Below are 548,648 nucleotides of genomic sequence, written 5' to 3' on the forward strand. Positions count from 1 at the left end.
GTGGAGGGAGTGAAGGAACACCCACCGAATGAATCTTTTCAACTGTTTCTTTGAAAAACGGATCCCACCACAATTTAAGGTTCCCAAGACTTTGTAAAAGACTCCTTTTTGGGATGCAGATAACCTTGCACCCATTTTTGGCTCAGATATTAAGATTCTGCGTCACCCACAGTTTGCAACTGGGACAACTGAGGGGGGAAAAAAAAAAAACACCAAAAAACACACCAGAGGTAAAACTTGGGCAGAGAAACCTTTCCCTCCCCTACCAGGGGCTGTGCAGCCAAAACCGAATTGCTTTTAAAAGCAACCCTGAAGGCCATCCCTGAAGGCTAAAACCTTCCCCAAAGGGAGAAAACCTTTCTCCAAGGCTTATGGCCTCTGAAAGATCTTTTCCTAAGAATCCCGAGGGGGAATACTTACCAAACTCCGGCGTGATGACAAAAAAACTTCCCAGTTGCTCTCCTCCAGCTGAAAGTGACTCTTTTGGTGCTAAAGAGCTTCTCATTTTTGGTTCCCAGGTGTGGTGAGCCGCAACACATGGTCTGCTTTTTCTGGGAGCAGCCTGCCATTCGGGAGACTTCTTCACAGCAGTCCAATGGGTTTTCTAAGTCGACAGGAAAACTGCAGCCTCACTCTGTGGATTCCGGTGTCTCAGGGGCTCCATGGCAAATGCCAAGCCTGATGGATCTCTCTCTGCGTGGTTGGGCCATGTTTTTGGATCTCACATGGATGTGTGGAGTCTTTGGCCTCACGTTGCGTGTGCAGGGTCCTTCGGGCACCACGCTTGTGTGCACCATGCCAGGTCCTTTGGGCCCCACCCTTGGGCACCATGCCTGTTGCTCATCTCTCTTGGAGCTCCCAGCTCCATTTTGCCCTTGAGGCTAGCTTGGGATGAGCAGCAAGACAAAAGAGCTGCTAAAAACCCGGGGGGCAGCGGAGGGCTTTTCCCCTGAGCATGAGAGAGAGCGCGACCCCGTCGGCAGTGGAAGGAAGGAGTCAGACCCCAATCTGCGGGCAAATCCAAGGCTTTTATTCAGTCTTTGTTCAGTCCTGTCTGGACCTCTGCCCCGGCCCCCCAGCCCTGACCAAGTCATGCTAGACCTTGTGTGTCTTGGGCTTATATGCAAGGGAGGGGGCTAAAGGAGGGGACAAACCAACACCCAGTGAGGGATAAGGTGGGAGTGGAACAGGGTTGGAGGGACATTCAAGGAAACCAGTGGGAACATAAAGGGAGGAACCTCCTCGGCTCTTGCCCTATCATTCGATGCCTTTACCCGAACTCTCCAGAAGCTGGGAGGAACAGCCGAATGACAGACAGGGCCCGCAGGAGGGGACTGGGAGGAGTGTGGGAGGATGGACAGGGAAGAAGGACAGGGACAAACCTTGCGATATAACATTTTCCAGGAGAACAGGGGAGTACAGAACAAACCATTGTAATAAAACCCAATATAAAAATAAAATACAATATGAAAACAGCACACAGCAACAGGTGCTGCTTTCAGGCTATAAAAGATTATGTTTTTTCCCATGTTGACACTTGGGGAGCAGCTGTATTTTACAGCTGTACTTCACAGCTGTATTTCACAGACACAGCTAGATGCCTGTGCAGGAACAGCTAATTCACAGAAAAAGAGGCTTCTATCAGTCATGAGCTTCTCCCATCCACAGAATGGACTCAGTGCAGTTTGAAGACGCTTGTCGGTCCTTGTGATGCTAACTGTCCTGGATTTTCCTGCTTCAGCACTAACACAACTGGAAACACTTTAACCGGAATAATCTTTTGCCAAATATATGGCTACTGTGGTTGTCATGGAGACCTTGTAAAACTGGAATGTAGAGAGGAAAGCAACATTATCAGTACAAATGTTGTCAGATGTGACCAAAGAGACAGTGCCAGTATTACAGCATAAATTGCCCTTAGTCCAGCCATACTGCTCTCTCTAACTCAGGCCAGCTTAACATCATCACACCCTGTAATAAGTACTTCCCATGGAACACCTTGGTGAAGAAGAGAGAAGCAAAAGAGCATCAACATAAAAATCTACATGTTTGAATCACTCTGAGATTTCCTTATTGCTGGACAAGAAGACTCTGTACCTGCCAGGCAGATGCTTCAAGAACTGCCTACAGCTGGATTTCATACCCGGAAGAGACCAGAATGAGGCAGCTTCTATCTTTCTTCTGTTTTCTTTGTGGTTTTCTTTCCAAACACCATCACTTATGGTTTTCTGACCTTCATATTTGTTTTTATTTTTAAAGGAGCACTAGAACTATTAGATGCAATGGCTATAGTCAAGTAAAAAACTTGGCAACCTACATACATTACCTTTTCCACTTGGGAAGTAATAAGGATTTAAGACAGTACAGAAGACAGCCACTTTCATTTCACCATCAGAGTCAAATATCATGTGTTCATAGATGTATGCTCACACTATGCTTGCTGAGGATGAAAACGTTCCTGAAGAAGGAAGAATGAAAGATGTCAAAATTTCTCAAGAGGCAGACTCACAGCTGAATGTTGCAAACAACTTTCATGTTCATTGCCATGCAATACCTATGCTATTTATTTCCAGAGATCAAACAATATTATCAGATAGATATTTTTTGCTTTTATAACCATATAAATATGGTGATAACCACCCTACTGAGCTGCGGCTATGCTCAGAGCTGAAAAGGAAAGTTTTATGATTCCATGGCTCCCCATTCAGCATTATTTCCTCTATCCCTCTGGGACTGCACCATGTCAATCACCAGTAGTCCTATCAGCATTGCAAAGGGTCATTACCATCCCTTCCCTTCTTCAGAGACTACTTTTTCAGTTCAAAACTAACACATATGTTTATATGAGCACAGATGCTCATATGAACATGAATTTTAATGGCTGTGTTAATGTAACTGCATGCACAAAGTACCTGAGTGAGAGCACAATGACAATTCAAACTGAATGAATGCAGCACAGATTATTCCTTTCTTTATGATCAACTTGTTTAAAGAATTATTTCAATTCTTAGATCCCAACAGCTAGCAACAGAGAACTCTACTGTGTAATGGAAATTCTTTTTCATTATTTTGTCATTATACACACCAGAACAAATTGTGATCTATGGTGCACAGAGAATTGTTCTGGCTATTGAAAAGGGAGCAAAAGTTACCACGCACTTTAACTTACTAAAGAAATTTTTGTGGGACTAATTGGGCTCAAAAGCAGATGGCTTAGTTTTGTGTTATAATTTTTTAATTTATTTTTTAATAAGTTGCTGTGATTCTGACATGTCAGAATTTTTTACCATAAATTGTATATGTATATATTTGTGTATACCTGAAGATAGCATCAAGTATATTTTTTGCTGTCTAGGACGAGATTCAGATACCTACAGAGTAGAGGATATTATTGATCTCTGATTTCATCTCCGATGAAACCCAACCATGCCAACAAGTCATTTGTAATTATCTCTCCAACTCTTTTGGCTGCTTTCTCTCTTGAATTTGAGAAAGCCTCTCCCAAGCTTCTTTTTTGGCTAACCCATTTATTTATTTATTTAAAGCTTGTGCTCCTGAGAGAGCAGAACCAAACTGAGAGAGCAGAACCAAACCACAGTAAGTGCTCAGTGCTCCGAGCTCTGAGCTCAGTTTTAGAATTACAGCTGATTCTGTAGATGATGCAGAAGTTGTGTGGGGTAAAAGTAGTGGGGATTGGTTCCGCACCTCAGGTCCTGCGGCGGTGTCCTGGCCTGCTGGTCCCTGCCCCCACTTCTTTACAATGACAGACAGCTGCAGCAACAACGCCTTACAGCCAACACAGTCTGCAGGCCCCTGCTAGCTTTTCATGGTTTTGTAGTAGCCTTTATAGGCAGCACACCGTGTGTGTGATGAGAGGAAGGGAAAAAGTGAAAACAAAATGTGAAGCGTTAACTTTTTTCTTTCAGGATCAGAAAGATCAGATAAGGCAACATTCATCTCGCAAAGACATCAGTGCAGAGAGCATTGTTTAAAAGGTGCTCTCACAACACAGGGTGGAAGGACTGCCGCTCAGTGCAGTTTTCCAATGATTGCAACAATCACTTTTAAATTCCCACTTATATTCCCCCCATCAGAGAGCAGGGAGTCCACAGCATCTGACCCAGCTACTCTTCCCCCAGGCTCCCTAGAATAAAGGCTAACTGTGCACTGAGGGTGACAAGGCCTGCTCATTGTGGGGGTGGTTGTTGGGTTGGCTTCTTTTTTCTTTTTGATTCATACTCAGAGCTTCTAACATTTTCCAGTGATGGAGCAGAACTCCTGGCTGCCTATTCTGTAAGCAACTGCGGTGTGTCCTCCACCAAACAGTCACTGTGCTGTGCTGTAAAACTGTTAGAAACACAAATGCTGATTTGAATATTTAATATTACTGAAGATCCAATGCAGACTATTGGTCTGCCAAAGGTGTAGAGAAGTCACAATCAAATTATCTATTATTGTCTAGATAAAATTTATTGAAAAATCTGCAAGTACTCAAATATTCAGCAGTCCACAGTGATTGTTAAGAAAGTCTTTCTTCTTCTAGAAACATTCTTTTCTATTTTTACTATTTCTGCTCCCTTCCTTAGTTCATAAAGTCACAGAACCATAGAATATGCTGAGTTGGATGGGACTCATTAGTATAATCAAAGCCCAACTCCTGGTCCTTCAAAGGATCACCCAAGTGTCACACCATGCACCTGAGAGCATTGTCCAAATAGTTCTTGAGCTTTGTCAGGCTTGATGCTGTGACCACTGCCCTGGGGAGCTGTTCCAGCACCCATTCACCCTCCGGGGGAAGAACATTTCTTCGCCTGATATCCAGCCTAACCCTCCCCTATCACAGCTTCAGGCCATTCCCTCAGGTCCTGTCACTGGTCAGCACAGAGAAGAGATCAGTGCCTGCTCCTCCTCAGCCCCTCACAAGGAAGTTTTGACTGCAACGAGTCCTCAGTCTCCTCTTCTCCAGGCTGAACAGACCAAGTGACCTCAGCCACTCCTCACTCCTTCCCCTCATATCTCTTCACCATCCTCATGGCCCTCCTTTGGACACTCTCTGATAGTTTACTACCTTTTTTGTATTGCAGTGCCCAGACTGCCCCCAGCACTTGAGGTGAGGCTGCCCCAGCTCAGAGCAGAGGGGACAATCCCCTCCCTTGCCCAGCTGGTGATGCTGTGCCTGATGAACCCCAGGGCAGGGTTGGCCCTCCTGGCTTGCCTGGGCACTGCTGGCTCATGTTCAAATTGCCACTGACCAGGATCCTCAGGAATCTTTCCCCAGGGCTCCTTTGCAGGATCTTGTCCCCTAGTCTGTCCGTACATCTGTGCTTGCCCTATCCCAGCTGGTAATATCCCAGTCATCTGCAATTGAATTGTTGAAACTAGAAATTTCGTTTTCTGTTTTCTGATTGGTTTTTTGGGGTTGGTTTTTTTGCAGGTTTTTCTAGGGTTTTTTGTTTTGTTGGTTGGGGTTTTTTTTGTTTGTTTTACCTAAGACATGTCTCTGATTTCCCGGTGACATTATCTCAGACATGCTGTTTGAGAAATCTTAGAAAGTGCCTTTTTAAAGCATTATTCCTACATTCTTCACAATGTGTTTCCATTATACTCATTAATATACAGGTTGTATTTACCAAATTCCTTGTGTGTATACTGTAAGCTGGGAAACTGGCACAATGTGGGGGCTCTGCCTTTGCCACATGCCCTGTGCCAAGTCTGCTGTGAGGTAGAACACTAATGGCTGCAGAAAGGAGCCCATATATTGTCAAAGACTCAAAATCATAATCTTTCAGGCATTCAGTGTCTGAATACAAAGTTGGTACTTCAGGACAATTCTTTGTGGTACATAAAAAGATGGAGACAGAGAAAAGGATTGTTTACCAGGACAATGAGTTTATCTGTTCAAGGCAATGAAAAAGAAAAGGGGAGTAACAAGCCACTGTAACTGTTTTAAATGCAAAACACTTGAGGTCAATGTTCCCAGGTTCTGTGGGGTTTGGATCTTGTTTTTGGTTTGGTTTTGGTTTTTTCTTTTATATGGTGACTCTCTTTTACTTCTTTGGTTTTGGAAAGTAGTAAAGATGGCACTGAAAAATACTTGGTCATGAAATCTGTATTCTGTTTCCCCTTCTGCCACTAATCTTTCACGTGACATGAAATAAATATGCTTTTTTCTGTACTCTAGATAGCTGGTTGCCAGTCTACTTTCACAGATAATAACCAACTTTAGGGACTTCTCCAAAGGTTTGAAGATGTTCCTCTGTAATGCAGTAAAGACCAGCATTACAAAGAAAAAGTTACAGTTAGCCTTCTATGATGTGGCTGTCTAAGAGGTGAGTCTTAGTGGATGAGGGGCATCACTACATCTTGTTTACTGTTGACTTTAGCCACACTTTTGAGACATTCTCTTTGAACTACTAAAGCTGAAGTCAGATAAATGGACAGTGAGACGTTATGAAAACTGGCTTAACTGCCAGGCTTAAAGAGTTGTGTTCAGTAGCATAAAGTCTAGCTGCAGGTCAGCCAGCAGCAGTGTGCCCCACAGGTAGATCCCAGGGCCAGTAATATTTCATTCCCTCATGAATGTCCAGAAGGACTAGTCAGAGTTTACAAGTGACACAAATCTGGGAAGAATGGTTGCTAGACCAGCCGTGTAGTTCAGCCATCCAGAGGTATTTGGACAAGCTGGAGAAATGGGATGACTGAAATCTCATGAAGACTGACACAGGGAAATATCAAGCCCTGAATCCAGAGAGAAGTCAGCCCATGCACCAGCACATGCCTGGATGTGGACTGACTGGAAAGTAGCTTTTCAGAGGAAGTCCTGAGGAGTCCTTGCAGACAGCATCTGACTGTGACTCAGCAATGTGCTCTTGCAGCAAAGAAGGCCAACAGCCTCCTGTGGTCCATTAGGAACGTGCCAGAAGGTGCAGGGAAGCGTTCCTCACCCTCTGCTCAGCACTGCTGAGACACATCATTGTGCTGGACAAGTTCTGCTCTCCACACTAAAAGGGTTGCATGGACAGAATGGAGAAAGCCCAGTAAAGGCCAGGAAAATGGTTAAGGAACCAGAGCATCTCTTATACAAGGACAGGCTGAGAGAGAGAGTTGTAGCTGTAAAGTCTGGGGATGAGCAAGCTGAGAGGCACGTGTGTAACTATCTGATAGAAAGGTGTACAGAAGATTGAGACAGACTTCTCAGTGATGCCCAGTTAAAGACCACCAGACAATGGACATAAACTGAATTTTGGGAAATACTACCCAAACACCAGAAAACCCTTTCTTGTTATGAGGTTGGTCATGAAATGGACTAGGATGCCCAAAGAGGTTGTGAAGTCTCCACCCTTAGAAATTCTAAAACCCTGACTGGACTATGACCCAAGTAATCTGCAGTGGTTAAGCCTGCTCTGGGCAAGCTGTGATGGTCCAGATGATCTTCAAAGATCCCTTTCATTTTAAACTGTTCTGAATGTGTTGGGACTAACCTTGCAAGCTGGTGGCAGAGATATCCTTCAGTAGTTAGTTAGCAGTAATTTTTTGCAAAATTTCTAAGAGAAAATTTACTGAAGCAAAAAATTTTGTTGTTGTTTTTGTTGAAATAGCTATTCTGGTCTGTGGTTAGGTAGTTGGCATTTTTCCCCAGGTGATTTAAAATGGACAAAAAAGCTTTTTCATCAACAATAAAACAAAAAGAAATTGCTAAACTTAAATTCAATTACACACAGATATCATGCTCATATCATGCCCAGGTCTCTTTGTTCACCAGTTGTTGCTTCCTGAGCCTGACCATGGCCCTGCCACCTTCAGCCTCCAAGGACACAGGATGATTCTGCCTGTTGGTCAGAAAAATGCCTGTAAGTTTCATCTGTGCACTGATGTAGCCCTGTGTTTGAGTCAACAAAAGCAGATTACGCTGAAGGTATTGTTACTACGAGTTCAGGTACACCAGCAGCATTCAAATAGATCTGTAATCTCTTCCAGTATATTTTGCAACATGACTTCAGAGAACAGTAGCTAGCTTAATGGCTCCTCAAGATAAATCTGTTTCAGCATCTCCATTCCTGAAAGAATGTGGCTGAAGTGTCTCATATGGATTACAAACAGTCATCTTCCTTTTCCAGTTGGAAAAATACCTAAAAATCCACATATTGAAGCAAAGGGGTTTCCAGCTGTGGCTTATTTCTTAAACTACACTATGTAAATAGGATTTCATGGAAGAGATGAAAAAAATTGTGATGAGCTGAGATAGTATGCTTTCTTTCTTTCTTTGTGTTCTATGGCTTAATCAGTCAAACTTTAGAGATAGCAATGCTGTGCTGAACTATGGTCAAAGAAAGCATTTCAGTCATGCCTGTGTGAGAAGCTCTAAATACACCCTGAGAGAGGAAATGATACCCTGTTTCTACATGGATTTTTTAATTTCTTGGTATTAGATACATGGTATTTTGTTTGGCTAAACCACAAAAAATAAAGTATTCCACTTTACAATTGCCATATTTTCAAAGACCATACATCTCTTCTCCTCTGCTTTATGCATTGAGGAAAAAGCTAATATAATACATTCTCTTACACCTTCTCATAGAGCAGAAACTTGGGTTATGATAGCAAACTTAGGCTTTCCAGCCCTGTTGCAATTGTAGCTCAGGGTAGCTCCATACAGAAATAAAAGGCAGTGATGACTTTCTTTCCTTGGCATTTTTGACAGTGACACAGACCTGTCACAAACCTGCAAAATTTAAGAATTTAAAACTGGTATCAACACTTTGATGGGTCCATTTTAAAAACAAGCACAATAAATGTAATTTCATTTCTGCAACATCTAAGCATACCCATCTGCTGCTGAGGCACACAGCTGTTTCTTTTTCTTAAAGTAATGCTTCTTGTCAGTTATTTTGAAGAGAGAACTTAGAATATATTTTGCACTTCATTTTACTCCAATCATAGCAAAGGTTTAGCCCAAAACACTCCTGAATTTTTACAATAGTTTGCACATATTTGCTTATGCTTCAACACTGTTCCAGAGGCAACAACCAGCAAGAGCAACTTACCGTTCCCAAGACAAAAGGAAGACCCAGGTTCTCAAGCTTGTCATAACATATTCTGCTGAGATTTGCCATGGCTTTTCCATAGATTAAGGAGATAGTACATAATAAAAAGGTCAAGAAATCTTCTCCCCATATGAGGAACCTGGACTGCAAAAACACTGGCAATAAAACAGAAGAAAATTCATTAGCTAAATTAACAGATGAGATGTATGAATTTTTTTACATTTATTAGCTTACAATGTGAAGATGAGCATGTTATCAGGATTCCTTTTTCAAAAGTGAAACACTGCCGGCTAATAGTATCAAGAAGTTTAGTGTTTAAACAAGGAACCTGGGCATTTCACTGTGTGCTCCACATGAATATTCTGCCACGAGAGCTGCAGTTGTTTCAGATTTCCTACTTACACCAAGTGGAATTGATGCCAGACAGCAGGTTTGCTTGTACAGCTGAGCTAAGTTTACAGCCACTCTCACTTTTATGGACCCAGAGATCTGACTGGTTTGCATGCTTCATCCACTTGAAATACAATCAGGGCACAGCATGGAGAGGAAAACTGTTGCTGAAGTCAGAAATTATTAGATTTTCATCAGTTTGTTTCCGTAAAGCAAATAGTGTTCCCGGTGTCCCCAGTGTTTTCAGTGTCAGCTCTTCAAAGCTTTCATTCAGTTCATCATGCTTATTATGTGTAAGGTCATGAATGTTACTGAGTGTTACTGAATGCAATGTTTATAGTTAGGTAGCTAAAGTTAGTGCAATGTCTTAATGAACTGCTGAACTTCTGCATCTCTTGTTAGCACAGTAACTACAGGAGGTAAATAATGGGCGGGGGGGAAGTTACCTTTAACCATATGCCTACTTTTTAAGAAAGAGTTGTAGTATAAGAAAAAGCTTATAGCATATAAATGAACTATTAAGACCTTCAGCGTGAGTCCTGAGGAGTGTTTCGGATATAAAGAGTTTGAGTCAGATCTCTTTAATTTTTCATCTTCTTTTAAGAAATGAACACTGATTGTTGTCAACTTTTCTTAAAATAACAAAGAAAGCAAAGGCCATATTTCTTTTTCTTGTTTAATAAGAATAATATTGATATATTTTGAACTGTAATATCGTTGTTTTTAACAGACTACCCTTAGGTTGAAATTTTTCATTGAAAAATATCAGCTTCTGAAAACAGCAATTATATCAAAAGACATTGTTTAAAAATTGCTACTTATTAAATCCCAATTTGAACACAGCAGACCAACATAGTTGGTCTGTAATATAATATTTTCTTCACTGAAGTTCCATTGAAATCCTAGAAGTCGTCCTGTGGAAGCTGTAGGAAAATCATAAGTGGCATGTCCAGTATGAGAAGAAGATATCCCAAACCAGAACTCGGGCAGCTTACAGGCAGAGTGGTAGCAGAATGTCTCATAAAGCTGGATGCAGCTCATGAGCAAGTTGTACTAATCCTACCCATGTCTTTTGCCAATGCATACTAACACCAGTTGTTAGGCAATTTAACCAGTCTGGTCTGCTAGTTTCAAAATGCCTTACCAATATCTCCCCTTTCCCACAGCACAGGAGATGTCTTAATAAATGCTACTAAGAATTTCAGTATTTTGCCATTGTCTGGGTACCAGCCACATTAGTGTGCTTTGACTTTGAGGTCGTTACATCTGACATTTGAATACCACAAAGTCTGGGATACAGGATTTTAGCAGCTGAACTGTGCATAGTTCTACAGAAAAGCACAGCATATCATTTCCCTTTAAAGTATGACAGGAAATTGTATAGGCAGAGCACAGATTATCTGAAAGTATTGCTTGACAGAAAGATCCAAATGCAGCCTTCGGTTATGACAGATGTCCATGACTAGGATTCACTGCATATCTCAGCAATGGGAAAAACGTGTTTACACGTACTGTATACCATGAGTAACCAAGAAGTAAATAAAGCGGCATTTGATTTTGGTCTGTAGCTGATCTAAGACATTTGGTCCATTCTAAGGATTATTGCTATATGATAGTTATGCTTTCCAGATGCAAGGGAGGATGACCAATATGCTGCTGGGTTGTATGGTCAGGGTATTAGAAGTAAAGGTTTTGATTTGTAGGATGCATGAGGGCTAGGTGGGCAACAGAACATGACCAAGGGAAGACTTGCAGAGCCTTCTGCCAAGAGGAGATGCTGCCCAGCACCAGTAAGGGTCAAAAATGCTGCAGAGTGGAGACAATGCAAGCTGGACTTAAATGCAGACCTTTACAGTTCATCTAGAGATACCCATTCTGAATTGCCATGTGGAAAAGCAGAGGTTCACAGATGATTTTGCAGGAAAATATGTTCAGAGATAACCAGAGGTAAGGTCTCTAATCTAGTCTGTCCATTTCCACATGTTTTTGGCTGGTGTCTGAGACCATGGCAGCAGCACCATGGACTACCATCCCCTTAAAGGTGTATGAACAGAAATTCAAGCAGTACTATGTATTTTGCAGGTTAGTGCAGCCTTTAACTGTGCTAAAGGAAGTACTGAAATGGGCATTTAAGAAAATAACGTGGAGTGCACTCATTTATATATTAATATGTTTGTATATTTTCAGCCAATAGAGCCTGCACCTTAGCAGGGCACAAATGTCAATGACGTAAGTTCCCAAGTTACTTTCAAATGAGGTAAGATTTCAGAAAAAATCTACAAGAGCTAAATTCTCAAGGACTTAGAAATAATCAAAGGCATTTCAGAAAATCACCAAGTTTAGCACTTGTATTTGTTTCATCAATAAGCTTGTGCTAGTGTTTAAAACAGGTTGTATTAGTATAAGCTAGGAAAGCATTCATAAGGTCCAATCATTTCACTGTGCCATATCCGTATTTAGTAAAACTCATTGCATACTTCTTGCATTGCATACTCATTGCTTACTCATTGCATGCTTCTTATTTTCATCTTCTAAAACAAAACACAAAACAAGAAATAAAGAGATAGGTCAGTGCTTTGCCAGGCAGACAAAGTTTTGTGTTCTCTGTTATATTCAACTCAGGATTAACTGGATAAAAATTTCATCTCCATTCACCAAGGGATCATGTCACCGTGAAACACAAAGAAATCACACGAAGACAAGAGATTTCTGCAGAGGTTCTTTTGATCCAGCTTCCAGTTGAAAGGGTGGAGAGAAGACACCCCTTTGTTTATTCTTTTACTTTTATACATTTGTGGGTCTAGCAGAAGATTGGCTTCTTGGGGTTTCCACCCCTCAGCCTCAGTGGCCAGACGAATTGTCAGTTACAATTGTTTTCAGGTTAGAAATATGGAAACAAAGGACAAAGAATGAAAAACAAAGGATTTGTTTATATTACTTCTGTGGGAAAGGTAGAAGAACTGCTCTAATATTCTACAGTAACTAAAAGATCTGACTCCATTTATGAAAATCAAAAGGCTAATAAAAAACTCAGAAAAACCAGGGTAACAGGATCAGACCTCTGTTTCAGCTGCTCTTTATGGTTCTGCAAAATGGTTGACAAACTGTTAAGCTAGAATCCAAGACCTCTGCTGAAGATAGGGCACTAAGTAAAACACCTAGTCATTTCTAGATATCATATGCTGTTGTCGTGTGGAAGAAACAAGATAATCACACAGAATCAATTAGGTTGGAAAATACCTTTGAGATCATAGAGTCCAACCTGTGATTGAACACCACCCTGCCAACCAGACAATGGCACCGAGTGTCACATCCACTTTTTTCTTAAACACCTTCAGGGACTCCACCACCTCCTTGGACAGCCCATTCCAATGCCCAGTCACTCGTTCTGTGAAGAAGAGACTTCTCTGAAGAAGCATTCTGCCTAATGTCCAACCTACACCTCTCCTGGCACAGCTCAAGACTTTGGCCTCTAGTCCTGAATAAATCTAGAATAAGAATTACTTTAAACCTTTGAAATTTGTCTATCTGTACGACAGCCAAAAATAATTATTTAGAAATCTTTATGCAGAGTAGCTTACTACATAGAGAACATTAAAAAAAAAAAAAAAAACAAAACCAAAAAACTAGAAATGGCTAATAATGACAAAAAGGCTCAGTCTAAACACTTTTAATCCATATCCTCAAATAAAATAAAATTATTTGTTAAACAGGCTTTAGAAACTTTAAAGCCAAGGCATCATTATCATCTTTGCATTTCAGATCAAAACTGAAAAAATGTGGTTTAAGATACATTTTTTAAACCAGACTTTGGGTGCAGTGCCTGCAAGGTACTTAGGATAACATCACAAAAGAAACAGTTTTCTTTTATATTTATTCCTTTGGAAAAGAAATGGATTTTATGATAGCAGGGATTTAAAAAAAAAAAAAAAAAAAAAAAAAAAGGCTGAAAGAATACTTCTCAGTTCCAAACTTTGATCTTCATTTTGATTACTGATTGATTATAACATCAATTGGGCCTGCTGAATCCTTACTTTAGTCTTACCACGAGGTAATTGTACTAAGTGTAATAATTGCATTAAGTCAAAAGGTAAACATTCTTTCAAGACTCTTTTTGAAGCATTTACAATAACAGGCTACTGACTACTAATCTTGATTTACTCCATACTGTTCCCTAGAATGAAATTATAAACCATTCAGACTGTTCCTTCATTTCAGTTAACATTTATGGGTATTTTATTTGCAAATAGAAGAAGTCTGTTAGGGAATGGATCTATCAGAAGGCAGTTAGCTCATCAGTAAAGTTTTGAAGGAACTGCTTATAGCAGACAATCTTCAGATACTGATCTGGTGGAGGTACTCCATGGTGCCCAAGTCCATGACTTTGCTCCTAGTTGTCAGTGTTACCTGTCTACATGATTTTTGGTGTGCTGTTTTTACAGACCCATTGCTTATGCAAGGCTTGATTTTCAGAGAGGCTGAAAATTTACTACATCAACAAAAATCAATTATTATCTAAATTAATGAATAATATTGAAAGATATTCCTCTAACACTGTATTACACCTTACACACTGACTTGTACCTATTTAAAACTGAGGTACTGAAATCTAAGCCTTGAGTGGAACAATGCTTTGTATCCCACCCAAAAGTAGGGGAAAGCCATGAAAATGCTGTCACTTGTTTCTCTGAGCTTACAGCCAAATGCTTTGAGCCCATTATTTATAGCAGAACTACCAAAATTATTCATAGGGGACTTATTTATTACATAATTCTATGCTGCTTTGGTGATAATTTTCTGTGGTGTGTCTAGGTGGGTTTTTCACAGGGTTTTGAATTTTTTGGTGGGCTGAGGGTGGTAACTGCTGAGCAACTGTCTATCTTGCATGCTTCTCAGTGTGCACTGACTTCACAAGTAGTAGATTTAGATCATAACCACTAATACTGGAAGCATCTGCTTTTGACTCTGAAACAAGATCTTCTTCTGAATATGTGGGATTTAAAATTCAAGACACACAATTCACATATATTTGTCTCAATGGCCCCTTGACTCTTTTACTGCCAAAAAAAGTGAGATCTTGAAAAGGCAAATGGACTGTATATCACTTTGGGGGGAGAAAACAGCCAAACAAAAACAAACTGTACAGATGTCTCTAATCTTCTCCATTTTCATAAAAAATGAGGTAACTGAGAATGAGTCAAGAGGAATCTAAGATCTGAGTACTCTTTTTCACTATACAGGTATCTATTTCATCCAATCTTTTTTCATTATGATCCATAGCAAAAGAGTTTCCTTTACCTTTAAAAGCAGAAAAAAAAATCAGATGTGAAGCTAGATGATGAAAACAACTAACTGCACCCAGTGCAGGTGCATCTGTCAAGAGTACTGTCAAGAACTTGAGAACTCTGACGTTTGGTTTTACAGGAGTGGAGGCCTAACCCATGCAAACTGGTCATCATCATGATCCCTACATCAGAGAGGAGGGTCCCCTGGCTCCCAGATATGACACTGGTCCGTGATAGACATTTTGCATTAGAATGTTTTGTATTTCATTGCTCTTCACAGAGTATTTTCAACAAAGAAAAGCAGAAAATGGTAGATGGGAAGTTTTCCCTCTTCATTTTATTCACTCCATCTTTTTCACTAAATACAACAGGAGATTGAATATACTCACTTTCTCTTCATTTCCTCATTTTAACCTCATTCCCTATTGATAAATTTGCCAACAAGACATTCCTGTGTGTTGTTGGTGGTTGAGAAGAACAACCACCTTGTCTAAAGAAAACTGTCCTGAAGTCTGAGCTTCATAAGACAACAGACTTTCAGTAAAACTTAGTTAATACTTGTTTGTCAGCCATTCCCTTTACCTTCCTCTCAAGGATTTTCTGTGGCTCCTGTGAGAAACAAGGCCTTGGACTACAAACACTTTGGCCTGGCAAGGATTTCTGTATCACAAACAGATAAAATGCATAGTGGTATAGTAATTATGGACTCCCCATGGTCTATGTATTTTAGCCTCCTAGTTCTCTCCGAGTAAGAGAAGGGAGACCCTTCTACCACACATTATTTTTAGGAGATTGCAGTGAAAATTAGTATCCAAGCAAAATACAGTGGACTCTTGAACATGTATATTTATATTTAATATTTATTTTATGTTATAATATATTTATATTATATATATTAAAATATATATAAAAATATTATGTTATAATGTATTTATATAATGTTTATACACACACAAATTAAAACTAATAAATAAATAAATAGGTAAACACAAAAAAACTGTGGTGCTATCTTGCCTATAATATTGCTGGGGAGGCAACATTCAAGTAGTTACTTTTCTTAGTTTAGCAATTATACACCAGAGTGTACTCAGTGCAGGGCTGAATCTAATTAGCATAAATGCAGCTATGTGAAGATCAAAACACATGAAGATGTTTTGAAGATTGAAAAGGCTGGAAAAAAGGCTTAATTGAATACAACCACGATGTGCTGTTAATTTGAAGAGAAACATAAACAAACTGCAGGCTTCTAGGTATATAATTCCATTTTAGGAAACCTAAGATGATGAACATTCATTTTCCCTAAAGGGACTAGCACAGGGACATAGGACACTTTCTGGTATAGTATTACTCACATTATCCAAACTACTTATAAGTAGGTTACTGTATCTTGTGACATTAAGCTCAAATGTGCTGATTCTCCATATCGATCTTACAGTATTAATACAATACTCATAAAAAGATTGCCCCGCATAAGAAAACTAGAGTACAAAACAAGAAGTAATCAGCTGAGATAACTTCCTCTTCTGCTTGTATATTTATGCATCACTTGCTTAAAATGAAATTTCACTCTACCAACCACGCACTTAATTTTCTACGGCAATTATATTTTATTGTTCTTTGAAAGAGTGGGGGGTTAATTATCAGCCATTAGTAAATTTCTACATCCTCACCAAAGTCGTTGGCAGAGTGGGTGAGACTTTTCTTCCTCTGTGAAGTTACTGCATCTCATATAGTTTAAAACCTGGTGCCTGTATTTTTTTCATATTTTTGCCTGGGCTTTAGTCTCGTTTAAATATATGGGATGGCATTGCGAAAACACAGGGCCTGCAAGAAGTGAGGGTGGAAGGCTGGGAAAAGCATGGGAGCATTCCTCAGATTACAGTGCCAGACACAGCAAAGCAAGCTCATGGGTGTCTGGAGCTGCAGACTGGAGAACACCAGGGCATGGGACAGGAAGGTGACACTTGTTCTCCAAACAGCTCTTTGCATGTCTGCTGGGATGGTTATGGATGGCTGGGGGTTCTCTGACACAGCAAAGGACCTCTACACAGAGGAGAGAGCAAGCTGGAAGTCTCAGTATTCAAGGACAGAGCCTTCAAAGTCTGAACAGACTTCAGCTCTGCACTTGATATTCAGCCGCTTAAGATTTGAGCCCCTCAAGATCCAAGCCTGGCAAATAGGGGTTTGAGTACTAATTAATAAAAAAGTTATGCAAAGTTATGTAATTTGTAATCAATGAATTCTGATGCCTTTGTTTAATCAAATGTATAAATAGTGTAAAGTTCTGATAACTGGTGAGCCAGGGTTTTTTATGAGCTGCCATCTAGCTCCCTACTTCGTGCAAACTAGAACAAAAACTGAAACACTTCACCTCAGGGTGTGTGAATTGGTGTTATGCACCAGGTAATGAGCTTGTGTTCAGGACAACACACTCAAGTACGACTAGCAGTGTCAAGGGAGGGCTGTTGCATTTGTTCCACACAGTCTCACTCTCTGGGACACTGCAAAGCAGCATTATCAGTATCCTGTAGGCAAGAACTTTCCTTAAACAGGGATTTTACAAAACAGTATGTTGAAAATAAAAGCCTTACAGTTCATTTTACGTTCACAGCCCACTGCTGCTGAAGGAGCATTGCAAAGGCCAAGCTGACCTAAAGAGCCACATGTCCTGTTCTGCCTCACTGTTACTCTGCTCCTTGTCAGCCTCCATCAAGGTCTTTGAACCAGGAGCCGGACATAATAGCAAAGACAAGAAAAAAAGGAACAGGGAAGAGAAAAGAATCAAAACTGGAAAGCAAAGAATGCTAGGGAAAAACCCCATCTTTTTAAAATGCCAGCACATGATTACCGTTTCAAAGAAATTTTAGTAAAAGACAAAAATCTTGAAACCATTTAATGTTTCAAATCAGTTACAGACTCATAATTTCACATATATCTGTATAAACAGTATACACATTTAGTCATGAGCTCTCACAAAGACATTTAAATACAGTTTAATTGTCCCTTTTTTATCCTTTTTATTTCTTTTTAACTACTGAAATAATCTTCTTTAATTGCATGCCAAAGTCTGAGAGTGTTTAGTGGCACTTGAAAACATTGACCAAATAAGCAAACCAATTAGATTAATTGGCACCAGAGATACTCTGTGCTTTTGGATAATACACACATGGAAAAAAACACCCTCAACATCTACTACTTTAAAAACTCTGTTTGCAAAGCGTTGTTTGTGTTAAGGATTTTGTCCATGATTGAACTGCTACTATTGATTTTCACAGAAGGGGAATGGGATGTACACATCCTATCACAATGTGAATCCACAAAATATCTTCCAGACTGACATACAGACTCAAAATACAGACTCAAAAAATATTTATTTTACTTCCCATTTTCAGTCACAAAACAATTTAGAAAACATAATGTGCATGCCTCTGAAGAAGAGAGGGCAGAGGACAGGGTCACCATCAAAACTTGAAGTGAGCTGGGAATATATTGTCAACAAAACTGGTAACTTGGAGCAAAGCAGTTAGCAAGGGTAGAGTAGTTGCAGTCCTAGGGTTTCAAAAACCTTAAAAAAATGTAACCTAAGTTGACTACATGAATGATCCATGCTACAGTTCCATATGGCACCATAAGAGACAGAGTCAAAAAATCCACAAATCTTGCCATGACAGCTACTTCTTGCTGTAGCACAGGCTTGAGCACCATGCTTGCAGTAACTGGAAAATGAGATCACTGAGCAGGGACCCTGCACACTTTAAAATCCAGTCCGAGCTCTTACTTTGATGAGGACTCACTGTGAGGCACGAGAACAGTCTATAGTGCATGTACAAAGAAAGGGGATTATTTTGATCACATGTGAGATATGCCTTCCCAGATGGGTAACAAGAGAAGATGACAGGAAAGATGAACTGATTTTCTCTATAAGATGGATAACTATCCTCAGCTCTCAATCTCAGACATGAAAACGTTTACCTTGCAGACCGTTCTAATGAATGCACTTTTGCGTTCACACTTCTAGCCCAAGGTCTGTGATGGTATGGCACTGCCTGGAATCAGACCTGGGCTGTCTAGCCAACAAACAATGGGCTAATGGAGACTCATTGAAAGAGAATTTGATTCTGTTACAATCATTTGATCTATTTGTCTTCAAAAGCACAGCACACAGATTGAGTAGGTTGGTGTTGCTAACTTACCCTGGTACAATAGTCCTTTTGAAATTGGTGCACTGCTTACAACCAACTCAGTGCAATTGCTCCTGGGCATCTCAATTTTTCTTATTTTGTTTTGGTTTTGTATACCTATTATTTAGATGGTGAATTTCTTCATGATGTTCAGACACCAGTTGAGTGCTGTCCCTACTCACAGTGCTGTGTAAGCAATAATTCAATCTCCAAAGTATTGTAAAATGATTTACAGTGAGTGACAATGAGTGATTTAATAACTGTTTCGGTTAAGACTGTAGGGTATACTGTAAACCTCTTGCCTGCAAAACCTGTTTCAGCTACTGTGTCTCTCTGCAGATCTGCAAAAACTCATCTGCTTAGCTACCTAATTTTGGAGAGAGCAAATAAACCTGAGAGTTTCAGATGCTGTACAGACCACATTATTTACAATTAATTACAATTTTTATTATAATATTTGCTTATATGCAACCAAATTCTAATGTTGTCAGCAATAATAAGAAAATAAAACCCCCAAACTTCAATCGTTCACTGACAAAGGATAGTGGTTGGGCTTTGTGTCATAAGAGAATTTATAAAAAAGCTGAAGGCCCCAAACCTTTAGGCAAAACCAGCAGACGAAACAGAAATTATTTTCAGGTGCATTACATTTCAGACTAGTTTTGCAAATTTCAAATGCAAGCTGTACAGTAAGCGTAACAAATTGAATGAGTTCTCTGTATACTCCCCCTGTGATACAGAAAGGATAAATATTGACATATTCTGGCTGAATTCTTTACTCCTGATTTTAAAGTTTAACAAACCTCTCTGGGGACTGTGTGGGGTTATATATCAAAAATATAGAGACCTATTGCTTTCTGGAGGTCAGAACTCCTGATCCCATATTAGTACAGACTCAGGCAACTTATACCCTATAGAAGCACATGGGTGTTTTTCTATAGTCCCAATACTATGGTACATGATTTGGGCAATTGATATCCATGACCAAAAAAACCCCACCAAAACCAAAACCAAACCAAACCAAACCAACAAACAAACCAACCAAAAACAAACAAAACACACACACACCCCCCCAAAACAAAACAATAACAAAAAACCAACCACAAAAACCCCACACATAAATAAAATGCATGTGGAGATCAAAACTGGGTAAAAGCCTCAGTGACTGGGGGGATCCTTTTGAAGAGTAGTGTTAAAGTCACTTGTCTACTCTGGAAATTCTCACCATGTTGTTTTGGCAAAACTTTCAAATGGTTGTCATTCCTGCTTACTCCCAAAAATGACAGAACTGTCAGGTATATAATCCATAGTGCTTTTCTTTCATCTTAGAAAAGAGAGTGCAAACTCCGACTTTTAAATGCTTTTGATGCTTTTAGAGCCAATATCCAATACAAAGTATCTTAAACTGGTTAAAAAAACCCCTGCTTCTCTATCATGTTTCAGCATTTGGGGTTGAAATAGAAGGCAGAACAGTCTGAGTGGTATTTTTTGTTTCTGCTGCTTTGATAAGGTAAAGACTAAAAAGAAAAAAAATCCCCAAACTACCACAGATAAACTGGAGAATTACCAATAGACATTAAGTAGGACATAATGAATCAGTAGCTCTGCTGAGAGTTTAACAGAGGCGCCATTGTTCTGCCACACAATGGGGTGAAAGGTTAATCAGAGGCATGATCATACTAAAATTTGGGGACAGAAAAATATATTAAACTTTCTGAAAAATATCAAAAGCTCACTTTTGAACTTTTTCACCCTGCTGCTTCATCATCTTCATGTCCTCTGGAACAAATCGAAATATCCTGATCTCATTAAATGACTTTAACTTACTTTTCTCAGAAATGTATTCCATATAGCCTTCATTCTCCAAATGAGGAAAAACTGTCATTTTTCTATATTGCCTCAATTTCCTAGGGTACAGGCTGCTCTTGTGTTTCAGCTTTTGAACACCAGAAAGTTTTGGTATTTTCACATTTAGAGCCGCTGCACTGGGATTTAAAAGATTACATAAAACTGTGTCTGATATTCCTCCACTTAAGAAATACTCACTGAAGTTTGACCCCACAAAACTTCATTGTATTGGTTTGCATTGCTCCTACTCCTTCCCTCTAGTAAATTAACATACCTTCAGCCACATCAGCCTTTTTTTTTTTTCCTAAGTAAATTCTGACACTATTGTTAATGTCTTATGCTCTCTCACCTCAAGTTGCCTATATGTCAACACCCTGCATTCCTACCTCACTCTAGCCCGTCTCTAACCCCTAATGATTTCTTATGGTATTCCCATTGAGAGCAATTAGCTGCACCAAGGCTCATTCCCTCTTTCCTGTTGCAGACAGAGTACCTTTCCTCCGTGCCTGTTTGCCTGCAGGCAGGACAGTTGGGAAGACAATTGTTCTCTGTTCTTGTCGTAGGTCCTTAGCAAGAGCACTCCATGTGCCTCCTTTCCCTCCAGGAGACTAAGCCAGTAAATTCAAGAGGGGATAATTAATCAACTTTCAGCTTTGGTGCCATAACTGTTCCTACCTTCAAAGAAAGATTTCCGTCACTTTTTCTTGTATGTACCCTGTATACTGCACCAACATTGCAAATGAGTACCTTATAATTTATTCTATTTTCTCTGATTAGCCTCATATTTGAACAGCTTGAGTTAAGTGTTCCGCCATTTCTTGCTCCCTTTTCTTGTCTTCTCCTTCCAATTTCGAGGAAATCAGACATTTATAATTCCTTAATTTAGAACACATTTCACTTGAGTTTTCAGACTCAAACAGTTCTTGGTCTGTTTTGAGATACAGTGGCAACTGCAGGTCTTCTAAATAGTTTACCTTTGTTCTGGTATCCACTGAAGTTTAGAGGACAAATTTGGAGAAATCTTTTCAGTCATTCTGTGGTCCTTCTGAACCAAAATTACATAGCTTAAGTAGCACAAACCAGACACTTAGAATGAAGGGAAGATCACTGATTTTAGGGACAAAGAACCAGGGACAATTTCCTATCATGTAGCATCCTGAGATTAAAACTAAACATCATTCAGATGTGAACTGTAGCTCAGCAACATGGAGTTGAGAGCAACCACAGAGAGAAATTCAGCACATTATGGAGCTGGTTAACATAAATGATTGCAAATGGCATGTTGGACATGAAAATTCATTCACTGGATCTCCTAGAGCCAAAATGATACTTCCCTTGGGTTTTATCAATCCTACTTATCATATCATCAGCCTGGATTTCTTCAAATCTTTCTATAGCTTGACTCCCATTTTACATTTCACCTTTTATGGTAAAAGTCACTATAGCAAAGGTTCTCTCTGTTGAGAAATTCCTAAAAATTCCTAAAAAAATACTGTCCAGACATTTTTATGTGCCCTAAGTCCTTGACCTTTTGGGGAAAGTTCAAAGAAGACCTCAGTCCTTCTAAACCTTTATGTTACACAGAATTTGTTGCTAAACAAACCTTACATTTGATTCATTAGTTTAAGTTCGTATATCAACGTGTAACTTGGTGTTGTTTCATTTAAAAAAGGATGTTTGTTGCCTAGTTTTCTGGCATTTTGAGAGAGAATGGGGGGAAAAAACCCACTAAAACTCAATTCATTATTTCTCTGTTTATATATCCCCAGATAAATAATGCACCTCCAGCTCTCTTCCACACCCTTTGTGTTGCTCTGGAAATAGGAAGAGACAGAAAATCCTTGTAACTGGTTACCTGGAACCCCCATTCATGAGAAGAAATGCTCCAGATGGGAAGATGGATGCTTTTCCTACTCTAAACTGCACAGTAGCCATGGGTCAGACTACATACGATTGAGCTTTATGGTCTGATTAACTGTCCCACTCATAATGATCCAAATTTTAGTGGCCGTGGATAAGGTTGTGGGATGCTTGGTGTCGCTTTCATCTTGGACATCACTACCAAGCCTTCATGACTAGGGACAGGGTTTGAGGAAGACTAGGGACAGGGTTCGAGGAAGAAAGGAAGTACTGGTTGTAAATAAGGAGTCTGGAGCAATGTTGTCCTCCATGTGTGTGTAGGACCTGAAAGGCCACATCAACAGGTGCTAAGCCAGCTGGCTGACACCCTAGCATAGCTAAACCCTAACAGATTGACAGGTTGTGACTACAGGAAGGCAAATGTAGTATCTATGTCTTACAAACAGAAAAGAAGAGTGAACTGATGAACTACAAGTCAGTTATCATCTCAATTTCTAGGAAATTCATGTAGTCAATGCCTTTGGAAATTTCTTCCAGGCATACGAAGGTGGAAGTTGTGTCAAGTAACATCATGCATTTACCAAGAGTAAAAGTGAGAGGTGTGGATGTAATTTACCACAGCCTTAGTAACCAAATGATTCTGCCATGGTATTTCCATATTTGGGCTAAGGCACTGAGACATGGGTGGGGAGACAGCTACATGAGAAAAACAAGTGGGTTAGGTGTAAAGGCTGGTGACTAGTGGTTTGTGCTGAACTGGAAACTGGTTGGGGTGGCATTCCCAAGGGGTCTGTTGGGATCTGTCCCATTTTACACCATTATCAGTGTCTCGAGGGACAAGATGTATTGCACTTGCCTCAGCTATGACACCAGGCTGTGGTGTCTGTTGTCAAATACTTGATGAAAGGGCTGCATGACTTGGACAGGTGGGATGAAGGGGAATGGCAGTGACCCTGTGAAATTTAACAAGGACAAATGTTGAGGTCTGCTATGGCAGGCAGAAGGCTGCAGACTGGGTCTGGGGAGCAGCTCTGGGGGAACAGTCAGTTAGCAGGCGGAACAGGTGCCAGCTGTGTAGTATGTGAGACCCATGGATCATCCCCTCTTCTCAGACCATAATGAGAAATTATGCTTTACACACAGGAAAAACACTGACAGACTGGTGAGAGCTGAGGTCCCCAGCACAGGACAGGGCCAGAGTGGGCCATGAAAATGGTCAGAGATCTGAAACACCTTTCCTATGAAGACAGTCTGAGAGAGTTGATGTTGTTCTGCCTGGAGAAGAGAAGAGGAGACCTCATTGCAACCTTCTCATAACTAAAAGGGGCTTATTTGAAAGACAGAAAGATATTTTACCAGGTCCTATAGCGACAGGACAAGAGGTAATGGTTTTGAATTGAGAAAGTTTGAACTGAAAATGGTTTTCAATTGAAAAAGGGTATGATTAGATTTTAGGAAAAAACTTTTGAATGTAAGGGTAGTGAAGCAGTGAAAGAGGTTGCCTGGAGAAGCTGTTGATGCCCCATTCCCAGAGATGTTCAAGGCCAGGCTGGATGGAGCTCTGAGCAATCTGGTCTAGTGGAAGATGTCCCTGGCCATGGCAGGGAGGTTGGAACCAGGTAATTTTTAGCAGTCTCTTCTGTATGAAACCAATCTATGATTCTATGATATAGCATGTTCATTATTAAATATATAAGAAGAAAAATTTTCATTAGTGTAAAATCCAGAGCCAACCAAATACATTTGGACTGTAAGGCAGCATATCAAAATTGTTGAAAAGGCTCCTTTTTAAAATTACTTCCATTTCCTGTGAATAGGAGATCCGTACCAACTTTGGTCCTTGGGTAGAAACTATTTATCCAGGAAGAAGCAAAGCCTATTCTTAAAGGAACAATGACATAAGGCTTGTAAGAGCGTGGCTGGATGCTCTTCTAGCATTTAGTTTAGCATAAAGCTACATTTAGTTTACTTGAACATTCAGTTCCCTGGGAATGGGCCAACACAAAGAGCGTCCCAAAGAATCTGGCAAAAGCCCAGTGGGACTTTCAAAGAGAAACCATGTTGGACCAGATGATCTCTCAAGTTCCTTTCTAACCTCAAAAATTTTGTGAAGCAGAATCAATCTTGCTTTCCTTGCTACAAATCTTTTTGAAGAAACTGTAAATCCAGGATTGATTTAGGCCACCAAAGGTTCTGCAGATGTTTAATCCATCACATTCTCATGGGAAGAGCTTGACCCTTGATGTTTTATTGTTAGAGTTACTATCTTTGGAATGTGAATCAGGAATGAGAGAAGACACTGCATTGATGGAGAGAGAACAAGTCTCTCTCTGCTCTTCCTCCCCTACCTGTCCCCCTGAAAATATTAATGTTACCACAAAAGACTAAAGGATAAAGAAAATTCATCTGAACAACCAGCGTTATGGTTAATTGTGAACATAATTTAACATAAACCAAGGCACTGCAGAATTCTGTTTCATAGTTGCAAGACAGTAGCAAGTGCCTATTGTAGCAATTTACACTCATACCTGTGACAATGCAAAGAGAAAGAGGCGTTTAGCACAGAAAAGTCCCAGCAGACACTGAATTAAGTTTTTACATAAGTTGTGAGTAGATGTCCAAGGGAACTTTGGCATGAGATAGTTGAAAACTAACTGAGCACCTTAATCTCTACTTCCCCTTATACACAGGCTGAGATTCACGCGTTTCTCCACTAACAACCAAAGCATTTCTAGGCTGCCCTGATTGCAGTGGTCCAAAAGACCATTAGTCCACATCTTGATTTTAGACATGTCTACTTTCACAGAAGCTTATTCCTAATTCATCCACTTACTATACACTGTGCTAACAAAACCTGATACTAATGAAAGCAGTATTAACTTTTTCTTACGTGCAAGACAACATTTGAAAGTAAACATTTCAGAGGCTTATACCTGTTGGACAGATGATAATAGTAATAAAAATAAAAATAACAATAATAGTCACTATCATGTTTCACTTCTGTCTTATGACTTTTCTAAAGAAACAGCCACATCACAATAACCCCAACCCAAATCTAACCAGGTGTTTAGCAAGCATGGAACTTAAAACTGGGAACTAACAGAGTCATTAAAAAAAAAAAAAAAATTAAAATACTTAGCTGCATAGGCAAAGTGAAAACGTAGCTGCTCATAAAAGTTGAAAGAAAACTGCTTCATCTTGGATAGCCTGGGTGGTACTGGCTGAGCATATCATGAATGTTTCCTCTGCACCACTCAAAAACTAAGCCCTCCCGCGGCATTTTGCACCATTTTCTAGACCACCCACTCAGATGAGGATACACAAACCACATGTGCTAGGAATGTCTGCCCTGCACTGAAAGCAGTACCAGCATCATGACCTTATTCCTTGCACAGCCAAGATTTTAATACAAACTTGCCTGTACTTTCAATTCCTTTGATTCTTTAATAGTCTGTATGTAGTCACCAGTGATTAGATGCTTAACGATTTGAAAGAGGAATGTAATTGTAGGAAAACCCCAGCATTATCAGAGCAGAAATATTTTAAGCAAATATTTTCTATTCTTTTCCTCCTCAAAAGAAATAGGTTTTATTTCTAGGTCTTATTAAAAAGCTGTATCTGACACCTTCACAAACCCACTCTGCCTAAACAGGACTCAGACGTTGCATTCTATCTCTCTGTAAGCAATGATAAAAGCTAATAATTTATTCCTTGCTGTGATGAGAAGGGTGAAGTTTACTAACAGAAATCACAGCTTTACAGCATTAGTCCTAGGGGAACATACAAAAATGCATAATCCATTTGATGGAATATTCGGGAAATGGTTACTTCCATTCAGAATTATATTGAATGATAATAAAAATACATCTGCTGCGCTCTCAGGCCTACATTTGACTTCACTTAAATTTCAAGTATGCAAAAATTAAAGTAAATGAAAAATGCAACATTATCACTTTACAGTACAATCAGCCTGGCTGAGGTAAAACATAGAATGTAAGTCAGAAGCAATACTGAAACAAATGCAAAACAGACATTAGCATCCTAAACAACAAAACATCCTCAAAATTTTTGTTGCAGCAATTTCCATCTCCTTCTGTCTCCCAGCAACAACTGCAACAGATTTCACAGTAGCAAACCAAGGCAGTTGTATTACTGCATCTCTTCTTTACACCTTTGGTTTTGTCTCCCCATCCCAACTCCACACCCCAGGGGCTTTGTTCTCACTGTGGTAAATACTTCTCTTTCCTGTCTAGTCACAGTGGCATTTCTTGCTCCACAATCAAATGCAAGGCCCTTACAATGAGTGTGCTTTGATGTTAATTTATCTGTCCAGACACAGAGCCAGCCTTGTAAATGTCATTGGTTTAGCAGTGTTAATGCACTGATTAACTCCCAAGCATGCACAAAAGCACTGCAGATATATGTTTTAGTCCCTGTCGTCTGTTAGTAAGGTTTTTATGCCCAGCAGTTAGGCTTCATACAGAGTAGCTTCCTGGTGTACACTACATTCTACTGTACACTGTTGACAATTAAGAAAACTACTGAGGCTAATAAAAACACATGTCTCACACTTGTTAAACTTTGGAACATCTCCTATTTCACTGCTTATTTTTGTAGTTCCTCCTAGCTCCTGCTGTGGCTGAAAACCTGACAAAATTTTCATCATGACACCTAATTTCTGCAAACCACAGACCAATGAGCAAACACAAAACAGACTCTGTAGACTGAAATAAGTGTTTACTAAAAGATAGTCTGTCATCCAACTGCAAGTGGTAAAAGATGGGATAGGCTGTATATGAACAAATCAAAAATCTTACCAACAGAGTCTGGAATAAGATAATGCATACAAGAAAACCAAATGAATGAGGCAGTTTTCACTTCAGCCAATTCTACAGCTTTCTCACCAATTTTGCAAACTAAGTGACAGGTCTTAAAATCAATGAGTCATTCAAGAGACCCCAAAACATTAGTATAGCTTCTAGGAAAGGAAGATTATACCAAGTAAGGACCAAGGACTCAAACTAGATTGTGAAAGTACTTTATTTCACTGTGAGAATGGGAAAGAAGAACAATGGGTCAGGCAAAACCCAAGAACTTGTAATTTCCTTCCCAGAGGCTAAAAGAAACTTTTAATAGAAATATACTGGGCTCTCCAAATGCACTGTACTGAGTGCATGTTGTTTCTGAAATTGAAAGCATAGATTTTTCCTAAAAACACCAAACCAATGAAGAGAGAGAGAAATGTTCAACCATTTCTTACAGTCCAAAGACTGAGACGGAGCACGGACTTAGTTTTACCTTGGAAGACTCTCCCCACTTCAGTGTATGAGAGGAGGAAAGCTCCTTTCTAGCTCTTTTTTCTTTATCGCGGACTAAGATGGCCTTCAAATCTAGATGATACTGAAAGCTTTGTAAAGCCTCTCAGCTTATTAGAATTTGTAAAAAGAATGAAAAGTTAATTTTTTTTTTTTTTTTTAAATTGTCTACCCAATTGGACATCCACTTCCTGAGGAAGAAAGTTACTAGTGAGAGAACTGTCTTTGCTTCTGGATACAACTACTGCTCTAGAAACAGTGATTCATGCTGAGATACTGGACTTTACTGCTAATCCCTGTCTGTCTGGTCCGAATTCTCTCGTAAGTGTTTTAAACAGCTTTATGGTAAGAAAAACTTCAAAACATTTGTTGCCAAAACACTTTAACCCGTCCCAAAGATCACTGCTTATAGACGTTAAAGACTTGGAAGGGTATCTTCTTGTTTTTCCTTCAAGAGAAATACAAATGTCTGAAATTAGGTGAACATAGATTTATTTTGTTTCTGAATACAAAATTAGATGAAAATAGCTAACTTTAAAATTTAGATCAAAACTTAGTCACTCTGTTTCTATGAGTTTTGTGAAAAAGTCAACACACATATTGACTGACACCAACTATCTATTTTTTCTCTCTCAATGAATTAGAAAACTTAAGAGTTTAAGGATTATCCACAGTTTGCATGAAATCCAGCACTGTTTGATACTGTAATTGATTTCATCTCCCTTTTATGCCTATTCACCTAGTTTCTCTTTTCCTCCACCCCTGTTCTCAGTGTACAATAAAGCTTATCCGGTATTTTTAAGGGTAAAATTATTCATTTCACCATTTCTAAAAAAACAGTGCAATAGTCACACTAGAAGTATCCCCTTCTGAAACTCAATGAGTCTTTACCACAAGACTTACTTAGAAAAGTCTAAATGGACAAATTTCCATATACATCAGGTATAACTAAAAGACAGGAAAGTTGAACACACATTTGTAGACCAAAGGTTTTAAGGTTGCTTTTAGATTACCAAACATTTTTATATAAAACAATCAATAAAAATTGAAGTTTATCCCCTTTACATGCACCCCTTTTCCCTTCCCATCGTTACCTGCCTTCTGTCAATAGTAAAGTTAACATTACAAGCCCACTCCTCCATCCCCTCCCCAATTGCACATTAAGACATGGACTTAATAACATAACGCTTCAAGTATGCTTCATGCCAATCATCAATAAGAGTCATAACATTACTGAAAAGTACACTTATTCTTCAGAAGTCTAAGGAGGACTTCCTGCGGAGTATGATCAAACAACATTTAAATAAGAAATAAGCCCCCCAACCCAATATGTATCGTGCCCTTTCAAAAAGAGTAAAGTGTAAAATTTTCTTTGGACTTAAAGAAACAGTATTAAGATTTACCATCTGAATAAGAAATAACCCCAATAGTTTTTCAGTGCTGCACAAACTGTGCACATGAAACAGTAAGTCATAAAGATACTACCGTTTAGCTCTACACATAGAGACTACATGTGGCATGTAAGCATACACATGACATACTGGCCTGTCTAGCAACAAGATACATTTTCTAGTCTGGTAAACCTGAATAAACCTTTGCATCCAGAAGTATTTTTAAAATTATTATTGTCTCTTTTAATTTAGGAATTTTGATTTTTAATATAAAGCTAATGATTTCATCAAGAAACCATCAGCAATATGAGAGCATGAAGCATTGATATGAAACTGAGTACACATCCTCTCATTTGATCAAGAATCCTGATTTTAAGAAATTATGGATGGTATGAAAGAACACTAACTAACTTTTATAGACAAGAAATTCTTCTGGAAACATAATTAGGTTATTGAACAGATACCAAAACCTGGACAGTTTAAAAAGCATATGTGCATGCATGTATGTGTGTATATATATACACAGGTGTGCAGTATACGTGTATATATAAACACACACATACAGATGATATACATGCATTTTTTCCATGTATTTATTTAACAGTATAACAACTTTTTTTTTTCCTTTTCAAATAAAAGGTTTTAATTTTGTAAAAGTTGTAAAAGAACAAACTAAATCAGAAAAAAAATCCCCAAAACAAACTAAGCAGATCATATACTATATGAACAAACAAATGTTATGCAAAAAGTTTTATGGCAGAGGCAAGTCACACACTAGAAGCAGAAGAGTGTTGAAACTCAAAGTAATAAATAGCTCCAAATTAAGAATTTTCTACAACATTTTGTTTAAAGACAGAACCATTGCTTTTTCTTTTATCATGAGCTCTAGCAGAACACCTTCACTCCAATATATATTTAGTTTTGCGACATTTAAATGGACACAAGAATGTAGGCTGCAAGAGTTGCCAGATTCAGGACAGTATTCATAACATTTTTTGTTACAAGTCTTATCGGTTTATTCACTGAGGCTAGACAGCAAGTCATATGAAACCTATTTGGTGCACTTTTTAACCATGGTCAATATCAATAAGTGGATAGAATCAAGGACCTGCAGTCCAACTTTCTGTGGTCCAACCCACTGTGATAGACAAGAAATGAAATATAGGACCACTGCTTGGTCGTCAAGTTTGTATCTTGTTTCCTGGAATTGCAGAGGTGGAATCAAGACTGTAGTGTTTCAATTGACTAAAGAAAGATAGCAAGAAGTGGCATTCTAATATGAATAAGGTTAATAGGCTTGTGAAAGTACTGCATCAAAAGAGCACACAAGGGATCCCACTACTTTCAATATCTGGTAGTGTCACTGAGTGACTTACTGACTTTAGGATACATGTATGCAATAATAAATAGATCAGTTATGTAGTAAGGCAGTGTGTTGAACATGCATTCATCTTGTGGACTTAAACACCACAGAGAGAGATACATGACACCATACACATTCATTAAGAACAAGTATTTTTGTTTGTTTTTCTGTGTTTGTTTTTCAAGGCTATCCAGGCAAACTTCCAGAGCATTTTCTTCTTGAGAAGAGTGGTCCTCTGAGTCTGGTCACTTTTTCTCTCGCTTATCAAGAGACTGGCTTTAAGGAAAAATAAAAGCTGAAGAGGTTTATGGGGTTTTTTCCCCCCTCCATTTTGGTCACATCATTCTGCATATGTCATTTAAAGAACAGTTCAGCCATATGCTGAATCCTCAGGAGGTTCCAGATGTTTCCAGGTAACTCTGTAGTTTACGGACTGTGGTTTTGTCCAGTGAACAAAGATCAAAGTCAAAGGTTGTATTTGTGATATGAAAGTGTCCAGTTTCTTCTATAAGATTTACTATCTGGAAGAAAAGAAAAGATGCAGTTGGAAATTCCAGAAGTTTTATATGCCCACTGTAAGTATAAACAAGTACCATATGACCTAACATGAGCCAAATTGCCCCAGTACTTGCAGGTTTAACCATTATCCTTATCATTCAACTTCCTTTCTGACATGCATTGTTGTCCAGACTACAGTACCTTAGGGTTTTTTTAAATCATCATCGACCATAATGTCAGCATACCCATCTGCTGTTCCAGCAAACATCAGCGTTGACAATATGTTTTTCAAACGTTTAAAGAAAATCTGCTTATTTTCTAATTCAGTTAAAAAAAGGCAAGGGGAACAAATACTTTGAAAAATCCCAGGTAGATCTCTAGAATATTTATTAAGTGCATAGCTACTAAGCAGGTTACACTAGGAAATAAATGGTATAAACCTTTCTGCAATCAAGGAAAAGAAATAAATCCTTAAGATAGTCCAGTCCATATTAATATACATATATATATATACACACACACATACATACAAGAGCTCTTAAATCTACTGTTAGTTCACACACTTGCAGTTACTTTTTGAGTAAGAGAGTTAACTTTTTTTTTAAAAAAGCCTAATCAACCATGGAAGGACTCCCAAAAAGGTCATAATATAATTTAGGTTGTGGGGTCTTTATCCTTGGAGATATTCCAAAGTCATGTGACAGAGCCCCAGGCAACTGGCTCTACATGCTCCTGTGACCTCCAGACATTCCTTCCAACTTTAACCATCCTCCGATTCAATAGTGAAATCAGTAGCAGACACCTAACCTGTGCCTTTCTGCAATTATGACACTTTTAGTCTCTAAACTGTAGTGTGTATTTTTGAAGAATGGTCAAACTCAACGTGGAATTGCTGTAAAAGTAATTCCAGACATGTTGAGTTCCAGGATGCACACCTACCTCGAAAAAAACCTGAGCATCTTGAAAAGCCAAAGCATTATTTGTCAGAGAGGGATAACAGAGTGCCAACACATGGTTGCTATAAATCTCTTATGTGCTGTTTCATTCCAGACATGCCAAGAGCACACCGAAAGGCACCCCACCCTGAAGTAGCCACTGGGTAGCTTATGGACTGACAGAACACTGCTCTTTCTCAGTCCTTCCATCCACGCCCCATGCAGCACTCAGGCCACACTCCAAATCCTGTCTGCAACCTCCAGTTTGAAAACTATTTAGTTCTGAGGCTTCCACATTGTTTTTTGAGCTTTATTACTCTGACCGCAATTCCTTTTCCACAGCTGGAGGAGATACTGATATATGCACATATGGGTTACAGAATGCACCTTAAAATGACAAATCTGGCAGGAATAACCAACTTCAAAAAGGACAATGAATTTAAGCTAAATATTTTGTAGGTTTCCACTCTCCATGTCATGATATAAACAGGTATTTTTTCTTCTTAGACAACAGAAGTAAAGACTATGTTGATGATAAATGAAATACAAAATGTGTATTGTCAGGCATGGAATGACACAGCCCAGAAGAGACTAAATAGAATGGACACAAGATAAAATAATAAAAGGGAAACGCTTGTTACAATAAAAATCTCCCATTCAATTGCCCTTTATTTTCAAAGGTGGGAAAAAAATAAAAATAAAATCTGTTTAATTTGATTTGCAGCTGCCCAGAATTCTGAAAGTACCTGGTAAAAATCCTGGTTTTATTAACATATCATTTAAATTTGTATCTCTTGCTTTCAATTTCTTTTTCATATAGGAATTTTTAATCTAAAATGACTAAATTCATTTGTCTACTTGATTCAGATTCTTGTAACACTTTTCCATCCCCTACTGTTCTGCAAATGACATAAGGAAAAAAAAAATACAGTGGGAAAAAGCTGTTTGATACCAGAAGAAAACTTTGATATGTATTATTATTCTATTTTTTGGCACTCTCCTGAGCCTCATCTAAGAAAGAAGCAAAGGTAAATAGTCAATCCAGCCTCCTTTTGTGAAGTTTGGAATCCAATCTTGGGCTCGCTATCTAAATATCCAGTGACACAAATAAATGGCTGCACAAGAAGCTTACAGAAGCAAAGGCCAGGAAAATGCAGCTGCATTGAACAACTTAGTCTATGGTTTCCTTGTGTTACTGTGGAAGAATATCACCCCTAGTAATCCCCACTGCAATATACTTTATTTTAGAAACAAAGATTATATTAAAGTGTTAACACATGTATTTTTAAACAGCACTGCATATTTTAAGAAATGGATAAAGACTTCTATTGATCAGGTTCTGCTTTGGGTTTTTAAGCTCTTGGTCAAGGGAAACATAAACACTTTAAACATATTCCTCATCCAGCCCCACAAGAGATACAGTCACTATGTCTGGGCGCCTGGCAAATGACTGAAATGAACCCCAAAGGCTTAATGGATGTAAAAAAAATGTATCAAGATAAACCCAGACATCTCAATGAAAAACACCTGCCTGTGTGCCAGTCAATGATGAATTCATGACTTACAGTATTAGCATATACATCCTTGTGCTATTCGGAAATTCTTCAAAAAGAATAAAAGGTTGAGATTAGTTGCTCGGAAGTCTGACAGTTCTAACATTAAAAACACAGCATTAAAATGTTTTATTCTGAGGCTCAGGCTGCAAAGAACAAAAATATCCCATTTGTTCCTGCTGTATAGGCTTTGCTTTTCTGCTGTAAATTACATCTCTGTTTACATAATGTCTCTCCAGCTCAGTTTCATCATTATCCATCATAGTATAACTATTTATCAGCCTTTAAACAAGCAAGTGAGTGTGTTTGTATAAGGAAGCCAAAGTGCAACTAATGACAGTCATTTTTCAATTTATGGAGGGTTTTAGGCCATGTGATAGTTTCCAGACCTCCAAGCTGCCCCTGGCAGAAAATTCTAAGAAGATAGCTGCCATCTGAAGTTAAGCACCTTGGGAACATGAGCAATATAATTTTCAGCCATGCTGCATACTCTCAGTTTCTTCCTTACGCCTGTGCTGCCTAACGCATTGGCTTTCAGCTTTTTTACCAGCTGAAGACATGACTTCTGATGCCTCAAAATAAGACAAAAAGTCTTAGCAGAAATGTTGTTGCCTTTTGTGGGGTCACGCTAACATTTTCTGCACTGAAAATGCAAAGTTGGAAACACTGGTTTAGCATCTAATTGCAGACTGAGTTAAAAAAAAGAAAAAAAGAAAAAGAAAAAAGACCCATCACTGTAAATTCCAACCTCTTTCCTTACAGTGAAACAGGTAATTTGTTTGTAAATGTAATCTCAGACCAATTTCTGTCTTACCAATATTCATATAAAAACTGTTCACAGGACTAATTTCTTGGTCAAATGATCTTCACATGTCCTCTCTCTCTTGGGGAATTCTTGTATGTTTGTAAGTAGCACATAACATCAGAATTATTTCACGGGGTATCTGCGCACCTGCAGTGCAATATTGCATCTCTCCTGTCTTCTCTTTCTCAGCTTCCTTTAACAAAGTGTCTCAAAGAAAATGCCTCTCTTGGGAAAGAGCCACATTCACAAACGGATACATTTTTCTCATTTCCAGTTTGTCTGTATTTCTGTTTGCTGTCATGCCTATGGACTTGGAAACAATTGAGTTTGGAAAAAAAAAATTTAAAAAAGAAAATGCTTTTCATATCCCTCAGTGTAAGTTTAAAACACTTGTGCTTTTAGACGATATCAATGCCTTCACTGTTCTTTTGCAAGTCCCTTCTCTGAAAACTCTCTTGAAGTCTCTGTGCAAGAGACTTACCTTCCCTAACACAAACAGGATGGCAGCTGCCATTCAGAAACATACAACTTCATCACCATTCCACTTCAACACCAACACCTCTAAAACTCTTGCAGCCGTCTACAATTTTGTTGTGTATTTTTGCATTTAATCCTTATTCTCATGCAGTAACCACAATCCCGTCATGCAGTTTTGCACCTTCCTGTTCTCACCTTTGTGCTTTCTACAATCTCTATGTATTTTTTAGTCTTGAAGTTTCATATTATTTTCTAGAAACTTTCTCAGCTCTGTATCTTTTTAATCTCTGTGCATACTGGAAATATTGTACATTAACTACATAGCTTCAAAGCAGTAAGGACATTTAAGATGGGATGGCAGATTATTTTTAATATAGAGAAGCACTGATTCTATGCAAGTTATCCATTCAATATTGAGAAGATATTTCTGTAAATGGATAAAATCATATTAATTTATGAGTTGCAGAATATTAAGAGATTAAATGTTTTAAAACCAAGCTGTTTTTTGTTTTACAGCAGCATAATCCATTCACTAGTGCTGACAGGCTAACAGGTAAGTAACTTGGCTCTTCCACTGACTCCTGGCAGACCTCTGTAGCCAGTATTATGCTGTTCCCAGCAGAACTGAACCACCGTCCCAGCCTGAACAACATGGCCAGAAATCTGGCTTTCACTGGGGCTTGTACCAACAGCCTGCAAATGCTCTGAAACCCGGAAAACAAATCTGCAAGAACAATTTCCCCTAGGAAGGCAACACAAGTTCTACATCAAACAAACTCTCATTATGTAAACAATAATGTATAAGTAATCATGGATTACAGCATTAAAATGCCTCACCCCTAATGCAAGTTGTGAAGCAAAGTTCGTGAATGAATGCTTTCTCTAGTTTGATAAATTGTCTCAAGAGAAAAAAAAAGTCTAGTTTAAAATACACAAGTAAATATCGCTCTTTTTCAATTACTCAGAATAGGATACTCTAAATTTCCAGTTCAGTTATGTTTCTTTTCACACAATTTTTCCTTGTATTAGTAACTTCCCACGAATTTACTGTAACAGTACTCCAATATTAGAATGAACACAATTTAGTGGGCAAATGCATTATTTTTCTAACAAAGACAAATGTCCTCACCACCAAATTAATGCTGACAGTGAGAAAGAGAATGAGGGGTTCACCTTGATTTTACTTACATCAAAAATATTTCTTAGGATGGCTGAATAATTCCAGTTGGAAAGGATTTTGCTAGTCCCAGTCCCTGCTCAGGGCAGGCTCAGTATGGAGTCAAATCTGGCTACTCCAGGCATATCCTGTCAGGATTTCAAAAGCTCTAGACCACCATCATGGGAAAAAAGAGAAAGTTTCTTGCTTGTTTTTATATTTGCTTGGCCCAAAATGTTTTGAAGTTGATTTTCTTTTTCAAAATTCCACATGAAGCTATGTAAGCCCTGTGGTCTGCAGGCTGTCAAAAGAGCCCCAGTGAAAGCTGAGTTCATGGCCTGACTACCCAGGCTGGGACAGTGGCTCAGTTCTGCACTGATAACAGCAGTACTGGCCACGGATGTGTATCAGAAGTGATGCCATTTGGAAGCTATGCCTTGGATAAATGAGCAATTGAGTGCTCAGGAAGCAAAGACAGGGTGGGAACTTACAACACAGTGGCTTTTCCATATTCAATTTTAATGTGAACTCTTTGAGAATCAATTAATAATGTGAAGTGGATAGGGTGTTGCAAATATTTTAGCCTCCTGCAAAATAATTTCCCGATGTAGATAAAAATTTGGCTCGGCCACTACTCTGAAACCATACTTTGCTTGGTAGGAAAAGGAAACTTGGGAGGCAACAGTACATTAAATATGAAGGGTAACCAATATGCATCCCTATGTGTTATAAGACAAAATCTGACAAAGCTACCAGAATTCATCTTCAATTAAGAATATCCTTAACCAAGATTTTCCTTTTCAATGACCTCTCAATAGTTTTCTCATCTTTACGCACAATATGGAGCCTGAACTTAAAATATGGTTAATGCTGGAGCTTGCAAAATATTGTTAACACATTTAGTCAAGAAATTCGACAAATGATTGCAATCATTTGGAAGCAGCAAAAAATTTTCCTCATTACAACATCTCTGAACTGGGACATAATTGTGCTGAATGTAGCAGAACCATCTGTGCTACAATTGCATCTACTTCGTTGACAGCGCTTACTGTTTAATCTTCACAATTTGCAATCCAATAGTACCTGACATTACCACCAAAAACAAGAATACTTTCTTTGCTATTGCATAACATTTCAATAAATTTGGAGCCTTTTTGGTTTGGACACTTTCCTATTATACTCAATCTATGACTTCAGAAGATTCAACAAATATATTACGCTTGGCTTCAAAGTGAGCTTTGTGTTGAATTCTATGGCTTTTGCTTGCCATTGAAAAAACCCCACTTCAGCTGTCTCTGAGACAAGGCTGGTCATTTCCAGGAAAGAAGCAACAAGATTTTTATTAAGTCATGGTGCACACCTATATCTATTCTACCATCCTGCTTTCATAATTGTTGATACAGTATATTAAGAACCATAACAACAAATTGATGAAAAATTTATTTCAGGAATTTTTTAAAAATCTGTCATTTAGAGAGACAACACAGTTGCACACTTAATAAAGTGCAAAAAAAAAAAATTCCCCAAGCTGCAGTGTATGAAGTAATGGACTTCTATGGACTATACAGGCTTGAAGGCTTTTAAAATTGACAGCAGAATTTTTAACCGATAACTGATTACATAGTTTTAAATGAAAGCAAAAAAAAAAAAAAGGTAACTTCAGAATTTCAATGAGCCCACTGTGATAGTGCATGAGAATGTTTCTCACCTGCTGCAGTACATGTCTCTCTCTCAATGTCATTAATCTTCTGTGGAGCTCTACTAGTTCATCAAGATACGCCTAGAAACAAATTTCCCCCCCATAAACAACTTGTTAATTAAGTCATAGCAATGTAATTCATAAATTTCAAACGTCTTCAAAACCAGTACAAATAGAAATCTTATTTTAAATCTTGGAATTAAATAATATTCTGAGCTGGAAGAGACCCAGAGAGATCACTGAGTCCAACTCCTGGCTCTGCACAGGACAACGCCAAGGGTCACAGCCAGTGCCTGAGACCATTGTCCATTCTCTGGGCTTCTTGAACTCTGTCAGGCTGGTGCTGTGACCAGTTTGCTGGGGAGCCCATTCCAGGGCCTGGCGACCCCCTGGGGGAAGAACCTTTTTCTAATATCCAGCCCCTCCTGACTCAGCTTCAAGACATTTCCTCAGGTCCTGTCACTGGTCACCATTGAGAAGAGATCAGTGCCCGCCCCTCCTCTTCCCCTCAGGATTCTTCCCCTCAGTCAGTAAGTTCTCCCACTGCAGGCTCTCTCCTCCAGGCTCAACAGATCAAGTGACCCCAGAGGCTCCTTGTAAACCTTCCCCTCTAGGCCCTTCCCTATCCTTCCAGCCCACATTTGGGTGCTCTCTAATAGCTTTAAATCCTTCTTAGAGTACGGCATCCAAAACCACACACAGGACATGACATAAGAACAAACTCTTCTTTGAGGGGTATTTTTTTATTAATAGTCTGACATTCTCCAGCTTAATACAACACAAGTATAATTTTTTTATGGTTTTGTTAAGATACTTTACACTGACAGAAATCTTCATAGGTAGTCATTTGCCGTAGAAGATAATCTCTGTATCTCAGCTGAGCCAAAAAGCATCAAAAGACTGGGGATGCCAAAACAGCATCTTTAGAAAACATATGCCACCTTTCTCTGTAAGAACTAAACCCAAAGACTCAAAATCAAATCAATCCTTTTCTCCAGAGGTATGTAATTATTTCTTTTGTGTCAACAGGGAGATATAAGAAAATAAAGACTAAGCAAGATTAATCCACAGGTAAATTCCAGCACTTCTTCCCTGGGATGTCCCATCTCTCCACCTTATTATCACCTTCTTTCAGCCTGAGCCATCAAAAACCTCCCTGTTTTTTTTTTTTGTTTTGCTTGTAAGCAGAAAGAGATACAGCACTCAACCTAAGCAACCAAAATATCAGAGCACTAAAAATCTAGGTACTGCAGATAAAAATCCAGACACTAAAAATCTAGATGCTGCAACTTCCATCTTTTGCCGCATGTTATCACAAAATTGACACTAATACCAGCAAAATACAAGCTTTCAGAGAAACGTGTCCATAGTGGGCAACTGTGCTATGTTCAGTTGTGGAAGGATTGCGAGTTCTTGCCCACAGACAGATTTTAAATCAAACTATCTCAGTGTTAAATGGTGACAGTTACCTCATATCATTTTAGTTAACATGCTAAATCACACTGCCACTTCCTAATGCACAACATTCAGAAAGGATTCTGGAAAACAGATAATTTTTTTCCCCCTAACTGACCGACTTGCAGGCCAGGAATGTATCTGTGAATTCTCATCTACGTCTCATTTCTCTGTGAAGCACAATACAAACTCATGGTGGACAGTATATAAAATAAACAGATGGAAGATTTCCAACTGGTGAAATTTGCCAAATCACCTGATTGAAAAGAAGGGGAAAAAATTCAAAATATGAGAGAAGATAAAAGAAATCCAGAAAGAAAGCAGAGAAAGATCTGCACCTAAAGGAATCCAAAGCAAAGATGTACTAAGATTTTCATTCCATAACAAAAGTTGGTATTTGGTATTAGTATCATATTCTGGAGTAGTTTATTGCTACCTCATTGTTATTTACCTTATCACAATCCCCATTCTTCATTTGTTTATCTGTTTTGTTTTGTTTTATTGGACTTTTCACTTCTAAAATCTGGAAAAGAAAGAAAATACTGTAAAAATTAAATGCAGCACTGGATACAACTATATATGGAAATTCTGCTGTTACTAACAAAAACTCAAAACTGAGCCTTTCATTCTTTAATCCGTATAACTCACTCATATTTTTCAGAACAAAAAGTAACTTATAGCAGAAAATGCTGGGGCACTAGTGTTGTGTTCCTCTGAGGAATAGTTTTTGCCCTCAGAGTCCCCCTGAAACCTGTGCTATGTAGTTCAACCCTTTTTCCCTATCATACCTACTCCTGACCCTATTGGCTCAGGGCCAGTATCTTTCCTTGGCCAAAAACTAGATATACCCCTGTTTCTTCCTGGTTCTCTCTCTCTCTCCTTGGCCTCCTGGAACATCACATTGAGAATAAAGCTTGGACGGAAGATGGGGGTGAGAGCCACTCTTTTGAAATCTCTATTCTGTCTCTCTGAAATATATTTCCCTAAAACCCCTGAATAACTGAGCTAGCGAGAGCTGGGGGGTGGCTAGAGGGAAGTACATTTTCACACTAGAATGAGGTGATAGTGACATAATTAATCCTTAAAAGAACAAATTTTATGTCACTTAAAGCCTTTTCAACACTCTTCCCCCTCTATCTTTCACATGATTGTAGGATAAGAGGTCACTCAGCAGTCACAAAATAATGCTGCAGTGCCTTCAAAATGTCATATTATCACTGTACTTTTCCTGTTCTTCTTTTTCACCTCAATACTATCTTGCCTCTTTGACAACAGAGGTTTTCAAACAGTCCTTGAAATAATCGCATGAGTTATAACTGAAAAAGAAAGTGATTGACAGTAATTTCTTCTGCACTTCCCTCATTGCCACTCACACAAGCCAAGACTGCTTCATCTGATACTGAAACAGATCCAAGAAGAGCACATCAGCAAGCAGGAAGACACCACGCTTGATTTGAAACTTTTAGGATTAAAGGCAGAAATATTTGTGAGAAAAAGAACTGTTGATTGTTCTTTCAGTTTTTTCCACAGAGAACACTTTCTTGAAGTTCAAAGAAAAATCATTATATCATTCCTAACCTAGAAAATAACCAGTTCTTCTGAAAAACATCAAAGAAAACTAAATATTCACAGATAATGGGAGATTATATTTCACATTCCATTGTAAGTGAGACCAACATCACTAGCACAATTAACTCCAAAACCATACCCAACAGCCACCATACAGAATAAAACTCGTTAATTAAAACAAGGAAATAAAGTGTGTAAGAATAAGTTGTCTGGAAGCTTTACTGATGTTTTCCCCCAAGTCCTCTCTCGTATCTCCTTCGCTTGGTATAAATAGTTAAATTGCTTATGTCTTCCCTCAGCTGACCAGCGTCTTAAGAATACACCTGGAAAACAGCTATTTCTCTATCCCACTCCAGGGGGTGACTGCAAATCTGAATTAACCTTACTTGACTTACTTAGCCAAGAGTGATGCATGTTCAGAATCAAAACATACATTTTTGAAGCACAGTAGTTCTAGTAGTTCTGTTCAACACCCTCTAGGGTTACTGCTATAGTAGAAAAGTTTTGTCTTGGAAAAAACCCTCACCCAACCCTACAAAAACCCAAACCTTTAATCATGGATTCAGTACCTTTTAGATGCATTTATTGTTTTCACAGGAAGAAAATCCTTGGATTCAAATAGAACCTTGTCAAGAACACAGTATATGTGAAAGAGCAGCTACCTTACAGTGTTCTTGATATGCAGTTAAAATTTAACATCATAAGCACCCTACAGATGAGATATATCACTAATCATATCTGAGGAGGCTAATACAAATACAAACTCTGTTTTAGCTCTTCAGGACTTAGCCAACACAAACCTTATTTGATCAATAAAAAGTATCATCCTGGCAGCACTAAGCTACCAAGAAGGAAATTTCAAATGCGGCTATAGTTCACACAGTTTGCATTCTCACAATACTTGCAGAAATTTCCAGTTTACAGCTTGATTACAAAATTTAGCTCAATTAAAGAAATGGAAGAGGGTATATGAAGGTATTTTAGCTGACAAGCAGCTTTTGTTTGGAGTGTTTAACATGGAGGTAGACCTTCTACTACATCATCAACAGGTAAAGGAACACAGAAGACATGACTGAGTGGGCTGATATTGAGTTTTAACATTACTTAACAAGTGCATTGGCTCTTTAGAAACCAGTCTTCATTAAACAACAATCCACAGACAGATTGTTTTATATTTCTTGTGCTTATGTGGTCAGTAAATGCACATAAGGTAAAGCAAGTATCTGTCACAGAAATTTTTAAATTTTTTGATTTTTAAAAGAAACTTCTGCATCCTTGCTGCAACCTGCAGAAGGCATTCCAAACTTCATCTGGTATTCAGGCAGCTTGAGGCTTCAACCAAACAGTGTTCAAGATTATGGAAGACCTGAAACTACCTCTCTCAAACACTCTTCATATTAGGTTCTTTACGTAATTCAGAGGGTTTTCCTGTTAGTGCATATAGCACCTGAATGCCAGCGTCAGCTACTGCTTGAATAGGAAGATAACAGAAAAACTTTGCTGAATGTCAGCTGCTTCCCTGGTGTACTTTAGCATCTGGAATCAAGGAAAAAAAGACTGAGGTAACTAGCTGTTTGAGAACTTGTTGGCATCAATGATTGTATAAAAGATTATTTCAAGCTCAGCTTGTCTCCAGGTGTGGAGATTTTGTTTCAGTTTTTTAATGGAACTTTAGGGCTATTGTTTATCTACTTCTTTTCATCCCAAATAACTAATGGGTTTTTTTCCAAACACAAAAATATTCCCTGTTGTTCATAAGTAAATGAAGGGTGAAACTGACTCGGAGCTGGGCTATATGTGACATCTCCTGAGATGCTAAGGTTTTAAATTTTAATCCCTACAGACAGCTTTTTAACCTCAAGACTGTCTCTTAAAAATTTGTAACTTTTGTATAGGCAACTTAGAAGAGCCTGCAGTGGGAGAAAATAAGAATATTTTCTGGACATGGAATTACCTTCTCTCAGTGAACAAAGTGCTTCATAGTTTGTGGGGTTTTCTTCCCCACAGTGTTTTTGAACCTAGCTAACATGAAAAATAATATTTGGGGTTTGTACTATAGCTTGTATTTGAAATATTAATAGAAAAACAAGGGCAAGTAAATAGTATCTACCAGATAATTGAAGCAATTATAAAGAAGAGATATAGAAAAGACCCGCCCATGAAACTCACCCTCTAAACCACAAATTTGTGTTAGTGCACCTAGATGCTATTGTAACAATATCATATGGCTACTGTAAGTAGCCATTTATTGCCAGGATGTGTCCTAACAGCTTTGCGGATGATACAATCGACTCTGGGAATGAATCATGCCTCCCTAAAATAACTGACAAATGTATTTTATTTTGTAAAGAATCTAAGTTTTTATACTTAATTTTATATTTAGAGAGTCCTACTTACTGGGGGTGAAGTACCGCCCAAAAGCTAATTCTCATTTGTCCCTCGAGTATTTTTCAACTCTAGGTAAATTACTTTATTTTCATTGAAAAGCCAAACTACCCTATGTGGCTATCTCAGAAATAACAACCATATTACAACAACCTCTTACAAATCTGGAACAAGTACTCTGATGCAAAGTAAAAACTATTGTGTCTTCTACTGCAGTAAAAAAATACTGTATCTTTCTAGGTAAATACTTGTTTGCACTAAAGGTCATTTTTCTTCTACAACTTTAAAGGTACTCAAGGTCCGAACTTTGAGCATCTCCCACAAACCGAGCCTTCCTCCTTCTCAATTTAATAAGAAAAGGGATAATGTTGTAATGCATTAATTGAGTTTATATTGTGTTTCATCGGATTTGTAATCTGTATCAGGTGGTTTGTCCTCACCCAGCTGTAACCCAACTCTCTTCCACTCCCACTTTATCCCTGTTGGGCAGTGTCTTGTCCCTGCCTCTGGGCCCTGCCCCCTGGGGAAGAAGCCCGAGCGCGGGCAGGGCCTTGGCACTCTGGCACTGGAAAGCGATCGGGAAAAGTCTCCAGCCAAGGCAGGACAGGACTGGAGAATAAAGCAATATTTTCCCTCCTGGAGAAAGAGCAGGCTCTTTCTTTTTGCCATCAGTGCCCATCTAGTCTCATGAAGATATACCACAAATACTGATGGGGGAGAGGAGAAGAGATGAATCAATAAACTCTTGAGTTCGACATTAACTGTGTCTACTGCTAATACAAAGCCAAAATGCCTTTTTTTTTTTTTTACCTGGCTGTTGCTGGTTTTCAGTACCGGTGGTGCTGGATCATGATGCAGTGGTGAGGAAGCTGAGCTGCTATCACTGTCGCTGCCATCACTCAAACTAACCCTGTTGAAAAAAAGAGCCACAGCATTATACCTGCAGACAAAGGGCTGTCAAATGGGGCGAGCCAATCTTGGACTTTGAGATAGGGACTTACAATGACCAATCAATCCCTTGCTAAGCAAGCTATTGTTAATCAAGGTCACATGGAAGAGAGGCATCTGAGCAGGCCTACTCTCCAGAAAAAATGCTTTGTAGCACAAAGAAGGGGAAGGCAGTCTGTCTGCACTTAACTGAGACAAAGTGTCCAGCTGACAGCACCTAATGTTACAGAAATGGTTAAACACCTACAAAATTCACTACTTCTCCCTATCTCAGTTCTCAGCTCTGTCAAAGAAGGAAGCAGTCTTTAGGGATACTTTTCTGCTCTTCTAAAAGCTTTCCAAACAGCTGTACTTCCCACTTGAATACATGCTTTACATGTTCCTCATTTATTGTCAAAAGTAACACACTTTTTCCTGATTAAAATTTAAAACCTTAGCATCTCAGGAGATGTCACATAAAGCCCAGCTCCGAGTCAGTTTCACCCTTCATTTACTTATGAACAACAGGGAATATTTTTGTGTTTGGAAAAAAACCCATTAGTTATTTGGGATGAAAAGAAGTAGATAAACAATAGCCCTAAAGTTCCATTAAAAAACTGAAACAAAATCTCCACACCTGGAGACAAGCTGAGCTTGAAATAATCTTTTATACAATCATTGATGCCAACAAGTTCTCAAACAGCTAGTTACCTCAGTCTTTTTTTCCTTGATTCCAGATGCTAAAGTACACCAGGGAAGCAGCTGACATTCAACAAAGTTTTTCTGTTATCTTCCTATTCAAGCAGTAGCTGACGCTGGCACTCAGGTGCTATATGCACTAACAGGAAAACCCTCTGAATTACGTAAAGAACCTAATATGAAGAGTGTTTGAGAGAGGTAGTTTCAGGTCTTCCATAATCTTGAACACTGTTTGGATGAAGCCTCAAGCTGCCTGAATACCAGATGAAGTTTGGAATGCCTTCTGCAGGTTGCAGCAAGGATGCAGAAGTTTCTTTTAAAAATCAAAAATTTTAAAAATTTCTGTGACAGATGCTTGCTTTACCTTCCAATGCACTTTCATGCATTATTTACTGCATGTAGCTCAGAACTTACTTGAAATTCAAACTTCATTGATTTGGATTCAATTTAACAACTTAATCTAAAACCAGTAAGCTATTCTATGCATAGTCTTGTGACTACAGAATAACTTATTCAACAGTTGAAGGACAATTTTCTCTAATTTAGGCCAAGGAGTAATAACTCTTTCTCTCAACTCACAATGGTATGAAATCAAGTAAAGTCAAACAAATGAGCATCATCATACCTGCATTGGTACAGGAAGAGTTTGTATCATGAATGGCTAGTTGTGTTAGTGCTTAAAAGGGGCTCTTTTATGTGCAGATGCTTTAGGAAGAATGATTTTTCTGCCCATTTGCTACTCAGCACTCAGAACACCAGACCCCACCTTGTTACTAATAAGCACTAAATGTCTTGGTCAGCAGGCCACTTGCAGTCATGAGACACTCACCTGCGACTCCTGCTTCCTCCTCGTGTATTTAAAGGTTGTTCCAACTCAGAATCATTGTCCTTCTCATCTGCTTCATCTGATTCATCTTCATCTGAATGCAGATCTTTCATTATAGTCCTCAATGGACCTGAAACAACAGAGACAATATAATACAATTACGTTTACTTCGCAGTGTTGTGGGCAATTTACCCAGCTTTTAAGCCTATCTTTCCCACACACTGTTGAAATAGGAGAACCTTAAACAGTTGAAGTAATGCACTGGGGATTATACTGCAGGGACCTGTTCATGTATTTGTGAATCTTTACTCACATGAGCAACTCAGCTTCAACAGACTTATTCAATGAAGTGACTCACATGTTCTAGTGTTAGAACAATTTGCACCCCTGCAATTTTTTTGCACAATTTGTACTACAGTTGAAGTAAGTAAAATAGTCATTATATGTGAGTAAAGATCTATAGGGACATATTGATCATTATTAGCACATTTGTTAGGTATAAGAAGTTGGTTCTAACAAATCACTCTGACTAAATTGTGCCATACGAGGCAGTCATTTTATCTTAGGTTTTATATATTTTAACTTAAGGTGTTCCCATTATTTCAGGGTCAATTGCATGTTGAGTACATATTTCATCCGTGCTGATAAGTACAAATTGCATTAATACAACCCAACACCATGTTATCACCTTTCTTGAATTAACTAGAAAGTACAAAGCTTGACTTCCTCACAAAACTGCGTTAAACTCAGTTTAGGTTTTGATTTTCCTTCTTTTTGCCCTAAGAGACAGTTACAGAAAGAGGAGTAAGCTTAATAGATCTGGGAAGTGTAACACTACAGCTACTAGAAATAAGAATGGGCTGATTAGAAGAGGGGAAAAAAGTAAAAATGTCCTGATGCCACATATCTAAGATATGAAGCAGCAATTGAAATCTCCAGGGATGGCTGTAGGAACAGCAATTACTATTATGGTTGTAATTCCTTTAGCCCAAGATACACAGTACTAACATGAACACTGTGAGCCTGAGATAAAGCTTTCAACTCTCTATTTGCTAACGGGGAAAGTGAGTCAAGGAGTGACTGCCAGCAGAGAGGGTAGACATCTATCAGTCAGTGCCATACTCATAACAGGGTTATGACAGTGCTCCATACATGGAGAGAACAGTTTCATGGACATAGCAAGGTTCAGGGCATAGGCATTTTGACTAGTTTTGTGCAAGTGACTTCAAAGCTGTTATTTGGAATGATTTGTCACTAAGGCTGCCCTACAACTTTTATAAATCGGCACAGTTTGGACAGGTTCAGAGAGATAATCCCTTTCACACCATAGGAAAGAAAATCAGATGGTGCTGATTGGCAAACTCCTGGTTGACCAGACATTTCTATAGGTGACAGCATGGAAGTACTTCTTGATCAATGCACCCACAGCTGATATGCAGAAGCAGCTGAGCTGTGCTGCATTCTGTCCCTGTTTGCATCTCAGGTAGACAATGCTCCGTTGCAAATGACAATTCATAGTCTGAATAACTTACCATCTGACACTTGAAGGAGGGAGAGGACTTTTATAGCAGCAGTAATAAAAAGAAATTTGGACTCCTCAAATACATCCATCACTGACATAAGAATTGAACAACCTGTCATCCACACAAGTTCTAACTTAGAGTAGGACCATGTCTGGGAGTCTGAAAAGCACACTGCTAGCTAACTTTTCAGCAGATTTTTCTACCAATCAGCAAAGCATTAATTTTTAGGTCGTGTTTTGGGTTGTTTTTTCGGGGGGGGTGGGTGGGGGTGTGTGTGTTTGTTTGTTTCGGTTTTTTAGGGGGGGGGTTTTGTGGGGTTTTTTTGGTGGGTTTTTTTTGTTTGTTTGTTTGTGGTTTTTTGTTGTTGTTGTTGTTTGTTTTTGTTTTTCTATCATGGATAGAATTTTTCTACTCTTTGATAACACTTACTCTAAAATTCCGTAACAACCTTTTTAAATGTTTGTAAAGTTGTTACCCCCTAAGATATCAGAATAGTTAATGAGAAAATGAAAATTAGGAGTTGCCCATGAGCAAGTTTTCTTGGTAAGGAAACATAAATATCAAAGTAAGCCCTAAGGACAGAAGAACTTGAGGAACCTCAGGTTAGCCCACTGCTTATGCAAAAAGAGGTGAAAAAATCTCATGCTGCGTTTTTTTGACACCTGAGTGAACACGGGAATCTAAATGCAACAACAAAAAAAAAGAGCAGCAGTCCTGGCAAGTAACTTCCAGTTAAGGGAAAAAGCATCGCTTCTGACCAGAGCACAACATAGAGCATGAACATGACACGGTATGCCTGGTGCTCCATACCTTTCATACACAAATTCATGGCCTGGGCAATGAACATACTTAGTTAATTGGGGTTTCTGGAACTCCCAGAAAGAAGCAGGAACCACTATTTACTGTGGCAAAAAGAGATGTATACACCATTTGCACTTCAGAGCTGTTCACATCACAGGACGAATCTCCCATCTACTGTAGAGAACCTATAAAGAACTGAACGACAGTATGTGATACATCTTATATATGATCCAGAAAAGACGATGGGACCAGTCCACTCAGAAGAAACAACTTAAGTCAGCAAGTTTTTTGCCAGCAAAGATAACAGATGCAGAAGTGGGTATCCAGTCTTTTAGCTTGTAATGGACAGTTCACACCACTAAGGTTTTCATGAGAACAAAAATGGGGGTTCAGCAGGAAATATATCTTTTTATTCTTAAGTAAATATCAACTGCCTGAAGCCAGTCATTACCACAGTTCACTTCAGCGCTTGCCTTCTTTCACATGGAGTAACACTGCCAGAAAACATCAGAAAATCAGTACCAGTCACCTACAGAAAGGCAGTAGGAGAGAGATGCATCACGTGACAATCCCTTTTAAAATCAGTGTGCCTGAGGCACTAATGTATTGTCATAACCTTAAATCAAGTCTAGCATTGAGGAATATACATGGCTAAAACAAACAATTCTGTTTAGTCAAAAGCTGATTTTTTTTAATGCTCCTTATCCAAAGAATAAAACAAAAGCTCATTAAGAATGTATCAGCTGTACAATCTTATAAACCAGGGAAAGAAGCCAACCAGGAAATAAATAGTTTAATAGATCATGGAGAATGAATATCACCTTATTTACAGAAAACATGCCCTGGCAAAGCCTCCAGAAAGAAAAATGCATTCTATTGAGTTTCAAGTAATCTGAAATTATTAGCCAGGAAACCAAAATGCAAACCTTTAAGTCTAACCATCATCCTTCCCTGCCATGTACTTGAATACTGTGTGCTCTTAAAACTTTCCAGTAGTATGGGATGATCACAGCCTTTGAAAGGGTCTACATAAACACATTCACAGGTTTCTGTTGGCTGCCCATGGGAAATCCACACTCTTCCAGGGCTTCAGATGGAGCGAGGTGCCATGCTACCTAATCTTGCAGAAGGACAACCCAGAAACAGAAGCTCTTTTGGGTTTAGCCTCTGTTAAATGGCTAGCATGTACTTAGTCCTTCAAAACAAACAATATTCACACCCTTTTCTCAGATTCACAGTTTCTTTCTCTCCTTCTATTTTGCCCTTACAGCCACATCTGAAAACAACCTGCAGAAAAGTCTCTAAATCAAAACTGTGGCCAGTTCTGGCAAGTGAACCACAGAAGAGAAGAGGTAATGAGATGCCACAAGTTCTGTTTTTATTGGCCCCTTCATTTCACGCATTCCTTTCAATTTATTTTCCTTTATTGGTACCTTGTTGTCTGTTGTTTTGAGATGGTGTAAAACTGGAACTGGAACTGGAGCTGGAACTGGCAGGACTGGGCTGTTCAGACTAAGAAGAAAAAAAAAAAAAAGAAGAAAATAAATAACATTTTAATAGACTTTTTTTTTTTTTCCCCCTAGAAAAACTCTTATAGTTAGTTACTACCTAAAGCATTCTGTCATGAAAAAAAATGTGGGGCCAAATAATACTCAAAGACCTTTAATTTCAGGTGTCAGTGAGGCAAATATTGTGGAAATTACTACTGCACTCACCATACACACTACTACATCATGTCCAGTTCTTTGCTAAAGCCTAACAAGAAGTTTCCAATGCCTTGTTTGAATGACTATACAACATGAGAGCCCAAATAAGTTTATAATGGACCTAAGGCAACTCTGTCATTGTCATACTGAAGATGCAACATTTTTCAAATAAGCAATGACACTGTGGAATTGAAAAACAAAATACCTGAGTAGACCACACTAAATGCCAGAAAACCTCAGACAGTTTTCTTTCATCTCCCTTAGAAAATAAGTCTTAATATAGGGACTCAAATTAAATTTCTATGCTGTTACTAAAATTCTGCTAATCCTAACATTTTCCATATGTATCAAAACTCTGCAGATTGTAAATGTGATTGAACCAAAAGGTACACTTGGTTATGAAGATAAATTATCTAAAATTTACCAATTACAAAAGAGAACTGAATTTTTAAAGAGTTATTAAAATCAGTGTATACTATTCAACGAACAGTTCTAAGCTTTTTTTCCCCTACTATTGTTAGAAAATGTGTAAATTTCCCTTTAATTTAATGAGGAAGTCCCATTACTCCATAAAAAAATTATATTTTCTGTATATCTTGATCTGTACTATTTTGCTCTTCAGTACGAAAGAGTCTTGCTTCCTGTGGCCAGGTTGCATGTCTCAGTATACTTTTTGGCTGATTCCTATATTCAGTGATACATCCTTGCACTCTCATCTGCGTTCATGAGACAAAGTACGAATCTGGTATGTGGGCAGAGGGAATGCTAATGGAGAACAGAAAAAAAGAAGTGGCCATACAGAAGAACAGTAAAAATCGGATTAGGAAATAATGGTCTACTATTGAAAAGAAAACTTGCTTACACTTTATACAAGCATGTTATCATGATGTGTTTTCCAGGCTAAACAACATTTTCTGACTCTCTTTGCCTCATGATTAAGAGAGAACCAAATTGTTCTCAAAAATGACAACAGAAATATCCAGTCTGTAACACTCAGTTTCTACACACACAGGCTACCCAAGCCTAACAGTTGCTTTTTTTCCATAGGTCAATCTATTGTTGCCCTTCATAATAGAGCCGGCAGATTTACTGCCCTTTGTTGCCTTTTCTCACGATGAGAGATGCTTATTTGGGGAACAGAATGCTTGAGAAAAACACCATTAACATCTGCTCTCCTTAAATCAACATCAGCTCCAGTTCTCAAAGACAGTGTCAAAATGCAAACTCTGTACCTGACTGTGTGGGTGTATGTCACTTACATACAACTGAATCAACCCTACGCAACAAAACCCAACCCAATCAACAATACAACACCCTTAGAGTATCAAGAGAGATTCTTACATGGTCCACAGCATCAGACCTTTTTGAAACACACTGCACACTTGACACTGCTCTGAAAATCAAGCTTTTTTTTTTTTTTTTTCCTTCCTGGGTTTCTGTAAAACCTTACAAGGTTTTTTGCTGTAAAATAATCATGATAATAGGAAACAGACTGCAGTGATGAAAAACAATTTTCCATGCAAACTTTAAGCTTATCAGCAAACTAAGTTCAGTTATCTAGCTACAGGCTACTCTTAAACATCTGGTTTATCCATCAACTTCTGCTTCCTGCAGCAAAATTACTAGCTGAGAACTTGTTTCTGCAGATCTTCATTAACTGTATTTTTCCTTTATTAATTTCAACATGAACTTTACTTATCTAAAGTCCATTCCCTCAAAAAATAGCAACACTAAAAGACAGTCACATTTGGCCTTCAAGTGCTAAAAGTCTAAAAAGAAAAAAAAAAATCACATAGGCAGAGTCTATTTCACTGTTAAAAGTTGAATACTTATTTTTTTAACCAGCTTGTTTGAAATGAAGAAAAGGGGGAAAGGCCTAGGCTCATTCTCATTATAAGGCACGAAAATACCAGTGAAATTGCTCCATTTCAAAATTTTCTCCCAGCATTAAATAACTGGGTCAGTATCACAAGAACAAATGAATACAAATACATACAAACTTCTGTATTTTCCTGGTAAAATTTTTGGTCTGCTTTAGCAAGATCATTTGAGAACTCAAACCACAGAAAGTCCTTATGAAACACTTATGAATCATCCATACATATTTAAAATGGGTTCCTATTAACTTTTGAAACCATTTATTTCCTTAAACAGCCTAATCTGAAATTTATTCCAAGACATAGAGATTAGCATAAATATTAAAACTTAAGTACTGGAAATGAAACCTTCATTTTTTGACTGAGAAATCTGGGTGAAAGTGCACCCATAAGAAACAGTTGCTTTTAACCTGAGAATGAATGTTATTAACAGAAAAGATTTGCTTTTTCAAAAGGAATTAAAAACATGCCTTCCATATACTAATACAGATTAGTGCCAACAGCACCCAGGTTTCTAGTTAACCGAGAATGTCTTTCGTCACTTAAGCAATGCTTTTTGACAGTTTTACACAGGTTCTTATCTCAAGGACTTAGGTATTTACGGCTTCATGCATTGGACTTCCTGATCATATTCACTGGTTCTTAACTACAAAATATTTATTTTTTAATGTGTCTGAAATGAGCTAAAGCTTATCTTTCAACAATAAAATTTAAGACAGTATCAGTGAATAGCTTCTCTCATATGGCCTTTTCCTGTTTTACCAATTTTCTCTTTCTACAGACAAGCTAATGAGAGTTTGGGCCTGAACTGTTCATTAGTGCAATGACCCCATATGATTTATTGCATTCCTAGACAGTCTACTTTGTTTTACTGCTCTCATAGTGATGCATAGGAGACAGTTACTTCTTTATTAGGCCTGATTGAGGGATTCTGTGCTTTGAAACTGTTCAGCAAAAAATAACAATTTTCTTTGGCCCAAGTCTTCTGTGAAAAGGTACCTTTTTTAACAGTGATTTTTCTAAATTACCTGGATTCTGACATTTCCGAATTCTTCTCTGTTTTTACAAATAGTTCCCTCTTGAGCTGCAAACAACTCTCATGAAAAAGCCACCTGTTTATGACAAAGGATATAATAGAGCTGGTTTTCTGTAATATTTCATGGTTGTCCCAATTTGTACAACTTCCTGGGGCTGTCTGGTCCAGGGCCAGGAGCTGGACTTAGATGATCTTTGTGGTTCCCTTCCAACTCAGGATATTGTTTGATTCTATGACTCTAAAAATAACCCCCATGATTTCAAGTTCTTTATTAATTCTTACATTAAGAAACAGAAGATATCTGTATGTGGGTGACAATGTTTTTTCTTGCTTTTCCCTGAACCATTTTGAAGGAAGCTTATAAATTGTTTCTTGAAGTAAACAATAAGTGGTGAAGCAGTATCTCATTTCATATCAGTAAGCCTACATATTTCTTATTTTTTGCATAATAGTCTAGAGACATGTTTCCCAGTGCTATACTTACTGAGAAGTCTATACACTTGAAACTACTTACACAGCTAAGCATTGCTTCCACTTCCACTTTGTGCAAATTGAGAATTTCAGGGAGGAGGAGCATGCTCCTGCAGGTCAAGCCCTTTTCTCTAACAAGACTCCTGTACTTAAAACTTCTACTGACACTTAAGTGCCTTGTCAGTGAACTAAATTTTCAGTAGAATAATTCAACCTATCTGTAGCTCACACAAGAGGTTCCCACTGAACATCAGCAAACAGCTTTTCACTGCAAGGGTAACCAATCATGGGCACAGGCTGCCCAGGGTGATTTTGACACTGCCCTCCCTAACAGATATTGAAAAAAAATACAAGGTCCTGGCCACCCAGCTCAAAGTCGTCCTGGTTGAACAGGACAGGTAGACCAGATGACCATCAGAAGTACCCCTCCAACTTCAACGAGTCTGTGATTCTTTGAATTTGAAACACAGCTTTCCTTTAGAAAGTAGCATCAAGAAAAATCAAATCTTTGCAATTGTTTCCTCTGGACAACTGCACTGAATCAAGTGGGATTTTCATTTCCTTAGAGACTGTCCTACTGAAACATGTTACCTAGTTTTGAAAGAAAATCCTTTTCCTTCCGTATTTACGAAGGGATTTTATTTTACCTTTATAAATCAAAAGTAAATTTGAGACAATGCTAACATAAAAATGCACAAATAGTTCAGATTTAGAATATTCATGAACAGCAGACTGAGCAAAAAGCACAGATAAAATTTTTTGCAGAACGTTGTACAATAAAATTGAAAGATGAATCACTAGTGAAAATTGTTCTGTAACCTGTAGGGTATTTTTGCTGAAAATACCTTACTGGAAAGAGTGGCAGACACACAGTAAAGCCAGCAAAAAACTAAAAGAGGGAAGATCAAGATTTTCCTTGTATAGCAGCTGAATACCACAGCTTCCATGGATTTCAGGACTACAAGATAATGAGTAAACTAAGGATAAAATAAACTAAAAATGTCATGTGAGTATGAACATGGTCCTTAAACACAAGAGGCAAACTGATGGAAATTCCTTACCAAGAAGGATAAAGAGTGTCCTGAATATGTAGGTAATGCTAGCAAAGACAGGTTTATATGAAGGCTTTTCAAAACTGGCACTAAATACTGTATTATTTAGACCAGCTTTCCCCAAAAATGCGTGAAAAAACATCAATATTTGCAAAGAATTGATAAAGTATGAGCAGCACAACATGGGAAATTTAACAGGTCTGTATTCCATACAAAGTCTGAACTATATGGGAAAACAATGAGGCCAAATGATATAAGATACTTGTTTGGAGGACATTGCTCATTTTATAAGCCCAGTGACAGCGAGTGCCCCTCTGCACCACTTTAGCTGTGGAAAGGCCAAATGAAGTGGACAGCAATACTCAGGTATTGATTTTCTAAGAGTTTGACTTAACATTTTAAACTTTACCTTTGAGTATTTCCACATACTCTATACACAGAGCTGTCTTGCGCCAAAAAAAGAAATGTGTTTTGGAAAAAAGTAATTTCAATTTTAGTACTAAATACAAACCAGAAAATTCAGTCTAGGTATTAAAGCCAAAGTGAGAGCTTTATTCAACTATTCTACATCTTCTGCTCTAATGGGATTAAATAATGATAGAAGACAGGTTGTAGTTGTTCTGGCCAGGCCCTTCAGCTGCTGTGTTGGAAGCTAAGACTTCCCAGCTCCCTTCTCTTGCACTATTTTATTTACAGTGCCCTATGTTATGTGTCACCACTGAGAAGGACAGATGTTGATGCATTCACAGTTCACTGTTTGGGAAATCAGACAGTCTGCTGTCACTTCTGGGCAGTAGGAAGGTGGTTCACCTAAATTCTCCCAGATCTGAAGTTCTAATGTTCTAATGAGTGTCTTAGTTCACACACTCCTGTTAAGAAAATAAGCAACTGGAAAACCATCTACATGTAAAACTGTTTTATGGGTGTAATTTTGTACTATGGTACATTTCTCCACATTAGAAATTTCTTCTTCTCAGCAGGTACTCAGAGATTTCACAAATTCACCACAGTTCCTCTCCATTCTTACGTAGCTCAAACTCTGTAGAACACTCGCAGCATGACTCCACACTAAAACTTTACTATGTGGAAAGCTTGTTGAGGTCATACAAATCAAGTAAACACAGACCTCAACATATGAAAAACAACAGCTTTTTTAAAAATTTTTTGAAGTCCTGCTGCACAGGCTCTTGAACTCATGTCCCAGAAAACTAAATTCTTCAAAATTTAACTACAAACGACAGAGAAATCAAGTGCAGATCTCTGTTGGCCCTGTCAGTTTTACAGCAAGCCTCACTGTATTTACTCTTCCTTCAAAGTTAACGTCTGGGATTTAAATTATTATCTGAACACCTCAGTTTTCCTTTATCGTACATTCCAGTTTCAGTGAAAAGCTGTAGGGAGAAAAATACAAAAATATATGCTGTATCCTAAAAAATTCTCAAGTCTCTAAAACAAAACAATACCCCTCAAGCTATTTTTCAAAATGTCATAATTTTTAGCCAGTCTTGGGATACTGTAAATGGAACAATGCTCTAGGCTCTATACACATTTTTCTCTATAGATCTGAAATATCTGATAAGATGGTTCCTAAGCTCTCAGTCTGTGATAGTATGATGTGTTTGTCTAGTAGTTTTCACAACAGATCATCCGTATTATATACACACAGACCATACAATGCTGAATGTCTGAGAAAAAAACCCAGAGCAGATTTCTATTGTTTTATTGGTTCTTTACCATTTACAGCTGACACATCTGCTTGCTGTAACTTTGCCTACACAACTACTTTTACAAAAAGAATATTACAAAAAGTAATCCTTGTTTAAAACTCCTTATCTCTGCTTCTCTGATTTAAAATAAGTTTTTGACAGTGTGATCTGAGTTTTATGTTAATAGAGATTTGCTTCTGTTTGATAAGACATAAGACTATAACACACAACAAAGACAATGTCTTACAAAAATAAGAAAATGTGATACTTGTTTATATTTAAACGTAATTCAAATAGTTATAATGTAGTGTAACTTACTTGTAATGTAATTTATAGTTGTCTGAATAGGTACCTTAAACATTGAATGAAGTTATTAAAAATACTGGGCTATAATTACATTATTTGAAATACTGGCTAAATGAAGATCTCATGTATCACAAACCAGATCAATCTTGAGTTTTACAGAGTTCAAAGGATCAAAAAGGTTGTATATAGCACAGACAAATCAAGTTGAAACATATAATCTACAAACTGTGTCCTTTAGCTAAAATTGTAACATTTAACATGCAAAATTTTATTTACTCTTACTAGTCCTCTCCCAAAGCAAATTTAGGCCACCAAGAGCAGCAAGAATGGCTTCCTCCTTTGGCCTTTTTCTGGCCTGAACCCGAGTAATTTGCAACTGAATTGCTGTTGTCCAGAATACTCAGACCATGGCACTTTACTTGATGATATCTTACTTTTCGTGTGAAAGACACAATGCATTAAGCAAGCACTATCTTGAAACTATGTCTTTTTCATCTACAGAATACAGCTACATTGTAATAACTAAAAGCCACTACAGCAACATGGGCAATGCAAAAAATACCATCCATATACTGAAAAAAATAGTAAAATTGTCACAGCCTTATCTACTTCTTTTCATGCCATGGTTTAGACTGTAATACTTTTGCAGCTGATAATTTGAATTATGAAACACAGGTTACTGAATGTAATCTCCTCCTACTATTTAGGTAATACCTAAAATGATCTCATACAGAGCAGCAAAATCACGTGATTTATTTCTGTCTTAATCAAGACTGTTCACCAAGTATGGTATTAAACAGCATAAGTTTTGCAGTAGTTTTCTGAGTGGCATAATCAGTGTTGAGACACTGATCCAGTTACTGCTGGCCCCAGTTCTGGTTATCCCCTGATGGGTCAGTCATATTTCCTCGGGGAACTCAGGCACATGTGGAGTTGCCTGTTAACTTCAACAACAAAACACAGCTCTGCTGCTGATGGGGTACCTATTATCAGTCACCTCTAAAGTCTCCTTTCATATCACTCTGAGATGATGATACAAGTTCCATGGATATGTAAACAGATTCTGTGAAGTGCAAATAGCTCCATTTGTCCTTATCTTCTAAATCTGCTGGATGAAACATTAATTCCTACAACACAGGGCATAAGTTTCTCACCTTTTCCAGGTGGCTTGCAACACACTAAGTACACAGTAAGAATTTCCTTCATGTTCAGATATCCACAGCAAGAACAGGTAACATGTCTCAAGATAGTTCAAAAAACCCTATATAGATGTTCTGGACTCAGGCGGCTCCATCTCACTGAGCTACACATGTACAAAGACTGTAATTTTCATTAGGCCAAAGACAGCATTAATTACCAAAGTTCTTTGTTCCTCCACAGCAGCACAATGTTAAAACAAATAAATAAATCTGATCATGCATCTACTTGTTTTCAGCCCCAATGGGAATGAATGGCTTGAAATATTGCTGCTCAGAGAGAGACACTAGAAATCCCACTAACATACCCAACGCCAGAGGAAGCACAAAGTACACATTTCTGACGGGCAAATAAAGATTTCTATTTCAAAGGGAAGATGAAAGCCAGAAAGCTTAGAGGCCTTCAACAGAAGATGTTAGGTTTTATTGCCAATAGAGTTGGATGTTTTACTCAGGTTTTTCTGAGTTTTTGTTTTTTGGGTTTGGTTCTGGGTTTTGGTACGAAAAAGCATGAATTAATCAATTTTTTCACATCTCTTTCTAACAAAGATGTAAGCTGTATTGAGGTATTGACTAAGCCAAAACAGTTCTACTGAATAATGACTCAGAGAGTTAACACAAATTCACATCAACACTTAAGAATTTAAGCTATGTAGCAGTTTTTCTACTGCTGATGTGGTGATCTCAAACCACTTTAAATGAACACTCAAAATACTATCAAAATTGGTTTCAGGTATGACACTGCCCTTAAACAGCAATGGTTGTCTGGCAGAGGAGGAGTGGATAATGTTGAGATGGAAAGGCAGCTGCCATACAGAGGGCATGAAAGAAAACTGCTTGATTATATCTGCTTTCATTTATTTCCTTTACCAGGCTCACATGCAAACTTCAATACTGGGAGAACAGAGAGACACACAGGCACCATCATCCTTGAGTTTGGGGCAGGCAAATGATGTCCATCAGGAGCATCCACTGCCCATCCCAAGAGAGCCCCCCAGCATTCCTCCGCAGTGCCAGACTCCAGGGCCCCACAGCACAGAGAGGTGAACAGCAGTCCGTCATCCATCAGCAGGCAATGCACGGTGATTCCCTCTGCACAGGCATGAGATAGGGTACATACTCACTGCAGTAATGAGCTCAAGCAGTCTTTTTCCTGTGTTAGTAAAACTTAAACTTCAGAGGATTATTGAGTCCTTTAAATATAAAAAGTAAATTGTGTACTTACAGTGTGTCCTGGAGAGTTCATGTCCATCATGACCAGAGTACAAGCCTCTGAATGGGAAGTATTACCAAAATTATCTAATGAAGTTCATAGAGAGTTTGGCAGCAATCTTGCAAAAATACATGAGTAAGCCATGACGTTTCTGCCCCGCTAGAAGAAGTGTAAACATACTGGTTCCACATTAAAAATAAAAGGGCATAAAAGCCTTGAATAGATCTACCTATTGTAGATAAAATGCCAGCTGAAAACTGTCAGGTGTTGGATTTCGTTTTAAATATGTGCATCCATTCCTCTGAATCACAACGTAACTTATATAAGTAGATAGATAAAGCAACTTCAAAGCAATGAAATCCTTATCAAGAAGATCTCACTTAATTATGATTAAAATAAAACATCCTGGTTTTAATATTTTATTATTTTGACTGCAATCCACCTTGGCCTCTCAAAACTGTCCTGACTTTACTGGACATGAGACAGTCTTTTTATGCCACAAAACGCACCCCAAACAATTACAGTGTTGGCACTGCACAAACACAATTAAAACCCTTACTTTCTGCAGGATAGAAGATGAACAGGGTTTCCAATGCTGAAATACAGAAAATATGCAATTATATCCATATATTAAAAAATATATGAAAATATGTATTAAAAAATTCAATTCAAACCTGCATTTATGCAAATATTTGAGTTAATTCACATGGGTAGCCACAATGAAGCAGATGTAGCCAGCACTTGCAAATGAAAAATTAAATTAAATATTGCAGTCTGTATTAGTAGCTTAAAAACGATTAATGTTAATTCTGTGGTCAAAATGCGACATTGCCTAAAACTGGAGGGGAAAACAAAAACAAAAAACCAAACACCCCCCCCCCCCAAAAAACCCAAACCACACCCAGACTTTGCCTCAAGAATACAAAATTCCATGGCTCTCGTAAGATTACTTCTGCAACCTGAACGTTTAATTGTATATACATAGTTTGTCTCCACTGCTTTATTTTTAGATTTTTAACGTTTCTGTAAGCCAGTGATTTCCAAACACACACTGGTAACAAAACTGTCTCACTTTAACATTTGAGTTTGCTGCCCAGAGGATCTCTACTTGTCTGTCATACTGCTTCCTCACCCAGCAATAGCAATTTCACCATATACAGAACAGCCTAACATACACCTAAGCTTTTGCGAGAGAAGACAAAGCATTTTTTGCTTCATAGTAACAATTAATTAAAATAGGCAAAGTATAGCAGCTGAATGGTGCCATACCACAGTAGATGCTGATGGCCACAGAGCATAGTTGTCCTACTGCCACTTCTCTAAAGAGGTCTGCTTATCTTTGGTCACTATTTCTCTCTGAGCATATATCTGTAAGGAAACACCTTGGACTGTACAACATTTACTTGTTTGTGAGTAGTGAATTACCTCCTCACCACAGAAGTACTATGTCCAACAATAAGACATGAGTGGCGGGCATGGTTTTAAGAGCAGTTATATCCTGGACAAGAATCAGAAAAACGTCATTTAATTATCACACGAAAAGTAAAGTAAAGTAATAATATGCAACTGTAATAATATGACAGTTGCAAAGCCACAGGGCCCCATCTGCAGTGGAAGCACATGATCAGTATTAACCCTCACCTGCACCATTAATCATCTCGAGAGTCACTGTTTCACAAATAAAACCTATCTTCTCTTTTTTTTTTCCCCTTTGGTAACTACAGGAATACAGCACATGGAGCTCCAGCTCACTACTGTTCCTTCTGACTCTAAATATTACCTCAAAAAGCTCTGACTTTATCTCCAAACCCTGGCAGAAAGTAGGCTTTTTCAGCTAACAAGGGCCTGGAGATTTTACAATACTATGGGGGGTTTTCAATACATTCTTCCACTTTTGCAATCGTCAAATCCCTACATCATGTACCAGACTGGAAGTGGCATTTTATGGATTCCTTTAAAAAGGTACTCATACTCTAAGACTGCTTTAGGACATGCAAGCAGTTAATTAAGTACAAAGGCATCGTCTATGTGATCTCTGCCATGTTTTCATCATTGCGTAAAGGCCTTTCTGAGAAGACAGGATTTTTTGCTACAGGTAAAAGACCCACTAATGTACTCTGCTCTTAATAACTGAAACCCCTTATTCCTGAGCTAGCTCACATTTCTGCTCAGATTGTATTTCCATAGGCTTTGACATGCTGCTGCCATTACTAATGCAGTGACATATACAGGCAGAAGGGAAAAAACCAATATATACCACAAGCAAAATAATCACACCTGAAGAAATTCATTCATCAGAGACATATTGTCTCCCTAAAAAATTCACCAAACCACTGTCATGCATGGAAGACTTAAAGAGTTGATATTCAGTTCTCTACAACTGGAGATACATGGAGAATACTTAATACCTGAATAGGTATGTATCACCTGCCTTATCTCCTTTGTGCCCTCCTGCTGCAGTCATGTAATACTTTTTCCTTCCTACCCAGTCACGCAAAACCAGCATTAATCAAACAAGACATATCTAAGCATCCCTTCTGAAATGGCTCCACAGCTAAAAAGGGGCAGCTCCAACCACGGAAAATGCCTTACTCAGACCCAAAATTCTGTATTTCTCCATCTCATATAACAAACAGCTTGCAGCTCACACAATTATTACAAGGATATCACCATATTTCAGCCTAGCAGCAAAATCAAAGTCCTTTTTTTTATCATTTTGCTGCACTTCCACACAGTGGAAATGCAGCAAACAGGTGGAGTTTTGATTAACTAAAACATCTTGTAATTGAATTTAAAAGTGAAATCTTTAGAATTTTGAACTGGAGTGTGTTAACATGTCTATGCCTCAATAAAACCATAAATCCACATGCTTTCTCTTTATACTTCATTTTGTATGTCTCCTACCAAAGCCAGTAAAATAGTTTTTCTGCCTTTATGTGTGATATCCAAATGAACTCAAAAAAGATCCCATACTCTTTTGAACACCTAGTTGATCACAAACACTGAAGTCCAACATACTTTAATTCACAGATGTATTTGAAAAGTGATACTTAACAAAGCAACACGAAGAGAAAGGTAGACACTTGTTTCACTTGCCAACAGCCCAAAGTCAACAGAAAAACAAAATTAAAATAAATCCCACAGTGCCCCACACTACAGTGTATGCCAAACAGACCACAGAGGAATGATCATACATGGTCTTGGTCAACGTCACACACAGAAAGACTATTAAACAAGGGCAGAGAGTTTATCACTAAGCAAGCGTATGATTCCCTGTATTTCCCACTGAATTTAACGGAGACATTTGAAGCTTAAAATAGAGACTGACTACAAGACACCAAAGGACAGTGTCCAGCTTTCTGAAATACCCCTGAGACAACAGCATGCTAACTTGTCTGGATTCTGAAACATGAATTTCAAAGGATAGCTCTAAGGGAAGATTAACTACTGGCAGACACACTTAACAACCTGAAAAAGACTGCACCTCTCTCTGGAGGTGCTGTAACTCTATGTCCTCTACTTCATGTTTCAAGTCTGAATGCCCATAACTAGGCAGAATAAAATGCATGTAACATGAAGGGTTGAGAACACTCTACTTTGTTGTCTGAAATTCAAGCCCACTGGTTGATATGATACACTCTACCCTAATTCACTGAACTCAGGCTGTATCCAAAGAAATCAGGTGAGCAGCAGTACTGCCATCATGTAGCACCTTCCCAGTGAAACAATATCTGTTTAATCATGCTTGTAGGATTCCTTTACCACAGGGACTTTTCAGAATCCTTTCTTTAAAATCCCAAAACCAGACTTCACAATTGACAACTGATAATAGACTGTATCTAATTCTGAGAACCATCCTATGTGTGATCAGCAACAGTAAGAAACTCATTTTTGCAGGGGTTCTGCATTCTACATTGCACCACTTATTACAAATTTATCATGTTTTACATGTGAAGTTTTGCATATGAGTATATGCATATGCAATACCAGCAAAGGGAACAGTCACCATTTTGGAACATGTGTTTGAGAATGAGACCATTTCTTACTCCCTGCAGTGAAGAAACTTCAATATTCTCAGCAAAGTTATTAATAATTCCATTATATACAATCTGTGAACATTACATTCATGCAGTATTATTATGTTTGCATAAATTTCATAAATAAAACTCGAACTAGAAAAATGCACCTAACAATTTTCTTTTAGGTACTGATTTGTAATGTAATTTGTTATACCTAACCTGAATTTGCTGAATAGTAGTTTTGCTTTCCTGAAGACACTTAGGAATAAATCTGGATAATACCAAATATACTCCCAAATAACGATACATGCTTTGTTCACCAGGGCTATGATACCCACCACTGTAACTGTCCAAAGAAATAACAATTGACCTACAGCATATTATTTTGCCAGGATATTAGACTAAAGAAGCCTGTTCCCAGCTTCAGGCAACTATGTTTGTTAGTATCATAAAGCCTAGACAGATCTGAAATTACTGTCATTGTATAGAAAAAGCACTGTCATATTTTTACTTCCATTACTCTCTATGTAAAATAGCAACTTCTTTTTCTTACTTTTCCTTAATATGATTATGTTTATAGGATATTCCCTTTATGGATCTAGCTGTGAAACTTCCTGAAACACTTAGAAGCTTATCAATACATAGAAAAAAGTCCAAACTATTTCTTCCAACATACAGAATGATTTTTATTACATTGCTTGGTCACCTTTCATTAGATTCCCTGGTTTTAAGTGGTAAAATGCAGAAAGAATATCTCCTTGAGAAATTCTGCAGATATTCACTAACCAGGCTTCCCAGCTCTTTCTCCCACAGCACTTGCCAACTGTGTGACACAAGTACCTTAGGAGATTATTCCATGTTTCATAGATAGTTTTTCTTTAGGTAAGTATATTACTGACTTTCTAAATAGTATCCCATCACTGACTGGAGCCATACTCAGTCTGATTTATTAAGGACCACAGTCCAAAAGGGACAGACATCCTTTTCTCTCATTCCGATGGGGACCACACTGCTTCCTCCATGGAAGTTCCAGAGTCCAGTATGTAAAAGTTAAAAGAGCCCAAACCACCAGGATTTTCTTCCTTGGAGTGGACTTCAGCAGTTTGCCCTCTCAGTAACAGTGGCTTACAGACTTAGAAAACCCTGAATCTTCTTTTTAGCTTTAGCACAGAATTAAGGAACTCCTTTAGGTCCTGCAAGTCAACTGTAGATGGATGATAGACTTGTGGAAATGGACTTGTGTCAGGCTATTAAAAATACAGAGGTGTTCCCATTATACCATTGGTAGTGGGCAAGAGATTGCAACAGAAGATAACACCTCTTAGCAACTAAAACCATTAGTTTTAACTACCATCCATATATCAGTTATTTTCAACTTGCTACACAGCACACAGCTCTGCAAAACCATTTGTAAAATTCCAGTTACAGTGGATTTGCTTGTCTCAATTCTGCCTTTGAAAAAAAAGAACTGCTGCAGCCAGTAAAAGCGTATGTGCTCCTACGTGGTACCCAAAAATCTATTTTAATTAGCCTGTTTTACTGAGGGTAGATAGCATGTCTTAAGGCTAGTGACAAATTCAAATGGAACATTCCGCTTTTTGAAAACACAAAAAAATAATTCACACCAAGGGTGACAAGTATGTACATTTTCAGGTTTGAAGACAAACTGGTTAAGTTCCAAGCCGTAATGAGAATGCCACTCCAATCAGAGTATCCCCTGTGTCATGCTGTAAAGCAGGGCCTATCCTGTTGTATACCTTCTAAATTTTGCAGCCTTTGCATGCCCCTAAGGGAACAGTCATTAAAAGGTCGCTTCAGAAGTAAATTACCTTCTCCCTCATGGGAAGTTTCTACAAAGTAAAAACCTAATGCTGACACCTCCCCACAGTAGGGCATTTATTTTCTGTTCCAGAGAGGGCAAGCAGGGTTATGAATCTGATGGCAATAACAGAGACTCAAATCAGAAAACTGAGAAAATTGAACAGGAAAGGCTGGGGAAAATTCCTCTTTACCATGCACACTACACCTCTAGCCATAAGCATAAATAATGGCACCAAACAAGGCTTCTCCTACTATTCCTTTTCTTCTCTAGATGTCTCTATGAAAGATACTTCTGAAAACTAAAGTTTACTAGGAGAATGATTAAAATCCTAATTTTAATCATAAAATAAACAGCAAATCATACTTGAAACAGATGAGAAAGCACAGTAGACAAATATTTTCAGGAAAGCAAATTTCCATTAAAATGTCATTCTTCTTGGTAAGCCTACTTGGGAATAGATTCCCCTTATCAGAGTGAGATTCTAGGAATTCCTCCTCCACAAAATTGGCATCATTGACCAAACTGCCTCTTCTAGCAAAAAAATAAGTAACTCTCTGATAAAACTGCAAACCTTTCCTGGATTTACTGAACTCTCTCATACCTGAACACAATGATTTAGAATGTGAAATACAAGCATTTAAATCCATTTCCTTTTCTCTCAAAAAAACCATGAATTTCTAAAAAACATCAAAAGAGCAACATTGTTAATTGATATCTCCCATATGCTCATAATCATAATGTTGACATTTAGTAATGGAGTAGACTTGAATAGGCTATACAATTCAACTAGAATATGCATAAGTTGGAACATGGCCATCAACATCCTTCAGTTTGGACAACCTGGCAATAGACAGGAAAAAGAAAGGGGAGAACACTAATTTGATGCACAGTCCCACAGAGTAGGAATACTCAATACAGCACTGTGTAAAGTATTAAGCAAAACTAAACAACCACTTACATCAGATTTGGAGGAAACATTTTCCTCCATGTCAGAATCACTGGGATCTACAATATCATCAAATGGTGGCAGAGTAGGCGTCTTCCTTTCCAGTGCATCATTTTCAGTTTTGACTCTCCCCTCCTTCAGTTGAGATTTATCTTTTGTCTGTTTTTTGTCAGCTGAACAAGTAAGAATCAGTGGTGGGGCACTAGGAAAACTTTTAAATAATGAATCCGAGCTGGCTTTTTTTCTTTTTCTTACAGGAGATTCATCAGTGTCCAGCATAGAGGGCCTTTTTGTGAGAGTCTTCTTTTCTTGTTGCTGCCCACATGTTACGGTAAGGATGGGGCTGTTTTCAGATTTTGGTTCCTTGGACATGGGTTTGGGTTCCTTGAAGGCCATCTTAGGAACCATTTTTTCATCTTTTAGTGGTTTGTTTTCTTTGGGTTTCTTAGAGGACTCTTTGGAAGATTTGTTATGTTCCCTGGAAGGTTCTTTGAAGGCACTTTTTTGTTCTTTTGAGTCTTTAGAAACTTTTTCTTTGTGCTCCTTTGTTAACCTCTGTGTTTTTGAAAAACTGTTACTACTGCTGCTGCTATTTATGTTCAGAATCCTAGCTGGGTCCTGCAAAGAAGAGATGCGAAATTTTACTTTAGAAAAAAAAACCAAAAAAAAACCACCACAAAAGCACCCCGTTAAATCCTCAAAAGGCAGACACAGTATGGACACAGGATTCATATTAAAAACTTGGAACTGCAAGTAACCAGGAGTAGAAATAACCATGTAAGGACAGATAGAAAGCCCAACATTTGGTCAAAACACCTGTTACAAACTGGTAGAACATGAACAGTTATCACTGCTTGTCAAAAAAGTCATAACAAAAGCTAGTTTTTATCCTAGGCATTATACCTGTCTTTTTAAAAAATATTGTAAGGTTAACATAAATGCAGTTCAGGAAATCTTTATCATCACCATTACCTAAGAGAAAATAAAAATCACAAAGAAAACTGAAGATATGAACCATATGTCAACAGAATTCCTACAGGATCAGAGGAAAACATGACAGCATTTCAGGCAAAGTTTGACTTCTCTGCTGTGATCTTCCAGCTTTTGCCAGATCTTTTTCCTTATTGTAATGGTTTTAATGTCATAAAACCGGGAGGAAACACCAATTAATGCAGGGGTTTTAGTGTTAATATTTTTGCGGGAAGGAGAGATCAGGAGAAAAAATAAACAAAGCAGGCTTAAGCTTAAAAATGAACAAACATAGTTTTTTTAACATATATTAAAAGACTGAGGAAAAAAAAAGTTGAAAAACAAGAAAAACTTAAACTAAAACAGAATGATACCTTAAAACATGCTTCTTTCCTCTTACAAACTATTAACTTTCTTATTGAACAACACAGAAAGACATAGTTTAGGGTTTTCAGTCAGTTTTACCACTTAGACATAACTACTCATTACTTAGGAGAAGAGTCCTTCTAAGATCTTTTTATGAAGATGTTTTTGGTACAAGACAAACTAGTCCAGTGCTCTCAACGTCACACATCTGCTGCCACCCGGAGTCTTCACAGACCATGATGTTCTATCGGCAGAACTTCTCAGTGTATCTGGGGTATTATTTACGAATACTTCTTCTGATCTAAAATTATCTTTCTCTCAAAAGGCTGAGACCTCCTTTTGACCCAGGAGCGGGGGGTTCAAAGTTCCCAAATAAATCTTTATTACATCAGTCCTTAATTTTGATTAAAATAGCATTCTACCCAAATAATACTAAGATGCTGCAAAGAACAGTTCATCTCTTCATAATTTACCTTAGAAAAGTCTGGTTAAAAAATGCCCACTTCTTCAATCCTATTCCAATATTATTAGTTCTTTTATTTCTCATCTAACTGACTTCAGGCAGTGTCTGTTCCATGTACCTTCTGGTATTTCTCTTTCTTCTTTCTCTCTAGGAAGAATTGTGCTTTAAAAGTCCCATGTTGCTAAGAAAGGGTTAAATTTGCCCGGGCTTGCAAAGGCCTCGTGCACGCACCGGACTGCAAGGCTGAAGAAAAAATGCAAGGCTGTGCTGATAAAGGAAACTGGTAAAGGTCCTTTTTTCCACCCCTCGGTCTCATCTAGGGCGGTCCAGCTCAGAGTTGTTATGGAGCTGCAGGTTTGCTTTCTCCGCTGCCAGCGGTGATTAAGCTGGGCCATGTTTTGGCCCCTTCTGCCGTGGTCTGAGCACACGGCCCCGCACTGCCAAGCTTCCGCTGCCCCTCTCCCTGTTGGAGTCCAGGGCTTTCCTTTGGTTGCCCTGGAGGATCAGAGACCTGGGCAGGGGAGTCTGGGACCCCAGCCCAGAGCCCAGGGCTCAGAGAGACACTGGATTTGATTTCAGTCCATGGGAGAGGCTTCTTGCACTGCAGGAAGCATTGCAGGAAACAAGAGTGTGAAAAATAGTAGTTTAGTATATCACAGGGTGAAAAAACAGTGGGTTTGGGATTTTTGGCATTGAAGTGAATGGGGCAAGATGGAGATTTTGGGGCGTTGTCTCCTTCTTATTCCTTCTTGTTCCCTCACTCCATTTCTGCAGTGACGTTGGCACAAAGTAGTTAGTGAGGATTGGGTCAGAGTAAAGATGACCTTTTTAGTAATAGTGATAGACATTGGTAAGAAATAGTAAATAAGGAATACGTAGCAATTGTATAAAAGATAAGGACAACCCAGCTCGGGGGGAGACGTGAGAAGTCCAAGCTGCGGCAAACATCTTGCTGGACTGAGAAAACTGTAAGATAAGAAACAATAAACGAAGTATGCAACCTTGAAAAATCTAAACCTGAAGACTCCGTCTCTTCCTTCGGTTTGGCACATGTCGGGGGCTTACCCCAACATTCAGGTGGTTTCAGGGTCCTTGGCTCCCCTGCACAGCTCCGAGCCGAGCCGAAGGAAGAGACGGAGTTCTCAGGTTTAGATTTTTCAAGGTTGCATACTTCGTTTATTGTTTCTTATCTTACAATTTTCTCGGAGTCCGACAAGACGTTCGCAGCTGCATGGATTCCTCACGTCTCCCCCCCGAGCTGGGCTGTCCTTATCTTTTATACTAATTACTATGTATTTCTTGTTTACTATTTCTTACCAATGTCTATCACTATTACTAAAAAGGTCATCTTTACTTTGACCCAATCCTCACTAACTACTTTGTGCCACGTCAATGGAGCGGTGGAGTGAGGGAAGAAGAAGGAGAATAAGAAGGAGACAACGCCCCAGATTCTCCATCTTGTCCCCATTCACTTCAATGCTAGGAACCTAAAACTACTATTTTCTCATTCTGTGATAAGCTAAACTACTATTTCTCACATTCTTGTGGCCTGTAAACCTTCTCTCAGTGTAGGAAGTTTTTCCCATGGACTGAAATCAAAGCCAGTGTCTCTCTGAGCTCTGGGCTGGGGTCCCAGACCCCCCTGCCCAGGTCCCTGACCCTCCAGGGCAACCAAAGAAATGCCCTGGACTCCAACAGGCACAGAGCTTTGCAGAGGGCAAAAAAGACTCTAAAACCACCTGAATGCCAGGGAATTTAAACTCCTGAAAAGAAGCCCCTGACAGCTGGTGTCCCTGAGTGAGCAGAAACATCTCCCCTGCCCGCAGGCAAGGGAAAGGGGCTCAGCCGGCCCCGGCTCTCTCTGTGCGGGCAGCGGCCCTCAGACACCCACAGGCCCGGCCCGGCCGCCCAAAAGGGCAGCAAGGCCCGACCCGAGGCTGCCGCCACCTCCGATGTTACCTCATTGCTGATCCTAAAGCGAGAGAGCGAGGCGCTCCCAGCAGATTGGTTTTAAATGTTCCTTCCAAAGTGGCACTGACACTTCTCATTGGTCAATTCAGCTGCCAATATCCCAACCTGCTTTTTTGATAGGTCCTTGTCCTCCCCCCCCGCCTCAACCCATGCTATGGTCAGGGCAGGGCAAAAACATGTTACATTTCTCTATATCTAGAAAACAAAATTTTGCCAACCCATGAAATTTTTAAACAATAATAAGAACCCTGAGTCTAGCCTGGCTATGGAAGAATTGATTGGGACAGACAGTAGTCATGGCCTTTTTATGGAAAACCTCCTAAAGCTGAAAAAGCTTCTTTCTTTGAATATATTAGAGTCTCTGCTGAGTCTTTAGTTATATATATGTATTTTTTAATTGAACTGTTTTAAGTAAGAAGTGTTTCTCAGAAGGCCTACAGGAGGTCCTACAGGAGAGGCAAAGCCAGAAACAGATGAGCAGTATCATTCCTCACTCAATTGAATCTGAAAAGTTAAAGTGGCAAGACGAGAGGTCATCTGCAGCTAGAAGTCATCTGCAGCTAGAACTGGCAATAAAGGAACCATCCAGAATGGGTCATACAGGATCCTTTCTTCCGAGAATTAACACCTGGGAATATTTAAAAGACAAGAACAGCTCTAGCACTGCACAGTTTAATGGAAACTGCCGGCAGTGGGCTCTCAGAATCTCAAAAACACCCAGTAGGCTAACTGGACTGTTTTAAACACTGAACACCTGTCATATATATATATGCAAGAAAGGATGCATTTTTATATCACTTCAAATCTGAAAAGTGACATTTTAGTTTACAAGAACCCACAGTCAAGAAGTTTACTCTGTTTACTTTCTTCCAGGCTGATTACAAACATTTTTATCTCTATGTTGCCCAGGAAGTGAGAAACTTCTAGAAACACTTTAACATGTATTGCATACACCCATTGATTTCCTTTACCTAGAAGAGATGTGTAGGTATATGTGTTGTAACTGCCTGTCTAAAACTGCCACAGATTTACAGAACTGTAGAGAGGAAAACATATTTAGCTTATCTTCCACCTTTACTTAACCACCCTTCTACCCACAACATAGACAGAACTGCAGAAGCACAAGTGGAAAGTAAAGGACCAAAGCAGGACATGGCCAACCTCATTCCCTACAGGGACTGACAAATTTTTAAAAATGCACACAGCACAACTGCTCTGAAAAAAACTGTCCAAGAAAACAAAGCAGAATTTACATGTTAATAGAAGTCATGTCAATTGGAGGAGAAAGGAAGACTGAGACTACATCCACTGATGCGCTTCCTGTTCATAGATAACTACTTATAATTTGTTCAATTAGAATGTATTAATTCAGTGTTTAATACTCTAGCACCGGAAAAGTCTACACAAAACATGTGCAGAAACAGCAGAAGTGTGCTCCTCCTCCTCTGCAACAATATGTAGAAACAATTAACTAAAAAGAATTACTTAGAAATGTAATTTCTAAGTAAAATTCCCTTCTCATTATCTTATTTAGTGAAACACTGAGTCACAGTGTTGCATAAATTATTCAATTGCATATTTTTATAAGATGCTTCTTGCGTCTGTACTGCAAATGTAGTTTTGTGTCATATTTGGTAAAACAGCATTTATTTATATAACATATATATCAGCATTAACATTGGCAAGAAGCATCAACAATGAACAATACTATGATATCTGAATGTCTAAACATAAGGCACTTCCTCGATTCCCAGGCTAGCAATTAAAAAACAAAAATAAAAAAGCACTTCGCACTCCTTGACAACACGTTCTATTTGAGTTATAAGACTTTTCCTGGTGTTATTCTTTAAGACTATTAAAAAGAAGAAGAAGAAGAAAGTTTACTATTTCCTTTGATGCAAGACCAGATCAAAAGTTGACTGATGGACTAATTCATCAATTATATATTAACGTTTCTCGTGTCCCATCGTGTTCTATCATGGTATTGCCCTAGGGAGGAATAAAATATGCATCATTACTGAACTAGACAGAGAAATTATCTTTCTTACTGGTCTCCTTATAGCCCATTATTTTACATATAGTACATATATTTTACATTTCAGAAGGAGAGTAATTTTAGATGTTTTCCAACAGATGAGATCTGTGAATATGATTCTAGGGCACAGTAGTATTAAAACCAAAAGAAACTTGAGCTCTGTCTTCTTTTCAATTTTAAAACCAGACTTTTTACATCTTCCTACAACATGGAAGCTGATATTTTCATAGAAAATATGTGACATACTTACAACACTTATTTATACACCCTTGTCACATGCTCTCTTCGAATTACCCTTTCTTAAAGGCAGACAATCCACTGCTTTTATACCTGCATTCATTTTCTAAGTAAAAAGAGTATCTTTTATTTCCTTAATTTCTGCAATGACACAAAAAGAAGCCAACAATAACACAGAGGAGACAGCTATAGGAACATAAAATCTCTAAGACAGAAGAGAGTCAAGTCAAACACCACATACATACAGTACCTCAAGATATACAGTACTGCTCTGTGAAAGGGGCTAATGTATCTTTCCAAATATGTATTTTAGAAAGCACAAAAAAAATCTAAAATTTTATCAGCAAATAAAATCTGCACTACTGTGACTGTTGTATTCAACTCCTGCTCATATTTTGGCCAAGATGCTAAGGCCTGAGGTGCATTCTGGAAGCACACAGTATATTGTAAGCAGGACAGGTGACCAGAAAAGCTAAAGGGCCATTATGCTGCCATGATCACCTGGAAACTGCTATTTCCTGCAACCACCATCTTTGGCAGTTTCATCACCATCCTCTATTCCATAGGAATTACATAAACCATACCTCCAACCCTGAAAGCATACAACATCAGCTTATTCAAAAAAGCCCAACTTTTGAAGTTGTTTCTCTACCAACTGGACTGCTCAGGCTTTCACACTTCCCACTGTGAAACAGGGTATGCCCACACTGGTGACAAAGGAGGAAGGATAAGTACTCTTATGTTGAGCTAGGTAACTTTATTTTTTTACGGATCCCAAGTGCATGGATTAAGAGTTACGGGTTATAAACTAAGAAACTTTGTGAATTCACTTTATAGACTAATCTGGGCAACAGAAATCAACTGTTTTTCATGGTTTTGTATTTCTTAATATGCTCATGAAATTAAGTTTAAATCACAGAGTACATTGTCCTGTAAATTACAAATGGACTGTGATAGAGGCTCAATAGGTAACACATCTGCAGATTAAAACAATTCTGTAACTACATGGAAACTATAGGGGGAAAAAAATTGATGCTGAACTGTACATGTTACAGAGCTGGATTCTGACTTCATACCAAAAAATGTAATTCTCAATTTGTTTTAATGTGGGATTGAATAAGCAGTAACTTCTGGAAACCATTGCAAACCTCAACCGCTGACAGACACTGGTAACCTAAATAAGAAACTTAACACTTGGGAGGGGTGGAGGAAGTAGAGAGGCAGGGGCAGTTCATTATATTTCGTGAAGTCATTAAATTGAGCACATTGGCATGGATAGCCTTGTCAGTGCACTGCACTCTGAGTTAGACTACAAATTCAGTAGTGATCATTAAAACATGCATTATTTTAATTTCTAATTAAAAATGTTATGCCTATTGAAATAATGGGTTCATATTAAGCCAAAGGACTAGAATTAAGTCTCAAATATGCCTATTGCTCTCAAGAGAAAAAGTGGAGAAATATATCTAAAAGTAATTCCTTCATCAAGCAAATTCAGATTTCTGTTGAATACAAACTTGTTTATTATTGAATAAAAATACTAGGTGATTTGGGGCAGGGGGAAGAATGTGAACAAAAAACCAAGAAAGAAAACCCCAACATTTTGAGAGCCTCCAAAAATACTCTGGAGTAAGAGATGAATTTACCTGCTTCCCACAAAATTTTGGAAAACTTTCCACACTTCAATTTCACCCAGCCCACTAAACTGTTAGGATCAATGACATCAGAAGAATCAGAAGCAGATGGAGAATTACAAAGCTCACTGGTGAAGGCTAACTGGGGGACCATAAAACAAGTTATGGAATAAAAGCTTTTGCTTTCTTTGCTTATAAAATAAATCTTGTTTCTCTACAGCTGATACTACAGTTCATTGCAGAAGACATAATCAACCCATTCAAAAACCCAGTCAAGCTGCTTCTCTATTCTGTGCATGTAATATTTATATAATACAAACAGGCATAGCAGTAGCGCTGATTTAAATCAACACAAGTATCTGTAGCCAGCCTGCATCTATACTTACATTCTGAAAAAATGCATAAAGTAAGAGCTTTCATAAATTTCTGCCTGACATCTGTACTTCCAAGATAAAAGCCTTGTTTTGGAATCAAAGTACTGGGGCTCACTAATACCATCTCCATTAAATTAAATGAAAAAAAAAATCACTTTAGAAATACAAACATCTCTATTTAATACATTATTCAGAAAAGAATATGACAGAAAGCAAACTGACAGTTGTCTCTTACTTCATACTGTATTGTACTTTTCACAAGTGAATGCTAAGCCAAGAATAACATTTTATTGATATTAAATTCTTACCTAACCATAAAGTTTACATGGTACTTTGCAGTGGCAAACAGATAAGTATAATAATATTCTGGTTTTTCCACACTCAAAGTTTAAACTGACCTCAAAGTTAACTGTGGTATTCACAGACAAAACAAATCAAAACTAGGCCAAGCACATCAAAGGCCTATTGCTGTAGCAGAAAAATCCCAAATTCATGCAGTACAGACATCTAGAGTAGAGTTTTGGGATAAGCAACTTATGCCCAAGAACTATCAAGACTTTCCTGCAACTCGTATTCTAGAGGCATATTTAAATGAAATATGGACACTGAAGTTGTTCCATCACTGGGGCCACTCTCCTCCAAAGAACAAAACCAAAAATCTATTGGCTGCAACTTTCCTACATTCCAACCAGAACAAAAACACTAAAGACCAAAATTCAAGGCTTCTCAGCTCCAAGAACTTATAACAAAACCCCCAAAACTTTACTGTTACACTAAACTCAAGGTTATCCTGTTTCCATTTCTCAAAAATAGCTTATGATTCTCATCAAGGCCCGTTATTTACAAGTCTTTATGAGATACAAGAACAACTTCTCTTAAGTGTGTGTTCCAAGTTAGACAGGGTGAAGTAATGACTTCTGGGGGAAGAGGAAAAATCAAATATCTAAATGGACTGACAAAAACCAGAGTATTGATAAAACACCTCTCCCCACTATTAAAAATTCTAGGGATGGAATCCTGAGATGATGCATGACTAACCTCCTCAGGTTAGACTCACATAGCTGCATGGTATGGGTCAAACTCTCTGCTGATGCTTGAGTTGCTTCAGCAAAAAATGAAAGATTTCAAGCACTAGTTTATATGGATGAGTGTAGCAAATACACACTTCACCCTGCTTCACCTCATCACACTCCACACTTGCCAATTTTTCACATCAGATAGAAGTTCACTGTGTAAATACAGTTTGGAAAATGACTTCCCAGGTTTACACTTGCTTACAAAAAAACAAGATTCAAGACTTACCATGGTGTACAGTTACTAGGCAGAGAATTAGTATAGGACTCAGTATCACAGCAGTACCTCTTTGAAGTCTTCTAGAGGTGTTTGGGTTGCTTACTAATCCAAGCCTCAGCACACCTGCTTTGGCATGCAAAGCAAGGCATGGGTAAATCCACATTACAGCCAACTCTTTAGAAGTGATTGGAAAATGAATGCTAGAGAGCTACCTACCAACATCACAAGAACATTAGAGATGGTGAAGTGTCAGAGTAACTCACGTTTTGTATCTAATCAGATGCAGGCACATCCCAGTCTAACCAGCAGCACCTTGGTTCAGCACCCAGTTGGTGTAGCCCACTGCTTTCCTTTGAGGCACTGAGCACTCACTTTAGCATGCCAAACCAAGCACCTTCAGTTCAAACCTCAGATTATACCTCAGCTTATTATGAAAATAGTCACACTTCCATATTCTTTAAACATTGCAAGACCACCTGCACTAGAGATTGTGAGGCACTGATGTACAATGCACACCAGGCAGAGACATGTCAAAGAACATTTTTCCCTGTCCTTGCTTATTATGTATCCCTAGTATCTTTTCTTAGGCATACCCTTAGTTCATTACCTGACAATTTTTGCACGATACAAGATTTGGCACAGATAGTGAATGCAAAAGTTATTAATAAAAACGGGTATTGTGCCTTGAAGTACATGCACTGCAAGACTAAGTAACATACTTCAAATTTACAAGATAGTACAAAAGAAGATGAAAAGCCGAACAATTTAACAGAATGGAGAAAAGGCGTGCATTGCACTTCTTATGTGATTAAGCAACAACATGCTCTTTATTTTCCCAGACCATTAGTTTATTTTGTCAAGAAATTATCTGCTTTAATCAAAGACCCATTTGTATTACTAAAGAGGTTCCTTGGACTATACCTTTTTACTACATTTTAAGTTGGAGATTAAAAATTTGATGTTCTAGAGACCAATGACACGTTGCTTTCTTTTAAGCATCTATGAAAGAATTAACCTCTCAAATTTAAACAACAGTAAAAATCCTAAACAACATAGCTTCAAGTTTCACTCTACACAATTATACATAAAAATGCTTCATAAATGAGATTATACTATGGTATTATCTCACATTCTTTACATTTCCGTAGATTACACTTCCATCGCTGTAATACTCTAATACAACAAGATACTATGACAATTCCTTCTGGAACAGGAAGAAAACAATTATTTAAATATAAAAACCAGAGAACCTTCACCGGCACATGGTCTCACAGCCATCCTTACATACTGCAGTATTTCACGTAGTAAACACTAAGTACAGAGCAGTGAAATGTCACGACCTGCTATCACTGCATATAACTGGCTATCAATTAAAACATTGCACAAAACACCTTTTTTTAAAATTAATTTAACTACCAGGAAAAGCACTTCTGGCTCAACTATCTTCTAGTAAAATAAGTCTCACCTTTATCCCATGAGATGATTTCTTTTTCACTTCAGAAAAAGACAGAGTGTTACTCGGAAGGCTGGGGAGATGAAGGCTCTGCCCTGAAGAAAACGATGCACCATCTGACATTACCATCATCTGTCGTAAGAGGGAAAGCATGTCAGTAAAACATCACCAACAAGAGCAGAGTCTCACCTGCGTAGCAAATCACACTAGCAGGAGAATAAAAATCCAACAATATCCACGTTTCTTCTCAAGAGGGGATAGCTTAATAAAATCACACTGATAATTAATTAGTAATTTTCCCCAAGAAGAGTCTGTTTTTCCCATGATACTAACTGGTAAGCAATCTCCCTGCCTGTATCCTGACCCATGAGACTTCCCACACTATCCTCCTCTCTCCCTTCCCTGAGAGGCAGATGAGGCACAGTGAGTGACCAAACATTTTAGCCAAAGTTAATCCACCACAAAGATATGCCATAAAAACAGATTGAGGTTTAAAAGTAAAAGCAGTATGTCTTTACTTTCAGCTTCTAACTTGAGGCTTCTGTGTTGTCTAGAGTACATTAAACTGGGTGGATGGCAAGCAAGCAGCCAGTTTGCTGTTAAGAAGGTCTAGCTCCCTTTCTTGATTTTGAAGACTTGAGTACAAACAGATCATTTCCAGAAAGCACACATAAATCAGCTATTACTGAGCAATTACCTGACATGTAAAGATAATTCCTTCCATCTGTGGAAACCCAGCTAAGATCTTGTCTGCTGCTCCAGTGCTGCTGTGTCTGGATTTTATGATTCCTACCACAGCCATTCATTCATCTATTGTTTAAAAGCTCCAAATGCTAGAGACAGCTTACCTGGTCTGACAAGCCCTGCAAAGCAGGAAAGATGATGCAAAGCTCTGCACCTATAAGGAAACATGTCGCTCCTCCCACAGGTTCCCATGTACAAAGCAACACTGGTTTTGTGGATTTCCTATGTGGTTACCCTGCCCTTCAGATGACCAAGACATCCACTGACTCAGGGTACAGGAATGAGTTAACTCATCACATGCTTCATACACATTACGTTAAAAATATAGGGAAATCAAGGATGTAGATATGTATATTCCAGCGTTACCTCTCCAAGTCAAGATGAGATTTTATTGACTACAGCTTCCTGAAGACAGGATTTCAGTTTAAAAAAAAATAAATTAAAAATTAAAAAAAAAATTAAATACCACCCAAAATGAATCTTGTTGCAGACCACTTTGCTCAAAAGATAGATGGTAGCTTGGGGAATATTACGAGACATGTCTAGGTAATAAAAATTATTATTTATCAGCCTGTTTTCAACACTGTAGCTGTATGCCAAAGATAGAAGAAGGCAGCAATTAAGCTGTTCTAAACCAGAGCCTACCAAAAGCCAAAACTGAAAAATCATATGTCCAAAAGCAACGACATTCTTCTTGCAATTCTGGCACTGTTGATTATAATTAGCTATTGTGAATCACAGTAACTGATCCTTCAGCAGGAGAAATACTTTTTAATCTCAATTTGCCAAGGCCTTTGGTTGCATTAAACTCAACTGAATGCAAGAGAAGGCACAAGCTAACAAAGAACAATCAGCCAGAAGGAAAATCTATAGCCACATGTGCATACCATAAACCTGAGGAACAGGTAGGGAAAATGCACTTATTCAGCATTATTTTCTCTCACAGAGGATGTCAAATGGGTGTTACATAGTATTGTTCTTCAATTGAAACTCTGCAGTATTTTTTAAAGCCAAAAATTTAATAGAACATATCATTTGCATAAAATCAGTCATTCAGAAAAAGTAGTTATCCATTAATTACAGAGTTTAAGCAGGTATTTTGTTACCCAAAATAGTTTCATTCATACATTCATATGAAAAAAAAAAAAAAAAAGCATATCCATGTGGAAGAAAAATTTAGTCGGGAGGATCAGGGTTTGCCCTACCCTGAAATTAAAACCAAAGAAAAAAAAACAGCTAAAAATTCTTGCTCCTAGAGTTGGAAGCTGCCATTCTCTCCCTGAAGCACAGAAGTCTGATTCACTGAAACAAAGTCACTGAGACTTAATCACTATAAATTTTCTTTTTAAAATTCAGAAACATTTCAGTTTGAAAATCTTCATATATTCATGATTGTATACAGGCATTCTTAGAAATATGACTTTTTTAAAAAAGTGTATAGACTTCTAAGATATCTCAGTTTCTGGCAAGTATTTGGACCATGAACATTCTCCGTATTACAGACAGAACAGGATGACAACCTACAAAAAGATTTAGAGGGATGGAATGAACAGCATTAATACCATGTGAGGTCTGATTTGGCAAATCTAATTATACACAGGAGAAAATAAATCCTGTAGTGGTTTTAGAAAAAAAAATCTGGACATACCAAACCCTGAACCCTAAAAATTTCAGTGTATTGAATCCTGCAGCCTGTTACTTCACCATAAACCTTATAAAAAATAGCAAATGTAAATTCAAAATTTTAATGTGATTAACAATGCATGCAGTTAACACAGACTACACCATTTTTAAAGCTGACAAAAAGACAAGAGACCAGAAAGTCTCATACAAAATTAACTCTTTGGTCGCTATGATAAAAAAACACACACTTTTCTTCCAAACCGATCTCTGACAGAAGTATATGCTCCTCATTTAAGTCCATTATATATATATATATTAAAAAAAATATTACTTTGGCCTCCCCAAGAAATAAGTTAATATTAGCACTAAGTAACATCCAATACATTTGTTTCCTTTGTTAAGATCATCTATGTAGAAAGCCCTCATATTACCTACGCTTTTTAAAAATTAATATACATTTCCATTTCGGCCAAATTTAGGAAAGTGACAACTACACATCCAGTTTAAGTTTACTGGAAGACCTCAGCTGACAAAATTACAGCGGTGGGTAGCTGCCCTTTGTCCCTGCATTAGTCAAACACAGAGGTACACAGGCTGGCAAATGTACTTCCACCAGCTTTCAGAGTAAGTCCCTATTTTCACATTGGTTCTACCACACTGGCAACACACACTGCTTGACTGTGGGCATGTCTATGTATGTGCCTCTATTAAACCAAGGCTACACCAAAGATGGAAAAGGTGGGAATGAGCATATCACAGCAAGACACTACTACTGCAGCAAGAATGCAAGCTCACTGATAGCATAGCAATAACTCTCCAGCACAGCCTATACACACTTTTTTTATTTTTTTCCTCCTTTCTGGAGGAAATAGCACATTTCTTGCTGTCTTACAGCTGCCTGGGGATACAGCTCAAGAGAGGGGGAATGTGGCTGAAGCCGTGCTTGAGCCAGGCAGCCAAGGACACCTGCAGCTAGTGCTTGTGTGCCCCCACAATGAATCACTTCAGTGACAAAACCCAGGAACATGACTAATTCTTCCTCTCAGTCTATTCTAAAGTCAACAGCTAAGAGGGATCAACGAGGCTGGTGGAATAAGACATTGACTGGTGTCAATGAAACAAGGTGAGACAACAACAGTCTTTAAACAAGTCAGTTTAAACAGCCATATAACCGCACTCTGAATTCACCAATATGCAAAAAATGAAGCTCTAGTTACACTTTTGCTGTTCCCTCAAAGATTTTGCTTGACTATATTTAACAGAGAAGAGACCTAGGTAATCTCAAAGTTTGTCTTTCATGGGGCAAATGGTGACAGTAATACAGTGTGTAAAAGTAGGGCATTAGTTGGGCTTGTTCAGAAATATTTTAGGTGTTTTTAAAAAGTGTGGACTAGGATATCTGGTACCGGATAAGCACTAGAAAGACGGCCCAGGGAGAGCAGTTAGTTTCACCGCTTAATACTAGGGTACCAATAATACAGGAACAGCAGAATAGGCTGTTTGGAGAAACATGTCAAGGGAGGTGATTGTCCCACTCTACTCTGCACTGGTGTGGCCTCACCTGAGTCCTGCATGCAGCTGTGGCACTTCAGCACAAGAAGGACATTGTCAGACTACTGGAGTGTGTACAGAGGAGGGCAACCAGTGAGGTGAAAGGCAGCTGACATCACTTGACTTGTTCAGCTTAGAAAACAGAAGGCCGAGGGATTACTCCCCTACAGCCCACAACTTCCTCAAGGGGCAGCTGCTGATCCCCCTCACATAATCTAATTGCTCCGCTGGTAGTGTATCTTGCCTCTAGCTCATCAAAAAGTCACTTCACTAGCCTTCAGCTGTTGAGCTTGTATTTAAAACCTTTGTCTACCAGTTGCTTTAAATGAAAAATAACTTTGCAAGGGCAAAGGAAAACCTACTTTTTCCCCAAAAACAGTGCATAGAGGAGATCCACTGATACATTATTGGGTAGGAATAAACAGCCTGAAGTGATCAGTCTCCACAGTATCTGAGCTGCCAGCATCTTAGAACCACAGAATGGTTAGGGTTGGCAGGGACATTAAAAATCATCTTGTTTCAATCCCCCTGCTGTGGGCAGGGACACATTTCACTACATCAGGCTGCTCAAACTGCCATCCAAACTCCAAGGAATGCGGCATCCCCAACTTCTCTGGCCAACTTGCTCCTGTGCCTTCCGACCTCCACAGTAAATAACTTCCTCCTAATACCTAAACTTACTCTCTTTCAGTTTGAAGTCATTTTTCTTTATCTTAACAATACCTGCCCTTGTACAAAGTTTCTCTTGGGGTATTTCTAAGGACATTCCAATCTGCTACTCAAGACAACTGAAAGCCATGGAAAGAAAAACTGCCATGCATTTAATATAAGTAGTTTCATCCACTTCTGAAAAAAGGAATAGATCAGAGAACAACTCTGCACTACTAATTACCATAATATAATCAGGAAACCTCCTCCACTATTTCTCTTCCAGCAATTTGGAGAAAATAATTAAACTGTAATACCTTGTGAATTATAATAGCTTATACTAAACCTACTAACAATTGATTCTGAAGTCTCCTTACAAAAAAGAAAAAAATTGGCACTTTGAAGATGACATTTATCTACCAATACATGCTTGACAACTTGGAGTACCTGTGTATCCAACAAGTACAACTCACTTTCAAAACAAAACCTCGCTTTTCATGTCCTTTTTATGTAACATGAGGAATGTGGAACAATCTTAAAGCGTTCCATGAAAAGCTGGTGTTCTTTTATTGCCCATTTCTACAAATGCACTCAACTGCAAGGTGCTGCACCTGGGCCAGGGCAACCTCTAGTACCAATCTAGACTGTGAGATGAAAGATGGAGAGGCAGCCCTGCCAAGAAGAGCTTGGGGGGTGCTGGTGGCTGAGAAGCTGGAGACAACCCAGCCATGGGCACTCAACAACCCAGAAAGCCAAACGTGTCCTGGGCTGCACCCAAAGCAGTGTGGGCAGCAGGGCCAAGGAGGGGACTCTGCCCCTCTGCTCTGCTCTGGTGAGACCCCACCTGGAACCCTGCATCCAGCTCTGAGGTCCCAGCACAGGAAAGACACAGAACTGATGGAGCACGTCCAGAGGAATGACACCAACATGGTTAGAGGAATGGAGCACCTTTCCTGTGAGGAAAGGCTGAAAGAGTTAGCCTGAAGAAGAGAAGCTCTGGGGAGAGTGTATACCAGCCTTTCAGTACCTAAAGGAGGGCTACATTAGAGCTAGAGGATGACTTATTAGCAGGGCCTGTTGCAATAGGACAAGGGATAGTGGTTTGAAACTTTTAAATAGTAAATTCAGACTACCTATAACAATGAAATTTTTTACAATGAGGGTGGTGAACCACTGGAACACATTGCACTGAGAGGTGGTGGATGCCCCATCCCTGGGAACACTGAAGATAAGGTAGATGAGGGGGTCTGAGCAGCATGATCTAATTGGAGGTGCTCCTGCCCACTGGATAACCCATAAAGGTTCCTTCCAACTCAAACTATTCTACGATTGTGCCATCCCTGACGCAGAGGAGCCACAGATCTACCACCCCACATATATATTTACACAGTCAGGAACTGTACGAGCTGCCACAAGTCCAGACCAACACAACTTCCTTATTAATCCACACTAGAGCTCCTGCAGGTAAATGAGCCACTATCAAAAATGTGCTGTCTGTCTCCTAGTTTTTCATCCTCCTGAATGAAAGGAGTCCATCAATAAAGCTGCAATAATCAGATCCACACCAAGCTACCTGCTGCAGTTTCATTTACTGAGCTGCTCATCAAAAAACATCCTTGTACAGCCTATTCAGAACAGGCAGTGAGCTTTACCACAGTGTGCTGCAGAAAAATTCCAACAGCACTTTCAGTAAAAGCGACGATTAGAATTCTGGGGAAAATGAACCATTACTACAACATTTCTGCAGCACTCATCATGAATTATACTCATCATGCATCAGTAACAGAAAACTGCACCTCTTTGTGCGGTTCTGGGCTGCCACACCCTGTGTCATTTTACAGCAATGAACAGGTTCCTACATAATTTCTTTCTACATTAAAGAGTACATCTGTAATATAGGGGGAAAGTAGTAATTATTTTAAATGACCACAGCAATACTAATAGCTAAAGTCATTATGATGAAAAATCAGTATAGACACCAGTATGGGCTACTAAATGTGGGTATGTGGACCTACATTTCAAAATTCCAGAGGATAACACACTGCAAAGAAAAACCGAGTAGTAATATGAATCTATTAAGGCTGAAGTTCCAAAATACAAATCATTAGCTAAAAGATACAGTCACCCTGAACACCTATTATTTATATTTAAACCAATATTTAAAAAAAATTGAGTTACTTGGTTGAAAGTAAAGTAATACATAGTTTAAGAAAATTCAATTACTTGAATATGAAAAGCACAAGATTAAAGATAATCCCTTCCCTAAAGCAGCATTATACCTAATGTTGACTATGGGTTGAAGCCAACTATTCCAACTGACATAGAGGAATTTGCCAGGAGATAGGAAGAATGGAGAAAAGAGGGAAATCCCCACAATTTCATCTTCATTACATGGATTATGAACATAGGTTTCAAAACTGGCACTATGCAGACATCTCAACTGACTGAAAAGACATTTCTCAACTGTTAAACAATAAAACCACAAAGATATGAAAAAAACCTCAAACAACAGAATGCAGTGAGTTTTGTCAAAACTTACATTTTTACCTTGATGATTTTCTCTAAAAATTGCATCCCTCTCAGAATAATTCTTTGTCTCAGTGACTTATTAACAGATTAACTGTCATTAAGAAGAGATATCTTGTTACAGAAGCAGTGTTCTTGTATTTCCTAACAAATTTTACAGAAAGCAATAATAAAGGACTCATCTGTCATTAAACAGAATCATTACTACTCTAAAAGTGACCTATTTCTTGCATCCTATAAACATGCAACCTCAAACAATTAACAGCCCTTTGCATTTGTAATAAAGCAGTGAATTTAATGATTTTTGCCTGCAGTGTTAACTGCTAAGGGGCAGAGAAAAGGCTTTTCCTTTTAGGAAAGAAAAGTCAGCTAATAAATTTTGTCTACATATTCCTGGATTAAACAACTAATTTTGAGCCTCCTGCCAAAAAGGTGGAAATATTTAACTTCCAATTAAACTTGCAAAACAACACAAACATTTTTATTTATGCATTTGCAGCTATGAAAGAGACAGGAGTATCAAACTGCTCTCTTCAAGAAGACTGAACATATCTTCACTACTTTTTCTGGTAAGAATTGAAATTAAGTTATTTTTAACATCATATTCAAACAAGTGATGCCTGCGCAATTTTTTTTTTTCCCAGTGAAAAAATTTAATTCTAAAATGTTAGGCAGATGTCATTCAGCACCTTCAAAATTAATTTATTTTTACTAGCTCACTAAACATACTAGATGTAATTTTCAAATTTTCCTTGCAACTGAAAAACATGCAAGCCAAAAAAGCAATAGAACCAGTGTGACTGACAATATAAAATACACAAATGGAATTGGACTCTATTCGTGTTTTCCATGGGATTCAACATTCAAAATCTACCTCAAATTTGAAGGTTTTTCTTAATCACTATAATTTCCCAGTGTCAGTTTTCTTCCAAAATCCATATGCAGCAATCACAGTGCTGCCTCTTTTTCCTCAGGGTCTCTCAAATTTTGAGGCTGAAACTGATCACAAAAGGTAACTGAAAAATCTAGGAAGGAATGACCACATAAGGGTCAATATTTACTGGTGTTTATCGTACCCTAACTACTCAAGCATAATTCCATAGTGTGCCCAGAGGATGAGCTGTGTAGGAGGCTGAATGTATACCATTCTTTCACTTCAAGTAGCTTGATGACTTGCTTGGTAAGACACGGATCAACTAAAAGTCATAACCTGTATCCAGGGTATCCCTGGGGATTTCAAGCAACAGGTTGCTAATTCACAGGGGTACACATGTATACCTGCTATCTAGAGATGATGAGGTACTACACTGAGTAAATGGTACAGAAAATTCTCAGTGGCATAATTTCCACAGCAAAACTTCTTTTAAAAGGAATGCCAGTCAGAACATTATATATAGAAAGGTATAAAACCTAAACAAAGTATTGTTTGGTTGAATATGTCCAGTGTACTCTTGAAAATGTTCTATTTCTTCTGAAAACATTTCTTTTTTTTTTTAATTACAAGAATAAGCCAGCTGAAAATAGGTGAATGGTAGGGGTGGATTTGAGCATAACTAAATTTTTTCAAGGGGCTGTGGGAAGTTCAGTGTAGAAAATGTATTTCTGAAGGTGAAAAACTTTGCCAACTGGATATAGCCTAAGACAGAACCAAAGGTTTCTCTTTACGTTCCTGATTAGAGAATCTCTGAAACCAAATCAAATCCTTCTTCTAAGGCCTGAAAACATAACTGCTTCCTGGAAATCAGCAAGTTGGTGAACTCCCAATAATGAAGACTGACTGCCCATTTATGCTTCAATTCTGGTGATATCAAATAAAATGCTAAGATACAAATATTCCACAGAGCTAATCTACATGATTGGTACCACTCTTCACGTCCTCTCTGCCTCATTAAAGTGGCCACAGTGGCACCGCAAAGCTGTACTACACTTGAGTTCTGACTTTTTCATCACTTGTGATATCCCAAAGTTACTCTTACTCTCTCAGTGAGCTACAGGATAGCCAGTCAGACCTTACTGGACACGAAGGATGGAGAAGGGTAACAAAACTTCCCTAGACTGAAAGACAGAAGAACAGCGGCTGTAGCAAATAATCTTGACTAGTTCACCGTTGGGAGGCCACAAGATATATGTGTGATGGAAAGGTGGAGTTAGGAGCATCCAAGAGATAATTCAAGGAATCTGTCGCAAAAGACAAACACAGAGACAGGACTATACTGAATATGGCAGCATGCAGGTAGCAGGTGAGCCTACACTTCTGCCTCTAGAAGGACATTCTATTTGTAATATGCATGTTTATGCAAATAAGAAATAATCATGTTTTGTAGTTCCCGTCAGTCAGTCCATGTAAAAACAGAGGAAAATTAAACAGATTTGGATTCCATGGTAAATGAAAATCAAGCAATTTAGACCATTATTTAAAAGCATATAAGCAAAAGTCCACCATGTTAAAGGACTTGACTCAATGCTACCACTCAATGTTTCACATTAACATGGTATCTCATTTTGAAGGACATGAGCTTCATTTTGCCAGAGTCCTTGTCTATCAAAATTCAGCAACCTGTTACTGTTATTTTTTCTTGTTAATAGCCATAAGCTAGAAGTATTAATTATTTTGACTTATTTTTAGGTGCCAAACCTATCTCATGCTTTATTATCCTGTAAATGCTTTTCTTAGCCTAAAGCATGGAATTTACAAATGAGTTAATGCTCTGTGTAGAGCAGACTGAATTCACCCACTTGGAAAGGAAAGTCAGCTTTTCAGGGCTTCAACAGGATTCAAACAAAGCTGGTTTCCAGCATTTCATAAAGTGTAACAGGCTTTTCAACACCAGGAGATGTAAGTCCTTCAGAGAAACTTTTAGAGAAAAGACAGACAGAATGCTATTGCATTATTTCTGCCAAGCTGATGAGATAAACTCCCAGCTCTGAGAGTCCACAGAGGGATACAAAAAACTAATAACTTCATGAGAAGGTATTAATTTCTTGGAAAGAACTTGGGGAAAGGGAGAAAAAGAAAAAGCCAAGCAGTCTGAGGCATCCAGAAGACAAAAGGCAATGAAGCAAAGCATTTTAAGAATGACCATACTGGTCATTCCCTATATTCAGTGAAAAAAAAAATTAAAAAAAAAACCACACCACATTTTGTTGTTCACACTTAGGCAACATTCTTGCTTTTGTTAATTCAAGAAAACTAAAATTAAAAGGCAGAGAAAATTAGCAGTAAAAAGGAAGCTTCCTCTTTTAACCTTTTCAACCACTATTCAACTCCAAATTCACTGCTAGCAAAACTTAAAATCAATACAACTCGTGGTTAAAACTTACCAATCTCAAGCAGTCTGTTGTTAACAAACATTAAAACAGTGGCTCACAAAGTTTTCCAGAATACAATCTTGGTATTTTATTTGCAAACACACTAAAAAGCCTCTTCCACCTTATAAATGCAAACACAAAACATTGTTCATGCTTCAGCTTCAAAGTAAGTCCAGCTATAACAGTTCTCTTCTTCAGGAGGGCAACAGAGCCTTTCAGACTATACATGCTCCTTAGTTTTGCTTTGTTTTCAAAGACTCTCTTCAGCAGACTAAAGATCCTCACCACTAGCTCCCCCTTGCCTCCAGCCCAGAACCCACTATTATATAAAGGTATCAAAAAAGGTTACCCACTTTTGTTATGGCTGCTTCAAAATAAAGATAGTCACTGGCATTAATAGTTAAAATTTCACAGCATGAAGGCTTTCTCAACATCTCTATCAGTGACTTGGGAAAGGAGGCAAAATACACTCATGAGGTCTGCAAATAAGAGTCAACTGGGAAGTGAAGCCTCTGACACTTCAGAGCAAGCAGGGCTTGCAGGGGGGACCCAGGTAGCCTAGAAGAATGAATTAACAGCAGCCTCATAAAATAAAATGAGGACAAATGCCAAATACCAAGAGCTGTCCCAGCAAGGCAGAGCCCTGTGGCCAGGGCTGGAGCTGTAAAAGAGCTCTGGAGCATGGCCTAGGCACAGGAGGGCTGTGAGCTGGGCCAGGGCCCAGGCAGCAACATAAGTGCCTAGGCAGCAACAATGGCTAGCAGTCTCCCAATTCTTGTGAGGTGGTCACAGCCCTGGAGCCAGGGGAGGGTCAGAACTACATGCTCTGCTTGGTTTTTGTCAGACTATCCACATACCGCCCACAGTGTGGATCTATAACACAAATACCACCAACAAAATGGTGGGAGATGAAAGGAGGTAACTGAGACCACAGGGCTGGAGACTGTGTGGCACGAAGCAGCTACAGGCCTAGGGCTGGCTCAGGTCAAAGGAGGGATGGCTTCAGGGGCATCCTCCATTCCCTCTCGTCAGCATGGCACTGATCGGAGGGAATAGAGGAGACACAGGCTCTTCACAGTGGTGTGTGGAAGGAGCAAGAGGCAACAACCCAACCTGACACGTGAGAGGCTCAGGTCCATGAAGACGGCCCAGAAGTGGAGCCAAGCCCAGGGAGAGTTTCATACCCCAGAGCAAAGAGGGGTCAAGTCCTGAGCAGGCCTCATGGCAGAGCCTCTCATAGTCCCTGACAGAATGAATTATGCTGTCATTGTGTGAAACACAGCAGAACAGTTTTCTGCTAACAGACAAAGTGTAAAACTAAAGGTTTGGCCTTTTGGGCCCTCTCATCCCTCCAAATGGGCAAGCTTCCTTTTGGCTTTTTCACATCACTTAATTCTGGCAACATATAAAGAAGTCAGTACATTTTTCTGATTCAGACTGGGCAACATATTACATAGATTTATGTAGGTTTGTTTATAGTTAGAGTTTTGACTTTTTGTACCTTATAATTGCGCCAAGTAACGGCCTGAGCCTCCATCCAGGCATCACACCATTATAATTACTGAATTTGTTCTGTTTAATATAGAATAATTTCTCTTTCAACAGAAGATTTTATCTTCTTATTACTTCCATCACAGTATCATGTATTTAAGGAATGCACATGGTTATTTATTTATTCACCCATTCCACTTAAAGACACATACCAAGCTCCTGTATGAAGTTAATCACAAAAACACTTCACTTAGTTTCACTGTTAGGTCAATCTTTCTCATTATACCAATCATGCACCAGCAACAAGCAGCAACATCTTTACTGTGATGGCTTCTGACATGGGTGCAGGACTCACCCCTCCTGCCTTTAGCAGCTTCCTTCTGAATTCCTCTGTCGGGTTGTTGAATGTGAGCTTTTCACAGCGAAGGTGATTTACAGGTGGGTGGCCTTCAAGGTGCAGGAATAAGTCATAGTCAAATCGAACTTTCTTAGGTTCTTCCTGAGGGTTGAAAATAACCAGATAGAAACATCTAGCACCAAAACTAACTAAGTCGAAAACAAAGGCTACATAAAGACTGTCAATTAAAATTACATAATTTTAAACCATTCTCTGTGTTCTCAGATACACATGGAATTTACCAAGTGTCAGCTGAGCTACAGTAAATCACAGAATCAGAGAAGCTCCTATCAGCCCATGATAACACAAGGTCAAATGCATGAATTTCATGAAATCATGACAAGGCTTACTTGATACTGTTGAGTCATGTTTGGCACGGGCTACAGACAGGTGCATAGGCAAGTATCATGATTCAGCTGACACAAGGTAACTAACTCAGTCAAAAACACAATCACATTTCCGAGCCATAAAGTACTGAACACAGTGTAGTAAGTTTTGAACTTAATAACTACTTTAATTTCTCCCCTGTAGCCAAACAATTGATTTCTTCACAAGTTACAGAGAGGTCGAAGTATGAAACTGCTGCAGCCAACTATACTTGATCTCCTACTTATGGGGTCTGCTCATTTCTTCAAAGAAACCATTGTCTTGAACAAGTGTGGTCAGACAGATTTCAAGTGTTCAAGCAATTCTCTGTCACTGAAGTGAAAAAATGAAATTAAATGTTCCCTGTACCAATACAGAAAGAGAAAAAACAAAAAAGGCAAATTTATCTCAGGAGAAATCACCAGTGCTCTAGTGGCCTGAGAAAGCCTCAGCTGAAAAAGGACACTGGTCGCAACGAAGAGACTTCAGTAGCTTCTATCTGGTATTACAAACTAAGTCCATTTTGTGTTACACATTTACTCAGTCCCTTCTAGAAGCTGTATGTGCATTAAATGCTTTTTTAAGATGCCATTAAGCAGCCCTTCCTCCAAGGGTCCTGAAGCGCAATGGAAGTCACCAAATCAAGCCTCAGGAAAGAACAAAATAAAAAGTCAACTCGAAAAAAGTTTCAGTAAATAGGAAACCAGGAGGGGAGAGAAGGAAGAGATACAGCAAAACCACAGCACGTATCCAACACTGCATGAAATCAAAATATATGTTCTGTTCAGTGACAGATCCTTTAGAAATTCACATTAACCAGTCTGAATTCTGAGTCAAGATTCCAAGTATGGGAAGAACAGAAAGCATAGAAATCTCAGTTATCCTAAAAGTTAAATCAGAGGTTTCAAACATAGCCAAGGGACATCTATCCCATCTCTAGACTTGAAGCAGAAACAACAAAAGGAGACCTGAAGCTATCTGTTTCTGAAGACAAAAGGAAGCAGTTCCCCTACATGAACAGTTTTCACAGTTCTGTCATAGTTCATAGAAACACAGTATATCATTTTCAAAGGCAAACCTGGATGATATTTCTCGCTGTTAGAAATATTAACATGATTTCATGCAGAAAGAAATGGAAGTAATTTATTCCCTGATCTGCTTAGAAAACTGCAATGTTGTTATAGGCAACATGTTGGTACAACCAGCTTTGACATAAAAGCCAAGTTACAATAATTCATAAATGGTAGTCTTCAAACAATTTGGTTGAAAGTCAGATGAACATAACCAGTGATTAAAAAAGACCATCAGTACCACTACATTGCCATTATTTCAAAACGGGAGAGACATAATGTGCTGCAGTTAATGAGCGTTATCCTATTTTTCCAGAGTAGGACTCTTTGACCTAAAAGCATTTTTAAGGACTTGATCTCAATGACTAACACCTATAGCCTGCTGTTGTTGAATTTGGGAGCAGGGATTGGTTGTAATTTCTGCAACTCTTTAAAGCATGGAATATTTTTCTAACCTGGTGAAATATCTATTAAATTTTCCACCAATTTCTGTTTAGTCCTGGAACAGGAACCCTTTAACCCTCTGTGGTCCAGGTTGTTTCTTGTATCCCTCCTTTCTCTATCCATGAGGGTATTTTCTGAATCAGAAATTCAACAGCTGTCTACCTTTGATAAATGATGATGCTATGTCTCCTCTTCCTCCTTCTGTCTATCTCCTTTTTTTCTGCATCGGAGCTGCCTTAGGGGGGAAAGAGCAGCTGAGCCAGGAGAAAGTAGTAATTTGCTAGCTCGATTTCTGTGCCACTCTTCCATTGTATTGCACCCACCCCAGGGAAGTGCATGCTGCTGCAAGCTGTGTGATGGACTAACTGACTCATAGTCCAATTGCTGCTTGTTGTATTACATGACACCAAAAAGAGGTGACGGATGTTTGCAAACTTCCTAATTTCACAAGCTGCTTGAGGGAAAGGCAAGTTCTAATCACTGCCACACTCCTGATCTCAGTCTAAGCCACAACTTCTGCTGGGGAACACCAGAGACTTGAAGTCTCCACAGTCAGAAAAAGCAGCCACAAGTCTGAGTGGAAAAAATAAAGAGAAATGCTGGACAGGAAACTTTCTGTAGAGATGCTTAATGATTGACTCACTGTCTTCTACTTTGTAGGATAAGCATTTAATAGATGAGTTGAAGAGATTGGACTGCTTTTCATTAGATTTCCCAAATCAATGAAAACAGCTTCCTTAATAGAAACAGGGCTAAAAAGCATACCAAAAAGTCTGATCAACTCACTGAGGCAGTTCTATTTCATCTCCAACAGCAAACAGGAAAAATCAAGACCTGCTCTTCACAGATTGATACAGGGAACATATCAGAATTTACCTGTTCAAAACCTACAACTTCCAAAGTGCCTGAACAGAATTGCCCACACCCCACACCTTAACAGGGCTTTCTGTGAAAGATAAAATGATACTGGAATACATACTTGAAAGCACACATAGCTAACCCCAAAAGAAATTTTAAGTGTTCAGTGTTCCAGAAAAATCTTTTACAATGCATTTCTATTTTCTTTCTGTTTTACACACAGGTGTCTTTGAATCACGTTAAGTACCATAACAGCTCCATCAAGGCACATGACATATAAAGGGAACCTAAATAACTCTGCATATAAAGCTAGTGTACATTAAACTTTGCAAGATTTTTCTCTTTAATTTCACTTTTTTTTTCATCTGAACTAGTTATTAATAATGCAGACCCTGTTATGTAAAATTAAAGAAAATCTTTGTATTTGCTATTTGAGAGACTCACAATAAGTGCAGCAGTTACTCAGAATATGAGGTATCACAATAACATGTTTTGTAGAATGGCACTGGATTTGGGTTGAGCCTAGTAGTGTTGAATATAATGGGTACTCACATGCAGTCTAAAAGAATGTTTTTTAACAGACAAAGCATGGAAGATTAAAAGAAACAATATTTTGAAAGATCAAAACCTAAACCAATTATGAAGATTTGTAATACTAAAATAGAACAATGAGTTCATTGTGTAATCAACAAAATCAAGACTGGTATCTTTTCTTCACATTTAAGTGGCTCTTTAAACATTACTTAAAGTCTGCCCACTTTTTAGCAGGGTTAGTAACTCCTCTGAAAAATTATATTACACCTCTCTTTTTCAATAAAACAGTTTCAATTTCCCAGAGTTATGTACTAAATACCCAATATTGACCAAGAGTCAATACTGGGTCCAATATTGTTTACCTTCTCCATCAGTGCCTTGGAGGAAGGGGCAGATGCCTCCTCAGCGAGTTCACTGATGACACAGAGCCGGGAGCAGTGGCCCAGACCCCGTGGGCCGTGCAGCCCTTCAGAAGGGCCTCGACAGGGTGGAGAGGTGGGCAGAGAGGAACTGTCTGAACTTCAACAAAGGCAAATGCAGGGTCCTGCACTGGGGAGGAGTAACCCCAGGCACCAGCACGGGCTCAGGGCTGATTTGCTGGGGAGCAGCTCTGAGGAGAAGGACCTGGGGTTCCTGGTGGACAGCAAGCTGTCCATGAGCCAGCAGTGGCCTTATGGCCAAAAAAGTCATTGGTGTCCTGGGGTGCATCAGCAAGACCACCGCCAGCAGGATGTGGGAGGTGATCCTGCCCCTCTGCTCAGCCCTGGTGAGGCACATCAGGAATTCTGTGTCCAGTTCTGGGACTTTTCAGGACAAGAGAAACACTAAGCTGCTGGAGAGGGTCCAGCACAGAGTGACAAAAATGATGAGGGAATCTCTTTTAGGAGAAAAGGCTGAAAGAATTTGGCCTGCTCACCTTCAAGAAGAGGTAACTGTGAGGGACCTTACTGTTTACAAGTATCTGAAGGGAGGGTGTCAGATGATGGATCCATGTATAGTCATGCCAAGCAATAGCACAAGAGTCAACAGGCACAAACTGATGCACAGGAAGCTCTACCACATGAGGAAGAGATACTTGAACTTGCAATGACCATGTACTGGAACAGATTGCCCAGAGAGGTTCTATAGTCTCCCACATTTGGGAGACTAGTCAAGAACTGTTTGGACACAATCTTCAGCCATATGCTCTGCGATGGCCCTGCTCAAGCAGGAAGGTTGGACCAGATGACCCCCTGTGGTCCCTTCCAACCTGACCCATTCTGGGAATCTGTGAAATACAATTACGCATTTCTACATGCTACAGTAATACTGGGTTGAGGAACAGCATTTATAAAGATAGCTTTAAATATAATTGTTAATGAAAGATACAAACTAAACTTCAAAACTTAAAAAGACCCCTCACTTCCACATATTGGGGTTTTTTTCTTATGAAAAACATGAGATCCCATACCTTGTTTTTGAAGTAAACCTCAATTGGTAAAATGAAACCAGCATATCCAGATTCTTCAACTTTGTAGGGTGGGTCTTTGCACACTGAAACAGAGAAAAAACAGTATTTAACAAAAACAAAATTCTGACATTCGTAAGCAAACCACATGAGTATATCTGTGACAACAGTTCTATGTGTTACTGTTAAAAAACTGCACATACACAGTGTGTATGTGCACAATTCAACCTGAATTTTGCAGGCAAATTTTTCTTGCCTGCATAAACCTCTACTTTATGAATAGGAAGTCTTTTTCTCAGATTTGAAAACTCTACTATTGGGGAAGAGGGGACACAAGACAGCACTCCATCACATAGTGAAGAACATGAGGAAGATTAACTATGGTATTATGTTTAAATAAAATCCAGGTTCTCCTTAAAGGATTCAGACTTCTCTAACAATATACTGCATATTATTAGCCCTAATACAATCTTTTTCTTCCAAGTTCTCAGTTTAATGCAAGGGTTTTTAGCTGCTTTGAGTCCCCACAGCACTGAATAGCAGATCTTGGAAGAAAAGTGGCACTAGCTGTCAACCCCAGACATTAACAAAAAGCACGTTGTTACAGAACTTGGAACAGAAGCCATCTCTGCCTTCTCCTGTTTAACTGCATGGCAATCTCATTACAGAATTCAAGCCCATATAATATATTAGCACAAAAAGAGTCTAAGCTTGAGAAACCATGTATCTAACTGCAGCACCAACTCAGATGCTTCCAAATGCTGTATTGCTATGCATGACAAAACATGCCTATGCCACTACCATCTCAGTGAAGGCTTCTCTACTGTAGATTGGTAGAATGATGCAATTAATAACACAAAAGGTTGGTTTCCTCAGAAACATTTCTTCTAGCTAGTCAACCTAGCTGACTGGAAAAAAGATTCAAATTATCAGATGAATCACAATTTGCTCTGACGTATATTCCTTTCAGAATTGCCTGGTATGTTGGGGTCGAGGGAAGTTAAGGCCATGGGAAAAATCCCCCCAGTCAGAGTGAGAAAAAGCTCATCCACAAGGCTGCATGGGAGCTCTCTATGTTAATTAGACTAGAAAGTTTTCTGCTCTCCTTGTACCAATGGTTACTTTTTGCCACAATAATTTGCATAGTCCTAATCCCCTTTCCCAGCTGGTTCCCTGCCCTCATACCCCATATAAGTTACTGTAAACCCCCTGGCCCTTGCTTTTTTCAGTGTATCCCATTATCATGGGTTGGCACAGTTTTGTTTCTAGTAACAGAGAAATGTGGAATGTTTTTTCCTGCCAGGACCTTAGAGCTGCTTGGGGGGGGGGGGGGGAGGGAGGGAGGACAGGGACCTATCAGAAAGCTAGTCAAGAGCCAAGATATTGGCAGCTAATTTAACCAATGAAGATGCCAATGCTACTTTGGGAAGGACACATTTAAAATTCTCATCCGTGGGAAGTCTCTCTCTTTCTTTCGAGATAGCCATTAGATAACATCATGGGCAGCCGGGGGGCCCGGGTCAGGCCCCGCTGCCATCTGGGTGTCAGGGCCGGGCCCGGCCGGGCCTCCGGGAGCTGCTGCCCGCATGGGAGCGGCCTGGGTTGAGCCCTTTTCTCCTGGCTGCCGGTGGGGAGAGGAAAAAGAACAGCTCAGCAATGCCGCGTATTTACAGCTTTGTGGCAGCTCCGCGCCAGGCCGCCCTGGATGAGACCAAGGGGTGGAAGAGAGGACCTCCATCGGCTTCCCCTGTTGGCGCAGCTTTGCACCTCTACAGCCCTGCAGCCTGGGGCAGGGAGCACATGGCACTGCAGGCCTGGGTGGATTTAACTCTTTCCTAGCAACATGGAGCTTCTAAAGCAAAACCCTTCCTTGAGAGAAGAAAGAAAACAGAGGGTACATAGAACAGACACTATATGAAGTCAGTGGAGCAAGAATGAAAAGACTATTGGGACAGGGGGTTGAGGAGTTTGTCACACCCTCCTTATTGAGCCATGGAAATGAACTTGATCTTTAGATTATTCCTTTAAATCACGGAAAAGATATGCATTTGGGGAGATGGTTGTTTAGATTTGTGCATGGATTTGAGCAAAGGTGTTTTTGATGGAATAAGTGATTAATACTATAAGATGCTCAAACAGAGATAGAAATGAGAACTCCTCTGTGCCAGTGAAGAAGTGAAATATATATCTGTTCCTTGATAATGTTGAATATTATTTGGCTTCATACTGCATTTCATTTTTATATTAGGTTTTATAATGGTTTCTTCAGTACCTCCTGTTCCCTGAAAAATGTAACATCCCAAAGTCTGCCCCTGTGCTTTTTCCCCACCCCTTCTCCCACATTGTTCCCTTCCTGGAATGTAATCCAACCCTATTCCACTCCCACCTCATCCCTGATTGGGTAGTGGCTTGTCCCTGTGTTTAGCCCCCTTCCCTGTATATGAGCCAGAGTAACAAGAGGAAAACTCTCTTGGCTCCAGAGACTGGGATGGGGGCTTCTGACCCAGACTGGGGCAGGACCACAGAAGAAAGACTGAATAAAGTTCTGGTTTTCACCCCTGGATCAAGTGCAGACTTTCCTTTGCCATCGACGGGGATTTGCTCTCTGCTAAGGGAAAGGTTCTTGGCCGCTCCTGGGTTTTGGGACCCTGAGGAAAAATCCTTCCAACTGTGGTTTGTCTCTCGAGCTAGCCAGAGCGAAAATGGAGCCACGGCTCAGAGAGAGACAAGCCACACTTGAGATGAAGAATCCTTTGCCTTTAGAGTTATTCATCTTTAAAAGCTGACACACCAATATGCAAAAGCCTAAGACACAGGACCCATAAGCAGCTTGGGAAACTGCTCCTGGGAGGGGTCACAAAGGCAGGTTTCCCCAGGCAGCTGTTTTTGTGACAGTTAAACCCACAAGAGAACTGTTCTAAGCTGTCAGCAGGATCCATGACTCTGAGAGAGACTCCTCTCCTAAAGATTAATGAAAGACTATTTTTAAATGGTGAAATTGACTGAAAATTACAGGTTTTGTCTTTCAATGTTGTTTTGTAGGAAAGTTAACAGTTTGTAGAGGGGAGGAAAGAGTGTTTTGGAGTTTCATTCTGTTTTGTTTTTTTCCCAATTTTTTTTTCATTTAGTGTACATTAATAAAACTATTTTGTTCATTTTTAAGCTTGAGCCTGCTTTGCTGTTTCTCTTAATCTCTCTCCCACAGAAAAAAATAATAAACACTAAATTTGGCAACCAAAATTTAGCAAACGTAAAACCACCACACTTAATTGGTGTTTCCACCAGGTTTCATAAATTAAAACCATTATACCCATACTGTGCTCGGTTTGCTGGTTTTGCCATTTATTCTTTCCCAAGTCACCAGATTGAGCCCGTCTCTCTGATTTATTTCACCGCCAAAGAGACTTCTGCGCTTGAAATCCCATGGTGACACCCAGCCTTCTTATCCGGGCCCAGGCTGTCACAGTGGTTGTTTACAAAAGGAATGCATTGCAATTAATTGTACAGGGCCTGATTACCAAAATTATTCTTTTCAGCAAAGCACTGCAGATAGGCAGATCTTTAAAATCCTTTATCATCCCAAAAACATGACAAAGCCCATCAGATACACCCGGGAGTATAAATACTCTTATGTTCCCAACAGTACAGTATAATCAGTAGTCCAGCTTTCTGAGGACATGCAAGCATGGTTAATTCCCAAGTAAACAAACACAGCAGAATTTTCCACTACTACCCTGCCATTTTCCTCATTGGCTAGCACCAAACCCCTCAGGGGTTAGGGAGATTACAAGTCCTTGCTCAATACTTCAGTTGGCTATCACTACCTCATTCACAACACAAAGTTAACAAAAAGTTTGGAAAAGGAGGGAAAAGAGTAAGAACAATCTTCTTTCACACACTGTTCTGCAACACCACCCTCTTGGAAGCTACAGAAGTTAATTTGTTTCTCCTGGCAGAGAAAAAAAAAATAGAGGAGCTATAGTTTGTAAAGTGGGATTTAAAAGGTTTTGAAAAAAAACATTACGATAATTGGTCAAATCCAAGAGATGGTTTCAGACTAAGGTCTTCAGCTGGAAACAGGAAGAACCTCCCAGAAGCAGTATTTCACCTTATATTGGCACATCTTCTCCTAAAAAGACTTGCCAGCATTTGAAAAATGTTAATATAACAGTCCTAGTTAAGCAGAGAGGTTACAGTAGTATGTATTAGCAATTTTTCAGTCAATGATAAAGGAGCCTTTTGGCTCCTCCTCTGCCTTCAGACAACTTGAGAAAGCCTTCACAATATTTTTTGAATAGTCATGCACAGAAGACTGAAATCCACTTAGACAAAAATGGGGAAAGATTATATAGCAGATACTTAATCAGATGGAAATGCAGAGGCTTTAGAAACAGTGATTTCAGGCTGCATATTTGCCATGTCACAAATATCACATCAACTTCTTCCTGAGCACTTAATTGATGCAGAAAACCTCATTAGCAAAAATATTTTTCATTGCCTCACTGATTAAGCTCTTCTTGCTGATTTACACAGCTGTTTGCCATGCTGAATAGTACCTTATCAAAGACTCCTGGTTCTTTGAAGAGTCTGTAACAGCTCCCAGTTTTGATAAACTTTGGATAATGGGCTGCAGAACAATCACCAGGAAACTACTTAGGGTGTCTTCCACTGAAAGACGGGCTTTTAACACAAGGAAAATTCTAGTCTTGTGAATGAAACCTTCCTGAAGAGAAATAGAAGTGACTGAGCAAAGCTCAGCGCTATTGTGTATGTGTAGAGTGCAGCTATTACATTTTTATCACATTTTTTGTGGAAGCCAACACTGAAAGAACGTACTAACAGAAACAGCATTTCTGTGAACTCTAAAACAGCACTCCCTGGGCTGATTTTTTTTTTGTTTGTTTTATTGAACTGTCATAAGGAATAACCAGGCTGCAGTGACATGTGATTGTGATTTAACCAAGCCAATAGGAAATCACCCTAGCAAGGTATGCTGAGGGGAGAAAAGAGAAGCTGTAACAAAGCAGAACAAAGTGACAAGGACCACCTTATGCATCCAAAGGAGATGCCTTTATTGCAGAAATCACACCCTTTTTATACCTTTAATCTCTAGGACAGAACTGAAACCAAACCAAGGCCTAACAGAACCTAACTGAAGGAGAGCACCCATTGGCTGGCCCAGCTGCAGCGCTGCTGTCCATGCGTTCTACCATCCAATCACCTTTCTGCTCTTATGCCGTCCATGTGTCCCTCCAGCCAATCACAATCTCAGTTCCAGCCATCACCCAGCTGACTCTCTCCTCACTCCCAGCTGCCTCTCACCCCTCAACTGACTTCAACCGTCCGGCCCCAGCTGTGCCCTTCCCATAGGGCCTTCTGGTCAGCATAAGCCTTAAACACTTTAACAATTATAACCACATACTCCACAAGAAGCCGCAAGAGTTAAGCAAACCACAGAAAAAGAAGTAAGAAAACAAACAAAAAACCAAAACCAGGCAGAAGAGGAGAAGAGGGGGAAAAAATTACAAACCTGTAGTGCAGAAAGTAAAGAGAAACAAAAGCAAATTGCAAATATAGCCCACCATAATAACCAACAAGAGGAACTAGGAAGGAGTGACTTTGAAAAAGGAAGCATCTGGAGACCCTAACAGACTTTTCCAAAGCTTGCTAGGAAAAGAAGTGGCGATGCAACTAGGTACATAAGCAGAAAACACTACCTCGTTACAAATAATTTCCTCCTGATCCTGATCTAAGGGGCAAAGATACTTCACCTCTGACTGCTCCTTTCCTTTAAAGTGGCACCTAAAAATGCATTTCAAGTGTCAGACCAACTATCTTGAACACCATTTACCACTAAGACTTAATTATTATGGTCACGTTTCTTTCGCCTAAGGAAAAAGCTTGTATGAACACAATTTTCTCCCTCTCTGCTGTGTCTTTTGACTAGGTTGTCCAAATTCCAGGCAGTCTCTACAACAATTAAAGCCCTGAAGGTTCCTACAGATCCAGTTAAAAATTGGTGTCTGGTAAGGCAGTTTCAGGGAACTTCTTCACTGAGATGCAGGAAGAAGCTGGCAATAGCATGCAGAATAACAAACCAATTATAACAGTGTTTACTGTCACAAGAGTTCGAGGTCCAGAAAAGAAGTGTTAAAAAAAAAAAAAGTAAAATCATTTATATTTCTTTAAATGCACTGGACACAGAATAAAATGTGGGGATTTTGTTGCCTGTGTAAGGCAAAATAACGAGTTTAGCTCTGTTGATCAGAGCACAGTGGGAATAACATCAACACTGGGCATTCAAACCCTGTATAGGCTGCTTAAATGTTGGACTCAATGATCATTGTGGGTCCCTTCCAACTTAGAATACTCTGTGAGTTCATGGTACTAACCTGCTATTCTATGTTTGTCAGAATAATCATTTCTCTTCTCCCATAAATGAAAATTTTAGTCTCAATAAATCTGCAAATACATTTGCTAAAGAGATCAACTAAAACGATTTTTGGTGCAATTTTGAAATAAAAACAGGAGCTCATGCAATGCAATCATACTGCTAAAGTCTATCCCTTAGGTTAATCATGTTTCATTGTACTGTGGGGTGAGCATTGCTGTAACAAACAGTGACTCTTGGTAGGTTTAAGGCCACAGCATAGAAATTAGATCAAATACGTCTCTTAACTATTGACAGTAACTATAAAGTTATTGTCAAATGCTGCATAGGAGCTTCAACACAGGTGAAACCAAGTGACAAGTCAAGTTGGAAAATGATAGAAGGAATAGGGAAAAGTATAAAAGCTAGAGCAAGAAGGCTCAGGTTCTAGGACAAGAAGGTGGAATGACTGTTTTCCTTCATGCTGGAGAATCATACACGTGCACACATGTAAATGGGACAGGTGATGAATTCTAGTAGTGTGCACACTTCCAGGTGCTCACCTACAGCATAATGTCATCAAACCTCTTGTGATAGAGAACTATTCAAGCACTCAGCTGTAATGCTATTTGTATTACAAACACTTCATGAACAGGAATAGTCAGAAACATACTAGTTATGCTAATCCATTCATTTTGAGCTACCTTCCTATAAAAACAGGTACCAGTAATTCATAGATGATGGTAAGTAATTGAAATGCTCCTCAAACAAAACCTGTCTTCCAGCAAGCAACTGCAAGGTATCAATGGGGAGCAGTAACAACATTATCACTACTACTACAACAAGATGATTTTACTAATAAGGGTTTCTTCTTAATAATGATTCAGTATCTGTTTAGCTTACATTGCCTAATCATATTATCAAGAGGCCCTGCAGAGAAACCTTGACAAATCAGAGAGCTGGGAAATCACCAACCGTATGAACTTTAACGAAGACAAAGTGCCAGATTCTGCACCTGGGATGGGGCAACCCTGGATATGCAGAGAGATTGGGGAATGAGACACTGGAGAGGATTGCTGCAGAAAGGGACCTTCCCATATCAGGACATTCCATGAATCTGTGACACTCATTCTACATGTAAGAAATGAGTGCTCAGTTCTCATCCAGTGCACTCTACCACTGATTTCTTTTGATAATGCCTGCAGAATGAGTCATCCAAGATGACAGAAAGTCAGAACAAGCATTTACGATTACCTGTCCCATTCTGTCAGGAGATTACACCTTCTCTACAGCTCACATAAATTGTTTAAATAATTTATCTCAAACATTTTATTTCTTTATTCCACAAGAGAAGCACTACCTTTTCTTCCACAAATGCATTCTCATGTGTTGCGTCAGACATTAACTGACACTGAAGGAACAAATGCAATCAAGCCACAATGCCACATTTTACTAAGAGTGACTACACTGAAGCCTTTGGACATAATAACAACAAAATTCCAGTTAAAGCTATTTTTCTTAAAAGCTTTAACATGAGATTCATTTGCCTGTTTAACACTGTTGAACATTTCATAATGAATAGATTTTTTTCTTTATTAAAAATACAGTCAGAACGAACAAGTAAAGGCAGAAGTTCCCTTTAAGCAAATTCCAACACAGCATCAGGATGATGCAGAACAATGACTGCAAGAATTCACACATATTTTAATGCATCCTGCAGGATACCCCAGATGGGTGCCTGTAAGAAGTGATGCCTTCTTGAAAAGAACTGGTTTCACAGAATCACTGTGATGTGATGAATGTCTAGGTTGGAAGAGTCCTTCAAGATCATCAAGTCCAGCCCATGTGCTAACACCTCAACTAGATCATGGCATCGAGTGCCACATCCAGTCTTTTTTTACACATGTCCAGGAATGGTGACTCCACCACCTCCCCAGGCAGACTACTCCAGTACCTTATCACTCCTTCCGTAAAAAACTTTTTCCTAATGTCCAACCTGTATTTCCCTTGATGCAGCCTGAGACTGTGTCCTCTCATTCTGTCAGTTGCTGCCTGGAGAAAGAGCCCAGCCCCCAGCTGGCTACAGCCACCCTTCAGGAAGTTGTAGAGAGTGATAAGGTCACCTCTGACTCTCCTTTTCTCCAGCCTAAACAACCCCAGCTCCCTCAGCCATTCCCCACAGGGTTTGTGTTCCAAGCCCCTCACCAGCCTCGTTGCCTCCTCTGGACATGCTCAAGCATTTCAACGTCCTTCCTGAGCTGAGGGGCCCAGAACTGGACACAGCACTCAAGGTGTGGCCTCACCAGTGCCGAGTACAGGGGCAGAATGAGCTCCCTGCTCCTGCTGGCCACACCATTCCTGATCCAGGCCAGGATGCCATTGGCCCTCTTGGCCACCTGGGCACACTGCTGGCTCATGTCCAGCTGCTGTCACCAGTGCCCCCAGGTCCCTTTCCTCCTGGGCACTGCCCAGCCACGCCTTCCCCAGCCTGTAACGCTGCAGGGGGTTATTGTGGCCAAAGTGCAGGACTCAGCACTTGGACTTATTAAACTTCCTCTTATTAGACTCTGCCCATCCATCCAACCATTCCAGATCTCTCTGCAGAGCCCTCCTATCTTCCAACAGATTGACACATGCTCCCAGCTTAGTGTCATCCACAAATTTACTAATCAAAGATTCAATACCCTCATCCATGTCATCAATAAAAATATTGAACAGAACTGGCCCCAGCACAGACCCCTGAGGGACACCACTGGTGACTGGCCACCAGCTGGATGCAGCACCATTCACCACCACTCTCTGGGCCCGGCCATCCAGCCAGTTCCCAACCCAGCCAAGAGTGCTCCTGTCCAAGCCACGGGCTGCCAGCTTATCCAGGAGTGTGCTGTGGGAGACAGTGTCAAAAGCCTTGCTGAGTCCAAACAGACAACATCCACAGCCCTTCCTGCATCCACCAGGCAGGTCACCTGGTCATAAAAGGAGATCAGGTTGGTCAAACATGACCTACCTCTCCTAAACCCATGCTGGCTGGGCCGGAGACCCTGGCTATCTTGCAAATTTTGTGTGATGACACTCAGTATAAACTGTTCCATTACCTTCCTGGGTACTGAGGTCAGGCTGACTGCTCTGTAATTATTAGGATCCTCCCTCCCATCCTTTTTGTGAATGGGTGTCACATTGACCAGCTTCCAGTAATCTGGAACCTTGCTAGTGAGCCAGGACTGTTGGTAAATGATGGAGAGCAGCTTTGCAAGCTTCTGCCAGCTCCCTCATCACCCTGGGATGGATCCCCTCTGGGCCCATAGATTTATGAGCATCCAAGCTGTTCTCTGACTGCCTCCTCTTGGATAATGGGGAGACCATTCTGTTCCCTGACACCATCAACCAACCCAAGAGAACAGTTGTCTTGAAGGCAAGTTGTCTTCCCACTGAAAACTGAGGCAAAGAAGGCATTAAGCACTTCTGGCTTCTCCTCATCTGCAGTTACTTAAGTTCCCTCCCTCATCCAATAGAGAACAAAGGTTGGCCTTACCTTTCCTTTTACCATTAATATATTTGTAGAAACATTTTTATTATCCTTTACAGAAGTCGCCATTCTAAGTAAAAACTGAGCTTTGGCCTCCCTAATTTTTTTCCTACATGCTCTAGCAGCCCCCTTAAGTATTTCCTGGGAGACCTGACCCTCCTTCCAAAGATGACACATCCTCCTTTTATTCCTAAGTTCCTCCAAAACCTCCTTGCCCATCCAGGCTGGACGTTTACCTCATCAGCTCATCTTTCAGCACACATGGACAGTCTGTTCCTGTGTCCTCAAAATCTCTGTTTTGAAGCACAACCAGCTTTCCTGAATGCCTTTGTTTTTAAAAACGACTTCCCAAGGAACTCTCTGAATAAGTCTCCTAAACAGGCCAAAGTCTGTCCTCCGGAAATCCAGTGTAAAAGTCTTATTGGTGTTCCTCCTGATTTCACTAAATATTGAGAACTCTGTAATTTCATGATCACTCTGCTCCAAGTCACCTCCAACCACCACATCTCCCACCAGCCCATCTCTGTTTGCAAACAACAGCTCTAACATAGTCCTTCCCCTGGTGGGCTCACCCACCAGCTGCAACAAAAAGTTGTCCTCCTGCACTCTAAAAATTTCCCGGACTGCCTCTTTTCTGCTGTATGAAGTTCCCAGCAGATGTCTCGCAGGTTGAAGTCACCTACAAAACAAGGGCTGATGATCCTGAAACATTCTCCAGCTGCTGACAGAATAAGTTGTCCACCTTCTCCTCCTGGTTGGGTGGACGATAACAGACCCCCAGCAGGATGTCAGCCTTGTTGGCTTTCCCCTTAATTCTTACCCACAGGCATTCAACTCCATCTTCATTAGTTTCAATACCTATGGTGTCAAAAGCCTTCTTAATATAAAGGGCCACCCCTCCACCTCTTCTCCCTTTCCTGTCTCTTCTGAAGAGCTTGTAGACATGCAGTGCAGTGCTCCAGCTGTGACTCATCCCACCACCTTTCTGTGATGGTGACTACATCACAGCTTTGCTGTTGCACCATGGCCTCCAGCTCTTCCTGTTTGTAATCCATGCTGTGTGCATTGGTATACATGCACTTCAGCTGGGCTACTGATTTCATCCCTGACTCAGGCTTATCACCCTTGGGCCTGCTTCCAGAGAGCCCAGCTGCATCCCCTTCCCCCGTCAAACCTAGTTTAAAGCCCTCTCAATGAGGTCTGCCAGTTCATGAGCTAAGAACCTTTACCCCTAACAGAGAGATGTATCCCATCTGGTTCCAACAGAGCAGGTGCCATAAAAGTTGCCCCATGGTCAAAGAATCCGAAATTTTGTTGATAACACCAGCCCTTAAGCCACTTGTTAATGATGTGAGTTCTCATACTTCTTTCATCATTTTTCTCAGCCACAACAGGGACTGAGCAGAACACTACCTGGGCCCCTGTCATATCAACCACTTGACCCAGTGCCCTAAAGTATCTTTTAATTGTCTTGACACTCCTCCTTTTGATTTCATCACTGCCAGCCTGGGGTATGAGCAGTGGGTAATAATCAGAGGGCTGAATTAGCCCAGGAAGTCTTTCAGTGATATTTAACCATAAGGTTTTTTGTTCTAGTATTTTATAGATATTTGCCCATTATTTGCTGTTACTGGTCACACTTTGACCAACTTTTCCATCTATTCAACACCACCTTCCTTAAAAGAAGTCTCAAAACCAAAGGGTGGCATTCATTTTCAGAGGAAGGCAGACTGTAGTACCAAATCCTTTCTGCAGCAATAACTCAGCTTTAAATATTCAGCTGTGATTTTTTAAAAGTTCCTTGACTCTGCTATTCTGCAGCTCACCTTGCCAGCTGAAAAGGTGTCCAGTACTTAGATTCTTTAAAAAAAAAAAACCAAAATAGCCTGAAAGAGAATGGCTCTGTTATTTTCCTACTCCAGGCATACCACAGCCATTAATACATATATTAAAAAAAAAAAAGAAAAATTCTAGGCAGGTTCAAACAGAAACTAGCAAAAATCACTAAGATGAGTGTGGTTTAAATGGTATGTCCTAGACTAGGAATAAGGAGTGTCTATTTGCTTTATACCTTATCCTGACATATACTTCATGAGACAGATAAAGCACAGAAGACACTAAAAATTCTAAGACTAGGCTCTCAGCACTGCAATTACTTATTTATTACATTGCCTCTCTCACATACAGAGTGACCAGATCCCCATCGCTTCTACGTGGACAGGATAGGAAGATGCAGCTTAAATCCCTTAAATAAAGTGAACCCTAACCAAATTTTTGAGTGACTTTTTCTGTACATATTGTCTACTCCCCAACCATTAAATAGCTTCTTCATCAACTGAGAACAACCAATACACAAGATAGGAGGGTAGGGAAGTCTCCAAGTCTGTGGCTGAGTTTGGACTCAGTCACACCTAGGCTCCATCAGGAATTTAGAAAGCAAGGGAGTTGTCTCTCAACCTTGTGACCAAGTGGGAGGGTCTCACTCACTATTTTACATGCTTACTGTTTTCCATCTCTCGTCTCTGTGAATCATTTTAAGCTGATTCTAATCCAATTTTGCTTTGTGTCTTTCATCCACGTAATAAGTAATAGAGTGAACCTTGCCAGTCACAAATTTATATTAACCCTGCTTTTGCTATTACCTTTGACAGTGATTTTTTAAGCAACCTAAACCACTCATTTGCAAGTCAATATTACGACTGATGGAGTTCTGCTTTCCTGAGGAAGGCTGAAGACTTGCCTGCCTATGAAGGAAGTAGTGAATAAATTCCTTGTTTTGCTCTGCTCACATGCACAGCTTTTGCTTTACCTAATAAACTGTCTTAATCTCAACCCACAAGTTTCTCACTTTTATCCTTCCAATCATCTCCCTCATTCTACTGTGGGGAATAGGCTGTTGGGTGGTGCTTAGATGCCAGCTGGGAATAAACCACATTACCCCTCCAGGACTTCCAGCAGAAGGACCATTTTCCTGATACAGGAAGATCCACAGGCAGCTACAAAATTTCAAAGTTCAGTGCACATCACAGATGGTGCAGAAGCCCGTTCTCTTGACTAAAGGACACAAAGTTGTCAGCTGTATTCTGCATTGCACACACAAGCAAAAGTCCTTACAGAAACATTTAGAAGTCACTGGAAGTGTCTAGGATCATGCACAGTTTATGCCTCCATCCCTTCTGTCTGCTCCCTCATGTTTCCTCTGAACAAGACAGGAATGCAAAAGAGATGGAAAAAGAATAAAAACAAGTACTTTTAAACTGAAGTTATTGCTACATTTCCTGCTTTATCTCTAGATGTTATTTTTTTTTTTCAAGACAACTGTAATTTTTCAATACAGTTTTTACAATTTCTTAAAAATTACTTAAAGTGTTTAAAAATATACCTGTGTCTCAGGTATCAGTGAAGTAAGGCACTTCCAGAAAGCACCTGGTCTAGAAGTCTCTTAGACAAGCACGACACTAAAGCAAAAGAAAAGCTCTTGAATAACTGAACTGCAACTAAGGCTGCTTGGATAATAAGATAATAAACCAAACTATTATCTTTGATGGAAAACACATTAAGTATAACATTAAAAAGAAAGACAATAAATGTCTTTTTGCCCTGTAGATACCATTAGTATTTTAAGAGTAATAAAAATTTCCAGTCATTGTGCACTAGTACATTCTCATATTTGTATAGAACGAACAGCTGTTCAGATTTTTGTTTTTACTTAGAAAAACGGGTCCCACAATTTCAGGATTTGAAGTAATTTCTTTCTTGGTTATTAATTATATAATCTCTTCTCCCCATTAAAGACTTTGCATAGAGAATATTTTTTCTTAACTTCCAGACAGATACAATAAATCTTATTCTCTGTTTTAACTTCATTATGCTATGCAAGGATCAAACTGGGAATAAGCATTTCAGAGCCAACAAAGTAAGTCTCTGTATACCAGTGATGCCATAATGGTGTCAAAATCTTGGGGTTAATGAAGTTCTACAGGCAAGCCAAGACTAATTTTTTTTTTTTTTTTTTTTTTTTTTTTCCCCCCCCAATCACATCTTCATGCTTCATGGTTATTTTACTTGATTCAATGCAGAATGAGTAAGGCTGGAAGGAAGCACATGGGAACATCTGGTCCAACCTCCCTGCTCAAGCAGGGACATCCTAGAACACATGGCACAGGATTGTGTCCAGACAGGTCTTGAGTATCTCCAGTGAGGGAGACTCCACAACCTCTCTAGACCAGCTCCAGCAGCTTAGTGTCTCTCTTGTCCTGAGAAGCCCAGAACTGGACACAGCACTCCTGATGTGCCTCACCAGGGCTGAGCAGAGGGGCAGGATCACTCCCCCTTGTCCTGCTGACGGTGCTCTTCCTGATGCGCCCCAGGATACCAATGACCTTTTTGGCCATAAGGCCACTGCTGGCTCATGGGCAGCTTGCTGTCCACCAGGAACCCTAGGTCCTTCTCCTCAGAGCCGCTCACCAGCAAATCAGCCTTCAGCCTGTGCTGGTGCCAGGGTTATGCTTTCCCAGTACAGGACCCTGCAATTTCTTTTGCTGAATTTCAGACAGTTCTTTGTTCTTCAGATGTAATATACTGATAAAAACAATTTTGCTTGTAATGTCTACCTGATTAACTTCCGAAGCTGTTCAGACTAGGTACACATAGGATCATGATCGCTAGTCTACCTCTCAATTATTTTAGCAATTGGAGGGTAGGACTAAGAACAGGAAACAAAAAATATCTCTTCAAACAAATTTTATTCATACCGTTCACTAACAAATGGAAAAAATATGGAAAAGTATGGAAGAGCATACAAAAAAGTATGTTAACTTAAGTAAAACACAGATGTACTAATGTGACACCAGCTTAAACTATCAAAGGATATTTCTAAGGCTAGAACAATTATTTAAGGTAAACAGTGTGTTTACACAAATCTGACTGTCACCTAGCATTACTCGTGTAGCAGTTCAAAGCTCTGCACTCAAAAATACCCTGAAAGGGAGAGACTTGTAGTTTGTGTGCAATCAAGTTTAAAATGAGTATGATGTAAATGTATGCTTCAGGCATAAACTGCATTTAAAAGCTATGTTTGCATACAGGTGATGTAAATGTTGTATACACTGGCATGCATGTAATTGTCACAATTACTCTAGGAATTCGGAGGCAAGAAAGTAGCCATGTGAGGAAAAGGAAGTGGCATATAAAATTACAACTTTCTTCAACCAGAAATAATTAAAATTGCAATGCTGCTTCTGACCACTCTAGCATGCCTATAGCTTTATTACTCTGCTTAAGAGAGGCAGAATAGAACAAATTATTTCAACTGGAAGAGACCTACAATAATCATCTAGTCCAACTGCCTGAACACTTGAGGACATAGTATGTTTACGTACGTTGTTAAGGACATTGTCCAAATGCCTCTTTAACACTGACAGCTTGAGGCACTGGACCACCTTCCTAGTAAGCCTGCTCCAATATATATTTGATTGCCCTTATATTTAAAAAATGCTTCTGAATATCCAGTCTGAACCTGCCTTGGCACAGCTTTGAACCACTCACACAAATTCCTGGATCCCAGGGAGAAGAGATCAGCACCTCCCTGTCCACATCCCCTCCTGAGGAAGCTGTTTAGGGCAATAAGGTCACCTCTCAGCCTCCTCTCCTCCCAGCTAGACAAACTAGACAAACCCAGAGTCCTCAGCTGTTCCTTGTAGGACATTCCTTCCAGCCCTTCCATCAGCTCTGCTGTCCTCCTCTGGACCATTCAAGGACCTTCCCACCCTTCTCCACCTGTGGGGCCCAGCACTGCTCACAGGACTCAGGGTGAGGCCACACCGCAGCTGAATCCAGCAGGATGATCCCAATTGTTGTGTTCATCTGAGGAATGGTTTTTCCCCTCAGAGTCCCCCTACAGCCTGTCATGTAGTATAACCCTTCTTCCCTGTCTTACCTACTCCTGACCCTATTGGCTCAGGGCCAATATCTTTCCTTGGCCCAAAAATGAGATAAACCCCCGCCTCCTCCTGTTCCCTCGCTCTCTCCTGGCGCTCCTGGAACATCACATCGAGAATAAAGCTTGGACGGAAGATGCGGGTAGGAGCCGCTCTTCTGAAATCTTTATTCTGTCTCTATGAAATATATTTCCCTAAAACCCCTGAACAACTGAGCTAACTAGAGCCTGGGGGGTGGCTAGAGGGGGTATATTTCACCCAACCACAGCTGGTGCTGCTGTGTCTGATGCAGCCTGGGATGGGCTTTGCCCTCCTGGCTGCCCAGGCACACACACACTGCTGACTCACCCTGAGATGGGAGCTGACCAAAGCTTCCAGCTCATCCTGTTTCTTTCTCACACTCCATCTGTTGATGTACAGGCATTTCAGATACACTGAAAGATACATATATACACACACACACACTTGCACGCACACTCTAAAAGGTACAATATATTAATTCACAAAAGCTAGCCACTGATACATTTCTTCTCAAGTGCTGAGCCCCACAATCTACACAGCTGACAAACTCCCCTTTGCACATAAAATGGAAACGGAAGGGAAAGAAATAGATTGGGTCGTAAAGGCAGAAAAATCCTCAAAGTAACCCTGAATAACTGGTTTTGCTGTAGGCCTATTCCAGCATGAAGTGAACAACTAGCATTTTTAAATCTTTACCTTAAAAATTGATGTATTAATGAAATTGCATTTGCACTAATAATCTGATGGAAATCTGTAAAACAAAAAAAAACCAAAGTGACCAAGCTGTCCAAATAGACTTTTAATAGATCATAGCTGCAGTTTTGGCTAAGAAAGCTAAGTGCTCTTATGCATAAAAGCTGTTCATCACGCAGTACTTCAAGTTTGCTCTTTTAAAAAAAATCAAGAAAAGTGGACAAAATTGCATTTGCAAATTAGTCTTTTTTCCTTTTAAAACACCACAAAATTAATTGGAAAGCTATTGATGGAAACATTAGCAAGATTTTCATCATTTATATGTTACAGAAAAAAACATTTTCTCTGCAATTCCAAGCTGTACTTGTTTCTGAGAGAAGCAACACAGTGTTGTTTCCAATTTTCCAGTCAGTGCCATCTTTCCAATTTCCATCACTGTTGAGTTACAAGTATTCAATAATAAGGAAATAGTTTCAATCATAATTCTGGAGGAACACTTTTGGGGGTCCTAACTATTCTAGTTATGCAGGTCTTGAAAAAAAAAAGTGAAGTGTTTCCTAATAACATTTGCATAGGCAAACGGCTAACATTTTTTTTTTTTACCAGATACGCCAATCTTTGTTCAGACAGCATGATCACATCAAAAATTCTTCTAAAATCACTGGCAAAGCTACGTTTTGGGTTTGTGAAGAATACTTCAATGGAAACACTAAGGGCTACTTCTGAATAGTCAGTTATCTGAGAAATTGAACACAACAACCCCTTTTCCTTAAGAAAGAAGATTACAGCGTCAGAAAAATGTCCATCCACAGCCTCATGCTGAGTGAGCAGTGAAGAACCTTCCCACAAGCAGAATCCAACATAGTATATAAAAAACCAATAAAACTGAGGCTGAAGACTCTGATGCATTTCAGTATGAAAACCTGAAGCAAAGCCAGTAACGCTCCAGTAGGAGCCCCACATCTAAAAGGTGCGGAGAACCTTGAGGTGAAGCGGAATGAGAAGGCTTCTGTTCTAGCACACAACTTCCACATCCATCTTCAGGAAATGACTGCTGTCAGGAGCAGAACTTCAGCCATGTGCTTCAGAAACTAAAAATGCTTCCATGGCTGTTTGTCATGCCATTTCAGACAGACTAAGATTACAGGAAATGCTGAAGGAGATGGAATAAATCAGTCACACAGTTGTCATCTGTAGAAATGCCTAAACAGGCTTTCTGCAGGTCTTGAGATGAGACATGTAGATTTCTGCTATTTAATAATTATTTGCCTTTAAGAACCCACTAAGCCAAACCTTACTAATATAAGTAAAAGTAGGACTAAACTAAGAAAAGCAATCAAAGGACAGGTATTGAAAACATACATAGCAAGTTAACTATTTTTAGAATATTTCACCACTATCTTCCCAAATGTCCTGAAGTTACTTTATGAAGAATATTTACTTATATATAAAAGTTAAGCTATATAATGGTCCACATAGAAGTAGCAATGGAACATCTTCTTTCTCCTCTACTGTTTACATGCTTCTGAGGGCAGCAGAAAGGATCAAACCACCACCTGCTTAAGGGTAGATTTTGGGGAAAGGACAAATGAACAGCATCTCTTCCTTGCACTTTGCTTTATTTAAGAGCAACAGTAAAGACTGATTGAAATTAATTGCACCAATCTGCATTTTTCCTTCACAAGCACACTTGCTTAAGCTTTCCCACAGACGGAGCAAGCTGAAGTATTTAAGACACCTAAGACAAGAGTGAGCAATAATAGGGATGGCCACTTTATAAGCAGTGGTACACACCAGGAGAGTACTGCCTAGTAATAAAAAAACCAAAGCAAAATCAGTCTTAAAACAAGGCTAAAAGTTGAATGCAGGGTCAAGACAGTATAACCAGCTCCTACTTGAAGACTTTAGAAGCAAGAAAAATATCAGGGTGGACTGGAGATGCACTGCAGGAAAAAAATCTTTGTGAAACAGAATCAATACAGAACACTCACAGCAGCAATCTTAATTTTATTTATTGAAAAGGCAGATTGTTTTGACTTTCGTCATTCTTAATTAGGTATTTTTTCAATATGAGTGCTATTTACAGCATTTATGAATGACGGAATGTAAGACAGGTACCCTACTGAGAAAAAATCCTTGCTAAAAGAGAATTATGTTGTGTTCCAGCTGAGCATAATGAAGACAACCAGTTGATTTAACACAACTTGCTACATTTAACAAGTTAATAACAAATGGTAAAATGTAGAGAAAAACACATAATAAGAATTTTAAAATACCTGCATTTAAACTGTAATTCCATTTTAAGGAACAGTCACTTAACGCTTAGTCTGCTTTATATGCATAAGTAGGTCATCTCAGTAAACTGGATACCTGGCTATTTCAGTTACATATGTATTTTGGTTTTTTGCAGTGCAACATAATTACTGTGGGCAACAGAATTGCTGTAATACTCACAAGATGTTAACTTACCCTCATCTTTTAAAATATTAGAGCATAAAATCAGGAAATGCTGGGAAATTTCAAAGGAAGTGTTAAAAAGCATAAATTGCAACACCACTGATAGGAGCTAAACTAAATCTATGACACACTTCACTCAAGTAACATAAATAGGGTGCACATTCATATGCTTACAAATGCCACTGACACAGCTTCAACATACATACAAAAGCTAACTATTTAAGACAGCTAAGACAGCCCCAGATGTGCATGCCCTTTCACAAATACACGAGAAGCATTTACCTCAATTTTTAGTCTGAAGTCTCATCAAAAGATTCTCACAACACTTCCCAATAATAAGGACAAATTATTGTAACTTCAGAAGATGTCAGTTACCTAAGGACGACACTGAACAATATGTGCTGATAAATATTCCCTTGGAACTGCCCATCCTTTAAACCACCTAATCCACTTAATCTCTATTTGCTGTCATATCCGTATATTAACAGACAGCACCTGAGTGTTTCAAAAATGTAATTACTTTAAGAGACACAGTAAAGCTTATACAAATACAGACAGTAGCTATAGGAAGCATATGAAAGTGCAACAATTAAGAAAATGTCAGTGGAATTATGTCATTTGCTGAAAGTAGCATGTTAGTAGCTTTGACATCTAATTTCTGTCCCATCTTAAAAAGATGCCTCATAGCAGCAGTCCTGCAAAAGTAGTGGTGTGTGGTGGCACTACACACACTGCATTTCAGACTTACAACATCCCAGGATGGACTCAGACTTCAACATATGGTGGCAGTAAGCAAGTGTTCTCCTTTGCAAGATAACTTTAAAGCCTCTAGGCAAGAGGCGTATAGCACTTCTGTACTAGTTCCGGATGGGATAGTGTTACATTTTTTCAACATCTTATGTGGGGCTACAATAAGCAGATTCTTGTTACCCAGCCTCAGTTATCATGCGGGAAGCCAGCGTACACCAATTTTTCTGTGAATCGACAAGCTACGGCTTGTGAGAGGGTTTAAACTCAAGTCTACATACGACAAAAAATATGTTTGCTAAGATAAAGTGACCAATCTCCATTGTAATTTTAATGTAAATATTGTAACTACTGAACTATGCAATTTTCACCTTTGTACCCTTAACTGACTGCTTTTACAGCAAAAAATTTGCCAGGAAACCCCCAAGGTTCATTTGCCAGTGACCTAAGCATTTGGCAGAGACTTTGGGGCATGGCTTCAACACCATTAATTAAATGAGTAAGTTACATGGAACTAAAATAAGAAAAAACCCTGGCCTTACCCTGGCATATTGACTTGCACTGAGCACTTTCTTTAGTTTATTTCTGCTCTTCTATCATCCCCCAACCTGTCCTCTCAGAAAAGTAGGTAGGTATGTACAACAATACATATATCTGCCACTGCTGTTTCCTGCATGAACAATCCAAAAAAGTACAGCTATGATGGGCCTAGGTGTTTAGATAACCATAATTCTACACCAAACATCTGGCAACTGCCCATATATTTTAGCCTTTGAAAGCATCCGTAATTGTGTAGGTAATGTGATGCCGGGACTGCAAGTCAATCCATTGAACTCCTCCAAGGAGTCTAAATTTGTATTAAGATCCTCAATTAGAGATCTAAAAAAACCCTTTCTGTTTGCCTCTCATATCTTGTTCCAGAGTTCCCTCAGAAGTAACTGTCTTATAAATACATGTTATTTTCAACACACTTGGTCCCTCAGCTTGGGCCTAGGAGTTTAAGGGGCACAAAATAACTTCATGCTGATTGTCTGTCCCAGAACAAAGGCATTGACTAAAAACAGCGTTCTTTGGGAGCATGACATAAAAGCTTCTCTAATATCCCACTTCCTCCCCTGGAAACAATTTCTTTTAGCACGTAAAAAAGACAGGAGTTGCTTGTTACATATTCTAAACAAACTTTTCAGATTTTTTTTTTTTTTTTTTTTTTTTTTTTTTTTAACTTTAATTCTTCTAAACTAGGACAGCTCATTCATTTCCTATTGTCTGTTTCCAGGACGGACAAAGAAGGATCTTTTTCACCACACTTTTAAATGAGAATATGATTTTTTTTTTAAATGGTGGAACTGGTTATTTTTTGACACCCATCAAACAATTGGGAAATAATTAAAATTAAGGCTTATGTCTGGGAATCAGTTACCAAATTAACCTTTAATATAATGCTTCTAATTATTCACTTGGAAGAAACATGTGGATATGGAGTTACTCGCAATTCTTTCTACCTCCCAACTCTCACTTTCTTTGAGTGTGATTGTTAAGATCTTTTGAAGTTCTTGCTTTGTTCACTTCCCTCTAAATGTTGCCAATATTGGCATATTTTGAACATGTGATGTATTCAAACTGACATTCTCTATAAAAAGAGTTCATTTATCCTCTTACTCCTAGCAAACATTACCAGGCTTCATCAGAAAGCAAAGGCAGATGAACAAACTGTATGTGAGCTTTTGTTTCCCATTCCTTCTCATCACTTCAAGCGAAGAAATTAAGAAGAATGGGATCCACCATTTACTTCTCCACCTCAGAGGAGGTTTTACTAGAGGGGATGTAGTCTGTTCATCCTTCCCTAGATCTGCTAGGGCCCATGCTGAGAAATAAACATTAGAAGAAAGCAGTGTGAGTTTTCCGAAGTTACAGAAAAATGGAAAAGCCACTGTCTTAGTCTTGAAAGTTTCACAAAAGGTAACAGACTTATAACACTGTTTCCTTCATCACCCTGTCAGATGGTAGCAAAAATACCATGTGGGACAATGGAAAAACCGAAAGAATGCATACTATTTAAGTTTAAATGCCTCACAAGAAGATGGAAGTTTTGACTAAGACTGAAAAGCAGTTCTCAGAACAGCCCTTCATTAAGATTTTGTATGGGGTGGGGCCTGTGTGCCTTGAGCATCTTCACCTGTTCCCAAGGCTTCTCTCCAGGGTATTTTTTAGTTTCTGAGGGAGGAATAAACCTCTCACATTTCTGAGGATTTAGCAAGTGTTGATGCACATCTAGTTTGATGGGCTGATGGGTCAGGAAGAGGGACAGTGGGAAAGGCCAGTATTAACCTCTGTGTTGCCTGTCCTACACTGGTGGCACTAATTTGCATCTGTCCTCCTTTCCACAAGGTAATAATTTTCACAAAATACAGAAAAAGTTAACATCCTCAAGACTCTCACTGCTTTCAGACTGGTATGTAAAAGTGAGAAAAAAAGCCTTGGTTTCTTAAGGAAAGCAGTACAACTTACATGTTTCTTATTGCCCACTATGCTGGTTAAGAACCACTTATGCATTGTTTATAGTATAATCTAAGTTTTAATTCTTCTGTTCCCACTGAATTTGACTGCCTGCTCTCTGTTCTTTGCTTACAGTAAAAAATCTTTCAACAAAGCATTTGTATTCTGATCATCTTGTGAATTACACTGTTTTTTCTCCTCATTCTACAAAATACAGTTTTCCCACAGGAGCCCCTAATATGTACCATCTGTATCAGGATGAAATTCCCAGAGGCTAGTAGCTTATTCAACTTGTGAGAGTCTCCTTGGCACCTATACATTTTTCCATGGTTAAGTCAACTGTTAGAGTAAATTAAGGATGAAGAATACATTTAACCCCCTGGAACCTGAACTTAGGCCACAGCAATTACTAGTACCTCTGATTTTAAGAAGTTTACTCATTTGGTTTTGTCATCAGTAACATGACTAACATTTCAAGTCAGGCTAATAGAAGCTTGAAATACAAAGTTTTGCTCAAAAGAAATTAACAACCTTCTTTAGGGAAACCCCATGGAACTATTTCCTCCCCTGGTGAAAATATGCTGTTTTACTGAATTTATTCATATTTTCAGTGTATTTTATTTTCTTCAACAAAGCATCTTAAGTCTACAGTACTGCAGACGATTTTCAACAACTTCAAGACAAATGGAGTAGTAACTTAGTTTACATATAAGTGTTTAACCAAGGAAATCAGTATTATTGGCACCAACTTTTAGAGGGTTTAGGTGGAGACAAGGGGATGGGAAATACCTTTTTTCATGTTATCTGCAAAATCAGTGGCAGAATCATGAACAGACAGACAACCAGGGATTGCTGAATAACAAGATAAGGTTTTACCCATAAAAATCTTCCATTTTCCTAGACTCAAAGTCGAACCTGAACCAGTCCTCACATTCAACATTCACAAAAGGCACAAAATAAATCAACAAAACCAAACAGATCTTTCACACATCTGCCCCTAAGCTGCTCTGAAAATAACATGCTCTCTAGGCAGCAATTACTTGACATTTTCTATTACTCCTTTCAAAGTGACTTTAAAATACTGAGCAAACATTTGGGGATGTATCACACAAACGCATGTGTACATTTTGTCAGTCTTAGTACTGTTAATCATCAGTGACAAAGCATAATAATTTTTGACTATCTATGAGAATTTACTCAACTAAAAGATAGCAAACCTTTTCTCCCAGTAACAAAACATGTAAGGGGGAGCCCTTTAAAAATAATAACAAAATGTTTAGAGTACTGGTTGTCAGAACAGCAACAATTTTCCTTGCTTCTAAAACAACAAGCAAAAGACAAAAAAACATTGACTTCAAGAGGTGGACCACTGCACATATAACACATGCATGAATTGCAGCTCAAGATTCGCAGTTACCATCACACAATTAGCATCAACAAAATCAAGTCATCCTCAAGAGAGAGCTAGGTACATTTTTACACATGGGTATGTTTATTACAGAAGTTATTTGTTAGGGAACCACTTCTTTTTCTCTAAAATGTGACAGTACTAGAGATTACTGATAGATTTCCTGGTTCATTTGAACAATGTATTAACTAGAGACAATTTAGTAAAGTAAGACTTTTAATAAAGTAAGACTTCTTTACAAGTCTTGCACTAGTAGACAGTCCTTCTAGAAAACTATTTGGTCAAATATTCTTATATTCTTTAAATGTTTTTCTAAAAGTAAGGAAATTTTCCAGCTTTTGATAAAACTCTTGAAGGGGAAACCAGAATCCTAAGCAATGGTGACTGTATCTCAGTTACACCCTTTCCTATGAAAACTTTAATTAAAAAACTGGAATTCAGCTCACTAGAGAAGCAAAAGATTACTGCAATTGTTTCAACTTCACTAAATCCAAAGAAGCTGCAGTACGTCTTGGCTGCCATTAATGGGAGATAAGATTTTCAAGGGAAAAACTAGATTTTTCATAGTTCTTCTTGCTGAGGTGAATTGTATTCACACAGGATAAAGTCATACTGACTTCACTTTACACTGGTTCTTACCAGCAGGTGGCAAAGACATCAGTGGAAAAACATCAGGAAGCAGACTTTAATCAGGATGTACAAGAAAACTAATATGACTAAATGAAAGCTGAAGTATCAGTTAATAATTTTCTATTAGTTTATTTTATGAAGTCACATTCAAGAAGCCTTTTCTTTTTCTTCAAAGTAGTTATTCAGTGCCATTTGCAGAAGTGTTATTTTCAGTGTCTTTTACCTAAAGGGGGTTAATGCATGTGAACGAGAGAATGATCCAGATCAGACTAGTGACAAGTTTTACATTTGGCCATCAATATCCATGTTTTGTAGCCAATGTGAAAGACAGAAAGTGGGTCAGGATAATTGCCTGTAATAGCCCATATTACAAAGTGCTTAAAATAGGACTACTGAACTGTGATACTACAAGCAAAAAACAGTCACAAACTGAAAACTGTCTCCTTTGGGAAAGGACCAGTCACTATCCTATCAGCTAGGACTACTGCAGCATTCATCATTCAGGCAATTACGACAGGTTTTGAGAAATCATCTGGTTTTCAATTAAGACATCAGCATTGCTAGAGGGATCACACAAGCTTCAGTAAAAGACAGTAAGGTCAATGTCCCCTCAGCTCCAACCTGCAGTACAGCTTGGTCAAAGAAGGAAGAAGTTTTGTCCTTGCTTTCCATCCTACAGATGCACTTACATTATTCCAGTCCTTTAGTTTTACTGTTGGAAATTGGCTAGACTTCATGTGCCATGAATATTATCACTGTGAATTCACTGCTGGCTCACTTGTGAAAACATGATCCTGTTAAATCATCCCTGATTCTTCTTTCCCTCATTAATTTTCGTAAATACCTCAAACTTTCACTATCTCATTTCAAGCCTCAAAATAAAATCGATGTACTAATGTGGTTTTCAATGTCTTCTCATTTTTGGCAATCATATCTGCATGCCCTAACGTCTGCACAGAGAAGGAAGGTGTCTGCATTCTTGTGTCTGTGGAAGTGTATGTTCCCTCTGCCATACATCTTAAGGCCAGGAAAAGCATACTGCTGGAGAAGCAAGTGGATACAAAGTTTGATATTGTTTCATGTGGGAGACAAGAAATCCTGTTCACTCCTGCTCAACAGGACCTTTGGGAAAGGTTCAGCTAACAGCCAGGTCCAAACCAGGCAGTGAAACCAGAGAACAGGTGGTACGCATAGCTGGTGTGTGCTTGCCTACCGCATGAGGCAGTGACTGGCTGGAGAGACACACGGACATCACGTCATCAGAGAACTGATTGGGAAAAGGGACCATAACGCCTCTGTGAAGTCCAAGGCACTCCACAAAAACATAAGAAAGTATGGGTCCCAATTCAATGAGCTTATGTTAAAAAAAAAAGCTTCCATGAAATGATGAAATTTTGACATTTAGTTTCTGGTGACATGAAGTCCAAGCTAATTCAATTATGATTTTATTCCAAGTTATCTTCTAACTGACTAGAACTATCAAAACCAGAAACTGGCGGAAAAATTTAAAAATCGCTTATCACAAAGCCTTCACAAGCCTGGAACTTTTTCACTCATTTACCTTCATGTGGAATGTAGATTACATCTTACTTTTCTACAAAACACTAGTAGTCAATTTATGCACTTTCATGTTTAGTCAAAACTAATTTGTCAACACAACAATTTCTATCCACAAGGTCCGTAAATAAAGAAGACAATGTCATTTTCCAGACAGGCAAGAGAACCACACAATAAATTAAAAGAAACAACACAGGATGTTATCCCCTGCAAGGTCTACAACTAGCTCAGTTCAAACAAATTTCTTTGTTTCTCTAATACAAACACAAAAAAGATCAGAAACAGAAATATCTATGATAATGGCTCTTCAATTTGCTCAGGTATACAAATGACAGTGCACAAATGAGAGGAAGACATGTTAATCTGCCACTATCTGTGACAATTTCTATTTTTCAGCTAGTTAGTATTTTACTATTTGTTGGATAAACTATTTTATATCAAAAAAAAGATGCATATGGTTGACTTAATGCTTATTTTGGCTCATTTACAACCACAAGAAGCTGCTAAATGTAATTGTGCAGTCTCAGCATTAGTAATTTCTCACAGTTACTGTAAAACAGAATTAAATGATGGCACTACAAGAGTTTAACACAGTCTGCTGGTGGTTGTTTACACTATGGACAAGATAGCAGATGCACACATTCCACTTCTCCCACCCCTTCCACCCCCCTGCAATCAGTGGGTTAACTGCTAGGAGAACTACACACCCTCAAGGGCAAGGCCAGATACCTGGCAGTCAGTCACAGCTAAAAAAATGTATGATTTTATGAGCTCAGGGCATCACAGTAATTGGTGACAATGATTTAACTGGTCTCCCCTATACTTTAGCAACTTGAATCCATATAAAGCTCTATTGTTTCTACATCTCTCTGGCATGATGCTTTATTCCCAAATTCTCCTCATTTACAAGATTTTTGAAATGACTTCACAGTACAGTCTAGTCCACAACATCCTGAGATGTATTCTACAGAAATTAGAATTCTACATTCTAAGCAGAAATCAGAAGTTAACTAAAGAACAAGGTGAAACTCCTATTTTGGAACCAGCTATTTTTATCTGCTTTTACAATTGTAACTACTTACCTAAACTCTTGCACACAGTAAACAAAATTTTCCAATGACAGATTTTCTGACAAAATATAGCAACATCCCTTAGTTCAAGACAAAAGGGTAAACCAGGAACACTGTGCCTTTTACAGTCCACTTCAGTCTTGAATATAAAACAAATAGAAACTTTTTCTTGTCCTAATGCAAACACTGCTTAATCTACAGCATCTAGAAAAAGGTGATTATACACTTCCATCTGATCCTCAATTCTGACTAAAAGTCAAATTTCAATGGTTGTCTCCAAATCAATGTGATTATGTCAAAAGACAATGTGAAACTTGAATTTAGAAACACAAGAAACAGTTTACCCTACTGAGCTGGGAAACACATAACACAACCAACACTCTCAGAGATTTGATATTTCATCTTAACTAGGCTGTTTCTGCTCTCCTTGATTTCAAAACCAGAATACAGATCTTCCTTACTCCTTTCATAACAGGGTATTTTCTACTAATTATCCATGGCCAGCTGCTTCTACAGTTCTTGGAATGGTAAGCAAGCAGAAGATCCCTTAGCATCTTGAAACACCAGCTCTCTTCTGCTGAGAAGTGGGAGATCTTACCAAAGCCTTCAAACACCAGTGAACTGAAATGAAAAAGGGATTCACAACCAAGACAGACCTCTGTTTGGAAAAAAGCGCAATTCTCAGTAGTGACTGTTCAAAACTCCAAATGGAAAAGTAGGAAAAACTGGAAAAATTGTCTGTTACCACCTACACCACAAAACTTAAGATATATGCATATATAGAAGGCAGAGGGAATACAAAAACAAAGCAAAATTCACAGTCATGTGGTAAATAGAGAACAGTGATGAAACCTGAAGAAACCTGATATCCTCTTTAGTTGAGCATGCATATTGCATACTGAATGCTGAAATGTCTAAGAACATTTGTGCTTCCACAGTGTTGGTTTCTTTCAGGTTTTAATATTACTGACATCTACATGAACTGGTAAACAAAACCCATAAAAAATACCCCTCCTTACTACTCACACACTCTTATTTGGTCTCTCTTATTTACAGCTCAATATGAAAAGATGAGTAGCACAATATAAATTGTTTTGGCTTAAAACAAACTAATAGAAAAACCTCTGTAAGGACACCAAAGGAGAGTTAGAACATGATTATTTCTTGCTGCTCTCTGATTCCAGTAGATATTTTCAGATGCATAAAAGCATATTTGTGACTGAACAACTTCAGCAAACAAATTACAATCACAAATTCTGTAGTAAAAAAAAGTGCAGGGAATCTTAAAATAAGAGCTGAAGTTTTGTTTCTCATTTCAGACATCAAGTGTAACTGCATACTTACTACACATGCTCTTTATTTCTCTGATCTGTAAACCATTTTGGTCAAATCTTCAAAGCCTATATTCAGACCCAAGGTCACTACAAACATAATTCTCCGTCTGTAAATCAATTTTGGTACATTTGCAGAGGATTTTCAGTTTTCTTAAAACCACAATAAGGCTTTTCACCACGTCAAATTGTTATTTCAAATCTTTTACTGGCCTTTTTTCCAGCCTTGTAGGCCTTTTTATTGCAGTCTAACTTGCTATCTTCCAAAAAGACTATTTGAAAAAGCTTATTCACAGCCACTTAGAAAAACTAAGCAAGAAAAAGTGCTAGCATTGTGTTTTGAATGGCACAAAGCATGAGAACATGCCTCTAACCAGACTCTGCAATATATAGGCAGCTAATTATGCTCTGACAACTCTGATGTGACCTCTGACTCACAGGATAAAAACAAAGCATTCAGACAAATCACTACAGAAATCCATGTCCTCACTACTCCCTCTTTTTCATGCACCAGATTTCACATAACAAGCCAGTTGGCCTTTGATTTAGCTACTTACAAGATCCTTGCACTATCTCTCTTCCTAATCCAAAATCCACCTTGTCAGGATGCTTTACAGGGGTACTAGTTCCTTTCTTTGATTTTGTATTACCTCTGCTTCTCAATGAATCTTGTATCTAGTCCTGTTTTTATTACTTCCTTCTCCTATTTAATAAAGACTTCACTCTCTGGTAACTCAAGGTCCTTCCCCATTTTTTCTTTCCATAGCACTTTCGTGGTACCTGTCACAAAATTCATGTTGCCCACATAAAGAGAAAAAAAACAGAAGCTACATTTAATATGTGAATTCAAGAAGTTACAAGAAATACCTCTGGCAAGGAGAAAAAGCCTCTATTCTGTTGTTGTTAAAACCAGTTAGTAAACAGTATGTACTAACTTACATAAATACACAGAAAAGAAAAACAGCAGTAATATCTACCTGCTGTGTGAAGTCCCTTACCTCCAAGGGAAATTTAGAATTATCTTCTTTTTATCAGTTGTGCTATTGAATTTTCAACTCACACTCTCAGCTCTTGCTTACTTTCCTGGAATGACCTAACAAAGAAATGCTGGGATTCATTTCTTCCAAGAACATTTTCTCTCTGGAATTCACCTTGCTTTCTAAGGATTTTAATTTAATTTCACTTTATTAGGGTTTAACCAATTTGACTTATGCTTGCACTGCTCTATACTCCTTATCCATTTTTCTGTTTCTGGGAGAAAAATATTAATCACTTATAGCATTTTCAAATCAATTGAGAAACCTCTAGAGCTCATAAAGCTCAGCAGTTTAGGTATAAAACCCACCTTCTTGCAAACAGACTCCAAAATGAGAATCAATTTCTTTAAGAGCTAAAAAGCCTGATGAAGAGATGCTCTTACCACTTGATCCCCTTTACACCTGTACACCCAGGGGCAAAGCAGACTGGTGTGGGAAAGGAAATGCATCCTGCCAGGCAGCAGTGAGACGCTGTGTTCCTCCACAAACACTGCTGCTGGAAGGGAACCCAGAGGTTTGACACTGAAGACTCCTCCTTGAATACACCACACACCTCTCAAATACCAAATTCCACCCTCTTTACCATGTACAGTGGGGGCAATAAATTAAACAACAACAAAAAAACCCCCCACAACCTAATTGAGAGAGCAATATTTCATTACACTGTTGACAGTACTTCTGCCTACTAACTCCACTGTCTGCAACACTCCTATTACATTCCAGTATGAGAAAGACCCACTATTAGCAGAGTATCATCCAGAAATGTGAACTAAAAAAATGCCTATGTTTTTGTTCAGAATGTTAATAGGTCTTACTTGCATGCCATTATTTTAAGTCCAAATCAAAAGAGAGAAGAGGGAGTTTAACTAGGAATTTCAATTGGTTTGTAAACAGTTTAAGGTCACATAAGTATTACTTCAAGTAGTCTTCATTAATCTAACAATTTAATGCTTATAGATATTTGTTTTGAGAATTAAGCACTGCAATGATTTTAAATGTTTAGTCCCAAAACTTAGGGATGAGAAGTGTTGAGGGGGAGTGAAAACCGGTACTACTTGCTTTCTGAAATTATGGTGCTTCAATAACTTTCCACTGGATTTTTTTTTTTTCCCCGCTATCATAGTGATTTAACAGCCACTAGATTTTGTGGACACATGAGTAAGTACTAAACGAAGTATAGCAAACCAACGAAATTTAGACACACCCCTGCAATCTGAAATTTGGTAAGTATAATAGTTCTTATTTTGATCTGTCATTTTGGAATGAAACAAAGACACTGTTAATACATTATAGAAAAAAGCACTTACTAATTGCAAAATAACAGCAAAGAGGGGTACAGTAATTCCAGGTCAAAGTGAGGCTCAGTTGCCAGACAATTATCTGGCCCAGCAACGTCTGTCACTAGAACTCAGTTCCCCAGTCAAATTATTTAATAAACACTAGATTCTCCAGGTTTGTATGGAAGGCCACTGTATCCAACTCATTTACACCAGGGAGTACTTCAGCCACTCCACACTCTCAGGTGATACAACTAACTGCTGCCTTGTAAGAAAACTCCCATGCTCTCTGCCTAAGTCCAGCTACTAACTGCTCAAAATGTCATATTCACATTATTTAACTGGCACCGCACCAGGGATACCACAGCTGCTGAGTAACATTCCTTACAGGCCCCTCATTAGAGGGGCAGTAGGAACAGCAGTCAGCCCAGCTTCCCTGCTCATTTTTCTGTACAGTACAGTTTTCAGCTCACCTCAGAAAGCCTCTGTTCCCTGTAACAACAGAGAGCTTCTCGTGGCTGGTGCACAGCCAGCCTGCCAGTTCTGTCACTCACCATCTCCCTGAAGATCCCTGCTGAAACAGAGATGCAGAAATGCTCAAGCCAGTTGTGTTTGTTCAACTTTGCATCCATCATCCCCACAGTGAACTAAGAACTTTGAAGGGAAACACTCACAGAGGAAACTAAAATTGAAGCATCTCAAACAAAATCCCTACTTTGAAAAGCCTGTCATCAATACACTGAAACCTGAAATCTGATAGAAAAATGCTGCTGGTTCTGATCAGCTAAACTTCTGCCAGAGATGGCACACAAGAAAAAAACCTAAACTGTAAACTCCAAATATAAAGATGCAAAACCTACAGAAAACACTAAGTTTTAGCACTACTTACGAATAAGATAGACAATACTGGCATATGTGTCACACACAAAAAGAAATTAAGTGAGAGAATCAAGATTTTTCACCTTCAGTGTATTAACTGAAAGTGATTCTACTTTTAGTCTTCCTTGGTATACCGCAAACTTTAGGTCTACACCAGTGTCTGAAACGGTATTCAATCTTAAGATGCTACAGCTCCCAGAAATATCTTAGCTACAAATATTTAAGATGAAACATTATTTCAATAAACAAAGGAGAAAGTGTGAGAATAAACGTTATTTGGTACTATTAGGCTGCACTTGGCTGAGTGTCCCTTCGACTTCTTGAGCATGACTACAGAAGAATTCCTACAAGGACCTTTTTAGCGATGCAGATTGCCTGAGTCAAGCTCCCAACCTTTCCTAACGAAAAGAAAGCTTCCCATCACTAACTTCACTTTTGTGACGCTGTACATTAACATCACAGCTGACAAAACCTCATGGATTGTGCAGCCAGTGAGCAGCTGACCATCTGTACACTAAAAAGGTTTATCTCACTTCTTTCAGTTTCTAAGATCGCCACAAAGATACTGTGCCTCATTTCTCTACACCAGACATCACTAGATGCTCCCAAGAAGCACCAGCTGCATAGTCTGCCTCTATCCCATTGTATGCAAGGTTTGTTAACTAATACTAAAGTTTTTTCTCCACTTCAGGCACAAGTTGCATAGGATAAACTAGGATAATAACACTAGTGGTTAGGCTTTTAAATTTTTCAAGGGGAAGTCTCAAACTGTGTATAACTGCTGAAACAGCAAAGGCGATTCACCATATAGGAAGTTAACAAGCGTCTCTTCTGAGAAACATAGAGCAGGCTTCAAATGAGGGTTTAGGGAAGGAATATATAATGGAAAGGATGTATCTCTAGAACTTGCATTTCAGTGGTTCTAAAATATAAATTAAATTGTCTGATGATAAGTAACTGTTACCTAAGCCCTACAGTTTTATTCCATTCTTAGTACCCACTGAATCAAGAGATTCATTCAATTGAAAGTCTTCAATGAACTCCTAAACATTTAATAGTCACATCACAAGCACCTTCTGCACAGTTAAGATTTATTATAGAGGAGTTTTAGTCAGCTTCTAAGTTATTAGCAAGCTGCTATACTTCTATGAAAACAGGAAAGAAATCAACATTAGAGAAGTAACTTCCTGCAGCAGTTGAGAATTGAAAGACCAGTGGTAAGGAAAGCTCCGGAGCTGGTGTAGTCAAGATTGGTAAGCAGTCACCCTTCACAGAACAAGTAAGAGAGCACTTGAAAAATCTCCCTGCCTACATCTCCTTGTTCAGTGTGAAAAGTGATCCAAACAAGTTACCAGGTGATCAGTGATTGTTGCTGGGTGTTATTTGTTTTCATATTGCATTTCATTTCTATATTAGGTTTTATGTTATAAAGGTTTGTTCTGTACTCCCCTGTTCTCCTGGAAATTTTTATATCCCGAGGATTCCTCTCCCTATCCATCCTCCCACACTCCTCCCAGTCCCCTCCTACGGGCCCTGTCTGTCATTCGGCTGTTCCTCCCAGCTTCTGGAGAGTTCGGGTAAAGGCATCGAATGATAGGGCAGGAGCCGAGGGGTTCCTCCCTTTATGTTCCCACTGGTTTCCTTGAATGTCCCTCCAAGCCTGTTCCACTCCCACCTTATCCCTCACTGGGTGTTGGTTTGTCCCCTCCTTTAGCCCCTCCCCTGGATATAAGCCCAGAACACAAGGCCAGCTGCATGACTTGGTTTGGGCTGTGGGCTGGGGCAGAAGTCCAAACGGGACGGGACAAAGACTGGACTAAAGACCTTGGATTCACCCCCGGATCAAGTCCGGCTCCTTTCCTCCACTGCCAATGGGGGGTCTCCCTCTCGTGATAACGGGAAAAGCCCTCCACTGCCTCCCGGATTTCTAGGACCCAGGGGAGTTTTCCTGTCTTGTCACTGGAGCTAGTCTGGGTGAAAAGGAGCCAGCGGCTCTGACAGAGACAAGCGAGTGACAAGTGATCATCACCAAGGTCATCAGAAAACAAAGCCAGTCCCTATCGCTCTTTAAAGACTTGACTGCACGTAGAAAGCAGACTATTAGCATACCTTTACTAACATCACTAACTGACCTTAGTAAGTCCTGTCTCTGCGGGTCTGAATAAAAGGTAGATCAAGCAGAGATTGCACTGTATGTAAATTCTCATAAGAGTCAGTCAGTAGAAGAGGCTTTTATGGTACTGGTAGCTCAAAGAAAAGTATTGTAGTCACTGAAACGGACCTAAAATGAGACACTGTATCAATATCCTGAGAAAACAGTGTAAATTTTGCTGAGGTCCAACTGTGATGAGCACTGCTGGAAGTGCAAAGAACAAAAGAGAAGAGTAATGAATGTCACCTGAGGGACTAGAAACATGACCAGGCTATCACATAAATCTGCTAAAGCTCAAAAAAGGACCGTGTGCATGCTTTTAGGCTTTGGTAGGTGAGGCAGAACATGCCAGTCTCACTGCACAAGCACACCACATGCTGACCTCAGCTAACAAAGCAGTCCACTCAGCCTGCTGGTGTTCCAAGAGAAATACATTTTACCTTAAATGTCTGCTGGGCTGTCGAAAAGATAAGTTAAATAATTTTCTATTGAAAGAAGAGGAATCAAAACAGAGAGGGAACAATAACAGTGGGAGGAAAATGTCTGAGAGACAATGGGAGAGAAATTGGTCACATGCCAGTTCCATACTATGTGAAAATACACACACAAACATACTTATGCATAAAATCCCTACAGTGCTTAGGAGAACTGGTGATACACAGTAGGCAGAGCTTTTTCAAATACAAGTCATTAACTGTGCAAAGGGGCCAAGCTGCAAAGTACAGAAAAGGAATATAAGGGATTATCTGTGGACAGTTGTCATGGGTTAGTACAGTTTTTTAGTTATAGAAGAATGTAGAATCATTCTCCAGTTCAGGACCTGGGAATTGCTTTAGAAAGGACAGGGACCCATCAGAGGGTTAGTTGGAATATTGGCATCTGTTCTGACCACTGAAAACTGGCTACAGCTTTGGGAAGTACCATATAAAACCCCTTGATTTCCTGTAGGTGGGTCTTTTTTTCCTTTTTCCCTTTAGCCAGAGAGAGACAGGTAACATCGAATTGGGCCTTTCTCTAAACTTCCCTGGAGCAGGGAGAGATCTCTGCCAGGCCCCTGATAAGAGCTATGGGCACCATTTGGGCTGAGACCACCCCGATTTATACCAAGGGGTGGGCTGAGGAGGCATTTATGATCCTGCCTGGGTTTTTGTGATTCCGGACTGCCTGAGTGCTCTGATCTCTGATGTTTCTGTGTGAGTTCTTCCTCCCTCACCAGCGTGGCCTTGAACATCTAACACCATGAGCTACAGAGGGAGAGACAAAGACTCTGGGCAGATTTAACTCTTTCTTAGCAACATAAAGCTTCCAGAGCTTAGCTCTTCTCTGAGAGAGTAAGAAAGAACAGAGTGAACATAAAGAAGAAACAGCATGAAGTCAGCAGAGTAAGAGTGAAAAGCATATTGGGACAGAGGGTTGAAGAGTTGGTTGTTCTATTCTTACTTGAGCCATGGAAATGAACTCTATATTTAGATAATTCCTTTAAATCATGGGAAAGATAAGCATTTGGGGAGATGATTGTTTAGATTTGTGTGTGGATTGGAGCAAAGGTGTTTGTGATAGACTAAGTGATATCAATCCTATAAGATGCTTGAACAGAGGTAGAGATGAGAAGCCCTCTGTGCCAGTGAAGAAGTGACAAGATATCTCTGTACCTTGAAGTGAAGAATCCTTTGCTTTGGAGTTATTCGTCTTTAAAAGGTGACACCCCAATATGCAAAAGTCTAAGACCCATGACCCATAAGCAGCTTGGGAACCTGCTCCTGGGAGGGGTCACAAAGGCAGGTTTCTCTGGGTGGTTGTTTTTGTGACAGTTTAAAACCCACAAGAGAACTGTTCTAGGTTGACAGTGGGAGCCATAACTCTAAGAATGACTCTTCCCCTAAGGAATCGATGAAAGGCTATTGTCAGATAGTGAAACTTACGGAAAATTACAAGTTTTGTCTCTTTATGTTGTTTTGTAAGAAAGTGAAAAGTTTGAGAGGGGAGGGAAGAGTATTTTTGGAGTTTAATTCTGTTTTAGTTTTTTTCCAACTTTCTATTCTTTTAGTGTGTGTTAATAAAACTATTTGTTCGTTTTTAAGGTTGAGCCTGCTTTGTTTTTCTCCTAGTCTCTCTCTCCGGCAGAAAAAGAGTGAGTACTAAGACCAAAATTTAGTGAATGTGAAACCACTACAACAGTCCACAAAGGTGTCTGGGTTTAGTTTCACACATAAAGGGAGCAATTCTCTCCAGAAAACATGTAAGATTTGCAACCCCTGTGGTTAAAAATTTTTGTGTATGCTTTTCAGCCCTTTCCCTGGAACAATTTCAAAGCATAACCACATATTACTGCTGCTGGAGTATTACTCTCCAGGAAATGAGCTAGAGACCTTATATCCAGACTGGTCTCATGGTGGGAACTGTGGACTGAGTGCCCAGCAGAGCCGGACTATCTTCCTGGTTCTGCCACCAGCCCTTCAAGACAATTTACCACCTCTCCATATCTGTAAAGAAAGATACATATCTATCTTCTGCGAAATACTTTGATTTTTATAGTTAAAATTAATGAGCCAAACACTATCATGGCTGAAACCCACCAAATTTTAGCTGAAAACCGAAATAGCTATGAATGACTTTAACCCCATACTGTGCTCAGATGGAAAATGAGTCAAAAATCCACCTTGCTCCTAAAACTTACAAGCAAACCTCACTGAGAACTTCTCTCCAGAACACCACAATCTGAAACATTCATAATCATGAAGATGAGGAATGAGAAAGGAAAGGTATACGTCAAAACCCCACTATTCCTCCCCTCCCCTTCTTTCCTCCCAAGGGCCAGCAAAAGCCAGCAGTAATCATCTGCCAGCAGAGGAGCTGGATTCCCTATGCTAAACATACTGAATACATAAGGCTAGATGAGAGCAACCTGGTAAAGCTTTAAGTGCACCAGAGGAGCCCTCCTTGTTTTGGTTTAGAAAAGAGCTGTGCAGGCATGCTACATAAATCTGGGGAGCACCATTCTGGTATTTGGCTAACCACACGGCACAAGCGAATGGGCCCCCCTGCTAGGAGTGAGAGGCTGTGAAGATGGAGTAAACTTGAACCCATAGCAGCCCACATGCAGCTGACTCCAAACACCTTAGAGGAGGGAGAAAGGGAACACAACAAACAGAAACAGAGACTGCTTTGTAAGATTCATGGAAGCAGTTGACATAAATAGCATTGAGAATGATTTTGTGGACATGGACATTTTTCTGAAATGCCACATATTTGTCTGATAAGCTAACAAACTTCCGTATTTATAAGGACATACAGTGGTAATGCTTGGCAGAGCTTATTTATGCATTAGATTTAGTGCTAGTGCCTATGGATTCCGGCATGTATGCATTCATGGACAGGTCAAGCCTAAAATAAATTTACAGTACTACAAAATGTGATTATTACATGACAGGCAAAGCTGTTGGATGAAATCAGTCAGGAAGTTCCTATCACTGATTTTTCATCTGTATTAATAGCCATAGAGCCCACACAGAAAATATTAGAGAAAATCAATTCAAAACTGAAAGTGAAAACTCCTCTCTAGTGTTGGAAAGCAATGTATCAATGATACAACTATGCTAAGACATAAGTGACAGAACTGGCACTCAGTGCGTATGAAACAAGCCCATACTTTTGTTTAAAACAGTAAGAGGAACCCAGTTAAGTTTTCATTTCCAGCCCTCCCTCTAGGCTGTTGCTAGTTTGGGGAGAACACTTCTAGTGGCTTTTTTCCGTGAGGGGGAGAGAGCCTGCTCTATACCCACTGTCTATACTGAGACCAGTAACTTACTGCCACAAAAAAACCATGAAAAGCACTTGAGGGTTTCACTTTTAAATTTATCTGTGTAAAGATTATTTGTAACTGTGGCAGTCACTGACTTTCACATTCAACCTGGAGAGAGTATAAACTCTCTTCCTTTATCCTCTAAGGTTATTCAACACCTCTTTTTCATCCAAAACTTGAAGTGTTTTAGATCGCCAGATAAAAATGCTGCAAACCAAAGTATTTAGATAGACAAGAAGATCATAGACTAGCTAAGGCTGGAAGAGATCTTTAAAAGGTCACCTGCAATGAGCAGGGACATCTTCATCTACAGCAGGTTGCTCAGAGCACTGTCCAATCAGACCTTGAATTTTCCCAGGGATGGGGCATCCACCTGCTCTCTGAGCAACCTGTCTGGCCACTCTCTTTACAATGAAGTCCTCATACCTAATCTAAATCTACCCTCTTACAGCTCAAAACCATTACTCCTTGTTCTATCACAACAGGTCCTGTTCAAAAGTCTTTCTTACATCTCTTTAAGAAAATTCCATAGTGTTTTACTACTTCATTAACACAGTCTAGAAAAGCAACATTAAAACACTCCTACTACATTTTCAACACTTCTCAAAGCTCAAACAAGGATCTATACAGATGACAAAGCATGATTGCATACAGCAGTTCTGTCAACATTTGAACTCAGGTTTCCTCTGGATTGATTCCCTAAACCTGTATTTCCCCGTCTTGAACACTTCCTGCTGCCTCCAAGCTTCTGCCAGGGGAGAAAGCCTGCTGGTGGTTTTACCTCCCCTCCATACAGGGCCTTGTTTACACCTACAATCTACAAAGGTAAGGAATTGCTACCACCCAGGATTACAGATTTTTTTGTACTTATTTGTCATTAGATACTGAAGATGGCATCTGTAACATCAGTACCAACTAGTACATGCACTTCCCAGAAGATACTGTACCTCACTGTAGACAATCTGTCCGCAGCTTGTGATGGTTTACTCTTCTAGCCTTCCAGACAAAACTTTCTGCATTCCAAATTCCTCCCAGTTGGATTAAAACCAGCAATAGTATCCAAAAGTTAACACAAACATCTGGTACTCACAAACCCTATAATTTCTCTAAATGCCTTAAATATATTTTCTCCATCAAATGTAAAAAGACTACGTTTGTTTTACAATTAAATAAATTCCAGGATATAAACCAAACCAGAAAAGGGAAGAACATGAGAACTTTCAACTCTTGAGTTATGTTTCTGCTACTACTTATCACTAAGAGCAAAATGGATTACTGCCTTATTTTCCCTCTACACCTATAATGCTCAAGTGTGTGCATGTACATGTATCCTGAACATTAAGACAGTTCTGAAAAATACTAGCTACACTACTACACATACTCACAGCAGACCCAAACCTAACTCTGTGGAACACAAAACCAGTCACAAAGAGAGAAGATAATGCTGCTTGGCAGGATCCTCATATGTTATCTCCTGTCTGCATGCAAATTTTACTCAATCTTCTCACCTCAACTACCAAATCAAGACATAACTCAGAGGCCAATGTCAACCACATTTGTCAGTCTGGGCTACCAGCATTGCCTGAAGACAAGTCTAATCCATAACCACTCCCTGACTACCAGGAAAGGTTTCAACATTTTTCCTAACACATAGGCTAAGGCTGGAAACAGAGGTTGGAAAGAGCCGTTGCATTTTTGATTAAGAAGTTTGAACACATCGATGTAACACATTCCCACTTTTTCTTGTGGCAATATCCAAGTTGTGGATGGCTACAATTGGAAAAATTGGACATCTTTAAGTCTCTACAAATTCTTATATACTTATGCTATCAATTCACAGCATGCCTTTAGGAAGCCTATCTTCATACCTTCTCAAACCATCCCTACCACAATATATCTGGGTGAGGAAAAGAGTCTTTTTGCACATTCTCTTCCTCTTGTGTTAACTTTTAGTTAAAGTATCCTGCGGTAATGTTAACATGGGAAGCCAAGGAACATCTCGTATTTCAGAAGCAGCTAAAAGGAATATCCAGCAAAAATACCGGCCCCTTAGTAAGTACGTCTGCCTGAAACAAAGCCAAGTTTCAACACATGCCTTTATGTTTTAAGCAAATGTATTGACTAGACTTTTCTTTTTTTACATTATACAGACACAGCTGTGAATCACAGTCATTTCAAAAGGAAGAAAGGAGACTTAATAAACACTGAAAACAATCAGGCTAATTATCGATGAACTGATGAAAAAAACCTGATGAATTTGTAAATCTTTCACAAAAAGCTAAGTTTAAACAATCTAACACCAAACCTAAAAATCCTACCTGTCTGAAAGATGCCAACATCAGCACTGCGTTTTGCTGTAGACCACTACCATTAAAAAACACCTGGAAGACTTGCAACCAAAACTGCTGTAGCTCCCAACTATCTAGGAAAAAAAAAAAACAATTATCCAATACAGCCAAAGGTTTTTCAGAGTATGCTCCTCTTCAGAGGTTGCTACACATGATTTTACTGACAAACTCTGCAAATTGACATTAAATTTCTTCTGCATATAAAATCATTCAACTATTTTTTTCTCGTACTTCGTATGTTCCAATGCTATATTATCCAAATTTTACACTGTTTTTTTCTTAGCCTGTCCTGCATAAATTCATTCCTGAAAGATATAAATATTAAAAAATTACTTCTCCCTTTCTCCAAGCAAGAGGCTAAGGCATGATTTAGCCTTCTGACAAGAAAAACACCTATTTAAATTTTCTGTATTTACATGCAGGGCATTGAAGCACTCCTTTAAAATTCACTTGCTCTCTCCTCCTCCCTTTTCTCTCTAAATTCAGCCAAAAGCTCTTTTTAACAACAAACTGTGTCAGGTGAGCACCAACAAGACACAAAGGACTCTCAAACAGACAACTCTCAACTTATTGAAGGTATTCTGGTGTTACCTAACACAGGAAAAACAAAATCAAAAAACTAGGGGCAGATTTATCTTCACTTCCAGTATAAGAAATTGTGCCTTACAAGCACAGAATTGTAATCCTATACAATACTATGTTTTTCCTTCCAATCCTTAGATCTCTCTTTAATGTAAAGAGACTGAAAATCATTTGCCTTTTTCAAGGATCATTCTTTCAACTCTCTGCAAATCTCAAGGGTAGCTTCTCATATATAGTTAACCATAACAGTTAAACATGACAGGAAGAAAAAATCATGAAATAGAATTACTAATAAAAGAAGAGAGGATGAGAAGGGTTTGGATTTGTAATAGCTGGAAAACTCCTTTCCAGACAGGAAATAGTTTCATTCCTTAGAAAGTGAATTTCAGCATCAAGTACAGCAAAGAAACAATCCAGGGATAAATTCAACTGACTTACAAGGACAGATAAAGAGGAAGAGAGAAAAATAGACATTTCTCTCAAGTATCATCAAGATGCTGTCATATTTTAATCTACTTCCCAAGCATTTCCTGAGACATCAATGTCCCTTAATTCCTCTTAAGGGATGTGAAATCTCAGCTACTTTAACTTCGTCCATGTTTGTATTTAAATTTTCTCACCTTTTTCTTTAAAAAACTTTCCAAAAAGCCTTTTGTTCTCTAGTAACAGATTTATCATCTGTTCCGCTTGCAGACCCCAAATTTTCCTATGCAAAGTGGCAGAGTCTGTTTTGTTAGTTGCAGCAGAAAATGCCAACAATTAAGATTAAGAGCCATAACACTGTGAGTCAAAACATTCTAAGCAAATCTTCAAAATCACAAAGGACTAAATCACATCTCTCTAGTGCTCTCTGTTCATGCAATGGAGTACCATATACAAAACCTGATGAAACCAAATGGCCTCTTGGCTCATTACTTCTTCGATCATAGCCAAAAATGAATGTTGAGAGAAAACAATAATAACAAGGAAGAATACAGTCAGGCTTCCCACACATATATTTTCTGTTTGAAATCATGCACCACTGAAAATTACAAACAAATTCAAACAAAAAAAAAGTCAGCATTTGCCCAGAGTTCTGAATGTCCCATCCCTGGCAGTGTTTCAAGACAAGGCTGAATGAGACTTTGAGCAAGCTGGTCCAGGGGAAGGCGTTCCTGCTCATGGCAGGGTGTTTGAAACGACATGATTTTTGTCCCTTCCAGCCAAAACCATTCTGTGATAAGCAGTAACTGCTACATTCAAACTCATTGGCCACCTTTCCCAGTATAAACTTCCCTCATCACTTTCTGAAAACGAGCATGCTTGTGACATCCACAGCATACTGCACCTGTCAGTTTCACACTACAGTTTCTGACAGAACGCAAATTAGAAGACAGTTTTGGGCTGCATGCATAACTTCTTTGCTAATAATTCTCTGAAAACATCATCTGCTACATCACAGAGCAGTTGAGGTTGGAGGACACACATGAAATTACCCTTTTTGTTCTGAATTCTAGCCAGCTTCAGTATCCCTTCCTCTTACTATTTCCAAGCAGGAAAAGTTTCTCAAGGACCCAGGCAGTTGAAGCTGGAGAGGATGGAAACTCTAACTAACAGAGGATGGAGACTAAGTAACATCATCCATCATTTGACCTTCTGCACAGTTTTGAAAGAAAAAACAAGGTTTGGTCAGTTCAGGTGGAATTTCCTATATTTCAACATCTGCCCATTGACTCTTGTCCCATCAGCGGGTACTCCGGAAAAAAGCCTGGTTTCCTCTTCCTTACATGTGCTTGTTACATAAGGTAACTCAGTACTGAACTTACCACCAAAATAAGAAACTATTCCGAAGTATTTCTATGTTAACCACGTGTAGCATTCTCTCAGCTTCATTACATTTTCTACAGTTACATTTAAAATGCATTTAGTGCTGGATGTTAAGTTACAATACATCCATCAGTATGTCAACTACTATGTTTAAGGACACTAATCTAATTCAAACAACCTTCCAACATCAAGACTCAACATCATGAACTGAAGTTTAACACACACCTATTTCAGCTTTCCAAACAGAGCAACCTCACAAGAAGTCAGTTATTTCCTAAGGTCTATAAAAATGTACCCATAACAGAATGCACCTGGATATTTCTCTGTTACAGTATTATAAAGGAAAGCTTAAATTCATATCATAAGCATTTGATAGAAACTACCTGTCTAGCTGCTTTGAGGAAAGCCTTCTGGAATAAATTAACCATACCATGAACTAGAACAACATAAACTCTAAATATTTCACCAATAAAAAATTTATTTACATCATGGTCCTCCCCAAGCAACTTTGAAGAAGTCAGGAAATTCAAACTTGCCTGTTAAGTACAAAATGAGTCACCTCTTAAGTACAATTTCTCTCCACAAAATGTTAGCAATAATCCATTACTTTTCTCCTGCTAACATGGGAATATTGGCAGATGGGGAAAGGGAAGAAAGAACTTCCCCCAAAAACCTGATTTCAGAAAGATGTTAAAGGAAGGGGTTTGGGTACGGGAAAAGGGTTCAGAAAAAAAAAAGTTAAACTATTCTAAGTAGGACATTAAGAACAAACTGCTTCATGTTACAGTCAGCACAATTTTACATATTTTACAGAAATCAGACAGTACAGTCAATTCACAAATTGTGAGGAAAAGAAGTGCTATTAAAAAAAAAAAAAAGGCTTTAGGCCTGCAAACACTTAGGCAAGTATGCAGCTTCATGCACACACTTCAGAGTGTTTTACCACTGTGTTTAAGAATTTGTCTTTTCAGGCCAGAGGTGTTGGAATTTTTGATGTTTTTTTAAAAAGAAGCCTCATGTTTCAAAAAAAAGATGTTAATAAGGACACAAAAGGTTTCACCAAATGAATAGTCTAAAAAAAAACAACCAACCAAAAAAACCCCACTTTGACAAGTTTTTCAAAGCATATAAAAAAATACCAGCCCATGTATTTGACTTTTAAGATCTCTGAGGGTGCCACTGGCGAGGAGGGGGCTGCTGTATTTTCAAAACAACATCCAGGTGTTAAAGCACAGTTCCCATTGAACTCAAACTGTGGTCCACAACTGCTCATAATCATAGTAAAGGCAATTCAGACCCTCCTTTTCTAAAACCTTGAGTATCCAAAGGCAGGATTAGCTACACACACAGCATGAACAACTTGCTTGCCAGTTTCATTTAGAGACAGTGTTGTCACTGACATCATACAAAGATGTTAACAGTTTTGACTTTTTATTAAGCATATAAAACCCCCCAAAATAGCGTAACAATCACAAAGCTTTTCAGAGTGAGAAAAAAAAAGGAAAAAAGACACCCAAAAAACCCAAAACAATTAAAAAAAATGGAATTATAACACCTAACTAGAACAAATCAAATGAAAGAAAAATCTGCTTGAATGACAATTTATTAAATGACTAACCAAATCTTTTCCAAATTTTTTTTTGCAGGAGCATATCCTCATGATACTTAGATCTGATTAAGAAGAGTGAATTTGCACCTTCTAATTCTTTTGTGGAATATTTTTCTCCCCTTGGTTCTAGGAACAACTTATCTTATTGTTACATCAGGTGTTTTACAACCAGTAAAAGCATGGAGTAAGTAACAACCAGTTGGATCTAATCAAAGGAATCTCCACTCTAGTTTTTCATTCTTTGTCCTGCACAATCTCATTCTCTTTGAGGTTTCAAATTTCTAACAACATGCAGGAATTTCCCTCTCTTCACCAAGCTGCAATGCTACAGAAGAACCAAGTTCACCAACATTTGTGGACAGCCACTGCAGCTTCTGCATCTCACAAGAATGTTAATACAGAACTGCATCTGCAGTCATGTAAGTCAGAAGATAATTAATTAATTGTTTAATGACTTGTGCGTAAGACTGCTTTGCTTAACACTGAACTAGAGAAAATACTCCAAAGCTCCTGATGAGTCTGGGCTCACCACTTGTCTCACGCACTTCTCCTGAAACTTGATTCCTGACAAATGCCCACAGTACAGCTTCCCTCCACAGAATGAAGAGGACAGAAAGCCCAAGCATTTGCTATATATGCTTTCATAAGAAACACCCACCACTTCTCTCACCTTACCTAAGGCAATTCTATAAGCCAGGAAATGCCTACAAAAAGCATTTATAATTTGAAAAGTGGAAGACAGACTTGAGCTAACCACTATGGACTATCCATGTTTTAGGTGAACAAGACCATCTTTATCTTTTTGTTTGTTTGCACTCTCATTGATTTCAAGGCTATGACTTCTCAAGTTGAACCACTCAAAAGCTTGGTTCAGTTGCCCTGATACTCCGTGTATTTAACTTCTGAAAAATCCAACTACATGCTATGCAGAAAATGAGTAATTACAATTCCATTAGAGAAGGTCAGAAGTAGTTTTAAGATTTTTAATAAAATGCCTTATGAACAGGTAGATTTTAAGGGCTTGTATGACAAAAGCTTGAAACTTCAAATTACTTTGCTGCAACCTGAGAGGCACAGGATGCAGAACAACACCATTGCCTTCAATTAGTCGCTTAGTAAAACCACTTGAAATAGGCCTTTTGAAAAAAATGGCAGAAAATTTTTTGCATCTGGCCTCATTCAATATGACTATAGATGGAAGAAACAAATTGACCATTAGAGACAAATTTTTGGACATGTGACTTAAAAGCTTCTTCTTCCTTCACCTTGCTTAAATGAAACATATTTATTAACCTATCTTGATGACACCAGAAATCTTCATTGCTAAAATCTGTCCTGATGTCACTGCCTGTCTTTTGAACACTGCTGGCCTTGGGAGCAAGCAAAATGAGAAGGCAGAAGACTATTCTACCTCTCCAGATAGTCAGTGAAGACAAGAGTTGTCCTTATTGGACAGAAAACAGTCCTGGGCTTGTGCCTATTCTCAGCAATACAAGTCAAGGATTTTATTTTGTTATTAATGAGGCAACAAAATCTGTATTCTAAAAGATCACAAAAACTAACGAAGGCCAAAACTTTTTTTTTTTAAATGATTTTACAAGAGCATAAAATCATGCATGCTGAAGCTAGCAGAAACATGGGAAAGGACTCCAGACAGATGTACTAACCAGTTGCTGCTCTACAATTTGGCAAGAGTATTTCATTTTTGCCAAGGAATTGGCATGAGTCTTTAGGGTTGTATTAAGAAACAGTGTTTGGAGTGTTTATAGCTCAACTGTGTTCTACCATTGTCACGAATGCAAAAAACACTCCATGATCCTAACAGTGCTGTTCCTTGGCTAGATGCCATGGAACCGTCCTTTAGAAGTCCGATGTGCACCAAGTGCCAGAAGTACCACTGGAAGTGCTGCACCTTTAAGCCCTGCCCATTCAGAATCAAAAATTTATTTGATTTTCTTGGTCTGGGAAGATACTCTTCAGCTGCAGAAGAAAGAATTCATATCCACAGAGAACCCCTCAACTTCAAATTTCTACCAAACTCAGGCTGATGGTATGAATCAGGAAGTGTTGAAGTTATAAATAAAAATACTCACTATGAGAAATAAAAGTTTGCACTGTTTTTATGATGACAGGACTGCTGACAAATGACAAATTTCTTTGGGAAAACAAACAGGTGGTTCAGCTTCAGTATGGATCAGTTCCTCTGTAGAGTGTGAAAGTTGTGGTTTTGGGATACAGCTGTCAAAATCATAGGTAGCCTGAGTCAGTGGTGACCTCTTCTGCTCATCCTTAGAGAAATGTAACACTTTGCATCCAGTTAAATCTATCAAAGACATACCAAATCAATATTGCTGTCACATTTTAGTTACATGTCCGCCTTCAACCAAAATGCTATAAAAGCCAACTGAGTTATGAGCCTGCAGTAGAGAGAATTTTGAGCATTGGGCAGGCAGAGATCAGCTCCCACATCAGTAAGACTGCAGCTTACTTTCCTTCACTAGAATACCATTCAGCTGATGAACATTGCTATCACTGTGCCAGTGCGCCAAGTGGAGACCCTTAAAAGAGCACATTGAACTAAGCGGCATAACCTTAAGTGTCACTGAAATAACCTTCACCTCTGGCATCAGATCTGGAGACAAAAGAAAAATGCTGGCTCATTTTGGTCAAATACTGTAGAAGAAAAGACATTATGAGGTAATTCCCCTTTTCCTCTGCAAATATCAAACCCAAGAAGTAGTCTCATTAATTTATTTGGGGATTTAAGATTACCAGTTGAGAAACCAATTAGACAATTTAAATGCTCTCACATGAAAACAAGCCAACATAAACAAGAGTAAGAAATTCAAGGATGTACACATAACATAAAAAGCATAAATGCAAGTTGCATAGATACCACAAATACCTGAAGGTGCAAGACCAGCTTTGACCACACTAGAAGGTTTTAAATCCTTTGCTTACTTGGGCAGTGAAGTTTCCTGGAGTACGACATGACTTTCATACCGGTAATCTTGCAAGCGTTCAAATGAAGAGGGAATTCACTGCTCTTCAGAAATGTACAAATTCTAAAACTACTAAGACAGCTCTCTTTTCTGGCCTTCTTTATCCACTGAGTAAAGAGAGTATCACAGGCCACTTCAAGAAAAACAAAATGTACAAGAAAAATTTTTCACTGGAAAAACTGAAGAAAAAGGCTTTTTAAATATTACATTATTTTCTTTTTAAGTGAAAAGCTTTCTGTTAACCCTCCTCTTATTACATATCTGAATGGTTTCTAGTTGGCAGATAACCATCTGTCAGCTAGCGTGGAAACTTTTGCCTAAGCTTTGCAATTTCCTTTGGATTTTAAAAATTAACACTGCAGTCTCCTGTAACTCCCAAACATGCTGCAAAGTCTGCAGATCTTAGAAGCAAGTGAAATTCACTAAAAGTACAGTTCTACAGTAAGTTAAAGCTTCTTGTACAAAAGTGTCAGAGCCAAGACCACAACACATCAGCAGCAACAACAAAGCAATACTTGTGCATTCAAGGAATTGAAGGATGTCTTTTGTTTTAACACAGTCAATCAGCTTATGTGACAAGCTTCCACGTCATGAGCCATCCATTTTGACAGCAGGCTGCACCTACACCTGTCAAGTCACACATGCAATCTACTAAGTTGTTTGCTGTATGCATGAATCCAATTGTATTCACAAGAGCTCTGAGAATAAAATCAGTTGTCTAAAAACCAGGACAGCAATCCTTGAGAAAGAGGAAGATGAGAACAAAGTATCTAAGTGGCATGTTGAGCAACTCCAGAACATCTTATTTTCATCCTAAACTAAGGCACAGTAAGGTTAGTCATAATGCAATTCAGCTTGGTAGATGAGCTCACAAGCTGCAAATCACTTTCGGCAGCTAGAGATCTTATTTCATAGATGTTTAAAAGGAATCATGTTCAGGGGTGGGGTTTTTTGCTATAAACTTTACACAGGAAATAATGACATAGCAGCAACAAGTACAAAGAAGTGATATAAACGAGATTTCTTGTAAGGACCCATCACCTTTTAAAGTCTCTCAGCAGTCACAGACAGAATGGATGCACTTCAGTTTCTTACCCAAGAACTACAATGCATGCACAAGTGCAGGATACCCATATCAGCAAATGAAAAATAAACTCCTCTGGGTACCTCAACTAGTGCACAGAGACCAAGATAATCATAAATGCCACAAGATTATTAGTTTAGAAGCTGAGAATGGGGACAGTACAGAATGAAAAACTCACAAAGGCACTTCGCCTATCACAGACTGCATATATTTCCTTTGCACAAAGATAATCAAGGGGGAAACCGCGACCAAATGAGACCACACAAGCGCAAAAAGTAGAAGAAAAACAGCAAATGCACCTCCTCTTCTCCTGTGGACTAATTCACAGGTCAGAGATGCCCACAAATCACAAAAAAAGTATATTAACTTTTGATTTAATTCTGTTTCACAACAACCCAAGTTAGATCTCGAATTTATATAATACTACAAACTTGTTTTAAGTGAAATCTTTACAACCGTGACATTACAGCAGATGGCTGGAGAGTCCCCCTTCACATGCCAGTTGAGTTAAGTGTGCCAGAAGTTTGAAAGCTGCTTGGGATAGATCCAAAGTCTCCACCCTGTTCCACAACTGAACAACTTTCTAACAATTTAGAATGCAAATTACATGAGAAACAACTTAAGTTACACAATGCTTACACTATCAACTGCACTGTCAAGTTTCACCTAAGTTACCTGAAGGTATAAATCCTCTAACAACATGGTTTGAATGGCAGTTCAATTCAAGCTAAATATTAAGTTGTGCAATTTCTCACACCTCATTGCATAGAAGTATTTTCACCAGGTATTTATCCTCCTTCTTGGATCAACTGTATGGTTTCCATTTTTGGCAAAGCTTTTCAAAAAAGCAAATGGAATACATATTCAATGCAATACAAAGTTTACAGAATTCAAATCCTCACCAGCTACTTTTAAACAATCCCATCCCAGCAAGGATATTGTTACCTCACTGAGAAACCGCAGAACTGAACTTTCAGCACTGGTTTATAAGAGGGCCAATATTTGTCAGACCAAATTAGTAGCAAGATAAGTCAAATCAGGAGTCAACATTCAAATAACATAAACTAAGAAATAGCTATGTCTTTAAAAGCAAGATTTAGTTACTGAAAAAGACTCACAATCTATATGACAAGCACACCTACAATTCTTAAAGTATTTCTTCCAGCTTTAACAGATGATTGTCAATGCTGGAAACTAGCTAAGACTATAACCAGAAAGGCTAAAAGCCATTCAGAACAAACAGCTTTAAATCAAGATATCTAAAAGGAGCAATTTTAGGACAAATATCTCAGCTTATTAAAATGTCCAGTCACCTCCAGACACGACAAGACAAAGGCAAAATAAAGAAATTAGCCTTTTTAGTGACAGGAGTGCCACTAGGAGCAAGATGAATGACATTAATTCTTGAGATAAAAATCTCTTTCAAAGAGTTTTGGCGTAAGAGCTAACAGAAATACTAAGATTTTATAGGGCAGGCTAGTAGTAGAAGTGCCAAACCTTGCTCATGTATCAAGTTAAGTCCAAAAGCAAACTGAAGTTTCATTGCTTCTTGAACAATATTAACATGCCAAAAGAAATCAGCAGCTTTCTTGAACAAGAAAGAGATCAGAGACAGAGAAACCAGGTGTGCCTAATCTATTAGAAACAGCTTGGATATCAGCAGGCCTACACAGACCAGCAAAAGGATGAGTACTGGTATTGAATTGTTAGCCTCCACTATGCTCAGCATGCTGTACCAAGTGATTGATTTTTCTGGGTCTCAAATTTTCATTTTTAAGTTAGTTCATTTTTCTCCTTTTATAGTCTGCTGTATTTACAGAGTATAGACTGTCGCCAACTGAATGCTCAACAGTGTTGCAACACTATTGCCTTGATGCCCCCTTAATTGTTAAGTACTGGAATTTTCATCTGCTACCAACAGATTTTGTTACTTTACCAAGTGACCTGCAGTTCCACATCTCTTCAGACATACAGAGACACAACAACAGGTCTCCAAATCATGGAAATTAGGTTCTCCTAATGTCAAGTCACATCTCTGTAAATGCTACATTTTTCTAAGAAATTATCTTCCAGCACTTGCTCTTACCACAAGCCAATGACTGGTGACCCAGAGAACACTTCTTCCTTACATCGCTCCCCTACATTGGGCTCTGGGATAACCTTACATATATATTAACATATTTAGTGCATCCAATACAGCCAAGTGGGTATCCAGTGCTTCCTAAGCCCTGGTTTCCAAATAAGAGTACCAATACTTCAAGAGGGTTTCCCCAAGCAAACAAGAAGGTATCAAACTACAGTGTCTGGTTGGCACACTTACCTTTTCAGCCACAAATGGAAAGTAATCTGGAGTAAGACTTCCAGAAGACAGCGAGGGCATCAAGCTTACACTTACAAAAGAAAAATAACTAATCCCAATGTTCCAGAAGTGAGGTCGCTTCTCATACTGCTGCATAAGTTTGCATGAATTCTCCTTCTGACTTACTAGTAATTAAGTTCATATTAACATGTACATTTTGGATGGCATGATCTAAATGTACTAAATGAAAAAAAAAAAAAGTGCAATTTCACAGTGCAGGTATTAAATATGCTCAAAGCAGACAAAGTCCTTTTCAACTCTTCTTCAATAGAAAGCTTCCTAAACCCCGTTTTCTTTTTGTTCCTTTGAGAAAATGGAGAAGCAATTAGCATTTACAGCTTAGTTCCTGCTTCCAAAATACCCCTTTAACTTTTTTTTTATTATTTTTATGGTGGATATAAATTGCACCAAATTGTCAAATCACAGCTATTTTCTATGCTACCTATACAAATAGGGCTGATTTCTGGCAAGCCATAAAACAATTATGGCTGAATTCCTGGAGCCCTTTGATATTCCAGCTTGCCTGTAGGGCTTCAAAGCCATCTTAGGGCAGCGCTAAAAATCTAATTTCCAGAAGGTTCAGAAGGAAAGTAAGGCATATCAATTCCCACATGCTCAAACATGAACACACCAAAACCTTAGCACTGGGATGATTATGTTTGAAAGCAACTTAGAGCAAACATAGACAAGATAAAGCAATGCTTTAATTCAACACTACTTCACAGAAGGCAAAGATACAGACACCTTGAGAAAGAGGGCATAAGGCACATGACACGTGATTCCCCAGCACTTTCTGCAAGCTGGGAAGCACATTTTCCTGCTTAAGCATTCAGCTCTCACCCCTTCTCATGTGGAAGCAAAGAAACAGGTGACAAATAATCATAATGTGTAAAGGGAAATACAGAAACTGTCTAAGTCTGCATAGGAAGCAAAGATATGATCCTTCCCTTTAAGGCACTGATATTGCCAGTAACTATTTACAAATACACAAGTGATTCAACAAGGACAGGAACCTGAGAATTTATATAGGTGTATTTTACATTTGTATTGTTATTATAAATATGGCAGGGTCTCCCCATCATTTAAGCTAGGAAAGCTGGTTCTTTCTGTACCAACATGATTTCTGATAACCATGAAAAATCTCTGAGAAAGGCTACGGGACAACATTAAAACACCTTTAAATAACTCCAGCAACATTTTCGCCTCTTAACATGGAATTTCAAAGAGATTCAAGTGAACGAATTGAAGACTGATTACTATTTTTCTTTACAAGTGAGAAACTTTCATATTGGCCAAGGAAAATACTATTTGAGTAACATAATTTACGTTGGTGTAGACACACAAAAAATGCAAAACATCTTTAAACTCCCTGCTATTTAAGTGTCTGCTGTTTTTTGGTTGAAGGCTAAAAAATTTTTGCCAGTAATTCCCACTGTGCACAGGCACACAGTATGAATGTAAATACACAGAGTCAATATTAAATCAGAATTATGGACTCCCTATTCTAAAGCTGTATAAATGAGTAGATGCATAATTTGTATAAATGAGGCACATGCACCCATGTCACATTTTTTCTCCTCACAGAATTAATTCACATGTTCTAGAGATGCTGCAGAAAATTAGCAGCATCCAAAACCACCAAACCCCCCCAAAACCAAAACCTAACAGACAGTGACAATTTTATACTAAATCCATCCTTCTGAGAATAAGTACCAACCTGGTGATCTCTAACAAATGGTTTGGTCAATAAAGTGAAGACCAAAAAAGAGAGAGCAACCTGAAATATTTGGCCTTTTCTGATAAATGCCCACCTCCCATTCTTTCACAGCACTGTTGAAAAAACATGCTTCTCATGACAATTTAGAATTTCCCCTAGTTTTTATGAAGTCCACTCTTCTTAACTTTGGGAATGAAAATGGCATAAATTCTTTCAACCCCATACCCGGCCTCTGCTGGAGACATTTGGCACTTAGTGTATTCTTCATCTGCAGGTAAATCATTGGGGCCCCAACACTGGTCTTGTGAAAACAATTATAGAAGTGGTTTAGATAGCAGCTATGTAATATCAATGTACAGTACAACAAGCTGCATAAAAATGAATGAAAGAAAACACTCTCTGGAGAGCAGGAAGAAGAAGCTTTGTCTTCAGTGCCTTATCTTGCATGCCAGTCTTAATTACCATTAATTTCCTTTGGTGTTTTTCATGAAGAGATACAAATGGCAGTTTTATTTTAGAATAAAATTGTTCAGTAAAAGGATGTTACAGAAAATGTCCGAGTTTAGATCAAGTGATTGAAGTTTCAAGGCAAGCAAATTCATCTAATCACTGCATTAGGTTCTAAAATCACTTATTGATAAAGTTAAAACAAAGTCTATAAAATATACGTAAACACATTTACAGATTGTGTGCAAGCTCTATATCTTAAAATAATACATCACACATCAAATGCTTATTAAACTGATTTTAAAAAAAAAGAGGTTAATTTAGTTTTTAATAAAGAAAATATTGTTGTCTAGATCTAAGGACAGACTATAAAGGCAGGAACTTAAACAAAAATGTAGAATTTTTCATTGTCTAGAATACACATATTGACAATCTCCCAGATCTAAACTACTCCTAAACACAAACTGAGAAAAAAACCCACAAAAAACAAACAAAAAACCCAAGCCACAATTCAAATATTCCATATTGAAATACAATAGCTCCTTTTTCACTGTTTCCTTAAAATGTCAATCTGCAAGTTGTTTATTAGTATTTCAACTAATGTAAATTTCAGTTCAGGCATTAAGGCAAACATGTAAGGAAATATCCCTACAGTCCAAGATCAGTAATCTAATACAACTAAACTTTTGTTTCAACACCTGCAAGGTCTACTGCGATTGTTTAACTTTGCCTCTATTATATCACAAATCCAAGGAAGTAACCTAAAGTAGATCTGCTTCATAGGAACAAATTTGTTTCTATTTGTTTCCAGGCAATATCCGCTAAAAGGGCAGCAGGAGGATGGGACAGCAATGCCTGCAGAAGCAAGCAAGTATTTTAGTGATGATGCCTGCTTTGTTTGATTTAGGTTCAAAGGCTAGTCTTGGTGTATTTGCACACAACTGCCAAAGGCACTTAAAGAGCTTGGATGGAGTTGCTTCACAGTAATTTACACACAAATACCTTACAGCATTTTTAAGCCACCTGTAATACCTTTTATTAAAAGAATCATCTAGGGAAGAATTATACAGAATAATAAAAGACAGTATCCTTACAAGAAAGGATATTAGGTGATTACAGAGACTGGTTGGAGGGTTATTACCTCCCCCTACTTGCACAGAGAGGAGTTTAAGACCACAAGATAGGGAATAAGTTTATGTTCTGGTTGCCTTTTTCATAAGAGGCAACTTCCAAAAGAGTCTTATATTAAAAAAAAAAATAAATAAATAAAGCCTGAGATGTCTCCCTGAAATATCTCTATTCTTCAAATAGCAAGGATAATGCAACTGCATTGCTATATTGTCACTTCTGTTAACCTAACTATAATGAATAATGAGTAGACTGTACATTATGGGTAGAATACTTTTTGCTGAAAAGACATCACTGCAATATTCTGCAGAAATAGGATAAAACACAGCACAACTGAAAGAAAAAACAAAACAAAACAAAACAAAACAAAACAAAAAAAAAACACACACCAAAAAAAAAACCAAACCACAAAAAAACCCCACCACACCTCAGCAAATTTGTGTTGGAACTTTTTGTTTTAGAATATTTACTAGGTACAAATGGAACCATTTACAATACTCACAGAAGCCACACACTTAAAAAACACTTCAGACACATTACTGACAGCCAGGCAAGGAAATAACTTGAGTGCCAAAAAGATTTAGACTTCACTGCAGGAATTTTATCACAGACAGGAGCAGACCTTTGCAGCTCTAGGAGACATAACCTTAACAGTGGCAACAACAAAACAGATTAGGAACCTTCACGTATTACAGAGGAATTTACAGTATCTTGTGATTTCTGTACAACAAACAAAGATTTCTTTGGCAACCTCCAAATTTAAGACTAAACAAAGCAATATATTTACAAAACACAGCTTTTGGGGTTTTTTAACTCTCAAAAAAAATAGATATGCTTTCTAAGTACGGTTCTTATCCTTATCTCTTTCTACCTTGCTGTTCCTCATGCCAATGCCTAGGTCATTCATTATTTTTAATATATCTGAAATCTACCTGTTGAGAATTTTGTTGTATAGTTAACTGACCTTGCCCAAAACTAGTTCAACTGCACTTCCATCCTCTTGTCAGCTACTAAACGTTGGGAACAATCTACATAAACACTTTCCACATTCAGTCTTCAAACACAATAAAACCATTTCAGAGCCTTCCTCCCTATTTCTTAAAAACTCCAGAGTGGATCCTCTGCAGAGTTATCCACTGGCAGCAGATATCTACCTCTGTCTCCCTGTCAGCCTGTCCACTGGGCCACTCCCTCGCATGCTGCCTGTGCTGCACAGGAGCCAGGCTGTGGAATGCAGTGCCTGCTGTGCCTGCTGTGCCTGGGCTCAGCAAAAAAAAAAACCCCAAGCCCTGCTAGACGCCGCTGGAGTAAGTGAGCACACGACACATTCTCCACAGCACCTCCACTAAGGTGGAGGTGAAGCATTCTTCTAGTGAAAGGTGGCAACTGGATATTGGGTGCAAAGGGCCTGGCATTGGATCTGGCTGAAAAGAACTAATCTTAGTATTCTGCTTATTAATGTCCATTTCTTTCCCTTAGCAAAAGCTTACACCACAGAGACAAAACAACACCATCTCAAAAAAAATATTGCAATGGTGCACAACTATTTTAAATGTAAGAGCTTTTCAGCTTTTTATGTTTAGTGATATTTAAAGAAATACTTTGTTAGAACTATTTCAAAGCAATATTCATTAGGACCTTTTCACAAGAAACAGGTTGGAGACTGTACAATTTCAATATGCTTTAGTCTTTCATAGTTTTGCTTTTCCCTGTAGTCGTACTAAGTCGTTTTAAGACACCAAGAGTACCCAGTGTGCTGAGCAAGAAGAAAACTAACAAAACAAAAACAAAAAACACCCAACAAGTATTAAAAAAAAAAAAAAAAAAACAGCCACAACAACCCAAAGCCACAAAAATAAAAATCATCTGGCATCATTCTATCTAAAAATCCCTGCCCTGGAAGATTACACCAGATCTGTACATCTCCATGTTCAGAGAGCACACAAGATTTCAAGTTTAATTTACCCTTTCCTTCTTTTCAGTAAAACATGGTGCCAGTGCTGTGATGACACAAACTCCCATTGTGTAAATTATTTTTACTAAGTTCTTCAATAAAACACTCACTTGGAATTTACATCATGTCAAATGAAATGTGCATATTTTTTGTTTTTATAGAGCCTGGTACAGGATAACAAGAAGAATTAAATCTCCACTTACCCATTTAATACTAATCAATCAAAATTCCACAAGAAATATTCTTTACAAGATAGGCTGCTTCAAGTAACAGCAAACATTTTTGGACTTGACATTTTTCCACACAGATGATGGAAATCAACATGATTGCTGGCCACGAGCCACAGTGTCAAGTAGTTCTGTTTCCACTGAATCTCCACATTTTTCCTTCCTGGATAACCTACCCTTTAAAGTTTGCATACAAAAGGTAAAATATTGTCTCCCTCTAAGTATACATACTTATACACATACTCAACTTCCCCTACAAGCCTACACCTTGTCTGTCAACCCCTATTTCAAGATATATGCTATGTTCACATTACTTCTGTCTAGAAAGAGCAAAACAGTAAGTGTCCCACTGAATTAGAAGGAATTCTTCTGCACAAGCTTTAGAACAACAGTAGCAAATAGTAAATTTAGACTTATTGCAAACCACAATATATCATAGGAGTCATCAGCAAAATCAATCCACCTCACACTGCTCCTTCAGTTCTCCTCTTGTTTTGCTTCATTATTTGTATATTATGTGTAATAGTTCACTGTAATCATAATCATCTGAAAATTGAAACATCTATGCCAGTATTTACCTTTATGACCAAGATACCCTATGAAAAATACATATATCCTACCATGCACAGTTGTTTTGTTTTTTTTTTTTTTTTACATAGAATTATGGACAATCAACTTCAGTCATACAATCACAATTTGTATGCATCAGCTGCTCAGAATATGTCTGAAATGCATTTAAAAAAAGTTACATTTTATCTATCTTTTAAATGACATTATAGCTATCAAGACCTCTGTTACCATAGCATGCGCAAATTTTAAAATCAAACTCATACAGACCCTCTGGGCTCACCCTGGGAGCACAAAGAGACAAACCTGTGCTCCTCTAGACAGCCGGTGTCAGTGCAGGAGTTTGGCACAGGATTAACAGTGTGATACAGCCTATACCTGGCAAGCAAGGGAGAGAGCTGAGCCAAAGATACTGATAAGATCTCTGATGACATACATTAATAGATTTAATTTTAAAATCAATTCTCACACAGATATTTAAGCAACCATACAAATATTTTATACAGCAGATTGTTCTTCCAGACCTTTATATACTAAAAAACACATCAAAAATGCAAAGATAACACAAAAAGCAAACAACATCTTGAATTACAAGCAAAGTGTTTTATGACACTTATGAGAAATCATAATTTTCATGCAAACATATAAGAGTGTTAGAATTTGACTCCTACTTTGTCTTCATATCTCTATCAATCACTGCCAGGAAGGGAAGAGAGAAGATGGTCACCTATGAACCAAATTCTCCTGGTTTAAAACTGCAGGTATTCATCACAAGAATGCCACAAAAATTCATGTAGTCAAAACTTCAGCAGCCTATAAACTTCATTCTGGACTAAACATTTAGGAAGTAACTGTGTTTTCCCTAGCTATTGCAAGCATCATCAACAAGCTTTACATTCAGGTTACCGTGTGAATGTATCAAATTGTCTTTTTTACAGATTCTACCAGAACAAAGGACAGATTAATCCTCTTCAGTATTTCTCCCCAAAACCTGAATGAAAACCTACAAAAACCCCAAAACCAAACCACACAAAAAAACCAATCCTAATCATACCACACAACATTGTCACAAGAATAGCCTTCATACTTAAACAGTACCACAAAAAATAGTAACAAACGTATGCCCAACATGTAGAATTTACTAAATCTTAACAGACGTCGTTATGCCTGCAGTTCGTATTGCCTAACCTGTAATTGTAAATGGTTGAAACATTTCTGACACATTTATTTTTCTAAGGATAAAATCTGTACAGATGTAAATAGTCACAATAATTACTGAACAACACAGTTAAATTTATTTAAGAAAATGAAAACAACTATCTCCAGTTTTAAAACTGATGTATCTTCTCCCTCATTTTACTAAAAAAAAAGTGATAGATTTGATCTTACACAGAATAATCTAGTTTTTCTCTAGTTTAAGCAAGTATTATTCTACAGCTATACAAAAATCTTTTGTATGACAGCCCTGAAACTATACTTCCTGCCATCTAAAATCTAAAAGAGCTATAATAAAAAAGCAAATATTAATACTGTAGCCTTACTAAGAAGTAACTAGAGTTTCATAAAACTAAAAAAAACAGTTTCAGCAACTAAGCCCTATACAAATTTAACCTAATGCGAAATACTTTTACAACTTAAGAGAGTCAGAATTGACTGGCAGTTTCTGACATAAATCAGTATTTGCCCCTGAAGAAACATGCTGACAGGGAAAAGAAAAGTAGCATTTCTCTTAAGCAGGAAAATTAAAATAAACACACATTGAACACATAAATCACAAAATTAAACCACATAAAAAACTGTGCGAATAGACTAGAAAATTTTTTGGCAGTGGAGGATGAAGTAGCCCTATTATTTCACAGTTTTTTCACACTGTTTACTCCTAAATAAAGCCTAAATATTGGCTTTGAATGTGATTATTTTTTGAGTCATATCAACAAGGGGAAATTATTTGACATCGGGTTTTCTGTACATATAGTATCCTAAAATCAAAGTCATCTATTATTTACTGAAATCACTCATGCATATATATATAATGTGATTGCTTCCTATACTGAAACTCTTTACGCTTTCTTTTAAGTCTGTGAAATGCCCTTTTGATTTGCATCTGGCTGAATTAGAAAGAGCACCTAAAATCATATGTGCACTCTCAAAGACATTCACCTTCATATTCAGTAGTAGCAAAATTAAGTCTCAAGAGTTTCCTGTTAAACAAATGAAGTTCTTCACTAGATATCAGTCGTTTCACATGACCATTCTACAGCTAAGAGCAATAACCGCCCTAAAAGATCCAGTATCAAACCTGTATCTTTTAGATTGACGGAAAAGAAATTCCTGTGTGTCTATCATACTTAGATGGTTAGGCTCAGGCAAATTCAGGGGGGGGGAAGGGCAAAGAAAACAGAGCTAAAACTGATCTAAACTCTCACAAATGTAGCTATGTTATATATATAATATTATAACAAAATACACAGCATAAAACTGGTTTAGTAATCTTGATGGTCTGCCTGTACTGGCCAGTATGAAAGGAAACCTTCAATCATGTGGGAAGAATCTGCTTATGGTTGCCTACCCTCACACCACTCAGTTCACTAAAATTAATAGAGTTAAGACTCTCATTGACTTTAAATGGAGCACAAAATGTTTGGGGTTTTTTTACAGTTAAAATTTCTGAAAAGGTAAAATAATTAAGCAAGAATAGCAAAAGGCATCTTTTACCATAACTAAATATATTTCAAACTGTCATGATTCACTAAAATCTTATTCTGCACTAACAGACCTTAATGAAAACAACAAATGCTGGAAATGTGAACTTTCTAGAAGACAATGGAAGTTGGTCCTTCCTGTGCTAGAATACCGAGCAGCTTTACTTCTACCACTTCGCCATATCATTGTAAAACTTATTGAGCTAAGAGATGCACTAAGCAGCTTTGCTCTCGGATCCACAGAGAAAAGCAACATCTCCCACTTTTAAAGTTACAACAGTCCAGTTGACCAAACCAACACTTTCACATTGACTAAACTATTAGCAAAGAAACACTGCCCACCTTTTTTTTTTTTTAATAGGAAAAATTTAGTTTGCCAAAATGTGCCACTGATTAACAGAAATTTAACCACTCAGAACACACTAATTCCAATGCCATTTTTGAGGCGTGCTTATGAGCCGTCAAAAGATACATTTCCTTATCCAACTGAAATAGTGTTAAGAGGAAGAATAAGTCAGGCAACTGTTAAAGAGCGTCAGCATTTGCTGGGCAAGAAGAAAATATTTCTACATTGCCTAGCACTCATACAATTAGTGAGACATATTATGATGCAAGAACAACAGCTCCTCTTTTGGAGGCATTATAGCAGTGGATCAAAACTAACCGCAATCAGGTGACACACCTTGTTTCACAGACATGCTTTAAAATACTACACTTCTACACACAGGACTATTTTCTTCACATGAATGGTGAAAGAAAAGCAGCACATACTTTGAAATAAAGGTAGAATCTTAATATTTCTCCCTATCTTCTCTCAACCAATTTATATCAGCAGACAAGATATGCAAACAGCGGTATTTGTTGATTGCATGACCACCCCAGCAAGCTTTTGTTTTGCAAATATAAATCAAAATTGAGTCTGGGCATAACTCTACCCTGTTTAATGTGACTAGCAGTCTGTTTGTCACAGCCCCAAGAAACTACTCATGGAAATCAGACAGCAGGAGCAGGCCATCGAACGGGATAAAGTAAAAAGGACAAATCACTACACTCCTGCATGCTCTTCCATGCAAGGATAAACTTAGGCACTCAGTCATCCTAAGGCAAACAAAGCCATAAAACCACTGCCAAGACCAGGATTTTAAGGTGAGATAGACTGAAAGACAAAGAATAGTATTTTATTAAGTCAGTCAAGCTTATCTACACTTTGTCCTCTGTTAGTCACTATCACCCTTCCATCCTGCCAACACACACAAACCAACCTGCTCTGCACTCCAGTGACTGAACACCACGCCAGTAATGTTGCCACCTTAAAACTAATGCAACTTTGGGATACAGGACCCTGCTTGCTCTGTAGCAACTAGTAGCAGAGCAAACACTTGGACACACCTTTGCAAACTCACTGCCAACCTCTAGTATTTCCAAAATTTCTATCATCAACAGAAGAGCAAAGCCATAGTTGTAGCTGGCAAACTGACAGTTTATCCAGCTCTTCTCATAAATTTGCAAAGCAAATGACCTGGCAATAATTTATCTCCCTTGCCTCCCCTGGTAGCTGGAATTACTGTGTCCCTAACAAAAAGTGACCTAACAACAGAAATACTTTATGAGTTAATAACACCAATCTTAGCTTGTTGATTTATTATTTTCAAACTTATCCACTTTACAGAGAGACATAATGAACTGATTTTTTTCCTAACAGGCATGCATCTTAGAGCAGCCACTCTTTATCATGAATTCAGGGATAAAAAGAATGCTTATCTGACAAGCAGGTGTTATCACGGCTAGCCGGTATACTAGTACTTGCTTTTGATTAACACTACGCACCTAATTTCAGCCTGCTAGACCCATGGATCAGGAAAACTTTGTGAAATTACCAAGTATCTCCAAGTGGTAAGCTTTCCTGCGCTAAAATAATAAAGTATATAACTGCAGACAATATGATGGAAAACAGGTAGTTTGACTAACACTTCAAACATGCAAATCATTCCTATTAAATATTTAACACTTGAGGTATCAAGCCAAACTATTAGCACTGATTTATAGAGACCAAAAAAACACCTTGGAATATTTCTGTCAAAAATTTTAAAAGTACTTCTAAATTAGAAAGACAAACTGCTCCCATTTACAAGGCACACATTCCCACCACCCCTTAAAACACTTTACAACAGCAGAAAACACTCTAAGTAATTCATAGATAGATCATTCCTCTAATGTGATTTCAAGGACCTGATGTTTCTTCGGTATCAGTAGTCTCAGGAGGCTAAGCAAAGCCTAGAAGTGAATGGAGCACCTCCCATCCAAGTTACAATCTGCTGAATGAGAATGCCTGCAGAGTTCTCCTACTATCCAAGGCAGGTACAAGCACTGTACAAGACCCCTCCAAGGCTATCTAAGGCATCCTTCCCAGCAGTTGCCACATCATTAAAATGATGCATACAAACAAAACCCCAAAATAAACACTTTAAAACAACTACTTAAATGACTGTATAACTGAACTCAGCAGCTGGAGACACGAAGCAAGTACCAAATGATGTATCCCTCACTTGCAAAAGTCCTGAACTATATTCTTATTAGCAAGCTTCACATCACACCTAGCAACGAAATTTGGGTAGCAGAATCATGTTCCCAGAGGCCAGAGAGCAAATAAATAAACATAGCAGAAATAATAAAAGCAGAGGGGACCACCACCAACCCCTATGCAGACCAGGCTTCAAGTATTAAGCACACTTGCTACTGCTGCTTTCATACAATACATCATCTAATTCACTGAATATGAATAATACTGTCTCTGCTATTTAGGCTTCTCCTAGGAGAGAAACTCCTCAGGAGTTTTTCTGCCAAACTATTTAGATTGACTTAAAATCATGTTTTTTACACAAGAAATAGAAGAAAGCAAGAGGAACAATTGCTGGACAATTTAATTCAACAGTAATACTGCAGTATTTCACACAATTCACTGAAAACTGTCTGTGTAGTACTGCACAGATTTAAATAAATCCAAAAAAATATACTGATGGTATGAAACTAAATGGGAATTAATTGCCTGTACTTCAGAGGATGAACTCGGGAGCTGAAATACTGTAATTCTTACTCTCTGATACTTTAAGGAAGGAAAAGTATTCTAGAGAAAACACAGTCACTGACATTTAAAAAGTCACAGCTTGGTATATTCCAACAGAGAAATATTAAATTGAACTATATGTTTTTATCTAACCACAAATCAAAGTGGTTTTGTCTCAACACTCAAAATTTTCTTGTCTTTTGCTCCATGTGCATTTAATTTATCCCCCCATAGCTCCAAGTAGACAGGATTTATGATGATGTTGGGCTAAGGAACTGGAGAAGCACTAGATGCCAATAAAGACTGCGGATCAAATGAAAGATAACTCCTAAGCATTGCGCCTATATAGATAAATAAATGTGCACACTTCTTTTATGTGTACAGTTACCTCAACCAATCCCACTACAACAACCAAGACAAGCAAAGACTAAGGAAATAGATCTGAAAACAAAAGGCTTCTTACATCTCTCCCAGCCAGACTTGCATGGGTACAAATGCACCACACATACACACCTTTTGAGACTTCTTTATGTACTCACAAAAAGATGAAGCCTGGGAGATGAACAAGCAGGAAGGAGATAAAGCAATCCAAACGCAAGTCCCCAAATCGGAACACCAACACATGTACAGGCATCCCTCATTCGGTCATACAGGACATCGGCAAAAAACACCACCAGCCGGAAGTAACACGAGGGCAAAAATCGCTAGTGAGGACCTACGCTGGGACAGAAGCTAACTCCGTGCCACCCACCACCGAGAGACCAGGAGTCGGGATCTAGACCCACGGATGGACCAAGCTCTGCGACCACAGGCAACCGCGAGTGGACATCCCCGCGGCAGCAAGTGCGTGAAGAGGCAGAGACCAGCCCCTCCCGACCCCGGAGAGCCCTACGAGCGGCGGGAGAGAGCCCCGGCAGCCCACCACCGCACTGGCGGCCGCTTTTGTTCTCCACCGAGACCGGCAGAGACCCACCGCCTGCGCCCGCTCCGGGCCACCTCCAAGCGCTCATCCCAGGGGAGAACCCACTACCTCTTTTCGGCCGGGGGAAGCTCTCGTGCAGGTGAAAGATGACTTTCTCCACAAAGTGCTGAATGTTGCTATGCTCCGGCCCTCTGACAAACACCATCCAGTCGTGGGTGAAGCCTTCCACGGTGGGTTTCTTCCTGACCTGGGCTCGGTGTCCCAGCTCCAGCTTCACCTGTACGGCACACTGCGGAGAAAGAGGCGAGGAGCGGCCGGTGAGCGCCTCAACTAGCGGAGATGGGGCTGCCGGCCGGGGGGAACCGGACCCATCGCGGGCAGTACGGGGACGCACGGACACACCCGTACCATAAACACGGCAGAAAGGATTTAGTAGAGGGAAGAGTTAGCAAAACCAGCAAGGCACCGCTGCAACAATAAAAAAAAAACGGCCCCGCAGGCGAGGGCGTAAGACAGCTCTCCTTGTCACCGGGAGAGCGCGGAGAGGCGACCCGGGGCCCGCTGTCAGGGACGCTCCGTCCTGCCCTCGGCGCCTCCGCGCTCGCTGCCCGCGCTGCGGCGGCAGGACCACTGCTCCCAGTGCGTGCGCGCGCCGCGCCGCCGCCGGGAGAAGCGGGAGGCAGGGAAAGCCGCATGCGAAGAGAAATTCCCGGTCACGCCAGCCCCTTCCCGGCGTCGCCGGGCAGCGCGGGGCGGAGGGCCGGAGGAGACCCGCGCTACTCACTCACCGAGCCGGCCATGCCTGGGGTGCCGGTTCCGCCGGGGCGCTCGCTGCCGTCCCCCACCCCCACCGCGCAGCCCTAATTCATGAGGACGTGGAGGAGATGGCGGGCGCGCAGACAAGCGGCGAGCGGGCGGCAAGCATCCTCTGTTTTGCTGCTCCGGCCGGCTGTGGCTGCCGGCTCTGGCTCACGGCTCCCCGCGCTGGCGCTCTCGCTCCCCGCGCTCCCGCTCCCCGCCCGCGGCAGCCCCAGCGCTCGCCCCAACCCCGCCGGCCAGCGCAGCGCCCGCCGCGCATGCGCACCGGGTGCCTGAGTGACACCGAGAGAGGGACGCAGTAGTAGGTGCCGGGGGCGGCACCGACGAGCCGCGACAGCCAATGGTGCGCAAGCTCCCCCACGCGGCCCCGCCCCCGCCCCGCCCCGCCGCCCTTAAAGTAACAGGCTGCGGCCCGGCCGGCGCCCGCGGCGGTGCTGCGAGCCCGGCCTGCTGCTGGCCGGGGCTCGAGGGCCCTGGCGACAGCTCTGCCACAGCCCGCGCCAACAAGCGTCTCCGAAAAGCCCCCGATGAACCCCCTAGCACAAACAAAGAAAGGAGGACAGCAAGGGACTGCCCGACTTGCACGGGGATGGCAGGTGATGATGAACATACGGCGGGCGGGAAATAACAAACGGGATTCTTCGACACACGTTTGTAGCGCCAGCTGCTATTTCTACCTCCTACGGGTTGAGAGTCTCTTAAAACACTGCTCCAAGCATTTCCGTATCTCTTCCGTACTGTGGGAGATAACGTGGGGATTCCTGCACGGGAATCTGACACTGAGGGGATGAAGTGATTTACTGGGAATGTCTAAATCACAGTGCTGACGTTCGTGAGATTACTATTTTCCAACAGCCATCAAATTGTCAAAAATTGCCGGTAGTAACTTTTGGCACGTTGAAAGCTCGTTTGGTACATTGGATAATTATATTTTTGACAACCTTGCAGCGGCAGTGATAACCCAGTGACGGGACGCAGCACAGCGATCCTTTCCGAGAGCAGCGTGCCGAGCACCGATGGAACACCCTTCCCGGGCCTTCCAGGTGTCACCAAGAGATGGCGCGCAGAGGCCTCCAGCGAATGTCCTCATTTGACCTCTCCAGAAAAACCATGATTTCTATCTTCTCTGTTTTCATTTCGGGAACGAGCACGTGTTGTCCAAAGTTTAGCATGACTTAATAATGTCTTCAAAACTACTGAGCTGCATCTTCCTTTTCTTAAAGATGTTGTAAGCTACTTGATAAAATCAGTACTAAGAATTGAAAAGGATGAACACAATTTGTAACAATTCCACGAGTTACAAGGTGACTTGAAGTGTATATGAATATCCATGTTTTAAAATTCTGATATGCACATCTGAAACATCACTTATCTTCTAAGTAATCTTGCATTAGGCAAGCCAGCAAATATAAGAACTCCTGCTGAGTCCATAAATACACCAAAGCTGATTCTGGCAAGTTTAAAACTTTGTTCTTGAGTAAGGCCTATGCATGTGAGCAAGGGCAGAGAAGCCTGGGCCGAGTTTAATGCAATGTGCTTACAGCTGTCAGAACCCATCTGAACACAGCATTATCTTCCTAGTTTGGGATTCTACTGGATGGAATGGAGCTGGATCGTCCTCTGGACTCTTTCTATGATGACTTATCTCTTATGTATTTGGACAATTATTTGTCCTCTTGACTTAAAATGGGGCTGAATCACTACAAGCTGTTTTCCTATAACACATACTAGCGTCACAATGGAAATGCTTCTGTTACCTAACTTCATCCATTCTAAGTCTTTTTAGCTACTTAACTGAGACCACTTAGTTGAGTAATCATTATTCAGAAACATCTGCTGATTCAGGCTCAAATTTGGAAAAGAAAAGGAATTTGTTTACTGTTTGTCAGTTGTGAAGCAATGTTGATTTTTAAACAACAAAAAACCCCTAACACAGCATTTGTATTCAAGCTCAAGAGGTGGAGATCCAATTACAGCTATGCTTTAAAAATCTAAAAATTTCATGCATTCCAAATATAACCTTTGTCTGACAGGAGCAGAATCAAAGAATGATCTTGAGCTGTTAAGTGACAAACTGGTGCAACTATAGACTTCATTTTGGATTAACAGTTAAAATAAACATTCTTTGATCTCTTTATAGCAGATGGATGTAATCGTGCATATGAATGTGCAAAGACACTAGCTTAAAGAAGTACAGAGTTATAAAGGTGAAGGCAATTTTCTACAAGTGCTATGCAGTACTGCTTAAACAAGGCTTATCAGGGAATAATTACTCAGCTGCTGGAAAATAAGAGACATTTAAGTTATGTTCTTAGAGATGTTCAACCACCTAAATATTCACATGATCAACTCCTGCAAAATGCTTGCACTTTTTATGTGTGCTGAAATAACTGATACAACTGTATGCTTCCTGGAAGGCACCAATCCCTGTGTTCAGATGTCTTCAGTCATACCTTCATCAAGCTGTGGCACATGATGCATAGATCCCAGATGTCTGACTTAACATGGAACACAAGTCACCATTTCTGCTCAGTATACAGCTAACTGTATATAGAGCGTAGATGTGTTAGTGCAGCATTATATCTGACCTAACAGGAGCTGTATTTCATAGCTGTACTTTGGATGATTCCACACATGACTGAAAGGAATTGCTGCCTTTCTGTATTGTTTTCTTACACAAGGCAGATATGTCTTATGCCACAAAAAAGAAGACTGTTTCCCAGCTCATTTGGATACATTGAATTGTCTTCAATATTTCCAACACAGCTGTTTTAAATTTCTATTTGAAGTTCAAATTTTGTGACCCAAGTCTGACTGATTCTTAAATAGGCCTTGTTTTCAAATATTTCAAAAAAAGCAATGAACTGAAAAAACTAATATTACTGGCTATAAATGAAACCACAGTGCCTTTTAAATGTATCATCAGTCTGAATTTCTCTATATTTGAGACCTTTTCTTATGCACAAAATATAAAAAAATCATAGCCAATCTTTATCCAAGCCGGATAGTGATTACAATGGCCTGAACCAGAGCCGAAAGTTAAAATAAGCTTGCAGCTGATCTTACACATACAACAAGGACTATGTCTAAGTTTCTTTGTAATGTCACTCTGGCTGCCTGGACCTAATGGCAGAATACTGTGTCAGGATTGGCTTTCTTTGGTTGAGGGTGAACAAATGCCAAGCTGCCTGAGCCAAATGTGTGCCTGTTTTGAGGTTTTATTGGCTTGTCAATTTCTAATCGCAAATCAAACAGAAAATAAGCACTTTAGGTGGAAACATATAAACCCCCTCCCCAAAAGAAAAGATCTGCATGGGCTGCATGATTTAGAAAACAATATAAACAGTTATAATAACTCACCACTGGTCACATCAGAGGAATGAAATAATAGCAGTAGAAGATAAATGCAAAAAGGGGTCTTGGCTATGCACAATATTACAGTATAAAAGGTTAAAAAAAATTTTAGTGGCCTTTGGGGACACACAAGGAAATTCATCGAGAGTGGAAAGGTCTTGTTGAAAGACCTACAAGGAAGTATTTAGGGATTTATTTCCTCACAATGGCGGTGCCCCTAGAGTAAATGCTCCTGTTAGTCAAAGAAATAAGGTCAAATTTTGTACTGTTTACAGCTGTGTAATGACAAAGTTCAGAGAACTTGTTTTGGATTTCCCCAGCCATAGCCAGGACAGTCTGATCACACGTGCAAGGGATATATTAGAGAGTAACTTCACTGAAATCAGTGTTCTTAGTTTCTGGTCTGAGAGGAAATCATCCCATTAGCAATCAGTCAAGTATAAAGCAATTATGTGACCATCTTCACTCTCCATCAGGTTCTTGTGGTGGCAGCAAACTCAATTTGAATCCAAGTCATGGCACCAAAAACACTGTCGTGGATTGACCCTGTCTGCAAGCCAGGCATCCACCAAACTCTCTCTCTCACTCTCGTATGCAGCTGGACAAGGGAGAGAAAATACAAACAAAGGGTTCATGGGTTGAGATAGGGATAGAGAGAGACTACTCATGGAATACCATCATGGATGAAACAGGCTTGAATTAGAGATATTAACTGAATTTATTACTAACAAAATCGGAGCAGGATAATGAGAAGTAAAGTAAGACCTTAAAAACATCTTATTCCCACTCCTTCCTCCTTCCCAGCTCTACCTCCTTCCCTCACAATAGCGCATGGAGAGAGGGAATGGGGGTTATGGTCAGTTCATCACATGTTGCTTCTCCCAGTGCCTGGGGAGAGGAGTCCTTCCCCTGTTCCAGCATCGGGTACCTCCCACGGGAGATAGTTCTCCATGAACTTCTCCCAAGTGAGTCCATTCCATGGGCAGCAGTCCTCCACAAACTGCTGCAAGGTGGGTCACTCTTCCACAGGGTGCAGTCCTTCAAGCACAGGCTGCTCCAGCGTGGGTCCCTCATGGGATCACAAGTCCTCCCAGCAAATCTGCTCTGGTGTGGGCTCCTCTCTCTCCCCAGGTCTGCAGGTCCCTGCCAAGAGCCTGCTCCAGCACAGGCTTCCCACAGGGTCACAGCCTCATCTCAGGCATCCCCCTGTGTCACCGAGACACACAAAGCAGCCACACGCAGACAAGAGGTTCCTCCGATCCAGCTCAAAGCTGAGTCCAGGCCGAGAGAGCCTCTTTGTTTTATTTCTTACTGTTTATACATCTGTGGGTCTAGCAGAAGATTGGCTTTTAGAGTTTTCACCTCTCAAGCCAACTGGCCAGACCAGCCGTCAGTTACAATTGTTTTCAGGTTAGAAATATACAAACAAAGGACAGAGAATGAAAAACAAAGGATTTTTTTATGTTACATATGTGGGAAAAGTTAGAAAACTGCTCTTAATATCGTGCAGTAACTAAAAATCTGACTCCATTTATGAAAATTCAAAAGGCTATAAAAAACTCAGAAAAACCAGGGTAACACACCTGTTCTGCTGTGGGTCTCCTCCCTAGGCTTCAGGTGGATCTCTGCATCCCCGCAATCCTCCAAGGGCTGCAGCTGCTTCACCGTGGTCTGCACCACAGGCTGCAGGGGAATCTCAGCTCCAGCAGCTGGAGCACCTCCTATCCCTCCTTCTGTGCTGACCTTGGTGTCTGCAGAGTTGTTCCTCTCACATTTCTCACTTGGCTCTTCTCTGGCTGCACTTGTATCTGCACAGCAACTTCTGTTTTCCTTCTTAAATCTGTTATCACAGAGGCATTACCACTATTTCTAATTGGCCTGATCTTGGCCAGTGGCATGTCCATCTTGGAACTGGCTGGCTTTGGCTCTGCCAAACATGGAGGAAGCTTCCAGTAGATTCTCACAAGAGCAATCCCTGTAGTCCCCACAGCCAGAAACCTGACTGTGCAAACCCAATACACCACTATTAGTTACATAAGTTGACCATTATCCAGTTCAGGAATTTATGCATAAGATGACCACCACATCTTGGTCATAGAATACTTGTTATTCTAGCTTCATTACAAGAGTATCAGAAAGGTACAAGACTACTCTACCCTCACACTTTAATTGTGAGAGCCATAAACTTAGCTAAATCTTCTTTATTCCCAGTATCACTAGAAAATAAGAATTGGAAATGGCTTAACATTTCCTTGGTGAAAAACTCCTGGTGGAAAACAGATTTTTAAATCAGTGGTAAGTGCTCATGTAGCCACTGGGTCTTGGCTGTCCTCATCTTTAATGAATTCACGATTATGCCCTCACTGATGCAGAAAGTAGTTTTATCCCAACTTTATGGGTGTCAATTTGAAATAAAGAGACTAACTAAATTATTTAACCAGGAAAAACAAGATAAGGCATGAAGGTTGAAAGCAGTTAAACACAGTGAGAAGAAAGTTTGGCCCTGAAAAAAAAAATAGAAAAAATGCATGTAATCAAAAGTGGTCTTGGAGAACAAAGAAACTGAAATACACAGCTAGTTCAACAATCATTATGAAATGATTTGACAGATGTGGCATTTGAAAGAACATTGCAAAGTTTAAGGAATGTATTACATACATCTTTTCAGAAGTCTGGCCTTAGCAGCTTGATAGTCACATTTCAGAAATCTAAACAGAAATCATATTAATCAGAAACAGCAACTTTCACATATGAGAAAGTTGTAAAGTATGATTGCTTGATATATGGGAGTCAGCCACTATTCACAGCATAGTGAGGAAGCTAGAAGTAATTTTTATGAAGTCGTAGAGGGGAATGAAACACAATTAAGATGGGTGGACATGTTTTGCCAGCTGCTGGAAGGGGATCAGTGAATCTGAAGTCTGTATATTCTGACTTGCCATACAGGATTCAGATGTCCTTCCATATAAGCTCTGTGTGGTCCTCTGAATTCAGTAGACTTTAGTAGTAAGCAGGTGTACTTCATTTACACTCCTCCTAATGGTAGGCATCCCTCAATGAACAATCAATTTCCTATCAGAATACTTTTCATCACCATGTGACATCAATTCCAGACATTTTTACATATATTTACAATTTCCAATAAAAACTTCCCAGGTCTCCAAGATACAAATGCAAAAAAACATGCTATCCTGATTTACTGGAATTTGCACCTTTCAGTGCTCTGCTGCCTTACCCATTCTCCATTTATGTGTTTCTCACATGGCATATTTTAAACTGACCAAAGCTATAAATTTTATCTGCTTTAGACTGCAAATACATACAAATGTGTGTGTGTGTGTGTGTGTAGAAAATAAATACTATGTATATACATGTGATCGGGATACGCAAAGCAATCACACAGAGACGAGAAATTTCGCAGGGCAGAGAGTTCTTCTGAGTGAGCTCAAGGCTGAGCCAAGGCCGAGAGCCCCTCTGCCTGTTTATTTCTTACTTTTTATACATTTGTGGGTCTGGCTGTGGATTGGCTTCTGGAGTTTTCACCTTCCAGCCGAATGGCCAGCCTAGCTGTCAGTTACAATTGTTTTCAGGTTAGAAATATGCAAACAAAGGACAGAGAATGAAAAACAAGGGATTTGTTTATGTTACATGTGTGGGAAAAGGTAGAAACTGCTTCTAATATTGTACAGTAGCTAAAAAGTCTGACTCCATTTTATGAACAATCAAAAGGCTTTAAAAAACTCAGAAAAACCAGGGTGACATATACATATACAAACAACAAATATATAGAAAGAGCAATGGTTTCCCATCACATCATTCATTCTGCCTTTGCATCCCCACCTCAAGTAAATCCTTGAAAGACTAGGGTAAAAAGGTGCAATGATTCTTATGAAACTGGATGCTAGGAGTCTTGCAAGGCTTCCAGGGGAATTCTAGAAAGCAATACATTCTCCCCTCAGGCTCATTGTCTCCAGGCTAAACAACCCCAGCTCCCTCAAGTGCTCCTTGTATATTTTGTCCTCCACACCCTTCAGCAGCTTTGTTCCCCTTCTCTGGTTTTGCTGTGCTGCATCATGTAAGCAAAAGTAGAATGCAGTTTGTTATTTTGGAGTCTAGTGAGGTTCAGCTTCTATTACTTGCCCTTGGCAGTTCAAAGTGTATCTCATTCATTGTTGCCCATGCAAGTATTAAGATGAATGTAATAGTCTTAATTTAATGAAACCGGGCAGAAACACTAATTAATGTAGAGGTTTTAGTATTTTTTCTTCTTCTGTGGGAGGGAGAGATTAGGAGAAAAAGCAAAGCAGGCTTAAGCTTAAAAAAGAACAACAATAGTTTTATTAACACACACTAAAAGAATGAAAAAAAAAAGTTGAGAAAAAGAAAACTTAAACTAAAACAGAATGACACTTTACAACACTCTTCTCTCCCCTTACAAACTTAACTTTCTTATTAAACAATATAGAAAGAGACAACTTGTGATTTTTAGTCAGTTTCACTATTTAGACATAATCACTCATTACTTTAGGAGAAGAGTCTCTCTACAGTTTTCATGGGGACACTTGCTACAAGACAAAATCGTCCAGTGGTTTTAATGTCACACATCTGCTACTGCCAGGAGTTTTTGCAGACTGTGATGTTCTATTAGTAAGGCCTCTCAGTGTATCTGGGGTACTATTTACAAATACTTCTTCTAGTCTAAAATCATCTTTGCCTCAAAGACTGAGACCTCCTTTTAACCCAGGAGCAGGGGCTTTAAAGTTCTCAATTAAATCTCAATTACATCAGTCCTCAATTTTGATTAGAATTAGCATTCTACCCAACGACACTAAGATGCTACAAAGAACAGTCCATTTCTCCATAGTTTACCCCAGAGAAGTCCGGTTAAAAATGCCCATTTCTTCAATCCTATTCCAATATTATTAGTTCTTTCATTTCTAATCTGACTTCATTTGGTGTCTGTTCTATGTACCCTCTGTTTTCTTTCTCCTTTCTCTCAAGGAAGAGTTGTGCTTTAAAAGTTCCATGTTGCTAGGAAAAAGTTAGATCCGCCCAGGCTTGCAAGGGCCATGTGCATGCCGAGCTGCATGAGGCTGAAGGAAATGCAAGGCTGTGCTGATGGAGGAAGCTGGTAGATGTCCTTTTTTCCACCCCTCGGTCTCATCCAGGGCAGCTCGGCTTGGAGTGGTTATGAAGCTGCAGTCTTTCTTTCTCTGCTGCCAGTGGCGATTAAGCTGGGCCATGGCTTGGCCCCTTCTGCCGTGGTCCCGAGCACATGGACAGCACTGCCGAAGTGCAGCTGCTTTTCTTTCCTGCTGGCAAGCAGAGAAAGAAGAGCTCAGCCGGCCCCGGCCCTCCCTGTGCGGGCAGCGGTCCTCGGAGGCCGGCTGAGCCCGGTCCAGCCTCCCAGAGGGGCAGCAAGGCCTGACCCGGGCCAGCCCGCTGCTCATGATGTTACCTCATGGCTGATTCTGAAGCAAGAGAGCGATCTGCTGAAGACTGGCATTTTAAATGTCCCCTCCAAAGTCGCATTGACATCCTTATTGGTCAAATTAGCTGCCAATATCCCAGCCAGCTTTCTGCTAGGTCTCTGTCCTCCTCCCCCCAAAACCACTCCACGGTCTTTGCAGGGAATAACATTGCACATTCCTCTATAACCAGAAAACAAAACTGTGCCGACCCATGGTAATGAACTACCTACAAAGTTAGATGGGGATTGTGCAAAGGAACAAGTTACATCTGCCTTCAGTTTACTTGAAGTGTTCAACAACTGCTCACACAAGTGGGGTTTGGCCCGATTGCATCTTTTCAAAGCCATATTATCCAGCCCTAGAAGGATCCATTTGTACTCCTGTGCCCATTGTGGCAATAAGGCTTGAGCTGTGTACCATTTCAAAAGTACTTGTGTGGGACATAAAATTGTTACAGTGTATTCCAGAACAAGGGGTGCCTTCTTTCTAATATTGTAGCTGCTGCTGCCAATTAATGTAATAAAATCAGATCTAGTTGTACATAGTATGAAGCCTCTCTCTGGTGAGGTTCTCATTTCAGAGTTATCATTCTACTAGCTATTAATTTTCATTCATGCTCATAAAAATTGAAGGGCTTTGTAGGGTCCATGGGCCTGAGAGTGAGAACTGATGCCAAAAATTCTTCTATCTCTTTTAAAACTCTCTGCCGCTCAATACAATCAATGGGAAACTGAAATGGTCCAACGCTGCTAGCAATTAGTCTTTGCCAGAAATATGCCTTAAACTTTCTACATTACCCTTCAGTAGAGTAAGTACTGTACAGACAGTCAAAAAAATGCCACAGGCCTTGCTTGCATTAACACAAAGGGAGTTTTTATCTATGAACTCCTACAGGATGAAGTTCAGTATGGCATTTCAAGCCTAATCTTGTGAGTTGCAGAGTTCTCCCTGGTGACAGTTAAGCAATTATTCAGCTCTTATTCATCTCAACAGCCTGTGAGGATAAAAATCAGAAACTTTTTTCTCATTTCTGCCCTCACACTGGCTTTGCACTGAAGTCCATGGAAGCTCTCCATGGGTGGAGTGGTGGCCCTTCATATCTGAGTACTGTTTGGAGCAAAAGCAGCTGCATTTGAAGGTTGAATGCCTTCTTAGTTAGAGCAGCTAAAGACATAGCTGACTAGGCAGGTCCATTTGCTAAAACTGTACTTCATTATCAGGCTCAAGAGATTAAAAATAAATATATTTCAACAGTGGCAGGCTTTGCTGCTATTGATTTCTGCAATATATTCTTAACTGGAACTTTCATTATTCTTCTGCCTCATGATTAAAGCTAGAATTGCTTTCTGGTTTGGACAAAATTCCATGCAAAAAATGAGATATGCAGATTAGGCCATTATCAGTGCCATTACTGTATGATTTTGCATAGTAACCTTCACTGGGAGACCTCACAGCACAGTACAAATGCTGCCAAAAGAACCTTCTGGCATTTCTTGGAGCGCATTACCATGCATCACCCCTCATGGGATTAGATTGCTCCATAATAAAACAGAGTATCCGAGAAAAAGTGTAACTGGAGACTCCTGCCCAGTTCTTTCCGGGAAGAGAAACAGGGCAGTTTTCACAGTTTTGCTGACCTTTTCAAGAACTTTTGTCACGCAAATTGGAAGGTGGTAATTCTATTTGGCAGCCCAATACAATTTAGCTGAATTCTATTTTCATTATTTTCTGTATAACATATAGGCCACATTAAGACCAGCAGTAAATTGTGCTGGAGATACTTCCCAAAGGTGTCAAATTTCTTTGAAAAGGGAAAACTGTTCTCAAAAATTTGCTAGGGAAAGCATTTTTCAGCAGAATCTGCAGCTGATATGAACTGCTCTGAATCAAACCCAGTTATAACTCTGATGCTGATGCTGATATCTTCACAACCCCCAAGTATTTCTCCTATTTTAATGGAAGACCTTGAAAGCTGGGGACACCACTTCAGGCCACTACAGAAAACTTACCTTGGTTTCACAGCCAGGTTCTATTAAGTTGAAAGGCAATCTAAAAGTAATATCTGTAAATTTGAGTATGTCCTTTAAGAGATATCTTCTGCTTTTTTCCTCCTTCTGAGATAGCAGGATAGAAAAATATGTTATTAAAACAGATTGACACCACAGGACAGTAAATGGTTTCATGAAGATGAGATGGATTCCTTTTGCCTCAAGCCACAATTCAGCCTCTGGAGCTACCAAGAGCCCTTTGTGAGAGCATTCATGTTCCATACACTCAGTGCTCTCATACCTCAATGTCCTTAGATGACCAGCATGAAACTCAAGGTTTAGGAACAGTTCTAGCAATTACACACCACAGTCAAATAACCCAGAGAATGGATTTGATATTCTTGATACCTTCACACAAGCATAAAACCTCTGGTGAGCTGCTTGTCAAAGCAAGATGCTTCACAGTATCAACACACTCAGAATGGTCTGCACTAAAATAAATTACTGTGTGCTCCTTTAATCTCAGGAGATCTCATTGCAGTTTGCATCAAATTGAAAGCCATTTTGGCTAATGCTCATTTGGGCACTAGCAGACTTGGCACTGTATTTGGAACTAAGGCTCCCACGTCTAGGGCACAACATGGAGCTAACACACAGCTGGAGAAGTTTCCCTGGATGGCATGCCATAGAGATATACTTCACCTGTCAGGCAAGCTCTTTGACCGGGCAGTTATAAAAGGAAAAGTGCTGTACAGGCAGCCAAAAAATGCCACAGGCCTTGCTTGCATTAACACAAAGGGAGTTTTTAATCTATGAACTCCTACAGGATGAAGTTCAATATGGCATTTCAAGCCTAATCTTGTGAGTTGCAGAGTTCTCCCTGGCGACAGTTAAGCAATAACCACTCTTGTTCATCTCAACAGCCTGTGAGGATAAAAATCAGAAACTTTTTTCTCATTTCTGCCCTCACACTGGCTTTGCATTGAAGTCCATGGAAGCTCTCCATGGGTGGAGTGGTGGCCCTTCATAGCTGAGTACTAATCACAAAATATCAACAAACCAACCTGTCAATGGCAAGATGTCCACAGATGAAGCAGAAAACATGGAACGGGCAGAGGAGACTGAACACTGCCTTTGGATTCATGTCATCACCTATGGTCACCTAGAGATGGACTGAAACACATCCTTGTGAAAGTTACTACAGGTCCTTTTCCCTCATCTTATGACACTTCAGCAGCAGGCAGGCAGGGGAGCCCATCTTGGCCAGAGTGTACTGAGCCAAAAACCCAGTCACTAATACTTGTGTGTGCTGCTTGAAAACAGTTGCAGCAGAGAGGTCACAGATAAAGCAAGCAGTCAACATGTTCTCTGGCATCTGATTGATCTTCCCTCTGTATTGTACACATGTAGGCAGCCCAAGAGAATACAGTAAGTAACTTCAGGGCTTCTAGTGCCTCATGGAAGTGGCAGTGCACCAATTCAATGCAGGCAGTGGCAGAGCTCTTTGAATACCATAAACTGCCTATGGCTTTAGCTGGTAAAACTGAAAACAATATATCCCTAATCTTTTAAAATGGGAAAAAAAAAAAAAATAAAAAAAGAAAAAAAACCACACACACACACACAAAAAAAAAAAAACCCTGAAAAAATACTAGATACACTTGCCTACATTTACTTTTATTTCTTATTTGTCACCATTCCACTACTTTCAGCTCAAACCAACTCAGAGAAGACAACCTTGAGAGAGAATAATCTAACCTTAGAGAATAACCTAACCATTTTAAAACAAATTTCTTTCAAAATATTTGTGAATTTTTCTGAAGACATTTTCACTGAGAGCCATTCTAGTGTTATACGTGCTTCGCAGAAGGTGTGTGTTGCTTTGATGTTAGGGAAGAGAAGCACTGTTTCGTATTAAACGAACACTCTTAACTGAGAATACAGCCTCAGACGTGTCGTTAACAGTTAGTAGCACAGCAGTTACCAAAATACATCAGAACTGGGCTTACACTCTTCTGCCTTTGAGACAGCTGCATTCTCGCTATTCTTACAGGTCTTCCAACCCAACTGATTCTCTGACTATGTGGTAACATGCAGCAACCAGGACATCATTTATCCTTCACGTCCAGGGTCTTCCTGATGTCCCTGCAGCTTGCTGATGACTGCCTGCAAAGCATTTAGGAGGCTGACGACACTCACGCTGCAGTAATTTTGAAGCCGATAAAGATCGCGTTCAGGGCTCCGCCGCCGAGCCGCCCGCCCGTCCCTGCGGTACCGTCCGCACCGCCCCTCCCGCCTGCCCCCGCCGCGCCTGCGCCGGACGCCGCGCATGCGCAGTCGGCTCCGGGCGGAGGGGGAGGGAGGCGGCGCGGCCGTGTCGGAGGCGCAGCGAGCCCGGCTCAGCCCGGCCCGGCCGAGGTGAGGGGTCCCAGTGCGGGCGGCGGGAGCGATCTGCGGCGTCAGGACAGCAGCGAAGTAAAGACAACTGCCGCTACTGGCCGGTGTGAGGGGGTGTTGTTTGTTTTACGTTTTTGTTTAAAGCTGGTCGCTTTGGTGTGGTTTTCGTATGTCGCACGCAAGCGGTGAGGATGTGTGCAGGTGTTCTCACTCCTGGCTTGGTAGGAACACCGGTTTGAATCGGGAGTCGTTAAAAAGGAGCCAAAGGCTCTGAGACCACGGACGAGAAATTTTCTGTTAATTTAACTTACCCTGGCGTAGCTTCTGTTAGCTTAACGTAGTTTAACTTAGTTTCATGGAGTTAGTTTTGGAGAACTGGACCAGATCCGAAGGCGTAGTGGCGTAAATTGAATTAGCAATGCTTGTCCCTCTTAACATTAATAACGCGTTATTACGTTTGCACGGCAAGGATGTGGTAGCAGAAGGGTCACAGGGGTGGCCTTGCCGAGAAGCTGCTAGAACCTTTCCTTATGTGTGACAGAGCCAGTGCCAGCCGGCTCCAAATGGACTGGCTACTGGCCAGCGCCAAGCCCATCAGTGACAGGTGGCAGCACCTTGGGGATGGCAAGTTTAAGGAGACCGAAAACCGCTACACAATAGCAGTCCAAGGAGAGAAGTGAGAACGTGAGAGAAGCAGCCCTGCAGACACCAAGATGCCGGACGGAGAGGAGATAGTCTGGGTGGTGGAGCAGAAATTGCTCTGCAGTCCATGGTGACGAACATGACATGGTAAAGTAGTGAGTGTGTGGTGTAGCCCATGGAAGTCCATGGTGAAGCAGGTATCTACCTGCAGCCGGTGGAGAAGCCCATGCTAGACTACCTGAATGCCAAAGGGAGGCTGTGACTCCATGGGGAGGAGCCCATGCTGGAGCAGGCTCCTGAAAGGACCGGTGGGACCATGGAGACAGGAGCCCACACTGAAATAAGTTTTCTGGCAAGACTTAGGACCCACATTGGAGCAGTCTGTTCTGCAACAACTGTACCCCATAGAGGGGACCGACGCTGGGGTAGTCCATGAAGAATTGCAGATGTTTGGGATCCTGTGCTAGAACTGGGAAAAGTGTGACTGCAACCTCATTTCCTGACCCCCTACTCCATCCAGGGGGAAGAGGTAGAGAAGTTGGTAGTGAGTGAAGTTGACCACAGAAAGAATGGAAAGGGGGGGGGAATGTGTTTCTAGATTTTCTTTGTATTTCTTACTATTCTACTCAGGTTTCATTGGTAAAAATACATTTCCTTGGCTTGAGTCAATTTTCCCCATGACAGAAATTACTGAGTGATCTTCCTGTCATTATGTCGTAGGCCCTTAATCATGTTTTTGCCCCTTTTCCAGTTGAGGTGCAGGGATAGAGCAACTTTGTGGCCATCTTGCAGTAAGTCAAGCTCAAGGCTACACGGATACTTATCAATTATGTTGACTCACTTGGGAAAACAAGCCGAGGTCCCTTTCCAATACCTTGAGTTATCTTTCTTTATCTTGCTTGTCTGTGTGTGTGTTTGGTAGGTTTTTGGGGTGGATGTTTTTTTCCTATGTGTGTGGTTGATGGTATATCTTAGAATGTTCTGGGGTGGAAGAGACCCATGATCATATAATTGTGGAGGTTGGAAAAGACCTTCAAGATCATCAAGTCCAGCATTTAACTGAACACCACTATGTCAGCTAAACAGTAGCCCAAAGTGCCTCATCCAGTTATTTCTTGAACACTTCCAGGGATGGTGACTCCACCACTTCCATCCTTGTGGTTTTTCAGGGATTCACTGGGTTTGATAGAGAGGAAGATTCAGACCAGTTTTGATAAGAGGATTAGACTAGATGAGCTCTGGAAATCTTTGCTCTCAAATTGTCTGATTCAGTGAATCTTACTAGGAATAATACACATGGGTGTGGATTTACCAAGGAAAAATTATGGTCATTCTATATGCAAATGCAGTTACTTCTGCTAAGGGTCAGTGCTGAAGACTGAGGAACTGTTTAGGTAGTGTTTAAATTAATTTAATTGCGCTGATATAACTGTTGTATTGTAGCTATGCTGTAGGTGTTTAGATTGATAAAAATTTAGGATTTGTGTCTGATGCAAGGGCAACGGACTTCTAGTCTGTCTGGAGTAGCTGATTTGTGCTTACAGTGAAAGTATGTTCTGTGCTTGTAATGAACCTATGTAGTCGTTTTTCCTTTTAATGTGGATTAAAAAAAAAAATATCACCTGACAAGAGATACAATATAATTCCAATGTGTTCATGTCAAAACTGCCTGGGAAGGAACTTTACCTTATTTTGCTGCTTATTGGATAGAACTAGGGGGGGTTGGGTTTATATGTACAAATAAGCTGATACACCTAGGTCCACTGGAATAATAATTCCATGCTCAGCAGGTCTAGGTATGTCTGGAATTGTTTGCTGTAGCAATTTTTTTTTTTTTAAAAGCAAGATATTAGCTCTAATTTAATGTGTGTTCATTTATTATATGGACACCTATTGTCTCAAAATGCCATAATATCTATTTTAAAGCTATACAAACCCGTATCATCGAGATAAATTTTAAAACTATACAAACCCAAGCATCAGTGGTGTTTTTTTTCTCCTGCACTTTCAGACATGTAATCCACAAGTATATGGGAATATCTCACTACTTAACTGTGAGGGATTTGTATTCATTGATCTATGAATGTAACTATTAATTTTGAGTTTTCCTGCCACAAATGGTATTTTTGTGGCACATGCTGCATTGGTTGTATCCAGGTTTTAATTCCATTTTTTTTAAATGAGTGGCAAGAATCTGAATGCATCACATTGATAGCACGTCTGGGTATTTGAGTGTTTTGCATGTATATATTTCCTCGATACTTACTGCAAAGGGTTACACTTAGGTTTTCAACCAGTACTATCTCTTTTTGGTTTTTTAAGGAAGACATTCCAGGTGACTGGAGGTGAGTTTGTAGTAAACTGAAATATTTGAGTATCTGCAGTGGCCATCAGTTTCATTGATGTGCAGCAAACTGAATTCTAATTTCTCTTTAATGTAGGGTCATGTGTGCGTTTGAGTACCTGCATATTCCAACTTACAAATAAGGTTTTCACTTCAAGTGTTCAAGCCTCTAACTACAATTACCATTTACAGTCCCACAGGTTGGTCTTTTGTTTGTTTTGCGTCTGGTTTTGCATGGAATGATGGAAAGTTTGTGGATAATTTTGCATTTTAAATCATGTTTGTGAGAATGTGAACTCTTCTTTTGAGCCGTCTCATTTTCAAGTCAATGAAATATACTTAAAATATTCTCAAGAGTGCACGGTCTCAGAGTACACATGTGCTGTGCCATACGGAATGGTGTATTTGTTGCAACAGTAAGAAATGTCTATAACTCATTCTTTGTGCAGGACCAATGAGTATTCAGCATTTCTTGGGTTCGAGCCCAAAAGACAAGGTGATATGGTAGACTGCGGGGAAGAAACGCCTTTAATGCTTTCATCTGTTGTTAAATACAACATAAATCTGGGGGGTGGGAGTAGTAGAATATAGCATGCTGTTCTTCCTACTCCTAAGTACATTTTTTGAATCTCTCTTTCAGAGTGAAATTTAGTGTCGTATGACAGAGCCAAGATGTTAGATGACATCAAGAAGCGATTTGAATTTCCTAATGCAATTGTTCAGTCACAGGTAATTTTTTAAAAGCACTAAAATAAATCAAGTTGTCTGTGGAAATGTTTATTCCAACAGCCGCTGCTTATCTGCCTATCTGGTTTTTTTTCCTAAGTCAGAAAACCAGAGAAAGAATAGTCTTAAATCACAATCAAATTCCAATTGCCTTTTCTGTATAAACAGAAACATAGGACATAATTCCTCATCGCTATAATGTCTCTTCAGGAAAATCAGAAACTTTCCATGACTGGAAGGTTGGAGTGTGGCCAAGTGGTTTTTAGTGACCTTGTGATCTCAAGAGAGGCCAGAAATTACCAAATGCCATGTGTGGGGATGCAGTACTTTGCAATACTTTATAGAACTATTTCTTCCTTGGTGATGAGAACTGATGAACCACTGCAGTGTGGTCTGTCACCAAGTGATAACTGTATGCAGCTCAGCTTAGCCCTCTTTATTTTCTGATCCACCCCCTGGCTCCTCGTGATTTTCACCTGAAATTATCATGTGTGATAAATGTTTATCATAGTATCTTTAAGGGACAGGAAAGAGTGATAGTAATAATAGTCGCTGGTTAAAACATACACCTTCTTTGCTTTGGCCATTTCTCAATTCAGTATTAAAAATGTATCTCTTTGGCTGTAAGTTCATTTCCCTGTTTTCTTCCTCATCCTGTTTTGAATTCAAGATTAAATATGTACCCACTTGTTTGGTGAAATAAGTTGATTGGAATGTGGTCTGTGCAACCTGATGCCTCTCTTGTCTCTTCGTTTCAGTCAGTTCACATTGGTTTAACAGGAATTTGGTTTGAAAGAGAGGTGCACAAGTCCACTTGTCATCAACTTGGTGTTTGGGAGAGAAAGCCATGTTCCTGAAAGCTGGAGTTCATCTAAGGTCTAGCAAGGGGTCTTGCACTGCAGATGAGTTTATATCATTGCTAGCCTTGATGAGTAGGACTCAGCATCTTTGAAACAGTTCGTTTTCTTTAGTGCAGAATGTCCTCATGGTACACTGTTGTATTGCTTAAATGTCTTGGCTTGTTACTACAGCTGCACATCATTAAGGTCTGCTAATGTGCTTTGGTTGATTTTGTCCTGTGCTTTGGCTGTTTTGGTAGTTTCAACTTGTGTTCTGTGACCCCTGGGAAGCATTCTGTGATCTTCAAACTATAGTCAGGTCAGAATTCAACTTCATGAGAGATGTCTTCTCTTTCTGGGGCCATCCAAGATACCTGCTCTGCAGAATGTGTAGTCTCCATGTAATCAGAAAAGTGAGGAACTTGAGCATAGATTTGTAGGTCATAAAGTTTTACTGCTAAATCAGGTTCTAGAAATGCAAGGAGCTAATCTGCATTTTGGCTTTTCTCTATAGCTAGGTCACTGCAAAAGCTGAGTTTCTATTGATAAGCCCCTTTTCCTGTGGAACAGAAGTGTCTTAATGATGTAGGTGTGAATTAACTTACGGAGGTCCTTTTAAACAGGAAAAAGAAAATATTAATGTAGGCTTCCCTTGGTAAGTGCACTGAAAGAGGTCTGATCTGCCTGGGGAGTGCACGGTTGCTCTTGTGATGGGTGGGTTAGAGACAGAGATAAGTCTGACTTGGTCCCATTTTCTCCTGTTTCCTCAAGAGTAAGATTTCCAAAATCCTGTCTTTTTAAGTCAAATGTTTTAGAGTACACATCGTTACATGTGAAAAGCATAGTCCATGCTGTCTAGGACTGTTTAAGGTACTGTCTTTCCAAAAAATGTAAGCTCTTATTTCACTTTGTTATGACAGGCTAGCAACTAGTACATAAATGAAGTGGAAATAAAAGGTTTCTTCTCTTGAAAGGAGAAGGAACCTCGAAACATTGAAAATAATCTGTTCCTGTCTTTTTATACACTTACAAAAACAAAATGCTAATTTTAATTTTTATTCCTTGCTGGTCTAGTTTACTTTTTCCAAAAATAATGATCTGTCATTAGCAGAGAAGAATAGATGCAGCAGCTGTTCTGGGCACATTGATAGTCTGAAATGTTTTTGTGCTGTTGCTATGAAAACTTGGCTTTGTCTTTCACAAAAATGAGTTTTCTGTGTAACAGTATCAATAATTATGAAACAAGACAGATTAAGTCATTAAAATGACATTAAGATCATTAAGAAGACAAAAGCCTCAGATCAAACAACCTGACACCTTTGAGTGTATTTTGGTTCATATTTAGATTTTGAAAGACAGTTTGAGGAAATCAGACTTCTTCTAAACTGGAATGAGGAGCTTAGTCTTCACCTCAAAAGAATAAACCTGGGCTGTTTTGGGGAACTGAAGCTTTTTGATTTGGAGATCTTGACTATTTAAAACTTCTTAGTGATTTCTGCCATGGAATAGCATAATGAGGAATAATGTTACTGTCAAGTGCTCTGTTTAAAGTAAATGAAATATTTCTGGCAAGAGCTGTGATAAGGGGATATGCAAAATTTGGGCAAGTTGCTTAGAAGTGCTGTGTTCTGCTTCCTCTCTTGCTTCTGCTTCCTTAAATATTACAGGATTTAGTAATTACTAGCGTGTTTAAGGACATGAAGATCTATGCAGCAGTGGAGGTATAAAGTTTATTGAAGTTGTTGCATTAAAATATCTGCAGTTCCTAAATACCTGTGTAGCTGTACAGTGAGGCCTTTGGACTTATGTGGAGCCTTGTGGAAGTTTGTTTCTTTTGTGCCTCAGTATACCATAAAAGTGAGTATATCAACAGTATGGAAATTTTTGACTTTAAAGCATATTTCAGCTTCAGTATACATAAGGGTGTGTTTCAATCATAACAAAATGATCATATGCAACAGCATTGTAAAGACTTCTTATCGGAGAATTTAAAAATAATGCGCGTGTTCTTTCTTTCTTTTCATTTTTTTTCTTTTAATGCATCTCTGTGTGGTTTTTGTTTCTTTTTCCTCTTTAGGCAGTGAGCCATCTGATTGCTGCAATACTGAAAGAAAAAGTTTCTTCGAAGAAGATCAGACAGGCTTCTGACAAGGTCTTTTTCACTTTCATCTCCTCTCTCATTCTTGTGTGATTATTCTATGTGCTTTTTCTAGGTTTTCCCATTCTGCACTGTGTAATTTTAATACAATTCTAGAAATTAAATAAGGTAGTTATCAATAAATATTTGAGCATACAGAAACAGTTAGACTGGCATTAGAAGAGCAGTTTTACTTCCATTACAAGACTTAATGGCAGAAGCCTTAATCTGGCAGAATGCTTATATCTAGCTATGTTAAGTTTAAGAGAGTTTAATTTAGTTATGTTACTGAGAGCAAAGTACAGAGACCAAAACATTGTCTCTTGAACTGGAAATTTGCTTACATTGCTATAAAAATGTGAAGAAGTATGGCATTTCACATACCTGCATTGGTGTTATATTTCATATCAGCTAAGTAGAGCTTGTATTTCTGCAGGAGAGAGCAGGATGTAAAGGCATACTTCACATTTTAAGTGAGTCAAGCTCACTTAAGTGCATGGCTTGTTAACAGAGTATGAAATGTTGGCAATTGCAAGTGTCACAGCAAATGGGAAAGGTGTTAGTTAGGATTTGCTTCTCTGGATTTTCTACCCAAAAGCTGACATGTCCAGAAATTAACAGAAATTGATCTGTGGATTTTTATTCCACAGTCTGGGGACTTTAACCTGACAAACCCAGACCTGGAAAGTGCTAGGTTTTGATGGGAGGGAGTATTGGAGGTGTGTAGTTTATGTAACAGAAGCTCTTTCATAATCCTGATCATAATCATGTTCCCAAATTATGTTCTGTTTTGAGCTACAAGCTGTTATTTTCCCCTTAATGCTGCTTATATGAAGGTATTAGACTGAAATACAGCAACTAAAATGCTAGGAAAGCAGCTTGTGCTGGGTGGACATTGCAGATTCCCTTTATATTCAGGAGCATTTTGCAGTGTTGGTTGTTTTAAAACCTTCCTTGTTCTCCGGCTGGAAGTCACTAAGTCAGCAAATTAATCTATGAATATTAATTTACCATGGAAACCAGCAGGAGTTTTGATGGTTATTGCCAAAACTTCATGCTTACTAGTAAGTAGAACTTCATGTGTTTAGTAAAGATGACTTACCTTTGGATAGCCCTTTGTATGCCTTTCTTTAGCTGTCTGTGCTACACCTTGGTGTAGACACAGCTAGTCATGGCAGTTTCTGAGTTGTCTCCAATTGCATCCTTATTTTTTAAATCAGGAAATTGATGATAACCTGCCTGTAGGTACCCTGTCCCTGGATATGTTCAAGGTTAGGTTGGGTGGGGATCTGGGCAACATGACAGAGAGCAGCATCCCCACCAATCTCCCAGAGTTGGAACTAGGTGGTCTTTAAGGTCACTTCCAACACAGACCATTGCATGATTCTGCCTGCATAGGCACAGCTGAAAAATTCATCTGCATTACCTTTTTGTCAGATACAGTAAGTGTTAGGCCCGACCATGGACCAAGACAGCAGAGGACAAGAAAGTGTGAGTTGTCCCTGCAAAGACTTTCTGCAGGAATAGAATCTGTACCCCAACTACCTCTTCAGCTCTCTAAGGGGCTTCAGGGGAAGATGTTGAGCTGTTTTTTATTTAAAAGTGTATTTGAGATGAACAAAGATTAGTCAGTTTGTGCTTTCTCCTTACTTGTGTTCCATGCTTTTGCCTTCAGACTCCTGCTCTGAACCTGCTTTGGGAGAAGTGCTGCAGTGAGAATGTTGCCTTGCGAACAGCCTGCTGTGAGGGCTTGGTGGCACTTGTGGTGGAGAAACATGCTGAGCTTGACTATGTTCTTCATGGAGCTCTCAACCTAATTCCCTCAGCAAGGTAGTGTTTGGTTGCCTAATTTTTGTCAGCTGGTTATCAGTCACTGCTTTTCTCTTACAAATACAGAGGAAGAGGATAAGTTCTTTGTCAGTATCTTCAGATACACCATGGCATTAAGGACTGCTACTGTCCTGCCACTCTGCAGAAGGATGTTGCTTTCACTTTGGCTATGTGACAGTGTGGGTCTGACATAAGAATTCTTAGAGTTTCTGTCTATGGATGTAGGCTGAAATTGTTAGTAGTTCAGGCTAGTGCTCTGAACTTTGAACTGTGGAACATCAGAAGGCAATGAACTGCTTAGTTTTGTTGCCCCTGTCACAGGCTAAAGAAAATGGCAGCAACTTCCATTATGGGGGAGTATATTGTGGTTTAACCCCAGAGAGCAAGCAAAACTTGCACAGCTGCTCACTCACTCCTCCACCAGTAGGATTAGGGAGAGGGTAAAATGTAGAAAACTTATGGGTTGAAATAAGGAAAGTTTAAGAGGGAGAGTGAAAGCTGTGCACACAAGCAAATGGAAAGAAGAAATTAATTCACTGCTTCCCATGGGCAGGCAGCTGTTCAACTGTCTCCAAGAGAGCAGGGCCCCATCACAGATAATGGTGACTTGGAAAAACAAATGCCATCCATCCAAACAACCCCTCTTCTTTCCCTCAATTTTATATACAATTTTATACATAGCATGATGGTGTATGGTCTTTGGTCCGTTGGGGTCACCCCTCTTGGCTCTGTCTTCTCCCAACCCGCCAGGAACCCCCAACTTCCTCCCCCATGTGGGAGCATGAAAAGCAGAAAAAGCCTTGGCTGTGTATAAGCTCTGCTCAGCAATAACAAAAACATCTCTATATTATCAACACTGTGTTCAGCACAAATATAAAACACAGCCCCATACCAGCCATTGTGAAGAGGATTAACCCCCATCCCAACCAAAACCAGCACAGAGGGAAATAGTTTCATCAGTCTGTCAAAAAAATGGTTGTTCAGATAAAGTCACCATAATAATGTGTGTTGCGATTAGGAATGCTGCAGTCTGTTTTGTTGTCTGCTGAGGAAGAAATCGGTTTACATTGAAGCTACTTCTCCTACACAATTCTTGAAATGGAATGCTTACATCTTTTAGTGGTATTTTGACCTAGACTGCCTGTCCAACGTACTGAGAAGATGCAGTTGTGAGGGAAAGAGATGCTGTGCATACCATTTAGAAACAGGACGTCAAATGATGATTGGGGAGAGATTTCCTTTCAAATTTACCAGTCTTATTAAGTTCCCTTTTGACTGCTAAGTGGATTTCTGCACCAAGCTGTGTAATTCTCTTGCTAGAAACTAGTAGAGTTGTTTTTAGCCAAAGCTATTTAGTGCTATGTATGTGATATGCTATGCTGGTGGACTCAGCACAGAGGTTGCAAGAACCATGCTTTTCAAGACATGTTTTTAATCCCTTCTCACCTTCATATAATCAGTTTTATACTAAGGTTTCTCATATTCAAGGTGAGATAAGTGTGAACTTAGGTTTGAGTAAACTAGTAAAATGCTTAAAAACTTTCTCTAACCTTGTGACTTGTTTGTTTACAGCTAGGATCTCATTGTGCTGATGCTAATTCTGTGCTAGATTTGCTGTGAATGACTACAGTTTCCTAGAAGAGGTTTTGTAAATACCTTTTATAATATGGGTAATCTCTGCAAACCACTAACCTCCCAATGACAAAATTTTGGGGCATTTTGGGGTTAAGGGAGGAGTCTACATAAGTACAAATATAACGAATAAGTAAAAGTACCTGTACTAGAACTGTGAGAACCTAAGTCCTGTGGCATAAGGTGGAGTAAAAGTTTTATTAACTGTGATGCCACCATGATTTTTCATCTTTCCTTTTTATATACCTTTTAGGTATTCTCAGTATTCTTAGCATACATAGTTGAGATTCTTTGACTTTGTGTCTTAGCTTAAGTCCTGGTTTTCTGTTAGGCCAGAAAACCAAACATGCTCAAGGCCTCACAGCTGGGGGCCGGAAGGCCTTATTTTAGCTTGAAAAACCAAGGCTCTTTCTAGAACATATTTTGTAAACTAGTCTCAAGGCCATCTTAGGAGGGATACTTTAGAATAGGGAGATGCCATGCCATTCATTTAACTCCTCATTGGAGAATCTTTGTCCAATATGCTAATTTTCAGGGTATATAAAATTGTATACACAGTATACTGTGTGTGTGCATTTTGCCTTATTCCACCTTGACAAATTGTTGCACCGCAGGATCCTTTTTAATTACCAAGATAAAAACTATTTTATCCCTTAATCCTGTCTGACTCATAATTCTAGGACCAGGGAAAAGGCATCAGGTGTGGCTTGCAGACTAAGAAATTTGAATTTCCTGTTCAGCTGAGGGTTTGTTACAGTATCAACAGTTTATAAGGGTATGAAATATTAATACAGCTTTATACTTCAGAAAAGAAAAAGTGTAAAATTAGATTATTAGGATTAAGTTAACCTTAAAAACAAATTCAGAGTTACATATTGAAGGGACTACAATTTGCCCTATTTCTACACTATTTGAAACTTTTCAAAATTTTTTTTTATGTGTGGAACCAACACATGAAAGCTGTACTAAGTGCTGGCAAATTACCTAGTAACCTTTTATGTGTTTTTGGCTTCTTTCCCTCTGCCACCTGCTCCTCCGCCAAGCTGCTACAATTCAAGCAGCATACACTATGGATTGTAAAACAGGCCTGACCGCAGAAGTCTGTGGTTTAAAGTGTCTGTAGCCTCAGGAGCTCATTAAACTGACGATTTCAGACTGCCTCTTTCCAGTGCTAGTACTTTTTTATTTTTTAACCTTGCCTTAAAGTTGTAGTCTGCAGTCCATCATTCTGTTCCCTGCTAAATTTTCATCTGTGTGGCTTTGCAGTGCTCGGTACGCAGTGTTGCTAAAACAAAAATTAGCAGCCAGTGGCAGCTAGCAGAAGGGCATTTTCTCAGCAACCACTGAGCACTTTCAATGCTGAATGGAGTTAGACATATATTATATTGCCAAAGACTACTCGTGTGGTATTCTAGCTTCTCTTCTGTTACAATCAATTTTGCACAGTAAGTACATCTGCTGGATTTTGTTTTGTCAGGTCTATCAAATTATGCACAAAATATCATTCTGTTTTGAAACATGATGAAGATCTCATGTTTATCTGAGTTAACTTGTGCAGTTCACAATACTTTCTCTTTGTATATATTATTGTACTGTAACTGGCTCTAAAGACCCAGTGTTTCCTTTGACGCCCTAAGAGTTTAAACTTCATGGAACATCATATTTATGTGCATGTTTGTGTGTTTATGCATTTATAGGAAATATGTTTACATATGTAGATACATATATGTGCATTTTCACATGTTGTTAGGATTGGTTTTCAGCATTCTGTTTAGGTGATGATGGGAAAACACTGGCTGTGTTCAGTAATGAACAAGGATACTACTGAAAAACCTGAGAAACAATTAATTACTCTAATCTTAAAGAAACTGTCAGAAGGATTTCTGTGTATATGCGTGTTTTCAGAATGGTTTTATTACTGAGCATCCATGCCTGTAGAAGATGGGAAATGGGATGGAAATCCTTGCAATATGACATGCCTTTGTATTGCTTGTGTTCAGGAGGTGAGTGGAAAGCCTAAAGCATCTCTTCTCTTCCCATTTCCTGCTTGGGAATTAGGACCAGGAATACAGAAATTTCGGGACAGGAAAGATTGTTTTCTTACTGACTGTTTTATGGTTTGTTTTTTTCTCCTCCTTGCTGCAGTTACCCTATTGAAGCTGGGAAATACACTTGCAAATTCCCATTTCATTGGCTTTTTCTAGTAAAGAAGAATATAAAAGGTTGTTTTCTCTCTCCCTCCCCTACACCCATCCAAAAATCTCCTTCCTCCTCTGTGTTTTAGGTTGACTATACTGGGATTTAGAAGACTGCGGCACATCTTCCTGTTAGTTGCTTTGCAGCGGGGTTCTGTTGAACCTCAATGTCTTCTTGTATTGTCAGATTTCAGTATTTTGAGAGCCAGTAATTTTAAAGATGACAGGCACATCTTATAAGTGGTCCATTTTTTAAAGAGAGAGAGGAATACAAGCATATTCTTGCACTTTTGATCTGAGTCGATGCTTTCTAGCACAGAAGAGAGAACATAGTATTTTGCCTGTGTTTGAACTATAAAAGTAAACATTTAATGATGAGGAGATTCACTGTGGGACTGTCTAGGTTTTCCCTGGTGTGCCATACCGCCTTATGGAAAAGTGTCTGCAAGTGGTGACAAGTATAATAAAGGTCTGACAGTTACAAGTGCTGTTTGCTTTGTATTCCCATTCTGGTAATATATTGTAGAAGTGACCTGTCGAAAGTTTTAATTGAAGCATTAATATTCTCTTTGCTTATTATCTGGAAAGGAAAACAAGAACACATAAATGCACAATTTGCGCAGAACTGTGTGGGCATATGTTAAGAGTTCCTGAAGCAGAACTCCAGGGCTCAAGTGTCAGTTTTGTTCCTTCTCTTATGTATGAATAAATTAATGTAGATGCATACTTGACAGTAACTCAGTTCTTTTTTATTATCAGGAATGTACACGGTTTAGTAAAAACTATTTGCAAGTTAATACAAATTCAAGCTGTTCAACTGGGAAAAGATGGAGATGAGTCTGTTTGGAATCTGTATGGAACCAGGTTAGTTTTGCATTCCTTTATTTAGAAGCAATAATAACTTTCTGTCTGATTTCCAGAAAAATAAGCAAATTAAGTTAATATTGGATTTCCATCTTGCTCTTTTTTGTGTGTTTTGCTTTGTTCACACTGTGCAGGTAATCAAGTGCTGGCACAGGTTGCACACAGGGGTTGTGGCATCTCTGTCCTTGGAGATAACAGAACCTGACTGCTTGTACTTTGCTTGAAGGCAAAAAATCTTGGGTAGCTTTTAGTAGCTGACTGCTTGAGAATGTGGGTTGGACTGGATGATCTGAATATGTCTTTTTCAACCTGAATGATGATCTGATTCCATGATTTGGTGTTGTTGTTGAAAGTTCTAAGGAGTTTTTTTAATACAACGGTAAGGTTGCTACCATAAACTCAAGAAGGGACACTGGCAGAGAGCCATTGGGAGTGGGGCAGTGGGAGGCAAGACGGGGAGAAAACAAGTACTAGTACTTGTTCAGATACTAGATGATTTCTAATAATTCTTTTCATAACTATTTTATTTTAAGGCTATGAATCGCTTCCTTCTCACTTGTTTTTCTAGCTTTATTCTTAGTATAAAAGTCAAGTTCCCAAATGTTTTTGCTGTTAAGGTGATTGACATATAAAAATAAATACTTAAAGATGCATGTGGAGCTACTTATCTAAAACTTCTTGTCAAGCAACAGCAGACTTCTGAAGGGGACATCCTAGTGACTTCATCCATCTCTTGAGAAACCATGAGTCGGTACTAACATTAAAAGCCTCTATTGTATCTTTTCTGGAGACTAGAAAAGCTTGGTAGATGTCGTGAATGTTTTTCTAGTTACTTTTTATGTAGTTAAGAGGTTAGGAGGCTGTAGCTATAATGGCTTAAGGATATAAAATGCATTATTTGAGAGAAACAAATCATGTCTTTGATTGAGGAAAATGAAATAGTGAAGAAAAGTGAAACAAACTTTGGAGTGCTGGGTATGTTCGCATTCCTGAAATCCTGTGTGCATTTGTTTTTGTGGCTAGTATCAGTTCTCTTTACAAAATCCCTACTTTAATAGGGCAGTTTTAAGTGAAAAGTGAATGAAGATGGAATTCTTTTGGAACCTTTTTTAAAAGCTTCTGGTAGAAGAAGTTAATTAAAGGATACTAATTCTGGCTTTGTATGAAAAAGGGGATGGTGGGATGTGGCTGGAATAAAGAAATACTCTCTGCCCAATAGGGCACAGAGAAGTTATTACATTTTTTTCACACTCACTAAAAGAGAAATTACTGGTAACATACAGTGAAGGTGAAATTTGGTAATTCAGAATAGTATAAAGTAAAATAATAGAGAACTCAACATAAGAAGCAGACCTTTATTTAGCCAATATGGGTTTTGTTTTCCCTTTTGGTTACAGTTAACTTTAATGAAGAGAAATGATTGCTTGACTTAGGGTCAGAGCCCTGAGATTTTAAAACCTGACTTCTGGTTTTTAATGTACAGAACAACCTATCTATTCATTGTCACGTGACAGTTTTGTAGTTGGCGCTCCATGAAATGCCATTAAAACCTGATTTTTTGTAAGGAATTGAAGAATGTATACAGTAGCTCACCAACAGTAATCTCCCATTACAGTGTTCATATATTATGCTGTCAGCTGTGCAAAAGTATTCCATATGGAAATCATCAGTGAAGAATTAAAACACAAGAGTACATTCTCAAGTAGTCTGTTATTGTCACCAGTATTACAGGGTAATAAATAAATGTGGTTTAGGCCAATGTTAATTCTGGACAATAGAATTAGTTTTATAATACTGATTCTTGGGTTGATGTAATATCGTGATCAATTCCTGAAAAGAAGTGGAAGAAAATTAATGTCTTGCAGTTTTGTACATTTTATTTTAGATTGTTTTTCTGGGATGGAGTTAGCTTTCTCCAGAGCAGCCATCTGTAGCCAGAACTGTGTTGATAACACACCGGTCTTATGGACACCGCTGACTAGTGCTGTCCCTTCAGCCCATTGCCATCCCTCAAAAGGCCAATAAGGGAGGGGTGGTCAAGACTTTGGGATGAGACATAGCCAGGATAGCTTACCCAATCGAACAAAAAGGATATTTCGTACTGTATGACACTGTGCTCAGGAATAAAAGCTAAGAGGAAGGAGCTAGGAGTGGATTCATTATTAAGGTGTTTGTCTTCCAAAGCAACTGCTATGTATACTGAAGCCCTACTGCACAGAAAGTGGCTACACATTGCCGGCTGATGGAAAGTGAAGATTTTTTTTTTTTCCTTGCTTTCTTTTCTGGCCTTTGTTTTTCTTTAGTAAGCCACCCTTATCTTGACCCAGGAAGTTCCTGTTGGCATTCTCACTGTGGGTGATTTCTAATACACATGTACCAAAAATTGGATGTTTTTTTTTCCGAAAGCTATCAGCCTGTTTTTAATGAACTAGTATTTTATGATAGTGATGATTTTACTGTTTTAAAGTTATGGACAACTGCTACTTTTCTGAATTCAAGATTCAGAGTAGGTAGCAAAATACTTTAAAATGCATATTTGATGGAGTAAAGTGCTGTTCCTGAAAGGACCAGCTTTCTGAAAGGATCAGGGTCACATCTGCATACACAGAAAAGCATGTTGATTGCGTACACAAGGCATTGTTTCCTCATACAGAAAAAAAGTCTGTCACTGAATTTGTTCTTTAAATCAAATTGGCGCTCACTTCTGTTCAGAGATGTAAAAAAAAAAAAGTTTGGATGACCTAAAACTTGAAAATAATGTATGTTTTACTGTTACCCTTCACAAAGATATATCTTTGTTTGCCTAGACATTACCATATTATGAGTGGGTAACCGCTATGTTTGGTTGTGTGTTTTGCTTTATCCTGAACCCACTAGCAGTAATTTAAGGTAGTGGTACTCTAATGTTGTTTAAAGATGCATGTTTTACAGTGCTGTTCTAGCAGTTCTTAAGATGGTGTTGTCAATAAATTGCATCTACACACCTGATTTTTCTTACTGCTAATAGCATTGTCAGGTGGAACGTTTCTGGTTTGCGCTTTTTGGTGTTTCATTATTAATCACTGTTCATTGTGGAGCTTAGCTGCCTTCTTTCATCATCCAGTTCAATGCAGTTTTATTAGTTTCAGAACATACAAGATCTGTAAGAAAAGATCTATCTTTTTCTAGATAGTAAGCCATTTTAATTTGAAACTTGATCTGTCAGGTGCTGACTTTAGAGAGGTTCCCCTGGCTTTGTTGTGATTGCAGCGTTTAAATGATGACTGGAGACATATTCTCTTGATTAGGAAAGGTAGTTAATTTTTAAAATATGACATTTATTGAAATAAGAGGCTGCTATAAGCCTATATGTCTTTACAAGGACTACGTACTTTCAAGGTCTTGGCATTGCATGTGGACAGTATTTCTGGTTTACTGCCTGAGAAGGATCTGGCCTATGATGTTGCTGGATTCAGGTGCTAGACAAGCAACAAGTTTTTTGCCTCTTGCATGCTTGCGGCTTTCCAAAGATGACATAAAGTAATAACCTTAGCTTTTCTAGGCTTTGTGCACAGATTGCAAAAGACTCTAGTAAAATATTTACAGAATCTAGGAAGGTGGACATATGAAGAACATTTATGTAAGTTGACAAATTTTTGAGAAATGAATGTGAGAGGTGACAGGCTTCTAGCCCCAGATATGAGAGACAGACCTGTAATACGCATCTTCTGTGTTCTTTGTTGATGGCATCCGTTTTCTGAACATGTTTCAAGTAGCTCATAGCATCAACCAATTTTCTGAAACAACTTTTGTCTTCAGATTATTTATTTGCCTGAAAAGAAACACATGTCTTCAGAAGAAAAATGATTTGATGAGCAGAGGAGGAGCCATTATAAAAAAAAAAAAAATTTTTAAAAAAAGTGGTTTTAGTTTGATGTAACCACATAGCAAAGAAATAAGAGTCATCAGGTATGTAAATAGTCTGCAACCAGCTTTCATAGTTTGGTGGGCCTTTCATTCAGCTGATGGCTATGTAATTCTTTCATTATCTTCACAAGCAGTCAGTTACCTAGGACTCAAAAAATATTAACATTACGAATGTAAAAAAAAAACCATAATGAGGAACACGTCTTTTAGTTTAAGGATACATCTGCTAGATGATGTTTTTTCATGAATTGTGTCTTGTTAGCCATAGCATAACTCTAAACATTCCTGATTATAGCAGGTATTACCTCTTTCGTTTAGCTAAGGGAAGCCTTAATGTACCATCATATTATGCATTTCAAGTTTGCTATGCAATGGGAAAAATCAGATTTTTATTCTGTTATGGTGTCCTTTCAGGTGTTATTCATTTCACCTAGAGCTGAGTTGGTTAGGTGCTGCTTATGATGAACCCCATGTTGTATTGCAGTGCTATAGGGATATAAGTGTGTCTCAGTGAATGTTGTCTTCTCTAATAAAAAGACTTGGAAATTCTGGCTTTTTTCTCCTCAGAAGTTCTTAAAACATTGATAATAAGGGAAATACCATTGTAAATCCTTCCCAAAAGGCATATCTGACTGTGGCACTCACGTAGTGTCTGAAGCTGAGGCAGTGTCTCTTGAATAATAACATTTCAAGGGATGGTTCTCAAATCGTCTACTGCTGTGTAGATAAAATTCCCTGAAGGTCACTCTGGTGTGTAGCATGGATTTGTTGGACCTGTGAGCTGGAAAGATGGTTAACCAAACTGAAGGCAGTGGTTTGCAGCAGATTTATGCTGCTTTTCTCTGTTTGCCTTTCCACTTACAGCAGAGAATGGTTTGAGTTGGAAGGGTCCCTAAGGTTCACCTAGCTGCAGTGCCCCAGTACCCAGACAGAGACACCTTCCACTAGATCATGTCTCTCAAAGGCTCATCCAGCCTGTCCTTGACCTCTAGGGATGGGGCATGCAGAACTGTGGGCAGTAAGTTACTCTAGTTGAATGACTTTGGTTTTATTTCTGACAGAACAAATTATGTACTTCAGGCTTCCATCCTTCCTAGGTTTTCCTCCACCTGGCAGAAGTTTTAATCTTGTTTCAGAAGTTTTGAGAAGATATGCTCTTTTAACAGTGCAGCAGTCTTAGCGAAGCTGGTAAAGGGAGTTGGTAAAAGGAGGAGGAATAGTTGCAGGCTGTTCCTGCAGCCGCACTTATTTTGAATATAGTTGTTTTGCATACTTCCTTTCTGTGTTATAGAAATAAATGTGATTTTTTTTTGTGTGTTTCAGAAGCGCTCCTCATCCATTAATCACTGTCCTAGAAAACAGACCTGATTGCTGGCCAGTTCTACTGCAGCAGATAACAGTATTTTTCCATCAGTGTCCAGAGAGGTAAATGAATGGAAAGTTTTAAAAAGCCTAGCAAATGTAGACAACTGAATCCAATCACTGTAACTGTTTTGTTGAAGGCAAACAAGCTGTAAGAATTGTCTTTTGCGAAACATGCTTGTAAAATTTAATTTTACACCATTTCACAATTTAAAATAATAAATAATAATAATTAATTAATTCAATACTGGTATAATCAATAAAGATCAATTTCATAGCTTTTTTATCAGCTGTGTATATAAATTCTGTGTGAGTATAGAACAACTGGTGCAAAATTGATAGCATATTTGAATATTTTTTTTAAATTAAGCAATTTGGCTTATCAGCTTTGTCAAAATTTTGACTGCTTAGTCACAAAAAGTGAATACAATACACCTATAACTCATCTATACAACATTATGGGATGATGAAGGAAAAGTGAAGATGAGTAAATCTCAAAAAAGGATGAGGTCTTGAAAAACCAATGTATGCTTTCTGATTAATAAAGACGGGAAAAAAACAGTGGCACAGCCTTATTATAAAGCATCATTAAAATGACCAAATACTCAATAGCCAACAATCGCAGCCTTTTCTTCATTCTTACCACTAAGGAACTTGTCCAGTAAAACTTCAGTGTAAGATAATGAAACTCTGGCATTCTCAAAGAGAACTGTTTTCAGTGATTTTACACCTATATATCTGCTTTTTGGATAAAAATACCCTTTTTCTCCTGTTTTCTGAAAGACTAACAACAGACTAATATTTCGCTGAACTAAATTGGCTTCTCTGTTCTGTTGCTCTTTGTAAAGAAACAAGTTAATTAATCTCTTAAATTTCTGGTGAGCTTAGACTACTTGATCAACAGTAAGACTTTCAAGCAAAGGTATGTCTTGTTCAGTTTAATTGATCAGAGTATTTTTCAAGTGCTGTTCATTCTTTCACTCAGCTGTTAAATCTGGGACTCACACAGAGTCTCCTCAGAAGTATAAATGATGGATTTTTTGCTGATGGCTTTTGAATTTAAACTGAAGTTTTTCTTAGTGAAAAGGAAAGTATGTGATGCTCCTCTTGGTGCTCTTTGTTTAAGGTTTCTGTGAGTAAAGTGCTAGACTGAGAATATGGAATCATAGAATAATTTAGGTTTGAAATGCCCTTCAGAACATGGAGTCCAGCTGTTTACCTAATGCTATCAAATCCACCACTGAACAGTGTCCCTAAGTGTGATGTAAACAAGCTACGTTAATGTAGACCTGTTACTGAGTTCTTTATACAATTTTGCATCAAGACTGAATCTCATTTAAAACTGAGTTTTGATTCCCTGTTGGTGTACTGGATGGTAGGAAGGCTCTGCAGAGGAGTTTGGACAGGCTGGATCTATGGGCTGAGGGCAGTGTTATGGGGTTCAACAAAGTTCAGCCCCAAATGTCGAGTCCTGCACTGTGGTCACAACGATTCCATGGAGCACTACAAGCTGAGGGAAGAGTGGCTGGAAAACTGCGCAAAGGAAAAGGATCTGAGGGTGCCGTTTGACAGTAGCTGAACATGAGCCAGCATGTACCCATTTGCCTAAGAAGGCTCATGGCATCCTGGCTTGGATCAAAAATAGTATGGTGAGCAGGTACAGGACTAGGATTGGCACTGATGGGGCTGCACCTCAAACTCTCTCCAGTTCTGAACCCCTCATGGCAAGAAGGAAATGGAAGTGCTGGAGCAAGTCTAAAGTAGGGCAGTGAAGCTGGTGAGGGGTCTGGAGCACAATTATGATTAGGAGAAGCTGGGGGAGCTGATATTTAGCCCAGGGGAAAGGAGACCGTGAGGTAACGTCTCTCTGCCTGAAAGGAGGTTGTAGCCAGGTGGGGGTCATCCTGTTCTCCCAAGTAACAAATGACAGTATGAGAGTAAATAGCAGCATCAAGGGAGGTTTAGACTGGCTGCTAGGAAAAATTTCTTCATGGGCTTGTCAAGCATTATAGCAGTCTGCTCAGGGAAGTGGTGGAGTCACTATCCATGGAAGTATTCATGAAGACCTGTAGATGTGGTCCTTGCGGACGTGATTTAGCAGTGGGCATGGTGGTTCTGGTTGGACTTGAGCCTAAACAATTCTATGATTCTGTATTTGTTACAGTATTGACCATCAGCTTTATTTGATTGTTTTAATGATGTCAAGGACAGCTAGGACACCTAACATGGTCAAGCCGAAAGATTTGTTCTATGATAATACTTTACTGGGAAGCCATTTGGTTAAAACAGTTCCTGTTTCACGTAAGCGTATTGAGACCATTCTGCAAAAACTGATGAGTAAGGATGGCTCCTTTTTACTGAAATTATGTTTTATGTGTTTTAAAAAGATATTTCAGAGTAGTCTTGTCCAAATACTTCTTCAGAATGTCACATTAGTCTATCAGCAAGTCTATTCAGCAAAGAAAATCACTTCCTTGAATTGATCAGGAAAAGAAGAATAAAATCGGGAGTGTTTTAACCTGCAGGTCCATATTGAGTCTTTTAAAAATTGCACTTTGACGTATGGTTACTGTATTGGGTTTCATGACAGTACTTAGTTGTGGTAAGTCCAAGTTCTTTTGTGGTAAGTCCAAGTTCTTTTGTGAGATATAGTAATGTCCTTCTCAACAGCTTTCTGTTAATTGGGTCTTGTGAATTTTTGCAGGTAATGTCACATTACTTGCGTTTCCTTGCTGTTGCAGTAGAAAGCATTCATGGCAAACTTACTTCTTGAACTGCAGGGCAGAAGGTTCATGTGTTGGCATAATGGCTTCATTCCTAAGATACCTATATTGTGAACCATCCCAGTTACGTGAATATGCTGAACTGCGAATGGGTTTACTTAAGATCCTACTGCAGCCTCATGGGCCAAAGCACAAAGAAGCACCCTCCATGCTGGAATGTGAGATTCTTCAACTTCTGTGTGATTTCATTCCGTACTTGCAGGTACAGTTGTTGCCTAACCCTACCTTTTACAAACAGATGCTATCAAAACAGCATTATTATTATTATTGTCTTTCAAGTGTGCCAGTGCAGCATTCTTTTCCATTTTCTGTATATCTCATTTGTTGATAATATATAAATCTAAAAAACTGTCTCTTTCTGGTAGAAGATAATACTATTTTTTCAAATCTGATACACCTGTTAAGGTAGAAATTGAAACATTTTTATCGTAATTACTTCCATCTAGTTGCCTCAGTAAACATACTTAGACAGTCATGAGAAAGTTTTGTTGAATGACAAGATATTTTTTGAAACCATACAATTTTAATTTAAAATGGATAATACTAAAACAAACTATATGAGAACATTATCTACGTACTTCTAGATATTCCTTTCTCACTCTTTGTAACAGAGTGATTAGTGGGTCTGAATACAAAATTTAGTCCTTCTGGAATATGCTGAAGGTTTTGAATGTTTTTTTGAGTTGCACAGTTATACATGATAGGAGCTAGGGATTTAATCTTACGGTCCATTTTGGTTACAGGCCTGTGATGTTGGTTTAACTTAAATGCTCTGCTTTTCGTCATGCTTTACTGTGATACCAGTTAAACTTTTTTGTACATATTTATCTCTTCTGTCTTCTTTTGAACAGCTTCGGATGTATTCAGCCAAACATGAGGTGCTTTGTCCTTATTGCTATGGAGAGAGGATTCATTAATATGAATAATGTAAAGCTAAGCAGGCTTCTTAAAAGGATATTTAGTATCATCTTTCTGCTAAGGCATTTTACTAGAAAAGTCTTTTTTGTATTCACAGCTACTTTTCACAGCCTTTTGGAAAACATATTGTTTGTGTTATACATATTTATCTTGGTTCAGGTCTGTTCCGTATGGTGAGGGGTACATGCTGACCTTTTCTAGTCACAGAGAGATTTCTGATTTTGTCTCGATTTTACCGGAGGTTCACTATAACATTGTGTCTAGAATGTATGACCAAGCTTCAGACTTGATAACATTTAGCCATAAAAATGGTACTGAATAAAACTTAGAAAATTAGTTATGAACCTTTCTTTACTTCATACATGTTGGCGCTTCTTTTTTTTTAAACAAGAAATCAGCTGCATATTTTCAAACTCATATCAATAGTTGAACATTTTTGTATTGCCTGAGATAGAACTTTCACAATGGAAGGTACTCCCTTCAAAAAGCCTGTTTGATGGACTGGTTTATAACATGTCAATTCCTTACCCTTCTTTCTCTGAATCTCAGTTTTTTCTTATCCTTTCATTTTAGCATAGCTGAATTTAATCCTCTTTATAATATAAATGCTGGAATGTTTCAGTGTCATTTTGTGTGATGGTGTCAACCAAACTGTCAGAAGTACAGCTCTTCATCTGTAGACTTTTCTGCTGATCAATTCAATGACATGAGATTTCTGAATAGAGCAGATTATTTTTAGAACAAAAAGGGAATAAAAATCAAGGTGCTATGCTTAATGCTGGCTCCAGAGTTTGGAATGGTACAGTGCATTTGTATGGAAGTATAATTTTCAAGAACAAGAACACTGTCATCCAACATGTGGGGGCTTTGAGACAACCTACTTCTTGAAACCTTTTTAGGTGGCTTTCAAATATGGAGATACTGCTTTTGGGTATCAAGCTTCAGCTTTTAGTTTTTGTGGTAGTTAGATTGCATGGTGTTCTAGAATCAAGTAACACCACTGCCTTTCTCTTTTGAGACAAATGTTAAAATCTTGGTTATGTTACAAAGGAAATATTGTAGAGCCAGCTGTTGCTGTTATAAGAATATTTACCTGCTTGATGAAATCCTCACACACTTTCTTGTGTTCTTATGGGAACCCCAAGAGCTGAATTAATTGCTGTTGCTTTTGAGTAAAAAGGGATTTTTCTCATCAGCTACCAAGAACTGTTTTAATTCTTTCACATGTTCCTTATTTTGCTTCAAAATATCAAATAGCAGTTCATAAGTTTTTTTTTTCAGGGAAGTTGGATAAGGGATTCCTGGCATTAGTTTATGAAGATGTTTCTTGAAAGATCTAGTAGTATATGCAATGGAAACATAGCAGAACTAATAAAACTAATTCTAAGTTCTGCGTAGATAGGGAATGGCAACTAAATCATCATGTGTTTTGGTTTTGTTTTGTTTTAACCGCTTCTCTGCAGCTTAAAGACTTATTGCAAGTTACAGAAGCCTTGTTTTTCCTGCAAGAGCTGTTCCTCAGCCTACTACGCTATCCTTTGTTTTGGAAAGTTCAATTATCCCAGCTTAGTCTGCAACTGTTATGCTTCTGTGAAGTGTGTTTAAATGTAACTGGAGAATGCTCATCTTTGATCTCCCTAATAGAGGACAACTTTGAGCTCTTAAAAGAGGTAAGAGTATATGGTAAAAATGTAAAAGAGTTTTATTAAATTTAAGGATTGTCATGTTTAAGACAGTAGAAAGACATGACATTCGCCTGCAGTTGACCAGTCTTGATATCAAAAGTTTCTAATTTTTTTCCCCTGGTTGAATATCTTCAGAGGTAAAAACTTAATGGGTTCTGTATACATCAGTCTCTTAATATGGAAATTTGTTTGAAATGAGTTATAGCGGTTTGGACAAAGTAGCAAAATGTTCTAATTACTTAGTTAAAATATTATTTCCATACAGTTACATTTTTCATTGCTCTGTCACTGCATGTGCACTCACTATGGTTCATGAAGATAATCTTTCAAAGTTTTGGTAGTGTCCTATTTGTTCTGTTTAATGTCACTGAGAAATAAAGGAGACTTGGAACTTTTTTTTCTTTTTTCCTCATAGATGTTTCCAGTGGACCAGTTTATAATTGGGGTAGCACTTCTACTGCTGCAAACTCCAGAAAGTCAGCAAAAGTCTGTCTTGAGTCTAGGTAAAGCTCTTCTTGTGAAAGAGGAATCCACACTCTTAAAACTGTGCCTTTGTTTCTTCATATTTATGAAATAAGTGCAGCATTCCCATGGAGTTGGATTGGGTGGTGAAATGGGCTTTCTTTATAAGCAGAATTTTTCCTGGATTTTAAAAGTAACGGCACTAAAAATAAACTTTCCTGCTACACTGATGTTACTGCTGTCTTGGAGCTTATCGATTTCAGTTTTGACCCCACAGGATATTCTTTGCTGATGTTCATGCATCCTGAATGGTTTCTTATTACAGGTATTGAGAGCAGGCATGACAATCATGGCAATGTTTAGCCATGCTTTTGACTTAGTAGTTTTGATTAGTGTACTTATTCCAGTAAAAACAAAGGTCTGTGCTGAATTCTGTTTTTGTATTTTTTTTCTGCCATCTTGTACTTTGCTATAAGCAACAGAAATGTGTGTGTCTCTCAATGAAGAATTGTAAAAAAACCTTTGCCTTTTATATACACATATGGTAACCTGGGGACCTTTACTTTGTTCAATTGAAGTGTTTCTTACAAATGTCTGTGTCAGGCCTCCAGGTATACCAATGTTCATTCATTTTTTTTCTCCTTTACCTTTCTCCTCAACTTGTCTTAAATAGCCTACAAGCTCCTTTCATGTTCAGAAACCCAGGACATCTCAACCACAGCCCTTACTTTGGTGATGCCTGTGCTACAGATCTTATCTTCTACAACAGTTGGAGACTGCTTATCACGGGATGTTTCTGGAACTACCAGGCAGCAGATGGCTGTAAATATTTTGGGAATATTAAAGGAGAAAAGTGTGGAGGATAAACAGGAATTGGTAAAGTGATAATGTTTCTTTCCTTTTTGGGGGGCAGGTAGGGGAGGCATTTAAAAATTTCTCTGCACAAAGCCTATCTGCTTGAGAAAGACTCTGCATGTGTGAACTTGGTTGTGTGATACATTCTATGGGAATGCTTGAAAGTATGTATAGTACATAAAACTAAAGCAGTGGGGAAGTGAAAGTTTGTTTGCTGGATATTGATTTTATTTAGCAAATCAGATTTTTTTACTTTAAGAGACTGTATAGATTGAAGAATTCACCTGTATTATTAAGCAAGTAACAGGACTTAGCAGAAATCAAGGTTACATATATTTGCTCTCTTTCTTTCAGATTTATTTATTCTCCACATCTCTTTTTCCTTACTGCTGTATGTGACTGCTCTGTACCATTCTTTCTACCTTGGCTGAAGAGAGTTACAGAGCACCTAAGTGTCAATTAGTAAATTTTTGGCTCATTAACCTGAATCTTTTAATATGTTCTATTAATTATTTACTTGTGTCCAACTTCTCTGCCATTCATTCATTTATCCTCACTGTTCCAAGAACAGGTGACAGCAAATCTCTTTGATCAAAATGTGCCTAGCAGTGAGGTAGCTGAACTTCCTTATTACTTTACACCCCTGTTTTGTGTAGAGAGGGTGTGATGCGGTAAGTTGGAGCCAGATATAGTGCCAGTTCTGAGTTCTGCCGTGTCTCCTTGGCCTGGAATCCCACACCTGCTTCATCTTCTGTTTCTCCAAATCTGAAAAGGCAAGCCCGTTTGTGCTCCTAATAGAAAATAACTTTTAAGTTCACAAAACGTTACAGTTCATGGTCTGCACTGAAAGACTAGACAGTGGGATGACTGGTTACAGCTCACTTCCTTCTAACGGGACTTTCTGGGTGCCAACCTGTACCGATGCCAGTAGAGGTTTGTTTCAGTGAAACATCTTCAAAGCATGTCAGTCCTCTATGCTCTGTGTCACTCACCCACATGTTTTGTTTTCTCTTGTGTTTTAGAAGCTATTTTAATGTCTTGTCATAAGACTACTGTGTTACTGTACAACAAGATTACAGTGCATTGTGTTACACTGGCTTCCTTAGGTCTTGGTTGTACTAATTCTGGTCTTTTCTTTGCTTCAGAAAAGCATGTGAAAGTTTTTCTGTTAAGGTCTTAAACAGTTTTTGATTACTAACTTTTTTATCAGCCATGTTACAACTGAAAACAGTTGTCTTTGCGGGGAGTTCTTTAATAGTCTCTTCATTTGTATCTCACTGATCCTTGCAGAGTGCATAGCGAGTAGCTTGGCAGTTCTTTGGTAATTCATGGTTCTCAATGCAAATGAAGAGACAATCATTTTGCCTAATCATTGTTTGTAATGATTATGCCCACAACCTTTGGTTCTCAGCTAAAAGATTAAAAAATGTAGACTCTGTTTAATGGTCCCAGTCTCTTTAATGATTACAGTAAATATGTGTTGTAGGATCAGATCAATGCTAAGAAAATAAAATCTTGATTGAATTATCCTTAGGCTTCCTTCATATTGGAAGCAGACAAGAAAAGAGGTAGTAAAAGGACAGCAAATAATATATCCACAGTGAAGAAGCTTTGAGCAAGCATATATAAGAGAAAACATGGTTGAGTTATGGTGCGTTTTCATAGAATCACAGGACAGCACAGGCTGCAAGATCATCTGGTCTAGCCTTTCATAGGAAGGGGAGCCTAGATGAGATTATCTAGTATCCTATCCAATCACATGTGGAAGACATCCAGTGATGGGGACTGTGCCATATCCCTGGAGAGGTTGTTCCAGTGAATGATTGTTTTCACTATCAAAACCCTCTTTCTTTTAATGTTATCCCTGGCCTTCTCCCAGGCATCTTGTATCCATTGCCCTTTGTATTCTCTATGTGGTTCTTTGTGAAGGGAGAGCTTCTGCCCTCTTAGTTACTGCCCTTCAAATACTGAAAAATAGAGACATCCCCCTATAGTCTTCACTTCTGCAGGTTGAAAAGACCTGACTCATGACACTGCTTTGACCCCTCTCCAGTCTGTCCCTGTCTGTTTTGGAACTATGGGGGCCGGAGCTGGACACACTACTTCATGTGCAGTCTGACAAGCGCTGGAGAGTGGGATGATCACATCTCTCTCAGTGCCCCCATGGATGCAGCTCCAGATCCACTTTGCCTCAGTAGCTGCAGCAGTACACTGCTGACCTGGTGTCTGTGTGTTTGTATTGGATTATGTAACCAAGAAATGTGTATTCTAGTTCATCTGTTGAAGGCTGTTTTTTGGGGGGAGATGTTTTGTTCTTCTCTTGCCCCTCCACAGGGGGGAAGGAGGAGGATGTCTCCTAATAATGCCCCAGCCATTAAAACCGATGGGGCAGTGTTTCTTATCTCTTTCACCACCTCTCCATCCTCCAGAGGGACAACTTCTGATAATGGGCCATTGGGGCCCACCAATGACATGACACATTCCATCATCCCATGGTGAGATGCTCCACACGGTGGGGGGGAGGGGCCAGCTGTTCATCGCTAGATAAAAACTGGGACTGAAGGACACAAGGTATCCAGTTTTTCCACTGGATTCCGGAGGGAAGACTGGACCCATCTTGCCACCACTGGACTTTCTACAGGACTGTCTGTACTCCACAAAACCACAAAACCACATCTGTTATTCTAGGCGGACTTACTTAGACGGCTTCCAACACCCTGACCAACAGGGTGCCAGGTCGTATCCCTGACTCTGTCAGGATTTTTCTCAGGATCTTTGTTTGCTTCCTTGCTTGTGGTTTTTTTTGTTGTTTTTTTTGTGGGTTTTTTTGTTGTTGTTTTTGGGGTTTTGTTCTTGTTTTGTTTTTTGTTTTGGTTTGATTTTTTGGTTTTTTGGGGTGTTTGTTTGTTTGTTGGGTTTTTTTGTTTGTTTTTGGGGGGATTTGGGGGGGTTTTGTTTGTTTTTGGGTTTTCGTGGGGTTTTTTTGTACTCCTACATTTGTATTTTCCTTTTTATTTTTAATATTCCTAGCAAAGAACTGTTACTCCTATTTCCCATATCTTTGCCTGAGATCCCCTAATTGTAAAATTATAATAATTTGGAGGGAAGGGGGTTTACATTCTTCATTCCAAGGGAGGCTCTAGTTTTCCCTGGCAGACAGCTGTCTTTCAAAAACAAGACAGCGTTGTCCACTGAGACTCCCGGACTCCTCTTGGCAAGGCTGTTCTACAGCTCATGGGTCCTAGTCTGGCTGGACTCTTTGGTTTTGTGTTCCCAGGTGCAGGACTCTGCACTTCTCCTGGTTGAACTTTACACAGTTCTTGTGGCCCAGTCTTTGAGCCTGTTCCTGTCTCTGAAAGGTGGCTCTCCCTGCCAACGTGTGCCACTAAACATCCAATTTACAGCACAGCAAACGTGGTGAGGGTGCTTTTGGTCCCATCATCCAAATCATTTACAGAGATGTTACAGTGTGGAGCCCAGTACTGATCTCTGGGGGGCCCCACACGTGGCAGACTGACAGCTTCAGTAAAACACATTGATCAGAAGGAAAAGAGGTATTGACAACCTCTGTCTTGCCATCATTATCTGTAACTTTTTCTCTGTCTTATTTAATAAGGGCCTGTGTCTTCCTTGAGCATCTGCTTAATGGTTTATGTCTCTGATCAGCCATTTCTTCTTCATGGTATCTCTGGCAAATTCAGGTTCCTGACCTTCGTGTGTGCAACTCTGCAAACCCTAGTAAGGATTTGTGGTCCCCAGTGGGTATTTGGCTGTCTTTCTATCGAGGGTGTGCTTCATTTTTTTTACTTTCAACAGCACTGCTTCAAAAGTTAAATGTCCTTTAATGGCGCTTTTTTTTTTAATTGATGGTAGTGGGGAATACTTCTACCTTCCATGCCATGATTTTGAAAGTTAGGTGTGTGTGTCTCTGTGCATATATGTACACACACACACACCTTTATATATATATATATATATTAGTGTTGTTATACTGAAATTTTGTACTTGACTCACTTGATTAGAGTGCAGCAATAAAATAAAATTATGATCATAGCCTCCCAATAAAGGGAGAAGGGAGTGGGTACAATTACATAGCAAAACCTTTTGGGGATGTAATGTGGAATGGGAAATATCAATATAATCTTTCAGGCTCTACCAATTTTAGCAGTTTTTCTCAGGCACGTAAAAAAGTACAAAAACCAAAACAAATTACAACAGCACCACAAACACAAAAAAAAACCCCATAAACAACACCTTCTCAAAGAAAACAACAAAAAAACTTTTGTAGTCTGATTCTGATTTTAAGACCTGCTATCTTCTATAAGCAGGCAACTAAACAGTACATCTTATGGATTCTGAATTTCTTGCTAGCTGCCTGTAGGTCCTTGGATAAAGTTTAAATGCCTTTTTCAGTAGCTGGAAGTATCCCACCTGTATCCAGAAGAGATTTTTGGCTGCAAGTGATCTTGCCAGCCAGAGGAGGTAGCACTTTAGATTGCTGATATTTCAAATACAGTAGTTGTAATGTGTAAGTAATGGTATAAGCTAATTTTAATGTAATTTTTTAAAAGTAATCTAAAACAACAAGGACATTCTACCTTCCCTGAGCCAAAATAAATTTACACTGAATCAAACAGTGTGATTAAAATGAAATTCTGCAGTTTTAATTACAGCAGCTGTTGCCACTCAATGTCTTTTTCTTCCTGGTTATTTAAAGCTGAGTTGTCCCTAGCCTTTTGTATTCTGAATTCCACTTTTAATGTTCATTTGGAGATCTCTTTTCATTTTCTTTACCTTATTTTTATATAAATGTTATTCACCTTATTACTGTCTGCTAACTCCTGTCTTGATAACGTAAAGGTATTTTCTAAGGAAGCAAATAATTAGTGGAAAAGAGATGTCATGTCTTGTATTAAACTTTCCTGGTTTTTTGAAAAACTTAAAACTTTATTTTACAGGAGCTTTATGTATACCCTTATATAAAAATCTGACTTAAAATAATTCCTCATTTTTGTGTTGCTAAAATGGTATCTTCCATGACTGCAGCTGTTACTGAAAAGGTTATATTTCTGTAAGAAGAAGCCTATGGAGGAGTGGGAGGAGATGTTGGAAAATTCTTTTAACTTAAGCACAGTAATATATGATTCCTATATTCCTGGCTAATGCCTAGTTTTGTACCCTACAGTGCTTAGTACAAATGTCAGAAGTTAGTGTGGCCTTGTCTTAACTCCCTACAAGTGTGACTAATAACTCATGTTCCAGCTAATACTTCTTTATTTGTGTTAGTGATTAAAATGTACTAGGTGATATCTTAATTTTGAGAACAAGGGTTATGTGTCAGACCAAAGAATGATAAGAGAAATACATAATGACTTGATGACATATTTGAGGTAGTCTCAAGGAGAACAGATTTATCAGAAGATCTGTAACCATATCCAGTCAAGTCTGTGGAAATAGTTAGCCTATATAGATGTATTCAAAACTGGGATGAGTATGTATTAGTTTCAGAAATATAACCCATTATGTTAGATTACTGAGAATGAATGCTTTGAGGAGAATTCCCCATGGACTGTTAACACAGGAATGCTGTTAAAGTGATGTCAGCTTTCTAACAAAACAAATTGGATAGAGTTTACTTCCCTGTTTTCAGTGACACAACTATAGAACATTTTGTTCTGAGAAACAAAGCATTTCTTAAACAAAGAATGTAAAGTCAGGGTAACTTAAGCTGTGTATTAAGTACTATTAAGAGTTAAGACAGTTTTAAAAATAATGTAGATGACAGTTACAATTCTGGGATTATCCTGTCATTGCAAAAAATAAAATTTTTAAAGTACTCCAGAATTAAAATGTCCATTTTAGTGAGCCAGAAGCACTGCAGTTACCATCAAGAACAGGATTGATGGATGTCAGATGTAATAAATTGACAAGCCAAATTCAATAAATCAAAATTTAGAATTTTATTTTGAGACTTAAATTCAGTCTCCAATAGCCACAATTAAAAGGAACAGCGTTGAACCTCGGGGTTTCAGCACTGGGTGAACATGGTAACGAACTCTATCGCTCCGTAACCCCTTCTGTTCACAAAATGTGTCCGGCACTGCCGGTTTTTATACAGTCTTTCCGCTGAGAGTGGACGGTAACCGTAGCGCTCTTGCTTTGTGGTAGCTTCATTAGGCATTCATGTTCAGGTCCTGGGTCGGTTGAATAGATTCTCAGAGTGGAACAATGCCATGATTGCCGGGTCCAGAGAAGATTTGGAAGTGTTAAATTGGGCCAGAACAGATAAGATACCGATCTCCTCTAAATCGTTCGATCGTTAGCATGCCCATCTAAGGGAAAGGTACGACCACTCTCCCATTTTCCATTCTTTTAGGGTTTTTTTGGTTTTCCCGAGGCGGTTCCCTGGAGAAATTCTTTCTTTCTCCAACCCCCGTGTCCCTTCGTGCAGCTTTAGTCTTAGTTAACTCTAAACACACTTTAGGTTTACAGATCTCAAATCAGACCGAACACAGATCAATTTTATATTGCATATCTCTACATTTCACCGTGAATTAATGACATATCACATTACCTAACACGAATTAACTTTAGGTCATATATCACATCAGATAAAATGGGAACTCCTGAGCAGGGAATTATTAACCCATTGAAACATCTGTTGTGCAAGAATTCATACAAAATATTTTGAAAAAATGTATCACAGTTTATTATTTATATTTTATTGCATTGGGACCATAAAAAATATTTTGGTTGTTACAATTGTTCTTTTATGGTATCTTATTTGTTTGATTGAGACTTTCATTTGTTTCACTTGTTCTCAGGTGTCCTGCAAACTCCTTTGTCCCATAACCAGCTCTTACGGTTCGTTGTATGCAACCTGGAAGATCATGAAGGTGATGAAAGAGAAGTCTGCAGTTACTAAGTGGTTATCTTCAGTGAAGTCACTGCTACCGTTTAGCACTCAAGTACCTGCTGATGTTTTTCTTTTGTTGGCTTATCTGCTGATCCGAGAAGAGGGAGACAGTCTTTGTGATGTACTCCAGGCTACAACAGAAATAGCCAAGGCTGATTGTTCTCAGGTAAAGACTTATTTTTAGTGGTTTGAGGTTTTTTTCAGGAGCTGGTTTGGGTTTTGTGGCCTGAAAGGGACAAGTCTGCCAAGCTTCTTGATCCTAGGTCCGACGAGTGGCAAGGCTGCATTCCCAGTAGGTACAATATGGGTCCCTCCAGTGCATAGATGGCCAGTGTGTTGAGAACGTGCCCTCTGGATCCCACTCTCACCAGCTGCTGGCAACTGAACGCTGCAGTTGCTGATGCAGACTGCCCCTTGTCCTGCACAGATGTGCGCACACATATATTCTCAGCTTGCTCTCCTTTGTGTGTCACTTAGAGCAAAATATGTATTACGTCTCTGTTTTGGAGTATTTTGTGGTTGTTTAGACTTAGGAAGGAGACTGGCTTATTTGTTGATATTATCCAGGAAGCATGAAAATGCAACATGAAGAAACTGAAAAGGGTCTACCAAATAATTTCTAACTCCTGGTGACCTTATGAATTATTCTCTGTGTTCGTTTGTGGTTACTGGAAGACTGCTAAGTCCCTTGTGACATCTTTATTCTCACCTCTTAGAAATATGTGAGTAGTCTTTGCTTCAGTGCTGAATTCAAGCTAGAATTATACAGTGTAATAAATTAAGTAAATAGACTGGGGTTCTGTAACCCCAACTCCCATCCTGGGCCCAAGTTGCAGGGCCATAGTATTCTATTATTCATTCAGCAGGCCATTCCTTGCTTCCCCATTTTTGGCTTCCTTCTGCATTCGGGAGTTCTCTTTTTAATTCCCTTTTCTGTCTGTTTAGGGTTTCATATAGCGGGGCACCTAGTAGGTTACTTTCTGATCTAGGTAGCGTGAAAAAGGAAGGTCTGATCATCTTAAAGTGCAAGACCCCTTCCATCTGCGGGGCAGCTTGCTATAGGCCTTTTTCCCACATATCCAGTAAATTCCACTTGGGGATTTCCATTTAATCTCTGTGCTGTCGGGCATTTCCCAAAAATCTTTTAGGTTCCCCAAGGACTGGTAGGGGTTGGCTCCAGCAGGTTTATTCCAGCATAACTCAATTTCGTTAATCCAATCACATTCTTTTCCCTTCTTTTTACTCCAGTATCCTGCATGTGGTTCAGGTTGCCAGAGCCTAGTTTTGTTACTAGAATTGACAGCCAGGGTGGATATGCAAGGGGTGTATCCCACTATTTCGGTATACCTATTTCCCTCTCTACTGATGCATATTGTCCCTATTATTCTTTGGTCTAAGATCCACCCTTCAGGCCGTGACATAGTTTTTATCATTTGATTGTGCCATTTTAGAAACTGTTCTGGAGCCAAACTCTCACCTTTCCAGGGCCATTTCTCTGCTGATTTTAGTCCCCCGCAAATCCAACAATTTGACAATCCTAATTCGGTGGCAATTTCCTGCATTAGCTCTATAAAAAGATTTTTACTAGAGGCCAGCAAACCCCAATCACTATACTGTTTTTCTAATTGTTTGTATTGTTCACTCAGTGTCCTTATTCTCTCTTGTTCCATTCTCTTTCTTTTTGCTTCTGACTCCCGTCTTTTCAATTCCTGAGCCAGTTTCTGTATTTTGTTTTCTGGGCCAATCCCTTCCTCATCTTTTTAGAAGCAGAAAGTTCTTTCTAGCTTCAAGCAAACCCTTTCATCATTTTCATTTAGCAGATCTAATATGATGGGCCCGCTGTTTAGGGAAACTGTATTAAGTTTCACATTATTCCCTACCCAGTAGGTTTTTCCATTCATCATACACATTCCTAACTTACTCTGATCATAACATAGTTTGCTCACCTGGAAGTACACCACAAATGTGGATTCTTTCTTGCCCCCAACCCACACTGTTTTATTACATTTATCGCAAATAGGGATTATGGGCATGCCGCTTATATCCCGCTTTTTCTGGGCCTTCTTTTCCCCTGATGCTTTTATTGAGCTCTCATTCCTAGATATTGCCACCGGGTCATGGTATATGGTTCCTTCCTTTAACCTACATATTTTGAACCAACTCCCGTTGTGGTTACAAAGCCCCATTTGCCGAATCCCTGGGCAGTCAAAATGTACCCGAAAAGTTACATTCTGGCTCAAGGTAGGCTCTCTCTGAGTCTCTTTCAGGCACTGTCTTTCCTGCCCTGTTTGTCCCTCAGGGCTGGGGAGGTCGTTCATGCGGCGTGCGACTAGGCTCAGGATCATTAGGAATACCCATAGGTGTACCCCTCTGCCTTTGCCTCTGCCCACCGGGTTGCCACCAGCGGCGAGGTAATCCATCTTCTTGGTAGCAAGGGTATTCTTCCGGGCCTCCATAGTCTCATCTGTTGGCATACCGTCTTTTATGAGTGCCCCACCTGGCCAGTTTTATTTGTTCTGCTATACAGCTTTGACCGCCCTCCTACACTCGAGTGCTAAAGGTTCGGCTTTAGTATTTACTTTCCCCCTTAACCCGTCTCTGAATGTTAGGAACCAGTCTGGAGAATCTAATTCCAATACAACTCTCTCGGTGGCAAGGGCTAGGAAAAAGCTCGTTAGCTGCCTCTCCTTTTCTAAACAGTTTTTACACAAGCCCCAAGGTCTGAACCCTCTGAAACAATGGGCTACCCACATCTCTTTACAATAACCACACTTAAAATGAATGAAAGGATAACAGGTACACTCGACTTGAAGACAACTTACCATATGCCTGTCGGTCATTGAGTCTGTCCATGGATTCTCAGCTTCAGGTCTCCTGGCAACGAGGTTACTCTCCACTCCGGAGTGCTCGACCTTTTTCACCCAGGAAGCGTGTGTCCAGCCTTTTTCCACGGTCCTGACAGCAGTGTCTGTGGTCAGGGGGACGAGGAAAGGTCCTTCCCAATGAGGAGTTAATGGCATTTCTCTCCACGTCCTGCTTAACACCTTGTCTCCCAGCTGGATTTTATGGATGGCAAATCCTAAGGGTGTACTCTGTGATATCAGCCCATGCTTTCGAAGCTCCTGTAAGTTGTTATTAATTGATACAAGATAAGATTGTATCTGACAATCCTCAACCCGAGGATGTCCCACTGGCATTCCGTGTTCATATGGCATTCCATAAAGCATCTCAAAGGGATATAACCCTGTTCCTGAGTGGGGTTGAGTCCTGATGTTTAAAAGTGCGAGGGGGAGGCACTTCACCCATGACATTTTGGTCTCAAGCATAAGTTTTGATAATTGAGCTTTTAATGTTTGATTCATTCTTTCTACCTGTCCCAAGCTCTGGGGGTGCCAGGGCGTATGATATTCCCACCGGATTCCTAGGGCATTTGCCAAATGTTTTATGATTTTGGAGGTGAAGTATGTCCCCTGGTCTGAATCAATGTAGTCCCGGATCTTGGTATTATTTCCTCCAGTAGTTTCTTAGCAACCACTTGGGTGGTGGCCCGAGGACTAGGGAACTCTTCTACCCAGTGGGTTAGCTGATCTACCATTACCAATAAATATCGATGCCTCTCAATTTTTGGAAATTCAGTAAAATCTACCTGGATTCTTCCGAATGGGCGGTATGTTAAAGGGCGTCCCCCTGGGGATACCTGCCAGGTCCTAGATCTGTTTATCCTCTGACATGTCATACATCCTTGGACCTCCTGTTTTGCTATTTCATAGATTGCCTTGCACCCAAAGAACTTCAAAAGTTGTTCAGCCAGAGCTTGTGCTCCCCAATGTGTCTGCAAGTGCAGCCTTCTCAAGATTTTTCTAGCATATTCCTTCGGTATTAATTCCCTGCCATCTGGTAGTTTCCACTTCCCATCTTCTAATATCCCTCCGATCTTTTTGTATTCCTCCACCTCCTTTTTCGAGGGACAGGGAGGGAATTCCTGGGTTTCACCTTCTCTGGTTTCTGGAATATTTAGGGTTATGGGTGCTGCCCTCTTTGCCTCCTGATCTGCTAGATTGTTTCCTCTCGTTCTGAATTGCATCCCCATCTGATGCCCTTTTACATATACTACTGAGATAGCCTTGTGTTCCCTTATAGCCTCCAAAATTTGTTTTATTAAACCCTCATGTACTAGACCTTTCCCTCGGGTGTTTATTAGTCCCCTTTCTTCCCAGATTTTCCCTTGAATCTGTGTAAATGGTCCCAACCCTTCCTTTTAGCCCCTTTAGAGCCTGCAAGACTGCATATAGTTCACACGCTTGTGCTGACCAGGATGCGCTTAAAAGGCCAGATTCTACCACTTTTCCTGTTTTTCCATCTATGACAGCGTAGCCTGATTTCCTTTTCCCTTCTAAAACTCGGGCTGATCCATCTACAAACCATTTTTCCCCTTCCTCCAGCTCTTCTTCCTCTAAATCTGCCCTAATCTTGGTTTGGAGTTCTATTATTTCAGTGCAGTTGTGGGTGAGCCCTTCCGAGGCTTCTCCAAAGAGAAACTTGGCTGGGTTTTTGGCTGCGGTTGCCCTTTGTTCTAATTCAGGCGCGTGGATGAGTATGGCCTTGTATTTTAGAAGTCTAGCGTCTGTGAGTCATTTATATGCTTTTTGCTGTAGGATGGTCCTCACGCTGTGTGGGGTATATACTATTAACAGAGCCCCAAAGGTTATTTTCTTAGCTTCTTCCACCAGCAGGGCTACTGCCACAATTGCCTGTAGGCATGTGGGCCATCCCCTGCTCACCAGGTCTAGTAACTTGGAAACATAACCTACGGGTTTCTTGTCCGCTGCCCAATCTTGTGTTAATACTCCATGTGCTGTGTGGTTGCTAACATCTATAAACAACTGGAATTGCCTTTTTACATCAGGGAGACTCAATACAGAAGCTACCATCAAGGTCTCTTTTAAGTATCTAAACTCCCGTTCATCTTGCTTGGTCCATTTCAACTTATCTGTGGTTAGTTTTTCATACAAAAACTTTACCTTTTCACTATGACCCTCTACCCACTGTCAGCAATATCCAAGGAGCCCCAGCAGCTGTCTCACCTGTCTTTTGTTTTGTGGGGGAGGTAATTCTGTTATGCCAGCCACCCTCTCTGAGTCCAATCTCTTTTTCCCTTTTGTAATCCAATGCCCCAAATATTTTAGCTCAGGCTCTGCAAACTGCAGTTTAGACTTTGAGATTTTTAGTCCCTTATCTCCTAGGAAGTTTAGCAAAGATATGGTGCAGGCTTTCACATCCTTCTCCTCCTGTCCCGCAATTAGCAGGTCATCTACGTATTGCAAGATCTTAGTCCTCTCCTTCGGTTAAAATTGGCTCAATAATTGTTCTAATGCCTGACCAAACAGGTTAGGTGAGTTGACATACCACTGGGGAAGGGATGTCCATCTTAGCTGCTCTGCTTCCTATTCATGTCTGGGTCTTCCCACTGACAGGCAAAATAGTCTCGGCTCCCTTCTGCCAATGGACAAGTCCAGGAAGCATCCTTTAGATCTATTACACTATACCATATATCCTCGGGGGAAACCTGGTTCAAGAGGGTGTATGGGTTTGCTACCACAGGGAACCGTGTCTTGGTTCTTTCATTTACAGCCCTTAAATCCTGAACTAACCAGTAACTCCCATCTGCTTTCCGTACAGCCAGGATAGGTGTGTTACATCGGGACATGCATGGTTCCAGGATCCCCTTTGCTATTAAATCCTCTATTATGGGCTTCAATCCTCGCCTCCCCTCCAGGGAGATAGGGTATTGTTTCACCCTAATGGGGTCTTCTGGTCTCTCAATTGCAATCGAGATGGGTTCCATCTCCAGCCTCCCTGCTTCCCCTTGCGTGTACCAAACCTTGGGGTTAATCTCTTTCTCATCCTTGAGGGTCAATTTATACAAACTCACTACCAATTTAGAATCTTTCATTATCAAATGAATTCCTAACGCAACCATCAGATCTCGGCCTAATAAATTATATTTGGCCTCTTCAACTAATAGCATGTCTCCCAAACAAATCTTATTTTCAGACTCAATTTCCACATCCCTGACTACGGGTACTTTAAAGGGTTCTCCTTTGGCCCCTATGACCATCATAGAATCCTTACTTATTGTACACCCTGGGGGCAATTGTTTAAATGTACTTTTTTCAGCCCTCGAATCCACGAGGAAATCCAACTCCTTCCTTTTGGGTCCTATTTTAAGTTTTACCACAGGCTCTTTAGATGTTATGGACCCCAAAATAAAGAGTCGTCGACACGCCTAGTTTTCTTAAAACATTTTCTCATCCTTCACCTCCTTTTTGCAATCCCTCTTCAGATGTCCCTTCTTCTTGCAATAAAAACATTTGGGACTTTCCCCTTGGTTGTTAGGGGTTCTCCTTGGAAGGGGTGCTGGCTTTTTCTGTGGGGCCCCTTTTCATGGTTTTTCCTAAGTCATAAGGATGGTCCTGTTTCTGGGCTTCCCTAACTGCTGCCACCAATACCTTTGCCTGCACTTTGTGTTTCTCTTCATCTCTCCTAATGTAAACCTTCTGAGCTTCTCTCAGCAATTCCTGCAAATTCTTTTCCTGCCAGCCCTCATTTTTCTCTAGTTTCCTCCGTATATCCTCCCACAACTTTGCCACAAATTGGGTTTTTAACAACACCTCCCCCACAGGGGAATCGGGATCCATCCTGGAGTATACCTGGAGGCTTCTCCTCAGCCTTTCCAACCATTCAGTGGGGGTTTCATGCTTTCCCTGGCATTCTCCAAACACTTTGCTCAGGTTCTGCCCCCTTGGCACCGCTTCCCTGATACCTTGGATTATTATGTTCCTCATATCAATCATACTTCTCCTGCCCTCTTCCGTCTGAGGGTTCCACCGGGGTTCCTGACTTGGCCATTTTTGGTCTCCCAGGGTGCTCTGGGGATTTTGGTGTTCCCACTCCCTTATTCCTGCTTGCCTTATCATTTCCCTTTCCTCAGTGTTAAACAGCGACTTTAATATTGCAGTAAGATCCTCGTATGAGTAGATGCTAGTGCCTAAAAACTCTCTGAGACCCCTAAAGGATCATCCATAAGTTTACCCATTTCCTTTTTGAAAGCCCTCACAATGCCTCTATTAATTGGTACGTTTACGTATCCAATAATTCCCAGACCAGTAGCCACCTCCCGTAAAGGGAAAAGGTTATTTCTCTCCCCCTCATTTTCATTTTCCATCTCATTTATCTTTTTCAGCTGCCGCCTGGTTCTCCTGGCGAGCGGGGTATACCTTGCTTCTTGCATGTTCTGAGGTGCCTGTGGAGCGGGGCTGAAGAAGGATGCCAATTCCAGTTCAGGCGATGAGGGATCGAGAAGCAGGGCTTGGGGCGTGGGAGGCTGGGCGCCTTGCCAGAAAGGCTGGGGAACCGACGTAGATTCCAGCAGGGGAGGGAGCCCAGAGGGCAGGGACTGAGCCCCTGTTTGCGGGAGCTGCAGTCCCAGAGGAGACGCTGAAGTCATCGGAGGCAGTGCTGGAACCCCTTGCAAAGGTGGGAGCCCGGGCCCTGGGAGTTCTGGAGGAGCGACCGGGTTCTGTGCAGGTTGGGGGGGGCTGCATTAGGTACAGCAGGGGAAGATTGTCTAAAGGTTCCCATTTGTTACTCGGGGTTCCAGTGGGATTGTTAATTTTCACTGGAAAAAGTTTAGTGTCTGCTCTTTCCCAAATCCTAGCATACTCGTACTCCTCCTTATCCTTTTCTCCTTTTACATAGCTGACCAAAGCACCACAAATACATCTCTCAAATGTCCTGAAGACGGGCCATATCACATGGTCCCGTACTTCAATTCCTCCCCAAATTTCCACACAATAGTGTATCATTTTTTCCTTCAATTTCTTTCTCCGTGCTGGGCACTCATCCCAATGTTCTAATATCCACCCCAGCGGGCTCTCAAGCGGGATTTCTGGAATGTCCTTTTCTGATCTTTTTGTGGATTTCTCCCTGGATTTTTCCTGGGCTTTACTCTTCTTTGTCCCATTTTATAGTATCACTAGCTACTAACCCTAAGGGTGATTGGCCCCCCGGTTTTTCCCCTAGTGATGAGCGCTCCCCTTCTCTTTTTCTCCCGGACCCTCTCCTGGTCCTAGGCTGAAAGGTTTACCAGTCCCGGAACTCCTGAGGACATACCCTTCCCTTCCAGCCTTCCTGTGACCGACCCCCGAACTCCCCGAGTTTTGGGTTTTACGTGTGAGGTGCGTCTGTTACTCCCGTAACTTTCGCTTCCCCCACGACCGACCAATCCCCTCGCGGGGAAGTGGAACTGCGATCTTGGGGTCCCACTCGCTTCGTGATAAAATCACGACTCGCTCACACGCTCGGTCACCCCCACTCAACCACACAATACTTGCGATCCTTTTCTTGTGTGGATTCTTTGTGCACATAGAGTTTTACGAGTTGTGTCTTCGCCGCGGCTGTGGAGGCCCTTTATCCCGGACAGCCCCGAGTTCCCCAAGAGCTCTGATCTCACCGATCCTCCTTTTAATTGTGGCTTTTTGGCTTAAGTTCGATTTGTGGTTTGATCGGTTCCACAGGGTCTCTCTGCTCTGCCAGACCGCTGAAATCAGCGGGGCGCCTCCTGGCCGGAGATGGGGGTCCGAGGGTCCCGAAATCAGACCATCACGTTGGGGTCACCAGATTGTAATGAATGATCAAGCCCAATTTCGTGAATCAAAATACAGAGTTTTATTTCGAGACTTAAACTCAGTCTCTAACAGCCACAATTAAAAGGAACAGCGTCGAACCCCGGGTTTCAGCACTGGGTGAACACAGAAACGAACTACATCACGTAGTATGTCTCAAGCTGCTGGTTTATGTACAGTCCTTCGCTAAGGATGAGGCATTACCCTACTCCTCGTGCCCCTTCTGCTTCATCAGATATTCATGTCTATGTCTCTGGTCAGTTGAACAGATTTCCTGGGGTGGAACAATGTCTTGATTGCTTTCTCCGGAGTGGTGTTTAGAGAGGTAAAACTCGGGGGGAACAGATAAGATAACTATCTGGTGTTGATCGCTGCGTTGTTAGCAGGTTCATCTCCGGGGGAGATTCACTGAGTGAATGAGTGTTCTGATGGTTTCCCGGCAGAAACCCCCCCTGTTTCTCAATCCTCCGTGCCCCCCTCACATTGTGCTTTTGAAATCCCAAGTACATTTTATATTTTACAAAGTTTAATTCAGACCGAACGTGAATTAACTTTATATTACATATCACATACAGGATGCTTAAACTTACTATGTAGTCTGAAAAGATAAAGGGGGTTATCTGGAAACAGCAACATAATGCAGAAGGCCTTGTACAGAAACAACCACCATTTATTTGTAAAATTGGGGGGAGAGAAGTGTTGAATCAGCTTTATGCCATAAAGACAGGCTTTATTTTCTGTAGTTTATTTTAAATTGTTTTCTTCTCAAATAGTTTGCATGTTCTACAGCACAAGAGTTTTAAAAAGTTTCAATTTTGACTGTATTATTTAATATTTATTATAAATTAATAATTTAATGTTGGAAAACTGGTAGCATAAATCTTATCTCCAGGAAAAACAAAATCCTTTAAGAAGCAGACAGGTTAAAATTAGAATGATTTTGCTGGAAAATAATGCTTTTTACCTCCTACAAGCCATTTACACCTCCTGTTCAGAAGAAGGGTGCGGAGCCAATGAAAAGGAAAAGAATGTAAAACTTAGAGGTAATGAAAACTGTGGTCTATGACAATGTGATCCTAAGGCAGGAGTCAGAAGTGAGTCTTCCAGATATATTTTCTCATGTAACTGAGATAGATTTTTGAGGGAAGATACCAAGCTTAAGGAAATGTATAGATGCTTTGTTGACCTATTTTTTTTTCCAAAGTAGTTATTAAGACTTCGGTTTCTCAATTAAGTAGAAAGCACCTGTGTTCAAAGGTTAGGAGTAACCAAAATTAATTGCACTTCTGTGTAAAAGCAAACCTGAGCTGATGTAGAACCACCTGGGTACCTCTTCTTTGACTTTGTTTTTTTCTTGAAAATGTTTCTGTAAGTCAGCTTTCAAAACTATTATGAGTGATACACCTCAACTATGAGTAGTTTGACTTGTCCACTAAATAGTTTGTAACCAGGGCTCCAGGTCCCAGTCCTTGTAAATTATTCTTGAGGAAAAGGATAGGTAAGACATACATCAGCCCCGTTGTGGGGACCTTTCTTTGTCTTCCGATCCAAGCTGCTGCAGGTAAGGCAGTTTTCTTCTTGTGCCTAGCTAGCTGTGTATAAATGACCAAGATAGATCCAGGTTCTCTGAAAGTGGGTTTCTGGTTTTGTGGACTGTCTCAGCCTGTTTTTTTGCATTGGGTTTTTGAGCTGGATGATGAATGAGTGGCATATTACAGGAAAGGAAAAATGCTTTGTTTATTAACTATTTGATGTAGTTGTTCAAAATGCACAAAAAAGTTTAACGATCATACAAGAAAAGGAAAAACTTGCTGAAAAAATACCACTGAAGTAATATAGTACCTGAGCAGAATGCCCTGAAGTCTGATTGTGGGGAATGACTGTTGTGAATTTCATTGGATTAATCTAAAATAGCTCCTGTCCTGGTTTGGGGCAAATTTAGTGAGGAAACCTCCGAATGGGGTCCCTCTAGAAAGCAAATTCAAGCAGCCCATTTCTCAACTGGTTTGGGAAAAAATTTCTTAGAGAAAAGTGGAAAAAACTGTTTGTTCAACAAGCAAAGTGTTCGCAAGCATAAAAAATGAATAGTATTAAACAATAAAACCTCTCACTATCCTGAAGAGAGATGGCAAAATTGAGAAAGTCTTTGTCATGGGTGTAGCTTAGCTCACCCAGTCTCTCATCGGTCCCTCTGGTGCTGGAAAATGCGGCCCGTGTGAGACCCGGGTGTTTTCTGGGTTTTTCAGTCCAGAACAGGCTTAGACAGTCCCAAGAAAAAGAAAAGAAAAAAACAGTCCAGGGAGTTCTTCTGCCTCAGCTAGCAAGAAACTAACTAAATAGCAGAGGAGAGCTCTCTCTCGCTGTCCATCCATAGACAGCACAGTCCGTGAGGAGGAATGCAGGCAAGCAAGTGCAGTTTCTGAAAGCAAACTGCACGCTTCTTTCCCCATCTCCACTCTCAGAAACAGTCTAAAAAGTGTAGAACTCAATATCCAGCATAAACAGAACAGACAGCTGAGGATACAAGCATCATAAAGTCACCCCAGGACAGCTCCGCTGACTTTAAATGAACAGGTTTAGAGACAAATCAATGAGCAAGTTAGAATTACAGAAGCTTTAGATGCAGGGAGAGCAATTTAAACTGAAGCTGTTCATGTTCAGCATGATATGAATGGGTTTTTCTGCTTCATGTATTCTTATTTTAAGCCAAAGGTTTTGTTCACCAATACCAGAATTAAGATTAACGGACATATCCTGTTGAGCTAACCGTGGTGGTCAGAATGCTTTAGAATTAATAAACCTTCCAGGCTCAAGAAAAAGTCCTCCCTGGCACTAGGAAGTATGATTTGTCTCCAAAGGCAATGAGAAGATGAAGTTCAGACTTCATCCTATTTTTTGTTTCCCTGGCAACCGGCAGAATCCCATTTGAATTAGAAACGATTGCAAAAATGCAGAACTCAACCTGATTTGTTGATACATTTTTACTGGCTCACATTTTGTCAGCTGATAAGGCATGTAGATGGAGAGCTTTTAGTTTTTAAAATTATTGTGGGCTTTAAAATACTTTCTGCAAAATATGTAATGTAATCAGGTACCTTTGTAGTAGTATCACATAGAGCAATCAGTATAATTGGTAATACAGCAGATGTTCTGCTGAGTAGCATTTGAAAATTTGGCAGGGGGAAAAATAGTGTCCTTTATTGGGATGATGTTTCTGTTCCTAGTCCTCAGTTAAGTGCAGCCAAGGACACCATATTCTCCAGTTAGCAGTATTTAATGCATTTATATCTTTTAAATGATATATTTTACTCCAAAAGATTCTAATGCTTTGAAACTTGAACTTACTGTCTGGCTCATTTTAACTTGGCATCACCTGGCATCTGTCTTGTCTCTGACAAGTTATTTTAGTTCTCAGTCTGCTTAATGGCTAGTCAGAGGTTGTTACAGTGTAGCACTGCACTAAAAAATTATGGCGGTGTTGCTTGTAGGTTCAGTGCTCTCTCTCGGACCGAAGAATTACTTAGACTTGTCTCAACTTTCTCCTGCAGTAACAGTACAGCGAGAGAAAGCATTGAAGCTCCTGCATGGAGGATATATCTGATTACTTCAATAAACTCAGTCAGCAGTGTGAGTGGCAACTAACCAGTTATACTTCAGGAATTGCTATATTTGGTTCTGTGTTTTATTTACTTCCACAGAAGTAAATGGTACTTTATAAAAGTGGAAGTAAGTGGTTGGAATGTAAGTTAAGAAAGTGAAAAACTCATCACAACAAACTTGTTAGACATTTTGAGTTTTCAGTTCCTTTTAAGGCACTTTCTGAAGGATGCAGTGGAAGGTGTTGTGCAGCATAGTAGCTAGAAGGTTTTTCTGAAGAAGCAAGTCAGAGGACAGGTGTGGAAAGAAGAAAACAAAAACTGGCTGTTAAGCCCCATCTTATTTTTAGACAGTCACGTTTTTAGTAACTTGAATCTGTTTGTTTGGTGTTAGTGGCACTTAAATGCTCAGTTTAAAGCCAGATATTTGTAACAGGTTGTTCTGATTTAGGGCATCACCCCAGGACACAGGTGTATTCTGAATTCTCTGAATCTTGGAATGATGTCCAAATCAAAGTAAACTTGGCCTAGAAGTTTACTAGCTACTACTGCAGCACTTAATGTTGCAGAAGTTAAATGTCTAAAGGGCAAAATTAAGAGGTGTCTACTTTGGAGCCACTGTGAATTACCTGTCCTCCGGCAAAGTATATAGAAATGCTGAGATGTCATGGTGAAGGTCATAGCATAAAAAGAATTGTGTAGTGGGGTTTTTTTGTTGCTGTTTTTTTGGGTTTTTTTAGGTGATCTAGACAGTTGTGAATTCTGCTGCTAGTGAAGTTCCTCTACTTTGTTATTCAGAAAGGAACACAATGGTTGTAGCTGTGAATATTGAATTGAAAAGCCACAGGTGATTCCTGTGCTAAATCTAGTTGAAAAATTGTGTTTCAAAACAAAACAGATTTAGAAAGAGAGATTGCCTTCGTGTTTATTTCACCTTCTCACAGAATTCACTAACAGTAGCTCCCATTTTCACTCTGAATGTTGTTTTTATAAGGAGTCTGGTTTTTAAACTGATGGAGCACTTAAAAAACATCACTTGGTTTAAAAATTATTACCATAATTGATCTTGCAGATCAATTGTTCAGGTTATGCTTTATTTTTGTTTTGTTTTGGTTGGTTGTTTTTTTTTTCTTACCCTATCCCTGAAGAGCGACTACAGAATGTTTCTCTACAAGTTATCTCCTCTTTCCCCACTGTGTAAAAGCCTTTTTATGATGCAAAAGCTGAAGCATTTTGCAGTTGTGGTTCTGAACTTTCACTATGGAAGAAAGCCCAGAAGAATTTTCTAAAGGCTGCGGAATGAAGAGTGGTAGTACATGGGCTATTAGGCTTTTTGAAGTCATATTGCTGCACAGGCTGCAGAGACACATGAAGGACTTAGTATAGTCTTTCTAACTGGATGAATTGTCTTGTGCAGGAATTGTTGCTACACTCTGAAACCCTTGCTGTGCTGCAAGGAGAAGAAATTAAATCAGCTGGCTGAGGTCACTGGTGAATATAGCACAAGATGTGTTGCTGTTATTTGAAGATTATGGGACTGTAGAGGACACACATTCTTTATGATCTTTCCACTGGTGGAATGAACTATTTTAGTGGTAAATGACGCCTTCTGGGAAATTCATCTGAAGATGCATTATTTTCTCTTCTTTGGTGTTTGGGAGTGCATTAATACCCAAAAATATAAAATACACTTTTATTTATGTAGAAAACATGTTTAAGGATATGTTGAACAGTATTTGACTCGTTCGGGTAGTGCCTGATGGTTTTTTTTGTTTGATTCATTATGTAAACATTAGCAAGTAGCTGTTGGGCAAGAATCACGTCATAGTCTGAGCTTGTAGACAGACTCTTCATGATCATAACTTATTGATTAGTATCCTTCTAGAGTACATGAAACTTTTGAAAATCTAGGATGTATTTTCTAAAAAGTGTTTCTCATTTTTGAGAGAAATTTATTTTAAAGTTTTATAAAGAGAAACTCAGCTACATTTATGCACTTACTTGAAAAACTTGTTCCTTCATTTGTCTGAATTGTCCAGTAATTTTGTCTTGTTCATTGAAGCAAGAAATGCCTGAGTACTGTACGCTTTCAGAAATCTCATTTCATCGTCTTACCTACTGGACAACTAGGTTGATAGTTGATCTGCCAAAATTTAGCCTGGAAATGGAACATGCTAGTCTCCCTTAGCTTCTCTTTTTGAAGAACAGTTGTCCTGCAGTTCAGAAAAAAGAAATTATGCCACCAAATGGCAGAAAATGCTTCCCAGATGTATTTATTAAGTAATATAATTTTATCTCACAAGTTTAGTTTTATTTTTAAAGGGAGAATTGCTGAAAAAACTCAGCATCATTTTTGTGATGCAAATTAGCTTTGAAACCAAAGAACATTATGTCAGAACCTTTCTTCAGATTCCTAATGACAGTCTTGACCTAACTTCTGCATCCTCTTGTACCATGGGGAAAGCAGAAGGCAGTGTTGACAGGCAGCACGCCTTCCACTCTGAAGCTGGCTCCTGCCTACTGGGAGCTAGTGAATTGTCATACCAGCTTTGTGGAGCTGTTATGCCCTTGATGAAGATGCAGCATAAATTTGATATTGAAATTAATCCCAGCATTGTTTGTCCATTATATGAGGGAGATAAGAGAGAGGAGCAGCTTTTCTGTACCAGGACACTTTGGAATTTTCCCTAATCTTACAATTGAAATATACAGTTCAAAACAAACAGACTGTAAAAGATAATACTTTAAAAGAAGTTTCTAACTGTCTTCAGAGCAGCACATGCATAAACATTTCCTGACAATTTTGTAAATCAAACTTAGTATCTGTTTACTACATGTTAGTGTAAAAGTCATTGTAGAACTTTGATTTAATATATGTTTACTATAGACTTAAATTTGTAACAAAATAATTAATGTAGAGGCAGGACTTGAAATGAGCTTCCCATCACAGCGGATGAAGACTGGGCTTAAGCAGACTGACTTTAGAGAGTTTGAATGCTGTTGTAACTAAGGAGTGTGAATATCATTTAATATCATTTGATCTCCCTGCTGATGTGTAGTCCAGTGTAGCTACAACTGAGAAAAATAAAGTTCTCTAGTCTATTGACTAGAGAACTACCTTAAGATGAAACTGACCTGCCCAAGAGCCTGCCTCTGGAAGGATGAAGGGGTACTATGGGAAGAGACTGGAAGTAAGCAGCTTAGATGAGGATGTGGATCATTATAGTGACATATCTATCATCTCTACTTCTGTCTTATACAGTGTCTTTGCCCAGCACAGCATTTATCAGGGATGGCTGTGACTTGAAGAATTGACAAAATCCTCTTATCCTCTGAGCTGGGAGCCTTCCAGTTATTTTGCTTCATATGAAACTTTTTGGATAATTTTATTTGAAGACATTTCTTCCCTATTCACATGTTAAGAGTTGTATGAAAAACTTATATCAGTGGAGGAGCACGTGTGACCTCTTTGAGAATTTTGAAACCTAACATGGTGGTGCAGGTTGCTGTGTTAGGATTAATGATTACCGTACCCCAAATGCCCGCTGCTTACTCATCACCTTGCACTTTACCTTGTATTATTCAAAGATTTAGGTAACAGTAAACCTGGTGATATATTTTTTTTTCTTGACACTCAAGGTAGAACAGGTGCCCAGAAATAAAACTGCTTTCCTCTGTCAGGTCTCCTATATTCAAGGGGACTTTTTGTCTACCTGTATTGTTTAGTTTCTGCTCAACCTCCCAGTTACCTAAATTAAATACCCTGTTACCTAAATTACTTAATTTAACAAAAACAGGTTCGTTTCTTGAAGGATGCTGAGCCTTTGGCACTCAAGTCTTCTTTTGGATTCTCTTTAATCTGGAAGTTAAATTTCGTTTTCTTCCTGTATACTAAGGTGTATAATTTTCTCTCAGGCAGCGGTGTTGTCTCTTTAGCATGTCTCAAGAGGGGAAGTACAACTGCATAGACTAGCTTAAATAAATCATTGTGGTTAGGGAGTGGGAAGAAAAGGTTGGGCAGTAAATTAAATCTCATGTTTTGAGTGCAGGTTTCACTTTTGTGTTGCAATGTTAATGCAGACATTAATATTTAATCATCTTGCTGAATTTTATCTGGGACCAGAATTTACATTAACCAATTCTGCCATGTGCTAGAGAAGTGGTGTAACTTCCTTCCCCCTTGCGTTTTTCTCTTTTAAAAAGAGTATCATGACATCAGGGAACATCAGTGTTTTCAACACCCATTTTGTTGACAAATTATTGCCAGCAAGGTACTGTAAAGAAACTTAGTTCTAGCCTAGCCAAAATCAGGACACAACAGAAACTGTAAAACTGCCAAACTTTTCTTAAATCCAGAAGTTTGAAAGAAAGGGGAGGGAGGTTGCCAATGGGAAGATGCTTTCAGTTTGGGTGTGAAAATCCATTCAAATGAATACTACCCTCAATTCTCAGCTTCATTTGTTGATTATGCTTTGAAATACTTGCATAAAACCAGTCCTCTTTCTAAGCAGGTCATAGGGTGATAACTGATTCTATAGATGATCAACAACAACCTTGAGAAATAGAGGAAGAGGAAGACTAGTCAATTAAAAAAAAATGGTTTATAAAGGGATTTGTTCTATTTAAGAAGGTCAGATACTATTTGGAAAATGGAAAAAAGTAATGCATTATAGTTAATTCAATAAGTGGTAAATGCAGCTTCCAGAACTTAGTTTAAGTTTGTGGAAGCACCAATTTACATTGTTGAACTATATAGTGATGACTTGTAGAATAAAGAATATTTTTGTTTGGTCTCTGATTTGGAAAACCAGAACAGAGCCAAGTATGCAAAATCCCTAACCACTTGGATTATTAATTATTATTCTTCCTGTGGACTGACACAGATCTCTTTACAGTGAAAAATATTATCATTTGCTCGTGTAAAAATGCATGTTGAAACAAATGTTGTAGCAGAATTTTACATTTTTTTTAGCAATATCTGTATAAATCACTCATATATATATATATATAAATCTCATCTATATGTGTATATATATTTGGGTGTTTCTGTGTGTGTTTTAAGTAGTCATAAAAATGAAATCACGAGTAGATTTAATTTAAGATTTAATCACATAAGTCTCCTTTACATCATTGTAGCTTCAGCAGCAGCTCTCTGAAAGTTTTGTACCATATGGTAAAGAATGCAATAAATTCTGTTGTATTATGTGACAAGTTTGTCATATATACAGGCAGAAAAATAATACATAAAAGGTATGATTTTTCTAGTATGTTGGGACAAGTTCATTGTATTTTATAATGTGTCATGTTGTCAAATTTAGCAAATTCCAATTTATTTCCTGCTTTTGTTCTATTTTAGGTCCCAAATCTGATCCCAGTTCTGATATTTAAATTGGGAAGACCTTTGGAACCTGCACTTTACAGGGAGATATTGTATACATTGCCTACACTTGGTGTACATAAGGTCAGAATGAAAGATTTTTAGTAAAATTAAAACTGTATCAATAAAAGGTCGTGTTTTTATAAAAACTGTTGAGACTGAACAATGTATATCTTACTTAACTGATTTTTAAGCTTCTGAATTACTTTGTAATACTTTGGATGGGATATGATAGTTGTTTTAGAATGAAATGTACATTACGCTTTACTGTCTACACTGTATGATCATTATATATGTCATGAGAGGATGCTCTTCGGCTTGTTATTTGCTAGAGTTTTTTGGAAAAAGACTTTCAGTTTATTTCTGATACTGCGGTTGGATGTTTTTTCCTGGTTGTACTTGGTTGTAAAATAATTTTTTGTAGATTATTCTTCGTCCTTGGACATATAAAATAACAAAAATTCTTGGTTAAAAATTTCTTTCAGGTTTGTGTAGCTCAGATTCTACGTGCCATATACATGCTGGGGAGCACACCTAAACTCAGAGCAATTGCCTCACGGCTGATGACGTCATTATGGGAAAGACAGGTTAGAAACTTCTTATAGTTTTACTGTAGTAAGTCCAGTTGGAAAATGTCATTACTACTAACCAAGGAAGAAAATAATTGTGGAGCATTGCTTCTACTAGTATGTCAGCCCTATGAAGTAAGTGGTGTTAATGATGCCTATACTGATCTTCTAGTGGAATATTTCAATAGTATGTCTTTCATGAAACTCTTTTCACAAACTGCAATTAGAAAAAAAATTGTTTGAAGGATGGCTTTCTGCTTTTCATTCTGTGCGGTAAGAACAAGACCTTAGTGTTGTGGTTTAACCCCAGCCAGCAACCAAGTACCACACAGCCACTCACTCACAGTCCCACCCACCAGTAAGACTGGGGAGAAAAATCAGAAGGGTTAAATGAAGAAAACTGGTGGGTTGAGATACAGTTTTATAGGGAAAGCAAAAGCTGTGCACACAAGCAAAACAAAACAAGGAATTAATTCACTGCTTTGCATGGGTAGACAGGTGTTCAGCCATCTCCAGGAGCGAGATCTGTCTTACGGTGGCTTGGGAAGACGGATACTATCAATCCAAATGTCTTCCACTTCCTTCTTCTTCCTTCCACTTTATATCCTGAGCATGATGTCATACAGTCTGGAATATCCCTCTGGTCAGTTTGGGATGGTTACCTATCCTGGCTCTGTCTCCTCCCAACCTCAGAAGCATCCCCAGCTTCCCCACCGGCATGGAGTACGAAAAGCAGAAAAGGCCTTGGCTGTGTGTAAACCCTGTTCAGCAATAACAAAAGTATCTCTGTATTATCAACCCTGTGTTCAGCACAAGAATAAAACTCAGCCCCGTACCAGCCATTGTGAGGAGCGACTCTATCCCAGACAAAATCAGCAGAAGTTATGTACAGTAATTTGCTTCTGGTTTTTTAAAGATGCTATAGAGACCTGGTGTGCAAAAGCCAGTTCAATCTCAATGTAGCATTAGAGCCAAATAATAATAATAATTTAAAAAAAAAAGGTATGCAATAATAAAAATCAAAGTGGTATGTAGAAGCCCTGTAGATGTGCTACCAATTGAAAATACAGTTGCACTTTTACAGCTGTGATGATCATTTTTAAATGAAATCTTTTCTAGGATCGAATTTACCCAGAACTGCAGAAGTTCTTGGCCATGTCTGATATGCCCTCTCTGTCTGTTGAAAAAGATGTGCAATGGGAAAAGCTGATTGCTAAAGCTGCTTGTATAAGAGATATATGTAGGCTGAGGTAAGTGCAAGTGTTACCCATCTTATGTTATTGCAAGGGAAAAGAGTTGTTTTCAGAAAAACGACATCATTATTTTTACTTATTCTGTTACATTAATTGTGAGTGCTATTTTTCTAGTTGAGACACTGACTCAGCCATTGCTAATCTGAGCAGCAGCTGCTAAGTTTGAGGTTTTCTGTTATGACTAATGTAACACATATATAAATGCTGTTAAAATTAAATTATCTTCATCCTGGAACAAAAGATGCATCCTGTACTGTTACAGGGTAGAAACTCCAGGCATAACACTTCCAGATTAGAAAAGGGAGAGATGAAACAATAGAAGAAAGAACTAACAGTCTCTCTTTTGATCTGTTCAAAGAAAGATAGAATTCTTTTTCTGAAAACCTTATTTTGTCACATGTACATTTTTGGTCTTTATTCAGATATAATACCTCAGAAGACTGTTGTACAAGTCTAACTGGATAATACATTGAATTTTTCCGGCTCTAACAATCCATAAATATCAGGACTTGATAATAATTTATGGTTCCTGTAAAGAGTATTTTTAAATGCATTAGTATTTACTTCCTGATTTTATGCACGCCATATCAGCTTTACTACTTGTCATCTATCTTGGCTTCCAGTTTTCACTTTCCTTCTCCAAGGTCAGCTACTAACAGCCGAGAGGATTCATATATCTTTTAAGTATCAACTAAAAATAAGTTCCTAAAGAAAATACCTTTTCCTTTACCTTTTCAACCTTCTTCCATTTTGCTTGACAGTATTTTTCAAGAAATTTTTTAAAAGTGAAAAGCTAGAGAGAAATCTCAATGCACCTGTAATATTCTTTTTGCCAGGTAAGTGGTATAGCTGGAGTTCAGGTCTATGCACATTCTCCATGCATTTAGAAATTATTTGGAAGAAAGTGTGAGCAAACAGATAAATCACAATTTAGTATGCGGATGGTAACCTACCAGATAACCATTTACCAGAATCCCTTTCAGAGATAGTATGGGGAACTGTCGCACACCTTGCCCACCACAACCCAATAAAACTGAACGGATAGTTAAAAGACTGGAAAGCTAAAGCAGCCTATGTAGTCACTGAGGGAAAGACAAGTAGCATTGCAGCAGGGGAAAAAAAAAAAGGGAAAACATCATTATCTTATGTAAGAGGAACAAAAAGCATTTCATGTCATCATTTCTACCAATACACAGTATGGACCACTTGCAGGAGACTGCAACAAAGAGTCATAAAATAGTGTCTTTAATAGTTCATTTGGACTTTCATTCTCAGTCCCTTCTTGAATGATGTAATTTTTTAGTGAGCACAACATGCTTATGCGAAACCTTCTATGACTTTACTACACCATAATCTTTTATTTGAAACTTGATGCCTGGTGATTTAGTTTCCTGCATCATTGAGCCTTTAGAGCACTCTGTAATATCCTCAGAGTATGTTTTTTTTGATGTGTGAACTCCCAGTTTAAGGCAGTTTTAATTGTCACTTAAATAAAACCAATACTTAATAGATTTGTGTGTATAAACTGTAACTTGTGTGTATATGTGAATATTGCCTTCAATTTTCTTTTTTTTTTTTCTTTTAGACCATACCAGCATGGAGCAGACATGTTGGCTGCAATTTCCCAGGTATTAAATGAATGCACAAAACCTGATCAAGCTTCACCTGCTGCCATAGTATTACAGGGTCTACGGGCACTTTGTGAGGCTGAGGTGAGATTAAATTGGCTTGTCCTTGTGTTTTGAGTTTTGCTCGTGGTTCATGAACTTTTTTCTAATTGTTTTTTTTTAAAGAGTACATCGAGTTGCTGCAGAATATCTTTTTCTTCTGACAAATTTAATTTCTCTCTTCCAACCTAAGTTAATAGTTCCTGGGAAATTATACTGTGACCTTCTACCACAGCAGATCAGCCCTTCAGTGCATGGGCTGAAATTTTAAATCAGTTTTGCAGTTTATTGCAAAGGCATCCTTCCGTGCATCTTGAGATTTGAAAAGGAAGACTGGTATATAATTCTGATTGGCTGAAATGCATTTAAGTAATGTAATTTTTGTATCTTCTTACTGGCCTGCCCTGCTGTGTCTCATTCATAGAGTGTACCAGATAGGGAGTGAAATCGCTAGCAGTTGGGAGGCTTCTCTTTTACCATAATGTGTTTGTTGCTTACTGATGAAGCGGACAAGTAAGCTTTGGGACAAGCTGCTGAGAGAGATTGTGCTGTGTCCTTCCCTGGAGATTTTCACATTCCTTTTGGATACAACTCTGAGTAACTGGATCTTATCTCATCGTAAACCTTCTTTGAGCAAGAGAGTGGGCTGGAAATATCCCAACATCCCTTTTGAACCCAAACAGTACTGCAATGCTACAATATTTCTAAGTTAGGAGATAAGGCTCTTTGTTTCCACATCCCAGAGAGTGATATCCAGGTGTTCTGCAGACATGCTGTGAATCTGCTACTGACAAACTCTACTATACAGGCCATCGGAGTAGTGAGCTAGTTATGTTCTGTAGGAATATTTGATTACCCATTCTCTGCCAAACAGCAATTTTATGTTTATCCACTAATACACTTCCACTGCAGTGTTTATTGACATTGCCATTATTTGAAATGACTTAGCAGTTCAAGAATAATGTAGTGAATCGTCCATAGATATTTGTATTCAGTATAATTAAAAATCTTCAGACAATGGCTGCTAAGAAACAATTTATTTAGGGTATTTTTTTGTTTGTCTTTGGTGTCTGGCTCTGTTTAAGGTCACATATATTCTTTTAATGTGGCCATGGTATTGAATCAGTGTTTTTCCAGGCTGGATTATATTTGGGCTTTGTCTTGCAAAGAAGTAGGAGTTTGTCCCGGTTTGAAAAGACAGATGTCTGCTAGGGAGAGACAGGCCTCTCTAGGAATGAGGAATTTAAATCCTTCCTTCTGTGTTATTATAATTTGGAAGATTAAAAAACCTTTTAGTCAGAGCTATGGGGAAAGGAATAACAGTCCTTTGCTAGTAACTGTAACAGGACAGACAAACAACAGCAGCAATTATAATAATAATGAAACAGAACCAAGAACCCCGAGGGGCAAACGGTGGAAGCTCCGGCGCTGATGGCTGGAAGCCGGGCACGGTGGATTGTCCTTGGCAGGCAGGGGGTGTCCTGGTAGGCAAAGTGGGCAGTGCTGGAGGACTCACAGCGGCTGGACCCGGGCTGACCCAAAATCCAGCAGGGCAGCGAAGAAACTCTGAATTCCTGGGTGCTCCAACAGATGATAGAATTCCCAGGACCAGAATCCTCCGTTATCGTGGACTCCATGCAGCTACCCGTCGCCCGACTGACCGTCCTCCCCGGAAAACTGAGAGCAGCGAGCCCACCACCCTCTGCTCCCGGGAGCCTTTTCCCTCCCCCAAAACTAAGTGATCAACTTCTTTGTCCGGGTTGAGCACCCTTTCACTATCAGTATTTAGTCTCCTAGCAACTTATGGGGGGGGGGGAAATTCTACAGGAAACTTAACCTTCAACTGAGTTAGATATGATATATTTCACATCCTAGTATAATAGCCTCATTTGAGAACAGATATATACTGTACCACTGTTGAGGACTGGAAGGCTAAGACTACTGAGGATGGAAGGAACAAAGAAAGGAAGGTTGGACTTCATGGACATTACCAGTTTTTCCTGTCCAAATTCAACTTGCCTTATTTCCCCAACTACAGTGCAATGTTCTGGGAGAACAAATCTACCACCTAGTTATTCTGGAACTTTAACAGGGAATTCTGTTGTGGTTTGGCAGACCTGGGTAACCATTTGGGTTAAGTAATTTAGTCTGTCTTTTATTTATTATTTAGACTGCAGTTTGCAGTGCAGAAAGGACATAATCATAGAGATGGGTTTTGTTTTGCTGTTTTCTGTCTCTGCCACAGACTTAAGGGAAAGGGATGTAGTCTCTGAGTTTTTCTGCATGCGGCTGCTTAGATGTAGGATTTTAAAGAGCACCAAACTTCCAGTCAGCTTCTGAACCAGAATAATAAAATATGTTTTGATATATATAACGTTGACTCAGTTGATGATGGAACCCTATACACCATGTGGCTTTGTCAGGGTTGAGTTCTGAGAATCTCAGAAAGGCTCCTTTGTTAAAGTAATGCGATAACAAAATGTGCTGTAACATTGATTTCTTTATTTGGTTGACTCTTGTGTAAGAATAGTTATCCATTCTGCTGAGTGCAGTAATTGTTTTGTATGAAGGCAGTTGCTTTATTCAAAGTGCAGCCTACATGATTAGTGTTACAAGTATAAACTTTGCTTTTGCAGGACTTGCAAGAAGAGCTAGCTGCTTCTGCCCCCCTCTTTTTTTTTTGTAGGTGTGACAAAAGGCCTTTAATGAATAATGCAGAGTGTCTTGCACATCAAAAATGGGAAAAAATATTTCTTGTTTCTTGGCATGTAATTTGTTTTTTCCCCCAGTGATTTCAACAGAAGCTAGTGTACTTCATATGAGGCTATGCTGGCATCTAGTTGATTTCATGTACAGTATGTAAGCCAAGAAACATTCAAGAATAAAATTTATAAGCATAGTGTTTAAATTCCCTTTCCATTGAAATGTTGTTATTCTCTATTTTTCTCCTAAGATTTCTCACCTTTTTAGGGCAGTAGTTGAACTGAAGCAAAAGTGCTTTGTCTCTCCTCAGCATCTGTAAAATTTAGCTTTTAGTTTTTTCCCATCTAGCAGTCAGTATTTTGTGCAGTGGCAATCTTGATTTTTAAAATTAATTTTGAAAATACAACATAAATGTAAACCAGAAGGTATTGTTCCAAAAGTGCTGCATGATTGTTAATCAATTGTCCAGATGACAATGATACATTAATTTGAACAAACCATAATGAAAAAACCCACGCAACAAAAAATGAGAAGAGACTCAAGAGCTTTTACCAAAGTACGACGCTAGCATATCTAGATCTGTAAGCACACATTTTTTGAATAGCACTGATTCTTTTTTTTTTTTCCAGACAGTAATTGGCATACCAGCGTTGTAAAGTTCTCTTACCTCACTAGTTTTCTAGATTATTTTGCATTTTCAGAGGACAGCTTTGTTGAGCTGAACAGTGTCTATGGAATCACTGGGCTTTCCCTTGGGGATTCATGATAACAGATAAATTTCATCACAAGATATTTATCACAGTTGCCCAATCCTCCAGGAAAACACTGTGTCAAGGTTATTACTGCTTTTATAACCTTTCTTTGTTTACTGTGGGTTTTTATGGTGTGTAAAGTACCAGTTTCCAACTGTTCCCATCCCCCTGTTCTGTCAGTTTACAGTATGTCATTTGGTAGGCGTTTTCTGTAGGATGGGTGTTAAGTTGCAAGTCTAGAAAATGCCATCTGAGAAGGAACTGTAAGGTCTTAAGCTGAAAAAGAAACTTTTATTAGGATGGTGGCTGTTTTTTAAGGCCTTTTTCCACCTCTTAGGTGAAGTTGGAGAATATGTGTTACTATAGGAGAGGATGAAATTAAACCTGCTTGGCTAGCTAATGATTTTTTAGTCTTCCTAAATTACAGTTCCTATGTCCCATGAATGCACAACTTCTTTTCTTTACATATTAAAACATTTTCTGTTTTCCAGACAATTAACTCATTACAAATTTAACATTTCTAAATAGTTCAGGAGGAACTCCAAGTGCTGATAGATATGTCTGTCTTTCTGAACGCTGGAAGACGTTTTTTCTTATTCTTGCAGTCTGTTTTGGAAGACTGGAAAGAGAGGTATCATTTTCCCTTGGAAAGTTACCAGATGAGGTCTTTCTGGTCATCATTGGTTGTTACCATGGAAACACACTCATGGGTTTGCTATTCCTGAAACAGATTCAACTCGAAATACATCTCTGGTTTTTTAAACTGCACCCTGAAATGTGTTTTGCACTCGCTGAAGTGACTGCTAATTTGGCAATTACCTGCATTCAGAGATACAAAAGCATTCTGTTTATTCAGTGCCGAGTAATACTAAAACTACCTTTCTCAGTGCCTTTGTGGAATATATTCATGAACGTACCTTTATTTGATTTCATTATAAAGATCAATTTGTATTTCTCAATATCTTTGTTTTCTGTTGTTTTATTGTAATTTTTTTATGCCTGAAAGACATTTTCATGGCATTTGCTCAGACTTTTAAGTCTTGATTTGCAGTCTTTCGCTTTAGAAGGCTGAAAATTATACTTTGCTTTGCCACTGATATTTTAAAATTTTTGTCTAGACTTTGGTTCTAAGCATACATAGTTTGGGGTTTGGGCTTTTTCTTTGTGTTGTATTTCTGTGGGGTGGGTGGGGTAGCGTGAACTGAGTTATAATTTCATGGGGGTTTTGGTTTTGTTTGCTGGGATTTTTTGTTACTTATTTGGTTTGTGTTTTTTCCTGTTCTGTACTCTTTTTGTTGCAGTAGAGCCTGAAATCTGAAAGACAAGTAGTAGCAACAGATAAATTATAGAGAGAATTATTTTAGGTGTGGTGGCAAAATTCTGAAATGTTAAGTTCTCTACAGGTGACAGCATTTAGGTTTGATGAAACACTCCGTGGAAATTACTTGTTTTCAGGAAAATAAATGGCTTGTTACCAAGAGAAAGCCCGAGCAACTCACAAGGGAAAAGGAGGAAGTTTTAGTACCGTTATTGCTGTCTAGTCAACATGCCTGAGAAACTTTACTACTTTTCACGACTTCTGTGTAATTCTTCAGCTAGAACTGTACCACTGGCTGAGCATCTTACAAACTTTTTCAGTGCCTGGAAATGCAAAATGTTGTACTGACTACTTGTGGAGCTGTCAAATCTTTGAAGGTGAAAAGAAGCTGGGTGAGAAGTGTGTTGTTTTCAGGAAGGAAAATATGTATCTGGAAGACCAGTTATGTATCCTGTTGCGCTCTAGATGTAGTGTAAATGTGTTCAGTATTAGGTATTAGTGTTCAGTATTTATTGTAGTTTGACACTTTCCAACAGTTTCTGGATTCCTGCATTTGTTCTGCAAATTTTTGTGGCTTTTCTTGGTTTTAAAGATTAAAGGCATTTTGTTTTAGAGGGCTCCCAGTAAAAATAGATTCCTCAGTGGCTTTCTCGGCTTTCATCCTATCAAATTCCTAGAGAAAGCTTGCTTTTTAGCTAATTTGACCAAGTTCAGTGGAACACTAATGTGGTAGGAGGATACATGTACAGCTCTGTGTATTGCTAACTGTGTTATTTATTCCTACTAGTAATTGCTTTCCCTGGTGAAGTACTGTGCAGTATTACTCTGTTATGTCAGTTGATTTAGAAGTGAATTTTTAACATGCTTGCTTTTTAACTTTTTATGAACCATATATTAATTCTTGTTCTCAAGAATGAAGAGCAAGGACAAGCACTGGAAAGAAATGTTGTTTAAGTGAAGTTGGAATAGCTGTTAGTAATGGTACCTCCCACTTTGCTTGCAGGTTGTTTGCATCCGTTCCACATGGAATGCTCTGTCACCAAAGCTGAGCTGTGATACAAGACCACTCATTTTAAAAGCACTGAATGAATTGTTTTCCCTGGTTCCCTCATTAGCAGTGAATACAAATGAATTTGAGGTATGTTCTTACAGACTAAAATGAGTCCTTTTTTAGTATACATTTGTATATAACTTTGACATAAGCCGGCTTGATTCTGATAAAATTGCACCCACTGATTTTTGAAATGCGCATTTCATACAGTTTTACTGTTTTCACTTGCGTTAGTTTGTCCTAGGAGATAGATGGAAATTCAAGTGCAAGGTTAATCCATAGTTTTCCTCTCACATGTGAGGATATGTGAATATGTCTGGAGTTCAAAGATGCACCCCTTCCATTTTCCTAGCTCAGTGTATGTTGATGTGGCACTAAGTTGTTTCAGGTAACTGCCTCTATTTCAACTGCTTATTTGGTCAAAGAAAACATAAATGTATATTTCCTTTGCTTTTCTAGAAGTTCAGAGCTCATGTTATCAGCTTCCTTTGGAACAATACACAGAACAAGGTAAGTGATATAATTGAAAACATTTATTTCTGATGTCAGCAACAGGATATTAAGTTTTGTACTTTTCTGTCAATACAGTGTCAGTGATCTCATTTTCTAATAGGGTTTTGTTCCTCTTGCTTAACACTTTCTGAAGCAATGTACTACATGTAAAAGGTGGTAACTGAAGGTTCTAACTTCTGCCATCTCCAAGGAGAATTAAAAACAGACTATACGCTAGTATGTCCTCACCTCGAGTCCTGGGGGCAGTTTTGGGCACCACAGTATAAGAAAGACATTAAACTCTTATAGAGCATCCAAAGAATGGCCACAAAGATGGCAGAGGGCCTTGAGGGGAAGCCATATGGGGAGTGGCTGAGGTCACTTGGTCTGTTCAGCCTGGAGAAGTTCAAGATGATTGAGACAGTGCTCTCAGGCACCAGATGTGACTCTTGGGGATAGTGCTGTCCAGGGCCAGAAGATGGACCCAATGATCCTTGTGGATTGCCTTCCAACCCAGCATATTTTATGATTCTATGAAACTAGTTTGACTTCCTCTGGAAAATTTCAGCCTTAACATGGTGAAGCATTCTTGACAAAGATGCTGCTATGATAGCTAGCTCAATTCATTTGTGGAGTATTGCAATGCAGTGGGAATGTTGAGCTATCATCACCACGGGGCTGGTGGAAGTAGTGTATTTTAGTTTAAGACTAACACTTCTGTCAGCCTATTTCAGTGAATTTTTCAGCCCCATGGTTAATCCCAGATGACAACTAAGTACCATGCAGCCACTTGTCCACTCCCTTTCCTTGTGATGGGTTGGGGAGGAGAACTGGGAAAAGGTAAACCCTGTGGACTGAGACAAGAACAGGTTAATAAGTGAAATAAAGTAACTGTGTAACAATAAAAACAACAAAAATAGCAGTAATAATAATAATAAAGAAAGGACATATAACAAAAAGACAAAGAGGAATAAAGCTCAATTAAAAACAAGTGCTGCACAGTACTTTGCTGTTGTACAACACTTGCTGTTGTACATCACTGAGCAATAATGGGTACCCTCTGGCGAACTTCCCTCAGTTTATATACTAGGCCTAAAGTTCTATGATCTGGAATATCCCGTTAGTCCATTCAGTTCATCTGTCTTAGCCGTGCTCTGTCTGAGCATCTTGTGCACCTTCGCACTCGCACAGGAAGCTGAAAAATCTTTGATTTTGAGTAAGCACTTCTTAGCAACAGCTAAAACATCAATATGTTATCCACATTACACTCTTAGCTTGGATATGTCTACCTGAAGTAGAATACTCAGAATGCTTGTTATCAAGCTTAGATAATTGGTCTTGCTATTTTGCATTGTGTATATAAAAAGTGAGCAGTTGAGAGTGTGCCTCAAGGAGATATTGTTGAACTTTTTTTTCAGCATTCAGTGGTTACTTGATAAGCTCTTTGTATGTGGCGTTTCCAGTAGGTAGCAATACTATATGCAGTATTTATGATTTTCTTTTTCTTCCTGTTAATTTTCTAGGATGCCCTTGTAGCCATTTCAGCCTATAAATCACTCTCATCATTTGACTCTGAAGAGCATACAATTCTTCATCTTCCTGGACAGGTAGACATGTAATATGTTTGGTAGTAAGCACATCTGACACTTCTATCTGAAATGGGTTATATCCAGTTGAAAGAGAAACCAGTCTTTGTGCCTTCTCTGCCACAAATTCGGGAGAGCCTCCTGAAGGAATACAAGCCCCATGACATGAGATGATGTCATGTGTGATTGGCATAGCTAAGTCTTGTGAACATGGAGAAGCGCAAATGAAACTTAGGGCTAAGCAGTCAGAAGGTAGTTTTTCTTATTATGTTATTAATTAGCAGGTTTTTTAGGCAGTTTATCTGCATTTTATGTTTTTCTCTTAGTGCTTGCACTTGAGTCTTGACACTAAGCAGCTCCTGTGATTGCTGTTTTCTTTCATTGCAGTAACTCATAGATAGGACTTTTGTTCACAAGAGAGGCAGATCAGTTTAAAAAGTAGGTGCAGTTTTTGGAATTAATATGAAAAGTTTTCCTGTGTTTTTGTTGTGAACTTTTACAGCATAACGCTTTACTTTTTGTCAGTAAAGACAGTCAGAAAGGAGTTGAGATACCTACTAAAAGGCTTTTTAAGTATGCAGAGGGCTGTTAAACTCTGAAACTTCTGACTAGGTAGGTGACTCAGTGGCCTAGCAAAATAAGAGTACAAGGAGATGTACATAAGGTCATCTATGTGACTTGTTTAACATTGTATGAGAGACTCGGCAGTACTCAGTAGTCCACTGGTACTTTATGAAACAGTGGCTTTATAGTAAAGGCTTTATTTACTGCTTTATTATATGATAGGCTCCATTTGTGTGTTGTAACTGGCTGTTATGAAAAGGCAACTTTTTGCAACTTTAAAATTAAAAAACATACTTCATATAAATCAGCGAGAAGAGTTCAGCATAAACCTTACAAATGAAAAATGTATTTTACATAGAAGACCACAGGAGAGAAGAAGGGAGATACATAAACTGCTCCAGGACCAAATCTTTCACAGTAGTACATAGTTCTGTATTACTAGTGCAGTTACTTAACAGTTGTATTACTGGTGCAGTACTTTGAGTAGTTTCAATGTTTTAATTGAAAGAAGTGTAAATGTGTTGCAGTTTTTCAAATTCCAAAAACTAGTATGTAAAAATAGTGTCTAGCAAAGGTGTTTTATTTATATTAAAGTGCCAATATAAAACATTGTTAAACTGAAGAAGAATCATGGTGAAAGTAAAGTTTTATGAGTATTAATTCAGCTGTAACATCAAGAATAATTTTATTACTAGAGATATGTATTTTCACATCCTGTGATTTTTATCAACCAGAGTTGTCTTTCAGTCAGGTAGAAGAAAAGCTTTTATTCATTAAGCTTCAAATTTATGAAATGGATAAAATAATGAAATGGGGAACTTCTCATATTTAGTTGGTATTTTTCACACTTGGAATCATGTATGGTAATGAGGACTTGGGATTTTTGTGCTGACATTTAGGGTTTTTTTGAATCTTCCAGGCACGACCAGAAGTTGACTCACTGGATGAAATAGACATGAATGAAGATGAAGAGGATCAGGAGGCAAATCTGTTTGTTCCAGGTTCTTCATATATCAAGCTGTTGTCTCTAACACCAGCTGCTGTTTTAGGAGGTAAAATACATGCAGTGTTTGAGGTCACTTTGCAGATACGGAATCGCAGGGACTGTACAGACCTGTGGCTCTTCTAGAATGGAGTGTCACATTAAAGTGCAGCCCTTCTTTTTTTCATTAACAAATGATGGGTAAAAATGTAAAGTGGAAAATAAGGCCCACAGCCCATTTCTAGGAAGATGGTGTGACACAGATCCTGATGGTGGGGGAAAAAATGTTTATAATTAAAAATTCTTTACCCATCCTAAGGAGAAAGCCAGTTCCTTTTATTTACTTCAAATACTCATTGTTTCATCACATTGACTTCAGTAGGGAGGACTGAATGGATGTTTCTTAGGGCATCTTTGTATTTTAGCCCAGGACAGATTGAAGTAAAATAAATTTTATGTTTATTGTTTTGTAAACAGAGTATTAATGGTATGAAAGCAAAGCTTTACACAAAGTCTGCTTAATTAAGATACCAGTGCTATGCTTAATGCATAATTGTAGTGAGGCATATTGATACTGAAGTATGCTTCAACAGATGGTCTCTGGTTGATACACTTATTCTGAAACCTGTGCAGTTGAATTACCTTCAGTATTTGAGATTTTTGCCATTCACTTGGTTATGTTCAGAAGTGCTCATTATCTTAAAGGTACAAGATTTGAGATATTATGCTAGATCATAGACATTGTTATTTCGTTCCTTGTAGAATACATGGCATCTTCATGTGTGATTGCAGGCTGTAAAAATTACCATGATATAGCAGGTGGTATTTTGCAGTGGGGATTTCTAAAATAATCCATTCATCAAGCCCTTCATGCATTGGCATCTGGAGTGTATGCAGCCTAACTTACAGAGTCTGAATTACTAAATCCTGGAAGCTTTGTGGGGGAGAATGACATAATCTAGTTCAATAAAAGAGCATGATGTATCCTGACAGAAAACTCCATCATTGAATGCTGAGATAGCCAAGTTTTTAGGAAGATAGGAAACCGAAATGGAATTTAAAGCGAACAGACTGGATTTAGTGGGGCAGCAACCATGGACTGGTATCAAAATAGTTGAATCCAAACATTCACTGAGCAGTTTCTCCCTCAGAGATGTCTTCTGTTCAGAACACTTGAGCAAAACCTTTAGTGACTGGCTAGAGTGTTTGAGAGTGAATTGCTTCACCGAAAGAGTTTGAATCTGGATTAATGAGGCAATGTACAAGACAGGCCAAAAGCCACAGAGTCCCTGTTCCATGGGAGCTGAGTCTGTGTCATCTCATTTGCTAGAATTCTAGCAGTACGTGTTATTGAGATTAATAACATATGGCTACTTATATGAAGCATTGGAAAGCAGAGCTTTAGGTAGTATTTTATCTTAAACCTCTTTCAAACTGCTTTGTCACATCAGTTTTCATATTGTTTCTATGTGTTTAATTCCCAGGATGTCAGAAGGGGTATGACAGCCTTATTTTTTTTATTTTGATAATTTTTCTTTCTAGGTGCCTGAGACTTTTCTCAAACCTAGTAGTCAGAGAATTAAAAATAATTCTTAAAATGAACCATGAGCTTGATACCATTGTTGCTGCTAGTAGTACTGTTAGTATCTTTACTGCAAAGGAGATGATGATGATAGTAATGATAGTAACAACACCAATAATAAAAATATTGTTAATGTAATGCTAGTTGTTTTTGTTTACCCTCAGATTGATTTCAATCACTGAAATACTGTGTTTCTAGTATTTGCTCTACATCTAGTTGTTTCGCTAAATTTATCCAGATTTTGTAGTTTGAGTTACGTTTGTCAGTATAGAGCCTTGGCTTGTCCCCTCCCTGAAGATTTGCTTCGGAATGGCTTATATTTATGTCTTTTGGCATAACTGAGGAATGCATTAATATGACAGCAGTGATAAGGGGTCTCTATCAGTGTGAATGGTTTCCAGCAGAGAAATAGCTCCCTCTTTCAATAAATTTCTTCCCTATTGTTGTAACCATCCTAAACAAAAAACTTTCATATAAAAAGTCTAGACCAGGTAAGTGGGTAGTGTTTTCATGTCAACAAATGCCTACTACTCCAACAAAACTGAAGTGTTGAGGGTTGAAGAGAAAGACATAGAGTTTATATATATATCACTGCAGAGAAAATTTCTGACTGCATTCTGTGGGTTTTGATTGAAGGATATTGGCATTACAGGCAGAGGAAAAAAATCCCAAGGTGCCAAGTGCCTTTCCTGACATGCTACAAAAATGTGATTTAGATTCTGCTTTGTGTCATTCTGTCAACCATGTGCTGTCCTTACTGTTACTTCTTGTAGCAACCAAAGAAGCCAGTCAACAGCTCATGCAATAGCTAAGGCTGTATTTCTTTCCAATCTTAAATATACCTGTGTCAGCTTTATACTGGAACTTCATCACATTTCTTGCTTTTGGCAAGTTCCCATGGCTTTCAGCAATGTTCTTTTGAACTTCATAGACACTACAGTTCAAGGAAAGAAATCTCCAGATATAGATGTCCCTCCTGCCTGTGCTACATCAGATTTAGACTGCTGCTTCACTATGAAGTAGAAAAGAAGTACTGGTGTCATTGTGGGCTTTCTAGGGTTAGTTTTGTCTCTGAATCATCAGCCTCTCACATTCCCTTTCCTCTCACTTCATTGCATTGCACTTCATCAAGCATTTGAAGAGTTTGCAACATCACTTGTGAAACAGGAAATGACCAACATGCCCCGTGCTGTGTATCATTCTGCCTTAAGAGGAGGGACCACACGCTCAGACCAGGGGAAGACAGTGGCAGGTGTTCCAAATTTCTTGCTGAAAATGTATGAGAGGAACAAGCAGCCAGGCATGACACCAGGTCTTGCAGGTAAGTTGTCACTTTCTTGAAGTAGACAAGTATGCGTGTTTTGACTCAAAGATTTCTATAAATCTCAAGGTAAATCAACAGAAGAAACTTTGGTTTATGCCCCTTAAATATGCTTGCATATTCTTTTGACTTGTTGGCTTTATTAAGTTAACCTTACTTTGCTTTGGGTTCTCCCTTGACTCTGTGTGAGTGTTGGCATTTACCTTTCTGTTCCCCTTCCCTCCCTCTTTCAGCTGGCATGTTGCTGTGTTTTGACCTCCCAATCCACATGGGCAGGGATGGCAAGCCTATTAATCGATTTCTGGCCAGCAGGGGCCGCAGTTTCCAGCAAATGTTGGTCGCCCTCATTCATGAGGTAAGTTGATGCTGGCTCTTTGCTTTTCAGAGCTATTGCCCTTCCTTCTCTGCTCCACTATCTCTTTTGTTTATGCTCATTGGGTGTTGGTATCAACTACTGATAGTATGTGTGAATGTATCATAATTGACTAAAGTTGTTCTGAGAGACAGATAGGATCACAGAATCATCAAATCCAATCATCAGCCTGCCTCGGTGGTCACCCACCCTCACTAACTTGAACTTAACATGTAAATGCCTTTTTTTTTTTTTTTTTTAAGTGTTCACTGCTGAAATGCATCTTCTGAAAATCAGAAGAACGAAGAGGTGACCTTTGCCTTTTTCTGTCTTCAAGACTGATACACATATACAACTGATACCTGTCATATGTAACCAGGTGTAGGTGAATAGCAGTCCTATGATGGGGCTCTGTGTGGAAACAATATCTATACCTTGCTAAGACTTGGCATTTTTTTCTGTCTCTTAAACATTTCAGCTTCCTGACCTATTAGGCTTGTGCCACCAAAACCATGCAGTTACCTTTGGTGTGGTTTTAGAAAAATGACATGAAATAAGCCCTCACTTAATCATTATGAAAAATAAAGTAATGAAGTCTGTGAGAGCATTTTGAATTATGATTCTTTCAAATATCAAAGTTCATCTTTGAAAATTTTGGGCAACAGTAAAAAAAAATACAGTTCAACTGCATACAGGGAAATAAGTGTTCTTTTCTCAACTTTATGCCAGTGGGAGCAGCTTTAAACACAAGTGAAAGTGTGTTAAACTCTTTAAAAGTTTGTAAAATAATTCTATTAATACAGTCATTTTGTATTTCTATTGGAGCTACTTACATGCATCTAAGGGGGTGATCTGGGTCCTGATTTTGTTTTGTGACTGTCACCCAGATGTGAAGCATGTCTGCTGTGAAGTTCTTCTATGATGCTACTAAAATCACTGATTTATGACTTATAATGATCTATGACTTATAATATGATTTATGATTTATATTCTTTATGATTATTATATGATTTGTAACAGTTATGAAATAAGTATAGCCCAGAGTTTGAGTGGGAAGGTTCTATGTGCAGGGGTTTGAGAGTTTTCTGTGTACAAACTGAAAGGCTGACACTAGGACACGGGCATGTGCCATGGATAATGTATGGGGACTACTTCTGATCCTGTGGTGCACCCCCTTGGCTCCCTCTGGGCTTTGCTCTCAGGTCTTCTTTCAGTGTGTTCACACCGTGTTTGTACTGGTTAACTCCCTCAATCTTTCTGGGGCAAACAAACTGTTCCCCCTCCAACAAGCCTGTCTGCAGTGTAGTTTGCCTGAAGTTTCCAGTCAAATTATGTAAATATGTGCCATGGTGAAGTTGGCTGCTTCTGGCTAGTACAGTCTTCTGGCTGTATACCATCTCTCAGACGCTTCCATGTGCTAGCATACACATACAACTTCTGCTTTCCATGTAACATCTTAATAATTTCAGACTATGTTAACTGCGCCCTTTAGTGAAAATCTACAGTAACTATAAAATTTTAATAGAACATCAGTATTTCTGTATTTAGTTCACATTTAAGGGTCAAAGTTTTTTCTTGCGATTTTCTCCTTGTACATAGAGACAGGATGGTCAGAAGAGAGTTGTTTGGGCCTTTGGCTAGACAAGAAGCAAGTCTCTTGGCTGATCAAACTGAATTTCATGCTTTAATGTTTGTTTGGTGCTCAATGTTTTTCTGGGAAACAGAAGTTAACGGTAAAGACAGGGACCCTAAGCTGTAAAACTGCCAAATTGGTCAAAGAAAATTCAGTTTGTAGGACCTAGGCGCATCTTATTCTTGCAATCCTATAGGAATTAATGTGTTTTTGCAAAGTCATCACTTTGCAGTTCAACACATCACACTAAGCATATGTAGGGGTTTAAATTACCAAAATGACACTTTTTTGCTATTGTTTTGACTCCTTACTATTTTCAGAAAGGGAAGAAGTTGTAGGGGTTAATCCTTATAGCCACATTTTAAGTAAGTGTTCTGTTAATAAGTCATAGAGGGTTTTTTTAAGCATTAATGCCTGCGTAAAGTTCCGAATAAAGTCTGAGGTCAATATAAACATCAAGAAAATAAAATTAATTGGAGACAGCAGGCATCTATTTATTTTACCTCGAAAAATCTCCAGCAGTTGGCATATTCTTAGTTGGAATTAAGCAGTCACCACCATACTAGGATAATAAGGTTTTTATGTCTTCAGTGGTTTGATCTATGCTCACAATGCTATACAATATGAACCTAAACATGGTGTATCATGTCTGTGTCTGTGCATGCATAGTTGCCGTTATTGCACTTAGATTTTGGCAACTGGGGCAGGGTGAGGGGCTTGAAAATAGCTGTTTTATTTTTATGAGATTTTTTTATGTGTAAAACTATGATGCCTGTTATTCTGCTACCAAAAAAATCAGTTATATGACATTTGTATGCAGAGGAAAGATTTTCTTGTATGTGTGAAAAGTGTTTAAAACAGACAAATAACAAATATCTAGGTTTAGCTGCCATTCAAATCGAACAGTAACAGCAGCAAAAAGATAATTTACTATTCGACCTTTATCACCTAGGTGCTACTCTAGCTGAAAATTGGCTGCATGTGTGATATCTGTCAGCAGGATCAGATTAGGATGCAGAAGGGTTTTTTTGATGTTACTTGAACAGATATTTCACAGGAAAAAGGAAATAGGTTCAATAAACTATGGTATGTTTCAAATGCTGGCTGTATTGCTCTTTAGTGGTCACTGGTGAGTTGAAAGAGAAAGCTCACCATTCCCTTAGAAATGAGGATGTGCTATTTGATTATTAATCAGAGGGTGTCAGCCTCTCTCTCTGAGAGGACATGTAAGTTACTGTAGTCAGAAGTATAGACCATGGGTTTTCTTTTTTCCTATGGCTGTCTGGAACACTCTGTACAAGGAGTCTCTAGATATGGCCTGTGACTGTTTCAGGTCTTGCAAGTAATGCTTCATTGAAATTCATGGGAATAATTTCTTGCTAGATTCACTTAATCTGCTGTGAAAAAGATTGAGGATGAATACTCACGTATGTTCATGTACCATATATCTTGATGGTTCTGTTCATGTGTGTTGTGGGTTAGAGTTACTAGGCTTTCAGCTAGCTATCCATCTTTTCATTCTTTAGTGGAGGTGAAGAGGGCAGTTCATCCTGCATGCAAAAAGCACAGAGGTAGACTGCTATTGGCAGGCCATTGTGGTAAATGGTGGCTTTGGCACTCTGAATTGGTGCAATTTATAGGGGTTTTTTTCTAATGGAGAATGGTCTTGCCTTTGCACATTTCACAATATCCACGTACTTTCAATGTGTTGGAAATAGCACAAGTTATTTTTTCCCATTTATGAGTTGTATTTGCAGGCACAATGGCAAAGTTGAGTTGCAGAGGTGAGTTACGCAGTATTAAATACTTCCCTACAAGTAATAATCATATCAGACCCTCTGTATGCTCATGGAAGGACCATTCCCTGTGTATTTTTAAAGTGTGTTCCATTATATGTGCTGTGATGACATGCATCTTTGAAAAGTAAAGTGAAAAACTCCTTCTGTGCTTTTCTTTCCTGGTTTGGTTTCGATGTAATCAAGGTACTCAAGGGTTTATTCAAACCTTGTAGTACCTTAAGATGATAGTTAGATTTTCCGGAGCATAATTCATTGTAGCACGCTTTTCTGTGCCTAGATGGATGTAATTCCAAATATGAACTAGTTTGTGCTGAATTCTACTACTGATTTACTGAGTGTATTTTGTTCAATGATAAAACAGTATTCAGAAATTAAGTTTCTGGCAGATTTTTGTTTTTCTTTTCCTGAGTCTACTGTGCCTTAGAGAAAGACTATTTCTCCTCACTAAGAGATGTTAGGGGGTGGATTTGGAAGTATTTGCATGCAAGTATGTTAAAAAGAGCCTCTAAGCAAAAATTAAAATTAAAAGAGAGGCTGTTTCACTGTTTCCTTGATACAGATATGTAATGCTAGCCTTACTTATTAAATCACTGAGGTAGTACTTTATATGTCCGGTATGCAGGCAGGGCATTTAAAATACCTGCCTAAACATTTCAGTGACATAAAGGTGTTACTGCAAACACATAGAGGAGTAGTATCTCCTGTGATCTGCCAGCATTACCTGTCTTGCATTTTGACCAACATGGTCTATGATTTTATGTCTTTTCAGGCAGAAATGTCCTTCTTAAGCATCAGTTGACAGGCTCAGGTTACTAGCTCCAAGCTCCTGCCATTTTTTACTGCCTCAGATACCAGGCTGCAGCTCTTACTTAAAAACTGCTTGGCTGCTTGGTCTGGCCAAGTGATGTTCCTAAGAAAAGCCCTGCATCATTATGGCAGTGTTCCACAAGCACTCGTCCTTGCTTCCCAGTTTCCTTGAGCCTCATTCCCTGCACCTTCCCACTCAGCCAATATTTTCTTATTTCACATAAGTTGTGCACTTAAATAAGTCTGAACTTCATTTGTCACCTTTGCCTGTGGTTGCTAGTATGAATTACTCAACACTTAGTGTAGTTGTGGTTACCCTTGATATCCAGTGATAGATGACAAGTAAAGGCTACTGGTTTCCTGTACAGAAATAGCAGATTGTAGTACTGCTTGTATGAAAATCTTCAGCACTATGTCCAGTCATTTTCAGTTGTAGATGAATTTAGAGTGTTTTTTGTTTTGTGAAAGTGTTCAGTTCCTTCTTTCCTTCCTCATATTCCACATGCATGCAAAATGTTTACTGCCATGAAGAAAGTTAATTAATGAAAAGCACCTCAGCAGTTCTGTTGTCATCAAACACATCCACAAATTTTAGGTGTTCCTGGTAGACCATATTGTCTAGATGCTTGAAGTGTTGCAAGATGCCTCAAGCTTTGTAATTATTTCCTGTGTGAATACCTGCAGTATTTTGCAGGACTGCTTTTGTTGTCTTTCACAAGTGTGGATTACATGGTGAACTTCACAAATCACTTTGAGGCCAGTTAAACTTGAATCACAGAATCATTTAGATTGGAGAAGACCCCATTAGGGCCAATCTTTGACCAGTTACCGCCTTCTCAACCAGACCATAGCACCTAGGGCCACATCCAGAGATTTCTTGAACACCTTCAGGGATGGTGAATACACCACCTTCCTGGACAGTCCATGCAGTCCTTAACAGCTCTTACATGAAGAAATTCCTCCTGATGTCGAGACTGAACCTTCCCTGACACTTCTTGAGCTATGTACTCCTGTCCTGTCCCTAACTGTCAGAGAAAAAGCCAATCCCCACCTGGCTACACCCTCCTTTCAGGTGCCTGTAGAGAGCAATAAGGTCCCAATGATCATCCTTTTCTCCAGGACTACACAGCCCCAGCTCCCTTAGCCAGTCCTCAAAGGACTTGTGTTCCAGACGCTTCACCAGCTCTGCTGTCCTTCTCTGGACATGCTTCAGCACCTCAGTGTCCTTCCTAAAGTAAGGGGCTCAGAAATTAAGACACGATTCAAGGTGTGGTCTCCCCAGTGCCAAGGACACTGAGACTATCCCTTCCCTGGTCCTTCTGGCCACACTATTGCTGATCCAGGCCAGGATGCCGTTGGCCGCCTTGGCCATCTGGGCACATGCTGACTCATGTTTAGCTGTCTGTTGACCAGCAGAAATCTAAATAGTCTAATGCACAAGTCTAAAATAGTTTCAGAGTAGAGCCAGAGGGGAAGACTGGACTTGCTGCAGATTCCTCAGGAACCCAAAGAAAGCAATTCTAATTGGAACCTTGACTGCTCATAAACTTTTGGAGCAATTGACAAGCAGAGATGAGCAGGAGGTGTGAATATAATTTTAACTCAAAGGGAGGACTAGTGTTCATGAGTCATTATTAAGATGATATTTCCTTTTTTTACTACAGGTCATATTTGTATTGTCTGCAAGATGGAGTATGTTATCTTTTTGGATTGACTTTTAGAATGTTTTTCTTTGTATAGGTCTGTTAGTACTCATTCATAAGTCTTTCAGAATCACTGAAAGCAGTGGGCATGGAGCTTTAGGATGGTCCTTTGTTTTTCAACGTAAAATCCAAGTGAAGAAAGAATACTGGCTACTTTACCTAGATCATTAGGGGCATAAAATAGAGGTGAATAAGAAGGAAGACTCCGGAAAATAATGATACAAGGCGAGGATACAGTTATTTATCTTGGTTAACGGTTCTGCTTTTAGAGACATCTAAGATCTTCACAAACAATGAAGAAACATTTGCCAGTGCTGCTAAGTGTTGTGCTTATTGCCTCACATGGTTCCACTGTCTCTCTGGGATCAATTATTTGTTGCACTACCTGAAGCAACCACTTTTGACTGGCCTGGGTAATGAAGTTGAAAGTAACTTGGTGTGTGTAAGATTAGAAAGGAGAATAAAGTACATGGTCATTTTAGTTTCCTACAGCCACGTGTAATGGCCCGTGGAAATGAGTGAATGTTTGTCTGCAAATAATGGACTGGAGAACATAGATTCTGTATATGTCAGACTTACTGTAACTGCTTCTAACCTTTCTGGTGTGTTGCACAGGTGAATATTCAGCTTTCTGAATGGCACCACTCCATCCTCCTGCCACAGGCCTGGTTAGGATTTATGAGTCGAACTTACAGTGCAGTCCTGCAGGTAATTTCAAGGTATATAATACTGTGGACGTTAATGCTTGTTCAAGTGGTATGGGTTTTAATTTTACCAGCAAGAACACTCATACAAGTTACAAAAAAGTAAAGCTTGAGGTGCTTAATTATAACATTTAAAAATGAGTCTTCAGCTACTGACAGCACAATCTGGGATACTTGGTAGAAGGGCAGTTTCTATTTACAATGCAGGTTCATGCAGGTTTGTTCATGTGTCAGTTGTGTCAAAATGTGTCAATTTTTAGAACTTTTGGAAGATTAAATTTTAGCTAGAACACTAACCTATTGCTTGGGTAGGAAGCTTGAAATAGTAGTACCACAAAGGAGACAGAAGCTATCAATGGATGAGTCATTAAAAAGAACTTCCTCTTAATCAGCATGTAATCCTGCTGCACTGTATGATGCACCTCTTTCGATTTTTTCAACCCTATCTAATTATTAGGAAATAACTTAAACTCTCTCTTCCATTAGGTTCGCTGACCTGGTATCTAGACCAATGTAGTATAATCTGATTTTCTACAGGAAAATGATTTTAAAAAGGTTTATCAAATAGCTTCTTTCTAGAATGCCGTCTTTCTGCTGCTAGAATGGCTTATTTGTTTGTATTTCCAGGCCACATCAGCTGTTTTCAGCACAAACAGCTCAGATTGCTGAATGAATTCTAGAAGCTTTGACTGCTCCTTGTTTTGCTGTGCAGCAAAACATACACTTCTCTCACATTTTCAAAACAATTTTTATCTTGACCATTAACAAAATGTGAGATCTTAAACCAAGCAGTAGCTATTCAAATTGCTGGTTTAGGTCTTGGGGTCGTTGTCACTTGCATTTAATTACTTTCCTATTTTGCTTCCCTTTCAAGGCAAGATTTCACAAGAAGCTTAGCATGTACTGGATTTTTTTTCTAAAGGATCTGTAGCATTTCTTGCCATTTTACAGGACAGTAGAGCCTATGTTTGTTGCTTCTTACTTAATCCTTATGCTTTTGTAGTACATTTCATCAGAGGTGGCCAAAAGAGATTACGGTATAAGATGAGTAGTCTGGATAGTACATGATTCAGTGTTTCTAACTGCAATACTGCCTTATTTTTAGTCAGTGTGTTCTGTGTATTCCTTTAATCTCTGTGGAGGGTTACTTCTTGAGTGAGACCTAGATTTTCAATATTTACTATGTTGTATTTTCATGTTGGTATGTACACCAAAACTACAAGCATTCAATACCAGAAAAAAACCAGCATATGTGCCTGTATTATTTCATTTAAGGCTTAATAATCTGCTAAGGAGCAGTAATTAACAACTTAAACAAATTATAGTTCTCCCGATTGGAGACACAACGTTGGAGCTGCTTTAGATATTTTTAGATAATATATGTATGTTATATAACATGTTAGAGAGCAAATCACCTCTTTAAATATACAGAAAGAATGGTTTAGGAAATCACAGGGAGATCAGAGATACATAAAGTGAAAGAATGAGGATTTCTGCCTCAGGCAGAGCATCAAGAAAGCAATGTTTTGCTGTTGGAATCCATTTTAGCTAGCAGGCTTATTGTAAAGCTCGCTCCCTGCTTGTTGTAGCCCTTCCCAAGGGAACTTGGCTCTGCATGTACTAGATAGATGCCTCAGTATTTGTGGTCATTTATGCCATCTGCAGTTTGTTTTTCTTAATCAGAACAAAAAATTAAGGATTCTTCTCCTTAATGTATTGTATATTACAGTGGGAGCCCATATGCAAAACAGCCAGAGTCACTTATGAATTAGCCCATAGGTTAGGCTGCATGTGTTACCAGAGTATTCTCTGAAGAAATCTTATGATGTAAATAAATGTTATTGTTTAAGATCCATTTCTGACTTTTTTTTGCAATTCTGCAGGGGAGGCAGGCAGAGCTGGAGATGCAGTTAAAACATGGAAAAGAGGATCCTGAAGAGGTGCAGTACAAACAGTTTACAGCCTGGCTATGGTAAGGCTGTGTGCTCCTGGTCACTTGTAATGTCAAGTAAGGGGAACAGAGGAGGACAAGGTTTTAAAGCCTTTACTTTTGCAAGTTTAAAGACTGTGTGAGCACTAATTGCGGGGGGAAACAACAACAACAACAACAAAAACCACCACCAGATAAAGTGACCATGGTGAAAGAGAGGAGTGGAAAGAAAGACTATTGGGTAACTGTAAGGATTTCCATATGCATGGGTTCACAGATACCTTCTCCTCTACAGAGCTTGAACGCTTTGTAGAGTGAACAGCTGGAAAGAGTGAAAGAATTCAGGGGTTTTATAGGATGTTTAAGGAGAAGGGTTATGCAAAGATAAGGATTTCCTTCTTTGAGAGTTTAATGAGCTGTTCCACTGAAAATACCGTGATGGAAGAAATCCAAGACACAATCTGATGCATGTCGTGGTGGGCTTGATGGTAAGTTGGCATTGAGTGTGAGGATGTTGTTTAAAAGCAAACGCATGTTGCATACCCTCATCCCTATCCTCCACTAATTCTGTTTCAGTCAGTTGAGAAGTGTCTGTCAGGATTTAGCCATGTATGTGCATGGTCAGGAAGTGCACAGTGGGAAGTGGGAGGCTTCACAAGAGAAAAACCTACCTATCGATGGACAGTATAAATATCTGGTTTTGTGCTTGTTCATAAGTGCATTGGAAACAAAATATGTACAAAGTCAAAATGATGCTTTTTATCTCTTTCAATCAAAAAGGTGTATTACTAAGTCCCAGTCAATTCAGATTTCAGATTTTGTGTCTGTTTTATTCCAGCTAATTCTGGAATACAGGGTTGCATTGTAAGATCAGAACGCTACAGTGTTGTAGAAAAGATCCTTTATTAATGACTGATAACTTTCTTGATCGGTTATAAAAAGGCCTGTAGCAATGCTGCTTTTGTAGATTTCTCGTGAAAGAATTTCTGCTCTGTATTTCCTAAATGGTGATAATATAAGCTGTATCAAAAATTAACAGAATTCCCTTTATCAGGAAAAAAATCAAAGCAATAAATGAACTAGAGCCCAGTAGTAGCTTTAGTTCGTTTTCCAGTTCACAATTATTTGCTTGATTCCTCAGAAGGGAACCAGGCCCAGTTCCTTGGGCCCTAACTTCAGAAGCAGTTAAGCACTTTTTTTTGCTCACTGGGGTAACCTAATTGTGGACAGTGTGGTATAAATTTTAGTGTTAATCCTTTATTGTGTAAGTTTTGTGATTTGATTTTATTTTTTCTAAATTATTTTTTTATTTTAAAAATTTTTTTTTGCAATTTTGCATTGGTATTTACCAAGCTGTGAATGCTTCTAGCGTGGTTGCTTCGAAACTGTGTGCAAAAGCAGTGTGATTATGAAGGAAAATCAGGGTAGATTTCTTTGAAAGCTAGAGTGTAACTTAGTCTTATAACATACAGTCCTGTTTTAGGAGACATGCATTTTCAGTCTAAAGTTGTCTTTTTCTGTAGAATGACATTAATGGTCATGATAGAATTGTGTATTCTAGAATAGAGGATCTCTCTCCTCATCCACATCTTTCAGTGTAGGAGATTGATTGCTTCTCTGCTTCGGTCTGGATATGAATACAAAACAAAACAATTGAAAACAAGTAGCCTATTATAAATCAACTACAATAATGTGAAAGAAATTGTAACTGTGCCTATGGCTTTAATTTAAATTGATTCAGGTTTATATACCATGTCATAGCATAACTGCCTGTAGTGGTTTCCAGAAATACAGTAAGCGTTGAATAAATTATAATGCGTGTCCAGTATAAAACATTCAGATTTCATTATGCTAGAACATCACACAATGATCTGGAAACTTAGGTGGTTGATGTGCTCGAAAAGCATATTTACCACTATTGCATGAACCAGCATTTTACAAAAAGTGGTGTTAAGTCAAATAAGAGTCCTTTATAAAACACTGAGGGTGTTCATGAGCAGGAACAAACTTGGGGTGGTGCATAGATTTCTTACAGATTAAATGCTTATAATTATTTTGCTCTACATCTTCTGATAAACTGATACAGTTGTTAATCTAGAACAGGTGCATGTGAGACAGAAGAGGAATTTAGCTGACTTCATGGTATATTATAATGAACATGGTATAAATTCTTTCTGTTTTCTTGCAGGGTCAGAGATATGTTGACTGATGTTATCAAAGGTGCTTCCAAGTAAGAACTGTTAAATTATCACAGATTATGATCTTTTCCCATCTTTTCAATAAAGAATGGGACACCACTCCTTTTCCTCCTAGATCTTGTTAAGATGATTTTTACCTTCATTAAATATAAAGCATCCAGGTTTCATGAGTATGTAGATTTAGAAGTTTCTCTCTGAGGTACATAATGAAATGTAGCCTTTTAAAAGCTGAAGATCAAGTCAGCAAAGGTTCCATGCATAAATTAGGACATTACTTAAGGCAAAAGATACTGAGAGACTGCAAAGAACTTACTTAAGTACCTTGCAATTATTTGCAAGTACCTCTTGTCTGAGAGGAGATAGTTTCACTGATGCAAATTATGACATTCCACTAAGGCTCATGTTTCTTGTTTTAAAAAGCAAAATAGAAATCCAGAAAATACTTTTACTGTAATAATGACATCTTTGGATCTGGAATAAATGCTAGATTGGAAGTGTAGGTATATTTTTACATTGCAGTCAAGAAAGTTTTTAGAAATGGAAGACTGATGCATAAGAGAGTTCTATCAGGATTATATTGCAATGTGTTTTTCTGGGAATGACTAGAATATCAATGTATTTCCTTTTACAAAACTGAACATGATTATGTTTTCCCTCCTTTTTGTTAGTGGCAGATTTACTTTCTTGATTTCCTGAAAGTTTTGCACTGTCACAGAAGTTAGTACTCTTTGAATCCTATAATTTTCCATTACCATGATGGTAATGTTTTTGCAGTGTAGGGAAATAATTCAAAACTTTTTTTAAGCTGATATTTCAATAATGACTGGTCTGCTAAATCTTCTCATGCTGTTGCAATGAAATGACATCTGCCTCTCTAGCATTCTCCATTTGAAGATGTTTTTGTTTTGTCCTCTATGGAAATGGTACTAGCTAAGACCAACTGCTGCATTTCTGCGAGTGCTACTTGCTCCGTAGGGTAGCAGTCCTTATTGTACTAGAAAAAAGCTTCTGTTTCTATACAGCTTTGTGTGTGCTAGTCTTTACATAAAAGACAGACAAGAAAAAAAAAGACTGAAAGACTTCTTCATTCTCTCTCTAATTCCTGAAGATGAAGTACAACAGATTTCTGCTGAGCTAGAAGAGAGTCCAATGAAGTTGCTAGGGGAAAAGGCCTTCCCTCCTGGATCAGCTGTAGCATAACTTTTCTGCTTTGAGATATATGTTTTGTTGCCAGCATCTCTCTTATGTTTCTTAACTGTTTGCCTTTTTCTGTTCAGGGACAGCCCAGTGGTGAAAGGAAACTCTATTTTTGCTTTAACTGGCCTTGCAGTTGCTGTAGCCAAATATGAAAGCAGCCTTTCTTCAGACACTGAAGGGGTGCCTGAGGTGAGTGAATCTGGGAGAGGGTTCCTTCTCTTCGTGGAATGCAGAGAGGTAATATGACCAGGTGTTTGAGGGGCTGGTAAGTGGATGTGAAGTACTTTACATTTTCAAGTTCAAATTTCACCATACTCAGTGAATGCCATCTGTCAGATGCTATGATCTATACAGAAGCAGGTAGAGTGTGCATCACTTGTCACAAGAAGCATAATGTCTAACTTATCTATTTGACTGTTTTGACAGAGGAGACAGAGGTCACTCTATGGACACTGAAAGCCAGACAAACCCTTTTTTCATAATTTCATAATTTTTGGCTCCACTGAGTAGAAGTCAATCAAAAATAGTGTCTGGAGAGTCAGCATGGACAAGTAAATGGTGCTACTTACACTACACAGGAATGACAAAAATAATCTCATTCATGGTGGATCACAGCTTCAATATCAGCAGCTGAGCTTCTGTTTAGGTAGAACTTGATTTAAGAAAAAATAATGATGACTATTTGGGTTTGATTTTTATAGACTGAACCTGATTTTATTCCTGTGAAACACTGGATTTCCATGGTCACAGAGACCCTCTTGAGTATTGTGAACAGCCGCTACCAACCTAAAGGTCAGGTGTTCCCATGGTTCTATCAGGTATGTGCTGTAGTACTAAAGGCAAGGCAATATATCTGTATTTCATACCTGGAGTTCTGATCATGAAGTTTCCTGGTTCTGTTTGAGCTGCAGAAGTTGGAATAGAGGAAAATCAAAACTTACCTTACTCCAGTTAATTTTCTTTTATTGTGCTTTCTGTTTGTATTTGTGTTTGCCTAAAGTTTTTGTCTTTATTATCAAAATGGTAAAAACCACATGCAAAGAATGTCAGATTGCATTCTGTGCTGCTTCTGTTTGCTCTATAGGTGTTTATTTTAAATTCCTCAAATGCTGAGTGTTATTACATGGAAAGGAGTAAGAAAAACACTGTTTTTTAATGTTTTTAATGTTTTTCTAGAAATCCTATTCAGGTGAAAATACTGCTAGTATTATAGCTCGATCCTGTGCAGCCACAGCTTTGTCCCTCCTGGTGCCAGTTTTCATTGTATCATGCAAGGAGAAGATTGAGGAGGTCCTAAGTATGCTGACTGACAGGTTACCTGGGAAACCAAATGCTGACGAGTCTCAGGCTGTTCAAATCCACATGGGTCTTGGTTTGGGGATGTTCATGTCACGTTTGTATGAAGAAAAAGTCAGGTGAGAACTACTGTATTGAATGTTGTTGCAAAAGTAACTTCTTTTTTTTGCCTGTGGCTGTAAGCTCTGAGGTATTAAAGTCATAGGCATATGATTCTTGAAGGGCTTTGTATTGTTTCTTAAAAGGTGCCTCTTATTATCAGTCTTTCCCCTACTTTAGCCCCCTCCAGAGCTATCCTAGGTATTTTGTAATTCGTTCAGGATGAGTGATTAATTTTCATAATATCGTAAGGTACAAAGTGCAAAGCAGTGAGCTGGAAGAACAACACATATGCTTTTAAATGGGACTAGTTATGCTGGAAGACATAACTGTAAAATAATTCTGAGTTCTTACTGGTTCCTTTGTAAGTGGTGCTCTGGACACGTGACAGTGTTCACTTACATGATGTGTGTTACACATGTGAGGATCGAGCTACAATGGAAGTAGGGTAATGAACTGTTTTTAAAGCATGCTGTTACAGCTGTGTTGGCAGCACAGAGGTGTTCTGAAGTTGTTAGAAAATGCCTCCTTTTCAGAAAGGTTGGCCTCAGTTGCAAATTTCTGGTGATTCCAGAGAAATTAAGAAGTAGGTTTGGCTTCATACTTAGCCAGTTTCTCAGCTGCTAGGGATTTTGTCTTCCTGTATACCCATAAAAAATGTTTAATTAGTACACAAGCACAGGTACCAAACAGATTTGATTGGTAGTTGTTAATTTGCTCAGTGAAACTGATGTTTCCAAGACACATGCTTTTGTTAACACTGAAGCATTGCTGAGTTCTAATCTTCATACTTTGGTGTCTTGATGCTTTGCTGCCCCTGACTCAGTCACATCATTTGGGAATAGACTACTTCTGGATGTTTAGTCAGTGGGACAACTGAACTACATACAGATCTTAAAAGACTCTTGAAGAAAAGGAAGTTACATCAGACCCGTATTTTGGAGTATATGAATCAATATTTGGGGGGTTTGTGGTTTTTTCTCTGGTGAGAGGTGTTATGCGTATACGTTTATCTAACCATTTCTTGTGGACTAGTTTTACTCTTCCACGGCCCTGCATGATTAGAAAGCTTAATCTTACACATTCTTCAAAGCATTGTTTTGTAACAAATCAAAACTCATAGGGATGTCAGATCATTGAGCTAGTTTCTATTAAGGCGGTCCTGTTCATTTTGAAAATGGAGTGCATATTTTATAAGAGGGGAGTCCATATGATATCTTCGGAGTGAGATGTAAACGCTTCTTTTTTAATCTTTTTTTATCTTTATTTTTAGGCAATGAAATGGAGAGAGATTGACAGAGCTAATAGTGTGAAATGTCATGAATTTTCAGCTTATAAGTAGTTACAGGTCTAGCTGAGATCATGTTTTATCAGGTACCTCCTCCCACTGTCAGGCATTGGATTTTTTGTTGGTTTGGTTTTGCAGTAATATACCTGGTCAACAGATGAACATGGTTCTCATGAAGTCCCTGGATGTGTTGGAGGACTGCTGCTTTGACACCAGCCTGGAGTACAAGTGAGTTTCTTTTATTACTGATGATACTTTATTTTGAACTTTACCTTTCAAATTCATACCTTCTTCCTTAATTCTACACAGAATAGTATAAGAGTAGGATAAGGAGACAACCTGTTCTGAGTACTTCCGTATAAATCACCAGCTCAGGCAGGCTGAAAAGGCCCTTTGGAGGGCCACATGCTCCCTAAAACAAGTCACAGACTTGGTCTACATTGCTTAAGTTTTTACGTTCAAGATTTGAAATTCCTAACACAGTAAAACACGTGTCAGTTGCCATGACACAACTAACAGAGTGTGGCAGCATGTTTCTTCCACAGTAGTAATTTCTCTTCCGAATCAGGGGAGGAACCACAGTATCTTGAGTGTCTCATTGAGACTGCATTTTCTTTGATTTTGAGCATTACTCTGCCAGCTCTTCCCTGTTCAAAAGAAACAGCAATAATTCCCACTTGCCTCTGGCCTTCTTTCTCCAGTGCACTTTCTGAAGAGCTCTGAGGAGTCACAGCTGTACATCACTGGGCTGTGAATCTGTATAGCTTAGTGAGGATTTCTGTTGCCTTTTGAGTGGCACAGGGTGAGACACAGTACACTGGGACTGCACTGCACCCCTTTGTCATGCCTGTTGTTGCTGGTTTGTGCAGCCTTTTAGCTGGAGATCAAAGCATCAGAGAAGAGCCAAGCCTCTGGTGGCAAGAGGTTGCCAGAAGAACATGAAACAATGGCAAGCAAGGGAGGAAAGATTGAAGAGAGGAGTAGTTTTTTGTGCTGACTATGGTTTTTAAAGTTTAAGAGGAAGTTAGTGTCTAGCATGAGTTCTCTCTGTGGGCAAAGAAGTAATGTAAAATTGTAAATGTTGCAGAGTTGTCCAAATTTTGCATTTCTACACTCATAAACTGCTGCTCCAAAGGAAGGTCCTTTTCATCCAGTGTGACACAGACATGATCAGCTGTGAGGCATGAACATTTTCACCAGTGTTTTCACCCCTGCTAAACTGTTGATTTTCACTAAAAACAGGCTGACCGTGTTTTCAGTATAGATCTGCTGAGCAGTGCAGATGTAGGAGGAATTGGCACTGTCCAGACTCAGGCTGCCCCAGTGGAAGGCAGGACTCCCTGCAACCTGATACTCTGGCAGTAAAACACTTAAAATGTGCTGGGAAATCTGAGATACCATGTAGAAGAAATATACCTCAATGCTCATTTTATGTAGCTCACAAATAAGGTAGCTAGAGAGCAATTGTTAGTTACAAAAAGGGGAGCAGAAAAGTTGAAGTTTTATTCTTGCTTTGGTTTCTGATTATGTTTTAAGTCTTTTATAACTGCGAGTAACATAAAATAATATAGCTCTAAGGAGAAATTGCATTTTCTTTCTATGTAGTTTTGTCAACAAGCAGTAGTGTAAGCTTGAATTTAGAGATCTTGTATATAAGCCATGTCCTTGTTTTGTTGGCTATTCATGAATTCAGATCATGATTCAGTTACTTAAAAATGTTTGTTTGATCTTCTCTGGAAAAAAATAGCACTCCCAAGACACCCCTCCATGTCTTCTAGCTGTGCCAAATCATCCTTAATCCCCAGTTACTGTAAAACATTACCTTAAAAATATGACTGAAGGTTTTCTCAGATGTTTCTTTTTTACCTAGCTGAGTAAAAGCAGCAGCTCTTGCCATTTTTAAGTTGGATAAGAGAAGCTTAGGATATTGCCTAAGACGTTAGCCATGTTCATGTGACTGCTTGCAGCTTGCCACAAGCAGTGTCAGGGAGGAAAAAAATCATCTACCGATAAGAGCTATTGTGGATGTGTGCTGGTGAGAGATCACCTTCAGAGCAGTAAGTGTCTGCTATGCTTCACTATTTTATGTTGGAAGCCAGAACTGTTTGGAAGTTTTCTGACAAAACTGATGACTTGGAACTTGTTATGGGAGCACACATTTAGAATTTAGTAAAAGATCTATGGTCCAGAATGGAATTTCTGATAAAATCTGAAAAAGAGGCAGAGACTGTGGAGGTGTTTGTGCCCGCTGCCCTATTAAATTATGTCCTTTGAAACTGTGTTCTTGTTGCAGTTTTAAATATCCTCCACATTAAAACAGTTGTGCTGGATATGTCTGCCCTGATGAAACTCCTCCACTATAGCGTATGCAAATTTTAGTACATATGGGTTAGAATGCACACCTGACCATTCCTTTTAAGAAGTGCAGGTTAATACCTTAATCTCTACAGCCATCTTAGAAGCTCTCTGTCTTAGTCACTAATTTCATTACTTTTGCAAATGAAACAACTCTTGGAGGAGTCTGACAGCAGCAGATGCTAGTACACCCAGTGAACCTGCAGCTAGTCTGTTTAACTGGGATTAATTAACAGGACAAATTGCACATAGAAATTTGGATCCATACTTCCTTCATACTAGTTTATGGTGCTTGTTGTTGCGGCTACTAGTTCTTCAGAGGCAGAAGGAATAATGAGGCTGTATGTGTAGGATTTATTATTTAAATACATTTTCTTCTTATGCTCTTCTTCTTCTGGTGTTTCCTGAAAAAAGGATGTGTGAAATAAAAACCATTTGCGAAGCTGACTGTGGTAATAAAATATCTACAGGGCTTGTTACCAGGCAAGGCCAAGAGGTGTTCTTGCCCACAAACTTTTGTTGGGGTTTAAAGGGAGTTAAAAGCAGCCAAAGCATACTTAATCCTTTCTCTTTTGTTTTCTGTTAAAGCACTGGATGTATTTTAGGAGTAGGACTTGTTCTTTCGTTTATGAGTCACAGTAGCCAAACAGAATTGCGAGTGCACGTTTGCGCTTCATTGCGAAAACTCTGCAAATATCTGGACAGCAGTGGGGGCCAAAGCAGAGGAGTCCAGGAGGTATGACCTGTTTTATCACATTTTTTAAAACTTCCTTTTATTTTCTTGCCTCCCTTTAATAACTATAGTCTTTTTGCTGAAACTTTTTATCTGTGGTACTGGAAGGCTTGATTTCTACTTTTTCTTTCACAATATATGGGTTTATGTCTGCTGATATAACAGCAATAGTCCAAATAGTGTAATGCTTACGGACATTAAGAAATTGCCTGAAAATATACCAGACATGATCTTTTAATGGTCTTCTTTAATTCCTTAATCCCAAATTAAATTGTTGAAAGTTGGATCGTGAGTAACTGTGGATGTGGGCCTCTTGTATACAGTTGTTTATTGCTCATCTGATCTACTAAAAGCACACAAGTTCTCAGAGAGAACTTAAATGCTAATACTTCCTCCTTCAATATGCCTTCTGTATGCTTCTTTGAAATTTGGAGGCACTTGCTAATGTGAATTTGGTACTTGTGCATGCTGCTATGGCCCCATTTACTATCATCTTTATTTTGAACACTTAAACTGAGCCCTGCATTTCAGGGAGTTTTTTTCCAGGATATGTCCTGGAAGTTTTGACATGGTCCATGTACTTAGCCTGTGACTCTGCTGAGGTAAAACTTGACAATGAAAACTGATGAAATTCAAGTAGTTTGCAACAGAAAAAAAAATCAGAACAAGCAGATGTTTTGCACAAAAAAAACTAGCACTGTCTGTACATGATGTATGTAAGCTTGGAACAGCTGAGCAGTTGAGTTGCATAATCCTCTTTTTTAATGGGAGTTGATAGAGATTGATAGTATTATTCTTTCCCCCTGTTGGTAATGTTCTGAAAGCTCTTTATTAAACAACTTCTTCGATGAAGTTTTATTTGGCAGTTGATATGTGTTGGGGATTAGCCTTTTGCAGTTTATGGTTCATGCATTAAAATTACTTACAGCTATGAAATAATTTATTGGACCCCAGAGATCTTCAAGTGCAGTATTGAAATGAAACTGAGTTCAATACAGCAATTACTGAGATGAAAGGCAGCAGCTGTTTAACATCATGAGATAGTTTGGGATGAGAAGCAAAACCTACCCTTTGCAATTAAAACCTCTGTAAGGATTTGTAAGATTTGAACAGCACCCTAGGATGAATGCTACTATATGAGATGCGTGAGAGGCTCTTTCAGAGCCTTAAATGACTTGGATATAACCCGATACTTGAGAAGTAATTTTGGCCTGCTGCAGCAAGAGCAAAACTGCGTGTTACTTGCTACAGGTCAAATGGATGTCAATCCTGCACAGTAGGCAAGTGCTCTCTGCTTCCCTCAGAGTCACATGTTGCTCTGCTGCCTTACTTTGGTACAGAGGAGGCTAAACAGTTGGCACACTTGCTTTGTTGGTAATTCAGAGTTCACTTGCTTATTCTTCTTGGCTAAGGCAGGAGAACATAAAAGCAATGTTGCTGGTGAATCCTTCTGCAAGGACAGGAGGCTGGTGTTGTGGGCTGTATGTAAGAGACAGTTCTATATGCTCATTTTCTGGCATAGTGGACCTGCTTGTAGTCCTCTTGAGAGCAGAGCATGCTGAGTATGCTTACAAAAATAATGATCAGATGCTTGTGTTGAGAGAATAGCTACATTTCCGTGGAAGGTCAGGAGTTTGACCTCTGTAAAATCAGAAGTACTTCCAAGCTTTAGCTGTGTTTGTTTAACATTATTAGCATCTACAAAGTATCTTTCAGAAAGGGAATAAATGTTTTTTCTATCATGCTGGCCCATTATTCAATGTGACCATTGCTGCAGTGAGCTTGATTAGACACAAAATTAATGGAATAAAATTTTTTTTCAGGTGCTTGCCTATTCTGTGGCCTGTTGCTGTGTCTCTGCTTTCAGTGTTGGAATCATAGAAGCAGCTGAGGCTGAGAATGCTATGAGCAAGCTACGGACCTTAGCAGAAAATAATCAGCAGGTAATAATTCCGTATTTTAGACTTGCTTCAGTTCTCTTTCTCTCTGTATCTATTTAATACTGGATACTGCTTTACCGAACTGTAATTCAAGACAATTATATAGATATGCTTTCATCATTAACTAATATACTGAATGTATTTTGCATACCATGCAAAGACATTGTAACCATTACTAAGACTGCCACTTGATTCATTAATGCGTACAGAGATTACCAAAAGGTGAAATAAAAGCAAGTTGTATGTGTTTGACTGCTTTTGGAAGAGAAATTGTTAGGTTTGATTTCTTTAGTCCCTGTACATGCCATTTATTGTTCCTTTTATAGCATATTTCTATAAACTCTTTTTCTTCGTGGGAAAATACATCAACTGTGCTGTTCTGAATTTTTGCTTTCCCTTAACCACCAAACAGTGCATCATAACCATGCACTAACAAAGCCACGGCTTCCCCCAAGTGTGTGTTTCATCCCTAGTGTCCTAGGGTACCCCTCAAATTGCCAAAAATAATCTCAGTATTTCAGTGCAAGTTCTTTTCTAGATAATGTTTGCCAGGAAATGAAGGAGCTGGTGAGGGGGGGCAACCATTTTGAATCAAAGCTTGTGTCACATTAATCAACTGTTCAGAATGTTTATCTGAAAAATAGGAAGTCAGAGCTAATGACATGTGCTAGGCGTTTTTATCTTCCTGTCAGAAAATATGTAAAACAAAGCTCTATGTGCCTAAGATTTAATCTCAGAAAATCTCATGTCACTTGAAATAAGAAAGCATCTAGTATTCTAGACAAAGACATTACCTCTAATTCTTGGGAACTAATAAATATGTAAGCAGTGTTTCAATAATAAATGTATAAAAGAATACAGACTCCTTTGTAAAATCTGTTTTTAATAAGTTCTTTTCACCTTACAGACCTACAGTTTTGCTTTAGCTTTAGGTGCAATAGTACATGGATTGTCAGCTTGTGGTCATGGGAAAGCTGAAGACCTAAGTAACAGACTAATGCCAGCCTGGATAAAAATTGTGCTTGCAGAGGTAAAGGAGTTTGAATGTGTATCCTGGGTTTTGTACTTGTTTTTTTGTTTGGGGTTTTTTTGCCTGGGTGGGGGTAGAGGAGAGGGGGAAGAGATGGCGTGCAGTTTAAAATTAACAGTAGGAACATAATTTTGCTTGCTTCTGCAGGAGTGATGCTAGGAAAAGTTATGACTATCTGAATATGCTGTTTGATTGATATTTGGAAGCAAGAGTATAACTTTGAGTGATTTGCTAAAGGGAAAAAAATCTGTGTTTCTCTTCTGCTTGGAAAATCTGTGAGAAATGCTTATCTCAATGAGGTCTTAATTTGGACAATTTTACTAATTTGGAACAAAGATAAAGTCTAGGTTATTAAGTGAAAATGTCTTGTGAAATCCGGTGCTGCTTATCAAAACTAGAAAAAAGGGTGATTATAGTGCCTTAGTCATTGTAATAATTTCAATTTATCTGGAAAAGTTAGGTTTTTCAAATCAAACTCTAATCTTGCACATTAAAATTGCAGCTGAAGGTAATTATAATAAAGAAACTGATTTTGAGTTGAATTACACTGGTATATTTTGTAGAATGGAAATTGTGCTAGGGAAAAAACTGATTTGTCAATCCATGACGATTCCAGATTTGGAGGCGTGAGGAGGAAGGTCCATATAAAGCTTTCATTCATCAAGAGAGGTATTAGTATTATCTGCCATGCTGGAGTCGGATCTGAAAAGGCTCTTGGAATTGACATTTAGTAGTGACAGTAGTCACTGGTTTTGAGTTGGAAGAAACAAGCATTTTGTCGTACAGTAGTCTTGTGTCATCATGTTGGCTCACTGGTCCTGAATTATGCTTCCAGGGTTCTCCAACAATGGAGCGTCTGGCTGCTGTCAGTGGGCTGGTTGCACTGGTTGGTTCTGAAGGAGGCATGATACAGGTGAGAATATGCTTATTCCTATATATTCTTATTTCATATATATATTTATATTTATATATATATATACACACACACCCCCCTAATCTCTGGGGAAATTTGGCTAGAAGGCAAGATGGAATGCATTCTCCCCAGTCCTACAGCAATGGCTGTAAACTAAAACATCACACTTTTGCAATAATTCAAGTCGGGTACAAACCAAGCAATATTGAATTGTAATGCACAAAGCGGGGCTTGTTCCATTTTGCCATCATATGGCCCATGTGCAGTGCCACTGGAGAAAAGTCTACAGCCATGTAAGCTTTCCCCTTTTCTCTCCCTTGCTCCCCAGAGAAAGGCATGGGTGCAAATGTAGTCTATTTTCAGAATTTTTTCTGTTCATTGCTTATTTTTTTACCTCTTACAAAACTCACCTTTTTTTATTTTTCTCTTGCAGCTGAAATCTGACAGCATTCAGTCCTCACAGTTTCAAAGTAAGCTGAATGAAGTGATCAGAACCCTTACACAGGTAAGAAGGTAGCCTCTGTTTCCTCCTAGTGTACCTTGATACCTTGCACAAACAAGTCAGGTCCGTTTGAAAGAAACTCCAGTGTTTGTATCCAGCTTGAATGAGGCAGTGTAGGAAAATTTGTCTAACTAGTGGTCTGTTGTCTCAACAGATAATTAGTTTCTCAGAGCAGATTGGTCTTCAGACAAATGCAGCAAGACTTCTGGGACATCTTCACATGTCCTGTTCATCTTTTACCCAGAACAGGCCATCTGGTAAGATGCTTTATTACTGCTTCTTAAAGAACATATCACTAAAAAAACAGTGAGGGACATTAAATCCTACAAATTAGAGATGGCAGCCCTGTGAAGGACATGACACCCTTTGAATCGGAGATCTCATGGTCTGTGTGCCTAAAGGTTGGAGCATGAAGCAGGAATCAGTGTGCTGAATAGGATCCCCCACATCTGCATTTACTTGTAGTATGAAAGTAAGGTTCTAAATTGTTCTGGTCAAACTTGTATATTGCTTCTTTATTTTTTCATAGGATAAACTGTAAACAGGTTTTACAGTTCCTGTGGCACACATATTTGACATCTACTCCATGCCTTTTAGAACTGATTAATCTACTGCTTGTTTTAGCGCTTCCCACTGCATAAAAAAAATCAATACTTAATAACTAGTCTATAACAAGACCAAGCTGACTTTTTAAAAGTATCTTTTTAGAACAGATCATCTCTGGTTAGCTGAAATAAAAGTAGTGTTCTGTGCCCTTTCAGGGTAGCTGATACATCACTAACTTCAAGTGTTGTTTCAATATCCATTGGCAAAATAAAGGCCAGATAATTAGTCATTAATGAAATACCAGTAATAAGCAAAAACTATTGTAAAGTTGAAGCTGTTCACTTTTGTGTGAACTAAATTGGGAATCAAAAATACAAAATGTAGATTAATATCACAGAGAAAAGTCTCTCAAAGTTTCTGCTTTTATGTATGCCTATGTGCATACATGCATACATGCCTAAGGTTAGATACCAAATGTCTCTGCTGCATTAAACTTTCTAAAATTTTAAGTGCTTCCTTTCAAAGCCCAACTTGCAGTGCCCAATATACTTTTAAGGATGTTTTTATTCTTGGCTTTTCAGTTGATCTGTGAATTTTTTTTTTTCAGACCTGTCACTTCTCACCACCAGGAGTGTTTAGCTTGTCTTAGAGGTGAAAAGGCCAATACATTATCAGTCTTAAGGTCTAAATACTCTTGAGTCACCCACAGAATCAGTTAGCTCAAACACGGCTCAATTTGGCCTTTAAATTTACATGGGAGCAGAAGTTATAATTTTTGCTGATGATGTTTTAGAATTTAAGCAGTCTTTTTATCTTAGCAGTTCCTCCAGATTTTAGCTACTTACCTGTAAACAGCATTATCAGGGCCGCCATTGACTTTGCCATTGAAAGTGGAAAGAAAGGTAAGGATCAAACTACAGTATTCCTTTGGGAAATTTGTTACGTCTGTAAAAACTGTCCTTAAACACTTGCTTTTGCTTGCTAAGATAACTTTCCTAAGTACAAATTTGAACTTCACTAATGTGATGTGTTTAAAATAGAAATTTAATTACACTCAAAAAGATACAGTAATATTATGTAGTTAGGACTTTCGTTTTCTCCACCTAATTTTTGACATTTAAAATCCTTTTCCCTTCCCTCTCTGTTGGTGAGATTATGTTTCTTCCCTATGAGAATGAAAGTCAAATCATTTTAAGTGTTAGGCTGTATGCTCAGTTAGTACTCCACCATCAGACTGACTTTATGCTGCCCCTGATTTCAGTGATGCTGTACTAAGATTCTCTGTAACAGAGTGGTATTAAACAGATTACTGCTGTGATAGATGCAAAGAAGCCTGAAGAAAGTATGGTCTTACGTGAGGAAGCCTGTAAAAGAGACATCTTGGAGTAGTCCTAAGGAAGATAGAGGATTGCTCCCTTTGTGGAGCTAAGTGAGCTCACTGCTGTCCTGTGAAGCAAACTTGGCTTTCAATGGAGGTTAAAATGCCCATGTTTTGATTCCAGGAGGACTGAGTTAACTTATATTAACATAACATGGTATGTAACAAAGGTTATCTCTTATCTGACTGTTCTTTTGGCCTGCATCTAAAAGATGAGAAAGGAAAAGCAGTGTCAGAAAACTTTGCTGTTCTCCCAATAAGAAATGCAAAAATACCTTGCTAGATGAGAAATATCTGTAATTGACTTGTAAACTGACTCAAGAACAAGGGACCAGAAAGTTTCTGTTTATTAGTAACAAAAAGCCATTTTGACAGAAGATTAAAAATGTAACTGTTCACTTTAAATGAGATGGCTAATTCTCAGATGCAAAAGAAAGTAACAGTGATTTTGTAACACTTTTCAGTTCTTTATTACAGCTTGAGCTACAGTGCAGTGTTCACTTTTTTTTTTCCTGAGCTGATCAACCAAATATGTGTGTATAAAATTCAGACTCTGACCGAATCTTCTGTTCCAGGCCCTGAATCTGTCTCAGCTGAGCTGGTGAAAGTAGCACTGGCACCAATTGCATTAGTTGGAGAAAGCCATCAGTATCCACCTGTAAACTGGGCATCCATTCTTTCTCCTTTGATGAGGCTGGACTTTGGTAAGAGTAGTAGTTTTCTATCAAGACTTTTGTATTTGTCACAAATTGTTTATTAATGCAGCTTTCACAAACTTTGGAGCCCTCTTCAGGACTTGAAGTTAGTGTAGTGGTTAGTTTTGTTATTGAAAACTGATTTTTTTAGTGTTTGCAGATAGATATTTGTCATCACCATGTGGGCACTGTTTTAACTGAAGAAGATCAGAGCTGAGAAGTTCCCTAAAACATTGGTGAAAGTGGCCTGAATATTTCATTTGAGCTCTTTACATAAGAGCCTAAACTCATAAAACTCAACTAATTGTATCCTGTTTTCAGTACCTTATAAATGCTTGGTCCAATGCTCATGTCAGAGCTTGCATGCAGCTGTTTCACATATTTGAACTGTTTGGTAGCTCATCTAGCTATCACTAGTTTGAAATACCCTTTCTACTAAATTACACTGGGCGATAATTTTCAAAATAATGGAAAATTTTTCTTATATTGAGGTCTGCAGTTCTTAGGAAGAGCTGAAACTTGTTAAATGTCAGGAGGGTTTTTTTATTCCTGCTTTTCACTTTGGAGTCTTTCTTTTGTAAATCAGGGAAATTGCAGGGGAAACAGGTGTTTTGTGGCTGGTTTTAGATTTCAGACAGCATCATAGTCCAAGAATATTGACTCATTTTTCCTTCTTTTGATTAAATCTTAACTTTATTAGCAAGGAGTGGTTTGTTGTTTTTTTTTTTTAACTTTTACCATTCCCACATTTTTGTTCATGAGTGAATTGAAGTAACTTGAACAAATGCTGATATTTCTTGCTGAAAGTGCATGAATGGAAAGAGGAGTCTTCTAACATGTATGTGTTAAAAGCTTTAAGTTGGATTTTTAGAAAAATAAGTTATAATCTAGTGCTCTAGTAGAACAATAACCCTTCTTTTTTATGAATTGAGAACAAATTTAAAGGGAAAATACTTTCCTTGTAACTTTGTTTTCTCTTCTCTTTTAGGTGATGAGGTAAAACATCTCTGCCTTCAACTGGCTGTGACACAGGCTCAGTCATCTCAAAACGCAGCAATGCTTTTAGGGATGTGGGTGGCACCTCCCCTTATCTACAATCTCAGTGTACGTATGTCAGAAAACTTGTGGGAGCTCAGCACCTCTTCCATATAAAATTCCTCAGTGACAATGTTTAGGCTGTCTCACCAAAAAAGAATTACTGGCTTCAGAATTCTTCAGAAATACTGTTTAGTATTATTTATAGTGAGAGAAAGGTTATTCTGGGGCCTTGAAATTCAAGGCAGAGTTAAAACCTGCTACACTGATTTTACTTTACTGCTTAAGATCTTTTTCCTCTCTCTCATTTCATGCTATAGTGGTGATAACCTGGAGACATAAAGCATGGCATGTAGGGAGAAAAAGTATCTTTTATTATACCAGCTGATAGTCTTAAAAAAAATGTCCACCCTAATCTGTCCAAAAACTTAGCTACTTTTTCTAGCAAGGTCTCTTGATCTGGCTAATTAGTAAAAAAAGCTATGTCTTGAAAACCTCTCCTTAATTTTGTAAATACCCAACAGACTAACCTACTGTATAATCAAATTCAGTCTTATCCTTAATTGCTGTTCTGTTCTTCTGGAATTAAAAAGTGGATTCCATGGTACATTATGTAAAACTCCCTGAATCCCACAGAACACTTGACTGCACATTTCTGTCATTTTATACAAGTTCAGGCACAGATTCATGACAATTCTCAGAAAATTGTTTGTTTCTGTAATTGTTTGTTTCCATGGACTCTTCGAGGAGTGTTTTTTGTTTTAATTCATTAGTCTTAGATATGCAAACATCTGCTGGCAGTTTTAAGGTATGTAATTGGTAAGGTACCAAAAAAAAAGGTTTTATTTCTTAGTACCAATTTTCCAGCTGCAGTGGGAATGTGAGGTCACAGAATGAGGTGAGCTATAGAGTATATAAGTTCTGCATTTTGTACAGGTTATTCATTCTTCTTCACTAGCTAGCAACATTAATGGTTCTATGGCTATCATACTTCTGTCCTTCACTCTCTGGACAGTCATATGCTTTATGTAGGAATGCAGTGGGCACATGTAATAAAATTGCTCTACCCATATGGAGATGTGATGTCTAGGATTCATTGAAAGTAAGTGCTTGAATTTTTAATGAAAACAGAATATCGACATATCTGAACTCTTTTTAACACAAAACATTCATCAAAAAAAGGAAGAAAAGTAGAACTGAGAGATATTTATGACTCTAAGTGCTTTTATAAGTGGTTTTTGAGCCACTCTTTTTATAATGTTATTCGACAATAGTTCAAGGTCAGTGAAGAGTTAACTTTTTGCTCAGTTTCAAATTCTTTCTTTATCAGATGAAAACTCAGAAATACCTTTTCATGTCCCTGTCCCTGTGGATGCAACATGTTACAGAAGACAAACTGCAGTCTTTTATAGAAGTGCTTCTGATACAACAATTTGAAGCGAAGAACCGAACAAAAAGCCCAGAAACTTGCCAGTGTGTTCTACAGGGGCTCATCCAGGCAATGAAAATTCCCAACCCTGCCCAGTTTTGCTGGAGCTTTTTGTGTCAGGCTGTGGAGAAAATATATGAGCTTCTACCAAATCAGGTTCAGGTAAGGAGTATATATGAGGTGTATGAACACTGATGCATCAGATTCAAAACATGAATTAGATGTACAGTTTTTAATGATAATAGTTAAAATAGCAACATCATTTCAACTTAAGTTACTTTGGTTATTTTAGAATATTATGTTGTGAAACCAATCTGATGTGCACTTCTCCCTTATAAACAATTTAGTAGTGGAAAAATACAGTAATTGTACCAAAATAAATGTTGTTGAAAGAGAAGGCTTTCTTTTTCACACAGAGGATTCAGCTTTTCACAGTGATTTAAAGAAACTGTTTAGCTACAGAAAATACTTTCAAAGAATGGCACTTTGCCATTAAAAATAAAATAAACTCTTTGAAAATATTCAAATACCATTATTCATGTAGATTGATGTATATTGAATTCCCCAGCAAATACAGAATTTCTAAAATAGATTAAGTAAAGTAAGACTAGAGGATAGATTAATTATTCATTATTATCATTAACAAGTTCCTAAACTCACCAGTTTTGGTTATGAAGAAAGCCAGAAATAGACATTTAGTCATGCATTTACTCTTCTATTTGCAGAGAGGTGAATTAGAGATGTATATTGACGTAGCAAGATGTATTTCAGAAATGGCCGATTCGGAGATCAGTCGCATTGTCTATGTCTCCAAGGTAATTACATTTCAATTCTGCTCTTTTATCACCAGATCATGTGAAACCTTGTAATTTTTGTTGACACCAGACTATTTTAGCTTATTGAGAGCATTTAATTAGAGTGTTCTGGATCTAATCTGCAGGCAGTAGAGAGATGCAGTAGTAGTAAGAATCCATATCCCAAACTTTCTCAAAGCAACTGAAATACTCATGATTTCACCTGGGAGGTTTGAACTGGAGAGTCTTAACTAACTTAGTCAGGTGGGGGTTGGCCTCTTCTCTCAGGCAGCCAGTCCCAGACAGGACAAGAAGACATAGTCTTAAGCTGCACCAGGAAAGGTTTAGACTGGACATTAGGAAAAACTTCTTCACAGAAAGGGTGATTAGACGAGACACTGTCCCTGGAGGTGTTTAAGGAAAGACTGGATGTGGCACTCAGTGTGGAGGTCTAGTTCCCATGGTGTTTTTTCATCATATGGACTCAATAATCTCGTACGTGTTTTCCAACCTGCCTGTTCTGTGATTCTGGGAATTGCTCTGTTAGCAGAACAGGAACAGGTCTGAGATTTTGAAGATACAACACCACTCTGGTTCACACCAGAGTGGTGTTGTATCTTCAAAATCTCAGACCAATAATGCAAACAGCAGACCACAGTCCTCTGGTTAATATACTCACCTGCTTTAAATTGGACTGTAAAATGTATCCTGGTGACTAGCTGTCCTTGAACTGGTGGATCTCTGCTTCTGTTAAAAATGCAAAATAATTGACTGAAAAACTTTTCATTCTTGACTTTATGTTTTATATTTACATTCACACTCAGAGTGTTTCCTGGTGGACAAGATGACTGAGGATGATAATGGAATAAAAAAGCTTTCATCTTGTAGCTCACCACTGGAATTCTTAGCAGCTGAAATGCTAAGGAAGAACTTGACGTTTTCAGATCAAGCTTTTAAAAACAAGCATCTGTGACATAATGCCCCCTGTTCTGTTTGCTATCAGATTCACTAGAGCATCAAGCATTCATATAGGTGGTGGAAGCAGAACTGTCATTTCCTTACATTTTTCAATTCTGATTTCACACTGTAAAACATCATTTAAGAAAACCTCTTTTTGTCACTACAGTATATCTGTCTTGCAAGAAGACTTGAGTGTCCAAAACTGTTAAGCTGGTTCATTCCATTTCAAAGGGGAATGTAAAATTCAAAACAATATGAAAACATAGGTTGTATTAAGTTAAGTTTTGCTGGACTATTTCAAACAATGTAAAGTTCAAATGATATGTACAGTCTTCTGTTTAATAATATGTCCTGAGGAAAACTGAGCCTACTAGTTATTCAAAGAGTTACTTACTTTTTTTATAAAGAGGAGTGCAAAATTCACTGTTTCCACAAGAAACGCACCTCTCAATTTAACGTGTTTTTATTGCATTTGCAGAACAATATAGAGAAGGCCACATTCATGAAAGTCTACTTAGTTTCTCAAGGAAGATTGTCCCTGACAAATTTGAGTGCTGTGATTAATATTGTGGCAGAATATCACCAGAAAGAAAATATTTTATGGATGTTCTTGCATGGTTTCTATCATGCTCGTATTGTGAGACATGAAAATACAGGTAAGATTAGGCTTAAAGAAAAATCAGAAATGCAATCAATGGATATTTATGAATCTACACGTTTCCTTTAAAATAATTTTAAGATGATTTAACCAAAGCATTTCCAGATTTTTCCGTATTAGAGACTACTGTTTTCAGAATTCTTGTATTATTCAAATACTTGTATCAAACTTTGCTTTTATGTTTTTCACCAGTTACTTCTTTTTCTGTGGTCCAGCTACAAGCCATTTGTCTCATCAGTATGGTTTACAGACCAGAGTTTTTTTTACTAGATCTGTGTCTCCCACTCTTTTTTCGGATAGTGGTACAGATGTACACAGTACATCAGAGACCTTAATAGTGTGGCTCTGCTAACCTTCTGACCTAAAATCTGACTTACTGGTATGTGGCACGGAGGGTGGGAGATGGTCCCATGAGACTGGTTGAACTAGGAAGATAACTTTCTTTCCTGAAGTCCTTGCACTGATTTAACACAAGAAATAAATTTCTCTTTTTTCTCTTCATAACTGTACCAGATAGTCATCTGGTGGGTTAATGATTTGGGCTAGCTCAGCTATGGGTCTGACAAAGCATAGGGCCTGACGCAAGAGAACAGGGAGAATCACACAGGAAGATAAAGAAGGAATAAACAAGAACAGAAAGATACAAGAATGGGGTCTTGTTTTCATGGCAGAAAGGTCTTTGTCTGCCTGTGTTCACTGAACAACTTCAAAGCATTATATTGCCAGATGCCTTGGCTGCCAGCTGTGTTTGAAGAACTTCAAAGAGTAGTGAGCTTTAATTGAGTGAAGTGAGGATTCTTTGCGAAAAGAGGAGACAGCATGAAAGGGGGCACTTATAAAGTTTACATGAATATAGTAACGTATGTTATAATGTGGTCTTGGTGATGAGCATGGTTATTAGTTTCTAGGAGGTAGAACAAATTATGGATAGCAGAACCTGAATCAAGGAAATGTCTTCCACCCTTGGGATAAATTGAGGGCTGATTTGCATGCCTTGACAATATTTTATTAACCCTCTCAACACTGTAGGACCATTTTCATAGTGTTTTGCACACTGAGGGAGGCTTTAGGATTCTGTAGCAGTCATATGTGCAGACTTGGTTAGTGGGTCCTGCAGGCTGCCATTATGTGAAATAATTCTCACTCAGTTTTTTTTCTTCTGTGTGTTCAGTGTGTTGTCTGCATTATAAGCAGAGTTTCTGTGCTATTTAGGGGTCTGTATGTTTTCTGTCAGTGACAGAATTAATCAAATGTGATAGTGGCATGGGTGATACTTGTTCTTCTACAGTTGGTACTTTCTTGCTATAATGTTTTTCTGTTATTGCTTTTTAATGAAAAGCAGTGCATTTTAGTGTTTGACATAAGTCAGTGTTCTTTTGCTTTTTCTAGGAGTTCTGAAAAGAATGGATTGGCTGTTAGACCTGATGGGCTACATCAGAAACGTAGCGTACAAGTCAATACCCTTGCAAAATGTTGATCTGAAAGAGGTAATGCTGTGAAAATGATTTGCAGCAAGAAAAGGAGGTTCTGATATATTTCACGTTTTTCCTCAGTAATAAGTATTATTCCCCATGCTTTTGTATTTTAGAAGATTTTGATCTTACCACCACAGAGAAAACCTTTACAATTTTTGTACATGAGCATGATTAAGAATTTAAAACTCTTACTTTAGAATAACCTTTACATTTAAGTTATAATAAAACCTCAAAGCAACTAAAGGAAGTAATTACTTCAAATTTTCTGCATTTAGAATAATTGAAGGAAAAATTTGAATTCACTAGTAGAACTGTCTAGGCAGGTCAGAACTGTGTAGCTTCTGTTTCTGAGAGGGATTGGACAGTTTTAAAGAAATAATGTTGTTCAGCTGTTTAGGTCTTCTGTTTGAGGTCATAAAGTAAGCTGCTGCTTAGATCAGAAAGGCGTTAATTACATTGCTGCAATATTTCCCAGCCATTTATAGCACCACAAAGGTAACCACCTCTGTGGTTATGTTGTTGTGAAAAGGTTATTTCCCCATTTTAAATAAATTGTGGATCAGCTTTAATCTAAAAAATTATTTTAGAAGAGAGTGATGTTATTTTTCTTTCTGTTTTAGTTTGAATTTTAGTTTGAATTTAGAAAGAGGATTATGCTCTTGAAAGCTTAGAAGGGTACTAAGAACTTTTTAGTTCGTGCATTTTGAATATTAGCTGAATTTTTAGATTATAGTTTTTAAGAGCAAGTCACCATCTGGATTTTGGTCTTGGGTTTTTGGTTGGTTTCTTTTTTGGATGAGGTTTTTTTGGTTGTTAATTTTGTTGGGGTTTTTTTATTTTTTTTCCTCCTTTTGTATTATTCATTTAGTGAAGTGTATTTCTGCCTTTTTCCTGTTTAGTGCATAGATTTCCTTGTGTGGCTGTTTGCAGCTTCTGTGTTGGCCTGGGCTGACCATGGTGCACCATTACTACTTGGCCTCAGTTCTGACTGGTCACTGTGGAAGCACCACATGGTATCGCCAGAATTAACTGAGGAACATATTGGCCAGCACCCCACTGACAAGTTTGCTGTGCAAGAGACTCTCACTCTTCTTCCAAGGAGCCTTTTCCTTTTGCTGGCTAAAGAACCGTGGAAAGAACAAACACAGAAGGTAAAATTGCATGTAGTGGTAAGCACTTTACATGAGAAAGCGCCCCATTTTTAGTAGTCAGCTTGTATCTTAGAGCAGTTATTTCCTCTATATTTTATTGCATCTCAGTCGTGATCTCACTTTATTTTTAATCAGACATGAAAGTAGTTTCTCAAGAAGAATTTGAGAGTTGCAAAAAAAATACAAAATTACAAAGCTGGGAGTCAAACTCTTAAGAAAATACAGCTGGGAGCTGCTGGTAGCGAGTCAGTGTTTTAAACACTGAAAGAAGTATCCTCTGCCGTTGAACACACCACACTGTAAATTCAGAGCAATCAAAGATTTTCTGTACAGTTTGCAGTATGTGTCATTTATTTTGAAGTTTGAATTGAAAATAAATATGGAAAATTTGTTCAGTGCATGTAGTTGCTCTGTGTGGAAGTACTGCTGTTAATAGATTATTAGTTAGCTGTTTTATGCCAACTGGAGTCTGTTGAGAACTGGTTTCTCTGAGCATGCTTCTCTGCTCAGAGTTACCACTGAAGTCAGAATTCAGAATGTGGGAGGAATGCGGGGGTGAGCTGTTACTATGCAAGTGCCTAATTAGGTTTTAAGGAAGAATGTGAGGCCTTGCCCTGAAAATCATCCTTATGAGTTTAAATACCATATTGTCATCCAGACACCCTGCACTGCCAGAAAAGAACAACAAAAAAATGAGAGAGGTCAAAAGAGGAACAAAGGCAATAAGAGTTCTGAAGGATTTGCAGTAAAACATTTGGACAAGAGACTGATAAGAAAGAATTACATTAATAGGTTAAAGGTATGAATAGACGAGATTGAGGGAAGCTGTTTAGTATGCCTTCTTCTTATGAAGAATTATTGCTGAGATAATGAGAAGGAACAGAGGGAGTTTCAGATCCAGCTACAGGAAGAATTGCATTGACAGGGAGATGTACTCTTAGGGTGTTTTGTTTACTGTGGGCAGAAGGTTCATTGGCCATTGCCTCTGATTAGATAACTGAACTTAGCAGAAATCAGATGTTGTCTCTCAAACTGAAAGTAATTAGTCATGTTCTAGTGCAGGGGGTTTTTAATTCAGATTTTTTTTTTTGTATTTCAATCTTCAGTTTATTGACTGGCTGATCAATATGATGGAATGTCCTAAGGAAGCATTATCAAATTCTTCCATGGACCTGCTGAAAGGTAATATATTTTTAATTTGGTCCTTATTTTTCTGTAACTCTCAGTACAGATCAAAATGCAGGAGTGAGGTTTTGCAACTAATTTGGGAATCCTCCAGTACTAGAATACAAATCACATAACTTAGGTGCAAGTAAATACTGCACTATGTGGAAAGCATAGGAGGGAAACTAGGACAGCATAGTAAAAGGATCTGAGAAAAAAGGAAGGAGAAATGAGGGTTGCTGAAAAGATACACAAGAAGAAAGATGGAAAGTAGACTGTATGCTGAATTATGGTAGGAGTTGTAGCTCTAGCGTGCATCCCGTTGCTTACTTTCATAGGTAGGATCTGTGCAAGTCATTTTAAGAGGTCACCACACTTGTGCTTCTTTCCATGAACACAGTTCACTTCCTTTGGACCATCTGATTTGTTGGACCTAAACAAGGCTTCTGGAAATCTAGTTATTTGCATTATTAGGATAATTACCCTAATTCATGTCTGCAGTCTTTAGTTGCACTCTGATAAATTCCCCTGTAATGTCTGCTAATCTTCACCCAAAGCAGTGCTAAGGGCTGTTAGAGAATCTCCTCTGTATATCAGAGAGTTCTGATATTCACCATATATTCTCAGTATGCTCTGACAGAGATAAGTCACTTTTCCCCTTGAGCTTCCCATTGTTTTTTTCCTTTTATATACTAGAATATGAAACTTCCATCTGAATAACTAGACTGTGACTAGTTTGGTTACTGAATTTTGTCTTGAGCACATGATCCTTTCAAATTGAATTAAGGAATCAGTGAGTTGCATTTCCAAGCAGTGAATTGCGCAGAGGACTTAAGACTTTGTGCTTCCCAGTGCCTCCTATATCCTGGTTTGCATCATTGCTCATTGAATTTGAACTTTGTGCAGTGTTGGTAGATCTGTGTTCCTGAGTGATAGACTAATTAGAAGATGATGTGATATGATTTCAGTAGAAGACATAGTGCTACAAAGCAGAGGAAGGGCCTAGTACATCACCACAAGTGAAAGAATCGTTAAAAGAGTCAGTAAAAGGAAAACTAAACTTATACCTGTGTTAGTAAAATTACTAGGAATACTCTCACCTCTTTTCGTTCGGACTGCACAACTTAATGTAATTTGTCCCTGTCTTCACAGTTACACTTCTGGCCTTGAGGTCTCTTGCAGAGTTCAAGAAGAAAGCAGTATGGACTAAAGCTTATGGGTGGTAGCTGCACACCATACCTTATCCAATGAAGAAAATTATACATACTTGGAAACATAATATTGTTACTCAGGCATCAAGAAGCTGTATTTCAAAGATGTTTCGTAGCACAAGATTTTTTATTTGGTTTGTTGGGTTTTTTTACCCTTTTGCTTCATCACAAAAATTCCTATGAAAAAACAATATTGTGTCTTTAACTGATGTGTCATTATATTTTGCAAATGTGCTAAATCTAAATGAGAAATAGACATTCAGTTTCAATTGAGTTGCTTCAGTGACATCTGGGAACCTCAAAAGCTGGAGTGGAATATTCCTTTAGTTCATGGAAGCTTTGAAGGAACGGCTGAAAATAAAACAAGCTAGTAAAATCTGTTTGGATATAGCGAATTTACTAAAGTATATTTTAGTGTAACAGACTTCGAATGGGCATTATTTTTTAACTGATAATCCTTCCTTTAGCAATAACACAATGTTCTTGTGCATTAGTGACAACACATTATGACTACATAGTGTAAGCAGGGTTTCTGTAAAGGGGTGGTATGCGTGTCAATTTTGCAATGGCTTTATAAAGATCTCTGAAATTAGTCGATGATCCCGATGGCTGTTGTATCTGCAGCTCCAGGACAGCTGCAGTTTTCTTTTCACTTGTAACTATTCTTGTCTCTTTTACACTTCTTTGCACGTAACAGGAGTTTTCTCTGCCTCTGGGGAAAATTGAAAATACAGCAACCCTTTTCCACAGTTATAATCTTAAATAGATTAGCCCCTGCTATTTTCTTTATTTATTATGTTTTTCTTTCTGAAGGAATAGAGAATTTTTCACTTTGCAGTCTTGCCAAGACAGATATTAAAAGAGCTTTAATATTTAGCAATCCTCCTTGCTGAAGTAGACAAAATTACCTGAATATAATTGGGCATTGTTTCCCTAGTGTCTTTCAAAACAGTACTGGTAAGAGCATTGTTCATTTTTGGTCAGGTTGAAGGAAATTATATTTCTGTACATCTAGAAGACACACCCCATTGGAGGAGTTATCCTGTTTTCAGGAGTGATAACATTTCCTCTGTAAAAGAAATTCTCCTCTGACTTCTTGGTCACTTGGTCTGTTCAGCCTGGAGGAGACTGAGGACAGACCTCACTGTAGTCTACAACTTCCTCGTGAGGGAAAGAGGAGGGGCAGGCACTGATCTCTTCTCTCTGGTGACCAGTGACAGAACTTGAAGGAATGGCCTGAAGTTGTGTCATGGGAGATTTAGGTTGGATAGCAGGAAAAGTTCTTCACCAAGGGGGTGATTGGGCATTGGACCAGCTCCTCAGGAAAGTCACAGCACCAGCCTAAGAGAGTTCAAGTAGGATTTGGACAGTGCTCTCAGGAACGTGGTATGACTTTTGGGGTTGTCCTGTGCAGGTCCATGACCTGGACTTTGATGATCCTTGTCACCCCCTTCCAACTCAGAATAATCTATGATTCCATGACTCTTTCTAGGATTTTCTCATACAATAAGAGTACTATATAAAGGCTGAACATTTCTTCACTGATTGGGTGTGGAGGATTAATGCAGTATTTATTTGCCTTTCCAAAATAGTGGATAATTAGTGGTAGTTTTCTGCTGCATATGCAACTCTATACTGAGAAAACTGTCTAAAGGTGAATGCACAGAAGGACTCACTGGAACTCCCTGTCAGTGAGTCTGCATCTCAAGTTCTTGACATTTCCATTTGTGTGCACTTCTAAGTAATGTCTAACAAAGCCAAATATGTCACATTTAAATGGTTCCATCTTTAATGTACTGTTTCAAACTAACTTACACCTTCAATCGTCTCAGTTTGCATGTTTATTAGCATTTTAATTCAGATAAAATTTTGTCTTTTTTAAAGGGAATCGCTGTGTGATGCCAATTTGCTGTGTTTCAGTTTGCATAGAGGAGCAATATATAAACATCTGAATTAACTGAATTCCTACTGATGTGAAATAGAACATGTAACCCAAGGGATGGCATAGCATGGCCTGAGGGTGGCAGTACTAACAGACCTGCAGAGAGCACTGAGTGTTTAGGAGAGCATCTGAAATGTTTGAACACCAACACACATGGTACAAGAAATAAACAGGATGAACTGGAAGCATTTTTCAGCTCCCGAAGCTATGATATCATTGGGATTAGTGAGACTTTGGAGAATGAGTCCCATGACTGGAGTGCTGGCATGCAAGACTGTAGGCTGTTCCGAAGGGATGGGCAAGGCAAAGGTTGCATGGGAAGGCACAGTTTTCACTTTACATTCCTTGAAGTTGGGGATAATGCGGTTGAAAACCTCTGAGTGAGAATTAGGGAGACGGAAAACAAAGCAGATGCCATTGTAAGTGTTTACTGCTGTTCACTCAGCCATAATGCTAGCACTGATTATTTAATCTATGGGCAATGAGGAGAAATCTCTGGACCAGTAGCCCTTGTTCGTATGGAAAATTTCATCTTCCTGGACATCAGCTGGAAATTGCCAGACTGTGACAAGGAAGTCTGAGAAATTCCAGAACTATGTTGAAGATAATTTCTTGTCACAAGTATTCATTGAGACAACTAGGAAAGATATCCCCCCAACTCTGCCCCTCTTCCCCCTTATCTCCAACTTGCTGTTTGTGAATAGAGAAGGAGAAGGGATTTTTAGGTGGCTGTTTTGGCCACAGTAATCATGAAATGATGAATTTAAATTTTTTGGTGGAAATGAGAAACAAGTCAACAGAGTCACTATCCTAGATTTCAGCACAGCAAACCTTAAACGGCTCAGGAAGCTAATTAGCACTATCCTCTGGGAATCTGATTTTCACGGCTTAGAGTTCCATGAGTGTTGGTCCATCTTTAAGAACAACCTTTTGGATGCACAGGAACAAGCAAATCATACTATTCCAAAAGTCAAGCAAGAAGGGCGGCTTGGCTGAACAGAGAACTTCTCTTGGAAGAAAAGAAATTGTATGATCTCTGTAAGAGAGGTGAGGCCTCACAAGATGATTGCAGAGCTGTGGTTCCCATGTGTAGGGAGAAAATACAAAAGTCCAAAGCTCGGAGTTGAAACTGGCCAGTGTTGAGTCAGTTAACGAAAGAAGAAATTCTGTGTATGTTTAGAGCAAGAGGAGATGTAAGGAAAATATTCAGCGAATTCTTGATGAAAGTAGTCATCTGAAAAAAGAATGAAGAAAAGGCAGAGGCATTATAATGCTTTTGCGTCAGTCACTAATAACACTGATAGACATTGGTCTGGCCTGTCCCCTCAGAGAACACAGAGCAGCAGTGACTTTCCTTTTCTGGACACTGAAACTGTAAATGAGCAGTTGTATCAGTTTATCATTTTAAGTCCATGTGGCCTGAGGGGATTCATCCCAGAGCACTGGAGGAGCTATCTCTTAGGAGTCTGGGGAGATCCCTGCTGACCATAAATTGGTCAACATTAATCTTATTTACAGGAGAACAGGAGCAAAGATGGAAGTGACTACAGGCCTGTTAGTCTTAACCTCATTACCAGGGAAAATTTACGGAGATCATACTGAATACTATTGAAAGGCATACAACCATCAAGCACAGATGACTTGAGTTCACAAAGGGAAAGCCCTGAGTAACTCATCTGATACCATTCTCTGATAACAGCCACCCACCTAGTGGGCTTTTGATACTGTCCCTTACAAGATTTGTCTGAACAAGCTGTTCAACAGTGAGATGAGTGGGTTCATGATGCACTGGTTAAAGAACTGGCAGAAGGGCAGAGCTCAAAGAGTTATAGTGTGTGGGGCTGACAGTCATCCGCAGTGTTCCTCAGGATTCAAATCTAGGGCCAGTTCAGTTCAATGTATTTATCCATGATCAGGAGTTGAATGCACCACTAGTATGTTTGCTGATAATACTGAACTTGAAAGTTGCTGTTGATTCTTAAGGGACAAGAGACCTTTCAGAAAGACGTGGATAGATGAGCATTTGGCTTTGATTAATAGCATGAAATTTAACAAGTTAAAATGGTAGATTCTGCATCTGGTACAGACTAGTGCCTGAGACAAGTCTAAAAGGGTAGAGGAGTGACTGGTGAGCAGCTCTCCATAAAGAGATCTGGGGGTACTGGTATTTCAAGAAACAAAGATTTAAGTTCACAGAACCAGAGAATTATTGGAGTGGGAAGAGACCTCTGGAGAGCAACACACTTTTCCCCACTGGCTTATCTACCACTTGCATTAACAAATTATCTTCCATTATCTGCAGGAACTCCCTGGACTGTGTCTGCTGAGCCACTTTGCACCTCCAACGAATATCAGGGTTGTTGAATTCTCAGAGGACCAGGGCCTGTGATCTCAAGGCTACTTCCAGCTGCCCACAGAAAGCCATATAAAGCTTCCTTTTCCTAGTCAGGTGGCCTTTAGTAAACACCCACAAATATCACCACCTGTGTTAGCCTGTCCCTTAATTTTTACCCGTAAGCTCTCAACTCCTTGTCTGTCCCTGGGCAGAACTTGATGCTCTTTCACATAAAGACCAACTCCACCATCTCACCTCAGCTTACTGACCTGTCCTTTCTAAAAAGTACACAGGAACCCGTGACAACATTCCAGTGGTGAGCTGTCCCGCCATGTGTCAAATTGCAGTGAGATCATGGCTCTGTGACCCCACATAGATTTCCAGTTCTTGTTTATTCCCTGTGCGCTGTGCATTTGTGTACAGGCACTTCAGGAAGGCAGTCGAATATCCAGGTTCCCTGGGAGGGGTGTAAGAGGATTCCCATAGCCGTACACACCCTTGATGTGGTTAGCCCTAGGACCCTCATCGTGAGGCAGCCAAGCTTGTCCTGGTTGGCATGGCCCACTCCCAAGGAGGAAGCAATGGCCTGAGCACTGGACCCCAGCCAAGTCATTCAGTTTAAAGCCCATCCCTTCCTAACAGGCTACAATCATCGAAGTAAAAACTCATTGTCATAAAAGCCATTGTCTTAAACATCTTTTTGCCTGCCCTGTTCTGAGCTTTTCCAGGAACTTAGGTGAGGCATTGGAGCTGAAGTTACAGTAGCTTTGTGTGGTTACACATGGAAGACTGACTGCCTCAATCTCCCAACTGCATGTCTCAAGTTACTTAACCCTGTACCAGAAGGAGGTGGGAAAGTCTTCTGTCATGGGTTTCATGCCTTTTTCATGCAGTTTACATTTGGGGGTCTTCTCCACAGTGAATTTTAAGGAATTCTTTTCCTATTCCAGCCTTTTACCTAGGTGACAGACGCAAGATATAACATTTTTTTAACAAAAAACAATAAACATGGCTTAATCTGCGATAGATTTAACCTCAGCTGGCTTCCAGATGTCTGTTCAGCCCCATCTCCTCAACAGGCCATTAATTCTCCCTCCTCCTCAACAGGACAGGGAGAAAATAGGATGAGAAAGTTCATGGGTCAAGATAAAGACAGTGATCACTTACTATTCACTGTCACAAAACCATATTCAACTTGTGGGAGAAAAAACTATTGCCAATTAAAAATAGAGTAGGATGGAAAGAAAAAAGGCAAAACTAAAATTACCTTCCCCCTACACCTCCCTTCTTCCTTGGCTCTCTATACTCCTTCATTCTTGCATTTTCTACCTCTTCCCCCCCCCCAAGCAGTACAAGGTGGGTGTGGGGGTTGCACTTAGGTAATAAACCTTTATCTCTGCTGCTTGTTTGTCTTCACACTGTTGCTCTGCTCCAGCATGGGGTCCCTCCCATGGGATACAGTCCTTCATGGTTTCTTCTCAAAAGCTGCAGCTCTTCAAGCACTGCTCTAGCATAGGTCCTTTCCATGGGGTACAGTCCATTAGGAAAAAGCTGCCTCAGTGTGGGTCCCTACTGGACCACAGTTCCTGCTTTGCTTGTGTGGGCTCTCCATGGGCTGTAGCTTCCCTCAGCACACAGCCACCCGAGCCTGGGGTCCTCCACAGGCTGCCATATTTGGTGTGTTTCTCCATGGGTTGCAGAGGGACAACCTGGTTCACAATGGTCTTCATGGCTCGCAGGGGAATCTGCTACAGTGCCTAGAGTAGCTCTTGCTCTCCTTCTCCATTAACCTTGGTGTCTGCAGAGCTGTTTATCTTATATTTTTCTTCTTTCTCACAGCTGCTGCGTAATATTTATTACTTAAAATTTTCAGAGAGATGCCATGCCATTATCTTTACTGTTTGGCTCAGTAGTGTGCTGCAGTGGCTCAATTTTGGAACTGGCTGGAACCAGCTGTTTCTAGCATGTTGTATTGAATTTCCAAGGGAAAAATGTTCATGTTTCAACTTCAGGAAGGTATATAGTGGTTTAATGTGGACTTACTCTGGCTGTTTTCAAACTGTCCTCTTATTCAGCTGCTCTCCCTGTTTCTTCACAGTGTTCACACTTGAATCAGTTTGGGTCAGACAGAAGCCCAAAGCAAAAGCACTCCTGTTTCTCTACTAAATTCCAAATTTCTGTTTGCAGTGGTTTGAAATCCAGAGTTGACACTATACTATACTGTTCTATTCTATGCCTGATTGTGTTGCTTATGGTCTGCAAATACTCAGTGGTCAAAATAGTCTGCAGGCATTGTCTGCCACTGTATTAAATAAATAAAAATTACAGTAGGTGACCTTTCATTACAAATTAATTTATCTTCACTGTTTCCTTATATAACCCCTTAGGCTGCATGTTTTGCAAAGTCATACAGACAAAAGCCTCTTCATATTATAACAGTGTTTAGTTTCCCTTTATTATATTACCTTCTCTTCTACTCCTATTACCTAGGCTCCCTTCCCACAGATTTCAGTCAACTAAAAAAAAAAAAAAAAAAAAAGAGGCCTCACTTTTCTCCCCCTCATGCTTGAAAATTAATACAGATGAAACATCAGAAAAGCTCCTGCCAACCTCTGAGGAATTATATGGCTCTTTTGCCTGTATAATCCACTGGGTTGCTGTGTATATTCCTCATTCCCAGCCTTTGAAAAGCCTGTGTTTTAGTTGCTTTCTCACAGATTATCCTAAGAGAAGTATAAGGAGCAATACAATTGAGTAAAATGCCTAGAATTTTGCACATGGCTTTTGATAGTCATTCAGTTCACTTTTAGGAAGAACATGCTATTTGACATGACTACATCACGCTTCTTTTGCACGTATCTGTCTGCTGTTCAGCATGGAAGAAAATCATTGTGGGGGAAGAGACTGACATGCCAAACACATGATTGTAAGTGTTTATTTCTTACCCTTAAACATCCACTTGAATATATAGTAGATGAGTACTTAAACACTTGGCTTTCTGATTTAGCTGCGTTTCCTGGAACCTTCTTTTGATAACTGAAGGATGGGTCCAGAATTTGAAGGATCCTTAGTGAATGTCTGGGTTAATCAGCATGTTAGTCTCTTAGCATGTTAGTTAGGTTGCAAAGGTTCTGACTTCTGCTCCTTAAGATATTCCAGTTCCAACCAATTTAGCATTTATATGTGAGGTTCCTAGTATATGTTGGCCTAGTATAAAGTAAACTTACAGATTAAATGATATTGTCATTACAGAATATCTAATAGCTAATGAAATGTGTTAACACTGAAATAAGGGTGTGGCTGTGAGTTGCAGCACTCTCTAATTTTCTTCAGAATTCTATAACATATGTTAGAAAAACCACTACTTTTAAAAACTCTGGCCAGTTGAAGTCAAAGCATTCAAAAGTTTTAAAAAGCTGCTCTATTTTTGAGGTGAACTCAAGAGATTTGCCTTTTCTGAAAATTCTACACAGCCAGATAATGTTCATGCAAAGAGGAGTTTTGCATAGAGAAATCCTTGTCCAGTTTGATATTAACTATGATGTGCAGCAATCCCCTAGGAATATATTTTGTCCATCCAAACAAAATATCAACTTAGCTTCTTTTATTTTTGATGTTGCCTGTCCCAAGGTGTGCCATTCTCTCAGAGAAGAGGTTCCGAATGATAAAGCACATACCTGAATCAAAACACAAAACAGTGTAAGAACAAAGGAGTAGAACTCAAACTGTCTCAGATTAATTTAGAAGGAACTGTAAGAGCCTTTATCTGGCAACCTTGCACAGTTCCTTCCATGTACTTTGGAACGGAACACTACAGCATAAAAATGAGGTTCTTCAAATTCACATTAAAGCCAATGACAGAATAAAGACTTTGGTATGACGCAGCTAAATTCAGTTGAAATTTTTCCAAAATATTTTGATGAGAAGGAGAAGGGATCTGTTTTATATGCAGGTTTTGGAGTGGCTTTGTTTTTTCATCCCTTAAATAATTACGCTGTAAAAGTCCTAATTTAGATATAACTTCTCATCCTAGTTAGGAGTTAGGAGTGAGGAAGAGTTGCACAGAACCAGAATATGATCAAATGGGAATTGATTTTTTTTAAAAAAAGCAAACAAAAAAGCAAGTTTCACTAAGTAGCTGTAGTTCTAGCGTCATTGAAACAACTTCCATAAGTTTGTGTTTTTATGCACCATACACATGGTGTATGTTGCAAATTTAACTATTTGTATTTGAAAGATACTGGAAATCAAAACGGGTACTGATGCACTTTTCTGCAGTGGTCTGCAGGAAATGTAGCAGAGAGAGTTAGAACTTGTGAAAAGCCCAGTGCGGATTTGATTTTTTGTTGCCATAGGCATCCCGGTTTTGTTGAGACCCAGCCTTCTGGAAGATGAGATACTTACCTGCAAAGAGAACTAGCAGGTACATTTTCAGAACATAGGGGAAGTAGATTGAGAAGGTGAATGGAAATGGTAGCTGGATGGAGTATGTGCCGCAGGATTCAAAATAAGGCAGTGATACACAAATTGCAAATCCTGTAAAAACATGGTAAATCCTTAGTCTAAAGGAAGCAGAAGATCATCAAAAAGCTTAATGAACAAGTCAGTTACTTTTTATATTTTATACACCTATACATACATATATTTATTCATATACATATGCATGTTTTCTCCTTGAGTTCAGTTTTGTAGGTTTGGGGTTGTAGAAATGCCTCCTGCTTGCTGCTGAGGACTCCAGGACGGTGTGGATGAATGTAGACGAGAGATCTCTGAAGTTAGGTTTTAGAAGAAGAGGTTTATTATATGGGACGTGAGGCCTTGCTCCGAGCCGCGAGGCGCAGCTGTAGCATGGCCTTGGAAAGTGGGGGAAGGGAGAGATAAGGAAATTCCAAGAGCAAGATGCAAGAGAGAGGAGCAAAGGAGAAGAGAACAGAGAGACAAGAGACAGAAGAAGAAGAAGAAGGGAGGCCCACTCTGCAGCCCCCTGATAAGGGGTCTCGAGGTGGGCTGTAACAGGCTTGTGCCAATGGGGTTACAGATACTTGATACTTCAGGAGGGGTTACATGTGTGGGATAAATCATACAGAGTGGGTTGTTTTCGCAGGCATCTAGCAGCTAGGACATCTCAAACATCAAAACTTACTCTCAATCTATCTCAGTTACAGGTTTCACATTCTCAAAAACTAAGCAATCATATTAATAGGGCTTTCTGGTTTCATCCTTCCCAACATGGGGTGTTAATTGCTCTAAAAACTAGAATTAATAATTCCTATTTACTAACAAGTGCTGTCAGAAACAAGTTCTTTCAGTGTGTTCTCAGTGGGCAGAGTTCTTGGTGTAAGTATGATAACCTGGTAAGTGTGGCCTGAGCTGGTAAGGTCAGCCTCAGTGGGAGAGAAGCTTTGGAACTTCCTGTCCAGTATACTCAGTCTGGAAGGTAGGAATACATATGTCGTTTATGAGAGTATCTTTCTGCTTTACTGAGACAAAAAGAACATTTTCCCATATTTTTAAAAACTTAAACAAAACCAAGCAAACAAAAAAACCCGCAAAACCTACCAGACACACAGGCCCCAAACCCCAGATAAGAAAAAATAACAGAAAAGAAAGACAGAGGTAAGATACAGGTTAATATGAAGGTACATGAACATCTATGACAGCTTTGGCAACGCATGAAGGGACTGTGTTAAACACAAACAGCAGTTGAAGTGATCACATTTTACTGAAGAATATTAAGGAAGCAAGTGGTTGGTACCCTTTCCATCTCCTTACCTTTAGCCAGAACTGAAAGGGGATAAAGCAGGATGCACAGTGAGAAGTTGAGCCATGTTAGTGGTAGGTAGTATATGCCCATCCTTGCCAACATGTTGTAAGTGTACCTGTAATAAGAGGAAAGCAGATGAGCTCAGAGGAAATTATGATGTCTTTAGAATAAAGATATACTATTGGAAAATTCAAAGGAATTGCAGAAGAGCTTGGAGCTGTTTGAGTAAATTTCAGAGCCAGTAATGGTTTTTGTTCAGACTCCAGTGCCTGAAAGTAGATGGTTTATGTTTTCAGAAGAGTTATCTGTAGTGCTACCTTAGAGCAGGTAGACAGCAATAAAGCCCTTCAGACAGAAAGCTCTATCAGAAACCAGCATGATTTCATACTGGTCCATCAGAAAATGGATTTCAGGTGGGAGTGTCACAACTGAGAGGGGCAGGCAGAATATTGCTGTTGCTTGGGACCAAGACAATCCTAATTTATGAGTGCTGAGCTAGCTGAATTACTGCTGGAGAAGGTTAAACAAGAAGGCAATTGCAATTACATAACTTGTAGTACATCTGCCTGGACCTCAGTAGGGGTCGTAGGTCCAAAAAAAGCAGTTGCTCAGTGTATTGCAGCATTTTATTTTAACAGTGGCTGTTACTGTTGCTCATTGGGAGACCAGAATGCTTAGTACTTCAATCTCCAAAGGTGGCCTGATCTTGGTTTGATCTTACAGTAGTACAGCAGCTCTCCAAACACTGGAGAAACAGGTCTGATTGCATTTTTGGTCAGCTGAAAGACTTTCTGCACTGAGGGCTTGCTAGAGATGTGTAAATCTATTACCCAAGACTTTGTGACAGATGAAACTAGTGCTAAACACATTTCCTGTATTCCCTTATTGATTAATTTATTTAATTTTGCATCATACCTGGATTGTAGAAGAGTGTGGCTGAAAATGGACCATAAAAAGGAAACAGCTACTCCCTCTCTATATAATTCCATGGGCTGTTACGGTATAAGCAGGAGAGATCAGAACTTGCTCTCAGTATATTACTAGCCATGATGCGTAATAAATAGTCCTTCAGATAAATTTATGTCCCTGAAAGTTTATGTGGAAAATTTTGTGATACTTCAAGAATAGTTGGCTAAGGGATAGGAGAGATCCCTATGCACTTTTAGACATGAGTACTCTTTGAGATACTAGGAAGTGACACAGATGCTGTAAAATAAATCAGGTATGAATTCTAAATTTTTATGAGTTGTACTGTGGTTTATTTGAATTGATCCTTTGCTGCTATAGACCACAGTAGCTTTCCTGTTAAACAACTGCTGTTACTGCTTTGGTGCTTAACTGTTCTTTAGCAAGGGTTGAAAATAATGATGCATCAATGGTACTTTTATGCACTGACAGAACTTCACAGCTAATAGTGCTTATACTTTTGGCATTTTGCCAGCTGCACTGAACTTTTCATTACAGATTAGGTTCTACTATTTTACTTTTACAAACTTCAAAAAGAAATGGGATGGAACAATAATCAAAACAATTAATACAAGTAGCAGCCTACTGAAATGTATTTCAAAATATTCTGAAGCTGACTTAAAATCTTTATCAGTTCTCTCTGACACTTTCCTGTTTCAGATCTCTTTTATAACATAGGTTTCCTTTGCTGTCTAAAACCATATACTTCAGTCAGTCCCCTAAGCAATATATTTAAACAAGCAGAAAACCATTTTAGCAGGAAAAAAATAAGTTTTGCTGCAATACATAGGTTGCTGTGAGAGCTGTGTCTTCTTAAAATGCTTCTTAATTCTGTATGTACCTGCTCTAAGTCTACAAACTGAGACTTACATTACATATGAGAAATACTTGTTCTTGTGGTAGGATATATGCCCTATTACACCAAAACTCTCAGTCTCCTGCAGCAGGAGCTCTTGGCTTTTTGGAAAGCACAGTGCAATTAGCTCAGAATAGTCTTTCTGCCTTTGCAAGAAGTTCTGCTGGTGCTGCCTTCCCGTGCTGTCAATCTTGGATCAAAGTGGATAAAAAAAATAAAATAATAAAGCAACAGGATGGTAATGGCAACTGGGATGGTTTCAGGAATTGCTGTTCTCCAGAAGGTAGTTGTGATTGCTGTCTAAATTTTTATTTAAAACATCAAAGCCTTTGAATTATAAAGGTTAATGCAGTCTGCTAATGCATTACTCTGTCTTACATCTGTAAATTACTCTGCCTCTTAACCATGTGGAATTTTGTAAAAATCATTAGGTAACTTAAAAAGTTCAGGCTTTTAAATAAAAGATAGATAATGTGGTTTGCCACTTTTGAAACAAATAAGCCTGCTGCACAAAGGGGGTGGAGTTCTGTTGGCAAGAGTAACCTGTTTTCCCCTCATGGTTTTGATGTTGACTCCTTACCTGACCACATCTAATAAATTCCAAAGGAAAAATAAAACACACACGACATATTTGCCTTGAACTTCTTCCTGACTGTTGATCACGACAAATAAAACAATTATTCTCTCAGTGATCTGAAACGAAAAGACAACTTTGAATTCAGGTAGCACATTCTGTAACTGTTGTTTCTGAGGGATTTAGGCATAATAGGAGGCCACAAAAGGATTCAGTTTCTTTACACAAAATCAGCAGTGAATATTTTGTTTCATGCCCTGTTTTTGTCCGAAGTCCTTCAGCAAAGAGAAGTGGACACTGCTGACTATAGCATCAAAGACCCGTGGAAGTTGGCTTGCCAGCTGGGATGACTTGGATTTGTAGCCAAGGAAACCTGTGGATGGGCCCACGGAGGTCAGGGAAGCAAGGGCTACTCCTAGTGCATCTGACTACCTGGAGGGCTTGCAGGGATAAGCTTCCTTGCTTGTAGGCAGTAGGATACAGAGGGCCCTTCTTGGGGGGGTCATATGCCAGAAAGTACTAATCTTGCACTCCCAGATCTGTTTTTCATATCTTGGAAATCTGTGTCCCAAGGAATCTCTTTCATGTAAGATTTGCAGAAAGGAGGAGGAAAAGTAGAATTCCTTATCTTTCTTTCCATCTTATTCTTGGTTACGGGAAGTGAGTTTAAGCTTGTCATTTATGTGAATGATTGCCATAGTATTTATGTCCTAACATTTTTCTAGTGGCTGAACTTTATCCAACCCACAAATGAAAAGATAAAGTGGATTAAACAGGCAGTGCATCCAGCTTAAAATAAATACTTTGGTAATATTTAAACTCAAGAAATTAAAAACAAGTGTGTCTTTTTGCAGCTTTCCTGACAACTTTTCTAACAGTATCCATGCCCTGCCCTGTAAAGTAAATGTATCAGTACTGCCAAGAGTTGTCAAGCTGCCTCAGAACAGTAACAATTCACTCTGATTTACAGGCTATTGCAAAGTGTTGAAGTAGAAAACATGCACCTAAGCAGTTGGTATGAATTGATATAGCTTCATTGGGTTGGGTTTTTTTTTACCCAAAGCCATGTCTTCCATGAGGTACATTAGCTGTAATGATTTCACAAGTTGAGATGTCAAGTCAGTTAAAAGTTAAAAAAAAGAGTTGTTTTTATAAGTGCTGTTATTCTTCATTGGTTTTCCCAGACTCCCCCTTAAAAAGCAAGAATTTTGCCTCTCAGCAAGTTTGTGTGGTAGTTTTGCTACATAATATTGACAGGTTCCTGCATGGACTATTCTGGCCACAAACTCTCTTTTTTTCGCAAGCCACATCTGTCAGATGAAGCGTCCTTCACTTCACTATTCAGCAGAATTACGTCAGAGCAATTTTTCATACAGAAAAAGAGCATGTCTATGCCCCAGGGATCTGGTTCCTCATCTTGGAAAGCACTGAGGGGCCACAACAGCTAAAAACTGTTTTCCTGCTTCTCATCCTCCTATGACCGTCATCTTGTGCTGCTGATCCCATAGGTCCCTAACTGAGGAACTGATTTTTAAAAAGGTCAGATGTTGGCAGACTTCTGTATAGATGGGTCAGGAAACAGAAAGTGAGAGCTAACATGGCCTGTGTTTGTACACTGATGCTGAGTAACATGGCAAAAACACAAGGGAACTGGAAGTATTGATGCAGATCTGAAACCACACAGAACAGAGATACTAGAAACATGGCAGGGCAACCATCACAAGAAGGAAATCAAAACAAAGGTAAAAGCTGTGTGAAAGCTGGGTGGGATTGTCTGCTGAAGAGAACAGATAAAATAGAATCTGAGTTAAAATTGTTAGATGAAGAGTGGTAAAGAATGTAGCATTAGTGGTGTGGGCATTTTGTTACTGACCCTAAAATCAGATTTGAGATGTGGAGAGAAACTCTGCAGTATTATTAATACAAGAGCTGTTTCAGGGAATTGCCACAGGTGGTTGTCTTAGAGACCAAGGGCTTTATCATGATAGTTCAAAGATGGACTTGTTCTTAAATGTCAGAGCTGGAAGATTTTCCAAATGGTCACTCACTTTTGAAGAAGTGGCTGGGTGGTAATGTGCTAGAAAACAGCATGGGATAAATGATCGGGATCTGACTCTATTTCAGTGAGAGAAAGGACAAGGAGTACTAAGGTAGTTACCATTTCAAACTCCAGTTTGAAATTCCAGTTTCAAATGGATGTGTTCCAGCCAGTGAGACAGAATGACTATGGAGACCCACAATATAACCTTAGAATCTGGAAATAGAAGAAGCTGTGGATTTTCTTCTCTCCCCAGGATACAAGCAGAAACATGTGTCAGTGAGAACCACCTACCTGGGACTCAGCAGATTTCCTCTATCAGATTCATATTGGGAAAGGGGAGCAATGGAGGCATGCACATTACACATGATGGAACTCAGTAATCTGACTGTAAAGTATGTTAAGCACCTGCAAGAGCAGGAAATTAGACATGGCACAAACTGATCACCTTGAGGTATTCTGTTCCTGTCAGCTACAGTCTCATCTAGCAAGAATTAGGCTGCACATAGCAGCCACCAGACACTGAAACTGGAAAGAGGTGGCCTTGGTCTGGAGCATATGTGTGGGGCAGGACACAGAGCTGGCTGCTCAGGAGAACTGTGATGTTCCTGTGGGGATAGACAGTGATATCCTACCTCTTTTTCTGCATAAATCAGGAAGTTGCTTGCCTGCTTGCCTTTATTCTCTTTCCTTTCAGAGCACTCCTAGCTTTAGGTAACCCACAAAAATCAAAGGTAAATGCAGGGACTACTCAAAGGCTGGGGGCATTTTCTGCAAGTGAAGAGGCAGGGTGCTTCTTGGAGAAGAGTAGTATATGTTGATATTGTGTTGATATATGTACACACATTTCTGCATGTATATGTACATGAAGTAATGTACATTTATAAATACACATACATATACACACATAAATAAAATGCATGTGCTGCTGCTCAGCCATGGATTGTTTTCTGGATGGATCATCTGTCTTTGCATGAATGAAGATGTGATATTCTCTGTAGCTACTCTCTTGCATAAAAACAAACAAACAAACAAACAAACAAAAACAATTCCCCCCCCCCCAAAAAAAAAAAAAAACAACCCTACAAGTCCTATGTTTTCACATTCATGAAAAGGAAGTGTGTGCTAACATATCACAAAGCACAAATATAGTGTTTTCAGTTTTCATTCCTTTTTTAAAATGAAATTGGGATTACCTTCATTTTCTGAAACTGATCTCTCAGAGGATACAGCGAGTTCTGTAGTGTGATATAAATTTCTACAAGGCAGACTGAGTTTTTTAATCAAGTAAGTGAAACAGAGCAAATTTGGCTAGAGAAAATAGCATATTCACTTCCATTTTTTAATAACCATGACTGTGCAATTTTGTACTCAGTACCTGAAATACTTACACAGTTCTTCAATTCAGTGTATATTGGGGGGGGGGGGGGGGGGGGGGGGGAAGTGTGAAATGTGCCACTAAATATATAAAGTTTAAAAATTACGTTTTTATCACAAAACCATAGTACATTGCTTTTGGTTTGGTAAAACAAATCTGTTTGCACAGGATACATAACTGCCCTTTGTTTCACAAAAACACCAGTCTTTTCTTAGACCTTTCCTCTCTCCTTGCTATGACACCAGTCCTGTCAGTCTTTACTCCGTAGCCAGACTAACACATTTCATTACCTTCTGTTTTGGTGACAACAATGACATGTGACATGTTCTCCTGCCCTCCTCGCATTATTTAATGTGTAAATGGCCTGAGAGACATCCCTTCTCACTAGCTTTGTGAACATCCCCCGCCTCACCTTACCCAGCACATCCATCACACAGGACTCATCTTTCTTTCATGGTGTGGCTTGGCCTTGACCTATTTTGTTCTTCTCAGGTGCCTGGAGGCCTGAGACTTTTTTCCTCAATGAGTTTTTACAGAAGACTCCTCTGAGTTTGTTTTTCCACTATCTATATCATGTATCTCAAAGTGTTTTTCTTAAATGCTATTAAACCACAACAAATGTAATATTAGGCAGAAATCTTTCACTCAAAGATTCATTTACATATTGTATTTGCTATAATGCCTACAGAACAGCTTGCCACCACGGGTCCCTTTCACAGCTTGTTTTGTTCAATGCTGATTTGTACCTTCACCCATGTGCTTCCCTAAAATTTCCTGAGCCAGCTGTTCCTCATCCTCGTGATCACCCAAGCTGAACTTCACTGTGGATGTGCACGCATATCCTTTTTATGAGGCATGCATACAGGGGTGTGTTTTAAGCTCAGAGCTGGAATAGGTGATGGCAGCACAGAACCAGGCAGCCACTATCAAATTCTTGCATCTTTATCACTGTCCTGACTGTGCAGCAGTCTAGTAGGCTGCAGCAAGGTAAATATCTCTTAGCTACTGTCCTTCCCTAGTTCATTGTGGAAAATATGCCTTGTTTTTTCTTCCTACGAGGCAGTGAAGAAAGTGTAATGAGGCATGTCGGAGTAGTGCTGGCACACAGCTGCTTAACCTTCACTCTCAGCAAAAGTGGGTAACCCACAGGATAGCAGAGTCTTCACCAAAGAGCTTATACATCTTGTTTGGACAGCATGAAACTGCTGCTAACATCAAGGGAAGAGAGTTGTTCGCAATGAGAGTGCAGCTGGGAAAAGAACCAAGTACGGAACCAAAACTATATTTGGAGTGAGGTGAACACTGAGAGTCACAGTGCCATATGGTTCCCTGAGCCACCTCCCCATGCTGCCCAGGACAGCACTGCACCAACTGCACTGCCCAAGAAAGGTCACAGTTTTCTTGCTCAGAAAATCCATTTCATACTAATGTCATTTGTGGCAACAGAGAACAGTGTTTGTGCAGGCTTCCCTGATCTCTGCCTTGTGTAAGTCTGCCTAGGAAAGAAACAGACTATGTCAGGGTTGGGGAATGTGTAAACTCTGCCAGGACAAGGCTTGTTTTAATGACTAAGAGCAGGCTGCTCTTCTTTCCAAGACATGTGAGATTTGTTACAGGTCATACTAGATAGGAGTCTCCTTCCTCCCCTAGATGAGCATCAAAGCATGTGGATTTAGGCAGGGAAAAGCAGTTATTTGCATTTTGACTCATTTGCTACCATACTTAGGGAGCTGTGTAAAGAACAGAGATCTGTATTAGTCAGTTAGTTAATTAGTTATTTAGATAATTAGTTAATGGAGTTTTGAAAAGAGGAACATCTTCACCCATGAATACGTTGTTTGACAAAAATGGGCTATCCATAAAACTAAAAACATAACTAACTACTCTTGGTCCTCTACCTTCTGACTGCTAAGAAAAATACAAGATTCACTGTTATTCAAATACTAAGGGTCAAAAAGGTTTGAAGGTAAATTCAAGTAATAATTTTGTTTTTTCCAATACATTTAAAAAAAAAAAAAAAAAAAAAAAACACCAAAAACCAAAAACCCCTGACATTAGCACCCAAAAGGAAAAAAAAAAAAATAGTGTAGCAAGCAAAATGTGAATCATCATCTTACTTTCTGCTATAGCATGTGATGTTTTGGCTGGTTTTCTGCCTACAGCTGAACATATGACAAACTACTAGGGAAAAAGACCAGCCTGGTTAAACAGAGAACTTACTGAAAGTAAGGGAAAAAGAAGAGAGTGGAAGGAGGGGAAGATAACTTGGAGGGACTACAGGGGTGCTGGAAGGTTATGTAGGGAGAAACTTAGAAGGGCCAAGCACCCCTGGATTTTAATTTGATCACTGCAATTGGCCACTGACCAACTTCTGCTGGTGGCCGTGGACATTTTCTGGGTCTGTGCTGGGGACCAAGCATGAGGTACTCACTATTCAATTTCACACACACACACATACACACACACACACACAAAAAAAAAAAAAAAAACCACAACCACACCCAGGACCATTCTTTCCCAACCAGCCCAGTTCCGAGGAAGCAATTCCTGCATTTAGCAAACTATCAGCAGACCAGACTGCCTGAGGAAGGGTGGAGGTGAAACATTCAGGGTAGTTCAGCCTGGGCTTGTCCCCAGGGACACTCATGGCTGATGTGTGTTGGTCGTGAAATGAGAGTCTTGAGAATTAAATTACCTGCAAAAACCTGGGGAGGAGACGGCTTTTGTCAATGCCAATGAGGATGTGTAGGATCTCCAGTACTGATAACAACTGGCAAAGGCGCATCACAAGTCCTATGGAGTGAAACGTGTCAGCCAGTGAATCTACAGAAAAAATTAAGAGAAAGATTAAAGGATCGTTATATAGTAAAAGTCTGGAACAACTACTGGGTTTGCTTTTACATTATCATCACTGGAGATGACAAGAAATAAAGTTCACACAGTACCAAACTTCTGGGTAGCTGAATAAAATCTTCAGGGAGTGGATGAGGCAATCTGCTCTGTGTGTGTGGCTCTGACACAGAGGCATGGAAGCTGAGAAAAGAATACCTATACTTAATGCATGGGCAAACACTGTTGAGGATGTGTTGGTTTAGAGATACTGCTTTAGGGTATTTCTAAATAGGAGAAAATGTTGAGGAAATGCATGAGGAATTTTTAAACACTAGGAGATGTTGAGTTCCTGCCTGTATCTGCACTGCCAAAAACAAGTAGTCCAGAAAGCAGGCATTTAATGTGCCTACAACTGTCCACCATTATAAGTAATTTTAAATTTCCAGTCACTAGCTTTCTATTTTTGTGTCTTAACCCCAGGCAACAGAAAGAGAAATATATTGCAATGTTTTTGGAGATAGTCATGTGCAATACCACAAGATATTCTCTCCTGGTGGTTTCAGTAGGACTAATATTTGCCATAGTGACTGGACCTAGTAACATTTAGGTTTATGTCTACATCAAATGTTACTAGCATGCCACTGAATAATAAAGTTCATTAGCAAAACAAGTGCTTCATTCATAGAACAAGAGTAGAAGACAAGTAATTTGTTCACCCTTTTTAATGGAGTGAATTTCTGATTGAATTACAGTCCCTGGTATTGGACATACACCTGTTCAGAATCTCAACTTTATCTCTAATTCGACATTTCTATGTGTGTCACTGCCACTTAAAATGTTCAAGGAAAAGAGAGAAGGAGCCTTACCTTTTCCAAATGTCATGAACCTGATGATCATATTTGTAAATATCCAAGAATGCCCGCAGAATTGCATTAAGTCATACACAAATAGGTACATGTTCATGGTAAATCTGTGGAAAATTAAAATAATTGGCTATATTATTTATAACAACATTGTAAGAAATTGCACCCTCTTTGGACATGTTAATAAATCAAAGGAAAAGAGCTGAAATTGGGAGCTGCCCTGGCTTGGGGGTGCTGGTGTATGGGACCTCACATGGGCACTCACAGCCCAGAAAGCCAAATGTGTCCTGGGCTGTATCCAAAGCAGCGTGAGCAGCAGGACCAGAGAGGGGATTCTGCCCCTCTGCTCTGCTCTGCTCTGCTCCATCTGCAGTGCTGCCCCCAGCTCTGGGGTCCCAGGGCAGGAAGAACATCGATTTCTTGGAGTGAGTCCAGAGTAGATGATCAAGATGATCAGAGAGATCAAGCACTTCTCATGTGAGGAAAGGCTGAGAGAATATGAATTGTTCAGCCTGGAGAAGAGGTTTCAGGATCACCTAATCGTGGCCCTCCAGTACCTGAAGCAAATTTAAAAAGATGGAGACTTTTGACAGGAACATGTAGTGACAGGACAAGGGCTTTAGACTGAAAGAGGGCAGGGTGAGATTAGATATTAAGGAAAGAGTTTTTACTGTGAAGGTGGTGAGGCACTGGCAGAGGTTCCCCAGAGAAGCTGTGGACGCCCCACCCCTGGCCGTGTTCAAGGCCACAGGAGGGATGGCGTTCTGAGCAACCTAGACCAGTGGAAGGTGTCCCTGCCTATGGCATGGGTGTTGGAACTAAATGAAGCTGAGTGGAACTTAAAAATTCTTAATGTCCCTTCCAACCCAAACCATTCTTAGATTCTATGAAATATAAACAGATCAGTGAAAACTGTGTGTGTCTCTCAGAGGTCCCAGAATAGAACTCTGTCTTATGAATTAAAGTCTCCCTTTGTTGCTACACTTAGGATATGCCCAGAAAAAATTTTGAGAGTTCCCACCAATCATTAGGGTGATTTGTGGACATAAAGTGAAATCTGTGCCTCCAGAGGAAGTTGTATCTAACCAAAGACATTCCATTAACTTCTGGATTCAAGTTGCATTTAGTAAACAAAATCTTCTTCTGTGGGAGAAGACTAACTTTTGCAGCTATTCCAGCCTAATTTTCATGGACAATCTGACTTTTTGCAAAACTTCATAAACTCTGGAAATACCTAATTTCCCATAAATGTATTTTTTTTCTGGTCTATTCTGAAAACAGAGGCTTACCTGTCCTCCAGCTGTAAGACTACACTTTAGGAAATTAACTTGTTAATTTTGTACTAGAATTTATCTCCTGTGTTGGACCTATTAATTTCCTGCACTAGTAAGTAGTATTCTCTTCAAGTTGTGCCTTGATCCTGTGTGTTCTTGTAGTATGTCTCTGCCAAAAAACTTCAGTTCATTTATATCTGTTCATTAACAAATTGAATAAATTCCACTCCTCAAAAATATCTAAATTTGATAAATGCTTATACTTCATTCCTAGCATTGGACCATAAGTAACAATACAGTTATTTAAATTGATCTAGATAAACTGATCTTCAAAATTTTTATTGTAAGTAAATCCTAGGAAGGTCATAAAAAGTTTTCTTCCTCTTTTCCAGTTATGTAGGATGACAGCTATTCACATCATCACTTCTATAAGCACAAAAAGATTTGTAGGAATAAAGTATTTCCCAAAAGACATCATTGTTCTTTGATAGTGTGAAAATAAGACATATAAGGACCCAAACAAAGGAATCTATTCCATATATACCTTATTTTTGGGAAAAGTAGGATGCAACTGAATTGAACTAAAGTCCAGTGAGATCAATTAATATTTAAGCCAAATTCCATCTGTTTTATTACTGAATGACACTTTGTTCCATCTTGTGGTAAGAAGTTGGGAAACTATATATTATAAAAAGACAAAAAATGAAGAACATTGTTCTGTGTTAAGAAACAGCCTTATTACTGGATGGATAAGAATTACTGGATGGAAGTTACAGGAACAGACAACTTGAGGCTTTCCAGTCAGTACCTCCACCACTCTCTTTGGTCTGATACTGCTGTGTGGGCTTTACACTGGATGTAAGCTGAGCGAGCATATGGTTTCTCTCTTCTGAAGTTTAATTTGCTACATCTGTCTGCCATCCTCAGAGCTTGTCTTTCAGCGATTTGGTTATATTTTCCAAACTTTTCCATTGCATTGGCTGCTAGAAAACTGTTGTTTTTGCAATTCTTAAGGTACTTAATCTTGACTAAACAGGGAGTAATATTTGTAAACACAGCCTCACATTAGTGTTTTGGCAGTGTGGCAGCTGTTGCATGTTAGAACACATCATCTCTTTTAAATACACCAGTGACTGCTGAAATGTGTCCAGACTGTTGACATTAATGGAGGGCCCCATATTCCCCAGGGAGTGTAGAGATGTGGTGCTGGCCAGTGTGCCGGTGTTACATGGTGGACAGATCCTGACCCCAGAGCTGTGAGCAGCACAGTTCCCTCCCTTACTGAAACTCTCCACTGTGAAGAAGCAGCCCTGATCTGAGAACGCATCACAGTTTTCAGCCCACTTTGTTAATTCCCACACAAAAGGTGCCTAAGACCAAACAAAAGCTTTTCACAGAAGTGAAGAAATCCTAAGAGACTGAAAGTTGATTTCAGTATGATAAGATGAAGCTCAAATGCAACTTTTCACAAAGGTCATTCTCATCTTAAGGCTGACCTCTTTACCTATAGAGAAACAAGTGGGCTGAAGATACTTCCCTATCCCAACGTGTCACAATACAAAATTCAGCCATCGATTTCTATGTGAAATGTGAAGGGCAGAAGAGATGGTCTTTATTTAGATCCCCTGCTTCCACTGGCTCACAGCAGGGATGACTCCACATTTCACTCCCAGAGTCTGCTTCTGCAGCACTGCTGCTGACAAAACACAGACGATCCATCAGGTAGTGGTTCAGTCCCTGACGATGCCTCAGACTTATTGGCTAGTCTTCCAAACCTCACTTTGCCACCCTGGTGCCTGACCTGCTGCCACATCTCTTCCTTGTGGTGTGATTTGCTTTAAGTTTCAAGTCTCTTTCATTTGAAGGTATTGCAGGGGGCAGGTGGTCATAGCATTCTGCCTGCATTGATGACAGGAGAAAGAAACAAACATAGGTCTTGCAGGAGATAGACCCAGGAGGCTGCACTTGCTGTCTGCTGTTTTGTCAGTTTCACCTTATTTACCGTGGCTGATTTTATGACAAATACATTGAAATGCTAGGGATGCCCTTATCATATGTAATATCAACCTTGCTTAGCAGAAAACTTATCTGCTTTCTCTGTGGGCTCAAACCCCGGAAAACTAGATGAAATGTAAGAAATGTCAGAACTAGCACACAGAGCAAAGATTTTATCATTTTTGTTGCAAAGCCTGATGCATTTCCTTGGGCAGAAATTTCACAAAGTGTAACAGTTGCATTCTATTATTTTTATCACAAAGGTGTTCAGTGTGCCTCTGTGGTAACTATCATCCAAGGCAAGCATGGAGTTAGGTGCCTTCAGTGTCTGAAGGGTGGTCAGGACCATGCTCTCCCATGAGCTAAGGTGACAGCACAGCAGTGGCACCCAGATCAGGTCAGCCCTCATCCCATTTATGTGTCCCTTGCAGGGACAGGCCAGGATGAAGGCCATGCTCAGGTAGCTCTCAGGATTGTCCCACATGGAGAGTCCCACCCTGGCCTGCACGCACAGAGCACTTCCCTGCCCCTCAGGACTCCTGTGTCCTGTGCTCGCCGCCCTCCTGTGTGCCCGTGCTGGCTGACCACACATGAGGAACCAGCCTTCATGCTGAAACCAGAGAGCAATGTTCCTTTTTTTTTTTTTTTTTTTTTTTTTTTTTCCCCTCGGCAGGCAAGCTCTGCTAGAAAATTCCCTCTGCTGACATGGTTTCCTTCTAAGTCACATTAGGTCATGTTGCTCTGAACTTCTGTGTCTTCCCCTGCCCACCTGTGACAAGCTGCAAGCCCTGTAGTTCAGGAAGAAGAGAGCTGCTGAGTACAGCTGCTGTACTTTACTCCCACACGCACATCCCACCCACTGTTTCTTTCCCCTTTCCTTTTTGCATTTGAGCGGTCTGTGTCACCAGCACTCAAGTATTACCTGTTTCAGGGGTCGGATTGCTGCTGCTGCTCCTGAGCTTCCTCCTTTTTCCTCTCTGCAGCTGCAACAGCTGTTCGTTAGGAGGTTTCCCCTCCTCTTTCCTCTTACCCCACCCCACGACGTCACCGTATGTAGCACTAAGCAGGAACAGCACTGCACTTCCCAACAAAGATGTTTTTAAATTTACCCTGACCCTCAGTCAGTCCAGCCCAGCTCAGCTCAGCCTAACGCAACCTACCCTACCCTACCCTACCCTACCCTACCCTACCCTAAATTGGTTTCTTGCTGTTGTACCAGTGAGCTAAACCCCGCTAACTTTATTCCTTAATGCAGAGCAATGTTTTGAAAGTTTACTGGAGGGAAGAAATGCAAAATTATAATGCTTCTTTCATGCTTAAATCATCAGCACTACAGCAATGCTATCAACTCCATCAAATTATAAGGATGAATGGGAGCACAGTAAAAAAGAAGAACTTCAAATTATTTCAGATAGAGGAAAGAATTTTCCACTTATTATATAGAAATGTGTGGGGTTTAATGCCCCTATGAAATATGGACACTACTTGCAGAGTGAAAATATGTGTTCATCCTAGTTTGCTTCTGCTCCAGATGTCTGGGATATCTCAGCACAAATCAGATGAAGAATACCCTAAGTGATTTGTAACCTCCCTTCTACCAATAAGTAAGTTTCACCACAGGTATTCGTGTTGAAATCACACCCCATCCTGCAGTGAGAGCTGAAATTTGATGCTGCATTTGATGCACACTGAGGATGTAATAAACATAGGATGTTACAGGTAGGTACAAAATGCTGGATGATAAAATGTTCCTCACTGTGTCTTACCCCTATTGCAAGTGGCACTGAGGTCCTGCCAAGACCATGCCTGTGGTGTCCTGGAGTGGTGTGAAATGCCTTCATGGATAGTGGATGATTTCCTGGCAGGCACAGTGACAAGGACACCGTGTTTTCCATGGTTATGTCTCCCACCTGAAACCTGAGCACAAGGGTCATACAGTGATTACGACTGGTTTTCCTGCCATAAGGCAGTTTACTTTCACTGCTCCAGAATAATTTTTTCAAGGCTAAAGAATCCGTTTCTTTCTCTGGAGGAAAAAAAATATTTCAGTGCTAAATACGGGGTTAAGCAATTAAACATACCACTGTTGAAAGGCTTAGCTGAGCTCTTGCAAGCAGCCTTCATACTGTCTGCCTCTGGCAGGGCAGCCGGAGTGACCGATGCTGCCAGGAGTGCAGCTCACCACTGTAACCGCTGCAACGAGATCCAAGTGTAGAAAGAATAGGTTTTTTCGAGGACTTAAAAGCAACAAAAGCTCAAATAGCAAAACACTTGTTGGCTCATAGAGGTGACAAGGGGCGGGGGGGCGGGGATTGACGCTGGCCCAGTGCCAGGCACCATGAGCTGCTTACTGACTCTCCTCTGCAGCTGGAGAGAGGAGTGAAAATTTAGCGAAGGGCTCATAGGTTGAGATAAGGACTGGGAGAGATCCCTCAGCAAATTCCATCATGAGCAAAACAGGCACAACTTACAGATATGAAGTTACTACTAACAAATCAGAGCAGGATAAAGACAAGTAAAACAAACCCTTTAAGAAACACCTTGCCCCCACCCCTCCCTCCTTGCCAGCTCCACCTCCTACCCCATCGGTACAGGGAGACAGGGAGTGGGTGTCACGGTCAGTTCATCACCCGAGGCTTCTCCTGCTGCTCAGGGAGAGGAGTCGTTTCCCTGCTGCACGGCAGGGTCCCTCCCATGGGATACAGTTCACTGAGAACTTCTCCAGCTTGGCTCCATCTCGTGAGCAACAGCTCCCTGCAAACTTCAGCAACGTGAGTCCATCCCACAGGCAGCACTCCTCCCAAAACGGCTGTGGCGTGGGTCCCTCTTCCGTGGGGTGTAGTCCTTCAGGGACAGGCTGCTCCAGCCTGGGAGCAAGGGCCTCTCTCCACAGACCTCCCACAGGATCACAGCTTCCTCCAAGGTGTCTGCCTGCTCCAGTGTGGGGCTCCTCTAAGGGCTGCAGGTGGATCTCTGCATCCTTGTGGAACTCTGTGGGCTGCAGGGGCACAGCTGCTTCACCACGGTCTCACCACAGGCTGCTGGGGAATCTCAGCTCCGGTGCCTGGAGCCGATCCTGCCCCTCCTGCACTGACCTTGGTGTCTGCAGAGCTGCTCCTCCCACTTGTTCTCACTCCTCCTTCTCTGTAGCGTCAATAAAAACTGCACCACAACAATTGTTTTGATTTATTCTTAAACCTGTTATCACAGAGGCATTTACCACCATTTATCATTGGCCCAACCTTGGCCAGTGGCACATCCATCTTTGGAGTCACCAGGTATTGGCGCTGCTGGAGATGGAGGAAGATTCTGGCAGCTTCTCACAGAAGTCACCCATATAGCCCCTTCAGTACCAAAAACCCAGACCATGCACACCCAATGCACAAAGGCACCAGCAAGGACTTGCAAGCTTGGATTCCACTTTGGGTCCATGGTGGTGGCCACTGGAGGCAGGGGCAACCAGGGCAGCTGCATCTGACTGGTGCTGGGGAGGTGCTGCCTGTCTCTGAAGCATTTTGAGAGCTTTCCTTTGGCAGCAGTGTGGCTCTGTAATCAACGCTCATTTGCTGCTGAAAAAAAAAATCTCTTGGGATGATGGCATGTGAAAGGAGTGATGTTGCCCTCCAAAAGGAATGATGTTGGTGCCCACTCCATGATGAGGAATGAGGCATGGCCAGGGGAATGAATAGAAAATCCACTTCAAAGGTGTACTTCTGACCTGAACTGTAATGCTCATATTAACCCACACATTTGAGTGGCTATGCACTGCAGGGATGAAGCCAAGGTACAGGGCTCACATATCAATTATTACATAGATATTCAAGTTTTCTTCTGGGAGATGCAGAATACAATTCAGGCAGTGGCTTGTAGTTGATCTGGCCAATCAGACCTAATACTAGGCCTTCCTAGAAAAAATCCTGCTCTAAATTCAAGATTGTTTTCTGCATACAACTTTCATTTGAAAACACATGTGAGGTCTCTTTAGCTGTGTGATTTGCGGTGGTGTTTTTGTACTGTGATGAATATGAGAAAGTAACAGGTAACAGCTTTTATTAGACTAGATACAGGTGGGAACAATTCTAGGCACATGAAGTTTGAGAAAGGCTTTTATGCTTAAATCATTTAACATTTTTTTATGATGCAAAGACGTTAAGAGGAAAGGAAATACCAAATGACACTGTTGAAACACATGTTAACTGGATATGGGAGCAAGAGAGTAAGTAAGTCATGGAAAAATATCTACCTTTTTATTTTTGGAAAATGAACTTTCTTCTCTACTCCAGCTAATCTCTTGCAGACTAACTTCTGTCTCAAAACTACTTACCAGCATCAAAAAACTATTTGTATATTGCTGCTGCCATCTCTAAAAACAAACTTTATGACTGTTCTGCTTATGATGTTAAGATGAAGTCTCTCAGGTTTTTCAAAATCTAAATATTTTAACTGCACTTGGTTTCCCCTGCATCATGAGGTAGGAAAAACACATTCTATCTGGGCATGGTGCTTGTGCTTGCGTCAGGAATCTTTGCAAGGGGATGCTTTATGAAGAAAGTTAATGGCAATCCTGAAATGCTTCATGTGATGTGGAAAGAATTTCATTCTCTTCAAACAGGAAATATCACCAGGCTAAAACATCTGTTCCTTTTATGCACAGCTTTTGTTTCCAAATCCTTGCTATAAAACCAATACGCAGATGTGTTTTTAAGAAAAGAAATCATGTGTCTTAAAATTAATTTTCAATGTTCCTGTTAACTTTATGTGTCCCTTCCTCGATTATTAATTTTTTTGGCTATGTGAATTTAAGCCTGTGTTGGGCAGTGGATTATGCTTCTTTAAGCACTGGTAAGTCACATCTCTGAAACGTGTGCTTAGCTGTAAGTACGCGTACCCATGCTATTCACCTCACTTAAAGTGTAAGCCCTGGGCTGCCTGGGCTGATGTGGTGCTGCACTGGCCACTCTTACTTCTCACTAGCAGGTGGAGTTATTTGCACAGTGCTGGATGATGTTTGTGTTGTGTGACCATGACTGCTAGGGTGGAAAGGAAAGCTGTGTGGATGCAGCACGGGAAGCAAAGTCATCTTCACTGCAAGCAAGTAATGGGGAAACGTGTCAGTGTTTTCTTCTGTACTCTGAAGTCAGACAAAAGACAAAACAGCAGCCGTGCCATCTTCACAACTCCCACACCCAGAAGATTATATAAATTCAGCAGTAACCCTGGCTTGCAAACAGGTCCTGCTTCACCAGAGCTGATTTGCTGGTGTCATCTAACCAAGCAAGCCACACCAAAGTTCCTGGCTGCTTTAAGATGTGAAGAGCTGTTCTGCAGGAGCAAGCATTGTGCCACAAGGGTCCAACAAATAGATACACAGCTGGCAGGGGAGTTAGCTTTACAATTTCATCAGGTGAAAAATTATGTTTGGAATGATCCCAGACAACCTGTTCAGCTTTGTTCATAATTTTGCATTTTGCCACCTTTCCCATCCAGACCTCCCAAAATGTCACTTGGAGAAGGGTGACAGCCTTACCCTCCTTGCTTGTCAGTTGCTGTGAGTCACTGAGGAACAGGTCATATGGTCTCTAGATTCACCTGTGTACTTGTAACCAGCCCCACCACTCTAGGGGAATATGCTGATTCAGGGGATTCATTATTTTAAAGCACTGATTTCAAGCATTGGGACTACAATATTACCCTAATCCCCAGGCTCAGGTAAACAATAGAAAGCTACTGACTAACTTCTCTGCATAGGATAAAAATGCAGGCTGATTATTATAACCTGGTTTTATTGTTCTTAAGGAATCTGAATCTGAACATGCAGGGACAATATAATCTGGTCTTTTAGGGTAACAATTTTTTACAATTTATTTTTCTTCTAGGGAACAGTGTAAATAGCATCTATTATTTTCTGTTAAACATACCTAGCCCTTATCCCTTATCATATCCTTCCTTCTCACTCCCAACCAGCCTCTGTCCAGCAGCATGGGAAATCCACAGGTTTTGCTTCGGAGGCAGTGGAAAGATTAACTAAATATCAAAGGCATACCCAGTTTTAAAATAAGTCATGTTTCGACAGTATCTGTGCCTCCTAATTCACTGCTCTCAGAATCATTGCTGAATGAGGCCCACAAACCCATCAAACATGTTACTACAATAATAAAGAGGAACTACTGCTAGATGGGCGGGAAGATTTCACTTTATTTAAGTGTTAGTCCTCACCAAGTCTCTCATAACGGAAGTTGTGATGATAGCTTCCGACATTTTCTAGGAATTTAATGGTTTGCAGAAATACTCAACTGTGGAGAACCGGGAAGAAGAGGGAGATGTGCCCTATTTTTCTTTAAAAAAACCCAACCGAACATAGAAGTAAAAACAAACCAAGGAGAAAAAAGAGAAAGCAAACTAAGTGTTTAAATATCTTGAATTACTTCTAGTGACCGGTAATCATATCCAACATAAATCCTTTTAAAATGCAAGTCAGTAGCTCTGGCAGGATTTAATACTTGTTGCAAAGACAACACTGTGAGTTCTACGGCAGGCAGCAGGAATTTATTTTTAATTATTAAAATATTACAATCCCAAGAAAACGTCTGTTATGGCCAAGGCAAGCTTTTCCCAAAACGTGGAGACCAAAACAGAGTACAACTCAATCCAAAGAAACTTGAAAATAAAGAATATTAATTGCTTAAAGAGAGAGCAACATTTTGAAAAATAGTTGAAGTCAAATAGGCTTTATAACTTTGTTGAAGGAAAGCTTTCTTTTTTATATAAATATATCTTTCAAGATATTTCTTTTCTGGGAATTGTAACACACAGTACTCCGGTTAAATCCAGAGGAAGTTATGCAGGTTCTGGTCTACCAAGATAAGAAACTTAAGGAATAGTGTAGACAGTAAGAGTTACTGTGAGTAGATGTGTTGGTAACTGGTGTGCAGGGGCCAGATATGCTATTTGAAATCTCAGTATTTAATCTCCCGACTGTAGATTTTGACTTTGCAAATACACTTGCATGCTTTAACAGTTTTTTTTTAGAAGGAAGTATTAATTGTATTTACTTTTACATGTTCAAAAGCAGATGATATTATTTGCTTAGAACACTGAATTCCTCATTGATAAAGGTAACATGGTTTTAGGATTCTAACTGAGCATTTGGGCTCAACAAGGTCGATCTTAGAAAATGTACTGACCTTGCTGCCTCTTGTGTAGAGAACTGAGGCAGGACATGAATTTCCCTGTACTCATCTGCTCATCACTTGCCACTGCTTCTTCCTCAGTTCCACTGAAATTAAACCACTTCACATGAGATGAAATTTTCAATTTTGAAGTCATACTGAGAGAAAAAATATTAATTCAGGACACAACTAATGAAGAGTCTGGATGGTGTTTAGAAGTGTGGTGGGGTTGGCGGTGTGTTGCTGCAGAGGTGTGGCCCCACAGCTGCACTGCAGCTTCCCTCTAGTTTGCAGGCTGGACTGTGGCACTGGGATGGGTGAAGGCTGAGAAGAAAGATTGTCTTCACATTCCCTGTCAGGTGATTGCTCCTCTGGGAACTCTCAGCACTGATAATGCCCTTGCACCTTCCTGAGGACATCATGATGTCAGTAGAAGTGTGGGAAATGTTGGTGCAAATTACTTATACCTGCCTATAATGAGGATTAGAAGATTTTTTAATATTAAAAAAATCACCTTATTGAAAAGTATCAATTACAATCTTACCTGCTTAGTTCATATTGTTTTGCTTTGCATTAAATTTCTGAGGCAAAGTAAATTCATTCTCTCAATTAAAACTGAGAACTGACACTTTCTTTCAGGATTTACTCTGTATCTTTGTCACCCTCACTTCTTGGTCTTCCCTCTGATTGCTCCCTGGAGGAACCCAGTGTCCCTACACAACTGGGAGGGGGAAAAGAGATAAGGGCTAGCCCTGTCAAGGGGCAGACTGGACTGGAAGGGGTGAGGACCGGCAGGATGTAGCAGTCTGTGGGCACTGTCTTCCCATGAGCAAGCACTTCCTGATCCCTTTTCCTGCCCACAGCCCCAGCCTTGGTATCAGACTGCCTGCTCCACCATGGCCACCCCTGTAACTTCCCCAAGGTTGCTCTGAAGGACAAGCAACAAGGGCTAATCCTGGGTGATTGTTTGGAGAGTTATTTCCACAGGCTTTTGTCCCCTTTTGCTTTGGGATCTTCTTCTGCTCTGGGTTAGCTCCCCCTGCCATCCCCCAATTTAAAAATTATGCCAGAACTGATGGAAAAAGCCAAACAAGGGGACAAACTTCTTTGAACAGCTGTGGTTGATAGTTGACTGAGCTTTGTGAATAATTTTTTTTCCAAAATAAAGTCTGGAATAAGCATTCTTCAGCTCTGCTATAGCTATTCTTAAATTTCATGTGGAAGACAAGGCTTTTGACCACAGTCCCATAAATCTATGCCAAAAAACTAACTCTGCATAGATGAAAACTTGCCATTTTTAGTGTCCCCAAAAGTGCAACACAGTTAAGTCCAGCACAACACAGATAAACAAGGTGCTGTGAGACTAGCCATGAGAACAGCCATGGCTGTGACCGGGACCTGTGCTGCACAGCCCTGGGATGTTAGTCTTACGGAAAAATTTATGAAGCTACTTGCCTTACAGTCAGTCCCTTCTTGGAAGAATTTTGTTTCATTGGTGCTAAATTTTCCGTGGGGATTTGAGACTTCACATTTACTGTTTTATTAATTACCATTTGAAAATAATGCATGTATTTGCCTCATCTGTTTAACTTCTAGAAAAATACTAACTGGAAGAAATACCAGAGGGTTTCAGGTAGCCAGGGGCATAATATACAGCTCCTCTGGTAACTCACTGGCAATGAAATACATATTACTCCAAAATGTTACAAGGGCAAGAGAAAATGACATTCTGAATCTCCGTCTTTCTTACCTTATGCTTAAGAAATCTTACCTTTCTTTAAAGAAAGGATAAAACAAGGCATATTGGCTTTCAATTTTCTTTTTCCTTTTTATTTGTTACATAACTGTGACTATTCCAGGGTCCCCGTATTTAAATGTCTTCCAGATATCGTCTGAATACAAATAATTTATGTTGCCTCACAGCTGGCCAGAAAGTAATTTAAATCAAATGTTAACTTTATGAACTCCTGCTCATCATCTCTGAAATCTTCTTGTTTTCTTCAAGAATAGTTAATTTTTCTTTCAATTCCCTTCTGTGGACCAATAGCAGTTTATTGATAAGCATGCTCATAAAGAGCTGAAACACTGTCTTGCCAAAACACATGTACACTCGCCTAACATTTTTACATTTGTCTCTAATTTCACTTTGCCCTCTAGTGCCCATTCTGTTTTTTTCCCCACACTGCAAAGAAGTGTGTTGACTGAAATACATCAAAATAGATTTTTATTTGATGAGGAGATTTTTAAGGACAACTATGAATTTTAAAAAACCCTTAATGATATGTAAGTTTCTGAACAAATAGTGGCCCATAAATTAACATATTCCCATTGCAGACAAGTTAGGCAATAAAAACTGGAATCCCTCATAAGTGGGCAGCTGCAAAATACTTCATGCTATTTCCAAATTATAGGAAAAGTAAGACCATTTCAGTAACTGTTTACTGCATTTCAAAAGCCACCCAAGGATATCAGAACCAGAAGGGTAAGTAGCCTGAAGGTAATTTAATGTACAAGTTTGAAGAAGTACAAAAAAACCACAAGCAACAGAAATGAGATTTGAAACAGCCTCAGGGTGGGCCCATTTCAAGTGCCGTTCGTTATGAAGCAAAGAAATACATATTTTGTTGTAACATTTGTGGCAGGGTGTCACCAGGTAGAAAAATTACGCTGAATATTTACTATGTATTTTTTGTCTTTTTTGTTGTTCAGGATCATGGTGAAGTTGCTAGGTGTTTTTGTTTCTGGTATTTCAGCTTCATCCATGAGATCCATGTCTGCCATCTCTTCTTTACCTTGCATCTATGAGTGATAGAGAGGAGAGAATGGACACCCTGCAAAAGAGACGTCTGTCACAGATATGATACCTGAGACCCCATACACCATCACTGCTTTCATACCAGTCCATTTTTTGCTTAGATGTGCTTTTTATTGTCTCCCCTTCCAATGATACTTTTTGGAATGGCTGTAGATCAGAAAAAGCTTTAAAGTTGTTCTTTAGCTGATGCTTAAACCAACTTCTTGCAATTGTAACCATCTAGGACTAACTCTTCCCTCTTTTGGGATCCACAGATATGCTCTCTACTCTGCTTCTTTATGCCAGACCCAAAAGCCTGTGCCAAATATACATCAGGGTGGCCACAGATAATTTTTTTTTTTGTTTTATAAAGTTGTTGGGGTTTTACCAAACTTTAAACTATTTTTGGGGTAAAAGAGACTTGATAGAGCTCTGTTCCCCATGATCATAGCAAGTGATTAGGGAAAGCACACTGTTTGAAATGGAGTTACCCAGGGACAATTTCCTAAGGGTAAAATCCAGGCCCAGTTTTCTTGCAAGCTGTTTTAAGAAATTTGATTATATTGTAATTCTTATTGAAGAGTCTGGGGTTTGGAGGGGAAATTAACTGGAGGGCTATCCATCTATGTGGTTCAATTTGTGAGCAAAGGGAAAGAGGCGTATTTCATGCAGCAATAAAGCACAGCACTGGGTGGTGATGTTTGAAGTTGCAGTAGCCAGAATGAATATATCTACGAGCAAGTAGAATGTGCCACAGGCAGATGTGGCTTTAGTGTGCTTTTACATAGAAAAGTTACTTCAGATAATATTATGAAAAAAAGTTCAGGTGAATTGGAAACACTGGAGGAAGGAATGAAACCCTCACTCCCAAAGTTAGAGACAATATATTTCAATTAATAGTAACACTGTCCAATGTGGAGGTTACTTCAGAAGCCATAACTACTGAGAAAAATATACTATGTAAAAAAAAAAAAATCTTTCTAGAATTACTTTGCAGCTTTGAACAAAGCAAATGTTAGAGTTACTCAAATGTAAATAAATTTATTTGCTTGGAAAAGAGGATACGAACTTTCAAAGAAAATGCATATTCTCAACCTAAGTCAGGATCACTTAAATAAGCAACACATTGCTTTATCTTTGATGCAGTCCAAATCAGTACAAATCGAGCAACTCCTGTAAGGTGTGGGATGTCTAGTTCATTCACAAATATGTGATTCTCTACTTGTAGGTGAAATAGAGGTGGAAAGTAGCTGCATGTTTTCTTTGCAAAAACACCGTAAGATGTCACTATCTGTCAAAGGTTGCAGTATCTTCCTAGGGAGTAACCCCCACTTAAAATTCTTATAGATTAATTTATAGCTAGAGTAGACAGTTTACTTACTGAGGAAACAAATTACATTACATTGAATAATGTGTTACATTTGCAAAATTAAATTTCAGAAGAATAATTATTTAAATACAATATAAATTAACTAGAACACTGCCACAAGATAGGTCACAGAATAAATAATAAATGTTATTTATAGTAGTTGTTCCCAATTATTATAAATTATGTGAAGTTAAAATCTTTGTACCTTAGTTTTTAAGCTTCCTTGTCATCTTATCAATTAATTGGAGACATCTCCTCATTTCTGCACGGCTGATCTCCCAAGAGCACAGGTCATGTTGTTTGTCCTTAAGAAAGCAATCTATTTTTTGGAAGTACTTTTTCAATTTCAGCCTTCTGACTTCTTTACTCCAGAGGTGTTGGGTGTACTTTTTGATTACACATGCCTCCAATTGCTCAATTTGCAGATAAAGTCCATTTTGGAACTGATCCAAAGCTTTTCCATCCCAAGCAGCTAGAGTCAGATTTTGGCTAAAGATATAGAAGATATGTTGGAAGATCTCTTCAATGGCAACTCCAACAGTCTCTTTCTGCCTGAGCTGCAGAACCTGTGTAGGAAACCTGAAGGACATTTTCTCTTTTAGACATTGCTGAGGAAACTTTTTTCCCATTTTATCCAAGAGTCGCAAGCTGTTCTCGATCACTTTGCTTTGCTGCAAAGGGAGGTGGTTGCACTGAAGACTGGAGATGATGGTGGAGCTTGACAGTATGAGGCAAATTTGTATCAAGCCAAAAGCATTCATGATAAGAACAAGCTCTAATGTTCCTTCTTTCCTGTGTATAAATTCTGAGTGATATGCTGGGTGCATTGACGTTATTTGTAGACTCCCATTTCTTCAAAGTCTTGACATTTAATTATTCTGTAGGAGAAGTTTTCTTTCATCGTTTGTTGGTTTTTAAGGTTTTCCCCCCTGTGTGTGCTTTTGACAACACTTTCATTTTCTGCTTTGTGACTTCACAGTCTTTTCTTGTTTTGTTTTGTTTTGCTACTTTCTTTTTATTTCAGCTGGATATTAGAACACTATATATTTATATAAAATATGTGTTAGATTATTTATTTTCTCTACTATTAAATTACATAGGATGTATAATGAGAATTCAAAATAAAGAGTTACAGAAACACTTGTTTTCTTAATATTCTAGCAATGGAAGAACATGCTGGAATAAAGTAATATTTTCAATGATGGGTCACTGCTGAATACTACTGCCATCTTGTCTCCTACAGCATGATTTATAATTCCAAGCTTCTATTAAGCTTTCTCAACCTATGTTCTTTCAGGAAAAATGTTTTGTTTCTCTTGCCTTTTATTTCTTATTTCTTAGGGATACATATGGATACATGTAATTAGAATATTGTGTGTGTGTGTGTCTATAAAAATGTGTATTAATATGTGGGTTTTGATACATATACACTGCTAATTAAATGAAGTCTTGATCTCACTTAGATGCTATAAATGCCTTGCAAACACAAACACATTAAAATGGGAAGAAGTTAGGCACTTGGATGAAATACTTTTCCCCTCTTATAAGTAACTGAGCAATAATTAATATCGATGCCAGCCTTCTATATGTGCCGGCCTTATCTCTTATAGGAGAGAGCACAGGTCTGAATTCTGACAATAAATGGAAAGAGAATGTATAGGGATGACAAAAAATACAATTCAGCCATTTGCTTTCCTGTGCTGTATAACAGGCGGTTGTGACTATCACAGTACTTTGGGAACCTGGCCCTTGGTTTTGATTGTATTTTGGTGAAAGCTAGTCTTAAAATGCCATTTTGTTGTTCCCCCCTTTCTCCTGTGACTATATATGTGATTAGAAAAGCAATTGTCTGTAAGGCATACTGTCTGGATGAAGAGGTCAGATAAACTGGGGGTTTTTTGTCTGATACCTGTCTGTGTATTTTTTGTATAAAAAATATAGAAGACTGGCAGAAAATAAATCCCCTTAGTTCCCAGCTACTCCTGAGAGAACAGAGGGACTAGGTGCAGCTCGGCTTAATTTCTGATTAGAACCAACTTGTTGCTCTAAGTCCAGTCACATTCACTGAAATCCCAGAGGCACCAATAGTGTGGGTTACACCATAAGTCTGGTCTCATTTGCAACACAGTCACAAATTATGCAGTTTAATGATTTAACACAGCCTGGTTGACTTGAATAAGAACTTTCAAGAATCCAGCTTCGCCAATAATTCAGTTTATTGAGACATCAAGTTATAGTTTCTCATTGGATTTCCAGAGATAGATTGACTAGACATGAAAAAAGTGTACAGTGCAATGTACAAGTGTACTATGTGCTATATCCAGGTGTGCTCTGACACAGCTGGGGGTCAAATCTTGCCAAAGACGTGGCCCTGCTTTGGGGAGGAGAGAGGAGCAAGCCAACTGACTTGTCTGCAAGGTGCTCATGTTCTCAACCTCTGCCACGGAGGATTTAAAATACCAGTTTATACATATGGGAGAAGTGAACATGAGACTCCAGTCAAATACTGTTACTGCCAGCATGGATGCGGTGAGGGGGCAGCCAGTTGATGTTAATGACGGATACAGAGAGAGATTAGAAAACCTGTGGGTGCTGTGCAAGGGTGAAACACAGCACAATAGGGATGCCTTGGTGTCGCTCCCTTTTTCCCCTGGACAACTGCAGCAGTAAGGGTCAGCTACCATCCTCCTGATGAGCTGTCGCTCCATCAGCAAGCCATCCTGCCCACAGCCACCCCTCCACGACATACCTCATGGCTCTAGGCCTCATTCCTACAGTGTTTCTGCTCCGTAGTTGCACCCACAGCTACATGGTTGGCTTAATTCCCAGTCTGGTAGTCACTCCAAGGACATTGATGATACTGTTTTAGAGCTTCCTTTATGTTCAGCATGTAGGTATTTGGGAGGCTTTAAAAAGTTGCTTAAGCAAACTTGGACTGGATGTACTGCCAGTGTAAAGAAAAATGACAACAAAGAGTAACAAAAATCAGAGTGGGATACAAGAAGTGTAACATGAGATGAAATCTTTTCACATACTGGGAATGTTTATTTCTTTGGAAAACTAGCCTGAAATGCATCAGAAATCAGTAAAAAGTGTATGTATTTCAAGAAAATTATTCCCTAATGCTACATAATTTCCATACAATTTTCATAAACTTTACACAAGTATTTGTCCAAAACTGTGATAGTTATGTGAGTTTAATCCTTCTAGTGATCTAAACAGACAAGTTCTTTCTTTCCTTTTCAAAACAGTTTTGTTCAGGTTTCCTTCTTAGTGAAGGGCTAAGGACACTATACTGAGTGTCACAGTGGAAAATAATAGAAGATGGTCTCTTCCCTATTTCTTAAGATTGGGTATGTCCAGGTGTCTTTTTCTCTTGTCTGTCTTAACATGTTGTCTACAATTTCTCAGAGAATAGTTACACTTGACTTAGTCCACTAGGGTTTGTTTTCTGTTTGGTTTCATTTTTGTGTATTTGTCTAATAACAATAAATTGTTCCTCCATGGTCAGCCAGTTTCTTGATAATTGCACTAAGCAAAGCATAGTAGTGACATTGCATGATTCAGGACACAATCTACTCTAATCATCTATCTTTAGTGCTTCATTCGGGAACAAACAATTCATTAAAAGTAATGACTGGAAGGAGTAACTGAGTGCTACAAAGCTGTGGCACAGATGGCTGTTTATTTCTCTGCCCGTGGGTGAAGCACAGACCAACCACTCTAAGCTAGAATTAAATGAGGAAAAGAGTTAACAAAACACAACTGTGTTTCCAAGTAGACCTACCAGATTTTGGAAAGGTTATCTAGTCTCTGATTCACAGAAAAGATTTGCTCCTAAAAGATTGTCTGGCTATATATGTATTCATTGCAGGAAGACTAAAGCTAAACATATGCACAAATTTGTCTTTCTAACATCTTTAAAATGCTGTAAAATACTTCTCTGATGGAAACTTTTCATTACATTTTATGACACAATAGAGGAATTAAATGAATATTTGTTATCCATTGATTCTTTTCTCTCAGGCACCAAGCAAATGGAAAGCCTAAATTCAGCCTGTGTATAGGATGGCAAATGGAGCATTGAGACAGAACATTTCTACAAAATGGTCATCTTTTGACCTCTTAAAGCTACCCTGTGTTGAACCATTTAATCTACTCTAGATATCAGTTTCTTTTCTCCATTCAGTCAAAACATACTGATTTTTAAAAAGTCAAAGGTAACAAAGGAGTTTGAGTAGCACAAGACAGATTCCTCCCCATCTAGCTTAACACTGTTAAAAGAAAATATTTTTCTCTGTTATGCTTTCCATATAGCTATATCTCTTATAGGAGAGAGAGGGGTTTGGGTTAGAAGGGACTTCGTAAGTCCCTTGTGGGCAGTGCCTGAGGGAGCTGAGGTTGTTTAGCCTGGAGAAAAAGAGGCTCAGGGGTGATCTTATTGCTCTCTTCCACTGCCTGAGAGAAGGTGGTAGCCAGGTGGGGGTCAGCCTCTTCCAGGGACAGGACAAAAGTAAGTACACAGCCTCAGGTTCAGGCTGATAAGAATTTCTTCATGGAAAGGGTTGTTAAGCATTGGAATGAACTGCTCAGGGAGTTGATAAAATCACCATCCCTGGAAGTGTTCAAGAAATAACTGAATGGCGACCTTGGTGCCATGGTCTAGCTGACAAGGTAGTGTTTGGTCAAAGGTTGTACTCAATGATCTCAGAGGTCTTTTCCAATACAACTGATTCCGTAATCCTGTGATCATCTAGTTCCAATCCCCCTTGCCTTGGGCCGGAACACCTTCCACTTAACCAGGTTGCTCAGAGCTCCATCTAACCTGACCTTGAACACTGCCAGGGATGCACCATCCCTGGTGCTTCTCTGGGCAGACTGTTCCAGTGCCTCACAGCTTCACAGTGAAGATTTTCTCCCTGATATCTAACCTAAAATTACCCTCTTTTAACCTATAAGCCACTGCCCCTCATCCTACTACTACATATCCTTGTCAAAAGCCCCTCTTCAGCTTCTTTGTAGACTCACTTTAGGTAGAGGAGAGTGCTGTAAGGTAACCCCAAAGTCTTCTCCAGGCTGACCAACCACAGCTGCCTCAGCCTTTCTTCATAGGAGAGTTTCTCCATCCCTCTAATCATCTTCATGGCCTCCTCCGGACCCTATCCATCGGGTCTATGTCCTTCCTGTTCTGGGACCCCAGAGCCGGATGCAGGGTTCCAGGTGGGGTGTCACCAGAGCAGAGCAGAGGGACAGAATCCCCTCCCTTCCTTGCTGCCCATGCTGCTTTGGATGTAGCCCAGGACACGTTTGGCTGTCCTGCACCCTGGGCTGCAAGTACACACTGTTACCTCATAGTCAAGTTTTCAGCCATGAGAACCCACAAGTCCTCCTCTGCTGGGATACTCTCAGTGAGTTCACTTCCTACTCTGTACTCGTGTCTGGGATCGCCCTGGTCCATGTGCAGCACCTTGCACCTGGACTTGTTGAACGACACGGGGTTCTTGCGGGCTCACTTCTCAGGTTTGTTCAGGTTCCTCTGGGTGGCGTCCCATCCTTTTGCTTTTGTGTCACATGCGGCACTCAGTTTCATGTGCGCAAACCGGCTGAGCAGCACTGGATCCTCGCTGTCTTTGTCACTTATAAATATCCTGTCTTCCAGCTCAGAGTACCCAGAGGGCAACTGCTCTTACTCTTCAAGGCTGAGGCAAAAAAAGGCATTCCGTAGCTCAGCCTTTTCCTCATCACTCATCACTGTGTTTCGCCGTGAATCCAATAAAGTTCCACCTCTTCATCCTGGCTGATGATCCCTGAATGAGTGGGGGCCGGGAAGCGGGCGGTGGAGCTGCGACCCTGCCGCACACGTCCCGTCTGCCGTGGCGGTGCCCGCGCCCCCGGGGCTGCGGCTGGACGGGGGCGGCTCCGCTGGGCTCCCGCCGGCGCCGCCAGCGCCTCCCGCCGCCGGACGAGCCCCCGGGGGAGCGGCCCCGCGTTCCGCAGTAACTCCGGCTGCGGCCGCACGGACCGAGCTCAAACTGCTTCTCCAGGAGAGCGACGCCTCAGCTCCGTTACACCGCATTTAAATCGGTATACTTCATGAGTTCTGCGTATTTATATCACATATTTGCATTATACCGGTATCTTCTTTATCAATGATCTGGAAAGGGATCGAGTGCCTCCTCAGTGCGTTTGGGATGACACCAAGCTGGGCAAGCGTTGACCTTCTCGAGGGTAGGAAGGCTCTGCAGGGGGCGCTGGACAGGCTGGATTGATGGGCCAAGGCCTGTGGCATGAGGTTTAACATGACCAGGCGCCAGGGCCTGCCCTTGTGAATGCCCCGCAGGTTTGGGTCACAACAACCCCAGGCAGTGCCACAGGCTGAGGGAAGAGCGGCTGGAGAAGTGCCTGTCAGAAAAAGACCTGGGTGTGCTGGTCAACAGCCGGTGAACATGGCCCAGGGTGTGCCCTGGTGGCCAAGGGGATCCTGGCCTGGATCAGCAGCGGTGTGGCCAGCAGGGCAGGGATTGTCCCCCCGCACTTGGTAACTGGTGAGGTCACACCTCAAGTGCTGCGTTCAGTTCTGAGTCCCTCACAGCAGGACAGATACTGAAGTGCTGAAGCATGCTGAAGCAGAGAAGGGGAGGGGAGCTGGGGAAGGGTCTGGAGCACAAGTCCTGTGAGAAGCAGTGGGGCTGTTTAGTCTGGAGAAAAGGAGGCTCAGGGGCTCTCTACAAGGTTGGCAGTGAAGTGGGGGTCAGTCTCTTCTCCTAGGTAACAAGCGACAGGACAAGAGGAAATGGGCTCAAGTTGCACCAGGGGAGGTTTAGAGTGGGTGTTAGGAAAAAATCTGTTTATAGAAAGGGTGTCAGGCATTAGAACTGCCCAAGGGAAGTGGCTGAGTCACCATCTTTGTAGGAATTTAAAAGATGTGCAGATGTAGCAAGAACATGGTTCAGTTGTGGATTTGGCGCTGTTCAGTTTATGGCTGGACTGGAGGTCTTTTCCAACCTAATTGATTCTAATCTGAGTAGCACAAGTTTGCTCATCCTACTGCTTCAACAAGAAAATTCTACTTTTTTAAAGAGAGTGTTGCAGAATAATGGACTTCCTGAGGTGGAAGGCAGTCACAAGAATCAGAGAGTCCAGCTCCTGGACCTGCACAGGACCCTCCCCATGAGTCACACCTTGTGCCTGAGAGCACTGTGCAAATGCTTCTTGAACTCCGTTAGGCTGGTGCTGTGACCACTGAGCTGGGGAGCCTGTTCCAGTCAGTTCTGAACCACCCTCCTGGTGAAGAACATTCTAACGTAGAATAGAACGGTTAGGGTTGGAAGGCACTTTATTTTAGCAGATCATTAAAAAACCATCTTTCATATTGTATGATCAAAAGAAATTTTTCTCTATGACACTTCCAAGAATTTTATTGTATATGGCTAAAGAGCAGAAATGGTGAGGCAAAATTTAATATTCTAAAAGGTAAATCCCTTGCAGGAATTCCATAGTTTTGCACCAGTTTTAAATCACAACAGATTTTAAAATTATGTTCAGAACAGTGTGAAGCACATCAATAGTGATGTTTCCTAGTTACTTGAACAGAAGGAGAGGAGACCCTGAACTGAAACAGTGTACTCATGGAAGTCAGCGATTCTAGACTAATACTGTTGAAAAGAAAAATTAGATACACAAGGTTTGTCTAGAATATATACTTTATTATTTGTAATCTGTGTAAATTTTAATATGTGACTGAATTTTCTACACCATTTTCTCTGTTTAAGCACATCCTGGTCTTTTCCAACCACCCAGTGCATTGCACCTTTAATATGTACAGTCAGTTTTTATGAATATTGCATATGCATCTATAAACTTAGAAAAATAACATGCAAGGAAAATTGTTACCATGAAACTGATAAAAAATAAAGATAGGTAAAACAGTCAATCCCCTTTTTAGTGTGTTATGGCTTTGCACCGAGTATCAGATGTCAAAACAAACAGCTTCAGATGCTTTTTGTTAAAGGCACTTACTGTTCCTCAAATACACTTTCACATTTAGTTCTATTGCATTAAGAAGTGTATCTCTGGGATCATACTTTCAGAACACAGCAGAACAGTCCAAAAAGGCAGCATTAATAAAAAGGAAAAAGGGAGGCTTATATTAAAATATGAAAATGCCAACACAAACTTTAAGGATTTGGTCCTTATAAAACAGGCAACAGCATTCAGGCAATGGTGATTTCTTTTCATAGACGGTGACAGAATAATATCCCCAAAAAATGAACTCTTCCAGTTCCAGTGTATAGATATGTCTGAGTCGAGTAGTATACCCTCTAACACCACCCCCAGTAAAAACACAGCTTCTCAAGACTAACTACTGTTCCACTTTGGCTGCGCAGGAAGAAACCTCAGAAGAGTGTTGGACACGGACATGCTAGCAAGCCTACAGTTCTGTGTCTCTGTATCTGGAAGGCTGTCCATAGTAGCCCTTCTTAGAGTGGTCTGCCAGCTGCCGGCGGTACTCCTCCTCCTCCTCCTCCGCATCGCTGCCGTAACTGACACGGTTCTCCAGGTAAGGTCTAACAGGAGGCTTCTGCGGTTCTGGAGGCCTGGAGCTAACAGAACAGAACATGGAAAGAGAAAGAGATCATGTCTACTCCCATTATGAAAAACTGAAAAAAAGCTGTGCTTAATGGCCACATACAGCTTAGAAAGGCAGACGGAGCAAGTGAAACCACTTCTAGCCAATAAAAAACTGCATGACTATGGTAAACCTATCTGGAGAGGCATCTCATTTCCAACAAGGGTGATGCTCAGATTTGATGCACTCAACCTACCTGGAAAAATGCCAAATTGTTAATTTTTAACATCCCTGCACACACAGAGACATCAACAGCTTTACAGTACTCTATTCCCTGAGCAGAGAGGTTTTCAGCCTTGCTACCCCAACTGACATCTCCCTTCAATTAGTATTGCACAGAATTTTTTCTCTGCCTCCCTCTTCTTTTGCATCCTCAGTCTTCTGTCTCAAAGTCCACAGACTTCTTATGTGACATTTCTTAAATTGGTAGCCTTTTCACTCAAGGCTCTCCCTAAGGCTCTTAGCCTTAAAAGTAGGCAAAAACACCCCACACAACAGCCTTTTATACACTGTGGTGCTACACATTTGAGATGATATTAAGCAGACATAGAAAATACAAACTGTCAAGGCAGGGTATTTCCTCCGTTTCAAACCTCATGATTTTTGCAATCCATGCTCTGGAAAAACAGGATGGTATTTTCCTTACATCTTTCTCCCAGTGCTTAAATACTCCCTTCTAGGCCAATTATTAACAGTCCTGTCAAAAGCCAACAACACTGATTTCTCCATGTAAGCTGCAAACGTAGTGAATGATTAATTTTCATCACTTCTATAAAGCTTCCAATGCTATATAAAAAAGAATGCTTCTTAGAACCTGCCAAGAAATCCAGAAAACACCAGTTTTGCATTTTAGTATGTTTACTGTGACATCAAAACGTTTGACTCACTAGGAAGAAAAGTTCCATTTCTACTGGCTGTTGCTAAGATGCAAGAAAAAATTAAGAGCCCTGAAGAGCAGAAAACAAAATCCATCCTGCAGTGTGTTAGCTCTTGCAGAGGTGCCAAGTCCTAGAAATGTGCAGTGTGGAGGATAAGGTCACACAGTGGTCAACCCATCCATAACTTGATGAATTTTAATGAAAGACTACTCCTTTCATGAAAGTTGGTGTGTCACCTGTATCAACTTTCGTTCTTAATTTACCTAGCCCCACTACATATCTGTAAAGAATTTAAGTAATTAAGTGTTATTAGAACAGCAAATATTTGTTAGGATAGACTAACAGTCATCAAATATCTAGCACAGGTAGAATGGACATCAGAGGCCATGGATGCAGGCCAGCTTCTTTAATATTGATTGGGGCAAAAAAACTAGCTTTGCAAATATTTCAGTGAAAGAATATAGTGTTTCTTCCTAGATGACACAAATACTAAAAAAAAAAAAAAAAAAAAAAAAAAAAAAAAAAAAAAAAAAAAATCCTGAAATTAGTTCACTGAACTTTGCTAAAATTCTGCCCCACCTTTATGATAATCTTTGAGGCACTATAACAAAACGATATACCAAGGCAGGATGACTCATGTGAACAAAAACTGGCAAGATCATATTTCCTCCTGCCAGCAAAGTCAAGAATCGATACAGAATGTTTGGAACTGGATACACCTTACCTCATCGGCTGGGGCCAGTTCTGTTCTGACTTCTGTGTTTTGACAGGGACAGCATAAATATCCGGATGCTTCTGGGCTATTTCAAGCTTTAAAAGAAAGCAGAATAAAATAACTCTTCTTTTAAACTCTTCCATTAGGGATCCTATATTAGGAACTAGCAGGTTACTGCTACATCTGAAACAAGTACAAATTGGTAACATCCTATTGATATTCCTACAATTATATAATCTTTTGCTAGAGTAGTAATTCAAAGCACGCTTGAGAACAATGGATTGCCAAAAGCAACAGGATTATTAGAAGTCAGGTTTTTACAGTTACAATAGGAAACCTTAAAATATTACCTCTTTTTATACACAAATACACATGAGTGAGTGAGAGCATGTCTCTGCATGTGGTTTCCCAAACTTCTCCCTCCAAAAGCAACACAATGCTAAGGGCACGATTTTAGTTTTCAGTACTCTGGCTGTTCTATAGGTTGCAAAGCAAAGGAGGGGGAAAGGCACCTCTTCATACCCTGGCATTTTGGGCCTCTTGTAGCTCTTGCATTCTTTGCACCCTTGCCTTGTGATCCATCTCCTCAAATATTTTTACTTTCCTCAGTACTGATTTTGCAATATTTTCTTGTTCACTTCCTTCCTCTTCCACCTTTGCCTCCTCCTCCTCCTCTGCAGTCAGGACTGCTGGCTGAGAGTTTCTCAGAATGGGACGCCCAAAGGCAGGTTTCGCAGAAACAGGTGGTGGTGCTGCTTTAGCTGATGCAGTTGAAGTCTCACTGCTGACAGCAACATTACTAGATTTGGAGTCATAGCTCTTGGGGAAGTCATACGGATCCTCTTTGTTTTGTAACTTTCCCTGTAAGTGTAAACCCACAAATTTTACATCAGCAACTGAAATTTTAATTTCAAAAGAAGGCTTTAGCCTGAAAGTACTCACTTTGCCAATGTATTTATCAGGGTCTATCTTTATATGATGTAACAACACTTCAAAGATATTTGAACTGCTGCAACATTTTGGAGATATGCTCATAGACTACACATCAGCCTATAGAAGACCAGGACATTTAAACTTTTTAGACATTTGTTTGTCCTATTTGTTAAGGATTACCAGAGCTACACGTGTTAAATCACAGCACAGAGAAAACTGATGCCCCAAATAATTTTTCAGATAATTTACTACTTAACATGGAGTATGATTGACCTAAAATTTAGAAGTGCAGAGAACCCAAATCTATTTTTTGTTCAGCTTTTCTTTTCCCTGCGCATGTCCTCCTCTGTCCTGTCTTCACTGTCAGCACATTTGGGCTGTATTTTGAATATTTAGAGTATATGAGGGCACCAATCCTCACAAAGAAAGGACTTTGGGGTCAAGTGAATTCAGAAAAAATCTAAAACAGAACTTAGTGTCCAAACACTGAAATTTTTTCCCTCTTGCTTCATTCCTGAGCAATGTTTGAATAAACAGTTAACATCAATTTCTAGTGATGGTCAGGTAGATTCTGATTTTGAGCTTCACAATAATAGCCATCAGGTATGTTTTTCCTGGTGATTAGCCTACTTCTGATATTGCTAGGCTAAAAAACTGCCTCTCAGTTTACTAGTAAATACAGAAAGGAGTTTACTTTTTTATCACCAATGGAAATTATATATTAGAGATCACATGTATGTAAGAACTGTTATTCTGTAAGTATTCTTTCTGCTTGATCCTGCAACACTTTCAGTCATTTCTTCTTCTTCAAGTCCACACTTAAAATGTTTTTTATTCTCTGACCATGTCTATTGCTCTTTCCAGTCTGCCAGAGAGTTCCCCAGAAAGAGGATGTTTGTATTCAGATTCACTTCTACGAATTTACCTTAGGTGGTTCAGGCTTGAATGCTGGTGGTGGACTCGGTTCTCTAAGGATCTCCCTGCTACCAGCTTTTCTCAACTGAGCCCTTGGTTCTGGAACAAACTTTTTTAAACTCTGTGAAAGAAAGAGATAAAATCACTGCAGCAGCCAGTAATTGAATCATTTTTCCTCTCTCTCAAATTTAAAATTTTGGGAAGAGTAACCAGGAGTCAAAAAACTGCCAGCAACCCAACTACAATCATTGCAATTGTAATTGAAAAGTTCAAGGTCATGAGACAGCATCAGCAAATCTATAAATATAGGCAGGAAAGCAGAACTACTATTATTTTCCTCTTCACAGTGTAGCTCTAAAACACTATAAGGTAAAAATGTTGTTTTAAAAAAAACCCTCTGATTTTTAAACCATACATAAAAGGTTTTTAGAAAGCCCAAAGTTCAGTCTTACTGAAAAATCCAATCATCTCACCTCCTCATGATGCACAGGTTCAGAGGATCGGCTAACAGATGAAATCCTTGGTTCCTCCAAAGGCTCATCAAGTTCATTGTCAGTGTATGCACCACCTTCTCCATCTGTATCCTCTAGATCACTGATCAGCCGACTGTCACAGCTCAGATAGTCAGCACCCATGGCAGTAAGGTAAGACATACGATCATCTGCATCATCTTCCATGCCATCCATCTAGAGAAAAGTCAGTAAGAAGTACAGAACAAAGATTAAATAAATTAGAATTAAGGTACCGCTAGCAAATGAAATTTTGAGCAATTTTTACTGGCAAGAGGTACTTGGGAACATCTTGTATAGCTTCAGAGAGTACGGACTGACTGCTCACCTTTCCTTCCGATACCCATACTGCTTCTCCTTGCTGTTGCTGAATTGTATCCTTCAGGCTACCATACCAACTATCATTGGCTGAATTCAAATTAATGGTTGCTGTAAAAATTGAAGGAAAAGGTATATTTATGTGTGGTAAATGCAATGCAATCCTTTATCCATTCTCTGCTGTTTAACACTTTTTGTTTTAGATATGTGAGAACGTCTCACAGCCACTTCATTTAGATCATTGACAAGCATTTTTGTTTTATAGCTGGTCCATTGCCAAGCTTATTAAATCACTTCTCTTTTAATAGCAGTACACCAGCTCACAATTTCCTCTCTATTAGAATTCAGCAGAACAAGGAACTTTGAAAGAAGTCAAGGAAAGCATTACTTATGACAATATCTTCACACTCTTTAGTTCCAGCCTGCATGAGTTAACTTGCAGAGTGGTAAATAGATGTTCTTGAGACTCACACAGTCCCATACACTACTCTCCTACTAAGCAGGTTAAACAAACATTCTTCCTCACCTGTAAAGAGGTGGGAACAAGTTTTCTTCAGTTTGTTTGCTTGTTCATAAAGTTTTCTCGAGCTCTTGTTTGATGTAGAACATAGCCTCTGTCTCATGGTCTTCACACCCTGTTTACTGTCTGGGTTAAAGAAGACCACAATTGGAAACCACTGGGTGTAATTTAGCAGGTCCACAGCTTTAGGAGTGACATCCAACAGAGCATGTTTATCCTGTTAACAAGAAAGGACAGTCAATGTGGTGCGTGTGGGTACAAGTGGAGGTGATTGGAACATGGAATTCTAGGAAAACCAGGATATTTATCTCCAAATAAGACCAAAATTTGTGGAATGTTTTCCCACAGTTATACCATATTTAGAATGTTAAGAGCAAGTAGAGCACTGCATGACCGTAAAGCCTCTGGCAAATTCAGAAAGCATGTAGTAAAACATTCTCCTCTGTCCAAATTTAGAATGGACTTAAGAAGGAAACTGTAATTTCTAACACCAGGTTCAAAGCTATAAAAATAACCAAAACTGCTGTTGAATTGCTGCTGACAGTCGAAGCTGTCAAAACAGCTTTATCATTAAGCTTATTACAGAAATAGATGCAGTGAAAATTTGAGTACTCTGAAAGTTCTATGAGCAAACAAATCAAACACCACACCTTTGAGCATAAGCAATTTTCAGAGGAATGCCCTACCTGCTCAATGATTTGCCTCACAGTGTTCAAGCGAACTACCCCAGTTGACTTCTCTGAACCTGCGTCTCTGGGTTCTGTCTCTGCAAAGACAACATTTTAGCTTATCTAGAGTGGCCAGGCAGATGTGATCATTAGTTATCCATTCTCTCAGTAAAGGATGAGAAAGACACTAAGAAGACAACTTACTTGCTGTCTGGTACAGGTGAGGCAAATCATTTGACAACTTCTCCATAGCGACATCTGCAATAGGGCCAAATATCACCACAGGTCTCTTAAAACCAGCTGAAAGAAAAATATTTGGAGAAATCAGAAATCTGAAAAACTGGCTTTATATATAAAAGACAAGACCCTCAGTTACAGTGCGAAGATAAGAATTAAGTTGAAGTTATTAAAAATAGATTAAAAAATATTTCTCAAATGTTTGTGCAACTAATAATAGAGAAAACTACTTTTACCACCTGAGAATGTAAGACTGTTTTGATTTAACAGCTTCCTAATTCCTTCTAGTGGAATTGTATTTATAATATTCTACATCTGAAAATGTAGAGATCTTCATTTATCTTTTCTTCCATCAAAACTCCATGAGCCTTGACACAGTGGGTTTTGTGTGACTAAAGACATAAATGATAAACCTACAGCAATGCAGCTTGAAAAGAAAAGAAATGTAAAACTACGTTACTGCTCATGTCAAAGCAAATGAAAACACAGTCCTCAGAGTTAATGGGGGAATGCCATTACCCCAAGTCTTCATCCTGGCATCAGGGATCTCCTTTAAAATACTTTTTACTATTTATTTTGTTCCACAATACTGTCATGTGTTACTACCCAGAGAATCAGCTTGATCTGCTCATCATTAGTAATATAGATAGTTTACAGCCATCCAGACAGACCACATGAGCCACGATTATGACTGCTGAAAATATTTGGGTTCTATTTGCTCTAAAGCTACTATTGAAGTAGCTTTTATTTATTAGCTATTTATTAAGACTGAGGTTGATCTCAGGCATATGGATTGTACTTTCAGTGCTAGCCAAGAAGAATCTGAGGAAACAAGGAAAGCTCTGCTGTTTTATCTCTTTTTCATTTTAAATTTTAAAACTGGAAGGTATTTAACTTGGAGGCAAGAGGGAACAATGGCAGTCTGGAAGGGGAAAAAAAGCTTTCTCACAGAGTTATTAGTAGCATCCAGAAACCTCCATTCTGAGAAAAATGTCATCACTTCCTGCTGCTCTAAATTAACACTGTTAGGAGTTGTTAGAAATCGCTTTCTTAGCTGACCAAACATTTGGATGTTAAAGGAGTCAGCAATAAATGGGCAGCCAGCTCAAGGCAGTTTCACCGTTTCACTTACCTTCACGCAACTGAACACGCTCGTAAGCTGGGAATTTTGTGCTCACAGACACAATAGCTGTCAGATCTTCACGACTCTTCCTCAGATTCTTCTTTGCCCCAGATCGCTGGCCACGTGTTCTCCAGAAATCTGCCCTATCACTTGAGCCATCTTTTTGGGCATTTTGAACACTGGCCATCTGTTCAGCTCTGACAGAGAAAGCAGGGAGTTCAGAACTAGTCAAAGAGGACAAGGATGCTTTCATTGATTAGATTTTGAATTTGCAACAGATAATTTGTCAGACAGATAGGAAGGAGTGGAGGTAAAAGCAGACAAGTTCAGGTGCCTTTGCCTTGGAGCAAACGCATTGTCAGAACAATGCTCTGACCTGCCACAGCTACAAGCTGCTGGGCAGGAATGAGTCCTGAGGTCTTAAACTGGTCATTTACACAAGTGTAAATAAAAGAAAGTAAATGCAAAGAGAGAGAGGACAACTCAAAAGGCCTAAGAAATTACTGTCACTACTGTCTTCTCCATTAAGCCTCAAAAGTTAAGTCACTACAGCATAGAAACAAAGGTTGGTTTGGTCAGATCAATTAACAGAGAGGAGAAAATGTACTTACCAGGAAACAGACAGGGGAAACACACAAGAAGTGTATTTTGTAAGTTTTGTGTATCATGTAATTGTGAGCTTTTTCTTCCATCATAAAATCATAACCACACTCAAGAACTTAAAAGCTACAGTCTAAAAATTCAGCTACAGTCTGGTCGTGGTTTGAGGATTAGGTTAGTTTGTGGTAGGTTTTTTTTGGGTTTGGTTTGGGTTTTTTGTTGTTGTTTTTGTTGTTGTTTTCTGATTAATTTTAATGCTTTTGAGCATTGTACACATTTGAACACTTATTGTTACCTCCCATGAATTTTGATTAGGAAAGCATATTTTAGCAAGAATGTTGCTGTGGTTCACTCAATATTTCACACAAAAACCACATACTACAACTGCCAAAAAGAAAAAGAAAAAAGCAGCCGCAGAATAAATACTTAAAATACTGTTCATAAGGATATACATGAGAAATTCAAGCACTGAATTCTTCTGAAATATTAATCAGAGTATTCTTGCATAAAGAGTCATGAGCTTCCTAAGGTGAAGGGGTTTTGTTTGTTTAGTTGGTTTTTTTTTTTTTTTGTTTTTTTTTTTTTTGTTTTTTTTTTTTTGGGTTTTTTTTTTTTGTTTTTTTTTTTTTTTTTTTTTTTTTTTGAAGTCTTTTGCTTGTTTTGATTTGATATGGTGAGGGTGGACAGACAAAGATGAAGGTGGTGAAAAAAAGCAAAAACAAAAAAACCCAAACCAAAACAAACAAACAAACGAAAAAAATAGGACCCACTACACGTTTTCTGGAAGAGGAACTGAAGCAGCTACTGCTCAAAATTTGGTTGATTGCTGAGACAGAAACTCTAGGTCTGCGCTGCAAATAATGACCTGGTGTGTAGATAACACCCTCTCTCAATGTTTCCATACATAATGCTATGGTTCTAAAATATGCCGTTTTTATAGGCTGAATTCTTGTAAAAGTGAAGACAATTTATTCATTCTTGCAGAGGGGAAGAAAAGTATGACATAGAAAGCAAAAATGACCTGGTGGAGGAAAAAAAAAATCTTACTTCTAACAATGGGTAGGAAGACATGGTGCCACCTTACCTGCTCTTATTTGGAATGAGGCCCTTTTCCAGCTCGTTTCCAATTCTCACAGCCAACCAGTTTCCTAGTTTGCCATCATACAGAGTATCAACTACTCTGAAGATCTCCCCTCTGGTGAATGCTAAGCTCTGTGGTGACTCTTTTTCACACTCAAAGTGACTCCTGATGAAGAATGAATCACCTCTGCCACAGGCCATGATGTCTCTGTAGACTAAAACAAGACCTCCATTTTAGTTATCTTTTTACACATGAAAGAAAGATTAAGCTGTGATTCTAGCAAATACAGCTTTGAAATTCTATGCATCTGCTCAGACAGATGTAAAAACTCAGATCTACTTTCCCATATACACACTTATCAGGAGTGTTCCATACTTGTATGTGCACAGCCCTTACAGCTGCAGGGCAAAAGGCAGCTATGGTACTACAGTCTTGCAGCAGGCCGTATCTCCAAAAAGGAAAGGAAGAAGATTTTATTGCTCCTTAACTGCTCATGAATAAAACTATCCATTTTCTGCTGACCAAATCCCTTCTGACTGCCAAAGCACAGCAGATCTTCTCCCAGCTGCTACAGACAGAAAAGCAGAAGAAAAAGCAGCACCTTTACCACTTTTCAGGATTAAGAGTTTTATTATTAGCAAATAATAAAAGACATGGAGAAGTACTCTGATAAATGCAGCTGTGTATGTATGGAATACAGCTATCTTCTCAACTAGTGAAAAGGAGATAAACTAAAATGCTATCAAAAATAAGCACAAGAGAGATTATTTGTGGTTTCACTGACAAAGCACAGCTTAGAAGATACATATACATACATACATTCTTAGCACTTACCTTCATATTTGCTTTGAGCCAAAATCGTCACAGTTTCACCTTTGGGGATTTCTAAGAGATACAAAACAGCTTCTTCCCGAACAATGCCTCTGAAGTCTTGAGTGTTAACCTACGTACCAAAAAACCCCCACAACTGATAAATCAATAATAAAAGGAATAACCACAGAATTTTTTTTTTAATCTGAAAAATCTTTAACATTCTCTTCCATTATTTTTACATATATCTATCTCTCTCTCTATATATATATATCTAAGAGTCAATGACTGTCTCTTGTGAATATTTAATTCCAGCTATTAACAGTAATCTTCTTGAAATAAAATGTTCTGGTTGAATTAGAAACTTGAAAAATAAATCACCATAATCCAAATAAACTGCAGAAAGATGAAAGAAGAAAATTATGCCAGTCCCAATTTTACCCCATACAAGATTAGAAAGGAACATTGTACAAAAAATTTATTGTCCCATCTTGCAGCATTTTACTTTATTAATATTTAAGTACTCCTTCCACAACATTATAAACAGCCTAAAGTTTGGTATACAATTCTCCTTCAACAGCTCATTTCTGTAAGTTCTCTCCACCACATATACACCCTTCCAAAGCAGTAATTTGATTCCTGAGATCATAATTTCTCTCATATTTCCACTAAGAAGCAAACAGGAGTATACAGAAGTTATCTGCATTTCAGGGACACATACTCATACCTTAAGAATCTGATCTCCTTCCTGCAGTCCCTCCTGATCAGCTGAGGTACCTTCTTGAATTCCAGCAATGAATATCCCTACATCATTTCCACCAGCCAGTCGTAGACCCACACTGTCCCCCTTCTTGAATCTCACCATTTTTGTATTAGGACTACAGGATTTACAAACAGAAAAAGGAAGTAAGGCCAGCTATCAAGCATAAAACAATATTAGGATACCAAAAGAAAAAAAATTACAGCCCCTCAACAATATCATACTAATAATATTCTTATCTCCTTTCTTATACTATATAGGCTGTATTTACTGAGGTAACCCTTCAGTGAAGGCTAGAAGCAGAGAATTTGCATTTTTCAGAATGGAATATGAACTAGGAATAGTGACTACGTGGCATGCAGAGATCTGAGTGAGCAGGTAAACAGGTCCCTGTTTTTGAAACCCCAAAGTAGCTTCCATACCTACTGTATCCCCTGTCATATGAACACCTGCGGTTTTTGTGAAAACAGACTGAGTTATGAGTAATCATACTCACTGTTTTTTCTTCTATAATCTAATGAGCTGTCATATGAATTCAACTGATACCTATTTTCTTTATTGTTTAACGTGTTTGTTAGAGGTCGTCAAATTTTCTTGCAATAAGAAATATTTTCAAATATAATCTACTGATATGTTAACAAATCAGTCTTTTCACTGGACTAGGCTAAGCTTTTTTGCTCTCAGAAAATTTGTATGCCTGAGTGACCTTCCAACTCAGAGGACACTACTTATCTGTCAGCCATTCTCGCTAATACCCTAAGCCTGTATTATAAATTCCCCTTCACCAAAATAATCACTTGATTAATTTGCACATCAATGGCAACATATGCAGGGTCCAACCCAGAAAAGGTCTGAGAAGAAAATCCATTTAAGAAAATACACTAAGCTACAGAACATTTTCAAAACTTAAAGCTTCTCCTTACAATTCCAACACTCCCATTCCTTCATTTTCTGTATTTGGAAACTCTCAAAAGAAAACATGTATATTGATTTCCTATTAAAAAAAATAAAATAAAACAAAATCCTTGCATATGTTCCCATGCAAGCCCAGACACACAGGGTGTTCTATACCTTCCAGGTAGATTCCAGGAAGATATTTCTAAAACTAAGTTGATCTGAAACATCATCAGTTAGAAGCCATGTCACCTCTTCTCAGCATTAAGCTGCAAAGGGAGTTATCACTCCAAATGGGAGAAAGAAAACAAACCCATGCAGCCAAGAATCGCATACTGGTCATTGGAAGAATACTGAGTGAAAAAGAACTCAGCAAGTGCCACCTTACCCATATATTGCTTCATCTTCTGGGCTTGGTTTAAGAATTGTTCGCATAACTGGTTTTGGCTGAGGCACTAAATGTAAAGAAAGAAAAAGACAAAATAAGTTACTGAGATATTGAGAAGGTTATAAATAGCAGGAAATTTTACCTATCAGATAGCAATCAAACCCTCCATGCCAAAGATTAGTACAGATTTATAAATCAAGCATGTCTGACTAAAATTAATTTATTTCTATTTTTTTAATTCTTGAAACAAGAAAAAAAAAGTTGAAGGAAGGGATACACAGTTCTTTCAGGCAAGCTAGATCAGACTTAATTCATCTGCTTGGGGCAACAGTCTAACAGCAGATGTTCTAGGAGAGTATTTGCTTTTTTCAGGTGGTAATTCTAACAAGCAACTGCCATCAAAAAGTATCAGGTGTTTCTTCCCTGCACCACAAAGCAGATAAACCTCTTCTCTGTGGTCAGGGGCTGACAAGAGGAGCATACCAGCTTTGTCAACATGGTTGAGGGAATAGGACATTCTGTGCCCAGGGGAAAAAAAGGCAGCCAAAACCTTCAGGCTCTGACCTGCTGGGTCATCTTGGTACTTCAGTTCTTTGTTTGAGTCTACAGCCGTAACAGCAGGAGTAGCTATGTCACCAGTTGATTTGAATGGAGTAGGCATTGCTCCCATTCTGGACAACCTACTGGAGGGGTCATCTTTTGCACTAAACAAAGAAACAGAAAAAAAAAAGTGTGTCACGAAATCAGATAAGAATGGATGTATTTGAATAAGCATGAGAAAAATATACTAAAGAAGACAATTTCTTACTTTGGCTTCTCTTTCAGTTTTTCATTGGATGAATGTGAATCTAGATCAGAATGATGTAATCTGTCATCCTGAGGGGAGAATGATCTGTTTGACTCTATTTCAGAAATATCTGTAAAGAGAGTGGCAATTCAAAACATGCAGGATACGTTTAAGTTATCTGCTCACCTGATCACCATGTGTATTTACTAAGTTTTCACATATAGAATACACTATACATTTCAGTCCACTCTTATCTCAAGTTGGATTTGACAAAGATTCAAGAAATGCATTTTAGTGCTTCCACCCCTCGACCATCCCAAAATATTTCAGGAAAGTTTCACACAACTTCTAAGAAACACTCACGTCACACAACCACTTTGAGCACACCACAGATGCATTAGCTAGTGCTAGCAGGCTTTGATTTGAGGTGCCATGGAGGTTTCCAAACCAAAGACCACCTTCATATCAATCACATCATCGCCCTTCAGTGGCAAAGGAAATAAGAGTGGCCCTCGGATTTGAACTGCACCTCAGACTTCACAGTAAAACCTACAGAAACTTCCGCCGCATATCCCTGACACCAGAAAAGCAAGTTATCTTGTTCCAAATAATATAACATGCTGCTCCCCCAAACACTCTGAGCCCTTCCAAAAGCAAGGTCAGCCTGAGAGATCCAGCTCACACACTTGTATAGAACAGGCGTTGGGAACAGAAACCAGTTATCTGGGGACTCATAATTTCCTCTTGTCCTGACTCTTCTTCCCTCCATTTGAATGCAGACATGAATGTTAATGTCCTCAGAAGGAGAGACCAGTCCAATGCACTTGTAAAAATTTTTATTAAAGCAACTGATTTGCTTGTTGCAAGAAGTAAGGACGATTTTGCCAGACCAACATTGGTCCTTCCATCTCTGCCCCTTCCTGAAATGCAATTGAAGGGTTACTACAGCATTATCTTCACCTAAAGGAAGGGGACTTGTTGCTTAGTTGCCTATTACTTAGGTTTGTTTGGGTTTCATTGTGTTTCTTAAAGAACCTAATTCAACTTTAGCAAAATGATATAAGCTCCATTTTGTCCTTGCACAGAGCCCAGAACTTTGGATTCACATTAAACCTCACCATCCATTTCTGAGTCACTGTCGTTCAATGAAGGAATGTTGAGCAGTGTCTGCTTTCGGTCCCTTAGAACAACCAGCTGGAGTTTCCCACGTGACTTCTCAATCAATTTTCGGGCATCAGCTAAAGACATGTTCTCTGTCACTGTACCATTGATCTGGACACAAAAAGGCAACAATAAAAAAAAAAGTCCGCATTGTGCAAAAGTTTAATAGTGAACTTGACTATAACATGACTTAGTACAGAATAACCACTATAACCAAACTGCTAGCAGTAAAACCAGAACAGACCTTGAGAATGATATCGCCTTCATGAAGGTTGCCATCTTTGGTTGCTAGGCCAGTACGGGTCATTTCTTTTATGAAGATCTGACTTCCAAGACGGAGTCCATATTCTGGAACCAAGAAGATAATCCACTGAAGCTTAAAAGATGAGCAAGGATGCATTGTTTTTAAAACTACCCAGTGCATCAAACACGATTATACAATGAGAGGAAAAAAAAATGAAAAAAAAAAAAAGTAGGCCTAGTAAACCCACTTCTCCCTAAGCCGAGTCTCTGATACCTGTGCTGCCATTACAATATGAACAAGCAACAACCCAAATCCAATTACAGCTGGACGACTGCTCTGCACCTTCAGCAGCAAAACAACATCTTTGTTCTGGAGCTGCTTATTACTGTACTCGACTAGCTTCTCTCTGATTCATATTTTGCATGGCATGGGAGAGGGGAAGGGTCAAACAGCACTAATAGAAGTATTTCTTTTCATCAGCTGCTGCATGCTGACCCTGTTCAATCTATACTCCAGGAAATGCCTTGGATTTCAGGCAAAGGAGTTTTTTCTATTCTCCTGCCCCCATTTTTCTCTGTGATCTAAGTTACTTGGATCAGTATATTTGCTACTTAAAAAGAAAGGCAACATCCTTTAAAAACATGCATCCTAGAACAACAGAATTTTGTTCTGCTTTAAAAGACCACCACATTTCAGCAAATCTGCAAAGTATCCATAAGAATGGCAGATATTATTATGGTATCACTAAACATAAAAGTGAACAAATGCACCTTAAATTTCTCCTTATTTGTATACATATCTGCATTATCTTTACCAGTGGAAACACTACATGCAGAGGAAGAGGGAAAAAGGATTGTTGCCAGAGTCAATGAAAAAGAGAGATTAGCTCCTGCATAAAAAGTTTAGTTAGCAAAAAAATGTTAAAATTGCAAAAGGGCAGATTAGGGGAAAAACCCCAACAACCACACCCAACCCCTCCAAAAATAAACCACTCCGCGCCCCCCCCCCCCAAAAAAAAACCCCAACCCTAACAGAAAATTATGTACAACCTAATCTCAGATATGCTTTTCAGCACAAGTCTTTATTTCACTGTGAAAGAAAGGCTTTTGGCTTCATTTACACACTTCAATACTTAGCAAAGAAAGGCTGAAATATGGCTACTTCAGTATTTCAGCTACTGCTATTTCAGAATTCTTTAATGACTGGAAACAAACAAACTGTATTATTAAGGGCAGAGTACTCTTTACCCTTTCTAGCTAACCCTTTTGTAGATGTGCCAAATGTAATCTGAATCATGATCAGATCCATGTTTTCCATCAGAACCAGAAGAAAAGAGCAGAGAAAATTAAGAACCAAGGACACAGTGGCTTGAAAAGACTGAAATTATGTGGGCAAACAAATCTTTGTTCAAAGGTAAAGTTCAAGGTTCTGGGGAAAAAGCATCCCAAATCAGCCAGAAAGAATGAAAGAACAACCTAAACCATCATTTAAAAAATAAACACTTAACCTGCAAAAGTAGAAAGTAATTCCTCTCTTCTCTTTTCCCCACAAAAACCCATGCTGTACTGGAATTTGACTCCTCCCCTCCCCTGTTATACTCACCTTCATTATGTCTGCCTTTTGTTAAGAGAACACTGATTGGTGCACTCTGATCCTGAGGTCCTAGGTACTCATGCTGGCGGTGTATTTCAGGAGAAGGACTGCGGGAACGAAGCCTGTCCTGACTACGACTCCTCATTTCCCTCCCATATCTAGGTTCAGATAAAGATCCATGACTGTAACTGGGTGGGCTGTAGTCTCCTCTGTAGTTCCGTTCATAGCCAGCATCCCTGTCGATGCTCCTTCCCCTGCTCCGATCCCTTCTATAGTCTCGATCCAAGCTCCTGTCAACACTCCTACCACGACTTCGGTCGCGGCTGTAGCTGCATTCCCTGTCACGGTCTCTGCTTCGGTTACGCCCTCGGTCGTGCTCATCTCGATAGCTCTGATCCAGGTTGTTTCCCCAGCTTTGGCTGCGCCCTCCGTTTCCACTGTGCCAGCTTCTCTCGCTATAGCCACTTCGAGCACTTTTGCCATCAAATTCTGCATGGTCATCCATTACATCTAATGCTCTGTCCTCATAGTCAAGGGAGGGGCTTCTCTGCAGCACAGCAGCCTGCACTTTCCTTGGTCTTTTCACTACCTGTTCAGTATAATAGAAAACAAACACACTCCTATCAAAGATCAGAATATGAAACGGAACAGATGAATATTCTTCATGTTTCAAATATATGTTGGGGAAAAAAAGAAGGAAGAATAATTCTATTTATTACTGAACAAGATCTGGGTATGCAGAACATGATTTGCCTCATGTAACTTCTCTTTTGTACTACTCGTTATTCAGTAAAATAAACATTGTAAAATAAACATTTTATTCTCAGATTCTCAACAAAATAACTGTGATACTATTGGTTAATTTCCATTTTTTCACCTGCAGAAACTATGTCTTTGTTTTATTTATTTTCGACTTTGCATCTGGCAAAGGACTGCTTTGCTTTGTGCCTTTAAATAAATTTTACAGAAGAAAACCAAAATCCTGACTGGTTACACAGGTACATACCACCGTATACTGAATACATTTGGAATTTACTTACAATGGTGGCCACTTTTCCACTTTTCCTAAGCTGCTGAACTGCAAAAGAATGTAGAACATTTTCCATCAGGGTCCCATTCACTATGACCACTCGGTCATTTTCTCTGAAAATGGGGAGGGAGATAAAAAAGGAAACAGAGGATTTAAGATGAGTCTTCATGAAAACATCAGAACAACAAATTTCTTCTTCTTTTTTTTTTTTTTTTTCTTTTTACAGAGGAAAGCTACAGATTTAGTTCAGTTTAATAAGAAATTTTGCTTTAAAACTCTATTTGCTGTATCAACACTACAATATCTGCATACTAGAAGCAGCTTTCAGTAAATCTAAAAATTAGACATTGATCAGCACTATCTTTGTGTATATACAGTGTTCAGCTTAAGTACCTTGCCATAATGTTTTTTAAAGAACATTGTGATGAGTATCGAAGCTTTTTTATTTAGGTCTTTCAGGACTCCTAGTTTTTCCACACCTAGTGCTAGACTTCTTGCACATAAGAATTTCATGAAAGCTTCAAACTGCTGCAGCCATACCAGTATTTAGGCAAACATTGACAAGTACAACTGCAGAACATTCTTCTTAAATTCTGGTGTTCAGGTCACATCTACTCTGTAGAAAGGTGATTGGGAGAAAAAAACCCCCAACAAAACAGTAGCACACAAGAAGTCCTCCCTGCTCTAAAACGTATGCCAGCTGAGATTAACTTTTCTGTTAGACCTCCTGCATATCAAATAGAACACTAAGAAACAGCCCTATAACACTGATTAATTTAACTCCATAAATTTCATAAAGGGATTTCAATGCAGAAAGTGAAGATTAAAAAACCCAAATTACCTCTCCTCATACTCCTTATATTAGTTTTATTCTGCTGACTACCAAGTTACAGTCACAAATTACTGGTTACTTTGCCATTTTCTGCTAGATAAAAGAAGTCTTTGGTACCAACTATTTTATCTTCATTTTAATCAAATCACATCACAATCTTCTTTTTAAATAAGAAGATTATATACTCTAAGCCTCCAATAGTAACGCACTCCAACTCCTAAATTATTTTTGTGGCTCTTTTCATACCCTTCCACTTCCTTTTAGTGGATGAGTATGCCAGAACAGCATGCTATAATTTCAGTATCAGTTTCATCCAGGTTTATACAAGAATTAAAACAGCTCTCTGGACAGTCCATACATCTAAAGCTAGAATTGAAGTTAATGTCACAATATCTACATGTGCTCATTTTACCCTACAAAAAATGACAGGATGGCTTTACCCATACACTCTGAAGGTTAGACTATATTCCTTGATTTGTTGGAGGAACAGCTTTGCCTTCACTTGTCTTCAGACGGTGTTTTGTCTGAAAGTACCCAAGTACCTTGCCATCATCAATTTACCATCTTTCCTATTTCATTTCCAAATCAAGTGTGATTATGGAACAAGACTGATGACAGTGGTGGTGTGCACATAGCACTGTGCTAAAATGTAGTATTTGTACACTTACGTTAAAAATTATTTGTTACGCGCTTTACAATTACCCTTTTACTTAGTTACTCAACAACTCCTATGTCAGTCATTTCATTTTCTGACCAAAAATAAATGCATGGCAAAAGGGACAGAATCTACTCTCTTGATTTATTATTGCTGCACAATTATTTGGCATTCTTCCAAAATGTCTAGTCCTCACCAGGTATTTCAGCTCAAAGAATGAAAAACTGATATAGGACAGAAACTCTCAGCCTACAGATTAATTGTTTGTACATGATAGATGCTGCCTTGTCAAGGATGAAGTTATCAAAAAGACAACAGAAACTCTTTATTTCCATAATTTTTTCTTTCAGATATAAAATAAATATTTAGCAAACCTTCTTTGGGCTAACTTAAGTCATTCTTGGAAACAAAGGACTGATCACTAAACATGTTTATTGGAGGAGGAACAAAGAGGATGTTAAGGAGGATAATTTTAAAGTAGTAAGTATTTCTACTGTTTCTTTAAATGAAATGCAATCTTGAAAGAAACATACTTAACTGTTAAAGACTTTTCAACACCACCACTGAAATGTGATGTCTTACCAATTAGCAACTAACACCTCTATGTAGGGTTTACTTGTTTTATTGGTTTGTGGGGGGTTTTTTTGGTGGTTTTTTGTTTGTTTGTTTGTTGTTTTTGTTTTTAAGATATCTAGATATTCAAGAGGGCACCAAATCTTGAGACGATTAAAACACCAGGATTTCAACCCGTCTGCAGATTTTATGTATTCTACAGCCATGCCCCTCAAAATGCCAGACACAGAAAAAGTGCTTACTGAAGTAATCCATCTGCTGGACCACCTGGGAGAACATCTGAAATTACTATCGATGTTTCACCATTTTCAAAATGAGGGTTATCTCTGCCACCAGAAACTGCAATCCCAAATCCTCGTTTTGAATCCTTTACAACAAAACAAAATACAACAGAAATTGAATATATTGACAGGAATTTTGACAGAGAGAAAGAAAAGGAACATGAATGTTCTCATGATTACACTCTTAAGGAGATATTATTAAAATACAATAGTTGCATGCAGAGTGCTGCAGAAACACACAGTACCTCTACATGTAAAAAAAATTAAGTTTACACATACCATGTATCAAGATGACAAAACTTCTACAGCCTTATGATTGTTAGTAATTAAGTAAAGAACTCACTAAATCTCCCTGCATTTTGCTTCACCATCCCATGGGTTATTCATACCAAATTTATTGTAAGGTAAATCTATTTTGTTAGTGATGCTTGGGAAAGAAGAATAGCTTTCCCAGAATGTCATTTTCATTATGACTGCTGAGTAAAAAAAAAAAAAAAACAAACAATATCATGGTTGATTACAAAGAGCAAGTAGTGAACTCGCGCACTGTTTATATAATCATCCTCTGTAACAACCAACTATTTTAAATATGTAAATTATGTCAAACATGTCATCATAGAAATAACAGATTCATAGAAATCCTAAGATAACCTTCATAAAACAACAGAAATACTTCACAAAATGCCAAGGAAACATGTAAATAACACTAAATCTGAGAACTGCTAGTTTAACTGAACTGCTGACAGCAAGGTGAGCACAAAACCACACAAGTTCAATTTTATCAGCTATTTAACATACACATCATATCACTAAAAATTAGAAATTATGCTACATTTGAACAAAATGTTTTAACATAGTGGCAAAGTAATACATCAAATTAAAGTAATCCTTTTCCCCCAACACAGCATGAGCAGTTCATCATGTGTCACCTTGTCTTCCACTAATGCTGACAGTGATTATTTCCTTGAGGAGGAAAAGAGCAATGTGGTTTCTTTTAAAATAACGCTTCACTTGTTACAGCTTAGTTTTACAGGAGGCAGTTTGATGCCTTCCACCAAAATAATAGATTCAAAATAACGGTGAAATTCAATGGTAGTAGCTGATACAGCAAGTTCAGTAGGCCTTTGTCATCTCTCAGTAGCTTAAGTCTGTCTCTGTGGTAAAGAAATAATACTAATTTACATGATCTCAGAGATCTGAAATGCTGGAAATTACAGGAACTAAGATCTTCATCTGCAATGTTTTTCCTGTCTACCTTTGTAACCTAAGAACCAACCTCTTCTCAACCATACTTTCTCACTTGAAACAATGTAGAAAAGATTGCTACTTCAGCTTGAGTCATCAAGTTCAGTTCATTGCAGAAGATGTGAAAAGACTTCAGCAGCTCAGTGCAGGCTGCTCACCAAACCCAGATCATCAGAACAGCTGGGCAGACTACCATCCCTGAAGCCAAAGTGCACCTTGTGCTCTGGTGCAGCAGCCTAGCTATTAAAGAACACAGGCACAAGTGCTCTATTTTCTTTAATTCAAAAAGACTCCAACTTGATGAGAAACTGCCTCTTTTCTTATAAAACAACCTTTTAAAGTGACACCTACAGTCCACCTGCTTTATAAGGTTTAATGACAGTGTTTTTCCACTGGATTCTACACTACTATATATTAAAGTATATTACAAAAATAAAATCAGTGGAACCCTGGTCAGTGATTATTACAAAGGTTGGACATTAACCGCAACCTCCTTGATAGAACCATCTGCTTTACTTTTAAGGCTCTTCAAGAATGAATTTAGCTATGTGGCTGACATGTGGTCTACTACACTGTCATTAGAAAGACCAAACAGTAGCAAATATGGCCCTTAAATTGTTAATTGAATTTACTTCTAACATTAAAGAGTCAAGCTACTGAATGAGTAGCAACTAAGCTTTAAAATAAAAACCACATCTGATTTGGACAATGAATTAATCCTATCCTAGACTCAGACATGGTAATAACATCTATTTCGAAACATATTCAGAGTAAGCCAGTGCTTGAATATTTGAAAACTAAAAATATAACAGCCACTCACTCACCTTTTGTAAGGTCACTGTGTACTGTTCCCATATCAGCTCTTCCATGCCTGGGGCCTGTTGCACACAAAAACCAATTAGTAAAACACACAGCATATAACTATTTAAATTAAAATGTGAAATACCCCACTAAAACACAGGTTTAAAATAATTTGCATAATTTAATATTTTGGGAGAATTAGTAAGAAATGAACATATTTCAATTAATGACAATTGTTCTTTTAAAAAGGAAGAAAAATACTAACAGATCCAGGGTGGTAGAATCCTTTCACGTTTCACTGATTTAACAGCTCATTCTGATTTTCTGGAAAATCCTTATTCAGCAAAAGCATTTAATTCAGATCAACTAACATTCTATAGCCCTGATTTAAATAACACATAAATACTTATGGAAGACATTTCTGTCCTAGTATGCAGTAAGATTAGCAGTTGCCACTGAGGTTTTTAAAATGAACTACACTTCAGATCTCTTTCATCTTGTTTATGTGGATTGAAAAAAATGTTTTGTCCACTATGAATTACATAACAAAATACTTAGATTCCCATCAAGAAATTAAATTTTACAGGAAAACAGAATATATCACTATACAGTACAGGTATAGCCATTTCTGTGAGACTTCTCAGAGACATTTTTTTTTTCCACATTTCCAGTTAAAACTGATCAATTTATCTTACATGATATAAGCTGAAATCTTTCCAACATCACAGCTTAAAATATAATACAGAATAATCACCCAGCTGTGATGCATCATGGAGTACATAGCCAGCCCCTTTAGTGTCTGCCCTGTAAAATTAGGAAGAAAAATGAGCCACTGCACTGCAGAAAAATTACACTGTAAACCTTTCAAAACGGAAAGCATCCATGGCAGAAGAAAAATCCAGGCATTGCATAAGTATGTGTATGCACATACTCAAGCCATAGGTTTTATTTGTTTTTACTGAAAGTGGTCTCCCTTTATCTCAGAAAACTGAATTTCAGACATAAGCTCAGTTCAGACTAATTGTCTTTTTGAAGGCATCATAGGAAGTACTGACAACTAAACTCCAAAGCAATAGACAGAGAAGTGACACAAGAAGTGTATGCCTGTACTTTAAGGCATCACTTGCATTTTGAGTAAGACTTCTGGCAGTGCACAACTGTTCAGCAAGCTATGGATGTCATTTCTCAGATGCAAACCCCCCCCCTCCTTGTTGCATAGTTCCAGTTGATTCTGTGCACCACAAAGAGAAACTAGATTTACATTTTCCATTGCACATTCACTGTATTGAAAAACAAAATAAGTCCTGCTCAGAGATCATGAAGGAATATGCAAAACATTCAGCATTCTTACCAGGATTTTTACAACACTGAACACTGTTAAATTTGCACTGTTTTGCCAGAAAATGAACAATCCTTTCCAGTTTCCAGAACCTCTGGCGTCTAATTAAAAAGAAAATTAAAAATAGATGTAGGAGATGATGAGACTTTTACCAAAAGTAATACATGTAAGTAATTGTTTCTGAATTTTCACTTGTCCAGATCAGACAAGAATGTGTTCATAACTATTAGTATGAAAACCTGTGTCTTGGGGTCAGTGTTGAATGTGCTGAATCACATAATAAAATTATTTTATCTGATATTACCATTTAATCAGCTAACTTGCCTAAATTTTCAGCTATCTGAAACTGAACTCACTTGATATATTCCCTTGCACAGAGAACCTTGCCACAAGTGAAAAATTCCTCCTTAACTAAGCTCTTCTTTTGAACTGCTGTGATGCTGTTGTAAATGGAAGCAACCAGGCTTGCTTACCTGGCATGTAGGAAACAGTTTACCTCCTACTGACCCTTCCTACAGTTCTGCTTTTCTACGTATATTCAAGCTCTGCAAAAAAAGTCTGCTGAAGACGGGCCTCAGTGTAATTTAAATTCCATCTGATTTCACTGCATAAAGTTTTACAAATGAAAGTCAGTACCAAACGATGGGTGAAATTTGAAAGACAAGCAGGTAGGTTCAAATTTTGTAGAAGCACAGAAGATGGCAAATCTTTTCCATTCTCCTCTTGGTAAAAAAGCCTCAACAACTTACACGTGTAGCATGAACATCACTTAAATTCAATTTGCACTGCATGCAGCTCCTACCAACACTACCTCTCAGCCAAGAATCCTGAGGCCAGCTCTTAACAGGCACAAGAGTAACGCAGGCAGAACGCAGTCACAGGGAGCTTACCACCCATGGGGACAAAGACAGGCCTGAGAAATGACTGCTTATTCAGTACAACGCTGCAGGAAAAGGACTGAGGAAAGCACTGTAAAGATATCAGGGATGGATGTAAGGATATGAAACAGGAAACTTACAGGAATTTCCTTCCAGAAAACTAGGCCTTCCATGAGCAATGGCATAAGTATAACCTTGTGCACAAGTGGTGCAATATACTGGGCAGTAAACCAAAGCATCACAAGCCTACAGAGTTAAGTTTACTTTACTCTGACAAGTAAGTCTTACGGTATCTGATGGGTAAAAAAAAAAAAAAAAAAAAAGTAGTAAGAATGAAAGAGAAACTACTGCCTACAGACACTAAAATTAATGTCTTGCAAGATGCCAAGTCCATAGTATCATCTCATTTTTGCCTAGAAAATATCCTCGTAGTGACTGTTTCAGGGACATTCTGCATAAATTTTGGGGGTTTAATTTTACCTTGAAACTGTTACTGAAAATTCAACAAAAGATAATTAAGCGATTATCTTTTTAATTCACAAATATTTGTTAAAGTAACCCATTTTTTGAAACTGCTCCTTGGGACACTGTCTCCCATTTGCTGTACTGTGCATCAGGGAAGGAAAGCACACCATGTACTTGCAAAGCTGATTTTGTACAATGTAATTACCAAGACAACACAACTAGTTCTGCAGTACTGATAAAGCATGCAGCCTCTGCAACACAGTTCAAAGAACTGAATGGTCACCTTGGAAGCCCAAAAGGCAAGAACAATCTCTAAACAATAATCTCTTTATCATTATAAAATGTACTGCTGCTTGTCATTCTTATGATGCTAACCCATACTGTCAGAGTAATGGAGAAGATTGAGAGGGAGAGACTACAAATATTACAAATCATCAATCAAGGACTTGATCAAACTAATATTTAAGTCTCCACCCAAATTGCAAAATTCCTGTACTCCACATTTATTGATGTGACTCTCCTCTGAATGCATCAAGTGATGAGTTATGAAAAGCCTTCATCACCTTGCCAATTTCTTCATACTTCATCTGTAAGGAAACACAAAGGGATCCTGAGCAGCTTGTGCATCCCTTACAGGATCGCAGTTTCACTGCAAGATTGCACACCAAAACACTGGAGAGAGAAAGGCAGGCAAAATGGTTAAGAACCCCACCTCCAGTTACTAACAGTAACTGTTTCACAAGTCCACCCAGGTTTCACAGAGACAACAGGCTACCTGCAGTAAATGCAAATTATTGTAATTAGCTAGTCTCAATTTATTAGGGACTATAGTCAGTCCATTTCTAATTAGAACACTGTAGTCAGGATTTGCTTAAATCTGTCCAATGCTCATATACTAAAATGACAGGTGCTTTCTAAATACCCAAAACAGACTGTTCAGCAGAATCTTTGGCAGGAAACTAGTTGAAGTGCTAAAATCGCCAGTGTGCAACAAACAGGCAGCTGTTGCAGCTCTGACAGCCATCAAAAGATTTATGCAATTACTTGCTACTGAGAGATCACTGAAGACAACTTCATTCACGCGAAAAGAAGAACAAAACCAGAAGACCTGCCACAACAAACATCTGGCTATAAGAGTGAGTTGGAGAGGGGAAGGATATATGAGGGGAGGAGGGGAAGAAAAGATGTGGAGCAAGGTGCAACAAAAAGCAACTCACGTGCCCTTTCAAAATCCCCAACTTTTTGACTGCATGTGACCACATTCTCTGGAGAGCTTGAGCTGTCTTCATTGTTGCGGGATATAATCTGTGAGGGAACGCAGCACATCCCGTCTTTTCATCTGTTTCCACCACTCAACATGGTTATGTAATTCTAATACAATAGTGGCCTACATACTCGAACAAATCCTGCCGTCAGTTTCACACAGAAACGCATCAAAACCACAGCAGGGAAATGTACTGTGAGTTAACTAACTTCAGTTTCAAAGATCCCAGGAAAATGCAGTGCTGTAATCTTATGTTTGTTTTTAAATGAAGTGTTGAAAACAGATCACTATGCAGCACCTTATTCTTCTTCCAAGCACATATGGGCTTACCCCCACAGGGAATCTAATTTAATCTTAAAAGAAAAAAGGCTTAAGAAATATAGTGCAGATGATTTGAAAATTCATATACTGACTACCATATTTTACAATTTTTGCAGAACTGTGTGGGCTTGGCTCCAGCGAGAAAAAGGAGAAATAAATACAAAATTATACTCCCTGCAAATAACAGTATTTGCCATCAAACATTTAGTAAGGTATCATTTATAAGAATGATAAGCTAATTGTACAGCCAGATAGGTTACTTTATTGGAAAATAGGTCAAGCTATCACTCCCATTTATACTGCATGAATGCTGTGAAATTTAAGCTCCAAGTGAACTTTTCCCCTAGATTTTATGTAAGTTTCACATGCAATGAACAGATAGGAAGACATGACAAGTTTTGTACACAATGTTAACCAAAACCTCCATACAGAGACTTCATTTTTTCACCAGTTTTTAACTGCTAAATAGTATTAATTCAGACAGCAGTAGAAAATGTGAAGGGTTGTGTTGCTCAGTTTTTGGTGCAGGTTTTTGTTTGTTTGTTGGGTTTTTTTTTGCTGGGGAGAGGTGGGAAAGAATAGTGGGTAGGGAGGCCACAGAGGGACAAGGCATATGTTCAAGATCTTCCATTCAAAATGAAGACTGAATTCAGCATTCTGCATTTTGACTGTGACCTCACGTCTGCACTAGCCAGCAGAACTAGGATGAACAGAGGCTTGCACCTTCATCACTGGGCTGCCAAGAGGGAAGCCCAAGGGGATCCAGGAGAAGCACAGACACCAGCCCCCAACTTTCACTTGGATGAGAGTTTTTTTATTAGAGTTTTGTCAAAATTGTTTAGAATCTCCATCAACATTTCTAAAGAGCACATTCCTCTCAACAGATTCACATTCACAGTTTCCAAAACTGGTATTTATTTATTTTTACAAAAAGAATGGGAAAATGAAACAAATACAAGTATGTGAGATGAGACTTCTCTAGTCCTGTTTTCTTAGCTTTTCAGTTTTCCTCCCCCTTGCCCTGAAAAAACTTCAGAAGCACTCCATATAGAGAAGAAAAGACCATGACGACATAAGAGAATAAAAATGGTGAAACATTATCCGTGAGCTATAGCAGTTACAACAGCAAGGACTCTCTTGATTTTGGTCTATCCTTTTTCTCTAAAGGAATATAATGAGAAAAATGAATGGATTGCCTCTGGCAAAATTTCAAATGACTTTTTTCTGGAAAGAAGTTTTAAAAAAGAATCAGGAAATCTAGGAATGTTGCTGCAAGAGAAGACACCAGAGAGTCAACACAAAGATGCAGGCGATTGTATTCGGATATTTCATTTTGAAGGAAAACAAAGAATACTCCAGAAGAGGAATACCTCAATACCTCAATAAATTCTTTTAAAGTGAGATAGAAAAAATTTTCAAACAAGCATTGTCCCAGACACTGTCCTTTCACTTTCACTGCAAACCTCTTCACAAAAACTAACCATAAAGGGAAATTACAACCTAACTTCACTCCTAGCACAAGATTACAAAGGTAGTTACAACCCTTTTACATATCACACCTATTATCCACAGACATTTAAAATGGAAACTTTTTAAAACAAGCTCAATTCCAATGACAGATACACACTCTGGTTCTTTCTGGGAGCCTATCCTGACAATAAAATGTTTGTGAATCACGTAGGGAAGAAAACTAAGCATGATGATATATATGGCTTATAAACTGGGGAAGGTGAAAAGAAAAAGAGAGCTCTCAAAAAACTCAATAGAGCAAACTCAGAACATCACAACAAAATCTTACAGCAGCAGGCTACAACTCTCCACTCACCCAGGTGGAAGTTTTACACCTAGCTCTATGTTTTGATCTCTTCCTCTACAGACAAGGAAGAAAAAGAATGTTTCCTCACACATAATCTATTACAAGTAAGCAATCCATCCAAGCAAGCAGAAAAGACACCTGAAACAGTCTTGTTGGCTCCATTATGGAAGTAACACAAAAAAAAGGCGGTCCCTGCCCTCCTTTTCCTGTTCCTCCTCGTATGCCACTATGGATGTAAGCATAGAAACCTTGAAAGCTGAGCATAGGTTTTTCCCTAAAGATAGACTCTTACAATGAAGATGATCAAGAACTTCAAGCTTAACTGAAAGCTACCCATTTATAAGAGACAGAGCAGCAGGGACTCTTCTAGCCACTGACAGGAATAGCCAGGTGGAGGGAGTCCAATGCTGCATCAAGACATTAAGTAATCCTGGTCTCAAAGACCAGGTACACTATCAGAGGAATCAGAAACTGCCCTTACATGTCACCTGCCCTCACAAAGACAATCATGACGGACAAAAAAGAGTGGCCTTAGATTTACAGGCTTTCAAAGATGTTGACCCACTTCAATCTCTGGACGACACTGAAAAAATGTCCTCTGCAGAGAATGGAAGCTTGGTGAAATGAGAAGCAATCTATACATCAGTGTGCAGTGTGCACATCTTCTCTTTTTCAGCTGAATGTCATAGCCCAGGTAATTAAAGATATCTAGAAAATCATGATGATAATGTAATACAAGTTGCCTAACCAGAGCTTGAAAAGTATTCTTAACACAGTAAAAAGTGACTGAAGAGGAACAGGACCTTTACCAGGCCTTTCCCCTGAAGTGAGGAAGCCACTTGGAAGAAGGCTCCAACTGATGTGTTCCCATGAATTATCTGTGTATGACACAGCAGAACTTTGATTAGGATCCAGGAAAATGGGAGAAAAACTACTTTTACCCATTGATCTTTCAAATACAGCTAACATCTCTCACAAAAGGAGGTACCTTAATTTTCTGCCAATAAATGCTCTGATTCAGAAAAGCATATCCTATTTTTCATTCAGCTCCTGCACCAATACAGCAACTCCCAGAAGAGCAACAGACCCTCCTCAAGAAACAGGTTCCTAGAATGATGAATGGCTCAAATTAAAGAAAGAGAAGTGATAAAAAAATGGCTTGCAGAAGATATTCACTAGAAGTGAAAGATAACTGCTCTTCAACAACGGCAGAAACTTCTTCTCTTTCCTCCTAGGGCCATGAAGAAGAAATTTAAGATAAAGCTCCACGTTAAAAGATTATAAATTCTACTTTCAAATTCCAGTAAAATCAAAATGGTTATTAATATCACAATGGGTTGTATTATCAGGAGGCAGGAAGTTGGGGGAAAAAAGTCACAAACTGTACACATAAGTATACTTCTGCAACAGAATGGAAATTTTTTGAAGAAGAGGAAGAAAAAAAAAAATCACATAGAAATGACCTGTACAGACAGTCCTTTCTTCCTCTTCCCTCTAATGGAGAATTATCAGTTACATTATATAAGGTTTGTTTTCAGCCTGATGCCTTGGGAATTTACTCAACAAGAACAAATATTAGCAAAATACTTTTGCATTATTGGCAAGGTAACAAACACATTCATCAGCACCCGGTCAAGTGGAAGTTGTCCCTACTCATGGCAAGGGGGTTGGAGTTAGATTATTTTAAAGTCCCTTCCAACCCAAACCAATTTACCAATTACATTGAAAATTTTCAGAAGGCAGGAAAAGCATTTTTAAAGGAAGAAAAGGGAAAAATCAGGATTTTCTTGAAGTATTTTGAGGTAAAGTCACTATTCACCTTAAAAATAGCTTACGAAAAATCTAAGGTGGGTTGTATTTTTAATTTGTTTGTTCTCTTGCTTTCTAGGTGCTTTCTTCTTCTCAGACTTGTCGAAGTTTCCTTGCTTCTAAAAATGAGCACCTTTTGGAAGGTGCTTACAAGACCAATACCCCTTTTCATTATTGGCTATGTAGTTTTTCCTTCCCAAACACACAACTTCATAAGCTGGGTACAGCTTCGCGTGGAATGAACTAAACAAATTCTTTCTCACCATAACAATTTCCACACTCCTCCTGCTCATTTACATGCAGCCCCTTGACTCACTCTCTGAATTCTGCTGTTTGGTTCTTCAAAGAAAGCCAAGACAGCTTTCTAAAGCCACAAAAACATGCTCATTCTTTTCTCGCTGAATTACTCTCTTGCCATTTCTGTCAGCTGAACTGGCAAGCCAAGGGAGATGGCAGAACAAATATTAGAACTCTACAGCTAAATTCAACTTGGAAAACAGATGGTTTCATTTTTAAGAATGTACCAGTAAACAAGACTTACAAAAGGCACAGGTTAAATCATAGAATCGTTTAGGTTGGAAATGGCCTCCAAGATCATTGAGTCCAACTGTTAATGTAACACTGCCAGGATCACTACTAAACCATATTCCTAAGAGTATATGTGGCACACCTTATAAATACCTTTTAAAGGCCTCCAGGGATGGTGACCCAACCACAACCCTTGGCAAACATTGTTCCAATGTTTGATAATCCTTTCTATGGTGAAATTTTTCCTAATACACAATTGAAACATCTTTCTGGCACAACTTGAGCCTATGTTCTCTCATTTTGTCACTAGCTGTATGGGAGACTAGATCCATCCCCAACTGCCTACATTCATCTTTCAGGCAGCTGTAGAGAGCAATGAGGTCATTCTTGATCCTCCTTTTCTCCGGGCTAAACACCCCCAGCTCTCTCAGCTGCTCCTCACAGGACTTGTGCTTCAACCCTTCACCAGTTCTCTTTCCCTTCTCCAGATACGCTCTGGTAATTCAATGTCTTTATTGGAGTGAGAGGCCTAGAATTGAGCACAGGATTTGAGGTGTGGCTGCACCACTGCTGAGTATACAGGGATGATCATTTCCCTCATCCTACTGGCCACACAGGCCAGCATGCCAGTGCTTTTTGGCCACATTGGCACAGCTGGCTCATGTTCAGCTGCTGTCACCAGCACCCCTAGGTCCTCTTCTGCTGGGCAGCTTTCCAGCCACTCTGTCCACAGCCTGTAGCACTGCTTGGGGTTTTGATGAAAGTGTAAGACCCATCTTTTGGTCTTGTTGAACCTCATGCTGTTGGTCTTGGACCATGGATCCAGCCTGTCCAGATCCCTGTAGAGAGCCTTCCCACCTTACAGCAGATCAACACTCTTACCCAACTTAGTGTCATCTGTCCAGATCACCAAATAACTTTTTAAACAGGGCCAGACCCAGGACTGAACCCTAGGGAACTCAACTTGTTGCTGTCAATCAGCTGGATTTACTCCCATTCACCATTACTCTTTGGGATGGGCCATCTAGCCAGGAACATGGGAAAAAAGAAACAGAGAAAAAGACTTCTATGGAAAAGACAAGAAAACAGACGTTCCCAGGTGGTTTTAAGGCTACTAAAGAGTATGATAAAATACATTATACATTTACTGGTTGTCCCACACCGTTCTGTGCTGGTGTGGCCCCACCTCAAGTCTTGCATGCAGTTTTGGGTACCACAATTCCGCAAAAGATATAAAGCTATTAGAGAGCAAGCATCCAAGATGGTGAAAGGTTTTGAGGAGAAGCCATACAAGGAAGGAATGGCTGAGGTCACTTGGTCTGTTTTGCCTGGAGGAGACTGAGGGGAGACCTCACTGCAGTTAAAACTTCCTCATGAGAGGAAGAGGAGGGGCAGGCACTGATCTCTGTGCTGACCAGTGACAGGACCTGAGGGAATGGCCTGAAGCTGTGATAGGCTAGGTTGGATAGCAGAAAAATGTTCTTCCCCCGAGGGTGACTCAGCACCAGAACAGCTCTCGAGGGAATGGTTGCAGCACCAGCCTGACAGAGCTCAAGGAGTGTTCGCACAGTGCTCTCAGGCACATGAAGTGATTCTTGGGGATGTCCTGTGCAGGGCAAAAGGTACTTTTTATTTTCACTTATATTCCCCCCTGCCATCCTTCCCAGCTCATGCTGCGGATTACAAAGGCTTCCTAGCACCGGGAGCAGCGTTGCCACTTCCCGCTGAATTCGCGGGGCTTTAAAGCCTAGAGCAGGCAGCGTCCAAGCCAGCAGGCAGCCAGACGCGAGCCGTGCTCCCATGGGAAAGGCTCCCGGGCACTGCGAGGGCGGTGCTGCGGGCACCCGGCCGAGCGGCTCTCATCGCCACAACTTGGAGAGAAAAAAAAAAGAAAAAAAAAAGGGGGAAAAAAAAAAAAATCCTGAGAATTCTCATTAGGCCAATATCCTATTTCAAACCCCTCCTTTCATCGTAAATGGAACAGAAAACGTGATGTTAAAACACATTTGTTAGTTGCTTTTTATTTTCTTTCTTTCAGCTCAAGCCCATACCCTATCGTCAAACAGACTGGGATTGGGGTTGTTTTTTCGTTTGGTTGGTTTGGGTTTTTTTATTAATTCAGGTTGCATTAAGTGCCTTTTCTTACCACACTTATTTCAGTAATTAACTGTACTGTTTATAAAAAGGAAATAAACATATTCCCCATGCAGTATCATGTTCTGGAAAAAAAGAAAAATATCTGGTACTCCAAAGATAAGCCAGTAGTGCAGCAGTGCAGACAGAGACACCAAGACACCATGAAAATAGGTACCCAAAAATTAGCATTCCTACATTTTAAATGAAAAGCAGAGTTATAATTACATTTTCAGCGTGGAACTTTTTCTTCCATACTGCTTTTTACCTGAACTTTCAGAAAGTACCACGAGATCCTTTAAGGTCCTGATTTTGCTGACATAAAAGAGTAATTTCTCATTACATCAGAAAAGTAAACAACACACAGAGGGATTTTCTAGAATTAATTCACTTGTATTTCACAGGACTTATGATCTCTGACAGTAAGAGCAACAGTTAATCATTTCAACTGAGTATGCAGAAATTACTAGGGATTATGTGGTGTCTTTTTAAAACAGTGATGCTTATTAAACAAAGTAATATTTTCAGCAAGAGATTCATGTTCTCATTTCCTCTCTAATTATTGTGGAAAGCAGTTACTACAAAAGCAGTCACCTGAACTGGTTTGGTGCTACCCAGAGCAGGTCATCAGTTGCCATGATCAGAGGCAGGGACAGGGGCAAAAAGCAGTATTTATGTAGCAGAGTGTAACAAGTTCCAAACATTAAAACTCAGCACCAATTTACAACCCCCATATGTTATGACAATTAAAAGTACACATGCAAAAGTTTTCTGGGATGAGTGGTAGGCACAAGTGGAGTAGTTTGCACTTGTTACAGCTGAATTCTACTGGACTTAGATGCACACGTATGCATCATCAAAAACCAGTACAAAATCCCATTACAAATGAAGCAAAAGCTTATTCAAGATGAAGAGGGGAGAAAAAAAAAGAAACTGTATCCAAAACACAGCTGCAAGACACTCGGGTCTCACCTACCCATTACCTAAATCTCAGAAATTCAGCTTAGATCTATTCCAGGAGCAAGCTCTTTTCTCTTCCCTATCTTTTGCCCAAGAACAGTTTTCTCATTGCACTGTTCTAGTGCTCCCCCAAAAGGAAGCAATCAATTATTCAAAATTTGTGAGGGAACAGCTTCAATTGAAACAGAAAACTGCCATTTGGGGAAAAAAACAAAACAGATCCTATTTCCTTGTAGCTGTCCGTCTGGTGTTCCTGTCCACGCCCCCCCCCCATTTAAATTATTTTAATTTTTAGAAAACAGTTTCTGCCTCTTGAGAAATAACACTCTAGCAGCCAGCATTTTTTTCATCAGATGTTTTCCTTTTCACATATTGCTTCACAGAGGATATCCAGCAGCTGGTCTTCCCAAGTGTTCTGGGACCTACAGCACCAGTACAGTGGAGAAGCCGTGGAAACGACAACTTACTCTCTCCCACAGGTGGTGAAGGGGCTCTAAAGGAAACAAACCTCCCCTCAAGAGACACAGCATGTGTCCAGTCCTGCAGTAAAGTAGATTTCTCCACCACCCATTTTTTAAAAACTCAGCAAGGCATGAGGAGATAAAAACCTGGAAGCCAAGTGATTTCATCTGAAGATCAAAATGAATCGAGGTAAAAGGCTGACAGATCAATTATCCTTGAATGCTGGATATGTGCATACACACTGGAAAGTGAAGAGTTTTATTTGCTGTTTCATTTTCTGAATGTTTTTCCCAGACTTTCACCCTGTCACACAGCTTATGGTGCTAGGAAGTTCTTTTGATACACCTCAGGAAGGTAACTGCTGAAGGGACATTGAACTTTCAGTTCACCTGATCAACACTGGCTTTAAAAGCTACCTCTGACTTAGCCCTGTTCACTTTAACTGTAAACCTAACAAATTTCTTTACAGTCACAATATTTCTGGACCTTCCTTGAGATACCCACACAAATGAAGTCTGAGAATTAAAGCGCTACAGCAAATTGTGCACAAGCTGAATTCAAGGAGACTTGAACTTGTCTTGTCATAATAAAATAAAAATTCAAAAACTTGGTTTTGGTGTGCTTGCAGTATCAGTATTTGATGGTGAGGTAACTTAGACTTGGTGTACATACACATTTTCATTAAGCTAGACTTCATTAAGAAAAAATTAGGTTAACTATGAAATAAAGTAAATGCAGGCACCATTCCTGAACTACCTCATTTCATGAATTATTTATTCTCTGCAGCTAAAACATAGCTTCTACTCTTGTGGCATCTTAAAATAAATAAAATAAATAGAAGAAAAACAAAACAAACAAACAAACAATCAAATCACTGAAGAAGCACCATATGTATCACATAGTCCAAAGTTCTAATTATAATTTTATTCAACCTCAGCAGTACACTTTGTACTGCTACTGTTTTTCAATGCTTCATCTTCCTGCATCCATATTCAAATAGCAAATCAAGCAATAGAAGTGACCAACTCTAGCATCAGAAGATTGTTATTCCATTGGTCATTCAACACCTGCAGCTCTGGAATCTGAGAAAAACAAGCTGGGGACCTTGTCTACTACTTCCTGCAAGTGGTTTTTAAAAGGCCAATTCATTACTGGGATACAATCCAATCAGGCCAGCATTTATATTTAATCATCCAGTCATAATGCAAGACAATTCAAACAATGGAACAATTGTTAGTTTCCCGGCTTCATCCCAACCAGATTTTCTATCCGTTAAGGTTTCTAGTAGCCTTTGTTTTCACTCTATTAATAGAACAACAATATGCCATATTCTTGGAAGCATTTTACTTTTAGTCAAGCATTCCTGAGTGTATATGTCTAAGTATGTAATCTTACTACACACTATCACATTAGCTTTATTTTCTTGTTTGAAGGAAATAAACCTGAATATAGCTCTGTGTAATGCATAAAATTTAATGGTACATTTGATCATATATAAGCCTAAAACCCCATAAATTCACACTATACAATGCATTTCATATAACTACCAATGCCGTATCACAAACATCAAACTGAAGGTCACATTGACCAAAAGATACCACAAAACTCTATAAAATCAGGCTGTTTTGAGCTTGAAGTCATACACTCAGCATCCAAACAGTTCCATTTATTAGCCATCTTCTCACTGTTTTCCAGTCACACTAGTCATACCTCTTCTGCATTCCATTCCTTCTACCACCACACTCCTGCCTTCAAGGTCTAAGCAACTCACCTCTCCCTCTCAAGATGTCTCAACAGTCCACTTAGTCATGCCAGAGAGCATTGCTAAAGTTCACTCCTAAACTTTAACATGTCTTGCACGTAACTAAAATGAAAAGAAAATCTTTTGCAAAGGGGATTTTAGCAATTTTTCTGTCATTCAATGGGATGCACAGATGCAAATGCAGATCTGGGGACTGCACTTGAAGGGCTTAGGTCTGTAAGTCTTATACCGATACTCCTCACAGTGTATTTAGAAAAAGAAGAAACAATCACCCAGCCCTACCCAAGTCCTTATATACCATGAGACAATGGATTAGGCCAGCTGCACTTACTTCAATACAACACATTCAGAATCCCTGTTACTCACAGTTAAGTTTTCTCCTCAGAGCCTCCAAAGGAATATAATTATTTTTTCAAACAATGAAAATAATCACATAGCCACAGCTCCGAATTTTTCTGGGACAGTGTCACCAGCAACCTATTATCCAACATAAAACAGTATTACACTAAAATTCATCCACACCTGATAACACTGATAAAACACTCTCAGGCAAGAAAACAACAAAAGGGCAGATTAGAGTGGTAAAATTCAAGCATTAACCATTCCTTTCCCTCAATCCTTTTGCAAGGCTGGATGTGAACTCTAAGTATATCATGCAGTTATACATGACTTTGCTAACATCACTATGAAGAATTTTCACCACATACACCTCCAGCATATGTAGAAATGATTCCTACCTTTAGTGTTAATGAAAACAATCAATAAACAATCAGTAAATCAACAAAAAGGGCAGGCGGTGCAGTCAGCCACCCTTTTCTTTCATATCAAAACAAGTAACTTTCAGGTGTCTGGTTCATTCCTATACACTAATCCGAGTTTATCTGCAGCCACTGTTTCTTCACTTGAAAGGATGCCAGCAGAACAATTTAAAACTAAAGCTCTTGGTGCAATATTTCTACCAAGTCAACACTTCACATGCATGTAACATCAATGTAACTTCAGGCATCACTCCAACCATTACATTAAACCAAACTTACACATGCCTATGAAATAGGGTCACTTCCACTGAACTGCAAACTGAGTACACAAAGAATAAACTAACCAGAACAAGCTCAGCAAGTGACAGAAAAAAATATTATTCCTCCTTTTGCAACTTTCATAAACCACAGGACGCTTTGAAAAGAACTAAGAAAAAAAACCAAGAGAATGCTTTTGCATATGTGGCTGAAGGAAAACTAAACAGCTCAGAGTCATTAAGGTTTAGAAATGCTTCCATTAAATTACCACCCAGAGCAAACCTCATTTTGGTAACATTTTGAAGTTCATTCTCAACTGAGATTTGGAACAGAAAGTTTTCCTCTTGTGGTCTGAGCCACATGAAAGAGCATTATACACTTCAAGGACCCTCTGACACACAAAGCAGAAGCAAACCTTAATAAAGTGTTCTGCTTTTTTTCCCATCTGAAAGAAACTGAAATTATGTACCTGCCTTTAGATGAACAAACTTTAAAAAAATCTAAGACAAATTTAATAATTTTTTCAAATTATTGTGATCCAAGAGTTTCAGTCCATTTTAATTGATGCAGAAGACATTAGGAAGCTATCTACTGGCTTCTACAAGATAAAACAGGAAAAGAAAGCTTGGAAAAGGAGCAGAAAAGGAGGTCAAATTATAAGAACAGGGGAGAGAAGTTAATGAACAAAAATTCAACTAATTATGTGCTACCATTCACCACCACAGCAACATTAAGTAGACATCATAATAACCTGTAAAACAAAAAGCCATTCAGAAAATGATTAAACATACTTAAGAAAACCACATATGTCAGAACTAGATTTTAAGTGATTTCACATACACTAAAGGGGCAGCAAAGAGGGCTATATCAACAGTACAGGTACTCTGGTACAGGGGGTCTCACATTCTACCAATAGCTTGAGAAATGTCTCTGAGATACAAGACTCCTCAACTTCTTCCACCATCTTAACCTTTCAGGTGCACTGGGCACTGCACAGAAGCAGCCAGGAAAGAATTACAGCCAAAGGGGAGCTGAGTGCACAGCAGCTACTGGAAATGTCAGTGGCACATCTGCAATCAATACTGTGTCTTTAGAAGTCTGACACTGCGATTTTTTGCCCTAATGTAACACATCATACTGAGATACAGCACATAACAAGTATTTGTCAACTGCCAGCAACCGAAAGGGAGTTCCTGCCAAAATACCGAGTCACAAACAACATCCCCACTGAAAGACTTTTAGGAAACTAAGTGTTAGATAACAAATATTTACAGCCAAACCATAATCCTTACTTAGCCCACAGATAAAACAAGGCAAGTACAGTTCCACATAGAAAAAATGAATTCTTATGCATCATCTAAAGGGCATGCACACACATGCTACCAATTAGCTATGCTACTGTCACTTCAATTGCTTTAATAATGTATCAACTCTGTGAACAGAATAATCAAAACCACTGATCACTTTATATTTCTGGAGTAAGAATTACTAAGGAAAACAAAGAAAAAAAAAAGTAAGTTATTTTTCATCCTGTCCTGCAACCCTTCAAAAAGCTTCTGAAATACTGACTGGACAGAAGAATCCTCAGCCATTGCTATTAAAAGAAAGCCACATTATCCACCAGATTTTTGCAAGTGCTGACCATAGAAAGAAGAGCAATCAGTGCCAAGCACTGACCGGGGCAGCAGGCTTCTCAGTTCAGTCAAAGGCCAACAATTTGCTTCTCAGAGTATTGTTTATGGAGCTTAGAATCACAGTCTAGCTAGACATCCTGCATTACCTCTGAAAAGTTCATACTGACTAAAAGCCGTAAGAGGTGAGCATTTGGAATGCTCTCTCATCGCAGAAAAGGTAGGGCAGGGTAAGTATATACATATTATTAAGTCATAAATAAATGAATAATGAATAGGTGCAGTATTTCTTGTAGCTGTACTCAGATGCTGTAGATCAGAGCTGGTTTCTTTCCATGAGTGGTGTTTGTTTTTTAAATACTGTGGGTTTTTAACCATCCAAAACTCAGTTATGAAACACCTGCACAGTATTGTTTATCAGCTCAAGAGACTCCGTGGCAGAATACACAAAAAGATATTGGTCTCTGATTACTTAATAGGGCACAACACAAGACACAAACACCTGGAAAGCTGCTGCTGATTATCTGCCTATTTAGTTAACTGCTAGAACTACAGGCCTTCAGTGAGCCTGCTCTTCTTTACTGTATTTTGAAGATCTGGGCTAGAGATGCCTGAAGAGTTCATGAAGGCATCTCTCCTACTATTCAGTAAGATAGATGATGCTTTATTCTCACAGAGCATTGAGAACAATTGCATTTACATATTGTTTTCCACTGTACACTCCAGTTAAGATGCATTCAGAAGCATAAATTGGCCTGAAGGCTGGTACTTGCAGTGTTATGTCTTTCCTATCAGCACAGATCACACAAAGTTCTTGGAGAGTGCTTAATTTTCATGGTAAGAAATACATTCCAAATATGGCTTTAATAAATGAAGTGATTCTAAGTTCATTTGCAATTTTAACAGCCATGAATTACAAGCAGAATTCCTAGTACAGTTATAAATTTTATATTGTTTGCACAGCTTCATTAGAAAAAATAAAGAGGAAGCTAGAACTCATAGCCGGGGTATCTCTCCAGGTTCTTCACTCTTTTTTAAGAGACAATAATAATGAGCAAACTGGTGTCTTTATAAAAGAAGTGGAATTGTGGCCTTATTAGCAACTGTTAAGAAACATAACCACTGCAGTAGCTACACTGATCATGTCTCCCCCACTTAAGTCCAGCCCACATAAGAAACATGAACTTTCTTGCTCTCTCACACAACAGGCAGAGATCAGCCAAAACTCCCATTTTGCTGACAGAGAAGCTGGCATTGAATTCATAACCAGCACAGCCGACTTCCATACTACATGGACTCACAGTTGTGAACCAAAAATAAGTTTTAACCAAACCAATTAATTCTTAGTTCTTTACATGAATGGCAGGCTTTCAAATGGTTTGAAGAAATTACACTCAGTTGAGACCTGACAACCCACACTTTTTATCAAGCCAACAGAAACATTGCCATCAATTTCAAAAGGATTCCATCAATATTGATGAAACGGGCCGAAAATTGTTGCTATTTGAGACAAATGGAAGGAGACAGTCAACAGAGTCTGGCACTACATTTGTTTGAATACACTGTGAAAAGTCTTACTTCAGGAATCATTTCATGATGACTATAACTTCCTTTAAGTGAAGTATTTAAGCTATAGCCAAATGAAGTGTACGTCTGTAAATACAGGCTTTGTAACTCCTGCAGCTCAAACGTGCACAAGTCAGGCTTTCCACCCATCTCAGGACAACACAGGTAAACCTCATCCCCAGGAGACCACTGCAAGGCAACTCACCAGCACATAATTACGGCTGTTTCTATTTCTCTCACCAGAGACATCAGCAAATGATTACATCTACTTACCAAATGCGGTGGAGCAACAGTGTCAAATAGTCTGGGATCTGTGTCAAAGGGCTTACAAGAAGGATTAGAACAGATGAAACACTCAAATACAGGTGAGGACGAAGATAACAGAACAAGAAGAGTGGAGTTAAGTTACCCAGATCAACTGCACAACCTGTCGAGAAAAAACCCTAACCAAGCAAAACCATCAACAAACAAAAACCAAACCATCCAACCAAAAAATAACCCGAACACACAGAGTATGGAAATAATCACATAAAATAATCTGCACTGCAAGGATACTTAAGAGTACTAATTATTCTACAAACCACAAAGTATGAGGTGTAAATAAGTGTTTAGGGCTTCCATCCACATTTTAGCGGGTGTGGGGAAAGTGACTACAGATCAGTTCAGTTTTCTGCATGCCGGCATGCACCCCACACCACCCCTTCACTCCTGACAGATGCTGCCTACTACTCCATAGCCACATTCATTACTGCAGTTCATTACTGACAATCTTAAAAAAAAAAAAAAAAAAAACCCAAACAAACAAAAAAAACCGCCCACAAAACAACAACAACAACAACAAAAGAAACCGGGACCAGTGAGAGGGGGAAGCGGTTTTTCTTCATCAAACTTCTGAGTCTGTTCCTCCACAGAAACCGGGGTTATTTTCTATTAAAACATTGACCTACACGCCGACTACCAACCAGTATTTAAAATACAAAACTACGCGTCGCCTTTCTGGCGCCGCAGGAACCGGTCAGCGCTTTGGAGTACCGGCTCCCATTTAACTGGAAAAAACACGGCATTCCCACCGCCCTCGTTTCCAGCACAGTCTGCGCCAGCCCGCGCCGGTGGGAAGCGCGGAGCAAAGCCGCCGCCCGCATTAAGGGGCTCGGTCCTCCCCCCGGTAGGCGCGGCTGCTCCGCGGCCGCAGGCAAGTCCCGCGGGTCGGAAACAACCTGCCCGCCGGTGTCACCCGCGCTGCCCCGCCCGCCGCCCCCGCCCTCCCCTCGGAGCCCACGGCCGGGGCGCCGGTGGCTGAGCGCGGCAGCGGGAGGAGCGCCCAGGGTGGCGGGGATGCTACCGACCTGCTCCGCCCCCGCCGCGGGCTCCCGCGGGCCGCTCCCGGCGGAGCCCTGCGTCGCTCCCATAGTAACATCGCCGGGCCCGGCGCCCGCGGCCCCGGGGGCTGGCGGTGCGTCCCGGCAGCCTCGGGAATGCTGCTCCCGCCTCCGCCCCGCGAGGGAAGCGGCCGGGCCGCTGGCGAGGAGCTGCGGCGGAGCCCCGCGGGGGCGGCCGGAGCCTGGCAGGACAAAGCCGGCTCTGAGCAGCCCTCCACAGAGAGACTTTGTCCTGCCGGGGCCCGGCCGCCCCCGCCGCCAGCCAATCATGCCTGTAAACGCCCCGGGGAGGCGAAGAAACACTTCCATTCTCCCTGGGAAGAAAAGAATTGTTATTCCCCCTTTACAAAAATATTTCTTGTGTCCCTGCCCTTGGCAGCCGCCAGCAGCTGACGCCTGTCACAGGATAAACGGGAGCGATGGGGCCGGTGGCCCAAACTCGGGCAGCATTTCTGACACGAGGCTTCTGGACAGTATCCGCAGCCCTGTTCTGTCAAACAGACAGGCACCAGTCACATCCACCTTTTCTGACTGTGTTTTTAGGAGGACGTGGTTGTGAAAGCCCCCACACAGCCGACAGAGTCCTCACGTCCACAGCCGTGGTCAGATTTCCTTCCCACTACCTAACAGCCTTCCACATCAGTCTCGAAAGTCCACACCACTGATGTTAATTAAGAGGCCAAATTGCTTGCTTTGGGAGCTATAATTACATATTCTAAAAAAAAAAAAAAAGCACATTACTGAGTTAACTGTTCTCAAGAGCTTACGGAAATGAGTGGTCACTAAAAGCACTAAGGAAGAGAAGAGCACAAATTCAACCACATTATATTCAGAAATAAAGACTTCTTTCCCAAGTGCTGCTGTTTTCCTGGCTTTATGCTATTTTGGGTGGATGAGGCAATACTTGAATCAACTCTTGGAAGGAAGAAACTAAGAATGAGATCCAATTGTAAGGGAAAAACTTTCTTAAGCCAAAGTTAAAACAAAAAAAAAACAAAACCACAAAAGGCAAACTGCCCATTACTTTGTAGGGCCTACCCTCAAATTTGAAGAGAATAAGGGAAAAAAAAAAAAAAAAAAAAAAAAAAAAAGCAGCAGGGAATTATCTTTGATCTTCTTTCATGTTGTTCCTCCTCTTCGTTTTACAAGTGAGTGCTACCATACAATTTCTTTTGCAACACTAGCAGTTCAGTATATGGCTGAACTCAGGACCACTTGGAAAACTGAAGCACAGGGGGCCATGTTCTTTACACGCATGGAATCCTGTGATAGCCTCTGTCATCAAGAATTTGTCCATGAGATACAGCATGGCAAGGCAAAACAGCTATCCGTCTCCACACCAGTGCTCACCTCTGCAAACTGGAGGCAACTTTCCAAAGAGCACTGTTTGGCAACATCAGCATAGAATGTTAAATCACAGCATTAGCAGAGAAATCCACCGTCCGGCACTTGCTGAAATGACTTGACACAATGAAAACAACATGATTTTGCTGCAGACAAATACACAGTTTTAGATGCAAGAACAACATTTGTTTTAAGCTGGATGGCAACATACTTCTTGAAAAGAAGCACTTGTCAGACATGAGGTGGGACAGGAAAAGGAGAAGCCACCAGACCTCTTGACTGTCATCTCTTAACACATACACAAAGTTCGTGGTGGCATAAAATAGAGCACTAGCTTCCTGAAGCTGCTTCCTTCCACACAGGTTCTGGCAAAAGATGAAGAGCTACCACGTGATTCCCCCACTAGACCCAGCTTCTTGGGGAGAGCCGGCAGTGCCAGTCAGAGCAATCTAAGGATCTCCCTATCCTGTCCAAGGCCAAGAAGGATTATTTGTTGCTCCGAACAAAAGCTGTGACTTGACTCAGTGTCTCCTTTTGGCATCTTCTCTGACTTCATCAGAGCCACAAGGTGTTATCACTAACAGAGGCTATACTTCCCTGAGCTGTAGGGTACAAGCAGGGTTAACACACTAAGCTAGCCTGAGGTAAGTGTAACACAGATGCAGGAACTGACCACAGTTACACAAGCCAGACAGGGTGGTTTTCAATCTCTTACCACAAAATACCATCTGGGAAGGGCCTATCAGTTTGTCTCTATCTAGTTTCCTGCAATAACAGATGGAAAATAATCCATGTGGGCTTATCAAAATATGTTCATCCATAGAATTTCTCACTTTTAAGAGCAAAATATACATATCCTTTCCCGCTTTCTTATTTTTTTTGCTCAAACTAAACAGCTACACTGCCACAATGGGCACATAAATCATCCCATACCAGGCCTGCAACTGTGAGCCCTAAGTGGCCTCTAGCACTCATGCTCACTATAGAGCTTGGCCAAATGCCCAGATGCTCATAGTGATGGCATGGACTGATGTAAGAAACAGTGTAGTTACAATTGCCAGGTTTCTTATCCTGCAATTCAGCTACCTAGAACAAACTTTCAGGCCTGCTCTTTGACCAAGATGTCCTCCCAAGACGGATGTGCAGGAAGGGCCTGTGAAAGAAAGATGCTACCAGCTAAGCAGCAAATGGAAGGATACCAGTGCAAACAGTGGTGAGAGTTGCGTGAACTCCTCCAGCACCTGACTCCTGTGGTAGGAAAAGGGGGAGCAGGTTCTCAAAAGCATCCAATTCACCTAACAGCTGTTCCATGGGAGGACAGCATCCCCATTCTCTTCCCTTGTGAGCCAAACAAAACCAAACCTCTAACCTGCAACTCAAGCATGTTGTTTACCATTAGGTATAACCTCTCCTGTCTCATCTTCTCTGAAACACCACAAGCCCTCCCCACCCACCCCCCCTATCCCCAGTGTGGATACAGAATACCTATAAACTAGACAAAACTCACTCGGGACAGCAACACAAGCAGCAAAGGGGCAGGAGCCCTAGACAAATGGTCTGATGTGTCTGCACAGGTCCCTGAGCACCCTGAGTGTTTAGAGGCATGACTGCATGCACATTTCAATAATCGGTCTTCCTTCAAAATGGGAGGTGCAGGTCCAGTTGTAGTCAGTCCTGCAATGGATACTGCATCATGAAGAGTAAAGGCTGGGTATCAGCACCACATCAAAATTACATGAACTGGGCTGCACATTTGCAGCTCTGTTCTCTGCAGTATTTAGGACCAGCTATTCTGCATGTGCAATAACTCTACAAAGCAGCATCATCTGCAGGGAATCTCATGAAATTTTAAAATTTTAAAATTAACCTCAATAGAAAGATTATTGGTATTAACTTTATGAAAAACATGCAAATAACAGTAAACACATTTCCCATTAAGAATTTCAGTTTAAGTAACCAAGGGAGACATTGTTTGCCTACAATCAGGTTGAATCTATGGTCTGTGTAAGCACTAGTTCAGAGAGATCACTTGCTGTAGCCTGAGTCATGCAAAACCTAGGACATATGCCATAAATTATCTAATGCCACTGTGAATGAGGCAGTTGTGCCACTTCCAGCATCCACAGAGGGAACACCCATTTAACGCTACACTAGAGGACGAAGATTTAAAACAAGCAGCTGCTCTCAGTTACCCTAGCCAACCGAGTAAGGCTATTCTGTAACTTGCCTACAGCAACCATGTTGTGATTCAGGTTCTCTCTGCCTCCTCTCCACCATCAAGTCTTTTAACCTGTCCGTATGACAATCAATTATTTTTCTGTTTCTTTAAATATTAAAGTTCAACACTTGGTAGTGATGCTAAACAGCATGGCACAAAGGCAACCTCCTTAAGGAGCTGGGAGCTGATTTCAGAAAGAGATACTGGGAATGTAGGCTGCTAGTCCAGTTGTGAAACTATCTGAACAGAGATGTCAGCTTTGCTCTTGTTTTTAAGCAAGTGTGCATGATCCTGTCATGAGAGACACTGTACAAGTTTCTAAAAATACCATGCTGTCAAACAGCCTTTCCCCCTTCCCTTCCAGGCAATCTCTTTAGACTGCCATTTGTCATCAGCCTGCAAAATCACACAAATCAGTCAGCCCAGTCCTACTTAAATGATTCATAAATCCAATTACGTCTGCTTCTTTATATAGTAAGCTGGGCCCTAACAGATTCAACCTCCAGGATTAGAGGTTGTGTAGGTAGCTGACCTCTGACTCTCAGGAACTCCATACATATGGTTCAAACATGCAGCTCTACACTGGGGTTGTCACATATATGGCACAGTAATCCTAATCTCTGTTTTGGGGGGACTGGAGAAGAGACACCTTGCATACTATCTTAACACTTGCTACCATGTGTAGAAGTGAGTCCAACAGAGGGTCACGAAGATGGTGGGAGCTGAAGCACTGGCCCTGCAAGAGGAGGCTGTGGCAGCTGGGTTTGTTCAGCTTGGAGGAAGGATGGATTCAGGACACTCAGTAGCAGCCCACTGGTACTGACAGGAAGCAATGAGGCCAGGTTCTTGGCAGTAGTGCAAGGTGGATAAGAGAATGGGCCAAAGTTCAAACAAGACATGTTCAGCTGTACATAAAGGGAAAAAAAAATTCCCCATGAGGACAGACAAACTGTGGACCCACTGCAGAGAAGTTGTATGGTCTTTGTCCAAGGAGGTTTTCAAACCCAACTGGGTAAAGGCCCAAGCAACTTGTTTCTTATCTCACAGAAGACCCTGTTTGGGGCACGAAGTTGCACAAGGAACCTCTTGAGATCCCTTTCCACCTGAATAATCCTATCATTCTGGAGTTACTGCATGACTCAAGTGCCAGCTTAAAGCAGAATGATGCAATTATTATCCTGCCCCTTGTCTCCTTCCAAAGTACAGCTTGTGATTATGCAACAAAGATTTTGGTTTGCAGCTGCTGGGTCTGGTCTGTTGGCTGTCTCTGATCTAGTGTAAGGATGAACAGCTATACACACTTTCCAAATCTCAAAGCAGGAATATTAAGGCTGTTTTTTTAGAAAGCATAGATGTCCCAGGAAGAAACACAGAGCCCAACATACACATCCCACACTTTGTACATATTTTTTATGGGGTAAACAACAGGATCAAATCCTCTGTCACTTATGAGGCCACCTATTTTGATGTTTTCAAGAGGAGAATATTTTAAATTTTTTTAAACCTAGACAGAGATTTACTGAGACACATCAGACTGCTAAAAATTTTAAAATGTAGATAATTATTTAGAGCAAGAGGCAGCACTATTCTAAGACAATCATAAACTCAATTTCAAGTTCACAAAAAAAAGAAAAGAAACATGCACACTGTTACAAGCTGAACAACTTGGAACAGCACTGGACACTAACACTACGAAATACAGTAATAACTATATTTATGTTATGTAATGTAATGTATATTTTCCTCAATGTCTTGGACAGTCACCAGTTCTACTAGATCTCATACATTACAAGTTTGTTCTGCTTTAGACCAGAAGACTATTTGTTTTGTTTGTTGCTGCTTTATTTTTGCAAAGAATATGGCAATTAGAAAACATAGATGTATAGCATATTCATAGGATAAATAAAACAGCATAAGAATATGCAGAGATGTTTGGTAACAGTTAATAAAAACTACAGTTGTGAGAAAAAGAAATACAGTCTATTTGTTCTAAACACATTTTCATTTGAGCATTTTTTTAAAATTACATTGCAGTTCCTTGAAAATTACTCTAGTAAAGCAAGCATATGAAATAGTTTGACCTACCGCTAGAGAGCAAAACAGGGTCTTAACAGTGACTCTGCTTGAACACACACACACCCTACCCCCTCCCTCCTCTACAGCCTACACAAATTGAAACAACTTTCAAGTGCATAAGCACTTCAATCTCTACTACTTTAAGAAGGTACAAAAACTACTACCATTATTCTAAAGAATGAAATAACAACATAGTTTAAACAAATCCAAAACGCACAAGTGTGTACTGTTTTTCTCCCCAAACACCATACAAAATGCGTATCAATATTTGAAAGGAAATCTCTTCCCCAGCCCCAAGTTTTTCATTTTAAACAGCAGGCACGTTCTGCTTGAACATTCATTTTGCTTACATCTCATTTCCTTTCTCTCTTCTCTGTGTTTCTTGACTACGCCTGGGAAGGCTGTGAAACAATTCTCGGCTTTTAGCTATTTATCTGCCTTTCCCCACTAGAAGTCAAGCTCTACAACATCAAAGCTTTACCATGGTAATCAACTGTTATGGCTCAAATTAATTAAGACAACACAATAAAGAAAACAAAGATCCCACTCTCATGGAGATCATTGTGCTTATTAAAAAGAAGCAAAATAATATGCAGATTACACAAGATGTAACATACAAAAAGATGTGTTACTTTTTTTCCTGGTATAGGGGTTAACTTGAAAAACAAAACTCTGGACAGCAGTTCTTCAGCCAAGTTAGTTCTTTAGAGCACGAACACTAAGCTCTGCCTCTCCCCATCCTATTTATACTGGCAAACCTCCTGCTGACAGGCGTATTAAGAAACAAAGCAGTTCTGCAGCCTGATCCAGAAACAGCAAGGTCCCAGCTAGGGTACTAATGCCCACTTTTGGGTGATGTTTTTCACAAATGACTAAAGTGAGCTGGCAAGACTCCAAAAGAGAACAGCAAGAACAATCAGGGAGAAAGCAGATGGACACAGCCATACCAGCCATTCACTTGCCACTTCCACAACTCCTAGAATCCCACAAACAAAGCAGCTTGATGTACCTTCTGAACCATCTTGACCTTGCTGATAAATGATTCTGGAGCTTCTTTTGCTAAATGTTGGGCTCGCAACTGTCCACATTCCCTGATATAAAGTTTGCATACCCTACCACTGAAAGTTTTTGTTTTGAGGAAGATGTGAGAGGCTGCTCAAGACCTCAGCAGAGACATTCTTGCCCAGCTAAATTTCACTGATATTCTCATATCAAGTTTTCCCTCACTCACAGAAAATTAAACAGAGAAGTAGCTTTGGTTAAGTATGTCACAAATTAGAAAGTCAGGACACCAGATACGCACATTTTAAAGTAAATTAATAAAGCAGTAATAGCTATTAATCTCAAAAATGAAAGTGAATTATAGTTTTGCAAAACATCAGCATAAAAAACCTTCTCCTCTCTTAAAATCATCATCTGTTAATGACTTAAAAAAACAAGCTAAGCATGTTCAATCAACACATAAACTAAGGATGCATTTTATTATCCTTCTGGAAGCGCTTGAGAAAAGGTTTCAAAAGCAAGGTCAATACGCCAAAAGGATTATATTTACCTTAATGATGTACTGTAAGAAAATATGCAGCAAAACAACTCTCCCTGTGTGTGGCTATTCTGTTTCCCAGGACTGACTGAGTCGCTAAGCAACTCCCATGAATATTACCCTTTGTGCTTAAGGTAATTTATTTATCCCCAAGTTGCTGGTAAATATTTATATTTGCTGAAGACATCATCATAGATTACCTCCATTCTTTACCAATGTTTAGCTTACAGATGAACTAGTACAGGCCTGTGCATTATTATTTGCATAACTTTAGCAGAATATTGACTTCACTGCAGAAACCTCTCCTCTTCTGGAGGCCTGTTGTACATCATCAAGTTCTCAGCAAATGTGCATGCAATAATTTTCAATTCTTAAGAATTCAAAAGAATTAGTTTTCATTTCATATTATTCTACTAAGTGCAGTATCTTGAAACCTTATAAAAACACAGCTGAAAGAATATACATCTTAGCTAGCACATGAGAACAATACATCATTTTAAACTAATGGCTGGGTGTAACTGATGCAACTTGACTAATACCTTGGGAGGAATGACGATCTTTGAGTGCCGTTGTCTGCTTGCTGTGCGATGCTTTGGGCTCGATGGACAGCTGTGCTCCCAGTCCCACTCACAAGGAGATGGCAGTGCAGTCGTTTGCTCCCTGAAAAACAAAGTTTCATTTAAGTCATGTATAACCACAAGAGTGTTTGTGAAGCCTGGAACACTGAGGTTCTAAAGACAAAGAGGAGATAAAATATATTTCCCTGCTGAGTTTTGACATGCTTTAGCTTCCCTGGCAATCAAGTGGAAATAGTGCTTGAAACAAAGGAGATACTCAGCAATATTTACACACAAGCCTGCAAGCAAAGCAATCAATGCATTTTTGCCAATGAAACGGCATTGACAGGAAGCATACTTATAGTTACTTTGTTGCACTGGTCCTCTGCACAAACCAGCTGGCATTTTGTTTTGATTTAGTTGCGGTCTGATTGCTTAGCTCGCACAAGACTGTTCACCGGAAAACTAGTAACAGCATTATATCTTGAGCATAGCCTCAGCAAGAACAATCGGATACATGCGCTCCAATGACATCAGATGGTAACTTAAAAACTTCAGTTGCCAAATGATAGAAAGAAAACAATTCCCAGTGTAATCTTCTATCGTCCTTCCCCTGCTCAACAGGCTTTAGGCTCTTGGGCACAAGTAGCATGTTAGCTTCCATTCAGCATACCTGTCACAGACCCCCCCTTCTCCCTGACCCTTTGTCTAGTCTTTGATTACCCCTGGTAGGAAAAGAGAAAGTGAATGGTTTCACTAAGATACAGAAGGAACTTTTGACAGAAATAGAAACACAAGCCCAGGGTTAGGGTTCAGTGGTGGCTTTTGTTTTTAAAAGAAAACCAACATGCTACTCAGTAATTTTAATTCTTGTCTCAAAAACATCTTTCCGTCTTCAAAGAAGGATATGGCCAGACTTCCCTAGAAAAGTGTATTAGTTATTCTAGCAGGTTTGAGTTTGTTTGCCTGTTTCTGCTTTGCCCCCACCCCCTGCAATGTACAGATGTTTTTCATTATCGTTAAAAGAGTCCATTAGCAATTTCTAGATAGCTTGAGAGATGCTGAAGAGATACTAAAAGAATTCTGTAGAACCTCCCCAACTGTCTAAAAGTCTGGCCCGAGTTTCTATGTGTCTTGTGTGTGACACCCACTTTTTCCTGAGTGCAAATATAATGAAGTCACAGGTTCAAAAAAGCAAAACTAAAATTTCTAAAATATTTAAAAAGTACATTTTGTTTCAGGTTAACTTTTTAAAACATGCAACAATGCAAGTACCTGCCAGACATCACACCTAGAAACTAGAAGGTTATTTTCTCCTTTCTCCCCATACTCTTCCAGCATAAAAGCACCTTTCTAAAAGTAAAATACAGCTTAAATCAAGGCATGATTTGAGAAGTTGCAGAACAAAAAAAAAAAAAAAAAAAAAAAAAAAAAAAAAAAAAAAAAAAAAAAAAAAAAGCTTAATATGACTTTATATGGCCATCAAAGAGCAGCACAAGCTATACCATGCATTCAAAACAAACTTCAGCCTTATTGTTCTAGGCTGTGCACAAAATATGACTCTGGAGGCTGCACACACATCACACAAGCAAGATAAACCTAACTACCATCGCTGCCATCATTCTTGCTTTGTCAAACTTCATAAAAATCATTCACAGAAACCACATCACTATTCCAAGGCAGCAGAAAAACTTAAATTTGTAATGTCTTTGATATGAAAATACAAATGAATACCTTAGCAAAATAATGTAACTGCCTTTCCTTCTTTCATTTGCACAGTACTCTGGGTTTTGAAGCAGAATTCTTACAACTTTTAAACTGGCTCTGGACCTAGCATCACAGTCAAATGCTTTTTTATTTTAAGAGATGTTTAAGAAAAGTAAAGTGATTAATTATGCACCTGAATTTGTGCAGTGAGAAGCTGACAAATGAGGACCTCTATACTTTTACTTATTAGGTTTTGTAAAGTGTCTTGTTAGGTTAGAATTTTTTCCTATACACACACACACCTGCACTTTTATAACATTTTATTTTTACAAAGAATGTGACAGGGTACCTCGGGAAGTGTCATGATAAGCTGATCTTAGCAAAGTGCATTATTTATGTGTTTATTCCAGTCATATAGAATAAGTAGTAAGCAGCTACAAAAACAACAGTGCTTTTTTTATCAACTTGGTTTATTTTGACACAATTGTTAGTTATCAACCTTTTGTTCCCTGAAAGTTTTAATAAAAACAGAAAAGGGATCCCTATTACAGTCCAATGACAACAGCTGTTCTGCTTTTCTGAAATGGTTGGAATGACAAATACAAATATAATCCAAATACATCTTAACCAGTTTGAAATTCCAAGTGTGTGCAACAATCACATTAACTAAACCTCTCCCTGAAAGCAAGGAGACATCTGAATAAGAACACTGGAAATGAAAACAATTTTTAACAGTGTATTTTGTATTTTGATACTGACTAATACTCAGATGAAAGACAAATAGTCACAGTTACAAAAGAAATAGAAATTACAGTTAATAAGTTTCATTTTTAGAGGGTCTGACTCAAGCTGTGTCTCTGGCCAGACTACTACTACTACTACTACTCAAAAACAAAGAAGACTTCTACAAGAATATATCACTGCTTTCCAACACAGCTTCTCAAAATGGCAGGAGAAATCAGGTACTACTTTATCAACATATAAAGAGCAGCTGAAAAAAATCTAAGAGATTTGTATGTACATAATTTATATGGAACAATTTAAATTAGAAGGAAGTCACAGTTCAGCACACTCCACTGTCCTGACTCCAAATAGACCGCACTGAGAATCCCTCTTAATGGGCAAGTTTTTAACGAAAAGCCCTACAAATACTCATTAATGTGACATTGGAAATTTAGGACCAACTTGAAGAACACTTGTGTTAATAAAAATGTGCAAACCCATTTTCATCAGAGTACTTTCTAGACTAGTTTTTGGGGTTCAGGTGATAGATCTGGAAGATAAAAATAAATCATATGGTACTTAGTAATTTATTTGCTTTTACTGTTGCTACCACCATTAAAAAAAGTGCATTTGTAGAAAAATTACAAGATAAATTTGAATTTAGTTATAGTTAAACAGCCACAATTATAATGCAAGTTTTTCTTTGAAGTCTTGCTTACAGAGAAGTATTCCAAACCAATAGAAACCTACTAATTTGTCTTGGACAAGAGCTTCTCATATTTTGCACCCCTCTGCAATGTCTGAAACAAGGTCACAACATTCTGTTGTATTACAAAAATATGAGAGACCAAAAGGACTGTGAAGACACCCATCCATCCGTTCTACTCATACAGGGGCAGGTGAGAGAGAATGACAACTCCATTTTCCATGCAATATATGTTTTTGGTGGAAACAGTTATATACACAAAGATTTTTCTGAAGCCTAATACTCAAGTTGTGTGGTACAAGAAAATACTCTGGATTATTTAAAAAAAAAATCTGGAAAACCCTCTTTTAAGGAAACAGTATTCCTAACTATGATGAAGTCCTGTTTCTAAGCAGAGAAGTAAAGTTGCCTGCACAGACAAGAGTAGTTTTCCTTTTCTCATTTTAGAAACTGCTTCTCTGATAGATAAAATATGCATATTTTTAAACGAGGTAAGGGGAAACACACACATACATCAGGTTAGTAGCAAGCAAAAATTACAGAATAGCCATTTCATTTCTGTTAAGTATAAGGTGCTTATTCTTTCTGTTCTTCAGCAAACTCCTCATTTAGAAATAACACACTTTCCTAGTTATTCCTCTAGCCAAGGACAGGTAGTACACAGAAATCTCTAATGAAACCATTAAGTTCAACCACAACTAGTGAAGATACAGATCTCAGAAGGTACAAAAAAGATTACCTCTTTTATGAACAGGTAATTCTCCTCTTTCTGATAACAGAAAATGCATGATTCAAGGTGAGCACAATTTTTCCCATAGTTACTCACTGATTGCTTTTTAACACTTACCCTGGATGTTGCCACAGATTTGCATGTCTACCCTCAGGAAGCAATTCCCTCTTGTTAAGGGGAGTAATACCTATTGCTGCTTCTAAAATAGTTATGTATTTCTTGTACCGCATCCTGCCTTTCTCAAGAGTTCCACCACACTAAGTTATCATCCAAACGCAGATGCTGCAAGTCATGCCTCTTCACTGATTTGAAATGCTGCTTTTTAAAACAGGCTGCAAATTTGAAGCATAAAAATAATGCTTTTTTCCCCCTCTCCCAGGCTTGGATAGTTAGTAGAAGAGCGAGAGAAACCAAAGAAAAACTCCTACCAGATTCCCCAGAAACGTCACTGTTACATAATTTGATCTTTGAATAAGACACTAATGAAAATGATTGAAGAGACAATCACAGTTCTAAGCCTGGCCGGATAATGCACACTCTCCAATTGACTAATCCTTTGCTAAATCTCTGCTGTCTATAATCTTTCAACTGCTAATGGAGCACTAGGTAACTTCTTTATCAATTCCATCCAGGGAATAAAAGGAGATCTGCACAGAAACTTGAGACCGTTTTAGACAGTGACAGACAAAAATAGCTTTTCTCACCAGAAAGCACCAGAGCACCAGAAAGCTCTCTATGTTACAAGTGTCAAAAGGGATTTAGCTGATCTACTCAGAAAAGACATGGAGAAATACACTTCCTTACGTGGCTTGTACAGAATTAAGAAAGATAGAGACTCCCATTACGATACCTACTAGTCCTTCAAATGTGCCTCACATGATGCCAGAAGCCACATCCCACATCAGAATTGGTCTAGCCATGAGGTAACTGCATGCCAAAGACCTCGGGTATGAACTACAAAGGTGGAGACAGATGCACGTGTTGAAAGACGTAACGGTGACATTTCGGAAACACTGCAGTAATGTCAATTGTAATATTCAGAGAGATGTACTTGATTGCAAAACTAATCAAGGAAATGTTGATATAATGCTTCTTAGATAGTAAGAAATGAATGCTTATATATGTGTGTGTATATAGAGGTACGCATAGTTACATATATAAATATTACGTACTTATGCAGTAATAGATATAAAAACATAGGAAGAAGAGATGTGACAGGAAGACTGAGCCTGAAACCACGACTCCCTCTGTAAACTGTACATATTGCCCATTCCCTAGTGTTATTAGGCATGTGTGTATTTCTATTGGAGTGATATATTGCATGTTTCTTATTTAGAAACCAAGATGATTTCTTGTGCTGTAAAATATTTAGCTCTTAACAACAAGATTTGTATAACTATTTCCAGATCCTACATTACTTAAAATCCTTCATTAGCCATATTTGATATTTAATATTCAATCACATTTGTAGGGCATGTTTGCACATGCACACACTGAACTATTTCAAGTAATTACTAGACAGCAATCCATGTGACTGATCTTAGAGGAGCGAAATAAAATCAAGCATCTTTTAGATTCAGGAAATATCACTGCAATTATCAGAGGAAAAAAAATTCATCTACATAGCTGCACGTTGATAAGGAGTATGCAGGCTGAAATGTATGTTTTAAGAAAAATAATTCATATATTAAAACCACATGAATTAAATTAAGCAAAAAAAATTACTTCTTGTGTCCAAAAAAAATCACTTAACAACAACTTTAAACATCTGTATACAAAGCATTAAGAAGCTTAGGAAAGTACACTAGTACTAGAAGCCTGCAAGGACAGCTAACGTCATTAAGCTCATATGCATCCTGACTTCTGATAGCTTTGGTAGCTCTCATAAAGGCTGTACTGAGAAAGAAGAGAAAATAAAATAAGTGAGCAGTTTTTGACAATTCCAGTACTTAAGGATCTTCTGACTGTAGAAGTCCATGACAGTTCAATTTTACTCAAAAGCAGAAATATTTTTATAAAATCCAGTCTTCCCTCAAAGATGGTTTCATTAACAAATTCAGTATTACCACACTTTCTCCTATGAAGTTTTGGTATTTCTTTCTATCCACTTTCTCCCTTAACACTTCTTTAACGCTAAACTTTTCCCTTAAAGATCTAATAAATAGTTCTTTAAAAAACTTTCCCACAGTAGTTTTCAAAGCCAGTCCTAAGCAAAGTCTAAAAAGCATTAAGTGCAGCTCTGGTTGATCTTTTGTCTCTTCCAGCAAAGCATATTAATTCTGACTAGAAAAGGAGCCTCATGACTAGTGTTGTACACAGGGAAGCCAAGCCCACACAATAAGCACAAGTCTCTCCCAAGTACTGCTTTCGGTTAAAAAGGGCGTGAAACCTCCAGGTATCTAGAGGGAGAAAGACTGACTCACAGTTTATCAACTTCCTGCAACTTTATTTAGAAACAAATTCAAAGCTGCTAGTACATGTATTGTTAGTGAAGGATGACTATAGAGCAAACAAGAAATCTAAAACCTACCCCTTCCTCCATTGTTTCCTGCTGGAGAATTATCATCCACTCCACTCTCTTTTTCTTTTTTTTTTTTTTTTGTCTTTGTATTTTTTCAGGAAGAACAGAAACCAAGTTTTATTAGAAAGAAATAGCGCAATTTTCCTAACTGAGAACACACAAGTAATGCCTCGGAAAGTACAATGTATTTCTGAGAACAGGGAAAGAATGACAGCTTTTTTCTTCATTGAAGAAACACTTAGGAGATCAAAGCAAAAACTTTCTTTTGCTCTAATCCTCAACAGATGAAAACAGTCATACACCCTTAATTAGATGTAAAGCATACTTCTTGTAAGCTGATGGCAGAGGCAGGATCATGTCTTCAGTCACTTCAGACCCAACTAAAAATCTGTCATTGCCCAATGCAGCAACAAATTACTTTCCATCTTGTGAAAAACACAAAATCCTGTTATTTCTCGTCTTTTAACAAAAATCTGTGTAACAGCTACAGATCAAAGAATTCTCTAATTACGAGAGCAAAGAAACAAGCATCTCTTCCTACATGTTTTTGCTCAAGTGATAAGAATAACTGTGAGAGTCGATTGTTAACATCCAGAACACACAAGTGTTTTGTTTGTGCCACAACCAGCACAATATGTAAAGCCTGATCTGTTAAAAAAATCTTAAGCTGGAGGAGCATCAAGGATCAGACTGGGAGCGTGGGAGGTGGGAATGAAAAGTGAGGAGAAGAACCTGGAAATTTGTTTCTCATACCTTCATGGATTGCAGTTGCTTTTGGCCCCTCCTTAGAGATCGTCCCTTCCCTTAACAGTCCATCTGTTCCTGGAGATTCTCAGAATCAGCTTATACAAAGTTGTGCTAAGGAGGCTAGAGACACCACTAGTCAAATCTGCTGGCTATTAAGCAGAGCTAGATGATGAAGCAGATGTTAGAATAGAGAGTGCAAGCCGGTCTACAGACAGCTTGCTGTTAAGAGTGACTTGCGGGAGAGATTTATGGGTTTTCTCTAAAGCCTTAAAAAACCCAACCAAAAATTAATGAGGCAAGTCAAATAACACACAGCTTGAACCAACATGTGAAATCTTGGTTATGATGAGTGCTCAGTTTATCAATACCATACTAATTAAAAAATTAGTTTGGTACAATAGAGTTACAACAACACAATTCATTTGGGAGAGGTATCATTGAGCCAGTCTTAGGCTCAGTTTATCTGAACTCATGCCTAACTCCATGAAAACGTACTCAAATCTAAGGAAACATCCTAAACCTGACACTTCACAAGCATATAAACCACACCCCAGACAACTGTGCATCTTTAAGAAGTAAGAAGAAATTTCTCAAAAGCAGTTCTGGATTGCTGGTACAAAACAAAAGCAGAGACAAAAGCATGAAAAGAGAGCAGGCACTGGAAAAAAACCCAAAACAATAGGGCTTTATATTTTGCCTTGCACACTTCTTATTGACCCTACTCCTGTATCAGGCAGTATTTTTGTCTGTCGTTTTCACCTTATTCATGTGAAAAGAGAGCACTAAGGAGTTTCGTTTTCTTCCTAGATTAGCAGCCATGGTTATCTTGAAATTCTGGGACTCAGATGCACAGCGACAATGCTGACCTAAATTCAGGAAGACTTGGGTAGCTCATGTTTCCTAAAAACAAAGCCTGCAGCTGATGAATACGAACCAAGGCAGATGCTGTACCAGATATCAAACCAAAGCTCCCACAGCTCACTCTGTTATTACTAAGCTTGGATCATAAGCATCCTAAATACATTCACAAATGCAAGGGCCATCTTACACTGAACAGAAAGGAGTTGACACAGTCTGCATTTTCATTTGAAATAAAAAACTACAATATCACCTAATGACATGCACTTTCAAAAACCAATCAGCTTAAAAAGAAAAACAAAACCAAAAAACCTAAACAATCCCAATAACAAGCCAACTAAAACCCAACCCAAACATTAATGGTTTAAGGTGTTAAATGACCCAAGTATCCTTTGCTGCTGCATCAAGCTGTTTAATTACAATGCCGCGGTTAATACCTGTTTTAATGATGTAATATTTAAGTAAAAATAACCTCATCTCTCTAGAGTTGAATGCTGGTATGTCTGGTAGAAAAACCCAAAACAAAAAACAAAACCAAAACCAAAACAAAACACAAAAACCCCCACCAAACCCAAAAAACACACAAACCAAAGCAAAACAATGAAAAAGACACTGAACCCCCAAAAATAACAACAAAAGGAACCCCAAACAAACCAAACTAATAAAAAACCCCACAAATAATAAACAAACAGAAAACCCTCCCAAACCCCAAACAAAAATATCCACATAATTGCAGCAGGTCCTTAATCATAATTTACCCACTCAGAAAAAACAAACAAACAAACAAAAAAAACCTTTCTGAAGTGGGACCAGGATAAACGAAGTACTGGTAAAAGATGATTAAAGAGCAACAGAAGGCTTCAAAGACTCTGGCAACAAGCAGTAAGCAAAGTTTTCAAGGGAGCAGACTTAGGTATCCAACATAGTGCTGTTCCTTCTGAGGAAGAGGATAGGTTTAGATAATCGAGAAAAGCATCCCATGGTTGAACAGCTCTATTTTGATGATGTAAGTTTTCAATGCATTTAGAGCACTTGGTCGTGGGACTGAGACTGAACCTTTGACTCTGAAAGATGACACGCACTGGTGCGTATATGCCAGCACAGTCCTGCAAAACCAGTCATCCACGTCACTGCTCCAATCTTTGTAGGTAACACACCATTTGCAAACATTCTTCACTATGGCTCATATATTAGAAGACTCATATATTAGAAGACAAAATTATTCTTCATATATTAGAAGACAAAATTATGCCTTATATACTTACTGCCATAAATATTTGTTTTACAGATTATCTCATTTTTGAGAAGTCTTCCAAAGTTCACAGAAATCCACTGCAATTTGGGATTAAGATCCACAGCCTTTCTACAGCTGATGCCAAAGATCAACTGGCAAATTAAAAATAAATAAATAAATAAATAAATAATCCCAGCAATTATGATTTTCATAGTTATTTGAAAATCTCTAACCTCACAGAACTGTAGCTGTTCTAACATGTAAGTGCTCTGTTGTTCCCCCTGTCATTAAGAATGATCAATTTCAAGACTACTACAATAGGATGAAACTGATGCAGCCACAGTATGACAGAAGTTACACCGTCCCTGAGTACATAAATACTGTTATTTCAACAATTACAAGTGAACAGTCTTGTACACAAGATTTCCTTTACCCTACAAGGAAGTTCTAGAGAAAGACAAGATTGGTAACTATTAAAACACACACATAAACGCTATCACCCAGATTTGCTCTAACTTAAATACAGCTTTGAAGTACTCCTGGAATATTAGGCTATTCCCCAGCTGAGATTACTCTGGTCCAAGCGCTTTCTAATACTTTTAAGCATATAGGTTTTATAAAGGTACGGCACATCCTATTTTGTGAACCATGCCGCTACCTAAACATTATTTTAATCACTAAGTAAGAGCTGTTCATCAGGAAAAGGGGGAATTAAGCAATCAAAAAAGTATCATACACTTAATTACTTTGATGCTTCATTCTGAAGAGGTCTATTTAGATTACAGTTCATGCAAAGTGTTTGGGTCACTCCAACTCTGCTGCCTAATTCCCAACACCTGCCTTTAGTCTCAGAAGAATCTAGTGCAGCGGCAGTAAGCACCTCAGCAGTTACAGTGATACAGGGCAATAGCAAAACACAATTAGATATAAGTTCTCCAGTCCACAGTGACATCTTTTTATAAAGGGGGAGAAGTCACTGCCGCTACTTAAAACCAATGTTTAGGGCCTACGATGTTTACATGTAACAGTCCAGAAGCAATTACAACAGTAAACGCACCTAAAAGTCAAATACATGCAGAAAACTTCCTCAGAAGCCTGATGACAGCCCTCATAATCCTCATAATAATTTTATACTAAGTGTAAATCTTACTGACTGTGTCTAAGTGGCACACACACGCTTACTAAATTCAAAACATTTCAAAGTCTCTTAAAGCAGCCTGATGATCTCAAAATTAGTATTAATTCACACAAGCAAACCTCCTATGCTTTCCAGTACATGATTGCCATGTTAGGACTTCATGTAACTTGGTAAGTATCACTGTTTGAAAGAGCTGATAGTTAAAGCCTTAGACGACAAATACTTGACAAACGAAAGAAAGTTTTGCACATACTAGTTTCTCTTTTGTTTTCCCTCAACTATAGCTGAATCACAGTTCTCAACTTAAAAAAAAAAAAAAAAAAAACTTCGCAGAACAAAAGAAAAGGTAAGCTATTTTGTTGCAAATGATGCGACCTTGATAATTACAGCTAAAGGTTAAAACAAAGCAGACATTTGCAGCCTCTGCTGGAGCACAGCTGTGGGGCCAAGAGCCCTTGAGTATCACCTAAACTGTGGGAACCGACGCAATTTTATAAACTGAAGATAGGGAGCAGATAATTCAGATATTCTCTCTGTTTCAAGTGAATAACTACTAGAAAGCAATATTGGAAGCATGAAAGTTTTCTGATTTGCTATATGACTCTTACACGAGTATGTTCAAACAGCATGTACTTTCTCATGCTGGAAAAAAATACGCAAACAGGTTTCGAGTACGGGGTAATTAAGGGCAGAGTTGTCTACTAAAGCAAGTGCATATCACTGGTAGGTCAACCTTGGCACTTCAGGATGAAAATCTAATGTACCTGGGCTCCAGCACCGCAAACACGGCCCATGCCAAGGCACTTTAACAGGGTAATTAAAACATTTGTCTTCTGGAACTGCCTGTTCTTTGTTTTACAGTTCCCTGTTAACTTGAAACTTCCCCTGACCCAGTTAGCCAAAGCCCAAGGCACGGCTGGAATCCACTCGGGATGTGCCAACATAAAGATTTCAGGAATTCTCTGTGCAACAAAGGCAGCCCAAGCCCCCGACAGCGGGGGCGTGCGTTGGCCGGGGGACCCGCCCCCGCGGAATAACCCGGGTAAACAAACACCCCGACTCGCCCGTGACATCTCTCCCACTTTCCACGTAGTATCGCACTCTCCCGGAAAAGTACTTATCACGGAAAAAGTCACCGAGAGTCGCTTAATCCCGTTAAGAGAAAAGCTGATCCCGGCCGATCCGGGCTATTCGCGCCGCCCAGGTGCGCGGCGGGCGAGGGACCGGCCTGGGAAGCCCAGGGGGCTCGGTGGGTCCAGCTCCCGCCGGCAAAGGCGGCAAAGTGCGCCCGAGGAGCGCAGGCGAGGGGCCGATAAAACCCGAAGCACACAAAGGAACGTGAAGGAGAAGCCGGGCAGCTCGCGGCCGCAGCGCGGCCCCCGGGGCGGGGAACAGAGGCACCGACCGCGGGGGAACAGGAGGTGCCGGGGAGCACCGCACCTGCCCGGCGGGAGGGAAGCGACGGAGAGCGCGGGCTCGGACATCCCGCGGGGATACTCGCCTGCTCGCGGAGGGCGTCTGGCAGCAGGAGCAGACGTCCCAGAGGCGCCCTGGCGCTGGGACTGAGCCTTGCCCTGCCGTCCCGGAGCGGGCAGCGACAAGGGCGTCGAGTCCGAGTGCGGGGCCGAGGCTGGGACTGGGACCGATGCTGGGGCTGGGTCCGGGTCCGCTGTGGCCGCTCCCGCCGAGTCGGGCAATTTCCTGCGGGGCGCGGGCGGGGGCGGCGCGGCCACGCTGGGGCGGGCTCCCGCCGCAGGTGCCGGCCTCGCCCCCAGGTGGAGAGGAGAGGGGAAGGATGGGGAGGGCAGCGAACGACAGAGGAGGGGCAGTGGCGGCCGGACGGGGCGGGCAGCGCACCCCCTCCTTAGGCGCGCCCCCCACCTGCGGCTGCCGCCCCTCCAGGCCAGGGGTGCCTTCGCCCGGCTCCCCCGGGCCACGCCCGCACACACCAACACCCGCGGCGGCGGCAGGGGAACAGGAAATACCGGTCGCAGCTCGGTGCTCCACGCCGCTGAGTCACCGCGGCAAGGCTGCCCCGCCCCTCCGCTTTTCTCTGCCTGTCCCGTCGCGCGGCAGGGGACCGTGGCTCTGTCCCCCGGCTCTGGTCCCCGGCTCTGCCCGAGGCACCCCGCGCCAAGAGCGCACCTCCGGGTGGGCACGGCCGAGCCTTGTCGCCGCTGGCAGGGAGCACCGTCGCCCAGCTCAGCGCTTGGGCGTGTTTTCCGTTTACATCAGTGTTTTGTTTGGAACCCGGGATCGTTGCCCATCTGAACCTTTCTAACGGGAAGACCTCTGAGACAGCCTTTAACACCACAGCGCAGTGTTCCACGTACGCCTTAATCTGCTTCTCCCTGCCCTTTATCACAGAATAGCTGCGGCCGCTTTACTGACAGCCCGGGAGATTTCTGTTCACACACTCACTCTCAGCTGAAAGACACAAGATTAGCAGAAGGCAGAGTAGCTCCATTTCCAGGCCGGAACACCCCACGTCACTCTGCAAGTCTTCTATTAGTGTTCCCGAAACTGTAACATACCATGAAAGAAATACACTCCAGGCTGGCATTCCACAGGTATCAGCTTTCGGCATCACTGCTGTCCTGCAGCCGGGATGAGAAAAGGCAAGGCAAAACAGTCCTGGCTAGATTCTTTGGAGTCATATTTCTTTTGCATTGTAAAGCACTAAATGTCACTAGGAATTCCTTATCTGGAGTCTTAACTGGTGGCCAGTTAAACCCCTGGAAAGCCCCTCTAAAATTAAACAGCACACTCCCACCCGTATCAGGCCTGCGGAACAAACTACTTAGTTTTCTGGTCTGTTGCTAGTTTGAGGTGAGAAATATACCAGATTCTCACAGCATTTCTAATTCAGATAAATTTCTTCCTCAATAGGTACAGTTCATGCACTATGTCTCATACAGAAAGTAAGATAAGGAAAGCAAACAGTATTCTGCATGAAGGGGCTGGACTTTGGAAGGAGGCCCTGAAAGAACCCATTTTATTACAGCAAATACGAAACTGCATTCAGATATTGTATGGAAAAGGCCTGCTTGTAGCTACTGTTAATAATTAACCTGCATGTCAATAAACTAGTCTTGAAGTACCTATTTCAGTCTAAAAGCCCCAACAGCAAAAATCAGAGTGGAGGGGGGGAAAAAAAAAAAAAAAAAGAGGACTAATTCTGGACTAGTTCATAAACTTGATGTTTTCAGTCAGCTACAGACTAATTCTAAGATCAGCACGTAATACAATACTGCTTTGAGGCACAATCAAGGCACAAGAAATGGAAACTTAAGTTTTATTTCAGGTATGTGACAGATCACTTTGTTTACACTGTGGTGGGGGCCTGTTTCCTAAATGAATGTTTTAAAATTTCATCTGTTAGTTCTCCAAACCCTTTTTTATTAGTTGCCTTAGGATGCTAGGCTAATGGTTCTAAAATGCTCTTAAGAGGAGTAATAATATGGGCACATTAAATATATAACTGATTTTTTGTTAGTACAACAGTAGAGAACATTGATAGCTAGCAGAAAAGCCTACATCTGCAAAGTAACAATGCTTGCAAAATTATTCATTTGTGTTACTGATCACTTTGCATAATTACAATGACACAATTTTTAATTTGATTCAGCAAACTGAAGAGGCCAGCAACATTATATGCCTTATTTTAAACTTCTATTGTTTTCTTACCTAAACTTGTCTTTCCTTAACCTGAATTCTGAAAAGAAGTAGTTCATAATTAGGAACTGTTTAGAATACTTTAATTGTTCATGGCTCTGTTTATCCTATGCCCAGCGAAGCAGTCTCCAGTGGCCACCTCTCTCATAAAAGGCATGAATATTGTCTTTGTTCTACAACTGCCAGCAGTGCAGTTTACATAAAAGGCAATTTGGGAGAGAGAGGGATCTAACTCCACACTTTTTCTTACCTTTATACAGGAATTAAAAAAAAAAAACAACTCGATAGCAAAATGGACTGGAACATGCTTGATTGGTTACAATTATAAATAGTGGTGTGGAGTAAATTTAAAACACCATTCCCTAAAGAGCCACAACATGAAGCAGTTTGCCCCACATCTCTCCTGCCCTGCCAACAACATCAGCTGTTGGGCAAAGCTAATTTCTTCCCAATAGTCTTTGCTTCTGCCCCTCCCATGCTTCCTTTACTATTCTGAATGTTTTTCCAGGTTTTCTGGCACGCCTTCATCTTCCTTCCCAGGACTCCCACATACTCCAGAGCTGGTTAGCACAATCACAGAGTTCAACCACTAACCAGAAGCTGAATATAATCAAACATGGTTTGACTCTTTCTCTTATTCTGCTACCTCCTCTTCAGGACAGCCTTTATCTCATTTATTGAAGTTACCAAAAGACATTGGGAATTTTAAGGAAATAAGATGTAATGATTTTATCGTTTGGAACAATCTTGGAAAGAAGAGGTAATGTTTTCTTACAAATTATCCACAGGTGAAAAAGAAAAGGAACAAAGACCAGGCAAGAACTCAGGCACTTAACTCCTGGCAAACAAAGGTGGTATTTTGTGATCAGTGCAGACTGTGTGCAACTGGTGTAGGCTTGACTACATGAATGAACTGTGATTTCAAAAAAACTCCTGGACACACAGGAAACAATTAATTTTAGCAAGGCTGGACTTATTAGGTCTTTCAGAGTGTAAGTCTAAACCATAAAAAAGCCAAGGGACAGATTAGCAGCTGGTGAAAATTCTGAAAATCTAAACAAAGCCCAACACACCCCAGTTTATGTGCTGAGCTTGGGCAGCGAGTTAAAGGTACAAATGGCAACACTCATCCTTCCAAAATATTCTGCATGTTCTCCTTCACCAACAATGGAGCAACTGCATAGTGGGAAAAAGTAATGCCTATAACACAGTGCTTCTTATTGATGCTGCCCGTGCATGGTCTATATTTAATGATTGTCCTTCAGCTATTTCTTTTGGGAGAGCAAGAAACTATTGACATGATGTCAGGTGGGGAACAATCTTTTTATTCCTAAGTTACAGAAGTAGAAAACAGTACTGAAGTGTTGCTTGCCTTGGGGCAATAATCAGTCTAACACCAGAATCAGAGCTTATTCTGTGCCTCCACTGAACGAGTGCGACAGCTCATGGGGAGTCCTTGCCCCTACTTAAAATTTGCTGCAAGTATTAAAACAAAAAATGAGTCATATTCTATGATTCATTTTGTACATTGAGATAAAACTCATTCTAACTGGCTGACACCATTTATCTTCACCACTTAAGATTAAATCCATTCATTACTCAGATACCTAAACCCAGGAAATTGTTTGCATAAATAGCAGTAGCATTACAGATAAAGGGCAAGGCATGTAAACTCTGAAAGCTGAACTGCTCCTATAAAATCCATGTTGACCGGCCATACTTGGACAGAATCTTTCCAGTACGTGTTTTAAGAAAGAATTCAAAAATATGCATATGTCGGTGGCCTTCACCCTTACCATCACGCTTTTACATACTGAATTAAGAATTCTACATGCAATTTTATTTTGGTATAAACATTTCTACCAGATGTAAGGAAATGGGGAATGAACTTCCAAATACCAATCAGATGATGTTAGTGGCCATACTGCACGCAAATACTTAAGAAAATAATTTTTGGAAGTCAATTGGAAAAAATTATCACATGTGGTCAGGCAAAGGAATAACCAGGTATCCTTGATTCAAGTATCAAGTCATTAACTTCTTCACAACTTTTTGAATGACTATCTGAAATTTTAGGAGACTGAGCTAAATATTACAGAACTACATAAAAATGCCTGTTTCCATATGCTATAAATGATTTTCAATGTTCTAAATTCAGAATAGCAAAAATATATTCTATTTTTACCTCTCTGTACTTTTTAAAAAAAGCACGCTTCGCTCTTATATTCGTAAGATCTAGGAGTCATTGTATTTCCTCATTCAGTATAGCAGAAATTTATATTAATTATAAAACATGCAAACAGCACCATTACCCAAGAGTTACTTCCATAGTAATGTTTCTCTGTTTAGTAGTGGGAAATAGCAGGTAACAGTGCTTATAATCTAAAATGCATATACTGGGCAAGAACACTTTACAGTTACTGTTTTTTAAAGACAAAATCCATCTTACCTGTCAAGGTAGCTAGAGAATCATGCCAAATAACCACAGCATCAGAGAAACCAAGAAAAATATTGTGCACTGAACATCTTTTCATACAATCTCCAAAAATATGGTATAATTTCTCCCTTGCATTAGTCAAGAACTTGGTTCTTCCCCTTTTATAGGCAGTTAAAACCTGCAAGATGTAATATGACAACAGTGCAACTGCTGAAGTGCTGCCATTCGTGATTTCTTTTAAATGTTTTTGTTTTAAGATCTGAAGTATATAGTTTGTTTCCTTCACGTATTTAATAGCCTGGCAAAGACAGCTTCATCAGCCTAAGAACTATACTTGATTCTAAGAAACTTCTGCATCAGCATGGTGCCAGGGGGATCCTTGCTGTATCACTGTGATAACAAGATAATCTAAAAACACTTATGAAATGCAGTAGAAAAAAATTAGTGCAAATTTTCACTACAATGAATTTAATTTTGCTCAGCTCAAAAAAAAAAAGGCAAGTATTTTTGCTCTTTGAAGAACAAAAGAGTAGAGAAAGAGAAATGCACAGCAACAGAATGAAATGTTAGCAGAGATATTGCTGTACAGCTTAAACTTCCCATACTAGCCTTTCCAGTTCCGTATCATGCTCAGTGCCATAAAAATGTCTAAGTAATTTAAAGTTTAGCTCAAATAAAAACCCTGAGGTGAAATGAACTACAATTTAGAATTTGGAGAATAGCAAGTACTGCAATACCATGAAAAAACTGTCATTACACACATTATGACATGTTAAATGTGACTACAATGTGTTACAATAGCCACGAATTTTGAGGCAATACATTCATAGTACCATAATTTATGTCAATGTAACTCACATGCATTTCTCATTTTGAGTGAATGTTTTACCAAGAAAAGTTCAGCATTTATGTGCTGGTCAGAAGTCACCAGGTGGTCAGTCCTTGCATGCAAACGAGTCTATAAACACTAAAAATTCATGACTTCTGCAGAAAGAAAGCAAGAAATGAAGTGACAGGATGGGTGACCTCAGCCACACATATTACGTGGGCAGAGATTCAAACAGCACACAGAAATCCAAAGATTGAGCACTAAAGAAAAAATATATTATTTTCATTTTTGTTGCACCACATATTGATGCCAAGAGAAACAACAAAATTAAGCTCAAGTACTTCAGCCCAAGAAAGAGCTTGGCTTGAGCTTAAAGTCTTTAAACTTCCATGAGGTAGAATACAATCAAGTATCTTCTTTCCCAGAATATATTAAGCAGGACAAATCCAATTTAGTTTTTAAAGCTGTTGAAAACTCTTTTGATAGTAGTTCATGAAGAGATACTCTGTCATGAGAATACACCCAATTCCGTCCAGTCCAGTCATAGCGCTTGGGCCCACTAGAAAAAAAAACAAAAAACACAACAAAACATCACACACTGTGTAAGTACAAATTATTTCAGAAGATGTGCTGGAAGCCTCTATGCACAATGTATGCCACAGAGTGCCCAAGAAAAGTAACGGATAGCATGGAAAACGGCTGGTGGGCAGTCTGAGGAAGTCAAGCAGAAAAGGCCTGATATGTCACAAACTACTGAGCCACCAAACAGATATATCTGAAAGGTGACAAGATACATCAGTCATTTCTAGGGGAGACAAGCACTTTCCCTCCCTGCTTTTGGCTCTGATTCCCCCAAAGTTCCTTCCTTTATCCCATTCTTCCTTCACAGATATAATTTTCTTGCACACAAATATCACAACAGATATATGTACAATGCTGAATTATTGCCACTGATTAGTTCTTGCAGATATTCTAAGCACAGCGAAGGACAAATAATTTCATTTTAGATGCAACAAAATAATTTAACCTGTGTATTTGCATGTGGGAGATTTACAACTAAAATGCTATTTTTCTCTGCACTATTATATTGTTATTGGCTTGGTTTTTCCAGGCTTACATTAAGTATCAAGAAAGAACCTGAACACCTAGGTTCTATTTCAGACCTTGCTATCCACCCAGTTTTCCAGATGTCAGATGGGAGAAGAATGACTGAAAGGTACCCACTGCTGTTAACGTCAGCTAAGCAAAGAAAATGGAAAGGAATGAAATGGTTATCTGGGATAAACAGAGAAACTCTTGATCTTGTAAGATATATGCCTTGGAACTGAGTCAACATGCCAAGTCTGCTAGAAAACAGACTATCCTATACATACGTAAGAACGATAAACTCTGATCCGAACCTTGACTATCCTGAGTTATTCCTAATAGTCAAGTGAAGAACTTTCCAACCACTAGTCAATGTTATGAGAAGTTAGAAGGAAAGCACAAATCCAAGTCACTTTCACTGAAATCCCACTGTCTGTATCAGAAGTGTTTGAATCAGGGTTATGTGCTCCAGTTATTTTAGTAGTTCTCACTTCACCTTATGCAGCACAAGCGCATGTTTATACTCTCCTGAACCTAGAGAATGATGAAATGGGATCCTGTCATTCATGAAAATCAGCCTAAGACAGACCATTTAATCAATGACGAAGAAATATGTATGTTATCTGAACTGGTTTTAAATATTATGCAGTAAATATCAGTGTTAAGGTTAGCAAATTAAACGCCTTCATAGTTCTATGTATCTCCAAAACACTGTACAAAATGTGACTTTTCAATTAATAGTTTAAGCAAAGATACGGTGAATTGTATAAAATGCCTATGAAGTTAAATATAGATTAAATGTACTTCTCATGGAAAGAGTACATATGGTTTCAACCATAAGAGAAAAAATTCAATTATCACATTGAAGTATTGCTAATATTCTGTAAGGTTGAGAAGTCTTTTCAGTCAGGTGCTACATTAAATCACTGCAATCACACTGCTGGCAGGTTGCACACATGCCCTTGTGCCCTGTTTTTGTAACTGTCAACTAAGTAAAATTTTCACTTAGGTGTACAGTACACTTTGGTGTACTCAAGAGCAAACAGATGGCCAAAAATAAATTCCAAGAAAAATATCTCACATCTTGACAAATTTGTTTCCTTTGGGATATATTATTAAAGACTAAAGGTCAACGTTTACTGTAAAAATGCCCCAAAATATTCAATGCAAGTGATTAGTGGCAGCAACATTTACATTCTTCACTTCCCAGCACACTACAGTTAAGAAGATGACAGTTCAGATCATACAGTATTTGCTGGAGTTGCCTTTCAGAAGTTAGGAAATAAGTAAACACATAGCGTCATGTTCTAGGAAATATCACTGTTTATCAACAATACCAGTTGAAGGGAGTATAAAAAGCAAAAATATAACTTTTTTCTCAAACTCCATATTCTGGAGCATGTATGTCTTAGCTCAACTAGAGCTAAACAGAAGGAATCATCTGAATTTTGGTTTTCGTAATATTATGAGGCCCGTGCATATCGGTGATGCAAAAATCTTTTAAGCTAGTTCCTCCACCAGTAACACTTATCAGCTCCCTGGGTTCTTTTCCAGGGATAGTGGCAAAGAATTACAGGTTTTGGGGGAGGGAGGCGGGGAACAGCTATAGCATTTTTCCTCTTATCTGGCTGCCCTCCCTGCTGAAACCAACCAGAAAATCTGGAATGGATCAAAACACAACATTAGAAAAGGCAGAGGAAGCAGCTAGCTAAGGCTCCTGCAAAGTGCAGATGCTTGACAAAAACAATCAGTGTGGGCATATATAAACATATGAAGCAGGAAATCCCACAAGCTTAAAAGGGAAGGAGCCACCCTGTTTAAAACACAAAGAGAGGCTTAGATGATGACATCATCATCACTCTTTTTCCAAAAGAAGCTTTGTTCATTTTTTTTTTCATCACTGGTGCTTATATTTCCTATGAGTGGGTAATATATCTGTAGACAGTGGTTTTGGGCTGAAACAGTGTATGAAAATTCTTTGTTACACATTTCCTGTATTAATTTAGGTATGCCAGTAATACTGCAGTGTGCCCCAAACCCCTATATCAAACCATTATTGAACATTTAGATTATATCATGTTTTGATAATGTACAGAGTAGAAGGGTTACTTACGAAAAGGATATTACAAAGGATGATCGTGCCATGCTATAAATAAGGGGAAGTACATTTCCAGCCAGTCTGCAGATACTATGTAACTAACTTACACATAACTTACCTGGTGGGTGAGGACAGCCAAATCTGTCGGTTCGGTGTTTGCTTATTGATTACATATGTTCCCATGTCTCCACCCAATTTAACTGTTAGTACTCCACTCTTAAAAGACAAAGAAAGTGAGAAATAAAAGATTTGTATTGTGTTACTCTGACAACAATTACTTCATCTGCAGTGGTAGAAACTTGTATCAGATTCTCAACCATCTCCCAAACAACAATAGCTAGGGAGAATAATCACTACCTACTAAAAATATAAGCTAATACCTAGCATATCTTTGAGTCTGACCTAGACTTTAAACCTTCTGGTCAGAGTTTGATTTTAGTGTGTTTCTATCACCCTCAATGGTACTACTTAAATAATACTTTTGAGCTTGGACCTGGCATCATGAAAGGACCAGACCACTGCAATTCATTTTGCAATGATTAAAACATCATCCAATAACAACTTTTTTATATTAATGAACAATGCAGTGTGATTCAAAGAAGCTTTGCTAGATTTCTGAGCCAAGCAATTTTACTTTTGTTCAGTAACTGTAACAGTTTAACAGAGAATAAACACTTTTTTCCTTGTTAATTCTGATGCGTACATGAAAAAATGTTCCAGTTCTAAATCCCATGATTCTGGTTTTACATGAGTCTGGTTTTGCTTTGGTTATGCCACCTTTAGACCATTATCCTAGTGAACATTTATTTTCTCTTTCTTGCTCACATTTCTTACTGACAACATGATTTATTCTTCTTGTAAATGACAAAAATCCTTTCTGTTCTGACTTTAAGAGTGAAAAAACAATAATATTTGGACTGGAGTTAAACTAAACATGATCTGAAAGATATTAATTAAAAAGGGAAACATTTCTGCAGAATGCAATATGATGTTTCAGATAATTATTTATTTAGTTCACAGTATCTCAAATACTTCAAGCCCTATAGCACAATAAAACTTCTTTAAGGGTATCATACTCTTCATGCTTCAGTCAGAAGACACTACTAGAGCTACCTATCATTGCTCAGGCTATTTGCTATGTATAAACACTCACTATGGGGAAAAATACTTTCAGGTATGAGTATCTACTGCCTGCCAACACAGTCTGTAGCACAAGCAGCAACTCAAAGCTTCCTTCCCTTACAAAGTTAACTCAGGATTTCTGGTTTCTGACATATTTCAAGTACCACAAGGCATAAAACAATACTCTCAGGATCTGATTTTTTACTTTAGTTTCCATGCTGTTTATGTGCTTGTTAGGCATTTATATCTCTGATCAAAACAATAAAGATAAAAGATCTCCTGCTTAGAAGTCCCATCAGGTTTGTCCTGCCAGTTATTTCTACTGGACATTAGTACAGAGCACAGAAGGACAAGAACAAGCTACTTCTCTGGTTGTCAGAATTTCAAGTTTTCCATATCTCAGTGGTCTTAGAACTGTAGAGATACAGCAGAATAAGAACAGGATGGAGGATCAGGCCTGCATAATGATAAACAGGTTTCAGCATTCTTCTGTGTGGTTGGTAATGCCATATTAAGTATTTAGCACGATGTTATGCTACATTTTTCTATAGAAACACAATCAGTAAATAGGTTTTCAAAGTGTTAACAAAAATGTACTATAATTTATACTGTATGTCAGTTGTTAGAGAGTATTGTTGCTTTATCCTTGCAAAGTAGATATAAGTTAACCTCTACTGCTGTGTTGAAAACAATTCCTCATACATTTTACAGTACTTCTGAAATACTAGAAAATATGACTTGAACGTTTTTAAGGACTTAAATTGCAAGATACTTTTACCATATTTTAAGAAATACTGCTGTATGTGTTTTGCACTACTGGATGACTGTTTGCTAGTTCCTGGTAACAAAAAATATTCTTCTAAAGAGATTTTTTTTCCTGAACACGATGATATAAATTGCTCAGAGCAATCACGTTTATTACAGGCAGAGCAGACCTTTATCACATTTGCCACCTTGTGGCTTTCTGCAGCACTGTTTGTTTAGAATTAAAACAGGCTATTTAACCTTCTGCTTTCAATAGAAATGACAGCATATTACTAACTGTCATCATCCAGTCTATATAGTAAAGGACCATTGGTAAAAATTAAGATGTAAAAGTATTACCTCTTGAGCTTCACAAGTCAATGTCAAACATAATCCACTATACAGCAGAAGGAGAAAAAATTAGGACATGACTCATCAGCTTAACATAATGAAGTATCTAAGAATATGAAAGAGGTAAATTTCACCCATTTCTAATTTTTGTCCTAGGAGTTACATCAGACTAATAGGTGCTGATATCCTAAAACACGCTGAAGAGTAATGGTTAAACAATGCTTTTTACCAGAAAATAATTAGCTGTAACATTATCTACATACTTAATTAAAGCAACAAGCAGTATTTGCTAAACAGAAAGCTACTGGCAATATATTATTTTATATCCTAGCTACCAGAAATACAGATTGAAAATTACGATGACAAAGCTACACATAAGGAAGTCCAAAACTACAGACTACTACTACAGACTACTGTTTTGGTTTTGTATTTTGCACAGTGAAACCCAAGCCATTTGATTCAATATCCTGGAGCACACAACCTTAACTGACAGTGCCAGCAGAAAGCAATCTCATTGTGGTAAGACATAAGGAGGGAGCAATAGTTGCGTGACCTCAAAAACTGCAGTACTGAAAGACCTCTGTAGCAGGCAGTACTGTGAGGAGAAACAGTGCTCTTCTCCAAGTCATGTTGAAGGCCAGAACACATACATCACTACAGGAACTGAATTTATATAAAAAAACTAATAAATTCCCTATACAAATAAACCAGACATTTTTAATCTGAGTCTGTCACTCCTGCAAAAGAATTAGAGTGGCTGACTACTGAAGGCTGCAGCATGCAATGTCTCCTGTGACAGCAGCCATGTATGCTCTGGTCTTACTTCTGCAACAACCTATTCAAACACTGCACCCTCCTGTTGCTTCTCTCCATCGCAGATTGTCATCAGTAAAGCCAGGACAAACATACATTACCTGGTCAAGAAAAATGCTGCCTCTCTGTATCCAGGGCAATCAAAGAAACTGCTCTAACAGTTACCTGTGATGTACTATGCCATGTAGGCCTACAGTTCTAGTACTCACCAGAAGGGAACTGATTGCTATGTCAGATATCTATGCCTGTTTAGGAAAATTTATAGACCAATGTGAAATTAAAAAACAGTTTCCATTTCCTCTTGTGCTCATTTATTATTCTATATGTATTTCTCTAAACATGAAACACTTTAAATCCCTAAATCACACAACACTGTGTGTTACTTTTCACCAGAATTGTTGCCCTAGTCAGTATACAATAAAGGTGTAAAAACTCATTGTATTTTCAGTATTTCTCCTTCAAATAACAGGAAAAAAACCCAAAACAAACCTACAATGATTACAGAGGTAATAAAATGTTTAAAACATACCCCTAAAGAGACATCATAATCTTCTGGGGTAAAAGGTTTATCTGTCAGGTCCTCAAAGAAATCTGCTAAGGAATCCAGTGTTTCTTCAGCCAGCTTCTCATAGGTGGTCTCATCTAAAGAGCTACAAATGATATAGAAGTCCATAATTAGAAGAAAAAGCATGGAAGACAGCATTTTACCTATAATAAAAACATTCCAAGACCATGACTTTGGATGAAACAGTAACCATGAAATGATCTTATAAAACAAGTAGCCATTTTTCTTAAGGTGATATAGGTGACAATCCACCTTATAAATGGAGGTGAAATACTGAAATTAGTTAGAATTCAAGATCTCTTAACTGAGAAAAAGGTACTTATTTCCTTAGATATACTACCCCCATTTAGTGAACAGCATCAGATTTCAAAGAAAGGCATTTTCATAAAAGAACTTAGTGCAAGAATTACTTAGTTTTGAACTCTACAAATAGAGACAAAAGCATCTCCTATTTAGAAATGTATGTCATTTGGCTCTACAAAGCTTCCTGCAGCCATACCCCATTCAACAATGTCAATATCATGTCATGTTTGTGTATAGTATTTGCCTTCTCAATTGGAATTACCCATGCAACTGGTAATTAGATGTTATTTAAACTGTGCTTATGAACTAACACTTACGAATTACAGTCTTCTCCATAGTCTCAAAGCACCCTTGTGGCTATTACGTAAGGCTTAAAGCACCTGTGAGACCGTTTCTCTTTTCCTCTTTAGTGGAACAAACTGTAGTACAGTTTAATTAACCAAATGTAATTAAATCCCAGAAGTTGTTCCATCTCTACCAGTGTCAGCTTTTAACTGGGTGTGTAAATGGGTCACACTACCAACAACCATTTCAGTTAAATAATCTCAAGTTTTGCTAATGCATATGGCAATGAAACAGTTATTACAGGCTGAATATATAATACGTATCAGTTGGTAAGAAAAAAACATATCTTTTAAATAAGTTTCTTATGCAGTTACTGAAATATACTCTATGTCACTTATGTGGTGGATACCACAAAATGCCTTGGGGCATGGAGAACGCAAAGCCTTTGGATCAGGCGGGATTCATGTACTGGTACAGGGTCCACTTTAGGCACTTAAAGGCAAGAAGCCATTTCAGACATCTGCACGATCCTTTACTCTGTCTCCAACTGCTGCATCAGAAGGGGAGAAGTCTCCAACAGATGCTTGTGTCTTCTCTCAGAACAAGCAGACATTTCACATCCTCTGGCATATATGAAATGCTGCTAGACACCTACGTTTAGGTACACAAGTTACTTGCTAAGTGACTTCCCAAATTCACAAAAAATGCTTTTAGCTGAAACTGTAGTTGTCCTTTACATCACATCAACATTACATTAGTTTGGTAGTCTTAGTATATATGTAAGTTATTCTAAAAGACATAACCAATATTTTCATATGAATATCTCAAAATGCATTTTTACCTTGTGTCACTCAGAGTTCCTGCATTTCTCAAATTCATGGACCAAACAGTCCTGCTCTTCACATCTGAAGAATACTTTATTTGCTGTTGAAAGTAAGCAGAAGCAAAGTGGAATTAAAGTTAAAATGTACAGAATTACAAACAATGTATTTATCATATGAATTAAAGAGCTCCTTCAAGTCCTTTCCATCTTCAAGTAAAATTTTCGTATTCTTTATCACAGGGCTAATATGGCAGCAATTATGCAGCTTTGGATCCTAGGCAGCATTTAGTCTTTGGATGACTGAAGCACTCTAAAATATCATTGTCTTTGTCATACAAACAAATGGGAAAAAAACCCAACACCCAAAACCCAACATAGAAGAATGAACTTGGAAAAATTAATTATTTTAACTTTTCTACTGCTCTACCACAGAATTACTGAACAACTTCAGACAATTAAATGGCTTAGGCTCAGATTTTCCTAAATATCCACTACCCAAATACTGCACTGCCTACAACATGTGTCATGACTCTGCTGGAAGTCATGAACATACTAAGCTGAAATAAACACAAACCCTGAATCCCCCTTATGTGCAAAACAGCCAAAACCACTTCAGATTCCAGATTTCCAAGTTACAGAAAAGCGGTATTGCCATACCAGCAGTATCAGACAAGGGAATCAAATGGACAACCCCGCTGAGGGAAACCGACACAAGCATGAAAATAAAGCTAATCCCCAGGTCAGACACAGTAACAGAAGTACTTATGCTATCCACCAGGAATGGAAGATGGCATGATTTCCATTTTCTTCTTAACTGGTGCTGACCAATCGGTTTAATGGTAAAACAGCATTCAGGATTACTTTCCACGTACTCGCGCAAGGTTCTGAAAACCTCAGCCCAAGTTGAAAAGCAAGTTACATTTGCAAAGAAGCTACGTCAGCCTCTCTTAAAGCACGGAAAAGCAAAACACAAGCTGATCTCTCTCCACGTGCTTTGATATCTATGTCTTACCAATGAGCTGCCTATTAATCCAAAACCACGACACAGGCAGAAAGGACAGAACAATACGATACAATGGTACGGGCCGACAAAACACACCTCGGTGCCTATATGTTTGACCGCACCCCTTACCGTGCAGCATTTTATACACGCTGAGAATCAAAAGCTATAAGACCACGAGCACGTTCAGGCTCTGTCCAGGCTTACAGGCTCTAATTCCATCAGTCTGTACCCATACTCGGCCTGTGACCGGAGGCTGACAACAGCGGCGCCGGCACGCAGCCGGCATATGCCTCCACGTACCACACCCGGCTGAGAGAGCGGCCAGCACCGCCTTCTGGGCCCGGAGAGGGGCAGCGAACGAGTGCACCAGCTCCCGTGTACGGCGGCTCCCGAGGCACGGAGGGAAGGGGAAAGCGTAAGGCAGGCGGGAGAGAGGGAAGGAAGGAGGCCTGCGAAGTGGCGCGGCGGCGGCGCCGGCTGCCCTGCCTGCCGCGGGCAGACATCGACCCGCTCAGTGCCGGCGGCCGACTCGGGAATCACCGCTTGCCGCCCTTCCCTCCCTGCTCGCCGCCCCGGCCGGCGCTCGGACACGGCCGCCCCGCCCGCCGCCGCGCAGGCCGCGCCTCGCTCCCGCCGACCGCCCGCCCCTCGCTCACCATGCGGCCACCGCCGGCGGCGGCTGTGCCCGCCCTCGGGGCGCCCCCGGTGCCGCCACCACCGCCGCGCCCCCGCCGCCCGTCCCGCGGCGCGCACAGCGCCCGCCGCCCCCCGCCCGCCACATGGCGCCCGGGCCCCTGCGGAAGCGGCGGGGCCGAACCGGGCCGCGCCGGCGCGCGCCACCGCCCCCCCGCGGCGGCGCGAAGAGAGCGCCGGGGCCGCGCGGGGCCGGGCCGGGCCTGGCGGGGCGCGTTCGGCCGCACGGGGGAGCAGAGGGGACGGCCCGAGCGTGCGCGTCTGTTCTTCTCAGCCCCGGCTGGCTCCGGCCTCAGCGGCGCCAGGAGAAATGAAATCCAAGCGCTTTGGTACCGAGGCAGCACAGGTGTATCAGAGCCGAGCACGGTCTGTCCGCCCGGCGAGGTTTCGAGCTGCGGCGGTTTCCCCGCCAGCCTCATCCCGGTGTCCTTCTCCCGGCGCTAGCACGGTCTGGCACGGCTGTCCGTAGGAAACGGGTGCTGGGCCCGGTGTGCTGCTCAGGCCCCGGAGAGGTCTCGACCCCGGCGTGTCATAGCGCCAAGGAGCTGCGGACTGCCTCCGCTGAGCGCCTTCACCTCACTCTGTTCTCAAAGCACGTAATAATCCCTCGCGGGCGAACCTCTGCAGGCATCTGCTCAGGCAGAGCGCTCTCGCTGAGGAGATTTACAAGGAACTGGAGCCTGGGAAGAGTAGCAATTAAGAAGCCACACGACTCACCAAGAATTTACTCAGGGACTCGTTCTAGAACTATTTTCTGTGACCAGAAGTATTCTGGTCTACATCCTGCAGGTAAAATGTTTCGCTGGGCCAGTAAAGGGAAAATACTTTATTACACAATTTATCACACCTGACATTTCCCACTAAGTTACATAAATGCTGGTGATGCCACACTACCAGCAGTATTGTGAAGATGTAGTCATGAAAACAGACACGTGGTATTGTTATGGAAAAAAGAGCCAGAGCCAGGAGACTTGCTCCTTTTTATTATCAAGCTTGGCTCTGGGGGAGAGCCTGCTTGCTCCCTTAACAACGCAGAAGAGGAAGTTCAAACAGCTTTGCTCCCACACCCCTCCAGAGCTTTTTCCCTTTGCCGGGGAGTCGTCTTCACTTCGTTGATCAGGAGGCATCCAGCGATGGGGGACTCCTGCTCAGGTCACAGCGACGAAATAACGCTGCTTCGGTGGACCCCCATATCCCTTGCACTAATCTAAAGTGCGACTTCAGTCCTGGATTCTACTTTGGTTCTCTGCTTTTAAGAGTCTCTCATTCTTGAGTAGTTCCCAGAATTCCAGTGTTCTTTTTATTTGCATATTCAAACTATCTGACAAATGGGAGCAGAGATACAGGTAATAAGGTGAATTCTTAATTAACAAACAAGTAAATAAGATGAATAATCAATATTAAAAAAGTAATAAGGCAAATTCTTTAAACAGAACTAGCATTAACAACCTTAATGGAATTACTTAACAATTAAGTAACTAAAACATAGGTCATTTAAATAGAACTTGTTTATAACAGTATTGTTACTTAAACTGAAAAAAATAAACTAGTTTTGCCAAGTAGATGAGATTTAAGAAATAATTCCTATGAAACAGTTTCTTAAAAAAACCTGCACAGTTTCTGTGGGAACACAGACAACTTTCACTTCAGAGCCTTCCACAGGACAGGACCAAAAGATGCAGCCAGGGCAAGTGAAACCATAAATATGAAAAGCATACAAGTATTCAGAAGCTTACCACTGGTTTCTGTGTGATGTATTTTTAGATTTCATAAACTTAATTCAAGTAAGCAGCTGGGTGCTCTGAGCTGCCTGATCTAGTTAAAGATGTCCCTGCTCATGGCAGACGGGTTAGGTTAGGTGACCTTGAAAGGTCCTTTCCATCCAAAATATTCTATTGATTCTATGATCTTCCACCGCATTGGGGAATAAGTTATCAAGTTTCTCACTAAGATTTTTAATTTTATAGTATTTTTCTATAAGCCAAAATAGTTTTACTCTACACAAGGGGGAAAATCTCAAACAATTCAAGCCACTTACACAAATTTGAACTGAAATTATGAAGTCTGTTTTCAGGTAAAAGCTGTTTGTGCCAAACTGTTATCTAACTTAGCCAGCTTTTTGTCTCTTTTCAACAGACTCCTGTCTTTCATTGTTAGCAGTATCCTCCCTGTTTATGTTCTTGTTCTATTTTGTGGGAGAGGTTTTCATGCACCAAGCATATTTAAGATACTCTTTAGTTCCTCGAAGAAAAACCCATTCTTAGCCCTGCTGGGAGAAGCTACTTGTATTTCTACAGGAATAATGGTTTACAGACTGAGATCAGATTTGTAGGAACAAATTGCTTGTATCAGACCACAGAACATATTGGTAAAGCAAACAACTGATTTTTCATACCTTGGTAGGGAGGGGGGAAAACAGCTAGAAAAATGGAGGCATACCTGTTCTTTTCTGTGGTATTTAATCTATTAAAAGATGGTGCTTATTTATATAGCTTGCCTCTCCTATTAAAAGAACTCAGGTGTTTTCTGATATTATCCAACTCACTAGTTCCACAGTGATTTTTCTCTCGTTATCCAAGTCATACACAACTCTCAACAGGAAATGTTCATCTTGTGTTTCTAAGTTCATGACAAATCAATGAATTAGTGTGGATTAAATATTTTCTCTAGTACTAGCAATTTCACATACCCAAATGTTTAAAAAGTTAACAACAGTTAATTCAAATGTTAATTAAATTCCAAGTTAGTGAATTTTACAAGATGCTACTACCAAGCAAGGATCAGTCACACAACTTCTAAAGGGCTCAAGTTAGGGATTAGCAATTTTAACAATGATTTCTTTATGTTTTTCATCTTGATTCCCATCCCTTAGGCTAATGTTGTTCATATCACAATATTGGTATCAGTACCTTTTTATGCTGGTGTAAAATACCTATGAAGGAGCTCCAGATGCAGAAGTGCTGCAGGGTGAGCCCCCACACATTCAGTCTGAAAGGAGCTGATAGGGTTTTTTTACTTTAAGCAAATGTATGCATCCCTGGAAATGTTTCAGCAAATGGCTTCTACGAAAACAGGGGGAGTGCACTACTGATTACTCCTTTATCACTGTCTAGTAGAAGGGTTTGGGGAAAAAAAAAAAAAAAAAAAAAGTTGAATTATATGAAATTAAATTTCCTGAAGTATAAGTAGACTCAACAAGAAAATAGATGCTGGGATTTGTGTGCTTTCAAACCATTGAATTATAGTACAGTGACACAAAGTGGGTTGGTTTGTTTGCCTGGGGTTTTTGTTTGTTTGGGGCCTTTTAATTTTTTATTAACTGAAGGCAACTATTTGGTGGTGCTACTGTCAAAAGCAAAACTTCACCTCTGAATGCCATATGATTAAGTCACAAACTCAGATAACAAAAATTTGGAATTATTCCATACCTTTCTCAATGCTGGCACCAACCTGTGTTTTTTCATTCTGAGCAGTTTGCAGGGCCAGAGTATTCAGATACCATGGCCCACAGAAAGCTCAGATCTGTGACCTAATTCTTCTTTGCTCCCTGTGGCGATTTCCATCTGGAGAAACAACCAATACCTTACTTTAATACTCTGAGGAGTTGATTGTGCCTTAGGTGTATTGTTTTTACTTGACATGATCTGCCTTATCAGCTCTACAGGTATGTTTATAAGTCTTTAAATTTTCATCAGGTGCTACCAACATGAAACACCAATGCATGAAGAGAACCAAAATACTTAAACATGCAACTTGCACATCCCTATAAACTCTTGTGCTCTTTGATGTTTGAAATCTTATACCATTTTATGCATTAGAGAGCAAAATGTGTTTTGAGTTGTTCATCATTAACCACACACACACCTCTTAAGATCATATGCTTTGGAGAAGGTTTCCATAGTCATACAGGATTTCATTTTTCAAGTGTTAAATGACTGTTTTGATTTATAAATTACTGGGTTCAAGGGATTATACACAAAAGATGTCTCAGTCTCTGAATTGTTTGCTATAGACATTCTGGTTTTGGACAGAATTGCTGCAGTTAAGCTGTGAATCCTTTAGGTTCTTCCTAAGAAGAAATTATTCAGATGCTATAGTTACTAGGTAATTGTGGAAAATTTGTCCTGTGTGTTCTTTATGAAGGTTAATCAGTGCTTAAATGTTTTTCCCTAGGTAAGACTAATGACAAGTACCTGCTTTGCACAGAGACACATTCTAAATATCGTGTACACTGCACATGAAGGAGCAGACACTTGACAGAGATGTACAAAATGTTTTTACTCATAGGACATGCTGACTGGTTTTGCTTTTCTGCAGAGGAATGCTGCAGAAAAATTATCTTGCTGACATTAAACAATCTAATTTTAAAGCCTAGAAAAGTGGTAATCATGAAATAAAGGCTCTAAGCAAAGCCTTCGCTTTTGCATTCTTAGAAAGCAAAAGACCCCAAACCCCTTTAAATTTCTCTTTACTGTGCATAATTAAAGAATTATTCTTCTTACTACAGGATTATAGGATTATATGAAAGTAAGACAAAAAAACCCCACCACCATAACAAATCCTTAAAAGAAAAATTCTGTACAGGTACAAAGCATAATTCTAGGACATAAAATGCAAAGTTCTGGTTTTGTTAATTTAGCAGGTTTACTATGCTTATTCCTAGAAGACATATTATTACCAATAATTTTGGTAGCTTTTTAAGTGAGACCTGTGCAAATTTTTAAATACACCACTGCTTCGAACCATAAAATCTTGGACTGGTGATCACTGGCATTTGGGATTATCTCCCTGTTACTTGGGAAATTAGGGAACCAGAACATTTTCTGCAGTTACCCATACTAGTGCTCTGAAATAATTGTATAAAGCAATGCCTCTTAAGTATGTTCCTTTGGCTTTCCGGCACTAATTTAAAGATTCCCCTTTTAACTGTAGAGCTGGTAAAGACAGATGCCTTGTTTGTCATATCTTAGGAGGCCTCTTAAGACTCTCACAAAGGTAAAAAAATGCAAGAACAATTAAGTCCAGTATAGATCAATAACAGGATGACAGCTGTGATAGTCTTCAGAATAAAATCTTTTATTCATCAATAAAACTATAGTTTACAGTAGTATTTTCTAAATAAATTATAGATTTTTCTCCTTTACAAGAAATGAAGCAAAATCAAAAAATATTTCAAGGATGATATATGTACACAACATAAGGCCTTGTTATAAATAACATTTTTATCTCCTTTTTACCAACAGTGAAAGTATCTTCAGAGGCTCATTTTCATATGGTATGTGCAGAGATTTGCCCTAACCCTCATATGACATCAGTTCCAATTTCCACTGATGTGGGCCTAAGGGATTAGAACTGAGGTGGTCAAAAAAACAAAACTGATCTTATTCACCATTGTGTTTATTTTTAAATAGGTAAAGTAGGTAATAGATTTTGCTTGTGCATAGTTAAAGAATGCATGCAAATGAAACCACTACAGGGCTGATAAGAAAATACCACTTTAAAGTCCGGAAAAGGTGATTTGCAATATTGTAGAAAGCAGCCTGAATACAGTTCTTCACAGTTTAACAAGCAACAGCAGATGACAGCAGAGTGTGGAATGTTTCATGTCATTTTTGTCAAGTCCATCAATCCTTTCTATGGTTCAAAGATCCTGGCACTTCTTGGAATTCTAAGTTCTGTTGATTATTACTCCTTGTCTATTAGGCTCAGCAAATTCCTCCTTCTTAAATGAGGAGTGTAGAAAGTGCTCTTCATTAACCATGGTCACTTCTCTTAGTTTTACCCTTCATGTATTCATTACTGGAAATACAGAAATGACAAGTTAAGATTTATGTTTATTTGTTTTCTTACAGAATTATAAACAGGTAACATCTTTCTTTCCCTAAACAGGCTGCAGTACAACTTGGCAGTGATTCTCTTTTGACCCTGACCCCTAATGAAAAGCATTGGGTCTCTTTTCTTGTACAACAGCTAGTTCCTATGTGTTTTACAGGCATTGCAGTACACTTGTATTATGTGAACTAGAACTACTTGCTGCTGCAAAATGCTGAACACTCTGGGTGTCATGTAAGACAGAACCATCTGAGAGCACTCAGCAGTTCACAACAGCTTATTTTTATCATGCAGAACTGTGGCGTTTACTACTTAAGTGTGTCAGTCTTCACATGTTATGAATAAAAGTGCTATCAGCTTCCACATGGCACTCTTTCCTGAAATGAAAAATCATACCTATCAGAAAACTTTCAGGCACAATTAATGTTATAGTCAACGTTGTAGCAATCATTCTATTTCACAAAAAAAACCCACCAAAAACCAAAACAACTCCCCCCAAAACAAACAAACAAACAAACAAAAACCAAAACCAACCAACAAAACAAAACAAAGACCAAAAAATTAGCTAATAATGTTAATGGATTAGAGTTTTCTACACTATTCTCATGTAATAGAAATATTCGATCACTTCTTAGCATCCCTGTAGAGTTAGAGATGAATTGAAAAGAAGCTATTCTTTGCTGAACATCTTGTTATGACAGCTCAAACTAAGGAAAAACTGACAGCTGAATATTTCAGTAAATTGAATGTACCTCAGCTGATGTGTCCCAAATGGAGCAAGACACAAAATCAAAATAAAGGGATCTATAATGACCTTACTCTAAAACCTTATTAAAACACATTACAAAGATGTAAGGTTCTATTTATTAAACAGATTTTTAAGGTCACCTTTACATTGTGCTTTTTGGTACAAGCACTTAACTAACCTTTAAGTTTGACAACAGTCTAATCTTGATTATGAACAAAAAAATTTCTGAAGGCATTTCTTAAGCTTATCTCAGAGAAAGGTAACCAGTAGATTTAAATCAATATTTTTGTTATGACTTCTAGCACTAGCCCTTGAACTCTGAGGAACAATATTTCAATACTGTTCTATGTCAATCTTTAAACTTCCTACTGTATTGTGCACCAGTGTTAGGGTGTTCATAGTCACTGATGCCATTGAGCACAGTGCAGATTTCTCAGGTGCTGTTTGCTCTCTCTCTCTCTCTCAGGAGCACCGGTCTGGCAAGTAAAGTTGACTGTGATATTAGCTCCGGAATGTGCTAAGGCAGTTAAGTACTTAGAAAATACAGAATCATTTCATATGTGAAGTAAAAATGTTGGACAAGTGAGTAAAATTAAAGCAAGTGATATTCTAAAATCATTGTGATGTAAAGCTAACAAGGACTTTTAATTAATTTATTGGGTTTTTTAGAATCAATTTGGCAAAAAAAAAGTTTAAAAATGTTAGTACCAATAAACAAAATGTTACATGAAGCAAGACATTAATCATAATTTTCATTAGCATCATCTTGTTTCTGTCTGAAAGCTCAGATATGAATGACTACAGATCTACTTCTGACAAATATAGTGATCACTCAGCACAGCTTCCCACTCTCTGGACTTATTACTGCTTTTCACTAAGGCAGCTATTGGTATTGTGATGCTAGTTTTATGGTATTCCACTAATTATGCAATGGAATCACGACTAGCTTATTCTTGTTCTTTTTCCTTTTCCTATGACCCTTCTAAAGCGTTTCAGTGAAAAATTCCAATAGAATTTGCAGAGTTGGAGAAAATAAACCCAATCATAATTTGTAGCAACTGCTAACTGTGTAAGTTAATCTCAGAAACACTGTTGATAGTACTAATTCCATTTTAAGAAGAAGAGATTTTCAGATGTTCATATTTATGTCAGGTACAGTCCAGTACTGTATTATTCTGGAAAGAAATCCATCTATTTCAAGGCACAGGACAACATTTTATCTACTGCACAACTCTTCTTCTTCTTCTTCTTCTTCTTCTTCTTCTTCTTCTTCTTCTTCTTCTTCTTCTTCTTCTTCTTCTTCTTCTTCTTCTTCTTCTTCTTCTTCTTCTTCTTCTTCTTCTTCTTCTTCTTCTTCTTCTTCTTCTTCTTCTTCTTCTTCTTCTTCTTCTTCTTCTTCTTCTTCTTTTTTAAATAAAAACTGACTTTGGCTGTGGCAATTTGATCCAAAATGATAATGCACAAATGACATTACAGGAATCATTCCTATAATTGCTGCCTGAGATGTCTCACAGTGTGTATATAATGGATTTACAATGTTTGAGCCTGCTGGAGGCTTTTGTCTTGGAGCATTTCTGTGCTCCAGTTCTCTTTCCATGGATAGGTTTTTGAGCTGATTGATTTCCTCTTATGGCATTTTAAAAGCCCCAGGCATGAGAACATGTAGTTCCGTGGTAATACGTGCTGGTATTTTAGCACTTGGCTCCCTCAGGCAAGGTATTGCTTGTGATCTGAATTGCTACCTTTTAATCTAATCAAGCACCTAATTCCTGTGTCTGATTTTCATGCAAGGATGACTAAAATGTTTCTTCTTACATAATGCTTCTTCTGCAAGAACACCTCTGCCAAATTACATTCAAGTGTTCCTTTGTTTTACACTTCCAACTAGGTTTCGGTTTTGTGGGAGACAGAGGCAGTTTTTTTCTTCTCCTTTTAGGGATCATGCATGGATGGTTACAAGGAAAACACACAAAACAACAACAGAGGAAAGGAGCAGTTAACTATACTGCATAAAACTAGTTGGTTTGCCCCTTTCAGCCTGAAAACAATTTCTGTTTTGAGGAGAGTGCTTGATGGGTTTTACCATGTGCACATAACATTTTAAGGATTATTATGCTCTCAGGAGAAAGGATGCCTGTAAGTGAGAAGGCCTTAATTCCTTTCTCATAGTTCCAGTATTCAGGTTCAGTCTACCGTGTTTTTCTACCAGTATCTTCAGAGGAAATGGTGAGGCAGAGAAACTGAAACTTCCATAAAAAAGCAACATAACAAAATTTGAAGTATGCTGTGCAGTGTGACTGCACAACTTCTAGCTTGTTTCTAGCTTGTATTCTGCCTGGGAATTGCTTTAATTTCAGCTGCACTTGTTATTATTCCACAACAGCACTCTGAGAAAAACTACATCATGATTAGAATTTAATTGAAATTATGGGAGAGAGTACAAAAGAAAAGGAGAACTGATGAGTAAGAAGTGTTGGAAAGCTTTGACAATTTCTAAATAGGTATTTTATAGACCAGTATTTGTAAATCTGCTTACCTATGCATCTACAGCAGCTTTGAAATAAAAAATTAATCTTCAATATTATTTTAAGACTTTGAAATCCTATAATGAAATTGGCATTTGGAAATAAACCACTCCATAAGTAATTTTAAATGTAATAGAATCTATGCAATTTGTCTGACACAATCACAGCTACACTAACCAGGCTATAAATACACTGGGCTTGCTCATCACTACAGGTATTCCATGATTTTATTTTACTGAAGCCCTTATCAATCCATATCTTAAGAAGCACTGACTTTTAAATTATATATAAATTTTATGAGCCATTCCTTTAGCAACAGGAAGCAATGCTGTATTTCCATGTGAAAACTTTTGTACTGCCCAAGAATTTTGCATTGTAGTTAAATATACAGAAGTATTCTGTAAGCAAGAAATAATTCATTAATGAAATCCTATAGGCAGGTCATTATTTAAGATTCTGTTGATAGGACATGCATTTATTTATTTATTTAAATCCTGTATTTACACTAGATGACTTAACATATACAGCATCACAATGGAACAAACTTAAAAGTTTTTCACTGGTATTTACATACATGTCCTCTTTTTGTTGGAAGTGTAAGGGAAATCAAGCCTACTTGAAGTAAATCAATTAAATACCTAAGCCTTACTACTCTGATTTTACTGATACTGTAGTACAGTATATCTACTATCTTTAAAAATAATTTCATGGGAAGGCTGAGAAAACACAGTAGGATAGTTTATAGTTGCACATGTTGCTTTTTTAGCTAGAGAAAGCACAATCAAACAATTTGAGACTTCACTGCAGAACAGAAGGAATAAGGTGGCTTTTAAGTTACTCCTTACTTTTCAAGTGGAATTGCCACTTTTAAGGCACTCCACAGTGAACAATGGACTAACGTCTTCAGGACTGGTTGCATTTGTTGATCATAGATCATTATTAAGAAACTCTTGCAACATTGGACTTTTTATCTTTTATTAAACAAATACCATAGAACACTGAGACACTGTTGTTTGTATTCAACAGCATTTGCTGACAGTGCCTGATCTGACACTAATAAACAGGATTTCAAGAGAATTTTAAAGAGATCAAATTTATTTACAGTGGAATAAGGAAAGCCTTTTGCAGATTTCTATATCAAAGTGCTAAATGGAAGTGTGTTACCTTCTCTGTTTCTGGCTTATATGCAAGAAACCTGTTTATCTCAGACAGAATCATTTGTTTCAAATTGGCTGATCTATCATTGCAATACATATTTGTAAAAGCAAGAAGCCTTTAAAGTTAGGCAGAGAAACATTTAAAATTTACAAGTTTTTCCTGGACTGCCTTCTATATTTTTTTATTTATTTATTTTAAATTCCTTTTATTTATTTGATAATTAAATGTATTTGTGTGAATTAATCAGTATTGTAAATATGTTACTAGACTAATTGGAAATCATTTAGATTGTCTTATACCTACTGCTCATTGCAGAGCATACTTAGTCATATTCTAGTCATAAAAGCTAGGTTTCTTAAGCTATTATCTGGGTTAAAAGGTTTATGAGAAAATAAACCAGTATAACTTGAAAGTAAACTTGATCTGAGAATGTACCTAACAGTGATTCTTAGAGTAGCAGGTGAACAAAATGCTAATTTGAACTTGGTCTTTTTTCAGAATTAAGGAATTATGGACTTAGACCAGCCTTCAGTTGTGAAGCCAATGTGTCTCTCTACTTGTGTTCTGGAACAAAAATTCTTGCTCTTACCAGGTATGTTCTCAGTTTTGACATCAGCAGCACAGTGTGAGTTTGCATGGAGTTCCCTTAATGTAACACCTCAAACCCAATTCTCTTATCTGTAAGAATCTTGGTTTTTTGGCAACCTCTGTTCCACTTCACCTTACTTGACTATCAGAATTTCCACAAAAACTCTTCAGAAAATGCTGAAGAGTTTTTAAGCTGCTCTTTATAGTAAATTAGCACAATGTCATTTTACAACATTTTTCTTTTCTGTATGTGGGATCAAAAATTCATAGCTCTTAATTTACTAGTGAACTACTAATTGGTCCAAAAGGTTTAGCATTTCAAAGCAGGAAGCAAAGACATCAAAGGATTAATGGCGCCTGAAATTAAGCAAGTCAAAGTATTTTTCATTAAAATATATAGTGGGTAAGACTACAGCAGCTTGCCTTGTGGTAGAAACACAAAAATTATTAATTAGAGGGTTAAAGGAAAATCTGAGAATGCCATTTAAAACTGCGTTTTTCTCCTTGCATTTTGCCCTTTTAAAAGTACATCTTGTAACCTTTCCAGCTGAGGTGTAGATCAGCTAATGCAGACATCATTGATTTGCTTTATTTTTGAGATGTACACTAGAAATTACTAGCCTCTTCCTAGTGTTCTCAAAAACATGTATATTTTCCTTCTAACATGCATTTAATCATTCTCCTATAAAAGCAAAATTGCCTTCTGGCCAGCACTTATACTCTAGCATCTTCAGGTTTTTCCAGCCACAGGCTAATTGTTGTTCCTGGTCCACTGAAGGATATTGTGAGACATCAGGAAGTAACAGATTAGTAGACAGAACTGCATCCTGCCTCCGTTTCTTCCACAAACCCCTCAGGATGCATACAGGATAAATGTGATTAAGTTATAGCTCACTTCCACGACAATCTTGGAACAGTTAAGAAGGCATCAATACAATATGTGGGACATGAGAGAGAAGGCGGGGTAAGTCACTTCTGAAGATGAGTTTGCTTAAGAAGTAATATGTGCTTAGCTGTGGTATCCACTTTCCTTTAAGCTGTCAGCTGTTGCATACCTAGACAGTTCAAGTGTGTGCCATTACCTTGATTACTGAATTTTGCATTTGTTTTTCTTCAGGGCACAGAGAAAGGGTGCTGCTAGTTCCAAAAAGTATCTATGATTCTCTCCACTTAAGACCTATTTATTTGTCAAGACCTTTGCTTAGAGGAGTAAACGCTGAGTATTTGTAAAACATCCAAAGTTGGGTTTTAATTATTTTTCTGTTGATATCCATCAGTGGAATACACATATACTTAGAGCATGTCTCCAAGACATAATTGTAATGAATGTTCTACAAGCTGAAAACTAACTAAAGAGATGACTATCACACCTGAAGCTCATACAGCTTTACAAAAGGTGTTACCTGTGCCTGTATCATAGGTTAGCACAATTTTGTTTTCTAGATACAGAGAAATGTAAAATGTTTTTCCCTGCCCTAACTGTGGCGTGGGTTGGGTTGGGGGGGGGGGGGGGGGGAGGGGCGGGAGGACAAGGACCTATCAGAAAGCAGGCTGGGATATTGACAGCTAGGTTGACCAATGAGAACTGTCAGTGCGACTTTGGAAGGAACATTTACAACTTATTTACAGCTGACTGCTCACTCTCTTGCTTCCGTGATCTGCCATTAGATAACGTAGTCGGGGCCGGGCACAGCTGTCTGTCTGCGCAGAAGGGCCAGGCCCGGACAGGCTTTCAGGAGCTGCTGCCTGCATGGAGAGCAGGGGGAGCCCAAGTTGGCCCCCCATTGCTGGCTGGGCTCCGGGCCGGGCCCAGCCAGGCTTCTGAGAACTGCTGCCCGAATGCAGCTGGGGGGGAGACCCAGGTCAGGCCCTTCTGCCTCTGGGCAGCTGGGCCGGGCCCAGCCGAGCCTTCTAAGGACTGCTGCTCGCATGAAAGCAGCTGAGGTGAAGCCTTTCTTTGCAGCTTAGTGATAGCTCGGAGCTGGACCGCCCTGGATAAGACCGAGGGGTGGAAAAAAGGACATTTGCCAGTTTCTTCTACCAGCCCAGTGCGTGCACGTGGCCTTTGCAAGCCCAGGCAAAAAAATTTAACCCCTTCTTAGCAACACAGAACTTTTAAAGCACAATTCTTCCTCAAGAGAAAGAAGAAAGAAGAAAACGGAAGGTACATGGAACAAACACTGTATGAAGTCAGTTAGATGAGAAGCGAAAGAAATAATAATATTGGAATAGGATTGAAGAAGTGGACATTTTTAACCGGACTTTTCTAAGATAAATTATGAAGAAATGAACTGTTCTTTGCAGCATCTTAGTATTATTTGGGTAGAATGCTATTCTAATCAAAATTAAGGACTAGTGTAATAGAGATTTATTTGGGAACTGTGAAACCCCCGCTCCTGGGTCAAAAAAGAGGTCTCAGCCCTTTAAGACAAAGATAATTTTAGAGCAGAAGAAATATTCGTAAATAATACCCCAGATACACTGAGAAGCTCTGCAGATAGAACATCACAGTCTGCGAAAACTCCAGGCGGCAGCAGATGTTATGTCAGAGAGCATTTGACTATTTTGTCTTATAGCAAACGTCTTCATAAAAATCTTAGAAGGACTCTTCTCCTAAGTAATAAGTAGTTATGTCTAAGTGGTGAAACTGACTGAAAACCCTAAGTTGTGTTTTTTTCTATGTTGTTTAATAAGAAAGTTAATAGTTTGTAGGAAGAAAGAAGCATGTTTTTGAAGTTTCATTCTGTTTTCATTTTTTTTCCAGCTTTTTTTTTTTTCTGTTCTTTTAGTGTGTGTTAATAAAACCTCTTTTTTTGTTGTTAATTTATTAAGCTTAAGCCTGCTTTGTTTATTTTTTCTCCTAATCTCTCCCTCCCACAAAAATATTAACACTAAAACCCCTACATTAATTGGTGTTTCTGCCTGGTTTTATTAAAACCATTACAGCCTGTCACTGGATTTTCAGAGCATTTCACCATCCACCTTACAGACTTCAAACCTAAAATAAGTACTTCAAAGTGCTAAGCAGTATTATTGTCAAATAAGACTGTGGATTTATAAACTAAATTCAAAAGCTATCAAGAATAAATGGTTTCACTGTTTAAATGGTGCCAAAAGAACCACAGATCAGCCCAGGCTGAAGGGACCATAAGAGGCCATCTAATTCAACCTTTTGCAGGAAAGGGAGCCTGGATGAGATTACAGAGCATCACTGTCCAGCTCCATCTTGAAAATCTCCTGTAATGGGGACTTTTCCACATCCCTGGGGAGGTTGTTCCAGGGAATAATTCATCATTATAAAATCATGCTCATTATAAATCATTATCCTTGAATCATTAGCATTGTAAAAACAGTTATTTCTTACATGGAGAGGAAATGTTCCTCACTACAACTTGAATCCGCTGCTCCTAGAGAAAAGGAGGGTCTTAATACTATCTGTAGTAATGCTTTAAGTTTTGGAAAACTGTGTTGAGGTCCCTTCTGAAAATTCTGTGGACAGATAAGACCTAATTTTTACAGTCTTTTCTCAAATGTCAGGTTCTCCCCATCTGTGGTCATCTTTATGCCACTCCTTTGACCCCTCTCCAGACTGTCCACATCTGTTTTGGAACTGTGGGGGCCAGAGCTGGACACACTACTCCATGTGCAGTCTGACAAGCGCTGGAGACTTGGGATGATCACATCTCTCTCAGTTAGCATCTCTCTCAGTGCCCCCATGGATGCAGCTCCAGATCCACTTTGCCTCAGTAGCTGCAGCAGTGCACTGCTGACCTGGTGTCTGTGTGTTGTCCACTGAGACTCCCGGACTCCTCTTGGCAAGGCTGTTCCACAGCTCATGGGTCCTAGTCTGGCTGGACTCTTTGGTTTTGTGTTCCCAGGTGCAGGACTCTGCACTTCTCCTGGTTGAACTTTACACAGTTCTTGTGGCCCAGTCTTTGAGCCTGTTCCTGTCTCTGAAAGGTGGCTCTCCCTGCCAACGTGTGCCACTAAACATCCAATTTACAGCACAGCAAACGTGGTGAGGGTGCTTTTGGTCCCATCATCCAAATCATTTACAGAGATGTTACAGTGTGGAGCCCAGTACTGATCTCTGGGGGGCCCCACATGTGACAGACTGACAGCTTCAGTAAAACACATTGATCACCTATGACATGACTCTTGCCCATCTCACAGACCACCCCCATCCACTCTGTATTTGACATTTGTCTAGGAGGAAGCTGTGGGAGACAGTTTCCCAGCCACTTGCTTCATTTAGTTGGTAATAGTTCCTAGGAGGCTTGTTCTGCCACTTTCCCAGGGACTATAGTAAGGATACTGGGTCTTCTTTTGGGCCATTCTTACAGACAGATACGAGATCCGCTCTCTTCAAGTCATCGGGGATGGCCTCTGATCTCCATGAATTTTAAATAATAAGACGGTGGTCCTGCAACAATATCAGCCACTTCTGCTGACACCCTGGGGTATATTCCCTTCTGGACCTTGCATTTTTGTGGGTTGAGAGCTTGCAGACCACTACTGGTGGGTCAATATGTGTGTTGTTGTAGCTACTTGATGCTGGGAGCTATGGCCCGGCCACACTGGTGAAGAGGGAGTAAAGAAGGTATTGAGAATCTCTGTCTCGCCAGCATTTTCTGTAACTTTTTTCCCTTCCTGGTCTAGTAATGGGCTTATGTCTTCCATGGACTTCTGCTAATCTTCGGTTACAATGTAATATGTAAACAAAAGTATGTATTCTATCACCACCTGTTAAAACCATGTGGGGCAGTGTTTTTTATCTCTTCCATGACCCAACCTTCATAATGCCTTCTGGGAGGGATATCTTCTGTTAATGGGCCATCAAACCTCACTGTATGACTTGAAAAATACATCATCCCACTGTGACTGTCCAGGGAGAGGAACCAAGCGTTTCTACCTGGATATAATCTGAGGTTTGGAACACCACGGGCAGGCTTATTCACTGAATTCCCAGAGGACAAGAGCTCCATAACCACCATTTGACCTTGAGAGGAAGATCAGAACCCTTCTACAGGATCACTCCGTCAACAGAACCACATCTCCCACTTCAAGAGGACTGCAGCCACCATTAATTGGACTGCTACCAACACCCTGACCAACAGCGTGTCAGGTTGTATTCTGACTCTGTCAGTGTTTCCTGATTACTGAATTTTTTTTTAATTTTCCTATTAAATTGTATTTCTGACTTAGAATTCCCTACTGGTTTGCTTTCAAACTAGTACAACTGCTTCTTTATTTGATCAATCATTTCTTCTTCATGCTATCTCTGTGCAGTTCCAGTTGAGCCTTGACTTTCAAGTATGCAACCCTATATGACCCAGCAAGGATCTTATAGTCCTCAGTGGGACTGATGACATTTCCGTAGAGGGTATGCTTTCTTTTTGCTTTTAACAATGCACAAAACCTCACTGTTAAGCCTAGGTAGCCATTCATTCTGCCTTCCTTTTGCTTTGTAGGCAATGGACTGTTATTTTGCTTCCAGCAGGATATTATTCAAAAACTCCTTGCTCTCACATACTGTTTTGCTTTCTATGCATGCTTCCTATTAAATCCCTTGCATCTGGGCTCTGAGTATACCAAAGTTGTCTTATCTAAAATCCAGAGCCTTTTTGTTAACACTGGTCTTTGGTATGCTCAGCAGGATCTTAAACCCACAATGTTGCTGTGATTGCTGCATCCAAGGCTATCTTTTGAAGCTGTCTTTTCAGTTTGTGAGCAGTGAATCTAGCAATGCATTGTTCCTAGTTAACTTGACCAGCACACTTAGCAGGATGCAAGTCCTCACGTATTCTAAGAATCTCATGGACAACTTGTGCATTGCTGTACTGTTCTCCCAACAAATGCTTGGGTAACTGAAGTCACCCACAGCGATCAGTTCTTTTGGTCAATACTTGTTTCAAGAGCCAAAGTAAGTTTGTTTCAGCCTCGTCATCCTGGTTTGAAGGCCAGGAACATACACATAAAAAAAAGATCCTCCTTGGTGATGAACCATCTAATCTTTGTTCTAAGACATTTGATAGACATTTTGTGGTCTCCATAGCTCATCTTCATACACTCAGATTTCTTTTTTATGAAGTGCAGCTCCACATACTCTTCCTATCTTTGCAAAAGAGTTTGTAGACATCTATTGTGATCTTCCAGTCATGTGAGTCTTCCCACCAAGCTTCTGTGACTCCTTTCACATCGTAACATTCAGACTAGGCATGAATTTGCAGTTCCTCTTCTTCTCTAGAATTCATGCTTTGGTACACATGTACTTGAGGTGTTTGGACTTAGGATTCTTCCTTTGCAAAGTGTTAGGAAGTATTCACCCCTACTCCAGTATACCTACCTGCTCATCCGTGCTTTTCTTATGAGCATTCAGGTGTCATAGCTCTGGACCCTACTCTCAAGTTATTTAGTTAAAAGCATAATTCATTAAGTCAGCTAATCTGCTAGCAAGATTAGGATGTGTGTGATTATTTGTTTGTCCACTTCCCATAACATTTCAGGATTTCTGAGTCCCACTTTATTGAACAGATGATTCAGGTCAACATTTGTCCTAGAGTGACTTTATGATGCTTGTATCCCCAATTGTCTGTTCTGTTTGTGCATTATGCTGTGTTCTGTACCTTGAAGACTGGTTCTGAGAGCAAAGCAAGGAGAAAGAGAAGCACCGAGTCTGTTTTTGAGAAAACTGCTTGACTCCCACACATTCCTTCGGACGGTGTTCGTGTGGGGCACAGGCAGACAGTGGCACAGAGATCTGCTTTGCTCTTAGTTTTAGTTAGCTGAGGCAGAGAAGCTCTCTGGACTGTTGTGGGGTTTTTTTAGGGAGGGTTTTGTTTGTTTGTTTGTTTGTTGGTTTGTTGTTGGTGGTTTTTGTTTGTTTGTTTTCCTTTTTCTTGGGGCTGTTTAAACCTGTTCTGGACTGAAAAACCCAGAGAGAGACACCTGGATCTCACACTTGCGCCCCCTGGGGCTCAGGATGGCATTTTCCAATGCTGGAGGAACTGATAAGAGACTGAGCAAGCTGAGCTACCCGCAGCAAGGACTTCATGAATTTACCATCCCACTTCAGAGTAATGAGAGATTTCATTGTTTCATATTATTCATTCTTTATGCTTGTGGGCACTTTGTTTGTTAAATAAATAGTTTTTTCCACTTTTCTCCGAGGAAGTTCTTTCCTTGGACTGGTTGGGGGAGGGGCTCTTTGGGTTTGCTTCCCAGAGGGACCCCATTCAGGGGTTTTCTCACAAATTTGCCCTAAACCAGGACAACATGGTATTAGCAATGAACCACATTAACATAAGTCCTACAGGAGTAGATTGATTTAATGGGCTACTTGAGGTAACAGTTAACTAAGTCAGTTCTACATTTAATAGGTGGCTGGTGCACGATACTGTTTTGTGTCAGTGGAGGCAGGACAGACAACTCCCCTAAGTGTGCTGGACTAGTAAATTAGTAGCTATTAACTGAGTCCTATACACACTCAAGCATTGCTGGCTAATAAGAAGGGAAAAAACCATCAGTGGCACAACCTACAGAAAAAGAGACATATTTCATCCTGATGTAAGATCAGACACAAACAGGTTTCATCTGAACAGAAGAAAATTTTTTTTCTGGACAGATAATCAATCACTGGAACAACTTCTGCAGGATGTGGCAGAGCTCCCATTGCTGGACGTTTCTAAGCTATGGTGGAAAATGGTGTTAGATAATTTTATTTAGGCTCCCTTTTCCACAATTCCAGTTGGATTTCAGCAGTTCTAGTTGGACTGGATGATCTCTTGAGGCCCCATCAACCTGAGCTGTTTTATGATTCTAAGATAGTATGGATTTCTTAAGACAAAAATCAGGTAATTCTAGGGCTAAGAAAAATACAGAATGCAATAAATTTTATCTAGAAAGGAAACAACTATGTCTCTGTGAAACATTTATTAGAAAGATGAACCAATTTCCCTCTTTTGATTCTTCATCTCTGGTACAATTCTTGGCATGAGAGTCAAGGGGAAATATTACTAGAATAATGTCAGAAATTTTTATGATTTATGAAAATAAGCCTTTGGGAAAAAAAAAAAGCCAAGCTTAACATACCTGCCTCTTGCATTTATACTGACAATTTCAAAACAGCTTAAAAAAAAAAAAATTAGATGCACAAAACTTCACTCGACTGGAATTTAAATTGGGTGCCTAGTGTCTTTATGTCTGTGGAATATGAGCTGTGGGTGCCAAGAGAACATTTGAAGCACAGATGATATGAAGACAACAAAAGATAGACTTGACCTTATCTTTCAGCAGTCAGATAAATTGCTCACTAAGAACTGAAACAGCAAAGAAAAGATACATTTTTAATCAGCCGTCACAATTGGACAACCCTTCAAAGCTGAAAAGGGGGCCTTAATATACTTCACACTGAGCTCTACTGGCTTCAAAATCAGTGACATAAACACAGAACTTACTACTCTGAGAAAATTTAACTTCTACATTGTGAAGTATTCTACATGAAGAGGAAAGATTTTGTTGTTGTTTTGGATTTTGTTCTTCCTCCAATGGAAAACAGCAGAAAAGACCTCCTACCATTAAGAGAAAAACTGAAAGGTGTTTTGGCATACTTCATTATTAACGCAATAGTTAATAGGCATATAAATTCTTTAGGGACTTGCTTTGGCAAATTTATGCATGTTTAATACAAAAAATACCACAATAAACCTCTGGATCTTGAAGTTAAGAAGGAATCTTAGTCACTTACTAAACATGAGTCAAAGCAATTACAGGTGAAAAAGCCCATCAGAAACAGTTTGACAACTTACTAAATACACATCCAAAACTGAAGCATTATCATTTTCCATTTCCAGTGTGCTCTGTTCTGAAGTCAAATAGATGGCACTGTCTCCCAAAGTGAATGTTGAACTCGAAGGTAACCCTTTACTGCAAAGAGAAGGGAGAGTACGATCAACCAAAAGTCCAAGTTACAAAGCTCAGTCATAGCTGAAAATTTAAAAGTAGGTTTCTCTATTAAACATAAAAATCTTCAAACACCTGGAAAAAAGGAAGGTAAATAAACAAATATAGATATGCTGGCAATGGCTAGATAACTTGAAGCTCATGTTTGACTAATTGTACAGAAACCTCAGATTTTATGTATTTACTGAAATCTTATCAGAAAATAATGCTATTTCTAAACTTCAATATTTATTTAATGAATTAAACTGTGTCCCAGTAAATGTCACAGTTTCATTAATCTCAAAGTACATTACTTCCACGTTACACATGGGGTAAATTTTGGCAGCATTTTGTAATTCAAAATAGAGAAAAAAAGAGTAAGCAGTTAGGCACACTGTGACATTAGTAATACTGGACTTTTCCTTGCAGACACAGATCACTAGCAGCCATAATTTCATTAGGAAAAGTGGGAGAACAAGAGTGTACTGTAATTAGTACACCTGTGCAAGGAAGTGATGTTTACAGAGCAGGTGCGCTCTATTACTTTATTCATTGATTGATTTTTTTTGGTTCTCTTACAGAAATAATGTGAAACTGCAAATGCACCTCCACAGAAATCTCATTTTTTAACACACTTGGTCAACAAAGCTGGTCAACAAAACTCTCAAAGGTGTTTTAATGGAGTCACATGTCCCTTATCACATGTCTTGAATAGCTGCCAGAAATTAGGCTCCAGGCTGCCTTGAAAACTCAACGGTCAGTTGTGCAGAGACATATTTTAGAAGTTCTTACCTACTTACAGACAAGGTGAAAAGTAAAAATTCTGAATTATAACTTGGTATGGAAATATGGTTACAGCCATCAGTCCAGATATGACTAATTTCTCCCTCCCTTTGCACTACTTTAAGTATATTTCAGATGGGATAGAACTTCTAAAAGGGCAAAACTCATGCAAAGTTCAACATGCAGAAACTATTATGTAAAGTTGAATTTCAAATGCTCAACAAAATAATGAATCAATGTAATGCTGGAACACATTACAATGTTCTTTATATCATATAATGCACTGGACATTTTTCCAAAAGCAAGACTATTTCTCTTGTGCTAGGATGACCCAGGTCCCATTGACTTAGCCCTATTCTCATATGTGTAACTTGAATTCTATTGAGCATTGTAAAAGTTTTGTCATTAATCTCTTAACAGCAATACACATGCTGCCAGCAGTTGGTAACTGAAGTTCAAATTACTTCAAGAGCATCATGATAGCTGCATTTATTACAAGTTTTAATGCAGACTGAATTTAATGAGACAGATAAGGCAAAGACATATTGGGGGTGGCACAGGAGAGAACAAGTGAAATCCCCACATACACAGTGTTTCAGAAAGAACAGTTCAGAAGAACAGAGTTTTAATACAGTTTGTATAGTTTTATATACATACTGTATATAATGTATACATATACATACATTAAGCAATATATATATTGCTTAATTCTTAGACTGAAAAATAAATGAATGAATGAATGAATGAATGAATGAATGAATAATGAATGAATGAATGAATGAATGAATAAAAGCACTTTTACAGGTACTTTCTCATTCAGTAATGACCAGCCACAAGGAGCATGCTCAACTATGCTGTTGCCCTCATCTGGCTAAAACATTCTATTTGATCTTGATTCTTAATTAAGAAAAGAAAAAAAGAAGGAAAACAAATTCCATCAACTGGGAAAGCTTTGTTTTACTTTAAGCCACAATTACATGTTGTTTCAATCATAGTCAAATTTTCTTTCCCATAGGGATATTCCCAGTGTCTCAGTGCATCTGTTCATAGCATTTAAGCATTCACATCTTTTTCTTCCACCCAACTGCTTATTATCATGAAGCATGTGTGAATTTAATCCACTTCAAATCAGATTCAGACAAAGTTGTCTAAGCTTCAGAAGCTAAGAGTAATGTGTGGACAGACAGAACACTGAAACTTAACACACAAAAGTTTATTTATGTAGAACACCAGCTGAGAAAAAGGATGCTTAGTATTCTTTCAACAGAAAAAACCAATACCTATAAATCCCTGTCACTGGGAAAAACAGTAGAAGAGCATTTCAAAGTCTGGATGCTTCAGGAAGCTTGACTCTATAAGAGAAAAAACCTACAATCCCTCACAGCCTTCCAAAATTTCAAGTGGTCTCCACAGAGAAACAGCAGCACAAAGGTAAGAAAAACAAAAAACTGAAAAATAAAAGATAAGAAGGAAGAAGAAGAAAGAGAAGGTGGAAGTCCAGACTACATATACATCTTAAAGAAATGAGGCATAAAGAGAAAAAGGAATTAGATTTCATATAGATTTTTTCCCTTTGGCTCAGGTGTATCGGAAGAATTCAGCAGTCTTCCTTATACAGCCCACAGAGGACTGCTCTAGAGAGGGAGGTGAAGCACCCCTTTATGCATCATGGGATTCTGTTTGTGTTTGGGAATGGAGCGTCCCAAGAGACCTGCTGAAAAATACATTGAAAAAAGACTTTCTGCATTCTTGAAATGGTTAAAACATTAATTGTAAAACATCTACAGTCTGAAATATTTTAAAATATTTTAAAGCAAGTTTCAAACATTTCCAGGAGCACCACTGACATCTTTCAGCTCTTTTTAATTCTAAAAGCAATGTCAAGTGAGACAAGAGTTGTAGTGCTTAGGGCATTCAGATTTGCCATCTTTAATTAATTTGTCAGTACCTAATAGGAAAACTTTTCCTGGAAGAGGAAAAAATTCTGTTACCACTTCTGCTATAAAAATAACAATATGATATGTAAGTATTCCATTTCCTAAGATGAAACAAATAAACGTTTTCAAAGAAGTAGTCTTGGGCTGATAATTACATTTTCTAGTGGAAAACAGACCCTGTAAGTACTAAAATATCTCTGTACCAAATATAAACCTATTTGAGGAATGGAAAATATTCGAAAATTTTAATAGAAGCAATAAATTGTCAATTCTGTTCTTTTAGTAAAGGAATACTTGACATTGCTTATGACAAACCACTTGACTGAGAATCAACTTCATGGAAAAGAAAGCATCTGTCTTCCGACAAGCAAGAAAACATACATTTACTGAATAGCATATGTCATGATTGCCTTTTTCTTCCTTTTCCTTCTGTTTTTTAGATCCAGTCATTTTTGTGCCAAAAAAACCTAGCCATCTCCCCCTCTCCACTACCCGTTCATTCCTAATTCCTCTTCACACTGTCTGGATAGCACCTCAGTTTTCTCTGCTTTTTCAACTGAGGAATAACTTGGTGAAAATAATCAGCTTGCAGCCTGGAAAGACACCCCTAATAAGCTGTATGATTATGACTGCTGCTCAGTCTCTCTTTTTCACTTTAATCACATGTCCCCAGACCCTTCTCTGCATAGCTACCAATTAGTTGTGCTAGTTCTAATCTGTACCAGCCAGCTTTACAAAAGCCCACCTCACAAGACAGCATCAGAATCTGGCTCCACTCAGCAAATCACTTCTGTCTGCCTAATCTCAGCAGAAGCAGTTTCTCCCTTTCTAGCACAAATGCTGAGCACTCTCAAGGACAGATGGTGATGGCCTTTCTTATGTTATAAGCCTCCCCTTGGGGAAATATTACATTGGATAACAGAAACAGAGGGTAATTCTGAAGAAAAAAAACCAACCAAATAGAAAATATGGTGTGTGCTTCAAGGTATCCAAAATATTATTGCTGTCTTTCTTATGAGGAAAATAATACCATCTGTTTTCTTAGTGGTATGGGCACATACTGCTCATTAGTAGGAGTCAAGGAACTGTACAAATATCACATTATTACTATGCACACAGGACTCTCCTCCTTTATTACCTTAAACCAGAAATTTCTGACAGGTTACAAGCAAATTCAGGTACTCACTACTTTGTGCTATTTTACCTTGAAGAACAAGGGAAAAGCCTCATGAAGATGATGCCAGACTGTAATTCTATTAAATAACAAAGCAGACTGTCATAGTCAATTACATATTTAAAAGTTGAAAGCAGACTCACATTTGTAAACAAATCTTTAATTCAGGCTTTGTTTCAAAGACTGCTCCAAGCTTTCTGTTTATCAGAGACAAATGGCAAAATGATGAGTCCTGCACCACGTAATTTTCTAATATTCAAAGGAAGAATTTTAGCAAGAAAAATCTCAGATCTGAATCTACAGTTCAGTGCAGCATGGGGGGTTTTGGTGGGTTTATTTCCCTACTAGCTTTTTTTATTGAGAGGACTGAAGGACCACAAAAACATAAGTAAAACTCTAGAAGTTTATATCATTAACTGCCAAGAAGGAGGAATGACTTTGTTTGAACTGATGCCAAAAGAAGTGGGTACAAAACAGCAGGTGCCCAGAATCTTATGGATTATTTCAATACTGAGCATGCTTAACAGCTTTCTTAACTCCTAAGAGAAAGCCATTAACTATGACAGGGAAGCTAATGAATGAGCTGTTAGGGAAGCCATTAGTTTTGACAGGGAAGCTCAGTATGTACATGAACTCTACACACTGAGATTGTGACACACACCACTACTTAATGAGAACTAAAAACTGCCATCAGCCCCTAGCTGAAGAGGGCACACCTAGACCAGCAAAGATGTTAGTTGGTAAGCCCTATGGTAGATCTCTTGGCTACAGCGTAGATGTTTTGGCAGAAGACATGGAGAGAACCACACATCTGTGAATGCTGGTACCAGGTCTGCTGTGTTAGAGAACACACCCTATTGTAATGAAGAAGTCCATACCTGGATAGCAGACACTAACAATATGATTTTGTAAGATAAGCATGCTAATCATAGCTGGCAATATGTCCTGCATTCAAGGTTATTTCATTGACTGAATCACAACTGAAAAGTAAATTAGTCAAGATATACGAAGTGTAGACCTGCTAAAAACTTTATTTTGGAATTATTTTGGAGTATCTTTACAGTAGAATATAATGGAATTACTCATAGGTTTTCTTTATAGTTTTTTTTAATAGAGCAAAGAGTATTTGAAATGCTTTAAATGTGAACTCTTTATTCAGACAACTCCACCATTCTCTTTTCCTGACCGATGCTGATACAAAGCAGTCCTGTAGTTTTATTTGATGCTTAAAGCAAACAAAACCCTTCAGTACTTTGTAATTTTATTTCTATCAAAGAAAAAGCTTTGTGAAAGATCATGAATTTTGAAGCCCTACAGATAACTTGACACAAGTTGAAGGGAATAAGCTCTATTTTTACTAATGTTTATTCATTAATAGTTTTATTTCCTAAAGCTTGTTTAGAAACATTTTTGTTCTGCAATTAAAGCTTCATCTTCATTACACCCCAAAACATGCCTCATTCAAATTTTTATATCCAATCATCAAACGTATGGAAGATGTCACATTAGTGAGAATTATTTCAACCTAATGGGAGTGGAAGCTGTAAATACCACTTTCATCAGTAATGCTGCAAGTAATTTTACTTTTTATGTAAAGACAGTTGTCAAATATTTAATAGGAGGTAAAATCCTACTGCCTCAAGATTGCTTTTAAAATAACTTGATTTTTTGAGCAACTTGCAGTATACAGGAAAGAACTACATCTTGGCATATTAGTGCATTTATCAAATTTATATATTGAGTAGTTCAGGACTCCAAATTATTCCAAACATCATTCCAGATGCTGGAGTGCCTACCCTGATTAAAACAGGCAAAGAAATGGCTTAATGCAGTAAAGAGAACTGCAAACAGGCAAGGTGACACAACACAGCACACTTCAGGTGCACAAGGGAGCATACAGGCGCATACAGAGACGATCTCCCAGCAAGACTTACAGGCTTAAGCATGGTATTGGACAGACACAGCTGAAATATGTTCTTATAAATCACATTCAACCTATCTCACTAGCATCTGCACTTTTCTCACATTCCTGTTTTTGTACTTCCTGGATTAAAATCAGACATGCTCTAATCACACCCATGGAAAAAGTTCCACAGAAATTTACTTCAGAAAATGGTTGCTATGAAAGAATTTAAAGCAAACTATTCAGCACTGTACATTCAGAAGGAAGAACCACTTTTCCTAGCACATCATCATTTCCTGCAGCTGTTTTAGGCTACAGACAAATTACGAGAAGTACTTCCTACCCTGACTTTAATGTAGTTTGGCTTATGGTACAGACTAATTCCCAAGCAAAGTTTAGACATCCAATTTAGTTTTGGAACGTGAAGAAAAATTAATATAACATTTTTCACTGTGTTTATGCTTTCTATTTAATGATCCCCAGTTACAATACATATAATTACGGTCACTGTGTCCTTCTCAGAGCAGTGGCTCCGTCGACCCAGACTAGCTCTGACACTGCATCAGTTGGGGAACACTCCTCTGGATTTTGGGAACCAGAGGAGCGGCAGAGGGGGTTTTCCCCTTATCACGGGAGAGACCTCACTGAAGATGGAGGAAGGAGTTGGATTCAGTTGGAGGGAAAAGTTCAAGGTGTTTATTCAGCCCCATGTGGGGACATCCGAACCTCAGGGAAGCAGCTCCAGCCGAGCCACCCCTGGGCAATGAGCTCCAGGATTAAATACAGGGGAGGGACTAAGGGAGGAGACAAACCAACACCCAATGAGGGACAAGGTGGGAGTGGAACAGGCTTGGAGGGATATTCAAAGAAATCAATGGGAACATAAAGGAAGGAATCTCCTTGGCTCCTGCCCTGTTACTCGATGTCCTTACCCAAACTCTCCAGAAGCTGGGAGGAACAATCGAATGACAGACAGAGCCTGTAGGAGAGGACTGGGAGGAATATGGGAGGATTGACAGGGAAGGGGGCAGGGACAAACCTCGGAACATAACATTTCTTAGGAGAACTGGGGAGTGCAGAACAAACCATTATAATAAAAATAGATAATATAACATACAAAACAAAAATAAATAATACAGAACACAAGGCAACAATTGCAAACAAATACATAATAAATCCTACAGGCTTTTCTCTCCTTCACTGGAAAAGTTAAAGACTAAGTTACAGAGACACTTGTCCCTTCTGCTTTTTTGTTTTGCAGAGCCCCTTTCTGTTGAGCACTATGTTAAACTTCTAGCAGAACAGTGGGGAATCTTCTAAAATATATGGCCTTTACCTGCTAGAATAGAGTGTAGGTGGATCACGTTGACAGTGCTCATTTGCATTCAAGGAAGAAGATGAAAGTGTGGTTGCCAAGGAAGCAGCTTCAAACAGAGATGGAGTACTTGGCACTAGATCCGGCCGGTGGTGTGAACCTAGTACTGCATATGCAGAAATAAAGAACAATGTTAACAAAATTAATTTTAAATTGAGCCCAATAATATTCATGAAAGTGTATCAAGTCCCACAGTGCCCTCATCAGCTTCTTGCATTTTCCTAATGATTGAATTGCTGAGATGGTAGTATTCACATGCCCATACCCAGAATACAGAGTAACTCCAAGGTCAAATATTAAGCAGAGGTATGAGCTTTGAATTCTTCTCAGTCCTGGGACTATTCTCATGTTACCAGGGCTCATTTATCAGATTGGATTAGGTAATTGGTTCTGCTTTCATCATGGCCGCAGGCAAGTTCTTAAAGAGACAAAGTTGTATCTCTTCAGACTGACTCTGGTAACAATGGACTGAGCTTCAAAACACTTCATGTGACATACTTGTTTAGAGGTCAGTGAAAAGGATAGTGTTGGCTATGGCCTTAATTTATTAACTTGGCTGAATACATTTTTTTAGGATGTCCTGAAATCTGATAGTTTAACATCATGTTACAAACTTCGATTCTGACTTCATCTTGCTTCTGAAGGTCCATTTTGCCAAATACTACTACGTACTCTCTCCCTAATAACCTAACTAATTTTGAGAGATCAGCCATACTGGCAGTGCTCTAGATACAGGACTTCTGGAGCGTATACAAAATTTTTAAAACCATCATTTAGGTGGATTTGAAAGACAGTACCTTCTTCATCAAGGCTGGCATAACTTTGTCCTTCAGCAAGAATACCATGCTTCTGATCCTTCCACTCCTGGCTAACTGCAGACACAATTTCTTGTGATGCTGCCTTTAGGGCTGTGATGGAATTGCACCGTTTCTTTGAAGGTGAAGGCTTTAAAACTGCATTACCAAATGAACATAGGTGTTGAATGATGTCATCTTATGTCCCTGCACATCTTTAACAGTATACTAAAAAGTAAGTCATATAGAAAAATCTAGGTTTTGAATACAGGTGAAGAACATGTCCAGAAACCTACTTAACAAACATTATATTAAAACTAGAGTGAAAGGTATTGTTATTTCATCTGCAAGAGAAGTACTTTTGTCTTTTTCAGACTCCTACTGCTTATTATAGGACAGTAAGTCATGTCACTGGCACCACTAAGTTAAAAAACTCCTATGGAGTACCAACTCATGCAATCAGAGAGAGAACAATACAGAAAAAAACCCCAGAAAGTAGGAAAACAGAAAAGGTATTTGGAGTGTTCTGAGAGGTTACAATCATTTTTTGAGCTGTTAACTACTTCTGTGTATGATACTACAGAATTTACACTTCAGACTCACGTGTCAAACATTTCCTTTAGGTACAATAAACACTTCCAAAATCTTAGTGGCCTACACACTCAAGTATCAGCACCTCTTTTCTAATTCTTAGCAGGGCCTGCCTATTTAAAAAGCATTTTGAATCAAACTCTAGAACTGATCATTGCCACTACTACTGAACCATGACCTCCATCTGTAGTTCTTCTCTGGAAGGATGCCAGCTATTTCATTTAGTGTTTTTTAGCTGCTGGCTGCTGATCTCCATGAATTGGCTGCAAAGTTACTTCAGATGCGTTATAACACATCTTTCATTGCTTTACCACAAAGTTCAAATTACATCAAGTCACTTGGCTAAAGACTGAAGAAAAGAATCAGATACATAGTTCCAGGGTATTCTTAAAAAAGAACATAGTTCTTTTTTTAAATAGATAGATAGTTGCTGAGCTAGACTCTGCCCAAGGCTAAATCCACTTATTAAGTTTTTGTTGTTAATTATGCATGGGTGTTCTGTGCACTAGGGGGGAAAAACAGATTCAGAACAGGGCTTAAGTGTTTAAACTGCAAAGTCTGACTCAGAGCTTAGAAATAATGCTCATGAAGGCAGAAACACTTCCAATTTTTTAATGAAAGAATGATAATGCATTTGAACCGTTAATGTGTATAAAAGTACATTAACAGCCTTGTATACAGAAGAAATCAATACGAGTAGGATACTTAGGTTAATAGCCTGGAAAAATGAGACAATGAATTTAGATCAGAGAGAAAATTAGGCATGATATCCTTTAATTGTACATTGTAGGCTTCAAATACAGAACAGGTTGCATCTTGTCCTGGAACAAATCTAGCTGTCAGAATTAGAAAGAATTGGGGGAAAAAAAGACTCAGATGTTGAGGTAACATATATGGTATTTATTTTGTCAAACAGGAGTATCAAGTAGTAAGGAGCAGACACTCTTTATTCTTTATCAATGTAGAGGAGACCCTTTGAGTATTATCTCAGACAGCAGAACTCCCACCAGTTCTTTGCCAAAATTATTCTAACATTTAAAGAGAACAGGGTTTCAGGAGGCTCCTTTCTCCTTTCAGCTGAATTTTGCTTTGCATTTTGTCACATTACATCAGATTCTTCTATTTTCTTATTAATCAATCTTTTCCAAAAGATTTAACTTTCAAGACTTTGAATTGTTAATTTATTCCAGTATTTGTAGTCATTTTTTTGTTTACTTAAACCTTATTTAGTTCTAGTGTTTGTTTGTGTTTTTTTCTCTCTCTGTCCACATAGACTTGTTTCTCAGTCCAGGTAACTAATGAAAATGTTAAGAGACTGATGTCTTAAGTTTTAGCATTCACGCTTTTCAGATTTTGCACTGCCTAGGGGTGTAATTCTGAACCTCATATTAAGTGCTAGTAAGGTCCCTTCACAGAGACAGCAGACAAACCAAATCATTTTCCTGAAGACCAAAAACAAGTACAGGTTTCAGGCCCAAAAGCATAAACAACAGTGGACTGAAGAAAGAAAACAAGAAGAATGAGACTTCACAACCCAAAGCTGTGACTGGAGAATTAAACCCCAACAGGCAAATGGACGAAAACTTATGAAAGTGTAAGACCTTGTGACTGGTCGTCCATTTTGTGACCATTTTAAGTCCACCTTGGGTGTAGCCCTGATCAGGCTCTTGTGCTACCCAAGGTGTTTCCTTAAAGGCCTTTCAATAAATATCTACTTTTGCCTCTAGCTCTGTTCAGTCTCTGTTCCAGGTAAGCCTTCTCAAGGTATGGTCAAAGTGTATCTGCAAAACACCTTCAATCAGTTTAAGACAATGTTATATGCTCAACACTGTTATAAATGAGGAGACATACTCCTTTATTCCATTTTCAGATTAAGCAATTTATTAATTTTGTATCTGGCAAAAAGCGGGCCAAGCCAGTGCTGGGGTACATGGGGAGTCTGCGCTCCACCAACAGGCAAAAATTCAGTTCTCAAGCAATTGTTGCTTATACCATTCTAGGTACTTTACTCCCCCAAATTTTTAGTTATTTTTTAATTTGTTTTTCTTCATAATCAGTCGTTGTGGTTTTCAAAGATCAGTCGGGGAGGTGGTCCGAGATGATCTTCTGATGTGTTCTTTTTTGGTTTAATTTTTTTTTTTTTTCCAGTAGCATTATTTTTGGTTATAGAGTTTGCTTAAACAAGCATATATATTTTGTTAGTCAGCATACATTTTGCAAGTTTCCTAGCACGTCTCAATAATAAATGTCTTTTATAGGGCCCAAAGTCAGCATGTTAAAAATGTCTTTGTAGGGTCCATTCCTCAGGTATTACAAAACTCAAAATCAGCATGTTAAAAATATCTTTCTATCATGGGTTGGCACAATTTTGTTTTCTAGTTATAGAAAAATGTGAGATATTTTTTCCTTTCCTTGGAGTGGTTTGGGGAGGAGAACAAGGACCGATCAAAAAGCTAGCCAGGATATTGGCAGCTAAGTTAACCAATGGGAAATGTCAATGCAGCTTTGGAGGGGACATTTAAAACTAATTGCTGGAGATCAGTCTCTCTCTCTTCTGGGATCTGCCATGAGGTAACATCGTGGTCAGGCCGGGCTGGGTCCAGGTCAGGCCCTGCTGCCCCTCTGGGCGGCCGGGCCGGGCCTAGCAGGGCCTCTGAGGGCCGCTGCCTGCACAGGGAGGGCCTGGGCTGGCTGAGCCCCTTTCTGCTGCTTGCTGGCAGGGAAGGAAAAAGCAGCTGCATGCAGTTCGACAATGCTGACCACGTGCTCAGACTGTGGCAGAAAGGGCCAAAACGTGGCCCAGCTTAATCGCCACTAGCAGCAAAGAAAGCAAACTTGCTGCTCCATTACAACTCTGAGCTGAGCCACCCTGGATGAGACCGAGGGGTGGAAAAAAGGACATCTACCAGCTCCCTCCGTCACCACAGCTTTGCATTTTCTTCAGTTCCTGCAGCCTCGGCGCTTGCATATAGCTTTTTGCAAGCCCGAGCGGATTTAACCCTTTACTAGCAACATGAAACTTCTAAAGCACAATTCTTCCTTAAAAGAAAGAAGAAAGAAAACAAAGAATACTAGAACAGATACTAAATGAAGTCAGTTAGATTAGAAGTGAAAGAAATAATAATATCGGAATAGGATTGAAGAAGTGGACATTTTTAACCAGACTTTTCTAAGGTAAATTATGAAGAAATTAACTGTTCTTTGCAGAATCTTAGTATTATTTGGGTAGAATGCTATTCTAATCAAAATTAAGGACTGATGTAATTGAGATTTATTTAGGAACTTTAAAGCCCCCACTCTTGGGTTAAAAAGAGATGTCAGCCTTTGAGACAAAGATGATTTTAGACTAGAAGAAGTATTCGTAAATAGTACCCCAGATACACTGAGAAGCTTTGCTGATAGAACATCAAAACTCCGGGTGGCAGCAGATGTGTGACATTAGGAGCACTGGACTATTTTGTCTTGTGACAAACGTCTTCATAAAAGATCTTAGAAAGACTCTTCTCCTAAAGTAACGAGTGGTTATGTCTAAATAGTGAAACTGACTGAAAATCCTAAGTTGTGTCTTTCGATGTTGTTCAATAAGAAAGTTAATAGTTTGTAAGAGGAAAGAAGCGTGTTTTAAAGTGTCATTCTGTTTTAGTTTAAGGGGTTTTTTATCATCTTTTTTTTTTCTTTCATTCTTATAATATATGGTAATAAAACTATCTTTGTTCATTTTTAAGCTTAAGCCTGCTTTTTTTTTTTTTCTCCTAATCTCTCCCTCCCACAAAAAGAAAATTAATACTAAAACCGCTACACTTTGTAGAAGCCTTTTCAGCTCATATTGGTTTTACTTCCCCTTGTTAAGTGATTACAAATTTTTCCGTCCTCAAAAAAACCAATTTACAACTTATACAAATAATAGTTTAAAACTTACATTACAAAGTAGTTTAAAGCTTATATTAATTACTTGCAAACAAGTATAATTTTTTGTTAAAACAAACTGTTAGCTAAAAGCCTACAGTTTTATAGTTGCCTTGTTAAACCCCACTTCCATGCTTTACTTAGCTAATTTTTTTTTTTTTTTAAATTTAAATTATAATAAACCCAGGATCTCTGTCATTGCTCACAAACATACATACATAGGTGGGTGCTATTTGACTGCATGAATCACAATCTGATTTCTCACAACACTCCTCTTGTGGTATTTGAGCGGAGTGTCCATTACACATTTTGACACTCAAACTCCAAAGCAAATACACTTCTGTGAGCAGGATTATGAAACTGCTGACTCAGATCCATTTTAAAGTACTATTTTCTCTACAAACTAGATAATTTTAGCCTATCAGTTAATACTTATTTGTCAAGAGCACTGCTTCATTAAAAAAAAAAAACAAAAAAACCACCACAGAACACACTCTCTCCTAGAGGGTAATAAAAACCAGCCCTTCTCTTACTAGAAAGAAAGAAACAACAACAACAACAAAAGGTGCGATTTCATCATCACCTCCATGGGTTTAGAACGTAATCTGGTAGTAAAGCAGCAAGTTGCACACTTTTTAAATGTACACTATTTAAAATACCTAATCTGTTTTTCTTACTGTATGGTTTTATACCACTTGTGATAATTGTTGGAAAATAACTCATTGCTCACATAATCAGAACAGCTTTTCCCTAAGGAGCAGCCTGGGCCTCATCAACTCCCCAGCACTCATCTATGCCTTGCCAGTATATTTATTAGAGACTTCCTTACTGCACACACACTGGCCACATCTGAGAAGTTGTCACAGAATGGCATGTGTTGGAAGGAACCTTAAAAATCTTATAGTTCCAAACCCTGCTGAGCCCAGTGACACCTGCCACAAGAGCAGGTTGCTCAGATCCCCACCAAACTGGCCTTGAACACTCCCAGGATGGGGCATCTCCCAATTTCTCTGGGCAACCTGTTCCAGTGCCTGATCACCCTCACTTTTAAAGAGCTTCTTCCTAACATCTAACCTAAACCTACCCTTCTTTAGCTTAAGGCCCTTCCCTCTTGTCCTATCACTATATGCCCTTTTAAAAAGTCTATCTCCAGCCTTCTTGTAAGTCCTCTTTAGGTACTGGAAGGCTGCTACAAGATTTCCCTAGAGACTTCTCTTCTCTGGGCTGAACATCCTCAACTTGCCTAGCATGACTTCACAGGAGAGCTGCTCCATTCCTCTGATCATCTTATTGACTCTCGTCTGGACTCTCTCCATCAGTTCCATGTCCTTCCTGTGCAGGGACCCCAGAGCTGGATGCAGCACTGCTGGTGGGCAGCGAGCACTGCTCTCACCACAGCAGAGCAGAGGGGCAGAATCCCCTCCCTCCCCTGCTGCCCACATTGCTTTGGATGCAGCCCAGGACATGTTTGGCTTTTTGAGCTCTGAGTGCCCATGGCTGGGTCATGTCCAACCTCTCCTCCACCAGCACGCCCAAGCCCTTCTCAGCAGGGCTGCTCTGATCTGTTCATCCTCCAGACTGTGTTGGTATCTGGGGTTGCCCCAACCCACATGTAACACTTTGCACTTGGTTTTGTTGAACGTGGTCAGATTCCCATGGGTCCACTTCTCAAGCTTGTCCAGGTCTCTTTTGTTCCACATCACCATACTTCCCTGTATTTGCAACACTTCAGATTGAATTCTCTTTCAGTAGCATGGTCAATTTATACAGAAATTATCCATCAATTCATCAATATTTATGACTCACAAAAATCTTATTTTACTGAAAAGCTGTCATATCATGCATACGGGGAATCACTGCTTGGGGTTAATTCAGATTTTCTCTTTTTCTTTTAAAGATTCCTTCATTCTACTTAAAATATCTTAATTGTTTTAGTATAGTTACTCTCAGCCTTTTCCTTTCTTCTGTCTACAATACTCTTTTTCTTAATTAGAATTTCACAAAATACTTATCACCTACACTTCTGCTTTCTTGTTGCATTATCAGTTTTCCCTCTTCTTTCATACACCTTTACACATAATTGTTGTTCTGCCAGGGCTTTAGCGTGGGTTTTCATGGGCAGGGTCAGAGTTCACAGGCTTAATTGGTCTTTAGAAAAGTGGTCTTTAGACAACATGCAGAGCAACAAAGGCCACTGTGACTTCCAGTGGTAGAAAAGGTAGTGAAAATAAAACTTGATCTGAAGTTTTGATGGAAAAAGCCTAAACTTTTTCTTTCTCTCTCCCTTTCTCTCTCTCTCTCTTTTTTTTTTTTTTTTTTTTTTTTTTTTTTTTTTTTTTAACCAATTAGTAAGGTGCTAAAAATTTCCCTGAGTGGAGTCACTTTTTCCCGGGATAGTAATTGGTGAGTGATCGCTACCTGTCTTTATTTGAACCCACCCACCTTTTGTTATAACTTTTTCTCCATCTAGTTGAAGAGGAGGAGCGATAGAGTGTCTAGGTGGTCACCTGAAGCCAACTTTAGACAGCCCTGATGTAACAAAAATACATAGTATATAATTCTTTGTAATTTTACTAATAGAGCAAAATCCCAATTGCCAGAAATTTAGTTTCTTCATTGGAGCTACAAAAGTGCTACATGATGTTGAAGATAGGCATGTTTTATTGCCAAGACAGGAGCATTATAAAGTTATGATTATAAAAATATCTAAAAGAGTAGAAGTCACTACTTTCTTACCTTGAGCTTTTTTGAAAACTCTTGTATTCATAAACTTTAAAAATCTGTCTGCATAAAAACTTGGCCGGTGAACTGAAACAGTATCCTACAAGATTGAAAAATATCTCAGTCACATTTTCCACAAGTAAATCACAAGTAAGGTGTCAAGAAAGAAGCTGGACACCTCAGGAGAACTATATTATGCATTTCAGGCATAGTGAAAACTAGTGGATCATTACCACTTTTTTCCCTTTTAAAGGTTAATTCTTCAAAAACTTTTTAGGTATTTAATTTATGAAATTATGAGTTATTGTTACTGAGACACACAAAGCAGTCACACGGAGAGAGAGGTTTCGCAGGGCAGAGGTCCTTCTCCGATCTGGCTCAAGGCTGAATCCAGGCGGAGAGAGAGCCCCTTTGTTTATTTCTTACTTTTTATACATTTGTGGGTCTAGCAGAAGATTGGCTTCTGGGGTTTTTCACCTTTCAGCCAAGTGGCTAAACCAACTGTCAGTTACAATTGTTTTCAGGTTAGAAATATGCAAACAAAGGACAGAGAATGAAAAACAAAGGATTTGTTTATGTTACATATGTGGGAAAAAGGTAGAACTGCTTTTAATGTTGTACAGTAACTAAAAAGATCTGACTCCATTTTTATGAAAATTCAAAAGGCTTTAAAAACTCAGAAAAACCAAGGTAACAAGTTATGAATTATACAGCTATATTCTGCAAAATCTTCCAAGCATTTGAAATTAATTTTTTTCAAATTATGTCTATTTTTCAGTTATAGATTCATCAATGTTTTACTAGGTGGCTAGACTTGTGTAAGTTGTAAGAACAAACAAATATTATTAGTTATTTGAAAGCTCAACAAATAAAAATCAGAGCATGTATTGGGAAGGTTTCAGCAGCAGCTCAAGCCACGTGTTAAGGTTAGACAACAAATACACCAGAACTAGCTTTTTCCTGGTCAGCATGAGTCAAAGGTCCACCAGCCAAAATATCAGCAGTTTAAAAAAATAATAAAATCTATTTACCCCATCATAAACAAGAGCTTTCCAGGAATGTTCCAGCTTCTTCATTAACCTAAATATATTAAAAAAAAAATTAAAAAATCAGAACTGCTTTATAAAACTTCCACTTCTATAAGTAATTTCAGAATATTTTGCTCAGTGAAAATTCATTGAAAGTTGAAGTTCAACTTACCTGTAAGACTGGAGAATATCAATAATACCCATAAATAAAAGCAGCTTTTCACCTTTATAGCTTTTTGCTGGAATACCTCCCATTCTAAGAGAAACAACATAGTTAGAATATCTTTTAAGACATCTTTGATCACCAGTTACCAGCCAAACTGTACCCACTTGTAAACCCAAAGGAGCAAACAATATTCAAGACAGATGCCGCAGTGCAAGTCAGTCAAATGTGAGTCACTTAGCATGCAACTGATTTTAAATAGAAAATCTGAAGTATCTGGGACTCAGTGGTAAATATCCATCACTAAAAAAAGGAGGAATATTTTAAGATACATTTTAGATAGAATTGGAAATATTCAGATGATCTGAAAATTGGAAGAAAGTATACATCAGTTTAATGCTAAGGAAAAGATGTAACTTTAGATAAGGGAGAATTTTCTGACTTTATTGAGTATAGGTAAAAAGTTAGAGAGTCTGCACATTAATCGAAGTCTGAAAATGTTTTTTCATAGATTATTCACTAAAAATTATGTATTGCTGTGCTTTTCCAAAATTTCTTCACAGACAGATAAGTGACAGATAAAGCAACAGTAACAAGCTGAGAATCCTGACAGCCAGTCCAGGGCCTGTACTGTCTGTAGTCAGCCATGGACCTTCATTCTAAGACCCTCTCTTCCCACTCCAACACCTAGAAAAATGGTTCGTTTTAGAACCTCAGCATTGTTGGGGTCGTTTGTTTTTTTTTTCTCCACTAGCCATTATGTCAGTATGACAGAGAGAGTGCAAGGAGCCAAGGAAGGACTCCACTTGTCAGGATCTGAGTAGCACTATGTTAGCTCAAGTGGTATGGGAGCCCAGGGTGGCAGCTAGTGCAACACCTCTGCCATCATACAACAGCACCGGCCATCTTCTGCGTGAATGTGAGTGAGTTGTAAAAACCAAGTGAAAAAGCTCTGTCTAATTATAGTCTAGAGTTCTCAGTGTCTGGAAATGCTCTGTTCATATTATAATTCTTTCACTTGATAAATATGATAATTCTTTCACTTGTTTGCTCTAAGTTTAAGCAGAGATTTCTATATCATTAGTTGTATTTACCTGCACAGCTCCCTTGAGAACCAGGAGAAAAGTAAATCCTTAATTTTATATTAAATCCTCATTATAATGAAGGACTGATTATATACAATGTTGAACGGTGATGATAATGCTCTCACAGCACTTAATGTATTATGAAGGAAACAAGAGAATAATGATTGTCCATATATTCAGATTTCTATTAAAGTTTCTTCTTGACAGAAAAATAGGAGAAAAACATCAGTCCTTAACTTCAGGAAATATAATATATGATAGCACTTCAGTTGTCAATTATATAATTCTATGTACATTGAGTATACTACTTCAAGATGAAAACAACCCCTGTAGGAATATCCATTTCAACGTTAATTTATAGGTTTTGCTTTGGTCTCACCAGGCTGCTTCCAGTTAAAATTAGAGTATGGCTGGGACTCTTGTAATAGCTGTCTAATTACATCTCTCTTATAAAAGAATTCATGTGTGCATACATAATTCACTCTGAACTATCATGTATTTAAAGCTGATCAATCTACTGACCAATATTCCAATTTCATGATCTGTGGCAAATTTTGATGATGCAGCTTTTGGAAAAAAAAAAAAAAAAAAAAAAAGGCTCAGTCTTTCAATTCCTGGAACGTGGTGTACTCATGAATGTTTTTCCTGTTAGTAGTTTTAATAGTAATCTTAAGAGCAGGTTACAGCACTTACGTGTTTGCTGTCTCTCTGGCGACGGAGTCTCCAGACTTCCCAGGGCCCTGTATAGATTCCATGGCTGTGGAATAGAGAACTTTCTGCCCTCCATGGCGTTTTGTGTCTGATGCACTCTGGGAACATTCTCCTTTTTCTTTCATGTTACTGTTCAATATGTGGATTCCCAGAAGCAGACTGTAATCCATGATCTTAAAACTTTCTAGAACCTACCAAAGAAGGAATGACTATACTGAAACCACAAAAGAATTACACAGCAGCATTTTGCAAACCTGAGTGAAAACAGGCTCTCAAGGCACAAGCTTCTCTTATCAGGAAGTGTGTAAAACTACAGTTAAACAAAAACCTTTTACTACCCCACACAAATCAAAGTGCTAGTTATCTAATTAGCTGAATGCTCTTATAACAAGTGGGAAAGAAAGATGCATAGCTTAAATGTGACGTGGTGTTATTTTGTAGTCAAGGAAGGTAATTCCAGACAGCACCTTTTCCTTTATAGCAAATAATCAATTAATGGTTCCATCATATACTTATGAACAACACATTTTTAAAATTACCTCTAATCCATATTCCAGACCTCCCTGTGCATTTTTGCATGTACTCCTCTCTTATCTCCCCTCTACCTATTTGTAACAGAGGCCATCGTTTTGGAGAACTTTCAAATGTCCGGTACCACCCCTTATTAGCAGCTAATGAGATTGGAGTGCAAAAATTATGCACCTCTCTTCTAGGTGAATAGGGCCTATCTAAACTCAAAGGACAAGTTAAACTTCTGAAGCTCGACTTAATCAACCAGCCTTCTCTTTTAGTTCTACGAACCATTTCTGTCTCTGGTAGCATTTCTTCTCTCAAACACAAGCACTTTCATTTGTTTTAGTCAGCTGCACCATTATGAAGTCTGGCATGGTGCCATCAAAAGGCAATACAGCTCAAGTCAACAGCCAAACATGAGCTAAAGCAAGCTGTGATTGCACCTAGTAATATAACAAAACTGTTCACAGACAGCAACTGTATTTAATTTCTTACACATTGGCACTGCTAAAGGGAGGGAGAAACACCAGTAACAGCCAGGAGGGATATACTGCACCACTCACTTCTCCTTTACTTCATGCCACTAAGCATGCCCAAAGATAATGATGTAATTTTTGTCACAGATCAAGAGGTAATATTACCTCTTTTTAGATGAACAAGAAAAAAAAGTGATTTAACTGAGATGAGAGCAGGTTGCAGGTATGTTATTTTGATGAAGACTATCCAAGCATAAGCATTTTTGGTTAAGCAGACACATCCCTTTTCTTAATAAATAAAATAAAATCAAATAAAATTTAAAAAACAAAACAAAACAAAAAACAACAACAACAAAAAAAAAAACCAAAACACAACAGCAACAACAACAACAACAAAAAAACCACCACAACCTATTTCAGCACTTATGGCAGTTTAAAAACTATATGGCAGTAAATCAGTGACTTAGTATGGATCTCTCTGTATGTAATCACAAGGTTTTGATACCACTAACCCAAATTGTTGGAAAAATACTCATTACTCAGATAACCAGAGCAGTGATGAAACAAAATGCACTGTAATCTAGATGTTAAAAGGCACAAAATCAGACTTGATTTTCAGACTCAAAGAATGACTTTAAGACACCATGGGTTTGCTCTAGCACAGAGGTATCACACATGCCTTAGCTCAAATGGAGCAAGAAAAAGACTGCTATTGTACACCCTTAGTAGTCCACAGCATCTTCTGATGACAGAACTCACACAGAATTTCACACACAACAAAAAAAGTGTATTCTAAACAGAAGACTCTGAAATTTTATTGTGCATTGTGTGGAAACGGTGGTGGTTTACAATCATAAATTGCAAAAATAGCAGGGCTAAGAGGTGCAAAGGCACTTGGTGCCAAAAATTTCTAAAATTTTCTTTACTGCTTACTTACTGTTACCTTTTACTCAGACTTTCTCAAAAAGAAATTACAATATAATGTAATCAATGAATGTTTACCATCAAATGCTGAAAGTAAATTCTGGATAGGCTGAAAAATAACATCTTAATAGCACAGAAAGCAACACTTTATGCAAAAACAGAACAACAGCTAGTCAGACTTGGGAAAAGCATTGCCACAGTTATATTAATTTATTTTACAGTTATAAATTACTGCTGACAGCTCTGCCTTCAACATATTCTTTAATGCATTTTGAATTAGGTCACATTAGACACATGATTTTACTGTACTAATTACATAACCTACATCTAGGATTGGATGTAGTCTCATGGGAGGCTGTGCTGAAATGTGCTGCTCCTTCTTCCACAGGGACCTTTTATGTGATAAAATTAATCCTTCTGACTACATCAATTCATCACTGCCACTTAAACCTATACTACTTGTACAGTACAACAGACTATGCATTGACAATTTATGATTTTGGTGTAGGATTACTGAAAAGCATCATAAAAACAAGTAGCTATTTAATTATTACAGTTCATTATTAGACTGAAACACCTTCACATCCGATGGATTAACTTCAGTACAAATTCTTATAGACAGTACACAGCATAAGAACCCTTGTCCGCCATACCCACTGTTCATGGCCCTACTGAGAGGTGGCATTGTACTGTCCACAAAATGCCTGCAGGATATCATGACATGATCTGGCCCTGTCTACCTACAGCTTTGATGTGCAGTTCTGATTACTTTCCCTTAGAAATGTGATAACCAAACCAACCACTCCTTACGCAAATGAACCTTTGTGACCATATCTAAATATGTTTTGCTCCCCGTTTGTTTCTAATGGAACTTCTGGTAATAAATAATTAACCAGAATAACAAGGAAGAATCTCATAAATCAGCACTCAACAAAACTTTGTGTCAAACTCCTGAGTCTGTATTAAGACAGCTGTCTTACTTCTTGATAAAAGATCAGTTGGATTTACAGCTGAATATACTTGAGGAGTTCTCACATATGTATCTTCATTAATATTTAAAAACCAAATTGTGACAATTTTGAAATAGTAAGTAACATTTTGCACACATGATTATATAAAATAATCTGTTTCAATAAGGACAAGTTACAAAATGCAGAACATCAAGACATTTCTGCATATGCAGCATTCTATGAGAACATAAAAAGGCACAAGTCTTTTCCTGTGCTGAGGTTTGTTTGCAGATACTTTTGATGATTTTAGGACTGCTTTTGAGATGCAGCAGCAAGTTTTTGCTACAAAGGCACCAAAATGATAGCCTAATCTTAAAAAAAAAAAAAACCAAAACCAAAAAACACCCCCCACAAAAAAAAAAAAACAAACAAACCCACTCAAATAAATTACAGTATTACACAGCAAAAGGACAAAGCCCTGCAAAACACCTGACTCAAACCATGTGAGATCACTAGAAATTCACATAAACTCCTAGAAATACACTACTTGTGTAGCTAAAGGGAGGAAAAGATCAATCTTTGCTCATATAACCATTCTGATATGTACCTTGCTAGCAAAATAGCACTATGGGGTTTCAGCAAGAATGGTCTTAATGATGCTGTGTACTAACAAGTGGTGTATTTGATAATGCCAAGTAAACCTTCAGTTCACTAACTTAACATAAATTATTCTTCTTGGTAGTATTTATATAGGTGTTAATTCACTAGCTACACAGATTCTGTCAACACAGTGTTTTCACTTGGTCACCAAGTAGAACTGTCAAGGTTGGCTTCAGCTGTCCTGAAAACTTCCAGATGGCAAGTGACACTCACCCCTTGTAGCCTTAAGCACTATTTTGTTTCATACCACATAAAACCCCACAGTAAAATGGCATCACAAAATATGTTGTTTCAGAACATGAAAAATTAACTCTCTGAATCAGATTTTCTTTTCTCAGATCTTATCTGATATTTAAGTATTCTGTGAATCGTCTTAGGCATGATTACACTCCACTGTCTCAGCCAGTGACTAATAGAGCAAAACAAGTATTTCTGCCATGAAATATAATTTTTTATTTTATATGCAGCCAGCCCAAACTATGCACTATCTGGCAGAAAAATCTGCATTTTCATTTGCTGTTCAGGCAAAACAGCATGCAAAAAAGTCATCAGATCATTTTCACAAAAGGGCCAAGAAAAATGCAAGTCAGAAGAAAAAATTACAAGCTTATTTAATGCAAGGATAAATGGATAACCATGCCAGATAGATTTTCCTCTCCTACAAGCATTTTGGAAAAGTGACATAGGAATTAGCACAGTAGAAAGAAGACTGATATTACAACAAATTAATAATTATTCTTCAACATAATGAGCTATATGAAATAAACACAAATTAAAGGACAGTCTCACAAAATAAGCATTTCTTAGGAACAAGTTTACAAACATCAATGCCTAAAAGTGGGTCTGGTTTAGAAAAAAATCTATCCCAAGAAAATGAATCACCATATTCCCTCCAAAGCATAGGTGGAATCACTTCCCATTTCAACAGAATTCTCAGAATATATTGTTAACTAGCACTCCAAAACCAACAATCTGGATTCTGATTTTAAAAGTAAAAGTAACGAGAAATTCCTAATGTCAGTTGATACTATGGAAGCGATAATGTATAAAGATACAAGAGATCTACAGCTTCATGCTATGGTCGTCTACCTCAAAGCACCATTTCTGGCAAAGATGCCCTTCATCTAAGATTAGTATGTTCTCCATCTCCATGCCACATCATACCATCTTTTATTCTGTCCTATGCTGCAGTTTAATATTTCATTAAGTTATGCCAACACTACTGTTTGTAAGGATACACTTACTGAAGTTATTTGGCTTAAAGAATTATCTATGTAGATCCTTTGAGGTACAAAAAAGGCAAAAAACTGCAACACACACTGCACATGCCACTAAGGGATTTGAAAAATTCTGTGGATAAATTTGGTCATATGAGGTCTACAGCTATAGCTACAGCACAAAACAGACATGCATTCACACCATAAAACTTTCGTAGCAACTGAAAAAAACAGCAGTGATGAAAATAATACCAAATCTCAAACTTAGTAGATATGACTCTTTAAATTTCCTTGTCTTTACAGGCTTCTTCGTTAGTCACTTTTAAAATGTAATTTCCTCAGAAAAGTCCAGTGTTCTTTGCCATAAAAGAAAAATGCAGACTCTGAAAAGCCATTAATTTTTCAATAGTAAAAACATCTTCAGATTATTTTTTTTCTCTTAAAAACTACACATCCACAATTTGAATAATTGTTACAGCTTCTCCAACAAGGCAAAGATAGGATAGCTACAGTAAGTCTCAGCAATAGTCTGGAATTTGAAAAGTAGTTCAACTTTTCAATTGCGTACATTGTATATATGATAAACTCATGAATGTTCCATCTTTAGGAACACTGTAATGTTACACTCGTTGGTTAGTTAAGGTGCGAATACTGCAAAATAAACTGTGAGCAAAGTTTTCAGGTCCTGTCACTTCAAGTGTGAACAAAACAAGCAGAGGATGCAGAAGCTGAACAATGCTATCAACCTGTACTTGTGCCAGCACAGATAATCTGGAGGCACCAGCCCATAAGGGATCACTACGAGCAACTCAGGTCCATTCCCTAACTGGGCAGGTCATGCATCTCCTCACTAGCACTGCCAGGAGATGTAACAGGCCAGAACTGATGCCTCAGCAGTGGTCTACCACTGCAGCACTGCATTCCCTGGGGAAGGAGCTCTGTGTTATTTGTCAAGACAATCTGCGTTGGCTGAGCAGGTGTATCAGGAGGCCAATTTAGCTAAGCAAGGAAGCCACAACACAGGTTGAATGTGAAAAGCCATCATACAGGACAGGTGAGGACAGGCAGGCTAGAAAGAAGGAATAGTGAAACATTGTCTGGGCATCTAGGGATGGCAGCTGTGGTCAAGGAAGCCAAAGGCCAGATAGAGTTGAGACTGGCAAGGAATATCCGGTAACAGAGAAAAGCTGACCAAGGAAAACATGGGTCCATTGCTGAACAGGGCAGGAGATTCTGTGCCAGCAGTCACAAACCATAGCAGGTCCCCACCACCACTATCTATCATTACCAGCAATTTCTGCCAGGACTCTGAACTTAGTGATGGATCTTAAGGAGGATAGGGGCTAGCAGCCAGATGGGATGTTTATATTTAAAAAGTAGGAGAAAAGTCCATTGCTTCCTGATTCTGATTGCAAATATCAGCAATGGAAACACAATCCAAATTTAAGCAACACAGAAGAGAATTTCTTAGTCCTGAAATACTGGAAAGATCAAAAAATTCTTTTCCTAAATGAATTCTTAATTTAAAGGGCCTACATTAATTTTCTCACTTGGAGTAGCAATAAAAAGAGTTGACAAATTTTCAATTCCTAAAAAACTGGTCAGTTATCACTGACACTACTCATCCAAATACTTCATGGGCAGAAAAAAGGAGAGGCACCACTGATGTCCTTTTCACAAAATGGATGGAATATTTCTAGTCTTTTTAAAGACAGAAGTAAAAGGTAGTCAGATCCAAACTTACAGCAAATCCAGCTGTATGAAAGATAACAGTGTCTGTTCCCGCTGCTTTACAACAAAGAGTAAGACTTGTTTGAATAGAAAAAGAGGTTATTTTTTATATACATGTAACTTTCAGTGTGTGTATATACATATATCTACAGATATACACAGACATATATTTTATTGTGTATATGTGTATTTATGTAAGTACACTGATTATTACAGGGTAATTTTCTTCTTTACTTTTAATACTTTTAAAATTTCACTGGGCCATTAAGAACTCTAGACTAATTTTAGAGTTGTTAATTTAAGATATACACTGAAAAGGTTTTTATTAGCACTCAAAAAACATGTAGCAGGAATTTCCCCAGATTTTCAAAGAATCAGTAAGAATCTCTTTATATTTAACAATTAAATGATTGATTCTTGTTTTTACTTTTCAGTCCAGTTCCATCTTTTAGATTCCCTCTATTATTTCCAATACAATAGATTCCCCCAGGCTTTGACTGGGTAAGTAACCTTGGATAAGTGGGGGATGCACAGAAAGGCATCCAGACCCCCAGATGTGACATACTGATGCATTCTGTGTCATCACACATGGCAGGAGCTTAGGAAACACTGGCTGCAAGAAGCTACAGAGAGAACAATGTGCTGTGTTAGATAAATGTTTCATGCTGAATATGCAGCTGAACATTATGTCACACAAAACAGCTTTACAAACCAATCACAAGGCATTGCAGGACTTCTGTGATAGTTAAACAAAAAATTCTATTCATGTGCAAAAACAATGCTTTCCATCTTGTACCACAGGTGGCAGTGAACAAAAAACTCTGATATTCAGGGTGTCTCTTCTATGTCGTAAGTTCAGACTATCCATTTTGCTTTTTTATTATGAAATTCTTAATATTTCCCTCAGAAAAAGCAAATTTTTTTCTCTCCAAAACCCCTTGAATTCTGGAGAGCTCTGAGAGATCTGGAGTCTCCCTTTTCCTACTTTATATTTTCTTATCCATGTTACAGGAAAAAAAAAAATTACAGCAATTCTCTCTGCCCATAACAGGAACTGATTCCATTCCCCAAGATGGTATCAAAGAGCGATGATATGTATCCCTCTTCTGCCTTGAAAATACTATGTGGACAACTTTTATGTGGACTTTTCAGCTGAGGAAGAAATTCTACCTTGCTTTAGAAATAAGACCGCTGCCTTCTCGTTCCTAGCTAACCAAGAGATATATTCACAGCAGCTCTACATACAGTTTATCGTACATAATAAAGGTTCCACAGGGCTAACTATGCCTCAAGAAAAAAAGTAATTAAAATCTCCAAATTAAAGGAAATCATCATCATCAAATCTACTGGACTTTATTCCTGTATTAATCTGTATTGCCACAGATGGATTAGTGTAATCCTGGATTATACCAAGAAATAGAGGGGTAGCCCTGGAATTTAGGGTTGTGCTAGATGACAAACTTAGCAAGCCAGCAATGTGCTCTGGTGGCCAGAATGTCCAGCTGTATCCTGGGGTACACACACCACAGTACAGCCGCCTGGTTTGAAAGAGGGGATTGTCCCACTACACTCAGCATTGGTGCAGCCTCACCTCAAGAACTGCATGCAGTTTGGGGGTCAAGCATAAGGAGGATATAAAATATTAGGATGTGTCCAAAGGAAGGCAACAAAGATGGTGAAACCACTACAGGGCATGATTTGTGAGGAGCAGAGGAGGATATTAGGTTTGAGGGTGGGGCTGATCTCTGGTGACTGGTGATAGGCTGCAAGGAAATAGCTTAATGCTGCATTGGGGAAGTTCAAAGTGGATAGAAGAAAAAGTTCTTCAGTGAGATTGTTGGTCAAGCAATGGAACCAGTTCCACAGTGAGGGAAGTGGAACCTGTACTGAGTAAATTTAGAGCAGAGGTGAACACAGAAGTTTAAATATATACTCACTCGACAATCCCGCTGTAGTGTTTTCATTAGTGCACTGTGTGTTTCAGAATCAAAATACAACCCTTCATGCATATCTTGCAGGAAATCCAGGTCTTTGAATGTAGGGCTGGACTTCTCCCTCTCTTTTCTTGATGCTCTCCGTTTGTATGTGGAGCCTTTCAAGTCATATGTGAAATGCATTTTCAAGGCTCGTGGCAAAACATTGTTCATTACAACAATTCTAATATTAATGCCTCCTGACTGAACACAGTACAGCCCATAAAATTTGGGAAGAAGAGTCCTTGGATTCTGGTTCAGATTCTAAAACAAAAGAAATATTTTTAAATATATCTATTTTCAATGAACTTCCATGTTTGAGAAAGAGGTTTTTTAACAGCAAAGGACATTAAAATGAAGGAAACTGTGCATGTTTTCTTATTCAGCATAGTTTCTTCAACCTGTTGATTATCTTTGTGGATTTCTATTCCAGAGAACTAGCATAGGCACTGCATTTTTGCCAGGAACTTATAAAGGCCAAAAGCAGAGCAGTAACTACAGGTTTTTCTTTCTCATAGAAAAGGACAGACTAGGCTAAACCTAAAAGCATCCCAAAAACTTATTATTTTTTCTGACCTGAACAACCTTTACATTTTACCCACTGGAAGGAGTTGGGGTCAAATGTAGTTCTCATTGTCTGGACTTGGATTCTGAAACAGAACCCCTCTCTCCATGAGGCTTTACACTCTCAGGGTTTGTGCCAAATGACTAAGTTATTTCCAAAAGAGTGTGACGTCATAACAGAACCCCAACTGACCATCAGAACAGAAAAGTGTGAAATAACCAAATTCCACAACAGGCAAAATAATTTAGGTAGGAGAGGATAACAGTGGTGAACAACAAAAAATTACCTGCAACTATTGTTCTTTTTGATGTGTCGGTACTTTTTTTTTTTTTTTTTTTTTACACACACACACACACAGAGAGTGAATCTGTTACTTTAATGCAATAATGACAACATTCTTCATTTTTAGGATAAGTGAGAGGGTAATTTTTCAAGTATTTACTTCAGAAAACAAAGCAAGAAAAGAAAGTCAGTCACAGGTCTAATAATACAAAGTCCCACATACCACCCAGAAGAACGTCTGTTTGTAAGTATGACTGGCTTTTGTTTAAAAATAAAAATAAAAAAAACCTACTTACTTTCTAATGAATGTTTTTCCTCTCAGATGACACACAAAACCCAATAAAATGGACTTAGAATTAGCCCTCAAAAAGTTCCATTTAAAAATTAAGTTTTGAACAAATTAGATGGATAACAAGTATTTTTTACATCATTGCTTTTCTACATGAGAAATGGAAGTTAGAAGTAGCTGGAAACAAAAGGGAAACTGACCAGTCTAGTTTCTTTGTCCACTCTGAATGAAATGCAGAGGATAGACAAACACAAAATGGAGAAAAAAAACTGAATTAGAAATTTAGAAACCTTATTTTGTTACTAGCTTTTTTGAAGCGTAGTTTGGTATCAAATTAGATTACGACATTCAGCTTCATCTTGAATTCTAAAGGAGCACCCATTCTTATATTAAATATATTCTTGATTTATATCTATTCTTTCTGTTTGGTGTATAGGGCATGAAGTACAAAGGCAGGTAAAAATGTAAAAAATATTACAAAAACTATAGATAAATGCAGTGAAATATTTCAAGACAAATGAAACTGAATCTTCAGAAGCGTGATGTGAAACAGGAGAAACAGAGGTAAAATACAGTCTTCAACTACTTACCATATAATAACCTGGCAAGAGCTTCTGAAGAAACTCAGCCTCTTTGTGTTGAACTGTTTTGATGATGAATTCGTCACCACTGGTTACAAAAAATAAGGACCCACTGGCACCTGGGTTGGATAATTCAATTAAAGGTTCACTGCAGATTGAGTACTGGAAGAGACAAAAATTGCTTTTCACTGCCAATGTGTGCATTACCCAAACACAAGTTTAGTATGAAGAACTGCAGGATCAAGTAGGCACAAGAGAATGATACAGCAACACTACTGCTCTGGCTGAGGTTAGGCAGGCCACTCTGCCCAGGCCAGGCTGCACAACCATGGAAGGGCAACTGGCAGCTGAGCATATGATCCTTCTTCATGTCCCAAAGGAACAGATTAATGTTCCTTTGGAGTGAAGCCAGTGGTTGAGGTGGAAAGAATCAATCTCCATGCTGTCTGTGTAACAAATTCTGAGTCAAAAACTTTGAGAAGACATTTTTCACCGGAACTGTTTGCTTTTCACATCCATTTTTGAAAGAAATAGGTACAAGATGGTAGAAAAATTAACTGTAAGTAGAGGTTTCTCATTATAGACAAACAGACAGAGCCTATTCTGTGCAACTGGGATTGAAGCTATTAGACTGATAAACTTTGTATAGGTATAGCTACCAATTTTAGTACAGTAACTAATTTTTTTAATCTTTTTCCAAAAGATTCACTATCCCTAACTTCATTCAAATTAAATGGAGAGTAGACATTAAGCTCAAAACCATAGAAAAACCTGTTTATATTAAACTTGAAAAGAGTGATACCAGAAAACCAGAAAATCTAATAAATACGTTATTTTGTGAGCACTTGAACTAAAGAAGCATGTTTCCTATGGCAGTGTCTTAATGCATCTTCTTACCCTAGCTCCACCTAAGACTTACAATTTTTAAGAGAATTTTGCGTGATATATAAATATTTCCTCTCCCTGCTTCCATTCAATTCCAGTCAATACAAAATGCCTTCTTTTTAATCCTATAGCTGCAATTTTCTTCAGAGAGAATGGCCATACCAATCTGTAACACTACAAACCTTTAGACCAAATCAGCAGCTGTACTGCATCAGTTGCATTTTTCTTGCAAAATATTTATATTTTCATGAGTAACTGTCACTGTGATAAACATTTGAATGCAATTATTGGAAACATTAAAGCTCAATAGAACACTATAGCATAAGCACAGGACATTGACCTACACTCTACATTAAGTCATTTTCCAGTGGTATGCATCCCTGTAAAAAAGTCCACCCACCAAATACTGCTATAAAGGGTCCAGCAAGTTTTGACTGGACAACTCTGAATGGCATATCAAAACCAAAAGGTAAGAAAAATCCCCAAGAGCCTGACAACTGAGTATTTATGATCAAGAACTTTCCCTGAAAAAATTATAGTACTCCATGAGGTTTCCAGTGACAATTTAATTCTACTGGTTGTTCAAATATATTTACGCTTGTTATCCTGTCTGACTCCTACAGTGTGTTACTGCTCATCCTCCTTGGAAAAGGTGAAGATTTAAATCTTGAACTTTAAATCTCTTAAAATTAACAGTGTAAACTCACATGCTTGCTGTAATTTCTACTTTTCTTATTTTACTTCACATGCCCTTCAGCCACAGCTGGACAATAATTTACTACTTACCACATACTATTTGTGTGTTTTCCTGTGCCAAAAAACAAAAAAACCAAAACAAAACAAAAGGAATCTCCAACAAGTTGTCTTTACTGGGAACTTCCCTCAGGGAATAGTCTTTTTCTGCCTAAACTGACTGTCACAAATCTTACTCACAGCATGCAGTCTTTGTATAAATTTTAACTTCTGCTACTACAAAGGCTTCCTTAGAAGGAAAAGAAGTTGCCGGTGATAACTTTACTCTAAGAAGCACAGTCATTTTAGCAGCTGGCAACATAGCCCACATACTTCAGCTTTTGCCAAGTGGATAAAAAGAGTGAAGATAAACAACACATTACATAATGACACTACTGTCACCCATGAGTCCTTGTCTCTGAGGTGGAGAGGCATAGGTTTGATGGATGGATCACTCAGTGGATAAGGAATTGGTCACACTTTAAGAGTAGTGGTCAATGGAAGAAAGAAATTCTTCACTCTAAGGATGTGAGGCCCTGGCATGTGTGGTCTAGAGAAGCTGTGGATGGCCCACCTCTAGAACTGTTCAGTACTAGGCTGGATGGGGCTTTGAGAAGCGTGGTCTAGGGGAAGGTGTCCCAGCCCATGGCAGTGAAGCTGGAACTGAATCATCTTTAAGCTCCTTCCAATCTAACCATTCTATGATTCTATGATTTATAAAATTCCCAAATAACGTTATTTCCTTTCTACTACCATTTATAATGCTAATTAATTTATATATATATAACTATGGTCATGAGGATTAGTAACACAAAATTCATATATAGCACTTAAGAATTAAAATAAGACACTCACATTCAACCTAAATAAAAGCAAAACCAGCTAAGTTTTGCTTTCAGGCTTGTTGTCCATATTGGAAGAAAACCCTATTATTGCACTTGAACACAACAGAAGCAATTTATTTAGTAGTGTCTTAATATTTCAGAACAATCTAATCAATTTTTATTTTTTTTATTCACCTAAGCCCTTTCAAATTCTTTTGGTTTTAAGGAAGCCATTATCAATATTGGAACAAAAGGATTTTAAAACTCAATCAAAAAAGTGCACAATAAAACTCTGACATATAAAGTTGCTAATTTGTACCAGGACTCTTGAGTCCTTGGGTGACCCACCATGAAGCAAACTGAACACTGGGCAAACGTCTAGAAGACAATCCAGCTCAGCATTCACCCTATCCTTCCAAAAGCAGAACTACAGGAGAAATAAAATAGTGGATACTTGTCCTAGCGGTGTGCAAAGTGGCTCCACCAAGTAAAGCCTCCTTTTATAATGTCAGCAAATTTGAACCTTTTTTCCTCATATAAACTGAACACTGTGAAAGAATAAGGCTTCAATTTATGAAATAGAAAGAAAAAAGGAGGCATTCTAAAATGTTTCTTTTTTAGTCTCTCATCCATGTTCCTCAAAGCTAGACAGAACATTTGTAGACCTCACTTTGTAGTGAAGCATGTAAGTAATACAAGTAACACAAAAGTATTTAATTAGGACTGAATTGATAAAAGTCACATGACTACTGATCATAACTTCCCTAGAAAAATCATCTGAATGACATGGATGTTGCTCTAGTCAATTAACAAAGCAGATTTTTTTTATATGAATCATCTCAAAGATAAAGAATTAAATTTTTTGTAAACATTGAAAATATTCGCTAGTTAGATACCCCTCAATGTACAAAATTTTGTATTGACTTGGACACTCTTTAAGAATCTTTTTCTGACACAATGAAACTAGCGTGCTTTATAATAATTTGTAACTCAAAGGAAAATTGCAGGTTCTTACCAAGTAGTCATCAGGCTTGATACCAAAGAGTTCTCTGAAATAGCGGAAGGCAAGAGGTGCATATGTCTTAAATCTGAAGTCAGGGTAATGATGAGCAGGGGTAAGATTGCTCCCTTCACTGAAAACAAAAACAAACCAAACCAAGTTACTGAGCAATTATTAGCAGCTAACTTCACCACAAAGCTGCATAACTTGACTGTTTGCCTGCTGAGAAAAGACCATAAATGCAGATAAACCTCTCTATCCCCATTAACCACTATAATAGAAAGGTCTTTGACACTGACAGAAAATTCCTTTTTCTCAACTTAAAGGAAATTACTATTTTCACCACCTGTATGCATTTCCATAAAGATCATGTTTAAACATGAACAGGACAAAGTCTGCATTCCAGAAGTCCAGGGTAGAGACTGACTCCACTGAGTATTGAACACTCTTGTGTCATGGTCCCTGTGCTCAAGATGGCTTCTCTGTTTTTAAGCAGCAGATCCAGCAGGGCAGCTTCCCTGGCAGGCTCACTTCCAAGCTGTGCTGGGAAGTTATCTTCTCACACTCTGGGAACCTCCTAGACTGCCTCCTCTCTGGTGTTGAATTTCCAGCAGACATCTGGCAGGTTAAAACTGCCCAAAAGAACAAGAGCTGACAATCATCAAGTATCACCATCACATCATAGAACAGTTCATCCACCCCCTTATCCTGGTTGGGTGGTCTATTGTTGTATATCTTCACGAGACTAGACGACGGCCGATGGCAAAAAGAAAGAGCCTACCCTTTCTCCAGGAGGGAAAATATTGCTTTATTCTCCAGTCCTGCCCTGCCTTAGCTGGAGACCTCTCCCGATCGCTTTCCAGTGCCAGAGTGCCAAGGCCCTGCCCACGCTCAGGCTTCTTCCCCAGGGGGCAGGGCCCAGAGGCAGGGACCAGACACTGCCCAACAGGGATAAAGTGGGCGGGAAACAGAGTTGGGTTACAGCTGAGCAAGGAAAACCATGTGATTACAAATCCGATGAAACACTATATTAATGCATTACAATATTTCCCCTTTTCTTATTAAATTAAGAAGGAGGAAGGCTCGGTTTGTGGGAGATGCTCAAAGTTTGGACCTTGAGTGCCTTTAAAGTTGCAGAAGAAAAATGACGTTTCGTGCAAACAAATGATTTAAAAAAAACACTGTTAAGGAATAATGATAATTAGAAGGAGAAGGTTTGGCACTTTCTCCTCCTCCAGGCAGCACTGGTCACTTGTGGGCCCTCTGCAGGTGGCTTTGCAGTTTTAGGGATGAAAGGTTTCACCCACTTGGCTGGCACCCACTTGGGACCTGGGGGAGTGGACACGCAGGCATACCCACAACCCCAGGTGATCAGATCATGAGGACCCTTTGTTTCCCTGGTTGCTGGATCCTTTACCATTACCGGTGGCTTTGCTTTCAGCTGCAGTTGGCAGTTCTCTCTGAAATGGCACACAACTGCTGGGTTAAGATTTTCAAACGTGCAATTTAAAAAGTTCAGAGTGAGCAAGGCTTTGGACAACTGGATTTGGGGTGTTTCTAATTTTAGAGACTGATGTTGTTGGCTGAGGACCCTTTTGAGATTTTGGTGGGTCCTTTCCACGATGGCCTGACCTGTCGGGGAGTAGGGGATGCCTGTTTTGTGCTCTGCTCCCCATTGCTGCAGGAAGCTTCTGAACTCCTTGGATGTGTATGTGGGTCCATTGTCAGTTTTTATTGATTTGGGGATGCCCAGGAAGGAGAAAGCCTGTATTAGGTGTTTCATGGCATCACTAGACTTCTCCCCTGTGTGGGCAGAGGCATAGACAGCTCCAGAACAGATGTATGCAGATACATGGACATACCCTTGCCTACCAAAGGACATGATGTGTGTCACGTCTGTCTGCCATACCTCACAGCTCTTCAATCCCCTGGGGCTTGCTCCTGCACTCAGGGCTGGGAGTGCGTGTTGCTGGCACGAGGGGCACATTGCCACAATAGCCCGAGCCTGTTCCCGAGTTAGGTGGAACTGGCGGACAAGGCCTGGTGCATTCTGGTGAAAAAGCTGATGGCTGATTTTGGCTTGTCCAAAGATGTCTGGGAGTGGGGCCATCTCCACAGGCACAGCAAGAGCATCAGCCCTTCTGTTGCCGTCGGCTATGAATCCTGGTAAATCGGTGTGTGATCTGATGTGCATCACCTAAAATTGTTGCTCTCGGTGGGAGATCAGATTTACTAGTTTTGAGAGCAAGTTGAAAAGTGCAGAATTGTAGACCTCACTCAGTACAGCTTGTTCAGCTCTGGACACTACACCTGCTACATAGGCTGAATCTGTGACCAAATTGAATGGCTCAGGAAACTTTACAAAAGCTCAAACAACTGCAGCCAACTCAGCTACCTGAGGCAACCCTTCCACCTCGACAATATCTTTTTCCCACTGCTGAGTTTGAGGATTTCTCCATGTTATTACTGATTTATGAGATGTTCCAGATGCATCTGTAGAAACAGTTAAAGCCTTTAAAGGCCTCCTGCTCTGAACACTTTTTAATGATAATTTGAACTGAGTTTGTTCTCTAAATAATTTGTGAGCAGGCTGATGAATTGAAATTTGACCTGTGTAGCTATCCAGAGCAAACTGCAAAGCTTCATTTTCATGAATCAGGTGCTCCAACATAGCTTTTGTGATTTGGCCTGAGTTTATCTCAATTGGGATGTGAATACACTCAAAATCACATCCTGCCAACTCCCTGATCCGGGTCCTGGCTTTCCAGATCAATTCTGCTACCCAGTTCCTGTGGCTGGGGCATTCTTTTGGACCAGTGGTGACTGAGGAAAACCCACTCTTATTATCAAGAGGGGATCCTTACAGTCTTTGTCCTTTTTTGATTTTTCCACTCTTTCCCACTGAAAAATCATCCTGTGTAAGTGTGGCAATTTGCCTAAAATGATGAATTTGAATAGCAAGTCTGATTTGCACCTGTTGGCCTGTCTGATGGCCATACAGTCCTGTACCTTTTCTAGGGCTGCTCTTGCCTCTTGGGTGAGGGTCCTAGGAGAACTTAGCTCCTCTCCCCCTTTTAACAGATTAAAGAGGGGGTCTAGGTCCTCAGTGGTCAGACCTAGCCAAGGTCTTACCCAATTTAAGGACCCACACAACTGCTGGACATCTGCTAAGGTCTTGATGTTATTTCTGACAACCAATTTTTGCGGCACAATGGTCCGCTTACCAATCTCCAGACCCAGGTACTTCCAAGGCAGCATCCTTTGAATCTTTTCCTCCTGAAGCTTGAACCCTGCAGCAACCAAAGAGTCGATTGTCAGGTCAAGCGCGTGGGACAGTAAATCATCATTGGGGGCACACATGAGCACATCATCCACGTAGTGCAGGATGATGGCTTCTCCTACAGCTGCGTGCACTGGGGACAGCAGGGAAGAGAGGTACCACTGACAAACAGATGGCAAGTTTTCATCCCTTGGGCAAGAAATTTCCAGTGGTATCTCTTCCTCGGGGCTTCTCGGTTGAGGGTAGGGACCGAGAAGGCGAAACATGGGGCATCGTCAGGGTGCAGAGGGATCTGGAAAAAACAATCTTTGATATCAATAATTGCCAAATTCCAGTTTTGGGGGAACATTGCTGGGGATGGCATCCCTGGTTGGAGAACCCATGTCCTGAATGACATTATTAATTTGATGGAGATCATGGAGGAGCCGCCACTTGCCTTTGCCTTTTTTATAACAAAGACTGGGGAATTCCACGGAGACGTGGTTTCCACAACGTGGCCGTTAGCTAGCTGTTCATCCACTAGCTTCTGAACCCCCTTCAATTTTTCTTTACTGAGTGGCCACTGCTCTACCCAGACTGGTGAATCAGTTTTCCAATTGAGTTTCTGGGTAGGGTGCTCTTCAGTGGCCGCAGCCTGAAAAAACAGGGGGCATCTGGAATGCCAATCGTGACCCCCCCACTGGGCCATCAGGTCTCTCCCCCACAAGGGCTCTGAATAATCTAATACAAATGAATGCAGTGTAGCTAGTTGTCCATTTGGACCCCTAATTTGCACAACACTTTTTGATTGTTTTGCCCATTTCATTCCCCCTATACCTCCTATGTGCCCGGCCACATTTTGCAGTTCCCAATATGAGGGCCACATCCTTTCTGGTACAATCGTTACATCCACGCCTGTGTCCAAAACCCCTTTGAGGTTTATTGCCTCCCCACTGTGACAGACCTTACACCCTGTTATGTGTTTGTCCCTCCCAATAACTCAGGTGGGGCAAACCTCAAGGTGTTTGTTCCTTGTGCTGTTTTTTTCAGGGAACGGGTCAGGTGCTGGAATTGCCTGAGCTATTATCTGCCCCTTAGGCAGAAACAAAGGTGGGCGAACACAGCGCAGCCAGAGAACTAGTTGTTTAGGGTTTGATGAGATGAGACCTGGAAGGATCTCGATCTCTCTCGATGTGTATTTGGTGTCCCCAAGGATGACACACTTACTGCCAACATGTTGCCAGGAGGCTGGTGCCTGTAGATCCAATGAACCTAAATGCCAGTCTGTGTCACTTAGGTGCAAGGATTCTGTCAGTTGCAACCTAAAAGGCTTTTGGAGACATTCTGTGGTTAGACAGGGTCTGCTTACATCATGAACTGAAAGGGTCATATCTGGTGACTTCTGTTGAAAGGTAGAACTGATTATAACAGGATTATTTAATTTAACATTTGCAATTTGCATTTTTTAGTTTTTTCTCCCCCCCTACCTCTGATTTGCCCTATTTACATTGGCACACTGGGCAAGTGAGCGCTGACATTTTAGTTTTTTGAAAAATTCCCTTTGAATTCTTGAAACCTCCCGCCCCCATTGTCCCGAAAGTCCAGAAATTGCTTCTTTAAAGGGCATTGAGCCTTTAAATGTCCAGCCTGATCACACCGGAGACACATCGTTCTTCTCTTGGGTGGTGGCTGTGGTGCAGGCACAGGTGGCATGGTGTCTGCTGCGGCAGCTCTTTGCGGTGGTCTGAATGCATCTCTGGAACTGTGATTAAGACGTGCACTCATGAAAGGAACTTTCTGGGTACATACATGGAGCATGTCATCTAAGGTTGGCACTGGTTCCATGGGCAGGCTGAGGATGGCTGCCTTGCACTGTTCGTTTGCATTGGTCAGTGCCATCTCCTCCAGGACCGGTTCCTGGGCTCCTTCATTCTTAACCTGTAACTCGATAGCTCGGGCTAATCGCTCAACAAACGTTACTAAACGTTCTGATGGAAGCTGCTTTATTTTACTGTAAGGTTGGAAGGACCCATCGGGTTGGATTGAAAAGAATGCTTTGAAAGCAGCTTCTTTAATGCGTTCTAAAACAGCTAAAGGAATTTCTTGAGCTTGCTTGAGTGCTGCAACCCATTCAACATCACCACATAGATGTTCTAATCAAATTGGCAAATTATTATTATCAACAGCTGTTTCAGGATTTTGCCAAAGATCTGCGAGTAAATCTCGTAATAATCTGTTTTTCCATGTAAAGTCCCAAAGCCTAAACTGTGTGGATGAAAGGAGGGCAGAAAAAGGCTGCCGGAGGTCAAACGGAACCATAGGATTCCCTGCTAAATTTGCTTTTAAAAGGCTGCGAAAGTATTCACTTTCATGTCCAAATTTGGCTTGAGCTTTGCACAAATCCTGAATCGTTTGTTGGGGGAAGGGGTCCCAATTACTGTGGACAGCACCCCCTCTTTTTGACCATCGGTATGTGACAGGGGTGGCAGAAAAGCCAGGATAATTTCCTGCTTCTGGGTTCCCGGCTCCCCAACCCCACCACTTTCCCCAGGGCGTGGGAACTGGGACTGTGGGCAGGGAAACCGTGGGAACCAGGGACAGGGAGGGGCTGGAGGGTTGAGTCACACAGGGAGGAGCTGGAGGGCGGAGGTTTGAGGGTAGGGGGCAGAGTCAGAGGAGAGGGCAGTGCCAGGGGTGGCACCGAAGGGAAGGAGGGGTCTGGGGGGAGGAAGGGATTGCAAAAGGGATTGTGGGAAGGAGGACAAACAAAGAGAGAGGCTCCTCGTGACTCGAGAGCACATGGCTTCAGCCATTTTGGGGAACAAAGGAGTCCCCTCCATCTTGTGACCCCCTTTTGAACTAAGACTAGCTTGGGATTCACTAAGATGGGGGTTTGTGTACTCAAACTGCCTGCAAAAGTAAACCTAACCCGGGGTTTACAAACTGGGGAAGAAGGGAGTTTTGAGGAAAGTTTAGGGGTTTCTCGAGGAATATTTGATTTTGGGGAAGGGATTTTGGGGTCAGGATGGGGAGAAACTGAGGAAACTGGGGAAAGTCCACAAGGAACCGGCTTTCTTTTAGTTTTGTTTCTGCATTGCAAATAAAATCTGCAAGCTCCAAAGCGCAAAATTTGCTTTTTCTTTATCATTAGGGGAGCTTGATTGAGACAACTTTTTTACAACAACTTCCCAGAATTCTGGGGAGCTTATTTGCTCAGATGATACATCTGGAAATTGAGCAAATAACCACCGAAGGAAATTTTTAAATTGCTTTTGGAAAAATGGGTTTTCCCATCATCTGAGGCACTTAAAATTTGATAACAGGCTCTTTTTTGAGACACAGACAGCCTAGCACCCATTTTTGGCTCAGGTTTTAAGCTTCTGTGTCCCCTTTAACTGTGACGGAGAAACCAAAAGGGAAAAAAAACCTTGCTGGAGAGAAAAAAAGCTAAAGAGGGTCAACAGTTTCCTTTTCCACCCACCCCCAGGCTGCCGAAAGAAAGCCCTTTGAAGGTTTTTTGCTCTGAAAGCAAAAACCTTCCACGAAGGGAAAAACTCTTTTCTCTGAGGTTCAATGCCTCTTAAAAAGATTTTCCCTTAAAAAATTGAAAGTGGTACTCACCAAAAATCCAGCGTTCTTTCCCTTCTTTCCCAATCACTCCTTTTGCCTGAGACTGACCCTTTCTGGTGCAAAAAGAGCTTTCAGTCTCTAATCCCAGGATCAGCTTTCCATGACATGTGGTCATTCTCTCTAGGAGCAGCTTGCCGGTCAAGGGCTTCTTCGCAGCATTCTGATGGGATTTTTGAGTCCAAAGGAGAAAACTGCAGCCTTGCCTGTGGAATCCTGTGGGAGACTCCACAGAGAACGCCAAGCCTGACGGGTCTGTCTCTGGGTGGGTGGGCTACGTTTCATGATTCATGTACCTGTGTGAGATTCCTCGGCCATGTGCTCCCCGAGTGGTTCTTCCAGCTTTTGGGGAACCTTTTGTGGCTTCAAGCCGCACGTAAAGCGCCAGTTGTTGTATATCTTCACGAGACTAGACAACCGCCGATAGCAAAAAGAAAGAGCCTGCTCTTTCTCTGGAAGGGAAAATATTGCTTTATTCTCCAGTCCTGTCCTGCCTTGGCTGGAGACTTTTCCCGATCGCTTTCCAGTGCCAGAGTGCCAAGGCCCTGCCCACGCTCGGGGTTCTTCCCCAGGGGGCAGGGCCCAGAGGCAGGGACAAGACACTGCCCAACAGGGAGAAGTGGCAGTGGAAGAGAGTTAGGTTACAACTGGGTAAGGACAAACCACATGATACAGATTACAAATCTGATAAAACACAATCTAAACCAAATTAATGCATTACAACAGTCTATAACAGACTCCCACCAGGCTATCTGCCTTTTCAGCTCTCCCCCTGATTGTCACCCATAGGCACTCAACCTTCTCATCACTGTCCTTGAGCTCTGTAGAGTCAAAACTCTTCCTAATGTACAGAGCCTCCCCACCACCTCTCCTTCCTTGCCTGTCCCTTCTGAAGAGCTTGTGACCATCCAGTGCAGCACTCCAGTCATACCACCATGTTCCTGTGGGAGTGACTGTCATATCTTTCCTGCCACTCTGTGGCTTCCAGCTCCATTTGTTACCTGTACTCCTTAGCTCTTTTCCTTGTTTTATGTTTATCATCTCACTGTATTTTTAGCCTGAGTTACAAAAGCCTTGATATGAATACTAGATAGAAGGTAAAGGTCAGCAGCAAAATGCTGCTAGATTTCAAAAATCCCTTATGGTTTTTCTATGCCCATGGATTCATTTATGACAGAAACTGAGAGAGGTCTTTTAAGCAGAAGAGTAAAGTTCTACACTGTGATTTCAAAACAAATAAGAGCACCTTTAAGACAAAGTTTGGGTACCGAAATCATCCAGATAGAAACTTTCTAACACTTTTTTTTGAGTATTAGAAAGCAGGCTTTTATTACAGCATGCTGGTCACTCTGGGGATCTTTCCTCTAATCAAGTGCCCTGAGCATCAACTGAACAGAGTTTTTATCATACACACTGATTATATATTCATTAGTTATCCCCACTTACTTAACTTTATTTGACATAGTTGCCCCCCTTATAAGAAGTCCTTATTTGATTCTTTGGAGTCCGTCTTCAATGTCCAGTGTCCTTTCTATGTGGCTGTTCCTTGACCTCTGCCTCTGAGTAATTGCAATGTCATTGTTTTGCACGACTTCTACTTTGCCAGCCTTGCAGAGCTGAGCTGGCATTCCGCTTGTGTTTTGCATGACTTCTGTTTGCCTAAGTTACATCCTTTATCTACTTCTCCAAGGCTGTGCTGTTGTGTTCTACTGTCCTTGATAGCAGTAAAATGATCTTCTGTTTTACAGTTCTTATCAGTTCGGCCGGTGTCTGAATGGTTTGATAAATAGAGAAATACAAAATCCAAGACTTGACAGTTACTGAAATCAGCTTTTCCAGCACTTCTTTATTCATTTCCTGTAGCCAAATTATTCAGTAATGCAGAATGTACCACTATTCTTGGCCAAAGGACACTAAAAGAAAAAAAGTCTACAAATTCCCACAGATATGAAAAGCAATACAAGTTAAGCAACATTCCTGAAAAAGATAATGAATAAAACTTAAATATAATGAAAGAATTTAAGAGTTTTCATCCTGTACAGTTAAAACTTGTCTTATGAACTTGCCACCTTTCGTTGACAACAGTTTGATCAGAGAAACATACTCAACCCACCTAGCTGCCCCAGCATGCATGCTGCCAACCCCCCACCTAACCAAACTGTTTCGGTGATGGCAGGCGAACAAGCTTTCTCAGGCTCCAGAAAAGTGTAACGCTTTTAACTCTTGAACAGAAGATACAAGGAGAAAAGAAACCAAACAGATTTCTGTCTAGAATTCACATATAAAAAGATGCTTGGGGATGACCAATAATACATACGGAGGCAATAGGATGCTGCTGCTTCTTTGGAGTGCTAAACTTTACAGCTAATAGTAAAGGTTGCCTAGTCCTAATGAACTCCTCTGATCACTTTATATTTACTGCAGTATGACTCCAAGATATCAAAATCAAATCCACATAGGCTTTATTGTTCCATTATAGAGCTAAAAATGGAAATCAGTAGGATACTAGCTAAAGATACTAGTATTTCTTTACAGTTAAGATAGACTAATGCTCTTTCATAAGGCCTTTCAGCTGCTCAGAACACTGCCAGATTTTTCAGACATTAAGTTTTATATAACTGGTTGTGACTCACTGAATTTTCATACATTATAAGGATGCCCCTGAGGTCATAAAGCTCCACTGGAAACCTGGGGTCATACTTGTAAATGCATTTAATTGTCATAAAATGGAGAAAAGAATAGAACAGAGTGTTCTCTACTGAAGTATCACATAATTACCAGGGAATATGAAGCATCCAAACTTTTTTATAAAGTTCTACATTTCGGTACTAAATACTTCTGTAAATCTGCTTCCTCCAGCTGTAAGTCAAAAGCTTCTCCTGTGAAAGCATGTCAGCAAATAGATTACATGTCCTTACTATACCAGAACATGTACTGTCACTTGACAAAGGTGAGATGAAGGTAGGAGGTTTGCTATGACAATTGGACAGTTCTGAGACATTTCATAAGTACATATGAAGTAAAATGATGCACAGTAGATGCATAGTAATGCATAGTAAGTGGAGATTTATTGCAAAACAGAGCAATTATTTTGGAACAGCTTCTACACAGAGGGCAGTCCCATGTATTTAGAGCACGTCAGATACTTTATAACAGATATAACAGTCAATTTCACTATGCAGACAACTTTCCTTATTTATAAAATCGTCTTTAAAAAACGCCTTCTGTTTAAGGTCTATACCTTACTGTTTCTGTTAATCATATTAATTAGTTTCAGCTTCACTACCTAACAGAATAGCTTACTTATCTCAACAGTAAGCTCTTCTGTAATTCATGAAGGAAGCTTGACACAAATTTAAGATTTCTTTTTAGTACTCTGGAAAATAATTTTTACAGTTTTCTTGACAGTACTTTTAACAGAAAAGCACCCTCACTTCCAGTAATTTCTTACAGAGATGGAAACTTTTCAAATTTCTTATCAATTTGAAGCTCATATGACAAGTATGAATTGAGAATGGCCTTGCTCTAGCTGGAAAAGAACAATCTCCACTGTACACAATACTTCATGGAAGTACATCCCATCTCTATTTAGAATTACTCACATTCCACTCTTTTAGCTATTGAAAGAATGTGTTCTGTGGTTTCTCTACACATTTTCATGACACATTTTACAGTTTCACTCTCACGGGATTAAAGTATATGTGCAAAGCACTACATACAACAATTTTTAATCAGTCTAGGGAGTTTTAAGGGGATGATCATATCTTTGAAATTGAACAAGAAAAATGCCCATGATATATTGACAAAAAGTTAAATCTGCAAAATGGTGCTTAGGACATAATAAGAAAGGGGGTAACCATATAATTTTTCCCCTCTCAGCTAATTTAAGCACAGGTCTTCCAGAAAAAAAAAAGATAAAGACTTTTAAAATTATCTCTGATTCTGGCAAGCTTGAAGAATTCAAGTCTTTCTATATGAGCTAGGACAGCAAAATACAGGCTTTGGAAAGATTAGGAAGCAATTGTAACTTATAAGGTATTTTAATAACCCTAGCTGTTATACCACACAAAAGATTCACAGGCAGACTAAAGAAGAAAGACTAAGCTTAAAATGCAAGTTTGGTTTAATACTTAATCTTTTTTTTTTTTTAATCAAGCACACCTAGAAATGACAGTATGTTCCTCTTAACCTGTCTCTTTGGAAATGCTGAGAGTGGATTTAAAGCATAGGTGGTGCTATGTCAAACTAAAAGTGAAGTAACACTAATTACATTTTTAATGGTTAACACCATGGCTGTAAAAATTTGTTTAACAAGACACCCAAATATATTTCTTGGCAGCTTTTCTTTGCTGTGGCCTCACCCTGGTAGGATATGCTCAGGAGATACCACACCTATCAGAAGGGGCAGAGAAAGCCAGCTGCATATCTTGGTAGCAAGCCTTCATCACTGAAGATTGTTTAAGGGTTCTGATGGAGCTAAGAAGAGAATTAGTCTATAGCTGTGACCCCATGTATAACTTTCTTGTGTGTATTGTAAAAAAACTGAAGAGGAGGAACACCTCAGTTCTTTCAGTGAAAGCAATTCCTTTTTAGATTGTAAAATCAAAATAAAATGTCTAACCTTAAATTTTCTCATCATTAGAAACTAAGATTATCTACATTCATTTTCATTGTTCATGAATACAGATGTTTTTTAAAAATCCATCAATATGTGTTTCAGCTCTAAAAGCTGTATCAAATAAACACATGCTACAGGTCAGGTAGTGCTTTGGTATGTTCCTTTCCTGTGTGTCATTTCAGGAAAGCATCATTTCCCACATGATGGAAGTAGAAATCATGTATATCTGTACAAATAGGTGTGTCTACGTTTTCTTCATAATGTGGTTTAAAGTCCAGTGGTAACATCCTTTTTTCTCACTTGCATTTTCCTAAACTTTCAGTTACTAAATGTTGTGCTGAGCCGTTCCCTGCAAGTCAGCTTTGAAATACAACTAGGAATAGTAAGTAACTTAAAAACAAGTCAAGTCAATCATATCTACATAACAGCTGAATACAGAAACATTTACTTATGATGACGAAGATATGATTATTTCATAACCAACTGGAAATGCTATTAAAGTACAGGATCTCAGAGTACTTGAAAAGTAGTTTAAGCAGTCTACATAACCACCAACTATCTGTGTTATCAGAGGTTTACCAATAATTTGTTGGTAACAGAAGTAGTTGAGTCCAGTAATTCATACCAGATTTTGCTTTTGTCACTAAAGTATCCCCTATTTCTAATATTTGTTTTGCATCCTCCTCCCTGTGCTGTCACTCAATTCACAAACCATAAAAGCCCTGTCAGAACCTGAATTATTCTGTGCATCTCTGCAACCAAAGCACCAAGGAAGAGCAGAAGTTTTTTATCAGAATATTCAGGTCACTTTATCTTCCTTATGAGACCACCCACTGGAAACACATATCATGGTGTAAGTTACACCACAACTCATCGTTAGTGTGAACATTTAAATACTAGTCACACTGAACCTGTAGAGCATTCTATACTACAAATATGCTACTTAGTCCATCAGCTAACCTATGATACAGGTTTGGTACAAAGATATTTCCAAAGGTAAGTATCAATTTTTTCAATCAGTTCTCAAAAAATTACTAGAAAACAGTACACTTCAGTTTTAGATGTCAGGTAGAACTCAGACAGGCCAAGTAAAGTTTTTACTCTCTTAGTACTTTTGACTACTTATTTGGGCTGTTATTCAAATGCTATCACAATACAATGGTAAACTTCTGACATTAAAGAGCAGAAAGTACTGAATAAGCTTTCATTAGCATCCCAAGAAGAAAATTTGTAAATAAACCAGTTCAGTATATAGACTGTAGCTGCAGAGTGCATACAGGTCATCAGCATCTAACATACTTCCCAATTCCAACAGAAACCATAGCAACTGTTTTCAATATGCAGGGTCTAGACCCTGCAATAAAAGTGTATCAGCAAGGGAAGTGTATAAGATTAACTAACAACTTGCTGCAAAAAACGTCAAACTCAACAGCTGTGCTTAAAAGCAGCCTCCATCTAAGAACACAAAAAAATGCAGGCTGAAGCATACCATCTTGCCTGAAAAATTCTGCATTTCTGAAGCTTCATAGCCAAAATTAACTAATATAATGGAGCAGCATCTGTTTGGCTTCTCAATCACCACAGAAAATTCACCTCTTGTGTCTGCTGGAAGAGCTTTATAAGCTACCTACACTGCCAGCTTACAGGGAGCTGCAAAGCCCCATGGCCCAGTGATCAGTTTGAACCACCACTGCCTGCCAGAGCTAGGTTTACAGATGAGCAACAAGTCAGTCTATCCAAGGCCATCTCACTGGGAGCCAGCACCACAGCCAAGTCAAAGGGCTGACAAAATATTGCTCAAGCCACATTGTACAAACAACTAACTGGAAGCAAAGCGTGCCAGCGGGAACTGCTTCCAGCCAAGGAAGATGGGCACAAATATGCCCCACACAGCTAGTCATAGGACAGAGCATAGGGAGCATGTGCAGGATGAACAACCTTCCCACCTAACCCTCCAGCCATTGTTGCAGCAGTACCAACACCAGGTAAGCACTTCTGTTGCTGGATTTCCAAAGTGGAGTTGAAAATCCAGAAAAGAGGTTACTTGGAATGGTTTCCCTTGTGGTTTCACTCTATTCAGTGAGTAGGGTGGAGTCTTCAGAATCAAGTAGGTCAGTGTAGGGTGCGTTTTGTTTCTCCATCCTGGGACCAAATTTGCATAGTACCATTTTAAGTCTATCTGGATGGTGGTTCTCAATGAGCACCATTATAGCAGCTTCCAGTAATTCCTCATTTTCCAAAAACAACATGTTTTACAAACTCCTGGGGAGCTTGAAGAGAAAGGGATGAAAGGCCCTCCATCACTACAGTGTGCAAATGAAGGCAAGCACCTTTGCAATTCAAATCCACCCACTGTACAGAGACACCTGTACTTCACTCAAAGTCACTGCCAGAAATAAACACATAAATTAATCTGTGCTAAACTCTGACCAATTTTACCCAGTTACAGAGTAACTCTGGACAAGGAATAATAACCTGCCATCCAGGCAGTTACTTCTGATCTACATCAGCAGTTCCCACAATGTGCAGAGCAGTTATGTTCAGATCTGACCTAACCACTTTTTTCCCCCGCATTTTTCTCCCTTCTTAATGAATCCTCAATGCTTCAGTATGACTACTGAAGCAGAGATACAGGTTGAAAATTATTTCAGCATCTGAGAGGTATGCGGATACTATTTATCCTCTTCAACCAATAAAATTCATAAACAAGTGCTATTTTCCCCTAACTATAAAAGTGTAGATATAACACTCTTCTGCTCAGTGGTTCACAGGCTGCATTGCATTTCATTTCTACTAGCTCAGGTCTGTCTTACCACTGCCACCTTAACAGTGCTCCTGTTGCTGTCAAAGAAGCAGGTTTTCCTATGACTGGAAAACAGTCTTCTCACCTCGCTGCCAGACACAGGTAAGGCAGGGAAAATATGGGAGGAAGGTGAAACAGGATGCCATGCAAAGAGGCAGGTTGCTGAGAAGTCACAAAAATGAAGGGGAAGTTCAGCTGACAGCCTGTTTGAAGTTGCAGATGAATTATTTGTACCCAAGGCAAGTGGAAACATACTTGGCTTGCTGGGTAAACAGCTCTTTCAGCACCACTCTTGCTGCTTGGTTCTTCTTCAGCTGCAAACTTCTGCAAAAAGTTTACTCAACCTCAGCTTGCCCCAGGGTACTTCCAGGTAGAGGTCAACCCACTTCACCTGCTTGGTGTAATTAATTTCCAGTAATTGCTTTCAACCCAGACCAATCCAAAGGGGATTAAAAAAAAGTCATTACAGTAATTACTTTTAACAATGCTGCCACAACATGGAGGTAACACCCCTAGGAAAAAGTGAAAAGCACTTGAGGTGCACCTTGGGAGTGCAGCCCCAACTGTAAAGAATGTGCAACCTTTGCTTTTTATTCAAACATGGGTAATGAAGTTACCTATTGACATGACTCTGGACCAATCCACATAATACCATCATGAAACAACATCCAAATACTTTGAACCATCAAGAAAAAAAGCATGTATTAATTTTGTGCAATCCTAAAGTGTTACAATTTATGCACAGTAATACACTTCTGGTTGAATATATTTTAGATAAATAAAAGTGGACCTAGCAAGGACTTGAAATTTGACATTTCTGTGCAGCAGCATAAGAAATACAGTGTCATGTTTGAAGACATTGCTACAGGTAGCCAATTTTTAGTTCCATAGACAATGTTGCCAAGAAGTGCTCTTTATGGAGCACTTTGTAACAGTCAAGATGTCTCACTATGCTATATACTGCTTACTACCTAGCTACGCAAGGAAAAGAAAAAAAGAAAAAAAAAAAAGAAAAGGAGGGGAAAAAAAAAAAAAAAAAAACCACCACAACCCAACCAACCAAACAAAAAGAACCCCAAACCAACCAACCAAACAAAAACAAACAAACAAACAAACAAAAAACTCTACACTGCTTTGGCCACTACTTTCATTTGTCTATTTTTCCTCAAAATATTTATTTTTTTAATAGGAAACTGTCCCAGAAAGGTACTACTTAAGCTGTTTTATTCAGTGTTATATTAATACAATCAGTCTTTTCCTTCTGCCTTTTGTTTTTGTTTCAAGCCAGAAGGGATGTCTCCTAGATCTTCCTTAACACCAATACAAACCAAGGAAATCTCATTCTGTACATACATGCACGTGAGTCTCACAGGAAAGAAGGCACATGCAATGCTATGCACTACAAACCACTTTATTCTACTTGTTCTTTTAAAGGTATGTGCAAAAAGAAGGAGAATGAATTTCCCTTCTTAAACCATGCTATGAAATAAAACATAAAAAATAAAATAAATAAAAATAAATAAAATAAATAAAAATAAAATAAAAAGCATGTAGGTTCCATTTAGTTTCCATGAACAAAGCTGATATAGCAAATATACCATGGAAGCCACTATCACAGGCAGACATTTTTATCACCAATAAAAGCTTTGTTAAATGATATGCGAGTTTTTCACCTGTAAGCTTGATTTTTAAACAATATTTTGTGATTCTAATGTATGAAAACACATGCATATAGTTCACTTCTCTATATCTACCTAATCTACAAGAGAAAGACTACTAACCTGCGCAGAAACCCTATCAGCAAAGCAAAGATATGAATACACTTAACTACTAAGAAATAATGGAAAAGCAAAATTTCACATAAGAAGGTGGAAGGGTTTTTTGTTTTGTTTTTGTGGGGTTTTTTTGTTTGTTTGTGGGGTTTTTGTTTTGTTTTTGTTTGTTTGTTTTTGGTGGGTTTTTTTCCCTTAAGGATATCTCTCTTCAATGAAAATCAAGGAAATTTACATGAGGAAATACCAGAATTTACAGTGTCTGCAATTATTTTGTACATTGTCAATTTAACTTGGTTTAGTGACACCAGTAAATACTAAAGATTATAAATTATTTGAAACAGCTTATGAAGTAGCATTCAAATAGCAATGAACAAAACTGAAAAACTGATAGAAATCATCCCCAAACCCAGGAAAGATTACATTGATAGTGTGTCCTTACTGAAATATAGCACTTCTGAAAACCTTGAAAACACTCAACGGAGCAAGTTGTCCTGGTTTTAAAATACATTTCTCCTAATCCTTCTTCATTTCTTGCTAGCATATGTAACTTGGAAAGGGTGCGTGACACTGCATGTCATCTTCTGAACACCAAAAATCAGTATGACGCTTATTGTTACAATTTCTATACCATCAACTTGGCAGTGATTCAAACTGAGGTGACAAATCAGTAAAGGTGTACAATCTGTAATCAGCATAGCTTGTAGGAGCTGACTGTTGTCACAGACTAGAGTCCTGGACAGAGCTTTATAGTGTAAAATATAAGGCAATGTTGTAGTATAAATTTTTATGTTATACTTAAAATGGCAGGACTTGAATTTTCATAAATTTTTAAAATCCCTCAACAAAATATCAAGTATTATTTTTAGAAACTAATATGCAATTAATCAAATGTGAATGCCAGATCCACAAATCAATTCAAATTGACAGCTCCTTTAATTGAAAGTGTCAAAATTACTTTCCCTCTCTATAAATAGTAAGTCCAAATCTTCAGATAAATTGTGACCTTTCCAATTCTTTCCCTACATTCATTTTCAATGACAACATGAAGACCAGATAATTTTCAGGTTTCATATGTTATACTTACTCTAATATGATTTTGTTAGAACTGGAAAACAAACCTGGTTCAAAATACCTAATTAAGTCTAATTATGAAATTTTATTAAAGAAAAATCCAATATGCTTATCCTTACCTTGGTAGAAAGACACTTTCCACTACATAGAAGTCTTGCATAAGAACATCTCTGTCTGGTTTTGATGTAAGGTTTCCTACTGTGTAACCTATTCCCAACTGGATAGCACCTTTAATAGCCGAGGATGCAGTCTGTGTAAAAAGCAAGAATTCAAGCATGAGTTTGATAAAAGCAGATTTCTGTGCTTTATCAGTTATATTATAGCTAAATGTGTTGATTATTTTCATAATAACAACACCCTGTCATCTTTACATGAAATAACTGATTTTTAATTAACATATTTAAAATAGTAACTATATACAAAGTGAAACTTTTCAAATTGCCCAAATAATTTAAACATGAAGTTCTAACTCAGCATAAAATCACAGAATAGCAGGATGAAAGAGACCTCAAGAGGGTCAACCTTTCTTGACAAAAGCATGATCTAGACAAATACCCAGCCAAGCCAAATCTCAAAAATGCCCCAAGCTGGGGAATTCACCAGTTCTGGGGAGATTATTCCACTGCCTGACTGTTTTCACTGTGAAATATTTCCAATTGTGTTCAAGCAGAATATCCCCAGGAGTAACTAACTCATTATCCCCCATAATTTCCATGTGACCCCTTGTAAAAATAGAGTCTCTATCTTCTTAGTAACCACCCTTCAAATATTGTAATATGGTGATAAATTTCCCCTCAACCTTAATTTCTTAGGGTTGAACAAACCTAACTCTCTCAGCCTCTCCTCACATGTCAAGCTTCTAGCCCTTTGATAATTTCTGTGGCCCTTCTCTCCATCTTCTCCAGCCTGTCCATATCCTTTTGTACAGTGAAGAACAAAACTGACAACAGTATTCCAGGTGTGGCCTGACAAATGCTGACAAGAATGGGATCATCTCTGCTGCCGATGCCCCCGTTGATGCAGCCCAAGATCTCACTGGGGCCTTGCGGAAGTGGCACATTGCTCACTCATACTGAGCTTGTTGTTCACTAGGGCTCCCAGGTCCCTTTCCATGGAGCTGCCCCCGCTGGCCCCCCAGCCTTGTGCTCCCAGCCTGTGCTGCACTCCTGGATTTGTTTTCCCAGGTGTAAGGCCTTCCACTTGTCCTTGCTGAGTTTCAGAAGGTTCTTCTTTGCCACTCTTCCAGCCTACAGGGTTTTCCTGCAGGGGCTCTCCCTTCCAAAGTGTTCACTTGATTTTAAGTGCTGTGGATGACCACTTACGAAGACATGAAACAGTGTTGGGCCCAACACCAATCCCTGGGGAACCCCACTTCTGCCCGGTGGCCAGCTGGAAAAGGAGCCATTTACCACCACTCTGGGGTAAATGACTACTGTGGGTCAGGTCCCCAGCCACTGCAGACAGCTTGTCCAGACTATGACACAACAGCTTCACCAGGAGGCTGTGGGAGATCATAGAGAAAGCCTTGGAGAAACACAGGCAGATAATGTCCATGGCTTGCCCCACATCAACCAAGCTGGTTACTTTGCTTTATAAGGCAATCAGGATTGTCAAGCACAGTTAAGCCTTGGTGAATCTGTTCTGGTGTTTCCCAACCACGTGTTTCATCTAACTTGTGATGGCTCCTTGGAGGATTCTTTCCATAACATTTTCCTCTGCCTTAGTATTAACCTTCAGAATGAACAGCCAGATCCCATACTCCACAATATTGCGAACACTGCAGCCAAAGCCATCACTAAATGCCATTACAACGCTGGTTTCCTTGGTTAGAAAGCAGCAAGTCCAGCCGTGCCTCATTCCTATTTAGCACATCTAACATTTGGAAGAGGAAGCAATCCCGCATGCATTCCATGTTGTGACCTGCTGCACTGCTTTACCAAGAATGTCTGGATAGTTGAAGTCACTGAAAAGACCCATGATCTGTTATCCAGATGTTGCTAAAGTGACCCTGCTTAAGTGCTTCTTTGCCCTTTATGTCTTGGTTTGGAGGTCAGTTGCAGATGCCTCATCTATGATCCCCCTTGGGGATGTCCCTTCTGATCTTGACCTAGAGGCATTTGATAGGGTTTCCATATCAAATGTAGTTGACTTCTATATGTTCATGACTCACTTTTAACCCAGAGCACAACTCCTCCTCTACTTTCCCGCCTGTCTTGACAAAACCTGTAACCAATTTTTGTGACCCTCTTAAGACATTTACAATGTAACAGGACATTCAAATTGCTTCAGGATTGTGAAGCATGCATTATGTTCTGGAAAAAAACAGTCACAAATTCCAGGTGATAGTACATGCATGCCAAAGCATCACAATGCAAAGCTTATGGCTTAAATGCTGACTCTAGATGCAAATGTATTTGTGCAAGAGGTCCGTTGACTGTGGGGAACCCAGAGAAAAATGAAGTGGGGAAAGGAAAATCTCCCAGTAAAAATATACCCTTATAAAGTGCACAGACTAAATTCAACAGCTAGAGCTTGCAGGACAGAAAAGCCTCCAAAACAACAGCATGAAATTGTGATACGATGCATGTGTAAAATGATACCATCTCTGAAACCTTCCCATGCTGAATAGACAGTCATGCTGCATGAATTAAAAAACAGCAGGAGGGAGTCAAAATAAGAAACTAGTCAAGAAAGGAATTTTTAAGAAAACATGGAAGGAGTGAATAAAGAAAACTGTTGGGCAGGGAAAGAATGCTATAAGGAAGGGAGTATCTTCCCTTACATGATAACCAGTTTGAAGAGAACATGTTTAGTCCCTGTTTTTAGGTTTTACCTCCTACCTACCAAACAAGCAGGAGACTAACAGAGGAAAGAAAGAACACCAGAAGTTTCATAATCAGAACCACTTCAGCACTTGAACAGAACCATTTCAGGAGTGGAAATTACGTAAGTAGTTCAAGTACACAAAGCTACTCTTGTTATAGTTCTTGGAACAGCATATATTAGAGTGGCTGCTTCTTTTTAGAAAAGAAAAGACAAGAGATGTGTAGCTCTTAAATAATTAAGATTGCACGCCAAGCAGAACTTATACTTGCGTAACAGTTTAGAACCAGTGATTTGGTGGGAACAAAGAACACTCCATTCTGAAAGTGCTACTTTGACTAATAGAAAGATTTGGCTTTGTGTCATAAGAAGAGTCACATTTTTCTTTCCTTGAAAGGCTTCTATTCATGAATGATTAATGCTCAACAAAAGCTGTAATTATATAACTTTGATCAAACTAATACACATACAAATAGTTTCTGCTTCATTGCTGGATGCCCATCTTGTTCTCTGCCACAGCAAGCAACTATGTTTGAAAGAACTGCAGATAGTACAGTACAACAGAGGACATGCATTCCAAATAAACTCTGACAAAACCCACCAAACTTCAAAAACACCCAAGACAAGTAACCTGGCAATGTGATTTCAAAGGAAACCTCTGGGACATCTTTCAAGCTCATAAAAATATCTGTAATTATAAAATATCTGTAATTCAAAAGACCTACAGACTTTTAGTCTCCAGTAGGCAGAATGTAAGGCTTTCTACTACAACGACACAGACCTTTCCTACAAGGTTACCTCTTGTTAATTTCCACTTGTATTCAAGAGTGCCATTAGTAACCACCCATCATTTCTTCAGCAACCAAAGAAGTTGGTTTAGCAGAAAAGTAATGCTATGAAACCATTCAGAATACTTTAACAACTGCTTTGAAACACAGAACTGCTGCAGTATGCTGAAGGCTACTGCTGGCCCAAAGTCCACTCTTTGTCAATCACCACTAGCACCAAAGGCAGGTAACCCAATATGCCCTTAGCAACTGACAAGTATTGGTTTTTGCAATCCATAAAATAATAATAAAAAAGCCCTTGTCTTTAAATCATCACTTGTCTTTATTATTATTAATAATAACAGCAATAATAATGATATTAATACTATTATCATAATTAAATCCACAGAAAATATAAAGAAGCTGCTTCTTAATTCTTATTAATTTTTCCTTACTTGGGCACTTTGTTTAATGCCCATGGAGGCAGCAAAATCTAGTTTCAAACCTAAGCCCCTTATTTATTTCAGTTTCTCTTGAACACTCTCATGCTGCAAAGCAAACAATAAAATCCAGCAACCTTTTGTGCCATGGGTTTTTTCAGTCTTTTAGAGACTGAAATATTTTTTTCTTCCTATTAGCCTCAGGAAGAGGTTCAGAAAATGGCCCTTAGGTAATTTATTAGCTGTAACTGTAAAGCTGTCAGTGCACAGTGACAGTACAGTGACTCACAGATCATTTAACTTGTTATCAACCTTCTGAAGCTGAAGAAGTATTAAGGAATGAGAATAACCAACAGGATAAACACATCAATGAATTTTAGGTTATGAAAGTGATTGGATTTGTAGCAAATTGTATACACTACAACAGCTGTCTTTATTACATAAAGGGGCACAAAGTAAAACTTCTCCCATCCGCCTTTTGCTGTTTAAGATATTACTGTCTACTACACAGGTGCTTTGATCCCTGCATAAAAAACTAAAACTGCCCTCATTATGATGAAACATACCCTTGCCTCTGTTTATCAAAAGTAACTATATATTTCTGTATTTGTCATATGGCTTTGCTAAAAGAGCTTGTAGATAAGAAAAATTATAGGCAGACTCATAAAACATAACAGCAGTATATAATACACAACACAGGTATATAGAATATTTGCATCACTGGTAAGTAATCTAGCACTCAATGCACTGGTCTCTTAAATTACTTTCTCTGCAGATTGGTCTTCCACTTGCTCTACATTACTCTAAGCTGAAATCCTTTTTTAAAGTAGCAAAATAATTGAGAATTTAAATCCTCTCAAATCAGGTCTTAAGTTTGCACATGATCCCACAAATGTACCAAGTAGGATTTAGACATTGTTTTTCCAACAAATAATCACTTTCTGGTAGCCTTCTAAAATTTAAATTTGTTATTTTCATGAAATAAAGGTATTAATCGGACACACATAATGCATATAAAGGCAGTTCACATCCAGATAACATTTAAAAAAAAAATCAACTAACTGAAACTATCTAACAGATGTACAAGTGAGGGTCAAGGCTACTGAACAGATTGAAAAAGTCTGTCCTTTAATGTAAATTTTAAAAAATCAAGGATGGCAAAAATACGGATGCTGTAATTTCAATTATAAATTGGACAATAATTTTTTCTGTTAGAGTGTGAAAGTTGTAAATTACTGGCAAACCTGACAAACCACTAATGTACACATTGTACACAAAGATTTTAGATATGGTAAATGGATTTATTCTTTTAAACAAGTGTCCTTATAATTTCTTGGTAACTGTATGGGACTACTGATGACATCAATCGTTTAACAAACCATGAGCAGATTGGAGCTGAGCAGGAAACAGGCTTTATCTAATTTTATAGAAGTTCCTCTCTACTGTCATTCACAGTTATTTTTTGTTCATCTTTCAACTCTCAATTGCTCTTTGCTAAATCTATATGCATTTCCCATGACATGCTCATGAAATGTAACTCTAACATTTTCGGCTTCTTCAAAAGTAGAAATCCTAGGGAAACCCTTTAGGACTTCATGAATGTGAACTTTGTCCTTGTTTTTGTGTTCTTCCCTTTTATAACATTTTATTGTATTTGAAGTTTGACCTATGAACTTTCTATAGCAAAGATGGTGATTTTTCTAGAAGACAGCTGGTTTATTGCATGTGCTATAAAGTGATGAAGAGAAATTAACTCTGCCTTGGAAATTCTACCTCATTACCATTGTGAAAGGCAGAATGATGATTGTTTTCTTTCATCTTCTCTACTACTGTCATTTAACAGGTTTTAAAATCTGCCAAATGAAATGGCACAGACAACTAGCTACCTAGTTCTTTGTAAGAGATGGGGAGAAACAGACATCTGAACAGAAGTCTTCACTGGTTAACTCTGCTTTGCAGCTATGGATCCCACAAAGTTGTTGTCATTGGTTTAGTTCTCTCTGCTACTGTATGTGAAGAAATCTGCTTTCATCTCCCTCACTATCCCACGCTTCTCCTCTGTGGGACATTGAACTGGACTGGGGTAGAACAGCTAGCTACCTGCCTTCAGGCAAAAGTCTCAGTGAAATAAATAAATTCTTGGAAAAAGGAAGAAAAATATTCATAGGTGTCACTTGATCAAAAGTGTTGAAGCCACATGACTTATGCCAGATCTGAATTTTCTACAAGTAGGTATTTGTTCTTCAGTTTTACTAGTTACTGTAAGTCCCAGGAATCCACCTGTACTATCACTTCCGTGCAAACATAGTTTATGTTTTCTAGACTTCTGAGAAGTTATAACCTGCCATAAAACATGTAAACTCTTAAGCCAAACCATCTGAGGAGAATGCTTGTTGAAAAACAATACATTTTCTTCACAAAATATTTAAAAAGAGCTCACTTAGAATATTAGGAAATTTCAATTAGATTCAAGATGTACATGTGGTTATTGCTTAGTCCATTGCTCCTGCACTAGATCTGTCTTGTCTTTGAGTGCCTGCTGTGCTTACAATCTCAGTGAAATAAGACTTCTTGACATTGTTTCCACTGAAACTTCTGGATGGAAGTGGCTACCCCATCTCAGCATGCTTTCTGCAGCTGATATATAATGAATCACAAATAGGGGCATAATAATAGAGTTACCAGATAATCCCATTAAAATAACTAATCCTACTGTTTTTCCACAACTTGAAACCATGGGTCACTACGGCCACAGTACCCCTCCAATCTTTCTTCAGGTCACAGTTCTCTCTAGCAAATGTTTGCCCACCTTCTGTAGGTCAAACTTCATGAAGCTGGAATCCTGCCCATCGTGTGTATGTCTGTGCGATTTTTACAGTTCAATTGCAATCAGAATGATTTTCTTATCCAAGCCAAATTTGACCTCCTTTCATTTTCCAAAACTGGATTCAGGTGACTCCATGGCTTTTAATTAATTTTTCCTCAATTTAAAAAAAATTATGCCAAAACTTTAGTAGTAGCCATGAACCCAACTACACTGGTGATTCTATCTTTGAGGATAAGAATTTGTGACCTCTGAGCTTGGAAGTAGCCATAGCTCCAGGCAAAGTCACTAAAGACAGTCATTTTAGTATCTTTGTAGATGCACAAAATCTGCCATTATGATCCCAGTGCGGCAAAACCTCCAGTGGTAAAATTGCATTGTCTACAAGAAAAAGTATCCTACCTGCAGGCATTAGATGCAGGGCATAAGTCAATGCTAAAAGTGATGGAGCAATGCTGCTTGCACATGTTTGCAAGCTTTAACAATAGGTATCTGGCTTCCTTTATCCAGGCAAATTTCCCTTGCTCCTGGCAAAGTGACTCACGATAAGCAGTTTTGAACAGGTTACATAAAGTGCTTGTAATATGCTATACAGAAGATCTACAAGATATCTAATGACAAGAAACAAACTCTAATTATACACTTGTGTGGCAGCCTCCAGGCTAAACATAGAGATTGTGTCAGTCCGGTAACAGATTTTCACAAGTGCACATTTACATCTATTTTATTTGCTGGTGTGATTTTTTTCTACACTTCTAATATGTTTCAACAGACATGTCTGTGCCTCGTTCTTGCCACCATCCTATTTATTAAGCATCAGGCTGATACTGAAATCTGATTTGGCAGGGAGCAGACTCAGGGCTTGTGTGATTGATGACATTGCAATCCAAAAACTGCAGGTTTGTCAGCAACTTCTCACAACAAAGTGTGCAAAATGGGGAGAAAATGAAAAAAGCAGCAACTGCATACTCCAGTGACTGTATATGAATATCCAAGAGAAACTATAGTCTGGTGACCTGATTTTTACATTAAAATAACTTTGAGATCAAAGAAATTGTAAACTGTGCAGACTGTGGCCAGTTCTTTCAGGGTGGAGGTTGTTTTGTTGCTTAGATTGGGTTAGTCTTGTGCTTCTTTTGCTTTGGGTTTTTGGTTTGTGTTTTTTGTTTGATTTGGTTTGTTTTGTATTTGTTGTTGTTGTTGTTGTTGTGAGGGTGTTTTCAGACAGAAACAGGGTAAGTGATACAAGAGACTGGTTATTTGTTCCACAACCTCCACCCTGAAAGAACTGGCCACAGTCTGTACAATTTACAATTTCTTTGATCTCAAAGTTATTTTAATTCTCTACATTAAAAGCTGCATGGAACATTATCTGTGAAGTGTCTCTTTCATTAACTAAGTTCTTTGATCTGGGTGACTGAAACACTTTATTGTTCATATTCACACTGTAGACTTAACAACTCAAAATTTACAAATAGACAGAAAATCCATAAGTAGTTTCAGATTATAATGTCTGTAACAAATGCATGCAGCTGAACAGCTTAGCAACCCCACCTTAAATAACACCATTTAAAAGAGAAAAATGCCTGGTTTTCAGAAGGGAGGGAAAAAAACCTCAACCAAAACAAAACAAAACAAAAAAAAAAAAAAACCAACAAAAAAAACCCCACAAAAACAAACAAACAAAAAAACAAAACAAAAAAAAAACATACAAAAAAACCCCAATAAACAGAAAGTTGTGTTCCCTCTTCTCTCAAGACTTTGACTAGATAATAACAGACAATTAAAAGCCAGAAGAGCATTTATGTCAGAATGCAGCAGCAGAAAATCTGAAAGCTAAAAACTGTGGAAAGAAGAAGCATGATTCATAATAGAAATCATGCTCTGTCTCAGACCAGTTATGTATTTCAGAGTCTGAAAAGATAGGGTAGCAATGCTCAAGCAGGCCCTTTCACAAGGCTGTAATAATGTAAGAAATTTCTTGGAACTTCAAGATGTTTGCATTAATGCAGATGGCAAGTCAGCTGACTAATGTAAGAAATTGAATAGCTGGAGATTTAATTGATTCAGATAAAGATGTTACCTACCTCTATTTTAGCTGAGATGAACAAAATAATAAAGAAAATATTGCAATAATCTAAAATTCCAGGAAAAAAAAAAATTATAGCTACAGACTACTAACTTTTCTGGAAAGTTCTGTCATGTATGAAATCAGAGGCACTCTCCTGGAGACAGTTTGTTTTCACCTAAGTCAGGTTGACTGTTTTTCACTGATTTAAGTTATTATTGCAGGTTTGTTATATATGGATAGCAGTTATAACTAGCTGATACAGATTCAGGGAATATGTGGAATATATTGCACAGCAAAAATTCCAGAGGTCAGAAATAAACTTTTCCACTATAAACAAAATTCCTTTCTTTCCCCAACAATAGAGAAGTTATCTCTTTAGGAACTCTGCCAAGGCCAAATATGCTTAAGAACCACAGGCCAAAACACAAGGCAAGGTACTGATCTCTGCTTTTCTAAGCTGAGGGGTACAAGCTTCTATACCTTTATTATGTTAAAAAAAAAAAAAAAAAAGAAGTGGAAATGAAGCTTCTAAACAATGAGAATAAGTTATCAAGCACAGTCTGACTTCAGCACTAAATTAGTGTCTTGCCCAAGTATTTCCACTGTGGTGAAGGGCAGCGGTAGATTGGAGCAGAAAATGCCCAAGTAGCTGAAAAAGCACCAGCTTGAGGAAACAAGCTCTTCCCCAGCCCAGACTTCTAAAGAAATTGGCACAGGAAGTCACAGGAAGGACTGTAAGTATTTTTCAATCAAACAAGTGTAACAATAAAGGAGTGGAGAACTGTAAATGCAACACCTGTGGGCAATTTAAGACAGGCAGCTTCTGGCTCCAAACAAGCCTTCTACAGAGCAAGACCTCTCTGTGTAACTTACCTAAAACCATGGAATTAAATGAGGAATTATATGAAATGCCTCTGATGAACACCAATCCTACCAGGCTTACTCTCTACTTCCAGACATACACTACTGATACCTCTGGCATCCACTAAAAAAAAAGTATATATGGAATATCTAAATGAGGTGAGGATCACAGATTGACAGAGTGGTTTAGGTTATTCTAAGGAATTTGTCTTAAGAAAAGAGAGACATTGTTAAAAGTGAGACATCAGGAAAATATATGCTACTAGTTACCTCTGCATGGATAAATTTTGTGGTCAAAAATTATGAATATTTTATTAAAATTATCACAGAAAGGAGGAGTATGATGATAATATGCCTATTAGAGGTCTATTAGAGGCCTATGCAGCACAGCATCTTGAACAAACTGAAGGTGTACTTATATGAAAAGGAAATAAATTGGCATAAGCTCAACAACTGAAGGTTCAGGGAAAGAACTTAGAGGTGATAGTCACTGTGATCTGTCAGTGTGATTTGGATGTGAATCCCAGGTATTGTCAGAGGTATTTCCAGTAGATACACAGTAGAATTTGTGCCATAGTGAGAAGACTTTACACAGCTTCCTTTGAAAGGTTGTGAATTTATAGCTGAAAAGGCACAGAGAAGAGTAGATGGGATGACCAGGGGGAATGGAAACTTACCTACAGCTACAACTAGTCTAGTCTAGCAACATAAACCTGCAGAAGTATTCACCTCAGGCACTGAACATTTCCTCCTTTCTCATACTAATTGTCAAGACAAATTTCAACTTCTATATTTTGAAGTCAATCATGAAATTGAAACCAACCTCTATTTAAACCAAACATGATTTCTTTTCATTTCCCCAAAAACTATCTGGAATGCTAATGCCACCAAGGTATTGGCAATGTAACTGCCAGGAAAAGGGGTGGGAAAAGAAATAGCTTGTTAAACTCCTTGACTTTACCAGCAGTACTGTAAGCAACACCCAGAAATTAAAAACCCTAATCACTGTAGATACTGCAGAAGCAAGTGGATCCCTTTGCTAGATTACAGAAATTATTTTTTAAAAAATCCCCATTTCTTTGAGGTGATCTGTCAAAAAATGATCAAGTACAGTAGCTAACAATTTGGTTGTCTAAATATGTAAAGAAAAAATTGCATTTATAGCTCAGCTTAGTTATCAAAATTGCTAGTGGACCTCAATAATGCTGGTCACAGACAAGCAATATCAAAAAAAACCCCCCAAACCGCTATCAGCAATATCTAAATGGACAATTGATACATGTTCCTACATTCAATATGTCCTCTCTTAACATCTCTTAAAAAAAATGTTGTGGTCTGTTTGGCTAGAAAGGAGCTTTGCTTTTCGGGTTTGTAGTCTAGACGCATCATATAACATTCAAAGCATTTGGAAACTTAGTAAATTTCTTACAACAGTGTTTATGACCAGAGGTGTATCCGTCGCTAAGAGCGATGAATTTCTATCAGTCTACCAAGATGGCATACTCAAAGCTGGACCGAACAAGTTTAAATCGTCAGGTCTGTGTTGGATAGAAATACTTCATGATTTCACAAACTGGATAATGTAATTTCAAAAATCTCATGGAACATGTTTTATTTGTTCTTGGGTTTAGTCAGTTCTGAAATATATTCACATACAGCAGGTCTGAATTACTGACACAAAGGGAAAAACATACAATAAAAAGGTTAAAGGTTGAAGGTTTTATTTACCTTTTTATATGTTTTCTCTTCATTTGGCTTTCCAGCAGTAACATCTCCATTTTCAGTAATAGATGACATCTAACAACAGAAGCTTAAGTTATGAAGAAGGTATTTGCTTTACAGAAGTAATTATTCAGAAAAATCATATAATTTGTTACCCATTTTTGCTAAATTCAAAGTTTCCAGTGGACAGCACACTACCAAGATCATTGACATATCTAGGATATTCCTGTAAGTATTTTCCACACCGACTAAAAGGACAGCCCTGGCCCAGGAATATGTCCAGCATATGACTGATGCTACATGACTGTTTCTTTTCCCCACACCAGTATGCAGTGAAATCTTGTTCCTCAGCCTACTGCATGAGATGTTCTTGAAAGGGCAAAACTATGAAGCTTGTGAGTCAGATATTCAGTGGCATGCCTCAGTAGTCTAAGGTCCTTGGCTGCATCAATATATTCTACTACTCCTTAAAGTAGTAAGGAGATCACAGAATCACACTGAATTATAGAATATTCTGAGTTGAAGGGAACTACAAAGATTACTGAGTCCAGTTCTTAATGGAATGGCCCATACAAGGATTGAAGCCGCAGCCTTGGCATTATTAGCATTGTGCTCTAACACTTTATCATAACTGTAAAGCCACTCTAGACCAAGAAGAAACCACTAAAATAGAGATCACCTTGGTCAGACACTCTGAGTTTGTCTGCCAAAGGCACAATGATGTGGTTTAAAATAATTCTAGATTTTACCAATACTTTCATCACAGAATTATACTTACCCTTACAAACAATGGGACAGGTCATCTGGAGCTGAGAGTGAAGATCAAGCCATTCATTGGTGGCATTAAATGTTTTCCACAACCTATTATTAGAAAAATCTGTCATCACTATGCCTTAACCAATTTCCATCTTGCAGAACAGCTGCAGATTTCCTTTTACTAATATTCTTCAGCCCAAGCAAGCATCCAGCTACATGTGATGCTTTTCAAGAATCATGTCAAATAACTTGGTTACTATACTTAGAATTTACTGTACTTAGAACATACTATAACTTGGTTAATATACTTAGAAACTACCAGTATTACACAGGAGGGAATCAGTGCAGAGTCATTCCTTTTTGCCCTAGATATTTCACCCCTGTGGCACAAGCAACTATACAATAAAACATTTATGTAGAGCAGTACACATACATGCTCTGGAGAGTTGTGTAATTACCTGTGTTATTAATCTTACAGCATTATAATCTCCAGTCACTTATAAGAAATAGCTGTGACTGTTTGGAAGACTTGAATTCCTTGTTTTGCTTTGCTTGCATGCACAGCTTTTGGTTTACCTATTAAAGAGTCTTAATCTCGACTCCTGAGTTTTCTCACTTTTAACCTATTGATTCTCTCCCCCATTCCATCAGGGGTTAGTGACTGTGTGGGGCTCAGTGGCTAGCTGGGCTTAAACCATGAGTGAAAGATCTCCCCTTTAGCTTCCTAGATGCTATCCTAGCTGACAACAAAGAAAGAGAAACATTAAACTACAGTAGGAATTTAAAGAATGTTTTTCCCAAATACTCTTGAAGACTCAGTGTTTTGGTCACAAGCCTTATGCGCAATAAAAACTACTGTGACATGTACAGTTCTTGAAACACAAGTTTACAGCCTTCAGTTCCAGCCTTCTGCTCTGAACACCTCCTAGTCCTAAATGCAGACTTTAAAAAAATCACATCTATTCAATATATGCTTCAGGAAAAAAAGAAATGTGTTTTCACAATTTTCACAAACTAGAATCATAGAACCACATGTATCTTAGCTGAAACAAACTGCAGTTTCCATCACACTGGGGGAAAAGTGCCATATGATTTTTTCCCTAGAACTAGAGGGACACCTTTTTAATTTCTCTGATCAGCCAGAAGCCCACAATGTCAACACCACCCTGCCCACCACATAGCTGGCATTTTGAGAACTGAGATGACAGTCAGTAAATGTGAGCTTCCCACCCAGCTTTGATTTCTTGTTCTTGAATTTTTAATTCCATGTTCCTTATATAGCCAAAACTGATCTTTTACTGACAGCATAAGTCATTAATTTTTTCCAGATTATAATTAACTATCTGTTTTTACACATCCTCAGTTGCTGAGGCCCTGCTCACATGAACAGACAGGTATTGGTACTTACACCTGAATGGCCTCTCAGCTCAATTTCCAGTTAACTTTAGAACTCCCAACAACTTCATTGAAAGCCAACGTCCATGAAAAATACAATTGCTGGATTCCTACAGGCCCATGTACTAGTTCATTTAACCAAAAATCAGTTCTAGTTTCTTTCCATTACCATGATTTTTTTTTTTAAATGCATTTCTTAGCAAATTTAGATAATTTTCTTAAGCAAATCCCCTTTTTAAAAGCCTTCATAAAACATGCTGTTAAGGAAATCACACTCCAAATAAAAGCCATGTAGCTTTTCACTACATATAATGTCTTGTTCTGATTGATAGTTAAAACTGAAATATTCTTCCTAGCTTTTAAAACAGACATATCACTGGGTGTACTGCTGTCAGGCTTCTGCAGTGAGTCAGAAACATCATGCAAAAGAAAGCATATTTATAACGTCTCACAGGTGTAATCTTTAATTTTAAATATGATGAGTAAAAAGCAAGACAAAACAAGATTAAATGAAACTTCAAACTTCCCAGTTGGCAGAGGGAGAATACTAGAAATCAAAGAATACAAGAAACAGTTGTGCATGTGTACAGTTAATAATATGCAAATAAAATAGATGCTATGGTGCAGATTTTTCAGTCTGAAACACACAAATGCATTTTCAGGAAACACTTCGGGTTGGTTTTTTTGTTTGGCAAGTGAATGTATTTGGATGGAATACACACTTTTGGACTCAATCCACAAACTTCATTCTCATAGTTTTTGCACTTCAGATTACCTATTTACTTAGCTATTTCTTAATTCTTGAACAGTTGTCTTTTGCCAGGAGGACACAAAATCCTCAATATGGCAGGTGACTTCTCAGAAAATCACAAAGAAACTTATATTAAGTTCATACCAATGACAATAACTCAGAACCAGACAAAAAAAGTATTATCAGAATAGTAATTTTTTTCTGTCCTAAGTAACTGTGAGTTTACACACCGAGACTGCATTCTTTTTTATGACAGCGGCTTGTCAGCACAACATGTAAGGATGTTGACAAGAATTTCTAGTCCTACAAACAGCATTTATAGTGAACTCCATTAAAAAGAGTCATCAGGTCAAATTTCTTCATAGCTCCTGTCTCCCCTCTGTTACTACTTTGAAGCAGCAACTTCTAATACAACTATGAAACCCACAGTCATTTCATTACTGCAGAACTCACTTTTAATGATGAGATTTGTCCAGACATATTTTCCTTACAAAAGCTGTGAGAGTAGCTTTCAAAGTCAGTTCTTGAACTCACTAAAAAGACTTGCAGATCTGCAAGGCAGCATTCCTCTACCAAACCACATTGGGGACTCAGTCATACACTGCCAGATTTCAGCTCTAGTGTCAAGCTGGAGATCTTTTCACACAAAATTTTGCCAGAAGGGGCAATCCTCTAAGCCAAAAATGTTCTACTGTGGAAGAAATCCATGAACGCATATTCATTAATGAAAAGCTACTCTCTTCATACCTGTTCTCTGGTGTTTCCCCCACCCCAAGCTCAACTACCCAAAAACCATTAATGGTATTCTTGGAGCTACCTGAAGGCAGCTCCAAGATCAAAAGGCACTATTATAGCTAACTCCCCTACTTCTTTGAAATTATAAAGACTTGAGTTCTTACCTTCTTAGGCACTGAACAAACTTCCCTTGCAGATGATGCTTTTATAAGGTCTCCCTCCTGTCTGGATTCTCTGCCAACTAATATAATGTGCACAACAGCACTGGATTTCCAAATTAGTTCTCATCTTTTCTTATTTATTATTCCATGAAAATTCCTGGTACTCTGTACCACTGTCAAATTTAATTGACAAACTTAGGTCAATCAAAACTGTCAATAGTTTTTTCTCTACCCTCTCCAGTAGAATTTGAACAGGAGGACTATTTATCAGATTATTTATGAATGAAGGGGTTTGGGACACAAAAAATGTCCTCTGACAAACAAAAATAGCCTACATATATCTTGTTTCCACACAAAATCCAACCAAAGATATCAGCATACTATCAACACTATTTTCAGAAGGCTCAAGAGGCAAATGACTTGTTAGCTTTAGGTGAATGGTTGGACTTATATTGGTTTTATTACATTTTAGCTTCTTAAAGGAGCTTTTCTCCATGCTATAAAACAATGCTGACTCTCATTTTCATGGTTTAATTGCCTCCCTTCTGAGTTTACCAGACAATGAAGTGTGATGTTTAGGAACCTGCAAGCGTTACTAGGCAGAGTGCCAATACACAGATCTAAACAAGTGGAAGGAAGCATAATTTAATGCACAGAGTGGTGAAAGGAACAACACATCAAAGATCCGACAGCTTTCTCAACAGTCATCACAAGTTAACCCCGTCTCCAAAAACCTTAAGTCTTTTAATGTCAGAGAACATTTTTTATACATGCTCTCTATTTTTGTACTTCTTGTTGTTGGTTTTGTTTTTTAAATAATAGTATCTCAAACACTAGTTTATGGAATAGATTCACTTTATACCAGAAGGACACATGGACATCTAAGATCAAACCTGTATGCTCCCATATCTGAAACATCTGAGGAGTAAAAGATAATATATATTTTTAAACAGATGTATCCTGAGAATGAAGTAAATGTTTACATGTTGCAGTGGACTCAATAATCATTAAAAAGTTATGAAAAGCTTCAAATCTGAAAAAAATTCAGATTTTCAATCTGAGAGCATTTAATCCACCCAATCCCTGTAATGCCTGTTAACCTAATAAACCTCTTCTATCAACTGCTGTGACTTCCCTTCTTCACAGAAGTACTGAAAGAGTTCTTAAGTCTTTTCAGGCATTACTGCAAAAGTATAACAAACTTTTTACTGCATCATAAATACCATTAATTTACCACTAAAAAAAAGTCATCTAAAAAAAACCTTATCTTTTCTGTCTGTCTAGCAGGGGGTGGGAGAAAGTGTGAAATGAATTTAAAGAAGGAGGGGAAAAGTAAAGAAAAACCCCAAACAATTAGGTTTGAAACTTTGTCAAGATCTCCCAACACACAACTGATTATGAAAGTTCTAAGGGTGACTGAAAGTAAAATTTATGTTAAATTTGTGATAGTACTATTATTGCATTTGTGAAAACTGGAAAATGCTGTTCTTGTTAATTAATGCTAGGATGAACATTTCAGAGTGCACAGCTAAAAAAAGCAGATTAGAAATTGTGTAGCTTGTGATGCCTAACAAGAAAAGCCAACCAATCAACAACAACAAAAAGCAGCCCTGATTAGTCTACCTATCTGATTCCTTTTTTATTTTGCCTCAAAAATAATAAGATGAAGATCAGAAGTGGTATACGAAGTGATGAAATTCACAAATAAATTAAAAGGGAGGAAAAAAAATCTCATCTTTCTCCTGGTTTTTGTAATATTGTCAGGCCAGCACAAATGCTACAGAGAAAGCAAAACCAACATAAAACTGCCATTTAGACTGTTCTTTTACTCTGTCATGTCAGCTGTTCACACCACCTTTATTTACCTAGCTTTAATACCATGCATTAATTTCAGTGCTCTGCCAGATCTTTTCGTCTCTCAGCAACTAATCTGAGCACAATGCTAAGATTCTGATACTGATTTCTACAGTTGCCCTCCCCTCATTCCTCCCCACAAGGCACAGTATTGGATGTCTTTTAAAAATGTCATTAGAGGAGTAGTATTTTTTTTTCTTAGTTGACTGGATTTCAAAAGTAACTTATCCTAATATTCATACTATTAAAAAGATATGTTCATGCTGTAATGCTTTGATTCACTGCAAGAAAGATCAAATCATCTATCTTCCTCCTTTAGCTTTCAGTTGGGGAAAAAAAAAAAAAGAAAGAAAATGTAGAACTTCAGAGAAGTTCCTACCTCCATAAAAGTCTACAAATACTCAGAATGCATCTGGTTACCCAGAAGATTTGACAACATACAAGAGTCCCTTCCTCTTCCATTTACAGAGGTAGTCCTTGTGCACTAACCTGTTCTTCAAGGTGAAACACACTACCATTGTAATCCAAGGTCATATAAACAGCCACAACAACATCTATAACAAACTATAGCTACAAATCATGTCCTTCATTTAAAAAATAATCTGCTATAATTCTTTAAGATGGAAAATTTTTTAAAACAATGCAAACAGAACTGAAAAATCATTGAAGGAACAAAAGTGTAGAAGTCCTTGGAAACATAGCACATCGTGCTCGTTCAACAAAGCACATAGATTTTCATTTGTAACTTCTGTATTTTGTGAATTCTGTATGTGACAGGTAACTTGCAAGGAAGAGGTGGCTTGAGCTTTATTCCCCCTCCATGAATTTCCAAATTCAAGGCTTCATTCCAAGGGCCTTAAATCTGTCTCGCTCTTCTACTCCCTATTGGCTTACTTAGCATTTGCTGTCAACTTCTGCCTTCTGCTGTCCCCAGAAGCACCTAAGGATCTCTTACGTCTTGCCAAACACCATCTGTAAAAGCAGAGCAAACTTTCTACTGTGTACTAGGTGGTGTTGATGTCTTAATAACTAAGAGACCTTTCCAAATCAGTGAGCTAGATCAGCAACCTGAAAGAACAAACATTTGATCTCTGACATAACTGACGTCACATTGTATATCCTGCAGAAATTAACAGGCCCTCCCTTTACAAAGTGAAACTGCCCCATTAAAATCTCATTAATTTGTAGCAGTCTGAAAACATACAAAGCAGAAAGGCATATTTGTACATAGCCATAGAACAGCTCCCAATTTCTACTTATGTTTTCACAATCCTGATTTCATGTGCCAACAACAGTACTTTTTAGAAGACTTAGCAAACTTTCTATAAAGCCATTTGGAATTACAAATTAATAAAAATTGTCAAGATGCAGTTTTCTTTGAAACAACTGAAAGAAGGAAACATCTGCATGCTACATACAACAGTATGCAATATAAGTTAGGGTAGTAGTGAAGGGTACAGACTTGGCAAAGCCCAGAATCAAAGTCCTGCTCCTTTGCTTTGGTAACTTTGATATGGCAATGGACTATTGTTACTAACACATACCAGACACTGCACTTTGAGATAAAACCACCACAAAATGCATGCTGTCCAATAAAATTCTGCAGAGCGCTGAGACAAATGGTTGATAAGGAAAGTAAAAGGCACAAGGAAAGGGGAAATTCTTCTACATTTGTCTTCGATTGTACATGCAAAATAGAGTGAGAGGGGCCACATAACACTGTGGTCATGATTTTTTGAAAGGGAAGTACAGCAAGCTGCTTCTCTCATTTAAGCAGCAGGTAAGATCCATGGGGAATGAAATCTCATGTATGGCAAAAAGATCAGTGAAAGTATAAATTTCTAAAGGAAAGACACAGAGATGCAAACAATCTCACCTTGCTGGATGGAGAATAGATATAAAAGAGGAATTTGGTCAACACAAAAGATTTAGTAATCTGAAACTCCAGAAGTAGTCATTTGAGAAAAGAAAAATAGGTCAAATGGACTTGGAGAAGATTAAGTATAAAAAAGAATAGACTGAACATGCATGATAAAAAGTGGAAAAGCATAGGACAAGTAACTTTGATAAGAAATAAGTTTGTAACAAGAAGAAGTTCACAATGGCTGTACTGCTCTAGTTTGAAACCTGTATCTTTTCATTCAGCCACATTTTTCCACCTCAAAAGGAAGTTAACCACTTCAAAACTGCTATGCAAACATAACTTTACAACAGAGGCAAGAATTAAAAAAAAAAAAAAAATGGTAATAGGAATTCTTTGCTTTAAAGAACATTGGGGCTTTGGGGTGGACCACACAAAAAAGCTGTGGTTAAAATAATTTTTATGCACTAAAACAGGTGGCGTAATTTGTGCAGGTAACTCATAAATTTATACACTATAGGGAATAATTTAGGCCATTTACATATTAGCACGTAATTATTCATAACAAAGTTTGCAGAAGGATGTCATGGAAACACTGAACTCAATGCATGAGTGAATTATTATGATCTTCAAGTTCTGTATGCTTTCTTTCCCAGGTCCTGTTAGGATAACTTTTGTACATATAGTTTTTTGAATGCTAGCTAAATTAAGCTGTTTAGCAGTTAGATTATCTAAGAAATTCAAGTATTTTAAGATCCCATTTTTGTCTTCATTTGAGAGCCATTTTATACAGTTGCAAACAGACAGTTGAAGAGTGGAAAAGATCACTCTGGAGGATGTGACAGGTAATATCTGAGATTTCTTTTGATAGATTAGACAACTGTTTAAAAAGTAGTTGATACTCTCCTGAAGGAAGGAAAACATCTGGTTACTGCTATGATTCTTCTTGGTTTCCATTGAATCACTATGTATCATCTGCAACAATTTCAGCTAGTGCAAGCTGGTGCTACTGTGGTCCTGCCTTTGTTACTATGTTACATTGTTACTATGCACCAGTGCTACTCCTGCCCCAAGAGAACTCATCTGGACAATTTAACTAACAAAAAAAAGTAACCTACCAAAGAATATTAACTATAATGGAACTCCTTACAACAGCTTTGTTATAGTCAACCCTAAGATCGAAAAGAAACTTGAGAAGGAATGAGGAAGGTAGTGAAAACTGTTAGACCCTTGATCCACAATGGAGGAGAGATCAATTGCCTCAGTTGTTTCAATCACTCACATACTTCAGAGTCACCAGTCCACTAGTGATAACACCAGGAAACAAGACCGAGGAACAGATGAAAAGAAGCAGTAGCAGCAGTGCCCGATGGGCCAGGCAACAGGACCCAAACTGATGTCAACATTAGCTTGAGGGAAATAGAAATGTATGGCTAAGGTTAGGTTCTCAAATGTATATTCATACAGTAATTTATTTTCCAGATGCCTAGCATGTGTGAAAAATAAGGTCATTCAAGAATGGGTATAAAAGAATGATGTAAGCATCAAATTCAAAAGTTGTGTATAAATTCAAGATGAGAGGTACTCTAAGTTATTCTACTGAGTAACAAAATCTCTTACAACCAATTAACCCCCCACATACAATTTTCCTTCAGGAAAGCTAAAACTGCAATTAGTAGAAGTTTTCCTTGGACCCCTAAAATATAATTTTGCTTAGCATACCTTACTTCACTCTTGAGAAGGCTTTGAAAAAACTGTCTTGTACTAGTCTCAGCAGAGAAGAAATCCTACATCACCAAAATTCCTTTGATTAAATTAAGAGCTCTCAGTTTCCTATAGATCAGTTCCTTCAATACATTTCCAAAATCACTCACAAAGCTATAGGAAAGGAAATTATTATCCCATTCTATGAAACGCCCTATAAAGCACAAAAGCTGGAGTCTTCTTGGTTTAAAGGAGCTCTCTAACATATTTCTTTTTAAATCACAGAGAAAAACTTCATGAGAGAAAAGAACTATTTCAGAACTTGCATAGGAAAAAAAAAAAAAAACCAAAAAAACACAACAACACAACCACCACCCACATAATTAATACAATAACATAAATTTTTGAAACCAGTTCAGTAAATGATTGCTCAGCATGTAAGGAAATAGGGCGATTTGTCAGAGCTCCTGTCATCAAACCAGGACAGATATTTTACAGCCGCTTGAGTCAAACTGCAATATGGGGACCAGAAGAACTGTCAGAATTTTTATAAAATTATTCCATTCTCTCACTGGAATGTGGCTGCTTAAATGTAAAGGTTACTACTGCCCTTATAAGGAACGATATGTTTCCGTTGATGCCAAGATGATTTTTTACCTTTTCTTTTGTATACCTCTTATATAACTTTTATGTATCCTTAGTATTCTTAGCATGCATACCTGTAATTCCTTAAATCTGATTACTTAGCATAATCCTAGTATTCTGTTAGACCAGGAGACCAAACATTCTAAAGGCCTCATAGTAGGAGGCTGGAAAACCCTACACTATCTTGCAAAAACAAGGTCCTCTCTGGAACATATCTTGTAAACTAGAGATTTGGCCCATCCAGGGGGGAATTCCATGGATGGGGGAATATCATGCCATTCATCCAGGCCTCCCATTGGGGTGACCTTGTTAGATATGCTAATTTGCAAGGTCTATAAACTGTACACGTGATCTTATCGTGTGGGTGCATTGTGGTGCATTCCACCTGGGCAACATAGTGCACCAATAAGGATCCAAGGTAAAAACCCCTTATCCCTTAACTATGTCTGGCTCTCAATTTTTAAGACCAGGAAAAGGCATCACTTTTCTCCAAGCTATGTCTTAGATGAATAGATCAGAATGGGCAAGTGACTACTTCTTTTTCCCAACAGTATGCTTTGGCACTCAGCTGAATTATGAGCATATCTGTACTGTAATATACAAATCCAAACCAAATCAACACACACACCTACCCTACTGACATCAAGCAACATGAGGTGTATCTTGGTAAGAAACATGCACAGTTGTTTTAAAGTATGGACACCTAGTCACGGAATTTTTAAATGGCAACACAAATGTTTTCAAATAAACCTTTATAAGTAGTTATTTCCAGCCAAATGACATAAGCAAAATGTTTTCCAGCAGTCTTTGACTTGCCAAACCAAATTGAAAATCCTGTTCCTGGACAATTTTGGCAGCAAGAAAGTAAAATTAATTCATTACTAGATGTTTTTGCCCATTCTGAAACACTCTATTATTATTCAGATGTTGTTTATATTCCACATGTAGTTGCACCACTTGGAACATTTTTGTATTAAAAAAATGCCAGTTAACAAACAACATAGAAGCACCACTACAGTCTCCCTCCCCAGGAACTTCTTTGCAAATGACTGATTGGATTTCTTTAAATAACCTAGCTGGAAATATTCTAGGAAACTTCAAAATCTTAAGCTATCACTGTAAGTTAAGGACACATTTGCACATAAATTAGCTTTTTCAATGTAAAAGTGTCCATGTACATTTGAACATGACTTAAAACAAAAAGAATACAACAACAACAACAGTAAGCACTGGGTGATAACTTTGTAGAAGAGCCATACACAACCTGACACCAGAACCCGTAAGCACTTCCAAGAACTGAGTGTGAGTTTTCCCACAAATTAAAATGTCTATGAATTCTTGAGAGGCTTAAATAAGAATCTCCTTCCTTCACACAAAAGCCCTTTGAAACAATACCTCTACCTCTCACTGCATCATTATATTAGGGCTGAAAGCATCATTATAAGCAGGTTGGAAAAGGCATTCAATATTATCTGTAAGTCAGTTAACAGCCCACACCATAGTTTTCAAAAGGTAAAAAATACTGCACTCAGCATTTAGAAAGAAAAAGCCCACACCACTAACTACCATTTCTGCTCAATGTGTACTGTTTTATTAATTGTTAACTAGAAAAAGAATAAGATTCTGACAAGAATATTATAAAGATTCCATGGACTGAAGTGAAAAAACCCCAACAATTCAGTCAATGCCTTCAACCAAGAACAGAGTGTTCTGACAATCTGAGGTGCACAATGCAATAGCCTATTTTATTATATTCCTTACCTGGCATTAATCTGCTGGAACATCTGACTAAATAAACAAAATATGTTTTTCAGGCTATGATTTTACTGGCTGCTGGATTGGGGGTTTTTAGTCTGAGATGACAAAGATCAGTATGCTCAACCACACATATTTTACATGTATTTACAGAAAATTGCCTTTCAGGAGTTGTTGTTAACAGTGTGTAGCCCCTGAACCTCTCTGTTTTCTATCTTGTTCCCAGAATAGGGAGCCTGATGATTAGCAGTGCAAGAGAAAAGTGATATTCTTTAAAATTTCATTCTATCTTGCTAGGCTTTTACTCTATAGAAATAAAGTGGTCTTCAGTTTTGCTTGCGGTACGGCAGCATTATAAGAGCACTGCACTGTAGCCCAGCACTAGTAACTAAGGACTGCCAAATAAAGGGCAAGAATACTGTGAGACAAGAGCCAGACAGACAACCCTGACTGCTTACCTTTCATCATCACTCTAGCAGCAAGGACGGTCAGAGAACAGACAGATGGTCCCTTCACTGCAGGAACGGGTGCAGCAGGTCATCACAAAAATGGTGATGGTGGCATGAACAATTTTCTTGCAGAGCACGGTATTACTTAAATGCTTGTAAAAGGCAGCCATTAGCTTAAGAAAACTTTTAGTTTTAGATCAGCTGAAAACCTTTACTGAGGTTTACCAGCTCCGGCCAGTGTGTGTGTGACTATGCGTGAGTTAGAGCATGCACATGCAAAAGTGACAGAGAGGAAGGCTAGACATTAAGATGCCTCACAAGGCCAGTCTGAAAGTGTAAACACATTGAAAAAAGCTGCTGTTAACAAGCAGTTAACAGTTGACTGATACTGGTCTGGCATAAAAGCTGGGAAAAAATGGAAATTATCCATATCTCCCTTCAAAGCAAAATGTTTTCAGTACAAAGCACTGGTTTGGAGATACAGGTCTGAGCTTGCAGGTTTTTTCGAGAGAATGAAGGCGTTGCTAGATGATGATGAAGTGAGGCTATGACGGGAAAAAGACGCACAGACTTAACACAGCAGCGGATGGCAAATCCACCTTCCCTCATAGGGGTAAGGCAGTAGTGAAGAAATGGTTTTTTTGGTAGATGCTTCTCTTGGGAGCTTCTCCAAATCATAGCAAAGATGATGTGGTTTTCTAATTAACCTAACTAATTAGAAAAAAAAATTTTATAACTAATCCTTGATATCTTGTTCTACCAAAAATGTTCGTAGAAATTTACAGTGGGTGCCTATTTTCGTATACCTGTCTCTGAAAAATCTCTTGCCTTAATGGACCTAGTAGGTCACAAACTTGGGTTTGGAGGAATCTCCCTCCATACCATTGAGTTACAGGTAGCACAGCCACTCTGCCTAACAAATACAGCTCCCAAGGACTGACATGTATCAGGCTGGGGGGACAGAAGAGGAATCTCCAGGGCCATTTCATACCTGCATGGCATGCATCTCTGTGAGGGTGTATACCTTTCTTTGCTCAGAAATCAGCCAAGCCTCCTGGAAGTTTATCTCTCCATCTCTCATTTTGTCTGTTTCCTTTGCACTGTTTATGTCCTCACAGCAAGAAGAAAACTAAATCTAAATAAAAAGTATTCTTTCTTTCACTTTGAAGAGTTTTATGCATAAAACAGAGAGGAAGGGTGCAAGTCAACACAGGGAGTAATTTGGGATGGGAAAAATAGTAAAACCAGAGCAAAAAAGGCAAGAAGGGAAGGGAGAGACTCAACAAGAGATTGTGCACAATTGAACTATGAAGAAAGGAGGAACGGGAAGTAGTAGTGGATGGAGAGCAAGGGAACCAAAGTAGAAGGAAAATACATGTTAACAGGAAACACATGCATAGGAAATTATTTCTGCTTTGGTCTGCCAAAAAAAGGCCTTTGGTGCCATTAATTTTGAATGGTCAAAAGAATACTGAGGGAAAGGAAAAAATATATTTAAGAAGTCAATGAAGAGCTGATAGTTTTATTGAGAGAAAGAGAGCAAAGAAAACAAGCTTATTTCCTTTCTATAATTAAGGGGGGGGGGGGGGGGGGGGGGGGGAGGCACGGGGAGAGGAGGAAGGAAGGTGCAAAACCCCCCAGGCATATTTTAATGCATCTCTGTGAGGAATAAATCAAGTACAGCAGTATTTGCAGATGGATCAATCTGAACTATTAACTTTACTAATTACTTTGACTAAAACAAAAGCAACAATACATATTGAAAAATTCAGCATGATATTAAGCACTGCTTCTACTACAGTACATGCTGTCAGTATTGGGAAACATCCTCCTGGATGGTTATTTCAAATATACTGATCTCTACTGAGATGCTGGTAAAGCATATTTTAAAACCCAGTCAGGCAACTAAGATTGAATTACTGTTCACATTTGTGATGACCCTCCAAATGGTGTTTTTCCAAGTAAAACAGACACATCTGGAAGTCTAGGTGCACAGTGATCTACAGCAAAAAGTTACCTTTGCATGTTCTCTGGTTGGATAATTTGATGTTACAAAAGGAACAGGGAAGCAATCAAAGGAGCAAGATGTGAACCTCCACTTGACAAAAGTTCTGTTACACTGTTATTGTAAAGTGGGCAAAGGCATAAGTTTCAATTTCTTTCCAACCTCTGTTACCAGAGTCCAAAATTATCCTCATGGGGATGAGAAGCCCAATCACAATAAAACAGAAAAGCCTTGAGTGAGTGAAGTTACCTTTTTTTTTTTTTTTTTTAATAAGAGAAAGCCTTTACCATGGGCACCTACTGTTCAATACGCCCTTTCTTTTCCCCTGTCAAATACACAACGCAAAAGGGATCACAGATTAAAGAAAACAGAAAATGCAAATTTTGTATGCATAAGTTTTTCTTCCCTACCACATACAAGTTTAACTATAGGCCCTAAGATACAAACACAGGGCTATCACCACTGTGATTTACAGCTCATGGCTACAATTCCAGCAAAAAGCATTCACGTGTGAATTTTAGTATAGCAGTTTACAGGATCACAAAATGGCTTGGGTTGGAAGAGATCTTAAAAATCATGCTGTTCCAACTCCAATGGCATGGCACCTTTCAGTAGGCCAGGTTTGTTAGAGCCCCATCCAACCTGACCTCAAACACTGACAGGGATTCACAAATTCACTGGACAACCAGTTCCAGTGTCCCATCACCCACATAGTAAAGAATTTCTTCATAATATCTAATCTATCTTCTGCTGGTTTAAAGTCATTAGCCCTTGTCACTGCATGGCCTTGTCAAAAGTTCCTCACCAGGTTTCTTATAAGCCCCCTTTAGGTACTGGAAGATGCAATAAGGTCTCCCTGGTGCCTTCTTTTCTTCAGGCTGAAAAATCCTAACTCTCTTAGCTTGTCTTTACAGACAGGTGCTTCAGACCTCTGATTATCTTTCTACATATCTTGCAATGGATGTGTTCATAGTGGTCTGGATAGGGAAGTTGCTGTCCTCCTGTTCTGCTGCACTGGCAGAATTTGTATACAAACAAAATACTTCATATGAAAGCATTTCTATGACTGAAAGAGCTTTGCATTCTCTCACTCTTATATTCATCCTTCACTAGCAGAACTAATCCGTGTATGCTTTATTGAAGCAGAGAAGGAATCCACCTATTGTTTTTCTGCATAGACCTCAGTCTCACACCGTCTGTTGCAAGGTGCAAACAAAGCACCACACTTAACATGCAGTGCCTGAGGCCTCTGTTTCTTATCCCACAGAAGAGGAGACACCATACAGAGGCCTGAATTTTTCTCACACTGCCACATCCTGGACATGATGACATAATTTCTAGCTACAACCATGGCATTCATCAGGTTTGTTCCTTTGTGACTTCTGTGTAATTGGTAAAAAAATATTTTTTAACATCTGGACTATCATTGTGATTTCAAATTATCTACAGTCCTGCTAGACATTTTCTAGCTTAATGTCCAAATTTCACCATTAAGTATACTAATGCTCTCAGGATAGCTTGAAACACATTTCTTTTTCCCATTTTGCAGCTTGTTGTTATACAATTCTTACCAGGAATATACATAATTAATAATAAGGGGAAAAATACAGCTTGATTCCCCCCCATGCCAACACCCTGTGTTGAAAGAAATTAATATTTTTGAGCATGAAGACATTCCATAAATACATTCCAAGTAGGCTTTTTGCAGAACACACCATTTTATCAGTGTTAAATTTGAGATACAAGTCCAAGGGCTGCCTTTGCAGCTCATTAAATCAATGCTGTTTTGACAGTATGCTGCAGTATGTGTGCTCTCATATGAGAAAGCTTCACTGCTACCTTCTTGCGCTCTAACTTTGTCACTGCACACTTCTCCCAATATAGCTTCCTGCTATCACTTGGCACCATGCAGCATTATTTCCACTGGCCTGTAATATTTTCAAAAATACAATGGTAATGCCAAGACCGACTAAGGTCCACAGCTATTCCCCTGAGGTGTGTGTCTGGACAACATTTATAAAATAACTAGGGACAACTTTCAGTATCACAAGAAATGGCTCAAAAATAAGAGAAGCAAGTTGTTTCTGAAGAATTGTGTTTCCCTTACTTTTTGCATTACTATGGCCTTACCGAAATTGCTTTGATGCCTGGCTGCTTGCAGAACCTGGTGCTGTTTTGTTTTGGTGTGGGGTTTTTTTGGTGTTTGTTTGTTTGGGGGGTTGGTTTTGTTTATTTGTTTATTTTGGTGTTTGTTTGGAGTTTTTTAATTAAAAAATAAAAAGTGGAAGTACTTGTCAGATATTGGACAAAACCTCCACCTCTACTGCAGCAACTTCAGAAGTAACCTCATAGAACAGGAACAGCAAAATTAATCCTAAGGAAACAATAGCACACCATTCTGTTAGTAAATGCGCATCATGGTTTGTTGCATTACTTATTAAGAACATAAAGTAGTACAAATCCACTACTACTAATTTTCTAATCTGACAAAACTCAGCCCTCATTATTTGTAAAAAGCTACTTTTATTACATATTTACATATATTTCTTTAAATAAAAGCTGTGTTTATTCTCATATCTATGATGCCTCTCTTATCCCCATTTTAGAGCATAAATACTAAAATTTCAAAGTATTTCATATCTCACACCGGAGCCAGGCCACACAATGCTTGTAACCCCAAACAAGTATATTATCCAAATCTCAAGAGATAAGAAAAACACAAAGATAAACACAAGAAGTAGGTAGGTTCACCACTCCAGAAAATTTCCTTGCTACAGGCAAGTGAGTTATTGGTTCATTTTTATGCAGGTGCATCTTAGTGCAGAAAAGCCAGGAGAAAAAAGCGTGTCATTCTGCAAGAGACTAGAAAATAGAAGGTTTTTCATCCACGATCCTCAACCTGACACTCTCTCTCCCCTCTAAAATTTTTCACTGCTAAAACTTTTTACTGAAAATTACATGCATGGGTTACCAGTAACGCACAATCCTACAACAGGCACTTTGTCTCTAAACAGTACTTAAGGAAACTCCCTGAAAAAGAAAGCTACAGCTTTCTTTCTCATATCAATTTTTTTCAAAATTATTTTGTCTTGAAATAGTAGTTTTTGAAGCTGCATTTAGCACAGACTCGGAAAAAAAAGTCCCGGATTTAAGAAATGATGGATTTGAAAAAAGAGAAGGCCCCAGCAGCCACATCTGCAATATGCTGTAGCTCCAGACAGGACTAGCTGTACCACATCTTTTGAGAGGCCAGCAATAAGCACAGAGGAACATATTTTAAAAACTCACAAAAGCAGCTCACTTTCTTATAATCCCATATGAAAAGTGTATTTTGAAGTTTTAACTGCACTTATTATGATTGCTTCAGGACCAGAGCATGCTTCTTGAAGCACCATGACAGATAAGAATCTTTATTTTTCCTTATTTTGGTTGTCTTAACCATCAGTGTTTGGAAAGAACTGGAGTACAGCTTTGCCCAACTTTCTTGATAACTAAGGAAATCTGAAAAGGGAGTGCTTATTGGTTTCATGCCTGCCCAGCAAAGCTCTATTAATGCTTCAAGAGTCCAGCTGGAAAGAGTATTTTTCAATTTCAGTGTCTGAGTTGCACAAAAAGTGAATTAGGAATTCTAACTTGTTTACAAGAAGCTATCTTGAGTTACAACTTCAAGGAGGCACTATGCACCTTACCAAAAACATCTAGATTTCCTTGTAGCAGTGGGACAAGTAGCAAGAGACAGAATCATTCATGTAGTTGAAGCACAGGCACTTATAGGGCAAGCAACCTGTTAAGTTTGTACAATCAATACTACAGAATCATGCAAGATGTGTTCAAGTTCTTACACCATTAAAATGAAGCCGACATGGGAGGGAAGTCACCCTAATTCACATGTTTCCCAATAAAGTGCTGCTTGAAATTACCTCCTTAACAGACATTCTCCCCACTCCTGCAATGTAATTCAAGACAGAAAAAACTATACTGTAAGTACTCACAAACTTGTGGTCAATCACCTCAATTTTACTAGAAACAAACAGGAATTTAAAAATACCACTGTTTAGAGCAGACTTTTGAAAACAGCATATGCTTTTCATCTCTGTGAAAGCACTTTTTTAAGACATTAGGCAGGCATATTGGGATGAAAGGAAATACATAAAATGTGATTCTTATCTGAGCTCAGAAAAGCTCTTCAAAGCCCAGAAAAGCCCTTACTTCATAAGTAAGGTGAAGAATGCTTTTATACATGCATAACAATTTGTATACATGTATATTATGTATTCTGTCTTAAATTTCAGCTATTTCTAACACCTTCCACTAGACTGATGGCACACATATGTATACTGTACATATATACACACACAGAAGTAAAGCTTATAAAATACAGTTCTTGATAACATGCAGTGGTAAACTGAAAAGCATTCTCAACTGAACATAATATCAGAACTGTGATATGGACAAGTAATTTGTTCCCATGTAACTCTTATAACAAAAAAGACATTTCCCTGAAGAGTAGTATCAAAAGCAATAGGACACTATAAAATAACAGCATATTGAAGATATATTCTTACATATATGTCCTTATCTGTTAATATCTGAAATACAAAACATATCAAAGCAATGCTGTATTTTTTAAATCATGACATTATATGAAATATGAATCGGTGAGTAACAGGTAGCCTCTCCAATGCAGAGTTGATGCTGGAAACCTGTCAATTTTCATTAAGTGAAATAAAATTTAACTTAGTCTTATACTGTATTTAAGTAAGTTAAAATTTTATTGTGTGGCACTGGAACATTGCTTGATGTGACTGAGTTCTGGCTTTCAAGTCTCTTTATCATATCAACTAAACAAACAAACTAATTTTTATTGCGTTTTTGTAAGACCTTGATTAGCCAAAATTGTTGTCAATTACTGGCATCCTTAAGCTGTATTGCTACACAAAAAGAAAATACCTCCTTGTCAATAGGAGGTATAGGAGCTGCAGTGCCAATCATGTTTCACGAGCCACATTCAAATCAAATTCTGGCTGAACAGGAATGAGAATTTCTCTTCCTAGTGAAACCCAGATATGTAGGGATACGGGTTTTGCCATTGTAGTGTGATTTTTAAAGATGACCACTTGATGATTTTTGGTGTTAATTCAGCAGAACACAACACAATTGAGATAAAGTAATCTCATGCATACAATTGCCAGGATACCTAAGAGTACACCCTTGTAAATTGGCTTTGCTACTGTTGTCACTCACCTTTGCTAGCTGCTATCAGCACAACAAAGTTAAAACTGGAACAAATGATACTCTTTTTCTCACTCTATATTTAATACCCACTGCACACACCTAAAATGATGGTTCACTGAGCATTAAGTTCATTAAAATATTTGCTTTCCCTGCAGAGAGCCTTTTTCTCTTGAAGATAAGGTAAATGAACAGATGGAACTATCACAAATGACGTGGTTACTTCCCAGCATCACTGCTGGCTTTGCCAATTATTCGCTGACTACCAGGTCTGAGTCTCACTTACGTGCACACAGTGTTGCATGTCAAGAGAACGTGTGTGGCAGGACAGAATATATTCCAATATCTCAGAGGTAGAAATAAAAAGCCACCTAATAGAATATATGTCAGGAAATACATTTTCAAGGCCCAGTAGATAACACAGACGTTTTCACAAGTGAAATCTGACTTTGTGTGCTGCTGTAATCTCTGAGAGACGCTACAGCACAAGCCGGTTCACAGCCTGCATTTGTTTACCTTGCACAGAGACAGGCAACAGGCTCTGCTCTACTGCAGCACAGTGACAAACCACAGGAAACACAGGTGGAAATGGGCCTCAGTCACGGGATCTTACCCTTCCTTCCCTGTACTGATTATACTGTGATTCTGTTCTGTTAACCCTTAAAGGTACAGCTCCTACAACTAAATAATAACAACAATGATAATAATAACAATAAATAAGCATTTTTAGTTCTTAAGAGGCTCTCACATAAAAGGCTGGACTTTTGGAATCTTCTCTTCTGCCTGAAGGTGCTGCAGCAACTCAGCAGGTCTTATAGGGTTAGCCCTGATTTTCTCCTTGTATCCCAGGTTTAAAGGAACAGCTTGCTGCAGAGGATTGACAATCTAAGCACAAGCTTTTAATAAAAACCAAAAATTTACATAGCCCAGGCCTTATGTACTGCACTTCATGAAATGTTTTTACCTCCAGTGGCTACTACAAATCTACACAACCAGAACTGAGGCTACAATATCTAGTTGCTGAACTACTCATTTCCACATAACGGCTAGGTTCAATTCTTCAACAAAATACGAAGTTTCATTTTGTGCTCTATAAAAAAATTGTTTGAAAATTTACATTTAATTTTGATGATTGTCCTGGGGTGACTTTATGATGATTGTATCCTCAGCTGTCTGTTCTGTTTATGCTGGATATTGAGTTCTACACTTTTTAGACTGTTTCTGAGCATGGAGATGGGGAAAGAAGCGTGCAGTTTGCTTTCAGAAACTGCACTTGCTTGCCTGCATTCCTCCTCACGGACTGTGCTGTCTATGGATGGACAGCGAGAGAGAGCTCTCCTCTGCTATTTAGTTAGTTTCTTGCTAGCTGAGGCAGAAGAACTCCCTGGACTGTTTTTTTCTTTTTCTTGGGACTGTTTGAACATGTTCTGGACTGAAAAACCCAGAAAACACCTGGATCTCACACCTGCACCCCCCAGGGCCCAGGACGGCATTTTCCAGCACCAGAGGGACCGATGAGAGACTGGGCGAGCTGAGCTACACCCATGACAAGGACTTTCTCAATTTTGCCATCTCTCTTCAAAACAGCGAGAGGTTTTATTGTTTAATATTATTCACTTTTTATCCTTATGAACACTTTGCTTGTTGAACAAACAGTTTTTTCCACTTTTCTCTAAGAAAATTTTTCCCAGACCAGCTGGAAGAATGGCCACTTGAATTTGCTTTCTAGAGAGACCCCATTCAGAAATTTTCTCCCAAATTTGCCCTAACCCAGGACACTGCTGAAGACATTGTGCCTTCTTTTATGAGCAAACCTCATAAAAGCTTTAAGAAAACCACTGAAGGTTTTATTCCTCATCGTTCCAAGTTTGGGGATGCTTCTGCAAATCCCAGCCTTCAGTACGTTAAAGACATATTATCATTCTTACTTTGTAGATTCATACTACACAGTATTTTTCAACGTTTGCAAAACCCATTCTAAATATCTCTTACAGGTGGAGGTAACAAATTCACAGAGTCAGTGTTTATACCGAATATTTCTGAGGTCTCACAGAAATACTCTGAACATCCATCTCCCTGTACCAACAGCTGCTGCTCATTTCAATTAGCCAAAACACCTAAGTCAAACTCTGTTTGTTTCCAGCTTTTCCAGTTGAACTTCTGCTTTTAAGAGCAGTAATCCCCACTGTGTCAAATGCACCCTGCATAAAAAGATAAACAATACTAAGAGCACTGCAAGCAAACATTCAAGTATTTAATGTGGTTGCTACTTAAACAAAGTTTAAATCCAAGCAGTTACTAAATTCCAGCCAGACATTTGCCACCAAGATCCCTAGAGATTATTGCAAATGCAAAAATTAAGTCTAATTTTTTTACTAAACCTAGTTACTTGCTCTGTCAAACTACTTCATAAAAAAACATATTTCTAGCAGATTGTAGGTCATTTGTGATGTTTTAGCACAATATTAGAGTGTTGCAAACCCAGAGAAAAATGCTTACATTTTAACAAACAAGGTAAAGCCCTGAAAGAAACTTATGTCCCTGTAATTAAACATCAAGTTAAACGCTTTCTGCTTTGAAGATTTATGTAAAAAGCACAAAATTGTTCAATAACAGCCAAAACAAATATCCTAAAGCACCTTTTCTTCTTAACTCAACGTTTATGAACCACATGCGTCATCTTGGACTTTACCACCATTTATTTGCAGGTAAAGTACATTCTTCTTCAGGAGGTAAACCTTAATGTTTACCTGCTGTGACAAAAAACGAAAACAACAAACAAACAAAAAAAGGCAAACAAAAAATAGCCAAATAAACCCATCAAAAAGCCCCCAAAGAAACAAAACAGACTTTAAAAAAAAAACTCCAAAACAAAACAGAACAGGTGCCTGGTGTGGTGCACATCTGCCCACACCACTGTGCACAAGGTTGATTTAGGGCACTGGCTACACTGTCATTTGGAAAACCACTAGTGAGGGCCAGAGTGGTCCTTGCCCACATAACAAAAATGCAGGCAAGTATGGAAAAGCCATCACCAGGTAGAAGACCCACTTCAGCCTCTGTATTAGGGCACAGACCTTTGCCCAGCAGGGTTCCCCTTGTTTGTCCAATGGGCACACAGATTCAGATCTCACTTCTTCAGTTCCTATGCATCTCAGAGGGACAGAGTGTGGATGAAAAGCCTGTACAACAAACTAACAAAGGGTACACCAACAGTGGGATCACACAAAAGAGTGATCAGGTTTCAAATTTCTGTTGTCACAGATTGTCACTTCATACCAAACTTGGAACCATGATCCAACTGGTGATGATTGAAATCACAAGCCAAACAATATTAAGATGATAAAAAGCAGTTACCTTTAATGAAGGTCCTTCATGGTACAAATACGGTGAAATGCACATGTAATGCAGGACCCTGAAAATTTTACAAGTTAAAAAAATTAGCATACTTAACAGAAATAATACAATTGGAGGAATAGTTAATTAAGTAATCCCTCCACTTTTGGTTCTGCCCTTATTTCACACTCCTCCAGCTCCCCATCTCCTAACCACACATATATTATGTCTATGATACATGGAGAAAATGAGACATCCTTGGTTCATTACAGAGGCAAGACTAAATAAGATTCCAGGAAGGTTTGCTTATTGTTCTAAAATCTAAGTGAAGGGGTAGGACAGTACTACAATTTGTTAAGGAGCTATATAACTATGTAATAACTCTGTAACTAGTAGTCTACGGAGCTGTGAATACATGGAAAATGTATAAAAGCAAAAATCTTTTTGGCATCATTGGTAAGATGCAAAGGGCAATTTTGAATTGCAGATAGTTTGTGCAGTTTATATGCGCAAAGTGTAAGGAGTCAAGATGAGTGATGAAGGTAACTGCTTTTAGTAATCATGCATATTGTTCATGGCTGCTTACTAGTTAATAATTGACCTCCACATATGGTCAGACAGCTGTTAAAAATTATTATTTTTACATCACAGGTAAATAAACTCAAGTACCAAAAAATATGAGGTAAGATATTCCTATGATGCACAGCTGCTTTGGAGCTGCATCAAAGTCACAGTTTGATCACAAATGCACTCAAACTACAGCAATCTTTCTTGAGCAAGTTCAAAGAAGAGTTCCACAGAACGCAATTACTATAGGAACCCTTACACCACATTTCCACTGGAGAAACAATTGTAAAGAGGGTACTGCTCTCAGATGATAAGTTTAATATGTCAATCCTCCCCTATGTAGAGCTCCTGTCACTTCTGTGACATAAAGCACACAAAACAGAAGCTGGGTAGGTTCATACACTTATCAAAAGTAGAAAAAGACTCAAACTCAGAAGTCAGTAACATGCAAGACATATTCTGTTTGGGCTCCAGTACAACGGACTTCAGCTCCAAAAGAAATACAGCTAAATCTTGATGCTGGGCTCCGAGGGACCCAGCATATGATGGCTCTTGTTTCCACTTTAAACAACATTTTGAATTATTTATATAGTAAGAAAATACTGCTAATGTACATTGCTGAAACAAAGAGATAGCAATCTCCTTTCTTGGTGTTGCACTGTACGTTTGTCTTACAACACTATCAGCCCCAACAGCAAATAGAATATCCTTTAAAATTAGGAGTGAGACAAGTGCATGTCACAGCTTCCCCTTTAGAAACAAGCCTATGAAGAAAAGTCAAAATACTAATCAGCAAAGCAAAAATTTAGTGACTTACTGGGCTGCTACTGAAAAGAGGAAGCAAACTGATCAGTTCGGCTGCTAGCAGAACGCAATGATCTCAAGCTGGGAACCAGTAACTCTGAAAAGTAGTTTCAAATAAGTTTCTTCTTTTATTCTGAAGCTTTGTATGCTCACTTTTGTTAATAACAGCACAACAGGAAGGCCTGTGCTCACATAATTATAATAATAACAACCTGGTCTGCTGAGGTAAGAAGGAAAAAATGAAGGAAACACTGCCCTCATTGCAGGCTATATGGGTTGTAGATGACTCAAAGTATTCATTTGCTGCTCAAAGCTTCCAGTTTTGCTACTCTGCTATAGAGAGGCAGGGAAATAACATAAGACAGTCCTAGATGGGGTCTGTCAGTTAGGAGTAACACTTCAGACTCCAACATAAGTGTATGAAAAACACAACTGAAGTCACACCTAGTAGATACCAATGCACAACAAAACCTGTTATGTTCTCTAGCAGGATAGAGAAAGAGAAGCAACCTTGTAAACCTTGGACAGCCTTACAAAAGACCCAGTCCTGCTAGACACTCGTATGTTTCTTGGCTATTTTGCATGAGAACACCACAGTACACCGAATCTGCTCTTTCACATTCAGACAATAAAATATTCCTCCACAGACAGGTCAAAATTAGTTGCCCGTGTTCTACATAAGTCCTGACAGAGAGCTTGGGACTGAGCAGAGATGACGGTTTATAATACTCCAAGACTTAATTAAAGCTTTGCAGGCTAACAAGTAGGACACTCCTCCTACTGTTGGAATTTTTTTTTTCCCAAAAACTTAAGCATAAGACTTTGAATAAGAAATACATTTCAGATGAGAATTAGTATGTGAACCATCTTAATCTAAATATTTATGGTTATAAACTACTCAGTCCTTAGACCTGGTTTTGAAAATATATTAAAAAAAAATTGTTCAACAGTGAACATTTTAGCAGGTATTCCTATAAATTCATTACAAAAGCAATTTGCCATTCATGTTGTCAATTAAGACCTTCTTCTGATTGAATGGATTGTTTTATTGAAGAGGTCTCAAACTCCAACATTATCAACACTAAAACTTTCCATTGTTTTGTCTAGTTATATGAGAATATTAGAAGATGTCTTAAAATTACACAGGTATTTGTGCTTCAATTTTAAGTACTTTTAATATATTATACTTGGATTCCATTCCATTCCACTCCATGTAGTAACATTCTGTGTGTGTTCTCCTGCCTAAAAACCACACCTTTAAGAATGCCATCCCTGCCTTCTGCATGCACTGAGAATCAACACACTGACAGGCCTGAAGATAAAAATAGTCTCAGAAGCACCATATCTCTGTATGCAAGCAGCACCATGAATTCCAGCAGAAGTCTAACAATCACAGAAAAAGTGGTCAGAAACACTATGACTCTTACTCAACCACATTCCAAGTAGTTCAAAACTATTTCTGGTGGAAAGACCAGCAAAGCCTCTACGCAAAGTAAGTTTCCAATTCAGATTTCTATTGCTCCTGAGAAATACATAGTAATGCTCTTTCCATTGCAGTACTACAGCAATCTGTGAATAGCTGGCAAAAAGTTTATAGTGTAAACAAAAACTGATAACATTAAACATACAAGTATCATTATTTAACAAGATGACTTTGTTACATCATCATGTTTGTACTAAAAACAAAACCAGAAACTGTGGCTCCCATGAGAAGATTTACTGTTTTCTAGCCAGAAAGCTCTTCACAATACTTCCTTTGTTCTCAAGTTGACCGAAGTGACTAAACTTGGTGGACGTCTGGCTTCCACCCCAGGAGCTTCCATTACCACTCTGAATGTGAAAGTTTCTTTTCCTCAAAGTTGAATGGGGTGTAAAGAGCCTCAAAGGCTTCTCTGTGTGCTGGCCTTCCCACACTGTCACATACCTTATATAGTTATCCATACTGACTTCACACAAAACGTATCACAAAGAAATACAGAGTTCCCAATCAGCACTTGCAGGTGTGGATCTTCTGATTATGTATTGCACAATGAAGAGTGTAAAGGTGTAATGATCTTCACCTTGACTCCTGCTGCAAAAGACTACACTGCATGGCAACATCTCTAACAGCCTAGAAGGCAATTTTCACTCCTCCAACTTCAGATAAATCTCTTCTAATACGGTCAGCAAACACACTGGAGAGAAAAGGCTGAATAGGACTATATATTTTCTTAGCAATGTTTTGTTAGAATTATGCGTACAAAAATACTTGTATGTTCAGACAAATCAGTAGCAAGTCTTCTCAAATTTGTAAAACCCGTAGAGGAGGAGAAACAGACATTAAAGACAAAGGACCACAACACAGCTGACTCATCCCTTGACAGAGTTCTGAATGTCAAATTTGACACTGAAGTAACTAAGCAATATAGTGATCCAAAAAAACTTAACTCAGAGAGTACTATTGAAAATTAAGTTCAGTCATCTTATCTGAGATAGTTTTGATTCTGGTAGTGTTCCCTGCCAGACTCAACATGGCCATGGCCTCGATTACTCTTGTCAAAAAAGTAATGACTCATGACACATTAAGACCAAGGCTTTAAATTAGGTATAAAAGGGGACAGCATCTGCAGACACCGGAGAGTTATCTTAGCAGTAACCAAACATATCCTTATTTCCATGCACCCGAGCACATTCCCAGGAGGATCTATGCCCTGATTTTGCTGGGCGCAGTGGTGAGACTGACTGGCCTGCAGCTTCCCCTGTAGTTATCATCTAGCTGCATGGATGTATCCTCTGGCATTTAGCTGATTCACACTGGTACTCAGGCCAAGAACTTCTTTTTAAAATAAACTCACCAGGAGACAAAAAGCAAATTACTTTCCCAGACAGTGAAGGATGGGAGTCTCTGCATACAGCGCAAGGAGAATCCAGTCTGTTCACTCCTGCGGCAGGCAGTGATCTGGCCATGGGCTTTGCCCCTGAGTAGTAAAAGTAGCTAATTTTGCTACAAAGTAGCAGCAGCAGCAGCAGCAGCAGCAGCAGCAGCAGCAGCAGCAGCAGCAGCAGCAACAACAACAACAACAACAACAAAGCCCTGAGGGCACAGAAAGTGAGATTCAGGCTGGAGACAAGGCAACCCCAAGCTATTTCACAGACTCAAATCATCTTCTCAAGAGAAACTGTCAGGTCCTAGTCTATGAATTCCATTTCTCTTATGCCTGTCTCCTGCTATTTACATCCCCCTCACCGCAGCATAACACCTCAAATGTGGGTTGAACCTGCAAACTGCCCCAGCAAAAGAGCCTGTGGAAAGACAGCTACCTTTCGCATCGGTTTCTTTTGTTCTTGCAAAACTAGAACAAAATTATTTTTCATTCAGATCCATTCAGTCATCTGATATCATCACAAAGCCTTACCAACAGCTGTGTAACCACAGCCAAAAAAGTGGCAAACTGCCATAACAGTTGTAGCATTTTTAGTGAGCTTTGTTTGGTGCTGAAGGCAACATCTCATTAAACTGCACTGCTCACCAAGCTGTAATATTAAATGGCAGCAGTTTTCTTCAGTTCAAATGGCACAGTTAAGTTTCTGGAGTTGTTAATGAGGCTTAATAACTGTCGACTGCTGCAGACCACCCCAAGATTCCTACTGTCAAAGGTATTGATTTTAACTATTTGTGCAATCAAAGTATCTTTGTATTTGTGTTCATAACGTATAATATAATTGTGATCATAAAATAAAAGCGCCACAAGAAGACACCAAGACAGACTTTTCAATTTATGTTTTTCCTTGCTAAAATACTACCAACTCCTAATTTTGCACAAAGATAAAAGGGGCCAAATGGAACCTGATTCCAGAAGCTCGATACTTTTTTTCATAGGATGAGTTTTATGGTTAACAGTGAACTGGTCTCCTTTAGAAGAGAGTAAAAATCGTCTTACCAACACTGTGTCTTGATCTGCAGTCACACACTTCTTACACAGCACTGAATGAATCTTTCAACTTCTGTGCCTTAGCTCCAGGGTGTGTAGCATGTGTGTCTTGAAGAAATATTTTAAAAGGTACATCACTATCTATAGAATTTTAAATACTGCAGTAACAAGGATCACACAAAAACTGAAGGGTGCCAAACCAGGCCAGGGGCCTGGCCAGGTGGCATGCAACCACAAAATATATGAATCTTGAGCTAAAAGAGCTGGTAACAAAAATGAGCACAGTTAATAAAATGGCCATCATTCAGCACCTGCTTTACTAGACAAAAGCATCCTATGACTATGCAAATGCAGAGCACCACAAAAAAAAAATTTCCAAGTAACTTAGGTTTTGTTTATTATGCAGATCATGGCTGTGACACACCGAAGAAACTACTGCAAGCTGACTCTCACTTTTAGTTTCTAAAAATTTCATATTTCAAAATACAAAACACAAGCACATCTAGACAATAGTGAAAATATACAAGGCACATGCAACTCCCGAAACTTCCTCCTACTTCACTGATGACAAATAGGACAGATCAGCTTTGTTGCAAGGAGGAAATAACATAAAATGGTAAATTGTACAGGCTGATACAGCTTTCTAAGTCACAACTGGAGAATGAAGATGGAACATTAAAAAAAATGGAATTTCCAGCTCACTGAAGGAGGACTTCAACTTTCTTGCTCACATACAGAGAAAAAGGCTCTTTCAGGACTGTACAAATGTGAAGAATAAGACAACATATGTGACCACATAACCACAGCAGGAATGAGCAATGACATATCAGACACTTGATCTATTTAGAGAAAATAAAATTCAGAGTATCAGTGGTGTGAGCCCATAACAAGTAGTAACAGTACAGAACAGATTCAAATACAAATTACACTTAGAGAAGGAATGGTCTAAACTGTACCTAGCACTGAATGGCAGGATGTCCAGCAGAGAAGACGTGATGACCATGTTCACAATTCCTGCTTGCTACTGCCAGCAAAGACTTAACTTAAAAAAACATTCCATTGCAGTTAACTTGTATAAAGCTTGCTGTTTACCAATATGGGGTTTTAATCAATAAAACACATGCCCAACTGCTCATCAATATGCTCCCAAATGCACATTTTATTTTGCCTGATCACTGAAGTTTGCTTTTTACCTTCTACAATATATAAATTTCAAATATGGCATCACATAACTACAAGCAGTGGAATCATAAAATCGTTTAGGCTGGAAAAGACACTTAAGGTCACTGAGTCCAGCTCTTAACCTGACTGTGCCAGGTCCACCACTCATCCATATCTACACATCTTTTGAATGCGTCCAGGCATGATGAGTCAACTACTCTCCTGGGCACTCTTCTTCAACATCTGACCACCCTTCCAGTGAAGAAATTTTTCCTAATACCTTTTCTAAATCTCCCTTAGCAAGCTTAAAGTCTTTTCCTCTTGCCCAGCTGCTTGTTACCTGGGAGAATAGAATGACCCTCACTTGGCTACACCCTCCTTTCAGCCTCCTTTACACTCCCCTGATCTTCTTTTTCTCCAGGCTAAACATCCCCAGCTCCCTCAGCCACTCCTCAAAAGAGCTGTGCTCCAGACCCTCCACCACTGCTGTTCCCTTTCTTCCCATGCTCCAGCACCTCAATGTCTGTCCTGCAGTGTGGGGCCCAGAATTCAGGTCAGGATTTGAGATGCAGCCTCGCCAGTGCTGAGTGCAGGGAGACAATCATTGCCCTGGTCCTGCTGGCCACACTATTGTTAGTACAGGATGCCATTGGCCCTCTTGGCCACCCAGACACACAGAGACTCCTTTTCAGCTGCTGCTGACCAGCAACCCCAGGCTCTTTTGTGTTGGAACCCTTTCCAGCCACTCTGTACCAGCCTGTAGCACTTGATAGAGCTGCTGTGACCAAAATGCAGAACCTGGTATGGCATGTTGAACCCCATACCCCTGGCCTTGCCCATCAATCCAGCCTGTCCAGATCCCTCTGGAGAGCCTTTCTACCCTCAAGCAGATCAACACTCCCGCTCAGCTTGATGTTGCCTGTAAACTTACTGAGGGTATACTCAATCATCTCATCCAGATCATCAATAAAAATCTTAAAGATTTACTGAGCCCTGGGAAACATATCTTGTGACCAGCCACCAGCAGGATGTAATTACATTTACCACCACTCTTTGAGCCTGGCAATCAAGTCAGTTGTTTTAACCAGAGAGAGCCGCTGGACAAGCCATGGGTTGCCAGCTTCTCCAGGAAAATGCTGTGGGAGACAATATCAAAGGTTTCAGTAGAGTTCAGGTAGCCAACATCCACAGGTTTTCCCTCTTCCACTAAGCAGATCACCTTCTCCTAGGAGAAAAAGCAGTCATGCTGCACCACCAAGTATCTATTCTTCAATCACTGTGTAAAACAAATCTTTAGGCAGGCTCTCAGCAATTGCCAGCACAGCACCATATTGTGCAGAGTGCTGAAAAGGGCATGGAAGCTGCGCCAGCTCTCATCTACCCCTAAAACCAAACATGAGCTGGAAGAAAGAGGAGGTAGTGTCCTGTAACCAGCTGCCCAGGGCTGTTGCCAGTTTCTACTCCTAAGTAGCCAAGAATGCCAACACACCTGATGCACCTTGGTTACACAGAATATAAACACACTGATTAGGTACAGTATGTTCAGGACTGGAAGAATTAGTAAGCACATTTTCAACAGCACATGGGGCATATTACATGACCACAGAGAAAGTAGTTTTTATAGTTTCTAGCCCATTCTACTGGTGTCAGAAATAAAAAAAGAAACCCTTTTGCTCCCTACAGGCTAGATGAAAGAGAGAAATCAACACCATTCCACAAACACACCCTATTACATGTAAAACATGTGAGCAAATGCTTATTCTCAGGCATATCTTTCAATTCTTCCAATATCAAGAATATCCAAATGTATAACAAAAGTGAGCCTTTATTTAGCACCCAATGAACTTGGAGAAAGAAACCTCCTGCTGCTTTTAACGGCTTAAGGATCAAGTCCTAGATTTAGAACATGATTTTCAACTCCATGTTTTATCTAATTGCAGGATGGGAAGAATCAAGGAAAGAAATCTAATACAGTAAAAATAAAAATATTTAAAAGGAACATTTTTACAATCTTGTTTTATTTTTTCCAAATAAATCAATTATTAGACACTGATCTCTAAGAGCAATCGAGATTTGAATAATTGTGTTAAATTTGGGGTTTTCTGAATCAGTTTTGAAATGGCCATAAGGAAAAAAACCCAATAGTTTATGGATAGGAAAAAACATTTGAACATAGGAAGAAAGAGATGTGACAACTCAGGTATTACTTATGAGTCAGAGTAACAACTACATTAGGCATTCATCAGAACACGTATTCTCCGCTTTGAAGATGGAAGAATTTTGAGACACAATTTAATGAACTTCATTATAAAGTATCTCCACCATAATAAACCATGAGATAAACATCCTAGAAATTTACATTGCTACAGAAAAAAAAGCCCAATGGGTGCTACAATACACATTTATAAATTTTAGAACTGCCAGCGCTCCTTATATGAGGTTCATTTTAAGAAGAATTTCTGTGGTTTTAACATTGATCTAAGCCCTCTTCACCTGACATTATCCAAATGTTAATGTAAAATCATCTAAATAAATACATGACTCTAACAAAATAGAAGGAACTGATTGTTTCTTCACCTTAAGCAACATCCTTTCAGAAGCAACATGAAACAAGTATATTTACATTTCCTTAGGGAGAGGAACCAACACCAAGTTTTCCTAAAGCAACAGCATGTACCATAGCTTAGCTTATAAGAGGCAACATTAAAGAGAAAAGTGGGGGACAGAGGATAACCCAAGAACCTCTGATCACCTAGGCAAGGTATTGGAGAGCTTGCTACTTTGCAGAAGTCACTTGACGGTACTAACAGGTAAGTTTGCTATTTAAAGACTTTCCTGCTATCGGACTCTGTTCAGCAAAATCAGCATCTTGGGCATAAACGTGTCAGTCCAGCCCCGCTCTCCCTGAAGCGCATAACAGGACCTCAACGGGGATGCGCTGCGTGCACCTGGAAAAGCTCGTTCAGCTGCAGCAGAGTTCAATCCCGGAATGGCTAGTACCTCGGGCACGCAGGAATCTACCTCCCACTATTCCCCAACATGCTGTAGGGTGCACTTTTTCCTTTAAGTGCTGCAATCCCCCAATTAAGAGACTTAAAAGTTCGTGGAAATTCACCGAAAAAGCTCCCCCCTCCCCAAACGAACACAGACAGACCGACACACACGCACACTGCACGGGAACGAGACACGTTTTCCGCCGCTCCTTCAGGCCTCGGGTGCCGGCAGGGCTCCCGGGGTGGACAGGGACCCGTCGCCCCCGGCACGGCTCAGCCCTTGCACCAGCCCGGCTCGGGGGCCCCGCCGGCCTCCGCCCTGCGCCGCCCGCCTTTGCCCCAACCCTTCTCCCTGGGGCTGACCAGAACGGCACTAAAAACATAATCAGACAAACCCGGAGAGCCCGCGTCGCAGTACCCGGGCACGCCGCGCCCGCCCGCCCACAGCCGGAGACACACGACGGGGCAGGGCAGGGCAGGGCAGGTCAGGGCAAGCTCCGCGCTGTCCGCGGCCGGACGGCTCCTGCAGGGCGTCCCCTCGCCGCCAGCGCCCGGCCGAGCACCCCGAGGCCGGAGAGGGCCACCGACCCGCCGCCCCTGGCGCTCCCGGCCGGCACAGCCGCGCTCCCTCACCTCCAGCGGCAGATGACGGCGGGAGGCGGTGTCGGGAGACGGCTCCTCCCGCCAGCGGCTCCTCCCTCCGCCCGGCCGGGGGCGAGGCGGCGGGACCGCTCGGCGGGCGTCCGGCGAGCCCTCCCCGCCCGTCCCCGTGGCCCCTCCCGACCCCTCCCGGCCCCTCCCGGCCGCTTCCCCTGGCCCTGCGGGTGAGGGCGCTCTGGGAGCTTGTCTGCAGCCTGGGCCGGTGAGCAGCTGGGCTTGGTGGTCGCGGGTGCGCAGGAGAGGCGACTGCCAGGGGCCGTGCGGGGCTGCGTGCCGCCCTGAGGCCGTGGCGGTGCACGAAGAGTGACGGCACCTGTTGGCCCGTTTGTGACAGAGGGGCCCTGGCTCCACTGCTCACACTGAGAAATTTCTTCCTGACTAAATTTCCTCTCTTTCAATTTCTACCCATTACTCTTCATCTGGTCTCTATTCCTGACTAAGAGTTGATCTCTGGCTTCCCTATAGGCCTCCTCCAGATGCTGGAAGGTTGCTATGAGGCCTCCACGCAACTTTCTCTCCTGCAGGCTGAACGGCTCCAGCTTTCTCAGCCTGTCTCAGCCCCTGTTCTCAATCCCTGTTCAGGGCTGAGCCTTTTGGCCTGGGCCAGAGGGTCACCTTCTTTGCCTCTCATTTTGTTTCTCCTTATTCATCGCAGATGAGCTCTGAATTCTGTTTCTCACATCAAACTGCTTTCAGGCCAGCCGCCAGCAGCATGCACCCTAAGCAGGACCACAAAAGAACAGCCACTGGCAGCGTCCACCTGGTCATTCCCATCCATGCTCAGAAGGCAAAAAATCCAGATTGTTAATTCCCCCAACATGTACTTTCCATGTTTAAGTTTCTCAGGCCTCAGCAAAAAATTGAGGAGGAAGAATTGAGGAGGAGGACAGTGAGGAAGGCTATAAATCAGTGTGAATGGATGACTGTGGAAAAGAAGCTGTGAGAAAAAATGTGCAAAGATTTCCTGCTGATGGAAATGGGAGGTTACTGGGACTTCATCTGCAACACTGCTGCAATGAAGAGAATGTCTCTCCTACAGGGCCCTGGGCTTTTCCCAGGGAGCAGAGCGCTGAGGCTGAATTCTTGCTGTGTGGAGCGTGTCTGCACAGTTGACTGCCTGTTCACTGCTTGAGAATGGTTAAGAACCCTAAGCTGCTGAAGACCTTTTTGTTCCTGGTAGACTAGACTACTCCCAAGCTACACAACATGAGAGCATAATAGCTCTGCATTTATAGCTGTAATTGCTGATATCGGACAGGCTGACTCATGCACATTGAATTTCAAGTGCAGAAGGAACTATTGTGTGCCCACGTGTGATAAAGGGAAGAAATAACATAGTATTTCAATGTTCTGTTTCCATTTTCCTTCCATTTTGTTCAAGGTCCTTACTTCACTCTGTTTTTATCTTCCATGGTATTTAAAAAACAACTTAATCATACTCAAACCTATGTGCAATAGTCATGCCACTCAGAGACAGTTGTGGCTGCCCTAGGTCAGAGCCATAAGAGGCATTCCTGGTAAACTAGCTTCATCCACTGATGCTTCAATTTCTGTTTTTCACAGCAGTAGGAGTACAGTGGCTCATATATGCTGCAGTCAGATGTGCCATCTGGCTCAGCTCTGAATCTTTGGAGTGGATGGCATTTTTTTCATGTATTCAGAATCTGCAACATTTACTAGCTTCTGGTTATATGAGCATTTTCAAGATAGAAAAATGGAAGATGAGAATTATCTAATACTATCAAGGTCTTCTCAAAACTTCCTTTCAGATTTTTTAAAGTGAACTGTTTCATGTTATATTTCACCTCAACAGGTGAGACTAAACTGTCTTGCAGAACACTTGCAAAGGAAGTTTTAAGAACTGCAGATAGCAGTGACACTGATTACGTATGGTGAACAGACAATACCAAGTCCCAAACCCTGTTCCTAGAGGGGGCAGGACCCCTGACTACTCTACTTTTGAAAAAGCATCCTAAAGTAAGAGAAAGTTTCTTCTTTCTTAGTTGTGTTGAACCAAACAGGTACCTGAACAGTTTTTTTCCACTCCTGCCTATACTCTGCAACACTTCTATGTGATACAAGTAAACTCAGTAAATGACAAGTTATGAATGTCAATAACCATGTTTTTCTCCTCACACTCCCAGGGTCTCCTTATAGTGCTCTGGGGTCTGCCAGCTGCCAGCTGTTTTTGTACATGTGCAGGTGTACAAAAACTGGACAGATAGGACAGGAGTTGCCACTAATTGTGGTAGCAGGTTGCTTGTTACAATCTAGTTTTCTGCAATTATCATTTTATTAGATTGCCCTTGTCATGGTTTATCTCCAGCTGGCAAACAAGCACCAGTCCCTCACTGCCCCTTGGAGTGGGAGAGGGGACAGAAGTGGAAAAGTAAAATTAAGAAAACTCATTATCTAAGATAAGGACAGTTTAATGGGTAAAGCAAAAGCCATGCATTCAAGCAAAGCAAAGCAAGAAATGCACTCATTTCCTATGGGCAGGCAAGTGTTAAACCATCCCAGAAAAAAGGGCTCCATTAGGTGTAGCATTGACTTGGGAAGAAGAACACCATCACACTCAACATCCCACATCCTAGCCCATTCAGCCCTGGCTTTGTATGCCAAGCATGGCACCATGGTATATTGAATCCCATGGGTCAGTGGTCCTGGCTCTGTTCCCTCACAGCTTCTTGTGCACCTTGTTGGTGGGGTCCTGTGAGGAGCAATAAAGGCCATGATGCTGTCTCAGCAGCATTTACTCGGCAGCAACAAAAACATCCCAGAGTTATCAACACTTGTTTCCAGCTCAAATCTAACTACTGTAAGGAGCATAAACTCTTCCCAAGCCAAAATTCCATACTGATTTCTGTGTTATGCTGCTTACAGCATATGAGCTAGTGAAGTAACTGCAGAAAATCTGGAGCTTTGGGGGTAGTTAAAAATATTTTTCTTCTTTGTATAAACACTTTGATGGGATTGATGATGATGTTTATATACAGGACATTTATGACATCCCATAGCAATGTTGGGGTTTGTTTGTTTTGTTTTGTTTTTTGTTTTTTATTCCACAAAATATGCAAGATGGGAAAAGTATTGTTATTTACTTTTTTATATGTGTGACTGAAGACATGCATTAACAATATACTGAAGTCAGTTTTAAGACTCATAGTTCAGATCAAAAAATCTGTGACAGAGTGATGATCTGGTATAAACATGTTTTTCTGGTTAAGACTCTTTCAGACAACTTACAGGAATTAGCTTTATGCTGATGAGTTTTTCCCTTATTTTACCTGCACAACTTACATTCTTGATAGTGTGGAGAGAAGCCAAATTGTATGTCATGTCTAAGCCAGAAGGAGTTTATGCTACCAGGAGAGTGGTGCACAGCTCTGGGATTAACTTTGATGAAACCGTCAGTAGTTGCAGCTGTACCATTTTGCCAGTGCAGAATATTTAACATTTTTCTTGCGTCTTCACTTTGTCAAAACTTTTGTGTAAGGATGGCGGTACAGAGTGCTCAGTCACTGCAGGATACTAGAGTTCTAGTAGTCTCTGCCAGAGGAGTGAGATCATATAATCCAAGTAACTTTTTGGCTTGAAATCCATGAACTGATCTGAGGTGTTGATCTGAGCTACTAACTGCGGAAGTTCAGAGTACAGAGTCCAGCATATGCACAGATAATATTTTAGGCCCACATTAGTAATTTAATTTTTACTTTTCTTAGGTTTTACATATCCGGTAAGCATGGACCAATTTTTGAAGGAAAGTTATAGAATTACACATAAGAAGATGTGTAATTCTTTTCTTTTAGAAAAGAAACTTCAGAAAGGATTTCTAGAAATCAGAAAATGCAGTAAGAGCTGCTGCTTAGAGCCTTATGAATAGCAGTGGGTAATGAAATATTTTTGCATCAAAAGTCTCTCTCCAGAATATGACTTATCCAGGAGGTAAAACTTAGCATGCTGTTTCAAGACAGTTCTGTGATATGTTAATTTGGTAAGATTTTTTTCCCCTATAAATGTATAGAACTACAAAGACTTTTATTTCTTCTCTTAATTAAAATAAGCAATTTTCTTTACTGTGTTCCTGTCTCACCACAAGCAAGCAAAATATTAAAAACCAGGACCACACAGTTTTCCACTTCTACTGATTTAATCAGCTTATGAATATAATAAAAGGGTATGTATTAAAACAATATTGAGCATGCTCATTAAAGATACATTTTACAAAATCTATTAGTTTCTTAGATTTGTCTGAATATCCAAGGACATTTTCTCTTTTCTGTCTAGTAATTACAGATTTATATTCTCACATACTTGCATATCAAGGAGAGGTGAGTTTTTCATCATATCAGAATGCCAACACTAAGCCTGAATTTTTTTGGTTGCTGAAAACAAAGCGGAACACAAGATCTCTTTAAAATGTTCTGAACATTTTTACAAATAAGATCCCTTATTTGATAGGGATTACCTAGATTTCTGATGACTGCTTTCAGATGATAATGAATCTTTGGTATCTAAGAACTGATCGCTTGTGTCATCCTACCCTTCCCCAGTTTTCTTTTCAATTTTTTTTTCACTCCACAAGCGATGTAGATAACTGAGCAGAACTAGGCACTCAGTTCTACTGTAGAAACCAGAGAGCTCTTAATTCAGCTATTCAAGTGAGCCACAGTCATTTAGACAAGTTTTGTCTACAAGTTGACAAATCTATCATCCTGATCTGTTCTATTGAACAAAACCATTATCCTTGTATTGTTGACATTATTATTCTAAACAGAACAGGTGTGCCTTTCTGAAAGATGGGAAACTGTTTCCTCCCTGAATCACTTTCTTCAGTTTTCATACAACTAAGATTACAAATAGATTCAGTATTTCTGTATTCCTCACCCATGACTCCATCCTTTTAGCCACCCTATCCCTGCATTTGTGCTATTTAACAGCAGTTCTGCAATAAGCTGTATTTTTTCAATTGTTCTAGTAACTGTGAGGCTGCAGAGCATGCTAACAACTTGCAGTCTGAGTGTTGCCATTATTTCCTGTTTTCCTGAAGAAAATCACATAATCTAAGACAGGCTGAAGTGGTTTCAGATTCACTAAATTCTGGTCTTAGTACTTACTCTTTTTCTGTGGGAGAGAGACTAGGAGAAAAATAAAGCAGGCTCAACCTTAAAATTAACAAATAGTTTTATTAACATACACTAAAAGAATAGAAAAGAGAAAGTTGGAAAAAAACTAAAACAGAATGAAACTTCAAAAACACTCTTCCCTCCCCTTACAAACCATTCACTTTCTTACAAAGCAACATAAAGAGACAAAACTTGTAATTTTCAGTCAGTTTCACTATGTGACAATAGTCTTTCATCAATTCCTTAGGAGAAGAGTCTCTCTTAGAGTCATGGATCCCACTGACAAATGAGAACAGTTCTCTTGTGGGTTTTAGCTGTCACAAAAACAACTGCCCAGAGAAACCTGCCTTTGTGACCCCTCCCAGGAGCATTTTCACAAGCTGTTTATGGGTCATGGGTCTTAGACTTTTGCATACTGGGGTGTCACCTTTTAAAGATCAATAACTCTAAAGCAAAGGATTCTTCACCTCAAGGTACAGATATATCTTCTCACTTCTTCACTGGTGCAGAGAGCTTCTCATCTTTACCTCTGTTCAAGCATCTTATAAGATTAATATTACTTAGTCCATCACAAACACCTTTGCTCAAATCTACACATAAATTAAAACAATCATCTCCCCAAATGCATCTCTTTCCCATGATTTAAAGGAATGATCTAAATATAGAGTTCATTTCCATGGCTCAAGTAAGAATAGAACAACCAACTCTTCAACCCTCTGTCCCAATAGTCTTTTCACTCTTGCTCTACTGACTTCATGCTGTTTTTTTTCTTTATGTTCACTCTGTTCTTTCTTACTCTCTCAGAGAAGGGCTAAGCTCTGGAAGCTTCATGTTGCCAGGAAAGGGTTAAATCTGCCCAGAGTCTTTGTCTCTCCCTCTGTAGCTCATGGTGTTAGATGTTCAAGGCCACGCTGGTGAGGGAGGAAGAGCTCACAGAGAAACATCAGAGATCAGAGCACTCAGGCAGTCCAGAAAAAAAACAGGCAGGATCATAAATGCCTTCTCAGCCACCCCTCAGTGTAAATCGGGGTGGTCTCAGCCCAAATGGTGCCCATAGCTCTTATCAGGGGCCCCGCAGAGATCTCTCCCTGCTCTAGGGAAGTTCAAAGGAAGTAGCTGTTGTAAAGCAGCAACCTCTCCTTCCCCCCCTTCACCCGTGAGCCGATGGAATCCGGCCAGGCCTCAGGCCAGCTCCCCCACCCCCAAAAGGGGGGAGCAGTGCAGGCCCAACTCGATGTTACCTGTCTCTCTCTGGCTAAAGGAAAGAAGGAAAAGACCCACCCACAGGAAATCAAGGGGGTTTATATGGTACTTCCCAAAGTCGTAGCCAACAATTTTCAGTGGTCAGAATAGACGCCAATATTCCAACTAACTCTCTGATAGGTCCCTGTCCTTTCTAAAGCAGTTCCCAGGTCCTGACCCAGAGAATCATTCTATATTCTTCTATAACTAAAAAACTAAACTGTACTGACCCATGACATACGTCCACAAAGGAAATTGTATGTAAGGAAAAAGAAGTTGTAAAAACTTTCTGAAAGTGAAAAAGAGAGAACCATCTGCAAGAGCTAAAATTCCGAGACTGCCAAAAAGAGTGTATATAAAGTTCTGGCAATTAATTAGTTATGCTTTGCCACATATCTGCCTGAAAACTGAGCAGCATTGAGCTCTCCTAGCTGTCAGAAACTAGATTACATCAATTCTGTTTCCTAGATAGGGCATGCACCTGAGTTGATCTAATTGCTAGAAATTCCCATGGAATAACACTAACAGAGAAATTCTAAATCAGTCTTTCATTTCCTGCTAGTTTCATAGCTTAGACTATACAGTTGCAAACTGGTTCAGAGAAGGGGAAGAAATAAGTAAAATGTTGGAGTAAATGTCTTAATGTTTTATTGACTAGTCTTTTAGTTTCATGTTCTTTAAAACAACATTGTAATGGCTGCAGAAATGTCATGTTAGATAGAAGGATGATTTGAATTCACCTTAAAAAAAAAAAACAAAAAAAAAACCACCCCATCAGATTTAAACTGAGATTGCATTTATAAAGATTTTACATGTTCACTAATTACACAGTCATTAATTCAAAATAGGTTGCATTATTTGGAGTATTGGTTCATGCCTGAAGTAATCTGGGAAATTAAATTTAGAATATATGTTTGCATCTTTAAATTCTACAAAATGTATTATGACACAAACCAAGCAACCAAACCACCAAAATTAGGTATTGGCCTGTAGCATGCACCCTGCAAACTTTGTCTGGTTTTTGTGGCTTTTTCCTTCTCAAAGATGTGTTTTCTCTTAAAGACACAGAATTTAAATACTATTGAGTTCATGCTTCAAGTTTCTCTGAAAATAAAGTATAATCCCCTCCAGTTTACTATCTGGCAGAGCAAGACTGTCCTTCAGGTAAATCTAATGCCACAGAAACATCTTCCATGTAGAGAGATGCTTTCTCCCATGCTTGAGATTCTTCCCCCTCTGATAGTGAGGTTAGTTTTAGTCTCTCAGTGCTGTTTCATGTTTTTTCTATTTAAAGAGTATCTAATCTTTAGAGAAAAATGTACTCAGGATTCATGTTAGAGAGCTTAGCCTTGAGACACAGTGCATTTTCAGTGGATGTTGGCACCATTTTACTAATAAAATCTTGCTCTTGAGGTGCACATCTGTAGACCAGTGCTCACATATATGGCAGAGGGGAAGAAAATTCAGTTTCTAAGAATATTCAAAAGTGGATTGCTCAGATACCAGTATGATTCCTTACTGTTTCAAAACACGAAATTGCTTTTGCATTTACATGCAAGTTCTGTTGCACTTATTTCAGAAATATGTTCAAAGTGTGGGTCTTTATGGGTTAGTACCAGGACTAGAAAATATTGCTATATTCCCTAGCTAAAGAGAGGTTCTAAATCATGGGACATATCCTTTCCTGGATAGAGGCAGAGGCCAAGCCCACATGGATTTTTCCTTCCAGACAAATTCCCTTATAACTGCACAGACACAGGGTTGCAGTGTATTTCTCTTTCTATTGCTGTATCACATCATGATATTGGAAAGCAAATGTTGGTACACTGTATTGCTGTGCTAACACTGTCTCCTGTCTCTGTGGCCCAGCACTACTGCTGCTAAGCAAATACAGTGGAGGGAACTCTGGTACCAGGTACAACAGAGTCACACAGGCAGCTTAATCAGCCCAGGCAAAGGGCCGTCCTACACAGGCAGGGCTCCAAATGCAATGTCTTTCAGCATTACCTGTAAATTGTGGTAATTACGCTATCATGGGTTGGCACAATTTTGTTTTCTGATTATAAAGAAATGTGAAATGTTTTTCCCTGCCATGACTGCAGAGTGGTTTGCGGGGGGAGAACAGGGACTTACCAAAAAGCTGGCCAGGATATTGGCAGCTAAGTTGACCAATGGGAAATGTCAATGCAATTTTGGTAGGGACATTTAAAACTAATCTGCTGCTGATCGGTCTCTCTCTTGCTTCAGAATCAGCCATGAGGTAACATCACGAGCAGCGGGCTGGCCCGGGTCAGGCCTTGCTGCCCCTCTGGGCGGCTGGACCGGGCTCAGCCGGCCTCCGAGGACCGCTGCCCGCACAGGGAGGGCCGGGGCCGGCTGAGCTCTTCTTTCTCTGCTTGCCAGCAGGAAAGAAAAGCAGCTGCACTTCGGCAGTGCTGGTCATGTGCTCGGGACCGCGGCAGAAGGGGCCAAGCCATGGCCCAGCTTAATCGCCACTGGCAGCAGAGAAAGAAAGACCGCAGCTTCATAACCACTCCAAGCCGAGCTGCCCTGGATGAGACCAAGGGGTGGAAAAAAGGACATCTACCAGCTTCCTCCATCAGCACAGCCTTGCATTTCCTTCAGCTCATGCAGCCTCAGTGCTTGCACGTGGCTTTTGCAGGCCTGGGTGGATTTAATCCTCTACTAGCAACATGGAACTTTTAAAGCACAACTCTTCCTTGAGAGAAAGGAGAAAGAAAACAGAGGGTACATAGAACAGATACCAAATGAAGCCAGTTAGATTAGAAGTGAAAGAACTAATAATATTGGAATAGGACTGAAGAAATGGGCATTTTTAACCGGACTTCTCTGGGGTAAACTATGGAGAAATGGACTGTTCTTTGTAGCATCTTAGTGTCGTTGGGTAGAATGCTAATTCTAATCAAAATTGAGGGCTGATGTAATTGAGATTTATTTGGGAACTTTAAAGGCCCTGCTCCTGGGTTAAAAGGAAGTCTCAGCCTTTGAGACAAAGATTATTTTAGACTAGAAGAATTATTTGTAAATAGTACCCCAGATATACTGAGAAGATTTGCTGATAGAACATCACAGTCTGTGAAAACTCCGGGTGGCAGCAGATGTGTGACATTAAGAGCGCTGGACTATTTTGTCTTGTGGCAAACATCTTCATGAAAAAGATCTTAGAGAAACTCTTCTCCTAAAGTAATGAGTGATTATGTCTAAACAGTGAAACTGACTGAAAATCTCAAGTTGTGTCTTCTGTGTTGTTTAATAAGAAAGTTAATAGTTTGCAAAACGAGAGAAGTGTGTTCTAAAGTGTCATTCTGTTTTAGTTTAGGTTTTCTTTTTTCTCAAATTTTTTTTTCATTCTTTTAGTGTGTGTTAATAAAAATATCTTTATTCATTTTTAAGCTTAAGCCTGCTTTGCTTTTTCTCCTAATCTCTCCGTCCCACAGAAAAAGAATAAACACCAAAGCCCCTACATTAATTGGTGTTTCTGCCCAGTTTTATTAAATTAAAACCATTACACAGCCATGCTGTACTCGCTAACACTGCATGAGATGCTGCATTAGGCTTTGTGACCAAACAAGCAAATGTTCCATAGTTAGCAAGCTACTGCTTCTGTGTCTGTCGGGGAAAAAACAAGAGAAAAAAGAAAAAAGAAAAAAGAAACAAAAGAAAAAAGAAAAAAGAAAAAAGAAAAAAGAAAAAGAAAAAAGAAAAAAGAAAAAAGAAAAAAGAAAAAAAGAAAAAAGAAAAAAAGAAAAAAAAAAGTAATAGTTTCCAGCTGCAAAAGAAAGGAAAAAAAAAAACCAAAACAAAAACCCAATAAGCATAGCAGAACAGGTAAAACCAGAGGAACATGAAACAAGTTTGCAAGAATTCAGAATTTTTTCTCCTCCTCTGACTAAAGTCCAGCATATTCAGGAAGAGTGTTTGAATCTTCTTTCGACGCAACCATCAATCTGTGCATCTGGAAAAACTTTCATACCTGGGCCAATTGACATAATGCTTCAAAATTTTTTTGCTACAGTTGTATTTTTCAGTGATCTCAGAACTTTCAGTGCATTCAGAACTTGATGTCTGAACAGAAGATTATCAGAGGTAATGGGACAAAGATGCTGAAAATACGTCTCTATGCAAAAGTCATTGAAGAACTGTGGATAAAATTTTGACTATATGTTCCTGAGTTGCCCACATGACATAATTGCTAGATTTTACCCTACTTCTGATTGGGATATCTCCTGAAAACACTGGAATATAATTACATTAGAATGTTAGATTATGCTTAGATTATGTCATTGCTGTAGATAATGGTATCATTTTAAACTGAATATTTCTGCTGAGCTTTTCTGTGTTATCACTGTTTATTGGTGTTCAAATGGTATTTATGAACAACTTTCAGAGAAAAGAAACATTGAAATGCAGAGAAAAGTTCAAATTTTTTTCTTTCACACTCATGACTAGAATTCATCTCTCTGTAGCCTAAAATTGAAGATTAATTTGAAGAAGCAGCCAGGAAAAATTAATTGTGAATAGGTCTGCATGTCTAAAAATTGGATGTCCTTCACCTAAAATCACCTGGCTGTTAAGAAACCTGCTCCATTTATTGGGGGGGGAAAAAAAAAGGAAAGGAAAAAAAAAAAAAAAAGCAGCTAGGCTTATATTCTTGTTAGTGCTCTTGCTTTCCAAACTTCATTTGAGTTCTTTATACACTGAAAGAAAACCTGTCTTCATTTGGTATGAATTATACTATCAGGAGAAAATAGCAATCAAGTCAATAAGAGACAAAAGATTTTTAAGAAATCTGCAAGGAACAAACCCTGTTTCTTTCACCAGTAGTTATTTTCAAGGTGTTAGACTTTTTTCAGCTAGACAGAACTAAAATTGCAGAACATTCTCACTTACTACTGGCTTGGTTGTAGTAAGTAATGTATTTTTGCTCAGATTTTCACCTTTCATATCAGTATATCCTGTAAGTACTTGTAGAATCACAGCCAAATGAGAATTAAGGTATCCATGCATACCTCAGAGCAACTTTTCTATGAAGTGACTGTCACTGAGATTGTTAGCAAAGAAAGGGCTGTTTTCTGATTTATACTAACATATGATGACTTTCAGTCATCTAGACAGTTGATTTCCCATTTGTTTATACAACCCTACTAACTTGCTGTGGACTTACTGAAATAAGCACTAACTGATAAGCAGGCATGGGCCTGCAGGAATACACCACACAATATTTCTGATCATTTAGGAGGAATATGATTGTCATTATGATAAAAAAGCCAGTATTATTAACTATAATAATCCTGTATAATCAAGATAATTTCAAACTTTGCTCCTGAGCTGCTATCGCTTTGCTAAAGCCTGAATTTATAAAAGAGCTTTTGTACATGATTAGTTCCAAAAATACCTTTTCATTGCAGGGGTTGAAGTCAGATTCCTGTCGTGCACAAGCATGGGGAGGAGGACACTGAAATTCTAGATTATATGTAAGTACGGGTCTCATAGCTGTATCACTTACTTGGATAAATCACCTAAATCTTGAATATATTACCTGTGTTTAGTGAGTCTGAGATAATATTGGGCTTTTCATCATATGTGCCTGTAGACTCTTGAACTTTCTCTTTTAAGCTGTAACTGCTTTTATGAAATAGAAAATGGATTAATCTTTGTAATCATTTCAAACAGAAGAGAACTGCACTACCACTCCCACATACTGAGTACTGAAAAATTAATTATCAGTAGAAATACTTCAAAAGATCTACATAAAACTTTGAAAAACTTGTACCACTGGGGTTTTTTCATACTTATCATCAATATTTCAGGTTTTGCAATTATTTAGGTTTTGATTCCTTTTCTATCCTTAATGCTCATTATTTTTTCCTGATTCCTGTATTCTCCAAAGTTTTTCCTTGAGTGATGTTTTAAACTATAAACAATTACCAGATGTTGCAGATTTTCTTTTGACTTGTAGACATACAGTCTCTCACAGCTAAGTGTTATGGATTCATGTACCTTTTGCCTTTCCAGAGAGTCACAGAATGAGTCATGTTGGGAGAGACCACAGGAAGACATCTGGCCCAACCTCCCTGCTCAAGCAGGGGCGTCCCAGACAATATAGCACAGAATTGTGTCCAGGAGGCTCCACAACCTCTCTGGTCAACCTACTCCACTTTCCTTCTATGAAATATTCAATTCTCTGTTAGGTTAGGGGTGTGCAATTTTATTTATTTCACTTAAGCTTCATAAACTATGTTGGCTATGTGGGTGGAGCAGTGAACAGTAACTAAATGGGAAATATCCAAGGACTTTTTCATGGTGACTCCCTTCTTTGAACTTTGTACTTGGAAACAGTTCCTGTCAGTATTTCACTTTCTCTCTCAAAGTGATAAAAATAACCAGAAGCCCAAATGCTTCTTACTTTCACAATTGAAAAGGATTTGTCAGCTTCCACTTTAAAAAATACTTACAAAATATATCTTAAAATTTCTGCTGCTAAATGCCTGGCACTGTGTAAAACCTGAATACATGCAAAAAGAGAACTTCCTTGCCTGGACAGCTGTGAAGTCAAGTAGCAATGATGCAGTATTCTTGTTTTCCCCAGACACAGGAAATCCTGCTGTGTAACATCATAAAGCTCAACATCGCATAGCTTTCCATACATAGGCTTGCTGAACTTGTAGTATTTTATATACATATACACAGATATATATATATATGCATGTGTTCGTGTGTGTGTATAAAAAGATTGCTTGTTTGCATTATAGATCATCATCTTCCTCTGATTTGGTGTTCATGCAAACAGGACAATGAATCCAAACTGATCATTTAAACTTTTGGGACTTACTTAACCCTAGGTTAGATTCTTCAGCATTGTTGATCATGTCCCCAGATCTGTAGAGAACTTTCAAGCTGCTTAACCTTCTACTAATGAAAAACATTAGATAGAGCAGTAGCAGTTAACATGCCCAACAACAGATGTTTTCCTGTTGTGGTGTTCTAATTAAAAAATTGCATCTCCAACTGTCCCAGGCAAAATCCATAGGAAGACTGATTCGTTTGAACTCAATCTTTAAGTTTGTACGTGATTATCAGTATGTTAGCTGAAATATACTTGCCAGACAATGAAAAGTAGGCTGTGGAATTAGGGAGCGAGGGGGGGTCCTGAAATTGTAAGTAAGTTCACTTCTTTCAGGTCAGTGTTTCCATAAAATTAAAATCCAAATTTACTTCCTCTTAAATTCCTAACCATTTAAATGTGTGTGTGTGTTTTGGTTTGGTTTGTTTGTTTGTTTGTGGTGTTTTTTGTGTTTTTGTTTTGTTGTCTGTTTGTTTTGGGGTTTTTTTTTTTTCTTTTTTTTTTCTTTTTTTTTCTTTTGTTTTCAGAGACGGAGTGACACATTTTACTCTCAGTTCTGTTGTGCTAAAGGCAACAGGAATCTCGTCTTATTTGTCATCCACAAATTTGCTACAGTGTATTTCAGACCATCAGTTTCTTAGGAGATATTTTCAAATTATGTCAAATTTTCATTTAAATTTATGTCTCTTATGGTGACAATGCCCATGTTGCTATGATGGTTTCATGTTTGGCAGTCAATAAGCTGACATTCATTCCTATTAAATGAAAAGGTCAGAAATAAGCTATATAAACTGTATTTTTATCATGCAATTTTTCCCACTGTGAACCTAGGTAGTAAATATTAAAGTCTAGTCATTCCTTGATGTTAGTATATTAAATAATATTCCATTAGCGCAGGAAGTCAATAAAGTCTTATTGCAAACTCTCAACTGAAAAAAACACACAGGATCAGAGTGTTGGCATAACATTTTCTCTTTAGGATCATTTTGTGTTTCAAAAGTAATTGCTGAAGTAAGCAACATCTTAGTGCTTTGGATTGTTTTGTTGATCTCTTTCTTAGTTATTAGTCATTGGTGGACAGCAAGCTGTCCATGAGGCAGCTGTGTATCCTGGTGGCCAAAAAGGTCATTGGTGTCCTGGGTTGCATCAGGAAGAGCACTGCCAGCAGGATGTGGGAGGTGATCCTGCCCCTCTGCTCAGCCCTGGTGAGGCACATCAGGAATTCTGTGTCCAGTTCTGGGCTCCTCAGGACAAGAGAGACACTAAGCTGCTGGAGACAGTCCAGAGGAGGGTGACAAAGATGATGAGAGGACAGGAGTATCTCTCTGGGGAGGAAAGGCTGAGGGAGCTGGGCCTGTTCAGTCTTGAGCAGAGATGACTGAGAAGGGACCTCATCAATGTCTGTGAATATCTGAAGGGAGGGTGTCAGGGGATGGATCCAGGCTCTGCTCAGTTGTGCCAAGCAGTAACCTAAAAAGCAGTGGGCACACGCTGACACAAAGGATGCTCCATCTGAACATGAGGAGGAAATTCTTTACTGTGCAGTGAGTGAGCACTGGAACAGATTGAACAGAGAGGGTGTGGAGACTCCCTCACTGGGGATATTCAAGAACCATCTGCAGGCAATCCTGTGCCATGTGCTCTGGGATGACCCTGCTTGGGCAGGGAGGCTGGACTGGGTGACCCCCTTCTGTCCCTTCCTACCTGATCCATTATGTGATTTTACTTTCATGATTGTGAAATTACTATAATAATTTGTAAAACGCTCTTCTTCAAACTGTGTTTGAATTGCATCACCATCTTAAATAAAAGCATTACTTTATCATACCCATAGTGCAATCTGACAAATTTGAGTCAGCAATTTGGTGGGTAGAATGATTTTGGTGACAGTTCCCATTTGGCATACTGACAAATTCATCGAGAGACTGGCTCAACAAAATCAGTGTGTTCCAAGTTTTTCAGCAAATGTCTAAGTGATTATGACTGGAGCAATCTTATGTGCAACAGCACTTACTGCAAGACAGAAATAACTTTAAAAAAAAAAAATTGGTGGGATTGAAAATTTTATTTTTCTCTTCATGGATTTTTCAAGCCACTAAGGATTTGGTCATTTTATTATTCAAACTGATAGCAAAATCCTCAATTATTTTGGTGGCATTGAACCCAAAAGAAAATGGAACCCTGTGAAAATACCAAACCCATGATATTAAATACAGCAAACATAAGTTATGATAATTTTGATCTAGATTTTTTTATAGTGGCTGAGTATCTTGCCCAAGGGTGGTGGTTTGTGGTTTTGTTTGGTTTGTGGGTTTTTTTTGTGTGTGGGGTTTTTTTGTTTGTTTTTTTTGTGTTTTTGTTTGTTTGTTTTTTGTTTGTTTTTTTTGGTTTTTGGTTTGTTTTTTTTTTTTTTGTCTCTCAAAGGAAAACCAGAAACTCAAATGTAAAATCCAAAATATATCCATATTGCAGTTTGTCACAGCTGAAATTCTTGAATGCAGATATAAGGGCACCCATTACTATAATCTATACATTCATTTTCTTCCATCCCCGATTCTCTTCTTTGAGTGATATTAGTCATCAAATAAATCTGACAGCTAAACTTACAAGATTTCTGTTTAGTGCCTCGGCGAGTTTCCATTTGATACAATTTCAGGAAAAAAAAATGGTGAATCTGAATTGTTATTCTTTGATTTCTAGAGCTAAATGTACCTACCAGCTTTACACATAGAAGTAGGATTATTTATTTATTCAGGAAAAATGACATATTAAATAATCAAGAGTACTGTGTACCTGTATACCCCTCCCACAGAGGATCACCCTGAAGGATTTAATTCTTCTAAGTAGTGAATTGATCATTTAAACTGAACAAAGGATTAAGAGTTTGTCACTCAGCATCATAATGGGAAGAATCAGAATAAGAACAACTAACATCTATTCACAGAGTAATCTAAAGCTGTTATTTATTTAGGGAGGTTTTTGAACTACTGAGCCAGAAATAAATTAATTCCCATTGCTAAACCCATGACCTCGTTCCCAAGATTTCTGATCATTTGTGTTAAGAGGGAAGAGGTCAAGAGAATTCCACAGGAAAAGGGATGTATGTATGTTGAGGAGTGTCTCTTTTTAAAATCAGGTTAAGGAAAAACCATATACTCAAATATGAAGCAGATTGCACATATGTATTTAGCATTGAGAAAACCCTGAGAATGTGTGCAGACAGTGCTACAGTCTTTAGTCTGTGCAAAATTATTTTCAATTAAACAACAGCTAATAACAGTTATCAGGCTGCACAACTGAAAGAGCAGAATAATGCTTGCAATTGCTCTTTCTAAATAATTCAACATCAGTAGTCACTTTTCAGGGAACCGCCTTTATGTGAGCACTCAGAGTATAGAAATGTCATGTAAGTACAGTTAGGTTAGAAACAGCATCATCCCCATACTGGCTCTGTCAGTGCAGGAGTGATAAACCACACACAGCAAGCCGGGAACACATTAAGAATTTACCAGCTGCAGAAGCCATTTTTTAAGGACTTCAGTTTCTCTTTAGGCTATAATGCACAGTCCCTTTTTAAAGGAAATGGTAAAGAACAAATAATTTCTGCAGTGAAGTCACATGCAGTGTCACAACCACTAAAACAGGCTCTTTGTCAAATCCCCTCATCAATTTCCTTCCCTAACAAGTTTACTTTTGCCCAGGTCCTCATCTGCACAAATTGTCTAAATAATATTTTGGGAAGAAAAATGAGCTACCTCCTCTCTTCATTAAGTGTCTAATTTTAGACGCCATTCATGTCTAAAGAAGCTCAGGCCACCCATTTATTCCTTAAGAAGTTCAGTTCCCTCTCATGTGCTCCCATCACATATCTGCAAGGCATATGTGAAATTTGGCCTCCAGACCACCTGTAAAGTGCACTCAACATTTGGCAAATCCTTTGACAAGCAACTCTCTTAGGCATATTGTAAACTTTGTACACATATTTGTTTAATTCTTCTTCATCTTATACAACAAATTTGAGTTGAAGAGTTTTTCGTAAGTAGTTATTTAAAATAGAGTGAAAGTAGCCATCTGTCTTGTTTCAGTTTTATCTTGTTGCCTTATTAACCCAGATTTTATGGTACTGGCTATAAATATTAGACAGAACTGTACTACTAAAAGGAAATTTTAACAGATGAGATTATGTAAATAAGAGAAAAAATAGCAGTAGGAAAAGTGAAGATGAAAATAGAAGAAAAGACTGGGAGACAGAAAGAGAAAGAAAGGCAGGATAGGGAAGAAGAAAATTTAGAAGCAGGGTGTTGTTGTTCTTGCAAAATGTAATTAACTATCCCATAACTCCTCAATTGCAGAGAAGCTGAGACTATTTCAGCCCACTTTTTCATATCTCAACTGCTTGGGAGACACTATTAAGCTCAAATTAACACAACAAATGAAAAAAAAATCTTTATTTCAGAATGCTTAGACCTCACATATGACAAACACAGTAGCTAGAGATGAAATTAATTAACAAAATTGAAAAGAAACAAGAAAGGCTTGAATAATTTCTCCAAATAATCTGATTAAAGGCTTGAACCCTCTCATCTTGTACATGTAAACTTGTACTTTGACTCAGTATAAGACTTGCCTGCATGGAAGACCTGTATGATTATATAATTAACCAGGATTGCAATGGTACTGATGTTATGACCTCCCTCATACAGGGAGCATTTAATTCCAACTGCATTTTAACTGCAAGGGACTTCTCCCAGAATCCCCAACTCAAAGACCTTCTCTTGCTGGACAAAGTTCAAATCCAGTCTAAAAACCTATTTCTTTGCTAAAGTGTTTGGAGGTTGTGGGAAATATTTTTCAATACTTTCATGGTTTTGGTTTTTTGAGGTTTTGTTGTTGTTGTTTTGTTATTTTGGTTTTTTTCCCGAATGAAAAATGGGTTGCTATGAAGCAACAGGTGTTCATAGCAGCAGGCATTTGTGACTCTAAGTCCTGTTTTCAGATATATAAAACAATGTCCTATTACAGTATCATACAGACTCTCCAGGGGAGAGCATGTACACAAGGCAAAACAATGGATTTTGAGATTGATTCATCGGAAAGGCAAAGCTCAGATTTTACGGTTTGATAAACTCATGGTACTCCCAGAAAGGTAAAGGGAAGTTATATCTGCTTACCGGTATAAACAAAATGAACTCATTTCAAACTGAGAGGTTTTAATCAGAATGGAATTTCACTGCTGTGTTTTGAGATGAACATATAACCTCAGGTTCATAGTTTACAGAAGCATGTGAAAGGAATGAAAAGACTAAAATTATTATGATTTTTTTGATACATCTTATAAAGCACAGTATTTTGGTATCTGAGGTAATAGCTCTGGGCTGTAACTTGTGGATTTTTCTTCTCTATTTCTTCTTGAGGTGTCATTGAGCTGCATATAAGAAGATTATAAAGACTACACATTTCATAGATTGGGCCTGATGATCTCCAAGGTCTTTTCCAACCAAGTTCATTCTGTGATTCTGTGATTTCATTTAGGTGGCCTTTAAACGCTTCTTTGCATAGGTGCAAAGGAGCACGTAGAGAAAGATACCTGTTTTGGGAAAACAGAAATATTTATTAAAATAAAGGCAGCCTTGAGATATTCAAAGTTTATATTTCTTTCCTCCCTACTCTCAGCTCAAGGCAGGCAATATCATGTTACATTTCCCAAATGTTCAGCAAGTGCAATTAGCATAGAGTAGATAGTGTTCCAGAAACATCACGAGTAACTTTCTGAGTAACTTTCATTTTCCAATAAATCCCACAGTTCTCAAATGCTAATAAGTAGGGAACTGAATACCCCAAAGGAGACTAGCAGCTTTACTGGGGAGAGCAAAGCTTTGGCAGAGAGCACAGCATCATTTTCCTAACACAGAAAGTAAACATATCAGGGAAATGAGCAGAGGAAAAATCCACTTTTACCCTCAATATAAGTGTAACCTTGTGTCTTCTGAAAAGCAATAGATACTATCCCAGACATTGGGTGCAACTAACCAGCAAAGGCTCTGGTGGTAGAGTGGTAGAGTGACATAATTTTGAAAAATTTTGAAGTATTCATCTGTTTGGAGGCAACATTTCTGAAATAATACTCATGTAGTCTGGCTACCTGAGCACAGAGGGACTTCTTATGAGGTCATCAAGCTAAATTCTGTGTGGTAGGGTGTGAATATCTGAATGTTTAAATGTGCTCCTTAAGATTCCAATTTAAAGTCAAAACAGGATTATTACCATGGTTCCCATAATAATCCCATCATCTGGGATAAGGAAGACAGTGATCCTGTAGTTTTGCCAGATGCAGAGTTCCATGTAGAGTGAGACCATTAGATGCATGGCTGCAAGTGTCATGGCCCTGTACACATGTTCCCAGATGTTGCTGCTTCTCCTGGTCTTCTGCAGAGTCATGGCTCCTCCCTTCTGTCTCACCTCCAGGTTTTATAGGAGGTGGCAGATTTCCAGTTGCCATGGCACTGCTCTTGTAAGCAGCTCTCCCTTCAGCACTCTGAAGCTGCTTTGTATTACTGGGAGTCATGTTGGTGTCACAGATGTTTACAAGAGAGAAGGGCAGAAATTTTCAAAGCGTTGATACATTTCATTTTTCTAGGGATTATGTGCCTGAGATGACATGGGATTTGGGGTGTGGTTGGTTGTGGGTGTTGTTGTTGTGGGTTTTTTTGTTTGTTTGGTTGGTTTTTTTGTTTTGTTTTTTTGTTTTTTGTTTTTTGTTTTTTGTTTTGTTTTTTGTTGTTGTTGTTGTTGTTGTTGTTGTTGGGTGGGGTTTGGGGTTTTTTTGGAGGGAATGGTTTGTTTTGTGGCTTTGGGTTTTTATTTTGTGTTGCTTTGGAGTTTTTTTGTCCATGGGTTCCTCAGTGCTTAGGAATGAAATTTGTTTAGATAATTGTAGGGAATAAGGTGCACAGTAAGTTCTGCATGCATACAGGTGTGCACAGAAGACCCATAAGCAAAACAGCAGATGCTCCCCTGGGATGCATAGGCTATGCAAAATCCTCACAACACTTCTGTCTGATACGGCACTGCACAAAAAGTTAGGGGAAAAAGCAGGAGAAATTACGCGAGGGAGAAATTAGGATGCCACTCGTGTGTGCTCAGAGGATTGCTCTTGCTAGGATAAAGAAGGCTGTCAGGGAAGCATGTAAACCTGTTACAACATGTACCCAGCATTGTTTAAATAGCGCCTACCTGCTGGAGACTACAGGTAGTAGCCTGGACTGCAGGTTGCAAGAGGGGCTGCTCAATAGCCCAAACCTCAGTTCCAGTGGCCAGCACTCAGGAAAAGCTTAAAAGAGGTAGTATGATGTTGAGTCCAAGCTGTTACTGCTTCTGAAGACATGAGGCTATCATGGCTAAAAAGACAAGCAGGAAGAGTTCATGTGTGCAAGTCGCGCAAGTGACATTAGCTTGTACCTTCTGCAGACAAGCCTTGATTAACAGAGGGGGATGTATACAATTGTAGCAAAGGGTGTTTCTCAAGTAGTACTGCTACATTTCAGCAACTGTGTGGTCACCAAGAACCTCGGTGTCATGATGAAAATGTGTCAAGATTTACGAAGAGAAAATCTAGTTGATTTCCCATCTGTAAAAGATTTCAAACCCTTTCAGTTTATAATCCATTCCAAGAAAATTATGCACAGCTATCATTTTTCCCTGCAGAGGATACATCCTGTTGTCTGAGGCAGGTAGTCGTTATCCAAAGGTTAAGTAACTTGTTGGGAATCATCAATCTCTTATCAGATTTATACAGCAGTAACTGGCTATTAAACTACAGCTTTCTTAGTTGATGTTGAGAGAGGCATCTTGCTGCTGCAAGGTGGTTTGCAATTACATTGAATTGTCCACTGTGGCTCTGTAATTAAAGGTTTAATGTAGTTATCAGAGTAAAATAATTTACTGATAATCTGATTACATGACTGCTGTAATAATTTTGATCTGTTTTGTAAACACCTATGTTCTTTACCCACGTGGAATATAAGATTTGTGTATGTCCCACAGGAATCTGCTTCAAGCTTTGAAACAGAATGTTTCCATTTTTAAAAATGTTGTACTTCATTGTTTGTTTTATTTAAACTTTGGATAGTATCTCTGCTAAGACTCTCGTGCCATCTCAGGTTTGCTGTTCCTTTTCCTGTGTACCACCGGAAACAGTCATATAAGGTATAATGTTTCATTAGACGACAGATGATCAAAGCTATAACCAAACCACTGGAATATCTATACAGGTCACGGTAAGAACTCCTAATCATAATTTTAAAAGTCCAATTTTACGATCAAAGCAAAAAGGTTGGTATTTTGTCCTGTCACATTGCTGACAATAATACTGAAGTATAAAAGGCAAAATACCAATGTCTAGTATTAATCAATTTGTCTCAGTGTTGTGGGTTACATTCCACAGGCTTTATGCTTTTCCATTAAAACCAATAGGGTTTTTTCTTCTTTAACTCCAGCAATCATAGGACTTAGTCCCTTGTGACTTTTCTCTCTGTTTTCTAATCACTAAGCTACCTCACAAGCAAAGCAGTGTGGTTATACCATTACTCTGCCTGAGTAAACTGTGTGTATAATTGAAACAGAAAAGGCTCAATAAGAAACTGCCAAATGAATTTTTACTATGAATTTTCTGTTTTAGAAAATGAAAAAAATAAACTGACATACTGTCGTTACCATTGCTGGTGTCATGACTTCCGTTCACAACTACCATTGCATGAGCATGATTGCTGCAATTTGACTACTGGGAAGTCATGTTACAAGACTCACATTGTAGCGGACTGCTGGGCAGTTTCACAGCACATTTCTTTCTTTGTGACACTAAACAATACAGAACTAGTAGTGCTATTAGTGTAAATACAGACGTCTCCAATAAAGGTACTTCCCAGAACAGATGGAGTTTCAAGACCATCTCAAAGAAGGAAAGGAAATTAGGAAAACCCTTTTTTTCTTATTCTTTTTTTTTTTTTCCTTTTAGGACGTAGGTAACTTTCATTAACCTCTGACAAAGCTGTGAATATGGAAAAAAGTGAATAAAATAAAAATGCACATGTATGGTGGTTATCAGTTTCTGGTGAATTTTCACATGAAGACTACTAAACTTCTGCAGTAGCTCTGGATATCATGCTTGCTAGTTTATTTAGCATTTTCCTAAATTATGCCCTAATTCTCAAATTAATAAGAAAACTGAACTATTTTGCTGACTTTAGAAGAAATAGAACTAAAAATCTGGTGTTCCTAGAGATCTGCTTACATAATGATCATTGATTGAGTGTCAGGGATGCTCCTAACCACCAGTGACTCAAAGATTGTTACATCCCACCTTTATTCTCCAAGTAAGATACACAGTGAATCTTTTGCAGAGTCATGAAAACAACACATTCAGTCAGTCGATATGAGAAAATAATTTCTCAGAGAAAAGGGGAAATGTGGAAGGTTCACAGCCAATGCAGTTTTTAGAAGTGTTAGGTGGCCACAAGTATGCAACAAACCTTGAAAATGAGCTGCAGCAGCTGCCTGGCTGCCCCCTATGGGGGCTGTAGTGTGGCGCAGATAGTTCAGGAGGAATGGCCCATCGCCTTCTTTCTGTGGGCACTCTGGCAATTTCAGGAAATAGTCCATCTACCACCTGCATACCCTTCTACTTCATCACAGATTGAGATCTTTGAGCAAGTGTGATAAATATTTCTATTAGCCCTTTTTCTTAGGTGTTGCACTAAAAATGTCACTAGTGTGAAGCAAGCACAACGTATCACTAGTATGTCACAAAGAATAACTTAGTACTTTACAATTTAGAATACTTGTTTTTCCTAATATATTAAATTTGTAGCTAGGTTTTCTACCTATGGAAAGAAGGAGTTCCCTGGGGAAAAAAATTCTCTACTCAATGTGACCTTGCTTCTGAATTTAGCTTGTAGTTTATATCTAGGGAGGAGGGGGACACAGAGAAAATATGGGAGAAAAGAAACTAATTTTTTTGCTTAGTATGTGGAGGGGTTTGCTTTTTTGTTTTCTTTTTTCTTTTTTTTTAAAATTTATTATTATTATTATTATTATTATATTTTTTTTTTATTTTCCCCAAAAGGCCCGGTGTTCATCAGAAATGTGAACTATTTTGAAACACTGTGACTGGAGACCTCAGCCATTTACTCAAAACGCATTTTAATATCATCCATGCAATTTCTGGGCTTTACAGAAGCAGCAACCAGTGCTAACCAGCAAACCAAAAAGTAACCTCTGTACATGGAGGTGAATATAAAGTTTTTCCACATTTCCTACTGGATCCTTATCTCACAGCTAATCACACAGATCAAGTAAAAATGGAATTTAATTGACGTCACTTCATGCTAGAATCTTAATGGAGACAGAAAATATATGCCTGAGGAGCTTGCTGAGCTAAATGATTTCAGTGATTTCTTATCTCTAACACCTAAACTGCATAAGAAAAATGAGGAAAAATAAGGACATATGCTCAGTAATATGTTCCAAAAAATTCTGCCTCATGAAAGCTGTATGTAAAGAGTAAGGAAAATTAGTTGTCTTTCCCTAAGCAAACCTGCGAATGAAATGATGGTAGTCCTATTTTGCTATTTGTCAATTAAACTCTCCCTTGTTTGGCACTATTTCTAACATGTGGCATTGTGCTGAAGAATGCGTTTGTGGTAATAGGAGCATTAAGTGCTAATATTGTATAAACACAATAGCTCAAGAAAGAGAAGGTAAAGAATATTCTGAACTGGAAGGACCCACAGGGATCATGTGTTAAAGTCAGCCTTTCTGCTTCAAAATGTTTAAACCATACTTTAAGTTATAACTGCTATAAAATTTATATGAAATTTCATACTGTCATTAACCCTCGTTAGCTCAACAGTATTTCTGATTTGATAATCCTCTGTGCAGTTTACATTTACAAATCCTCAGGTAGTATACAAATGTATTTATTTTACATTTTAGGGTGTCACAGAAGTCCTCATAACACCTTGAAAAATCTAAACATGATGCCATCTGCTTCATCACTTTTGTCAGGGAAGCACTGCTTCTTCATGGGCCAGGCAACTCCGTACAGGAAATTAAGGGCTGTTTTGGTTGGGACACATCCATGTAAGTTTGCAGCTTAACATTATTTGGATCTGCATTTTTGTGCTAATATTTCCCTTTATTTTTATTTTTGACTTTTTATTATCAGTCACATCCCTCACTGTACTTTCTTGTTTTAGCTGAGAAACAGAAGTACCAATGAAGCCTGAAAAAAGTTGTTTCTGCCTTTCCAGGCTGGGCATGTCACACAGTCTCATGAGAACAATGAATCTTATTTTCACATCCAAAATCACTTAAATAGGTCAGGAGGAGATCCAAACCCGTGCATTGTATTTCACAAAATAAGAGAATCACAGACTGGTTGACACTGGAAGGGATCTCTTGAGGTCATCTAGTCCAGCACTACTGCTCAAGCAGGGCCACCTAGACTGTTGCTCTGGATCATGTCCAGATGGTTTTTGAATATCTCCAAAGATGGAAACTCCATAACCTCCCTGCAATCTGTGCCAAGGCTTAGTCAGTCTTACAATATAAATGTGTCTCCCAATGTTTAGAGGGACCCTTCAGTGCTTCATTTTTTCCTTGCCTTTCAGCATGTCACTGAGCCTCACTGAGCCTGGCTCCATCTTCTTTGTACCCTCCCTTGGTGTGTTTATATCCATTGATGAGCGTCCCCTTCACCTTTCTTTTTCAAGATTAATAGTCCCAGCTCTTCCAGTTTTCAGTCATCAGACACTTCTAGTCGCCACAGTCAAGGATTTTTGGGAGTGGCCTCACAACAATGTCATAGCGTGTGGAACTTCTATAAGTCCAGTTTAGTTAAGTATTACCTGACCTGGTTCTCTTCCAAAAAGGGTACATCCCTCTTGCTCCGGACTTCGTCCATGGTCTCTGCAATCTGAGAACTCCAAAGGCTATCCTCTCTACTAAAGACTGAAGCATCATTTAACAATTCAGCCTGTCCTGTATAACCAGGTCCCTTTGTGCAACTTTTCATCACTTATGTACTCACAGTGCTTATAATATGTACATATATATGACCCTTCTTGCCTTTGATATCCTTGCCACATTACAGTCTATTTGGGCTTTTGCTGTCCTGATTCCTTGGATGTTTGAACAGTACTTCTGTATTCCTCTAAGTTTATTTGTATTTGCTTCCACCTTCTATATGCTTCCTTTTTGTGCTTGGTTTTGGCCAGGAGCTTCATGGTAACACATGCAGGCCTACTAGCATTTTTCCCTGGAGGTGCTGTTCTTGAGTTTGGAGGAGGCAACCCTTGGACATTAACCAGCTATATTGGGCCTGTCTTCCCTTCAGAAGGTTATCCCGTAGGACCCTTCCAAGCAGATATTTGAAGAGGCCAGAGTCTGATCTCCTAAAGTCTAGGATTATGATCTTGTTTTTCACTCTCCTCACTGGCCTCAGGAGCCTAAGTTCCACAATTTCATGGTCACTGCAGGCAAGGCTGTTCTTGAAACAGTCTATCATACAGTGATCTTAAAACACTCATTCATGGCACTTTCAGACTCATATTTCAAAAAAAACCCCTAGTTATTGGTGAGTATAAAATCCAGCAGAACATCCTTGTTAGCTGAGCTGGTTTTGGTTGAGTTTTATTCAAAATGAGCTTTCAAACATTGACATTGCAGACGTATTTGGATTGCTAAAGCCATTTTCTTGTATGATCATTCAGATATCGCTCTGGGAGTCAGAGTCACACCAAGTCCAAGGTTTCAACTGCTGGGACCAAAGCCCCTTTGTAGCAAGTGGCTCCAGTGAACCGATGGTGCCCTGTTTGACTGTCTTCACGCCTCACATCCACACTGTTAGACAAGTTTCTGCTCCCAACTCCACCCCAGGTTCCCATAGCAGAGTGAGACCTCTGGTCCCCCTAAGTAATAACTTGTGGAGAAGCAACATAATAAGAGCACAATCTGGGTGCCCCAGGGGGGACCCCAAATAGAGGAATCCTTGATCCTTGCAGTCGTAGCACACTCTCTTCACACACTCTTCATGTTCTTCTCATGTGCGTCTTAGTCCAACAGTTTTATTTAGTCTGGGAACTTCTGGCTGTTCATTGGATCCTAAAAAGGCTCTGGGTGATGGCTGTCATTCCAGTACTGTGCCCTTTGTTATGCAGAAGGGCAGTACTCCTTCACAGCTGGTGGTTTTTTTGGGGCTGAAGCCTTTTCCCACCAGCCAGGACACAACCAGCAGCTTGCACTCCAGGCTACCTGCACTAGGTGTGTTCTGCAAGACTCATGATCTAGAGTAAGTTTAATTTCAAGATGTCATGTTAGTAGATGATTGTAATTGTTGAGGCAGATCAAGTCAATGTAGGGTGCTGGGGAAAGCAGTGCCTGACATGAGAACTCACCAGTGGTACTCCTTGTGACAGGCAAAGGCAGCCAATCTCCAGTTGATTGTCTTTAGCTTGCATCCGCAGAAACTTACTTCCTAGGACTTACGGGGCTTACAGGAACCTTTCCAATAAATCTGTGTTTAAAATTATTCTTCTGCTAAAGACAGAAATAAAATGGCAGATAAAACTAGTAAAAAGAGAGGGAAAGTGTAATTTCTCTAACATAAGAGAACAGCATGACTACAGAGTATGAGAAAGAAATATGTAAAGAAATATGTATGAGAATCAAAGCAATATGTGCTTTTAAGATTTGATACCAAAATGATTAGCTGAATAGGTCTGATCCTTTTTCAGTGTGTAAGTCTGCTTCCTCAAGAGAATTCACTGGTGACCAGCAATCCCTCATTAAATAAACCACTGTTGACTAGAGACTTTTATTGTATTTTACAATGCTGTTAAGCTTGCCAGGCATAAACTACTCTAGCTGTGTAGGTGCCAAGCAAGTACAACCGGTGAGCAGCTATTTATTTCTCTGAAAGCAAAATGGATGCCCAAATCCAGTCTATAAAAATACACACTCAAAGACTTTTTCTCATCAGACCTCCAATGGGCTATTTTTACCTGGGAAAAAGTTTTTAAAGAAGTGTGATGTTTATGTAATCAGCATCAGGAGTTTGTATTACTTACTTTTCTAGTGGTTATTTGTTTTAAATAAATTCCCTGTTAAGACAAGTAATATATTGACATGAAGATATTTCTAGAAAATGCCTTCTCTGCCCTGGCCCCAATGTTACTTTAATTCTTAGTTTCACACCTTTTAAAACTGACCTATTACGAACTACTCAAATGATTGCATTGCTTGGACTCAGGAGGGAAATGTATTTTGTTATCGCAGCAGAAATATTTTATGGGGTTTTTTTTTTTTGGGGGGGGGGGGGTGGTCCTAAATAAAATTCTCAACTGAAAATTATGTGAATGCAGGAATCAAGAAATAATAATATGTTTGTAAGTCAGACTGGACTAAAAGAAACCCTATAAACTCAAATTATGGTTTAGATCAAGAAAACTTCAGGTCAGGTTGTTTAAAGGACAACTTACATATTCTTGTTTAGATAAATGTGAGATCTAAATAACCCCCCTGTATTTCCATGTGAATTGATACATGCAAGTAACGTAGGTGATCAGCAAACCACAGCTGAAATGCAAGGAGTAGATTTATTATGTTAGGTTACTAACTGAAGAGTCCCTAGACACCACTGCACTGTAGAAACACAGTAAATGGGGTTTCAGGCACAGCTAGGCTTGGTCCGATCCCAGTGGAGCAGGGGACCCGCTGCCAGCCCCGGCATGACAATGGGCCTCACTCATGTGCAGTTCATCACAATGCTGTGGTTTTGTGACCTCTAGGTTTTTGGTCTCTTTCCCAGCAGGACACTCGAGTCTGTCTGTGATAGGTGCCTCTTAAGTTTCTGATAGCTTCTATATTATCTCTACAGAAGTTTGCTTCTCAAAACAGAGGATAATCATGAGCAAATATATGAAGTTTTCCACATGGATATTCTTAGTCTGCCCAGCCACAAGGTCACTTTGAGCAAAAATCCTATCATCCTCCTCATCAAATCTTGCATTTTTAACCTTTTCCTCCCAACAACATTGCACTAGTTGCCAAATCCTATATTAACTGAGATGAAATATGTTTTCAAAATTATATGTGAAGTGGAGGATATGCATGAGTTGTCACAGGCTGACAGCCAGAACAACCACAAAACCATGGCTGAAATGCAAAAAAGTAAATTTATTTCATTACTTCAACTACCAGGATTATCCCACGGCAATGCCTGGGCAGAGACGTTCAAGCAGCAACACAGCCACTGCCAGGCTCAGTCCAAGCTGGCAGGTGACAGGCAGTGGACCTGCTCTTTTCACCAGTTTCTCAAGGGCCTGTGCACATATAGTTGACCACCAAAGTGTGATCTCTCAGTTTTTTGTGATCTCTGAACTTTGATCCTCCTTCTCCTCAAAATAAGATTCTTGAGCAGGTTCGTAAGACTGCTTCCAAGTCTCTCCAAACACCTATGCTACCCCTACACAGAAATTCTACTTCTCAAAACAGACAGAGGATAAACAGCAGTAGGTATAAGATATGGGGCTCCCCACACTGTTATTCTCCAGGGCTTGGCATTCCCAGCTGTAAAGTCACCTGAGCTAATCTACCATCCTCTTCACCTTTCTTCCATTTTTAACGCTTCTCTCCTAACAGAAGGGATTTTATAGGGTAGCCTTATATATTGATTCATTTGTTTTTAAAAATACAAAAAATACAATTGCTTCACAGCATAAATAAAAATCAAGGGCCACAGAAAATACTGTGTTGGATCAGATCAGTGTTTCAGCTCTGACCAAGAAGTGCTTTTGGTACCTCAAAGGGATACATTGACTTGGCTATCTTTGGAACGGTCTGTTGCAAATCATACTGTTCAGCAATCTGACTCATGCCCCCAAACTATGAAGGTTCTTATATATTTAATAGTAAGCAATCTGCAATGGTGGGTGATCATACTATTCATATTGATAAGGAGAGTAGAAAAGAATAGCATTTTACTCACTTGATAAGGATGGTAGAACCAAACAGCATTTTAATCTTATCAAATAAAGGGAACAATGTAGCCTTGGAGAAGCAGCCAAACAGAAATCATGCAAAACACAAGCAGGATACCAGGTCAGCTCTGCAAGGCTGGCAAAGTAGGGGTTACACAAAATAATGATATTACACTTACTTAAAAGAAGGGGTCAAGGAACAGCCACATTGCTGAAGACCACTAAAGAAGATCCCTAAGAACCATAAAAAGACTTCCAACAAGGGGTGGAACTCTGTAAAGTGAAGTAATATATATATACATCAGGGGTATTTAATGAATATGTAATCAGTGCATATGATAAAAACTTTACCTGATACTAGGGCACTCAATTAAAGAAAATTAAGAATAAAGAAGGCCTGATTTCTAACACTTCAAACGATGTCAGAAAGTTTCTATCTGGCCATTTTCAGTATCAATATAAATGCATAAAATCCACCAAATTGACGGTATTTTCTGGACAGTCTCTCCATTCAAATCAAGTGTACAAGACAAATAAGTACATTACCTGGCAGAAGTATCTGATTAATTTATTTTCTTCTGTTATGTGTCTTTGTTTTCTTTTCACAGAATCATACACTGGTTTGGGTTGTGAGGAACATCCAAGATCATCCTGTTCCAACCCCAGTAACTCTTGTATTTTATATGTACCCTGAAATTAAGAACTATCCAAACCTTACAATGATTGGTAAGGAATATCTTAGGATGTCTCCTATTCCTGCTACATCCTGTTAGATGTGTTTGAAAACAGTAGCAGTAGTTTTATGTAAGAGCACATTACCAATATTAACTAGAAGTTGCAGCTGTGTTGATGATTTTACTGTGCTCTGTATGCAGCTGAGTAATGCCCAGCACACCACAGGTCAATGACATTAAAATCTACATTTTGAGAGAGAACGTTGTAATATCAGCTACCTTAGCTGTCTCTTTACTTTCAAACAGTATAGGAGTTATTGCATAAAGAGAAAATCTCTGTTCCTTCTATTTTTATTTCCTCTGTTTTGATGTAGGTGGCTTTGCTCCTTGCCCTCCCCATGGGTTGACTGGGGTAGGGACAAGCCCCTTGTGCTTGTAGAGCACACACTTCTGTTTCCAACACATAAGGTCTGCCAAGAAACCTAGAGGCAGACAAAGGAAAAATAGGATGGATTTCAGAATTGGCTTTCACAGGACTACTCTCGTTCACACTGAAAACCTATAAAAGGGGTAAAGCTGTTAATTCTCCTAAAAAAAAAAAAAAAATAATAAAAATAATAAAAAAAAATTCTAAGGGCCCAGTGAATCCTTTTAGCTTGAAGAAAAGGCACCAGCCTGGAAGATGGAACCAACCCTAGAAAGGCAAATGTTGCAATTTTACAAGCAAGCACAAAGGAAAACTCACACTTTTAAAATTTACCAAGCTAACATCAGTGAGATAATCTGTTTTAGTTTCCAACTGAGAGCCATGTGTCTGGACATGAAAATACTCTGAGGGGGGTTAAAAAGCGCAGAAGGCTCACTTTTGCTGGCTGTGCTGTACTAACAGGAGCTGCCCTTCGGGTGGTGCTCTGGCTGTTCTGCTGGGCTCCGGCGCCCCGGGAGGCTGAGCAGTCCTGCAGGGCACTACCGCGCTGGGACAGCGAAGGGCTCCCTTTCACACATGCTATCAAACAAATCTTCATCCTTTTTAGTTTTCTTCTCAGAAACCTAGCGTGGTCTGTGGTATAGGAATTTACCGATCTTTTTCTATAGGTACCTCTCGTGTTAGCAGCTTTTTACCATGATCGGTGGTTATTTGACATGTGATGTATTTCTATTGCTGCAAGACTGACTTTTCCGCTCTACTCATTGCTGACAAGAAGGGAAATAAAAGAGTCTGGAGAAAATTAAATGAAAGAAATACTTCTGTAGAATGTGGTGCTGTGCATTATCCTTCTTTGTGTTCCTGACTGAGTCATGGAAAGTTATCCTTTCTGTTTGCTGGATGGAGATGGAGCAAGAACTCGGAAGGACGAGATTAGCCAACTATCCTTCATTTCAATACATTCCATTTCCTAATTATTTGCTAGGGGCAACATTTGCTAGGGGTAAAAAAAAGCCTCTTTAAAGAACAGACTTTTCAAGTTTTTCCACTCTTTATCCTCTCACCTTTTTAGGATAGAAATTCTCATGACTTTGGAGGTAATGTGTGCAAGGTTCCAAATACTTCCCCATACTTCTGTTACATTGCAAAAGCAGGAAATATTGTGTGGGTACAAAGGGTGCAAGAACACAAACACCATTCTCTAAACACTCTCAGGCTTGTGAGAACAATAACATTTCTCCAGACTAACCGATTGTGCTGTGTGTACACAGTGCTTTCTTTCTCTCCTAAGTACCTACAACAAGAAAGGGAACAAACTGTTTGTCATCTGAGTATATTAGTGTTAGCGTAGTCAAATTTTCTATGTCAGAGCAAAGCTGTAGCTGATGCCACTAGAAACACCTTCCTGCCCATACATTAGAGAAACATTAACTCCCTGATCCAGAATGAAGCCCCAGGTTGCAGTTTTCCAGCATGGAGTGTCTTTGTAGTTCAGTTGGTGCCAGTTTTTGTTAAGCATCACATGAACGAGAGGATGTCTTAATGCTCCATAAGGAGAGGGCTTAATTCTGAGTATGGAAACAACACTAGTATTTTACCATTCTCCATGTGCTTATCAAGTCTGACAAATTGCCTACACATGCTGATCACCTTTGTTTTGTCATACAAAATTCTTCCTTTCTTAATTTAGCTTTTTTCAATGTTTCCTTCCTTCCTTCCTTCCTTCCTTCCTTCCTTCCTTCCTTCCTTCCTTCCTTCCTTCCTTCCTTCCTTCCTTCCTTCCTTCCTTCCTTCCTTCCTTCCTTCCTTCCTTCCTTCCTTCCTTCCTTCCTTCCTTCCTTCCTTCCCTCCTTCCTTCCTCCCACCCTCCGATACCCCCCACCCCCCCAGTATTGGCAGACATCTAAGGCAGAAAAGACTGATCTGTTCATATTGAATTCAACTGAATGTGGATATTTTTCTTGATTTTTTTCCCCCTAACATCTGAGATCTGACATACTGAGGAAAGCTGCGAGCTTATAAACATTTTTCCATGTGTCACATTTGTCTGTCTGGAGGAAAAGGGCTTGGCAGGAATATTCACTAAGTACTCTTGAGAACTTCCTCTGCTCTGGAATTCAAGATATTTGTTGTTTCCTTTCCACTGGTGAACAACCCACAACTCTCAATATATTTGTAGATACTTTCCTACTGGGACAATACAGTCAGGATGCGAATTACTAAATGGTTGAGGGTTTGCTTTTTTATTTTAATACGGCATAGGTCTTCTTTGTGGGTTCTAAGACCTTGGATTTTCAGGTGGGACTAGATCCTGCATCTGCTTTGTCTTAGTTACATCAAGAGCTCCTCACTGCAGGAAGCACCCCATGGGACAGCATGGTCATAAAAATTCTGGCTCACTGCAGCTCTGGGCATGTGCCACTGTAATTCAGACTCCCTTTTACACAGGTTTAACTAAGAAAGCTCTCAGCCCCTCTCCTGCTTCAGCAAGGAATATTGCACATATGCAATACATCTATTACCCTGTACAATTTTCTCACCAATTTTGTCTTTAAAATTTAGAGTATTTTTAAAAGGGAGTAGGTAAGCACCTCTAGTAATTTTGGGCAATAATTTAACTTCTCTGTAGGGCAGATACTCTGACATCTCCACAGCTTCCTAAAATCTGACTTGGCTTTTATCAGTTGTCCGATTTTACTACTGTTTGTGTTTTACCATATGAGCAAGTTGGTAAGTCCTACTATTTCCCTTCCCTAAGTCCTTCTGGCAAACCTGGTTCCAGAAAACCACAGCACAAGAAGCACAGTACTGCATTCCTTGTCCTTTGGGCCTGCACAGGCAACATCTACTTAGTGCTGGTACGTGGTAGGCTCAGTGAACTGGTCAGCCTCCAAGCCAAGAGAGACTCAGGAAAGATTTTGCAACATAAACCAAATTAGCTGAATGCATCAGAATTTCAGATTGATTTTACATAAGTCACCTGGAGATCTTGAACTGCCTTTCACAGCTGCATTTTCATGACTTTTCTGATCTCCTAAAATAGCCTGAGATTTTTTTCTTTCTCTCTTTCTTCAAAGTTCCTTTGCTCAAGGAAGTCTGTATTTCCATCTTGTCTCATGAAGAATTATACTACTCTTGCAGAGGATATACTTACTTTGGAAGATGGATTTAAGTATGTCTACTACTAGTTTTTCCTTCCCCTGAAATTATAAATTATCTTCCTTTGCATGGAAAGGTTTGGCCATCGGATCATGTCCCTGACCCTTTTTTAACCACAGGAGAATTTGTGATATACTCATATAAAGAAAAAGAAAAGATGAAGAAGAACAATAGAATGAGCCACTTAGTTCTGCCCCTTCCAAACTAACATCTGTGTAATGTTCCTGTCTTTCATTTTACCATTAAATGTATCACAAGTTCTTTCATCTGCAATAGTTATATTGCATTCAGCTGATTTTTCTAAAGGCTGGAAGTTATATCTATGACCTAAGTATTTCATATCCTTCAAGCCAAGTCTCTGTTTCATGACATGCATGACAAAACCCCTCACCAACTAGTGTTACATTGAACTCAGCAGTGAGATCCATGGAAACACAGTGGGAGCTGTTTCCAGACAGGCTGAGCTATGCTGGGAGGTCCTGGAGCTATGAGGTGTAAACAACAAAGAGTTTCTGTGTACTTATGGATTTATCTTGGTACCTAATATTGACAAACCCTTCCTTTTTTTTTTTTTTTTTTCCTTCTTTCCCACCCAGAACTTTTGATACTGACAGTGGTAACTTAGATCTTCTGCAAGTTTGAAAACACAGGCTTTTTCAATGGATTGCTAATTAAATCAAGATATTACTCTGACTTTCAAAGATTTTAATGCATTGGGAAGAGCACATTCAAAACAATTTTTTGTGAAGGAAGGAATTATGGAATTAAAACTTTACCTGAATTATAAATGTGAGTCTATTTTTAAAACATATGAAAGGTTCAGTGTGGCTATGACAAAAAAAAGGGACACTGGTAACACCTCATAAGGAGGCAGAGGAGACTATAAACTGAGAAAATTACCCAGGATTTAAGCAGGTACCTACAAACCAATAATCTCTTAAAGTAAATGCAACTGGTATGTGTGACATAGAAGGAACATTAATTTTAAGTAATGCAGAAATTAAAAGGAATTCACATTTTCAGAGAAACATAAGAAATATTTTTTAGGTTGTTTGAATTAATAACATGGGTGAAGCTAGATTTGAAGTAATTTGTTTTTAGCTGGTTTGTGGCTGGAAGAAGGTTCCACTTAGGCGTAATTATATTTTTCCTTGGGTTGTGCTGCTCTTGAATAAGTACTTCATTATATCAGTCTTAAAAGAAGCACTAAACAAAATGAAGGGGCAGCAGCTTGTGTCATGGAGCTAACTAATGGCAACAAATTCACAGATATGCAGCCAGAGTCCTTTCAGGACAGGAGTACACACCTCTCAGACAACTGGGCTACAAAGATCACAGAATCAAAGAATATGCCAAGTTGGAAAGGACAAAAGAAGGATCATTCAGTCCAGCTCTTAGCTCTGCACAGGACATCACAAGAGTCACACCATGTGCCTGAGAGCATTGTACAAACACTTGGACGCTCACAGGCTGGTGCTGTGACCACTGCCCTGGGGAGCTGTTCCGGTGCCTACTGACCCCCTGGGTGTGGATGACTTGTCCTATAGCAAAGGGAGATGCAGAAAAAGGGAAACTTCGTAAGGGTCAGATGATTCATGAGGAAAAATAGGCCTAATACTTGCTAAGCACTTTTACAGGAGACACGTGCAAAGCCAGAAGTACTGCTGTCAGTGCTTTCTGAAGGAAAAAGCATCGTGCTGAGAAGGCCTGATATATCCCCTGCTGATCAGACATACATCCTCAGCACATCACTGGCAATCTAGTGTGGAACAAGAGGCCAGATGCAGCTGGATTCAGAGACTGCTTGATAGAGTCAGAGGAAATCTGCATGTGACATCAGTGATCCTCACTGTAGAGAGTTACTGCTGGCACATTTTAATGGCGCTGCAGAAAGTCAGACATATTTTGTCAGAAGACACCCCCAAGTGCCTGAGGTTAGGCACTACATGGAGAGTTTGCTATAGGAGAAGGCGTTATGCTGTCAATTACACTGTACAGTTTTTGTCCATGCTATAATGTAGTGGGTTTTGCAGCAGCAAACCAAACTAGTAGCATTCCACAATTTTAAAATATAGATTAATCTGAAAACCCTTCAAACCCTTATGGTTTTCTAAACTATAATTGGAAGAAATGGGAGAAAACTGAAATGAGGTTTCCAGGAATTAGGTACTCAGAATTAATTCTAACATTTCAGGTGATTGTGTTTCAAACTAAACATATTCCTGATGAGAGTACTGACACAGTGCAAGTGTATATCTACACCATTCAGTTGAAAAGTTGTCTTGTTTCATTCAGGGTGCCTACAGCGCACTGAACTTCATGCATGAGACCTGCACATGTCCAAGACCTAGGTTGACTGAAAAGATCAGCTACTACTCTGTTCTATGCTTAGGAGAAAAATTACTGTGGACAAGCTTTATGAAGAAGCGAAGGCCTGTTCTGACCCCTTCAATTAGGAGCAAATCACCCTAACATCCACTTTGCTCCTCCTGTGCTTCTTCCATCTCCTAATGCTTCTCTTTCTCCACCTGCAGTGCTTTCAGACCAGCTGGTCCTAGTGCCCCCCACCCTCTGCCAACCCTACTGACAGGGCCTGAACAGGAGGGTGAGGAGCAACAAGCCCTGATGCGTAGGCTCAGGAAGCCTGGAGATTTCTATCCGCAGCCTAGCTCCCTGCTGGGAATTTCAGTTGCTTGGGAATCCTGCAGAACAGTCAGGGAGACTTTATATGTAAGTCAAGTTGCTGCAGGAGACGTTGGTTCAACAAACTGTGCAGCAAGCATTGCGTCAAGGTTTGACATGGTTGGCAGAATTTGCTGAGGTACGGTGCCAGCAAGAGCAGAAGCGACAACCCACAGAGGTGCAGGTTCAAGTCACTAAGAGTAAATGGGATCGTGTCAGTAATACTTTCAGTATGAGATACAATCATCCTCAGCAATCAAAGCTCAGACTTGAAATAATCTGATTTGCCTCAAAGGATCCTGCTGGGTTTGACACCTGTTGGAGCAGCCAAAAAACACTTTACACATTGCTGGAAAATATTGTAAATATTGAGGAGGGGAGGTGCTATGTACATCTGTGTCTTTTCTGTGTCATCTGTTACCAGGTCCCCTGAACCATTCAGCAGCAGGCCTGTATTTTCTCCAGTCTTCCTCTGACCCTTGATTAGGTACCCTACCATACAGAGTCCCTGTGAACAGCCGCTCCAAAGAAGAACACTGCTTTGTGTTACAGAATTAAAACCCCCTGCAAAGTGCAGCAGGAAAATATTCCATTCTATGTATGTATAATTTGCTGCTGAAGTGAAATAATACAAGTGCTGGGCATGATACCTTACCCTGTCTTCTGGCTTCATATTGCTTCTAAGATGGGCTGTTTTCAGTGGCTTGGATGCACTCAGCAGCAAAACGGTTAAAGATTGCTAATTATTTTTGTTATGTTAATCAACTGTATGCCTCCTGCATTGTACAGCCAGCACTGCTCTGCCCTTTCCTGGTAGTACCTGTGCCCTTTTTGTGCAAAGAAGCCCCCACACTGTGCCTGCAGTCGTGTGTATCTAATGAAAGGATTTCAACTCCCTTCTTCTAAACTTCCTCAGCTACAAATTAGGACATTCATCCTAAATGAAAGGATGAGAGAAGGATAATTCCCAAGCACAGACTGCTTGGCATACAATATGCCAAATCTTGCTGGCTTCCCCACTTTGCTGCTAATCCTCTACCCTCCCTGGCTCACATGTCCTCACCCACAAAGGCAAAATACCCTGAAGGATATTTTTAATGCATGTGAGTGTAGTCTAGTTAAGACATGGATTTATTTTTTTTTCCTGTGCCATTGAGTGGAAGCACTGCAGATGAAGGAGTCTATGTTCTTCCTCCCTCTTCCTAAGTGCAAAAGTCAATTTAGGAATTGCCAGTGGAGATTCTTCTGTTGTACCTGCATTGGGGACTTTTTTTTGTATTGGGACCCTCTACCACACTGCTGCTCTTAAAGGACCCTCACAAAGGATGCACCCAGCAGGTGCTCTTCAACTGCTATTCAGAAACAAAATATTTTGGAGGTTTGATGATGTCAGTGTTTTCTGCTGCCAAGAGAATCATGCTGTGTGCCACAGGTTCCCTTGCAAATCCTCTTTCCTGGTGAGGGACCTGCTCCAGCTGTGTCAGAACAGCAGAACGCCATAACGCATTGGGGTAGTTTTGACTCACTGCTTTCCATTTAAATAATTTAACTGGTGTTTGGCCGCTGACAGGGACTGATATTCTGCTCTGGACTCTCACCCTTTTACTTTTAGCATTGCATTTCATTCTGTGCTCCATTGTGAAGTTTTAAGACATCTACAACATATCTTGTATTAAGGCGCCTTTTTTTTTTTTTTTTTTCCCCCCCACATTCTCTTTATATTTCATCCTGGGTGAAAACAGTGATTGAGGAAGGTTTCAGTGCATTTAGGTGGATGTAGGACTAGAAGCTGCTGCAGAACCTGGACTGCAACAGTGACCTCTAGGCACAGGGGTACACAGAATCTACTCATCAAGTACTACTCGGAGAGACTGACTCCAAAGTCTGTCAGGAGCAGTTTTCTCATCCCATCTCTTTCCAGTTGGAATAATTGGAACAATTAACTGAGGTTTGGGAAACAGACTTTGAAGCAAACAAGCAGACTTGCCATGTTTGCATGATCAGTCACAGAGATGAGGACTGCTCATGATGAAGGTTTATAAAGTATCCTGATTTAAGCCCACCTGGAGATTAAGCACCATGCAGCCACTTGCTCAGTGTCCCCTCTAACCCCCACGCCGCTGCAATGGGGAGGAGAATCAAAGTAAAACTTGTATATTGAGATAGGAAGGATTTAATAAGAAAAGACAAAGTAAAATACAGTAATAATGGTAGATAATAATGATAATAAAAAAGGAAAAACTAGTGGTGGACAAATCAATCACTCACAACCGACTGACTGGTGCCAGACTCTGTTCCTGAACCCTGATCAGCTCTTCCCCTTCTGGGTAACTCCTCCAGTTTACATACTGGGCCTGACATTCTGTGGTGTGGAGTATCCCTTTGGGGAGCTCGGGCCGCCTGTCCCAGCTGTGCTCCCTCACAGTTCCTTTTGTGCATATCCTCAGTGGCAGAGCATGAGAGAAGGAAAAATAAATTCTTGACTGAGAGCAAACACAGTTTAGGAAAACCCAAAACATCATTGTTTTATCAACACAATTCTCATTCTGAATCCAAAACCCAGCATTTTAGCAGCTGCTGAGCAGAAATTAACTCTACTCTGGCTGAGACCAGCACATAAGGCAAGGTCAGATTTGCTTTTTCTGTATAAACTATGTAATAAGCATAATAAACGGGTTTTCATTTTATGAATTGTGAGTTTACACCAGTAGTGATAATTTTGATAGACTATCTTTCAGGTGAGTTTAATATGAACAAAGAATGTCAGATCAAGAACATCCTGGGACAAGTTTCTTCCAAGAGACTGGTTAGCTGCTAGAGCCAAATGCAAAATGAAAAAATTGAAACAGCTTTAGGAAATAGAAATGGATTACAAGCTTGAGTTGCTGACATAAACTACAAAACATATACTGGGTAAATTTGGGGCCTCTCGTATTTGCATCTAGATGAGCTTTTGCTACTCTGACACAGTCAAAAAGCATGGCTTACCATTTGCCTTGTAGAAGTAGCAGGTCTGACATAATACAACTGCCTGGGAAATTATTAATTATTAATTATTCCTCCCCTTGCTGGCTCCTCTGGCTGCTGTGATGAAAGATGATCCTGGTAAAGCCAGAAAACACTGTATTTTTACTGAAGGAAACCTAAACCATGAGTACAATCAGTTTTCTCCTGAGAAACCATCAAATTGTTCTAACTTTAATACTTCAAAAGTTTCCAAGCTTTATCTACCAACAGTTCAAATTATTGTAGTCCCCTTTACCAAAGTAAGAAAAACCCAAGCAAACAAACAAATTTCTTTGAATTTCTGTGATCTATTACTATTTCACAGTTGATATTTCCTCTCATTTAAATTCTGATCATTTCTTTCCTCTTTGTCTTTAATCATATAGAAGAGAGGAAAAAATTCACAATAAACTGTTCTACATCCTTTTGTGTCCATGTTTTTACTAAATAAACACAAACTTTCACAGTAATAGAAATCATTAAATCTAAGTGGTTCTGTGTAACATGGGCAGTATTTAGCAATAATACATTTTTTCAATGCCAGTTGGTGCACAAATAGGGTATTCAGTTTCTTATCCTCCTGTCTACATTTTGTTCATGTTGCAGACTTCAGGGTTGTTGGCACAATATAGCTAGTTAAATTACTTCATGTTACATTCTCAGATTTTGCTGTTTTTAGAAAGGAGGAAGAAAGAATCTAATGTTGTGGAAGAAAAATAGTTAAATGCCTCACAGGCCTCTACAGGTCTCCCTCCTTAAGAAACATTTGCAGCAAAGGGTCTTGCCAGTCAGCAGGATTTATTTACATAGGAGTGGATTATTCATAAAAGGAGTAGATTATTTGCAAATGGAGGTACTGCATAGGCTCTACTTATCTGCATGATTTAAATCTCTTGTTGCCCATCATATCCTGCTTGTCTGACACAGTTTTGACAAAGAAGGAGTTGCATAACCTGCATATCAGGTATTATCAGCTCTGTGTCTGTCCCCTTTGGACAGAGTTCCTATCAGCAGCAATGGTCACTGCCATTCTGTATTCTCTCCTATAGCTGTAGTGATAAAAATGCTTCTGTTCTGATTTGAACTAAATTGCATTCCAGTTTGGTGTGGGGTTTTTTGTTTTTGTTTTTGCATTTTGTTTTGGTTTTTTGTTTTCCTGCAACAAAGGCCAAAAGAAACCTGGAAACAGGAAAATAGTGTCTGTTCCTCTCAGCTCACAGGGCCACCAAAGCCACCATGACATCAAATTCTGCCAACTGTGTATGTCCTTTTCTGTGCTGTTCTTCTCTCATGCCTAAAGTATTCCTTTGATTTTTGGTGGTAAGAATGCATTACTTGATGTGAATTTTTTTACATAGTTTATTGTGTACTTGGGGCAAGGGAAGAGTGATCATTGAAATTACATACTACTTTGGCCTTTCCCTAATTTGCTTGCACTTTTTGCTTTTATTTGTGGTCTTGTTGCCCATGTAAGTTATACAAATATACAATCAAATTAGAGGATGGCTTTTGATAATGTAATGCATCTAGGAGTCTTTTTTTTTCTTGCTGGCATGAGGCAACTTATATTGAAAATCTCATGGAAATAAAGATTCTGGGGACATATGTAAGAGGCTTGTAATAGTAAATTCCCTGTGTTTAGTAAATAGTAATAGTAGTAAATAGTAAATTCAATGTACTCACCTATAAATGGAACGGCTTTAACCTCTGAAAAGCAATCTGCTCCCCATCCTGTGTGAGCAAGGATGATGGCCATGATATGGCAAATCTTGTCTTTAAGTATACACATATAGTTATATATTCATGTTACACGGTTGGTTCTACGCAGAGTTTAGAATGTGACATTCTGAGCATCCCAAAACCTCTGTTGCAAACTGAATAAACAAATCACAATAATGTTGTGAAGTTCAAAGCTAGGAACAGAGATTTTTTATTATGAAATTTGCACACAAACTGTCATATTCACCTGTTTTGAAGCTGCTAAATGTGTACTCCCACTTAGTCTGGGGAGAATTACCTGAGGTAAGACAGAGGGCAAGAGACTCAGCCTTTGGTGGCCTCTTCACGTGCCAGAATTGTCACTGCCTGGTTGTCCTGAGAAGCTGCAAGTGGATGTGAGTTTGATGAAGTTCTAGTGTGAGTGCCACCAGCAGCTGTCAGTCTCATGGCATTTTGCTGGCTTTGTCTTGTAGCTTTTCAGGGAGACACGAGTTCTTATCCAGAGAGCCATCTTGCCAGATATGCCTGGAAATATCTGCCTAGGGGCTTTGGGGCTTTGGAACACAGGGATGAATCCTCGGTGGCTGGTATGAAACACTGGTTAGAAGCATGAGAAAAGAGAAAGAGGGGTGGTGTTGGCAGCGGCACAGTAACCCCAGACACATATTCTTGTGCCACAGTGCTCCTGGAGGGAGCACTGGATGAGGATATCCCATTGTGATGTTACCTAGGGCTGGATAGTGGTGTCTCCAAGGTAACTGATGTCACCCAGGGGTGTACTGATGTTACCAGATGATAAATTGTCTACACCCAGTGAGCTAACACAATACTTATTCTTCAAAATCCACTGACCTGTGGAACTGCAAAATGTCCATTGTGTCAGAAGGAGAACTGGAAATCCACCAGCCCCAGTGTTCTGCCAGTTTCACCTGGTGTCAGTGAGCCAGCTACAACATTGGGGTCACCCACCGATAAGGATCACCAAAGAGACCCCTAGGACAGAAGAACACATGCATAAAGGGGAGAGAAAATGTATTCATGATTTTGGGGAAATGATTATCATATTTGTATTTATTCTGGAAAGGATCCCTATGAATAGGTATGTAAAATACAGTGTATAAACGGAAACTTTCCTGTACTCAGCATACACAGTGTTTGGAGGAAATATCCCCTTGTGCATCCAGCCAAGTAAAGAATGCCTGCTTCTTAATGTATATTGATGTTAAGGAGTTCTTTGTTTTTACTGAATTTTTTGCATCACTGAGATTCTCCTGAGTGACAGACTGTGATGTTGGCTACTGACTTTTCCCAAATGATATGTTGTGACCTTTCTGCTTTATCTCACCAAGTCTCACCCAGTCAATCCTGCCTGCATTCCAGCTGAGTCAGTTGTTGAGATTTGGAGTTTTGAGTGAGGCCTTTGGTCTCAGCATTGTTTAAGGGAAGTTTTTTATTGCTGGTCTTAGTGTCCAGTGCCAGATCCATCAGAGGAATTTCCTCAGCCTTGACAGGTTCAGGCAGCTGAGGCACCCAGGAGTGCTCTGAGCAGCAGAGGTGAGCTGGAAGGGGAAGTTATCTTGCAGAGCTGGGAGGGTTTACTTCTTGAGGGACCTGGGCACTTCCACCCTTCCCCAGGGCAGCTGATGATTGCAACACCTCTTCCCTTCCTAGTGTGACACCCACTGCTGCAGAACTCAACAGCTCCCAGCATCTCACACTCCCCCCCATCCCACTGCAGTACAGAGCATATGGGCAACTGCTGTCCCACGTGCCTGGACATCTGGGACAATGCTGTCCTATCCATGCATCCTGCAGTGGGCTGAGAGCAAGCCCAAGTGCCCCCTCTGCAAGACCGGGAATCTCTCTATTGTGTGCTAGGTGCAGGTAAACCATGACTTTGGGGAACATGTTGTCACCCCATCTGCAGTGTCATCTGCTGTTGGCCACCAGGCAGGAGGACCTCATGGCCATCCAGCCGCCCACGGACCTGCAGTAGCATCACAACAGCCTGTGAAGTACCGCCTGCCCCATGTCTCCTGCAGGTGGCCTCCAGATGCATACCTGGGCATCCCTCTTCTGTGACCATCCAGCCTTCCTCCAGTCCTTTCTTCTCTGGGTACATCAGAAACTGAGGCTGACCTTTGAGAATCAATACTTGCATGTAGTGGAGGACTATGTAATGCTCACCCTGTGCTGCTTTGGACTGAACATAAATTTCTTGATCCAACATCCAAGGTTCAGCCTCAAAAAGAACACAGCAAGGTTTGTAGGGAGCCTCACTAATGTTGCTGAGCAGCAGTGCAGCAGGGAGGCCCACCGTCTGCCAGATCTGAGGGCAGCCATGCTGCTGAGGAGCAGGATGGCAGCTCCCCGGATGCCCCCATCCTGCTGCCCCACCAAGGGGTGTCTCTCACCTGGCCCAGCCCCCTCCAGCAGCCCTGCTGGAGCTGAAGAGGAGTGCTCCAGCACCTCAGCCACTGATCTTCATGGGGGTGCTAGCTGGCCCCCCAGTGCTCCTATTACCAGCTACAGGAAGAAGCTATTGCCTCATGAGGATCCAGGGCAGACCATGCCAGGTCCCTCCACTTCCAGCTAGGATAGAGACCATTCACCTGGTGGGCCAGCAGCTCCCAAGGCGCTTTCCAGTCCTGCAAGAGGCCAACCTGCCAGCAGTACTAGAAGAATGCCCCAAACTATGATGGAGCTGGGAGCTGGAATATTTGCCAGCCTACAAGTCGATCACAAGGCCCTCAGTACCCTATCATGAATCTTATTAAGTATTAAGAATCTTATTAAGTATTATTAACAGTGTTATTGGCATTGCTATCCCCATCTGTGCTTTCTCCCCCTTTTCCTGGTGCATAGCCCCTGCTTCCTCATGTGTTGCCAGCCCCTATGGATGAGTAGCAGGGGAGAAGGGGTGAGCAGACGCAGATTCTGGCCAGGAGGAGCAGCAAGTTAGTGCTGCTGGGTCCTTTTACATCTGCCAGGTACAATTTTGTTGTTCCCCCAAAGTCAACTGCTCCCTATTTTCAGGCCCACAGCTCTGCAGCTGATCCCAGGCAGATGTTCCCAGACAAAGGTTTTAAGGGCCAGCCTGTGTTCCAGTGCTTATACTTCCAGGCCTGTCCTTATCCTCACTACACCCTTCTGCCCCCACATCTCCTACCAGTCTGCATTGCTTGGTGCAAACTTGATGTAGCAGCAACCAGATCCGTCCTACAGAGTCACAACTTGGTCCCTCTCTCTGCACACCCTCAGGGCCATACTCTGCCAGAGCAGGAGCCCAAAAAGTTCAGCAAGGGAGAAGCACAAAGTCCTGTGCCTGAGGAAAGACCTGCCCAGGCACCTGTACCTGTAGCTATCCAACAGGAAACCGGTTTTGCAGACAAAGCCCTGGAGGTTGTGGCAGGCATCCTGGGCTGCTTTAGGAGTTTTGCCAGCAGGACAAAGAAGCTCCTTTACCAGGAGCACTGTGTTTGATTCTGAGTTCCTCAGAACAAGAGAGCTGCATGTTCTGGACAGAGTCCAGCAAAGGGTCATGAGGATCATCAGGGGACTGAAGCACCTCTCCTTGCAGGATAGGCTGAGCAAGCTGGAATGGTTCACCCAGGAGACTAGAAGGCTTGGAGACGATCTGATCAATGTGCAAAAAAGACCTGAATCTAAAAGGTCCTAAAAAGGATGCTGCAAAGAAGATGGAGTCAGGCTCTTTCCACCAGTGTCTTATGACAGGCGAAAGACTATTGAAGAGCAGATCGGACATGATTCTGGATAAGTGACTCTAACTGTCTCTGCTGAACCAGAAAACCTTGACAAGATGACATCCAGAGATCCCTTCCAAGCTCAACCTTTGTGTGAATCTGTGAAAGAATTTAAGTTATGTAAAGAATCTAGTCTAATAATTTTATTTGGGAGATATTAAATAAGAAAGTAAGGAAAATAGTACAATTCTGCTTTGCTTATGCTTGTTAGTCATCTGCAGGACACATACTGGAATGTATGATGCAAGTCCAGTTTCTGTTAGCAGGCAAACTAATGAAATCTAGGACTGCTAGGAAAGACTCGTAGCCATTATGCTACAGGATAAATGTTTTCTTTCTCTTCTGCTGATCTTGTAATTCTTTTTCAGCTGAAATTCTTCTGTCTTCTTGACTTTACTTTTTATTTCCCAGTGTTGTTCTTGTTTTCAATAATAAAAAACACCACCCTTAAAATCATTTATTCACAAGGAAACCAAAACAGTAAAAAATTCACAAAACACTACTTCTATTATTAGAAAGAAACCAAATCTTCCCTCTGCTTGACCCTTACTCCATGCTGTTTTCTTCATGATCTTCTTTTTTGCTAATGGATTAATTATGTTTATGTTTTCAGGCTATCTGCTCCTTAGTAAACTTCTTCCCTTTCCAGTCACGATGATAGTCTGATCTTCCCACAAAGTGCCAGGGTACTACTGTATGACCAGCTCAAAATTATGTCCTCCAAATGGAGGACATAAAATAAAATAAATAAAATAAAAAATTTAGTATGTGAATGGAACTAAGTCCATAACATTAAATAATGCATCCTAATCTAACTAAATAATATAAGCAATTATACATTAAAAAAAAAAAAAAAAAAGTGTTTTGCATTTCAAAAAAGTAATGGCCTACAGGTTTTATAATAACAGAATAGCATAATTATGCCTCAGGAAATAATAATACATATATAAAATATATGTTTTATAAAAAAAATTAAAATACACAAGGAAGAATCAGGCAATCCACGTGTATTGAACAATATTTTAAAAAATCTGTTTAGCTTGTACTTTTGAGTTTCAGAAATTAGGAAGTTGGTTCACATGATTTAAACTGTCAGTCAACAGTGGGTATCATTTTCATCAATGTAAACTTATCTACTTGCTCAATCAAGTAGGCTGCCAGTGCCACATACTATACTGTCCTTTTTCATCATTTACATTGTATAACAAGAATGTCCTCTGATATTTGTATGACTAAACTTAAAAGTGTGTTACTCATAAAAGGCTTTTGTTTCTGTTGCAGAGACTATATGGCAGTGTCAGATAAATGTTACAGACATGTTTGCTGTGTACAGTATATGCTGTATTTAGGAGCATAAGGAAACATCAGAGAGGAAACATTCTATTGCACTGAAAGTGTAATTTAAACAGATTAGTCCTTTCCCTCAGTACAACCCGATGTCTTGCTGCTTATCATCCTTTTAAGCATACAAACTAGCAGTGCATAATCTTTTAACTATTAACTCTCAATACAGAGAGCTAATACACTTTGTTCCAAAATACAGTGTTTGATTCACTTTCATTCACATGCTTCAAGACAGCTGCAAAGTAAGGATCTACAGAACAGGGGACCTGTGATATCCAGGAGAAAAGGAGTCTACCTGTACGTCTAGGCAGGCAGTCACCAGTGACACACTATAGGTGGGGAGCTTCAAGAGAATGTTTGCTTGGACAGCACGAACATTTTCAGACAATCTCTGCAACCTTCCTATAGGTGATACAAAGAGGCAGAAAGGATCCAATTGCATACAGGATGTTAATCAAAATACACAGAAAAAAAAGCTTGGTAAGCAAATGGTTTCATTTATCATTCAGATGCTGGAAAAATTACTGGGTATAAACTCATCCAAGTTATAATGTCTGCCTTTCTTTTATAGATAATTTATTTTACATAAAACAATGCCCACGGCACGCATCAGAAGTCAGTTTAGAGATATCCTTTTTTTTGCTTGCATTAAAATTTTCTGAAGCTCTACTTCAATCAGAGAAACATCTCAGTCTATTCCTACTAATTATATAGTATGGTGAGCTTTGAAACTCAGATTTTGCTGCTTATTGGTTAGATTGCTTTTAGCAAAGGTAGCACATTGTTTCACTGAAAAAGATGACAGATTACTTGGAAAACAGAATTTTTACCTTAATTCTTGGTAAATATTTGGGCTTCCTGTTTCTCATTATTCACGTGGTTGCCAGAAAATACTGAAAAAATCAACCATTGTGTTTTTTGATACCACTGACTACCTCTTCTTGAATTTTATTTCATTTTAGAAAGAGATAGCTAAGATCAATAGATACTTAAGATTATTGGGTTTCATTAAAAGGAAATGTTTTCAATCCTTGTGATTGCAGAGGAAGAGCTGAAAAGAAAAAAACAGATGAACAAAGCAGAGAGACTAAGTAAACAAAACCCTGTTTTTCCCTGCTTTCTGACTTGATGGCACAAAAAGTCATGACAAACTAATACTAGTGAGTTTGGTGACCAATTAAGTTATTAATTATATTTAACTTTTGTACTTCCAAATTCCAAAGCAGAGGTTATGTGGCAATTAAATAATATTTCCACCTCGTAAATCTCATGTGAGAAAAAGTCTTGCAAGCACTTCTAAGGTCACTGCAACAATAACTATGGGAGCAATTACAGAAAGTTTGTTTTTCACGTATTCCAGAGACATCTCAGATGCCTTAGAGAGCTAGGACATGAAGGCTCAGAGGTCAAGACACAG

General features: G+C 39.2%; 7 protein-coding genes across 24 annotated transcripts; 1 reads left to right on the forward strand and 6 right to left on the reverse strand.

The window, feature by feature from the left end:
* Positions 1-27,690: 27,690 nt before the first annotated feature.
* On the reverse strand, positions 27,691-157,045 carry MLLT3 (MLLT3 super elongation complex subunit). Of its 3 annotated transcripts, XM_040090701.2 has the most exons (12): positions 156,837-157,045; positions 156,157-156,337; positions 93,142-93,224; positions 88,378-88,521; positions 76,143-76,262; positions 65,348-65,953; positions 49,419-49,497; positions 45,665-45,791; positions 44,020-44,119; positions 39,707-39,778; positions 37,810-37,881; positions 27,691-31,198 (listed from the first exon to the last, which is right to left on the reverse strand). In XM_040090701.2, exons 1-12 carry the CDS (start codon positions 156,846-156,848, stop codon positions 31,067-31,069), a joined length of 1,728 nt encoding a protein of 575 aa, XP_039946635.1. In that variant the 5' UTR covers positions 156,849-157,045; the 3' UTR covers positions 27,691-31,066. The 3 variants fall into 3 exon arrangements, with proteins under 3 accessions (XP_039946635.1, XP_039946637.1, XP_039946636.1); XM_040090703.2 differs by lacking the exon at positions 65,348-65,953; XM_040090702.2 differs by lacking the exon at positions 39,707-39,778.
* Positions 157,046-170,023: 12,978 nt separating this feature from the next.
* Positions 170,024-271,021, forward strand: FOCAD (focadhesin). Of its 5 annotated transcripts, none has more exons than XM_040089189.1 (45): positions 170,026-170,098; positions 173,161-173,263; positions 173,704-173,792; positions 176,706-176,780; positions 178,441-178,595; positions 183,182-183,286; positions 188,516-188,617; positions 191,335-191,539; positions 193,719-193,925; positions 194,356-194,443; positions 195,076-195,278; positions 202,082-202,339; positions 219,810-219,914; positions 220,316-220,417; positions 221,519-221,649; positions 223,238-223,364; positions 229,096-229,230; positions 229,603-229,653; positions 231,159-231,242; positions 232,705-232,837; positions 235,482-235,670; positions 235,904-236,025; positions 242,580-242,672; positions 244,552-244,640; positions 246,787-246,828; positions 248,074-248,182; positions 248,695-248,811; positions 249,170-249,408; positions 250,815-250,904; positions 253,620-253,767; positions 255,588-255,707; positions 256,612-256,734; positions 257,570-257,647; positions 258,081-258,152; positions 258,304-258,406; positions 259,517-259,597; positions 260,649-260,777; positions 261,757-261,872; positions 263,134-263,394; positions 263,958-264,047; positions 265,465-265,642; positions 267,034-267,131; positions 268,019-268,270; positions 269,377-269,452; positions 270,587-271,021. In XM_040089189.1, exons 3-45 carry the CDS (start codon positions 173,736-173,738, stop codon positions 270,658-270,660), a joined length of 5,412 nt encoding a protein of 1,803 aa, XP_039945123.1. In that variant the 5' UTR covers positions 170,026-170,098; positions 173,161-173,263; positions 173,704-173,735; the 3' UTR covers positions 270,661-271,021. The 5 variants fall into 5 exon arrangements, with proteins under 5 accessions (XP_039945122.1, XP_039945124.1, XP_039945123.1 ...); XM_040089186.1 differs by having other exon boundaries at positions 170,028-170,098; positions 259,514-259,597; XM_040089187.2 differs by having other exon boundaries at positions 170,043-170,183; positions 259,514-259,597.
* Positions 271,022-277,435: 6,414 nt separating this feature from the next.
* On the reverse strand, positions 277,436-296,542 carry HACD4 (3-hydroxyacyl-CoA dehydratase 4). 4 transcript variants are annotated; one of them, XM_040089191.2, is made up of 9 exons: positions 296,044-296,542; positions 295,544-295,655; positions 295,229-295,379; positions 290,197-290,300; positions 289,194-289,321; positions 283,089-283,201; positions 280,695-280,801; positions 279,327-279,458; positions 277,436-278,599 (listed from the first exon to the last, which is right to left on the reverse strand). In XM_040089191.2, exons 4-9 carry the CDS (start codon positions 290,291-290,293, stop codon positions 278,517-278,519), a joined length of 660 nt encoding a protein of 219 aa, XP_039945125.1. In that variant the 5' UTR covers positions 290,294-290,300; positions 295,229-295,379; positions 295,544-295,655; positions 296,044-296,542; the 3' UTR covers positions 277,436-278,516. The 4 variants fall into 4 exon arrangements, with proteins under 4 accessions (XP_039945125.1, XP_039945128.1, XP_058279957.1 ...); XM_040089194.2 differs by lacking the exon at positions 295,229-295,379 and having other exon boundaries at positions 296,044-296,536; XM_058423974.1 differs by lacking the exons at positions 295,544-295,655; positions 296,044-296,542 and having other exon boundaries at positions 295,229-295,503.
* An 8,458-nt stretch (positions 296,543-305,000) lies between these two features.
* Positions 305,001-305,555, reverse strand: LOC120765752 (interferon alpha-2-like). Its single transcript, XM_040090926.1, has one exon. The coding sequence runs from the start codon at positions 305,553-305,555 to the stop codon at positions 305,001-305,003; it is 555 nt and encodes a 184-aa protein (XP_039946860.1).
* Positions 305,556-312,479: 6,924 nt separating this feature from the next.
* TJP2 (tight junction protein 2) lies at positions 312,480-373,091 on the reverse strand. 6 transcript variants are annotated; one of them, XM_040089436.1, is made up of 26 exons: positions 337,874-337,962; positions 337,220-337,328; positions 335,326-335,414; positions 334,729-334,778; positions 333,998-334,051; positions 331,890-332,014; positions 329,598-329,700; positions 328,567-329,146; positions 326,965-327,068; positions 326,678-326,831; positions 325,581-325,689; positions 325,337-325,476; positions 324,773-324,839; positions 323,458-323,608; positions 322,755-322,863; positions 321,924-322,134; positions 320,249-320,436; positions 319,084-319,179; positions 318,898-318,977; positions 318,218-318,428; positions 317,702-317,802; positions 317,338-317,550; positions 316,875-316,985; positions 315,539-315,877; positions 315,026-315,111; positions 312,480-313,397 (listed from the first exon to the last, which is right to left on the reverse strand). In XM_040089436.1, the coding sequence occupies exons 2-26, from the start codon at positions 337,234-337,236 to the stop codon at positions 313,226-313,228; spliced, it is 3,660 nt and encodes a 1,219-aa protein (XP_039945370.1). In that variant the 5' UTR covers positions 337,237-337,328; positions 337,874-337,962; the 3' UTR covers positions 312,480-313,225. The 6 variants fall into 6 exon arrangements, with proteins under 6 accessions (XP_039945370.1, XP_039945374.1, XP_039945373.1 ...); XM_040089440.2 differs by lacking the exons at positions 334,729-334,778; positions 335,326-335,414; positions 337,220-337,328; positions 337,874-337,962 and adding exons at positions 361,021-361,141; positions 372,904-373,091; XM_040089439.1 differs by lacking the exons at positions 334,729-334,778; positions 335,326-335,414.
* A 3,290-nt stretch (positions 373,092-376,381) lies between these two features.
* On the reverse strand, positions 376,382-388,317 carry FXN (frataxin). The gene is given in 7 exon segments (XM_058424163.1): positions 376,382-378,902; positions 381,646-381,743; positions 385,087-385,207; positions 386,552-386,634; positions 388,193-388,256; positions 388,258-388,304; positions 388,306-388,317. Coding segments are annotated over 7 exon segments (579 nt in total). The 3' UTR covers positions 376,382-378,748.
* A 5,275-nt stretch (positions 388,318-393,592) lies between these two features.
* PIP5K1B (phosphatidylinositol-4-phosphate 5-kinase type 1 beta) lies at positions 393,593-501,192 on the reverse strand. 4 transcript variants are annotated; one of them, XM_058424149.1, is made up of 16 exons: positions 501,163-501,192; positions 491,115-491,172; positions 469,233-469,315; positions 468,461-468,529; positions 457,066-457,196; positions 439,809-439,926; positions 436,362-436,514; positions 434,600-434,899; positions 426,174-426,382; positions 424,405-424,488; positions 424,236-424,284; positions 423,220-423,304; positions 415,990-416,145; positions 415,154-415,298; positions 407,888-408,005; positions 393,593-394,028 (listed from the first exon to the last, which is right to left on the reverse strand). In XM_058424149.1, exons 4-16 carry the CDS (start codon positions 468,527-468,529, stop codon positions 394,026-394,028), a joined length of 1,620 nt encoding a protein of 539 aa, XP_058280132.1. In that variant the 5' UTR covers positions 469,233-469,315; positions 491,115-491,172; positions 501,163-501,192; the 3' UTR covers positions 393,593-394,025. The 4 variants fall into 4 exon arrangements, with proteins under 4 accessions (XP_058280132.1, XP_058280133.1, XP_039945437.1 ...); XM_058424150.1 differs by lacking the exon at positions 491,115-491,172 and having other exon boundaries at positions 501,163-501,186; XM_040089503.1 differs by lacking the exons at positions 491,115-491,172; positions 501,163-501,192 and adding an exon at positions 500,925-501,047.
* Between the last annotated feature and the right edge of the window lie 47,456 nt (positions 501,193-548,648).

Source organism: Hirundo rustica, chromosome Z, assembly GCF_015227805.2.
Source record: "Hirundo rustica isolate bHirRus1 chromosome Z, bHirRus1.pri.v3, whole genome shotgun sequence".
Lineage (NCBI taxonomy): Eukaryota > Metazoa > Chordata > Aves > Passeriformes > Hirundinidae > Hirundo > Hirundo rustica.

What these genes read in the sequence shown, in the direction of transcription:
- MLLT3 (XM_040090701.2), bottom strand. An exon ending in AATCATCTCATGGGATAAAG is followed by an intron (nt 65,954 to 76,142) that starts GTGAGACTTATT and finishes TCTTCTTTGCAG; the next exon opens with GACCCAGCTAGGATTCTGAA. An exon ending in TCAAAACAACAGACAACAAG is followed by an intron (nt 45,792 to 49,418) that starts GTACCAATAAAG and finishes CTGTTGTTTCAG; the next exon opens with GTCCATTGAGGACTATAATG.
- FOCAD (XM_040089188.1), top strand. Translation starts at nt 173,736, where the DNA reads ATGTTAGATGACATCAAGAAGCGATTTGAATTTCCTAATGCAATTGTT. An exon ending in ACTTTGAGCTCTTAAAAGAG is followed by an intron (nt 193,926 to 194,355) that starts GTAAGAGTATAT and finishes TTTTCCTCATAG; the next exon opens with ATGTTTCCAGTGGACCAGTT. An exon ending in GGAACAATACACAGAACAAG is followed by an intron (nt 229,654 to 231,158) that starts GTAAGTGATATA and finishes TTAATTTTCTAG; the next exon opens with GATGCCCTTGTAGCCATTTC.
- HACD4 (XM_040089191.2), bottom strand. Translation starts at nt 290,293, where the DNA reads ATGAACATGTACCTATTTGTGTATGACTTAATGCAATTCTGCGGGCAT. An exon ending in AATTTATTAGATGTGGTCAG is followed by an intron (nt 280,802 to 283,088) that starts GTAAGGAGTCAA and finishes CTCTTATTACAG; the next exon opens with GTACACTTACAACATGTTGG. An exon ending in CCTGCTAGTTCTCTTTGCAG is followed by an intron (nt 278,600 to 279,326) that starts GTAAGTATCTCA and finishes GTTTTGATTCAG; the next exon opens with GTATGTGCTTTATCATTCGG.
- LOC120765752 (XM_040090926.1), bottom strand. Translation starts at nt 305,555, where the DNA reads ATGAATGCTTTTGGCTTGATACAAATTTGCCTCATACTGTCAAGCTCC.
- TJP2 (XM_040089436.1), bottom strand. An exon ending in AAAAGGCAGACATAATGAAG is followed by an intron (nt 327,069 to 328,566) that starts GTGAGTATAACA and finishes TCTTGGTTCCAG; the next exon opens with AATATGGACTCCGTCTTGGA. An exon ending in CAGTGACTCAGAAATGGATG is followed by an intron (nt 325,690 to 326,677) that starts GTGAGGTTTAAT and finishes CTCTCTTTACAG; the next exon opens with ATATTTCTGAAATAGAGTCA.
- PIP5K1B (XM_058424149.1), bottom strand. Translation starts at nt 468,529, where the DNA reads ATGTCATCTATTACTGAAAATGGAGATGTTACTGCTGGAAAGCCAAAT. An exon ending in TCTTGCCAGGTTATTATATG is followed by an intron (nt 434,900 to 436,361) that starts GTAAGTAGTTGA and finishes CTTTTGTTTTAG; the next exon opens with AATCTGAACCAGAATCCAAG. An exon ending in CACTACAGCGGGATTGTCGA is followed by an intron (nt 426,383 to 434,599) that starts GTGAGTATATAT and finishes CTTCTTTGGTAG; the next exon opens with GTTCTAGAAAGTTTTAAGAT.